General features: G+C 41.0%; 2 protein-coding genes, 1 non-coding gene and 3 pseudogenes across 17 annotated transcripts; 3 read left to right on the forward strand and 3 right to left on the reverse strand.

The window, feature by feature from the left end:
* Window positions 1-8,216: 8,216 nt before the first annotated feature.
* Window positions 8,217-9,452, reverse strand: LOC101432188 (sprouty-related, EVH1 domain-containing protein 2 pseudogene; annotated as a pseudogene).
* A 12,662-nt stretch (window positions 9,453-22,114) lies between these two features.
* On the forward strand, window positions 22,115-412,902 carry AKAP13 (A-kinase anchoring protein 13). Of its 13 annotated transcripts, XM_058294653.1 has the most exons (40): window positions 22,133-22,353; window positions 46,931-46,970; window positions 115,302-115,345; window positions 164,278-164,425; window positions 175,310-175,606; window positions 191,305-191,488; window positions 230,973-231,171; window positions 233,693-236,822; window positions 240,461-240,591; window positions 282,399-282,474; window positions 290,528-290,664; window positions 306,435-306,805; window positions 308,944-308,997; window positions 314,091-314,156; window positions 316,065-316,257; window positions 323,227-323,335; window positions 329,656-329,784; window positions 333,841-333,880; window positions 335,582-335,714; window positions 343,214-343,388; window positions 377,945-378,012; window positions 380,272-380,338; window positions 384,806-384,941; window positions 386,599-386,711; window positions 387,052-387,198; window positions 387,852-388,102; window positions 390,512-390,637; window positions 390,754-390,871; window positions 391,489-391,737; window positions 394,844-394,920; window positions 395,507-395,688; window positions 395,811-395,893; window positions 397,858-398,052; window positions 400,753-400,914; window positions 401,329-401,399; window positions 401,764-401,808; window positions 404,724-404,774; window positions 405,334-405,783; window positions 407,130-407,463; window positions 408,284-412,902. In XM_058294653.1, exons 3-40 carry the CDS (start codon window positions 115,313-115,315, stop codon window positions 408,331-408,333), a joined length of 8,580 nt encoding a protein of 2,859 aa, XP_058150636.1. In that variant the 5' UTR covers window positions 22,133-22,353; window positions 46,931-46,970; window positions 115,302-115,312; the 3' UTR covers window positions 408,334-412,902. The 13 variants fall into 13 exon arrangements, with proteins under 13 accessions (XP_071070451.1, XP_071070450.1, XP_058150636.1 ...); XM_071214345.1 differs by lacking the exon at window positions 46,931-46,970; XM_071214348.1 differs by lacking the exons at window positions 46,931-46,970; window positions 329,656-329,784.
* Window positions 68,606-69,445, forward strand: LOC101431752 (DNA-directed RNA polymerase II subunit RPB3 pseudogene; annotated as a pseudogene).
* On the forward strand, window positions 205,309-205,496 carry LOC111766466 (U2 spliceosomal RNA). The gene has a single exon (XR_002798510.1). It is a non-coding gene; the product is annotated as a U2 spliceosomal RNA (small nuclear RNA).
* A 44,211-nt stretch (window positions 412,903-457,113) lies between the features above and the next one.
* Window positions 457,114-458,840, reverse strand: LOC101430443 (zinc finger protein 277 pseudogene; annotated as a pseudogene).
* A 40,135-nt stretch (window positions 458,841-498,975) lies between these two features.
* KLHL25 (kelch like family member 25) lies at window positions 498,976-540,225 on the reverse strand. Of its 3 annotated transcripts, none has more exons than XM_004468085.3 (3): window positions 540,087-540,225; window positions 507,577-509,380; window positions 498,976-501,498 (listed from the first exon to the last, which is right to left on the reverse strand). In XM_004468085.3, the coding sequence occupies exon 2, from the start codon at window positions 509,367-509,369 to the stop codon at window positions 507,600-507,602; it is 1,770 nt and encodes a 589-aa protein (XP_004468142.1). In that variant the 5' UTR covers window positions 509,370-509,380; window positions 540,087-540,225; the 3' UTR covers window positions 498,976-501,498; window positions 507,577-507,599. The 3 variants fall into 3 exon arrangements, with proteins under 3 accessions (XP_004468142.1, XP_058150639.1, XP_004468141.1); XM_058294656.1 differs by having other exon boundaries at window positions 498,976-504,900; window positions 540,087-540,192; XM_004468084.3 differs by lacking the exon at window positions 540,087-540,225 and adding an exon at window positions 510,931-511,045.
* Between the last annotated feature and the right edge of the window lie 36,491 nt (window positions 540,226-576,716).

Genomic DNA, 576,716 nt, shown 5'->3' on the forward strand with positions numbered 1-576,716 from the left:
TGGGGCAGAGCAGAAGGAGGTGTTAGAGGTGACTTGAAGGTTGTCAGCCCAAAAGTGGTGACCTTTACTGAAGGAAATAACAAAAGAAAAGGAATGAACTGGGAAGGAAGGTGATTGAGATGAACATCTGTTGGTTTTGTCTGCTCAGCATCCACTCCACCTGCTTCTGATCTTAGTGCTCCAGGTTTCTTAAAGCACACAACTCTTCCACATTCTCAATTCTTGTGGTTCGGATGTGGTTGACATAGTCTTTAGCTCAATGGTGGACACAAGATCTAGGTCTGACCAATCAGAACATTTCATCTCCCAGACCATCTAAATGACTATAATTTTTACAAAGAATTGTTTATGAATGTTAATATAATGGTAGGAGTGGAGAACTATAAGCTGTGTTTGCACAGAAATTTATGTAAGAATAAGGAAGCATCAATGGTTCCCCATTAAAGAATGGGGAACTGATAAAAACTATGGCGAGCTAAGCCTTCTTCAATGGCCTCACCCCAAAGCCATGGTGTCACCACTTTTGTTTCAGGAATGGCGTTGAGATAAAAACTGGAACAATGAAAGGCAATCTTGAGACTTTTGGCAAAATTAGTGGGAGAAAGAAAATCTCATTTCATTGGGGGTGCAAGAACTGATGGAATCAGGGCCTGGAGTTTCTGGCGATCATCTTCTGGACTTCTTTAGAGCCCTGGATTTTCTTTTTTCTTTCTTTCTTGAGCTGGTGACTAAAAGAGTCTTAATGAATTCAAAGATGCTATTTTTGGACATATATATTTAAGTTACTGGGACTCATGCAGGCAGTTGGCAAAGTAGAACTAGTGCTCGGGAGATAAAGACTTGATAGTCATTCACATGTTTAAAACAATAGTAAGAGTCAACATATATGAAATTTTCACTTGGTGCCAAGTATTGTTCTAAGGGGATATTGCTATAGCCTTAAATATATTCTCTCATTTTACCTTACAGCAACTATGTGAATTAAATACTACGATTATTTGTATTTTACAGGTGAAGTAACTGATTCATACACAGGACAGGTTAAGTAGCTTGCTGTGGTAGCCACACTCTAAGATGGCCCCAATAATCCCTGTCTCCTGGATTCATGCCCTTATTTCATCTCCTCCCCTTGAATGCGGGCTGTAATTCATGACTTGCTTTTGTGTGTGTATGAGTGAAGTACCGGTTCTGGGGATTGAACCCTGAATCTTGTATGTGGGAAGCCAGCACTCAACACTGAGCCACATCAGCTCCCCTGAGTTGATTATTTCATTGTTTACTTCTTGTTTTTCTGTTTTTGTTTTTGTTTTTTAGGAGGTAACGAGAACCAAACCCAGGATCTTCCCGTGTGGGAAGCAGGCACTCAACTGCTTGAGCCACATCCACTCCCTGTGACTTGATTATAACGAACAGAATAAGGCAGGGTCACTTGGAATCTAGATCATAATAAATGCATTGTTGCTCCCACCCTCATTCTTTCTCTCTGTCTCTCTGTCTCTCTCTCTATCTCTTTCTCTAGGAAGCCAAGTTGTAAACACTCCTATGGCGCATCTCATAAATTTAGAAACTGACTAGTCAACAGCAGTATGAGTGAGCGTGGACATGGGTCCCTTGCCTTAGTCAAGTCTTTGGAGACTACAGCGCCAGCTGCTAGCTTGACTGCAACCTCATGAGAGACCCTGAGCCAGACTCCCCCTGCTAAGTCTCTCCCAGTTCCTGGCCTTTAGAAACTGTGTGAGATTAATAAATGCCTGTTGTTTTAAGCTGCTGAGTTTGAGGGTTACTTGTTTTACTGCAATAGGGTAACTAATACAGATTTTGGCACCGAGAACAGGGTACTAATGTAACAAAAATGTTGGAATTGCTTTGGAACCAGGAAATGAGCAGAAGCTGGAAAAGCTGTAAGGACTTTGACCAGAGTGTTAATGAAAGTTTAAAGTGTCTTGAACACACTCTTTGTAGAATTCTGGATTTTGAGAATGCTGCCAGTGAGGACTTAAAGCAGGTGTTCTTAACCTTTTTTGTTCCACGGACCCCTTTGCCAACCAGGTGAAAGCCACTGGACCCTTAAAAAGCCCACACTATACTATGCATCGTTTAATAAATATATCACACCCACACCAATACATCCCATAAGAATAATGTTTTTTTTTTAATTTCAGTGAAAGCTAATGGACTCCTTATTAAGGAAAGTGAGGGAAATCTTATTGGAAAGGGGATCCCTGTCTTGCAGGAGCAAAAGTTTAGTAATAGTATTGACTGCAGTAATGTGGAATACTAAAAAACGGAGTGATCAGATGAAGACTTCCAGGCTGAATGTGAGGACAATGCTTAGTTTCTTCTTGCTGTTTATAGTAAAATGCAAGAAAAGAAAGATAAAAATAAGGGAAGGACAGTTAAACAAAAAGGACCCAAGTTTGAAGATTACCAGCCTCTCTCGATGGCAAGTGATGTTAAAAATAAAAAATGAATTTCAGGAAGGTGGATTTGGCCCAACAGATAGGGCATCCGCCTACCACATGGGAGGTCCAAGGTTCAAACCCAGGGCCTCCTTGACCCGTTTGATGAGCTGGTCCACACGCAGTGCTGATGTGCGCAAGGAGTGCTGTGCCATGCAGGGGTGTCCCCCGCGTAGGGGAGCCCCACGCACAAGGAATGCACCCCATAAGGAGAGCCGCCCAGCATGAAAAAAGTGCAGCCTTCCCAGGAATGGTGCCGCACACATGGAGAGCTGATGCAGTAAGATGAGGCAACCAAGAGAGACACAGATTCCTAGTGCTGCTAACAGGAATACAAGAGGACACAGAAGAACACACAGCGAATGGATTCAGAGAGCAGACAACTGGTGGGGTTGGGGAAGGGAAGAGAAATAAATTTAAATAATAATAATAATTTCAAAAAATGATTTTCAAGTGAAGATCAAATCAAGGGTACTACTAGGAAAATGTCTGAAGATGAAGCTAAGGGTGTGTCTGTGCTATCAGAAAGCTCAAAGGTAGTGCGTCAGGGTACCTGTCAGTCAAATAAAGAGCCCTCGAAGGATTTTTTTTTTACTATTTTCTTATTCCCCCCCGCCCTGTGGCTTTTTTTTCCTTGCTGTCTACTCTCTGTGTCCATTAGCTGTGCGTGCTTCTGTGTCTGCATTTTATTTATTTATATTTATTCCCGCCCCCCCCCCTTGTGACTTGCTTGTTGTCTGCTCTCTGTGTCCACTCGCTGAGTGCTCTTCTGTGTTTTTCGCTTGTCTCCCTTTTTATTGTGTCACCTTGCTGAGTCAGCTCTCTGCAGGGCTTGCAGGCCAGCGGTGCCTGGGCCAGTGGCTCTCCACAGTGTGTGGGCAAGCCGGCCTTCACAAGCAGGCCCTGGGACATGAACCCAGGGCCTCCCATATGGTAGATGAGAGCCCAACTGATTGAGCCACAGCCCCTTCCCAAAAGCCCTCTAAAAATTTTAAGAGTGTGACTAACAGATCCTCTCAATAAACAATAAGTCTTCTAGGAAGCTTAACCATATTGGCTCTCAGCAGAAGTCCAAAGTAGAGAAGGGCTTATATCGAAGAGACTTGGGATGGTAAAAATTATACAATATTGTCAGTGTAATTAATGTCAAAAAATTGCCCAATTAAAATGATTACAATAATTTTTGTGTCAGGTGTATTTTATAATTAAAAATAAATAAATAAACATTTTTTAAAAAGATTTGTGAGTATAACTTTAGTCTCAAGGAGTGGACCCTAAAAAGATTCACAGTAGATCCAACATATGTTTAAAATAACTATCGGGGAAGCAGATGTGGCTCAACTGATAGAGCATCCATCTACCACATGGAGGGTCCAGGGTTCAATCCCCAGGGCCTCCTGACACATGTGGTGAGCTGGCCCATGCACAGTGCTGCCGTGCAAGGAGTTCTGTGCCACACAGGGGCGCCCTTGCATAGGGGTGCGCAACGCACAAGGCCTGCGCCCTGTAAGGAGAGCCGCCCCACGTGAAAAAAGCGCAGCCTGCCCAGGAGTGGCGCTGCGCACACGGAGAGCTGATGCGGCAAGATGACTCAACAAAAAAGAGACGCAGATTCCCAGTGCCACTGGATAATGCAAGCGGACACAGAAGAACACAGTGAACAGACATAGAGAGCAGACAATGGGGAGGAAGGGGAGAGAAATAAATAAGTCTTTATAAAAAACATAAAATAAAAACTATCAGTAGAACCACCAGCAGCTTGGACTGAATGGGACAGAGACAGTATAAAATGAAGAGAGGCCTTTAGACTCCCAAAATTCTACAGGAAAAAAGCAAGCTAAGAAAACAACTCAGCTACAAACACATGCAGCCCTTCATGACAAAGGAAAGGTAACTCAGAGAGTGAAATCAAAAGCCATCGAGTCCCTTCTGGGCAGAAATAGGACTGAGTCCTAATCAAGGAACCCACAGTATTTTCTAGGATGGATCTCAGAATTTTTATGGATCAGAGATGCCTTTGTAATCCCCATTTCCCCTCTTGTTGAGCAGGAATATCCATAGAGGTTATCCTAAACTTGTTCCACCATTGTATGCTGGAGGAAGGGGAGCAGATTACTTGCCTATTTCGTTTCACAGCTCTAAAAATTGAAAACTATACTTGAGGAACTTTATGTAAGGAGCTACATTAAAGGAGACTCATTCAAACCTGTACCTCATGTATACAATGCAGTTCTGGGCTTTGAACTGTTATAATAAGAACCTGAGGTCTTAGGAGGTAGCAAACGGATTTTGCACGTGGAAGGAACATGAATCAATGAGGGGATGGGGCAGAGGGCAGACTATGCTAGCTAGCCTCCAAGATGTCCTTCAAAGTCCCCACTTCCTAGAATTCAGTCCTTTGTGTAATCTGCTCCCTTTAAGTGTGGACTGGACTTAGTGACTTGCTTCTAATATATAGAATGAGGCAGAAGTGCTGGCACATGACTTGGGAACTAGGCCATAAAAGGTAGTATGGCTTTTACTCTCTCCTGACTCTGGGAGAAGCCACATTGTGAGCAGTCCTTTGGCGAGGGCCAAGCAGCAAGGAACTGAAGCCTCTTGACCACAATCAGGTGAGTCAGCTTAGAAGAGGATCACCCTACCCCAGTTCAGAGACTGCGGTCCCCAGGTGACAGCTTAATAGCAATCTCATGAGGGACCTGAGCCAGAACCACCCATCGAATCCACTTACACATCTCCAACTCTCAGAAACTTTGTAACTTAAATAATGTTTGCTGTTTAAAAGGGCCAAGTTGGTGGGGTAATTGTTACACAGCAATAACTGACTAATAGAGTTGCCAAAGTTATGTACCCTATAATTCCATTTATATGAAGCCTAAGGAAGACAAATCTTATCTATCATTGCAGAAAGCAAAGCAGTGGCTGCTTGGGTTCCTTAATAGGGGTAGGAATTGACTGGGCAGGGGTCCACAAGAACCTTTGGTATCATGGCCATATTCTATTTTTTCTAACTTTTTATGAAACCCACATTCTTTTTTTCTAGTTAGGCCAGTAAAAAGAATTTAATTGGGAAATGGGGGGAAAGAACAGAATTTGCTGAAAAATGGAAAAGAAAGATGGAAATACACACTGAGATTTGATGTAGGCTCCACTAGGCACAGAGAACCTTGAAATACTTTCAAATTTAAAGGAAAATTACAAAAATAATACAAACCCAATACAGGGATCTCTAACATACCCATACCCCCTTCCCAATACTCAGATCTACCAATTTTAACATTCTGCCACATTTGCCATATCAGTCTACCTATCGGCTGTCTAAATACTTGAGTATAAGTTGTGTACATTATGCTTCTTGAATACTAGATAGTGCCTTGTACTTTTCATAAGAACAAGAAAATTCACTACTTGTAACTACTTTAAGTGCAGTTATCAAGTTCAATAAATTTAATATTGATATAAAACTTATCTCTATTCCAATGTTTTAGTAGCATTCCTTTGAACCTTTTCTCCTCCCTTGCTAGATCCCATTCAGAATCATGTATTGCATTTAATTTTCATTTTCTCTTTAGCTGTTCTTTCTTCTTTTTTTAAATTGTGGGACTATGAATACAGCATAAACTTTCCCATCTCAACTGCTCCCATGTCTACCATTCGATGGGATTAATCACATTCACTATACTGTGGTATACTCTCACTACCTTCCATTACTATAACTTTCCCATCTCCCCAAACAGAAACCCTACACCCATTAAGCATTAATTCCTCTTTTCTCTTGTCCCTCGTTACTGGCAACCTTACTCTAATTTCTATCTCTATGAGCTTGCATATTCTCCAATATTTTCTTTGTAATTACCATGGGGATTAAATTTAACATCCTCAATCTATAACCATTTCATTTACTTTGATATCAACTTAACTCCCGTAGTATATACAAACTATGTTCCTACACCCTTCTGTCCCCCAACTTCATGTAGTTCTTGTCACAAAATACACGTTTAAACATAAAGTCCAACACATCGATTTATCATTGCATTTTATTCATCTGTCTTTTAATCCTGTAGGAAGAGAAAAGTGCAGTTACAAACCAAAAATACATGGCATTTATATATACCCACATCACTGGAGATCTTTATTTCTTCATGTGGCTTCAAGCTATGGTCTATTGTCCTTTCCTTTCAACCTGAAGAACTCTAGTAGGACTGGCCTAGTGGTGAAAAGCTCCCTCAATTTTTATCTATCTGGGAATGTCTTTTTTTTTTTTTTTTCACTTCATTCATGTTTTAATCTAACATCACAAAAATTTTTGAAATAGTGGCAAACAATTTCAAAGTTCTATTTAGGAGTGATTGGGAGATGCATAGAAACTTTAAATTATCTTTCTGTCCGTGGTCCAAGAGGCTATAATGCAGTTTAAGAACACTCCTGATTCTCACAAGTTAATCTGAAGTTAAGGCTCAATCCTCAGTCATTTTACAGGTAAATGTTTTGCATCACTGAATAATTCTGACAGAATTTTGGGGGGCAGAAAATAATAATGGACTGAAGACAAAAACTGCAGCTTACATGGAAAGTTTGGCTTTAGAAAAAAAGCAATATAGTTTTGTGGCATGATTTTGTTAACTAGCTCACCTCCTGTAGCAGTTTGATATTATTGATGAATTCCAAAAAGCAATATTGGATTATGTTTGTAAATGGGTCTTTTCCTCTGGGCGTATGAGATTATATTGTGCCAGTAGGACATTGTTTTTTTGGTTTTTTTTGAGAGCAAACTTTTTTATTTGTTCATTTCTTGCATTTGAAATATTCTTCGATGACATCCTTGGCCTGAGATTCTTTGCCATAGTCCTTAACAACAACACAACTGCAGCCAGCTACTTTACAGGGTTTGCCCTGCGTTGAGGGTTTTTGATGTTGGAGTTTGATGCTGGAGGCTTAAGCTTGTGTTCCAGGAAGAGAGGAACCTTGAACCCAGAGAGAAGCAAGACCCTGGAAGGGAGGAACCCAGGAAGCCTGAATTCTCACAGCCGACGGCAGCCATCTTGCTCCAACACTTGAAAATAGACCTTGGTGAGGGAAGTAACTTATGCTTTATAGCCTGGTATCTGTAAGCTCCTACCCCAAATAATTACCCTTTATAAAAACCAACCAATTTCTGTATTTTGCATCAGCACCCCTTTGGCTGACTAAATACGCCTCCTATACATAATAACTGACTGCAGGCTAAAATACTTCTGGTAGGGTTTCATCATTCTGACACCACAGTTCTGCAGGAACTGATGCATGCTAGGAACAGAAAACTGAACCAAGAGAAAGAGTCTTGTGAATCCTCTTTGAAGAAACAGTTACAAAACCACACCAAAACCCTTCTAACTACAGACTCCTTTGAACTGGAAGAGGTGGAGAAGAAAGACAGGAAATAAACACATGTATAAAACACTTAGTTTGATTACAGATTGTTATTAATACACAAGAGTCTAGGCGGAAGGTTCCTTCCCATAGCACACTGTGTATGTGTGTGTGAGTGTGTGTGTGCACGTGGCTGATGCATGTGGAGGATGGGGTGGAGGGGAAAGTCCACCAGCAGGTTGCTCAGGCTGGAGTGGTGCCTCAAAGTGCCAGGGAGCTGGAAGGCCTCTTGCTCTCCTTGCTCCTTTGAGTGGAAGGGAGCAGGGGGGCAGGGAGAGGGAGCAGTGAGAATGTAGGAGACAACTTCCCTTGTGGTTATGGATAGAGGAGGAAAGAAGGGAAATTGAGTCACACGGCCGCTTTGTGCTTCCCACCACAGCACTTGCATATCACTCCAAAGTGGTAGCAGGTCCGACGAGGCAGGTAACAGCACTTACAAGGGGCCCAGAAAGACAAGGCAATAAGAGCCATCCCGCGGAGGCAAAACTTCTTGTCACTAGTATCGCACAAGCAAGGGTCTGTATAGTCTCCCTCGGGGTCCGACATACAGTGATACAGTATGCTGTCAGCACACTGCATGCAGCTCACCCAGCAAATAAAAGTTCTCACGGAGTCGGGAGCGGCCTCTCGGGTTCTCCTTGTGGTTGAACATGTCCCTGCAATAGACGCACTGGGAGCACTCTCCATCCTCCTTCCAGGGCTGGGACTTGCCCCAGGAGGGCTGTGTCTTGATCGCACTGTCCCCACAGCCTTTGGGATCCTTGTCGAGGCCAAAGACTGAGGAGTCCAAGTAGGAGTAGTTGTAGTTGTGCTTGGGGGCCTCGCCCTTGGTGAAGCACACATAGGAGTCCATGTACTATGAGGGATCAGGGCACTTGTGCCACACCGGGGTTTGCCTATAGTCCTTGTAACCCATCATCCAGCCCTTCTCCTGGGTGTTGGTGTGCACCATCTCCTCATCGCGGGCTGGGAAGCTCACCTGGCAGTAGGGCATTGGCTGTTGGAGGTGATAGTGGTCTGTGAGGTACAGGTTGTAGAGATGGCCCAGCATGTAAATCCTCCGGTCTCTCAGGATGTGGGAGAGGAGATTGTCTTAGTAGGTTGTTCTTTCTTCTGAGAGGAATTAGAAGAGCTGTCTGTAGCTGTTGTAAAAAACATCACCATTACCAAGCTCAGCTTCATCATGGATGGTGGAAGATGACGTTGTTGAGCCTTCTGTAAGGTCTTCGATTGCTTTCCTCTTTCCCCTGTCAAAGCCTCAAGTACCAGCAGGGCTTTGGGAAGTAAGTCCAACCTTCCTATTTTCAACCTTCCGAGGATGAAACATTGGATTGGCTTTGATAAAGACCAAGTCCTTTTTTACACAGCATTCCAAAACCACTAGTTTGTCTTTCTGTTGTTCACCAGGATGAGAAATTTCCTTTGTCCATTGCCTTCAGGATGCATGACCTTAAAAATCCTGATGTGACTAATCCCACCTCCTTCCTGTGGGAACCGTCCCCCACTGGAGTCATCTCTGGTCATAACCACAGCCTTGACACGCATAATATAGCTGCCATTGTCCGGGTGTGTTTCTTTGGTCATTTTCTTGTTCACCTAGGTGCCTGACCTGCAGTGGGCAGCTTTGCTCCCTTCATCTTCCTCTCTGTTCACCTCCTTCTTCACATCTCTGGAGAGCACCTGAGGGAGGGTGGGGGCAGCTGGAGATGAAGGGTGCATCACAGGCAGACAGAAAGAAGCGTGATGGGAGCACGAGGTAGATGTTTGAGGTAGCAGTGCAAACTGAGAGAGGAGTGAGTGCTGCAGTGAGGAGGGGTGCTGCAGAGAGGTGAAGCAGGAGTAAATTCTGGGAGGCTCAAGCATGGGCAGGCAGGGGATGGCAGTGGACCAGAGGAGGTGAAAACAATCATGCTTCAGAATGGCGAGGAATGCTGAGAGGAGGAGGAAAAGGGCTGGCCATGGTGGAGGCTTGGTCCTGGGTTGCCCTTGTGGTGCCAGGCCAGTCACAGTTTCAGGGAGCAGTCAGTGGCAGAGGGGTGTGCTTGAGGGGTGGGGAGGGTGCCCAGTCCAAGCTCCATCTCTTGACTCTGCCTATTTACTCCATCTATCTGGGAATGTCTTCATCTCACTCTTATTTTTGAAAGACAGTTTTGCTGGATATAGAAATTTTAGTTGGGATTTTTTTGCTTTCAGCACTTTTAATATATCATCCCACTACCTTCTTGTCTCCACGGTTTCTGATGAGAAATTAGCACTCTATCTTATTGTCCCTTGTACATGACATGTTGCTGCTCTTTTGTGGCTTTCAGAATTCTCTCTTTGGGCATAGGTCTATCGGAGTTTGTTGAGCATCTTGGATATGTATATTCATGTTTCTGTTAATTTGGGGAAGTTTTCAGCCATTATTTCTTTGAATATTCTCTCTACACCTTTCTAGCTTTTCCTTTTAGGATTGCCACAAGTGTAAGGAGAGCCACCCAGCGTGAAAGAAAGTGCAGCCTGCCCAAGAATGGTGCCTCACACACGGAGAGCTGACACAAGATGATGCAACAAAAGAAGCACAGACTCCTGGTGCCACTGATGAGGATGGAAGTGGTCACAGAAGAACACACAGCGAATGGACACAGAGAGCAGACAACTGGGGGGGAGGGGGAGAAATAAATAAAAAATAAATCTTTAGAAAAAAAAAGTTTAAAAAAATCACAATGAGAGGGAACTTGATATGCTACACCTCTATTTGCAGATGCCAGGCTAATTGGAAATAAACACACACCTCACTACTGCCCTCCCCACAAACACATATGTATAGCTTATATAAGACAAGCATGAGTTCACACACATGTGTACATACACATGCTGCCCTAAAAACATATGACATGGTTTTCCTGCATTTTACTCAGCTCAAAGAAATCTTTGATCTAAAACTATTTCATGCATACCATTCTACATAGGAAATATCACAAAGATTAAATTTTTCCTGGGAGCTATTAATTGAAAATATAAAATGTGTTTTATACATATACACAGAAGTTGTTATATGGCACTTACCATTTAATAGTAACATTTTTCCCAAAAGCTTTATACAGCACTGTTCACATTATGAGAAAGTAATACTTACACATGGGAGCTCTAGAGTACAAGATCTGTAGACCTTTAGCTCTTTGTCCCTGTTTTCCTTTAGTTCTGTGAGCATATTTAGGAATTTTTTTTTTAAAGATTTATTTGTATTTATTTATTCCACCCCGCCCCCATTGTTTTGCATTCGCTATCTGCTCTCTGTGTCTATTCACTGTGTGCTCTCTGTGTCTGCTCATCTTTTCTTTAGGAGGCACTGGGAACTGAACCCGGGACCTCCCATGTGAGAGAGAGGTACTCAATCACTTGAGCCACCTCAGCTCCCTGCTTTGTTGTGTCTTTCATTTTCTTTCCTCTTTATGTCTCCTTGTTACATCAGATTGCTGCACCTGCCTGTCATGCTAGCTTGCTGTCTTTCTCATCTTTCTCATCTTCTCTAGCAGGCACCAGGAACCAAACCCAGGACCTCCCATGTGATAGGCGGGATTTCCCTAGGACAATTTTTAAAAAGTCTTTGTGTGGCATGTTCCAGATCTGGGCCTCCTTATTGATAGTTTCTAATGCCTTAATCTTCTCCTTTTCCTAGGCCGTCACTTCCTGTTTCTTTGTATGTTTTGTAGCCTTTTGGTGAAACTTGGACATTTTGATATGTTAATGTGTTATTGCAGGAATTCAGACTATGAAGCATCTGTTCCTTAGGCTTATATCAAGCTAGTGTTATGACAAGACTTTCTTTGAATGCCAGGAAGAAGATAAAAAGGAAGAAGATGAAGACAAGACAAGACAAAGAAGAAAAAGAAGAGGAGGAGGAGGAGAAAAAACTACTCCCAGCATTCCAGGTTGACCTGTAGAGTGCCCTCCTTCAGGGCTTATCCTACAATGAGTTCAGAGAATAGGTCCAGCTCAAAGGGTAGGGGCTACCCTGATCCCTGATCCTCTCTGCCCAAGTGTCTTATCTTGGGCAAGCATTTTGGCCCTAGGAGTTGCCCTGTTTACATCGTTCCAAACATCCCCCTCTTCCTTACAAAACGGTTTCCTCACATTCTTGGGCACTGAGGAAACAGTTTCCTTTCTATTACAGGCACTGCACTTTATGTCCTATAGCCAGCAATCTTGCCCCAGGGAAGCACGACCTGTTGGTTCTCCACATCCTTCTGCAGGAGAGCTTGGTGAGCCACCTTTTACATACAGTACAGAGTCTGGAACGGCAAGTCCCTCAGGCCATCACTAGACAAGTTGGGCCAGATATATATGTTCCCAATATGTGTGTTAGGGTTACTCTTCTCCCTCTGGAATCTGTAGGCTCTGTGGAACCCGTGAGGGACAGGGGTGGGGCTAGTCAGGATCTATTGCTTCTAAGTAGCCTTTTCCTTGATTTGTCCATTGCCTTGTTACTAGAGTCCTTTAACTGTTTTCTGGAGCTTTGAGGAAGGTGTTTCCACCAGTTCTGGCTGGTGTTCGAAGTTCTGTGGAAGAATAGAACCCTAAAGTGTCATCACCATCGACATCAGGGTGGTTCAACATGCTTATTTTTTTATTGTGGAGGTGGTTATGCATTTGCACAAACTCACTGAATTCTATACTTAAAATGGGCTTATTTATTGAATGTATAATTTACATCAATTAAGTTGATTTTAAGAGAGGATGGGGGAGCTTGGCCCAATGGATGGGGCGTCCACCTGCCACATGGGTGGTATGTGGTTCAGACCCCAGGCCTCCTTGACCCATGTGGAGCCGGCCCGTGTGTGGTGCTGATGCACGTGGGGAGTGCTATGCCACGCAGGGTGTTCCCCTGCGTAGGAGAGCCCCACGAGCATGGAATGCACCCCGTAGGGAGAGCCGCCCAGTGCGAGTGGGGGTGCAGCCTGCCCAGGGATGGCGCTGCATGCGTGGGGAGCTGACACAAGATGATGCAACAAAAAGAAACACAGATTCCCGATGCCGCTGATGGAGATGGAGGTGGTCGCAGAAGAACGCACAGAGAGTGGACACAGAGAGCAGACGGCTGGGGGTGGGGGGGAAGGGGAGAGAAGAAAATAAAAAATAAATCTTAAAAAAAAAAGAGAGAAGATGGAAGGTGATGAGAAAGTGGGATCAGTAACTGTAGGTAAAAAGTGTAATGGTGAAGGATAGAAGAGAGATGGGACAAGGTTTTAAGAGTGTATCCAGGACTGGGATTTAAAAAAAAATTTTTTTGTGATAGGAGAGAGTTGAATAAATTTGAAGGCAGAGGATAAGGACTAATGACATACATGAGAGAAGTTAAACTGAAAAGTGAAATACTGGAGGAGACCAAAACAAGTAAGAGGTGGGTTACATAGTGAAATACTTCCTGGAGAAGATGGGTAAAGAGAGTCTATAGGTACTCAGAAAGTTCCAGTGTTCTCAGTAAAGTAGAAAGTCTGTCTACTCAAAGAAAGAGTCTCTGAACTGGAATTTGGGTTTAGGTAGAAAAGTTTATTGTAGTTTTTGGGTAGACTGATAATAAAAGTCATTTATTTTGGATTCTCGGTTAACATGTTTGGTATTATCCTATAAGCAGCAGGAAGTCACTGAGGTCTTTTTTTTTTTTTTACATTTTTTTAAAGATAAATAGATCACACAAAATGTTACATTAAAAAACATACGGGAAGCGGCTGTGGCTCAATCAGTTGGGCTCCTGTCTACCATATGGGAGGCCCTGGGTTTGCGTCCCAGGGCCTCCTTGTAAAGGCAGGCTCACATGCATGCTGCAGAGAGCCGCTGGCCTGCAAGTGCCGCATACAGCCAACTTAGCAAGGTGACGCAACAAAAAAAGGGAGACAGGCAAAAAAAAAAATGTAGAAGAACGCACAGTGAATGGACACAGAGAGCAGACAGCAAGCAAGCTGCGGTGGAGGGGGTGGATTAAAAAAATACAGACACAGAAGAATGTGCAGCGAATGGACACAGAAAGCAGACAGCAAGCAAAAAGCCACAAGGTGGTGGGCAGGGGGGCGGTTAATAAAAAACAAACAAACACAAAAAACATAAGAGGGAAGCAGATTTGGCTCAACTGATAGAGCATCTGCCTACAATATACGAGGTCCAGAGTTCAAACCCAGGGCCTCCTGGCCTGTGTGGTGAGCTAGCCCATGCGCAGTGCTGCCACACACAAGTTTCAGCCCAACACTGCCATGCGGGAGTGTCCCCCATGTAGGGGAGCCATGTGCAAGGAGTGCACCCAGCATGGAGAGCTGCCCTGTGCGAAAGAAGTGTAGCCTGCCCAGGAATGGCGCCGCACCCACGGAGAGCTGATGCAGCAAGATGACGCAATAAAAAGAGGCACAGATGCCTGGTGCTGCTGACAAGAATGCAAGCGGACACAACAAATGGACACAGAGAGTAGACAATGGGGGGGGGGGGGGAGAGAAATAAATAAAAAATCTTAAAAAAAATAAAAAACATAAGAGGTTCCCATATACCCCACTCCCCACCCACCCCGACTGAGGTCTTTTTAAAAGGGAATTGAGAAGCTAGGGTTGTGCATTAGGAAAATCATTCTTTAGCAGAAAGAAATACGGACTAGTTGTGAGATATTGGAGGAAAGGAACAATTTCAATTGTTCAGTCAAAATGTTGGTAAATGAACCTAGGAGAAATGGAAAGGGAAAACTGAGCCTTGACTTGTACAAGAGGTTGTGGTGGAATAAAATGGAAGAAAGTAAGAAGTGACTGGATGGAATTGGGAAAGAAGGAAAGCAGGAAATGGGGTAGGTGAAGGAGGAAAGGTGAGCTCACTTTTAGTATTGAGTTTGTGGTTCAGTGGACTATGCAAGTGAAGACATGCTTGCGATAGGTGGGATGTAGGTCGAAATTCCAAAGGAGTGATCAGGCTGGAGATGAGCTTTAGGAAACATCTACTTTCCTTTCTTGCATAAGGAATCAAGGCCCTTCAAAGTGGAAGATAGTGTGGGTAACTGGTAAATGATGCTTCAGGATCAAGACGCTCTACCGTGTTTTCTGGAAAATGAGTTGAATGGCTTCAGGCAGTGTTTCCCAAAATGTCCTTAGTGCAATCTAAGATATTAATGAGTTTTCCAAGAGAAATTGATTTCGTTCTCAAATAAGTTTGGAGAATATAGAATGAAAGTCAGTTTTCTTTATTGCAGAACTTCTCAGAGCCTTAATGTGTAATGCTGCTATGCACAGTGAATCCTCAAGAGAAGAGGAATATAGTGTATAAAAGCATTTCTTGTTTCTTGTATTCATTTATGGAGACCGTGTTTTTCTAAGGAATAGCCCTAGGGACTAATGTTCCAAGCAAAACTCTTTAAGAAAAATTGGTTTAAGTTGGGCTGAAACTGCAGTTATTGATAACAGTTGTATGCAAATAAAGACTTCTCCACTTGTGCAAATTCCTTAGAGTTTTGCTAAAAACAATATATGAAAGATGAAAAATATTTCATGAAATCTGCCCTAGAAAATCTGAGTGTAGGCCTCCCATGAGTTGTTTGAGTCCATTACTATTAAATAGTGTTTAGGACTCAAAAAACATGGTGTTTCTCTAACTCCAGCTTCAGAAACCTATCATTATAAATAATTGGGCATAATTATGAGAGCAGCTGAATAAACGGGAAAAGGCTGGGCATAAAAAGAACAGCAATAGGATAAAATATGCAGTACTCAAGCCAGCCCATAAATCTCTCTGGAATCAGAATAACAGTCCCCATCTCCTCCCAACTGGAATCTGTTTATAGGGAAAATGGAGGGAAAATGAAGTTGCCTCCAAAACGTGATTCTGCTTTTCTTTTCCAGTTATTGGGGGTGGGGAATCTCTGGACCCTTTTAGTTCCCTAAAATTAAACTCCCTTTCACTTCAGACTGAGAAATAGGGCAATAACTTCATTTGAGGCCAGGGTAGTCCCTTAATCCTGAGGCTTTCGTGATTCCTTCTCTTCCATCAATCCAGACACCCCTTCCACTTCAACTACTGGAAATATAATGACTTTAGAAGCTTAACTTGGTCCCATGAGCAGCCTTCAAGCAAACCTATTGCTGGAAAGGTCATTATAGAGAAAAGCAAGGGTTTCAGAAATTAAATAAATTGTTCTATCACTAAGCGGTACATCTGGTATATATTAATTAAAGGCTGGGGAGCCCTGGGGGCAGGAGACTAAGTGGCTGCCACATTTATTGGTGAGGTCAGTACACGATATTATCTACTTTCTTTTGGAAATTCTCCGTTACGATTGTGACAGGCTGTATGTTTCTCTGTATTTCTCTAATGTTACTTTTTTGCATAATCAGATCCATCCTTAGACTGTAAATGGGGAAGTGAGAGGGAGTTAAAGTGTACAAAGCACTTTCACTGTGTTAGTCAATGTTCTAAAGGTTATGCATATGTTGCTTTACATATTTGTCATAGCATCACCATTGGGTGGGAGTATTCCCTTTACAGATAAAGAAGTTGAGTATCCAGGTTCCAAAACCAGCCCTGGCTGCTTCCTTGTATTGTTGAATACAAGAACTTAAATCAGAGATGTTAGGCACTCGGATGTTATACCCTGACAGCGGGGATATAAACCAGTACAATTGTTCTGGAGGACTATTTTCAATGAGTGTGTATCTAGGTCCCTAAAAATGTTAATACCATCTTCCCTGGTAATAATCATAATGATAAATGTCATTTGCTGTGCATTTAACTGCAATTCAGCATATAACTCTAATCCATTTCTCTGACATTGTTTAGTCTGTGCCTGAAGAATTTCTGAAATGCATTATAGGAATCTATTCTGAACAAGGGATTGGTTGCTTAAACAGCTCTCTACTAAGCACTTAATCTGTGGATGGGCTGAGCACTCAATGTTCTAAATGGAGAAGGGCAGGGGAAGAGGTAAGAGAGCCCAAGTGAGGCAGGACCTAGTCAGCTTGTGCTTCTAAATTGGATTTGAAATTGACTTTCCCCTAGATTTCAGTTGCTGGGAGACAAGCTGTGCCAAGGAGTAGCTGTGCAACTTGGAAAAGGTAGTCTCTGCAAGCCTGTGTTACTTGGGAAAGGGTGAGAAAAGTGTCAGTCTAGGGTTGTTGTGAAGGATAAATGAGATAATGCAAGTGACAGAGGTACAGTGCAGGAATTATGGTCTTGGGTGCATGTTGAAGTTTGGAACAAACCCTTAGATAGAGGTTTGATTCTGGATCATAATCAAGCAAATAGACCTGAGTTGTGTAATACAGTAGTCAAAAGCAATGCGTGGCTTTTGAGCTCATGAAATACGGCTAGTTGAAGATGACATATATTCTAAGAGTAAAGTATACTCTGGATTATTTCAAAGGCTTAGTATGATACAAAAAAAGATGTAAAATACATCATTAATACATTTTTGTATTGATTACATGTTGAAATGATAATATCTGAGATATTTTGGGTTAAATAAAATATTAATTTCATTTGCTTCTTTTTACCTTTTAAATGTGGCTACTAGAACATTTTAAATTGCATATGTGGCTCACATTATATTTCTATTAGACAGTGGTTGGACTTCACATTGGGGAAAGAAATTTCCTTCTGCTACCCAAGAAGTAAAAACTTAGCTCTGGATGGCAAAATCTCCTACCCAAAGCCATGTTTTTCTTAGAGATTCGCCTGCCTCCCACTCCTAACCGCACTTAAATCCAGCCTAAGTATATGGTACTAGGGTGATCTTTCTAGGATGAAAGTCTGTTCTTCACCATTGTTCCATTGCTTAAAACCTTCTGAGAGTTCCTCTCGGCCTCTTAGAATAAAGGCCATATCTGTAGCATGGCAGTGTACCGCCGCCGGCCACTCTCTCCCAGCTTCACTTCCTACCCCCTCTCCTCTCTGATCTCTTATGTGTGTTGTATTTCTGATACTTCCATGTCTTTGAATTTGCTCTTCTCTTTTCTGGGAATATCCTTTAGACCAGCGCACACACACCTAACCCCCTACTCTACTCTACTCTACTCTTCTTTACCTGGCTCACTGTGATTACCTTCCAGGACTAGATCACCTGCTGCACCCTTCAGGATGCTTTCCCCGACCTTTTGTCTGCTACCTGAGAAAAGTGTTCCTCCTCTGGACCCCCTAATGCCCTGTATTTGCCTCTATAAGGGCACTTATACATTCAACTTCTTGCTGACTTCCTCGTCTATTTACCTCACTTGACTGTGAGTTCCTTGAGGGGCAGGTAGCTTGTTCTTCAACTGAAACCCCAGGAACAAGCCTGGTCACTGGCACACAGTAAACGCTCAGTAGCTATTTGCTGAGAGAATTGAGAAGCAGGTAACAGAATCGACCAGGGATTATCAGCTCATGGATGATGCATCAATTAGGATCTTGTGGATGCAAGAGACAGAAACCTCCATTCCGAGTGTATTGACTCATATGATTGAAAGTCAACACATTGTTCTAGCTTCAGGTATGGCTGGATTCAGCAGTTCAACTAATGTCACCAAGATGTTGTTTTTCTTCATCTCTCTCACCTTTCCATTGTGCTGGCTCCATTCCTTCAGAGAGGGTCTTTCCTCATGGTGCCAAGATAGCTGACAAACATCCTTCCAGGTTCCTGTCAAGAAGAACTAAATCTGCCACCCTGATTGTTCAAACAGAGGGTAGATTAATTAATTTATTCCCAGTGCCACCTGATTGTCATGTTTGAGGCCATGTGCCCAATCCTGAACTAATTACTGTTGCTTGTGGATAGAATGCATTGATTGGTTCAGGTCTGGGTTGCATGCTGAGGCCTTGGAATTGGGGTTGTGGTGGAGCTGGCTTCACACTAAGCAAGGCACTGGAGGTGAAAGTTTCCTTAGACCAACATCGGGGTGTTACTTTTACCACAAAAGCAATTAAGTATCCACGGCTGTGAAAGGAGAGGCACTGGGACCTTTTAAGAACCATGGATCTCAAGAGAAATGCATTATATTAGTTTGCCAAAGGGCTGCTGATGCAAAGTACCAGAAATCTGTTGGCTTTTATAAACGGTATTTATAACCGTACAATCCCAAGGCGGTGGAAAGTCCGGCCCAGGTCACCATAAGAGGTGCTTTCTCACCAAAGTCAGCTGCCTCGTGTCGAAGCAGGATGGTGGGCGATCTCTGCCTGGTCTCTCCTTCCCCTGCGGGATTTCTCATCCTCTTGAGCTCCATGGGCCCAGCCTCTTGAGGCTTGGTGCTTAAGTGATCCTGAAGTCCTCTCTCCTGGCACAGGGCTTGTTTCTTTCTGGGCCTTCTATATCAGTCTTCGCTGTTCTGCATTCTTTCCGATTTTAGCTGCAAGATATCAGGCAAAATTGCTCATCTGCCCCTAGGGCCTCAGCTGTTTGAGCCATCTCCTTTCTGTCACATGGCAGGATCAAACATGACAGCGCTTTCTTCCTGTGTACGTGTGAGTCCATTTATATCAGATCTAGCAAGGGGGCGGGAACTCAAACTGAGTCATGCCTTATTGAGGTAGTCGAAGCAAAGCCCTAAATTGATCTTACCAAGAAATCTAATCAAAGGCCCCTCAGCTGAATTTAATGCAATCGGCGGATATCACAGAGGAATAGATTAGTTTAAAAACACAATCTTTCTCTTTTTGAGATTCATAAAATAATCTCAAACTGCGACATGCATGAAAAAGTGTATTAATTTTGCTTTTTGTTTGCCTGCACATTGCCAGGGATTGTCTGTAAAATGTGGTTTTAGCGTTGCTACATTTTAATCATTGTTAGAGTTTACATGATCCATGTAAATCAATTGGAGAGGTGTAAGTCAATTAGATAGTTCAGAAAAACAAAGTCCTACCACTGCTTGATAAAGTCCTGGCATCTTTGCTGGCTTATAAGCTTACTCAGGGAAAGTGAGAAAATTGGTCACACTGAAATCTCTTTCCGGTGAATTGAGGTGCATTTTATTGAGACCTTAGCTGTATTTCAACAGAACAAATGTTTAGAATTAGGGACACTCATTTTGAGGGCATGTCAATAACTCCCTCTGTTCATTTATGCAAAGCTTTTACGGAGATCCTACCAGGCACCAGGATAGGTGCGGGCTTTAGGGAGGGTACATTATGGTGGGGGAGACAGGCAATAAGCACAGACAAAATAAATAACATACTTTCAGTTTGGGATAAAAGCTATGAAAAAAATGGAATAATATGAAAGAGGGACGAGGCCTGGGTGGCCAAAGAAGGTTTCTTTGAAGAGGGACATTTGGTTTGAGCCTGAGTAATGAGAAGTCACCAGCTATGCAGATAACTGGTTAGGACTTCCAAAAGAACATGGAGTACTCCGTGGTTTGGAGGAATTTAGAGATCTTGGCTCCTCAAAGTGTGGTCCCAGACCAGCAGTATCAGAATCACCTGAGAGCCTATTAGAACTATAGAATTCCCAGATCCCACCTCAGACCTACTGAGTCAAATCCACATTCAAACAAGATCTCCCAGGTGATTTGTAGGCACGGTAAACTTTGAAAAGTGCTGGACTTTCTGCAGCCCACTGGGAAGGAGTAAGTCCTGCTGAGATGGGGGAGGGGAACAGGGAAAGGTGTTGTCAATAGTCACTAGAAGGATGCCATGGTCACATTGGCTGCTGCCTCTGTAACACATCAGCCAGGCTCCAAGAGGTGGCCATGGGATTATAAGACGTCAGGGTCCAAGTGATTTTCTTAGCCCCCTGGCTTTACAGGAGACTGAGGTTCTGGAAGGAGGAGTGACTGCTCATGCCAGGTCCTTTGTGGCAGAGGCAGGACTAGGATCCAGGGGTATCCTCCCCTGTACCACCTTGTAAAGACTGAGCGTGGGGGAGACTGAGCTGCACACTGAGGTGGTCCAGAAACAATTCCACATGACAAATGGATAAAGGGAACTGGGGATGTTTGGCCTTGGTTTTTATCACTTTGTGAGGATGAACTAAGAATATATGGGTGAGAACGTCCACGTACAGGTCCACGTACAGGTAAGCAGGTTACCACTCAACCTTAGGGTATGTCTAATTTGGAGCTATCCAACAACGAAAGCATCCGACACAAACATAAGGATGTCGTCCCAATACCTTTTCTCAGGTATTCTCTCTCTGCTAGTGAAGTTGCCTGGATCGAGGTTTCCCAAAATGCAGTCACATATTTTTTTTGTTGTTGTCATATCCTGTAGCAGTATATTTTTAAAACTGTGGAATAAAATACATGTGCAAGGTTTGTTCTCTTAAGTGTACAGCTTTTTGGATATGTATATACCTGTGTTATCATCACCCAGATCAAGATATAGGACATTTCCCACACCCCAGAGTGTTCCCTCCTGCTCCTTCTCAGCCACTAGAGTCCCCTTTTCCCTAGGTAACCACTCTTCTGGCGTCAACCACTATCAGTTTCACCCCTTCTGGAACTCCATATAAAGTACCTCCATCTTTTGCATACTTTTCTCTATTTATTTTCCTTTTTTACAGTTTTCTCACTCGATCTAATGGTTTGGCTCCTAGGCATACCTTTCTTAGAATACTTTAAATAAGCCCACTATCGAAATACAGAAGTTTCTTTATGTACCAACAAATATTACCTCCTGGGCCACCACTGGTACACGGACCACATTTTGTTTCTCAGAAGCACTAGAGAATTCTGAGGTCCTTTCCAACTTAAAGACTGTATGATTTTGTGGTGATCGAGTTGCCAAAGGTTCATGGAATGCACTGTTTCAATCCTAATCTCACCATAGCGCCATCCCTCCCTCCTTCCCCCCATTCAACTAACACTTGCCGCATACCTAGCAATGACTCTCCTAAACTGGTGACACATAAAAGACTAAACTCTAGTTCCTGATTTCAAGTGGGGATCGGGGGCAATGGAAGAGTAAATCATTTCAGTGTGTGTGGTAACTACAACTCAGGAAAGCACCGGCACACAGAAGAGCGGTTTTTGGAGATAGGGTGGAAAGGATTTACAGGGACAGGGTGGGTGGGCATTTCCCAGAGCAGCCGCTGCCAACCGCTCCGCTTTGATCACTTTGCCGCGGCGCAGCAGCGGCGGTCAACCTCAGTCTCCCTTAGCAACCCAAGCGCACCGCCCAGTCGCTTTCCTATTGGTTTGGGATCTTGATGGGCAGCTCTGCCGTGCAATCCTAGCTCCGAGCCCTTGGCTTGGCGCTTAGTCACGGGAGGGCTGGGAGGCGATATCGCCCTCCCCGGGTACACCGCCCTCCCCCGGGTACACCTCCCTCCCCCCGGGTGGCTCGGGGCGCATGCGCAGCGGGGCTGGGGCTGTGTGCAGGGCCATCGCAGAACCAGAGCCGCCGCGGCGAAGTCGCTGGTCCCCGCCGAGACCTCCGTACCCGCTCCTCGCCTCGGCCGCCGCCGCCTCAGCTGTCGCCGTCGGGGGAGCGGCCGCCGGTTGTCTTTCTCCGCGGCGAAGGTGCAGAGCTGCTCCGGCTCGGCCCGCGGGAAAGCCCCGGGCGCCGAACGGTGAGAGCGTAACTTAGTTGGCGGAGTTGGGGAAGTTGTGGGACTCGAGTGAGGAGTGGTCGGGGGCGCGGAGCGAGGGCCCCTCCCCCTGCAGCCGCCGGTCGGGGCGGGGGCCGGGCCGGGGGCCGGGGCCCGGGGCCCGGGGGGAGGGGCGAGGGCCGGGGGCCGTGGGGGCGGAGGAGGGGGGCGCGGCGGCGGGCGCGATGAATGGGCGGCGCGGGCAGCCCCGCCGCCCGCGGTACCCCCTCTCTTCCCGCATTGTCTGCTCCCGGGCCGAGGAGCGCCTTCCCTCGGTTGCAGCCCGACTCGGCGGCCGCAGCCGCTCGCGCGTAGAGGGGCGCGCGCTGTCGCCAGTGCCGGCTCTGCAGCCCCGGGCCCCGCGAGGCCTGGACCCCGCCCCCGCCGCGGGCTGCCTCGGGCTCCCCCTCCTCTGGGGGCGTGGAGCCGCGGGAGGCCTCCCGGGGCGCGCCCGTCGCGCGGGGTGCGAGCCAGCTCGGGATTCCTCCCTCCGACAAGTGCTCCGGGCTCGAGGGCAGCGGCTCCCCGGGGCCGCCGTGGAGGGTAAACACGTCGGTGCGCTGGCGCCCCGCGCGCCGCGGGCTGCTCCGCGCCTTCTCCCGGGAGCGCGGTCCGGACCGCGCAGCCCAGAGCACGCCTGTGGGCGACGCTCAGCCTGGGAACCGAGCGACCGGCCCAACTTTCTGCCGAGTTCAAGTGCAGCCATATTTTGAGACCATACAAAACATATTTTTTGTAAATATGACTCACGCTTTTTTGCAAAGCCGACCAATCTGTGATAAAGAAAAAACATATATATATGGGGAAAATCCCCAAACAACTTTTTTCGTCAGAAGAAAGGATAGGTTTTTATTTTTATTTTGGAAGTAGTTCTCACAGCAGTGATTCCATCACATGTAAGTTTCAGGGATTCACAATGAAAGTTGGATTGAACCATATTTTGGTGTTCATTCTTAGCGTTTACACTTCTTGGTGAAGTTATTTTTGAGAGTTTATTGCCTCGGGTCTGAGAACTAAAGTAAAAAGGAGTATGCCTTTTCTCCTTAACCACCTCCTCCCTGCTGCCTTTTTATTTTCAGAAGGAGCAGCTTATTCATTGTTTCTAAACCATTGGCTTACCCAGACCAGGATAAATGCTGCAATTCTTGAAAGGTCATTTTTTTGCAGGTGTGTATGAGTTGGGATCAGTTGAGATAAGTCAATGCTACAGTTCTTTAGCGCCTTCATGGTCTCTTGGGGATTTAAGCCTTGTCAAATTTTGAGTGCACTTATTCCCCTGAATTCATTTCAGTTGGCTTATATGAGAATAATTTTGTTTAAATTCCCCAGATGGAGCTAGTTTAAATATCGGTCAGATTCGTAGTGGAACAAAATAACCAGAGTGTGTTAACTTCAGTTTGTTATATCTTTTTGCCATCTGCTAAATTAATTTTCAGAAATAATCAGTTTGCTTTGGTTGATTAATTTTCTCAAATTAGAGAAGTGTTCCTGGGTTTTTCTGGTTTAATTGACTTCATTTTGCTTTGAAAAACCAACTTAATTCTCCTGATGAAGCTGAAGCAAACTTTCCTATGGCATTAGCATCCTACTTAAAAAATTATTTTGGTAATATATGCAACATAACATTTCCCACTTTAAAGTATGCAGTTTTGTGTTATTACATTCACAGTAATGGTCACACAGCATTTACTTTTAAACTACAAGATCACTTCTAGGAGTCACATCTTGCTTTTAAGGCTTGCTTTCTGTTGTGTGTATGTAGAGTGTAGCAGGGAGGATTCTGGGGAGGGAGATTGAGGTAGGAAGAGAGATGTCAGGGAGGGACAGTCTACCTTGTGAAATGGGGGAGGTAGCACTCTTTAGAAGAAAGTGCACCCCTTGGAATGAGGGAGCTGTGATTTCTGATGTCCACACTTATATTTGACTGGTTTTATAGCCTTGAGCACATCACTTAATCCCTCAGAACCTCAGTTTCCTACCCTGTAAGGGGAAGTAACACACTTCACAAGATTCTTAGGGATAAATGGACCGATATGAAGTATTTAGCATTTAGTAGGTGCCTATTACCTGGTAGCTGTGATAATTTTGATATATTATTACCGGATTTTATAATGCTTTTTAAATATGGTGGTTTAGCTATTTCTTTTATAAGGCAAGAATCTTCATGAGAAATGAGATTCTTAATCCATTTGTCTTTTTTTTTTTTTTAAAGATACCCATTGAATTGAAAGTTAGTAGAAACAATAGCAGTTTTATTTTCTCACCCACCTGTCAGTCTTTGAGTCGATTTGCAAGTGCCTTGGTATAGGAGAGCTCTGGGTTTGTAGTGTTTGGAAAGTGGTGAGAGGTGGATTGTTTTCAATTCTTGTAATAGATTATCTGAGTTAAGTGACAGCTTTCTTTATATTGCCTTAGTTTTGAAAAATAAGTATGGATTATGACTCTCTTTCTGAGACTTCAGATAAAACTGAACTAGGTGTCAAAGCAGTGTTAGTACAATTCAGAAACCTGAACAAATCACTCACTTCCTCTTCAAGATAACGGTTTTGATGGTGCCACCATCTACACAAGGAAGCAGTGATATAAATCAGTTATACCAGCTCAGTTTAGAATACTTACAAAATTACCTAGTGGAATAGATGCATTCTTAATTGTTTACCTGAAAAGGATATTTCTGTACGTTGAATCCCATTAATTTTCTTACAAAATCAGGATAAAAAAATAGCAGTGAAGGATTATAGTAAATTTCCAACAATTATGTTTTTTTTACCAAACTCCTAGATTGAGGGTAAAAACATCCCTGACAAAGCTGGATATGCAGACTTGGACTTTTGATACCTCTGTCCTTTAAAGTTTACATTTAAGTGCACTTGAATAGACTTGGTTGGCTCTTGGGTCAGGCATCCAGTTGGAAGCGGTGCTCCCCCCTCAGGCTGTCTTACAGCTGTCAGTGGGGAGAGAAAAGGAAGCTGTTAACGGAAGGAAGGTTGTTTCATTCATATGTCCTCAAATTTATAGCACTCTAGTCCACCTATACGTTGATTGGGACATAAGTAGAAGATGGAGAGATAACCCATAGTAAGTTGAAGATGAATAGATAGCCCATTGCGAGGAGGATGGACCAGCAGACCTTGTGCTGTGGGGGCAGTAGTGTGCTTTACATTTTTACATTTTAGAGCTGTGTTCTGAGCCTGGGGAAGGCTCAGAACATACCATTGTGTGTTTGTGTGTTTGGGGTGGGGAAAAAGGAAAAGGTGTGAGTGATTTACCATTTGTGTCCATCCTATGGGCTCTTTTTGTTGGCTATCGACTTGTTTGAATTTTCACTTGGGATTATATCATAAGCCTTTACTTGGCTATAGAAATACCCAAAATGGCCAGTTATTCCTGAATGGTTAGTAAGTATGTCACACTGTAATTAGTCTTTTTTAAAAAAATTGTTTTATTTCTTTAAATTTTTACCAATAATGTTAAGTTGGAAAAATCTCTGAGGAATTAGGGTTTTCAGACTCCAGGATGATTCTCTGATGGTGATCTATACTAAAAGAAAGTGATATGGAGCCACAAGATTTGATTTCATGTCCAGATTTTGCCATTTACTGTGTGACCTTGGGCAGTCTAACTCATCTGACTTCGTATTCTTACAAAATAACAAATTTAATATTAATCTACTACTGTTGTGAGAAAGACATGAGATAAAACACTACAAATGCTGTGTAGTGTGGTTTAATTACTTTTATTTAGTTGGTCAGTGATTGGAAAAAATTCAAGTCTTAGTCTAAAAGGGGAATACATCCAGCTAACTTTATTGGTTTTTCTTTATAAAAAATAATTAAAATAGTATATTCTTTCTATTGCCATTCTCCTTAGTTGAGAAAATTAACATTTTTCTTTTTACTCTTATCTCTTCTATTTTCTTTTACAGTATATTTGTCATGGAATAGTTTTCTAAATCAAATAGATTTCAGTTTACAGTGCTTGCTATTAGACCATGTTACTGTGGAATCATAGGAACTGATACTGGATGCAAAATAGGTGAAACCACAATAGACAGTGGGCAAAAATGTCACAATATTTCAAGGGTACAAAGGAAGCTAATTTAGTTGCCTAATTTTTCCTATCATTTTCTTAAAATTTTTTTTTGTTTACTCAAATCAGTGTGCCAGATGTTGTACTATGTGCCTTACTTGCATTTCTTTTTTTTTTTTAAGATTTATTTATTTCCCCTCCCCCACCCAATTGTTTGCTCTTTTGTGTCCATTTGCTGTGTGTTCTTCTGTGTCTGCTTCTATTCTTGTCAGTGGCACGGAAATCTGTGTCTCTTTTTGTTGTGTCATCTTGGTGCATCAGCTGTCCGTGTGTGTGGCGCCATTCCTGGGTAGGTTGCACTTTTTTCACGCTGGATGACTCTCCTTATAGGGCACACTCCTTGCACGTGGGCTCTGCTACGCGGGGGACACCCCTGTGGGGCAGGGCACTCCTTGTGCGCATCAGCACTGTGCATGGGCCAGCTCCACACGGCTGAAGGACGTCCTGGGTTTAAACCACGGACCTCCATGTGGTTAGGCGGATGCTCTGTCCATTGAGCCAAGTCCAATTCCCTGACTTGCATTTCTTATTTAATTCTTTAAATAAAACCAGGAGGCAGAAAATTACTACTGTATTTTAGGATGAGGAAACTGAGCCCCCAAAATGATTTGCTGTGGAGCTGAAATTTGAAATCAGATTATTCTGGATCCAAAGGCCATGCTTTCCACATTATTAATGCCATCATCTGGAAAGAGAATATTTTAAAAAACAAACCAAGTTTACTGAGGTATTATTTATATATGGAAAATATACCCATTTTCAGTATACAGTTTGATGAGTTTTGACAAATATATCCATGCATGTAAACTAATAGCACAATCAAGATCCATACTATTTCCATCATTCCAAAAAGTTCCCCTGTGCTTCTTTCTAGGCAATCCCCTCTCTTTGTTACTTTACTAACCTTAGGCAATCACTGTTTGCTTTCTGTCACTCCAGTTTAATTTTGTCTTGTCTGCATTAGGGGTTGTCAAATTATGACGCATGGGCCAAATCTGTCCTATATTTGAAAATAAAATTTTATTGGAACACAGCCATGCTCATTTCTTTACATGTTGTCTGTGGCTGATTTGGTGCTAGTTAACAACAGAGACATTGATCCACAAAGTGTAAAATATTTACTAAAATGTAGCCTCTGACAGAAGTTTGCTGATCCTTCTTGTATATAACCAAATACTATGCAAATACTATGATCACATTTAAGAAAATGAGCAATGGTTATAACATTATCCATAGCATATTCAGTGTTCGCTGTTCCCCAAATATCTTTCATAGTTTTTTTTTTTTTTTTTTTTTTGAGGTACCAGAGTTGGGATTGAACCCAGACCTTGAATGCTGGAAGCTGGTACTCAGCCACTGAACCTCATCAGTCTCCCTGAGTTTTTTTTTTTTTTTTTTTTTCTGTTTGCTCATTGTTTTGTTTTTAGGAGGTACTGTGGATGGAATCTGGTGCCCAACTGCTTGAACCACATCTGCTCCCCCATAGTTTATTGTAAAGATTTTGAACCAGGGTAAAATCAAGGTTCAGTCAGTACATTGTTAGGTATCTTTTGTTTCTAGTTTCTGATTCTTTATTTTTTAAAAAATAAATTAATGTATAATTTTCACTTAATAAAATTCACCCATGTTAGTCTAACATTCTTTGAGTTTTTAACAAATGTATATATACAATTATGTAATCACAACATCACACAAGATATGGAACAGTTCTTTCATCATCCAAATTCTGTGACCTTTCATAGTCAACCTATTCTCAAGCTCAAAGGTTTTTCTTTAATCTGTTGAGATGGTGACTTATGTTGATTGAGTTTTGAATGTCAAATTAGCCTTGCATTCTTGTGATAATCCTTAATTGGTCATGATAATTCCTTTTTATATATCATTGGATTCAATTTGCTACTGAGTCTTTTTAATTTTTAAAATTTCTCTCTACATGTTCATTTAAAAATCCTGATCATATTTATAGTATTCCTAATAGTAAAGTCCTTGTCTGTTAATTCCATTATCTCTTTCATTTCTGAGGCTGTTTTTAATTTTTTTTTTTAATCATTGGTCACATTTTCTTGGCAAGTCTAGTAAATTCTTACTGGAGAGTATTGAACTTTGTATTGGTAGACTGGTACATTACTGACTTGATCCTTCTCAGGGTTATGTTTAAATACTTTTAGTGTTGATCGAAAGTAACTTTTACTCTGGGGTTTGTTTCATCCCATTACTAAGGCATGAAGCCTTTGTAGTTTCCATTGAACATCCAAGTGAGGACTCTCAGCTCTGACTGGTTAGAACAAGAATGTCTTCCAGGCTTGTAGTGAGCTCTGGAGATCACTTAGTTATAGTACCTGGTCATTCCTTGCATGACCAGTATGTATTCATGACTTTACTATTCAACAATAATAAATTATTCATAATACCCAAGGGACCTCTGTGCTGATTTTTGGAACTCCTTCTTCGTGAATCTCCATCCTTTTTTTACTTCTCCGCCTTCCCAAACTCTGGTCAACGTGACAAAAGAGCCATACTTTGCTTGGGATTCCCCTTATTGCTCCATGGCCCAAATGTGCCAGCACACAGAAAGCTGGTGCGATTGTAGGACTCATCTCACTTGTTTCCCTTCTCTTAAGAATTGCATGCCTGTTGTCCAGTGTCTAAAAGATGTTGCCTTTTATGTTTTTTCTTTTTCTTTTTTTTAAAGATTTATTTTATTTCTCTCCCCTCCCCCCATTGTCTGCTTTATGTCCATTAGCTGTGTGTTCTTCTGCATCTGCTTGCATTATCAGGCAGAACTGGGAAACTGCATCTCTTTTTTGTTGCGTCATCCTGCTGTGTCACCTCTCTGGTGTGCGACGCCACTCCTGGGTGGGCTGTGGTTTTTTCACACATGGTGGCTCTCCTTGAGGGGCACTCTCCTTGTGTGTGGGGCACCCCTACGCGGGGGCACCCCTGCGTGACACAGCATTCCTTGCGGTGGCAGCACTGCACGTGGGCAGCTCACCACATGGGTCAGGAGGCCCTGGGTATCGAACCCCAGACCCTCCATATGGTAGGCGGATGTTCTATCAGTTGAGCCAAGTCCACTTCCCAATATATTTTGTTTTCATATATTTTCATATTTTTGTCCAGTTGTTGTGGTGGGGTGGCAGGATAATCCTGGTTCCAGTTCCTCCATCATGGTTGGAACCTGAAGTCCCTGGAAAGAGTAAACTTTATTGGTGGTGCTAAAAGTCTTGTTAGAAGGTTTTCCAATTCTTTGGCGTTTCAGATATTAAAGAAGCATTTATTAAATGTCTGCTGAGTGTAGCTCAGCTCTTATGCTGTGGGGAATACAAAAAACAGTAGTTATCCTCCAGTTGAAAAACCATGGTATATATATAATTTAAGAAGTGAAATGCTGTGATGAGGAATATTAAGAGAAAGACACTGTGTTCTGATATTTTCACATAGAAATATGTTCTTTTCCATGTTGTTTCCTGTCATGTTTGTGCAATTCAGTTTTGTGGCACAAGACTGAATTGAGTCAGTGGGTAGAATACAGATTCTTATGCACTTGGCTACTAATTTGCTGTGTGTGGTTTAGGTAAGTTATATATCTCTGAAATTCAGTTTTCTGTAAAATGGGCATATGATGTACCTTATAGGGTTGTTTTTTCATTTATTCAACAAGTATTTGAGCATCTTCACAGAAGGTGCTCTTCTAGGTGATGGGGATTCAGTGACAAATAAAATACAGCTCCTGCCATTAAACTCATGTTCTAGTGGGGGAAGCAGAAAATGAACACATAAACAGCATTTTATGGGAGACTGGTGGTGATCTGTGAAGTTGAGGAAAGACGTTAGAGTATTAGCAGAATATTTGATTTTTAGAACTGAGGAGGTTAGGCAAGGCTTTTATGAGGAGGAGAGATCTGTGCAAGAGATCTGAGGGATGTGCAAGGGGCAAACCGCGTGAAGACGTGGGACGTTATGTTCCAAGTAGGAGGAACATCAGGTGCAGAGGGCCTGTGGTGGGAGTATGGACAGGGAACTGCTGCATCTGAAATGAGGTGAGCTAGGAAATTATAGGCGATAAGGTGTCTGTTGAGACTGAGACCAGCTCAGATAGGTTTTTAAGTATGATGGGGAAGTAATTGGAGTGTTTGAATAAGACATGGCAATAGCTAATTTAGGTTTCAGAAATTCCACTCTGATTACAGGGAGCAGGAATTGAACAGAGTGTAATTAAGAGATTTGTAGTAGTCCAGGCTAGAGAAGATGGTAGCAGTGAAAGCTGTTGGAAGTGGCTGCAATCAATATATATTCTGAAGATAGAACTGATAGGATTACTTATTGGGTTGGATTCTGAAGGAAAGAGGAATCAGTTCCTACACGGTTTTACTTGGATAACTGGATGATGGTGGCATGGTTTCTTGAATGGGGAAGATGTGGGAGAGGGAGGAAATTGTGATTTTTCTTTTGGACGGTGGAGTTTGAGATCTGTGAGGCTTTTTCATGAAGGTATCTGTAAGCAAATACAAATCTGGAGTTTAGGAATGAAGCCTGGGCTGGCTGTATGAATTACAGAATTGTAGATAGAGAAGAGTGGGGCTTTATAAAGCTCCGGGCATGTACTAAGTGCTCATAATAGGTAATAATAAAAAAGCAGCTAGGGATAAACTAAAGGAGGGCTAGATACGAAGGAAGGAAGGAAGATGGTAGTGATCTAAACCATACCTTGTGTATTAGAGTAGGACTCCTGGGATGATGAAAACTTTTCTATTGTGAACAATATAAAAATATTATTAGTGAACTCCATTGTACATTTCCAGTCTCTTAAGGATAACTGTGGTAGTCAAGAGATGATGACATTTTTATGTGATGAAAGGGTGTCATTTGTGTGTACTTCACAAACACATACACATGAGATGGTCTGGATGAAGGCTACTGCAAAGGGCTTACTTTAGTTCCTTTTGATTGGTGGGTTGATAGGCGGGGTATTTTTTTTCTTAATCTAATTTTCTGCAATGTAGATAATTTTTTAAAAAGATGTATTTATTTCTCCCCACCTACTTCTTGTTTGCACTTGCTGTGTCTATCTTCCTTGTTTCCATAGGAGGAACTGGGAACTGAACCTAGGATCTTTGATATGGGAGGGAGGTGCTTAATCGCTTGAACCACCTCTTCTCCCTGCTATGTTATGTCTCTCACTAAGTTTTCCTTTTATCTCTTGTTGTGTTATCTTGTTGCATTAGCTCACCATGCCTGCCTGTCGTGCCAGCTAGTCTTCTTTAGGAGGCACTGGCAATTGATCAGGGATCTCCCATGTGGTAGGCAGGAGGCCAATTGCTTGAGCTACATCCGCTTCCCTAGATACTTTATTTTAACCAGTTGATAAAGGAAGTTGGTATTTTTGGTGAGTTTCTGGGGTCATGGATTTAATTTGTGTTTAACATCACTTGTTCCCATAGCTGGGTCTTTCACACTATGGTTTGTTGTTTTGAAAATTTGAACCCTTGGTCACAGAGTGGAGTCAGGTAAGAGAATATGGGTGGTTGTGATATATATACAGAACGGCTCCTGGGAAAATTGTTAGCACATGTTCTCTCTACCAGGCTATATGTGGCACCATTTTGTTCAAAGGGAGCAGTATGTGGCTTTGTAATGGGCAGATCACTTTAGATAAATTGAACTGAGCATGAAGAATTAAAAAAATCCAAATTGTACCATCAGCATCAGCTTAGATTTTTAGAATTATTCCTTTTACCAGGTGATAACTGGTAAAAAGGTGGTGGATATGACAAGGCCATTTTGCAAATTTGACATTTTCTCTGATTCTTGAATCAGTTCTCAAAACAGTAAATGTGAATGGTATCTGTGAAATAATTCACCTACCTGGTCTTGCCAGCTGAATCTGCCCTGTCTAAAGTGCGTGTGTTCCTGGAGAGGGAGGGGGAGGTCTGTCATGGCATTGCAGGGGAAATTATTTCCATTACCTTGAATAAGCTGAAAGGAAATGGTCTTCTGACTCTTGGATACATAATTCACAGAGCAGCTGTGCTCAGAATACAAAAAAACTGTGGATGCGATCTTTGTAGCTTGGAGTAATTTAGGAAGAAATACGGCAGCAAGAGTGGAGAAGTAGAGTTCAAAGTGTTCATTTGGTGGAAGTGGATTTGGCCAACGAATAGGGCTTCCGCCTACCACATGGGAGGTCCATGGTTCAAACCCAGGGCCTTCTGGCCCATGTGCAGCACTGATGCATGCAAGGATTGCCATGCCATGCAGGGGTGTCCCCTGCGTAGGGGAGTCCCACGCGCAAGGAGTGCGCCCCGTAAGGAGAGACACCCATCACGACAGAAGTGCAGTCTGCCCAGGAATGGCGCCGCACACACAGAGAGCTGACGCAGCAAGGTGACGCAACAAAAAGAAACACAGATTCCAGGTGCCACGGACACCGAAAAACACACAGCGGATGGACACAGAGAACAAATAGCTGGTGGTGGGGGCAGGGAAGGGGTGAGAAATATATAAAAAATAAATCTTTAGGAAAAAAAACAACAAAACCAAAGTGTTCATTTGGTGGTGCGTAGCTTTGGTACCTGGCTGAGGTGCTGTCTCTGAGGCTTTGAGACATATATGGATCAGTGGGCAGGAATATCCAAAGCTTTTGCCTGGGCCCTCCTACCGGAATGGTGCTGTAGGTATGCTTAGAGCTAATAATGGTGTGTATTTAAAAGGACTTTCCAGTGCAAGGAGTTTTTTTGAGGCTATTTCCTAAAAAGTGAAGTCACTAAAAGGAGGAAGAAACTTAGCATTCACGGATGGCCCTTCTGCCTGTTATCCCCTGTTCATTTACATTCTCATAGTTCCTTATGATAACCCTCTACGGTAGGTACAGGCATACCTCCTTTTATTGTGCTTTTTATAAATTGATGGTGTGGCAACCCTGTGTCAAGCAAGTCTATTGGCACCATTTTTCCAACAGCGTGTGCTCACTTCATGTCTCTGTCACATTTTATTTAAGGTGTGTACTTTTTGAAAAATGATACAATGCTATTGCATGCTTATTAGACAACAGAATAGGGTAAACATCACTTTTATATACATTGGGAAACCAGAAAGTTTGTGTGACTCACTTTATTGTGATAATCGCTTTATGGTGATGGTCCGAAACAGAATATGCAATATTTTTGATGTATGCCTCTATTACCCTTTTTTGATGAAAATTTGAGGTTCAGAGATTTTAGTTTGCTTGTCTCAGATCTTGGAACTACAGTTTTCATCTAGGACTTTGTGATTATAAACATACTCCAGTTTTATTATGTGCCATAAGTCACATATTTTCACTCTGACATAATTATATCCAAAGTAGCCAGTTTAAAATTCCAACTTGTTCTCCTTGTAAGTAGAAAATCATTGTGGTCTGCTTTTAAAGTTTACCTAGAATTCTTTAAAAAATTTGCTGGGCTTCCAGGTTTGTGTAGAAACTTGCCAGTAAAATTGTATTTTCCTTTAGATGCAGGTGTTTTTGTGGATCGGCATTAATAATTAACATTCACACACTCTTTCACATCTTCAAAGTGTTTTACATTTAATTAGTTCATGTTTGGAAGTTGAAAAACCAGTTTTTTAGGTTTATTTTCACAGTACTGAAGTGTTGAGGGGCGGACTACACCTTTAGTGAGAATACAGGTATGTACCATGCAGTGTGAAACATCTTTTCTCAACCCCTTAGTTTTCTGCTGAGTTTTGCTCATATTAGGCATATTTTCTGGATGTACATCTGCTGCTTTAATGGTGAGGGAGTGTAGTTTACAGACTGTAAATAAGATACAGGGAAAGACCTGGTTGGTTCGGTGAACTGTAATATAACTTTCTTTTCTGCTGATCTGATACATGAATTGTCATTAATTCATTCCTGTGAGGCTTTTGAGGAGCTGATTTCTGGGAATGTTTTTTTTTTTTTCTTTTTCTCTCCTGGTTTAGGAGATGGTAAGTCTGTAACTTGGCATTTTGCTACTTTCCTTACCACCACTTGTCACGTGATTCCATCTCCTTTTTTTCCCTGGCCCTCCTTAAAAAATGGCTTTTACTTGGCAAGCTTATGTAGTTGGAAAAACAGTTTGGAAGAAGATACTAGTCCCAGTTCAGCTGTGTTTCTGTCACTAAGTGACCTTGAACATGTGACTGACCTTCTCCTGCTCTTGAGTTCTTTTGTTCTGTGAAGTAATATTTGTTAATGACTCACCTTACTTTGTGTCCTAAAGGGGTGACTGGATATAAAACTTAGGCTCTTGGACATTAAATGGGACCAGATATTTTTACTTCAGTGAGGTTTGTTCAAAGTTGCGGTCACTTCTTCCTTCCCACCTTGGTTGGAATAATTCTTTTTTTTTACTGTTGTTGCCAACTACATCCTTAGACTTTAAACTTCTTTCTTTTTCTAATACAGAGCAGTAAATAGAACCATTTAATAAATATTGTGTCTGGGTGATTTCCTAAGACTACATGTAAGTTCCTTTGTATTGTTTAGGAATTTTTGTATAGATTATCTTGCTGTGTAATGGCAGAAAGGAGAAGTCTGGCATGTCTATTTAATTAAATTATTGTCATGAATAGGACTCAATAAGGATGGCCCTGAACTTTCCTTTGTCAAATAGTGCTGTTTGTCTTTTTTTCTCTTTCTCTTTCCTTCTCTTCTTGAAATCTGAAAACATAAAAGTGAGATTAGTTGGCTGCTCAATCTTTTTGTAACAATGCTCAATACACCCAGATTTAAGCTTTTCATTCTTTCTGTTGTTCTACCAAGATTTATGGTAACTTGAAAGGAATGTTGTACAGCTGGACTTTGAATAATATCTATAATATGAGCTATAAATAATTGGGATTGACTTAGTTAAATGTTTAAAGCCACCCTTTTTTTATTTTAAAGGATATCTGGAGGTAACATTTATTTACTTTATCATAAAATGAAACATTTTTGCCAGGATAAACTGTTTCTTTTGGAAATACCTAGTTGATAATAGCAGTATCATAAGTTATAGAAATAAACATGCACATGGCATTGTGCATGGTGCATGGTACCTGGGAGCTCAGAAACTGTATATAGAAAGATGGAGGGATGGATGAATTTGTGACAAAACTATTTATGAGAAATTATTGAACTATTAATAAACGTATCCTGTTTGAATAAATAAGCAGATTTTAATTTTTCTCTTCTAGCGTCAGTTTTAGTTTGCTTTTGGTGAGTTTGTCACCCCTTTCTGGGGAAGGGATGCACCACCTGAAATGGGAGTGGCCAATGTCGGTTTAATCCGGTGATATAATTTGGACAACTCTTGGTTTTTGTGCACAGGCTGTGGCTTTAACTTGACATTTTACCCTGTTCATTATAGGCATGCAGGTGGTTGACTGGAGAATGTAAGTGTACCTGCCTGCCTAATTATTTTTTTTTTTTAGTATTTTATAATAACTTTTAAACATTCAGAACAGAAAAAACAGTAGAGTTGACCCCTTTATACCCAGTCCCTAGTCTAGGGAATCAGCAGAATTTTGTCATTCTCTGACTACATCATTTTTTAAAATAACTGCGTTATTGAGATATAAATCGCATATTGTTAAATTTACCTCAACTTTTTACCTCTGCTTCATTTTAATATGTTCATATTGGTTGTTTTGAAAGCCTATACCAAACTAAAGTATTATTTTCTTAGAGATTTTTAAATGGTGTATTTATCCCAATGTAGAATACTGTAAACCATGAAGTGTCCCTATAAAACATGGCATGATGTTTCCAGGGTACAAAACATGCAACTTTAACTCAAAGCAACTTTGTGCTGAGTAGCCCTTTTTCCTTTTAACAGTCATTACAAATAGGCCTGTAAACCTTGTATTAAGCACTTTTGTATGAAATCTGAGGTTTCTGTCAAATTAGACATGGAAAATTAAACAAAGCTGCACAAATTACTGATGTGTGCAGTTTTTGAGGTCTTTGGTAGGCAGTTTTTTCTTTTCTTTTACTTTTTAAAAAAAGATCACCATTTCTCTTAAATACAAGCATGAGAATGTTTTGATTTATACAAAATAATTTTTGGTTTGATGGCAGTATTTTCTTCCCATAGAATCTAGTGATTTCTTTTTTCCTTCAGGATATATTTTTCTTCTTACAGTGCATTCCCATTTATTTTAATTTTTGTGAAGAAAACACTTTTTTAGGTAATTGGATACCTTCATAAAATTTGTACTTCCTTAGTAGTTTACTTGGAAATGTATATATAGTGTTGATTTTTCTCATGCTTCCTAATTCAGGTCATCATCTGATACACTTTAATTTGCAGCCCCAAGAACAATTGATACACTGTTTTGTATGTACTGTGTGCTAAGTTCATGGATTTTCTGAAATACCATGCTCCTTCTCACCCTCTCTGTGGTAAAGTACTATTTTGGCTGCTTTGCCACAAGTGCTTGTGGTAGTCTAAAGATTACCACTTTAATAGTTAGCTTTCTAGGATGTGTGCCCGTAAATGGAAATTTTTCTTTTCTGAATCCAGATAGAAATGATGGTTCATCTGTGAGATACCTCAGGTCCCAAATACTGTTTCAAAGGAAAAACTGTATCTTTCCTCTACCTTTAGCCTTCATGCCTATGAAAACCTGTGAGCACAAGTTCACTAATAGCTGTCATTTATTGGAACCTCTACTGATCTTGGTGTCTTTTGTTATCCCTTCTCACAGTAACATTGAAAAGTAGGTAGATTTATGATTTTACCAGAAAAAGAAATTGAGGTGGAGGGCATACTTCATTCAGGCTTGTCCTACGTCAGGCACACTGGTGCCGGGGATCCAGGGCTGAACAAAATATTTATACGTGGTCCCTGCCTCTGAGGCTTTCGTGATCTTGTTTCTTGATTAATATGTGACAACGACAACATAGTAGTTGTAATTGCTGTCATTTTTTTCTGCTTTCCATGTGCCAGGAATAGTACTAAATGCCCTATAATCCCATTTTAATCCTCACAGCTCTTAAAATGTGGGGTCTGTTCTTACTGTTATTTTATGGATGAGGAGGCTGAGGCTCTGGGAGGCTAGATAACCTGGGACCGAACAGTTAGTATGAGGCATATTTGGGACTTGGACATGGGTCTCTCACCCAGGCTGTGCTCTGCATGCCCCAAGAACATTTCCAACAAGAGTTGAAATACGTAATTCTGTGAAAGGGACGTCTGTGATGAGCTGTAATTTTGGCAGAACGTTACATAACTTTGACTTTGCCAGGAGATAGATTTATTATTTATTTTCTAATACACTTAAATTGTGGTAGAATACACATAACATAAAATTCACTATTTTAAGCCAGTAGATTTATTTTTATGGTTAACTTTCTATTATATAATCTCTTATTCTAAGAGTTCTCAGATAGTTTTCATTATTCATGAGACATTTTTGAAAGGTCTTATTTTTATTACAACAATCATGTACAATCCCTCTAGAAATATAGGAATTACACATATGCAAAAAGAGTGTAAACATTAGAATAAATGACAATGTCTGAAAGGAAGTTTTTGTTATATTTGGTGTATTTCTTTCCAAACTTGAAAATCTGTAGAGGCTCTGTGTGTGTGTGTGTGTATAGCATACAAACATAAATAAATCATCATATTCTATATTCTTTGGAGTAATAAAACCACAGCATTTCACAAATATATCTTTACATGTTATCAAGTAACTTATGTAATTATTTTAATGACTATATAGTATTTTATGGGCTTAGATTTATCTGCAGTTCACCAATAACCCTATTGTTGGAATATTTAGAGTGCACTTCCTTTCCCTTTCCCTTCTACCTCTTCCCCTTTCCTGTCTTTGCCCTCTCCTCTCCTACCCCATTATAAACTTTGCTGTGATGGACAACCTTGTACATCCAGTTTTGTATTCTTGTTTACCTCTTTCCCCTAGAAATGGATTTGCTAGGGCAAAGGGTGTACATTTCAAAAGCTATTGATAGATACCATCAGGTTGTTTACAGAAAATTTCTATCATTTACACTCCCATTGGCAGAGTACAAGAGTGCTTACTTACCATTGCTCTTAACCTTTAGGAATCAAATTTTAAACAATCCAACATTTTAAAAAGAATCCTTAAATATCATAGAATTACTAGCAGAATTACTGGCACATGACTATAAAGAACTCTTTTTAAAAGAGTACAAATAAACTCATGAAACATCATTACTATTCTCTTTCTGAACTCAAGCACTGAAAATTAATTGAAAATCAGTTCTTACTAAAAGGCACATGGAGAAAACTGTCAAATATAGAAAGTCACTAATATCACATTCTTTTGGCAGCTTCCTGATTTTCAGTCCAAATTAACTGCAACACTGAGACAGGGAAGTGTTTGAGATAAGATTTATAGAGATAAATGGAATGAGGTTGCTTACCTCACAAAGGAGCTCTATCAGAGGTGATCTTGGCTATTCTCTTCTACATCCAAATACATATTAGAAGCCTTTAAAGTTAATGTTATACCTAATTTAGTTCTTAAAACATGAAAATGCATAATTCACATATGTACTCAAATTACTTCATATAAGTTGACAGTATGGTTTAAATAACCAAGAAAATAAAACATTGAAACTGTGCTCTTGACTTTAATCTAGCTAAACATTTTTCTGAGACAAGATGAGTTAATTGGTCTCAGCTGTGATAGTAATGATTTTTCCATAACAAAATATTTGTCAAGATTTTTGGATTTGTGGATTGTATTGTGAGCTTCAGTCAAGTAGGTGCTTCAGCTGGTCTCCTGGGCACTCTTGGTACTCCAAGGCACCCCTGGTTCTACTGGGCATTCTTTTTTTTTTTTTTTCTCCCCCCCCCCCCCTGTTGTCTGCTCTCTGTGTCCATTTGCTGCGTGTTCTTTTTTGTCCGCTTCTGTTGTTGTCAGCGGCACGGGAATCTGAGTTTCTTTTTGTTGCATCATTTTGTGTGTCAGCCCTCCGTGTGTGTGGCACCATTCCTGGGCAGGCTGCACTTTCTTTGGCTCTGGGTGGCTCTCCTTACAGGAGGCACTCCTTGTGCGTGGGGCTCCCCAGCGTGGGGACACCCCTGCGTGGCAGGGCACTCCTTGCACATGTCAGCACTGCATGTGGGCCAGCTCCACACGGGTCAGGGAGGCCTGGGGTTTGAACCGCAGACCTCCCATGTGGTAGATGGACTCCCTAACTGGGCCAAGTCCGCTTCCCCTACTGGGCATTCTTGGGAGTACATCTGGCTGATCTTAACCTGATTCCTTGTTACTGAGAAAGAGCTGGTTATCTGTAAATTTTGTAGGTAAATCATATCACTAGAAGTAGAAGAACTAACTTTTGATGGCTCATTAATAATATTGTCCTGGAACATATAGATATTCAGTCATGGGAGGACTTCTGTGGTCCTTTTGGAACTGTCCAGTTTTTTGTGTAGCAAAGGTTCTTAATCTATTCATGTTCCATTCAGTTATCTCTGGGTGTTATTTTGGTTTGGTAGGAAATCTCTTTATGTGGAGTTTTGAGGACATGTGTCCCTCCCTGCAAACCTGAATTGATCAGAATTTTTAGACTCATCCCAAAGGGCCTCCTGTTTTGTAAATCTTTTGGAGTCAGACCAGCTGTGATTTTTTTTTTTCCTGTTCCGACTGCATTATTTTGGCTTAAATCTCAGAAATGTGCCACTCTTCTTTTTTACTATTTCCTCCCCCTAGTAACTTGAGCTATAATCTGTTTACCAAAAAAGCTAATCCTTTCTATTCCAACATTCTCTTTGATGAACTACCCTTTTAGAGATGAAGTAAAGGGAATAAAAACATTTAGCAGGTCAGGCAAGGAATTGGATCTTAGCATCTACCATTTCAGAGGATTCTCTTTTTGAGTCTCATTACTTCGCCTTTCTTGTTTTGTGGGTCTAGATGTAAACATAATAGGCTTGGTAAATCAGTGCTAGGAGTTCAGTGTTTCACTAGAGTTGTTTTGGGACACTTGACCAGATTAATAGAGAACAAAGGAAGAGAGTGAGTAATATGAGAGTACTAGAGTAATATGAGAGTAATATGAGAGTATTAGGAAAGTAAGGAAGGCAGATTAAAAATCGGTGGGTTGAAATTTGCTGCCTATGATAGAGACGCTCAGAGTAAATTCTCATGCAAAGCATTCCGCAGCAGAAGTGGATAGAGCATTGGATTAGGAATCAGTCGATTTGGGTTCTAGAATAAATTTGTTGCTGGCAACCTTGGGCAAGGTTATCCCCCATTTGGTTACCTGCACTTATCCCCCCCACCCACTTCAATTTCTGCCATTAAAAATGATAAAGGTGGGAAGCGGATGTGGCTCTGTGATTGGGCTCCTGTCTACCATATGGGAGATCCTGGGTTTGGTTCCCGGGGCTTCCCGGTGAAGGCAAGCTGGCCCATGTGGCGAACAGATGCAGCAAGATGACGCATCAAATGAGACACAGGAAAGACAGTGAGAGACAACAAACCAGGGAGTTGAGGTGGCTCGAGTGATTGAGTACCTCTCTTCCACGTTAGAAGGTACCAGGAATGGTTCCTGGTGCCTCCTAAAGAGAAGGCGAGAAGAGAAGACAAGCAGATACAGAAGAACACGCAGTGGATGGAGACAGCAGACCATGAGCGCAAGTGGCAAGGGTTGGGTGGAATAAATAAAATAAATCTTAAAAAAAAAAAGGTTAGACTGTATTCATTTTGGGTTTTTGTTTTTCAAAAAGAGTTCACTGTGGCCCTGGAGCTCCTAGGAATTCATCAGGGTGCCAAATGGGGTTGGGAAGGGCATTGAGGAAGAGACCAAGTGGCCCCACACAGAGCAACTCTGCTCTTTTCTGTTTTACTTCATGGGTTTTTTGAAATATTTCTTTTGAAGGAGGTTCTGTTACCAGAAATCAGGTTGGAAACATCTGAACAAGGTAACCTTGAAAATCTCTTCTGGGAAGCAGACTTGGCCCAGTGGTTAGGGCATCCGTCTACCACGTGGGAGGTTCGTGGTTCAAACCCAGGGCCTCCTTGACTTGATCCATGTGGAGCTGGCCCACACGCAGTGCTGATGTGTGGAAGGAGTGCTGTGCCATGCAGGGGTGTCCCTTGCGTAGGGAATCCCCACGCAAGGAATACATCCAGTAAGGAGAGCTGCCCAGTGCAAAAGAGCAGCCTGCGCAGGAGTGGCACCACACACATGGAGAGCTGACGCAGCAAGATGACGCAACAACAACAACAAAAGAAACACAGAATCCCGTGCCGCTAATAACAGAAGCAGACATAAAGAAGAACACGCAGCAAATGGACACAGAGGAGAGACAACTGGGGTGGGGGAGAAAAGAAAGGGAGAGAAAGAAATAAAATAAATCTTTTAAAAAAGTCTCTTCTGATGCTAAGCTTCCGTGTCTATGAATATTATCTATCATGAATGTCTTTGTTCTTGGTCTAATTCTCTCAGGGTTAGGAAAATATCGGCTCAATTGGAAGTAACTGCAATTCAAGGAAAAATTGTGGCATTTGATTACTTGACTGTCGGCATCCTGATGTCACTTGCACATGAGATCTTTCTCATTGAGACAATTAGAAATGGAAGCAGATTTCACCTCTCTCCTAACTTGGATAATCATAATTAAAAACTGACGAGGGAGCTGGTGTAGCTAAGTGGTTGACTGCCAGCTTCCCACATAGGAGGTCCTATGTTCAATCTGCAGTCTCGGTACCTCCAAAAAAAAAAAAGGAGCTAAAGGAAAGTATATTTCTTGCTTATAAAAACATTTTATACTAGATTCAACCTTGGTATGGTTCTATAAAGTAACTGGAAATTAACTCTGCTGTAGATTTTATAGTCGGACTAAGCTTCCACTGCTAGTAAATAGAGTTGGAGTTTGAAACTAGGTTTGTGCTTCTAAAATGTTTGCACTTTTTCTTATGTTTGCTTGCCTCCTAAATTTGGAATTGTTTTGTAGCTGGAAGTTACTAAGCATTCCACTGCTACTCATGTTTCTCATTAATGAAATCTGATGATATAAGTAATTAGCAGCTTTCATTGTTCTTAACTGCTGGGATCATGCTACGGACTCTTAATAGGGCAGAAATGATGTGATCAGACTATAGCTATTATTCCTTATCTGTTATGCTTTTATAAATAAGGGAAAAAATGAGAAATTCATCATGTTATGGTAGGATATAATTTTATGATCTTAAAAAAGAGTAAAAAAGATACTAAAACTTTTAAAAAGGTCTAAAATAGAAGATGCTGAATTCTTTACTGTAAGTGAACATATATAGAATAGATTGTTTCATAATCAGGAAAAGAATTATATTTAAAAGGTGACATAGGACATTTTTTGTGTGGTACCTTTGCCTCAAGAGCAAATTTGCTTTGGTGGCACCTCATTGCAAAGAAACTGCACCTTTTTACCCCCTTCAGAACATCAGTTTGTTACTGGCATTGTAACAACGTCTAATTGTGATAGGCACTAGTGCTATCCACCAAGATTTCTAGTTCTCCTTTCCTTTGCATTTGGAGGGTTACACTTTCCAGCCTCATTCAAGTCGGAGAGCTGACACAACATGATGCAACAAAAAGAAACACAGATTCCCAGTGCTGCTTATAAGGATAGAAGTGGTCACAGAAGAACACACAGCGAATGGACACAGAGAGCAGACAAGTTTGGCGGGGGAAGGGGAGAGAAAAAAAAAAAAACTTAAAAAAAAATGAACAAAGTGAGACTGTTCTTTTTAAAGGAAGAAGGTAACAGTATTTGTTGTCAGTTTAAGCTTTCAGGTGAAAATTAGAATTTTATAAAACCTTATATTCACCACTGTGAACCGACAGCTTCCCAATATTTAAACACTTTTTTATGAATTTGATAATGGGATTAACTGACAAAGGTGACCTTTTTTGGTATTGTATAATGAAATGTGTCAGTATTTGGAGAACTTGCATAACTCAAAGAAGTAGTATCTTCCAAATGACCAGTGTATGATGTTACAAATCAAACATGGGTAAAAGATTCATTCATTCAAAGTGAAAGACCAGGAAAGTGGATGTGGCTCAAGCACTTGGGCTCTGGTCTACCATATAGGAGGTCCAGACCAGGGTCTCCTGGTGAAGGCAAGCTGGCCTGTGGGGAGTGCTGCCCCGTACAGGAATGCCAGCCATCACGGAGAGCTGGTTCAGCAAGGTGGTGCAACAAAAAGAGACAAAGGGGAGAGACAGGAAGAGACTTAGCAGACCAGGGTGCTGCGGTGGCACAGGAGAATGATCGCCTCTCCCCCACTCCGGAAGGTTCCAGGATTAGTTTCTCAGAGCCACCTAATGAGAATACAGGCAGACACAGAGGAACACACAATGAATGGACACAGAGAGCAGACAATGGAGGGAGGGGGGAGAAATAAATAAAGAAATTTTTTAAAAAAGTGAAAGACCAATGACTTCTAATTGGAACAAAGTATGAAAAAGTCATATAATATGGTTTCAGATTCTACATTGCAGCTAATCTTTAAGAAAACTTCCAATTCCTCGTTTTAGTGTAATACCAAAGAAGAATATTTTCAGTTATCAGAAAGAGTATTAAAATATTTTTCCATTTTCTAATTACTTATATGTGAGTCTGAATTTTTCATTTTCTGTATACTTCAACCAAAGCAAATTTCAGATCAGAAGCAGATATGAGAATACAGCTGTCTTTTATTAAGTCAGACTTTAAAGCAGGGGTTCTTAATAAGTGGTCTGTGAGCTTGATTTGAAATTCAAAAAAACATTCTTGTTGGGGATGTGTTGGTGCAGGTGTGATATATTTATTAAGTAATGCACAGTATAGTGTGGACTTTGTAAGAGGTCTGTGGTTTTCAGCTGACTGGCAAAAGTTAAGAACCCTTGCATTAAAGAGATTTATAAAAATGTAAAACAGTATCTCTTTCTAATTAAATTTCTTTTTGTTTTGGAAAGTATAGTTTTTCTTAAATATTTTATTTATTTCAGTGTGTAATGAGTTTATTATAGTTTAAATGAATCAGTAAATATTGTATAAATTTTTCACTTTCAATTTCTAATACAGTAAGTATCAGTAAGTACAGTCCACATAAACAAAAACTCTTCAGGATCCTCAATTTCTTTTCAAACTTTTTATTTGAAATACTTTCATGTTTAACAGGACAGTTACAAAAATAACACAGTCCATACAGAAAACTCTAGCATACCTCTATCCCCCCAAATACCCAGATCTATCAGTTTTAACATTTTCTACATTTGCTATATCTCTCTATCCTTCGTCTATCAATCTGTCTACCCTCTACCTATCAACCCATTTTCTGACCACTGGAGTGTAGGTTGTATATGTCATGATCCTTGAACACTTAATATTGCCATGTACATTTTCTAAGAACAAGGACATTTACTTATTTCATGACCTTAAGTGCATTTTTCAACTTCTTCATTGTCATTAAATTCTCCTTGTATTCTCTAACTTTTTTAACCACCTTAATTGAAATGGCAATAAGGATATGAAACATTGTAACTATCTTAGCCTGAAAAGCAGGGGAAAATGGTGTGAATCTTTTTTTTTTTTTCATTTTGGTCTTGATGAACTCTAGCTTTATTACCAGATTTTCCTATGACATCCACACTGTGTCCTTAAACAAGTCTTCCCTTTCACTCAACTCTACTGTGGTTGGTTTATAATCAGAAATTCAAACTGTTGTAAAGATTGACTGTTCATTTCTAAAACCGTATTTTATGGCAAAATTGAATGGCTAATTGTGTGAAGCAGTTTTTAAAATGTGAGGAAAATAACATGAGAACTTATTAATAGTTGCTCAGTTAAAAAAGAAAAAAAGAAATATGATCATTGTGCCTTTTCCCCCCTGAAATAGTCAATCGCTTTTTATTCCAATGGTAATTAACATATATTCCCATACTTAAATAAAAATGAGTTGTAGTGAAATGTAGATGATGATATATAAAATGGAGATTGGAAATATACTGGTAATACAAATGATAGGGGTATGGGGTTTTCTTGTATTTAGATTATTTGGAAGGAGTTGGGGAGCTCTAATATTGGATCAGCAAGTAAGCAGACTATGTGTTTTGTTAATTCTTATGTCAAAAATGCCGCCTCTTGGTGTGGATGCATTTCTAAGGTCAATGGTTAATTTGTTCTTGTTTCTTTTTTGGTGTCTGACTTGGAGCACAAACTGAGAGTTCACTGTATTGCCTGTTTGTGCAACTGGGCACTTAGGAATTAGTCTAAACAAATGTTTATGTTTACCACTTGGAAGAATTACAAAAGAAATATAAGATGCGGTCCTTCTTTTTTGGGTGTGTGTGTGTGTGTGCTGGGGGTACTGTGGTACTTTCTGAGCAGCCTGAATTATCTTTGGTCAAGACTCAGGTGTGGGTAGCTAGTTACTTTAGCAGTTGGGAGCCTTTTTATTCATTCTGTTCCTTTTTTCTCTCTCACTTCTGGTAAGCTATGTTGGAAATCTATCCATCTCTTTAAAGTCACACCTTATACCTCTTGGTAGTACTCATGGGCATGACTTATAGCCATAGTAATTTTGGGGACTTCAGTGATCGATAAGTGTTTCTAAAGTGCTTCATTTTTCCATGTCTAGCTAGTTTTTAGTGGAGAAAAGAAAATTTGAGGGAAGTTGGGTAGTTTGCTTTAACTTGTGTCGTAGGCAAAATACCGAATCACATCTGATTAAGGGAATTTTGGTGTATGTTTGAGTTGTTAAAGGTAGTGTAAAGGTCAGTATGCTGAAAATTGATACATTTGAAAACCAGTCTTTTCACTCCATTCCATCCCTCTCCAACAAGACCATAATTTCTCTATCATCATGGCTTATTCCACCTCTCTTCTCTCCATTAAAAGATGGTAAATTTGGGGAGTTTCCTACATGCTTGTATATGTACTTAAAAGTATATTGTAATAGGTAACACCAGCTGTCCACAAAAGATTACTTACTTATAAAATTGATATTTGTTACCTGTAGTGGAATTTGATATGTTAGAAAAATGGAAATGTGCTGTGTCAGAATAAAAAAATGAAATTTTAGTCATCATTCAGTTTAACTCTTCTTCCTTTTTTCCTTCTTAGAAGAACATTTTATGTAATAAATGCTAACTTATTTGCTAACTTAAGAGCAGAAGGTAATTTTGTTTTATATTTTATTTTTTGCTAATTGTTTGATTTTAAGTTATTGATATTGGACATATTAATATGTTCATCTTACTCCAGTCCAAGCTTTTTTTTCTCCCTAATTTAAGGTACCTTAAGAGGTGCTTTCTTTTTCTCCCCCTTCCCCCCCATATGCACTCTGTGCCCATTTGCTGTGTGTTCTTCTGCGTCCGTTTGCATTATCCAGCAGTACTGGGAAACTGCGTCTTTTTTTTTTTTTTTTTTTAGGTCATGATTATATTGCAGCTGCTTTAATATATTCACAAGATTAATTCATGGTCTTCCTTCCAAAGGTGGTGTTCTCTGGGCCTTCCTCATTTTTCACAGCTAAACGTAAGTTATTCTGAGGTGATGGACTCTTCTTCTTTCATGTCCAGACCTCAACACCACTACCCCTCTATGCAAATCTCTACTTAGAAGCATTTTCCATATGAGCAAAGAGTGTCCCAGTTGGAAGGATGATTACAGATAATGTGTGCCAGTCCCTTCATTTTGTATAATTCTGAGGCTGTGAAATGTCCAAATCAGTGCTTCAGCAGGCGATATTTTTCCCCTGAAGACTGGCACATGGTGGCATCTGTTGGTCTTTCCCTTCTCGTCGGGGTTTTTTTGCCTCAGGCTCTGGCTTCCTCTTTCCTGGATTCCATTGATTCCAGCTCCTTGGTCTTGTGGCTTTCTTTCTCTGTCTCTGTAGCCTGTGTCTCTTTTTGTTGCATCATCTTGCTGCGTCAGCTGTCCATGTGTGCTGCCCCACTCCTGGGCAGGCTACGCTTTTTTCACACAGGGCGGCTCTCCTCGTGGGGCGCACTCCTTGTGTGTAGGGCACCCCTACACAGGGACACCTGTGCGTGGCACAGCACTCCTTGTGCGCGGCAGCACTGCACGTGGGCCAGCTCATCACACGCACGGGTCAGAAGGCCGTGGGGCTTGAACCCTGGACCCTCCATATGGTAGATGGATGCTCTATCAGTTGAGCCATGTCCGCTTCCCCCAAGCTTCTTTTAATGTGTGCTAGGCCTACTTCCAGTAGTCTTTAGACTTGAAATTTTAGGAACCTCATTTTTTTGGGGGATATTTTGGCTTTGCAGCTTTGTCCTTGATTTAAAATTGCTGTATATGACCAAAAGAGTCCCTCTTATATTCTGTGGTTCTTTTTGGTTGAAGTGAAACAGTGTGCTATCAATTGACCATTAAATTACAGGCTACTAGTTGATGTAAAAATAAACCAAAAATTACTGGAATGCAGAATTGGAGCATTGGTCACAGTTTTTAGATTCAAGTTAATTAGTGGATGTTTCTCAGGAATAGAATTGTTGCAGTATCGAGCAGTGTTCCTTGTCAAAAGAACAATGTAGCCCATTGGCAAACATTTAAGGTTATTTAATGTAATACTTGCTTAAAAGCCAGTAGTATCATTGGCAGAGTAGTATCATTGGCAGATTCTTTTTTTTTGCTGATTAAAAAAAATGACTGCCGTTTACTGAGTTTCTGCAGTGGTCCAGCCATTATGTTCTAAGTGCTCATTTATCCTCACCAAGACCTGTGTGAAGGTGACATTATTGCAGTTTTACAGGTAGGGAAATTGAAGGTCCAGTTTTAAGCAGCTTTCACATGGCACAAAACCAAGTAAGTTGTTGATACTGGTAATTGAACCTAGTGCCAGCATTGTCTAATAGAAATATAATGGGAGCCACAAGTGCAACTTTAACTTTCCTGGTAGCCACATTAAAAAGGTAAAAAGAAACAGGTGAAATTAATCTTAATAATATTACATATAAACCATGGTTAATGGTATCCTAAAGTACCATTTCAATGTGCAGTTAGTTTTAAAAACTGAGATATTTTGCTTTTTCATACTAAATCTTCAAAATCAGTGTGTATTTTACATTTATAGCACATTTCACTTTAGACTAGCCACATTTCAAGAGATCAGTAACCTTCTGTAGCTAGCGGCTACCATATTGGATAGCAGAGCCTTAATACCAGTTCTGTTGCCATCACTCCATTCTATTTCTCTTAAGTTTTATAAGTATTAAACATTTATTTAAAGTTTATGGATATTATAAGACCTCAACATCAACCTAAATTTTTCATGTTTTAACTGATTTTAGTTTGTAGCTTGGTGGTAATACCGATAATCCCATATTTAGAAATTCAGCTTCTCTGAACAGGAGGGTGTAAGTACAATAAAATATTCAAGCAATATTTAAAAAGTAAGCAATTGCATTTAGTCTGGAGATTATAATGAACACAATGACATAAAATTATCCCCAATAATAAAGACCACAAGTGGCTAAGACCACTTTTAACCACAAGAAGGAAATAGTTGAAATTTTATACTTGGGTTTAAGGTAGATAACTCAAGACATTGAGTACCCACTATGTGCTTAGATCTACTGCTTAGGTGTTTAGGCATTAAACTAAGAAATGGACCCTCTGATCACGGTCTTAATTAGAACAATCGTTTCCAGAATGGTATTTTTTTCTATTTAGTTGGGGTTGAGAAGAAAAATTTGGGGTGATGGGAAGAGTAAAATTACATATATATTTTTTGTCATTTCATAGTGAAAACTGTGTTGGCTTTAGATATAACTTTGTCCCAAAGCATCATAGGACTTCAAGGTGTTTTTATGTGCATTTTTTTTTATAAGTATTATATAGTATGAGAGAGTTGAATCGAGACAGCCTCAGAGACAGTTTATAAAATGTTCTCTGGACAATCCATGACTTGCTGTTATGTTGCGACATTTCTATTCTTGGTAAAGGCCCGTTGATCATGCTGGTGAATTAATTTTGACAAAGCTTTTCACACAGTTACTATCACTCCAGTATAACAGTTTATCTGTCTAAAATATGATTGTATGTCAGTATTGAAGTATATGTTTTTATTTTTTTTTTTAAGATTTATTTATTTCTCTCCCCTTCTCCCCCCGTGGGGCTCCCCTACGCGGGGGACACCCCTGCATGGCATGGCCTCCTTGTGCACAGCACCACTGCGCGTAGGCCAGCTCACCACATGGGCTGGGAGCCCTGGATATAGAACCCTGGACCCTCCATGTGGTAGGTGGACACTCTTATCAGTTGAGCCACGTCTGCTTCCCTTGAGGTGTATGTTAAATATAGAATTGCTTGGATGCCTGGTAGGTGGAAATATAGTTGTCATTTAAGATTAAAACTTTGTTGGCATTCTAACTTTTTTTTGAGGTGTGGAAGAGAGTAAAAAGTTTTCAAGTTTAGTGTTTTTTTTTTTCTTGGCATGGAGGAAAGGAGAAAGTAGTTAATTAGCATTTGTTCTTTAAAAAAATTGAAAGCTCTTGAAGATAGTATATGCTTTCAGTTAGTAGTAATAAACATGTGTATGTTATATTTTCTTTTGATACGTGTCACTATCCAAGGGTAAGTAGGGCAATGAGAAGGGAAATTGTGTGCCTCATTTTCTCTGTGGGGTTGGAAAAATGAGGGTAGAAGGAAGAAGACATACCTTTAATATTACGCCATTTCTACGTGACTTAAAGGTTTCTGGTCCTTGAAGCAGTGTTCTAAGAGAGCAGTGGTAGCTTCAAGACACAGATGGCTGTTACTTCACTTTTATGATGATCTGTAGAACAGGTCTTTGGACAGTCTGACCATGACTTTGGCTACAATTGGCCCCTGTAGCCTAGCCAAGTCTGTCCATTCATCTTTGGAATTGGTCACTTATACTTTCTGCTTTTAATAATGGATGCAGGGCATGGCATTGTCATCTGATCATCTTTAAATTCAATATGAAGACCATTGCATAACTGAGATACTTGTAAAGCAGTCGGCTGACTATGTCCTGAGATAGAAAAGACAAATGCAAGTTGAAAGTTGATATTTAAAACTCTTAATCAGCCCAGGATGGGGAGGAGGAGTACTTTATTTCACCAGAAAGTAATGCCAGAAAAATTTGCTGAGGGTAAAAATGTAGGGACCAAAGAGACATTTTGAAGTTAGTCAAGAGCTAGTTATTTTAGGAGAGGGCAATTTTCTGAAAGGAAGGGAAGCTGAAATATATATTTACCACTATTTTCTTCAATATGGTACTTTACTTTTTCATTGGAAAAATTTGAAGAGATTAAGCATAAAAACTCAGCATACTGGATTTAAAGTTGTGGCCCCTGCTCAGTTTTATAGATTAGGAAACTTCAATTATGTGTAACTCTGAGTAACATTTCTAAAACAGGTAGAAACCCATTAAACAAAGGCGCAGATGAATGATAACTCAGAAATTTGAGCAAAATGGATTTGATTACATTTATGTGGCTCCCCAAGTTTTAAAGAATGAAGATAGTATTGGAGAAAATAAAAACGTAATTTTGTGAAATACCTAGTGTCAGAACTGTCCATGGCACATAGTATTGGGAAAAATTAAGGGGACATGTTGCTTTAGATTGCATCTGAGCTCTTGTAGTGTACTCATAACTCTTCGGGTGGGCAAAGCTGAACCTAAAAATAAATGGGGGCTTATCTGCACATTTGAACTTGTGGAGCAGCTGGAATGAGTCTCTTAAATCCCTTACCCCTCCCAGCTGAATTATTCTTCCTCTCTGTTATCTACTTTATTGAGAAAGATATAAAAAGGGGCCTTAACTAGGGCACAGGAAGTGGGATGAATGGCAGGGAACATTTGATAATTTCTGGCGTGGTCAAAATAAAAGCAGGATTTTGTTGGAGAGGTTACAAGAGCTGTTTTAACAGAAATAATGTTTATGTGTGTGCCGTCCTAATTCTTCTTTTCATTGCCTTTCTCCCTTCCAATCTGTTGTTCATGCTCACCTAGATTTTGACAGTATAATTGGTGGAGGCTAAAGCCCTTCCTCCTTTGTTGATGAGTTGCAATCTTTTACACGTCCAAGCAGGGTGACAGGAATGACTGCCTTCCTTCCCTGACCCCTTGCCAATCTTTGTTGGACCAACTAAGCTATGAGAACTTTCTCTCTTTACCTCTGTTCCGTTGTGTCCTTCTGTGCTGATTTTCTCAAATGTGCCACTTAAACCCCTGGAATGTATTTTCTGTTTGATGTTTGGAATCTAGGAAAATGTGATTGTATAAACCAGCATTTTATCTTTTCTTCTCATCTAGACTGTTTATGAAATTTTTATTTTTCACTCCCTTAAGGTTTTTTTTTTTTTCCCTCTTCCTACTCCCAAGTCTACCCTAATGCTTAAATTTAAGTATGAGTGCAGCTCCTGGAATTCTGTAGTTTCCAGTGTACCATTTCTTTTCTTAAAAACATTTTTGAGTTTACTTAATAAAATTCCTCTTAACTTTTGTACAATTCCCTCTTCCCCAATAATTTAGTACCTATAATTTCTCTAGAAAAAACATTAAGAATCTGAAGATAAATAGTTTACTCTCAGGCTTTTCTCTCTTAAAGTCTTGGTCTGGTAAGGCATTGCGGCTGTAATTTTCTTTTTAAAAAAAATTTTTTTTTAAGATTTATTCCCCGCCCCCCCCTGTTGTCCGCTCTCTGTGTCCATTCACTGTTTGTTCTTCTGTGTCTGCTTGCATTCTTGTCATGCGGCACTGGGAAACTGTTGTTTTTTTTTGTTGTTGTTGTGTCATCTTGCCGCGTCAGATCTCTGTGTGTGTAACACCACTCCTGGGCAGGCTGTGCTTTTTTCACGCAGGGCAGCTCTCCTTGTGGGGCGCACTCCTTGCACATGGGGTACTCCTACGCGGGGGCACCTCTGCGTGGCATGGCACTCCTTGTGCGTGGCAACACTGCAGGTGGGTTAGCTTACCACACGGTTCAGGAGGCCCTGGGTACCGAATCCTGGACCTCCAATATGGTAGATGGACACTATCAGTTGATCCACAACTGCTTCCCTGTAATTTTTTTCTCAGGTACCTTTCTTTGGTGAGCGTGGCTAGAATTGTAAATTTAGAATTATTTACCTGCTCTAGTCTTCTGAAGTTAATCCGGGCCTATGGTACTAGTCAGTCCAGTGATTACTTATCTTGTGCTGCTTTCATAGGAAACAACTTGGATTTTGGCCCCCATGTGCTTTTTAATATGGTAATAAGCTCTATGTTCAAACCATGTCCAGTGACCTTTTATATCCTGTGATGTTTGAGTTAAAGCTTTTTAATTGTGGGTTCAAGTGCCATTTGCTCCATTTAGAGTTAATTTTTGTGTATTGAATGAGGTAGGGGTCCAGTGTCATTCTTTTGCATGTAGATATCTAGCTATCCCAGCTCCATTTGTTGAAAAGGTGGTTCTTTTCCCTTGACTGGTCTGGTTCCCTTGTCAGGAGTCTGTTAAGGGAGAGCGTGTGGCTCCAGCAGTTGAATACCTCCTTCCCACGTGGGAGGTCCTGGGTTTAATCCCTGGCCCTGGCACCTCAAAAAAAAAAAAAAAAGTCTGTTGATTAAAAATGTGAGGGTTTATTTCTGGAATCTGTTCTGTCCCATTAATCTGTATTTGTATCCTTATGTCAGTACCATACAGTCTTGATTGCTGTAGCTCTGTAGGAAGTTTTGAAATCAGGAAGTATAAATCCTCCAACTTTGCTCTTTTATGAAGATTGTTTTGGCTGTTCTGGGTCCCTTGCATTTCCATATGAATTTTAGGATCAGCTTATCAATTTCTGCAAAGAAGCCATCTGGTATTTTAATAGGGATTGCATTGATTCTCTGTATCAGTTTGGGTAATATTGCTGTTTTAACAGTAAAGAGTCCTTTGATCCATGAACATAACTTCTGCCTTTTGACACTATAGCACTGGGATTTTGCTAATTCTACCATGGGAATACTAGTGCCTCTACAACCGTGTTTGTTAGCTGCTATAGCTGAAGCAGGGCCTCCGCCTCATTATGCCTTCAAATCTTACATGCATCTGTTTAGAGGAACCTAAGTCACATCTGAAAGCCTAACTGCAAGAACTTAAGAAATCTAGTTTTTATCCTTCCAGCCCCTGATGTCCTAGAAAGAGGATAAAGGAGATTTGTTGAGCACAAATCTATTATTTCATCCTATACAGATAAAGATTGATATCCAGAATTATGAATATTAAGACATCCTTCAACAGTGAGATTGGAGAGACTTTATTTTATAAGTTTATTATTATTTTGAAATTTCTCAGTAAAAGTTTGTTTTTTAAGTAGCTATTTTTCAGTTTGCATGCATTGTTAAACAACTGCATTTTTCCATGTTGCGTAAGAAACACTTGATGTGGTAATAGTGCTGTTCCTGTTCCATGAAGGAGGTCCCTTCCCCTCACCTTTGCCACCCTGTCTTCAGTATGTGGAGCTCACTGCCTGGCACTAAATTTGATGCTCTGATATACTTCAACATTCCAAAGGCCTTTGTTTGAATTATAACTAGAGGACTGATAGGAGTAAAACAGGTGATGGTAGACTATCACTGTCTCTTCTCTGCTAGTGATTTGTCCACAGTCATTTGAATGATTACTGTGTGCCAACTAGTAATCTTGCCTTCAGGGAGCTTGTAGTTTAGCGTGTGTGTATGTGTATATGTGAGGGGAGATACATGAGGCAACTATTAATAGTAATAACTAACAATTAACAGTATGTAAGTGCTCTAACTGTGCTATGGAACACATGCAGAAAGGCCACTTGACTCAGTTTAGCATGAATTGGGAGGATTAGGGGATTATTTCTTGGAAGAGGTGATGGATACATTGCCAAGTTCTGAAGGATGGGGAAGAGTTAATGGATGAGGAGTTGGGATTAGTGTAAGAAAGGCTTGTAGACCTGAGAGAACTTTGTTTCTTGTGATGGGGAAACACTGTATTCAGTTTTGAGTTTATGCACTTATTTGACTCCTCTATAAGGAAATGTAATTGGCTTTCTTTGGACGTAAACGCCTCATAATTTGAATAAAATTCTTTTCTCATGGGCCAGTTAACTAAAAAGCTTACCTTTGTCAACCCTAAGCAAACCAAATGTTGCCTCCTCCCCTGTACATTCTTGCACATGATTCTAAATTAGGAAAATGAAATAACCAATTTTTGAAGTTGGTGTTAATGTAGTGTTATCAGAAACTTTAAAAAGTCCTGTGTAGATTTTGTCACTGATGTTAATGAACCTTCCCATTAACTAGTCTCAATGTAGGTTTCATTGTACCATAAACCCTTGATAATTATTAAGCAAGTGCTAACCAGGGCAGTTGGCAAAAGAAGCAGTGTTCAGGTAGTGAAATAAGACCTTAGTCATGTCCTTAGTGTATGACGTCTTACTGTTTTGGGGGCTATGAGATTACTGTCAGCCATGATCTAAGATGAAAATAGGTAAACATGTAGGAGAATAAGTTGTGTATATGTAGTTTTACTTTGTATGTTGAGGTGACCCTAAGCATTGTCTGGAATAAATCTTTGCTGTTAGGTGTAACTGATATAACTGCACATATTTAAAGTGTATTTTCACATTTAGTCTTTTTTTATTTTTTATCTATTTCTTTCCCTGTGGCGATAACTATATAACCTTCCTAAACCATACTGCTGTCATTAAAGGTTGATTTAGAGTTTTTTCTTTTTCTTTTTCTTTTCATAAAAACAAACACATCAAAACACATCATCATGAAAGTAGAAAGATAATCTACAGAATGGGGGAAATATCTGGAAATCTCATATCTGGTAAAGGTTTAATATCCAGCATATATAAAGAAATCCTACAACACAGCAACAAAAAGACAACTCAGTTAAAGAATGGGCAAAAGATTGACTAGACATTTCTCCGAAGAAGATACAGAAAAGGCAAAAAGTACGTGAAAAGATGTTCAACATCACTGGCCATCAGGGAAGTGCAAATCAAAACTACTGTGAGATTCCATTTCACACTCAACAGAATGACTACTTTTAAAATGGAAAATAACGTGTTGGAGAGGATGTGGAGAAATAGGAACGAACACTTGTACATTGTTGGTGGAAAGGTAAATGTAGTTGGGAAAGTAAGATGGTGTGGAAGATAGTGTGGTGGTTCCTCAGTACATTAAGTATAAAATTACAGTATGACCCTGCTTCTAAGTATATACCCAAAATACCTCAAGTAGGTATTTGCACACCAGTGTACATACAGGCATTATTAACAACTGCCAAAAGATGGCACAAAAGGACAAATACTGTATAATCTCAGAAGAGGCAAATTCGTAGAGTCAGAAACTAGAATACAAATTACCAGGGGCAGTGATGAGGGTAGGGAAGGGGGAGTTAATGCTTAATTGATAGAGTTTCTGTTTGGGGTGATGGAAAAGTGTTGGTTTTGGGTGGTGGTGATGGTAGCACAACACTGTGAATGTAATTTACACCCTGAATTTGTATTTGTGGTTAAAATGTGAAATTTTAGGCTGTATGCATATTACTAGAATAAAAATTAATAAACAAACATAGGACTTATACAATGCAAAGAGTGAACTCTAATGTAAACTATAGACTATTAACAATAGTCTATAGTTGATTCATCAGTTTTAACAAAGGTGCCTCACTAATGCAAAGGGTTAATCATAGGGAGAACTCTGTATGTGAGTGGAGGGTGTATGGGAATTCTGATATTTTCTGAATATTTTTTTCTATAAGCCTACAACTTCCCTAATAAAGAAAAAAATATTCTAAGGAGAGAGAGATTTTATCCACTACTCTCTCTCCACCCCTGAATGTTACAATCTTTGAGAAATTTACTTCTGAGTAATTCTTATGGCTATCATTTGTATATAGTTGTTGATTAGAGATCTAGTTTGTCTATATTTGAAATCTTGTTTCAGCATGATCTCCTTAGTATCATTTTGTGATTTAATAGGAATTAAAACCTTGTTCTTAATTGTTTTATTCCTTATTTCTATATTTTGCTTTCCTAGGAATCAAAAACACTGGTTATTAGAAATTTGGAGGTTTGTGATTCTTTTGTCTCCTACCTGTGAAATTTGAGAAACTTATGTTACCCAAAGTTAAAAGCCTGATAGGGCAGTTTTATGGCAAGAGGATGAGTGGCATGCAAGCATATTGACTCCCTTAGGCAAAAGTCTGTGGCCAGTTGTGTGTGTGTGTGTGTGTTTGAAGTCCTTTTAAAGTCCTTTGGAAATAAAGTTGTTTTAAAATGGAAAAACCATGTATGTTTGGTAGCTACAAGAATATAATTTTACAACTGGAAGGGAGATCATCTTGTCAAGTTTGTTGATTTTTATTGATGAGGAACCTGAGTGCCAAAGAGGCAGAGAGAGATTGAAATATCATACTAAATCTGGTAAGACTTAATTTTGGTAGAATTGTAAAGATCAGCGTTTAGATCCAGAAAACCAGTTATGCAAGTACAGATGAAGGAAATCTTGGTTTAATTGGAGCTTTAGTTGACCATAATAAGCTTATTTGAAGTTACGAGTAACACAACTGTCACTCAGTGGAGAGTTAAGTATTCTGTATATAGCTTGTTATGTATTCGTTGATTCAGTAGTTTCTATCAGTGGGAAGACAGAATTATTCTGCAGAGTAGTGTGGTAAAGTAGAAAGGTAAGGCTTAACATCTTTATCTTTGCTGTTCCTTCTCCCCGTGATGTTTCTTAACTTTTCTGAGCCTAAGTATATCCTACTTTACAGGATTATTATCAGGAAAATTTTGTTTTGGTTAGGTATACACAGGATTTACAGATAATTATGAGCTGAACTTTTTCAAGAAATTTGTGTATTTTGATTTGTGAGAAGTTTGTGCAAACTTTTACAATTCTTTGGATGAATGCAGTTCATAACTGAAGTGAAATGTTGAATATTTTTGGATTGGTTTTGTAGATTTTAGTTATTTAGAGTTTATAATAGTCAAAATAGGCCATATGGGGGGGGGAAGCCATATGGCAGTATGTCAGGTGGTTTAATTTGGTGACACGCTCTTTTGAAGGGTTCATACTTGTCTTTTTTTAAGGAGTGGTGGAGCGTGATACCCATAAATGTGTCTTTGAATATCAGTTTATTTTCTAAATTGTTGGGTATGGGCAGCAGGATATCATAGGAAAAATAGAAGTGTTGTAACCAGACAGGTGTGGGTTCCAGTCCCAGTTCTTTCACATTTATAGCTGTATGAACTTGGGCCATGTTCTGAACCTCTCTGTGTTGACTTTGTCAAAGTGAGAATAATTCCTTACAGGTGTGTAATTAGGGCTAAAAGAAATAATGCATATAAAGCTGACTGGACCAGTGGTATGTTTAGTTCCCTTCAAACTTGTTTCATTAAATCTCCCTGTTCTTGTGATGGGTAATGTTTCTGAAATATTACTTGAGTGAGAGTGATAACAGCAAGAAAATGCCTGGAATCATTTGCTGCATAGTTAGGCATAGAATGAACCAGAAGCCCCAGCCAGGTTCTCCAGGTACTTGTGAATTGTTAGCGTACCGAACTGGCTCGAGCCTGGCTCCTGGCCTCGTAAACAGGTCTGCTTTTTTGTCTGTTTTCATTAATATGGTTTTCTTGCCTTCCCTTCTGCATATGCATCACGGAAGCAGCTCTTAATTTCCTAGTGGCCTGTGTATTCGTGATTTTCTCCTGACTTCTTTTAGCATCTCAGATTCTTTTGTGTTGCATTTTTACAGCCACAGCAGCAGTAGCATTCTTCTTTGGATCAACTGATGAAGTGGAGCAGATGAGTTCTAAAATTTTTAAAAATCTAGGTCTAAGATTTTATGATTCTTTGTCCTCTGGGAGAAATTGTCTGAAAATAATAGCTGCGCACTAGGAAAAAAGTTCAAAAGTTCTTCAGCTGATAACACTACTTCTTTTTTCACTAATAACTTTTAAATTTCATTAAGAGGCAGTTTGGATGAGAAGCTTTTTCAATTTTATTTCTGGGGTTCTATGTTTTGTATGTTACATGCCAGATTAGTTATCCTTTCTTCCTTTTTGGTAGAATGTGTATTTTAGCCCAAGAACAATAGATAACAGCTTTCTCTTTTAGCTGTCTCAACTCACTCTAACCCCATTCCTGATTTAGCCTAACATTATAGTTTATTTTGGCTACAAAAGCCTGCCCATATTTTATCTTCTATAAAAATGTATTTTATGCATGCTAATGCATATTTATTTTGGATTATCTTCCCCTGGCCCCCATTGTTTTCCTAACCCCCTGAGCTCTGTCCATGCCTCTGTCAATCTTTTAAAAAAAAAAAAGTTGATTGAATTTGAGGGTAGCTTAAACAATTTTTATGCAGGCATTGTTTGTAGAATACGGGAGAATTCTGCTGAGTTCTCTATCAGAGTATCATTCAGGGGCAGTTTACTGGTGATACAGAGATTACTTGTTGATACCTTTTCTGTCCCAGGGAGGGTCAAGGTTAAGGATGAGACTGTTAGAATTTACTTCAGTATGGAAGCCAGGAGAAACTGTACTTTGTTATCTGAAAAAGACCTAGGTGGATGTAAGCCTCATTATACCACTAGATTTTCATTGGCTTTGTAAAATTGGGCCTTATCAAGCTAATTTGGGGTGAGAGAAATGATCCATGATTCTGGCAGTTGCTATGGACTGCTCTCCATCATTTAAATTCATATTATAAAAGAGCAGAAGGGGAACAGATGTGGTTCTAGCAGTTGAGTGCCCACCTTCCACATTGGAGGTCCCAGGTTTGGTTCCCGGTGCCTCCTAAAGAAAAACAAAACCAACAGTGAGCAAAAACGATGAACAGATAAGACGAGGGAGCCAACTCAGGGGGGCTGATGTGGCTCAGTGGTTGGGCTCTGGCCTCCCTCATACAAGGTCCTGGATTCAGTCCCTGCTCCTGGTACCTCAAAAAAACAAAACAAAACAGAAGACCATTGAGGGAGGCTCTGAGCAGATATTTCTAACAACTTTGCTTATTATGACTGACAACTCTTGCTGTTATATTTTTTTTAAAGGTGTGTATGGGGGGTTGTCTGCTACCTCCAACCCTTCCCCGCCCAGCTGTATAGGTGATAAATAAAATTTGGAAAATACTTAAGGTAGAAAAAATTACTCAATCCTGTTACTTAGAGGTGGTTAACATTTTACAAATTTCTAGCATTTAGAAGATCAGATTGTATATACAATTTTCTGTGCTTTTTTCTATTTACTACTGTGACCTCATGTTATACAGGTTTTTTATTATATATATATTTTAAAGGATGGCATAATTTTATTATTTGGAACTATCAAAATTTATTTAGGCGGCGGACTTGGCCCAGTGGTTAGGGCGTCCATCTACCACATGGGAGGTCCGCGGTTCAAACCCTGGGCCTCTTTGACCTGTGTGGAGCTGGCCCATGTGCAGTGCTGATGCGTGCAAGGAGTGCCGTGCCACGCAGGGGTGTCCCCCGCATAGGGGAGCCCCACACGCAAGGAGTGCGCCCCGAAAGGAGAGCCGCCCAGCACGAAGAAAGTGCAGCCTGCCCAGGAATGGCGCCACCCACACGGAGAGCTGACACAACAAGATGACGCAACAAAAAGAGACACAGATTCCCGTGCTGCTTACAACAGAAGCGGACAAAGAAGATGCAGACACACAGAACAGACAACCGGGGTGGGGGCGGAAGGGGAGAGAAATAAATAAATAAAATTTATTTAACCAATTCTCTATTAGACATTTAGGGTTTCCTCCCCATTCCAATATTACTTCCCAATGATAAAGTAAAATTACTGGATTAAAATTTGAACGTTTTTGACTTCATGCATCTTATTAAATTTTATCCAAAATGCTTATGGTCATTTTATATTTCAAGTCCATCACCTGATCGTGGGAGTACTTGTTTTGCCACATCTTTTTTTTTTTTTAAGCAAATCACTTTTATTGATACATATTAATAAAGCATACAATTCATCCAAAGTGTACAATCAGTGGTATTTGGTGTAATCACATAATTGTTTATCATGTTAATCATTCTTAGAGCATTTTCGTTATTTCAATAATGATAATAAAAGTAAACAAAATTCACCTCTCAGTCTGTTTTCTCTGTTCTCCATAGCTGTTATTTCTGACTATTCTTGAACAATTATTTATTAAGCAGTTTTATTGAGATATATTCACATATTACATGCTCTATCCAAAGTGTACAGCCATTGCCACATCCTTGATAGCAGTTGGGCATTTTAATTTTAACCTTTTTCTGATTTATAGGTGGAAAATGAAAGCATCTCAAAAAAAGATGGTAAACATGAGATTATACTCTTCTTAGAACTGCTGTGAATACCTCATCAGTCCTTAAGCTCCTTGGCCTTTTTTTTCCGAAGTCTGAATCAAGTTCTGTACATTTCCTGATCATCCCTTCATATTGTTAACTAAGCTTCTTCGACGTTTGGATGTTTGTCTTAGAAGGATCTGGTGTGGCTTCATTAAAGCCGGGTTGTCATAGAAAAGTTAGGCAACAGAAATTCCCTGTGAAGGAAAAGGAACAGCCCAACAAAGCTATCCATCTCTACAGTGTTGTGTGCCCATCCTTTATATACTTAGCAATTACTTTGGCTGAATTAGTTTGTACATCTAGAAGAACCAGTCTTGAATGTCTTTGCTATTCTCTTTCATCAAAGCTAAAACACCTTGGTGATCTCCTCCCTTTTGATGGACTATGACTAGCAGGTTCTCAGCTAGCTAGACTTGTCTTTACACCCTTGGCTCCATGTTTTACTGGGAGTGTTTCAGTTTCTTAAATGTAAACTCTTTCTTAATTGATTCATATTTTCTAAAATGCTGCTGTAATTGTAAATGATTTACCCAGGAGGGACTTGTCTTTGATACTGAGTATTTGATGCAATGTCTTAAAACAGGTAATGGGTTATATTTCTTATTTCTGTATATTCTTGGATAGGAATTGTTCTTTCTGGTATTCATAGGATGGTCTTTAACCAGTTTTCATTTACTTTGAGGTCAGTCTTAAGAGTGGAATTGCTGGGTTAAACTGTTTTCCAAAGTTTCATATTCCCACCATCAACATATGGAAGATTCCAGTTTTTCACGTATTTGCAACACTTGGTATTATTAGTCTTTTTTCATTGTGGCTCTTCTGGTAGATGTATATTGGTATCTCATTGTGGTTTTAATTTGCATTTCCCTGAGACTAATGATGCAGAGCACCTTTTTCTGTACTTATAAGTCTCTTTTTTTTTTGAGATTTATTTTTTGTTTATTTCTCTCCCCTTCCCTGCCCCCTGCAGACAACTGCTCTGTGTCCATTTGCCTTGTGTTCTTCTGTGTCCGCTTGTATTCTTGTTAGTGGCACCCGGAATCTGTGTCTCGTTTTGTTGCATCATCTTGTTGCATCGTCTTACTGCGTCAGCTCTCCGTGTGTGGCGCCTTCCTGGGCAGGCTGCACTTCTTTCGCGTTGGGTGGCTCTCCTTATGAGGTGCACTCCTTGCACGTGGGGTTACCGTACACGGGGGCCACCCTTGCATGGCACGGCACTCCTTGGCGCATCAGCACAGCACTTGGGCCAGCTCATCACATGGGTCAGGAGGCCCTGGGTTTGAACCTTGGACCTCTGGTAGGTGGTAGGTGGACGCCCTATCCGTTGGGCCAGATTTGCTTCCCTGTAAGTCTCTTAAAGGTTCTTTTCACTTTAAGCCATTTCACTGCCTTGTATTAAGAATATGTAAAGGATTCTTACAAGTCTTTTATCAGATACAAGATTTACAGATCTTTTCTTCCAGACTGTAGAAGAAATGAAAATGTCTTTTCACTCTCTTAATGTTGTCTCCTGAAGAGCAGAAGTTTCTCATTTTGATGAAGTCCAGGTTATCATTTTTTCTTTTGTAGATCATAGTTTTGGTGTCATATCTAAGAAATCTTTGCCTTCTCCAAGATCACAAGATTTTCTCTGATAATTTCTTCTAAAAGTTTCATTGTTTCTGCTCTTAGATTTATGTCTCTGGTTCAGTTTTTAGTTCATTTTTGTGTATGGTGTGTGCCAAGGGTCCACATTTGTTTTTGTGCACATGGTTATCCACTGTTCTAGTGCCGTTTACCTAGAAGTTTCTTAAAGGTTCTTTTCCCTTTAAGCAATTTCATTGCCTTTCAGTCTTGGGTAAGCGAATGAGCAGTCTTCATTTTCTGAGTGAGTGGGAGAAGGGGTAAGAAGGGGTTTGTCTTGGGTCTTGGCCTTACTATAGAGAGCCCTTGAACCATACTTTGCTTTTCTTGATTCTGCCTGCTAAAAAGACATCTACAGACTCTCTGTTAACAATGAAGAAAATTTTGGCCAGCTTTACTTTAGTTAAGAAGATGCTATCTTATCTGTCCTCTCCCTTTGAGGGTGGTTGTGAAATCTTATTTTAACATACCATGGTAGAATAAGCCTAGGATTAGATTAGCCAGCCTGCACATTTGTTAAAAATAGTCCTAGCATGAGAATGGCAAAACCTTTCTTAAAACATTTTTTCTTTTTCTAAACACTTCTGGTTATAAAAGTAAAACGTGTTTATTGCAGAAACTTTGGAAATTACTGGAAAGTATAGGGGTAAACATCTTTCTCCCTTCATCACCGCCATCCAGATTTTAGCTAAACAACACTTTTAATTTTGTGTGAATGATATATGGATTCTGGACAACGTATTGTTCTCTGGAACAATTTTTGGATTTGCTGCTGGATTCAGGCCTAATCTAATATTTGATGCATAGCTATTGTGAACCAGGACTTGTACCTCATAAAGTTTTATAAAGTATTAAGATTTAGTATTAAAATCTGTTTCCTCTTTCCTTCTGTCTGTCTCTCCTTCTCTTTTTCTGGCTTGGGTTAAATAATTTGCCCAGTGTCATTCAGCTAGTATGTGCTCTGAAAATCAAAGGGAAACATTTGTATCTTTCAATTAAGATCTTTAGACTGTGCTTTCTTTTATGACTAGAGAGGCTTTTCTTATATTTTTGGATCATGTCCTTTCCCTTTATTCTCTATCAGAATTAGAAGTCTCAGGGTCCCCTGAAGTCCTGCTCCTATTAAAGACCTATTTCTCTTCTTTCTGTAGTGTGCTTTTAAACCTCTGTGAGCCTTACTTTTAACTTTGGTATTTGTTAACTGACGAGAAGGATAAAGAGGAGAGCTGGGATTTCTAATAAGGACAATTTCTTGAATTAGATTGATTTCATCAACAGTTTCATTAAGCATTAGCTGATGACTGGCTGCAGATTCCTAGGGAAGCCACTCAGTTCTTTCATCTGTAAATGGACTAGCTACTCAACAAGGACCCTTCTATGGTATATATCAGCATTCCTTGTTTTTGGTCTTAGTTCAACCATGAAATAAGTTTCTGGTGATGTGGTCAGTATCTGCCATAGGAACCAGTATTTTTTAAAAAATTGTCTTCTCCTAGTATCCTTGAATCTCATATCCTGGAACATATGAGTTTTAGTTTTGGTGTGCATTCTTTTCATTCTTGCTGTTTTTGTTTGTTTTTTAAATGGGTAAAAATCATCAATTATAGTGTTCTCTTATTTTTATGTAAATGCTTTGTGTGTGGAGGTGGATATTTGTGATCCTGGAGCCTCATTTTCCTCCTCCTTTATTAAGGTGATGTTTTTGACTGTCAAGACCTTTTTGACAGCCAGACTTTCCATTGAGGCCCTTCCTTTACCAAATAGCATGGCTGATTCTAATCTGTTGCTTGTGTTGTTGCTATAGTATCCTTTCTGGAAACAAAAAGCCATTTGATAATGTTTATACAGGAATCCAGCTATTTTTTTTTTCCCCTCCCTGATTGACATTTGCCTGCAGAAAAATTTTTTCTTAATAATTCAGGCTAAGGCTTGGGGTATATATAATAAGTACCAAGAGAGGTGGGATGTGTAGACTTTGGACATTTATAAAGCAGAGTTCTTTATATTAACCCATTCTGTTAATTGCTAAACTATTTTGTTTAGTGGCTTAGGGCTTTCCACTTGAACCAACTACTTGTTATATGAATTGCATTTACTCTTGACTGTATGTTATTGTTCAGGGTGCATATTAGAACTCAGGCTAGAGTGGACCAGGATGAAGAGTGATAAAAGCTGGTTAGGAAGTATGAAAAATTCCTTGTGATCTATTAATTTTAAAAAAGTGTGAGAAAGGAATTCTAAAGGAAATAAAAAAGAATTATGTACTTCTCTTTTATTCTTGTGCCAGTGAACTTTTGACCTGGTTGCAGAACAATTACATATGGGAGTAAACATAATAAGTGGTTTAGAGAGAAATTTTTATTCTTCATTGACTGTGATTTTTGCTTTTCTTATGTTTGGAAAAATTGAGAAGGAAAACTCTGTTAACATAATAAACATCTTTTTAGGATGTTTAGGAGGGCATTCAGAATCAATTTTAATTCTTTTCAGAAGACATGGCCACAGAAACTTCATGGGAAAGGGATTATAACTAAAAATTAAAGAGGCTAACTAGAACTCTTGCACAACTTCCTTGTGAATGAATCTTGTTCTCTGTGCTTGCTGCTTAACCTTTTTGAGCCCATCATCTCCTGAAGGCACTCTCCCCCAGCCCCTTTGCTCTTGGGCATTCTCTTCCTGCCGAAGAAGTTAACTCTTCATGTGGTATAATAATCATAGTTGTTCTGAAAACTGTTTTACATTTGAGATGATTAAGGTAGAGATGTTACACAGGGTCACACATATTGCTTTTCCATTTAAAGTCTTGTCTTCTATGAAAGCATGTAAAACCTTAACTATTCTCTTATTTTCCCTCTCGCTTCATGCACTTCATCAGTCAAAAAGCTCTTGTTCTCTGATCTGTAAGTGATGGGAAATCATCTAATCAGAACAATTTTTTGGAATGAAACCTTCCTGGACACTAGATTTTTAAAAAGGCACTAGATAACTCTAATGAATATCAGTTAACACAGTGTGTGGGCATTTTTTTTTTGAGGCCCTCCCAATACCAAAGAAAATGGTGAACAACTTGGCACCTGAGTTTCCTCTCTAAACTGACATTTCTAGAGCTTCTAGTGAGAGTTAAAGGCTATGATGATGCCATCTCTGAGTGTTAGCACAGAGAAGACTGATTCATGTGTTTTAATCTTGGAGATAGGTGAACTCCTATATTTTAGGATTTTTAATAATAATGGATGCAGAAATAATTTAACCAGAAAAGTTAGTTGTTTAGAATATTCTACTTTTTGAAGTTTGTTTTCTTAATTGTATTTTTCTGCCTGTCATATTCTGGAAGTCATTTGTTAATATATAGCAGTGAAGCTGATGAACAGTCACTTAGTAACATTTTACTTTGGGCTTCCATGGCACTAGGATCTACCTTTATTGTAATACTTACTTCTAGACCAACCTGGAGAGGAAGAGTCAACTAACTGTAAAATAAATCAGTCTATAATTAAGTTAAATGAATTAATATAGCAGGGATGGGGATAACCAAAAAATATTTATAGTTTTCTCATTTTCTTGCTGAATGCCATTGAACCTGATGTTTCTATCTATTTATTTTGACTTAATTTTAGAAGTCCCATGGTTGGAGAACAGCCTGGCATTGCTAGAGTTGTGGCGGCAACAGAAAATAAAGATAGAAATATTAATTTTGGGCTAGTGAGTGTGGCCTTATTGTGGGGAAAAAAACAAGGAGTTCTTGGGAAGATTTGATCAGAGAATTGACACATGAATCATATCCACCTTGTGGGGAATTGAACCTTGGGATAATGAGGAGGAGAGATTATACTTGGAGGAAGGGAGGACTATTTTAGGCTTTGAGAATCATAGGTTCTCTGTTGCTACTTACCTCTGCAGTTGTAGCTTGAAAGCAGCTGTGGACATTACAGGTGGGCATGACTGTGTTCCAAGAAAGCTTTAATTACAAAAACAGGTGACCATAAGTATTTGCCACTGTGGGCTCCAGAACAACATATCATTTTTAATAGCTAGACGTAAGTGTTTATAATACCTGTTGTAATAATTATTTTTTCTCAAACTAGTTGAAATAAAGAGGTAACCTGAACCACCCCAAAAACAATACATTTGGAGATGAGCTTTTTGTGTATTATTTTCATTTTTGAACTTTTTTTTTCTTGTATATTTTACTACTATAATTGGTATTTATTTATAAGGTGTGTTAAGCTATGGTCCAAAGGAGTGTATAAGAAGAGCGAGGATGGGTAAGGAGATACTGTTGAGGCAAAGGAACTAGGATTTGTTGACATATACAACATAGGGGATTGCATTAGTCAGGTTCTCTAGGGAAACAGAAGAGCCAGGAGATATCTGTAAATAGTATGAGATTTTATAAAATTGTCTTATATGACCTTGGGGATGCAGGAGTCTAAATTCTGTAGGGCAGGCTCCCAGCCAGGGGTTCCAGTGAAGGTTCTTGATGAGTTCCCTGGGAGATGCTACCTGTCTGAAGTAGATAGAAATTCTCTCTCTGATTGCTGAAATTACTTCCCTTTTTAAGGCCTTCAACTGATTGGATAAAATATCATTCATTGCTCTTGGCAGCCTCCTTGGTTCATTGTACATGTAACCAGACATCTATGCAATCAACTCACTGATGATTAAAGTCCAATAAATCCCCTTGTATTAAGGTTAGCCCAGCGCTTGCTTGACCAAACATCTGGGTACCATTACAACACGTTAGCCTAACCATCACAGGGATGAAGGAGAGGGAACCAGTACCTGGGAGCTTGAGGTTAGACCAGTATTGGGAATAAAGGACAGGGAATGAGGGGCTGGATTTGGATATAGATAATGAGCCTGGTGAAGAATGTCCATGGGGAGGTGTATAGTAGGTATTTGGCAATGAGAGTGTGGAGTGTAGGAGAGTAGTTAGGGCTAGAGAGTCAGTGTAGAGAACGATCTGCATATCAATGATAATTGAAACTGAGGGATCAGAGTGGGAAGACAGTTGTTGAATGTTGGGACAATCTGGAGTGAAGTTGACTAGGTTGTCTGGCCAGGCATACATCCTTTTTCTTCTTCCCTACTTTGTTCTGCTCCACCCAGAACACTGAGTTTGGATGAAGAGGATTTATTTTATGATCTACTGAATCATATATAAATGGTGTCCTATTAAAGACAGTATAAATATCCAAGTTTCACCTTATGTGTTGTGAGTGGCAGTGCAGCATGGTGATTAAGAGCCTAGATTCTAGAGCCTTACTCATTACAGTGACCTTGGATGATGTCTTCAGACACTCTGTTGCTCCATTTCTTCTGTAAAATGGAGATAACCTCTACATTTATTGTGAGGATTAAATAATTTAAGTATAAAACCCTTATAATAGAACCTTGTATAGTAAGCTCTAACTATAGTTATTAGCTATTATTATGGTAGATTCTGTTACCCAATCTAAATGGGTCCAGACAGTAATTTTGTATGTTCAGAGCCTGATAACTCAGAGATAAAACTTACTCTCCGTACTTTCCCTTTGCTCTGCCAATAGCTTTAAAACCCAACGAGCAAAAATTGGTTTGCACTTCTCTTCCTTTTCCTCTCTTAGGGGAAACTGGGACAATTTGGTGTATCTTTGGTTTGTGAATGAGGTAGGAAGTGGAGTCATAGCAGTAGATTTTATGCCTTTTGCTCTCTCCTCTTCCTTTCATGTTCTACTCATCTGTGTGGATGTTGCTATCAATGCCCTACCTGGACTATCCTGGGACTTGAAGATGAGCTGTAACTCATTGAACTATTTCTTTCCAATCCTTCAACCAGTTGCTGTAATCACTGCTAAGACACTTTCAGGAGATGCCAGATAAATAAAAATGATTTTGGAAAACCTGCCTTGGCCTACCCCAGGCTGTGTGTGCTTATGGATCTCTGTCTCTCTCATGTACATGTGTATGTAGGTGTAGTGGTAGTGGATTTGAATCCTATTCAATTCTGCCATTAAACAAGTTGCTTCTTAGGGCTTAGGGCCTTTTCCGCCCCTTTTCTGTAAGTGGAGACCAGGCCTACATTATCAGCATTTCCTTTCAGCTCCAGCACTGTCATTCCTTGAAACAGATCTCACAAAGTAAGTGTTTCCTAGCAGTAAGTATAGAAAACAAAGACAGACATTTAAACATTAAAGTAATGTAATTTGCTGATGGTGGAGGCTGGTCCTGTTGTGATACTGTATGCCAACCAGCTGACGGTGGGACTCACTGAGCTCACGGATGAGAATGTCTAAGTTCATCATCAAGAATATGGACCTGGTGGTGGCCAGTCCTGTTTGGGTGGGGGAGGGGTGTGTCTTTATCACTGAGGTGCCTATAATAGCCATTGACTGGGTGCAAATTGATGCCAGTTCTCATGACGAGTTTATTGCTCTAGACTTGGATTGATTCCCCTCACCAGTGACATTGTGGAAAAGCAACAGTATTCCCAGGACTGCACGAGTGAAGAGTTCTGCCCCTAGTGCTCAGTGGAGTTTACACTTGATGTAAGGTGCAACGAACACCAGACTTGCCATGTCGCATCTCAAGACCTCATCTCCAACAGATCCTGGGGTATTCTGGTGATGTGGAACCAAAATAATGACCCCAGTGACTACGTGGAGCAGGATGACATCTTCATTGCAAGCTCAGAAATGTGCAGGAGCTGAGACTTTGAGCCTATGCCATAAAGGACTTTGGCAAGGAACACACTGATTGGAACCCTACGGCAGGGGTGGCTTTTGAATGTGATCCAGACAGTGTCTTGAGGCACACAGTGTACCCCAAGCCAGAGGAATGGCCAAAGAGTGAGTACTCAGAGCTGGATGGAAGTAGGTCACAGGTTCCCTGTGACCCCAGTGGCAAGCTAGAGAGGTTTTACTATAATGTGGAGTCCTGTGGCTCACTGCACCCTGAAACCGTTGTCCTCAGCCTTGTTCAGATTGAAGAAGCAGCTGAGTGATTTACAGACTCAGTTAAGCCATGAGATCCAGAGTGATGTCCTAACCTAACCATAAACCACTGCAGCTCGCCTTGTTCAACAGAAAGAGGGATCCAAGTCAGCAACTGGATTTCAGGTCTGCTGAGACTCTTCTGGCTTCTGGGGTCAGGCTGCCACCCTATTTCATTTCTCTTTAACAGGATATCTGGCCCTGACCCCTTAGCGCTGCCTCCGAGTAGGAACCTACTTCCCAAAGCAGTTAAGTAGCTGCCTGGCAAAGGAATCTTGCAGAAAACCAGAGATTCAGTACAGAAAAGAAGGGGTATTTATTAATAGTAGTTGTCTTTTTGAAAGTTTTTATTAGAACTGAAAGTTTTGCTTAGGAAAAAGGCACAGATGAATTCATGATCCTCTTCTTTCTGTTCTTAATAAATGACGCCTCTATCAGTCTTGTCATGCAAGGGAAAAATCTAGAAATCATCCTTGACACTTCTTTTTTAGACTATACATACTACATTTATCTACCAATTTGTTTATTTTTAATATCCTAGGTATTTATTGTCTACCCCTTTCTTTCTACCTTTATCACTGTCACCCTAGCCTCTAGCTGTTCCCTCCTGCATGAATTCCTGCCACAGCCTCCTACCTGGAATCTCCATACCCATTTCCTGGCTTCTTTCATTCTGTTGTCCATGCTGTAACCAAGTGATCCTTTTAAAATAGAGATTTGGTGATGACCCTTGCCCGTAAAATAAAGATTAAAATACTTGATGGGGCCTAGTAGGATTAAATCTGCCCCCACACTTTTCTCCAGCCCTACTTCATACAACTGTTCTGTCTTGTTTTCTTTCTTTTAGCCATATTTGTTGTCTTTTAACCCTTAACATTCATCTGCTCTCTTCTGCTATAGGATGTATGTACCATGAGGATTCTTTCTTATTCTCTTTGCCTTTTATTTTTTCTCAGCTCTCAACCGAAACATTCATTTCCTTAGGGGAGCTTTTCCTTGACTTCCCTAACCAGATACAATCTCCCTGTTGTTTTCTTAATACAGTATACTGTGCCTTTGTAATATTTATCCTAGTTATGTTTTCTCTTATTTGTGTGGTTATCAGTTTTGTTACTCACTAAAGTTTAGGGCTTCTGAGGACTCATTGTATCCGCATCACCTGGTATGTAGTACAGCTGGGTAATTATTAGTTGAATGGATATGTGAACTTTGTGTAATTAGAAGTCACAATAATAGCAAAATACGAATTTGTGTGGCCTGGGTAGAAATAACCATATTTTTGTAATGATGACAGAAATGTAGTTGGAAAATAGAGTAGGCGGATGATGTTGGGGAAGTGGACCTTAAATTGAGTCTTGAAGGTGGCTTTAGATAATACTATTCTAGATTGTGGAGTGTTAGTCATATGCTTGGAAATGCAGGCCAGGTAAAGGAGGTTCTCTTTTTGTTTTGGAGCAAAGTAAATGCCAAATCAAGGTGTGGTAAGACTTAAGCTGTAGTTTCCATGACTTCATTGGGTTTTGGTGAGCTACTTCACAGGTCTTAATGTTCTTCATCCTGCTTTCAGAACATTATTTAAGGAAGGACTAGGTGGGAAGCAGATGTGGCTCAACTGATAGAGCGTCCATCTACCATATGGAGGGTCCAGGGTTTGATACCCAGGGCCTCCTGGCCTGTGTGTTGAGCTGGCCCACGCCCAGTGCTGCTGCACGCAAGGAGTGCTGTGCCATGCGGGGTGTCCCCCGCGTAGGGGTGCCCCATGTGCAAGGAGTGTGCCCTGCAAGGAGAACTGCCCCGTGAGAAAAAAGTACAGCCTGCCCAGGAGTGTGTCACACACACACAGAGTTGATGCAGCAAGATGATGCAACAAAAAAGAGACACAGTTTCCCGGTGCTGCTGACAAGGATGCAAGCGGACGCAGAAGAACACACAATGAATGGACAGAGAGAGCAGACAACTTGGGGGAAGGGGAGAGAAATAAATAAAACCTTTTTTTTTTTTTTTTAAAGGAAGGACTAGGGAATGGGTTAAACCAAGAAAAATGGATGCGTAGTCAGAAAGTGACAGAACTTCTGATTTCCTTTAAAAAACAATAGTTCTTTTTTTTTTAAAGTTCTTAAAAGGATATGGACCTGGGTTTGGTTTTTAACTCTTATTTTTAACAACTTTATTGAGATATAATTCATATACAGTCCACCTATTTAAAGTATATAATTCAATGGCTTTTAGTATATTCACAGAATAAGTATATCTATCACCACAATTTTAGAATACTTTCATTATCTCTTTGCTGGCATCTTTACTTATCTTTTAATATCTAGTTTATCTTAAGTAACTCACTTAAGGTTTCTGAAATTCAGTTTACTCTTGTTTGGTCTCTAAACAGCCAGCAAGAAATTGAGCCAGATTCTCTCTTTTCTTGACCTGAGAACCCTAATTTATATTATTGACAGAGGAGAGATCATTTGCCACCCAAAATCATGAGTCTCTTTCTATTTATGCTACCTTTAAGATAGGTTTCTTCTGTCTTCTAGCTGTTCATTTGGGTGTTTTAACAGAGGTCTGAAGTACAGTGTCCACTGGTAGGCATATTAAATTTCATCTTGGTGTGCTTGGCCGCTTGCATACATCCTTGGTATGTACACCTCTTTAGTCTTTCAGGGATTATTGGTCTTTAGTTTTCCTTCTAATATGTTAGTATTCTTAATGAACCGTATAGAGTCTGCATATTTGGTCGTTTTCAAGTCCTGGGTAAAAGTGTTCATCAGAATTGAACCAGGGTGTGGTGAGGAAGAGTTGCAGTTGCCTGTGACACTAGAACCCTGTTCCTTGGAGATATTTATCAGTTATTCGTTTTTGTAACGCCATTACAGGGCTGAGGATTGCATGAGTGGGATGCTGAGCAAATTTACCCCTTCCCACAATTCCCAGAAATTGCAGGAAAAACAATTTCCTCAAATTCCTAGAAAAACAGCATGTGCTAGCCTAGAAGTATACTGGAACCTGGAAGTACAGACAGAATAAGCTACTGGGGAAGCAGGAATTTTAGTCACACTGCTTACTCCTGAAACCCCGTATCATCTAAACCCAGATTGCTTCAGTTTGTGCACTGTATCACGGGAGATTTTTGCAGGTGTTTTGCTGAAATCCAGACACAAAGTTTTTGGTTTTCCTTAATCTCTGCTACTAATCTCTATGATAAAAAGTTACTTTAAAACTGACCTCAGTTGTCATGTTGTATTTGTGGACATATGTGGGCTTTTAGATGATTGCTTCCTGTTCTGAGGTCCACATACCATCCCTTTAATAATTTGTACCTGATATTGGGATAAAACTCAGTAGCTTATAGAATAGGGAGTCTACTTTCTTATTGTCAACTATTTTTTGTCTCTTTCTAATCTTCCCTCTCTTTTATTATTAATTTTTTTTTCAGGACTCAGAAAATATCTTTTCCTGACCTGAGACAACTTCTCTTAAGTCAGACACTGATGTCTTTGTCTTTTAATCCTTTCTTTTTCTATTTATTCTATATTATCTAGTCTTGATTTCATTCTCATTGGTAGAAAAGGAGGAAATAAAATAGAAGAGGAACTCTTTTATGAACTTCCTTTTGTACACCCCTACCCTGAGCTGTAGGTCTTAGAATCTTCCTTATTTGTTTTGCTTCAGCCATACTTAAAAAAACATGAAAAGCCCTTTTTGTCCATGGCACCTTTCCAAACTTCAGGTCATTTTTGGAGTAAAGAATCATATCCTTTTTGCCTTTTCACTCTAAACTTTTATAAATTTATCCCTTTTGTTGTAAGCAAAAGTGAGAGGTTTTTAATTGTTTAGTCACTCATATATACACTGAACGTTTCAATTAAACAGGCCTTTTTGCTTTGGATTGGGGATGACTATTAATAAAGTGATAGAGATGAAAGCCAATCCTTACTCCTGTTTCTTAATTAGAATCCAAATAATAAGGACTGCACAGCTTCAGAGTCCATAGAAGGCTCTGGGCCTTCACTTTGTATTTCCTTATAATTCATCTTGGCATGGTTTTTCCCCACAGTTGATGTAAAAGCATGTGCTATGTGCACCTGTTGTTAAGCCTTCCCTACAAGTTCCATGAGGTTGTGGATCTGAGGAGGTATTGCTCAGTCTGTTCAATACTATAATAATCATAACTGTAATTTATCTTTCTCTGTGCCATAATCTCCTCTGCCATGCGCTGACTGTAGCTAGACAGGTCTCCTTACATTGTCTCATTTAATCATCCTAACAGTGGACACATTTAAAAGAGGTTAGGGAAGTGAACTTGGTTCAATGGATAGAGCGTCCGCCTACCATATGGGAGGTAGTTCAAACCCAGGGCCTGCTGGTCCATGTGGTGAGCTGGCCCATGCACAGCGCTGCTGCACACGAGTGCTGTGCTATGCAGGGGTGTCCCCTGCATAGGGGAGCCCCACGCGCAAGGAGTGCGCCCTGTACAGAGAGCCACCCAGCGAGAAAAAAGTGCAGTCTGCCCAGGAGTGGCACTGCACTCAGGGGGAGCTGACACTGCAAGATAACTCAACAAAAAGAGACACAGATTCCCGGTGCTGCTGACGAGAATGCAGGTGGACACAGAAGAACAGGCAGCAAATGAATGCAGAGAACAGAAAACGGCGGGGGCGGGGGGGGAGGGGATGAATAAATAAATCTTTAAAAAAAATAAAAGAAAAGAAGTTTAATGAATTGCCCCAGGCCTCATAAAAATATTCTGTACCTGCATCGGTCTTTTGACCCCCTTCTGTCAATCTTTAAAGTAATTTATACAAAATAGTTGGGATATGCCTAAATTCTAATCTAGATCTGTCTGACTACAAAGTCACTGATTTTGAGGACCTCCTGTGTCAAGTGCTTTGGGGATATGAAGTTGAAGAAGATACATTCCTGGCTTTTAAAGACTTTTTTTTATAAGGGGGTGGGTATTGAGTTTGTTTTTTTAATGGAGAGAGTTGTTCCTACTTTTCTTTTGGAAAGGAGTAGACAGATTGTATCCACCTATGTATAGTGATGGAGTGGAGTAGGAGTAGATGGAGATCCTCTGTCTTGGTACCATAATATCTGGTTGTAGCTCTTGCTTGTTTCCTTGGAGTGATCTGTATGCCACTCTAATTGGACACAGTTGCTTCTTCAGGCCGTGCCTATTGCAGACATCTGTTGCATGGTAACAGACACAATGATTTGCCTTTATTTTAGGGGTATAGCTCTTCCATTTACCGTATCTGTCTTCACTTAACAGAACTCCAGCCCGTGGTGGAGGATGTTTTTCATTTGTGGCTACATTGCTTAATTGTAAATGACTTTTCTAAGCCTAAGCTCCAAAAAAAGAGATTTGAATATCTAACACATAGACATAAGTCTCTTCAAGGCATCTGTCTTGAGCAGTTTTGAAGAAAATAATAAGTGCTTTGAATTAGTGGGGCAGTTGCACACACACTGAGTTGCCTGAATCCTGGAACTGGGTTGCAGTTTGGTAAATAATGGTTTGGTGAGTAGAGTGAATGTTCCACAAGGGCAGGTAATTGCATTATGCTGGTGCTCGAAGTCCAATTTTTTTTTTTTAAACATTATAACATCATTATTTCCATTTTCCTAAAAATAATTGTGGTAGATTTTTAATTAGAGTTAAATTAATATGGATTTTTCTTTTAAGTATCCCTTAAAAATAATTTCCTTTTCCTGATTTTTATTAATATATGCTCATTATGAAAATTTTAGAATATGTAGAACTTAACTCTTCATAATTAGAATATGAAGAAGAAAAATAAAAATATCCCATAATTGTATCTTCCAGAAATAATCATCACTGTTAACATTTGACATTAATCCCTTTTTTAAAAATTTATTTATTTTTCTATGTATGCATGGAGGGCTGCTTTCATGCCTGTATTCTGATTCTTACGACTTTACACTGTGAGCATTCTTACCGCTTTACATTATGAGCATTTGCACATGCTAAGTTTCTCATATTCATAGTTTAATTTATATATCAAAATAACCTTAATCTCTCCCCTTATGTTACCTAATTAGATTATTTCCAGATTTTTTTTATGTCATAAATAAAACCTTTTTGGGTACAATTGTTTCAAAATAGTTTGCCTTTTAAGTACCTAATATGTATTAATCAGATTTCTTCTCTCTTGATGCTTAGGAAAATCCTTTTGAATAGTTTCCCCCCCCAGAATAATTTTATTTTAAGCATTTTCGACAAATTTTTCTTAAGCATTACATACTTTTATACTTATAGTTTACTTAGCTGTTTAAATGTTCCTTGGTGATTCAGGGCCATCATTTATTTATAAAGACCAGTCTTGCATGATGCTAGGGTAGTCTCTTGTTTGGCTTCTATCATATTGACTTCCCTTGTTTCTCAGATCTCTCTGGCTTCTTTCTAAATACATTGCTTTGGGGCCCTACTTTTCTCCATATATTCATGTAGGTGATCTTCTCCACTTCTGTGGCATAGACTATCATCTCTACGCTAATGGTCCTCCAATCTGTAGTTCTAAGTCTTTCTCGTGAACTTTAGACCTATATATCCATCAGTCTTTCACATTGTCAAGAGCTATTACTGTTGCACTTATAGTTTTTCTAAATAGTACTGTCATCTGCCTAGTCAGCCAGTCGTTCTACCTCCTACTTAGTCTTCATGTTTACTATCAGATCATTAATTTCTAGCTTGCTGCCTTTCAAATATTTCTCAAATATGTTTTCTCTTTTCCATTCCTGTTACCATTGTCCTTACTGAGGCTCTTAGTATCTTTTGCCTGGACTATTGCAGTAGCCTCCCAACTTTCTACTCACAGACAAATCATCTTCCAGTTGTTTTCACATCACAGCCAGAAATAGCTGTGGCATATTTCTGGGCATATTTCTTGGGCCTACGTGTCATGCTCTTGTAAAACTTAGCCTTTAAATGGTATCCCATTGCCTCTAGAGTAATGTTTAAATTCCTTAACACAAACTATAATTGTTTCTTCATACGTTCTAGTCTTATCACCTGCTACTGTCACATACCCACCAAACTTTTGCCACCAGATTTCTGAAAGTTTTCTGACTATTCTATGAAATTCTATGTGCATATGCATTGTATACATAATGTTTTTTCTGTCTGGAAAATACACAGTCCTCCATTGTTCCCCCCTGAGTTTATCCATTGTTGTGATGAATTCTTTCAAAATACAGCTGAAGTTGTCTCGTGTGACACTGCTAATGAACCCTGTGGGCCCCTTCCCTGCGGGCCAGAAGTTAACTCACTTGCTTCGTGTTTGCTGACCTTTTATAGTTCCTCCTATGGTAGACAGAATAATCCCCCACCCACGCACTCTCCCATCCGTCCCAAGATAACCACATCTCATCCCTGGAACCTATGAATATTTTATTTTACCCTTTATGGCAAAGGGGATGTTGCAGCTGTGATTCAGGTTAAGGACTGTGAGAAGGAAAGATTATCCTGGATTTTCCAAGTGGCCAATCTAATTGGACAAGTCCTGAAAAGTAGAGACCCTTTCCTGGTCAGAGAGAAGAGTGACGATGACTGAAGATGAGCTGGAGAGAGTAGACGTTGCTAGCTTTGAAGACAGAGGAAGGAGCCACCAGCCAGGGAGTGTGAGCAGGGGCAAAAAAAAAAAAGGAAAAGCAGGGAATCAGATTCCCCCTAGAGCCTCCACAAAGGAATACAACCCTTTCAAGATCTTGATTTTAGCTCAGTGAGATCTGTTGGATTCTTATGTACAGAACTATAAAATAAAAGTTTATGTTGTTTCAAGCCACTAAATTTGTGGTATTTTGTTACAGTAGCTATAGAAAACTAATAAACCTACATTGTATCTTATTTGTTTTATTATATTATATATCTGTTCTGTCTGCCTTCCCCCCACTAGATTTTAAGCTCTTTGAGAACAGAGATAATTTGTTGTCTGCATCCTCAGACCTAGCACAGTGCTTGCACAATATTGACACTCAAGTTTGAGTATATGAATTAACTAATACAGTGATGTATGTATTCATATAAATGTCTTGGAGTATCTTTGCCATGTACTAAAATCCCCAAACTGCTTTTTGAGTTTACTGTTTCTACTTTTTAAATAGTTTTTCTGTCTCCTTCATTTCTGTTAACTTCCTTTTTTATTTTTCCCATTTTATTTAACCATGGTGGTTCTTTTCCTGTTGATGGTTTGTTGCTTCAAATATGGTGTGACTTACTTTGTACTCTGTTGTTAAGGTATAGAATCTTTAAAGTTGCACTACAACTTTAAAGTAGGGAGGCACTGTATCTGAGTCTCTTTGTAGAGAAGTTTGTGTAATAAATCTAGGATGTTGGGATCTTTTATTTACTCAGTGCTTCTTTAAATGTATGTACTTTCCCTTTCTCAGAAGAAATCTAAAACGTTTTACAAAATTCAATAAAGGAAATAAAATTAATTTTCCTCCCTCTTTTTGTTAAATTGCATTCCAGTGTAAATCTGGCATAAATATAAGGAACCAGTTAACTCTTATGATTTACCAACTGTAAATTCTGGATAAAATACAAAGAAATTATGTGAAGACAATAGCGGATTCTGGGGATGTAGGAGTGGGGTGGGGTAGTTGATATGGGGGAAAAGGGAACAGACAGGCACTGTTTAAAGGTTCCTGTTTTTCATGGCTTTTAGTCTGCAGACCCTCTCTGCATCATGTGAGTCAGGCAAAACTCTGTAGGAAACCTACTGTGTTTATAGCCTCTGTCACCAGGAGGCAGAGTTCAGGGTAATCATCTCAGCCACTGGAAAGGAGATAGCCCAGATAGGGGGTGCCCCGAATTATGTGTACATAATCATACGTGAGTGGGAGCAGCCAAGGTAAGGATTAAACTGAATTTAGATTGAAGCTGCCATCCAGGAGACAGAGTTTGCTGTATGAGTTCATTAAGTTAATTGCCTGCTAAAACAAAAACTCAAGATTCCCTGGAGGAATAGAACAATCTACAGTCACTACAATGTTCAGAACACAATCCAGAATTACTCAAAATATGAAGAAACAGGAAAATGTGATCCATTCTCTTGAGAGGAGATTGATCCTAAAATAGCCCAAACTTTAGCAAATAAGGATTTTAAAGCAGCTAGTATTAGTGTACTCAATTTATATACAGGAAAACATACTTGTAATGAATGAAAGAATATGAATTCTAAGCAGAGAGAAACTATAAAGAGAAACACTATTTGAAATAAAAATTTTACAGGATAAGCTTAACAGCAGCACAGAAATGACAGAAAAGAATCACTGAATTTGAAGGTAGGTCAGAAAGAAAGATCTAATCTGAAGAGCAGAAAGGAGAGAGATTAAAACAAACATGAACAGAACTTCAGGGACCTGTAGGGACAATTTAAAAAGGCCTATAAAATACATGTAATTGGATTTCCAGAAAAAAAATGGGGCATAAAAAAATTTGAAAAAATAAGGGCTAAACATTTCCTTAATTTAATGACATATAAGTAGAAATCATTACAGTTAGACATTGTTGATAATAATTAAAGAATGATAAGCATTGGGCGTAGGAAGAATTGAGATTTGACTGTCTACTTTTCCTCAATGTCTGGTCTTAACAAGCCTGATTGATTTCAATTCCTAAAGTGTTTGTTTCTGGGTCTTACAGATTTACAGTTATGAGATTCAGTAGATGAAGTTGCATTGGAGACCAAAGTGCACAGAATGGTAGAATATGGTCATTTTTCAAAATGTGCCAGTGCTGATTCTTTTGGAGGTCTGTTGCAGACATTAGATCTTTTTTTGTGTGCTGCTTTCCTTCCTGCCCCTTTTTTTTTTCTTTTCCTTTCCTGCTCCTCTCGTGTCTGAGAAAGGGCAGAAAGAAGACTGGTCCATTTGAGCTAGACTGGCTACTTCAAAGGCAGTGAGACCTATTGAGTTAGCTTTGGCAGAGAGCATCCTCTGGGGTGGCTTTTGTTGGGTCTTTGATTTTCTCTCCTAGGTGACATTGCTGGTTGCAGTGCTGGGAGTCACTTGGTAATGAGTCTTCTTTAATGTGCCTTGGTTAAAATGGGGGTGGGTGAGGAGTAGATTCCTGTGATTTTGATCTTAACCTTGTAAGAAATCATGCTTGTATGCTCACACTCAGGCTGACATTCAGCTAGTACACACTTGTGAGGTTTAATAATTGTTAAAATTTTGACATACTACCCCATGTCCCTGTGTCCCACTCCTCCATGCCCTGATTGCCCTTGGATATCCCCCAAGATTACCTTCCTCTTCCCAGACAGTGTCCTTGATGACCTAGTGCTATGACTAGCATGAGGGTCTCCAGTCTCTTGCCCCAGCGCTAAGACCTCTGTCCATTCTGCTTTATCAATCTGTTAGTTTTTCTGTTCAGAAGTATTTCAGACATCACCCTAGCCTGCCCCTCTATTGTCTGTGCCCATCCATATATATGCACCTGTCTGCATTGTATATAGATGAAAGAAATAGTTAAAGATTTTGGGAGAGAGTATAGTCTAATATTTTAAAAACCCAACAAAACTGAACAATAAAAAAGATTTTGGAGTCATATTGACTCCAGAGACTACTACTTTTGAGTAGGGTGTCCTTAGATAAATTCTTTACGCCCTGATGTCCGTTTTCTTGAAAAACAGGGAGAAGTCCTACTTCTCAGGAGTGTTTGAAGCTTAAAAGAATCTGTGTGTAACAGCCTTCCATACAGATGTTTTTCCTTGATTTCCTTTTGGCTTCATCATAGCCAGTTATTCTAGCTCTTTTCTAATTTTATGCATTTTTGTGTTATTATGTTAAATGAATTACTTTTAAAGACTGAGTTAAAACTCATAGATCATTATTCATCTCTTTTTACAGGAGAGAAGGCAAGTTCAGATGTGTAGGTGGGTTACCCTAAGATTGTATATCTAGAAAGTGCTGTAACTAGAAATTTAATAACTTCAAGAGATCTGATGCCAAGCCAGAGCTCTTCAGTAAATCTTATGCCAAGATCTTCCTAATGATAAAGTTATGCAGACTCAGATTTTTCAGCTTTTTATCCAATCCCTAAGTGACTATAGTTTTCTTTTCCTAAATCTGCTTGAATTATCTTTCTTGATCTTTAGGCATTTATTATTTTTTAACTTTGATACATGTCTATTTATGAATCTGTCATCTTGTATTCTTAGTAGGTTGACCAGAGACCTTTGAAAGAAAGCAGATAATCAGAGTTTAGTCCTTTTGAATTGAATAAAACGTCTGAAACACCAGAAATAAGCTTTTTAAAATTTATACTCTGTTGTTAAGCTATAAAATCTTGGAGTTAGAGGAACTTAACGGGAAGCGGACTTGGCCCAATGGATGGGGCATCCCCCTGCCACATGGGAGGTCCGCGGTTCAAACCCTGGGCCTCCTTGACCCATGTGGGGCTGGCCCATGCATGGTGCTGATGCGCACAGGGGGTGCCCTGCCACGCGCGGGGAGTGCAGCCTGTGAGGAGAGCTGCCCAGCGCAAGGGAAGGTGCAGCCTGCCCAGGAGTGGCGCTGCACGCACGGGGAGCTGACGCAGCAAGATGACGCAACAGAGGGAAACACAGATTCCCGGTGCTTCTGGTGGGGATGGAAGCAGTCACAGGGGGGCACGCAGCGGGTGGACAGAGAGACCACACAACTGGGGGGGGGGCTTAATAAATTAATAAATAGGTCTTAAAAAAAAAAGGAGGAACTTAAAAGTCCTTGGATCTTCTTTTCCGTACGTTAAACTTCTCTAGCTTCATCTGTTGTTCATTTGGAAATACAGTTTTCAGTTCTCTTACCAGCCTTTTTCATTTTCTTACCAACCTATCTTGGTGTGGGCTTCCCAGGATGGACCATTATATTCTCGTTCAATTGAATAAATAGTGGTTTGGATCACTTGTCACTTTTTCTGAACGCTGCACATTGGTTAATGTATACTGGTTATTCAGTAGCCATTTCATGTTTTGCCTACCTATGCATTTGAGTTTAGTATCAACCAAATCTCAAGTGTATTTTATAAGTGCTCTGCCATACTTCATCTTTCCTACCTTTAGCTGACATAGTTGATTCTAAATATATACTTTGTATGTATCCAGTGATTGACACATACTAGATACTTAATACATGTTTGAATGATTGTGACTTTTGTCTTGCCTTTTTTTCTTTTAAGAACAGCATCTCCATGGCATCCTGTGTTCTGGGCCTACTGAATAACACTAATTGCCTAAACAGCCATAAGTTATATATTACTCCATAGGAATATTCACATAGTTTTCTCTGAATGATAACCCTGATTTGTTGTCAGGCAGAAACTTCTGAGCTTCATTTCAAGTAGTGCCTTCTCTGTGAAGCCTTTCTTGACCACACTTTCTTCCCCAAGTAGAATTGACTCTTCCCTTTTGTCTTCCTGTATACTCCACCAGGTTCACTAAAATACATAATCCCATTTACTTGGGGATTTAAAAAAATATGTTTCCTCTGGAATGTATATACTTTGAGGGCAAGTTCTGTATTTTCATTATTCTTTTCTGTCTGTAGCACCTAATGCAGTATGCCTAGTGATAGCTGCTTATTAAACTGGGCAAAGAATAAATGAAGAAATGTATGAGTGAACAGTTTCAGGTCCTGATTTCATTTTATAATCCAGGGGTTCTTAACCAGGGGTCCATGGGTAGTTTTCAGGGGAGTCTATGAGCTTGAACTGAAAATTCATAAAAACATTATTCTTGTGGGGACATGTTGGTGCAGTGTGATATATTTGTTAAATAATACACAGTATAGTGTGGATGTAGTAAGGGGCCTGTGGATTTCACCTGATTGGCAAAGGGTCCATGGAACAAAAAAGTTTAAGAACCCCTGTTGTAATCTTTTTGGATATGGGTTCTGTTATCTGACCTATTACTCATTAGATCCAGCAAGTTTGGTCAGTGTACCTTTTCTGTGTTCATCCAAGTTATTGACTGAAGTTTTGACTAAGGCAGAGTTGAGGAGGATATTTTTGATCCCTTATTTTTAATATCTTAAGGACTCAAATTTACATATTTTTTTTCTTTTTCTGTATTTTCTTTTTCTGTCTGCTCATCTTCTTTTGGAGGCATCAGGAACTGAACGCAGGACCTCCCATGTGAGATGCGAGTACCCAACTGCTTGAGCCACTTCTGTTCACTGCTGGTTTTGGCGTCTGCTGATTGTGGTGTTTCCTCATTGTGGTGGTTGTGGTGTCAGCTGCTGTTGTGGCATTTGCTGGTTGCAGTGGTTGTGGTGGTTTCAGAGCCTGCTAGTTGTAGCAGTTGCAGTGTCTGCTGGTGTTTGCTTGTCTTTAGGAGGCACCGGGAACTGAACCAAGACCTCCCATGTGGGAGGTAGCTGTTCAGTTGCTTGAGCCACATCTGCTCCCTAGTGACCTATACCCAGTTTTATGCCCTTTCCATGCTCCTTGCAACTTCTTTCTGGTCTCTTGTTACCAGCCTGTTCCTGCCCTTGTTGTGGAGGAAGCTGTGATAGTGTTGTCATAGTGTTCAACACAATGGTGTGAAACATTATGGCATTATAGAGGACTATCTGGATTATTTGAAGATGTAAAAATCAGCATTATTAGCTTATAGTTTACATATAATACAATTTATCCATTTTAAATGTACAGTTCAATTAGTTCTAACAAGTGCATACCATAGTATCACACCACAATGAAGGTATAGAGCATTTCTGTCACTCCAGAAAGTTTCTTCCTGCCCTTCTGCGTTTAACCCTCTACCCCCACTCCTGGGCCCAGACAAGCACTGATCTATTTTCTGTCACTAGAGTTTATCTTTTCTAGAATTCTTATAAATGGGATCATATAGTATGTAAGCCTTTATCTTTGCATCAACATTTGGAATGTTTCCAGCTTTTAGGTATTATGCATAAATCTAGGAATGTTTGCATACAAGTTTTTGCATAGCTGTGTTTTCATTTCTCTTGAGTAAATACCTAAGAGTGAGACTGTTGGGTCATATAGTTAATACATCTTTAACTTTACAAAGAAACTGCCAGACTATTTTCAAAAGTGGCTGTACCATTTTGCATTCCTACTGGCAATGCATGATGGTTTAAGTTGCTCCATTTAATTGCCATCACCTAGTATTTTCACACTTTTATTAGGTTGGTGCTATAGGCATTGCAGTTTTGGACTGTGAATTTTATTTTATTTATTTATTTCCCCCCTTCTCCTTCCCCCTGCCCTGCTGTTTTTGCTGTGTGTGTCCATTTGCTGTGTGATCTTCTGTATCTGTTTCTCTTTTTGTCTTCCCATCTTTCTCCTCTAGGATTCACCGGCATTCGATCCTGTGGCTCTGATGTAGAGAGAGGTTGCCTATCAATTGTGCCACTTCTATCCCTGGTCTCTGCTGTGCGTCACCTTGACTCTGCCCTTTGTTTCTCTTTTGTTGCATCATCATCTTTCTCCATGATTCACTTGCGCAGGCACTGGCTCACCGCTTGGTTACTTGGTGTGCTGTGCAGGTGCTCACGCAGGCACTCAGCTCGCCATGTGGGCACCTGGCTTGCTGCACAGGCACCCACATGGCGCACTTGGCTCGCCACATGGGCACTCAGCTCACCACGCAGGTACTTGGCTCACTGCACAGGCACGCTTTCTCTTCTTTTTCACCAGGAGGCCCCAGGGATTAAACCAGGGTCCTCCCATATCACTTGACCCACATCTACTTCCTGGACTGTGAATTTTAAATTATTGTAACTAGACTCAAACACATCTTTATTAATCAAAATAGGAACCATTACAATCAACACATTTTTGCCAACAAGAAATAAGTTTGTTTATTGCTGTAGCATCACTTCGGGATTCAGTGAACTCTGGGAAAGCATTTTCTTCATCCTGTCTGCAAAAAGTTGTTGAGATCCTTGAAGTGATAGTCATTTGGTGAGAGGTCAGGTGAATATGGTGGATGAGGCAAAAGCCCAATTTAGGGAAGTGGATTTGGCTCAGCGGATAGAGCATTACCACATGGGAGGTCCAGGGTTCAAACCCAGGGCTTCCTGATCTGTGTGGTGAGCTGGCCCACATGCAGTGCTGATGCACGCAAGGAGTGCCATGCCATGCAGGGGTGTCCCATGCACAAGGAGTACACCCCATAAGGAGAGCCGCCCTGCGCAAAAATTGTGCAGCCTTCTCAGGAGTGGCACCGCACATACGGAGAACTGGCGCAGCAAGATGACGCAACAAAAAAGAGACACAGATTCCCGGTGCCACTGATAAGAATAAAAGCAAACACAGAAGAACACACGGTGAATGGACACAGAGAGCAGACAACTGGGGGGCGGGGAGGGAGGAAGGGAGAGAAATAAAAAAAGAAATTAAAAAAGCCTAATTTATTCAACTTTTCAGGTGTTGGTTGTACGACATGCACTTGGGCGTGGTTGTGGACAAGAATTGGGCCCTTTCTCTTTTCGTTGCATCTCATTGATTTGCTGAGCATACTTCTCCCATGTAATGCTGGGATTCAGAAAGCTGTAGTGGGGAAGCGGGTTTGGCTCACCTGATAAAGAGTGTCTGCCTGCCACATGGGAGGCCCAGGGTTCAAACCCAGGGCCTCCTGACCCATGTGGTGAGCTGGCCCATGTGTAGTGCTGAGGCACGCAAGGAGTGCTGTGCCACGCAGGGGTGTCCCCCGCGTAGGAGAGCCCCCCTGCAAGGAGAGCCGCACGCAAGGAGTGCTGTGCCACGCAGGGGTGTCCCCCGCGTAGGAGAGCGCCCCTGCAAGGAGAGCCGCCCTGTGCTCAAAAAGCGCAGTCTGCCCAGGAGTGGCATCGCACACACGGAGGAGCTGATGCAGCAAGTGACATGACAAAAGCAGACACAGATTCCTGGTGCCGCTGACAAGAATACAAGCAGACACAGAAGAACACAGCAAATGGACACAAAGAGCAGACAACGGGGGTGGGGTGGGGGGTGGGAGGGATGGAGAAAGGGGAGAGAAAGAAGTAAAATCTTAAAAAAAAAAAAAAGCAAGCTGTAGTGGATCAGACCAGTAGCAGACCACCAAACAGTGACCATGACCTTTTTTGGTACAAGTTTGGCTTTGGGAAATGCTTTGGAGATTCTTCTCAGTCCAGCCACTGAGTTGGTTAACACTAGTTGTTTAAAATTCACTTTTCATTACACGTCACAATCTGATCGAGGAATAGTTTGTTGTTGCGTAGAATAAGAGAAGATGACACTTGAAAATAATGATTTTTTTTGATTTTCAGGCAGCTGCACCCACTTATTGAGCTTTTCCACTTCTCCAGTTTGCTTCAAATGCCGAATGACCATATAGTGGCTGACGTTGGGTTCTTCAGCAACTTCTTGTGTAGATTAAGAGGATCAGCTTCAATGATTGCTCTCAATTGGTCGTTGAGACCAATGGCTGTCCACTATGCTCCTCATCTTCAAGGCTTTCATCTCCTTTGCAACACTTTTATAAGAATATCTTTTTTTTTAAAACATGCTAAGAGTTGTGCTTTCCTTTTCCCCCCCTCCCCCTCCCACTTTCTCTCCTTCTCCCCCTGCCTCCTGTTTTTGCTGTCTGTGTCCATTTCTGTATGATCTTCTGTATCTGTTCCTTTTTTTGTCTTCTCGTCTTTCTCCTCTAGGATTCATTGGGATTTGATCCTGGGGACTTTGATGTGGAGAGAGGTTCCCTGTCAATTGTGCCACCTCAGTCCCTGGTCTCTGCTGTGCTTCACCTTGACTCTCCCCTTTGTCTCTCTTTTGTTGTGTCATCATCTTGCTGTGTGACTCACTTGAGTGGGCACTGGCTCACCATGTGGGCACTCACATGGTACTCAACTCACTGTGCAGGCACCCATGTTGGCACTTGGCTCTCTGTGGGCACTGGTTTGCTATGCAGACATGCTTTCTCTTCTTCTTTTTCACCAGGAGGCTCCAGGGATCAAACCCAGATCCTCCCATATGGTAGGCAGAGGCCTTATCACTTGAGCCACCTCTGCTTCCCTGCAAAAACTCGAACCACCACTGCACTGTACATTCGTTAGCAGTTTTGGGCCATATGCATTGTTGATGTTGCAGGTTGTCTCTGCTGCTTTACAACTCGTTTAACTCAAATAAGAAAATTGTCCAAATTTGCTTTTTGTCTAACATCATTTCCATAGTCTAAACGAAATATAAAATAGCAAATAATAAGTCATTAGCCCCCCCCAAAAAAAACCCATAAAGTGAGAAATGCACATTAAAATGATGTATAACATAACTACATTTATTTAAGAATGTATTCTGGACTGGAGAAGAATGTACAATGTAAGCTATGGTCCATGCGGTGTGGCAGGGCTCCAAAGTGTATTCACCAAATGCAGTGAATGTGCCTTACTGATGAAAGGGGATGTTGATCTGGGAGGAGCAGGGAGGGTCTGGAGTGGGGTATATGGAAGCCTCTTAAGTTTTTTAATGTAATGTTTTGTGTGATCTGTTTACCTTTTTTAAAAAAAGACAACAAAAAAGAATATATGCTAATATCAAATGGCAGATTTCAACAAGCAGTTACTTTTGCACCAGCCAATTAAATTTAAGCCATGCTAGTAGGTGTGTAGTGGTATCTCATAGTAGCTTTAATTTGCATTTTCCTGATGACTAATAATGTGTATCTTATGTTTATTTCACACCATCCATATATCTTCTTTGGTGAAGGATCTATTTGTTTCCCCATTGTTAAAAAAGTTGTCTCATTGAGTTATAAGATTTCTTTATATATTCCAGGTAAACATCCTTTATCAAATATGCATTGTGATTTTTTTCTCCCTAATTTCTCCATTCCTTTTTTTTTATTAGCACATCTGTAGGCTTACAGAAAATCCTGCAGTAAATAGAGTTCCCATGTATTTCCCCCCCTCTCCAGTTTTCCCTATTATTAACATTTTGCATTAGTGTGATACTTACATTGAAATTGATAAAACAATATTATAATATGCTGTTGATTTTAGTCCACTGTTTACGTTAGGGTTCACTCAGTGTTGTATGGTTCTGTAAGTCTGTGCGTGTGTGGTAACTTGGAAACAATTTAAAATTTTCTTTTTCCCCATTTCATATATACAGCTCACTCATCCATTGCCAAAACTTTTCCATCACTCCACACAGAAACTCTGTCTCCTTTTCATGTTAATGGTGTCTTTCAAAGAGCGGAAGTTCCTAATTTTGTTAAAGTCTAATTTATCCATTGTTTTTCTAATTTGTACTTTTTGTGTCCTGTAAAAAAAATATTAAACCCAAGGTAAAAAATTTGTTCTAAGTCTTGAGATCAGGTTGTACAAGCCCACCAGTTTTGTTCTTTTTCAGAATTGATACGGATATTGTGATGGTTAATTTCATGTCAGTTTGGTTGTAGTGTCCAGTTGTTTGGTCAAGCAAGCACTGGCCTGCTTGTTACTCTGAGGGTATCATTGGTCAGTTGACTGCATCTGTGGCTGACTCCATCTATAATCAAGAGAGATTTCCCTCAGCAATGAGGGGAATCTCCTCATTCAATCAGTTGGAGGTATTAGAGCAAGACTTGAGGAAGTCAAAAGTCAAAAGAATTTCTTCCTTTTTTTTTTTTTCTTTAGCCAGCCAGCTTCTCCTGGGGAATACACATTCTTCAAAGTTTCCAGCTTGTGGCCCGTCCAACATGATCTCCATGATTGTGTGAGCCAATCCCTATAATAAATCTGTGGTTCTGTTTCTCTGGAGAACCCTGACTAATACAGATTTTGGTATTAGAAAGTGGGATGCTGCTATTATGAATATCTAAAAATATGGTTCTGGCTTTGGAGTTGGGTAATGGGTAAAGGTTTGAAGATATGAGGTGCTTGATAGAAAAGCCCAAGTTTCTTTCTTTGAAGAGGCAGTTGGTAGAGTTAAGGATATTGTAAGAAAGAAGTCTCCTTCTGGAAGAAAATAAGGCTCACCTGATTGTGGAGAAGTAAAGAATTTATTTTTAGGCTTGCAAGAAGGGGTGCACAACCAGAAAACATGGCTAGCGCCCTGAACAAAGGAAAATGACACAATTTATATCCCTAAGCCTAACACGCAAGCCCTTTCTCTATTTCTGCGTAGATTGGTACTTCAGAGGTTACAGCCTATCCATGAATTCTAACTTTCCTAGTTTTTAAAAAAAAAAGATTTATTTTTTTATTCCTTCCCTGCCCCCACCGCCCAGTTGTCTGCTCTCTGTGTCCATTTGCTATGTGTTCTTCTGTGTCCCCTTGTAACCCCAGTTTTTAATTATTAGCTGCTTCCCTCACATTCCAACCATTTTGGCTTTTACCTGCTCCTTTTGCCAAATAAGGTATGGAATTTAGTGCTGAATTGGTATTGACTTAGCTCTTTCATATGCATCTTTTTTTACCAGCTATACAACTGGCTTGAGCTGGTTTCTTTTGTTTCTGCTTAATCCAGGAGTGGGAGACTGAGGCAATAAGCTGCCAAGTTACATTAATCAGTATTTTCTTTCACATTTACGTGACAACTAAACTGATCCCTGTCTCTTACAATATTGGAGGTACTTCCAGAAAGGGTTTAGAAGGAAATGATAATTGTATTTTGGAAACTGGAAGAGAGGTTATCTTTGTTATAATGAAGAGACACAGAAGTTAGCAAAACTGTGTTCTTTTGCTATATAGAAGACAAAACTTGTAAGGAATGGGATGAATTTGGGTATTGTGCTGAGATTTCCAAAATAAGCATGGAAGGTGTGGCCTGCTTTCTCCTTGCTGCTTATAGTAAAATGAGAGAGGAAAAAGGTAAATTAGAGATTAAACTGTTGAGCACAAAGAAACAAGCAGTTGGTGATTTGGAAAATTCTCAACCATTCCAGATACTCAAAGCCAGAAGCAGCTCTCTGGAGGCCCTCCCTAAGCTCCTGGGAAGAGAATTCCTTGTGAGGGTGTGGCCAAACAACAGTTTGCTGAAGAAGTAGTATCTTGAACACTGATCTAGTCGGTTATATCAAAGGAAGTCAGGAGTGGAAATGAAGTTTGTCTGGGAAGGATTTGTGGAAAATCTTTTTCTGATGGTTTGTACACCCTTGAATTAATTCTGTATGAACAGAAGCTGCCAGCCTGCACTGCAAGAGCCTGAGAAGGGATGAATTGAAGGAAGAGTGACTCCAAAGGCAGAATCACGGACCCAGAATAGGTTATTTTTACTTAAGGTGTGGCCCAGCTGAATGAGGGTAGGTTTTAAACCAGATTACTGGAGACTTTGTAAATCCAGGATCAGAGAAGGTCACAGGAAGAAGCCAGAAGTCAGCAGGAGTCTGGAAAAGGAGACAACCTGGTCTTGTGATACAAGAGTGAAGGAACCCCAAGGACTCCTGGCAAGCCAGCACCAGAATGCTACTAACCCAGGAGGAAGCAAGCCATGAGACAGTTGTTCTCTTGTTTAAGCTGGACCATTGTTTGGTATTTAGCATAGTATTCTGGCAAATTAACTGGTCATTTGCATTTCTGTATGTGTTTTTATAATCAGCTTGTCCATTTCTATAAGAAAACCTGCTGGAATTTTGGTTGGAAATGCATTATATCTGTAGTTCAATTTGGGGAGAGCTGACATGTAACAAACAATATTAAATGTTCTCATCCATCAATGTGGTATATCTTTCCATTTTTAAAAGATTGTTTTTAATTTGTTTCAAATTTTCTAGTTTTCAATATATAGACCTTGCACATATTGTTAAGCTTATCCTTAAATATTTCATGTTTTTGATCCTATTGTAAATGTTATTTTTGAAATTTCAACGCCCAGTTGTCTTTTGTGACATGGAAATCCAGTAGATTCTTGTATTAATATGTTGGTGCAAAATTCAGGAAATCTTAAGGTCACCCTCACTTCTGGATACTAGTTGCAAGTTTGGAGGTCCCAAAGACTACCCTTAAGTTTAGTAATTTGCTAGATGGCCTCATTACTCATCGAAAACTGTTATATTCAGTTTATTTTGGTGAAAGGATGCATAATAACATCAGCCAAGTGAAGAGGCGCTTGGATGTCCAGGAGAGTTCCACACATAAGCTTCCATGTATCCTCTTCCAGTGGAGTTGTGGACAGTGCTAATTCTCTCAGTAATGATGTAAGATAATAAACAGGGAGTATTGCTAGCCAAACTCACTCAAGCTTTGGTGTCTAGAAGTTTTTTGGGTTCGTTTATGTAGACATAGTTGATCACCTATGTGGCTGAGCTTTAGTCTCCAGCTACGCTGTATAAATCACATTGTTAGGCTGTCGTATGGCCCAAAGACCCAGGTAAATGCTTACCACGGAGCACATTCCCAGGGATTAGAGCTCCTCCCAGGAGCTAAGGACAGAGGCTACACCTGTCTTTGGGTAAAGTTAATTCTTTACTACACAGTTGGCCTTGTAACTTGTCACTTTGCTAAAATCATTATTATTTTTAGTAGCTTTTTTGTAGATTCCTTAGGATATTAAACTTAAATAATTATGCTGTTTACAAATAAAGACAGTGTTACTTCTTTTTTTCTCCCTTTCCCATTTGTATATCTTTTATTTATTTTTCTTTATTTACTGCTTGGGGATCACCAGTGCAGTGTTGAATAGGACTGACTGATGATCAGTTATGTCTTTGCCTTATTGCCTGTTTCAGGGCTAAAGCATTCAAGTTTTTCACCCTTCTGTATGTTGGTGGTAACATGCAGGTTAGTGTTTTTTTGGTGGTTTTTTTTTTTTTTCAGGTTCTGGAGATTTCCTTTCTATTCCTATTTTGCTGATAGTTTCCTCATGGACGGGTGTTGGGTTTTTGCCAAATGCTTTTTCTGCATCTAACAAGATAGTTGTGTAGTTTTAAAAACTTTACTTTTTTGATATATCAAAATCTATTGACCCCTCCCCCCCCCCCGGTCCCCCCATATTAACTCAACCTTGCATTCCTGGGAAAAACTGAATTTGGTAATGATGTATTTATCTTTTTTACATTTCTGGATTTGACCTGGTAACATTTTGTTCATAAGGGGTTTGGTTTATGTGTTTCTGGCAATATCTTTGTCTAGTTTTAATATCAGGATAATGCTGGTTTCATAAAATAAGTTAGAAAATGCCATGCCCTGTCCCTCCTCTCCTTTTCTGAAAGATTTTGGTGTAGAATTGATATCATTCCTTCCTTAAATGCTTAAATGTTTGGAACAAGTCACCTTAATGCTTTCTGGGCCTGACATTTTTTTTTGTGAGAAAACAAAAGAATTTAGTTTCTTTAATAGATAGCAATTCTTATGGATGTGTATTGGCATCTTACTATAGTTTTAATTTGCATGTCCCCTAACAGATATGCTGTTTAGCATCTTTTCTTGTGCCTGTTGCTAATTCAGTGTTCTTTACTGAAATATCTATTCAGATATTTTGCCCATTTTTAAATTGAGCTATCTTCTTATTGATTTGGAAGAATTCTTCATAAATCTTGGATACAAGTTCTTTTAGATATATGATTTGTAAGTATTTTCTTGTAGTCTGTGGTATGCCAAAGAGTAAAATTATGACTTTCATGCAAATATAAAATCAATATGTCAGATTTTAAAATTTATAATGAAACTATTTTCACTGTTCTTTCATTTAACATAATTTCAAATTAGGTGTTTGGTCTAAGATGAACTAAACAGATAATCTTAAATCTCCTAAGAGATTGTTTTTCACACTGTTAACCTGAGTAGGGAATGGGGTTTCAGGACCCCAGCTCTGACACCTAATATTTTACCCCTTGACGTTTTACCTATAGATACAGAAAGATACATAAGAATCAAGTTGTGTGCAGGAATAATAATAATCTCTTGTGTTATATACTTGCCACCTCTATAGGTCTGTGATCATGACAACTGATTTTTTTCCCCTAACAAAGTTCAGTATGAATTTTGTTTTTGCTTTTAGTAAAATGTCAGAATATGCAAAAAGGCTGCACTTCTCCAAATAAATTAAAAATAGTATTTGGGGATTTTTAATTCTTCAGTGAGTCCAAGCTGAGCCATGAGTATGATTGATGGGTTCTATTGATCCTTCTAATTCCTAGTTTGGTGACCATCAACAAATTGGCACCCACAGTTAAGCTGGCAAGCATAAATTTTCGAGAGTGGTAGAATCTCATTCCCATAATGCCAGCCAGAGTTACAGATGTAGCTAGGAAAACCCAAATGTTCCCTGGATCCTGAGAGCTGATAAGCACCCAGGCCTTCTAAACCCTTTTTTCTAAATAAGAGCCCAACTGTCAGGGATAGGGCTCTGCCTGTTTTTGCATAACCAGTGATCCCACCAGAAACAACCAATGCTGCATAGCTAAAGTGAAACCAATGAAAAGGTAGTAAAGAGCTGGACTCGTACATTGTTTTCTCTCCCCTCTGTCTAGTCAGGAAGCCTCCAGCTGAATCAGGGGACAAAAGCCAGTATCCCCAGCTACCTGAACTGCTCTCCTGAGGGTTAGCTTCGGTTTGCAAGGGAGTGGATATCTCTCAGCCTCCGTTTAAGATTTTATTTAATTCAGTTATTAATGAGGAATCCAGTGAGATGTTAAAACTGATTGCACCTATCTAGGTTTTTTTTTTTTTTTTTTAAATATATGCTGTTCATTGTGGATGATATGTTTTAGAGACTGTGTGTGTGTGTGTGTTTAAATCTTCTCAAGCGTGTTAGCTTTTGTTCTAGCAGGCCGCTATTTTTGGGTAGGCTTTAAATGCCTGCTTTAGTGAGTAGGAGCTGAAATCTCTTCTCAGTTCTTTTATCCTTCCACACTTTGCCTTTTGCTGGGAACTTTGATCTGTCTCCAGTGCATGTGCAGTTAGGAATCTGACAAAGATGGGTAGAGTTTATATGCAGATTTTAAGACTGTAGCTTTGAGTTCTAGCTACTGCATCCTGTACTGCAGCGTACTATTAGTTGAAAAGCACTATAATAATTTATATTACTTGGCACATTTCTCTCCTTCCATGGGTTGATTCTCTTGGTTCTTGCCTACTTTCATATGCCTTCAAATGATGGCTTTTAATATTTTGCCTAGAGTTTACAGTCATCTGTAGGACCAATAGTCTTAATATTGCCTTGTCTGCCTTTTCCTTTGATTTTGTAAATAGTGGAGCTCTTTTTTCGTCTCAAAATCAGTAGTTAGACCATTCTACTGGATTTGATATCTGTATTTTCCTTCTTTTTGCCGTAGTGTTTTTGGATCTATTCAGCTATCCCTCACTTTTTTTTTCTTTCAGAGAAAGCACTGTGTAGGACTTAGAGTATATATTAAATATTCTCCAAACCTTTAAAGTTATCCATTGTCAACTCCAGTTACCTTTCCATAGTGCATTTCTTTGAATGAGGTGTTAGAAACTTAACTCAAGATTTCAAATTTTTGGAAGTGAAAGGAATAGGTTAATTTTACTTGCAAGATTTAAAACATGTTTTCCTTGCTTCTAGTTCTGTTTAGCCTAGAGTCCTTGAAAGGCAGAGCTCACCTTGGGATGGTAGGTGCAACTAATGTTAAACTGGAGTAGGGTTTCTGGTTCTGCTTGTTAAAACTGGAGGCCTGAGGCTGTTAGCCCTTGTCTGAATTTCACCTAAGAAGGGAGTGTCTCCTTAGAGATTCCATAACTGAGTTTTCTAGATTTCCCGACTCTGTGGTACTTCTTTTTCTCTTGGACTAGGTGGGGAGGCATTCTGTGGGTGGCTGCATTCTTTGTTTGCTCCTTGGCACTGACCTGGGATAGAAATCAGGGTGTGTTGTGGAAGGTGGTGATATAATTTTTTTTTTTTTCCATCCATCACACTTTGTTCTGTTTTTAAATTTTATGTTCAGCCTAAAACCCAATTTCAAGGCTGATAATTCCTCTCTGAAAAGCCAGTGTACTTTTCACTGTGTGTCATGAAGTGATACGATGGTATACTCCTTAATTAGGACTTACAGTTTGTGAGATTTAATACTGTACTGGCAGAAACATTATCGTTCACTTTCACTGTGATTTTGTATGTGAAAGACTGTTCACGCGTTTGGATATTGCGCTGAAGTTTGACTTTCTTCATCATATTTTTTAGAACTTAGGGGGAAAACATCTCAGGAGTTTCTGTTGCTTATGTAACAGCAACTAAAGTTTTTGGGCAGCAGATTTCAGTTGGCAGATATTAGCTTGTGTTTGTGTGGAAGGGAGTCCATTCCCAGCTGGTTCTCAAGCTTGTAAACATTTCCATTTGGATGTGGGTAGGACATGTTGGCCTGTTGAGTTGCTTTACTTGTTGGGTAATCATGTAGCTGACCTTTTCTGTAGTCCATGCTCTCCTACTTTAGAAAAACAGAATATGGTTCATCTCTGAATTAGTCTATGATCATAAGTTTTTGGGAGCTAAAGCAGATGAGTTAGAGGAGCTTTAAACACACATCTGCCTCTCTCCACTCCCTTCAATCCTTTTTTAATGTAATATTTTTTCATTAACAAGTTTATTGAAATATATCATTCATGCATGAGCATACACAGACAGTATTATATAGTAAGTGTTATGAACTTACAAAGCAAATATTCAGTATCATGCCAGGCTCCTGTACATCACCCTACCACCAAGGTCTTGGGCTGTGAAACATTTGTAACAAATTATGAAAGAGCATCTTCAAACTATTACTACTTCAGTTTTTAAACTAGTGAAATGCTACTTCCTCTGCCAAGCATGTCCTCCCTCATTTGTTTTTGTATTTAAGGTACGCATCATTTCTGTATGTGGAATTATGGTGTGTTAGAGATGAGAGGAACTTTCACCAGCACCTAATCCAAACCCTTCCTTTCACAGAATAAGAAATGAGGTCCTAAAGGTCCTAAAGGATTAGGAGAAGCAGCAGTGTAGCCATGTGAAGTTAAGAAAAGGGATTTTGGAGTCAGATCTGGGTTCAAATTCCAGCTACTATTTACTAGCTGTTTGGCCTTATACAGGTTACATAATTTTAACCCTGAATCTCATCATTTGTAAAATGCATTAATGCGAGGAAATGTATCAGTGCCAGCAAAGATGATGGCTGCACTTATGTCTTCATAATTGGCGACCCATAAGTGGTCAGGAATATAGAATTAAGGTGCTTATTTTTTGGGTGAGCAAATGAAACACCTATTGAGTGAAGCAGGAATCTATGAACACCTGTCAGGTGTATGTAAGTAGTGTGATTTTTGAGGAATATGGATTCTGAAAGCCAGTTGAGTGCATTTGCTCACCAGTGGGTGTATTACAGTATATGCTTGAAAGAGGAAGAGGGTGGGAAGAGAAGTAAAGAGGGAGGGGTGTTTAAAAAAAAAACAAACCCTCTGCTGAGTTTCAGAAATAGATTTCAGAGGCCCAGAAGATGCTTGTTACAAGAGGATGAGATCAGTTGGTATAATTGGAACTAGTTGATAATCCTTTTATTCTGTTCTCTGAACATTTACAGTGCTCCTATTTCCATACAAACATGTGAGCTAGAAAATGTCCCTTCATGGAAATTTTATGTGTCAAGTAGGGGAGGGAGGAGAATGTAGGGTGGAGCCAGCTGTTTTCAGCCTTGATCTTCTGTTAACTTCTTCCTGTGGTAGGTATGGGACAGTTTTATTCTATTTTTATACTTCTGGAGATTATTTTAGAATATGATTTGTGGTGTGGTAGCACCAGCATTTGGGGCTAGGGGCAGAGGGGAAAAAGGGAGTCAGGAATATATGTTGAAACTCTGAACAATAATTGACTTCTTAGCTTCTACCTCATAGATAGTTGAGACTCTGTCATTTTGTGGTTTTTACCATGCTACTTCCTGCCGATGGAGAGCCAGCTGCAAAGATACTGCTCCCACATTTGGTAGTTGAAAACACCTTTCTTTATTTTATTTAAGTCCCCTAAAGATTGAATTGGTGTCTCTGGGATTTTACCTTTAAATTCTCCAACTAGTGGTTATTTGAGTGGGCTCTTTCTCTTCTGTTCTCACTGCAGGCAAGGAGTGAGGATTTTATTTTCCAGTTTCCTGTCTCGCATTACCATTTTCTTCCTGGTTGTCCCAGGGCAGGTATGCCTGTTTGATGGGTTGGTGTCCCTGAAAGACAAAAATTTACAGAACAGCCACTCTGGGTCACTGCTTTACTGAGTGCTACATAAGTGGCATTTCATTTGACCTGTAACAACTCTCTGAGGCAAGTGATCGTTAACTCCCATTTTTTACAGAGGAAGAAGGCACTCTAGCTAGCAAGGGATTGGACTTCAGCTCCCTAGTCCCCCAAGACCCTCTTGCTGTGGTCAGAGAGGTTCATCCACTCCTCATTTGGAATGGGATAGTTAACTGTGTTGATTTTGTGCTTTGGCTATCTCTGGGTTTTTTTGAGCAACCTTAGTTCAGAATTCAGATCAGTCTGAATTGTCGCCTTCTTAACCATGACTAGTCCAGCGCTGAACCAACTGTTTGCTGCAGTCGGGGCTTGCTGAGGGGGTGTTTTAGTTTATGTAGAGAACCAGAAGGCCAAGGACTTAGGCTTTCTGGAGAGTTTATTCAGAGTATTAATAATTTGTTCTATCTCCATTGTCTGTCTAGAGTAGCCACTCAAATATTTGTTGAGTTGAATTATTTCCCTTTGTTGCCTTTCACATACCTTTTCTTTGTGTGTTGTACATCTTCTATGCCTCACCCCCATCCAAATTGCTTTCTTAATGGCCTGGGCTCTTTGAACACAAAACTGCAGACACCTGTTCCCCACCTCCACCCCAGTTAACGGAAAGTTCAAAGCAGCAGTTTTACTTTTAGAACAATATGCCCGGAAGTCTTTAGTCTTTTATTCCCCCTCCCGCCCCCCAAATTAATTCACTTTTTGATTTTAAAGGTTTTCAGAAAAAGTAGTCAGTTGAAGTGTTCATTATGACGAAATTATTACTTGGGTCATTCTATTATATTGCTTTTTTGAAATATCTATTGTGTATTTCACATTTTAACTGTTTATTTATTTTTAATTTCTTAGGAGGTTAAAATACGTACGGGACCTCGTACGTAAAGTGCAACCTATTATGTAAAGGACAACCACTGAGTTACACCTGCTTCTGTATTTCACATTTTGAAGTGTAATTCTTAAAAGAAGGAGAGAGGAGTCACACAGGGAGAACACTGTGTCACAACTGAGGGAGAGGTTGCTGCCAAAGCACCAGAAGCTAGGAAGAGGAAAGGATGGATGGGATGCTCTCCTGTGGATTTCAGACTTCTGGCCTCCAGAACTGGAGACAAGACATGTCTATTGTTTTAAGCCGCCCAGTTGGTAGTACTTTGTTACGGCAGCCCTAGGAAACTAAGGCTTAACTATCCAAGCAAAATTAGCCATAACTCTTAGAAATTGGCATTTCAAAAATTAAGTACTTCTCCTCCCTTGCCTACGTTGTGCACTCCTAGGAACACAGATTCACAGCCCTACATATTCCTTGGGCAGGGTTACTGAGGAATCCCTTTCCCATATAGTAAGAGATGGAGAAATAGGTCCATTATTTTAGAGGACTGAGAAGTTTTTGTCTTAAATTAGCTAAATATTCTGCTAAAAAAAAAACCCTCCCAAAACCCACTTAATCATGTCATCACAGATTCTATAGCTATATGTCACCTAGGTTGTTGGAATTGTGGATGGTGATATTCATGTGCTTTAGCATTCTGACTTTAGTTTGTTTCCACCTAAAATAAATTTTTCCAGGAATTTTTCTTTGTACTCTTTGCTCAGTGTATGCTATAAAGAACAGGAATTACTCTTCAAGGAATAAGGCAGGTCAGGAATATGTTAGGAATACAAATTCCTCATTAAAAATAAAATTTCTCATGTAAAAAGTTAATAAACTGGTATTTTAAAAAATCTTAATATGGGGCTGCTGAAAAAGAATGGAGTTTTTTTTTCTCTGTAGAATTCCATTTAATTCTGAAGTATATAAATTTATTTTCTTCGAAGTCTTTACTGACAGAACTATCCCCTGATTTTGAGATGATTAAAAAAAACCTACCTGTTTTCCAGTATCATTGTTATCAAGGTGCTAATTTAAAGACTTAAACTAGGGAATCATATTCTTGAAGGCAATATTCATCCTTGGGACAGGTGAACCATTTAATAACTAAAAGCTTAACATTGACATTTCTAACATCTGTTTCTGAACCCTCATCTGCCTGCCACTCATGGTAATAACCTGATAGTTCCTTTGTCGCATAGTGTGTCCAAGAAGGCTAGTCTCAGTCTCACTGTGAAATAACTCCTAACAGAGCAGCCGCTACAAGCTCTGGACTATGTCTAGGTAAGGTCATCCGATTCAGTGTTATCTGCATTTGTGTGTGAACCCACTTGCCTACATTTAGCCTTTCCAAGTGGTTTATAATTGGTTTAGCCACAAGTGGGCTGCTTGGTTTTTGGATGATAGAGGCTGGGGAGGATGAAGGAAGTATAAAGACCTGAATTTGGCAGTCTTGTTACCGGATATCTATTTTAACCACTATTGAAGTTAATTTACATAAAGCCCAGCTGTGTATGAATTTTTCTAAATTTAAAGTTGATTTTTATTACCTTAGGGATAAAAGTGTCAGCACTATTGAATTTATGGTTTTGCTCTCCTGTGTCTGGACCTCCTGGCAGTTACAGTTCCGTTTTCCTTTGGATAACAGGATACAGCTGGTGGCTGAATTCTCACCTGTGGAATGGTCATTCTGAGTTTTTTTCTCTGAGCAGCTCTTTACATAGCAGCAGAAACCATTTTAGCAGGAAACCACAAGCCTGGGTTAATCACCAAAAGAGAATTGAAATACTATGTGCATGTGTTCCTCTTCTTAGAGATACCAACCATCATATGAAAGCCCAAGCATAGTGTTAGGCAGCTTTTTGCCCTCCTCTCTCTGTGAGGTTGAATTCCCTGACTCTGGTTTCTGTTGCCTCTCTGGCAGATTAAACAAACTGCTTCAGGCTGAATTCCTTAAAGACATAACTGTTTTTAATGAGCTACTAAATTAACCATATGGGTGTAGATTGACTTTAGATATTTTGATTCTAATAGATTTTTGCCCTCATAGCTATAGCTATCAGGACCCCTTGCCATTGAACTATGGTACAGAAAAGCTGCTGATTAAAATTTCCATGTTTCTGATGTTCATATCAAATATTTAGTACTTAACTGGGTACTTGGCACTGTGTCCAGTACTGTGACATGAGTTGTAATACCTTGAAGGAGTACTACAGGTAACATCTAAACTGATGGTCTAGAGCAAACAAATTGGGAAGAGAAGGAAAGCACAGAAATAAAACCCACAAAAGATATGACGGTATGTGATTTATTACTGATGGTGTATTATAGATTATCAGCAATAAACCTATTAAAAATTACTGTGGGTGAATTGCATTAGCAGGAGCTAAGGCATGAGGACTGGACTGAGCATGGGTATGCAGAAACTGGATGGATGGTGTAGGTTGGGTAGAAAGCAGTGCAAGGCTGCCCAAGATAATGAGGAATCTTGAATACTGTTTGGAGGCACCAGAGGGGTGGGGACAGTGGGGAGTCCGGATGGCTTCTGAGAGTTCACCAGAGATAAATGGCATGATTAATAGAGCACTATATCTGTTTGGGTCTACATTTCTAACTGTGCCCTTTATGTAGTTAGGGATCAGCATAGTTGATTGGAATGGCTCAGGAAATGTGGGAGTTGAATGAAATGTGAGGTTAGTGCTAAAATGCCTAATCATGTAATTCATAACAGGCAATAAGACTAGAAAATTTATTGTACATTTTCTTATTACCCACCACTGTGTTAAACATTTTACACACATTTAAAAATTCTTATTTATCTCCATTTTACAGATGAGGAAAGTAAAGCTTGACAATTACTTAACTTATTTAAGATAATACAGCTAGTTAAGTGCTGAAGTGATATCTCAAGTGCATATCTTTCTGTTTCCAATTCTGAGTATATTGCCACTCTAACTTTTCCTCTTACAGCCTGTACCTAGGGGTAAAGAATGCTTTAAATGCTAGAGGGTCTCTCATAGAGATTAGGACTCTGCAGTCATCTCTTACGGTAATATCTGTTGTTCATCAGAGTGGCTCGTAAAAATGTCATAATAAATATGACATTTACTTTTTTACAGAGGAAGTGTAGTGAACTTATTAGCCCACCTGGCAACCACCAGTCACGAACAGTCCTCATGTGTCTGTGAAGGCAGCTTTTAGACTTCTAGACTGGGGCCCAGGGTGAAGAGCCACTTTAACAAAAGCACCTTGAAGTAGACTCTTAGAGGTTGGAAGTGCTAAAAAAGCTAAGTTGGATTTAGTGTGTCCCCAAAACTATGATCCCATTTTATTTTTAAGCTTCTCTTTACTTTTCTTGAGGTATGGCAGGTTATTGCCTTAGAGTCATCACCTAGGACACCCTAAAAAAAAAAGGGTTGGTATTCAGAAAGAATCCTAAAAGAGTGCGTACTACTGTGTAGGCAGAGAGGGAACTACATAATGAAAGTAGTGTTAGGAAGTTGAGTAAGAGGTGCAGATGGAGCATGGAGAAAGTTTCTCAGGGTGGTAAGGCTCTGGCACTAGATGTATACAAGTAGAGGCAGGCAGGCTGGCAGTGATTTCCCACTTGGGGAAGAAGTATGAGTTGAGCTGCTTCAGAGACCCTGTCTAATTATAAGGCCCTGTGATGATGGTATTTGATTAGAGATGGGAATGAGGGCTCCAGGGCCTGTGCAAATAGATTTGGAACCAACCTTTGCCCGCTGCACATCAGGGAAGCCAAGAGGAGAGCTGGCGTGGTCTTACTGGTTATGAGCCACAACAGGCACTTGTCTGGGTTTGAGATCAGGCTGCAAGATTACAGACTTCTTCCTGTGGTACTTTTGGTGAATTGTTGAACCTGCACCTGTGAATGAACAGAAATTGCAGGTCTATACTTTCAGCTGAAACAAACAAAAAAAGGGCAGGGTATTTGTTGATGGCATTGTGTGGCTGTAATTCTTTTAGTGTAGACCTGTGTCACAGTGGCTTGTATATTTTCCTCTACTCCCCTTTGTCTCTAAAGCCAGGCAGCTTTGAGGATTTCATTCACCTATTTAACTCTCAGCATCTCGCTTTGCTCTGTCATGGCTTTTCCACAGGTCTTTCCTTCTGCTCTACTTCTCCTTCCTCCTATATCCCTGGTGAAACTGACCTCAAATGGTTGCCTCTTCCAGTAACCTGCCTGGGCCCTCCCTTCTGGGGGAGTTTATTGCTCCTTCCTAATCCTTGTGATCTTGTTTTTATTGCCCTTACCATACTGTGTTAAAATCGTCTGTTTACATGTAAATTGGTAGGGGCCCATGTATTACTTATCTCTAAAGCTCCCCAACTAGCTTAATAAATGAGATTATCTAATTTTATTGATAGTTTATGTGCCAGGCATTTGTTGTAAACACATGTAAAGAAAAGAAGGGCCCTAAGCATTGAAAAGATTTCGGTATACTCTCTCATATGTGTTTCAGAGTAAACTGGTAAAATGTGTGTAAGAAAGTAAGAGTTCTGATATTTTTGTTATAGTTGTTACATAATAACAATTTGGATTTTCTCTTCTTTTTTTTTTTCTTCCTATGTGTACATGTGCCCTAAACGCAGGCTCATTGTGCCAGTTGGATAATCCAAAACTGATAAAAAGAATAAAGTAAATGAGTGAATGTGGGTATTAGTGTTTTTGGTTGTTCTTGTTCTTTGCGTTATTTTGCTTTGTACTTTTATATTACTGTTGATATTGCCCAGTGTTGGATTCTTCATTCCCTTTATGTTTCAGTACTGTTTTTTCCCAAATGTGGGCCATGACTTCAGAGCAACAGAATCTCCAGGCCTGGTCTCTTGATTCAGGATTGGTGGTGGTGGTGGTGAATTTAAGAATCTGTATAATATTTAACAGCTGATGCTTAAGCACACTAAATTTTGAGAAACACTGCTTGACACTAACTGCTCAATTATTAATCATTGCAGACTTCTGTAAACAGAAGTCAGGCATTTGTAAGCTACCTATAAAGATTTTTTAATCCCTAGGAAATATATTTGGTATGTGTGTTTTTTTTTCCTCTTCAATTTTTATTTTGAAATAACTCCAGATTTGTAGGATAGTTGCAGAAATAATACCAAACCCATACAGCAAACTCAAGCATCTGGGTATCCCCCAGATACCTAATTTACCAATTTTAACATTGTCGTATTTGCTGTCTTACTCTTCCCATCCTCTCAATTTTCTAAACATTTGAGAATAGCCTTTGTATGTCCTGCTCACTGAACACATAATATTTCCATGCATGTTTCCTAGGAACAAGGATATTTATTTATGTAGCCAGCTTAAGTATTGTTTTCAAGTTCAAGAAATTTAACACTGATATAAAGCTTACAGTCTATATTCCAATTTCTTTCTGTCTCAGTAACGTCCTTTTGAATCTTTTCCCCTTCATTATTAGATCCTATCCAGGATCATTCATTGCAGTTACTTGTCATTGTCTCTGTAGTTGCACACTCACTCTTTTTACTCTCTGTGATTATGGAAATATATATATGAGTAATGTAAACTTTCCCATTTAAATAGCTCCCAAGCACACTATTTAGTGGACTTAGTGACATGGACAATATTGTGATACCGTCACCACCATCCATTACCAGAAATTTCCCATCACCCCAAACAGAAATCCTGTACCTATTATTGACAGTTACGTTTTGATAATATCTGAGGAGATAAGAAAAGGTTTATGTGATTCCTTAATGGGAACAATATTTGTTGATTAAGACTCTTTTATTTCTCTCCTTTCTCAGTTGAAACATTCAGCTTCTGAAAAGATTGATAGAGATTATTGATGCTCCATCTTACCCCTGTCCCCTCAAGTAGATTCTTCCCCTCAATCTGTCCCTTTTATTCAGGCCTCATACACAGCCCTGTTACAGTATTATTACCAAGAAATTTAACATTAGGTATAAAGCTTATAGTCTGTATTCCAGGTGTTTAATAAAATGTCCCCAAAATGTCCTTTTGGGCTTTTTCTCCTCTATGATTCAGTCCTGTCCAGAATCATGTATTGCTTTTGATTGTTGTCTCTGTAGTTGCTCATTCTTTTTTTTTTTTTTTTTTTTTTTTGTAATTAAGGGAACATACATACAACATAAATTTTTGCATCTCAACCACTTGAATCATACCATTCACTGGGATTATTCACATTTACACAGTTTGAGGTACCCTTGCCACCTTCCATTACCAAACCTTTTCCTTTACTCCAAACTATCCCCATATTGCATTAACATCCCATTTTCTCTTGTTCCCCACCCCTACTCATGGCAACCTGTAAGTTCTGTCTCTATATCTTGCATATTCTTTTTCTTCTTTGTAGTTATCATAGGGCTTAAATTTAACATCTTAACTCTTTAACATTCCTGTTTGCTTAAATACCAACTTTATTTCAATGGTATAAACAGTATTCCTTTTTTTTTTTTTAAAGATTTATTTTTATTTCTCTCCCCTTCCCCCCTGCCCCAGTTGTCTGCTCTCTGTGTCCATTTGCTGTGTGTTCTTCTGTGACTGCTTCTATCCTTATCAGCAGCACCGGGAATCTGTATTTCTTTTTGTTGCGTTATCTTGTTGTGTCAGCTCTCCATGTGTGCAGCGCCATTCTTGCATAGGCTGCACTTTCTTTCGCTCTCCTTATGGGGTGTACTCCTTGTGTATGGGGCTCCTCTATGTGGGGGACACCTCTGCGTGGCACGGCACTCCTTGCGTGCATCAGCACTGCGCATGAGCCAGATCCACACAGGTCAAGGAGGCCTGGGGTTTGAACCGTGGACCTCCCATGTGGTAGGCGGATGCCCTATCCATTGGGCCAAGTCTGCTTCCCATAAACAATATTCTTATTTCCATCTGTCCCCCGGCCTATTGTAGTTCTTGTCAGAGATTGCATGTTTATACATTGAGTCCACAACCACTGACTTATCGTTACATATTATGCATTTGCCTTTTAAATCCTGTAGGAAATAAAAAGTGGAGTACTGGCATATATATTTATACATATGGTTACCCTTATCAGAGATCCTTACCTCTTCATGTGGCTTTGATCTATTATTATTTCTTGTCCTTTCCTTTCAATCTGCAGCACTTTCTTTAGCATCTTTTGTAGGGTTGGTCTTGATGGTGATGAACTCCCTCAGCTTTTGTTTATTTGGAAATGTTTTAATCTCTTCCCTCACTTGAAAAACAGTTTTGCTGGATTCAGAATGCTTGGTTGGCAATTTTCTGCTTTCAGCACTTTAAATATATCATCCCTTTTTTTCTTTTTGCCTCCGTAATTTCAGTGAGGCTCCGTTGTACATGACATGTTGCTTCTCTCTTGCAGCTTTCAGAATTTTCTCTTTATCTTCGGCATTTGATCTTTTGATTATGATGTGTTACAGTATCGGTCTGTTTGGGTTTATCCTTTCTTGAGTTCTTTGAGCATCTTGTGTATATTCATGTCTTCTGTTAAATTTTTGGAAGTTTTCGGCCACTCTTTCTTTGAATATTCTGCTACTCCTTTCTTTCTTCCCCTTCTGGGATTCCCACAGTGTGAATATTGATATGCTTGATTGATGATGTCCTGTGGGTTCCTCAAGCTCTGTTAACATCATTCATTCTTCTCTCTGGTCCTTAGCCTGGATGATTTCATTTGTTTTACCTTCAGTTCACTGACTCTTTTCCTACCTCGAATCTGCTATTGAACAGAATTTTAAATTTCTATTACTATGGTCTTTCAACTCTATCTGGTTCTTTTTTTTAACCATAATATTTAAAAAAAAGAGATCTATCCATCCATCCATCCCTCCCTCCCTCCCTCCCTCCCTCCCTCCCTCCCTCCCTCCCTCCCAGTTGTCTGCCCTCTGTGTCCATTCCCTGTGTGCTCTTCCATGTCTGCTTCCATTCTTGTCAGCGGCCTAGGAATCTGTGTCTCTTTATTGTGCCATCTTGCTGCATCAGCCCTCCATGTGTGTGGCGCCACTCCTGGGCAGGCTGAACTTTCTTTTGCACTGGGCGGCTCTCCTTATGGGGTGCACTCCTTTCACATGGGCCCCCCTACGTGGGGACTCCCCTGCGTGGCATGGCACTCCTTGTGCGCATCAGCACTGTGCATGGGCCAGCTCTACATGAGTCAAGGAGGTCCTAGGTTTTATTTTATTATTTTTTTAAAGATTTATTTTTACTTATTTCTCTCCCCTTCTCCCCAGCCCCCCCCACTTGTCTGTACTCTGTGTCCATTTGCTGTGTGTTCTTTGTCCGCTTTTGTTAACAGCGGCACGGGAACCTGTGTTTCTCTTTTTTTTGTTTGTTTGTTTTTTTGTTTTTTTTTTTAAAGTTTAAGTTTTTTTTTTTTTAAAGATGTATTTATTTATTTAATTCCCCCCCCTCCCCTGGTTGTCTGTTCTTGGTGTCTATTTGCTGTGTCTTGTTTCTGTCTTGTTTCTTTGTCCACTTCTGTTGTCGTCAGCGGCACGGGAAGTGTGGGCGGCGCCATTCCTGGGCAGGCTGCTCTTTCTTTTCACACTGGGTGGCTTTCCTCACGGGCGCACTCCTTGCGCGTGGGGCTCCCCCACGCGGGGGACACCCTTGCGGGGCACGGCACTCCTTGCGCGCATCAGCACTGCGCATGGCCAGCTCCACACGGGTCAAGGAGGCCCGGGGTTTGAACTGCGGACCTCCCATATGGTAGACGGATGCCCTAACCACTGGGCCAAAGTCCGTTTCCCTGTGTTTCTCTTTGTTGCATCATCTTGTTGTGTCAGCTCTCCGTGTGTGTGGCACCATTCTTGGGCAGGCTGAACTTTCTTTTGCATTGGGCGGCTTGCTTTACGGGGCGCACTACTTGGCGCATGGGGTCCCCTACGTGGGGGCACCTCTCTGTAGCACGGCACTCCTTGCATGCATCAGCACTGCACATGTGCCAGCTCCACATGGGTCAAGGAGGCCTGGGGTTTGAACCGTGGACCTCCCATGTGGTAGGCGGACGCCCTATCCATTGGGCCAAGTCCGCGTCCCTGAGGTCCTGGGTTTTAACTGCGGACCCATGTGGTTGGCGGATGCTTTATCTGTTGAGCCAAGCCCGCTTCCCTCTATCTGGTTCTTTTTCATAATTTTCACCTCGGTGTTGATCTTCTCTTTGTGTTCATCTGTCATTTTCCTGATTTCCTGTAGTTCTTTGTCCTTGTTTTCATTTAGTTCTTCGAGCATATTTTGGGCCCTTTTTAAAAAAAATTCTTTGTCTGGAATGTCCTGGGTCTAATTATTGTCATTGATGGTTTCTAATGCTTTAATCTTCTCCTTTAGCTGGGCCATCCTGTTTCTTTGTGTGCTTTGTAGCCTTTTGTTGAAACCTGGACCTTTTGCTATTTTAATGTGTTATCCCTTGCATTCATCTGAGGCATCTGTACCTTAAACTTGTATCCAGCTAGTTATGACAGAGCTTTTCTTGAATGCCAGGAGTGAACCAAAACAAAGACAAAAAAGGGGAAACAACTCCCACTTTACCCATTCTTTGCAAATTAACCTGTGGGAGTGTTCCCCTTCAGAGCTTATCCATACAATGAGTTTAGAGAATAGCTCCAGACCAAAGCAGAAGGGACTTCCTTTATACATGCATGGGTCTTTTCTTGGGCATACCTGTGTGGCCCTGGAATTTCCTTCTATAAATGTCCTTGCTTTCCTACAAAACAGTTTCTTCATGGTTCCTGGCAGTGCAATCTATATCCTACAGTTAGCAATCTCTTGCCCCAGCCAGCCACTTAACTTCTCTCCGACAGCAGTCTGCAAGGTTCTGTGAGTTGCTTTCTACCAACGTGCAAGTTCTGGAACTTCAAGTTCCTCAGGCGTGCAAGTTCTGGAACTTCAAGTTCCTCAGGGCACCACCAGGCAGAATGGGCCAGGCATTTGTGTTCACAGTACGTACAGACGGGTTATTATGCTCCCACTGAACAGGGATCAGGGCTCCTCACCGGTTGTATGGGACTGACTCTGCATGGGGCCAGCTCTACATCCAGCCAGTGAAGGGTGAGGGAGGGGCAGCCAGGTTACCAAGAGATCCTACTGCTTCTCAGTAGCCTTTTTCTTTATTCAGCACTCACCTTGTTATTGCAGTCCTTTAACTGTTTTCTGGAGCTTTGAGAAAGCTGTTTCTGTCAGTTCTTGCTGACTGTTCAAACCTTCTGTAGAAGTCAGCCTTGAAGCATCTCACTTTGCCATCATGATTGGAGCATGGCTGTTACATGTATCATTTTACTTTTTTGTAGAACTTGGCATCCTTAACAGGAAAAGCTTATTCATTCTTAGCACTTGGCTTCTTTTCTATTGTTCATATTTCCCTACTCTGACCCCAACCTCCCCAAAAAGTTTATAGCTATCAACCCAGGGTCCTTAAGAGTGAAAGAAAGAATCTTTGGGTTATTTTCCTTGAGGAAGAGCTGAATATTCACTATTTTACAAGAGTTCAGCAATGTATTGTCATTGCCGTGTTAACTCTCAGCCCAAAATTGTATATTTTCAAGGATTGTTTTATTAGCCCAGACCTAGCAGGGTCTTTGGCCATGGAAATTCATTGAAGTACCTTTGTATGGAAGTACTCTGCAGGTAAAAATCCTCAGTTTACCCTTGGCTAAGGCCCACGGGGCAGGTGTGAGGGCTGGTTTGCACATCTTTTTGGTTTATTTGGAAGCCTTACTATGTGAATGAGCAAAAACCACATCATTTGAAGTGATGGATTTGTCAGACCTGAACAGCTGGTTCTCAGGAAATGGGCTGAAATCACCAGCTAACAGGTTCAAGAGAGTTTGCTCTACCTGATATACTATTTGCCATGTGTATATGTGTATGTATGTATTTAATTTATTTAATTTATTATTGTCCAGGGACACTTCATTAACACTTGAGCACCTGTTACAGGCTTTCCTGGCATAATATATGGGTGTGGCTAAAGAATTGTGTTTGATTTATGTTTACATACATATGTTTACAGCCATTTTCAGTTTAATTGCCCTCCTTTTATTAGGTCCAGGGACCTAGGCAAAGATTATAGATTGCTTCAGTTTTGTACATTCAGGAAAAATATGTTTTTATTCATTTCCAATTCAGTTGTGATACTTTGAATGGCAGGGGAACTTAAATGAGCTGTGTATACAAGTTTAATGCTTTCTTTCTGACTACAAAAGTAAGTCTCTTCATTACTTAGTTATGATTAAGAAATAGATAAGGAAGTAAAAGTTCCCTGTAATCTCTAGAGATAAATAGTAGTTTGGTATTTGTGCCTCCATATTCTTATCTTTGGTTGTTGTGTTTTATTTTATAATTATAATTTACCTACCAAGTTGTGATCCTGTCCCCTCCTTGGTTAATCCAGTGTGCAAGCTGTGAGGACCAGCGGTCTCCCTGGGAGGTGTTGTGTCACAGGTTCCTGGAGCCTTTCCTTTGCTTGAATCACTGCTCATTACAAATGAGCAATGTCCTCATTTGATGTTTGTTCTAAAAGTAGCTCAACTACTTCTCTTCTTACTTAAAAAAAAAAAAAAAGTTATTGCATTTTGGAAAACAGTGCCCATCAAAAACAGCTTTAAAGATGTATTTTATTACTTTAGTCATCATTTCCAGTGTGCTTTAAGAAGTAGTCAGAAAGGCATCTCTGGGTTCCTGAAACTTTTCCTTCATCCATTTATGGTTTTTAAGTATTTTTGCGTGGTAGTCCCCTGTAGCAGTTTGATATGGCTATGAATTCCAATCTGGTGTGTACCTGGGCATGATTGAGTTATGATTAGGGCTTTGATTGGGCTATGTCATTGGGGTGTTCAGTCCCTGCTCTTTGGTGGGTGGGGACTCACAGATAAAAGGCATGGCAAAGGACAGAGTTGAGGGTTTTTGATTTTGGAGTTTTGATGTTGGAGTTTGATGCTGAAGCCTTAAGCTGGAGCCCAGGAAGTAAGCTCACAGAGGAAACAGAAGCAAGCCCCAGGAAGAGAAGAACCCTGAGCCCAGGAAGAATCAAGACCTGGGAAGAGAGGAGAATCCTGAACCCAGAGAGAAGCAAAACCCTGGAAGAGAAGAAGACAGGAAGCCTGAACCCTCGCAGCCGTCGGCATCTATCTTGCTCCAACATGTGAAAATAGACTTTGGTGAGGGAAGTAACTTATGCTTATGGCCTGGTGTCTGTAAGCTCCTATCCCAAATAAATACGCTTTATAAAAACCAACCAATTTCTGGTATTTTGCATCAGAAACCCTTTGGTTGACTAATACGTCCCCATTGAGCTCAGAAACTCTGTGAGGGGAAAGAAGCAGTGGCTGTACCTGCCATGGTGCTAAAGTGCTTGTAGTGGCTTGTAGTTAGGTACCCCAGAAAAATACGTTCTTCATCTTAATCCATTCCTATGGGGTGAACCCACACAATAGAACCTTTTGATGAGGTTACTTCAATTAAGGGGTGGCCCTACTGTGTCAGGATGTGTCTTAATCCTTCTACTGGAGGCCTCATGGAGAAGGCCACAGAAAGAGAAGCCATGGGGAGCAGCCAGAAGCTGAAAGGCAAGGGAACTTGAAAGAGAAAGGAGACTACACCTCCATTTGCATTGTCATGTGACAGAAAAGCCAAGGGACCCCAAAGGCTGCCAGTTAGCCAGAAGATGCGGATCCCGGGAAGAAGCAAATCTTCTAGCCTCTGAAACCATGAGCCAATAAATTCCTGTTGTTAAGCCACCCTATTGTATGATATCCGTTTTAGCATCCAGGAAACTAATACAGGTGTTCTCTTTTAATACCTCCATCAACCCCATTGTATAGGCAGGGGGAGACTGAGATTCAGCTAAGTTAGGTGACTTGCTCATGGTAAGCAGTAGAGGTCTTGGGATGCCCACCTATTTAATATGTTTTCTTGTCTAGAGACAAGATTTTTTCCTCCCCCCAGCTAAAAATAACCTTTATTTTTCATAATTCTTTATTTATTAAGCAGTTTTAGTGAGATATATTTGCATACCATGTGATCTATCCAAATAAAAATATCTTTGAGACATAAAGCTGTGGAATGGGGACTCATTGCTTCTTTGGCTTATTACCAGGTATTTTGTTGGTGTTTGATGCCCTGGCCAAGAGCAGGTATTGGCCACTGTGGCCCACTGCCTCTTTTTTAAAGTAAAGTTTTATTGGAACACAACCTTGCCTGTTACTTTATGTATTTCAACAGAGACCATCTGGCCTGCAAAGACGATAATAGCTTTTCACAGAAAAAGTTCGTTAACTCCTGCTGTAGGCACCAATTTTTATTTAGATGTATAACTTTTTTGTAGCTGCTGAGGTTTCATTGGTGGAGGTGCTTTCAGCCCATTCTTTCCTTCAGACCAATAACAGCCACAGTTTTCTGTGGTCCTAGTTGTAGTGGAGAAATTCGGATAGGCGCGGTTTCGAAGGCCAGGACACGAGAGAATACTGAGAAGGAAGTTGGTTTATTTCGAACGGCCGGGCTCGGCGGACTCTTGTCCTAATAAAAACCGAGCCCCGAACAGCCTTTTCTAGACCCTTTTATACAGAGGATATAGGATTAGGAAGACTAACAGTGATGGTAAACAGACCTTTGGTTAGGTTTTTCAGATCTTAGTATCAGATAGGTTATTTCCTCCAGGTGAGTTACATATTCTCCACATCCAAGCCAGTTTGGATTAGCATAGCTCCACATAGTCTGGAGGCAGCCCTGAATACACACTCAGTCTCACATCCCTTCTGAACATTCAGAGACTATAGGGCCTATATTACTTATCTGGCCATCTTGGAGACTAGGTACTCTTGGAAATAATTTTGTTTTTAATGCACAGGCTATATCATAGTGACTTGGGTTTCTGAAGTTCTTGCAAGTGGTATGCATTTCGCTAATCCCAAAACTTTTCCTACTGTTAACTTTTTGTAAGCACTACACAACCAATGTTGCATTCTGGTGATAGTGTTCATATTGCACCCTATGATAAAAAGCTGATGATTGTTTTTAAGGTGCAGGAAGAAATTGTTGCTAGAGTGTTTTCTTTTCTAACATCTTAAGAGACTTCTTCCATGTGGGAGTAGGGAGAGACCAGGGATTTATAGAATTGAGATAGTTCTATTAAAATGGTGGATCTTGTTTTGACATAAAGTGCATGTGTCACCTTTATTTAATAGTGAGCTATTACATTTGTGTCCTTTTAACATTTTAAAACAAACTAAATGGAAAATATGGGAAGAGTATTTAGTGTGCTTATTATTTCACAACCCTTAAATTTATGACTCCTCAGAACCATGACAGATTTGGTGAATATGCTTATGCACATAGTGCAGTTTTTGGTTTTCCTTTGGGAAGACTTTATCAAAAATCTATTGATAAAGCAAAAACTTGGAAATTGATTTTGGAGTGTAGGTAGTTTTTACATGCCTTTTTTTCTGACCAAAAGCCTGCCTTTCTGTAGTATGTTCTTTTCCTTTAGAACACAGTTCTTAACTAAAGCAAGTTGATTAAGTAAAATATGTTAATGCATTATATGTAGCAAGTTTCTGGTGGTTTACCATCAGAACTCTCTCTTTTTTTTTTTAAGATTTATTTATTTCAACCCCCCCGCCCAGTTGTCTGTTCTCTGTGTCTATTTGCTGCATGTTCTTCTTTTTCCACTTCTGTTGTTGTCAGCAGCACAGGAATCTGTGTTTCTTTTGTTGCATCATCTTGTTGTGTCAGCTCTACGTGTGTGCGGTGCCATTCCTGGGCAGGCTGCACTTTCTTTCGTGCTGTGCGGCTCTCCTTACGGGGTGCACTCCTTGCGTGTTACGGGGTGCACTCCTTGCGTGTGGGGCTCCCCTCTGCGGGGGACACCCCTGCGTGGCATGGCACTCCTTGTGTGCATCAGCACTGTGCATGGGCCAGCTCCACACAGGTTAAGGAGGCCCGGGGTTTGAACTGCGGACCTCCCATGTGGTAGACAGATGCCCTAACCAACTGGGCCAAGTCCGCTTCCAACCATCAGAACTCTTGAGTTCTCAGTTTTAGGCCTAGTTTGATGATTAAATATCTGGAACACTTTTCCCTGATTATATGTATATCTCTTAACATTTTATGTAAATGTCGTCTTTTCAGAGAGTTCTTCTTTCAATACTCTATTTAAAGTGGTACCCCTGTCATTTTCCATTCCCCTTCCCTGTTTTATTTTTCTCCAATAGTGCTCACTGATCACTGTCTGAAAACCATTTATTTTAATGTTTTATTTATCTGCCTTACCCTAGAATAGGTGCCCTGAAGGCAGAGATTTGCATTTAGTTTTATTCCCTCTGTACCCTAAGTGCCTTAAGGAGTAGAATAGCTGGCACATTGTAGGTACACAGTGATAGTTGAATTAGCAGAGTGAGGGAGAATCTGTTATTTGTAGGATGAGCGCTAGAGATGGGGCAAGTCAGTTGGATTTTGAGGGTCATTCATTAGTTGGAGATCCTCTTTTAATGGGTTAGAAAATGCACATGTTTTTAGAGTCAGACTGGATTTGAATTTGGGCTCTCCCACTTTTTAACCTTGGTGTTAAATAGTTTAATCTTTAAAAGACTTATTTTTCCCTTCATTAGTGAAATGGGGAAAATAGTACCTTTATTATGGTGATTAAAGAAGTTGTCAAATACAGAGTTCTATATATGTTAGTTCCCTTTTTTCTCTGTATGTATCAGCATTGAAGAAGCCTACAAGCAATCCACATTTCCAGTGCATCTCTGGAGTCATAACTTTGATTACTTTTGACATTTATTCTTTCAACAGCCTGTATTGCTAGGGTAACAATGTTATGCCCCTTTGACCAGTGTGGGAGGACAGAAACGTTGTCCTCCTTTTTAAATCCTCATATCAGAATAACTTGTAAGGGTTCTGGCTTTGAAATGTGTTTAGATGAGTTCATAACTCCAAACAATTCAGATGGCATCAGCCCTTCCTTAGAGTCCTCTGAGTTTCACCAGCGCTCTCACCCGAATGCAGTATGAGCTACTCAGATAAGATGTTTGTTTTTGTTACTCACAGTCATTGCAAGTTTCTTGGCATATCATGAAGCTTTGGAGGGCTGATTATATCATATTAAGTCACTAGTTTGTCTCTATAGACTTCTCCAACCATTAAGGATTACCAAGGTATTAATTCCTTTATCGGTTTCCACCAATATTTTGTCTGCTTGTGATGAGAGGAACACTTCAAAAGTTAGTTATGTGATCAGATTGGTTCATACATTTTAGGTTCTTTCAAACTTGTTTCCCAGGCAAATCTGTCCGGGACCTGGAAAGCTCACTAAAAGGCCAGTTGGGGCACAGTGAGTCTAATTTTAAATGGCTATTTAATGCAGTTAACAAGTACTCAGATCCTTCATTCCTTCTTTTTCATCCATGCTTGCTATTTGAATCTAATGGGCTTAAAATCTGCTTTGCTTTTCTAGTAAGAGAGTTGCTAACTTCTTGAGTAGTTTTTATTATAGATTTCTGCAGGTGATTTTAGCACCTATGGGTATAAAATCATTAAATGAAGAAAGAAATACCATGTGCCAAGAGGTCTTTTAGACTGCAGAAGGTGGACCAGAGACTGAATGGGGTTGGGGACATGGAATTTCCTTCAAAGTGGAGGAGCCACCTGGCTGTTCACCTGCCTTTGTCCAGCAGAACACAGTGATGCCTATGGCCTGCAACCTGTGAGGTGATTGTGTTAAGAATTTGACTGTAGGTATTTTTCCCTAAGCATGTGCTGATTGCTTTTTATAGGTGAGCCTTGATCTCAAACATACACAGCCTGCTAGCCAAACTAGCAGATCTGTGAGGATTTTAATGGTGAGGGAATTCTGTTATTGAAGTTATGCATGCTCACTGAGACCTTGCTCTTGTCATCAATAACCTTGGATTTATGTTGTTGAGATTTCAATTTATTGTTAGTGAGGTTTTTGTGATCTAGTGGAACACACACTATGGGATTTTTATCTGTTTCTTGAATGTGTGAATGGCATTTCTATCTTGTAGATTATACTGTTGGTTAGTATGTGCTTTAATTAAATCCAGTTACCTATTATGAGTAAGAAACTTCCTTGGATCAATATATAATGATGTCATTTGGGTCTTCTTCTCTGACTCTTACAAAAATGAGATCAGCTTATAGTCACATTCAGGGTGTGTGACGAAGAACCTGCCATTCAGGATGGAAAGTCTTTGATTCTGGACCATGACATTTTTAGCCTAGGTTAAGACCTGGTTGGATCACCAAGTTAAACTGCTAAGAATAAGCCTATGTTTTTTTAATGTGTGCATGTTCACTACTTTATATATTCCAGAGGAGTGTTCTGGGTAAAAGGTTAACTATGGGGACAAATGGTAAATTGAATCCACATTTTTTGGAAGCTGAGACCTAGCTTAATATTTTTCATTCATTGCATTCACTGGCTATTTGAGGACTTAATGTGACAGAATCTGTTACATATTGAGAAAATGATAGTGAACCAGACAAATGAAATTCCTGCTCTCACTTGGTGTAGATCAGGGACCAACTTAAATAATTGTTTAATTTCAGTTCCTTGTGGTACGGGTAAGGCCAAGAACAGTGTGCTTGGAATGTTACTATATAATCCTGAAAGTCTCCTCTAAGATTCTTTATATGATTTTTGTGGGAACTCATTTAGTGAATGCAACCAGTAAGGGAAATCAGCTATTAGTTTTGGGGATGGTGACAACTCCTCTTGTGGGAGGTGAGTTGAAAACTTCCTTTTCTAAAAGAAGAGCAGAGAGGAAGGGAGCTCTAATGGCAGTCTGCCACCCCCTTCCCCTAAATTCCCTAGTGAGACTGGGGGAGGGGGCCATCTTTAACATCCAGGACTTCATGGTTTTTATATTTTTGGTGACAACTTTTAATTTTTTTCTCATGTACTTTCCTCCTTTCTGTTTCAGAGTCCTGGGTCATGAAACTTAATCCACAACAAGCTCCATTATATGTGAGTAAATCATGATATTTCTTTTGGTTTTGTTATCTGTGCTGTTTACCTGCTGTAATTAACTCACAAACACTCTAAAGTGATAGAGATTATCACAGGAGTTTTCAGCCATTTACACATGAAATTTTTGGAATAGTACATTTCAGACATTTGATTCAGTGAATACTGTACTATATGACTAATATATGCATGGAACTGAGCTGAACCCAAATAAACCTGTAAGGTTTGGAAAGCAATCTAGATGGGGAGATAAGATGCATATATGAAACAATTAAATTGCCCTCCAGAATAGGCCTGTGGCTTCTTACATTTTACCTGCAGTATATGTTTGTGAAAAGAGTATGGGGATTTCCCCACTGCCATTGTGAGTTACCCTGTGTTGCTGCTAGGTGGCACTCTGTCATTGGCAACCTGCAGTATATACTTTAGGACTGGGTGAAAGCTGATATATCTGGTCCATAAAGTGTGGGAATTATAAGATGAAGTGGATAAATGCTGCTGTGAACATTCATGTACAAGTTTTTGTGTGCACACAGGAATTGCTGGGTCAAACTGTAACCCTAACATTTTAAGGGGCTGCCACACTGTTTTCCAAAGTGACAACACTATTTTACATTTTTACCAACAGTGCACAAGGTTTTAAGTTTCTCTACACCCTCTCCAACACTTACTATTTGACTTTTTATTGCCGTTCTAGTGAGTTTGAAGTGATACCTAATTGTGGTTTGGATTTGAATTTCCTAATATCTAGTGATGAATTTTTGGCCATTTATATATCTTAAGAGAAATGTCTGTTGAGATTCTTGGCTTATTTTTAAAATCGGGTTCCTTGTTTTATTATTGTACCTTCAGTACAGTGTTGAATAGAGTGATAAAAGTGGGTTGTCTTGCTCTTGATCTTAAAGGGAAAGCATTCAGTCTTTCACCATTTAATATATCACTGTTAGCTGTGGGTTTTTTGTAGATGCCCTTGATCAGATTTAGGAGTTACTCCTCTATTCCTGGTTTGTTGAGCATTTTTATTGTGAAGGAGTATGGAATTTTGTCAAATGCTTTTCCTGCCCCTATTGAGATGGTCATATGGGTTTTGTTCTTTATTCTTTCAGTATTTTATATTACATTAATTGATTTTCAGTTGTTAAACCCCTTTGGATTCCTGTGATAAATCCTACTTGGTCATGATGCATAATTCTTTTTTTTCTTTCCTCCCCTCCCCCTCCCCCTCCCCCTCCCCCTCCCCCTTCCCCCTCCCCCCTTTCCCTTCCCTGGGGCTAGGGATTGAACCCTGGACCCCCCTTGTGGGAAGCAGACACTCAACTGCTTGAGCCACACCTGCTCCCTGTGTAATTCTTTTTACATGATGCTAGATTAGTTTTGGTAGTATTTTGTTAAGGATTTTGGATGAATGTTTGTAAGAGGTTTTTTCTTGTGTCCTTGTCTGCTGATAAAACTAACTTGTTATGGTAGTTTTAGGCTGATAAAACTAAGTTGTTATGGTAGTCAGAATGATTACCTCACCCCGTCCCTACCCCCACCCCCTGCCAATATGATGCCGTCCTAATCCCCCCAAACCTGTGACTATGTGCCTTACATGGCTAACGGAACTTTGCAGATATGACTAAGTCAAGGATCTTGAGATAGGGAGATTATCCTGAATTATCTGGCTGGGGCCAATGTAATCACTAGGGTGTACTTAGAAATGAGCAGAGGAGGCAGGAGAGCCGCGATCAGAGTCAGGAAGAGAATTTACGATGCTTCATTGCTGGCATTGAAGATGAAAAAGGGTGCCAGGAGGCAAGCATTGCAGCCTCTAGAACAGGAGTTCTTAACAAGGGGTCTGTGAGCTTGAATTGAAATTCAAAAAACATTCTTGTGGGGATGTGTTGGTGTGGGTGTGATATATTTATTAAATAATATACAGTATATTGTGGGCATCATTAGGGGTCTGCGGTTTTCACCTGACTGGCAAAGGGGTCCATGGAACCAAAAGGTTAAGAACCCCTGCTCTAGAAGGTGGAAGAGGCAAGGGAACAGATTCCTGCCTAGAGCCTCCCGAAGGCCCTGCCTGTGCTTTTTATTTTAGCCCAGCGAAGCCCAGTTTGAACTTGAGCCTTTAGAATTGTAAGATAATACATTCCTGCTATTTTCAGCCACCAAGTTTGTGGTAATTTGTTACAGCAGCAATAGGAAACTTATGCAGTAGCTATATGGAAAAATTAATTGGTGGTAGTATGACTAGTTCGGAAGGAGAGGCAGAGAGGTCAGTTAGAGCTTTCTGATCCTTCCCTGAATCTGAGAACTTTAGAGCTAATAAAGACCTTAGATATTATCTGCTTCAGCATCCACTTTAGAGAGAAGGAAATGAGGTCTGAAGATTTTGTGATAAAAGCTCGTAGCTAATCTCTGGTAAAATTATGACTTGAACCTTTTGTTTTTTGGGCTTAGTCTCAAAAATCACAGTAAACCTTAAAAAAGCTTTATTCTATTAGGGAAGCAAGGCTCTTCAGAAATCAGTTCTGAGGAATATTCTTAATAAAGTAAGTGCTTTGTATTTGATTATGTGTTTAACCTGATAGGTTGAGCTGAAGAATAAACTTCAGCTATCAGGTTAAGCCCATTAGCAGTAATTCTTAATGTGGCAATTGCATTATCCCTTTTTTTAAAAAGGAGAGTGACTGACCATGTTATACTCCACTCTCTATGAACTTGCCTTAGCAAGTCACCGAGATTTATACTGTTTTGATGTAGAGAAGTATATGACAGTTGATTGGAGAGGGGCTCAGTTTTCTGCATCTAGAGAACAAAGTAATAAGCAAAAGAATAGAAAGAGTGTGTTGAAGTTTTTCTTTTAGTTCATATTGGGAATCCACTAGGGGCGCTTATCAGCAGACTAGGCAAACTACTAGTAAATCAGAAAAGATCTGGATCCCAGGAAGAGCCTTTATCTGTAAGTTAAAAAAAATTGCTAGATTCCAAATAGATATATTATTCAGTCTTTGAATTAAGATAAGTGTTCAGAATAAGTTGTAACAGTTAAGAGTGTAAGAAAGGTACCAAATTATACCACTGGCAATATTACTGAATGCTTAAATGAAGCTGTTCTAATGAATTATTTTTGGTGACATGTTCACAGTGGATTGTGCAGGTCCCTGGCCTGGAACTTTGGAGATAATAATTTAACATATCTATGCTTTGTTTTCCTTTTCTGTCAGCTCTTTCATTCCTAGAGTACAGCCTTTGTCTTAGGCAAGTTAGTTACATCACTAGGTCAGGTATTTCTCCACAAAGGTTTTGATTATTGCCAGATGGATTTATAAAGAATTGCAATTTTGGTCCTGTTGGGTAGTGGTGATAAAATTTGGCAAGTTAAGTAACATATCTCAAGCTGATGAGGGCCTAGATAGTTTAGTAGCAGTAAAAATGGAGAGGCAGTAGCAAATGAGAGAAATATTTTAAAAGAATCAACAAGAGGAACTGCTTTATTAGATATGGGAAGTGAAAGAATCTGAAAGACGATTTTGAATTTGAGCATCATTGGCAGCTGATGCCATTGTCTGTTAAAGGGAAGAGGGAGGTAATAAGCTTGTTCTTTATTTTTTTATTTTTTTAAAAGATTTATTTTTTATTTTTCTCCCCTTCCCCGCCTCCCCTGCAGTTGTCTGCTCTCTCTGTCCATTTGCTGTGTATTCTTCTGTGTCCGCCTGTATTGTCAGTGGCACCCGAAATCCCTGTCTCTCTTTGTTGCATCATCTTGCTGCGTCAGCTCTCCGTGTGGGCGGCGCCATTCCTGGGCAGGCTGCACTTTCTTTTGCGCTGGGCGACTCTCCTTACGGGGTGCACTCCTTGCGCATGGGGCTCCCCTACGCGGGGGACACCCCTGCAGGGCACAGCACTCCTTGCGCACATCAGCACTCCGCGTGGGCCAGCTCATCACATGGGTCAGGAGGCCCTGGGTTTTAACCTTGGATCTCCCATATTGGTAGGCCTATGCCCTATCCATTGGGCCAAATCTGCTTCCCAAGCTTGTTCTTTAGTTAATTTTTTTTTTTTTTTTTAAAGGTACTGGAGCTGGGGATTAAACCTGGGGACCTCATGTGGGAAGCCAGTGCTCAACCAGTGAGCCATATTGGTTCCCGAGTTGGTTTTTTCCTTTGTTTGCTTGTTTTTCTCTTTTTTAGGAGGCACTGGGAACCAAACCTAGGATCTCTCAGGGGAAGCAGGCGCTCAACCACTTCTTACGTCTGTTCCCCTGAGCTTCTTTTTTAAACACCGAAAAACATGTGGTTGTCCTATTGACAGTTGGAGATGTGCGCTTAGATGTAAAAAGCAAGAAAGTTGATCCTGAAGTACAAATAGTTTGAGTCATCTATAAGAAATAGATAATTTTGACTGTGAGAATAGATGAGCTCTTTGAGATGATAACAGAATGGATGGACTTAAAATAATGGACTGTGGCAGACAAGGCAAAGTTGAGTAAAGATAGGAGTTCCAGAAAGTTGGGTTGTACTTGTGCCTATATCATTTAATTCCTGGAGTCCTGTAATTTCAGTCACATGTCAGGATTGGATATAACTTTTGGGCTGGAGCTGCAGCTGGAGCTTTCATCCCTTCATTCAGGTGCCTGGACAGGTCCTGTCCTGGTTTAGGAAATTTTTTTTTTTTAAGATTTATTTATTTATTTATTTCTCTCCCCTTCCCTCCACTCCGGTTGTCTGTTCTCTGTCTATTTGCTGCGTCTTCTTTGTCCGCTTCTGTTGTCAGCGGCACGGGAATCTGTGTTTCTTTTTGTTGTGTCATCTTGTTGTGTCAACTCTCCATGTGGGCGGCGCCATTCTTGGGCAGGTTGCACTTTCTTTCGCTCTGGGCAGCTCTCCTTACGGGTGCACTCCTTGCGCATGGGGCTCCCCTACGCGGGGACACCCCTGCGTGGTACGGCACTCCTTGTGCGCCTCAGCACTGCACGTGGCCCAGCTCCACACGGGTCAAGGAGGCCCGGGGTTTGAACCGCGGACCTCCCATGTGGTAGATGGACGCCCTAACTACTGGGCCAAGTCCACTTCCCTGGTTTAGGAAATTTATTGCCTTCATGGTGCTTGTATTATAATGAGGGCAAGGCAGACAACTTAAAAACAAGAAAACACATCAGGAAGAAAAGCTTTGTGGAAATGAATGAAGACTCTACAGCTTCACTTCTCTTCATCAGTTAGCATTTAGTTACATTTGCTCGATCATTCTCTGTATAACTTTTTTTTCCTTGAATCATTTGCAAGTAAGTTGTAGGCATCATACTCTTTCCCCACTACATATTTCAGTATATATTTCCTAAGAACTAGGACATTCTCTTTCATAATCACAGTGCAATTAGCAAAACTAGGAATTGCAACATTCCTGTAATGCTCTGATGTAATATATATCCCATATCCACGTTTCTCCAGTTACACTTATAATGTCCTTTATAGCATCCTCCCTTCTTTCCATTCAGGATTTAATTCAGGATTGCACAAAATATTTGTTTATGTCTCATTTTTTCTCAGCCAGTAACAGTTTTTCCACTTTTGTCTTTTGTGATACTCACATTTTTAAGAGTACAGACCAGTTATTTGCAGCGATTTGAGTTTGTATGATGTTTTTTCTTGATTTTGGTAGGAATATTACATAGATGATGTCCTTCTTGTTGTATCACATTAGGAAACACATTTTCTTGTCCTATTATAGAGATGTTAACTCTGATCCCTTAGTTAAGGGGGTGTTGAATCTGCATACTTCACCTGTTCCCCAGAAATTTGTCAGTTAAAGAAAGTGTTGTGAGTAATTCTTATTTTCCTCATTTAATGGTTTGGAAGAGATTTTTTTTGTATATTGGATTTTCTTAAAGTAGGTGCCCAGTTCTGCAAGGTGTGTCCTTGAACTGAGGTGAAAGGACTAACATCAGTGGCATGGCATGCTTATTGTGAGTAGTAACTTGCCTCAGATTTGAAAAGAACTTTCCCTCTCCCTTTTACAGATATACATTTGGTTTTTTAAAAAAAACACATGTAATTCTTACCTGAGCTGTAACAACCACATTTAAAATGGAACATTGTAGGCACTCAGGAAACATTTGTTGAGTAAGTGAATGAAATACAATTTAGATAAGAGACAACTAAAATTTTTGTGAAATTCAGTTCTTTTTTTATAACATTTATTACTTTTTTTTTTTTAAAGATTTATTATTTATTTATTTCCCCTCTTCTCCCCTGGTTGTCTGTTTTCTGTGTCTTTTTGCTGCGTCTTGTTTCTTTGTCTGCTTCTGTTGTTGTCAGCGGCATGGGAAGCGTGGGCGGCGCCATTCCTTGGCAGGCTGCACTTTCTTTCGCGCTGGGCGGCTCTCCTTACGGGTGCACTCCTTGCGAGTGGGGCTTCCCTACATAGGGGACACCCCTGCCATGGCGCGGCACTCCTTGCGCGCATCAGCACTGCGCATGGGCCAGCTCCACACGGGTCAAGGAGGCCCGGGGTTTGAACGGCGGACCTCCCATGTGGTAGACGGACGCCCTAACCACTGGGCCAAAGTCCGTTTCCCTATTACTTTCTTAAAGATTCTCATTTTCATTTACCAAGTTTATTCTTTTTTTTTTTTTTTTTAAAGATTTATTTTTATTTATTTAATTCCCCTCCCCTCGTTGTCTGTTTTTCTATGTCTTTTTGCTGCGTCTTGTTTCTTTGTCCGCTTCTGTTGTCGTCAGCGGCACAGGAAGTGTGGGTGGCGCCATTCCTTGGCAGGCTGCTCCCTCCTTCGTGCTGGGCGGCTCTCCTTATGGGTGCACTCCTTGCGCGTGGGGCTCCCCTACGCGGGGGACACCCCTGTGTGGCACGGCACTCCTTTCGCGCATCAGCACTGCGCATGGGCCAGCTCCACACGGGTCAAGGAGGCCCGGGGCTTGAACCGCGGACCTCCCATGTGGTAGACGGATGCCCTAACCACTGGGCCAAAGTCCGTTTCCCAAGTTTATTCTTAATTGACGGTATGTGGGCCCTGGGTAGTGATTGCACCTTTGTGAATGAAGGTATTGCTAACAAGAAAATGAATGTGATAATGATGTCTTTTTTTTAAGGTTTTCTTTTTTTTAAAGATTTTATTTTATTTATTTCTCTCCTCTTTCCCCTCCTGTCTGCTGTGTCAATTCGCTGTGTGTTCTTCTGTGTCCGCTTGCATTTTTTGTCAGGTGGCTCCGGGAGGCTGTCTCTTTTTGTTGTGTCATCTTGCTGCGTTTGCTTTCTGTGTTTGCGGCGCCACTCCTAGGTGGGCCACGCTTTTCACGTGAGGTGGCTCTCCTTGTGCGTGGGATACCCCTATGGGAGGATCCCCTTTGTGGCATGGCACTCCTTGTGCGTATCAGCACTGTGCATGGGCCAGCTCACCACATGGGCCAGGAGGCCCTGGTATCACACCCTGGACTTCCTATTAGGTAGGCGGGCGCTCTTATCAGTTGAGCCATATCCACTTCCCTGATAATGATGTCTTTATCATGGATTTATAACTTTCTTTACGGTTATAGGGAAATTCTCATAGCATCTTTGTGAAGTACAGCTGAGGATACATGATAGTTTTATTCTAGAGGTGCATTCTATGAGATAAATTTACCTGGTCATTTATTGAATTGGAAAGACCTGCTAGATATATAGTGTTTATGTCTCTTGATTACTGAATTATTACCAGGTGTGCCAGTGGAACTTATGGTCTGAGCCACTTGTTTGCAGCAAACCATAGGTGGCAAAACTACTACTTTTTATGAAGACATTATGTGTATGTTTTGGTCCTAGAACTCATATCATTGTTAGATAATAGCATAGACTTTTCCCAGAATGGGTAAGGGATGAGGATGCTGTTAGTAAAAGTAAGGCACATGAAGCAAAGGCTGGTATTTATAAAACAGACACAGTGGACCCTGTCACCACCACCACACACTAAACACTAACAGACCTAGCAACCTAGCAACAGGACACTAGCAACAATAAATAAATCCTCCCCAGACAAACAGCTGAAAAGGAAGCGAGATTTTTAGATTCTGAAGCGGGAGGAGGACAAAGGTTCTTTGGATGTGTCTTATCTCAGGCCCCAGGCTTTTCCTAGAAGAGATTTGGCCAACCCACTTCTCAGGCTCTGGAAGGTATGAGATGATATAGGTCTCAAGGGTCAAGAATTAGGAGAACCGGATCAATTCCATGCTTTAGAGGCCAGGGGCAGTCACCTCCTCTGTTCACTCGTCACTTTACTTTTCTGGAAAAAAGTTGGGTTGATGTACTCAGATGAATGTTCCACAGTTAGCTATAATGTGGGGTAGGCCTTGTGGGAGAGGTCAGGACTGGAGAAATATTTACAAATCCTATGGAATAATCTTATTTTAGGGGTGGCTGAATCTGGTCTTTGGACTTTATGAGTGAGAAAACTGAGCTGTGGAGAGCTTAAGGGATTTGCCTATAGTTTCACAAAGGATTGTGGTAAATCTCATCAGGTAGCACAATTTGCAAATAATTAGCCCCATATAAGTGTAAGAGGCAGGGTGTTAGTTGCTTTGAATTTAAGACTCAAAATGCATGCACAGAGCAGTTATATTACAAGTCTGGGAATAAATGAGTTAAGTAGGAGAAAAACTAGCAATTTGAGGACGTGAAGAAGAGAGAGGAGTATTTGAAAAGGTAGCACAGTGCTTTTCTAGGTAGAGTGAACAGATAAAGGTTAGAATTGCTTTATGAGCTATAGACACATTTATGAGCTATAGACACAGTGGAGAATAGTTTAGTTATTGCTTGAAATCCCTTCTAAGTGGAAGAAGGAGTTAGAAATACAATACAAAATTATATTGTAATTTTTGAAGTAGGCAGTCAGTAGTAGCCACCCCAGTAAATCAATTGGTAGGGTTCTTCACCTTTATACCTAGAGCTTCCTCAACAGAGTGCGTGACTTAATAGCCCTGCACTGATGAGAATCCCTTGTATGGCAGTTCTCCTGCACAGTGCAGATCCTGCAGCTCTTTGTTGTTCTAGATAAGAGAAATGAATACTCTTCATTACTGATTTTCAGAGTGCTCTAGAAGGCATTTGGCACTTCATGGTTAGGGATACGTACGCCTGTAGCTCCAGAGAGGATCCAGACTATGGCTAACACTAGCCAAGATGGTTTCTATTGGAGGCTCATGGTTCTCTACTAACATAAGGACACATTTAAGGTGAGAGAACTTGGGGTGCATTCCTCAGGTTCTTCAATGGGAAACTTGCTTTTTTGTATCTCTAAGATTTGTGGTCTGTGGAACACATCTTTAGGTCTTCCTCAGGAAAACCAGAAGTCATTTTTGCCCTATAGGTAAATACTTTTTAAAGATAGAGAGGCTACTCAGATGTGAGATGTAAATTCCACTCCAGGGCATGCATAGTCCAAGGTAATAGGTGGGATGATAATCATTACCTGCCATATGTTTGGGCTAAAGCCCACATTTATTAGATTTTCAAGGGGAAGAGCCGTTCCAATGAAAAAACAGATTTCCAGAAGCTGAACAGATCTGTTTTATTAAATCCTTCTTCCTTTCTTCATTTTCCTTAGCATTGTATGTTGTTGCCTGTAACTGCTTCTGCTAGGAGGCAAAAACACTCTAAGAAAATATCTTTGGCACTGGATGCCTTTCTTTACTTACTATCAAAAGAAGTTTTATTCCTCTATTTTCCCAAAGAGAAGGGGAAGAAAGTAAGTAAAGGTACTTACTAATTTTGGTAAAGTACTGTGGTCAGCACTTAAGATACATTTTCTGATTTGATTTTTCACAACACACACACATAGGTTTGACTGTTACCTCCAGTTTACAGCCAAGAAAGTGAAGGTTCAGAGGAATAACTGTACTTGTCTAAGGTCACACAGTTATGGTGGAGCTAGGGTTCAAATCCTGTGAATGACTTTGAAGCCCACTTAAATAAGGGAAATCAGAAGAGCATATCCATTTGACTTGCATTTAGATCTTGAGAAAAACTTAGAGTGATATCCTGCCTCCACATTGAATTCTTGCAGCCTCAGCGAAGCCTCAGACTTTGTACAGTGGGGGACTTGGTGCAGTGGGTTAATATGTTGTCTATGGATGTTATAACCAGGGGAGATCTCAGAGCCCAAACAATATCAGAACAGTGCAAGTGGAGATTACTGTGTTCAGAGGGAGGTATTATGATTGGAGTTTTCAAATTTTTATTTAAAAAATTATTCTGTTCCTGAATAAACATAGTTTGCATATTCTCAGATATTTGAAGGGCCTTGAAGCTTAGGTTACCCCTGTTTAATATTCTCAATTGCCTCATAGTAGGGAAGGGCACCTTTTTGATAATGGTATGATTTTTTCTTTCTTTCTGGGAGATTTATCTCCATAGCAGGAGTAGAAATAATTTGGCTATGCTTCTCACTTGGCTGTTAGGTTACATTTTGCTCCTACAAAAAGAGCCTTATCAGTCTTCTGATCTCTTAAATGAATTACCTGTTTTAGCCTTAACAATACTTGTCTGATGGGTCTGCTCCAAAATTTTGTGTATTGGTGGTAGCCCTTTCTAGCCAGATGTTTAAATGGCTTTTGATGGTTTTACAGAGTAAGAGCTTTACTCTCCTTCTTTTTGATATTTTTATCAGTCCCCAGAAACTTGCTTTGAAATTCATGGGTTTTTCATTTGAAAATATAATTTTCAGAGCAGACTGGGTACATAGGACAAAGCTTTTTCAGGGCCTGCCTACAGGATGCTTTTACAATAACTTGGTGTTTCCCAAGCATCTGAGTAACAGTGAGGGTGTAAAATTTCCTTTTGGTACCAGAAATAAGAAGTCTTGCTATCCACAGAAGACTGAAATGTAATGTTCGTGCCTTTAATTCATTTAAAAGGTGTTTTTTGAAATACCTGTTCTGTGCTTAGCACTGCCTAGGCATTATGGGGGATCTGGTCTTGGAGGAATAGGCTTTTAATTGGAGAGGCAAGGGAACAGATGCATGAATAGTTAAAAGGACAGTGCAAACAATATCTGTTGAAGTACTAGATGCAGCGATGGTTCAGAATAGAGACAGAAATGAAATATTGGCATAAATGATTGGGAAAGTTTCATAAAAAATGAGGGCTTTACCAGCCTTCATAAGAAATGAGGGTAGATAAGATACGGACAGGTCAAAGAGTAGTGTGAGAGGCAGAAATGCAGTCTTCGTAGTGAAGCAGGCTGGTGAGTTAGGGAATCAATAGACGGATCTGGATCCTGGCCGAAAGTCCACACGGACACCAGTAACCCCCAAGATAGCTGCTGGAAGACCCCCTACTCCCAAGATTCTACCATTCAGAACAAAGACTTCTTCTGGAAGCCAGGTGAAGCCCCGGATATTCCCCCAAGGACTATATCATCAGACCCTGGTGGGAATTGATGGGTGGGTAATCAGTCAAAATAGCAAACAGCTGGAACTCCTCCCCATTAGTAAAGGGATGGGCTAATTAACAGTTCAAAAAGCCAAGCATGAGGCCTGAACTAGCCGGCTCTTGTTCTCTTGACTTTGGACATGTCCCTGCCCTCTGTGCAGGCTCTAGCGCTCTAGCGTTTTTCCTCTGCCCAGTGGCCATGCAAATAAAATTTGGGCATTTATAGCCTATAATTGGGAATTATAGTCTGTAATTCAGCCTGCTTTATCACTTTTCCCCCCTCCCACTCTACCTGGGACCCCTGCTCTGTTATTTTCTCCCATTCCTCGTCCCTCCCTACCTGAATAAATTACTGGCCTAACTCACCTGCTGTGCTCTTGAAATTCATTTCTGCAGCATAGTCAAGAACCTGGTAAAAATCCGGTAACAGTAGTAAGGCATGAACATGGTTTCATTCAGGGTGGTGAAGGATCTGACTTGGATGGGATGCACAGTTCACATTAGAGGATTCCTGGAAATGAGATTATATAGAGCTGCCTTGTGCAATATGGTAGCCACTAGCTACATGTGGCTATTTAATTTAATGAAAATGAAGTAAAATTAAAGTCACTTCCTCAGTCACATTAGCAGTGGTTCAAGTGCTCAGTAGCCACACGTGGCTAGTGGCTACCATGTTGAACAGTACAGATACAGAATCTATCCATTGTAGTAAATTCTGCTTGCCAGTGCTGATATAAGATATATGGCCTTTTACTTAACAGGCAAATAGTAGCGCAATGAAGGTGCTTTGTGGAGATCATTGGCTAGGATTTGTACAGAATAAAGATAGAGTAGTGAGGAACTATTAGGTGAATAGGACTATTGCTTTACAGTTACAGCAAACTAATGATATCTAGAAGTGATTAAGCTGTTTTGAAGAACATACGGATCTTGACTGATTATAATGACCCAGAGCATCACAGAGCCTCGGAGATGACTATCGAGGGTTCTAATATGAGAAGCTGGAAGAATGGTGATAGTACCAATGAAGGAAGAGAATTTAGGAGGAAGAGGCGCTACCTTGGAAGCATGAGGGAGAACAATTAGATCTTTACAACAACTTTAGAGGATGGTGGTAAGGATTAAATGAGGCTTTATGTAATTATGCACTGTATTTACCCATCATAGTACAGATGATGGATAAAAAATAAAATATAGGTAATTTTCAAAAAGACCCATCTCCTTTATTTTCACACAAAGTGTAAACACAACACATAATGTATAAAAATTATACGTTGCATCTTCTGCGTATATATATATGCTTGTGTTGAAACCTCTTTCCTCTGGTTAGAAAAGGGAGGAGAACTATCATTTATTGAACAACCTTCTACGTAAGGTGACCTTACATATTGTCATCATCTTAGGACACCTACATTCTGGATGAAGAAACACAGCTAAGAAGTGAAGCAGGCATTTGAATTCAGAACTCCTTTTTCTTTCTAATTGTTAAAGTGAGGATAGTTTCACTATCATTTCCTTAAATTGATACCATCCTTCCTTGAGCTGGTAATTTGAAGCCTGATGCTTCTATCATATCTAGATTTAAATTGTTTATTCACAGAAGTAATCTGTGTGTATGTGGAGGAACTGGAAAAACTGCCAACTGGATTGCTCTAGAGCAGTGGTTCTCAAGGTGTCTACCAGCAGCATGAACTTGGTAGGAATGCAGATTCTTAGGCACCACCCAGGACTTACTGAATCAGAAAGGCTGGGGGTAGGACCCAGCAAGCCATTTTTTAAACAAGCCCTTCAGGTGATTTTGATGTACACTGAAGTTTAAATGAAAATGAGCAAAAAGAATAGTTTCAGAGGCTTCTCTTTTATAGATTAAATTGGAGCAGTTTTGGTAGATTTAGGTTTTCCAGCAGGGCTGATTGTATATAACCCATCAGCAGTGCTTGCCTGTGAAGATATGTGGAATGATACATGCATTAGGTAGTGTTATTTCCAAAGGACAGATCTGTGGCTTCTCTTTAAGGCTAGGTTCCTGAGTAAATTGTAACTAGATTTTTGACTCAAAGCAATGTCATTGTGTATACTATAGAACCCAGTGCTGGTTAGCTGTTAGCCAGGAGGTAATTGTGATTTTCAGAGGACAGTTAAAGGAGTTAATGCTTTACTTTATTTTTCACCAACACTTTTGTGTCATTTAGGATTTCTCATGAGTTCTTCCTTGCGTGGTTGTGAGTAATTAAAACCAGATCTGCTTTATAGTTAGTGGCAGAGCAGGTCATAATATAAATGTAACTGATAAGAAAACAGGGTTTTGGAATAAGATTGTAGATAGACTGTTGAAATTGATTTTTGGACACCTGCTTTTAAAAGTCAGCATTTAGGAGTTTAAAAATCCCTAGCTTTGGACTTCATGCTGGCTTAGTAATACTTGAAGTAAGCCAGTTCTAATTCTGTCTGTGCTAGCCTTCAGACATGTAAAACTCTTGATGCATCTCTTCCTCTGTGTGAAATAGTCTTACTTCTTCTAAAACAAGAAGAGAAACAGAGAAAATCTCTCGTCTGTCAGGATTCATTTCTTGTCATTTGTCTCTGTGAACCATTTCTGAACCTTCAGCCTTCTGTGGAATCTATCACTTCTTCCTCCATGCTTCAACTACTGTGTACAGACTTTAGACTTTCTTATAACCCCTCAAACAAGTTAGTGCACTCTGGTTTACATGCCTCTTTTTATTTGCTCTATTGTGTGCTTCTTGAGGTCAGGGACTTTATATTTATATTGCTGTGTTTAATTCCAGCTTCTAGTGCACTGTCTTGCACATAGTGCTTCCCCAGTTGCTTTTTAAGGAGGTAGTAGGAATTGAACTTGGGACCTCATACTTGTAAAGCAGGTGTTCAGCCACTGAGCTACACCACTCTGCCTTCTATGATTTTTATTGTTTCAAATAGAATTAACAATTGTTTGGGAAGGAACTTTGCCCCATGTGTGGATGGTTCTCTGGGAAGAACTTTGCCCCATGCATGGATGGTTATAAATATCTGACTGGCCAAAGATGAGGTCTTTTTTTGGTCAAGACTTACACTCCAAAAGGGAAAGCCACTGTAGTTCCATCAGTCAAGAGATGAAACTACAAAGATGGACTGGATCACAAGGAACTGTTGACAGAAGTGCCACTTTGCTTTGACACTTGGGTTGGATCTCTAGGAGGCTCTTTCCTTGAAAGTGAAAACTTGGGACTGACACTGGGTGAACAATTGAATTTTGTCCAAAATAGTCGGACACTTCTGTGTTGTGTATGGGTGCTGCCGTAGTGATCTGGCATAACAAATACAACAGTCTACTGGGCTTAAACAATAGGAATTTATTTTCTCACATTTTGGAAGCTAGAAATCCAAAATCATGGTGTTGGCAGCATTCTAGGGATGGCTTACTGGTATAACTCAGTCTTTTTTTAAAGATTTTTAAAATTTATTTATTTCTCTCCCCTTACCCCACCCCCGTTGTCTGCTCTCTCTGTCCATTCGCTGTGTGTTCTTCTGTGTCTGCTTGTATTCTTGTCAGCGGCCCCGGGAATCTGTGTCTCTTTTTGTTGTGTCATCTTGGTGCATCAGTTCTCCATGTGTGCGGCACCACTCCTGGGCAGGCTGCACTTTTTTCGCATGGGGCAGCTCTCCTTCTGGGGCGCACTCCTTGCATGTGGGGCTCCAGTACGCGGGGGACACCCTTGCATGGCATGGCACTCCTAGCGCACATTAGCACTGTGTGTGCGCTATCTCACCGCACAGGTTAGGAGGCCCTGGGTTTGAACCCCGGACCTCCCATGTGGTAGGCAGATGCTCTATCAGTTGAGCCAAATCCACTTCCCCATAACCCAGTCTTTACCTCCATCACATGGCCTTCTGCCTCCCTCTTCTATTATGTCCAAATGTCCCCTCACAGATAAATATTCCCTGCTTATAAGGGCTCCAGTCATATTGGTTAAGGCCCACCCTCACTTTGTCTGGCTTCATCTTAATATGGGACCTTCAGAGATCCTATTCACAAATGAGTACACATCCACAGGACTAGGGATTTGGACTTGAATGTGTTTTTCCATGGGGTAAGATTCATTTCATGACAGTCTACCCTCTGAGCTCCCAAAAGACATCTTCCAAAATGCTAATACATTTCCCCATTCCAACATCTTAAAAGCCTTTAGCTATTTCAGTAACAACTCTTAGGTCCAGAATCTCATCTAAATCAGCCTTGGGGGTAGGGGTGGGGAGGTCCATCCTGGGGCAAAATTCCTTTTTGCCTGTGGATATATAAAATCTATAGAACAAATTATCTACTTCTAACATACATTGGTGGGATAGGCATAGGATAGATATTTCCATTCTAGGAGGGAGAAATTGAAGGAAAACAGAGGCCACACAGCCTAAGCAAATCTGGAACCTTAGCAGTGCAAAATCCAGTAGATTTCAAGGTCTGAGAATAATCTGTGGCTGTGGGAGCATCAGAGTGGTAGTCATGCTTTACTAAAGGCAGGAGCAGGAGCCCTACCCTCACCAAACACTGAGGTGGCAGTCCCACTCTTCTGGCCTGAGATTTCTTTGAGCTAGATGGCTGCTTTAATGGTTTTGCCTGTGACATCATTGTTCCTTCATTTGTTCTCATTTTTGTCTCTTTGAGATCAGGTTGGTAGTGTTTCTGCTTAAACAGAATTCTTTGTTGGTCTGTTTTGTCAAGACATAAGACAAAAGGATTTTCCAAAGATTCATCCTTGAAAATTGCCTCTCTTCCTGGCTTACTCTGAGATGACTGATTGGATATGAGTCATATTATATGACTCATCTCCTTAGAGATGGTTGTCCAGCCACACCCTTGTGAGGTGAGGCCTGCTCTCTGGAAACTCACCTTCCCAAAACTTGGGGAGAGTCCTTTTATAGCCGCTTCTGACCCTAGTCTCAGAGTGTGCTATTTGGATAGGCTTAGAATTTTCCAAATTACCAAATACTAGTTCCTTTTTGCTTAGCTGTTCCGTCTTTGAAATATCTCTTTCCTCTTGCATTTTAATATAGGCAGCAAGAAGAAACCATGCTGCACCTTCCCCACTTTGCTTGGAAATCTCCTCAGCTAAGTATCAAAATTCATCATTTATAAGTTCTGCCTGCCATTCAATATCAGAACACATTTCTGCCAGGTTCTCTGCCACTTTGTAACAAGGGTTACCTTTCCTCCAGTTTCCAGTAACACATTTATCATTTCCTTCTAAGGCCTCACTGGAAGCATTTTTAACATCCATATTTTTACCAACATTTTGTTCATAATGGTATTTATATTCTCTAAGATGATAGAAACTCTCTTCAGATCTCCTCACTTCTTAGCCTTTTAATGTCCGTATTTCTAGCAACAACTTCTTTAGCAAAACATTGACTTTTACTATCAACAGCTCAGAATTCTTCCAGCCTCTACCCATCATCCACTTCCAAAGCCACTTCCACATTTTTAACTCTTTTTTTAACAGCAGGATCCCACTTCTGGTACCAAAAGCTGCTTTAGTTTGCCAGGGCTACTGTAACAAATATCATAGACTGGATGGCATAAACAGCAGGAATTTATTTTCTCATGGTTTTGGGGGCTAGGAGTCCAAAATCAAGGTATTGGCGGGGCATTCTCTGAAGTCTAGCCTTCTGGTAATGACTTATTGGCAGTCCATCTGTCTCCTCTTGTTGGTGTATAGAAATTGCCTCTGCTTACAGTCATGTAAGCATGTCATGTTGAATCAAGTCCTACCCAGATTTAATTTGGCCTCATCTTAATAAGGTCTTTAAAAATCTTACTTTTGGTTCACATCCACAGGATTGGGGTTAGAACTTCAGTACTTTGTGTCTTTGTGGGGTACACAGTTCAAGCCACAACAGGCTCTTTACTTGAACTGTGTTTGCATGGTTTTCTTATTTTACAGGTGGAAAAACTAGGAGATTTAAATTTGAAAATTGTATGTTTATTATAAGACTAAAGATTTCCATTTCCCTATTTGCCATTTGTTATGCTGCCTAAGGTGATACCATTAGTTAGGTTCATGAAGTCAACTGAATTACAGAATTCAGAAATCCATAAATACCTCCATCCATTAGAAATATGTTAATATCAATAGGGACATAGACATTAAAGTAAAAAAATCACATTTCTCTGAAAGGTACATTGATTTATTTATTGATTAATGCCTTCATGATAAACATCTTCAGTACTTTTCCTCACTCCTACCCTTTTTTCCATCATAAATTTTTTTTTTTTTTTTTTGCCATTATTCTTTTTTTGTCTCCCCAGGAGCAACTGGAAATTGAACATGTGAAGCAGGCACTCAGCCACTGAGCTACACCTGCTCTCCCTACCATAGATTATAGTTTCCTTTTTAAAAATCTGTTTATGTGAAGGGGATGACATAGGGTCCTTATCCTTAATTAGAGAGATCCTCACCTATACTGTTTGTTTAAAAAAAAAATTTTTTTTTTTTTAAATCAAGGAAAAGATGTTGGCCCTTATGCATCCTTCACACAGTTCTTTGTTTGGATTAACTTCTGACCGGATATGATATACAGAGCATCTGGCAGCTAGGATGGAATTCTCAGCTGTCTTTTTTTTGTTATGTCCACAGAAGGAAATGTGAGTTTTATCTTACTGCTTGGATAATGGTACATTCCTTTTTTGGTTCATGAGACCAAAAAAGTTCATTTTGAATAAAGTTTATTAGGTATAACTGACATTGCCTAGTTCATCCTAGTCCAGGCTAGGGCAGCATACTATTAAGTTTCTTTCTTATAGCCACTAATCTTTCTTTCACAATATCCCAATTTCCAGATCCCCATGCAGTTTGTCATTTTTTTCCTTGCCACATCTATGGTTGTGATTTTATGTTGTCCATCCATTACTGAGTCTCAGAATTAAGTGATTCTTCTTGACTTGCAGACAGAGGTGGATGTTTTAAGAAATGGTGTGCTAAAATTCCAGGCCTAATTTTTCTGACGAGTATAGAGTTGTGGTGCTGAGCCTTTATTTGCCATAATGTATGAGTGTGCATGTGATGTAGTACTGGGTGGCAGAAATATATATTGTATTAAAATGGTAAGTATTAGAGCCTCCTTTTATTGTATGCCTGTTAGAATGTATCCATTATGCTGTGTGTTCCACCTTTATTTTCTCATTTAATCAGTCTAACAACCTCATGAGATAAACCATTTTGTATATTTTAAAGAGAGGAAACAGGGTCAGAGAGCTTGCTGAGGTCATGAAGCTAGTAAGGTAGTGTTAGGATGCAAACCAGGCCTTTCTGGCTGTTGCCAGCCTCCTGATTATGTCACTGTATTGCTACTGTGTGTCTGATCTTACTCAGCCTGGTGGGGAGAAGGGAGTGGGCTGTTGGTGTGTAAAATTGGGGTATTGATGGCATTACTAAAGCAGAATGAAACAATAAAAAGTGGAATTATTTGGGTTGGGAAGAAGAACCATTTATGGACAGAGCTAGGCCTTCTGTGATAACTGCTACAGTGCAATGGGGCCACTGTTTTTCAAACTTTAGTATACATTGGAATCATCTGGAAGGCTTATTAAAATACAGGTTTTTGGGCTCCACCTGCACAGTTTCTGATATACTAGGTTTGGAGCTGCGCTGAGAAAGTGCATTTCTGGTAAGTTCCCAGGTGATTCTGCCGGGCCTGGACTACACTCCAGATCCACTCATGTAGAGTGCTTTAGAAAAAAATAAGGGTTTAAATTCCTGCTGTCTGACTTGTTAGCGGTGTGAGCCTTAGATTCTCCATCTGTAAAAGCCAGCTAGGTAATTTCTAAATCATAGGGTTGTAGTGAGGATTAAATATGATTTTAAAAAATGACAATACCTAGCATTTGTTGAATACTTAACTAATTACCAGGCACTTTGAGAAGTACTTTAAATCTATCATTTCATTTTCAGCAGTTAAATATTTTTGTCCTTATATAAAGATCATGGCACATAGTAGGTGCTAAGTCTGTATTCTTGCCCTTCCCCTTCAGTATTTAAGAAGGCAGGTAAATGTGTAATGCACCTTAAACAGTTTCATAAAGCTAATGCATTATTTTAATGGACACTTTAAAAGGAAAACTTAAAAAAACTGGATTATTTACTTTTATGAAGTTGTTTTACCAGTAATTGCTGGATAAGAAAAATGTTACTATTAAGTGTAATAATAGGATGATCCTCTATATGGCCTTTGTAGGTGTTTCAATGCCTGTATGGTTACTTGTTTTCAGTTAGAAACCTTAACCAGCTTTCAAAAACCTAATCTGATCACCTTTTAAATTCTGTCTATATACTCCCTTATGACTAGTTTTCAGAGCATTTTATAAAGCCTTAGCCAGTTTTTGCCAAGTACTTAAACTCTTCATCCATATAATGAAATAAAAAAGGTAATATTTATTACCACACTTTATTTTGCTTCATTTAGTTTGAGAAAGGTTTTGTTTTAAGGAGAAATATATTTAACTGAAGAGATTGAAAAGGGAGGTAGAGATATGGGGATTCTGAAATGAGGAATATTTTGAGTTACTCAGGATTTTATATTTGCCATTTTCTTTCTCAATCTTAATGTAGTTCCCAGTATTTCACTTGCCGTTTGGATCTGTTTTTTGTGGACCCATGGTTGGTTGTATCCTGGGTTAGGAACGCTGTTTCACCAGGCGTGGTTCAACCTGACATGCTGGGTTCTCCTCTTCAGGCACTGCCCATGCACATGGTCATGCCCAAGCCTGACACCCTTGATCTGCACTCATTGGGGAGGTAAAGTATGTATGAGATCAAGAAAAGGGGGCTTTCATCTGAGGAAGGGGCCCAGGTCTCTATAGGAAAGAGGCACTGCATTGCCTTACCTTACACTTTACTCTTGCTCTAATTCGTCAGTCACGTGAGAGGAGGGTATGAGTTGCACAGGGAGCAATGTGGACCAGTGTGTACGGGAGGCTTAAACGTTTTGTCCTGAGCAAGAAACTGCTAGAAATTTGTTGTGATTGTAGCCTTTGAGGAAAGGCTCTGAGAGAGACATAAGGCTGGGGAAGTCAGCAAGGACTAGGATGGGGAGGGACTTGTTTGTCACAAATTGAAGGGACATGCTCAGGAGTTGGGATTTTATCTTGTTTACTCTCCAAGTGTTTCAGGGGAGTACCTTGATTGGATTGTAGTTTGGAGACCCTTTCATGCTTCCTGGCATGTATGTGTATGGCTAGCCTTGGAAGCCGTTTTCGTTGATGGCTTTGATAAATAGCCGAGGAAGCTACGTGAATAACTAACTCTGTGAGATGGGTGAGAACAGAAAGCAAGCTGATAAACTTTAATTATAAAATGTCACCTTTCCAGTCAGCAACACAGAATAGCAGAATATAAACTTCAGTCTTCTGCTCTCTTGGAAGAAGGGAGAAATAGGGTACCACAGAGATTGCCTTTTCTAATCACCTTCAACCCTTTTATTAAATTTCTACCAAGAAATTCTTGTTTTCTGTATTTCAGTCAAATAATCTCTGCATTTCAACCAAATATCTGGAGCTGTTAGCAAAGGGGAGACTGTCTCTTTAAGTGTTGATCTAATAATTTTAGCAGTTCCAGCAGTTCCAGAAAATTGTGAAACATTTGTCAGAGGCTTTTTTTTTTTTTTGTAGCCACCAGGAAAGCCAACACCCTTAGACCAGTTTAGCCCTGCTTGAACAAGAATAGAATGAGGCAGTGTTTCTATATTGAAGCAAAAAGAGCTTTTATTCATAGAATTAAAAAAAACACTTTATTACAAGGAAGACTTCCTGTTATGGGGACCATACATTATATGATTTCCAACTGTTTTTTTTGTGATTTAATTCCTTTTCCAGAGGAAGTCTTCCGTGAGGGAAAACACTCTCCAAAACCTTGCCACAGACAGGGATTCAACAGCTTGAGCGCCACCTGCTGGTTTTGTTTTAATGGATTAAAAATTTGCATTTCTCTTAGTTTTGCAAAATTATGAAGCTTGAAGGCAGTATACATTAGGATTATAAATAAGAGTGGTATCTAAAGCAGGGTTTCTTAACAAGGGTCCATGAGCTTGAATTGAAATTCAAAAAAGCTTCATTCTTGTGGGGGTGTATTGGTGCAGTTATGATATATTTATTAAATACTATACAATATAGTGTAGACTTAATAAGGGGTCTGTGATTTTCACCTGATTGGCAGAGGGACCCATGGAACAAAAAAAGTTAAAAACCCCCGATCTAAAGTAATAGTTTTGTGCTAGCACTGGGAAGGGGCAGGTGATAGGGATTTCATTGACTAATATCTTTCTATGACAGTATTAGCCTAGTTGAAATTAAAAGTAATTTTAAATGTTAAGTAAAATTGCTTAATATTTTCTAACACTGAAATCTAAAACTGAAATCAACCAGTGTCTGTCTGTGGATTGAATTTAGTTTGTATTTTAAAAAATCAGTATGTTTCTCTGTAGATTTCTGTTCATGGTACCTGAGGTACTTTGAGGCATCTTTTAATAATGATCATTAATGTTATTTAAAACTGTTGTTCATGATTATTTTATTTGATCTTCACCAGCCATGTGCAGAAAGTTCATGGGGCAGATGATGATAATTCTTGCATAACCCTTGGACCTGGAATATAAAGGACAAAAAACTTAGCATTTTTTGTGTCTTTTGTCTCCTGCTTGTTCTGTATGCTTAGGCCATGCCGTGTTACTCTTTGGACGTGCTTGTTCACTTCTGTGCCTTTGCATATCTTTTTTCTCCCTCTTGGAGTAGCTTTACCCCTTTTCTGCCTGGTCAATTTCTGCATGTCCTTTGAGATTCATTTTTTTAAATAAGTTTCACCTCCTCCGGTAGCCTTTCTAGTTCCCCTTTTTATCCTTCCTTTTCTTTTCTGCTTTGTCATAGTGCTTTCTCCGTGCCTCTCTTTAAAGAAAAAGATTTATTTTTTTATTTCTCTCCCCTTCCCCCCCCCCCCCCCTGCAGTTGTCTCCTCTCTGTGTCCATTCGCTGTGTGTTCTTCTGTGACTGCTTCTATCCTTATTAGTGGCACTGGGAATCTGTGTTTCTTTTTGTTGCATCATCTTTGTGTATCAGCTCTCCGTGTGTGTGGTGCCATTCTTGGGCAGGCGGCACTCCTTGTGTGTGGGGCTCCCCTATGGTGCAGGGCACTCCTTGCGCGCATCAGCACTGCACATGGGCCAGCTCCACACAGGTCAAGGAGGCCCGGGGTTTGAACCGGGGACCTCCCATGTGGTAGGCGGGCATTAGTTTCTCCTCCCACGCCTGTGGTTCTTAATCTTTATTCTGTTCCTTGTCTTGCAGGAGGAGGACTGTGGTAGGAACCTCTGGAAAATTGTTCAAACTATTGTGCATATATATTTGTTTCTGGAAAGTGGAACCATAGTTTTCATCAGGTTACCAAAGTAATATATATACGCACACACACACACACATATATGTATATATGTGTATATATATGTATATATGTATATATATATTCAAATTTTTTATTTATTTCTCTCCCCACCCCCACTGTCTGCTCTGTGTTCCATTTGCTGTGTGTTCGTCTGTGTTCGCTTTCATTCTTAGTGGCACCAGAAATCTGTGTCTCTTTTTGTTGCGTCATCCTGCTGCATCAGCTCTCCGTGTTTGCAGCGCTGCTCCTGGGCAGGCTGTGGTTTTTTTGCACGGCGGTAGCCCTCCTTGCAGGGCACTCTCCTTGCGCGTGGGGCTCCCCTACACGGGGGACACCCCTGTGTGGCATGGCATTCCTTGTGCGCGGCAGCACTGCACGTGGGCCAGCTCATCACATGGGTCAGGAGGCCCTGGGTTTGAATCCTGGACATCCTATGTTGTTGGCGGATGCTCTTATCAGTTGAGGCATGTCCGCTTTCCCATAATATAATATTTTAAAAGGATAGTGTTAGATCAGGGGTTGTTAAACCATGGCCCAGCAGCTATATCTGGCCCACTGCCCATTTTTATAAATAAAGTTTTATTTGGAGCACAGCCATGGCTATTTCTTTATGAATTGTCTAAGGTTGCTTCCGTACCACAACAGAATTGAGCAGTTGCAACAGAGACTATATGGCCTACAAAGCTTAAAATATTTACCAACTGTATCTTACCAGAAAAGGTTCACCAATCCCTGTATTAGACTGAGAATGACCCCTCCATGATCATCGTTTTTTGCAGCTTGTCACCTTGCTGTCACCTTTTTTGCAGCTTGGGTGTATAAAGAACAAGGCTGTACTTCTGAACATTGCTGTGTCCTGAGGATTTAAAAAAAAAAAAAAAGGAGCTATATGACACAAAGCTCCTCCCCCCCTTTTTTAAGAAGATTTTTTTACCATCCCTTTTTTAAAAAGATTTATTTATTTATTTCTCTCCCCTTCCTCCGCCCCCCACCCCGGTTGTCTGTTCTCTGTGTCTGTTTGCTGCGTCTTCTTTGTCCGCTTCTGTTGTTGTCAGCGGCACGGGAATCTGTGTTTCTTTTTGTTGCGTCATCTTGTTGTGTCAACTCTCTCTGTGTGCAGCGCCACTCCTGGGCAGGCTGTGCTTTTTTTGCGCAGAGGTAGCTCTCCTGGCAGGGCACATTCCTTGTGCTTGGGGCTCCCCTACACGGGGGACACCCCTGCGTGGCACAGCACTCCTTGCGCGCATCAGCACTGCGCGTGGGCCAGCTCCACACGGGTCAAGGAGGCCCGGGGTTTGAACCGCGGACCTCTCATGTGGTAGACGGACGCCCTAACCCCTGGTCCAAGTCCGCCGCCCCCACCCCTTCTTTAGGTCAAACCACAGTGAAGGCAGAACAAATCACCTAACTTCTATAACTTCTATCCTCTGCCCCAGAGTAGGAGACTTGACATCCTTCTGGTGAACCAGTTTGGATTTCAGCAAAACCCAATGATAGGTGGTCGTGTGGTCAAGAGCCTTTTCAGTGCTGGCATAACCAGCCTGATTCCAGTAGAACTGACATCCCTGAAGCAGCAGCAAATGGGAATAGAGTTGTGGCAGCACCTGGTCATATCACACCTGTGCCAGAGTTCTAGTGGTATGGGTATAGGTGAGTATCTGCTGCTATAGGAGAAGCCTTCGGTGTGCTCCTGCCTCAGGAGTGGGGACCATTGACCCTGGGAGAAGAGATTCCCTGCTGGCCCTGGAGGGTGGAGGCCCTTCCTCCATCTGTCTGTGATAATTTGCTTTTCAGTATCTTCTGTCTTTACAGAGAGGTCTTGGCAGATTATACCCAAATCACTCAAGCATGAACCTGGGGAGGAGTACTGATTGAGTTTCTCTTTTGTCAGACACTTAGTAGATTTTTAAGGTAAGGGTTGGATGGGATTGTTAACAGCCCTTTGAGGGACGTGATGGTACTGTTGGCTCTAGTTCAAGCTACTGTCATGTCACATCTAGACCAGTCTTGATGGCCTTCCTAAGTGGTCAGCTTGCTTTTGTTGTTTCTTTGATATGGTCTGTTCCCCACAGAGGACCTATAGGATTCTTTCAAAATGCGAATCTGATTACATCACGCTTCTTTTCAAAACACTCCAATGGCTTTCTGCCACATTCAAAAAAAAAAAATGCAAATGCCAACATCTTTCCAATCCAGTGTTTATTTGCTTGCTTCTCCACACTGACCTTTTTTGTTGTTCCTTGAACATGCTGAGTTTGTACTTGACTTGCCTCATCTTCCCTTAACTTGTTTTTTTTTTCCCAGTCAGGTTTCAGCTCAAATGTCACTTCCTCAGAGTAGCCTTTCTAGACCACCCTGTCTGAAACAGCCCATCACTTCCACTTCAGACACTCTTTAATCCCTTACCCTGTCTTACTTTTTCTAATAGCGCTTTCCTCCTGATGTAACCTTCCTGAAATAAGCACCAGGAGGCCAGAAGCCTTGTCTTTTTCATGTTCATACCCTGGTTCCTAACAGTGCCCCACACTTGTTTGGTGATCAGTTAATATTGTTAAGAATAGATACATTGTACTGACAAAGAAAATGCACTTGAAGAGGTTATTTGCCCAAATCTCTATCCTAATCATCATCTTCCTGAGCCTGCGTTTATTCTGCCTCATTACCCTGTGCCCTGGCAAATACTCTGTTATGGAGTAACATGTTCCAATTAAAGTTGGAACACAGGTACCATGTTTTTTTTTTTTTTTTTTAAAGATTTATTTATTTATTTAATTTCCCCCCCTCCCCTGGTTGTCTGTTCTTGGTGTCTATTTGCTGCGTCTTGTTTCTTTGTCCGCTTCTGTTGTCGTCAGCGGCACGGGAAGTGTGGGTGGCGCCATTCCTGGGCAGGCTGCTCTTTCTTTTCACGCTGGGCGGCTTTCCTCACGGGCGCACTCCTTGCGCGTGGGGCTCCCCCACGCGGGGGACACCCTTGCGTGGCACGGCACTCCTTGCGCGCATCAGCACTGCACATGGGCCAGCTCCACACGGGTCAAGGAGGCCCGGGGTTTGAACCGCGGACCTCCCATGTGGTAGACGGACGCCCTAACCACTGGGCCAAAGTCCGTTTTCCGTTACCATGTTTTTATATTCCAAACCACACAGGCTTTGTAGTCAAAAAGAACCTTATATTTGCATTTTTGCTTTTCCTTTTACTGTCAGTGTGACTTTGAACCAGCCTTAGTTTCTTCATCTTTTAAATGGACCTAATAATGGCCCATTATTGCTAACACATTGTATGAGCTAAAAATGTTAGGTTTTGTCTTTCCTCTTAGGCAAGTACCAGATATAATTGTATGCCCTTAATAAATGTTTGTGAGTTAATGAGTTAATTAATAAATAAATGAAGCATAAAAAAAGAAACAGTGGATACTAAATTATATAAAAAAGTCGTATGTATGTATGTTTTGTTAAGTGTGTTAATTGCCCAGAAAAATCAAGCTACTCTGAGAACCATGTAACCTTCCTTACTAGGGGTTTTGGATTTTTCCTTCTAGTAGACCTGTTTTTGGCCTGATGACAATATCATCATACATTTATGATACATTCATCTTAAAGAGGCTACTTTGTCTTGACTGTGCCTTATTAGTTTGTCTTTCATTTTCCTAGACCATGCACAATAAATTAGGTAGCACAAGTGTAATTCATGTGTTCTCCTATAATTAAAATTTGTGGTGTTCCCCTTTTGAGTGAGTTCCAGTTTTAAAGAATGCCAGGTACTAGCATTTTCAGGTGCTCGCAAAGTTAGAAATAGGAGTTAATATTTCTTGGGAATTTGCCAGTGTTATATGGCATCATACCCAGTGTGTTTATAAGCTGTGACAGCTGTTTCCTGATTGACTTTGGTTTCAGTTTGTAGTCCCTCTCATCTACTATGTGTCACTCATACCCCCTTTCCATTCATTGCATTTGTCACCTCTTTCAAACAGAATGTGAAATCAGGCAAGAGAGAATTCTTGTTGCTCTTGCCCCTTCCAGTGACCTCTGTCAGAAGACTCCCTCCTCTTTTGTTTGCTCAGGGAAGCATCGGTTACTTCTTCTAATTCTTAGAGTACCTGATCCTTGCTTTTCCTTAATATACTTTTTATAAAGAATCAGTTATTACTTTCTTTTGTCTTTCTTCCTTAAGAGACTGTGAGCCCCCAGGGCAAGAACTTGTCTTTATATTCTTCTTGTTTAGGTAGTACTAACCCGAATGTCTTAAAACTTACTTAAGTAAAGCAAGTAGCAGGGAAGGACAAACTTGATATTTTCTTTATCTTTCTCTATAGCATTCCAATTTTGTTTTAAAAAAAATAACTGAAATGTTTTTGGTTTAGCCCAATAAACATTAATTATCTCAGGTCCTTTGAGGAGGTGCTGAGTGTACAAAGATGAATCAGATACAGTCTCTTCTCTGGCTTCACTCTAAGTGGCATAAGCTCTCAGAGAGGGTGTGCCGACCTAATGAGATCTGCCTTGAGCTGCACTGGGCATAGTCGTTTCTCCACAGATGCATTCTTAGTCATAGCCTTCAAGGCAGAGTTTGGGTGCCCATCTCCTTTCCGCCTAGAGAAGCCAATGTGTGTTTTCCTCTAGGGCAGGGACTAGGATAGTATTTATCCTTATAATTCCAGTATGGTAGATAGCAGAGACACAATGCATTAAACCCAAGGTGCACTATAGGATTATGGTAGTAGGAACAGAACAGGGAGGAAGGTAAAGAACACATTAAAGATATTTCTACTAATTATCTATTGAACAGACTGGAATAAAACTTATGCAGCAAGAAAAATAGTTGAAATAATAAAGATATTAAAAATAGTTTCAGACATTTTAAGACTCATTTGCATATCAACATTGATGTATTATATAATCATATTTTAAAAGTGGCCCCAATACTAATGGAATAGCAGCCCTGTATCCATTTGATTGCAAGAAGTCATTTAAAAGTGCTTTAATTTTCTGTAATTCAAACTAGCTTTCCATTTAATTATTACAAATTAATAATTATATCCTCCTTAGATTCTGCTATCCCCAGAGGCTATTGTAGTTACGAAGGATGTTAACAAGCTTGTTAAAAATAAAAGTTTAAAACTCTTTTAAGTGGGGCAGGGGTGATTAACTATATTGTGAATCTGGGAAGTGATATTTATTTTACTTAGCAGCCAAGCCTTCTGGAAGACTCAAAATGGGAAATAAGTACTTTAAGTTTTGGACTGTAGAGAAGCCATTTGTAGTAGCCATTAACAGAGAGAAATATGGTATAAGTCTCACATTCTTTTTTGGTGGTACTTGAGTTTGGATTCCTCTTGGGTCCAAAGGATCATATTTCTGGGATTGGGGCAGTGGAATAGATAGATGAATGGTGCTGTGAAAAGACCCATTTAAGACTGGAGAAAAATAAGATGATTCCTGAGTTTGCTGCTTTTCTGTCTGTTAAGTATCTTATCTGTACCTCTTCTGAGGATTGTTTAAAAATCATTCCTTTTAATGCCACAAGTCTTTTTCATTCTTGTTTCCTTTGGCTTTTCTCGGATTTCTCCCTTTCACCTACTGGCCTTTTCTTGTTTGGTCAGTTTCTCCAGGTCAATTTCTTCTCCCTGCCCTCCCATGCATGAATACCAGGACCAGCCCTTTGCGCTCTCTGACTGCAGAGAACTCACCTAGCCTAGGGGTTTGGGCTTGCTAAATGTTAGAGCAAACAGGTTGACTCTGGGTCTGCCTCACCAACAGGCTGCCCTGCAAACTGCCTATTGGACATATATCTACATTTACCCATCCTGCTGGCATATGAAACTTAATATTTAAAGCTTATAATCATCATCTTTCTCACAAATCATTCCCTGTCCCCAGCTCCCTAGTTTTCCTTAATGAAGATGACCTCCTTTTCTGTTAACGTTGTTTCTTGTTTTACTGTCTTGCCATCTTCCATCCAGATATTGCATTCTTCACCTTATTTTTTAATAGAATGTCTTTCTTACATTTATTTTTTAGATTGTCTTGCTGCAGTAGCAGTTCAAGCTCTTTCAGCTTCTGCACAAATTTTTTAAAGAGATATATTTATTTATTTATTCACCCCCCCACCTCCCCTTATTTTTTGCACTGTCTGCTTTCGTTGTCCATTTGCTGCGTGTTCCTCTGTGTCTGCTTTCCTTCTCTTTAGGCAGCACCTGGGACTGATCCTGGGACCTTCCAGAGTAGGAGACAGTTGCTCAATCTCTTGCGCCACCTCAACTCCTTGGTCTGCTGTGTCTCTTATTGTCTCTCTTCTGTGTCCCTTTTTGTGGTGTCATCTTGCTGCTCCAGCACTCCTGTGTGGGTCACCTTGCCTTTATCAGGAAGCCCTGGAAATTGAACCCTGGACCTCCTATATGGTAAATGGGAGCCCAATCTCTTGAGCTGCATCGACTTCCAAAACACTTGTATTTTGATAATGTTTTTACCGGTTGGTTTCCTTGCCTCTACTCTTTTTCTCCTTAGGATATTGCTGTGAGATAAATCTTTCTAGAATATTGACTACCTTTAACATGTCAACTTCACCTCCCACCCTCATTTTCCAGTACATACTACACAAGGCTATATATATTTTTCTCTCCTATACAGGTTCAAGTACAAATTGATGGGGTTGCTATTGCATTTCAACATAATCTGGCCTCTACAGCCTTATTTATTCAAATAGTTATTGAACAACTTCTGTTGCTAGATAGACATGTGTAAAGTCCCCAGAAAGATAGTTATTGCTTTCTACAGGGTGCAGATGGTGATAACATGTTGTCCAAACAATTACAGTATAGTGGGATAAGTGTACACATAAACATACTTCTGGCATCCTCATACATCTTCAGGTCTAAGCAACTATGGTGCCTGGGTTTGTATTTACCCTAATTGGAAGCTTCCTTCTGCCTGATCGCCCCTTCACCACCTCCTTTTTTCTTCCTTGCTCTTAGCATCCTCTTCCTCTTCAGTTCCTATAGCCCTTTTGGTGTCTACTACTTGCTTGACATTTAACATGTTTTTCTTCTATTAATAATTACCTCTTTACACATATCTTTTTCTTCCATTAAACTCTGTCTCCTGCTCTTAACCTCAGGTCCAGAATAGTGGAAAGAATATAGACTTTGGAATCTTACTTGAATGTAATTAACACCTTTAGCCCTTTGTTCTTAGTTAGATATTCAGATTTTCTAGGCTACACTTTCCTCATTTCTGAAATGGGATTTAGATACTTGCCTTAGAGTATTTGTACAGCCCTTAGTTCAACCTTTGATCTGAAGTAGGCACTCAGAAAATGATAGTAGTTAAGTCAGTGTTGACTTGTCTTTCTCCTTTGACCAAACTCCTATAGTATTTATGTTTGTGTAATACTGGTTTAGTGATATAAATGTCTACTATGTTGTATTTATTTTTCCCTATATATGTCCCTATATAAGAGACAAATTATGCTAGAGTGAGGACAGGCTTCTGCGTTCCCAGTTTGAGGTTGAGCAAAAGGAGAACTTCATAAAGTTTGCCGTTGAAGACAGAGCATTGTCCACATCTATACTGAAGACTTCCCATATCCCTAGTTCTTAATTCCTTTGAAGCCTTTTGAATTTTTAAATTTATTTTTAGTATTTTAAAAACTTATTTCTAAATAGTTACAAATTTATATAAAGTTGCAAAAATATAAAAGGATACATATATATCCTTTATTTGGGACAGCAGTTTTTAACAGCTCACCTACTGTTGACACTTCAGCCTATTTGCTTTATTATTTACACTCATATCTGGCTATCAACCTATATATAAATAATTTCTCCCCAAATTATCTGTTTTTAAGTTATGTACATCCTGGGCCCTTACTGCTAAATACTTGAGTATGAATTTATGATAAAGAGGAATATTTCCTTGTGTAATCACAATACATTTGGATTTGCTTGGAATTTGCTTGGAAGTACATTAGTACTTTAATCTGTTCATTTTCATTTTTGTTAGTTGACCTAATAATACCGTTTTTAGTAGTGTTTTCCCCTCCAGTGTAGGATCCAGTCTGTGGCTAGGTATCACATTTAGACATCCTCTCTCAGACTTGTTTAAATGGAACATGTCCACAACCTTTCTTTGTCTTTAATGGCATTGGTAGTTTTGAAGAATACACAGAACCCCCTCCCACCTCTCCCCTTTAGCAAAATCCCTCATTTTTTGTTTGATGTTTCCTTGTGATGAGTTTTGCAGTCTTGGTCAGAGTACTATGTAAGTAATGTTATGTCCTTCTCAGGGTATTCCATCTGGCGATACACAGTATCTGTCTGTCTTCATTGGGGATGTTTGTCTTGATTACTTGGTCAAGGTATTGGCAGATTTCTCCCATCCGCCCTTGCAACTGATAAGCAATCTGTGGAGGAAATACTTTAAGACAAAGTAAATATTCTGTTCCTCATCAGAATTTCCCCTATATCATATATTATTGAGCATTCATTGATAATTCTTGTTTGATTCAATCTTTACCGTGTTTGTGAAATGATATGTATCTAACACTCTGTACTTCTGACAGCTGATACTCAATGTTCTAAGCAAGAGCCCTCCCCTTCTTATTTAATTAGTCTATTTATTATCAGTTTGGATTCATGAATTCCTGTTTTTAAATGGTTTATAATCACTACTCTTCTTAATTGTTTTGGTCTTCAAATTGTCCCAGATTTGGCCAGAGAAAGCCCCTTCAGTCTGTCTCTTGTGTCCTTGAAACTGATGCCCAATCATCATTTTGAGCACTTCCTTATTTTCTGCCAAAGCCAAAGATGTTCCAGGTTTACTTTGTTCCTCCTCTGCCCCAGGCTTGGAATTGGCCTTTTGTCTGAGGAGCCCTGGGTCCTTCCAGTGGAGAATGATATCAGTGATCAAGAACTCAGGGCTACGTACTCCTGGCCTTGGTGGGTGGGGACTCAAAGATGAAAGGCATGGCAAAGGACAGAGTTGAGGGATTTTGATATTGGCGTTTGATGCTGAAGCCTTAATCTGTAGCCCTGGAAAGTAAGCTCACAGAGGAAACAGAAGCAAGCCCCAGAAGAGAGAAATCCTGAACCCAGTAAAAAGAAGCCTGAGGAAGGGAGGAACCCAGGAAACCTGAATCCTCGCAAACGTCGGCAGCCATTTTGCCCCAACACGTAAAAACAGACTTTGGTGGGAAACGGACTTTGGCCCAGTGGTTAGGGCGTCCGTCTACCACATGGAAGGTGCGCGGTTCAAGCCCCGGGCCTCCTTGACCCGTGTGGAGCTGGCCCGTGCGCAGTGCTGATGCGCGCAAGGAGTGCCCTGCTACACAGGGGTGTCCCCCGCGTAGGGGAGCCCCATGCGCAAGGAGTGCACCCATAAGGGAGCAAATGGCGCCGCCCACACTTCCCGTGCCGCTGACGACAACAGAAGCGGACAAAGAAACAAGACGCAGCAAAAAGACACAGAAAACAGACAACCGGGGGAGGGCAGGGGAATTAAATAAATAAATATAAATCTTTAAAAAAAAAAAGAAAAAAAAATAGACTTTGGTGAGGGAAGTAACTTAGGCTTTATGGCCTGGTATCTGTAAGCTCCTACCCCAAATAAATGTCCTTTGAAAAAGGCAACCCATTTCTGGTATTTTGCATCACCACCCCTTTGGCTGACTAATACAGAATTTGGTACTGAGGAATGGGGAAGTGCTTTTGCAATTATCAGAATGCTGGAACAATTTTACAAATGGGTAAGGGGTATTTTTGGAGGAATTGTGAGATGCTTGATGGAAAAGGCCTAGATTGCTTTGAAGAGACTATTGATAGCAATATGGATGCTAACGAGACTTTTAAATGATGCCTTAGAAGTAAATGATGAAACCATTATTGGAAATTGGAGGAGAGGCGATCCATGTTTTAAAATTGCAGAGAATTTAGCAAGATTAACTCCTGGTGTTTATGGAAGGCAGAGTTTGAAAATGGCAAGCCTGGACATTTATCTTAAGAAATTTCCAAAGTAAACCCAGAGAATGCAACTTGGCTTCTCCTTGCAGCTTATAGCAAAATCCTAGATGAGAGAGATATGCTGAGGACTGAACTGTTGGGTTCAAAGAAAACAGAAGCTAATTCTGCAAATTCCAAGCCTGTGGAAATCAAGCTCTCAGATGGAAGTGCCCCATTGGAACACTTAACTAAACTTGGAACTTGTAAATCAGGATTGAAGATATGCAGTTATCTAGGAAAGACTTGTGGAAAGTCTTGCTGTCTGACGGCTTGGACCCCTGCTTCCTGCATGCTAAACCAATGAGGTTTTTGAAAGAGCTGTGTGAACAAAACCACTGTCAGCATGAACTAAAAAGGACATGGAAAGGAGAGATTGAAGGAGAAACAGCTTTAAGAGGAAAACCATAGAAGCTGAGATCTGGATATAGGACATCTACTTTGGGACAAGAGAGGAACCCCACCCATGTGTACAGAGAGGGTGAGTTTGTACCAGCAGTTGAAGAGGGTGGATGTTCCTGCCCAGTGTTCTGGGGATGTTTTGCCAAACCAGGGTACAGAGGGGTGCAGCACATTCCCCAAGGATTAGGATGATTAAGGTCAGCACCCCACAGGTCTGAGAGGGGTGGACCTGTCTCACAAAGGTTTGAGAAGGCCGGGTGGTCAACTTGTTGCTCTGACAAGGTTGAGCCTGTATGCCAAAGGTTAGGGGGAATGTTGTCTTCATGTCACTGTACTAGGAGGGTTAATACTCTAACCCAAAGATTGGGTAAGGTGTGGCAATAACCCCAACATTCTTGGAGAGAGAGAGAGGTCTGGAGCTTGGTAAACACCCACCCAGATGCTTGATGAGGATGGAACCAAGAAAATGGCCATTGGGTAAGCTTGTAGAAAGGGTGCGTTATCATATGGCATCAAGGAGAAGAAATCTTCACCTTAAGAATGACTCTCAGACTGAAATTGAATGGAGGATGCCCTACAGATTTATTGAACCATACAGGACCCATGACTCATGATTCCCTCCCAATTTCTCCTTATTGTAATGGAAGTGTTTTTCCTTTGTCCATTTATGTATTGGAAACAGATAAATTGTTTTGTAAGTTTCAGAGGTCTATCACAGACAGGACTTTGCCCCAAGACAACTATTTTTTTAAATTGATGGTGATATGATTTAGTACTTGCATTGTTATTGATTTAAGTTTTTTTTGAATATTGTAATGTCTTTTTGGAATTCAGAGGGTGGAGTGTAGCAGTTTGTTATGGTTATGAATTCCAAAAATAGATATTGGATTATGTGTGCAATCTGGTGTGTACCTGGGCATGATTAAGTTATGGTTAGGGCTTTGATTGCTGCATCGTCTTCTTTGTCCGCTTCTGTTGTTGTCAGCGGCATGGGAATCTGTGTTTCTTTTTGTTGCGTCATCTTGTTGTGTCAGCTCTCCGTGTGGGCAGCGCCATTCTTAGGCAGGCTGCACATTCTTTCGCGCTGGGCGACTCTCCTTACGGGGCACACTCCTTGCGCGTGGACTCCCCTACGCGGGGGACACCCATGTGTGGCACGGCACTCCTTGCGCGTATCAGCACTTTGTGTGGGCCAGCTGCACATGGGTCAAGGAGGTCTGGGGTTTGAACCACGGAACTCCCATGTGGTAGACGGACGCCCTAACCACTGGGCTAAGTCCACTTCCTCATTCCCTTAATCTTATCATCCCCGTTCCCATGGCCCTATCCCTTCCATTCAACTCTACACTGGTAATCCATTTTTGCCCATCCCTCAGGTACCTCTCCCTTCCCCATTCCATTTCCCTCTTACTCAAGCTACTGTCCCCAGGTAAAGGAAGTTCTTAATTGTCACTAGTATTTTAGGGCCACTGAGAGCCTTCCAGCAGAAGTTGGGTCTTCAGTGGAAAGGAAATCCTTGGTGTAGAAAAGGAAGAGATATTTTTAGAATTCCATGTTAGAAATGGAAGCAAAAAAAATTTAGTAAGTGTATAAAGGTGATTAAAGCACATTAATATGGTATTTTATGATAAACGAGTTGGAGATGGGAGAACTGAGACCATAGTAACCATTTAAAACCCTGTTTTTATTGGCAAATAAATGGTTGATTAGTGGCAATTTGGACCACAGTCTATCTGTTAATATAATTTGGGTATCTCCTTGTCCTACAAAATAGAGACTAGTATGTATGGTCTTTTTCATCAATTCTTGTGCCACCTGTCAGCAAAAACTAGTCATTGGATGGATTGTATGGTATGGGAATGTATCTCAATAAAACTGCTTTTATTAAAAAACAAAACCAATAGGACCCTTAAAAAGTGTAAAGTTCAAGGCTTTATTTCTCATCAGTGAAGAAACATGGAAAATATCTTTGTAAGGATAGCACTGTGTGTTTCTTGAATTCAGATTGTTGGAACACTGGAGATGTAGACACATTTTCTTCCTAGGGTTAGGTCAAATTAAAATTATAATAACATCCTGAGACTTACCCTTGTTGATCAATTTCTCTGTTGTAGTTCAAAAAATGACAGACTTCTTAATTAGGCAGCCAGACTGTCTTATCCATTTATTGTATGTCCTTCTCTGTTGAATAGCAAAATGATTTCTTGACTTCTTTCAAGAGGAGGGTATGATTAAAGCAGCAACCTACAACAAAAATTCTTATTTAGATACATGTTTCAATTTTATTTTTCCATCACTGCTCCAACTTGCTTAATCTTTCAAGGCCATCTCAAGTAGTACTTGGTACCTGGTATTACTGCAGTAGAATAGGAGTCATGTGTCTGAAATGCAGACTAAGAGTGTTTGTTGTTTGCTGTCAGTGACTTACAGAGAATATTCCTTCGGGAACAATGTCCTTTAATTTCGTGTGCCTTTGGAGCCTGAATTTCAAGTGGCTTTGAAGTGAACGAGGCGTCTTTGTTTTCTTCTGTTTAATATTTTGGGTATAAAGTGATGTGACTTAGGTTTAATAAAACTAAGGTATGAAAACTATTTGAAACTTAAATTTTTGTCCTGGGAATTAAAAAAACAAAAAGAAATTGATACTGAAAGCTTTAAAAGGATTCTCTCCTGTCATTGGCCATCTCCTCCTACATGTTTTTGGCACCTCAAGCTCCAGAATATCCCAACTGAACTTTTCTCACCCATCACTCAAAAACAATAGCTGCCCATTTTTTCAGCTCCTGCTCTGTTGGCAGATACCACCATCCACTCAGTTGCCTAACCAGATTAATTTTTTTTTTTACCTAATGCCTTTCTAAAAGAAATTTATTGAAGTATATCAGTCATACCTAAATAATAACTGATTAATGATAGTTACGAACTTACAAAACATACAGGACTCTCATAACTCACCCTACCACCAATACCTTGAATTGTTGTTAAACATTTTTAACTAATGATTAAAGAGCATTGTCAAAATATTACTACTAACCAAAGTATTTCCACTCCAACCCGCCGTATTATTATTATTATATTTATATCTTTTATATATGAACATACATAAACAATAAGTGTATAGTAAAAGTTGTGAACTTACAAAGCACACATGCACAACATCATAGAAGGGTCACATAGATCAACTCTCCACCAACACCTTGCATTGCTGTGAGACATTTGTTATAAATTATGGAAGAATATTGTTAAAATCTTACTACCAATTATAGTCCTTATCTTACATTTGGTGTATTTTCCCCCAACCCACCCTATTATTATTTTTAAAATATTTTTTGTGACAGAAGTTGTAAACTTATAAAACAATCATGCACATGTGCAGAATTCCCAAACAACACCCCTCTATCAACACACCACACTATGGGGGAACATTTGTTACAGGTGAAATAATATCATCTGATTGTTACCACGTCCATAGTGTACATTTGGCACACATTTTACATACTGCCCCATTATCAACACAGTACATCTTTCTCATAGATGCAAGAATGTTATATTACTACTGCTAACCACAGTCCATAGGTCACTCCAGTTGTATTTTTCCCATGCTTCTCCACATTCCTAACACCCTGCAGTAGTGATGTACATTTCCTCTAGCTCACAAAGGACACTCTTGCATCTGTACCATCAACCACAATTCTCATCCATCTCTTGGTTTACTGTGCTATCCAGTTCCTAGATTATTCTCTAGCATTCTGTCAATTGGCATTTACATACCTAGACTATCATTTTCAGCCACATCCCCATTATAAACTAGCTATTGTTCACTATTTGTTACCATCTACTCTACATTTCCAACTTTTACAGTACAGCTAATTAAAGCTTTTGCATATATTAAATATCCGTAGTCCATCTCAGTCCTCCTCTTATCTCCTTTAAGAATTCACCACCTACCACCAGGACTTGAAGATAGTTTTCTGCAATTTCTTCCAGAAGCTTTATGGTTCTTTTATATTTTTTTCATCCATTTTGAGTTAATTTTTGGATAAGGTGAGAGATAGGGGTCCTCTTTCCTTTTTTTGCCTATGGATGTCCAGTTCTTTCAGCACCATTTGTTGAATGGGCTCTTCTGCCCAAGCTGTGTGGGTTTGACAGGCTAGTCAAAAATTACTTGACCGTACATGTGAGGATTTGTTTTTGAACCATCAGTTTGGTTCCATTGGTCTATGTGCCTGTCTTTATGCCAGTACCATTGCTGTTTTTACCACTGTAGCTAGATAGTATGATTTAAAATCTGGAGAAGAGGGTTTGCTTTTCATTTTTAAGATGTTCCTGGCTATTCAGGACCCCTTACCCATCCAAATGAATTTGATAATCGTGTTTTCAATTAAAAATAAATGCTGGTAGAATTTTTATCAGGATTGCATTGAATTTGTATGTCAGTTTGAGCAGAATTGACATCTTAATGATATTTAGCCCTCCAGTCCGTGAGCATGGAATGTTCTTCCAATTATTTAGGACTTTTTCGATTTCTTTTAACATTGAATTGCAGTTTTCTGAAAACAAGTGCTTTACATCGTTAAGTTTATTCCTGACTACTTCAGTTTTATCTGTCATACTTTATTTTCACCACTCTTTTAGTTACTTTTATTGATATAATCTTTTCTAGACTCTCTTCCAGGCCTCTCTCGCCTGCCTTTTCTTTTCAGGCTCTGGCACACCTTTTAGAATTTCCTGAAAATCTGGTCTCTTGGTTAGAAATTCTCTCAGTTTCTGCTTATCTGTGAATATTCTAAGCTTACCTTCATTTTTGAAAGACAGTCTTGCCTGATATAAGATTCTTGGGTGGAAGTTTCTCTCTCATAGTATCTAAAATATATCATACCACTATTTTCTTGCCTCCATAATTTCTGGTGAGAAATTAGCAGTTAATCTTATTGGGTGTCCCTTGTATGTTATACATTGCTTTTCTCTTGCTGCGCTCACAATTCTCTCTTTGTCTTTGGTATTTGACATTCTGATGAGTATGTGTCTTGGAGTTAGTCTATTTGGATTTTTTCTGATGGGAGTACATTGTGCTTCTTGGACATGGATATCTATGTCCTTCGATAAGGTTGTGAAATTTTCTACCACTATTTCTTCAGATATTCCTTCTGCCCCTTTCCCTTCTCTTCTCCTTCTGGGACACCCATGGCATGTATGTTTGCATGTCTTTTGCTGTCATTTAGTTCCCTGAGATCTTTCCATTCTTTTCTTCATCTGTTCTTTTGTATGTTCACTTTCCTTGGCCAGTTCTTCAAACTCATGAATCCTTTCTTTTGCCTTCTCAAGTCTGCTATTATATGATTCCAATGTTTTTAAATTTTCATTTGTTGGGTCTTCCATTCCCATAAGGGCTGCTATTTTTTTCTGTATGCTTTCAAATTCTTCTTTGTGCTCATCCAATGTCATCTTAATATCTTTAATCTCTTTAGCCATCTCATTGAATTTATTAAGATTTGTTTGAACATCTATGATTAGTTGTCTCAATTTTTTTATGTCATCTAGAGCCTTGTTCCTTTTCCTGGGCCATATCTTCCTGTTTCTTGGTTTCTTGGCATCTGGCTAACTAGAGTATTTATTCTGGGTACAATCTTTTCTCTTTATTTTAGGGCTTCCTGTCCTTTCTCCCTTCCTAGTTGTGCAGTAGGAGGCAAGGATGTAGTGGGAGTTAGAAGAACTGGCGGCTTAAGCTGCCCTCATTGCTCCAGGGACTGATGAATCTTCTCCCAACTTTCTTCTTTGCCCTGGGTAGGGACAGAGTCACAGCTGTATGGAATAATCCAAGTCATGCAATTCTAGATTGTAGTTGTCCAGAGAGACTGATGATGCTTTGCACCCCTTTCTCCCCTGCCTGGGGTGGGGATGGAGATGCAGGTGTGGGCTGTAGTCTATGCAATGTGTGTCCAAGATGACCACATTTGCCCTGGTAGATTTCAGATTATTTAGTCTGTGCCAGCCAAAGAGGTACCTGCAGTTACCTGAATAGGCTGGTGCAGGGCCTTCCAGCCTCCTTCCTGCCAAAAGTGGGACTGAAGCCTAGGCTAGGGCTGCAGCCCGATTTGGGTAAAAGAAACTGTTTCCTACCATCACTGTGATTTTCAGTCAGCCTGGCTTCCCTTCATGCTGTGGGTAAAGTCAAAATGGTGGCCACCAGCCTCTTTTCAACTTGGACAGATTCACACCCTAGCTGTTCCTAGGGTTGTACCTTAGCTAGCCGAGTCTACTAATCAGTAGCCGAAATCCGTGGCCCCCTGTCTTCTCCCCTGTTTTTGGGAAATGGAGCTTCCAATTCTAGCCACAGAATAGCTTCTGGGGCAGCTTGCACTGCTAAAGTAGGATAATCACTGGCTTCCGCAGCTTGGCCGGTAGTTTCCCGGAGAAGCTGGCACAGGTCCCCCCAGCTTCCTCCCTGCCGGAAGTGGGGTTGGGGCCTAGGCTAGAGCTGCAGTCTGATCTGGATGGAAAGAAGCCGGTCCCTACCATCACTGTGATTTTCAGTCTGTCCCACTTCCCCTTGTGCCAGGTATGGAGTGAGGATGGTGGCTACTGGCCTCTTTCTAACTTGGACAAGTTCAAAGTTTAGCTGTTCTTAGGATTATGCTTTAGCCCCCCAAATTTACTCATCAGTACCTGAAATTAGTGCCCAAGTAGCTGTTCCTTCCCTGTTTTTGGGAAGTGGAGCTTTCAATTCCAGCTGTAGAACAGCTCTTGAGGTGGCTTGTGCATCTAGTGGAGGATGGGCATGGGCCTCCAGGGCGTGGAGCTACTTAAGAATCTTCTCTGCAGATGGGCAGCCTCTTCCTTCCATTCCTTCAAGGATGTGGCAGGATGCTTTTCTGGTCTTCTGGAGCCCCTAAACAGGTGCTTCAGGTAGCTCCAGAGAGCTCTGGGTGTTTACTAACTTCCTTGTAGCAGGAGCTGACTCTAGGGACTACTTACTCTGCCACCATCTTGCTGGTTGTCCCTAATACCTTTTTTTTTTTTTTTAATTAGAGAAGGTGTAAGCTTATAGACAGTCATGCACAATGTGCATAATTCCCATGCACCACTCCTTCAGCAACACCTTACATTGTTGTGGAGCATTTGTTACAGATTATGAAAGAACACGGTCAGACTATTACCACTGACTATGGGCCATAGGGCATATTTGTTATATTTTTTCTGTATACCCCCTATTATTAACAGTATGTATTAATATTGTACATTTGTTGTAGTTCATGAGGAAAGAGTCTCATATTTGTACTGTGAACCAGAGTCCATCATTCACCACATGGTTCACTGTGTTATACAGTCCCATGCCTTGTATAGTCCCTCCAAAGTGTACTCTGATTGGCTTTCACTTTCATCACAGAGTTGTGTTGTCATCACCTTAATTTTTTATTGTTTTCCTTAGTCCAAAAGAAAAAAAAATCCCATGTCCCCTCTTATTGACTCTTAGCATTGATATAGTATCTTCTTTGACATTAATGCAAGAATATTACAATATTGCTGTTAATTATAGTGTAAATTACATTAATTGTATTTTTCCCATGCATCACTATATATATATATATATATTTTTTTTTTTTTTCTTTCTCTCCCCTTCCTCCCCCCAGTTGTCTGTTCTCTGTGTCCATTCGCTGTGTGTTCTTCTGTGATCCCTTCCATCCTTATCAGCGGCACCGGAAATCTGTGTTTCTTTTTGTTGCTTCATCTTGTTGTGTCAGCTCTCCGTGTGTGCGGCGCCATTCTTGGGTAGGCTGCACTTTTCTTTCATGCTGGGCGGCTTTCCTTACAGGGTGCACTCCTTGCGCCTGGAGCTCCCCTATGCAGGGGACACCCCTGTGTGGCACAGCACTCCTTGCGCGCATCAGCACTGCGCATGGGCCAGCTCCACATGGGTCAAGGAGGCCAGGGGTTTGAACTGTGGACCTCCCATGTGGTAGACGGATGCCCTAACCACTGGGCCAAGTCCACTTCCCACTATATTTTTTAGTGCATAGTGCTAATAGTGACATACATTCGTTCTAGTTTATAGAACAACATTCTTGTATTTGTACTATTAACCACAATCCTCATCTGTCTCCCGGTTCACTATGTTATTCAGTCCTTAGATCATTCTCTAGCTTTCTTTCATTTGGCATTTACATCCCTAGACTATCCCTTTCAACCACAGTCCCATTTATAAACCAGTCTTGTTAGTTATACTCACTAAAATGTGTTATCATCAACTCTGTCCATTTCCACACTTTTGCAGTCAAGCTTATTGAAAATTCTACATGTATAAAGCATCAGTACCCCTTCTCAGTCCTCATCCTATCTCCTGGTATCCTATACTCTAGATTTTAATAATTCTATGTGTTTATTCTTCATATTTAGTTTATATTAGTGAGGCCATACAGTATTTGTCCTTAAAACCAGATTCATTTTTGCCTCACTCTTGAATATCCAAGCTGTCCTTTCTACTTCAGAAGTAGGTGTTTATCTGGGAACTTTCCCTTTATTCTGCAGATTAGGCTTGTTTCCTAGATTTTCATACTGGCCTTTTATCTTTTTACCCTATCTTCTATCCCTCTGTCCCACTCTCCTCATCCATTCACCAATACTCCAAGTTACCTCTCATTGTTTCATTGAACAAACATTTGAATGCCTACTATTTGTCAAGCACTGTGCTGAACTCCTGGCATGCGTTGCTGTATGAGTGCTCTAAAAAGGAGATAGATCATGTCACTACCTTAAACATATTCAGTAGCTTTCTTTTGTCAGCCTGGTAAAATTCAGACTCTTACAGTGTGCCCATGAAAGAGGCCTTTGTAGCCTGGCTTGTGTTTCTAGCTGTGCCCCCATACTCTAGCAGCCATTCCTATGAGCTTGCAGTGCTCTGACTGTACCATATGTACCATACCTTTTCCCAGTTATGAGTCTTTGCTCATGCTGTCTTTTCTGTTTAGAACACAATTTCTTCTTATTTGCCTCGCTTATTCTTGCTTTTACTTCTGTTCTCCTCTTAGCGCGGCTGCCTGTCCTCTGTCTTGGCTTAGATGCCTTTCCTTGGTGCTCCTACAGCACTGTGGGCTTATCTCTAACAGCAGTAGTCAATCTGTTTGTCCATCCATACTAGACCTGGCCATTCCATGAAGACAAGGTGTATATCTCTTCTGGGTAGCCCAGTGTCTTCCTACATAGGATGCCCTTCATGATGTCTTAATGAATGGTTAATATGAGAGAAGGGCTGGAGGTGAGCTTCCTCAATGCTAATTCCTTAATTGTCTCATCACCTGATACTTACTGAACTTGTTGAAAGACTGCTTTGTGTTCAATTTTGCCTGAATTCAGAAGAAAAATAATGCATGGTCTGTGCTCTCTCACTATTGGTGCTGTGAATTCTCAAATATTCTGAATCTCTAGAATTGATTAGTTCACTTCAATTCTGGGAATAGTATTGATACGTCTTTCCATCTTTCTTTTTCTCTTAACCAAATGGGTTTTGGTCCTTATCCAATTTCAGGTGAAAGAAGTGATGATTATGGCCAATTTTTATGGACTGTCTTGCAGATACATGATATAAATTAGAGACCTTTAATTCTATGTGCAAAAACAGTTCAGTTAGTTTGAAATATTTTCTCAAAGTTTTACTTTGACCACAAGAATTTAAATCACTGGGAGTTTATTTTTCAAAGTCCCCCTGGGAGCTAGTCCTGATTATTTTTATATATTAGTATGGATACTGGTGATTTTGAATTGGCATGACTGCCAGTTGAGAGGGTTGTGCATGTGTGTGGGGTTGTGTGGGTATGTCTAAGGTGGGAGGAAAAGAGAAGAGAATGTGGAAATGAGTAAAATAATTTGTGTTTACTTAATACTGAGTTTGAGGAAACATTTCTTTTGCTATATTACACTGCAGAAATGTGCCCTACTTTATTGACATCAGGTAAAGAAAACAGTGGAGCTTTGCTATGCATTCAGTTAACAGTTTATTTTTTTGGATATGTTTAATTGTAATTTACTCTTGTTTTTAAAGCAAACTAGGATAGTTTTTTTTGTAAGTTACTTTGCTTCTTAATGATAATAGCATTAGGGATAAATGACACATGGATATAGTACTGTTGATTTTTATTTTTTTATCATACACAGATATCTATGAAGGTCCTATTCTAAGAATTTCAGATACATTTATAGATTTTAGGGAAAAGGAAACAAGCGATTTTCTCACTAAAATTCACTTCTTAAAGAGTGAAAAATTACAGAAAAGAGGGAGAAATTAGGAAGAAAAATGACTGCTTAAATCTACATTATTAATAATTGAATAGACTTGGTTTTAATGTAGGAAATCATGTTTTTATCCCTGTAATGTCACTTTTTTTATCATGTCCCATATTTAATTTAGTTTTTGTTTTTTAATGGAAAAGGTGATATAACAAAACTATTAGAATTCTCTTTGGGGGTGAGCTCTATAATTGTAGTGATTTCTAGTTTTGCATTTACTATTTTCTTTTTGGCATTTTTAAAACATTTTGTTGTAAACAGATTATTATGCTTTTAGAAGGTTTTCATACTTATTTATACTGCTTGTACAATATTTTTGTATCATGACAAATGGAATCATTTCTCTGCTTAAAAGATGAGGAAAGTTTTTTTTGAGTGGTAGAGATGTTTCGGAACTGGCCAGTGCTGGGTTCAAATCTCAGCCTTGTCAATTTACAATCTTTTATGATCTTGGTCATGTTATATAGACTCTATCTCCATTTCTTCTTACGTAAAATGGTTCTACTGGATCCACTTAGAGGGTTATTGTGAGGAATAAATGACGTAACTTAGGTAAAGAGTTTATCACTAGGACAGGCATTAAAAAATGTTAGTCTTTCCCCTCCACACCTCCTTGAATATTTGAAAAGGAAAATAACTGATAAGAAAAACCGCAAAGTATAGGTGTAAGCAGTTTACAGAAGAAGAAATAAAAATGGCTAACATTTCTCTCACTAATAACTGGTGAAATGCAAATCAAAAGAATAATATACCATTTTCACATAATAACTATGAAAAATTAAAAAATAATATTCAGAGATGGGTAAAATGTGTGGAGAAAAGAGCACTTGTATACATTGTGTTGGGTAGGTAAATACCCTAACCTTTTTAGAGAGCAGTTTATAAGTACTGTCAAATGAAAAATTAGTTTGCTCTTTAACTCAGCAATTTTATTTAAAGGTGTCTGTGTTGTAGAAATACCACACATAGGCCCAAAGATGCATGTTCAGTGTGGTTCCTTACAACTTTGTTTTGAATTAGTGAAAAAATTGCAAACCACAGGAAAGTCCTACCAGTAATGGAATGGTTAAATAAATTGTATATGTTTGTTAAGTAGAACAGTGAAAGGCACCCAAAAAAGAATGAGGAAGATCTATATATACAATAATAAAAAGATCATGAAGATTATGTTGTATTTGTTTGTATGCAGGCCATTTGGATAGAAGGTTAAGTGCTGTTTCTTATACTTCAGTAAATACAACACCCTCTTAAGAGGACTTTCATGACTTCAGTCTCCCACTCTCCCAGTTCCTTGGTACCTATTGCTATTCATTTAATCAATGTGTATTTATTGAGCCCCTTCTTGGCATCTAACACTGATTACTGGGCTGACATCATTGAATAAAAAAGACACAGCTCCAGTCCTTGGGGAGCCCATGGTTTAAAAGGGAGGCAGACAATTGAATGGGGCGCTGTACTGCAGTGGGATGAGTGCTCTGAAAGGGGAAACAGAGGACATGGAGGAGGCGGCTTATCCTGAAAGGCAGAGAGGAGGAGTGGGGAAGGTTTCTTGGAAGAAGTGTGGGGTATGAGCTCAGATCTGGGTTGATCTTTGAGTTTTAATGGGGCAGGTAAAGAAGAGTGAAGAGTGTTTCAGACAGCAGGAAAGTAGCTGGGCCAAGATGTAGAGATCTAACAACCCCTAGTGGGGGGAGGGAAAGGGCAAGATTATGTTATAAATCTCAGGTTCAATACCTGATACCTCCTTAAAAAGAAATAAATGGAAGATTTTATTTTTAAAAATTATGTTATAAATTGAGGGTAGCAAAGCACAAAATCAGTATAGTATGTGTATATATGTGTGTAAATTCATAGAAAAATGACTGGCACAGTGTATACCAAATATAAATGTGAATGATTATCTTTGGGGAAAACAATAAGATTGAGGCATGGAATGAGACTTTGGATATTTACTCTGTTACACGTATTACTCCTTTTGAAAGAACAATACCTCTATGATACTGGGTGTCATTTTCAGTGTATACTTTTGCAGGCATTTAATATTACTAAAAACTTTTTAGGAGTTCTGAAACTGTGTCTTAAGAGTACTACATGTCACTTATCATTCTGCCAGTTGTAAAACAATGGCTATTGCCTATAAACTGTATAACTATTAAGGTTTATGGTTTAAAATCTTTGTATAATCTGGAATACTCCTTCAGTCTGTCTATCTGAAACTAGCCAAACACTGGAAAGAATTCTAAGGCACTTATCTATTTCACCAATTTTACCTCAGCTAATGTTTTATTTTGTATTGCATAATCTTGTGAAACAGAGATTCATGTGTAAATCCTAAGAACTGGCCCGAAGTCATAACACAAGCAGTACTATTGAAATGGCCAAAATACACTCATATCTGTTTTCTTTTGACCCTTCCTTTGTGGTTTCTTGGTTTTAAAGCAGGAGACCACAAAGTAAAGGTCTGAAGGCCTGCCACTTGATTTTGTAAATACAGTTTTTTTATTTTTTATTTTGCTTCCCTTCCCTGGCCCCCCTCCCCCAGTTGTCTGCTCTCTGTGTCCATTCGCTGTGTGTTGTTCTGTGTCCGCTTGTATTCTTATCAGCGGCACCGGGGATCTGTGTCTCTTTTTGTTGAATTATCTTGCTGTGTCAGCTCTCCATGTGTGCGGCGCCCCTCCTGGGCAGACTGCACTTTTGTCATGCTGGGCGGCTCTCCTTATGGGGCGCACTCCTTGCACGTGGGGCTCCCTTATGTAGGGACACCCCTGCGTGGCATGGCACTCCTTGTGGGCATTAGCACTGTGCGTGGACCACCTCATCACATGGGTCAAGAGGCCCTGAGTTTGAACCTTGAACCTCCCATGTGGTGGGTGGATGCTCTATCCATTGAGCCAAATCCGCTTCCCAATACAGTTTATTGAAACACAGCCACACCATTTTTTTTTTAACCTGTTTCTTTTGGCTGCTTTTGCTCTACAGGGGCAAAGCTGAGGAGTTGCAACATAGACTGCTAAAACAAAAGGGATTGGCAAACTTTTTCTAAATGTCCAGATGGTAAATATTTTAGGTTTGTGGACTCTATGGTTTCTGTTGGAACCACTCGTTTCTGTTTTGACCCTTTGTATTGTGAAAGCAGCCATGGATAATGCACAAACAAATAGGCACTGCTGTGTTCTAATAAAACTTTTATTTATGGATGCTGAGATTTGAATTTCATTTAATAGTCACATATTATGAAATATCCTTTTGATTTTTCAACTTCTTTAAAAAAGGTAATTTTAAAAATGTAAAAACCTTTAACTCGCCAGCTCTAGAAAAACAGAATGTGATTTGGCCCATGGGTCATAATTTGCTAACCCATGTTCAAAAAGAATGAACTTTTGAATTTGTATTTGCATCTTTCTTTAGGTTGTAGTGATTTTCAGCATCTTGAGAAATTGACTCTTCTCATTTGTGTGCAGATGTTTTAACTGGCTGTGGTTTATCATGCAGAAAGAGACTATACGTTTTATCAGCCTAATCTTTTCAAAAATATTTCTTAGAGAACAGTATACAAGCATAAGTCTAAATAGTCACTGAAGTCAATGATAATTCCTTTTTACTGACCATGAAATTCTTTGTATATTTATGATATTCTCCAGGTCAGTATTCATATTAATAACTATTCAACAAAGTAAGTTACAGCTTATTTAGCATGGTAGCTCATTCTGAATTGTTCTACACTGCATATTCATCAGATTTGAGCCTCTGCCTTTTACTGGGTACTGTTCAAGACACTGGGAATAAAACGTGAGAGAGACATTCATTTGGTAAATATTTTGAACTCTGTTTCCCAAATTGACCTGTGGGGGCATTCCTGCTAATATACTTTACCCTATGTTTGACTTTATAATTTTTTTTTCTTGTGTACAACTACCATTCAGCTGCAGAGCTTAATAAGTGTGGCCACAGGGTGGCATGGTTTTCTTGTGGGCTTTACTGTTTCTAAAATGGAAAGGAAGAGAATGCTGTAAGTTATGACAAAGGACCTGGCTTTCTCTCAGTTGATTTTTCCATAGTATATTATTAAGATTTACGTAAGGGAAGCAGATTTGGCCCAATGGATAGGGCGTCTGCCTACCACATGGAAGGTCCAAGGTTCAAATCCCGGGCCTCCTGATGAGCTGGCCCACACATAGTGCTGATGCGCACAAGGAGTGCCGTGCCACAAAGGGGTGTCTCCTGCGTAGGGGAGCCCTACGCGCAAGGAGTGCGCCCCTTAATGAGAGCCGCCCAGCGCGACAAAAGTGCACTCAGCCCAGGAGTGGCGCCTTACACACGGAGAGCTGACGTAGCAAGCTGATGCAACAAAACGAAACACAGATTCCAGGTGCTGCTGACAGAAGTGGACACAGAGCAACACACAGGGAATGGACACAGAGAGCAGACAATTGGGGGGGGAGAGGAAGGGGAGAGAAATAAATTGAAAAAAAAAAAATCTAAAAAAAAAAAAGATTTACATAGTACTACAGAATGCTTTAAAATCTTTTGTTAGTTCATAGTTACAACTCGAATTATATGGTGTTTTTGATTGGGAGAAGGGTAATTAGGGACAGAGATGTCCTCTAAATTTTAGGGTCATGGGTAAAGTTATTGGCACAGGATTTTTGTCTGATTTCAAGAGTTTAATGGGGTTGGTTATTAAAAGCAGGGATGCCAGATGATCAGGAAACACAAATTGTTAGACAAACGGCCTCCTGTCTAATAAAGAACATTACCATAGACTGATAGCTGAATATGTGCCAATACTTCATATTAGCTGTTAAACGGAGGAAAGGTAGTTTCTCCAGTTATATAGTCAAGGAAACTGAAGATTAGAGGATTTAAGGAAAGTCTTTATATGAGATTTAAACCCAGATTTGCCTGGAGCCAAAGCTCATGCTGTTTCCATTATAACATTTCCAGGCAGGTCTGTGAGGGGCTGTATACATTTGCTGGAGAATGGGTGAAATTGGTGGTACCTTGAGGGATGTAGGAATTAGAGAATTATTGCTAAAGCTGGAACACAGGATCGAGGGACATTTTGTGTAGGAGAATATAACTATTTAATGTATGCTCTTCATCCTATGCCATATTTTTGGATTTTCCTGGGTTTCTGCCTTTTTTTACCCATTCATCATGCAAACCGTTAACGTTTTTTGTCTAATCACCTCTACTAAATGTAAGCTTAAAAAGGACAGAGAACTTATTTTCAGTTTCATTCTCCATGCCTAGAATATTGCCTGGCATGTAATAAGCTCTCAATAAGTCTTTGTATTTGTGTAAATGTACTAGAATCAGGGCACAGTGTAGATGATGTATTTGATTTTTCCCTAAATTTGATGTTTTATGAAGATAGATTCCCTAAAGGAACCTTTCTAATGCAAACTTGCTGTAACTCCTTTTTCTTTCCTAGGGTGATTGTGTTGTTACAGTATTGCTTACTGAAGAGGACAAAGTTGAAGATGATGTAGTTTTTTACTTGATATTTTCGGGTTCTACCCTCCATCACTGTACAAGCACTCGGAAGGTTAGTTCTGATACCTTGGAGACCATTGCTCCTGGTAAGTATTTCAGTGGAATCTTTACTTGTCTTATTAAAAACAAACATTATATTATGTTGGAAAATTGTATATAGTTCTTGAACACTTTTGATAATATGTTCATTAGTATAGAATGGTAAGAAGAGTGAATCAGGGTGCTGTAACTGTTGTCAGATCTTTGTTTTAAATATGTAGGTATTGGATTTTCTTTATACTTTGGATGTTCCACAAAAATCTGAGCCTAACTAGAAATAAATGAGATAAAGTGATGTTATAAATTGAAAGATAAAAATCAAGATCAGCAAAAGTACTAGTTTATTGGAATGTCGAGATTTTGGAAAACTAAAATATATGGAAGATGTGAGTTCTAACGTAACTACAGTGGTGTGACTGAAAATTTTATTCCGAGTTTCTTGGTGGCAAAAGCAAAAGATAAATGATTAGTAACAGATTTCTTAATATCTGTGAGGAAAAGACTTAACAAAATTTTCTATACAAACCAAACTTTTCCTATCTTATAGTTCATGGTGAAATGAATATTTAATCACTATTGCCCTAATAAGTTTAACATAATAAGAGGGAAAGTGTTTACTTACTAAAAATTCCTTTCAAAGTCATCAAGTCATTACTACTTCCATGAGAAACTTCTGATAAAGTATGGCTCTCTCTAGTCCTGCCCCAACATCTGAATGTATTGATTTGGGTTCGGGGATGAGTGGTTTTGTTTGTTTGTTTTTAATTGATTGTTTCAAAGTTAAGTTTACCTATTTTCATCAGAATGCAAAAGAATGCACATTTGGGGGAGAGTCCCTAAAAAAGATGTCAGTCTCTTTTCTTTTAGAAAGTAAAATGGATTTAATTCTTACAGAACATTTTTCTTACCAGTATTTTTACTTAACATTGATTCTGCTTTTTAGGTATAGATGATATAAAAAATTATTAGCTTATGAAGGATTTATAATATGGGGTCTTGCTGGTATTGGACCAGATTGCCAGTTTTCTGCTGCTGTGTCGTTTTATATAAATTAATGTAATATCTGATACCTACCAATTCCTAAAAATCATATCACAATCAAGAATTGGATTATGGGGAATGGATCTAGCTCAGTGACTGAGCACCTGCTTTCCGTGTATGAGGTCCTGGGTTCAATCCCTGGTACCTCCTTAAAAAAAAGAAAAGAAAAGAAAAAAAAAAAGAATTGGGATTATGGCAGATAAAAGCTCTGTTTTATCTTCCTACTTGGCAGGAATGATTTTGTAAAATATAGGACTTAAAGATTCCCCACAGTTCCTAGGAAGACCCTTTCCTATCCCCCAATTTTTAGGGATAAAAAAAATAAAACAGGGAGTTCAGGGTACTGATTACTTTTCTAAAGAGTATTAGGTACCTTTCTTTGTAACTTAAAGCTTAGTGAGCTTTTTTGTGATGTGTATCATGTCAGAAAGATTGACCTGGAACTTGAGGTATGTTCTCTAGCAGGTGCCATCCAGTGTCACCATAGCTAAACATTTATTACAATGGTATAAAGTAGCTCCTTAAAGAAATAGAATCAGACATTCCCTGACTTTTTTTAAAATAAAATTTTATTGAAGCTTATCATATATTTATGCACATATATAAACACTGTATCATGAAAGTGGTGAATTTACAAAACAAACATGCATATCATCATGTTGGGCTCCCATATATCACCCCACCACAAACACCTTGAATTTGTTCACCTTGAAACATTTGTTACAAACTTTGAGCTAACTATAGTCCATATCTTTTTTCCCCCCCAGTGTACCCAATTATTAACATCCTAATTAATATATATTTGTTATAGTTCATAAGAGAACATTCTCATATTCTGTTAACCACACCCTTTCTTCCATCACTGGATTCCCTGTGTTATTAAGTCCCATGCATTGTACAATCCATTCAAAGTGTACACTCAGTGGCTCTCATTTTCATCTTAGAGTTATGCTGTCATCACCTTAGTCAATTTTAGAATGTTTTCATTACTCCAAAAGTAAAAATCCCATATCCTCTTATACTCCCCATTCTTGTCATTTAGAATTGATATAATATCTTCTTTGCCATTGCTGCAAAATTTTTACAACATTACTGTTAACTATCATTGTAAGTTACATTAGTTGTAACTAATGACTGACTCTTAATAGAAAAGGATTGCAAGTAATGTTTGTAAACTTATTCCTTCTTGAATTTAGAAGTACTTTGAAAGTTAAAGTGTGTGAGCACACACACACACACACAACATTTAAATAGATAAAAGGAGGAAGGACGAATACTGTTAGGATGTAGCCCTGCGTCCTAGCTGTGATCCTCAGTCAAAAACCCGAGCAGAGTCCAGGCACTTGGTGGAGAGGGTAGTGCTAGACACTCTTGCACTCTCACTGACTGGATACTTGAATTAGGACAGGCGGGCAGACCCAATTCTCCTCGATTTACAAATCCACTGTGCTTGTATGACAGCCTAGAACTCTTAAGTCTATACCAGATCCTTGTACGTTGTCCGCAGCCTGCTTTTCTGAACTCTAGTTCCCATTATTTCCTTTGCCTTTGGTTCTAAAAGCTCCCTTATTTCTCAGTTTCCCCCCTTTTCCAGCTGCACCCATCTCTGCATGTCCATTTGGATTTGTAGACTCCAAACACACTTGCTCCGCTGACTCCATTGAACCAGAATGGATGTCTGTCTTCTGCTGCTCTTCTCTCTAATTTGGTTGGAATCCTCAAAAACCTTCCCTGACCCATTTGCTTGTATACTTTCTCCTTCATTTTTTGCTCATCAGCTCTCCTCAAAGAATGATCTTGCCCATGTCCCATATTCTCTGTCATGCTTTTGGGGTCCAGCACCATACTTGGCCTGAACATTCTTCTGCTGCCCACCTGAATTCAGTTCAGGCTGGTAAGGTGCCTAATCACTATAGAGGTGACAAAGAATTAGAGTCTTTGAACAGTGCTCTTGTCCAGCAGGCCAAATAAAGAGTAAGGCAGCACTTTAACATGTGAGCCTATGATATATATGCATGCAGGGGTCCCATTGAGGTTCCTGGTGGTGAATTTGAAGCTCTCTTAACTCTTTTTGCAGAGGGGATCCCTGAGTGGACTCCATTGTTCTAGTTAACATTTGTGAGATTTCTTTCACTTTACCTGTCTTTTCTAGCACCTGACATCTGGATTAGTTCCAGATGTCATTTGTTGTGGAGTAGTAAAGGTAGGGACATTTTGGAGTTTAAGTTGATTCTGAATATTTGTTTATATCATGAAGTCAATTTTTTTAAAACCTACAATTAAATTGCCTTACGTATGTTTTTGTGAACTTCTTAGATTTGTTCCTTACTTTTCTTTAGGTCTTTACTCAGATGCCACCTTCTCATGGAGGTGCTTCCTGTCTACCTTGCAGATATGCAAGTGCCTCTTCTAAGTACTCCCTGTCCTCTTTCCTGTTTCAGTTTTCTTCCATTGGACTTATCACCACCCAACATACTATGTATCTTATTTATCTTATATGTTTTCTCTCTGCCCTTACTAAAGGATTTTGTCTGCTTTGTTCAGTTCTGAACTGGATGCCTAGTTCTAAGAGTGCCCACCACCTTCCAATTGATGGGAAATGTTTCCATGGTGTTGAAATCCATACTATCCTCAGAAGCCTCCTATTTTATTTTGTTTAAAGCTGCCGAAAGCAATATACCAGAAATGGGTTGGCTTTTACAATGGGAGTTTATTAGGTTGTAAGCTTACAGTTCTAAGACCGAGAAAAGTGTCCAGATCAAGGCATCAGGTGACACTCTCAACACAGAGATCAGCTGCCAGTGATCTTGGATTCCTCTGTTACATGGAAAGACACATGGTGGTGGTAACTGGTTTCTGCCTTCCTCTCTGGGCTCCTTTTCCTCTGGGCTCCATTGTTTTCAGCATCTGACTGCTCCATCTGTGGCTTTCTTTCTGTGTGCCTGTAGTTCTTCTCTGAGCTCTTGTGTTTTTCTCCCTATTCACCCCATTTATGAAGGACTCCAGCAAGAGGATTAAGACCCACCTGGGGTCATGCCCTACTGAAGTAATCTGATCAAAAAGTCCTGCTTACATTATGTTCATACCACAGGAATCGATTAGTTCTAAGGACATGATTTTTTTTTTCTGGGATCCACAAAAGCCTCAAACTACCATACTACCTTCTTTTTTTTTTTTAAGACTTATTTTATTCCCCCCTCCCCTTGTTGTTTGTGCTTGCTGTCTACTCTCTGTGTCCATTCATTGTGCACACACTGTATCTGTTTTCTCTTTATGAGGCACCAGGAACCGAACCTGGGACCTCCCATGTGGGAGGGAGGTGCTCAGTCACTCGAGCCACCTCAGCTCCCTGCTTTGTTGTATCTCTCATTGTCTTTTCTCTGTGTCACCTTGTTGTATCAGCTCGCTGCGCCTACCTGTTGCACCAGGTCACTGTCTTGCTGGTCTTTTCCAGGAGGCACTGGCAACCAAACTAGTACCTTCCATGTGGTAGGCGGGAGCTCAGTTGCTTGAGCCACATCTGTTTCCCTTTACTGCCTTCTAGACAGATTGCATCTATTGTTTTATTTATTTATTTATTTATTTTTATTTTTACTTTTTAAGAAATGCAATAGAAGTCTCTGGCTTCTTGAATTACATTTTTTTTTGGTCTGGAGCATGAGTCTGTGTTTTCTGTCCAGAGCTACATTTGATAATTTGTCTGTGTCAGTCAGCTATATTCAGCCTCAGATTTCCTGTCTGCAAACTGAGGGCAGTGTCAGATTAGCCAAGATTTTTTAGGAAAGTCTGTGCAGTTTGTGCACCCCAGTTACTGGATAAATGTGCAAGCTCTTTTTGCTGCAGCAGCCCCCTATAAGGATGTCTCTGTACCCTTTCTGCTCACTTGTGAAACTGGCTCTGCAATTCCTAGTCATTTTGGCTGACTAGGGAAAGAAAAAGAGCTTTGTGTCTTGTTCTTTCTTTTAATGTCACGTTCTGTCCAGATTGCTGGCTCTGATTTTTCTTTGAGTTTGCTCTGTGTTTCACTGTCCATGTTTTTTAGTTTTACTAAACTCAGATGATTGATTGACCTTCAAAAGGCAGCTATTCCTTGATGTTATTCTGTAATGTTTTATGATTTGGAAATGGAAAATGAGACATTTCTAAATAGTCTCTTTCAAAAAACCTTTGACCTCAGATACTGAGATTACCGTCCCAGTTCTTCCTGTTTTTATATTTTCCTGCATTTTTCCTTCTTTTCTAATAAGAAGGTGTCAATGAATTGTTTCTTTTTAAAAAAATTATGCTATACAACATAGCCTAAGATGGAAATAAACCTTTAATAACAAAAGTTGTTTCCTTTATTATAAATGAAAATAAAAGATCCCCATTTTTTTCTTTTAATATAAAACAAATCTAACCCAGAGCCTGCCATTTTAACTAACCAGTGATTTCCTATTATGGATAAAGTTGAAATTTTTTTTTTTTATTTTTAAAAAGACATACAGGACTGGCAGAATAATGCAAAGAAATCTGAGTATCCTTGAAAGATAATGATATGAAGTACTATTTCATTACATCTTTTACTAATTAAAATGTGAATCTAGATTAAGCAGACAATTTCAGAAAGAAAAATGGAGCTGGTTGTTTCGTGGAAGCTGCATTCTGTTTTTGTGAAAGGCTTTGATGCAGAATTTCTCATAAAATGCAGTTTTTTCCCAGCATGTCAATTACTTTTAAGTACACGCAGGGATTCTTGTTTAACAGGAAAACTGAACATTCATTGATCCAAAATTGGACTCAACTTTTTTTTTCCTTTTTTACTCAGCAACAGGAATATATTCAATAAAGTGGATCTGTCATTTTTTAAAAAAATGAAAAGAAATACATTTTACCATTTAGCTAAAAATCAGTACTTGCAGCCTGGGTCTCAATAAGTGATCCTTCAATTGCGACTCATTGTGTCTCTTGATGCTTGTGAACCAAGACTGTTTCTGGCAGCAGATGTCCAAAGATTGCCAAACTCAATAGCATATTTAAAAAAGAGCTGGTAGGCTTTTGACTGAACTAATCAGGGAAGACAGTCTCCCACCCCCAAGTAGTCAGTTCTTTTTTTTTTTTTTTTTTTTTGGAGTCTCTGTATCCTGAAGTATTTCTATAATAAGGCTTTCTCTATACAGATGTGATTTTTAATCTTAAACAAGCTGTTACTCTTCTAATTCTAGTCAGTATATATAGTAGTTATACTGGGAAAGCAAAGAAATAGTTGAAGGGGAATAAAAAGACATTATCTGCTGCCCCAGTTGTAATGTTTATGTGAAAATTGTATGTTTTATCAGCTTGTGGAAATAGGTACATAGTACCAGAATCTTTAGTATACGCATTCTCAGTGGGGGCAATATTGTGCCCAAGGCGGTGAAAATGGGCTCAGGGAGAGGGTGATAAAAATCTTTCTTTTTATGCATTAAACATGGATATATATACAGTACATAAACAAACATAGTATGTCTGTGATGTTAAAATTTCGTGGGGAGAAATACGCTGGAATATAGTAGATCCAATATATAGCATTGATTAGCCTCTTCTCCAGAAGTGTACATGATGAAATTCCTGTGCTTCTTGTTTACCCACTCTGTTTAAATACTCCTGTCCATCTAGAGGAGCTTTTACATGTACCACATTTGCCCATTTACCATGAGACTACCAAAAATTAGCAGTAGATGCATCCTTCAGTACGTAATCCTTTCTTCTATTAGAGTGTGGGTCTGAAGACTGAAAACCGCCTTTTAACCTCATTATAGCCACTTCCAAGGGAAGAAAAGGACACCAAATTCTCAAGTGTGTTGATGCCATACTGAGGTAGTAAAAGATACTATTTTATATTAAACGTTAAATTTATAAAATTTTGTTTTACATTTTCCACTGACTGCTCAACAAGCTTTTTCTTAAAATTGACATCTGTGTGGAACTCAGCTTGGCTGGCCCAGCAAGCACTTTTAGGGTTCATTTTTGAATAGCTGCTGCTGAAACAAAGTCCCAGTTGTTTCATCAGCAGAAGAGAAGGCCTGGGTGGGATGTGTTCCACTTTTAGCTTTGTAGGAAATGAAGTAATCCTATGATCATGCTTCAGCACTTTTGTTTATCTGTAGCAATGTTTCGTTTCCATGGGTGCGGTGCTCTATATAGTGATAAGGAACCTGCAGGAAAGCTCTCCCAGTCTCATGAATACACACTTCCTGACATGGGAGCTTTACAATGGTGGTGTGTATTAGGTGCTCTAAGAGGACCATCACCAGTTACATATTTGTTTCTGGCCTAGGTGTTCCTGTGTTTTTGTTTATTCTTTAGTCTTTCCAGCCTCCCTTTCTTTTTTTCAGTTCTGTAGAGCCAAAGGCAACATTTAACCCAGAAGCCAGTTGAGCCATGCTGCTGAAATTTGGTAGAGTATTAGGAATCTGTTTTTCTCGAGTTATCTGAAGAGGAGCCTTTAATAGCTAATAATAACAAATACTCATTTCAGATGCCTGTTTCATGCCAGGTCCTTTGTTATTGGCTCTCTTCACTGTTTTTAACAACTTATAAGGTAGGCAGTGTTTCGATTTATTGTGTGAGGAGATAGGCTTTCTCAAAGTAACCAAAAACTTGTTGGCAAAGGAGATTTAAACCTAAGATTTTCTAACTCAACAGCTAATTGCCATCATACTTCAGGATTTTTTGTAATTCACTTAACTGGGAAGATAACTTACATTTTTGTTGTAAATGAACTGGATTTGATAATGGGATAAACTCAGAAGACGATTTAAATAATTAAAATCATAATCCTTGCTTCTTCAACAAGTTCTTATTCCCCTCTCTAAGTCCTTTAGGGACTTCCTTCTGAAGAAGCCCAATAAAATTTTCAGAACTTCCCTTTTATGAAAGACTTGTGATTTTTATTTTCCTTTGTTACCAGGACAGTAAGTAGAAGAGAAACACCGTGGAACCAGCTCAGAACCTTGTGGCTTCTGTTTTCTGTCCATTGTGCTTATTGATTGAGTTGGATTTTTTTTAAAGATTTATTTTATTCCCGCCCCCCGCTCCCCCCCCCCCCCCCCGCCCTTGTCTGTTTGCTGTGTGTTCTTCTGTATCTGCTTGCATTATCCTGCAGTGCTGGGAAACTGTTTCTTTTTTGTTGCATCATCTTGCTACTTCAGTTCTCTGTGTGTGCAACATCACTCCTGGGCAGGCTGCGCTTTTTCACATGGGGCAGCTCTCCTTGAGGGGCACACTCCTTGTGCGTGGGGGATCCCTACGTCGGGATGCCTCCACCTGGCACAGCATTCCTTGAGTGCGGCAGCAGCACTGTGCATGGGCCAGCTCACCACACGGGTCAGAGGCCCTGGGATCGAACCCTGGACCCTCCATATGGCAGATGGACGCTCTTATCAGTTGAGTCACGTCTGCTTTCCCAAGTTGGATTTGATATCCTATCCTCATGTCTTTGCAGTGGAGTTGCAGACATTGTTAATATCTTACATTCTTTACAGTCATAAGATTCTGTGCCCCTTGCAGATAGTCATGTCTCTAAGGCTAGTTTATAGTAAGAGGTTTTATGTGATGGTTTCTGTGGAGATTTTAGTTTTATTACTGGGTCCATATTATATATATATTAATATTATATATTAAATAGTGGGTGTTCATCTGTTGGCTGTTAAACTGATCTAAGTCAGGTGTTACAACAGGATTTAAAAAAAACACTTTTACTTCCCACCAGACAAATATCCAAACCCACTATCTGAATCAGATGACTTGTTTTTGCTGATACCGTGGTGTTATGTAATTAGACTGGCTGCCCTTCAAAGAATACTGTGTTTTCCTTAATTCAGTGTATGTACTGGGGGGAAGGGGAGGGATGAAGAGAGGCGAATTGAAATTTGCCCCTCCCCCCAATATATGTACCAGGCAATGATTGCTTCAGCTTCCTACAACCTTCATAGAATTGAATTTGGAAGGTAGTGTGGGAAATACCTAGTGGAGTTTTGTGTTTGTATGAAGACTGATGCTGATGGTTCATGAACCTGTTCATCTTGCTAATTGCTCATGCTGGTTTGTCATTCCAGGTGTTATTAGACTTCTTCAGGCAGGGACTTGGCTGTTTCCCTTTCACTGTTTGTGGTACAAAATCCTTGCCATGCCATGATATAATAGGCCAGGTGCTTTGGTTCCAGACTTTAATTTGAATGTGTTCTATTTCTTAGTGTGTGTGTAACCTTGGACAGATTGTTTCTTGAAGTCTTTTTTCTCATCTGTATGAAGTGAGGTCAGTATGTACCTCATAAATTTTTGTGTGGAGAAAATGACATGTCACTTGCCTGGTTTCAGTAGGTACTGGATAAGTAAATACTTATTCTTACTTTGTAATTATATGGCATGAGGGCTTTGTAATGTCACAAGGATGAAGGCCATAAAGAGGCCCCTGGGGAAAAAAATTAGGTAGAAAATCAGCTTATTCTGATTGAAAAATTTGAAAAATATGAAAAAAATTTTTTCTCTTTCAAAGACACAGAAAGCTTAGTTTGTGGTGCCACAGTCTAAAACCTGTTGGTCTGTGCCCATGGTTAGGAAAGTCAGACTCGTGGACCACATACAGGGTCCCCCCTCACAAAGGCTGAACAACGGAATCATGGAAGCATTAGTGGAATTCCTTTTTCCTTATTCTCATTAGAAAGCTATTTTGTGAAAGAATGATGATAGCAGGGCTGTAGTTCTGGCAAATTGAGATCAGTTTTGAAAATGGAGGAAAAACAATGTATGTTTTGAGGACTACATTCCACATATTGGGTATATTTAATTCTTTGAATGTACAAATCCAGAAAGAAGTCTGATTGTCCAAGAAGACCTTACCTACAGAATAACGTGATTGTTAATCTTATTTGGCTCAAGCTAAACTCTTCGGGTTGGCTTAGGTTATTCCCTAAGGTCGCAGCTCTTAACACTTTGCAGCCCACGTATAGGGGATACCAGAGATGATTGGGATAGAATTCATATTTGTGAACAAATAATTTTTGGATATGAGACATACCTTGGATTTCTAATAATAGTAAAATTCATGTATATGACTTTGTGCTTTTCAGAGTACTTCATCACATTCTTATTTTATGTATTCTATTATGGTGATAATAATAGAGTCTTCGGGCGCTCATTCTTTACTTTGTTAAAGTTCAACAACAGTAGGTGATGTTCGGAGACTCTTGAGTGCCAAGCACCATGTTAGGCATGGTGACAGGTGATGTATTAGTTCCTAGGGCTGCCGAAATAAAATACTGCAAACCAGGTAGTTTAAAACAACAGAAATTTGTTCTCTTGAGGTTCTCGAGGCTTGAAGTTTGAAACCAAGGTGTCTTCTAAAGGCTCTAAGGAGAATCCTTTGTTGCTTTCCTATCTTCTGTTGGGCCAGCAACCCGTGGCCTTCCATGGCTGGTAGCCGCATTCCTGCAGCTGTTTATCCCCTGTGTGTCTCTTCTATTATTCTAAGAACAGTGATCATAAAGAATTAAGGGACCAGTCTACTCCAGGATGCTCTCATCTTAACTACATCTGCAAAGGCTCTGTGTCCAAATAGGGTCATATTCTGAGGTTCTGGGTGGACATGAATTGTGTGGGTGTGTAGCACTATTCAACCCATTACAGGTGGGATACAGAGTTATTTGCTGTTTGGTAAGAGAAACGATTCATTTGTAAATAATATAAAAGCAGAAAATGGGGTTTAAAAAGTTAGAAAAAAAAATGTGAGAAATTCAGGGAAAAGGAGGATGGGTTTCTTTTAGAAGGAGGAGCTTGTATATCAAGGATCAGGAGCTAAGAGGACTCTTCTGTGTCCTTTCTTAGCAGGAGACTCTAATGACATTTTCTTTGCTACATGTTTTCTTTAGGTCATGACTGCTGTGAGACAGTGAAGGTGCTGCTTTGTGCCTCCAGAAAGGGGCTCCCTGTGTTTGTGGTGGCTGAAGAAGACTTCCAGTTCATCCAGGACGAGGCATATGATGCAGCCCAATTCCTGGCATCCAGTGCTGGGAATCAGCAGGCTCTCAACTTTACCCGTTTTCTTGACCGGTCAGGACCCCCATCTGGGGATGTGAATTCCCTTGATAAGAAGGTAGCCCTGGCATTCCGACACCTGAAGCTGCCAGCAGAGTGGAACGTGTTGGGGACAGAGCAGACTTTGCATGGTAAGAACTTATATGACCCACCAACAAACTGAGTTTGTAATATTTCTGATTTTTGTTTTTTTGTTGTTGTTGTTTTTTAATGGGACTACTTTTATGTGAATGAGAGTATGCTCATTGTCTTCAAGTCTTCCATAGAAGCGTGAATAAATCTTGCAATTATGTGGCAAAGTGACATGTCTTGAGTTCTTTGACTGAACTGTTAACCTGTTCTTGCATGGAAAGGACCCAGTGGAGAGCTTTCTGAAGTTGTTTTCAGTGTTTCATTTAAAGTAGAGAATGACTCAGCACCCTCTTTGGGTCTGGATTTCAGACCTCATCTCTCAAGGCAGAAAAAGACCCATCCTTTGTGAGGAGAGTGGCCAGAGAACCGATTTTGTTACTTTATGATGTTGGATTATCATAAACAGGTTTTGTTACTGTATTTTAAAGTTCTTTAGAGATTGTACAGAGTAGGGGGAAAGGAAAGATTGAGGGGTGGGGGTGTGAGTGTGAGAAACCCCATACCACTTTAACCAGAGTAGTTTCACTCTTACCTATTGGCCTTTGATGTTAGATTTCATCTTAAGAAAGGGTTCCTTTTTTTTGTTTAGTTAAAAAATACATTGACGTCGATTTTGCATAACATAAAATGACCTATTTTAAAATGTACAATTCATTGGCATTTAATACATTCACAGTGTTGTGCATCCACCATCTCTATCTAGTTTTAAAATATTTGTCACTCCAAAGTGTAAAACACCTTATCCATGAACTGTTTTCCCCCTCTTCCTCCTTCTCCTCAACCCCCAGCAACCACCACTGAGCATTCCATTTCTATGGCTTTATATATTCTCAATATGTCATATAAATGGAATCATACAGTATGTGACCTTTTGTGCCTGGCTTCTTTCACTTAGTATAAATGTTTTCGGAGGTTAATCTATGTTGTAGCATGTATCTGAGCTCCATTCCTTTTTATGGCTGTATAATATTCCATTGCATATATATAGCACAAATTATTTACCCATTCATTAATTAATGGGTACTGGGATTGTTCACATTCACTATTGACAGTAGTGCTGAAAACACTGATGTAATAAATATCTATGTGTTTTCCTCTTAATCCAGACAGAGATTTTCCCGCAGTTATTTCTGTAGTAGATTACATCAACCAGGTGTCATGATTTTATATATATATTTAAAATGAAACAGTATATACCTGGGGTCATACAAACAATATCTTCTTTTCTTTTTTTTTTTTTTTTTTTTAAGATTTATTTCTCTCCCCCCCCCCGCATCCGCCCCCAGTTATCTGCTCTCTGTTCCATTCGCTGTGTGTTCTTCTGTGACCGCTTCTATCCTTATCAGCAGCACTGGGAATCTGTGTTTCTTTCTGTTGCGTCATCTTGTTGTGTCAGCTCTCCATGTGTGCAGCGCCATTCTTGGGCAGGCTGCACTTTCTTTTGCGCTGGGTGGCTCTCCTTACAGGGCACACGCCTTGCTTGTGGGCTCCCCTATGCGGGGGACACTCCTGCGTGGCATGGCACTCCTGGTGTGCATCAGCACTGCACAGGGGCCAAGGAGGCCCGGGGTTTGAACAGCGGACCTCCCATGTGGTAGGCCGACGCCCTAACCACTGGGCCAAGTCCGCTTCCCCAAACAATATCTTTTTTCCTTCCTGAGTTCAAATCTAATTAAAAGACTTTGGCAATCCATAGATAGAGATCAAAATGTTTGCTTTGTTATTGTCAAAAACTGGATCGGAGGTCTGACATTAGATCTCTACCAAAAGAGTTGGCTTACGCTTTATATACTTTTATCTCTGAAAGAGCTGAGTCATCACAGGCCAGCATGCACATGGCTGAGTCCACTCAGCTTTGATTATTGTGTTATGTAGGGAGAGCAGAACAGACTTACCCTCTCCAAGCAGATCCTGGAGAAGCCCAGAGGAGGCTGGGCCAGGTTCGTACTCAGTTCCTATTCTCAAAAGCCCACCCTGTAAGTTTATTCTTCCTTCCATGGAAGAATAATAAAGGGGTATTTTCAGGCTTTGGTTCTCTTTCACAGTAAGTTTAAGAGTTAAATGTGAGATTCACCACAGGAGCAGTGTTATAATGGCGGCAATCAGCATACTGTCAGGTCAGTCCTGACCAGATAGAATACAGAAGAAAGTGTGGACTTCCAGTCAAGTGGGAGTGGCTGTGGCTCAGGCAGTTTGAGCACCTGCTTCCATGTGGAAGGTCCCAGGTTTGGTTCCCAGTTCCTCCAAAAAGCAAACACAAAAAAACCAACTCGGGGGAGCTGATGTACCTCAGTGGTTGAGTACTGGCTTCAATCCCCAGGCCTGGTACCTCGAAAAAAATCACAAAAAACAAAATTAGTCCTTTTCTTTTTAATTTTTTTTATTAATAAAGTGTCTAAGAAATCTTACATTAAAAAATATAAGGATCCCATATATCCCCACTCCTCCCCCCACCCCCCATCACCAAATTCTTTCATCAGTGTGGCACATTCACTGCATTTGATGAATACATTTTGGAGCACTGCTACACAGCATGGATTATAATTTACATTATAGTTTACACTCCCAGTCCATTCATTGGTTATGATAGGATATATGATATCCTGCATCTGTTTCTGCAGTATCATTCAGGACAACTCCAAGTCCTGAAAATGCCCCCGTATCACACCTCTTCTTCCCTCTCCCTGCCCTCACCAACTCCCATGGCCACTCTCTCCACATCAGTGATATAATTTCTTCCATTGCTAGAATCAGAATAATTCTATAGTAGAATGCCAGTAAATCAATTAAGATTTGTCATTATATGTGACTCGAGTACCTTTTCAAATACATAATGTTAGGTCTTAAGACTGAGCTCCTGCTGTACTCTATTGGATGTGAAAATGGTTATTCTGATGGTCTTTTTAAAATCAGTATCACAATGGCACTTTATTATTTGTGGGGATTATGGTATTTATTTGGCTTTTGTTTGTTTAAAGAAAGAACAGGAGTTAGGATAGTTTATACATGTTACCGTAATTTAAAAGAAAAAACAAAAAATAAAAATAAAAATAAATTTAAAAATAAAAGTAAAAGCACTATTACAAAAAGCACAGGTCTGGAACTTTGGGCAAATTAATTCCACTCTATGGGCCTTAGCCTCTTTGTCTGTAATAGGAGGAAACTAAACCAGTTTTAATATTTTTGCATATTTTGCATGTACTTGTGATGTTTCTGTTATACAAAATTGCTGGCAAAGTCTAAATCAAATTTGAACACTTAGGGAAATGCAAAGTAAAACTGAGTTACAATTAGGCACCTATTAAAATGGCTGAAATTAAAAATACTAACAGCTTCAAGTGCTGACAGACATGCCAAGCAACTGAATCTCTCATACATACCGGTGGGAATGCCAAATAGTATAGCCCCTCTTGGAAAATGCTTTGGCAATTTCTTATAAAATTAAATATACATTTATTATATGACCCAGTGGTCCCACTTAGGGGTATTTATCCTAGAGAAATGAAAACTTACATTCACACAAAAACCTGTACATGAGTGTACTTGTAGCAGCATAATCACCCCAAATTAGAAACAATTCAGGGTTCCCTCATTGAGTGAATGGATAAATTACTGATACATCCATGCAATGTATCCATAGGAAGGAACTACCAATAATTGCAGCAACTTGGGTAAATTTGAAATGCATCAGGCTAAGTGAAAGAAGTCAGTTTCAAAAGGTTGCATACTATATGATTCCATTTATATAACATTCTAGAAAGGCAAAACTGTAGGAACAGAACTGATCAGTAGTTGCCGGGGGACTTAGGAGTAGGGAAAGGACTGACTGCAAAGGGGTGTCATGGGGAATCCTTTGGGAGTGTTGGTGTTGTTCCGTATCCTGTTATATGTGTGTTAAAATCCATAGGACTATGCATCTTGAGAGTGAATTTTATTGTACATAAATTTTTAAAGTTTTTTCTTAATTTATTGAAGTATATCACTCATACATAAACATACATAAACAATAAGTATATAGTAATAGTTGTGAACTTACAAAACAAATGTATATAACATCATATAGGACTCTTGTACTTCACCGTACCACCAATACCTTGCATTGTTGTTAAATCTTTTTAACTAATGATTAAAGAGCATTGTCAAAATACTACTACTAAGCAAAGTATTTCCCCCCAACTCATCCTATTATTATCTTTTTAGCTATCATTTATATATGAACATACATAAACAAGTGTATAGTAAAAGTTGTGAACTGACAGAGCAAACATGCATAACATCATACAGGGGTCGCATCCATCAACCCTTCACCAATACCTTGCCTTGTCGTGAGACATTTGTTACAAATTATGAAAGAATATTGTCAAAATCTTACTACTAATTATAGTCCTTCCTTCGTTGGGTCTATTTGGAGTCAAAATGGCGGCCACCAATCTCTCTCTGACTTGGACAGATTCATACCCTAGCTGTTCCTAGGGTTATACCTTAGCCAGCCGAATCTGCTGATCAATAGCCGAAATTGGTGGCACACTGTCTCCTCCTCCCGTTTTTGGGAAATAGAGCTTCTAATTCCAGCCACAAAACAGCTTGGGTGGCTTGTGCCACCAGTATAGGATAGTCACTGGCTTCCGTGGCTTGGCCAGTAATTTCCCGGAAAGGCTGGCGCAGCTCCCCTCAGTTTCCTTGCCAGAGGTGGCGCTGGGGCTTAGGTTGGAGCTGCAATCTGATCTGGATGGAAAGAAGCCAGTCCCCACCAGCACTGGGATTCTCAGTTCCCTTCGCTTCCCCTCGCGCCAGGCCCGCAGTTAAGATGGCGGCTCCTGGCCTCTTTCTGACTTGGACAGGCTCAAACTTTAGCTGTTTTTAGGATTACACTTTAGCCCACTGAATTTACTAATCAGTAGCTGAAGTTGGTGTCCAACCGTCTCCTCCTCCCCTGTTTTTGGGAAGTGGAGCTTTCACTTCCAGCTGCGGAACAGCCCCTGAGGCAGCTTGCCCCTCCAGGGGAGGATGGATACCAGCCTCTGGGGCATGGAGCACTCTACTTATACTTAGGAGTCTTCTCTGCAGGTGGACAGCCTCCTCCTCCCATTCCTTCAAGGATGTGGCAGGATGCTCTTTTGGTCTCCTGGAGCCCCCAAACAGGTGCTTCAGCTAGCTCCAGAGAGCTCTGGTGCTCGCTAACTGCTCTGTAGCAGGAGCTGACTCTAGGAGCTCCTTACCCTATCACTATCTTGCTGGTTCATCGTACATAAATTTTAACACTTAAAAGACAAAACATTGAACAAATTGGGTGTGTGCTTTGTGAGGTGAAATGTGCACAAAAGACAGAACTGCCTTTAAAGTCAACAGCAGGGGTCAGGGATCTGGTTTCAAATCCTAGTTTCACATTCTGCAGTTAAAATTGCTCATTTAAGTGTGATTTGAAATCTGTGAGCACTGGGCATGATAAAGGCAGAGCAGCTTCAGTTAAGAGTTTGTATGTTCTATGTTGAGGGCCTCATGGAATAGTCTGTTCACATCAGTGAGCTACACATGAAATAATTTTGGTGAGCTCTATTTAGAGGAAGTCAAAGTAGGCCTTTTGCCTGGGATGATAATATGATTAGATCAGCTTTTTATATAACTGGTGTACTTACTGTTGAAAGCTAGTGATGGTTACAGGTGTTCCAGCCTTGTACTTTAACAAAGGAGTTGTATAAGATTTATGGTTAATCTTCCTACTCTAAATTGTTCAGATGCTTTTAAATTTTTTTTTTAAGGTCAGTTACCTTTTGAAAATTTACATTTCTCCTTAGAGAATACCTACAAGCATTTTGCCTGTAAAATTTACATAGGATTTCAGGAGTTCATAATCTCTTCAAACCCCATTACATGAACATGAAGTTAAGAACACTTGATTAGATTTAGATTTGGTATTGGATAATGGATAAGTGTAGGGGCATTGGATTCTGAGAGTTTACATCCCAGCTTCATCCAAGAGTTTGTGAAAGATACATGATTTCTATATTTCTCAGTCTTCCCCTATATAAAAGTGGAGTTGGATCAAATGTGAAAAAATACATGTAAGTCATCTAACATGTATTAAGTGACCCAAATATGAATTATTATGATCTCTTATTAATAATAAATGTGAAATACATATTATACAATGATATATACCATAATATATAATAATAAAGATATTTTTCGAATTTGTCATCTCATGTTGTCAATTAAAATTCTATACAAATGCAGAGATTTGGCACAGATACAAATTGACTTGTATATGCATATTTATCTTGCATCTGTGATTGTGTGGGAGTAGATAAGAGGACTGTAGAAAGAGCCATAGTAAAGAAAGCCCCAGTTGATGTAAGAAGTTTTTCCACACACCCTCCTCATTATACACTCTGTTACCCACTATCACTCAGGGAATAGAGTATTTTTGAAGAAAGACTTTGTAGGGGGACCTTACAGTACCTTAGTTATATTTCAGAATTGCAAAATATAAAATTGAAGACCATGAGAACAGCAGTAAGGAACAAAAACTATTACCTCTTATGCCCCAGTATCAGTAGCAGCTTCTTGAGAATATTATTTCCTGCCAGTCATGGTAAAGGTATTAGAAGCATTTTCAGGGATATCAGTTTTATTATTCAAATTTTAGAGGATATGCAGAAGAATTCTGTGGAGTGCACCTATGAGTAGAGCAACTCAGTTTGTCATTCCAGCTAATAGATAACTATATTAGGCCTGACTCAGGCGAAAGTGATAACAGCCCCTCTTAGTTAAGCACAGGCTATTTATTGGAAGGATAATATTATCTGTCAACTTGAAAGAAATTGTTACATGAATCTGGGCATCTCTGGGGTTCTTAGGGACAAAATCTGGTGTTTTCATTGCTTCTCTTTCTATGTTCATATTTTTTGTCTCTCTCTCTCTCTTGTCCCCTGTCCCTGTTTTTAGCATCTTGGCCTCGTTTTCTCAGGCTGTTAATGTGGCAGAGACTGTGGCAAATCATGTTTTATAACAAGGAGAGTATACTCCCATTCATTTCCATTTCATAAAATCCCTGAGAAGGTCTCTGGTCCAGTTTGGTCCGATGCCAGTCTTGGGCCAGTATCTTGTCTTGTACCTGCTCAGTGGTGATGGGAAAAGATATTCTGATATCCTCCATCAGAACCATATAATTTGCATTTAGAAGGAGCATTTCTCCGAAAGGAGAAATTGTTGTAACCAGAAGCAGGGAAAATGGTGTGGAGCAGGAAAAAAAAAAACAGAAAAAAATCACATGAATATATCCCCTATAGACACTCATTGATATTATAATTGTTCTCACAAGCATCATAGTAATTCTCTTCTTTAAGAAAACCACATATCTGCAGGTGAGGAGGTGTACTAGGAATAGGCTCACACATGATGCCTTCCTTATCCTCTCTGCCATGGTTTTCTTACCTCAACAATTAGTGACCCACTGAGAGGTTTGGTTACTCCAGGGAAAGAATATCACTATTAGGTTTTTTCTTTAGTTCTTTTATTCAATCCAACTGAGAGTTTTTGGTAGATTTCCTGGCTTCCTTATTCTCTGCATAGCGTGTGAAATTTAAGTCATTCTAGGTTATTTCATCCCATGTTCTGAAAAGAAGCTACAGCCTTAGTCTGGTGTTTGCTTGCACTCACGAATTCCTATGTTCTCACTTCCTAGACAACTCAGAAAATGCAGCCTTAAATTCATGGCCAGAAAGTAAAATGAATTTCACAGTTTTCTCCTTAAGGGAATTATAGTATTTTTTTCTGTTGTCAAAAAGACCCCAAATCCTGGACTGAAATCCAGACTGAAAAATACACGGAATCCTTATCTCCTGCTTCATTTCTCTTGACTTTTCTTGCAGCCCCTAAGCCCCAATTCCCAATCCCCAACCACACCATATAAAAGGGAAAGAAAGAGAGAAAGACAATTGAGTCAGCCATTTTGGATTATTTATTATTCTTCATTCTCATTATGCTTTTTTTTTTTAGATTTATTTTATTTACGCCCCCCCCCCACTCTGTTCCTCCCCATTGTCTGCTCTCTCTGTCCATTTGCTGTGTGTTCTTATGTGTCTGCTTGTATTCTCTTTAGGGGGCTCTGGGAACCAATCCTGGGACCTTCTATAGGGGAGAGAGGTGATTACTTTCTTGCTCCACCTCAACTCCCTGTTCTGCTACGTCTTCTTATTTTCTCTCCTCTGTGTCTCTTGTTGCATCATCTTGCTGCGCCAGCTGGCACTCCTGCATGGGACGGCTTTCCTGGGTGGGGTGGCGTTCCCATGCAGGGTGGCACTCCCGCCTGGGGTGGCATTCCTGCATGGCCAGCACTCCGTGCAGGCTGGCTCACCACGTGGGCCAGCTTGCCCTCTCCAGGAGGCCCTGGGCATTGAACCCTAGCTCTCCTATATGGTAGATGGGATACCAGTTGGTTGAGCCACATCCGTTTCCCATCATATGCCCTTTGTAGTCATTCTTATCTTTCAAATTACAATTCCAGTGTCGCCTCCTCCAAAAAGCTCCTACTGACCATTAAGTTACATTTACATCCCTTTCAACTCAATTGTCAAATATTTTCATGGGAACACTGTCAAAGCATGTAATCCGTGAGAATAAGAGTTGTCTGTAGTTCCATCTTCTTCTTTGTTTTGGATACAGATTCTGTTTCATTCAGATGTATGTCCCCCATAGCACCTAACACCTAGTGCTGTAAATGTTATGGGCTCTTTGGGGGAAGGGATAGAGCAGAGGCTTTGGAGTCAGAGTACTGGTTTAGAATCCTTGTCCTGCCACTTACTGTCACCTGACTTGAAGGAAGTTTCTAACTTTCCTAAACTCCAGTCTCCTCTGTAAAATAGGATTTGTAATACCAATCTTGCAAAGTTATAACAATTGAGTAAATTAATCCATGGAAAGCATTTTGTTCACAGTGTTTGGCACTTCCCATGAAATATAACAATTGGTAGTAGTATAAATATTAACTATGACTGTGTGCTATTTGGCTCCAGGGGTATGGCTAAAAGGGAAAATATATAGGATGGCTGAATTCTGAGATCTCTGTAGTGACATTTCAGAACTGGAGCATAACATTTTCAAGTTATCAAGTATCCTTAAATGAATGAACCAGTTTTTTTTTCTCTGAGAAATGCAAATGTATTTATTTGTAATCTGTGTGTGATAAGGTTAGAGTGCATGTGCTCTTCTGAACTTGATTATTTCACTCAACAATACTGACCTCAAACCTAACATGGCCCAGAAACACACCTCCATTGATGTGGTGGTTTTTTTTGAAGTGTATCATTCATACATGAACCACACATAAACAATAAGTGTATAGTAAAGATTGTGAATTTACAAAATAAACATACATAACATCACACAGGGGCCTCATACATCACCCCTCCACCAACTCTGCATTGGTGTGAAACATTTGTTACAAACTACATGTACCAGTTTTTTTCATTTGTAGAGAAATTTTAGATCAGGGTAGGCAATGAAACTGAAGTGAATCCACCAAAAATTTATTGTAGAGGCTCATTCAGCCACATGCACAAGAATCTTAATTCTTCCATTTTTTTCATTTTCCAATTTGATATGTGCAGTACAGTAATATTCTCCCTGAGCTCTTGTAGGGTACATGGAAATCGCTGAGGGACACAGGGACCTTTGTTTTAATTTATATGAAATTATTTGTATGGAATTAATAATGACCTGACCTTGGCATCAGGAAAAATTTCCTTCTTTTGGAAAACATAGAGATGTACTAAGTGAGTGAGATTTTAGTCATCTCAAATAGCATTACTACTTCTTTCTGAAGTCATCTTCCTATTGGCTGTCTTACACGGAGGTCACACCTTTGATTGTCCAGAGAAGCACTGTGTGGCATAGGAAACGGCAAGGGATTTGACATTCTCCTTTAACCCCCTCCCACTAACAGAGTATAAAGTGAAAATGTGCAGAATTCAGAATCAGACTAGACGTTATGTCCTGAGTTTGAATCCCAGTTTTTGTCTCTGACTAGCATAGTACTTAATTTCCCTGAAATTCAGGTTTCTCATTGTTACAAAGAGTGAGAGTAATACCTTTATGGTTATCTTTTTTTTGGCTGAAGATCAGGGAAACTCTATGCGTTTTCCTAACACAGTGCCTGGCACTTAGTAGACTCTAAACAAGTGGTAGAAGCTGTTGCCATTTTCTAATGTCATCTTTCTTTCTATAATGGTTGTGCAAATCAGAGTATGCAATATGTGTGAAGATCTTTTGTAAACTAAGGCACAGAGTAGACTTGTGATTATTGCCAAGACGGAATATCTGTTTTTGCTTTATGTGATGGTTTCATCCCAAGACAGCTCAGGAAAATACATTCTGATAGTGTGTGCCAGTTTGCAAGATATTCATTTTAAATACACCATGATCAACATCCAGTAACCTTTTATTTAGAGGCATAAAATTTTGTTGAGCTATGATGTGGGAATGCAGAATGTCTTATAGAAGGATAAAATAGGGCAGCACTAAAAAACAAGGCTCTTCAAAGCAGAATGAGACTATTTTCTTTTGCTTTTAAGTGTTTCTAAAGTTAATCCTCCTTTTAAACATGAGCAAGAGGGAATTTGTCCATTTTAGTTCTTCTAAGTATTCTTTAATCCCTCCTTACATAAAGAGCCTGCTACACTGTAGTTTTTGCCATAGTTCTGCTTTCATTGTAAGTGATAAGGATTCATTTGGTGGAGAGGACAGGTTAGTCCAGTAGTCTCTCTTTGGTGCTTATTCCAGATCCTCATTCCTCTGTGGTTAGTGAAAATGGTGAATTAGGACAGTTTTCCACAGTAGCAGTCAGCATGAGGTAACACAGAAAGTGGGTCCATTGAAAGGTTTGCTCCAGAGAAAGCAAGGAGGAGAAACATCCTGGGAGAAATATTCATTTGTATTTGGCCATAGTATTGTATAACTATGGAAATCCTGTCCACAGAGAAACCTGGGTGGAAACGAGGACCGAAGAGGTTTAAGGAAGACTGTGCTAATGACAGTCTATGTATCTAGTGTTGGCTACTAGATCTTCAACTGTAATCATTTGGCATTTTAGTTCCCCTACCCCTTCCAGGATGTTTGATAGCTTTCCAAGGAAATTTTCCTTGGTTACAGTAGTTGAGTATTTCAACTATTATTGCTGCTATAAAAGAAAATAAAAAAGATTGCTAATGGATTTTCCCCCCTTGGTGCAGAGAATTACTATATATTGACTCTAAAGTAAGTCGTGCATAGTAATGGCAGGGCTTTAGTTCCAGGAGATTTTGTTGCCTCTCAAACCATGGTTCTGTTGTGAGATACCAGTCTCATTTTTACAAAAGCTTTTTTTTTTCTCACATTCTCCCACTGTGATATGAGAATTCCTGTATCATTTAAGAGACAGTAAAGGACAGTAGAAAGAGTGGGGAGAATAAAGACCCATAGATACAGTTTCACAGAGTACAGTGAACAGTAAAAGTTGAGTGGATTGATGAAGTAGGAAAAGTACGTATAGTTTTTGTGCTGTACTGTTCACAGGACTTAGAAAGGTGCTTAGAGCATCAAACAGTTTGAGGAAGATGCAGCCCTGTTGCAGACTCATCATGGTTGAATGACTAGTGAGCATATCTGAGGGATTGTGTTGGGGAGGTGCTTCAGTATATAAGTGGATGGCAAGGGCACTTAAGACATTTTGTACCCACTTTCTCCAGGCGTGGAAGCTGTGCCTACAAAGAGATCTTTCCAGTAGAGTGTGGTTAAATAGGAAAATCAACCAACTAACCAACATGGGCCTATGGTCTATGGAATAACATTACAGCATAAAGGAAAGAGAGGAGTATAATGAGTATTCAGATGGAAGACTCTGATTATGATTCTCTTTAAGAAACCAAAGAAAATTTTAGAAGATATTTTCGGTTTGCCATTTAAAAGATCCCAGAAGTCAAACTATTATGAAATTAGAAAAAGAAGCAACAAGAGGAGAGTAGGTTTAATGAGTGTATCGGTCAGGGTTCGACCAGAGGAACAGAAGCAGTAGAAATGCATATTAAGATTTATTACAAGGAGTAGCTTAAAGATGGTTGGGGCTTGGCTAAGCAAGTCTGAAATTCATAGAATGGGAAGGGAAGGGAAGATTGTGGGCCAGCTCGAACCCACACACTTGGGTCCAAGCTGTCCTCTGCAGGTAGAATGTCTTCTCTCTCAGAAGGTACTTCAGCCCTGCTTTTAAAGCCTTCCAACTGATTCAGTCATCCTCATCCAGATTATCCAGGTAATTTCTCTTGTGAAGTGAGTTGATTAGGGGCTTTAATTATATATGCAAAAAAAAACATCATGGACAAAGGTGGAAAGGAGGTTGACTGAAATGATTCAAGGGAGAGAATCATACCATAGCCTAATTAAATTCAACCCGGGACAAAGGGCCCAGCCAACATTGTAGGAAATGCAGTTAGTAATATGGAAAATTAACTCTCAAGCTACAGAGGAAAAGACAATCATGAGAAAAAAAAATACAGATATAGAGAACAAAGATCAGTCCTTTGCATCTTGGCCTCCTCTACGAAACCTAATTCACATGGCCATTGTGAAGATCAAATTAAAATGTGTGAAAAATGAACCGGATAAGATTTAAACAAACTGGTGTAAATTTATATTAACAATAAAAGTGAATTGCTCATAGACACGACAATATGGATGAATTTGAGTGAAAGAAGTCTTTGTATTATTCCATTTATATGAATTTCTAGAACATGCAAAACTAATCAATGGTGAAAAAATTCAGAACAGTAGTTGCCCCTAAGGAGGGGAAAAGGGAATTAACAGGGAAGGGGCACAAATGAACTTCCTTGGATATTGGTAAAGTTCTGTATTTTAATAGAAGTAGGGTTACACAGGTATATACATTTATCAAAATTTATCAAATAGTACACTCCACTGTATTATTTTGCTATATGTAAATTATCTAAAATAGTCACCATGTATTGAACTCTAGCTAATGATATGCATGTGAAGTGATTTTTAAAATATATATATATATATATATTTTAAAAGATATTAAATTACACAAAATGTTACGCAAATATAAGGGATTCCTACATGCCCCACTCCCCACACCTCCCACTCTTCTCCACATTAACAACCTCTTTCATTAGTGTGGTAACATTCATTGCAATTGCTGAACACATTTGGAACATTGCCACCAGGCATGGACATGAAGTGTTTAGGAATGAAATACTAATGTCTTTGGCTTATTTTGAAATGCATGTAAGTAAGATGGATTAATGGAATTAATTCTTGTGTATATTTGAAAGTGTTAATAAAATTTGGGGAGACGGTGCATGAAACGGTACTTTTTTAAACCACAACATTAGCTTGCTTGATTTTTACAAAAAGAGACAGGATGGAGTAATGGAAAGTGTATGGATTTTAAATTGAAGATAGAACTACCTTTTTTAAAAAAAGATACCGGGGCTGGAGATAGAATCTGGGACCTCGTATGTGGGAAGCCAGTGCTCAACCATTGAGCTACACGGGCTTCCAGAACTACTTTTCAGTCTTGATTCTTGCTGTGGGCAAGTTATTAACTTTACAAATCTCTCCTCCTGTGGCTGCAGATTGAGGATTACAAGACTTCACATGGTTATTGTGAGGATAGAATTTTAAAAGTTTATATAAATGAGCTAGCCAAATACATAGCACATAGCCGGTGCTCACTGCCTATTACTTTTCTTTAAATCTGTTGTTTGCAGAATGGGACTACCAAAAAGCAGGTGTAGTGCCTGCTGTTAAAGATCTTGGTGTGAGATTGGGGAAGAATATGAGTGCAGGAAGCAGGGCATCCACTTTTGAGTAGGTGCATGGTATGGTTTAGGAATTCTCATAAGGGATGAGATGGTGTGGAAAGGAAAGTGTAGGGCACTTTAAGGTGTTGCTTAGTAAGGCGTAAATTAACCATTGTCTAAAAAAACACTTCCTAGTCAGTGGCTTTTTAGTTTTTTTTTCCTTCTTCTTTCTTTTTTGCTTAGAATGTCAGAATGCTTGTGAACAGGTATAAGGTACCAAGTCAGCTGGTAATATCTGATCTTTTGCGAAGGTTCTTTCTGTCCTTTTGTCTGGCCTTGCCACCTGCTCTGAGGTGTTATTAAAATTTACCCTGCACATGTTTTGAGGCTTTGATTTCCTTCTATGCTTATACCTCTGATGAACTCCTGTGAATCCCAAATGGTCAGTGTGCCTAGTCCTGTAGGGAAAACGGAAAATATGAAATATAGTTTTTGCTTTCAAGGAAATTATCTTGGCAGTAAGGACTAATACACATGTGACAATAGAAAGCATCACAGTTTAGTGTAAAATTACTGTGTTCATTCCTGTTATGATATTCATAAACACAAGTGTGTGAGAACTTCAGAGTAAGAAGACATGGGTCCAGGATGCTCAGTGAAGAAGGTGAAAGCTGTTAGGCTGAGAGGAAGAAGGCAGACACAACTCCTGGGGGGGGGGGGGGCGGGCATAATTCACATTGCAGGGAGCCTAAAAACAGTAACCCTGCGGTCGCAACTTATGTCATCATTGTACCCTCTGTCAGCTGCTTAATTATGGTAGCTCCCACCATCACAGGTTGAGAGGATGGCTGAGAAAGCGTGAGAGTGTTGCTGTTGAACCCAGACTGTAATGAAGTGTAAGATGACAGGGAAGGGAGTTGGCATTTAGTGAATACTGACTACATGCCAGTCATTGTATTGGCATTTCACTTACTATCTCTCATCTGTTTCAACAACTCTGGGAGCTAGATGATGGTATCTTACTCTGGAAATAAAGAAAGTGAAGCTCAGAGAGGATAAATAAATCATCCCTGGTCGCACCGATGGCAACTGCCAGTTTTGAACCCAGATTTTTCTAACTCCAAAGCCTTTCCTCCTTCCAACACTTCACAGTAACTCACTACTAAGAAGGAGCCTGTAAAGTGGAATTACTGGTATAGCAAGTGAAGAAAGTCCCAGCACATGTTTTTCTTTCTGAAATTATTACTGTGTTATGCCTCAGAGTTAGTCTTTCTTAATATGCCTGGAGGTGCATTTCTTTCCCTCATTAAAGAAACAAACAGAAAAGCTGACAATGCCAGCAGTTTGATTTGCCCCTTATTGTGGGGATGGGATGGAATGAGGGGGCCTGGTAGGAGGTAGGGAGAAAAAACCAGTGTGTACTTAATAAGAAGAACCTGTTTTTATTCTTTAACTTACCAACTCCTGTCTTAAAAAGTAATTATGTCTTTTATTATACATCCATCTATGTGCCAACAACTGTTCTGTCTTGAATCCCCAGGTTATCAAGCTGCATTCACTCCTCTCTCTCTCTCTTTTTTTTTTTTAAGGAAGAAAATAGATGTATGGTGGTCACCCTTGTAAACCTGCTCATGTAAATTGGTTGAACAAATGTGTTAAAACATAAATGGCTTGATTCTCTTTTGTGGGACTCTTTCCTATTGGAGTTTTTGCTTCCCATACTTTTTTGTAGTTTTGTTTTGTCTTTACTTGAGAACTGATTCTACCAACCACAGTCAAGGTGTTCACATGGTATGTTGTTTAAATTCAGGATCTTAGGTAAATGTGTTTGGAGGCATTGGTGTTTGTCTAACTTGTCCTTTTGTCTGTTTGCTTTTACATTTTCATTTCTTCCCCATCTACAGATGGTGGCCCACGGGAGACATTGATGCATTTTGCAGCGCGGCTGGGATTGCTGAGGTTGACATGGTTCCTGTTGCAGAAGCCAGGTGGCCGCGGAGCGCTCAGTATTCACAATGAGGAAGGGGCCACGCCTGTGAGTTTGGCCTTGGAGCGAGGCTATCACACGCTGTACCAGCTTCTAACCCAGTGAGTGCTCATTCTCTGTTTCCCTCTTCTCACCACCAGCCCCACCCCCTGATTCATATTAGTACCACCCACTTGGCAGCTCAGTGTGGGTTTGGCAGGAATTAAAACCTCAACCCTGTGCCTTGACTTTTGCTGAAGGTTTTAAGCTTGATCCTGCTAACCACTTCTTTGCCTGAGAGAGACAAACGTAAGTCATGTTACCATTTTCTCTCTCCTCTGACACCCTGCAGGCACTGCTTCTTGCTCTTACCTTTTACTGAAAACTCACTGAATAAGCCTTTTCTGTGGGGCTGGCCTAACATTATGAACATATCTTGTGTATCCCTGTTAACTACAGAGGAAGTAATTTTTCTATGCCATACTTTTTTTTCTCTCAGCTATCTTTAAGAGTTGAAAGAATTACTTAGAAACCAGTACTTTAATACAGTAATTGTAAATGGAAAATATGCTGGACCCTTGAGTTTTGGTTTGACTGTAACTTCCATGAATAAAATCAAGAGCAGTGGTCTCTTATGTGAATAGCAGTAAAAAGCAACCTGATTGTCCTGGAAACATGCAGTAGGAAATCCTGACTGTGTCTTCAGGTTCAGTTATTTTTTGGTGGTTTTTTTTTTTAAAGTCCTTTGGGGAACCAAGATTGTTAAAACATTTGGGGAGTTTCTTTTTTCTTTTTTTCTTGTATAAATAGAGAAATAAATGGATTACAGCAGGTAACATTTTTCATTAGAATATTTATAAAAAGCATAAGTTTTAAATATAATTTCTCTTGTTTAATATATTTATTAGTTTTATGAGTCTTTATCATTTTTTTCACCCTTACTTCAAACAAATATAAATGACGTTTGATCTTTGTTCTTTAGCATTTGAGGAACCCTTGTAAATTGTATCAGTATTGACAGATTCTCAGGTATTTTGTCCAAGCTAGGCTTAATTTAGTTGTTTTTTTTTTTTTTTATACCTGTTATTTTGGGGGGGTGTGGGTTGTAGAGGTTGGAGGGAGTGGGCAGGGAGTATCAAAGGCCAAGAAGAGTTCTTAGAATGTAATGTTACTTGTAGTTATGTAAACAGTTTTTTTCTTGCATTACTTGCCAAGCTTATTACTTTCTCAGTCAAGCTGGGCAGGAGGTTCTTTTTGATGGGTGCTACAGATACAGTGGTGGTAGGAGGGGCACTCATCTTAAATGAGCTTTGGATACCCGAGCCTCTCCTATGATAGTATTCCAGAGAATGATATGTTCCACTCCTTTCTGCTTCCCATCTGGTCAGTGATTGGATTCATTCTGTTGCCTGCCTCATGGCCTCAGCAGGAGAGGCCTTGTTCCAGAAATTTTGAAGAATTAACTTAGTATAACTGTTGTGAAGTTCAAATGCAGTTCCTCTAATTTTGACCATATAGCTCAGACATTTTGCTAGGAAGCAGAGTTGGTTAAGGATTGCCATCCAAATGGGGAAATAAAGTGATTACAACAGCTTCATTATATACTTGGAGGGCATGTCACAAGACTGTTATTGCAACATAACTTTAAGGAAACTAGAGTGTGTTCTTGGAGATTTTCTCTTTTGGCTTGTTTTAAAATATTACCTCAATTACATGTGGGTAAACCACATATCTTCTTTTGAAGGGAGATAGATAAGGAAAAGCCAATGTGAGAAATATCCAAATAGAGAATTCCCAATAGGAGTGTATGAGTACCTTTCTGCAGATCTAGCCCTTAACGTGGATTCTTCTGGGCTGGTTATTGTTCTGAAGCCTAAAAAAGTGCTTCAAGTCATAATTAGCAATTTAAAAAATGGTGAGGTGATTTTTAAACCCACTGGTCTTACTGTGATAGTAGTAGACTTTGCTAGAATTATACCTGTAAAGATTCTTTAAAGATTATCCTGACCAGGTAAGTAAACTTGAGATCTAGGGAAAAGTGACTGGATTAGGGCAACAAGATGGCAGGGCTAGAAATAGAAGCTAGATCTCCCAAGGTGCTGTCCAGAGCGCCTGCTGTTCCTGTGATTCTTAACAAGAGGCCCAACAATGGACTTTTTGGGGTATGAATCCCTTGAAATGAGAGGCAGAAGTTTATGCTCATGTTTTTCAGGGTAAAGAATTATTTTTGTGAGATTCTGAAAGTGGATTGTAGAAAGTTAAGATTACCACTTGGTGTCTTTCTAACAGCTTATTAATCTTCAGACTCTTCATATTGTACTACTCTACCCCTTTTTATTAAATTATTCTTATATTGGCTTATGTTTTTCAGGTCTTTTAAATTTATATGGAATTTAAGTATTGTTTATACACATTTTACATTAAATAACTATTTACAATCTAGTGTCAAATGAAAATTTAAGTTTGTTTAACCCTTCTGTACCCCTCCGAACTAAATTTGTTGTTCTAATTCCTTACTGCTTTGGCCTGAGATTTTGTTGTATTTCTTTGCTTACTTTGGGTTTTTCTTTTTTTAAAGATTTATTTATTTGTCTCCCCTTCCCCCCGTTGTCCGTCCTCTGTGTCCATTTGCTATGTGTTCTTCTGTGTCTGCTTGCATTATCACGTGGCACCGGGAAACTGCGTCTTTTTTTTATTGCTTCATCTTACTGTGTCAGCTCTCTGTGTGCAGCGCCACTCCTGGGCAGGCTGCGCTTTTTTTCACGTGGGCCAGCTCACCATACGGGTCAGAGGCCCTGGGTATTGAATCCTGGACCATTCATATGGTAGGCGGATACTCTGTCAGTTGAGCCACATTCGCTTCCCTTTGTTACTGTTTTTTAATTTAGTTGCTCTGTTTAGAGGCCCAAGTTCTTTTTCTCTTTGTGTATTGAAGAATTATGTTGACAGTTCCTTGTGATAAACTGAGTTCCACTTCTGAAAGTTTCATCTACTGTGCTTGGAGGTAGAAGGATTCTTTACCTACAGGCCATTATGTGTATTGTCAAAACCTGTAAAATTGTATGGTACAAAATAAACTATAATGTAAACTATAGACAATGGATAGTAGCAATGTTTCAATATTTCTTCGTCAATTTTAACAAATATACCACACTAATGAAAGATGTTATTGATGGGACAATATAATATAAATATAAAATATTTGTATTTAGTTCATATTAATGAGACCATGCAATATTTGTCCTTTTGTGTCTGGCTTACTCCACTTAGTATAATGTCTTCAAGACTCATCCATGTTATCACATATGTCCCAATTTCCTTTCTTCTTATTGCAGCATAGTATTTCATCATATGTATATACCATATTTAGTTTATCCATTCGTTGTTGGATGGATACTTAGGTTGTTTCCATCTTTTGGCAATTGTGAACAATGCCACTGTGAACATTGGTGTGCAGATGTCTGTTCGTGTCATAGTTTTTCGTTCTTCTGGATATATTTGTAGTAGAAAAATTGCTGGATCATATGACAGTTCTTTCTATATTTAGCTTCCTGAGCAACCGTCAAACTGTCTTCCACAGAGGCTGCACCATTTTATACTCCCACCAACAGTGAAGATGTTTTCGTATTTCTCCACATCCTCTCCAGCACTTATTGTTGTCTGTTTTTTTAATAATGGACATTCTGTGTGGTGTTAGATGATATCTCATTGTTGTTTTAATTTGCATTTCCCTAATAGCTAGTGATATGGAACATTTTTTTCATGTGCTTTTTGGCCATTTGTATTTTCTCTTTGGAGAAATAAATGTCTGTTTAAATCTGTTGCCCATATTTAAATTGGATTGCTTGCTCTTTTATTGTTGAGTTGTATGATCTCTTTATATAGAATGCAAATCAAATCCTTATTGGATAAGTGGTTTCCAAATATTTTCTCACATCAACTGGGCTGCCTTTTCACCTTGACAAAATCCTTTGAATCACAGACATGTTTAAGTTTGAGGAGGTCCCATTTATCCATGTTTTCTTTCGTTGCTCGTTTTTTTGGTGTAAGGTTTAAGAATCCACCACTTACCACCAGGTCTTGAAGATGTTTCCCTACATTTTCTTCTAGGAGCTTTATTGTACTTCCTTTTATATTTACGTCTTTGATCCATTTTCAGTTAATTTTTGTATAAGGTGTGAGATAAGGGTCTTCTTTCTTTCTTTTGGCTATGGATATCCACTCTCCCAACACCATTTGTTGAATAAACTGTTCTGCCCTAACTGGGAGGGCTTGACAGGCTTGTCAAAAATCACTTGGCCATAGATGTGAGCCTCTGTTTCTGAACCATCGGTTTGGTTCCATTGGTCTATATGTCTATCTTTATGCCAATACCATGCTCTTTTTACCACTGTAATGATTTAAAGTCTGGAAGTGAGAGTCCTCCAACTTTACTTTTCCGTTTTAAGATGTTTCTGGCTATTCGGAGCCTCTTACCCTTCCAGATAAATTTGATAATTGTGTTTTCCATTTGCTTCAAAAATTGCTAGTGGAATTTTTATTGGGATTACATTGACTCTATATATCAATTTGGGCAGAATTGACATCTTAATGATATTTAGAGTTCCAATCCATGAGCATGGAATGCTTTTCCAATTATTTAGGTCTTTTCAAATTTCTTTTAGCATTGCATTATAGTTTCCTGAATACAAGTGCTTTGCATCCTTGGTTAAGTTTATTCCTAAAATTTGATTTATTTAGTTGCTATTGTAAATGGAACTTTTTTCATGACTTCCTCCTCAGATTGTGCATTATTAGTGTATAGAAACATGACTGATTGTTGCATATTGATCTTGTATCCTGATACTCTGCTGAAATCATTTATTAGCTCTAGCAGCTTTGTTGTAGATTTTTCAGGACTTTCTAGATATACAATCATATCATCTGTGAATAGTGAATGTTTTAATTCTTCCTTTCCAATTTGGATGGCTTTTATTTCTTTTTCTCTCCTGATTGCTCTAGGTAGAACCTCTAGCACTATGTTGAACAAGAGTGGTGACAGTGGGCATCCTTGTCTTGTCCTCGATCTCAATGGGAAAGCTTTTAGTCTTTCACCATTGGGTATAATGTTAGCTGTGAGTTTTTCGTATATGACCTTTATCATGTTGAGAAAGTTTCCTTCAATTTCTACTTTTTGTAGTATTTTTATCAAGAAATGATGCTGTATTTTGTCAAATCTCTTTTCTGCATCAACTGATAAGATCCTGTGATTTTTCTTCTTTGATTTATTAGTGAAGTGTATTATTATGCTGATTGATTTTCTTGTTTTGAACCAGCCTTGCATGCCTGGTGTAAAACCCCACTTGATCATGATGGATAATTCTTTTAATGTGATGTTGGATTTGATTAGCAAGTATTTTATTGAGGATTTTTGCATCTGTATTCATTAGAGTAATGGGTCTGTAATTTTCTTTTTTTGTAATATTGTTATCTGGCTTTGGTGTTAGGGTGATATTGGCTTCATGGAATGAGTTTGGTAGCATTCCTTCTTGTTGAATTTTTTTGAAGAGCTTGAGTAAGATTGGTATTAAATCTTCTTTGAATGCTTGCTAGAACTCACCTGTGAAACTGTCTGGTCCTGGGCTTTTCATTTCAGGGAGCTGTTTGGTGACTCTTTCAATCTCTTGTGATTAGTTCGTTGAGGTCTTTTGTTTCTTTTAGCATCAGTGTAGGTTGTTTGTACATTCCTAGGAGTTTTTTCATTTTATCTCCGTTGTCTAGTTTTTTAGCATAAAGTTGTTCATAGTATCCTCTTATGAACTCTCTCATTTCTATGGGGTCAGCAGTAAGGTTTCCCTTTTCATTTTTTATTTCATTTATTTGCATCTTCGCTCTTTTTTTCTTGGTATAGCTAAGGGTTGGTTGATTTTTTTTTTTTTTTGGTTGATTTTGTTAACCTTCTCTAACAACCAACTTTTGGTTTTGTTAATTTTCTCTCTTTTTTTTTTTTGTTCTCAATTTCATTTATTTCTGCTCTGATCTCTGTTATTTCATTCCTTCTACTTGCTTTGGGATTAGCTTGCTGTTCTTTTTCTAGTTCCTCCAGCTGTGTAGTTAGGTCTTTAATTTTAGCTCTTCTTTTTTAATGTGAGCATTGAGGGCTATAAATTTTCCTCTCAACAGTGCCTTCGCAGCATCCCATAGGTTCTGAGATGTTGTATTCTCATTGTCATTCATCTCGAGATATTTATTGATTTCTCTTGAAATTTCTTCTTTGACCCACTGATTAAAGAGTGTTGTTTAATCTCCATATATATGTGAATTTTCTGTTTATTTGCCACTTACTAATTTCCAACTTTATTCCATTATGATCAGAGAAAGTGCTTTGTATAACTTTGATTTTGTTGAATTTATTGAGATCTGCTTTGTGACCCAACATATGGTCTCTCCTGAAGAAAGATCCATGAACACTTGAAAAGAATGTATATCCTGCTGTTTTGGGGTGCAGTGTTCTGTATATGTTTATTAGGTTTAGTCCATTTATCATATTATCCAAGCTCTCTGTTTCTTTATTGATATTCTGCTCAGATGTTCTATCCAGTGCTGAGAGTGGTGTATTGAAGTCTCCAACTATTATTATAGAGATGTCTATTTCTCCCTTCAGTTTTGCCAGTGTTTGCCTCATGGATCTTGAGGCATCCTGGTTAGGTGCATATATATTTATGATTGTTATTTCTTCCTGGTGAATCATCCCTTTTATTAATATGTAATGTCCTTCCTTGTCTGTAATAACAGTTTTGCTTTTAAAGTCTATATCATCTGATATAAGTATAGCTACCCCTGCTCTTTTTTGGTTACTGCATGTGTAGAATATCTTTTTCCAACCTTTCACTTTTAATTTATTGGTATCCTTGGGTCTAAGGTGAGTCTCTTGCAGACAACATATAGATGGCTTATACTTTCTTATCTATTCTGCCAGTCTGTGTCTTTTGATTGGGGCATTTAATCCATTAACTAATACTCAATGTTATTCCTGTAAAGATAGTTCTTATTTCATCTGTTTGATCTTTGTGTTTTATCTGTCATTTTATATTTGACACTTGTAATTACTGTTAATGATAAAGTTGTCATTTCTAAACTCTCTTCCAGGCTTCCTCTGCCTTTTCTTTTCAGGCTGTAGCACTCCCTTTAGTATTTCCTGCAAAGTTGGTCTTTTTGTTAGAAACTCTGTTTTGGTTTATCTGTGAGTATTCTAATCTCACCCTCATTTTTAAAAGATAATCTTGCTGGGTATAAAACTCTTCGCTGGCAGTTTTCCTCCTGCAGTATCTTAAATATACCATACCACTGCCTTCTTGCCTCCATAGTTTCTGATGAGAAATCAGTATTTAATCTTATTGGATATCCCTTATATATTATGCATTGCTTTTCTCTTGCTGCTCTCAGAATTCTTTGTCTTTGGCATTTGACATTCTGATTAGTACGTATCTTGGAGTTGGTCTGTTTGGATTTATTTGGGTGGGAGTACACTGTGCTTCTTGGATATCTATGTCCTTCAATATGGTTGGGAAATTTTCTTCCATTATATCTTCAGATATTCTTTCTGCCCCTTTTCCCTTCTCTTCTCCTTCTGGGACACCCATGACACTTATGTTCACACATCTCTTGCTATCATTTAGTTCCCTGAGAGCCTGTTCAATTTTTTCCATTCTTCATCTGTTCTTTTGTTTGTTTGCTTTTGGAGGCCATGTGTTTGAGCTTGCTGATCCTTTCTTCTGCTTCCTCAAATCTGCTGTTATATGCCTCCAGTGTATTTTTAATTTCATTTATTGTATCTTTGATTCCCATAAGGTCTGCTATTTTTCTATGTATGCTTTCAAATTCTTCTTTATGTTCATCCAATGTCTTATTAATATCTTTAATCTCTTTAGCCATCACATTGAATTTATTAAGGAAATTTGTTTGAACATCTAAGATTAGATGTCTCAACTCCTTTATGTCATCTGCAGGCTTATCTTATTCCTTTAATTGGGCCATCTCTTCCTGTTTCTTGGTATTGGTTGCTTTTTTTGTTGGTGTTTCCACATCTGATTTGCTAGTTGTATTTATTCTAGGTGCATTTTTCTCCCTTTAGTTTAGGTATTTCTTATCTTTTCTCCCTTGCTGGTTGTATAGTAGGAGCCAAGAATGTAGTTGCTGCTGTAAGATATGGAGGCTGAAGCTGCCCACGTTGCCCCAGGAAGTGATGAAGCTTCTCTCACCTTTCTCCTCTGTCAGGTGTAGGGACAGAGCTGCAGCCGTGTATAATAATCCAAGTTGGGCACAACAAGAATGTCTGTAGTCACCCGGAGACACTGAAGCAGCTTTACACCCCTTCCTCCCCTACCTTAGGCAGGGATGGAGCTATAGTTTTGGTCAGCAATCCTTGCTTTGTGGGTCCAAAATGACCACATTTGCTCAGGTAAACTGATGTAGTACCATACCCTCTCCCTGCCAGGGGTGGGAATGGACCCTCTGGAGTGCCCAGCAATCTAATCTCTGTGGACCAAATACGCCTGCAGTTGCCCTGAGAGGCTGAGGGAATCCTGTCCTTTCTGCCCTTTAGGGGGTGAGAACAGAACCACAAATACTCAACAGATCAGTCCTGTAGACTGGAAGTACCCACCATTGCCCGGAGAGGCTGAGGAAGCACCAGCTCCCTCTTATCCTATTGAGTGGTGGGGGGTGGTTCTATGGGCACTCAAGAGTTTGGTCCCTTTAGGCCGAGAATACCTGCTGTTGCCTGGAGAGGCTGAGGAAACACCAGCCCCCTTCTTTCCTCTTAAGGCATGGGGTTGGATCCACAGGCACCCAACAGTTCAGTTCCTGTTGGCTGAAAGTACCCACCATTGTCCTGAGGGCTGTGAAGACACCAGACTCCTCCTATCCTATTGGGGGTGGGGGTGGATTCATAGGCATCCAGTAGTCCAGTCCATGCAGGCTGAATGTCTGCCATTTCCCAAAAAGGCTGTGGAAAGACCAGCCCCGCTTCTTTCCTATTGGGGGGTGAGGGTGGGTCCATAAGTACCCACCAGCCTAGGCTATGTGGGCCCAAAGCACCTGCAGTTACCTAGAGAGGCTAGGCAAACACAGTCCTTCTCTTGTCCTATTGGGGTTGGAGGTAGAGCCACAGGTGCCCAACAGTCAGACCTATGCAGCCCGAAACTGTCTGAACTTGCCCTAAGAGGTTGAGGCAACACCTGCCCCCTCCTATCCTGTGGGGGCCAGAGGTGGAGAAGGGCTCAGAGACACTCAAAAACCAGTTTTGTGGGCTGAAAACTCCTGCCATTGCCTGGAGAGGCCGAGGATACCCAGCTCCTCTCCTATTCTCTCGGGGTGCAGGGATGCAGCCTCAGATGTCTGACTGTTCAGCGTGTGCCAGCGGAGAGCACTTGCAGTTGCCTGGAGAGCCTGGTGCAGGTCCCGCCAGCTACCTCTCTGCTGGAGGTGGAGCTGGAGCCTAGGCTAGGGCTGCAGTCTGATCTTTGTGGAAAGAAGCCCATCCTTAACTTCACTGGATTTCAGTAAGCCAGACTTCCACTCATGCCGGGGGGTAGAGTCAAAATGGCGCTTATTGAACTCTTTCCTGTTTGGACAGGCTCAGACCCTAGCTGTCTCTAAGATTATACTTTTGCCAGCTATGTTCACTAATTAGTAGCTGAGGTCAGTGAACATCTCTCTCTTCCTCCACCGTTTATGGAAAATGGAGCTTCCAACTCCAGCCATGGAATAACTTCTGAAGTGGCTTATGCCCTTCAAGTAGGATGGGCACCAGCCTCTGCCGCGTGGCTTGCAGCTTCCCAGAGAGGTGGTGCAGGTCTCCCCAGCTTCTTCCCTGCCAGAGGTGGGCTGGGGTTTAGACTAGACCTGCAGTTCAACCTGTGCTTCATACAAAGCTGCTATTCTGTTTCCTTCTCTCTAGTATATATTTTGTAAAACAGTCTTATATATGCAATATCACCCATATTCATATTTTACATGAGATTTCATTATGTTATACAGTCCCATGTTACATTTATTTAGCTTTCCTTCTAGTAATGTACATGCATATAGACTTTCCCTTTCGACCACTGCCATACCCATATAATAGCTCTGCTAGTCACAATTATGGGCTTTCATCATTTCATTTCAAAGATATGCAGACAACTTTTTAGCCAATTCCACACAGATTAACCCTCAGCTTTACATTCTCTACCCTCAATCTTTTTTCTCTTGACCTATATTCTAATTATTAATATCATGAATTTACACAATATATTTAGTTCATATTATTGCATTTGTAACATATTTGTCCCTTTGTCCTTTTGTGTCTGGCTTGCTTCACTCAACATAATGTCCTCCAGGTTCATCCATATTGTCATATACTTCACGACTTCATTTCTTCTTACTGTTGCATAATAATCCATCCTGTGTATACACCACAATTTGTTTATCCATTTATCAGTTGATGGACATCTGGGTTTATTCCAACTTTTTGCAGTTGTGATAATGCTGCTGTGAACATCAGTGTGCAAATATCTGTTCATGTTACTGTTCTCATTTCTTCTCAGTATATACCTAATAATGATGTTGCTGGGTCACATGTTAAGTCTGTATTCAACTTCCTTAGGACTGCCAAACGGTCTTCCACAGTGGCTGTACCATTCGACATTCCCACCAACAGTTAATAAGCATTCCTATTTCTCTACATCTTTTCCAACATTTACAGTTCTCTGAATTTTTAATAATAGATGTGAAATGATATCTCATTGTAGTTTTGATTTGCATTTCCCTGTTAGTGATGTTGGACGTTTTTTCATGTGTTTCTTCACCATTTTATTTCTTCTTTGGACAATTATCTTTTCAAGTCTTTTGACCATTTTTTAATCAGGTAGTTTGTCTTTTTATTGTTGTTGTATGATCTCTTTATATATTAAAGATATTATACCCTTATTGGATAGGTGATTTCCAAATATTTTCTTCCACTGAATTGATTGCCTTTTCACCCTTTTGAAAAAGTCCTTTCAGGTGCAAAGTGTTTTAGTTTTTGGGAGTCCCATTTATCTATCTTTTCTTTGGTTGCTCGTGCTTTAGGTGTAAGGTTTAAGAAACTACTGCCTACCACAAGATCTTGAAGATGTTTTCCTATATTTTCTTCCAGGAGTTTTATGGTTGTTGCTTTTATATTGAGGTCCTTGATCCATTTTGAGTTAATATTTGTAAAAGGTGTGAGATAAGAGTCCTTTTTCTTTCTTTTGTCTATGGATATCCAGTTCTCCCAAGCACCATTTGTTGAAGAGACTGTTCTGGCTCATCAGGGAGGGCTTGACTCCATTGTCAAAAGTCACTTGACTGTAAACGTGAAGATCTATTCCTGAGTTCTTGATTTGGTTCCATTGGTCAATTTCTCTGTCCTTATGCCAGTACCAAGCTGTTTTTCCTATTGTAAGTGAGTATTATGCTTTAAAGTCAGAAAGTGAGAGTCCTCCAAGTCTGTGTCTTAGAGAAGGATCTATGAGGGCTTGGTCTATCTTGGAGAAGGATCCATGAACTCTTGAAAAGAATGTCTATCCTGCTGTTATGGGGTACAGTGCTCTATAGATGCTCGTTAGGTCTAGTTCATTTATTATATTATTCAAGCACTCTGTTTCTTTATTCCTTGTCCAGCAGTTCTGTCTAATACTGAGAGTGGTGTATTTAAATCTCCAACTGGTATTGTAGAGACATTTCTTTCTTCAGTTTTGCCAGTGTGTGTCTCCTATATCTTGGGGCACTCAGGTTAGGTGCATAAATATTTAGTATAGTTATTTCTTCTTGGTGAATTGCCCCTTTTATTAATATATAAAATCCATCTTCATCCCTTGTAACAGTTTTGCTTTTAAAATTTTTTAAAAAATCTACTGCTACTCCAGCTCTTTTTCTGGTTATTGTTTGCATGGAATATCTTTTCCAACCTTTCACTTTTAACTTTGTAGCGTTCTTATATCTGAGGTGAGTCTTATGTATACATCATATAGATGGCTCATGGGGTTTTTGCTGTTTTTTTTTCCATTCTGTCTATATCTTTTGATTGGGGAGTTCAAGCCATTAACATTCAATGCTATTACTATTAAGGCATTATTTACTTCATCCATTTTGTCCTGTGGCTTTCTGTTGTCATATCATACTATTGTCTGTCTATTCACCTTTTAGTTTACTCTTTCTAATAATCTTCATTTCTACTCTTTTCTCTAAGTCTCTTGCCTTTGTTTTCTTTCCTTTCAGGCTGCAGCACTCCCTTTAGTATCTCTTGTATTCTGGTCATTTGGTAATATATTCTGTCAGGTTTTGTTTGTCTGTTAAGACTTTGAACTTGCCCTCATTTCTGAAGGACAGTTTTGCTGGATACAGAATTCTTGGCTGGTAGTTACTCTCTTTCAGTACCTTAAATACAACATAGCACTTTATTCTCATCTCACTGGTTTCTGATAAGTGGTCTGCATTATATCTTAATGTGTTTCCCTTGTACGTGATGCTTTGCTTTTCTCTTGCTGCTTTCAAAATCCTTTCTATGTTTCTGATATTTATCATTCTGAATAGTAAGTGTCTCAGGGTAGCTCTGTTTGGATTTAATTCTGTTTGGGATGCGTTACCCTTGGATATTGACGTTTATGTCCTTCATAAAGGTTGGGAAGTTTTTGGCCATTATTTCCTCACATATTCTTTCTGCCCCTTTTCCATTCTCTTCTCCCTCTGGGATACCAGTAATGCTAATGTTTGCATATTTCACATTGTCATTCAATTCCCTGAGACCCTGTTCCATTTTTCCCCCATTTTCTTCTCTTTCTTTTCTCCTGTCTTTTCCATTTGAAATGTTCTATCTTTGAAATCACTAATTCTGTCTTCAAGCAATTTTAAATCTGCTCTTATGTGCCTCTAGTGTATTTTTTTAAGCAAACCAATTTTATTAATACATATTAAGAAAACATATAATTCATATAAAGTGTATAGTCAGTGGTATTTGGTATAATCACATAATTGTGCATTCATCACTTTAATCATTATTAGAGCATTTTCATTATTTCAGTGATAATAATAATAAAAAACAAAGACTTAAACAAGAAAATTCTTCACCTCTTAGTTTTACTGTGCTTCCCTTGCTGTAAATAGCTGCTATTTCTGGTTTTCTTGCACACTTATTTATTTATTAAGCAATTTTATTGAGATATAGCCACATACCATATGATCTATCCAAAGTGTATAATGAATGGCTTTTAGTATAGTTACAGTGTTAGGCATTAATCACCACAAAAAATTTTAGAACAATTTCATTACTCCAAAAAGAAAAACTTTACACCCCTTAGCATTCCTTCCCCAGCCCTACATAACCACTAATCTAATTTCATTTTTATAAATTTATTTATATTTTTGTTTTATGTAAATGGAATCATAAGAGTATGTAGTACTTTGTGTCTGGTTTTTTTCATGTAGCATAATTTTTTTGGTTTGATATTAACATTTTGTAGTATTAACGTATTCAGCTTCAAAGAGAAACGGTTTTATATATGCAATTTTACGCATATTTGTATTTCACATGAGGTTTTACTATGCTGTACAGTTCCATGTTATGTTTTTTTAGCTTTCCTTTTAGTAGTATACCTGAGTATAGACTTTCCATTTGATCCCCTTTCATGTCCAGATAATAGTACTGCTAGTTACAATCATTATGTTGGGCTTTCACCTTTTCTGTTCACTTCCAAAGATTAACACACATACTTTTTACCAATTCTGCACAAGTTAACCTTCAGGTTTCCATTCTCTAACCTCATTCTATTTTCTGGTGACCCGTATTCAAGTTATTAAGATTAGAGAAGAAAGAAAACAGAAGAGTAAAAATATAGATGAAGATAAGGTATGACATATGAAACCCAAAGAATAAAATGGTGGAGGTAAGTAATGCATTTATATTGCTTCTTGACCTTTGGCTAAGATCAGGTATAGTATTGGTTGTGATCAGTTTAATATCTGATATGCCCATTTCTGAGGACAGCATATTAAATTGACTTTTGGGACAGCGAGGTAGAAAAGAGATTTGCTCTTTTTACTCATGCATCAGCCTGGTATTGCAGTACTTCCAGGAATGATACACTGCTCTCCCAGGGATTAAAAAAGAAAAAAAAAATGCATCTATTGTAATATCATTGAATGTGAATGGATTAAACTCTAATGTGTTTTTAATCTCATCCATCCTGTCTTTCATTCCTATGAGGTTTGTTACTTTTCTTAGCAGGCTTTCAAATTGTTCTTTATGCCCAGTATCATCTTAAAATCCTTTATCTCTGTAGTTAACATTTTCTTTCAGTTCTTTGAATTGATGTAAGAGAGTTGTGTGGTCATCATTGATTGTCTTAAATTCTGTTATCTCTTCAGGATATTTGATTAGTTGCTTTGGCAGGGTCATCTCTTGTTTCCTGGTATTGCTTGTAAGTTTTTGCTGATGTCTAGGCATCTGAATATGTTGAATTTACTCTGATGGCCAATTTGTCACTTATTGATTTTTATTTTTTTCACAGCTCTTCCTTGATATTTGGTTCCACTTATTCTGATTATTTAAAATTGCCCAGCTTAAGTTATTAAAATTGGGCCAGGGACTCACTAATGGGGCTGAGATTTTCTTCCAGGAATTAGGGTACAGAGAGATCCAAAAGTAATTTCTGTCCCTGTAATTTCCAGACCAGCCAGCACATGGTACTAGTTGGCGCACCTTTCCTTGGAGATGTTTCAGTCTCCACTTTCCTGTATGTTGGTCTGGCCAGAGTCAGGATTCCAAGTGAGCTTTGCTGGCCCAATTCACTGAAGAGAATCCCCCTGACTTCCTTCTCCCTTTTCACTTGTAACAGCTGATAGGGAGGAAGATGTCTGTTCCCCTCTTAGTTGGCAGTGATGGTGAGCCTGGGGTTTTACCATGCTTAATACCTTGGGGATAGGGGAGGGGAGCCCTCCCCGGCCACTGCAGGGGTTTCGTAACTCAGGTTTGTTGTTTTGGGTTCTTTTCTCTGCCCGTCAACCTCCTGGTAATTTTGTAGCACTGTCCTGGTCTCCTGACCCCCAAAGCTGGTCCCTCAGACAAATTTTGGCTCTTTCTCCCTTGTTTTTGTGTGATAGTTGAGTCTTGGCTGCCTACTTCGATGCTGTCCTCCTGGAACTCCTCTAAATCTCCCTCCATGGTTTTTTTGATGGGAAATTGCTTGTTAATCTCATTGAGTATTCCTTATATGTAATGAGTTGCTGCTTTCAAGATTCTTTCTTTGTCTTTTGACAATTTAACCAAAATGTTTCTTAGTGTAAACCTCTCTTAGTTTGGAGTTTGTTGAGCATCTTAATGTATAGATTCATTTCTTTGTTAAATATGGGAAGATTTTGGCCATCATTTCTTCAGATATTCTTTTTTGCTCCTTTCTTACTCTCTCTTCTCCTTCTAGGATTCCCATTGGTCTACTTGAGTCATAGGTTCTTTACGTTCCATTCACTTGCTTTCATTCATTTTTTCTTTTTGCTCCTCAGACTGGATAATTTCATTCTATCTTTAAATTTGCTAATTATTTCTTCTGCCTGATTAGGTGTCCTGTTTAAATCCCTCGAGGGAATTTTTTAGTTATTGTACTTTTCAGCTCCAGAATTTCTGTCTGGTTCCTTATAATTCCTTTATCTTTATCAAAATTCTCATTTCATATATTGCATTCATGGTTTCCTTTAGCCCTTTGCGCATATTATGACAGTTGATTTAAACTCTTAGTCTAGGTTTCCTTAGGAACTCTGTCAATTAATTTTTTCCTTTGAATTGGCTATATTTCCTGAAAACAAGTTAGGGAAGCATTACTTCTAAAAATTCTGTCTAGGCACTTTCATCTCATCTGTAACAGTTTGATATAGTTAGGAATTCCAGAAATATTGTATTATGTTTGTGAACTGGTCTGTACCTGGGCATGATTAAATTATGATTAGGGCTTTGATTGGGCCATGTCAGTAGGGTATTGAGTTCCTGCCCCTTGGTGGGTGGGAACTCACAGATAAAAGGAATGGCAAAGGACAGCAAGGGAGTTTTTTTTTAAAGATTTTTATTTTTTACTTCTCTTCTCTCCCCCACCACCTCCCCGTTGTCTGATCTCTTTGTCCATTTGCTGTGTGTTCTTCTGTGTCCGCTTGCATTCTTGTCAGTTGCACCAGGGATCTGTATCTCTTTGTTGCATCATCTTGCTCCATCAGCCCTCCGTGTGTGCGGCACCACTTATAGGCAGGCTGTGCTTTTTCGCTCAGGGCAGCTCTCCTTGTGGGGGCGCATTCCTTGTTTGTGGGGCTCCCTTACATGGGAAACACCCCTGCTTGGCATAGCACTCCTTGTCCACATCAGCATTGCACGTGGGCCAGCTCACCACACGGGTCAGGAGGCCCTGGGTTTGAACGCTGGACCTCCCATATGGTAGGAAGATGCTCTTTATCAGTCGAGCCAAATCTGCTTCCCAAGGGAGGGTTTTTGATGTTGGAGTTTGATGCTGAAGCCTTAAGCTGGAACCCTGGGAAGTAAGCTCACAGAGGAAACAGAAGCAAGCCCTAGGATGTGAGGAACCCTGAGCCCAGGAAGAAGCAAGTCCTGGGAAGAGAGGAAGCCTGAACCCAGAGAAAAGCCTGAACCTTCGCAGATGTTGGCAGCCATCTTCCTCCAACACGTTAAAATAGACTTTGGTTAGGGAAATAAGTTATGCTTATGGCCTGGTATCTGTAAGCTCCTACCCCAAATAGCCTTTATAAAAACCAGCCAGTTTCTGGTATTTTGCATTAACATCCCTTTGACTGACTAAATAAATCATCTAATTCCAACTGCTAACTCAATTGTTCCTTTAGTATTCAGAAAGATACATAGATGAAGACAGATTAGTTAAATGATATAGCCAAGATCTCCTTATTTATGAAAAAAATGAAGAGAAAAAAAAAGCTTAACCATAATCATATCTTATAAAACCACATCCCATATTCTTTTTCTTTTTTAATACCTTTAAAGATGAGTGATTTTGTTTGCCCTAGTTTCCCCAAAACCTCCCTCCCATCTCTCCCAGCTTCTCTTCCCAGGCCTTAGGCAGTCTGTTATATGTTCAAGTGGTGGAGTTTCTCATTCTTCTGACAATGTTTTTGAGCGGTGGTTGCTGGTTTTCTACCTTTAGTGGCTTCAGGATTGGGCAAAACAAATATGAGTGCCTTGCATTAGGTGGCCCTCATACAGGTTCTTCAGGTTGTCCCCAGACAGGTTGCAATAGACAAAATAATTTGAATAATAGGTCTGCTCTGTTCCCTCTGTTACCAGGAACGAAAGTCACAGACTGGAAACGTGTTTGCCATCGCCACTGAGTTAGAGAGCGGGTTGGGCATGGGCAATGTAAAAATGCCACAGAGATTACCTATCAATTTTAAGTTGCATTTTTCTTAGTTCAGCATTTTTTTGTATAAACTGTTTTTCCAGAGTTCTGGCAAAATTGGTTCTGACAGTTTCTGCTGGTCTTTCGATGTTTCTTTTGAGGGCCAGGGGATTGGAGCAGCTTAGTATGCCTTTTTGCTGATGTCACTGTCATAGACTATATCCATCATGTAGTTTTTAATGAACGATTGATTATACTCAAGCTGTCCTTTTGCATTTATGTATACACAATAGGCTAATGAGTGGGAAGGATGGTGATATTATCCTTAATTTATAATTAAAGAAACTGAGTCCACAAAGGTGAATTGACTTGCCCAAGGTCACAAGGTTGTAAAATAACAGAACCAGAACCAGGCCCAAAGTCAAGTCATCTGTCCCAGTTGAAGTAATACATGCATGATGCAGAGCAGATAAAGCCTGGCATGCTCTGTTATAGTTTATTGTTGTAGTAGGCCATATTGCCCCCTCTCAGTGGGTTTGTGCCTATTAATTATCAAGCCCTTCTTTTGAGCCACTTGCTCTTGAAACTTGAGATCAGGGTCAGGTGGAAGAGTAACTGCCTAAATGTACGTATTTACCAGTGAAACCGAGTGTTATTGAGCAAGATCTGTCAACATAGTGACTGTCTTGTTTAGGATCTTCTTCAGTTCCTTGACAAGTGGGCCCTTAATCTCCCATGTGGTACACAACAAGTTTGAAATCTTCACTTACGCTTAGGGAGGAAAAGGGTGAAACAAGGACACAAAATAATAGCAGCATTTGAGATCGCTTTACAAATTTTTCTTCCCTAAGATCCGTTCATCTTCTATCTGTCCATCCCTCCATCTACCCTCCCATCCAACTGACCTCTCTTCTTTCTGTGTGATCCAGTTCTTTGTGTTGCAGTAAAGATGAGGATGTAGAACTGAGTGGAAACTGGGGCGGGGACACAAGGGGGTTGGTTAACATTTACTAAATATTGAATACCTGCTTTGTTTTGCATACTGTGCTACATTGGTGTTTTTCATGTGCTTTCATTTAAATCCTCCCTTCAGACCACTAAGATGATGGTAGCACAGTCAGTATTCTTCCACAGATGACAAAATATACCCAAAGAGGCTAAAGCAAACCATGTAGTAAATAAGTTGTCAGTACTCAAAAGACTGTTTTTCGGTTGTTCTAAAACTGTATTGATAGAGTTTTGTCAGGAGGCATGTTTGGTAATATTGCCAGGCTTTTCACTCAACTAAATTGATTACGGTGATTCATACATTGGATTTTCGGTCATCTTTTTTTGTTGTTTTTTCATTTTTTGAAAAATTTCAAGTGTAAAACCTAAGAATTTTGACATCTCATAATTTCAAAGCCGTTCAACAGTAATCTCAAGATCGCCCTTTCTATAACAGTGACACGAGTTACCGTTTATTGTAAATATTTGTGCCAGGTATTTTGCATAAATTTCCATATATTTCAACTACTCCCCAAAGTTTTGAGGGTGGCTATAGTATCCCTATTTCACAATGAGATAGCTGCAAGTAATAAACAATAATTTGAACCAGGTCTTAATTCCAAAGCTCATGAACTTTTACACTGCCCTGGGTAAAGAATGAATACTGGAAGTTGATTGGGATAACAAAGCCATTCCATATTCTTGTATGTGTTTCCCTCTGTACATGTCTTTCTTTTTTCTCAGCTGTATGTGTACGAGTGGCCCAACCTATCTTGGTTTTGGTTGCCAGGTAACATTTAGGCCTAAGAGTTTTTCTTCAAAGAGCTGTTGCAGAGCTATATCTGTGGTAACAGATTCTCTATGGCAACGACATGTTTTTTTTTGAAAACACTTTCTTCATTTTAGGCCTAGCTGGAAGAAATAGAACTTAAGAGTTTAGGACTTGATTGGTGGATGTGGAAAAAATGAAGGACCAGTTAACAGCTTCCATCCTCTAAAAAAACAACAAATATTTAGTAATTATTACATAGTTTTTATTGGCTCAGTTTTGAAGTTTTCTTAAAGGCATACCAAAAGAAATAATGGCTTAAAAATTACACCTACATCTGGTTTATTGGACTTACCCCACTCAGCTAACATGGAGTTGAAGAAGGTCAACCACCACACCAGGGAGCCAAGAGTGCCTACAACTGAAAGCAGGAGGATTGCATCCAGCATCCATGTGAAATCTAAGCCCCCTCTTGATATAGATGTGGAGTGGACACAACCATTCCAAAGTCCACAGGATGGAGGAATAGAGTATGGATTAGAGTGGATTTACTGATACTCTATTCCTGAACTGTTGTGATTAGTAATCGAAGAAAATATGGCATTGGTGTGGAGAAAGTGGCCATGGTGGCTGCTGGGGGTGGGGAGTGGGAGGAAGAGATGAGATGTGGGGGCGTTTGGGGGACTTGGAGTTGTCCTGGGTGGTGCTGCAGGGACAGCTATTGGACATTGTTTGTCCTCCCATGAGCCACTGGGTGGAATGTGGGAGAGCTATGGAAATATGCTAAACACTGAACTTCATATGAATATGACATCTCTTTCTGCCACCATCCAGCCTTTGACCTAGTGTCTCCTGGTCAGCCTCACCCCACAGCTCTAACACTGATTGCTTAAAGAAGCAGGAAGTTGAGCCCAGGACTGAACCAGATTTTCACCTTGGAAATTTTTTGAGGAATAGTGGTAGGCACTTTGGGGGGTAGGTGCCTCACAATTACCTCACAAACAAGGTCTCTCATACTTTTTTTTTTAACCTCTAACACTCAGAAACTGCCTTCTATTTTGTTGTTTAGAATTATACCAGTCCTATTGTCATGATTTATTGAGCATTTTGGGGGTTCAAACATTATGCCGACATTTTATATACATGCACATTTGATCCTGACAACAAACCTAGTATTTCCATTTTACAGATGAGGAAATGGAGGTACAAAGAGAGCCAAATAACGGGCCCAAGACCACACAGGCAGTAATGGCAGTGGAAGGGATCAAACCAAGTCCGTCTGACTTTCCAATTTGTATTATAACCATTATCTTATCAACTTATCTGTTTTTAATATTGAAAAGTACAGATTTTAGGACAAACAAAATGGTAACATAGTAATTACTCAAGTTATTTGCTTTCTTCCCTCCCCTCCCCCCATGCTGGTTGTGAAAGACATAGTGGTAGTGCTATATCCCTCCCCCATCTCCCCCCCCCCCAAAAAAAAGAAAGAGAAAAGCTAAAAACATAGGTGCTAAAATTTCTAGTGAATCTGCGTGTGCATATATGCTTATCTGACCATAGCTTGCCTCGCAGTGAGTTCCCTGCAAATGCCAGAGATGGTAGCTCTTTAATTATTTGAGGTGGATCAGCTATACCCTCCTCACCTCTGCTCCGTAACTTGCTTCCCCACCTCCCCACCCCCACCCTGACATTTAGCTTCTTCTACTCCATTTCAGTGGAGAGTGGTTGATTTTGTAGAACTCACCAACTTTTAATGCTGTTGTGCTAATGTGGTTTCACAGAAGATACTGCAACAGCCCGCAAATAAGGAACTTAGATGCCTCAGTTCCTTGTCTGGAGTAGAGAGGCACAGCAAAACACGCCTATTGGGAGGGTTGAGCTGGCTGCTTCTCTCTACTCTTAAAGCTATATTATGAAGCCAAGCCTGAAATAAGATGGGCTTGGGATATTCATGGTGCTTGGGCAGTCATATGTGAGTATCACCTTCCACATTCATCCATTGTTAATCTTCATTGTTTATTCTCTGACATTTTCTCTGGCTTTTTGCTTTATCTGAATGAGAAGCATCTTTGAACTTCCCCCAAAGGACTTTTGCTATTACTAAGGGAGAAGTGTTTTTCTCAGCAGTTGTAATTTGACAGTGTTTCATATGTTTGTTAGCATCAAACCCAAACTTTTTTTTGAGTTGAAACATGCTAAGAAAGGTGAAAAAGCAGAGGATGGGTGATTGGTTATTGGGTAAAGCTGGAATCCTAGGAAATTAGCTGGAATTCACCCTGGCCTTACTGAATCTCACATGCATAAATCTTGCATTTTGGGGCCAGTCATGTATTTTCAGTTTGGATTGTGTGGCCTTAAGTTTGAGAAGTGGCCTCTAATTTGCATTTTTCCACAGTTGAAAATCATGCTATGAGTCTTAAAAAAAACCTGTGATAACAGAAAACCTAATACATCTGATTAACTTCTGATAAATATTATGTCAGACTTAGTTTTTATAAATTGAGTGTTGCTCAGTGTGAAACTCTGATACAGGTGTGGTTATTACTGTGGTTATGGAAAGAGTACAGAAGTTTTAGAGTTAGGTCTGGATACAAATTCTGGCCTTTTCATGTTGTGCAAATTATCCCTTGAGCCTCATTTTCTTCACATGTGAAATGGAAATTCACTGATACCTGCCTCCAAGTTGTGAGGATTAAAAGTAAGTAAAATTTGTCTGGCACCATATGAGATAGTTAATATTCTTAGGTTCCTTCTTTAATTTTTCTTCTTTACTGTACTCTCTTTAATGTTTTCTCATCACCCTAAAACTAATCCATAAAACTCTGTGAAAACCTATACAACTCTCAGTCCTCATTTCATAAGATCTTCATTTCCATTGCTCTCTATGCACAGCTGCACTGACCATAGCCACACTGGCCCAGCTCATTGCCCACCTCTGGGTCTTTGCTGGATATTTTCTGTCCCAGTAACTCCACATGCTGGCTCTTTATAATTCAGATCAGTTGTCATGTCATCTCCCCAGAGAGCTTTTCCTGATTTCTGTCTCTACCTTTACAATATTTTCTACCATAAGACCCTGTTCTATATTCTTTATTTTAAAAAATTTTCTTTTTCTTTTTAAAGAAGGTTCAGATTCCATAAATGTTCCATAAAAGATATAGGGGTTCCCATATGTCCCACCCCTCTCCCCCTCCCACACTTTGCCATTAACAACATCTTTCCTTAGTTTGGTACATTTGTTACAATTGATGAACACATATTGAAGCATTGCTACCAACCATGGACTATAGTTTACATTATAGTTTATACTCTATCCTGCACCATTTTGTAAGTTATGACAAAATATACAGTGGCCTGTATCTGTCATTGCAGTGTCATGCAGGACAATTCCACTGTTCTGAAAATGCCCATATTACGCCTTTCCCTCCCCTCAGAACCTCCGGTGATCACTACCTTTGTATCAGTGATAAAAGTTCGTCCATTGTTAGCATGATAATAAGTCCCTAATAGAATAATAATAAGTCTACTTTAGTTCATTGTTTATTCCCTAATCTTGAGAATTTTGGAATGGTGATGTCCACTGTGTTTCTAATTGAGAGGGGCCTCAGATCCCATGGGGCAGATGGATGGAACTATCTTGCTTGCCGTTGCAGATACTCTCTGTTCCTTGGAATGGGCGTTGTCCATCACCTCTCCTTGTTAGTTGTCCTGGGTGAGTCCATTGAACTGGAGAGAAAGTGTTGCAGTCTTCTTCTATATTCTTTAAAATGCTTATCTCTATCTGTAATTTTACCCTTGTAGAATATATGCAGTACAGTAAGAACTTTGTTGTCATTCATCATTGCTTTTCCAGCATCTTGGAACACTATCTGGTGCATAGTAGATACTGCATGAATATTTGTTGAAATGTTTGAATGGATAAATGTTTAACTTAGATCCTCCATTTTCTAGAAATGTGGTATTTTGAGTTATTTTGTGAGATGAACTTAACAGTATAGAATAGTTGGAGGTAGGATACATTTTTTTCTTAAGCCCTCCCCCACTTTGGAATAATAAAACTACTTTTAGAGAAGTTTTAGGTTACAGAAAAGTTACATGAAAAGGAATCCTATATAACCTCCCTCCCCATAGAATATGTTTTTTTAAAAAATATTTTTTTTAAAACCCCTCTTAGATTGCTTCCCTTGTCTGTTTGCTCATTGTTTCGCTTATTGTTTTTTGGTTATTTATTTCATTTATTTTTGTGTGTGCCTCCTCCCCCAAGATGGCTGCTCTCCTCCTTTCTGAGGCACCAGAAACTGAACCCGAGACCTCCCACATTGGAGGTGGGCACTCGACATTTTTAATACAATAGAATGTCATCTGCGATACTATCTTTTTGACAGGGTTTTGGAGATACTTTATCAGTAGTAGAAAAATATCTGTATGAACATTTGAAAACAAGTATTCATATAGATCCTAATATATTTCATATACTGAGAAATGGTGTATTCGTAATTACCTAATGTATAATCCAATCTCTTATTTCATAGCATTTGTATTTGTATTTTGAACTTCATACAGAGCAAGTTAAAATTCCCTACATACTTAAGCTATAAACATCTGGGATCTTTGTATATGCATGCCCATTTAGAGGATATATGCTAGTTTGAAAGTGGTTTTGTTTAAGATATGAGTGTTCAGAGGAAGCTTTATTATTAAAAAATAATCAGTTGGGACTAAACTTTTAAATAATTCTTGAATATTATTCAGTTATTTCTAGCTTTGCCCCAGGTCTCTGTGAAGGATACCTTTGCAAGAATATGAAACCTTATTCAGTGATCTAATGATACCACATACCTAAATACCATGTTCCCATCTGTGCCATACTTTCCTTCTCTCCTGGCAGCCACGTGTATTCCCAGATCTGGAGTTATTAAGAGTGTAAAATACAACTCCTGGAAATCTGGAATGGTCTCTGTTTTAACCCACTGCTGTACAAAGTGAAGGCTGTTGATCAGAGCTGATCTGTCAACTCTTCATCAATGGTTCATGATGAGATAGGTATAGAAATTGAGAGTAAGTGTTTAAAGGACAACAAAACGGGTCCTTCATAAATAGAGATGTTCTTACCCACTTGATCTACTTATTGTGCAGTGCTCTAAATCAGGGAGAATAGATGAATGTTGTGTGTTTCTGCAGAAGTAGCAAACTGTAGGAAAGAAGCATGAGAAAAGATCACTCTATTTTGTGAAAGATACACACCGTTCTAGTTTGCTAAAGTGTTGCTGATGCAGAGTACCAGCAATGGGTTATCTTTAATAAAGGGAAATTTATTAGGGCAAAAACTTCCAGTTCCTAGGCCCTGAAATGTCCAGATTGAGGCACCATCAGAGGTACTTTCTCACCAAAGTCAGCTGCCACTTTGGTGAAGCAAGGTGACCACTCATCTCTGCCTTCCTCTCCAAAATCTACCATTTGTTTCTCTGATCTCAGCTATGGGCATCTGGGCATAGGACTTGTCTCTCCACAAGCTCAGCTGTGAGTGAAACTGGAGTCCTTTCTTTCACATGGCAGGATCAAATATGGGGGCTCCCTTTTCCTGCAGGATTGTGGAGACTCAACCTGAGTTATGCCTCACTGATGTAGTCCAGTCGAAAGGGTCCACACCCACCAGAATGGATTAGTTCACAATCTTTTTCTTTTTGGGATTCATAAAATAACTTCAAACTGCCATGCTATCTTTATTATGACCTATTTTATTTATCTAAACATTTTAAAAATAAGGTTAATCATCTCAACAATTGAATTGTGTAAAGTGCTGATTTAGGGCAATGAGCTATAAAAATGCACCAGGCCAGGAGAAAGCTCATTGGACTAAGTATGTGTTTTTTCTTGAGGTACTGGGTCTGGGAATTGAACCCAGGACCTTGTATATGGGAAGCCGGTGCTCAACCACTGACCTACACCAGCTTCTCAAAGGTGTTTTTTTGGTCTGCTTGTTTCTTTTGTTTTTAGGATGTACTGGGCATTGAACCCAGGACCTCATACATGGGAAGCAGGCACCCAACCACTTGAGCTACATCTGCTCTCCTCTTGAGTTTTAATGTCAGTAATTTCATATAGAATCATTTAACTTTATGCCTGAAGATAGGGGTCCTGCCCAGACTAATGGACAAAATTTTTTTTCTTTTTCCTCATCTAAAAAAGCTAGTTCATTGAGTCTGTTTCAGAAATGGGAACAATGGCTTTTATCCGAAGAATCATAGAATCTTTACAATTTGAAGGTTGTCGATCAACTAATAGTAAGGCTTGTTATCCCCCTGGAGTTATGAATTCATATTTAGCTCTTTTTTTTTTTTTTAAGATTTATTTCTCTCCCCTCCCCGCCCCCCCCCCCCAATTGTCTGCTGTCTTGTGTCCATTCATTGTGTGTTCTTCTGTGTCTGCTTACATTCTCATCAGGTGGCATGGAAATCTCTGTCTCTTTTGTTGCATCATCTTGCTGCATCAGCTGTCCGTGTGTGCAGTGCCACTCCTGGGCAGGCTGCGCTTTTCGCACAGGGCACCCTACCAGGGGACACCCCTGCATAGCATGGCTCTCTTTGCACGCGGCAGCACTGTGCATGGCCCAGCTCACCACACAGGCCAGGAGGCCCTGGGTTCAAACCCTGGACCTCCTATATGGTAGGGGGACGCTCTGTCAGTTGAGCCACATCTGCTTCCCCATATTTAGCTCTTAATCTTTCTATCATACTAAGTTTCAAATTGTTTTCTTTAATAATGAATATGTATTCCTTTCTCTCAAATTTGATTGGGTTATCTAAAAAAATTTTTGGTAGACATATAGGATTGCTATTTGTAATTTTTTGTATATTGTATTTTTGCTCCATGGAAAGCTAAAGAAACTCCCAGAGATTTGTTATATCCCTCCCAGTGGTTCGATATTGGACTTTTCTTCCTGATCTGTTTTCTGTCATCAGTTTGAAATTACTTTATCCAGTAAATTACCCAGCCCAATTTTCAGTTTTATATGGAAACATTTCTGTCTCTCTCCCCAACCAGAATTTAATTTTAGGTAACAGCGGTCATGTTCTCCCTTTCAAAATAATTTTCACATTCCTGTGCTTCTCCCCCTCACTCTCATTAAGTAACATCAAGTACTAGGTATGCGAAGGTCAATACATAGTTTTTAAGCCAATAACAATTATGAGATATGCAAAGAAACATAAGTTCTGAGAGAGATCAACTTAGCTTGTATATAAATATAAACCTAAGTAGCAGTTAACAGAGAAAACTAACTCATCACTCATACCTAAGTCTACTGGGGAGCGATAGGGTTGAAAAAGAGAAGGTGCTTTACTCAGCAAGTAAAGATTGGTTAATCTGGTATTATTTCTTAGGTGAGGCTCTGTTTGGAGCGCCTGGTATTGGCCAGAGGAGACAGATGGCCAGGGGAGATGAACTAAATATAAGTGTGCTGTAGGGTAGACTTGTCATGGTTTATTCCTCCTAGGTGCATTTTTTTTGCTCCCAACAAATCAGTTGTATTGATACATATTAAATACAGCATAAATCCATCCAAAGTGTACATTTTCTGGTATTTGATATAATTGCATAGTTGTACATTCATCCCTTCAGTCATTATTAGAGCATTTTCATTATTCCAATAATAATTAAAAAACAGAAAAATTCATCACCCACCCCCCCCTCTCAAAAGAGAAAAATGGCAATGGAAACTATGAACCACAAATTATAGCCTGTATCCGTAATCCACAGCGATCTACAACTTGTACACTAACCTCCCAAAGTGTTTAAGTATTTTGTTTCATTGATCTGCATTCTCTGGTACAATATAGGTAGCAGAGCTAATTTTGTGTGCTGGTTTAGGATATTGGCCCAATGCTGGCTCCGTTACTTATACTAGCTGTTGTGCAAGTTACTTACAACTTCAGTTGCCTCCTCTGCAAACTGGGGTAGTAACATCCTCCTTCCCAGGATAGTTAAGTGAATAAATAAGATGTCCTTGGAAACTGCATAGCTCAGTATCTGGCACATTGTTTGAAAATAAATAAATATTAACAGTAAGAGGATGTGCGATTGTGGGATGTATCCCTTTGCTTGTGGAAAAAAAATGGAAACTAATAGTTAATGAATGCCTTCTAGTAGTATATATACACACACACACTCACTCATGTATGTATCTTTAATCCTTAAAACAACTCTAAAGAAGCCAATATTACCCCCCCCTTTTTTCTAACAGATGCAAAAGCTATGGGTCATAGAAGTTAAATAAATATCTTAGACTCGTGTATATGGGATTCTGTCTAGTCAGACCTCAAAGCCCATGCTTTTTCCATTATACCACCCCACATATTAGCCTCTAGGGAAATCTCAGATTCAGTATAATTTCATAAATTGATATGGCGGGCGAGTTAAGTATTTCTTTATCTGGGAGAATAATTAGGAGCTGGTTGGTGTGGATTTAATGAAAAAATTAATGAATAATTTGGCCATATCGTATTTGTAAAATATTGAAAGAATTAATGTCAAAGTTGCTGCTGTTCTTCATGTGAGTAGAATGTGTTCATTCTGAAAGTAGCTAGCTAGCAGTGAGAATGTGGGGCAGGCACTGTGTCCTGCGTTCTGTCAGAGCCCAGCCAGATGCCTGGGAACAGCTGTTTTTGATATGCTCATCATTCTGTTGAGTAATTCAGCAGATGGTGGACTTTAGAACTTTTTATCAGAGAATGTTTGTGTTGAGAAACGTTCTACCTGTAGGGGACATTCTTTTGATTTGTAAAGGAACTTTTCCTCCTAAAGGTCCTTTTGCTCAGTGCTCCCCTCAAATGACTCCAGATACTAACAATTTTTGCTCTGGGTACCTCATGAGGTAAATATAGGTCTATAAAGATCAGCTCTTCCTACCTAAGCAGTGCCGTGTTACATAGTAGGGAGAACACAGGCTTTTGAGCCATTCCAACCTGGATTTAAAGCCATTCCTCTATTACTTACTAGCTATGCTCCAAGTAAGGAGGGCAGGCCTTGTAAGATAGTTTGTTTACTCTTCTCTTTAATTTCCACAGTAATTTCGTAAAGGGGCAATTATTGTTTGTTTTTTACAGATCAAGATATATGATCAGAAAGGTTAATTATTGTCTTAGTTTCCAGGCTACTGCGACAAACACCACACAGTGGGTTGGCTTAAACAAGGGGAATTTATTGTGTACTGGTTTCACAGCTGGAAAGCTTTGCTGCCTGCTGGGCCCAGCAACCTTCTGGTGGGCCAGCGAGCCTTGTTCCTTGCCTTTACTGTTACTTGGCTGTGTCGTCTTCTTTCTCTTCCAGTTAAAGAACTGGGTTTCTTTGACTACTTCTCTTTTGTGTGGCTTTCTCTTTAAATAGTCTCTAGTAGTAAAAGGATTAAGACCCAACCTCATTCAGTTATTAAATGTTACTAAAAATAATTTCTTTAAAAGGTCCTGTACAAGTGGACTCACATTCACAGGAATGGATTAGGAACATATTTTTCTGGAGCATGTAATTCAGTTTACCACTAGTATCTTGCCCAAGTTCTCCCTTTTTCTATGGGATAAAGTCTAAGTTTGAACTGTTAATGTCGGTGATATACATTGGACAAATGAGTTAATATTTTTGAGTCAATAAATTCCTCATCTCTGAAGCAGGAATACCACTACTTTGAAGAGATGATATGAAGAATAAATAAAATAGTGTATCTGAAAGCATTTATCAGTGCCTAGTAGAAACTTAAATTATATTAGTTTTTGCCCTACTTTAAGTAGACAGTAATCAGAGAAATGTGATAAAATTGCCACATCCAGCCTTTTTTCAAATTAGTTTTATATTCAGTTTTTTAATTTGAAAAAGTTTAAGCGTATAAAAAAGATAGTGGACATCACCATTCTAGGATCCACAGGATGGAGGAATAAAATGTGGATTAGAGTGGGCTTACTTTTATTCTACTATAGAACTGTTGTGACTTGTAATGGAAGAAACTGTAGCTTTGATCTGGAGGAAGTGGCCACAGTAGTTGCTGAGGCCAGAGAAGAAGAGATGTGATGTGGGGGGATTTTCGGGACTTGGAGTTGTCCTAAATGATATTGCAGAGACAGATGCTGGACATTATACATCCTTCCATAACCCACTGAATGGGGGAGAATGGACTGGGGGAGAGTGTAAACTACAATGTAAACTATAATCCGTGCAGTGCAGCAGTGCTCCAAAATGTATTCACCAAATGCAATGAATGTGCCACAGTGATGAAAGAGAGTTTGTTGATGTGGGAGGAGTGGAGGTAGGTGGGGTGTGTGTGTGTGTGAGATATATAGGAACCTTTTATGTATGTGTATATATATATGTGTGTGTGTGTGTGTGTGTGTGTGTGTGTATATAAAGATTTATTTATTTATCCCCGCCCCCCAGTTGTCTGCTCTCTGTGTCCATTCGCTGTGTTCTTCTGTGACCACTTCTATCCTTATCAGCAGCACCAGGAATCTGTGTTTCTTTTTGTTGCGTCATCTTGTTGTGTCAGCTCTCCGTGTGTGTGGTACCATTCTTGGGCAGGCTGCACTTTCTTTCGTGCTGGGCGGCTCTCCTTACAGGGCGCACTCCTTGCGCGTGGGGCTCCCTTACATGGGGGACACCCCTGCGTGGCACGGCACTCCTTGAGCGCATCAGTGCTGCTCATGGGCCAGCTCCACACGGATCAAGGAGGCCCGGGGTTTGAACCGCAGACCTCCCATGTGGTAGGTAGACACCCTATCCATTGGGCCAAATCTACTTCCCTGTATATTTTTTAATGTAACATTTTTTGTGATCTATGTATCTTAAAAAAATACCAAAAAAAAAGGGTAAAAAAAAAAGAGATAAAAGAAGAGTGCAATGAACTCCTGTATGTTCTTTATTGAAGTTTATCAATTAATAGTTGTCACATTTGCTTTATCTGTCCATGTATACATAAATAAACGATTTTTGCTCAACTATTTGAGATTAAGCTGCAGATATCATTATCCTGTACTCCTAAATATTTAAGCATATAACTTGCAAGAACCAAGGACATTCTTTTATTTAATAGAGCAATTACCAAAGTCAATAATTTAACATTATTATAAGATGATTGTGCAGTAAGTAGTTTAGATTCACTTTTCATCAGTTGCCCCAATAATACCCTTTTAAGCAATTGTTTTTCTTCCCGATCTTGATCATACAGTGGATTTAGTTGTAGTGGCTTTTTAGGCGCCTTTATCACCTTTGCCTTTTAAACCATTTTTCTCCACAACATTGGGTTGTGTTTGAATTACATCTTCATGTTATCTGTCCTTTCACAGAGAATGATTTCTTAGTAATCTCAAACCATTTGCAAATATCTTCAAGTTAACAGAATAATAATACTTACTCTGATATTCTTACTCTTCTACCCTCGAGTGAAATCTGAACAAATAATTTGAGTACCTACAGTGTGCCTGGAGACTGTGTAAGGCAGAGGCAGCTAAGAAGACATATAGGGTCCTTGTCTGTAAAGGGGGTTACAGATGAGTGAAGAGATGATTACAGTGCACTGCAACAGTTCTTTGGGAGCACGGAAGAGAGAGACTACTCATGGAGTTGTGCTGAAAACTAAATCAGGGCTTCCAAGGATGCTTGGAATATAAATTGCCTTATGATAGGAAGACTGAAGGTTTCAAGATTATTGAAACCTTAAAGTCTGTTCTGGGATATGGTTGAGTATGACAGCTTAAACTCCAGGAGACCTCAGGACTGCCTGAAGTGCAGTAGTAATGAGATAGGGCCTGCACGGCACAACTGCCGCAACTAGGAAATACCTTTTCCTTTCCTCAGTCTCCTCATTGGGAGGAAAAACAAAGGTGATAGAGATCAACATAGACCTTCCTACAGCTTTTATGTGCCTTCATCCACAAATCTCATTTCACTCTAACTTTTCCAAAAGACTCAATTGATGCCAGAGTGCCTCTTAATCCACCAACTGAAACATCCATAATTTTGTGTTATATTTGTGAGTGTGCTTTTCTCTTTTGCCAGACTTGATTTGGTTACAGTAAATCTTTGTGTACTTTATACAAGGTAAATTTTAGCTATCTAGGCATATTCCTCTCTGTGGCTACAAGTACAAGTCTGAACGATGTCTTAATTACCAGTGGAAGATGTAGGAAGTGCTTCTAGTCAAGAGAAAGCTGAGGAGTTCTGCAAGTCCAAAGGACAGTAAACAAGGAAAATGACTTTAAAGTTGGAAAGTGATAGTCGTACATGAAGAAATTATATATTTTTGGAATTAGAGAATATTGAGATACTTGTGATTCTAAGGGAAATACTAGATTCTCCACCCTGGAGAGCCTCAGAAAAAGAATATGTTTCATTTCCTAAGCCTAGGGTTGTAGGTATGACCTTCGCAGCGTACCCATCCAAAGGCTGATGGAGAAAGGGTAGGGATTTGCTTTCTCCACTGCCAGAACAGCTCTGTTTCCCTATGATTTTATTGGAAATTGTTCAGCTACTTAACAGTTTGAAAACTAATGTCTTAGGTATTTTGGTAAAGTATGCTAAGCCAGCGTCTCCTGAGGGTGCTTACAGCTCAGTCCAAAGTCTCTGAGCTTTTTTTCTTTTGTTGCATGCTTTGGGAGCACAGGTGAGAATGTGGAAGTCATTCTATGAAAGCTGATGTTGTTGGAACTATTTGTTAATTTGTACTATTTGTACTGCTAGTGCTGCTGCTATTTCAAATAATGGAGGGTTGACTCTGTTTATACTCTTATTTTTTCTCTTCTAAGACTTATGTTTTTCCAAATGTGAAATTGAATACATTTTGATGAAGGTGTCATAGCATTGTATCATAATTTGCAAGTTTTTCCTTCTTAGTGGTACATAAAATGATGGTACTATTACACTTAATAACATCTTAATTTTGATGAAATATGATATATTTAGTGCATGAAATGCCACCCTTATAAGGGTAAAATTCCTAATAGATTTTTTCCTGCTTTTTGCTTCTATGGAAGTGGCAGTAACACCAGTAAGCTAAACTGTGGCTACTTAGCAGTAATTCATGTTTGATAAACACTGTGTTTAGATAATACTTGAGAAAGGGATTGCATTTATCCTTGTAGTAATGGCATCTAGCACAGAGCCTCCCTTTTAACAGGTGCATGATAAATGTTTGGTTGAATGATCTTTGAATATTTAAGCCAGACCATGAAAACAAGATTTAGTACTAATTAGAAAAATAAAATGTAACTTGCTTAATTCTAGAGAAAATAATTACATTTTTTAAGGAAGGCCAAGTAACCATATTGTTTTGCTTGGAGAAACTGTGAACAGAATTTCAAGATGCATTTCTGAACATCGATCCCATCAAAATTACTCTTACGTAAGGAGAAAAGCACAGGCTATGTGTCTTTGTTTTGGAAAAGCGAAGTAGGTACTTAGCTTCATTTTTTGTGTTGGGATGTCAATTTGTAAAGCTTAAAATTGAAAAAATAAAATAATAACTCTGTAAATATCTAATGTGGATAAGAGGGCAAATACCCAAACAATTAAAAATGTTGAGAATGGTTGCGGTGAGTCAGATGGGGAGGGAGTTGGAACACTGCAGTTTTATTTTTATTATTATTATTTTTTAAAGATTTATTTATTTATCCCCCCGCCCCCTGTGTCTATTTGCTGCGTCTTCTTTCTTTGTCCGCTTCTCTTGTCAGCGGCACGGGAATCTGTGTTTCTTTCGGTTGCTTCACCTTGCTGTGTCAGCTCTTGTGTGTGTGGCACCATTCTTGGACAGGCTGCAGTTTCTTTCGCGCTGGGCGGCTCTCCTTACGGGGCGCACTCCTTGCGCTTGAGGCTCCCCTACGCGGGGGGACACCCCTGTGTGTTAGGGCACTCCTTGTGCGCATCAGCGCTGCACATGGGCCAGCTCCACAGGGGTCAGGGAGGCCCTGGAGTTTGAACCGCGGACCTCCCATGTGGTAGACGGATGCCCTAACCTGGGCCAAGTCTGCCGCCCAGTTTATTTTTATAAACCTTAAAGAACTATTTGTTTCTAAGCTCATGTGCCTGTATAGCTTTCAACCCCCCAAATTATTTCCGTCCACCTTTCTTACCCCTCTCTCTCCCTCATTGATCTCATTTAGCAAAATTAATTTGATATAGATTGACTCATAGGTATCTCTTACTTAAGGAATTCAACCTAGGAGAAAAACAAAACGGCGGAGAATTAATTTGAAACAGTGCAGGTGCCTTCTACTCCATGGACTGGGCATAGGCTCAAGAGTGAGTGCGATAAGAATTTAAATCGACTTTCCCCTTAGATGATCTAAATTTTTACAGTCTTCTTCTGTGTGAATATCTTTCTGTGCTTTGTGATTCTATTGTTTATAGATGTGCAGTTTTATACAACATGGCCCCAAAATGTTAGACCATGTTTCATTTTCATTTGTATTCAGCTAAAGAAATCATGATCAAGGGAAATTCTTCGTACACTCTATACCGTATTATGTCCTAACTTTACATGTTAAGCCTTTGGTAAATTGCAATTCCAGTAGAGACAAATGAGACCCCTTCCTGCAGTCAGGGAGCTTGTATTCTAGTGAGAGGGATAAGACAAGTACATAAATAACTATTAAATATCCCAAAGAGGGTTTTTAAAAAAAAAAAAAAAACAAATCAGTTAATACATATTAATAAAGTATACAATTCATCCAAAGTATACAATCGGTGGTATTTGGTATAATCACATAGTTGTGCATTCATCACTTCAGTCATTATTGCCACAAGAGAGTAATGTAATGAGGACTAAATGTGTTTAGAGTGGAGAAAAGGTCTGTAGAGAGAAGAGTGGAAAAAGATCAAAGAACCAGACTGTGAAATATAGGTGGTCCAGGGATAGGTTGGCATCCCTGCGTGTGCCTGGGGAATAAATATTTCCAATTTGGCTGAAAAATAGGGTAGAGGAAGATTGTTTTTATTGGTAGAGAATGTTAGTACCGTAATCTGGAGAACTGTGCGGGCCAGGTAGAAGAGAAGAGTTGTTGGTGTAGTATGGTGTGTGAAGACACACACAGTTGTATAGTGGAAAGAGGGCCATTTAGGGCTGGCTCTGCTTATTAGTTGAATGGCCTTGGTCATGAAGCTCTGTCACTTTCTGCTTTTCTGCTTTATAGGTTCATATATATCAGATGCTCCATGGAGTGCTTAAGATTAAAAGAGATTGCCTAGGTGACACGTTCAGTGCATGGAACACATGGAAAAAGTCCAAAAAAGAAAAATGGTTTTGTTTTTCAGAGCAAAACTTTTAAGCAAGGAAATGAAATTCCTCTTGCTTTAAAACAATTGTTTTGGGTGGGTTTAGAGTTTTGTGGAGGCTGTCCTGTAACATGAACTGCAAGAGTCCAGGTAATATAATGAAGGTCTGAACTAGAGAAATGCCTGTGGAAATTGAAATAAGGGACTGAATGTGAGAAGCAGTACAAATGTAAAATCAGCAGTGTGTTCTGAATAAGGGAGATGATGTTCATAGCAATGATGTCACTGGTGGAAGTAGCTGCTGCTTTAGGGAATAGGGGGTCATTAAATTGAGTTTTGAAATTCGAGCATGCTCATGGGACATCCTTATAGAGAGATTCATCAAAATAGTGGTGTGGAGGCAGGATCTCAGAATTTGAGGCTAGAGAGAGATTTGGGAGATCTACTGGGAACTTGGGTATGAATGTAAGAAAACTGAATTCAGGAAGTTGACCTATGTTCACATCTAAGATATAAGATGATGAAGAAGAGGAAGAAGCAGCAGCAGCAGGAAGAGAAAATAGTGTGAATAGGATGGTTCTTTATGGATAAATGAGAATAAACTTCAAAAGAAGGATCAGGTTAACATTTTTAATCCTGCAAAACTCAAAGATCCTGGGGGAAATGAAAGGCCATTGGATTTTTGGATTCATAGTCACTGGTAGCCTGAGAGAAAGAAGTTTTAGTAGCATTGGGTCTGAGTAGAAACCAAATTGTTGCTTAAAGCATTTAAATGGGTGGTAAGGAGGTAGAAGTGGTGAGTGACTCCTTCAAGGGAAGGGGAGGAGGAAGACAAAGTAGTTCAGTGGGTTGACAACAGCGTTTCTCATCCCATGCACTGTGGGATATTGAGGAGCCCACCTCTTCCATTAGATCCCCAGTAGCACCTAGCCCCCCCCCCCCCCCCCACACCATTTCCAGTTGTAACAACCAGAAATGTCTGTAGACATTGTCAGATCCTTGGGGCAAAATTCCTCCCATTGAGAGCCACTGGATTTACAGGGTCAGAGGATTGTGACCATTGCTACCACCCCCTGCCAGTATTCTCTTTTACTGCCACTGCTGATCTGTCAACTCCTTCTATTTTCAGTGTAGTTGTAGGTGAGTAGGAAAGGAGATGGTCCCGAAGCTAGTTGAAAAACTGCATATAACCAGGGTATGATTACTGAAGCAGATACCTGAGGAGGACAGGAGGAAACAAGAATAAACTACCAGTAGAAGAGTAGCGGATGTAGCTCAGTGGTTGTACTCCTGCTTCCCATTTATGTAGTCCTGGGTTCAATCCCTGGTACTGCCTTGAAAAAAAATAACCACCACCAAATCACTAGTAGAAGAGTTGATGAAGATAGTTTTGACTTCCTCCAGATGACCTTGAGCTTTTCACTAAGAAGGGGAAAAAAGATCATCTGAGATGGAAGTAGGGAAGATTACTGGTGGGGTTTTGAGGAAATTATAGAAAGTGTAAATAACACTGTGGGGTGGATTTGCCTTACTGAGCAGCAGTGAGGCTTGGCTGAAAAAGGTTTTTGGTTTTTTTAAAAAATGGGTGCATGGTAATTAGGCCTATCTATTTCAGTTTATTTCATTAATATAAAATTTATAGACATATGAATACATTTTCAAGTTGAAAGTAGAGAAAAAGTAAAGAATTTGAAAAAGGTTCATCACCATTTAAAATATTATTATAGAATATAGTCATATACAAAATGATGAGATTGGAGACATACTGATTTCACCTTTCCATGGAAATATACAAAATTAACCCATCAGATTTTGAATTTTCCATAGGAGAAATTTACTTTCAATGAATATTAATGATTTACAAAAAACAGCCTTTCACACAGCTCTTAAATAAACTGATAAGTTTAAGTCCTGGACAAATTTCAACTTAAGTACTTTCCAGCAATATGCAATAGTATGTATTGAAAATGACATTTGTGTTTTGAATTTCAAAAACTGTTGATGCATAAATTTTGCTTAGTGCAAATTTATCCTACCTTGAAGGTGACATGTTTTAAAATTTTCACATAACAACTAACCAATTTAAAGTGACAATTCAGGGGCATTTAGTAGTACATTCTTATGTTGTGTGAATGTTACCTCTATCTATTTATTTTACAGATCAATTTTATTGATAGGTAATAATAAGGCATACCATTCATCCAAAGTATACAGTCAGTGGTATTTAGTGTATTCAACACCTCAGTCATCATTTAAACATTTTCATTAAGAAATAGGGATTTTTAAAAAAATTGTTAAAAACATTAATTGAAATATTGGGTAAAAAAAAAAACCGACCACCCGGCTACTTTTTTTTTTGTGCAGTTAATTGTCCAGACCTATCTACATTTTACCCTTTTTAATTTTGCTTGTTTCATTTGGCATTGTGGAATTCAAAGGTTTTTTTTTTTTTAATGCTACATATTAATAATATTCTATAGATTGTTCTTTAATTTATAGTCTTCTAGTTACTGGTTAGGTTGGCTTCGGTTTTTAATACTATTTTAAGCAAAGTCACAGCAAAAATTCTTAAATAGTTTTCCTAAATATTTTCAGTGAACCTAAAGCAGGAAGCACATTTGTGTGAATGTCACCTTCTCAGTGAGACTTTCCCTAACCCAGCACATTTTAGATTGCGTTCCCTATTCCTGCTTTACTTTTCTCCCTAGCCCTTGCTGTCTCCCCAAATAACTAGGTGTTTTATTTTTTTACTTAGATTTCTGTTGTCCCTGCTACTAACTCGATCAACTCCACCAGGTCAGGGATTTTGGTTGGTATCACCAGCACCTTGGAATAGTTCCCAGCACGTAAATACTTGTTGAATGAATGAGTAGCAGGAGAGTGTCAGTGCTAACAGGTACTCATGGAAGCCAGTGGGAGAATAATTTCATTAACTGGTCTTTGAGATCCAGAGAGGCTAGGAAGGAAAAAAAAAAAGCCAAAGGGACAATGAATTGGGGAGATTGAAGTTTTAACTTCTACAGGTAATTGTGTGACAAGAGAAGCACATTCCTCAAGGTTGGTAGTGTACCCCATTTTGCTTGGAATGGACCAAATCACTTTTTAATCTAATATAGAAGTCCTACCTTGACAAACAGTTCCCTCCAAGTTTGTTATATCTCATTCACACTAAATGGTGGTTTTGTTTTCAAAAGTTTTTTTGTTATTAGTTGTTGGAAAATGGCTTTATGTGGCAATCTGAGTAAGCAGAAATGCCATTAGTGTCTGTCAGACAACTAATTAAGCCCACCCAAGCTTGCAAGTTGAACTTAAAGTTCCCTTTCCCTAATTTGTTGTAGCTGATTGAGTTATTAAGTGAGTATTCAGTTGAGCTTTTAAGTGACTATCTTGCAGATAACGTTTCTATTTGAGGTCACTTTTCTCAAAGTAAAGCAGCTTGATAAGTTCATAAAACATTTGGCATAGCACATGCTAAGCTTATTTTATTTAGAGCAACTGTAGGGGAGCCACTCTTGAGTATAGAAATTAGCAATAGTTTTCTTTTGGGGCAGCCTTAATAATTACCCTGAGCCCTGTGCATGATTCTCCAGTTTGTTATAAGTTTTCCACTATAGCATATTTTATCTTGGAAGTTTCAGTTATCCTTAGGTGAACTGTAAATGACAGACAAATATGCTTTCATTCACAGACTCTGGAGAGAGTTGAAGGGATCTTTATCTCTCTTATTGCTCAGTGGATGATATGTCTATTATTACTTGATTCTTCAGTTTCAATTTCAAGTCATGATAATGCTGTGAAACATAGTCTTCCTCCCAGAATGTCCAGGAACCAATCTACAGGTTGTTTAGGTGTGGAATATAATAAATTAGCATATGGGGGATTTTGTGGATGTTAATGTAAATAAAAGGACAATAAGGGGACATTCCAGATAAGGAGGAAAGAGTTGATAGTATAATCTATGATGGTTCTACCAGGTTTGGTTCTTCATATGCCTTTTCTCTAATTCTCAAAATAATGAATGGATTATAATATTCATATTTGTTGATTATATGACTTAGAGAAGCTAAATTTTCCTATCAAACAACTAGCAAAGAAAGTGATAGGATTTGAACACAGAGCACTCCAACTCTATGCATTCTATTTTACTAGATATCAAACTCACAAGTTAGGACAGTGATGATGAGTATATTGAGACTTGAGAAGTATACCAAAATGTGGTGAATCCTGAAGAGGCGAACATTTGAAATTGGTGCCAGAGTGTGGTAACTGAGTAACATGAAATTGTGCCGTTTATCATTGTACCTCACCCCCATTTATCTTATACACCAAAGTTTCCTCATCTGGTATGGAAAAGATACAAGTATCAGTTGTGTGTTGTGTTCAGCAGGCATTATTGGCATAGGTTTGTCTTCTGGGAATAAGGGTAGAGTTGGCGATGATGTGGTATTTAGAGAGGAAATGGTTTGAAATAGTGGAAAGTTCATTAGAGAGGGGACCATATAAAGGTCCTATCCCAGAAATGTCTTGTTATGTACCAGTAACCTAGTCAGCTTTTATATGCACATAACTGATAAGAGCTGAGCAAAGGTATTTGTTTTTTTAATTAAAATTTTTTAACTTAACATTCTTAGAACCAAGTGCTTTATTCAAATTAAATTTGATAATTATACTGACAAGTATGGAATAATCTGGCAATTCTAGTTGTTTTTTCTAAGTAGTTGGAGATTTTGAGGATGCTTCCTCTACCTGAAAGTTGGAGGATTGCTTGTATGGGTTAGAGTGACCGATTCTTCTCTTCCCAGTATAATTTACTGCAATTAGCATATGAGAGAACCCATTTTTAAGAGAAACTCTTAATTAGCCTTGATTCTGTTGAAAACCATGCTAAAACCATCCTGTTTACACTTCTTCATTGTTTGGTTGTTAGCATAGTATGACTGTTTTAAGATAGCAGAATTCTCTTTATCTTCCTCAACAGAATCTCTGTTAGGGAGGAACCCTGCAGTTCTCCTTTAACCCTTTTATGACTTCTTATGAGGAGGATGGAGCATTCAATATGCCTGAGTAAATGGGGAGCTGTACAGATCAAATTTTTGCCCAGAGCCTCCCTTTCAAAAGCAATGAGTTAGAAATTTTACATAAGACTTTGAGGCCTAAGCCTATACCTGAGAAGCAGAATATATGTATTAACCAGAAATTGCTGCCTTTCAGGGAAGATGCTGGAGAAACAGATTCCTGGAGCAATTTGTCCTATGAAATACCCTATGGGGACTGTTCTGTGAAGCATCATCGAGAGTTGGACATCTATATGTTAACCTCTGAGTCCAGATCACATCATGAACCCCCATCTCCTGGAGACAGTTGCACTGGACATATTTTTAAACTTATGAACATCCAACAGCAGCTAATGGTAAGGAAGAATGTTTCAATTTTCAGACTCTTATGCTGTTCTCCTCTCTCCCTCCCTCTCTCCCTCTGCTCCTGGTAGGTAGACTTTGCTATCATTTGAACATAAAAATGCTTTACCCCAAAGAGTGTGAAACTTGTAAATCAGTATTAGTAATATTAGATAAAACCATTTACAGACATAGGTTTTGCAGTAGGGAGACGAGAGGTTTTCTTTCTTTTTTTTTTTTGCCAGACTTTTGAAATAATGAAAGTTACACATACCTTATAGATACAGATAAATGGAACAACTCAAACTAAATTTTCCTGGCATAAAAGAAAATTTGTCTGTGTTTGTTTTAACTTTATAAGACTAAAAAAGCAAAAACAGTTTCTAGGATTGTTGCTGAACAACAAGAATCAAATTTAGTCAGAAATAAAGCCTTTTTACAACTATATCAGTGAGTGATGATAGTGTTACTATATTTAAATTGATGAGTATATGGTAAAGAGTTCACTAAAAAAATAAAGATTGTATAATTCACTTACGCCTTTAAGATAAAGTTGTTGCCAGACATAAAAACATTATAGACTCCCGGGTATCATTTATTATGGATCATATAAACGTCATTTGAGTTCATCTCTCTTGGCCATAACATCTGAAAGGCTAAGTTTAGATAATTTTTCCACCCATTTTACTGCAGAGCTGATTTGATTTGTAAACAGCTTGGCAATAATTTCATTTAAGGTCTTCTAGGGTTAGCTCTGTGCCAGAGGCTTCTTTGGGAGCAGGCATTATTTTTGAGACCAGCAGGCCAGGCATCTTCATATCAGGATTATATGGTATGCCTGCCTCAGCCTTTCAGGATTGTGTTTGTTTCAGAAGAGTCGTCATTTTATTTTCCTCTGAATGGCCTGCCAGGAAATCAGATTTCCCTTCAGAGCTTTTCTTGCTAGGCGGATGGTAGTCCAGTTGGAAATAAGCAGTTTCTAAGTGCAGGGTATGGAGATCATTGATGGGAAGGCAGGAGAATTAAAAATATTGGAGGACACATGTGTTTATGAGCTTCTGAAATTCTTCAAGCAACACCACTTTTTTTTCCAGATCCTTATTTTGTAATGTTCACTCTTCATTAAATTTAATGACCTGCTTTCAGAACTTTTAGGAAACTGTCACACAAAGCAGGAACAGAAGCAAACTACTTTTGAATCCTCTAAGCCAGATAGAGTATTTCACAGAAGCTTTTAGTGAAAACACATTTTTCTTGTACTCTCTTATAAAAAGTGTGAAACATTTTACAGTTTTATATGTAAACTTTTGCAGTAGACCCAGTAAGTGCACATAAAGAGTCTGCTGATGGAATAAATGCTCAATTTATTTATTGAATGAGTAAGTGAATGAGATGACAGAGGCAAGAAGATGTGCATGAGATTATTGCAGTAGATCAACATTGAGTGAGAGCAGACCACAGGTTTTAAGAATAGTTTTTGATAGAATTCCTAAAATGTGATATAAAGGCAAGACTCACTTTAATAAGCCAGCTATATTTGTTTTTCCCCATTTTTCCCTGGGCCTTAACTACATGCACATGTGGTTTTTGCATAATTATAATCTTGATTTAACTGTAGGTTTTATTTTTTCCATCATTTTATCATGAATATTTTTTCTGATTTCACTCTGGTCTTCATAATTAACATTTATATATAACGTAGTATTCCTTATATCAGGTTGATGAACTCTGATTATCTTAAACATTCTGATGCTGCTGGTTATGTCTGTTTGTTTTAAAAATTATTTTGAAATTGCAAAAACTATTTATGAGATGACCTAAAATGTCCTCAAGTCACAGTACCCTCTGAAAATAGTCAAGATTTAGGTATTATTAGTGTCATATATTATCATTTATTTAATATTCAGTATTGGACAACTGAGAAACTTTTAATAATAGTGAAAGGTAATCTACCGTGCCATTGTTGTTTGAAATTATGAACTGATAACTAAAATCAAGCTAGTTTGGGTAGAGCATATATATTAAAGGCCAATGTATAAACTCCTCAGTAAATATTTAGAGCAATGGAACATTTGGATGCATCTGAAACTGATAGGGGTTACAAAACTGGTTAGATTTGCTTTGTATATATGCTTTGTATATATGAAGCCAGATGGAAGCAGGCTTTGTCCTCTAAAACTCTGAAGTATCTGTCCTCAGCTGCTCATTTGAAGATACCCTGTGCTTTTTAAAAATAAGGCTTTAGAGGCTCAATTTTTACCTACTCTCTGAAATAAGTCCATAATGTAGGAAATAGTCGTCTTGTATATTCTTGGTCATTTTTAACATCCCAGTGGATGTACAGGTATAGGGGAGGAAGTGATATTAGGAGCAAGGAAAAAATGTATTTATGTTTGTTTAGATGAGCTTATTATGTGACCTTAAGGACTGAAATGGTAGTGGATTCTGTCCAATAGGATATTTGCTTATAGGTGTTAGTGATATCTGTTCCCTTGAAAAGTTTTTTGTTTTAAAAATATTTTTATTTCTTCCTAGAAAACAAACCTTAAGCCGATGGACAATCTTACACCCTTAATGGTTACAGCACAGGATCCTTCAGGTCTTCCCTGTACACGAGAGCAACTGATGGACAGCCACCAACGTTCTTCTCCTCAAGATACAGATTGCACTGCATGCTTTCAAGGGAGCCCTGCTGGCCAGCTCAGTTCCTATGATTTGTTGAGCATTGTCAAGGAAGAGAATACAGACTGTTCCTGTAGGGAGAAAAGTAAAGGTGTGGAGAGAAAAGAGGAAGAGGTGGAGCCAGCACCTATTGTGGCCTCTGGAACTGTGTCAGATCAAGATAGCTGCCTTCAGAGCATGCCTGCCTGTGGAGGAGAGGGCGTAGAGGGTCTTCCATCCTGTGGAAACAGAAATGAAGAAACTGCAACAAAATCCTGTGAAATGGCCACATACCAGGACTCTCTGAGCAGTGGAGACAGTATCCCGCCAGAGGACATGGGCATGGAGCCAGGTGGAGCCCAGCATTTCTCTGAAGGTAAACTGGCAGGCAGTTCAACAGATGCCAGTATCCCAGATACTGCAGGGGAGGTGGAACATGGTCCCATGAACCCAGATGCCACCATCCAGAAGAATGTGCTTCAAGTAGGGGAAAGTACAAAGGAAAGATTTGAGAACTCTAATAACAGCCCAGCTGGAGCCTCTGACATAAAAGTCACAAGTAAGCCTGTGGATGAAGCCAGTGTTCCAAACTGTGTTTCTGCCACCAGTTCTCAGGATGGTAATAAACTTGTTGAGACTTTACTTGTACTTAGTAATGGAGAAACCTCCACTGAAAACATTGCAGAAATGGAAACTTCAAGAAGTTGTGAAGAGAATGCTGGTGCTCCAGAGGGTCAGAACCCTTTGGTAGTTCCAGCTGCTGCAAACGACAAGGTGACAAATGAATCAGAACCTGGCACCCCCTCGGCAAGCATATGTGAAACAAAGTCACCCTCTGATTTAACCCTTCCTGAGCCAGAAAAAGATTTAATACCAAACCAGAAATCAGAAACAAATTCATCTCATGTCAAAGGTCAGAGTAGCAAGTTGCCCATCTATTCTACAACTGGAGATAAATTTTGTGTTGACTCTGCATGTCAGCAGAACACAGTGACTTCTCATGGTGAGTTGATTGCAAAATACTGTGATGACATAGTTACTCTGCCTGAAAGCACCAGGACAGGACCACCCAACACACAAGATCTGCCCACTACTGTCCACTGTGAAGACCCACAGGCTAACAGAATCATTTCTGACTCTGTAAGAGATACCCAGGAGCATGCAGATTTTTGTCCTCTCACAGTTTCAGATAAAGAGAGCCAAGGAAAAGATTTGAACCTAGATACACCATTAACAAATATGCTTGAGGTGGTTTCTCATCAACATCCAATTGCCCCCAAAGCTGAGAAAAATCTAGTGCCAGATAAAGTAGTGGCACCAGGCGGCACTTTCTCTCTGGCAAGCAGACCAGGCAGTGAATCAGTAACCAAAGATGACGCACTTTCTCTTGAACCCTCCCAGAAAGAAAAGGGAACAGCAACCCCTGAACTACAGAAAGCTACAGATGGTCAAGACAACGCACATCGAGATTGGAGTGATCCTAATAAGCAGACTGTAGAAGACAGTGCAGCAGGCCCATCCACCTCCTTTTCTGCTACAGAGCTTCAGCCCAGCATGGGGAATACCAGCCCCACAGGACTCGGTGGGGAGCATGAGGGTTCCTGCCCCTCAGCCGTGCCAGAAGTTCTGAATATCGAGGGATTGGGCACTGACACTTCCCTACTAAGTGTGGAGAAGACCAATTTAGACACTGGTTTAGTTTTAACTGGAGAAGAAAAAAATATGGTGCTTCTAGAAAGCTCTGGAGCTCAGGGACAAGATGTCCAGGATAAAGCATTGACTTGTTCCTCCATCAAGGAAGACACTCTTTCTTCAGGAACATTGAAGGAAGAGCAGAGAACACCACCCCCTAGAAAGGAGGTACCAGAATTCCACGAAGAGCCTGGTTCGGCTGCCTGTGCTCAGTGCAACACACTTCCACACAATAATTTACTGGGCACACCCTCTGCAGAAAATAAACATAAAAAGGAAGTGGCCCTGCAAGTCTCACTGCTGGCTGAAGGTGGGGCTGCACAGAGCCTGGTGCCACCAGGAACAAGTTTGGCTGCAGACTCATGCAAGGACGCCTTGGGCCCCGAACAGAGCAACCTGCCTCTGTTGCCAAGTTTGGTGCCAGATGGGTCTGAGGCTGTTGATTGCAATCAATCTTTTGCTCTGAATTCTGGAGTGGAGAGCATTCAATCCCAGGGGGAACCTGCTGCTTGTGAGGAAAGTGGAAAAGTGACTTTGGATGTTGCTGTGGTTAATGCTCTGCATGGTACTGATGGAGCCAAAAGAAAGGATATATCCCACAATACTCAAGACACCCTGAATCCAAAAGTTTTGTTGAGCCAGGAGAAGAATATGATACTTGGTTTGCCAGGAGCTTTACAAGACAAAGGTGTGAGTCACCTACAGGGAACTACAATCCCAGAGATGCTACCTCTGGATTGGGAGGCAAGGAAGCCAAAGGGAACAGACCACAGCCATGCTGTGGGTGACTCCATGGAGGCACAAATGGGTGACGAGGCACACCATGTCCTACTGCAGCCTATTGCCAAGGAGCTCCCCACAGAGCCGGGACTCCCTACCCATGATGACGAAGCCCGGTCTGACATGAGGGACGTTGGACAAGATTCAGCCCCAAGTAGAGAAAGGAGCATTTCCTCTTTGCCTTGCACTATGTCTGCCAAAGCTGTGGGTCTGCCCAAGAGAGCAGACTTGATAGAGGAGACCGCAAGTCGCATAGTGGGTGCTGTCATAGAACACGTCAAAGCCTCAGGAGCCCTGATTACCAAGGGGGAAGGCAGTCACATCCCACTGTCCGCTCCTTATGAGTCAGGCCCTCTGGCTGAACAGGTAGAGCATGTTTCTCCAGAGAAAGTGAAAGCTCTCCTGCCTGAAGAGACCTCACTAATGGACATTGTTCATGGAGGAGCCACCGGAAGCTTTCCAGGATGTTTTGTTGGAAGGGATGAGCCAGAGAAAATCATTCTGCCTGACCAAGGAGCTGAGCTTGCAACAGGTAAGCAAAGCAGATTAGGAAATTAACAATCTGGGAAGTAGATTCCTTAAAAGTCTCTGATGTGCTGGTAAAATAAGGCATCTTTGCTGTTTAGAGGTATTGGGCTCATTTGGTAGGTTGCCAAGCTGATAGTCCCCAGTATCACAGGAGGCACGTCATCTCTGGGGGCTGGACAGATTTTACTTCCTGTGTTGTGGACTCCTGACTTGATTGCTTAAGCCCATAAAACCTCTTGTCTGTCATGCTGGAGCGGTTACAACTTTCTAAACCTAGAAAACAGTGTCTAGATCACAGACACTAAAAGATAAAGGAACTGAGCACATGCCTTTATTCACATAACTTGGTTTTTTTTCCTAGGACTCTAGGAAACAGTGCTGAAAAAGTGTAGTTGGGAGTTTTCTGCAAGGTTTCTATTTTATTTGCAATGCTAAAACTCCCTTCTGTCCCTATCATCTTACTCCATATTCTGAGCAAATGTAGAGTCAGAGTGGTTTCATAAGTATTAGTCTAAGGCAGCACCCTCATATCCAAAATGGAGGGAGACATTAGGTCATAGATGGGGACCAGGGAGAAGGAGAGGGAGCTCCCTCCTCTTCCTGCCCAAGGGGGAGACCTGCTGCTCTTGTACTGCCTGTTGCTTTTGGGCAGCAGTCTGGGAATTCAGGACCCTGCGCAGCGCAGAGGGTAGGATGCAGGATTTCCGCCCAAGCCCAGTCTGCTGAGCCGCTGTCACAGGGCAGACCTTGTGTCTGCTTATCTTGGTGAAGCAGCTGCACGGAGCAGATTGCTCACACAGCAGCCTGCTCCATCGATGGGTAACCATGGCCTGGGAGAGCAAAGAGAAACCACTATTGCTTGGTGGAAATAAATTATCTGTATAAAACTTCTTATTGGGGGTTGAGGCTGAAGCTGAAACCGGAGTTGGACTCAAGACTCCTGAAGACTTAAAAGGTCAGTTTGATTCAGACATTTTTATACTACCACCTGTTAGCACGTATAGATAGAAGGTCTGTCTCCATGCCTACCCTTGGGTTTTTGTGCTTAAGAAGTGGCTTGCTTTGTTTTTATTGTTTGATTGTTTTTGCTCTTCTCTTTAATTTTTGAAAATCCCTCTTAAGTATAGTACTTAAGAGTATGGGGGTAGGGTGTGGAGAGAAATGAACAACTAGAACAAGAAAAGAAGTCATGTGATTATTATTCAAAGTCTCCTAGGAAGCAGAGTAATTTAAATTCAATGGTCATTTTCCCCAATAAAGTGTTTATTTATATTCTTTTTTCCAACTGACAGATTTAAGAACTTGAGGTTTTTGATGACTTCAAAGGGTTTTTGGTTTTAAGGAATGTTTTAGATTGTCAGTGATGGAAATTCGTGGGTTACTATCTCAGAACTTAAATGAGAAGGTGTCTAATTTTTAAAAATAAGGCTCAACAACAAGTCTATTTTGGGGACCCTGGCAGGTTAACATTTCAGAAGAATGGGAGTGGCTGTAAGCTGATGCCTGGTTATGATCTTTTCATTTGGGTAATGTCTTTGGCCACAAGGCCTGGAATTATTTCCCTTTCTGGCTCTGGTCAGAATTGAACTTAAACAAGTGTGAACTGTATAGAGTTTGTGCCCATGATACTCTACAATACAAGGTTTGTTTTTTTAAAAACAAAAAATGGAGAATTTAAGACCTTGATTTTTAATGGTTCATAAATATGCTAAGATATCAAGAGAGGATTTTTAAGATTTTAAGGTTTTAGGAAGGAAAACAAAGATGTGTGAAGTTTCAGCAGTATCTCTGGGTTTTGGGTAGGTACATACGTGTGCATGAGTTATTTACTCTGTGACCAAAAGAAGATATGTATGCTTTTTGTGCTAATAGTCTCAGACTACAGACGGAAGTAGTCAGCGATGAAGAAATCGGTGCTATCTTCAGAAAATAGCCAGGGTTGGGAAAAGTCCAGAGTCACGCTATTGTGAAGAAAAAACACCTGAGAGTGAATTGAGAGCCAAAGGTGTTTTCTAGGAAGTTTGCAGTCCATTCATGGATTTAGCCACACTGTGTTATGAGTGAAGAGACATAGATTTAATTGACATTGACTTCTGTTTTTATATGCTGCTCTAGATAAAGCCAAATTGAAATTGAAATGGGGAAGTTAGACAGATGGGGTTGTAGTGCCTTCTCCCGTCAGAAGCATTGCTCATGGTACTTTGGGCAGTTGGTGGTGCACGACTAGGCCGGACTAGTCCTGCAGAGGCTGCCCACACCCTTCAAGCCTCAGTAATCACTGCTGTGACTGCTTGCTTCTTGCCAAGATATGTCTTTTCAACTGATGCGTATAGGAAAGCAAGTTGTGCCAAAAATCATACCCCCGATTAAAATAAAAATCACCCCCCCCATTATACCAATTTAGAAATGTTTTGATCGAGGAATAATTCTGATTGCTCAGTCAGATATTTTAAAAAAATTATTCACATTTTATAGAATGTAAGACAAAATTGGTTCTCCAGGCAAGGAAGTATGTTTACCCATTTTTAAATTGCTAGTAAGATCATATAATAGTATTGTAAGGGGAAGGAAGGACTTAGAAATATTTATTTATAGGAATACAACTTTTCTAAATTTAAAGTAGACCTTTATATAAATGCCAGTAGTGTGCCACTGGAATAAAACCTTAATAAAATTTCTTCTTTGATGAAAGAAACCTCTCTCTTTTGTATGGGGATCATTTTTCACTGGCAGAATAGTGGCACCACTAGATTAACAATGACCACAGAAAAGTTTCCATATGAAATTGAGATGGCATTTCCATCTGTATTTGGATTATCAAGGTGAATTGACTGTTAAATTATCATTCCCCTTTCAGGAAGTGCCAGAACCTAAATTTGCCTCAGGCATGATTTTATCACTTCCTTCCTGTATTTGCCTGACCATATGGAGATAAATAGTAACAAAAACCAAAACCACTCATGTTTGGTCTGTCTGTCATTGGCCAGAAAGAAGACAACTGCATAATTATAGATAAAGCTTATTTAAAGACATTTTCTTAAGATATTGCTGTTTGGGATTATGTTTTGATTTGGGAAGAAATAAGACTGAAAACAAAAAATAACTTACCAGGATAGTTCACTTAGCCTTGTTAGTTGTAGTAATGGAGAGATCAGGGTATGTACTTGGTTTTAAAAGAAAATCTTGTCCCGAAAGCTTTGTCCCATTCTCAGTGCCTTTTCCCTTTTTGTCCTATACAAATATCTCTTGCCATTTTTGATGATGGCCAAGACAGACCACCTTTCTTTAGCTGTCAGTCTTTTCCCTTAAAGCGTATAAATTTACTTTTCCTTGTGTAGGTCAGCACCACTTAGAGAACACGGAAGGTGAGCAGACATCAAATTGGATCTTGCCTTACCTCCAAACTCATACGAAGGCTGAACTGTGAATCCTTGGTTATACTTTTAGGGGAAAACCATAAAAACCACGTGGTAAAGGAATAACCCAATACAGGGTCAGAAATGACACCAGAAAAGAATACTTTTCCATTTAAAACAAAAGCAAAAACAAACAAGGCACAAGAAACCTGGAGCCTGTTGCGTAAACAGTAAGGCACTTGAATCAGTTTTTCAGTATACTCTGTGACCCCCTTGTTCTCTTCAGAAATGCCAGACACAAAAGCTGAAGATGAAGTGGACTTTGTGAGTAATTGCAGAGAGAGTCCAGTTTCTGAAGAGGTGGCCACAGGGCCCACAGCTGTGCCTGAACTGGGACAAGGCCTGAAGAGCCAGGTGGTAAGTAGCCTTAACAAGTCTGCAGGAGCACAAAATGTGTTGTCCCTGGTTTGCTTCCTGTTATTTACTGCCTTGATTTTGTTTGTTTGTTTGTTTGTTTGTTTTCACAATAACATTTTCCCACTTCTATTATTTCCATTATATAAATATACCACACAGCGAAGTTTTATATTGGGCCCATTTACATGAATCCCTTAGAGAATGTTTAAATTAAAAAAAAAAAAAATTCCTCGTGAGCCAAAGACTTAAATTTGTTATCAATCTTAAGGCTACACAAGATGAGAATCATTTTGGTAAGGAATCTAGTAACCTTTACTGATTCTTCAAAGCGTTCTTTATATTGAAACTGATAGCAGCAAAAACATGATTAACCCCCCCCAATTGTTTGCGCTCTTGTGTTCATTCACTCCATGTTCTTCTGTGTCAGCTTGCAGTTCTCATCAGGTGGCACAGGAATCCGTGTCTCTTTTTTTGTTGTTGTTGCATCATCTTGCTGTATCAGCTCTCCATGTGTGTGGCGCCACTCCTGGGCAGGCTGCACTTTTTATGTGGGGCGGCTGTCCTTGTGGGGCACATTCCTTGCATGTGGGGTTCCCCTACGTGGGGAACACCCCTGTGTGGCATGGCACCCTTTGTGTATGGCAGCACTGCGCATGGGCCAGCTCAACAGACAGGCCAGGAGGCCCTGAGTTTGAACCATGGACCTCCTATATGGTAGGTGGATGCTCTATCAATTGAGCCACATTCACTTCTTGAGATTTTAATTTATAGCTCAACACTACAGTCTAAAATGAAGTATGTTGTTTTTAGTGATGGAAAATGAAAAGATAGGTTTAAAAAAAAAATAACATCTTTATTAAGATATAACTCACATACCATAAAACCCACCATTTAAAGTGTACAATTCATTGGCTTGTAATATATTTACAGGGTTGTGCAACCATCACCACAGTCTGATTTTGGAACATTTGCATGAAGTCCTAAGAGAAACCCCCTACCCACTAACAATCCCTCCTCATTCCCCTGCTTTCTTCCCAGCTCCTTGCAGTCACTAATCTACTTTTTGTCTATGGGTTTGCCTAGTCTGGGCATTTCATATAAATGGAATCTTACAGTTTGTGGTCCTTTGTGACTGGCTTCTTTCACTTAGCATGTTTTCCAGGTTCATCTGTGTTGTAGCATTTATCAGTATTTCATTTCTTTTAATTGCCAAATAATATTCTATGTATGGATAATACCACACTTTATTAGACATTTGGATTGTTTTCTACTTTTTGACTGTTGTGAAAAACACTCCTGTGAATATTTGTGTACAAGTTTTGTGTGGACCAATGTTTTCATATACCTAAGGGTGGAATTTTTGGGTCATAAGGTAATTGTATGTTTGATATTGCAGTAGGTTTTTGTTTTGTTTTTTTGCAGTAGATTTTTTTAATGTTTTTTACCTCAGGGTCCTGAGGTTATTTTTCCCTTGTTTAAAGAAAGCTATTAACTTTTGAAAGAAAGGAATGTAGACTTGTTGAGAGAAACAGTGCTCTATGCTTTAGATTCCCTGGTAGCCAAAGGAAAACCTGTAGTAAGCTTAAAATCAGGTTACTGGGCTAAATACTACATCATTCTTCCTTGGCTAGTGGAAAACTAAGTGTACTGTTTTTGCTTTTCAGAGGACTAAATGGTGTTTTCTTTCCCTTCAAGATATTCCAGTAGGTACAGTTCGAGTGTATGAACTATGATAAATAAGCTTCTTGTATTGGAGTACTGTGGTGGGAAGGTGTTGACTGTTCTGACCCGCCCCTTAGATAATATTCATGACTAATGCCTGGGTGGCTACTTGCGTAGCAGGCATTTTTCAGACTAATGTTTCTTTTGCCCCTGGGGGAGAAAAAGAACACACCCTGCATGGGTGCTTGTGCCTTTGTTTCCAGAAATCCCTAAAAAGGGAAGGAAAAAACTCACATCCTTGAATTCAAATGCCTCTGTTTTTCAGTCCAGCGTGTTTGAATCTAGCCTGGTCCTTTAGCTGTAGACCCTTTGGTTTCTGATGAAATTCCTAAATGTATCTTGTCTACCATAAAGAAGAAAGTATGGACAACTTTTTTAAAAAGTCCCTCCTCTTCCAGTCTCTTTTCTCTTTTACTCATGTGTACATTCTCTCTTTAGCTTTTGGAGTTGAGAGAGATAATATTCCTCTGTTTGTTCAAGATGTCTCTTTTTAGAGATAGAAAACTCTGGAGAGTCACAAGACTAACTCAGAGTCAGACCCAGCTGGAGAGGAGAGCTTGGAGTTGGCACGTTCCTCTGACTCACCCTAATCTCTGTGACTGCTGGACTTGCTTTAAAACAACTATATAGTTTCTCTGGTATTGGGTGGATCTCTGTGCCTTACACTTTGTGTCTGCCCCCACTTTCTATATTCTATAGCTGGAGACAGCATATGTCAGAGATTTTCTAATTTAAATAGTGGTGGTTTTTATGTTCGTGTTATAATGAAGTGAAATGTAACCAGTTACCTTTTCTCCCTGTTGTTTTGCTAAACTTACCCTATTTGCTATGAATGGAAAGAATAAAGTATAGGTACACAATTTTAATTTTTCCCATTTTCTCTTGTTTCCTAGTCATATACTTGATCATATGGAAAGGATCTACATATTCTGTATTCATTGTGTAGATTTTCACTGGGGCAGAGGAGAGCAGGGATTGGAAGGTTTTTTTAATAATGGGCAGATAGTAAATCTTTTAAGCTTTGCAGGTAATACAGTCTCTATTACAAGTAGTCAGCTTTGCTGTTGTAGTTTAAAAGCAGTGAAGACAGTATGTAAATGAATGAGTGTGGCTGTGTTCCAGTAAAATGATATTTATGGATACTGATACTTGAATTTCATATAATGTTCACATCTTGTGAAAAATATGCTTCTTTTGATTTTTGTTTTGTGGTGAAATCTCTAGTTATTAAACTGGAATGTAGAAGGCAGGGAGTTCTGGTTCTGTGACTTCCCTGAACTAGCTGGTTTTTTTAAAAGAAGACTTAGTCTCTTAGGAGCACAACTTCCTTCTCTCTACTCATCTTTTAGCCCTTACCATCTGGATTTTGTGTTTGTAGTCTAAAAAGGGTTAAAAGCTTGTAATTGTAGTTGAGGGTGGAGTGGCATTTGTTTAATATTATTTAATCCCATCTTTCTGCTACATGCCCAGTCTGTGTTGGCCTTGGGAATAGGCCAGTCATTGCTTCCTGGAATCATCCACTTCCAATTGGCAAGACGTGAAGAATCTATATTTCTTATGCTTTGCTATTGACTGGAAAACCTAGAAGTTTGGTGAATTTGGAGCAGTTATCTAGTAAATATACAAAATCCACTTTAAGTTCTTATGGGGGGGTTGGGGGGTATCTTCTGTTTCCTAAGTTTCTTATGAACATATATAGCTCTCAGAGGATGGGGATCTCTGTTGAGAGTGGCACTGCCAAGGATTTAAAGAAAAAAGGTTCCTGTTTTCTTTATTCTGGGGTTTGGTATTTACCGGGCACACTGAAGAATAATTTTTCAGCCCTTGATCTACTTGACACATTGTACTATAAATATACTGTTTATAGTCACAAATGTTTAAAATCATGGTTCATAAAGGAATTAGACAATATCAAGGTTAATGTTTGTATAAAATTATTAGCCATGTGGAACAGTTAATTCAGCAAGTGGCATATCTTGTCAGGGTGCTCATTGTCTAGCAGCCAAACACTAAAAACAAATAAATGTAAAACACAATTATAAAATCCCAGATATTGACTCTTAGGTTCCTGGAAAAGTCTGTTCTTCATTTAACATCCTCTCCTCCATTGGAAAAGCATTTTAAATCAGAGCCTTGCCCCGCCTTTTATAACAAACAGCCAAACATCAAATTAATGTTTCCATTATTTAATTATTAATATAATTAATAAAAATTTCCATTTTTAATTATTTTTACAGCAATATTAATATGTTTCTTTAGGGTTGTGAAAGGGGCAGCATTAATCTCAGATTGCTTCCTATTAAAATCTCTTTTATTATTATGTTTTAATGGGACACTATGTTTTCTTTCTCTTATCTTAGGGGTAAGCTTGCAATTCCATCCTTAGTCCTATTGTCTGGTTAAAAGCTTTTACATTTTGTGAGCCTGTTCAAAGCATGGCAGTTCTTAGGGCTTTTTGTTTTTTAAAGATTTATTTTTTATTTATTTCTCTCCCCTTCCCCGCCCCCTCCCCTACCCACCCCCAGTTGTCTGCTCTCTGTGTCCTTTCACTGCATGTTCTTCTGTGTCCACCCGTATTCTTGCCAGCAGCCCCTGGAATCCGTGTCTCTTTTTTGTTGCGTCATCTTGCTGCTTCAGCTCTCCATGTGTGCGGCGCCATTCCTGGGCAGGCTGCACTTTTTTCGTGCTAGGTGGCTCTTCTTACAGGGTGCATTCCTTGCACACATCAGCACTGCGCGTGAGCGAGCTCATCACACGGTCAGGTCTTGGGTTTGAACCCTGAACCTCCCATATGGTAGGCGGACACCCTATCTGTTGGGCCAAATCTGCTTCCCTCTTAGGGTTTTTGACAACGAATTTAGCAAGCCAGAACAGTGGCATTCAAAATGGCTTACACATCCCACCTGTCCATCATTAGGAACTTTTAAAAAACATTTTCTTTAAATTTTTTATTTTGAAAAAGGTCTTTATAAAAAATGTATGTGCTGTCATATTTACATACATAGTTTCGTGGTATATGCATCATCTAGATAAAGGCAGATTGGCTTCTTTCTGACCTGTCAGTAAGTCTTCTCTGCATACATTTGGCATTTAAGGAAATCAGTCTCCTCCCCCTCCACCCCAATTGTACTTTCAGGTCCAAAGCTAGAGCTAGTAACAACCACAGGGAAACTGAATCCTCAGCTTTTTCACATAAATTTTTTGAAAACTCTTTCTACTGTCCTCTGAGAGTTTCCATGAAATTCTGCAATGGAATTATTTTTTTAACCCCCCCTTCCCCCTTATGGCTTTTTGCATGCTGTCTGCTTTCTGTGTCCATTCCCTGTGTGTTCTTCTGTGTCTGTATTTATTTTATTTCCCCTCCCCCCTTGTAGCTTGCTTGCTCTCTGCTCTCTGTGTCCATTTGCTGCATGCTCTTCTGTGTTTTTGCTTGTCTCCTTTTTTTGTTGCGTCACCTGGCTGAGTTGGCTCTCCATGGTGCTTGCGGGCTGGATGCACTCCACAGTGCTTGCGGGCTGGGCAGCGCTCCACAGTGCAGGTGGCATATTGTGGCGCTTGGCGGGCGAGCCTGCCTTCACAGGAAGGCCTCAGGGCGCAAACCCAGGGCCTCCCGTGTGGTAGGCAGGAGCCCAACTGATTGAGGCACAGCCACTTCCCTGCAATGGTCACTTTTGCAAATAATCTAGAGTAGGTAGTTGCAGGAAAGAAATGTCTTAAAGAACCCCAGCTTATAAAACCACAGTGGCAGAATAACCAAAAATAATATAAAGGGTGTAATTTAATGATACGGCTGTGCAAATTTTAAACAACCTTCAGTAAGTTAATTCATTCCTCTAGTCTCTATTTTCTCCTCTATGTAATGGTGAAATAATCTTTAAAGTTTTTTCCCCAGCCCTTAATTTAAAAAAAGAAAAGATTTATTTATTTATCCCCCTCGCCCCTTGTGGTTTGCTTGCTGTCTGCTCTCTGTGTCCAGCTCCATGTTCTTCTGTGTCTGCTTAGCTCCCTTTGTTATGTCATCTTGCTGCATCAGCTGTCCGTGGGCATGGGCCAGCTTGCCTTCACAGGGAGGCCCTGGGTTCGCTTCCCAGGGCCTCCCATATCATAGATGGGAGCGTGATTGATTGAGCCACATCCGCTTCTCCAGCACTTAATTTTTGAGCAGTCTGTGATTCTAAAATGACTGGTTTTAATTCATAAATTTTGGAGTGTATCTTAAGTTTGGACCGAAAGATCAATCATTTAGGTACTTTTAAAAATCATTTGCTTTAACCGCTACATTTTTAAGTGATCACCTTTTTCTTGAACATTTTCCAAGGTGTTTTGCTCTGGGGAAGAAGTTTCTTATATTAAAATCTTTTTTTGCTCATAGAACTGAATTGCTGGCTATGTGTACATTGGTGGGGCGGCGGAGGGGTGGAGTGCACTCTTCTTTTCCTTCTTGGGACCAAAGAACTGAATTTGATTATTATCCTTTCTTCTGTTTCTTACCACACTTCATTTCCTTATCTTTTGTTCTTCTATATCTCATTATATTAAGATCCAAGGATAGTAGCCAAGCATAATGGAAAGATGGAGCTCAGTAAACCAATGTTTTAATCCCAGTTCTACCACTTGCTGAGTAACCTTGATTCATTTACTTAACCTCTTTGAGGTGCAGTTTCGTCATCTGTAAATTTGGTGTAATGACATCTACTTAAAGAGGTATTTGTACCAACTAGAGTGTGTGTCAGCATAGTGCCTAGCATATAGTAGGTATTTTATAAGTGGTAGGTATAAATTTAATCTTATTTTATACTATAGCTCGGGAATTTAGACCCACTCTTAAGACTTTATAGGTAAATGATTTTAAATGGGTGATGGCTGAGATGGTCTTGGGAAAAATTACCAATTATTATATCAGACAGTGGTAGTTCTCATGTTACTTTATGTGAGAATATACCAATACTTGATGCAACAAAGACTCCTTGGTCACTTGGCAATGCACAGGGCCTTTCCCTTCTCTTCCACGTTCCACTAATATTCAACCTCTTGCTGTTCCCTCTGTGACTTTCTCTCTATGTTTTTAAATTTCATTCTGCTTATAAAGGAATAGGATTAAAAACCATCATGACTGAGTTGGGCCATATGTTAACCGAAGTAAGTTCCTACTTAAAATGGGCTCATACCCACAGGAATGGATTAAGTTTAAGAATATATTTTTCTGGGATACCTAGCTCTCCACGGCAGATGCCCTCTCCAGTAATCTTCATCTTTAACTATGGAAATAATAGCATACAGAAAAGGTGCTTATACTCAGTTTTATTTCTGAAATCGTTTATTTCTTTGCTGTTTTTTTCTGTCTTTTTTGCTTATTTGGTACAAAAAAATTCTCTTGTATTCATTTACCCCACTGAATCATCTATAAGCAAAATTCTTTTTAGACAGAAGCAGCCTGGGGAAAAATGGGTTGGGATCAGGCCTCTCCTTAACAGGCTGCACTACTGGCAGAGATAACTGAAGAAAATCCAGAGGCACCATGTCAACCTCTTGTGATTGGACCAGCATCTGGATCAGTCTGGAGAAGGATATGTGACAAGAAGCACTATAGCCTGTGCAGTGTGTAATCTTCATTTTGTGGGCAATGGGATATTCATTCTAAGAGGCTCAGGAGGTTTTCCAACTGACTTGTTAGTAGGGGAAGCATGGAGAGAGCCCATCTATATGTATGCCTGAGTCCCCTATCTTAATTACTTTTAACAAAGAATCCAACAGTAAATTATGCTGTTGGAATGTATTCCCTTCCTCAAGAAGGTGTCACTGTTGTGCATTTCTTATCTTAAAAGAAACCATTAATCTGCAGACACCCATTGTTTTGTATACTGATCCTTGTAATAGAAGCTGGGGATGCCATGATGGGTAAAATAGTAAGTTATTTTCCATCCCTTCAGGAAGCTGTATTGGGAGAGCTAAAGACATGAATCAGTAGTTTACATCTGGCTCATACGAGCTGCTTGCACCACTGTCCCTTCCACTGGTAGTGGCATTATACCATCAGGCGTTATGTGGGACTCTGCTGAAATGTTTCACTCAAGGGATTTTCCCCTTTTCCCTGCCTTAATAAAATAGGGGGTTGGTTTTTTCATTCCAGTTCCAGAAAGTGATGTATGCGTCATAGTTGTTTTGCTGTGGAACAGTTCCTGTCGCTGTGGCATCGTACACAACACAATAGGCTGTGCTCCTTCCTAGGAGCCATTTGGTTTTCCTAATGGGGTGATCTAAGGGAGGAAAATAGAGTCCTGGCCCTTCCTCATTAGCGTTGAAAGTTGGTACAGTGTCTGCTTCACGTCATGCTCCGGTAGATTGATTTTCTTTTTATCTGAGGCTCTTCTTTCTTCTTGAGTCAGGGAAAGAATTTAATTCCTGGCTTTCTTGATATTGTATTTTAATGCAATTGCTATTACAGTTGAACCCAGTAAAAGGAATACCTGAAAGCTGTGGCAAGAAATAACTGTTTTAAAACTGGTATATATTACATGGACAGAACTCATAGGTTTGCTTTTTGAGACTTTGAGAAAGAGTTTGTCATTTGTGCCCACCCCAACCCTCCAAGCTTCTATGAAGCCACTGGAGGATCTTAAAGAGATGCTGGTTTTGAATAAATATAACTGATTGACCTCTGCTGCTTAGTGTCATTGTTAAAATGTGTCTCTTCTTATACACTTTTTTTGTTTTTGTTTTTGTTCCTACCTACTTTGACTCATACTGAGACACCGATTGTGCTTTTAGTTGTTCCTGGAGGTGGGGAACAAGCTCATCAGTGCCTATAAATGCCCAATTTTCTTATCTTTGATTCCTGATGGGGATCGGTACTGCCATGTCTGTTTCTTGGCTTGGCTCTTGGGAGGAATGGGGGTTAAATAAAAATAAAATAATTCTTTCCCTTTTAGGAGCATCGCCTCTGAATCAGTCTTGCTGTTTTTTAAACTTGGACTCACCCTATGAGCAATCTAATACCTGCCATCTATTAGGAGACAAATATGAAGGTGCCCTAAAATACGGTGGATGTGAAAAGTTGCCTTGATCCTTCCTCTTTTAAGGCTAGTTAGTGGTAGTGTGCAGCAAGAGAGGGAATTAGCAAAAAGGAAAAGGAAAGAAGGAAAGGAAGGAGAGTTGAATATGAGAGCCAAAGAATAACTAAACATGAGTTTCTGCATTTTACCAAGCTCTAAAGCAGGGTTTCTTATCGAAGGGTCCATGGAATGGTTTCAGGGGGTCCGTGAGCTTGATTTGAAAAAATTTGACTTACTATCTTTATTTCTTACTGAAATCTAGCATTTCCTTTACTTATGAATATATGCAGTAAATTAAAGTAGTATTCCGTGACTTTCCCCAACAGGCAAAGGGGTCCATGGAACCAAAATGTTAAGAACCCCTCCTCTTAAAGGCATGATATTGGCAACAGGTATGAAAAGACCCAAGTTGTCTAATTCTTCTAGCAGTTGTTGTAAGTTCTTGTAGTTTATTGCCCCAGCATAAAGTGGGGAAGATGAGAATAGGGAGAGAAGAAAAAGCTAGCTGACTCTTCTTCTCTGAAAAGCATTTTCTAATATGGCAAACTTCTCTAGTGGGGGGAGATAATTATACAAATCTAAAGTGAAAAATAGGAATTGTGAAATATTTTAAAAACAGCCAATGTGGCTCAAGCAGTTGAGCGCCTGCTTCCCACACTGGAGGTCCCAGGTTCTGTTCTAGGTGCCTCCTAAAACAAACAACAAGCAAAACATGAAAAAACCAACTCAGGGTTGCCAGTATGGCTCAGTGGTTTGAGTGCCACCTTCCCACATAGGAGGTCTGGTTCAATCCCTGGCCCCTGGTACCACACATGAAAAAGCGGGGTTCTTAGATAATAGACAGTTACGCCAAGGAAAGTTGACAGCTGTCGCTCACTGGAGCCAGTGCTGGACCATCTTTAATATCATAGACAGGACTTAATAAATGTTGGCATCCATTTTCACAAAAGAAATGTTCTTTTAGGAAGTTCTTTCCTCGTCGGTAAAATAGACTCTAAAGTGAATTGCCACCAGTTTTGATTTGGTAGCACCTAGGTTGAAGTTCTTTTAATATATAGAATGGTGTATGTGCATATGTATATATATGAATACACTGTGATTTCCCATTATTTGGGTAAAAGAAAATAAAATTTTTCAAGACCTCTTGTAAAATTTCTTTTTTAAAAGATGTCTAAATAAAGGGAAGTACAAGAAGTATGCAATAAAGGCAAATACGCAGTTGTCTCTTTTTTATGTAATCTGAATTTTTTATAAATAGTAATTAAAACAAATTCATGTCACTGATTTTAAATTTAAACAAGACAGAATTTTAAAGGGAAAATAACCCCTCTACTCCCCCAACCCCCAAATAGAAAGCACATGTATTCTGATGACCACAAGCAGTAGCTGAGTAGCTGAGCTGAGAGATTGCTCGCCTTTGTCAGGAAGACCATGCTTTTAACCTTCCATTTCTTAGTGGTGGTTCCTCATAATGTGCCCCCCCCCAATGTAAAAACTCTTTTCCAAGACAAACAAAATTAAAAGAATGGCCTTGTTTTACTTTTATTTCTGGCTTAATAGAAGACACTTGGAGTCTCATATTGCTTCTGCATTCAGCTGTTGCTTTGGTTGGAGTAGCTGAAGAAAATCTAGCCTCACACTAGATATATGCTTAGAAAAGAGAGGAATATTTTAGTAGTCATTCCAGGTAATTATGATACTCATCTTTTACAGTAGATCAAAATTGACAAGTGGTAGTTTCTTATAAGTTATTTGCAATGTGGAATCTGAAATATCAGTTAACTTTTTCTGCTCTGTCACATTAAAATCCATTGGTCAGTCTATCTTGCACTTTGAATGGATGATTTTGTAACATCATAACACTGCTTATTTGAAACATTGGTTCATTGAGTAACAAAAACCTCTTCTAAATGTTAAACCATTTCATTCTACAATATCAAAATGCCACATTTGTTATCCTCACCACCAGTCTCATCAGAAATGTAAATCTTCAAGTATTGGGAAACTAGCAAGCTCACAGTGGTAGAAACAAGTTTTCCAAAAGTCTCATTTATACTTGAAAGTCTGACTTTTATCTTTAGCAGTAAATAGTTGTTTCCCTTGAAGTGACAGACTTACTATATTCTTTTTCAGGAAAGTTTCCAAGTTCTAAATAACCATTGTCAGTACCCCTCTGTTTGAGAACATATCGGGCCTCTCCTGGATGGGAGTCCACCTCCTTCTCACTCATTATGTATGTCTCCACCTACTGATACAACACATTATGACAAAATGATAACTCACACATTCTCTAGAAGACTGCCCCAGGTATGCCCTGACCTGAATGCCCCCCCATCCAGTACCCTAAACCAGTAATGTAAACCATTTGCCATGATTAGTGGGCATGTTTTCAATATTCTTATTAATACATCAGTTGTAACAATGTACCATCCTCATATAAAAAGGTTATTGATACGAGAAGGGGGAGGATACTGGATATATGGGAGTCCCCTGTGTTCTGTATGTGACTTTACTGTAGCTTAAAATTTCTTTGAAGACAAAATGTAAAAAAGTAATATGCTGGGGAAGAAATGGAAGGACAACAGAGATATTTCAGTGATAAAAGGGAAAACATCAAAAAACTAAAAATATATATTTTCCATTATTTTTTAATATCCCAATTAAAAATTTTATTTTTTCTAAATTATGTATTTTATTTCTTATGTTTAAAGCTATCATTATTATTTCATTTTCCTTTAATTGTATTTGGCGATATTCTTGGCTTCATTTTTGAAGAAGTTTTGGATCACAGAAGGGTTAAAACTGTGTCAGGGGAGGATCTTCGGTGTGAGATGTCAGTGATGGGGAATACATGGGAGGAAGTTCACCTGGATGTACATATATGGTATATAAATGTGTTCAGATGTTAATGGGGCATTGTCACAGTGGTTGGAGAGTCACATAATAACTGAAAGAATATTGAATTCCCATTCTGGGGAGCTCTGCCACGTTCTCGAATGGAACAGCAACAATCTCCCAAGTGTAGGAGCAACAACTAGTGAAGAAGGATGGTGCATTGGTGGGCCCTCGATATTGATGACTATGCTTTTGAGCCTTTGCTCTTGAAGTTGTAACTTAACTTACTGCTGTAGGATGCCTCAGATTTACCTTCCGAGAGCCTCCGTGTTGCTCAAATGTGGCTTCTCTCTCAGACAAATGCAGCATATAAATGCATTACATTCCCTGGGATGTGGAACATGACTCCTGGGGATGAGCCTCCCTGGCACTGAGGAATTACTACCAAGTATCAGCTAGCAATGCAACTGGAAAAAGACCTCAAATAAAAGGAGGAAAAGGTAAAAGACAAATGAGTTTATATGGCTAAGAGACTTCAAAGTGAAGTCTCTCCCTTCTATTTGAACCTATAGTTGGTGCTGGAGTTGGTAGGTGTATGTCCAAGAGACTTGAATCTTTGGGTTGTCTATGTGCCAGCTGGGCCCTGAGCTTCAGTGGAGTTGTAACACCTACTCTCCAGTTCATTGGACTCATCTAGGACAACTAACAAGAGGAGGTAAAAATGGACAACCACCATACCAAGGAACCAAGAGAGTCTACAACTGCAAGCAAGAGAATCCCACCATCAGCTGTATGGGATCAAGGCCCCCCTCTCAATGGTGAGCATCACCATCCCACAGTCCTCAGGATTGGGGAATAAAATGTTGGCTAGAGTGGACTTACTGGTATTCTACTATAGACTTATTGTGATTCTAGCAATGGAAGAAATTCTATCATTGATGTGGAGACAGTGGCCACTGGAGGTGCTAAAGGCAGGGAGAGAGAAAAAAAGGTGTAATATGAGGGCATTTTCGAGACTTGGAATTGTCCGGAATGACAGTGCAACGACAGTTACAAGCCATTATATATCCTGCCATAACCTAGAGAATTGAGTGGGAGAGAGTGTCAACTACAGTGTAAACTATAATCCATGCTTAGTGGCAGTGATCCAAATGCATTCATCAGTTGCAATGAATGTACCACAATACTGGAAGAAGTTGTTAATGCTGGGAAAGGTGGGAGGTGTGAGGAGTGGGGCATATGGGAATCCCTTATATTTTTGTGTGTAACATTTTGTGTAATCTAAGTATCTTTTTAAAAAATAAATTTACCATGCAAAAAGTAGCTAGTTTAATTCACAGCTTAAACAAAAGCACATATTATTTTTCTCAAGACAATGATATACCTCCATGTGCAGCAGAAGTAGTTTGTGTACTTTCTGTTTCATCAGCGTAGATGATTAGCTTGACATGTATTCAAAGGTTGAAATAATTTTTAGAGTTTCATCAAGGGCATTCTTATGTGGAAATGGCTTTTAAAGTAAAAGTGAAGAATGTAATGATGACTGGTTCAGTTTTGTACTACTGCCTTATTTGTGCTCAGACACTGCCCCTCAGAGTAAATGTCAACACAGTATAAAGGGCAAACAACATCTTAGTATTACCATGAAAATAGTTTTGGCCCCACAGATAACCTGAAAAGGTGTCTGGGACCCTCAGGGTTTTGTGGATGCAGGTTGAAAAGTAATATTCAATTTTTCTGACACTTATTAAAAGTAAATCAAATGACTTCCTAGTTTTCAAACTCTGTGGTGTGGCATACCCAGATTTGACAGTCTGGCTCTTGAGGTTTTGTGCGCAGTCCCGTCAGTTATACTGTTCCATCCTACAGTCCACCTGCCAGTCACACCAGAGTTCCTTTTATCTGTTAAAACCCCTCACTGTACACACTACATGCTCATTGGTATTCTCTGCCCAAAGTGCATCCTGACATCTGCCTGGGAACTCTTTGATTCCTTAAGACTCAACTCAGATATCATCAGTCTTGTGCTGCCTTCTTCACTCTTTCAGGCAGAGCTGCTCCTATTGTGTTATCTTCCTCCTTCCTCCACCACCTCCCCAAAGATCTATTGGAATGGTCATGTGTTTCCTGTGTCCTGTTCTGTGTTGCACTGGGATCCCTGCTACCTCCCGATAACAACCCTGCTTTTACCATGCTTTTATGCACAATAACCTGTCACATTGCCACACACAGAGGAGGCATTTCTAATGGTTAATGTATGCTGAGCAACTTGAAATGATGCAGAACTTCTGCAAGACTGAGCTGTAGCCAGTTGCCATTTTCTTCTGAATGCCATATGAAAGTATATTTATGCATTTATTGATACCTGTACTTCAGGGCACTGATAACCTTAAGTAGTTTCCTTTCAAAATCCTTTTTCCTTCGCAATTATGTTTGAAGCTTTGTTAGTTGAGAGGAAAAATCTGGTTTAATCAGTATGGCAGGAGTGGTACTTAAAAATCAGGTGGAAAAGATGATATGATGCTGTACAGAGAACCCATTGATATGAGTACTTAGGACTGAGTCAAGAAATGTAAGTAGTTCATCTTTCTGTCTATGTAGAATTTGGATGATTGCCGTTGTAGTGAAATTGAACAGGTCTAAAGCCCTGGTTTATCAGCATGGGAGTTGGAGGCCTAGAAAAACTCTGCTTGTATGAAAGAAAGATAATAACAATAAGCCATGTTAAATAATGCTGCGCTCTTTTAAAGACCACTAATGCTTATTATTAACATCTCCATGGATGAGGCAGGAAAGAGATAGTAATAATGGTCTTACAGGTGACAAGTTGGAGGGACAGAGCAGAGGCCTTAGGTGTTCTGCTCAGTCTACACTAGGAGTTTAGGGGTGGGGGTGTGTGGTTCCCTGATAATACTTTATTCTCTTGTGTTACTTACCCTATTCCCATGGACTACCTGATTTGCTAGCTGTGCTGTCCTTGACATAGCAAACAGCCGGTCAGTACTGTGCAATCTTCTGAGTCATTACATGCAAATATCTTTGGAGAAATTGTCAGAAGGCTTCCATGAAACTTGGTCTCGAATAATTAGCCATTTTGTGTGGCATTTATTTCAAAGTTTCACTGGGACCAATGGATTTCTTTTTTCAAGGTTGGTATTACAGACATATATTCATTCCAGAAAGACATCTGCATTGAGAAAAGAAAGAGAGCGAAAGGCATTAACATATCAGTTTGTTAATTATGAACAAATAAAATAGTAATCTGGAAATCAGTAAGTATTTGGTCAGACAGATCTCCAGAATAAAAGATCCTGCAGAACCCACTGAAACTGCAATTTATATTTTAAAAAAGCATTCAATGTAGATATACAGGTTCTTCCATTTACTGGCTAATCTTTTATGAGTTCTACTTATTGATTAAGTTCAGCTATTAATGTAATTTGTTTGTAGCAGGCAGAATAGATGTTCTTTTTCTCCAGTGCTTATCTCTCTAAGAAAAGTCTATGGGTTAAATAAATTTATAAATATAGAAGATTCTAAAACTATATTGCTTGCTCCAGTTTGATCTACTTCTTGAGGATGAGTTGTCTGAGAGATCCTCCTCAGACAGAGAACTAGGTATTTATACATTCACGCAGGCATTATTGTTAAATGCTAAGGCCAAAACCTATAAGAAATCCAAAGAAATAGGAAATGTCTTGCTCCAGGAGACTTGTTAAACAGGCACCCAGATAGTTAGGCTAATCAATGGGTCCTTTCAGTGTAGTAGGAGTTTTAACACAGTCCTAATAGAGTCAGAGGAAGTATAGGCCAGTTTTTTAAACTGAGGTATTAGGGGAGCTTTAAGGTTTATCTGGTTTTGCATAGATGGGGAAGAATAGGAGGGCAGGATCAAGATCATGGACACAGCCAGATGTGAGATCTGCAGGAGCCCAATTAAGTTGAGTGGTGTGAATGCAGTAGGAGAGTCTTGCAAGCAGAGGTAATAAAAGTGGTGCCATGCTTTTCTACTGGAGTCTCCTCTTAGAGCCAAGTCCTCTTTGTCCCAATGGTGCTGGTATTTCAGCATGCCTTCTGGGTGGGGATTGTTTAGGGACACTTTAAGTTCAGTCCAAATTAGGCTCTTGGGGATTGGCCAGGAAAAATCTATAAATATCTGTCTTTTCTTACTTCTTTCCCTTGTGCCTCATTGAAGAGGCTTTTTTCTTTCTTTCTAAGTCAGACGACTCTGTCTGTGTTTCCAGATCTATGTTGGTCTTTTTAAAGAAGTATTTCTCTGTGAAGCAGCTTGGCATTCAGATGCTCAACAGCTTCTTTAGTCTTAATTTCTGCGGTAGTTACCTACCTTTTGCAATTGTTAGAGAACACCAGAAAACTTAACTTTCCCTCTCTCTGCTTTCTTGTTCCACGATATAAAATATTTCCAGCAGAAAACATGGTGGCCTGACTCAAAGCAAAGGCATTTATTTATTTATTTTTCAAATCTGACTTGGGTCAGAGTTCACCATAGTTAGTGGGTTTATTTTATATACAACCTTGTAGGCTGAATACTGCTTTAAAAAATTATAAACAGATGAATTTTACTGGTACATATTAAATAAAACAGTTCATCCAAAGTATATAATCAGTAGTTTTTGGTATAATAATATAGTTGTGCATTCATCACTTCAATCATTATTAGACCATTTTCATTATTTCAATAATAGTAAAAAAAACAAGTAAACAAAGTTTTGTCTTTTAACTTATTTTTTAATGAGGCAAAAAATACAAGATAAAAATAATAGCACTCTACTTATATAGTACTTATGCCAAAGGCACTCTACAAAATGCTTTGCATACACTTTCCCCTCAAATATATTTTTATGATAACATCCTTATGAAACAAATTCTCATACTTTAATCTGGAATAAACAGAGTTAGGTTGTACTTCCTTGAACTTTCTCAGAACATTAAAATATCTGGTCTAGTTGAATACAGTTATCAGAATACAGTGCTCCAAATGGTAGTCTCTGAATGAACAGAACCAGGTTTCCTTTGAGGATGACCGACTGCCCAAATTGACCTGGCAGTAGTGTTGAAAGGTAGGTTTTTTTAATGAAGAGTTTTTCCCTTTTCACTTTGCTTTGTCTTTTGGACAGTTGATGAAAAGAGCAAGTTATAGTTGTATATTTTCTGGAAGGCATGACTGTACAGTGGTGTATGTTTGCTTGGAGGGATGAGGGAAGTCTTCCATGGGAAGCTGACTCATTTTTTTGGCTTGTCTGACAGAGTGACTATACTAGAGCTGTTCTTTCTGCCATGAAGTAAAAAATAATAAGTCGAGCAGTTTCCTAAAATAATACATTTTCTTTTTATATGGGCTTCAAAAATGTCCTAAGGTTACAGTTATTTCGAACGGCATATTCATGTCTGGCCAGGACTTTTATCCTTTTAATTCAGAAACTCTTTTAGATCATTCAACTTTTGTATATATAACACTGGCAAAACAATTTTTTTAATCTCTTTTAATACCTAAATTTTGTCAGTCATTGATGGAAACATTTTAGAATTACAGTTGAGGTAGTGAGCTAAGACATAATTAGTTATCTAGACTTTGTATGTCTAGTACAGTGTTTGGCACTCTAGGAGAGAAATTAAAGAAATGAAGATTGGTTGCCTTTTTAAGGAGCTTATTGTAGCAGTGAGCAATACAGGGCACCGTCAGGGGAGTGCATCCTAATTGTGGAATTGTGGGCCACCAATTTTATTCTTACCTTGAAGAATAGTAGTAGAAAATGGGATTGGATAAGGATTTTGGAGCAGTATGAAATCCAGACAAGGGGGGATGATATGAAGACTTGGTTTTAAAGTAAACTTTATTATTTCAACTTCAAAAATAAAATAACAGATAAAAGGCAGCTTAACAAATTATGGAAGCATTACTTTTAAAATGTCTGTACAGGCAGATTTAGCTCATTTAATCCTAAAAACAAACTCATTTATTTCACCAGTGTTCAGAAAAATACATAAATTGAGCACAGATTTGTTAAATGATGTGATCTGAGGGAGACTGAAGACTTTCGTATAGACTCCCTGAACTATAGCTTATATCATCACTTTTTACTCAAAAGTCTTCACTGCCCCTCATTTACCACTGAATAGAGTCTAAACTTTTTAGTGTAATATTGTATGCTTTCATAATCTAGGCTGTTAGTGCCTTTGCTGCCTAAAGTTATAACACTCTCTTCCATAAATTTCATGCACATAACTGACAGCTTGCTATTGTCTGTCATACTGGGCACTCGTCAACATCTATGCCCACCTTCACACTGTGCTTTTCATACATAATGCCTGCCTCCCCACTCTCATTTTTTCTTTCTGTCTTTTGTGTTAAACCACTACCTTTATGAAGCATATCTTTCCTCATCACCTGTGTTAGGCTGCTGAAAGCAGATACCAAGAAATGGGTTGGCTTAACAACTTCCGCTTGCTCTTGCTCTCGCTCGCTCTCGCTGGCTCTCTCGCTTGCTCTCCAGTTTGTAAAGGACTCCAGGAAGAGGATGAAGATCCATTCTGATTATAGGGTATGTATAGCTTCAAACACCATGTCACCTAAGCCCCGGAGATGTGTATCCCTTTTGCTGAGATTCTGCATTCCATCTGTATTATCCCTGCTGTTTCGTATTTGTCTTTCATGCCATTTCCCCATCTGTGTTTCCTTGTTTATGCATATTTAAGTCTCTTATAACACTTTGCAGAGAAGCTTACCCATAGCAGATACTTAAATATTTGTTGAATGGATAAATAAATTTTGCTATTATTTATCAGTTTGCTATTAATTGACCATGACATGCTAGTGATGACAAAATCCCATTAGGAAATTCTGGTCAGTAAATGTTGTTTCCTTTGACCTCATTGCCTTTGTTTTCTAGAATGAGTTTTGTTTCCATAGGTGATCATATGGAAAGGGAGTTTCTTACTTGTTGGCTCTTCCTTTCTTTTTCCATTTCCTTGCCAAAGGACTCTTTGTCCACCCTGCTTCCCTCCTCCAGCTATTATGAAACCTTTCTCCGTATTCCCAACCAAGATAGCAGTGTGTGTGTGCTTTTGGTCTCTATGGCAGGAGCTCTTTGAAAGAACTGAAAGTATACAAAGGACAGGAATACATGTTTCATAGAGCTCACTTTATTAGTCATCATTTTTCTGTTAATGCTTTATTCGTTTCTCAGAAAAATTTTACAATCTTAAGTATTGATTGTCAGGTTAGCAGTCATAGCAGTCATTTCTCAAGGACTGACTGAGGTATTTCACTTAAGACACCAGAACTGCCCTCACCAAGGTCCATTAAGGCATTCACATAGCATAATCCAGATCTTCTTTGCTTGACCTTTTCACACCATTTGTCACTGTTGACCTTTCTCTCTTTTGATTTCATTCTTTTAGTTTATTTGATGCCATCCATATATGTGCTGATTTTGAAATGTTTGTCCATTTCCAGCCACTCTCCCTGGGTCCAGACACGTGTCCACCTGCTCACTACAGCTCCACTTGGATCTCTCTGAGAAGCCTCAGATTTTCTGTGTCTAAAACTAAACTCGTCATCTGTTCTCTCCGCTGGCTCCCCCCCCACTCTATTGCATTCCATCGTTTATCTAGTTGCCCAGGGCAGAAACCCAAGAATCAAATATGACGCTTCTTTTTCCTCACCCCTAACCCCCAACACCCAATATCCTGTTAATATTAAGTATCTTTGGACTGTTTCTTTTCTCCATCTTCACTTGGATCACCTGAATTCAAGCTGTCATCTTTATTCAACTTCCATAACAACTTTTAAAACTAATATCTCTGTCTAGTCTCATTCTCTCCTTTCTATTTTTTATACTCTAGAAAAAAGTGATACTTTTGAAATGCAGAACTGATTATGCCTTTGTCAACAGGTTGAAAAGAACTGCGTAGATCTAGTATGTATTAATTTCAGCAAGACATTTTACAGATTGTTTCATGTTATATAGAAGATGTAGAAATGTGATTCATAGGATTCCGATGGCTTTCTACCTGATGAAACAGCACTTTATCAGTGGTGCTCGCTGATGATTTGACATCCTTCCAGGACATGTTTATAGTGGTATACCTGTGGGTTTCACCATCAATGTTGCTCTTCAGGTTTATAGATGACACAAAATTTGGAGGAATGGCTGTTATTTTAATGATAAAACCTAGATTCAGGGCGCTATTTTTAAGCCAAAATGATAACTTAAAACAAATGACAGAATCTGCAGGGAAAGATGTAAAGTAGGTTTAAAAACAAAATCTCAAGATTGTAATGTGGGCGAAGGTGTGTTTCGATGTAAGTTAAACTGGAAAAAAAGATACTGCAAGTCAGCCTAGTTCACCGTAAACTTTATATCCCCGTGGTGTGGAATGTGTACGTTAAGAAAACCGGTTTGACCTTAATCATCCAGGTAAACACCATGTCAGAGGATTTTGTTTTCGGCATTCACATCAGGAATGACACTGAAGGGCATTCTGACAATTGGGTAACATGTTACATGAGGAGGAGTTGTGGGAATCACAAGCCAATAGAGAAGCCTTGAGGAGGGTGGTGAGCCATGAGAGGTATCTTCAAATATCTGAAATGCCGCCCATAAGAAATGACTAGAAAGAGAAGAGAAGACAAAAAAGAGAAATAGGTACAGAAGATCACACAGTGAATGGACACAGACAGCAAAAACAGCAGGACGGGAGAAGGGGAAGGGGGAAAAATAAATAAATCTTTAAAAAGAAAAGAAAAAAATGACTAGATTTCTTAACATTTGTTCCAAAGAGCAAAACTAGGAGCAGCATACTTATGCATTCTGTAGAAGATCTGAGTAACAGTTGTCAGCATCCAGTGATCTTTTAGGCTGGTGCATTCATTCTGATTTTTATAAAATATTGCTATAGTGAGAAAATGTTAAAAGCTGAAATGTCAAGTGTTAAAATGTTGTCAGAGAAGTTTAATGATGTACTTTCTACCTGTACTTTCTAAAATTAGAAAACATTTGTCTTTTTTTTTTTTTAATTAAAAAAACATTTCTATCCTTTGGTGTTTGTGTGAAATCAAATGTGAGAATATTGATGCTGAGTAATGAGTTCTAAGATTTTTTCCCCCTCAAATTTTAACTTAAGTTTTTTATGACAGTTTTTATGACAGTTTCATTTCCTTTAATTTGGGAGATGCATAAGTGGCAAAATAGGATGTATAGTGAAAAGAAAGACTTAGATCTGAGTTCAAGCTAAACTTTTTAATTAACCATGTGGCCTTCTACAACTGATGTAAACTCTCCTACTTTTCCTTATCTCTAAAGCAGACTGTAATTTTTTATAAGGAATAAATGAAATTGTACATGTGGAAGCACGTGGCCAACAATAGGTACTTAGTAGTTGTTGTTATTAAGTATTCTATACTACTTTTTCAGCTGAAATCAAGATATCGGCTGTTTCCCTTTATTCCCTCTTCCCCCCTTTTATTTCACAAAGCTGTTGAAAGTTTTAGTAAAATTTAACATTTGTATATTTGTTCCATGTGATTTCCTGTAAGGAGCACAAATTTGTGAAGAGACAGTTTGAAAGCATTCTTTTTTCTCTTATATTCTTCCACCTTAGGTTATTTTTGTTATTGTTGTCAAACAATTTGCAGCTGTCAGCTAAATTATCTTTAAGAAGGTTTCTTCTTGCATAGGCAATAAAAGGTTTAAGTAAAGGTGCTGTTTGCTGCTGCTTGTCACTGATTTAGGAAAGAAGTCCTGGTTTTTGTCCTTCCCTTTTACCTTCTTACCCTTTTACTTTTATGGAGCATCTAAATCTGTTGAGTTAATGAAACCAATGCAAGGAGAGAACACTACTCGTCCCCCACCTCTCCTGGACTAGAGGTGCTTGAACACCTAAATTGAAATTCGAAAGGAAATCCTAAATGGAAACATGGCCTTTGCAACCTTTTGAATAATTTCTTTCTCCTCTAAAATACTCGTGCATCTTATTTGAAGCAGTTCTCTTACTCTAAAATAGGAGTTGTTCAATTGGAGGCTAAATGTTTTGTACTTTAGTACATTTGCCTCCAATTTAGGATGAATCACTTTTTTTTAAGTTAATGAATTACAGATTAGTGAAAATCCCTGACTGGTAGACCTTTCCTTCCTTCCCGTTTTATGTGAAAATGGAGGTAGAAATAGAATCAGGCAAGAATATACTAGGTGTTCTCTACATAGAGTTTTGAGAAAATGTCTCAATACCTTTTTCTTTCTCCTCTGAATCTACCCCACATCCTTTGAGCTGTACGGTGGGTGATGAAGATTTCTTAAGCTGAGACTGATATAATATTAGAACAAGAAGGAACCTCAGGTATGATTGTCCAACCCCCTCATTTTAAAATTCTGGAATCCTAAGTCCAGAGAGTCAAACTAAATTATCCCATGTTGCTCAGTGAAGATAGTGGCAAACCCAGGAATCGAAAGAACCTTTGATTTTTAACTTATATTCCCTGTAGAGATCAAATTGATCATTTGATGATTATTAAACCAGTACCCAGTCATATGCTATGTTTATGGGCTTGTAGAAAAATATTTACTGGTAGTTTGTCCCGTGGCACCGCCGCCCCCCCCCCCCCCACCAACTAGTCCACCTAGTCTTTAGAATTCTGGTTGTCTCTTCAGCGTAGCCACTAGGTGGTGCTCTAATTCAGAAACTTGGCTGTGGGTCTTAAGACAGGGTCTGTCCTGTCTGGATATAAAGGAGTGAAGAAGTAGAGTTGACCCATAAAAATGCTTAAACAGTTGGCTGTGGTGTTAGCTCTTTAATTAAATAAAACAAGAGAAAATTTAATTCATGAAAAGAAATGCCATGGTTAAAATGCATAAAATATTTTTATACTTCATTTTCTGGACTCTTTAAGGATATTGCCATCGAAGAGACAAAAAGCACTGTTTGCTTTTTTTTAAGAACTTTGGGACCCCTTGTAGTGATAGAGGGTGGGGAGGAGGACTCAGAGAAGGGAGATGTCATTAATGTTGTAAATAACTCCTGTTGTAAATGGTTGTAAATAATAAGCCTATTTTACTAAAAAATTCCAGTTAAGGAAAGGAATTGTGTACTCAGTCTCCTTTAAATTTGCAGCTCTTAGCTCTGGTTTAGGTTGCTATGTTTCAAAATCCTAACAGAATAGCTCTTCATTGGTTCCAGATGTTTTTGATAAAAACCTGGGGTTGTCATTTAAGCTGCAAAAGCACATTACTACAAATTGTGTCTTCTCTTGGGGAGTGCTGAATAGATCCAGAGGGGAAAGCAAAACAGACTCTTCCCCTGCTGATCCCCCCCCCGCCCAGAGTGTGTTTTCCCCACCCAGAGCATTTGTTCTCCAAGAAAGAACAGAATACATCTGGACAATTTCACATCCTTCATTTTATGTTTTTGTGTGTAGAAAGAGAAGGAAATGTACACTTCCAACCTGTTGCACAAAACCAGCAGATAGAAATAAAAAAAGTTAATCTCTATGTCTCAAACAGTCATCTAGGCTATTTCAGAAAATTATTTCGAAACAGGTTTCTCTCTAATTTTATAAATTTGAGACAGAGCCCTTGTTATTTATTTTGTCTCGCTGCAGATCACGTAATATTTGTTAAATTGATATAGGTTATCAACATTTAAATCAGTAGGTAGACAGGATTGGGAATAGAAAGACTCTTTGGTGATTAAAGCATCTCTGATCCCTAGAGAGATGCCTGGGAACCTAGCAAGCAGGAAACATTTGATTCTAATTAAAACAGAAGGGAGCGGCAGTGAGGAATAAACCATATTGAGAACAGAGGGGAGGCAGCTTTGTGTTTGTATGGAGAGAAGGGAGTTCTAAATTATAGCTTTGTGAAACTTGTTACAGAAAATATAATAAACTATCAATTCTTCTATATACAAAAGCCTAAAGTGTCTTTCTATCTGTGCCCTGAACCACATACTTTAAAAATATTTGTAAATCCCTGGCCAGAGTCCCACACTTTTGGTAAGCCTGAGCATGACTTTTATTTACAACTTTTTAATCTCTCTTGAATCATCTTGTTTCTACTGTTTTCTTTCGTCATCTCTCATAAAATGCAACATCTGTTTAACTGTCCATGTTGAAAACATGCCAGAGCCAAGGTTCTCTGTGAAGCCAGTAGGGAAGGGGAATTGGTGTCTACCTTCATGCCTGGGAGAAGACAGTGAGGGATGGGGGAGACAAAGACTTTGAACTGGACAGAACTGCACTGTGGTGTATTAATAGGTAGATAGAAAATGTTTGCAATCTTAGCAGGGTTTGCCGTATTCCTCTCTAAGCTGGTTAACAACTTGAGTGCCTGGCTAAGGAAATGGTGATTCATCAGAACTCCTCTTCTCTACTTACAGCTCCTGAAAAATCTTTCACCAACTTTGTATGAAATTTAGGTATTAGATTCCCTTTTCTTATTTTATGTTGTGGTACTCGAAACCCCCTCATTTATACTCTCCAGGTGTAGTTAAGGACTTCGATGGCCAATTTAGGAAAATGTCAGCAGCCTAATACTTCTGGAAGGAAAAAATTCCCTTCCATCCCACTCTTTTCCCTTATTTGCTTCCCTCGGTTCTTTTTTCTCCCTCTCAAATCATTTATGATCCAAATTAGAGAATGTCCGAAGTAAGAGAATTAATTCTGGAATCAGTCTGCCCCTGAGGATGTTGGATGAGGGCTTGAGGGGTCTGGAATAGTAAGGAAACAGGCAAATGAATTAGTAGAGCCCTGTGCAAGGCTTAGTTAATAGAAATAAAGGCATTGAAGGGGAAAGATGTACTAAGTATCCAGTGAAAGTACTAAGGTGCACATACACATTCATTCCATTCCTTTTTGATTTAATTTTCTTTAAAGCCCCTATATTTCCCTCCCTACCCCCCTTCAATATATAATACGGGTGCTCTCCCTAGAAAGCTTAATTAACTCTTGATGATTTTAAACTTTTCAGGTACTCTTGTAGCCACTTCTGAGTCCTAGAGAAATAGCCCCAAAATGCTTGGCTAACATTTTTCTCATATTAAATCATTGGTTTGCATTTGGCAGGAGATGCTGTGTATGCCTTGGGTAGTTTCAATTTTCTGTACTTTATGAAACAGATATGTTCTGTTGTTCTTGTTTGTGGTGTTTAGGATAACATCCCCATTGCTTTACTACCCTGACATCAAAGCCATCGAGTTGTGTCTTGCAATGCCTAGACAGAGCCCTTTTCATAAGGGACTGTGTGAGGGAGAGGAGGAGGAGGAGGAAGCGGGCTGGAAAAGGAAGCCTTGTTTTTCTCCTCTTCATCTGTGGATGAATCATGTTCCCACCACTGCAATTAGGTTTTCAAACCTCCAAGGCTGCTGGTGCAAAGCTGAAAGGGCAAGTAGTGACGTTCTTGAGAGAGGGGAAAAAAAAAAAAAAAAAGCGGGAGGGACTCGGGGTGGGGAAGGGCCAGGAGGCAGGAAGAGAGAAGGGAGGGAGCAGTGCAGGAGGAGTGGTCTCCCCCCCTTCCCTCTGCTGTCATTAGCTGTTTTCAACTTAAATCAGAACCAAATCCTACTGCCTGGTGAGCAAGAGACAGTCTAAAGATTCTTTACTTTGAAAAGAATCTCCAGTTTCTACTCTTTTCTTTTTTCCCCTTTAAAGGTTTTCTGTATCTTTGCCTTTTTTTTTAAAGCAAGACCAGAATTTAATGAGAGAATTATTTCATGTCATCCCCCTGATGTAGAATTGTCTTCCCTGTTTTCTTTCTCTCTTTTTGTCTTCCTGGCAAAGTACATACTGGATTTTTATTGCCTGCTTTTGGTTTTCTTCTCCACGTGTGTCGGCCATTATGCTTGGTCAGTTCTTATTTTTTCTATTGGAATTATCGCCAGTGATGGAAATGGTGTGTGCTTCTCTTTCAGTCAAGATCTACCTAAAATACTGCCTCAGGAGGAATTTACAATTTATATTATGAGTTAAAATTTATCATCCCAGTGTTCCGAAGTTGTCAGAAAGTTCTCAGTCAGTTCAAGAAATTGGATTCTGCTTGCTTTCTTTTTAATTCATTTTTTCATCCTTTGAGGATTCTATATAAGAGGAGTCTGGAAGGCAGAGATTTCCTCCAGCTCATCGTGAGAGATTTGGAACTCTGGACTTTGTGGACCGCACCGATCCCCAGGTTAACAGGGGGGATACCTCTTGAATTTGGACAAAATGTATGAACGGCACAAGAGGCGCTACAGCCTGTGTGACATATCCAAAGTGGACAGGACTGTGGACGTAGTATTGCTGAAGGTAAGGGGGCTGCACCTTGTACATTCTCAAGCTTTGCAGACTTTTTTATCCTTTTGAATCCAGTGTCTGCATGCTTGGCCACCCCATTTTAGGGGAAAGCCTGAGAATTAGAAGTATGCATAGAGAGAGAGAGTGGTGATTTTAAGGTTCTTTAAGGGAGAGGCATCTGAACGAAGCAGCTGGTGTTTGAGAGACAGCATTGAACCATTTATTGTTTAAATGTGATTTTACTTGCTTTAAAATAGATTCTTTTGTGTAGGAGACCCTAATGCTTTTGAAATCACAGAGGGAGAAATTCACCTTGGAAGTTTCTCTTTCCTGGTATCTCTCACTTAGTTGTCCCTCTGTCTCTGTCACCCCTATTCCATCTATCTCGGTCTCTCTTTCTTCCTGCCTCTCTCTGTCTCTCAATTTCTCTGTCTTTTTTCTGAGTCTTTTCTGTCTTTCTGCTGCTCTCTCTTACTCTGAATTTTTTAGGGGGAAAGATGGACAACGTTTATTTCTTTGGCAAGAGTTTCCAGTCAACCTATTAAAGTGCCAGAGCTGCCCTTTTGGCATGATTTTGACTGCTTTTCAGGTCTAGCTTCTGACTGTTGATGGCTGTATTTGTTTTTAGTGTTTGTGATATTTGGTGTCTAAGCAGGATGGGGGTGGGAATTCTGGATAACTAATTGCTCATAGAAGGCATCCTTGAATCTAAAATTAGTAAGGACTTCTTCACCTAGTAAAATGGAAGTCTGGGAATGTTGGACACCTCAGGGAGCACTTTTTGGAAGAAATTTGGAAGCCAACCAAGTGCTTCCCAGATGCCAAAAGAATCTAAATAAATACCTTAACATGTGAGGGAATGGGGGGTGGGGCAGTAAGGGCAAAGTAGTATTGTATTGTGCTGGTCAAGGAAATGGTGAAGCTATTTTATAGCTGTGTCAGTTAAGTTTATTACTTGAGACTCCCTAATTTTTTTTCATCGGTGGATTGGGGTTGAGGAATGGACTTAGAAGGTTTAGTACAGAAGCCAGTGAAATACCACATTGGGTGAGGGCTAGATAGAGACATTGTGATGTGGGAGGGAATAGGGTCATTTTCCCTCCATATTCTTTTTCAGGTGGTTGTTTGACTTACTGGACCGTGGGCCTAGAGCAGTTGGTAATTTGGCATTTTGAGCTTGTTACAAGATATTATTCATTGGAATTTTTCTTTAATGTGATTTTCTCTATGAAATCACAGTGATATTTTAAAACTTTTTCCTCATATAACATATTTAGGAGATTATACGCTGTAGGGTTTTTATTTGCTTGATTTCCTGTGGTTTTACCTGTTTGAAAAAAGAAAATAGGAAAAAAAACCTCACTTTGGGGTTCACAAGGATTATTATACATTAAAAATAATGCTAAAATGTATTGTACTCTATATTCTAGCTGGATATGATAGCCTTTAAGATGGCACTAATATCAGTCAGGTTTATTGGCCTTATAGATGCTCTTTTACAGTTTTAACATTATTTCATTTGAAAATTACCTTGTCTCAGGCAGCAGGTCTTTGCCTCATTTTCATATGAAAAACTTAAAGGTTCTCTTGAGTCATGGTGAGGAATATGAGGAACTTGGGAAAAGGATGTGATTTTTCATATAATTAGTCATTATTAAAAAGGCAGTTTTTTAGATGATCTTGTGTGTGTGTTGTTTTATTTGTACCATATTGTCCACTATATAAAAGATTTTCAGTAAAGAAAACCTCACTTGTAGAAAATAGTCTTTTATTATAAGTAAATGAACACTATCAGTCCTGAAAATATTCTTTATAGTTTGAAATGAGATGGAGAGGTTTGTCATTAATTTATTTGATTTGGACATAGAGTGGAAGACAGCATCATTGAGTTATACATTTTTAAAAAACATTACCTGCATGATGCCAGATATGTACTAAGTCCAGGAGTTACAATCTCTATCCTCATGTGCTTATAGACAGACAATAAATGGAGAAACAAATAAGTACAAGTTATTCTAAGTGGTTTGACAAAAATAAGCTGGACCCTGTTTAGGGAATCATTGGAGGCCCTATTTAGCTAGAATGGTTAGGGAAGGTCTTTCTGAAGTACTGACGTTTAAAAAGCTCATCTCCAAAGGATGAAAAAGTGCCAGCTGTACCAAGGGAAGATGTTCTAGAAAGAATGAACAGCAAATAGAGTTCGTGGGGTAGAAAAAAACTGATTGGCCTATAGTGGCAGGATAGCAAATACGTAGGGGACTGTGCGGAGTTGGAAGAAAAGAAGGTTGGAGACCTAGGTGGGAGAGCAGGGCCTTGGCAGTTATGGTGAGGAGTTTGATGTTTGCATAGTTATTTCTCAATTTTTTAAAAAAAAAGGTAATTCTAGCAGTGAGAAAATCAGTTCAGCTGCCATTATGGTAGTCCAGGCATTGGTAACATGCTTTTGTGATCTGATGGTAAAGAAGTAGATGGATATGAAATACAGGAATTTAATTTTTACATTTCTTATATTTGCCTCATTTCACACATGGCCTGTTTTTTCAGCAGTTTTCCTAAGGCCTCACAGCACATCGATAATAGGATGGAACTGCCAGTCTGTTTTCAAAGTCGGTGTTTTTTTTTTCTTTCCCATCCTCCTCTGTGAGCTAACCAATTCCTTTCACTACATGAATGTGTATAACAGCAGATATGCTTTTATTAGGAAAGATCTATTTTATTTATTTCTCCTCCTCCTTCATTGTTTGCCCTTGCTGTCTGCTTCTTGTGTGCTCTCTGTGTCTGCTTGTTGTTGTCTTTTTTTTTTTTTTAGGAGGCACTGGGAACCAAATCAGGACCTCCCATGGGGGAGAGAGGGGCACAACTGCTTGAGCCACCTCTTCTGCCTGCTTGTTGTGTGGCTTTCATTGTATTTCCTTGTTGTGTCTCCTTGTTTTGTCAGCTTACCATACCAGCCCATCACATCAGCTCTCTGACTTGCTCATTTTCTTTAGGTGGCACTGGGAACCAAACCTGGGGCCTCCCCTGTGGTAGACGGGTACCCAACTGCCTGACCCACATCTGCTTCCCCATAACAGATATACCTTTTCTCTTCATATTGGAAGAAGTGGTAGATATTATCTTGATGACTTCTTTCCCAGTGCTGGAATTCCTTCTGTAACACTTGGAATAGGTACATGATTTCACATAAATTCATTTTGCCACACATGTTTTTTAGCAGATTTTCTCACAATATATTTGGTTCTTTTTTTTTTAAATAATTCAGCAGTGTTCTCCAATTATTTCCACAAAATCTTCTTCCATTTTGAATTTCATTATCTTTTATCAGTGTTTTTTTTTAAGTTATTTTGGATATATGTGCCACCTAAATTCTCAAGTGATTATATAAATGTTCTCACTCCACTTTTCATCTGTTCATCTGTGCACGTTTATTTTTTACTACTAAGGAGTTTGTGATTTTTTGTTTGTACATTAATGAATTTAACCATTCAGAACAGTGTAATTCATATTAATTGCTCAGTATTTTTGTTGCTTGAATGAATGTTTTAAGATTTGTAAGTACAAATTCATAAGCATAGCGTTCTGTAAATTGCATTTAGTGTACTGATAAGCTTGATTTAAGAACCCAGGAATGAATTATGGCAGCAGTCATACAACTGAGATTGTGAGCCTGTCATTTTAGTATCCCATACTTACAACATCAGCACCTTCCATTGGCCTCCAAATAATTCCCTAGGACTAGCTTCAGAATTTTCTTTCTGTGTTTTGGACCCACACTTCCTTTGGCTTATTCTGCATTCTCATCTGCTCCCTTGGTCATGGTTCTCTTCGCCATCAAGACCTTCTGTTAAGATTCACAAGGCTAGAAACACTGGTCTTCATCCTCATATCAGCTCTTTGCTTCCCATCAACTTCCAATGCTCCAGAAATCTCATCCCCTTTCTAAAACTTTTTCTAATATGACATAAGTTGATAGTATTCCTTGGTCACGCACACCTCCATCCCCCAGCCCAACACACACACATATGCGTCCCTCTTTCCATATAGCATTCCCTCAGTTACCTCCTCTCGATATATTCATGACTTCTGGCTCTTATGATAGGTGGTTGGTAGCTATGAAATGAAAGCGGAAGATTTTTAGTTGTTGCCAGAGGCCTTTGGTACCAACATGCCCTTTTTATTCTTGGCACCCTTGAGAAAGCTAGTGTTGGCCTCACAAGTTGGTGATCTGAGCTGTCACCTAACTTGGTTCAGTAGCTGAACTTTCGTTCAAGATGAGCATTTTGGCACCACACAGAGGAGGACAAGTATCGGAAACTTAACTGTGAAACTAGCATACTAAACAAAAGGGACTCAGAATCTGGGATTGACTGCTGATTTAAATTTATTTTAGCCAGGGGGCTATTTATGTTTTACTAATTTTGTAGCCTTTGATACTTAGGAAAATACTGTCTACTTAGAGGAATGTGGTGATTTATCAAGCGCATATTTTCTAACTAGTAATTCAGAGTATTAGCTGAATGGTTTAAAAGGTTTTGAAACAGTGCCTTGTGTACCTTGAATGAAAAATTGACAAAGGAGGTCTCTCTGTCCCTCTCTCTGCCTCCCTAGTCCCCTAATCAATGATGTTTGGACAGGCCACATTGCCTTATTTCCTCATTAGCTAAAGCTCAGAAAACGTAGAGTAGTTTGTCTCTGACACTAGTGTCCTTTTCCAGAGAAATGCATGTCTTTTAAAGGTTTGCTTGCTGTAAGAAACGTCCACATTGTGGCAAAAGGAAAGTCATAAGGGGGCTAAGAACAACCATGTATCTCGGCTCAGTTACAACCTGATTCCCTGAAAAGACTTTGTTTTGACTCAAGTGTTGGCTTCCTTGTCCGGATGGTGGGTTTTTGCTTCCCTTTATTCAGCCTTGTAGTTCTGGCTGCATCTCCTGAGACAGTTGAAGAGGAAGTAAATAGGGGCAGTGGCTGGGAAGTGTGGGTGTAACCATGAGCTATCTTGTTAGGCTGTACAGATATAAACAGTAGCAGAAACATTGCCAGAAACAAAAGGCAGTTCCCTCTCACTGAAAATATGTACAGCTCTATTTTCAGAATGATGGGAACACGTGGGTGAGGTTTTGATAATCACAAGGGATCCTTAGGCTTCCTGGTAGGAATGAACAGTTAGCAGGGTGTGGCATTTCTTCTGCGCTAACTGCCATCATCCCATGCTCCTATATGCACAGTAACTCACTAGTACTTTGGATGTTGAATACCTGTGGTGTCCATAACATGGTTGTTGTGGATATGATTTAAACGAAGGAAAACCAGTGACTAAGTGCATTTTTTAGGTAAAGGACCAGAGACGTGATCACAGCGAGAAGTGTGTTTTGGTAACTTATCCCTTCAAAAGCTGTAGCTATTTAATGGCAAAATCTCTGTTTTCATCATTTCTAGCTATTTGCTGAACATAATTTCCGATGCATCTTAAACTATTCCCTCTCCTACCCATTCAGTCACAATCCTGTTATTTTTTTAATAGCTAAAGATTGCATCAGGGCAAAATCTAGGTAGAGGGCCTCTCATAACCATCACTTTCATTTTTCTCTTAAAACTCAAATTATTAGCAGCGTCAGCACTGGTCTCTTCCTATTCCATCTTCTAATTCTGCAGGGAGTTAGACTCTTTCACCTCAGAACTGACTAAAAAGAGTGGTGATACAAGTAGCCAGCTTATACATTAGCCTAAAAGGCTTGGTCTGAGAGATCACATTTTGGGAAGAAGACTAATAAGAGAACAGCATTCCTCAGAAATATCTGGTTGCTTCTGATTTCCTACGGTATAAATCTCAATTGTGTTTCTGTCTGTGTGCTTGGGCCTATAGGAAGCACCCTGAAAAGGTTTCAAATAGAGTCATATAGTGTGCCCTTTAAGTTGCCTTGGTTGTGGGAGAAGGACACAGTAGGACTGCTGATGAACAAGTTTATCTACCTCATCAGTGATTTTGAAATAGGATAGAAGGAGGAGGAGGTGTTTTGTAATCTAACGTATATCTCTTATGCTGCTTGAGCACAGTATTCTTCACATATGAATATGATATGCTTGGTAGTACTGTCACTGTATTCAGGAAGTGGTTGGAAATGCTGATGCATGCTTTGACATTCTTTCCGTGCTCAGTGCATATGGAGTTTGTCTTCTGGTTAATGGCATTGACCATGATTGGTACCGTCTGGCCCAGATTACCAGCTCTGCCTCTGGCTGTGTTGGTTTCCTGACTACTATTCTCTCTTTAACTGCTGCTGCACTCTTCATTTTTGTGCCATTTGTCTTTATAAGAAGCCGACAAGTATGGGCTTTTCAAGCTACTTCATCTGCCAGTGTGTATTACCTAGCTTCGGTGCTGCCTTCACTGTGGACTCTGCTTTGGCTCCCTTGCACATTTTTCATACCTTACTTTAAAAACAAATGGAGCTAATCCCATCCTTTCTCTCAAGCTCCAGAACTTTGGCTAATGATCTGTAAGAAATGGTGACCACCATAGAAAAATAGAATGCATCTTCTTCTCCTCCTCTGGATTTCCATTACCTGTTAAAAACTGTGTTCACCTTTGACTCCTCCCTTCTCTCTTATTTCTGTGAATTCTGCTTTGTACAACAAGTTCTCTGATCCATTCCATTCTGTTCCATTCCAAGTGCTCACTACCTCAAGATGTACCAGTTTAGGTCCATCCCACCTAATCCTCATGTCCCAGATGTCCCATGCTTCGTCCCCACTATCCCGTTTTATCTGCTTACTACTTCTAGAGTTATTTTTCTAGTATAACACTGATCTTTTTACTCCCTTGATTATGTGACTAAGGGGTATACCCTTTCTAAAGCCTAAAGCACAGATTCATTGTTGCCATGTCTCCCATTCTTCTTCTTTCTCCAGTTTATGCTTTTGTTCATCATTGGAATAAATTTTCGTGTTCCTGGAAACCCTCTAAGGCAGAGATCTTTGATCTGAGTGACAAGATTATGCTCCAGAGCCATCGACTGTGACACATATGCATGTTTCAGAGTAGGGGTCCGTGTTGTCCTTCAGAGTTGTCCTGAAATCAGTAACACAAAAGCCTGTGAACTCCAGCATTGGAGTGTTCTAACTTCCTTGCTCATACTTTTTTTCATGTGGCTGGAATTCCCTGCCTACCATCACTCTAGAGCATATTGCCCTTTTAAAGACCTACCTCATATACCACCATCTCTATTAAACTTTTCCCTAATCCCTTAACCCAAAATTCTTTTTTTATATTAGGGACTTCGTTACCTCTGTTGTGAGTTTCCATTATTTTTATGTGTGTTTTATTTCCCAACCTACAGGCCACTGTTTGTGGAGTTATTTTAATGCATCTGGTAATCCATAGACCCATATGGTTATATATAGTCAGTTCTCCTCATTCTCTATAGTTTTGTTCTATAAAGTTGCTACAGACACAGATTAGTGAATAATGAACCACTGCTTCTAGGAGAAATAAAGGGTTAGGTTTTTGGGAGCTCCTGGTCACAATATTTTTGTCAGCTGAACAATACATAACCTTGTTTTATGTTTGTTTCTATTTAAAGACACCTTATATAATATTTATTGTTGATTCTTTGACATTGGGCTCATGGTCCACAGCATTCTAACTCATGCCTGTATACATGTTTTCTCTGTAAGGCACTTCATAGCCTTCTTGCACTTAAGACCTTGAAACAGCACTTCAGCACTATATTTGGGGACATTTTAGACAGTGAAACCACCAACGAAAAAAACAGAAATATGAGAAAAATATGGCACTCAATATACCACCCAAAGGACACTTATTTACAGTGTGAGAGCTGAAACAAGAAGTCAGAGTGTCACCTTGTTTTACTTCAACTGGGAATATGCTTGTCAGGTGACTCAAAAGTTTTGCTGCTCTGTGCACGTCTGTGAATGACTGCAGAAGTGCTGTGAGTGTTGATTTGGGGGTTACACATAAGTTTTAGCAGGTAGCAAATCCACACATCTGAAATCTGTGAATAATGAGGATCTTATCATCCTGGAATGTGGAGGCAGACGTAATCCGTGACATATTATTTACATTAAAAGGTGTTCCTCATATTTTAAAACTGTGGAAACTTTTGTGCAAATTTTAATCAGTCATGTCTTATTTGTCTATCTATAGCTTTTCTTTAACACTGTTTCTTGCCTAAAGTGGGTACCCCATAAATGTTGATTGGCTTGGCTAGAAGATTGGACCAACGTGTAACTAACAAGACAGCTTTAGGAAACCTTCTAATGTTAGGTCTCCCAGTGCTTTCTCCTGCTAAGGAGTTGATTTGCCTGAAATCTTAACTATTTTCCAATACAGGTTTTACTTTTAAGTGTTGTAAATGAAGCCTAATTCAGAAGAGAGAACTGACTGAAACAGCATCATCTCCTAGTTTGCTAAAGTTTAATTAAATAAAAACCTTCCTTCAAGCAAAATAGAGGCATTTTGATTTTTAAAAAATTGGCACTTAGAGTTCCATATTTTAGTTAAGCTTATTTTTGATAATACTAAATATTTTCTAAATATTTTCATCTAAAACAGTTTTCCAACACATCTTCCCCAGGGATATTAAGTGCATTTTGCAAGACTTGTTCAATTTAATATTGTATTAAAATTAAAAAGAGTTTAAATTGGCCAAATAAATTAACCATTGTAAATGTTTTTATAAACAGTGTAAATAAACATTTTATATGTCTATAAAATTTATTTAAACAATTGTCGAATTCTAAAAGAAGACTAGAACAAAGAGAAGCATTGATGGGTGTGGGGAAAGAGCACTGGCCTGGAAGGGAGGAGACCTAGGTCCTCACTGAGCTACTAACAGTTACGGCAACAAGTAACTTCACTTCCTTTGGCCTCCGTTTATTATGTGTCTGGTAAAGGGAGGCAGAGTGATGATCCTAAAGGCTCTTCCAACTCTTACTGGTATTCTGTAAAATCACTGAAGATAATACACTCAGAGACTATTAATTAAGAATCTACTATGAACCAGGCGTTTACTACTCATCAAGGAGACCCATGGAATAAAAAATAGGAATCTGTTTTCAAGAAGCTTGCAGTCTTTTGAGGAGATGAAACTATCAGTGCAACCTAGTTCACACAGAAAGATATTTTCTTCAAATCTCTAAACCTCAGAGTCTCTTTCTTCATCTCTAAAATGGGAATATGCTTCCTCACAGGGCTGTAAAGAGGTCAAATCTGTACTTTATAAAGTGTCATAAATCTAGAAAAATAATGAAATGTTTTGCATTCTGCTCTCATCTGGCTTATTGAAGCTGCTCTTTCCAAAGTTTCCAGAAACTTCACTATTGCCAAATCGAATAATTTCCTTTTATTCTTTATCTATTTTGACCTCTCTCCAACTTTGGCACTGTGGACCTACCTTCCCTTTTCAGGCCTCTGCTTCCTTAGCTTCTGTGAAATTGAATCTCCCGGAAGTTCTCTTCCCTTTCTGTTTCTGTGAAGTGGAAGTGTAGTTGTTATTCTGACCTACTGTCTCCTTATGTAGTATTTGCAAACTGACCAGAATGCATGTAGCACTTTAAAGATAGCATGTCATTGTGCTGTCCGAGGGTCTCCACTCTTACTCCAATCTCTTATATCCCATTGCACGCGTGGTCCAAGTCAGCACACATTTCAGAGCCTACTGTGCAAGGTGCTCTGGAAGACCTAGTTACTGCTATATTTTGACATCTCAGTCATACTAAACTATGAGTTCTTTGAGCACAAGCATCTTGTCTTTTACCATCTCTGCTTTTAAGGCTTGAAGATAATAGTTGGCACATAGAAGGTATTTAATACCTTTTTTTAAAATTTAATAAAATAAATCTGAGAATGATGAGTATCTTATCTCCACAATATATTTCTTTCCTAGAAAGTAACCAATAGATTAAAAAATATATATTTTCCCATTTAAAAAGAAATACAGTGAGATACCATGTCAAATCCACTAGGATGGCTGAAATCAAGATGACAATTAGCAAATGTAGGAGAGGAAGAGGAGAAATTAGAACATTCATACTTTGCTGGCAGGGAATGTAAATTGGTACAACTGCTTTGGAAAACAGTTTGGCAGGTCCTCAAAATATTATATGACTCAGCAGTTCTTCACATAGGTATATACACAAGAAAAATGAAGATATATGTCCACACGTACATGAATGTTCAACATAGGAGCATTATTCATAACAGCCAAAAATGAAAACAGCCAAAATACCCATCAGCTGATGAATGGATAAATAAAATGTGGTATATTCATTTAGTGAATTATTATTTGGCTATAAAAGGAATGGAAGAGAGCAGATATGACCCAAGCAGTTGGGCACCCACCGCTCACATGGGAGGTCCTGGGTTTGGTTCCTGGTGCCTCCTAAAGATGACTAGCGGACACAGTGAGCAGACAGACGAGGGAGCCATGGGGTGGTCGGTCACGGGGAGGGGTGAGGGGGGGAAGATGTGTTCTCAAACAATAAGGGACGATACCGTCGATATAAAGCATAGATTACTGATAAGATACAGAATGTTTGCCTTCTAATCAAGTTACTCAATTGAGAAAAAACCTTTAAAAAAAACAACAACAAGGAATGGCATACTGATATATGCTGTAACATAGTTAAACCTTCAAAACATTGTGCTAAGCGATAGAAGCCAGCCACAAAAGACCTTATAATGTGTGATTCTGTTTATATGAAATGTCCAGAATAGACAAATCTGTAGAGACAGAAAATATATTAGTGGTTGACAGGGACTGGGGCCGAGAATCAGGGATAGGGAGGGATCACTAATGGTTATAGGGTTTCTTTCTGGTGTGATGAAAATGTTCCGAAATTATATCTCAACAAAGATGTTAAAATGCATATATTAGTAATGTGTACATACATGTTAAATGTAATGTGGTATCCTGAATTGGATCCTGGTACATAAAAAGAACATTAGGTGGAAAAACTAGTGAAATCCCCAGAAAGTCTGGAGTTTAGTTAATAGTAGTGTGCCAGTGCTGGTTTCTTGGTTTTGACAAACAGACCATGGTTATATAAGATGGTGAACATTAAGGGAAACTGGTGAGGAACATATGGGAACTCTCTGTACTCTCTTTGGAACTTTTCTGTCAATCTGGAGTTATTCCAAAATAGGAAACTTACCAAAATAAAATTTTAAAGTAATCTATAACCATTTAAGAAAATTTGGAAAACTCCAGAAAAGTTAAAATGAATATAAATATCTTTTTACGATCATTGAAGCGTAACTACGCAATTAAAATTAGAATCTGATTAGTGTTTTTCATCACATAGTTGTAATCCCAGCAATAGATTTTTGGCTGCCACTATTTCAAAAATTTTAATACTATATAATATCTACTAATTTTAAAGAATTGTGACATGTATAAGGTTTTGCCCTACTTAAAAGGTAACTGGTTAGCCTGACAGTTTTCCTGAATGCTGGCAGAAGTCACAGTACTCCCGGATCAGAGACAAATGATCTTACTACTCATCACAAACAGCCAGTGGCATGTGTAGGAACTTCCTTATGGTTCCTCTTGCTCTCCAGGTCCCACAGGGGCAGCATGAAGGGGCCCAGGCGGATGCTGCATCATGGCTGAAAAAAACCTCAAGCTTAAAAACTCGAATTTTTATAGTGGGGAGTAAGGCTTGCCTACCTTTTCCCCTGACTGAGATATTATCTTTATTCTGCTGGACAGTAAACAAACTTTGTCCTTTGCTTTGGAGGGAAAGGATCTCTCTTTCTTCAGGGCTCTTTGATGAACAGACATTCTCGGAAAAATAGTCTAAAACAAAAGGGCTGTTCTTGTCTTTGCTCACATGACATGCACACATGCAAGAGACCCATGAGGCTCATCTCTCAACACTGACATGTTTTCATCACTCTTACTCAGAAATGGACATACTCATTTAAAGAGGTTTAATTTTAATTTTATTCTTTCAGTAATATGAAAAAATAATACATATATGCACAAGACACACCCTCTTTACTTTCCATGTAATTTTGGGCAGTTGAGTATTAAAGTAAGTTATACGTTTTGTTTAATTTAGATGGAAATTGTGGCCAAGAATGTTTGGTTTCCTAATTGGCAATGCAATAACATGAGTGGTTTTGAAAAGACAGTGAAAAACATTCCAAGATAAAGAATTTTAGCAAATTTCTTGAAATGTTGGCTGAAAAACTTATTCAAGGTCATGGAAGGAGAGAGCAATGCCATTGTAGTTCAGAGCATTTCATGTTCAGATTCTTCAATTTGTTATTAAAATATCTTCTGAGATTTAAAAATTTCTGTTAACTAAGTACATCTCTGTATTCATACGGCCTGTTCCTATTATAAGAATAAGAGGAAGAAAAGCAAGTTTTTCTCTTCCAGCTTCAGAACATAGTTGAAGTATGGTGGTTTTGGTCTCAATTTTGCTTTTACTGTTAGCAGAGAAACTTACTTCACAGTAAGTGAAAGTTGGCACCTTTCAAATACACTGCAGTTTTAAATGTATAGAATATCCTTCTTTGCATGATGATTTTTTAAAAAAGAAAATTTGCTGTTTCAGTTCTTTGGAAGATGTGGGCAGGGTTTGGAAAAGTTGATATTTGTGTGATTACTATTGTGCACACTCAAGTTACATTTTGGAAGGGATGTTTTGTACAATTTCAGGGAACCTGCTGAAGATTCTTTTCCATTCAGAATCACTTTCAGATTTGAGGCATTTATATTTGCAGCATACCAGGATCTGAAACACTGATGGTCCTTGGCCCTGCTCTCTATACTGATGAAGTCGCTGAAATGAGCAAATCACTTGGTGTTTTGTTTCATATGGTTCTATGTTTGCAGTTATTTGCAAGCAGTTTAACTCCTGCATTTCTTCATTGATAAAATTATAATGTCACAAAACATACCCTAACTTTTTGCCTTATCTCACCCAGTATATTCAACAGTTGATCTGTATCTGCAAAATGGTTGAAGTATTTTCTTACCAACATTGTAACCCTTTACTTTCATTCTGTTTGAAATATTGTCATTTTTAAAATTGCCATTGGCGTTTTCAACACTGTCCTCTTGGTAATAGAACAAGTAGGCATAAAATCAGAAAGGATTATAAAAACTTGAAAACCATTATCAACCAGTTTGACCTAACTGACACTAGAATACTACACCAACAATAGCAGAATGCACATTCTTTTCAGGTGCACATGAAATGTTCACAAAGATAGACCAATTCTTTTCCTTGGTATAAAAACGGTCTCAAATTTAAAAGAATTAAAATCAATGAAAGAATCTTTTCTGATGACAACAGCAAAATAATGTTTTGAAAATGCCTAAGTATTTAAGAATTTATAAAAAAACAAACTTCTGAACCCACACATCAAAGAATTCTTGAGGAAAATACGAAAACATGTTGAACTGATTAAAAACACCATATATAAAAATTTGTGGGATATGGCCAAAGCTGTTTATAGGGCACAATTTATAGCATTAAAATGCCTGTGTTAGAGGGGAGCAGATGTAGCTCAGGTGCTTGAGCACCTGCTCACCATGTATGAGGTCCTGGGTTCAATCCCTGGTGCCGCCTTGAAAAAAAAAAAGGCTGTATTAGAAAATAGGGAATGGCTCAAAATCAGTGCTCTAAGCTTCCATCTTAAACTAGAAAAAGAAGGCATTAAATCAAAGAAAGCAGAATAAAGGGGAAAAAAGCAGAAATCAATGAAATAGAAAACAGAAAAGAAGGTCAGTGAAATCTGTGCTTGAAAAAGATCATGTTGTTAAACTTCTAGCTAGACTAATCAAGAACAAAAGAAAAGTTATAAATTACCAGTATCAGAATTAAAGAGGGATATCTTGCAGATTCTACAGATATTGATAGGCTAGTAAAGGAATATTATGTTATGGTGATCAATTCAACAATATAAATAAAATGGAACCATTCCATGAAAGACAACTACCAAAACTTACTGAAGAACAAATAGATAACCTAAATAGCCTTATTTTATTAAAAACATTGAATTCATATAGTTTAAAATTTTCCTGCAAGAGAAGTCCAGGCCCAGATGACTTCAGTGGTGAACTCTACCAAACATTTAAGGAAGAAATTATAACAATTCTGTAGAGCTCTTAGTAAAGGCAGGAGGAGTGAATAGCATACAGTTTATTTTAGGACCCAGGCATTCACCCTGATACCAAACCAGACAAAGACCTTACAGGAAATCTGTAGACCAATACTCCTCATAAACAAAGATGCACAATTTTAGGAAATTGTGTGTGTGGTGTATAATATATAAACGTATAAAAAAGATAAACAGGGAAACGGACTTTGGCCCAGTGGTTAGGGCGTCCGTCTACCACATGGGAGGCCCGCGGTTCAAGCCCCGGGCCTCCTTGACCCGCGTGGAGCTGGCCCATGCGCAGTGCTGATGCGCGCAAGGAGTGCCGTGCCACACAGGGGTGTCCCCTGCGTAGGGGAGCCCCACGCGCAAGGAGTGCACCCATAAGGAGAGCCGCCCAGCGCAAAGGAGGGAGCAGCCTGCCGAGGAATGGCGCCGCCCACACTTCCCGTGCCGCTGACGACAACAGAAGCGGACAAAGAAACAAGACACAGCAAAAAGACACAGAAAACAGACAACCGGGGGAGGGGAGGGGAATTAAAATAAATAAAAATAAATCTTTAAAAAAAAAAAAAAGACTTAACAATTGATTATAAAAAAAAAAAGATAAACACATGATGACCAAGTGGGATTCATCCCAGGAATGCAGTTTAGAATTCACAAAATCAGAGTATTAACAGACCAAAATCCCTACAATCACCAGATGATTATTAGTAGATGCAGACAAACATGCCAAAATTCAATATCCATTCATGATGAAAGAATTGATAAAGGGTTTATGTGTGAAAAACCTATACTAACATCATACTTAACTGGTGTAAGACTAAATGCTTTCACTCTGAGATCAGGAAGAAGGCACAAATTAGGTCCACTTTGATCCAACATTATGCTGGAGATGTTAGCCAGTGCGATAAAGCAGAAAAGGAAACAGTGTATACAGATTGGAAAGCAAAAAGTAAAGCTTTATTTACAGATGGCATGATCGTCTGTATAGAAAACCCTGAGCAATCTACAAAAATACTACTAGAACTGCTAGGTGAATTTAGCAAGGATGCAGAACACAAACTCAATATACAAAAATCAATGCTATTTCTTTATACCAGCATGCCTAATTAGAAATTAAAAGCAAAAGCAGTACCATTTATTATAGCACCAAAAAATATAAAATAACTAGGGATAAATTTAAGAAAATATAGGTAAGGCCTACCCTGTACTCTGGGGTACTTGGGAGTTGAAAAGGCTCATTTTTTATTTATTTTTATTTTGGGGGGCGTACTTTGAAATCATACCAACATGGTTAGTGCCAGTCCTGTCAGGTATCACCTCTGCAACCTTTCTGAGCCTATTTCTTCCTGTGATAGAACACAAACTTAATGTAGCTAGTATGGGGATTAAATGAGATAATATGTTTCAAATTTTTAACATGATAACCTGAAGTATAGTAGTTTCTGAATAAATGGAATTATTTTTGTATTACTGTTGTTTGTTTTTTTTTTAAAGCAACTTGACTGCCATGATACCACATACATATTTTAATATTTGGTCAGTTAAATTTGCTAACTTCTTTTTTATTCTGCCCTTGGCCTTAACTGAAAACAGGTTGCCTATATTGTATTGTGAAAAGTTTTTTTTTCCTTTACACAATTTTCTTTACCTTGCAATAAAATATTAAAGAAATAAAACAGTATTTGTGTGTTAGATATAATTGCAGCATCTATAAAATTGTCCCACATTGTGTCATTGTCTGAAACTTAATAGGTTTTTTTTTTCCCCTCTTCAGATAAACCAAGAAAACTGGTGTACAATAGAGCCATGCCCTGATGCTGCATCTCTTTTGGCCCCCAAGAAGAGCCCAGGTAAGCAGAAATGTTCTAACTTAAATTACCTTGAAAAACTAAATCTAAAATGTCCTTTTCCTGGAGCCATAATTCTATAATTCTAGATCATTTTGATGGGGGGCACTTGTAATTTGGGTTTGTAGATGTTTTGTCTCAGAATTAAAGATGGGCATGTGGAATTACTTAAATTCGATTTTAATAATAACAGACTTCTACATGGGGGTTTATGATTTATTGATTCGTCTGTGAATGTATCTGGGCTATGTATATGACATTGGTTTTTTAATCTGGTAAAGCTATGAATCTATATTACTAAGGACTAAAACTGTCATTCTCAGTCTTGGCTACATATTGGACCTATCTGGGGACCTTTAAAAATATACAGATGCCTCAGTCCTACTCTGGAGATTCTCATTTAACTGGGCTGAGATTTGGCCTGAGCATTCGAATCTTTTAAAGGTCCTTTGGTTATTCTACTGCATAGCCAAAGTTGGGAACCATTACACTATGGGGAAGTATTGTCAGAAATCGAGTCAATCCTTAAACACCCACGAGGTATTAGTAACAAAAGTTGTTCTTAAGACTTGCATGTTAATGACACAACACATGATTTGTGGTTAGTTAGGATTCCCGACTTTTAACCCAGGTTCAGCCATTATTAGCTTACTGTGACATCAGTTATGCTCCCTAATGTCTGTGCACTCTCATCTCCCATCTGGAATGTGTTACTAGCTTGCCTCATTTTGGGGTCTTGTAAGGATGAAATGGTGAGTAATTGTGAGTCCCTGTGCCTATAACTACAGCTGTGAAGTGAACACTGATAACTTGCATCCTGGGCTTTTGAGTCTTACTTAACCCAACACAACCACTCTTTACCTTCCCAGCTTTTATAAACAAACTGTTCAAATCCTCTATCTCCAGAGAGATTTCCTACTGATTTTCAACTCTGACTTTACTACCAAAACTGTATTGGAGACAAATAAAAAAGTGTTTTTCTCTATTTTTGCCTCACATGAAGAAACTGTAAAAAGATGTTATTCTGCTATAGTTGTGTATGGGTCCCCATATTTCATAAAATTGATTCTGTTTACAGATTTAGTTGACACTTCCCCCATTTAGCCCCCTGAAAACTTCTACTTAAAAATATACTACTTTAACAGTATTTTGGTTCTTGAAACAGGTTTTTTCTAAAAATGTAATTACAACCACTCAAGCAGTAAAACTTTTTGCCCCATAAAGGCTAAATGAGGTTATCTCACAATTTGAATATTCATAGGAAGTATCTTTACACATTGTAGTTTTTAAAATTCACTTATTTAAAGAGATGAATTTTGAGCCCTTCAGCATTTTTCCCAGGGCATAATGTTGGATTTTGAAAGCCCCATCCGTACTCTAACCCAAAGCGCTAACAATTTGATCTTTGTTTTTAAAGTACAGTTTAACAAAATTTAAGATCTGAATTGTGTTTCTCAACTTTAGACCTAGAGAATTTGATTTTAGGCATGGATGATTATGAATCCTAGGACCTTTCAGTCTTGTAACTTGCTTCCTTTTACTTCACATACACATGCTCCAGAGAGTAATAGCATTAGACCAAGTAAGTTGGTATCTTTTAAAATCTCTTGGTATACTCTGCAGTACTGAATAATTACAAGGTTTGAGGATTAGGATGAACAAAGCCCAGTGGGTACTGCCGCATATGTTTTCCTACTCTTCTCCAACTATATAATATGTGTACATAAACAGTATGTCATTTTAAACCCATGTACCCAAATAACATCTTAAAAAGTACACATTCTGCTAGCTTTTTTTTTTTAAGAATTTAATTCTATAGGTTTTATTTATTTTTCTTTTTAAAGATTTATATTTATTCATTTTTCTCCTCGTTCCCCTCCTCCTGCCCCAGTTGTCTGTTTTCTGTGTCCATTTGCTGTTTGTTCTTCTGTGTCCATTTCTATTCTTGTCAGCGGCACTGGGAATCTGTGTCTCTTTGTTGCATCTTGCTGTGTCAGCTCTCCGTGTGTGCGGCCACCACTCCTGGGCAGGCTGAACTTTCTTTCGTGTTGCGTGGCTCTCTTTTATGGGGGCGCACTCCTTGCATGTGGGGCTCCCCTACACGGGGAACACCCCTGCATTGCAGGGCACTCCTTGTGCACGTCAGCACTGCACGTGGGCCAGCTCCACATGGGTCAAGGAGGCCCGGGGTTTGAACCGTGGACCTCCCATGTGGTAGACAGACGCCCTAACCACTGGGCCAAGTCTGCTTCCTGCCATTACCTTTTAAAAAGCTAGCAGAGGGAAGTGGACTTGGCTCAATGGATAGAGCATCCGCCTACCACATGGGAGGTCCATGGTTCAAACCCCGGGCCTCCTTGACCTGTGTGGAGCTGGCCCATGCGCAGTGCTGATGCCTGCAAGGAGTGCTGTGCCACGCAGGGGTGTCCCCACATAAGGGAGCCCCATGCGCAAGGAGTGCACCCTGTAAGGAGAGCTGCCCAGCGCAAAAGAAAATTCAGGCTGTCCAGGAATGGCGCCGCACACATGGAGAGCTGACACAAGATGACACAACAAAAAGAAACACAGATTCCCGTGCCACTGACAACAACAGAAGCAGACAAAGAAGAACACGCAGCAAATAGACACAGAGAACAGACAACTGGGGTAGGGGGGAATGGGGAGAGAAATAAATAAAATAAATAAATCTTAAAAAAAAAAAAAGGTAATGGCTCAGTACACAAAAGATACAGATAGATTTGTAAATGGGTCATAAAATAGGATCAGCTCCTGCTTTGCCCACCTTCAGCGTCCTGTTATCATAGGATACTTCTTGAATAACACATTATGGGATAATGAAGCCTTAACTTCATTAAGTACATTTATCACATGCCTACTGTATGCTAAGGGACAGAATTCTGTTTACATTATGTATTTATTATTTCTAACTGTAACTACAAACTCTTATTGGAAGGTGTAAAATTATCTACTTTCACTGGAATGGTGGTATGAAACTGAGGCTTAGAGGGGATCCCTGCAATTATTCAGACCTAGATTTAAGCCAGATGAGTCTAACTCTAAAACCAATGCTTTTTGCTCTTGTTCACACCTTGCTATGCTGCTCCCCTCATTGGGAAGGGGTCATGCAGGAAGAAGGGAAAGATTTCTTAACAGTGCATGTCACATGGGATGTATAGATTAGCTTTGCCTTTAGTGCTGCCCACCCCCACCTCCCTCCAATGGCTTAAGGTCCTTCTCTCTCCTTGATCCCTTTTTTCATACTCCTCCCTGCTTCCCGTCACAACAGTCAACATTACTGCACACAGCAAACTATTCCTATTCTGAACTTGATTTGTGGCTGCTTGTAGTGCTAACTTGGATTTGTTTTCTGGGTGAGTATTCCTACCAAATCTGATCTTCTCCGTGAGTTTTCCATTAGAATATTTCTGAGCTGGTTTGTTTTCCAGTCTGGAATTTGGATGTGGCCAGCAGCTCAGTGTGGTGGCTGTGACAGCCCTTCCTTTTCTTGGCCAGCCCCTCTTTTTTCCCCTCAACCATGCAATAGTTTTTCCAAGTGAAGAAAGGAGGGAATAGAAAGATCACACCCGCCAGCTGCACCTAAGTAGTACATATGCTGTGAAATTTAAAAAAAAAAAAAAATCTCTGAAATACCCATGATTTCCAGTCTTGTAAAGGCAGATCTGTTCCCATTGAAAAATAACACACTTAAAGTGGTTTGGACCAAGACTAAAAGGGACTGGAATAATTTTTTTAACTTAAGTTTTTACTTAAATTTCCTGTTTCAGATTAATTCACTTCCTATGGCATCCTTTGTGTACTTCTTTATTGAAATTTTCCCTCAGCATGTCCATTTCTCCCTCAAGAATGTAAACCCTGTCCCCAAACACAAAGAAACACTAAATGTCTTTTTTTCATTTGGATAGTTCTAGTACCTAGCCTAACCAAGTGCCTAACAAATAGAAAAGTTTATTTTTATTAACAGTTGATTCATGACCTATACTGATACAATGCCTCCTTGACTCCTTTGTCTAGGCTACCCAGCTGATCCAGGGTGGATAACTTAAAAGTATCATTTGTTAATTTTTAGTAATTTAGATTAGAAAACTTCTTCCGTTGTCTCTCACACACACAGCATACATGTGTATATATGACATTGATGTCCAAGTATAAAATCTGAGAATGAAAAGAATCCCTGGAGGTTATCTAGTCCAATCTAACACATATTCTTCCTCTGTATAGAAAACTTTTCTGAAACACAGTCATTCAACCTCTGCTCTAACCCTTCTGGTGAAGTGAAGTGACAGTCATCATGCTGTGAAACTGCCTATCCCATTGCCCAGAAGCCCTGTTAAGTGAAGCTCTGCAGCTTCCCCTCCCTGGATTTGTTCTGCCTTCTGGAACAGCCAGAGCTATCCCCCTCACTGTTCCTCATTTGACTACAGTTTATAAGCAAAATTTTTTCCAGCTCCTCTGCAAGATAAATATATCTCAAGTGGGTGTCATGAATGCATTTCTGCTTATCAGTGCTCTCATTTAAATGTTACCTAGGAATAAACACATTCCTTCCAATTAATAGTTTTTTTGGTTATTTGACTTTTTAAAATTTTGTTTGTGTATGTGTATATTATTTGTTGTTCTGCTTTGTTTTTACAATCATCTTGCTTTGACAGCTCCTTTTAAATTTTCTTTTATCCAAAATCGCCAGGAGCTCTCATCAGCTGCTAGGGAGCCAGGTTATCTGTTCTGCCCCTCATCACTGTGTGTCACCTGCAGATTTGATGAGCATGCATATATGTCTGTTCATATCACACATTTTTTTTTAAGATTTATATTTTATTTCTTTCTTTCCCCTACCCCCCCCCCCAGTTGTCTGCTCTCTGTGTCCATTCACTGGGTGTTCTTCTTTGTCCGCTTCTATTCTTATCAGCGTCACCGGGAATCTGTGTTTCTTTTTGTTGCATCATCTTGCTGTGTCAGCTCTCCATGTGTGCAGTGCCATTCTTGGGCAGGGTCCACTTTCTTTTGCGCTGGGCAGCTCTCCTTACGGGGCGCAGTCCTTGCTCATGGGGCTCCGCTATGCAGGGGACACCCCCTGCGTGGCCCGGCACTCCTTGCGTGCATCAGCACTGCGCATGGGCCAGCTCCACACGGGTCAAGGCATGTGGTAGGCAGACACCCTATCCATTGGGCCAAGTTTGCTTCCCCACATCACACTTCAAAGTGCTTACTAGAATGGAGGATCATCACTCTTCAAAACGTTTTTCTTTTTTTTTTCTTTTTTTTTTTAAATTTCTCTCCCTTCCCCACCCTCCCCACCCCAGTTGTCTGCTCTCTGTGTCCATTCTCTGTGTGTTCTTCTGTGTTCACTTGTATTCTTGTCAACAGCACCTGGAATCTGTGTTGCGTTTTGTTGAGTCATCTGGCTGCATCAGCTATCCATGTGTGTGACGCCATTCCTGGGCAGGCTGCACTCTTTTCGTGCTGGGCGGCTCTCCTTCCGGGGTACACTCCTTTCGCAAGGAGTTCCCCTACACGGGGGATACCCTTGCGTGGCACAGCACTCCTCGCGTGCATGAGCACTGCGCATGGGCCAGCTCATTACACAGGTCAAGAGGCCCTGGGTTTGGACCTTGGACCTCCCATGTGGTAGAAGGATGCCCCATCCATTGGGGCCAAATCTGTTACCCTTCAAAACTTCTTGAAGGAGAGCTACATATACCTTTTACTTGACTTTTTTTAGGTTCTTGGTTTCACTATCTATACCTCTCTTTAACCTTTTTGCTTCCTGGTTACATGCCCCTTTTGTCCACAAAATTAATTGGAGAGAATGGGTTAAATACCTTGTTAATTTAAGATAGTATGTTTTAGGATTCCGTGATGTACTGATGTCATATTTCCATCAAGACCTGCTTGCTCCCCCTGGTTCACCAGGGTCACTGCTAACAGATCCTAGATGATGAATTTTTCTTTTTCAGTCATTGTTCCAGTAGGAGGTCTATTTTAAAACTTAATTATATTTTTTTACTCCTCAATAGAGCAGTAAGCACTTATGTTTAATACATTGATTATTTTTTAGATATGCCCCCTTTGCCCTTTTGTTTTTTCCTTTTTCCTTTTCTTGAGGTACCCGGGGCTGGGAATTGAACCCAGGTCCTTGTATGTGGGAAGCTGACACTCAACCACTGAGCACCATTGGCTTCCCTGAGTTGGTTTGTTGTTCGGTTTTTGTTTTTTGGGGTTTTTTTTCCATTTTTTTTTTGTTCATTCATTTGTTTTTAAAGATACTTAGATTACATAAATGTTACAGAGAATATATAGAGGATTCCCATATACCCTGCTCCCCACACCTCCCACATTTTCCCACATTAGCAACATCTTTCCTTAGTGTGGTACATTCATCACAATTGGTAAACATATTTTGGAGCATTGCCACTAAGCATGGTTTATAATTTACATTGTAGTTTACACTCTCTCCCACTCATTTCTGTAGGCTATGGCAAGATATGGCAAGATATGTCATTGTGATGCCATTCAGGATGATTCTCAAATCCCAAAATGCCCCCATATTGCAACTATTTTTCCCTCTCCCTACCCTCAGAACCTCCAGTGGCCACTGCCTCCACATCAGTGATATTTCTTCCATTGCTGGAATCACTATAAGTCTATAGTAGTATACCACTAAGTCTACTTTAGTCCATAGTTCATTACCCAATCCTGAGACTCCTGGGATGGTGATGCCCACGCCATCTTTAATTGAGGGGGGCCTTTGATCCCATATGGCCGATGGATGGGACTCTCTTGCTTGCAGTTATAGGCACTCTTAGTTCTTGGTTATCCATTATCCTCCTTGTTTGTTGTCCTGGGTGAGTCCAGTGAACTGGAGAGTAGGTGTTGCATCCTCCTTGTTTGTTGTCTTGCATGAGTCCAATGAACTGGAGAGTAGGTGTTGCAACAGCATTGAGATTCAAGGCCCAGCTGGCACATGGACAACCCAAAGGTTTAAGTATCTTGGATGTATACCGACCAACTCTAGTACTATAATAATTAGAGGTTCAAATAGAAGGACAGAAGAGTCATGTGTAGGGAAACCACAACTTGAGTTCCACTCTGTTGCACTGGGGAGCATAAATTCCAAAGGAGGGCCCACTGGCAAGGGACCAAACTCCTGAGCTATCTGCACTGACTATAGTATCTGGAAGTTGCCAGAGCCCTCAGGAGTCCTGCTATTTAGGGATAGTATCTGCTTTGGCTGTCAATGAGATCCTGGTGAGATGTGTATAAGCGTTACCTCTGGAGCGACTTCCTGACTCACTTTAAAGTCTCCTAGCCATGTAAACTCATTTGTCTTTACCTCTCCCCCTTTCGGTCAAGGTCTTTTTTTTGCCCCCCTCAGTTGCATTGCTTGTGGGTACTTGGTAGCAATCCCTCAGTGCCAGGGAGGCTTATCCCCAGGAGTCATGTCCCACACTGGGGGAACCTGAGTTGGTTTTTTCATTTGCTCTGCTTTCTTTTGTTTGTTTGTTTTTTGTTTTCCCCAGGAAGCACCAGGAACCAAACCCATGACCTCCCATGTGGGAGGCAAGCACTCATTCCTCCCCCACCTTGCCTTTTATTGCAGTATTTTCATAAAGTAACAAGTGGCAAGAAAGAAGTAATCTCACAAAACAGATTAGCCAGAAATCCTATCATATAGCTTCCTAATAATGGATTTTATGGTGGGAAAAGTAAAAAAAGAAAACAGGGGAAAAAAAGGAAAATACCAGTAAGAAAGCATCAGCATTTAGATACCTAAACACAGGTATAATTACGATTCTAAGCCAACATTTTATCTTTTTATATCCATGGTGTGCATGGCAAACTTCAAGATATATGGTAACTATCAATTTAGAATACCGGTATCAGAGCTGAAAGCTACTAATTTGACAATGTGTTCATAAAATCTTAATATTTTTAAAAAGTAGCAAAATTTGAAAGGCGAGTTGCTGAGGTGAAAAGAAACTGAATTTTTTAATTTTTAGTATTTTGAAGTATTGGTCACATAAATTTTCTTTTTCAGAATGTGAGAACTTCCTAGATGTTGGACTGGGCAGAGAATGTGCCTCATCACAAGGTGCACTTAAAAGAGTTTCTGGGAGTGAGTCTGACCTCTTTCATTCACCCACTGATGAAATGGACAGCATAATCTTCTCAAAGGTATTACCTCTATGTGTGACTCTTGCTAGTAAAGTGTGATCCACCTACCCTGCAGATCCCCAGTCAGGCTCTTAACATGATCTTCTGGGAGTGTAAAATGTTCCCTTTTAGAAAAAGAAACATCAGATTGTCAGGGGCTTTATAAAGGGGTGAGGGGAGTCATGGACTGCTTTAATTTCTGCAAAGCCAAGGCTGGTTAACAGATTTTGAAGCCAAAAGAAATGGAAATTCCTGTAGTCAGATGACAGTGAACACTTTTCAGTGGGCAGGAAGGGACCACAGCTCAGACTATATGATGTCATGTGTATAAACTAATCATACAGTCATTTCTGATTAATGTGTTTAGGCCTTAAGTTTGCTGCTGAGCTTGGTGATATCACCACCCTCTCATCTAGCCTGCCTAATTGAAACTTTGTAGATTTCTCCTAGGGCACTCAAACTCTCACCCTAGTGAATAGCCCATCCACATGAATCACCTCCTGTTTGCATATAATTTAAGACTTTCTTATAAGGAGTTGGGGGCATGGGGCGGTTTGCTTTCTTTTGTTTGTGTTTGTATTTAGTTGCAGTGAGTACTGTTTTGTCTCCTAAGAAGAATAGAGGGTTTTCCCACAGCAGAGACAACAAGTAGTACTCAATTATATGCCACAAATGGTTTTCTTAATAGTAAAGCACAGAAACACTGTGGCAACTATGAAGAAGACTGTTCCTTCTCATTTTATGATGACTTTGGAGAAAGGGGTCAGAGCAGTAGTGTTGGTAGGGATTAAGCTATCCTAGATAGTGTGATGTTGCTGTGTTTAAAAGTTATGATGTAAGAATGGAGGCTTAATGTTCTAGAATTCTGGTCTTAAACGTATTTAAGCCTCTGTGATTGTACCCTCACTACCTTCCTTTCATTTTTGTCTAGTGGCTCTCATGTTCCCATTTGGCCTTCCCTAACCTTTTCCACCCTGTTGCTTTTTCTTGTGCTCCTTTTCCAGGAATCCTTGATTTATGGTAAAAACTTAAGGATTTCTATCATTGCTTACAATGAATTGACTGGGTGATTCTGTAAAGTAAAAAATCCACACAATGGCAAGTTGTTCTCTGAAGTTGTTTAGGAAAAGGGAATGCAATGTGCTTTTTTTCGTTGTTGTTAATATCAGAATTTGGATAGTTTCCACTGTGACTTTGAGGTTCTCAGTCTAAGGACTTCTCAAGGTCTCCTGTAATAACCCCAGAGGCATACCATTTTCAAAGTATATACTTTGAAACACATTTCTTATGACTGACATAAATAGATTAAATGCTATCTCTAAGTTCCAGCTTTAAAATGAGACCTTGATAATCACTAAAACTGGGTCCTGGATACATGGGAATGAATGTATTTTGAATTTTTTCATAGTAGTTTTTTAAAAAAATTTGGAGAGTCTTCTATTATAAATGCTCACTTCATCTGAGGTATGTGACACCTTGTCCCTGTATGTTACCCATCTCTGCAAAATGATATTAATTTGGTCACTGAATTGAATGGTGTCTTTATTTGTCACAGGGCTGCCAATGCAAAGTACCAGAAATGGATTGATACTTAAAATGGGAAATTTATTAGGGTAAAATTTTACAGTTCTGAGGCCATGAAATGTCCAAACCAAGGCACCATCAGAGATGCTTTCTCACCAAAGTCAGCTACTGTTGACACTAACATCCTGCTGTGTGCCCACCTGGCAAGATCGAGAGTCTGCAGGCCTCTCTCTACTTTCTCCTTGAACTTGCCTGTGGCTGATCAATCATCTTTCCCTGGGTCTTGGCAGCTTGGGCCTCTCAAGCTTCTGTCGTTGAGCTCAGCTGTGGACAGACCTGGAGTCCTTTCTCTCACATGGCCAGTTCAAATACAGCAACTCCTTTCTCTCTGTTTCTATCAGACCCAGCAAGAGGGCGGAGTCTCAGCCTGAGTCACTCCTCACTGACAGTCCAGTCAAATGGTTTTGCACCCACCAAGAATGGTTTAGTTCCAAAAAACTTTCTCTTTTTGGGATTCATAAAAGAATTTCAAACTGTCAAAATGGTTTTCCTGGCTAAAGAGAATTAGAAGTTCCTATATTTTACCTTGTTATTCAGTCCGTCAGAAAACTCTGGCCTATGCTAGATTTGACTGTTCCTTCAGGATAACTAGAAAGAGACCATTTAAGGAAATCAGAAATGATGGATGCCCTTTCACCTTTCATGTGTGCCTGAGAATGTCTAAATGGCCTGGGATGAGACCAGGAGGGTTTTATCCTCAGCATTTCCATTCTCCCAATGTTGTTTTGGACCAGGAGAGGCTTTGCAATAAATCTAGTATTAATAAAACCTAAGGGCTTCTAAAGAAAGGAAAAGGAGAGAGCCAGACTAATATTTACAGGGTACTTGCTTTATACTAGGCACCGATCTGAAGTTTTTACCCCTTTGATCTCATTTCATATTCCCAGTACCCTTGCAAGATGGGTGATTTTATTCTCATTATACCCCTGAGTTAAATGGAGATCCTGACTGGAAAGTAGTTTACCCAGAATTCCTCACCTGGTACCTAGGATTTGTACCTAAGTTAGCCTGACTTTAAAATCTATTCATTTTCTGTTGTTTTACTCTAATTCACCAAATACCTTTTATAGCCGGTGACTTACAGAGAAGCACGGCAGTGACAGGCAGATCACTGGCTCCTTCCTCAAAAGTCTTCCTTAGTAGTCACCCACAAATGTGTGCTGCAAAATATCAGAACGTCTTAAGAGTTTCTTTCTAGGGTCTAAGTCTTCTCTCCACCCTTCTCGAAAAAATAGTCTATAGGCAAAGCATTGCAACATCCTTTTGTGTGACCCATGAGTGGTACATTAGGTCACTTCCTGCAGCCATTCATGTGACTCTGGTCTCACAGAGCACTATTTAACAGCCTGCACTGCTTGGTATGGACTTTTCCATGTTAACTTTCTGTTGCCATTCAGTATGCTTCCTGGTCAATATGATTCCTTTTGATTTTGAGGCTTTTGAGTGTTATAAGCTTCATGTTTATTCATATGAATATTTGCTAGTTCTTAAAGTCTTTTTCTTCCTTAGATCAACAGTGTAAAATTCAGATTTTATTTTTAGAGTGAGAAGAAATATTGGGATATGTTTTGACACTAATGAAACAAGAAAGTGTGACTATAAAAAGCATATGAGAGGTATGATATTATTATCCAAAAGGATAATTGGAGTCCACAGAAAATATTAATAGTTAAAAACTCCTTTCCCAAAGAGATGTAAATCAAACCCATACACTTGCTTTTGCTCTAAGTGTCCAAGATTGACTAAAAAACCAAAGTAACTCCCCTAAGATTCTAAACCCTACTTGAATGTCCTTTCTTTCGTATGCTGTAATTTATTTCCAAGTACTTGATCTCCAAGGCAAAAAATTGTCTTTTCTTTTCTAACCTTCTAGGAATAAAAATAAGTGTTTACAGAATCTAAATTAGAGAAATTATACTTATTTGCATAACTACTGAAATTATTAGAATTTCAGAACTGTGAAATATACTATCAGATAATACTCGATTCTTAAATAATAAAGTATTACACATAAATAGACTAAGTGATTAGCATTTAGTAGGTGCTTAAGATGTGAGCTGCTATTTTCCAAGGCACGTAGCAGTGTGCATTGCATATAGCATAATTAATAATAAATACATGTTTGGCAAATAAATGAATATGACAGAGCTATTGTTTTGGAAAAATTAAGCGTTATTCCTTCAGCTGTGGTGATAAGAAACCATAAAGTGTGCAGCAGTTTTTATATTTCTACATATAGTTGTATTAGTCAGCCAAAGGGGTGCTGATACAAAATACCAGAAATCTGTTGACTTTTATAAAGGGTATTTATTTGGGATAAAAGCTTATAGTTACCAGGCCATAAAGCGTAAGTTACTTCCCTCACCAAAGTCTGTTGTCACGTGTTAGAGCGAGATGGCTGCCAGTGTATACAAGGGTTCAGCCTTCCTCTTCCTCTTAAGGCTCTGTGGTCCCAGCTTCTTCCAATATCAGCTCTAGGCTGGGGTACGTTTTGTCTCTCTCCCGGGGCTTGCCTCTCTCTGGCTCAGCTGCTCTCCTCTCTCCACAAGGCCGGCTATAAACTATCAGGTGGATGGCTCTCTCTTCCTGGGTCCTCTGCCGTGTCTAATGGAACCTTTTCTCTTTCCTCTGCTTCTCTGTGTATTTTCTTCCCACGGCTTCAGGATTAAAATTCCAAATAATTCCTCTGTCTTCCTGCTTTCTCGGTGATTCCCCACCCCCGTCCCCTATCCACTGCCATGGCCCAGTCAAAGGCCTAATCACAACTGAATCCAATAAAAGTGAAACCTGAATCCAATACAATCTAATATGCCCAAAGGAACAGACCAGTTCACAAATACAATCCAATATTTGTTTTGGAATTCATAAAAAATATCAAACTCTGCTACACTCCACCGTCTGAATTTCAGAAAGACTTTACAGTATTCAAAGAACCTTAAATCAGTAGCAGTACTAAGTACAAAATCATATTGCAATCAGTTAATAGAAATACAGTTGGTCTTGGGGCAAAGTCCAGTCTGACTGGATAACTCTGAAACTTACACAGCCATTTTATCAGCTTCCACTACACAAATAGACAGACAAAGGATAAACCTTTCCATTACCATAAGGAGAAATTGGGAAGGAAACATGAGTCATGGGGTCCTCTACAGTTCAGTAAATCTGCAGGGCATACCTCATTAGATTTCAAAGTCTGAGAGTTGTTCTTAAGATGACGATTTCTTCTTCCTGGGGCCTCTTGGGGACCCACTCTTTCCACAGGCTTGCCTAACGACCATTTTCTTAGTCCCACCCTCATCAAGCGTCTGGGTGGCAACCAATCTCCAGACCTCACCGTCCAAGAGTGTTGGGGCAATTGCCACATTTTACCCATTCCTTGTGTTAGAGTCTTAACCTCCTTAGTACAGTGATATGAAGACAACAACCTCCCTACCCTCAGGCATAGAGGCTCAGCCCTCTCAGAGCAACGAGTTGGCAACCTGGCCTTCCCTAATCCTGGGGAACATGCTTCACCCTCTTGTATCCTGTGGCTGCAAAAAATTCTCCCTGAACAGTGGGCAGGAACATTCACCCTCTTCAACGGATGGGGCAAACTCACCTTTTCTGTACACATAGGTGGGGTTCTTCTCTTGGCCCAAGGAGATATCTTAATTCCAGATCTTAATTTCCATGGTTTTCCTCTAAAAACTGTTTCCCCTTCATTCTCTCCCTTCCATGTCCTTTTTATTCTAGGCTGACAGCTCTCAAAAAGTTTGTTGGTTTAGCATGTAGGAAGCAGGGGTCCACATCAGACAGTAAGACTTTCCACAAGTCTTTCCTAGATAACTGCATCTTCAATTCTTATTTACAAGTTCCAAGTTTACTTAAGTCCTCAAATGGGTCACTATCATCTAGGAGCTTGATTTCCTGGGTCTTAGAATTTCTGGAATCATTTTTTTGTTTTCTTTGTGCCCAGCAATTCAGTCCTCAGCTTCTCTCTCTCATCTAGCATTTTGCTGTAAGCTACAAGGAGAAGCCAAGCCACATTCTCCAAGTTAACTTTGGAAAGTTCTTCAGTTAAATGCCCAGGCTCGCTCTTTTCAAATTCTGCCTTCTGTAAAACATCAGGAGTTAATCTTGCTAAGTTCTAACTTTAAAACATGGATTGCCTGTCTTCCAGTTTCCAATAATAGTTTCATTATTTACTTCTAAGACCTCGTAAAAAGTCTCTTTAGAGTCCGTATTACTATCAACAGTAAGGGTAAGGGGGACCTGAATTACTAAAACCTCTTGAAAAAGAAGAATGAAGTTGGAGGACTCACAGTTCTTGATGTTAAAGGTTATTACAGAGCTAGAGTGGTCAAAACAGCATGGTATAAGGATAGACATAGACCATTGGAATCAAATTGAGATTTCGGAAATAGACCCTCACATTTATGGCCAATTAACTTTAATACACACACATATATCATTGTTACAGGTTACTCAGTAAACACAAGGTAATGGCTATAATAATATTAAATCTACTTTGGTCAGTAATTACACTTCTTCCCTCCTTCCCTTTTTTGTTCATTTCTCAATCTTGAGGGGTTTGGCTGAAGTTGAGAATGGATGTAGATATTATGGGGCAGAGTATTGTAATTGTTTTGCTTGTAGTCAAAGAAACTCCTTGTTTTCATGATGGAGCTGGGCCCCTCATCGTTTTGTCAGTTGTCCAGGGTAAGCTCAAAAAACAGGATAGTAGGGGGGGAGGGGAGAGAAATAAATCTTAAAAACAAAAACAAAAACAGAAATTTTAAAAAAAACAGGAGAGTAGGAGTTGACTGCTTATCTGCTGGGTTTTAGGACTTAACTGGCAAATGAAAATTCGAAGACTTTTAAGTCTGAAAAATACACTTAACAGGTAAATTGACAATTTCAGGTTCAGATAAAAGGAATAGAAAAATCATGATTAGGGGATTTTTACCTAGATATAACTATGTTATATTAGGGAAATAGATTTACATATATTCCCAGTTTGGGCCCACTGAGGAGGCTGTGTGGTTTGCCTATGGGGTCCAGATGTCCCCAAGGCATTATTCACAATTGCTGGGAAGTACTTTTGTTTGAGGGTTTATTTACGTGGCAGTTTGTGGAGTTCGGCTGAGACTGCATTAAGCATAACCTCCAGAATGACCTCCCAACTCACTTTGATCTCTTAGCCTTAAAAACTCTATTTAATAATCCCCCCTTTTGGTCAAGGTCTTTCCCCAGATGCATCACTGATTAACACATGGTAATAATCCCTCATTGCCAGTGTAGCAGTTTGATATGGTTATGAATTCCAAAAAGAGATACTGGATTATGTTTGTAATCTGGTCTGTACCTGGGTGTGATTAAGTTGTGATGAGGGCTTTGATGATAAAAAGTATGGCAAAGGACAGACAGAGTTGGAGGGTTTTTGATGCTGGAGTTTGATGCTGAAACCTTAAGCTGGAATCCCAGGAAGTAAGCTCACAGATGAAACAGAAGCAAGCCCCAGGAAGAGAGAAACCCTGAGCCCAGGAAGAAACAAGCCCTGGAAAGAGAGGAACCCTGAACACAAAGAGAAGCAAGACCCTGGAAGGGAGGGACCCAGGAAGCCTGAACCCTCGCAGCCATTGGCAGCCATCTTGCTCCAACACGTAAAAATAGACTTTGGTGAGGGAAGTAACTTATGCTTTATGGCCTAGTATGTGTAAACTCCTACCCCAAATAAATACCCTTTATAAAAAACTAACCTATTTGTGGTATTTTGCATCAGCACCCCTTTGGCTGACTAAAAAAGCCAGGGAGTCTCAGTCCTTGGAGTCACATCCCACATGGGGTGAGGTGGGGAAGCTGATAGTGAACTTTTTTGCATAGTTTGGTTTAGAAGCCAGTAACAAAGGAGGTTTTCAGAAGGCAGCTGTTAGGCATTAATTAAATTTAGGCTTAATTTCTTTACACGAATAAGGCTCATAAATACAGACCTTAAAATTGAGGGCTTGGCTTATTGGCCTGTATTCGTTTATTAGGAAAGATTTATATAATCCAGAGTTTTTGCCATCTTATTTGAGAAAGTAGAAGGACTTCTCCAGGAGGAAAGTTTAATATTAATGTTTTGTTAACTAATCTGTGGACTGGCCAGTTGATCTTTGACAAGGCTGCAAAGGCCACTCAAATGGGAAAGAATAATCTCTTCAACAAGAGACGGTGGGAAATATAAAATGGTGCAGCCACTGTGGAACACAGTTTGGCAGTTCCTCAGAAAGCGAAGTACAGAATTACCATATGACCTGGCAATCCCTCTACTAGGTATATATACCCAAATTGAAACCAGGGATGGAACAGATATTTGCACACCGATATTCATTGTGACATTATTCACAGTTGCCAAAGGGTGGAAACAAGCCAAGTGTCCATTAACTGATGAATGGATAAACAATATGGTACATACATACAATGGAGTATTATTCAGCCAAAAAAAGTAATTGAAGTTCTGTTTCATGTGACTATGTGGATGAACCTTGTAAACATTATGTTGAGTGAAATATAAATATTCTATGATCTCACTGATATGAAATAATTAGAATAAGCAACACATAGAGTTAGAATAGTGATCACCAGGGCTGGGTTGGGCCTTGGTAATGTGGAGTTTATTTCCATTTAGGTTGATTGTAAAATTTTGGAAATGAATGACGGTAATGGTAGCACAACATTGTGAGGATAATTGACAATATGGAATTATATATGTGAATGTGGATAAAGAGGAAATTTTAGGTCATATATGTGTTACTAGAATAAACAATTGAAAGATAAAATATAGGACCGTATAACACAATGAGCCCGATTGTAAATGATGGACTGTAGTTAATAGTACAATTATAAAAATGTTCTTTCATAAATTATAATGTACCATATTAGTGAAAAGTGTTAATAATAGGGTTGTATATTGGGGATAAAAATACATCCTAATGTTAACTATGGACTATAGTTAATACTATAATTACAATATTTTTTCATCAGTTATAACAAAGGCAGCACACTAATAACAATGTGTTATTAATAATAGGGGCGTTATATGGGTACGGTGTATTTTTTTCATGATATTTCTATAAACCTACAGCTTAATTAAAAATTTCTTTTAAAAAACAAGTTATACAGGTATCAGTACACTTCACCCTAAACACTTAAAATTTACTTTTTGTTTATAGTTTGGTGCTTCTCTTCTTTATTTTATTTTTGGCAAAATTTACATACGATGAAATGCACATTCTCAAAGGTACCATTCAGTGGCTTTTTTTTTTTTTTTAAAGGAGGTACAAGTGATTGAACCCAGGACCTCATACATGGGAAGCAGCCACTCAACCCCTGAGCTACTTTCACTCCTGTGGCTTGTGATAGATGCATTTATTCAGCTTTGTAGCCTAAATCTTTATTGTATATAGACTACTGTATTCTCACTTTTTATTTCATATTTTATTATTTTACTTAGGTTTGAAACATTTGACTACCACCATCCAAAGGATTTTAAAGATTGATTGTATTTTAAGTTTTTTAGAGCAGTTGTAATTTTACATATAAATCATGCAGTAAGTACAGATTCCTATATATCCCTCTGATTAGTCAGCCAAAGGGGTGCTGATGCAAAATATTATACATCTATTAGCTTTCATTTTTTTTAGATTTTTTTTTCTCTCCTCTTCCCCCCTCATCCCCCCCAGTTGTCTGCTTTCTGTGTCCATCTGCTGTGTGTTCCTCTGTGACCGCTTCTATCCTTATCAGTGGCACTGGGAATCTGTGTTTCTTTTTGTTGCGTCATCTTGCTGTGTCAGGTCTCCGTGTGTGTGGCGCCATTCTTGGGCAGGCTGCTCTTTCTTTCACTCTGGGTGGCTCTCCTTACGGGACACACTCCTTGCACGTGGGGCTCCCCTACGTGGGGACACCCCTGTGTGGCAGGGCAGTCCTTACATGCATCAGCACTGTGCATGGGCCAGCTCCACACAGGTCAAGGAGGCCCGGAGTTTGAACTGGGGACCTCCCAGGTGGTAGGCAGATGCCCTATCCATTGGGCCAAGTCCGCTTCTTCTATTAGCTTTTATAAAGGGTATTTGTTTAAGGTAGAAGCTTACAGTTACCAGGCCATAAAGCATTAAGATACTTCCCTTTACCGAAGTCTTTTGCCATGTCTGCGACATCTGTAAGGATTCAGACTTCCTCTTCCTATTGAGGCTCCATGGTCCCAGCTTTTTCCAGTGTCAGCTATAGGCTAGAATGAGTCTATTCTCTTTCCCAGGGGCTTGTTTCTCTCTGAGCTCAGCTGCTCTGCTCTCTCCACAAGGCCAGCTGTAAACTATCAGGTGAATGGCTTGTCTCTCTTCCCAGAGCCTCTGGTGTGTCTTAGGGAGCCTTTTTCCTCACATATCTGCTTCTCTGTGTTCATCTCCTGTGTGTTTACTTCCAGGAGCTCCAGCTCAAAACTTTAACTTTCTCTTTTGCCATGTCTTTTTCTCAGTGAATCCCCATCTCTTTGGTGGCCGGGGACTCAACATCCTACTCATATGGCCCAATCAAAGCCTTAATCATTATTTAATCAAGTAAAAATAGAACCTCTGAATCCAGTATGCCCAGAGGAACAGACCAGTTCACAAACATACTCCAGTATCTATTTTTGGAATTAATAAATACCAAACTGCTACACCCTCTCTCACAGGCAGTTTTCTCTATTAACATTTTGCATTAGTGTGTGATACCTTTGATACAATTGATGAAACAGTGTTATTATTATCATGGAATTAACTGTAGCCCATAGCTTACATTAGGTTTCTCTCTCTGTGTTGTAGTTCTGTTCATGTTTTTTTCATGTTGTAGTTCTCTTCATGTTTTTGTCCCCCTAGTAACTCACATGCAACCTGAAATTTCCCATTTTATCCACTCTCAAATATACAATTCAGTGATATTAATTCCATCGACAAGGTTGTGCTTCCATCACCATCATCCATTTCCAACACTTTTCCATTACCTCAAACAGAAACTCCCTACCAATTAAACATTAACTCCTTGTTCCCCACCCCTACCCTACCCTTGGTAACCCATATTCTATTTTCTGACTTTATGAATCTTCATGTTCTGTTTATATAAGTGAGATCATATATTTGCCCCTTTGTGTCTCACTTACTTCACTCAACATGTTGCCTTCAGGGTTCATTGGTGTTGTAAAATGCATTAGAACTTCCTTTTCGCAACTAAATAATATTCTTTTATTAATGTATGTAGTACATTTGGCTTATCAACTCAAAATATGTTTTGAGTCCCCTGTTTTCAGTTTTTTGGAGTATATATCTAGAAATGGGGTTGCCAGGTCATATGGTAATTCTATACTTAAATTTCAGAGGAATTGTCAAACTGTTTTTGACAGTGGCTGCCCTATTTTACATTTCCACCAACAATGTTTAAGGGTTACAGTTTCTCTACATGTTCTCCAACACTGGTTATTTTCCAGTTTTTAAATAGTAGCCATTCTAGTGGGTGTGAAATGTAGTTCATTTTGGTTTTGGTTTGTGTTTTCCTAATGCCTAATGTTATTGAGCATTTTTTCACGTGTTCATTGGCTATTTGTATAGCTTCTTTGGAGAAATGTCTGTTTTGTGTCTTTTACCCCTTTTTGAATTGGGTTGTTTGACCTCTTGTTTATTTTAGGAGTTCTTTCTGTAGTCTTGAAATTAAACCTGTATCAGATATCTCGTTTCCAACTATTTTCTACCATTGAGTATCTTGTCTTTGTATATGGGAGGGACCTCTGTATTTTCTCCATTATTTTTCTTTAAACCTGCAACTTCTCTAAATGAAAAATAAAAGTAAAAAGGGTACTTTTGGAGCCAATGTGTCTCAGGGGTTAAGTGCCGGCTTCCCACATAACAAGGTCCCAGGTTCAATCCCTGGCCCCAGTATCCCCCCACCCCCCAACAGAAAGATACTTTTGGTGAGTCCTTAGGAGGAAATGACGAATGTGTTTTTGGAAATTAGAAGAAACACTGTCCTTATTACAAATTGGCAGAGAACTTGGCAAAACTGTGTTCTGATCTTGAATGGAAGGCAGAACTTGAAAGCAGTGATCTTGGGTATTTAGTTCAGGAGATTTCCATGCTAAGCATGGAAGAGGCAGCCTGGTTTCTCCTTGCAGCTTATAGTAAAATGTGAGAGGAAAGAGATCAGCTGAGCTCTAAACTCTTAAGCATAAAGAAACCAGAAATTGGTGCTTTGGAAAATTATGAGCCTATCCAAGTAGTGTGCTCCAAGCCTAGCCCCAGAGCAACTCTATCAGGAATCTCCTTAAATATTGAGAAAGCATGTCACTGGAGAGTAGGGCTCTGTGTGTGGGTTGAAGTGAACAACCCTTTACTTAAGATGGTGTGGCTGACCATGGACCCAGTCAGCATATCAGTGGAAGTCAAGATCGAAAAAGCAGTTATCCAGGAAGGATCTGTAGAAGGGTCTCTTTTCTAAAGGTTTGAAGTTGCTTGAAATACATGCAAAACCAACAAGATTTTTCCAAATTTGTCTGAGCAGAATCACTGCCAGCCTGGATTGAAAGGGACAGAGAAGGAACAAATTGAAGAAAGGGTGTCTTCAAGAGGAGAATAATGGAAGCAACATTCTGGACCAAAAAGATCTGGAGCCAAGAGAGTGGGCCCATCTGTGTGTGGGGAAAGGGCAGGTCCACCCCTTGGATGGCAGTGGGCAGACTATCTTCCCTGGCACTTTGAGAGGATGTGCCTTGTGCCCTGTTCAATAAAATTTCCCCACCTCAGTGCTCAGAGATGATGGGACCTGTGCCCCAACATTTGTGGAGAGCCTAGCTGTCGTTCTGATGCTTGCTTGGAGAGGATGCTCGAAGGGGGTGGGCCTGCATCCCAGGGTTTGGGTAGAGCACAGCAGCTGCTGCCTAAGGGCTTGGAAGGGGTGGGGCTGCCACTCCATCAGGCTCAGAAGACAAAGAGTCAAGCCACAGATGGTTCTCAGGCCTTGACATCTAATGGATTTTGATCTGCTGGATTTTGGGATTGTTTGAGAACTGTGACCCATTTTCCTTCCAATTTCTCCTTTTTGAAATAGGAATGTTTATCCTGTGTCTGTCCTACAATGTGTTGGAAACAGATAAGATGTTTGCTAGGTTTCACAGGTCCAAAAGACAAACAAGCTTACCTCTTTCGACCTAAAGATCCTTTAAGTCCTCATCTTAGATAAGAATGTGAAATGGGAAAAGTGGCTTCTTTTTTTAAAATTTTATTTATTTCTCTCCCCACCCTTCCCCCCCCCCCAGTTGTCTGTTCTCTCTGTCCATTTGCTCCGTGTTCTTCTGTGCCCACCTGTATTCTTGTCAGTGGCACCCGGAATGCGTGTCTTTTTTTGTTGCTTCATCTTGCTGCATCAGCTCTCTGTTTGTGTGGCAGGCTGCACTTTTTTCGTGGTGGGCGGCTTTCCTTACAGGGCGCACTCCTTGGACGGTGCACATGTGGCTCACCTATGCGGGACCCCTGTGTGGCACGGTGCTCCTTGCACGCATCACTACTGTGCATGGGCCAGCTCATCACATGGGTCAGGAGGTCCTGGGTTTGAACCCTGGACATCCCATGTGGTAGATGGATACCCTATCCATTGGGCCAAATTCACTTCCTGGAAAGTGGCTTCTCTACAGTCACAGCCCTAACTGTAGACAGGTCATGACTGTATCCCAGATCTCTTGGTTTACATTAGGCCATTGACTACTTTTTATTCTGTGGGGATATTGTAAAGGTATGATAAAGCTGGTAAACTCTTTTGAGATCACTTAGAGCTTAGATGCAATCCAGGATTTAAGAAAGCCATTTGCTGTTTCCACTTAACAGTTGAACTCAGTCTTAATTTCTGGGTTCTGTCCCATTTTCCTTTGAGAAGCAATCCCCAGCTGGTAATAAGAGTTGAAAGTAACAAAAATACTTGGCATAAGAATAGTACCAAGAATACAAATAAGACTGAAGAAACCATGCAGTTGGGGTGAACAGACTCCCCAGTCATTGAGAGTTCCACTGAGGTCGGAGTTAAAAGCATACCCGGGAATTGTCATGGCATGCTCCAGGAGAAAGGCTGTGTTCAGGAATATTCTGAACAAATTTCTCCTTTTTAAAAATGTATTTAAACAAGCCACCAAAGACTTTGTTTCCATTTTCTTTTAATGTCTTGATGAAAGCCTCGATATTTGCTTTATAATTTCATATTGCTTTCCAGACAGATAGCAGCTACTGTGTTTCAGGTGATGTCTTTCCAAGACCATGTGCCAGAATGAAGAAGTGCCTAGCCTCCTTTCAGGGAGCCATTTCTAAACTGGGAAGAACTGACTTTTAAATGGAAACTTAAACTCAAGAGCTTTTGTTTTCTTTCAGCCTTTCTTGTGTGCTTTAGAACCAGTTTGTGGCACATTTTGTTTTATTGATGTCCATTCTTTGTGTCTCTGGGTATTGTTAAGAATTTGAAATTTAGGAAGCCTAGGGGTGAGAAAGCGAAGCCATCCTGGAAATGTCCCCTAAAGTTGGTATTCATGACCATTTACATTTTCCCTCCATGTGGAGAGCAGTCCCATGAGTAGGAACACTTTAGGATACCCAGGTCAATCCCTCAACTTCTATTTTAAAATAATAGCTAACTATCCCCTCTGCCCTGAAATAAATGAAAATAAAATTATAACAATAGCTACCCTCCTTTACAGTTTACTTGGTAAGACAGTTTGATTTTACATTGTGACCCAGTGAAGGAAACACTGAGGATTTTTCTGATTACTTCGAAATTTTGTCCTTAGAGGGTTTTGTAGAGATGATTGAGATAACTGAATAGGGCAAATTGAGTTGAAATCAACCTGGGTTCATATCTTGATTCTGTTGCTCACGCCTATGTACTGAGGAGAGTCCTTTAGACAGTCTGTGCCTCAGCTTCCTGATCTGTCCAGTGATCATTTGTATCTTCTCTTTCAGTCTCAACCCTCACACGTCATTTAAAGAACAATTCATCTAAGAAACTGGATCCTACAGAGTGGAAAACAAACAAGCATTGTATTAGCTGTTGAGATCTAATGCAGAAGTATAAAGAATGCTCTTGAAAGATAGTGTGCTTTTGAAGTTTTATATTCAACCTTTAAAGAGATGCTCCATTTTATATAGGGTTTGTTCTGTATTCCAAAGCTGAAAGAGCTCATTAGTTCTCATAAATTTTTTTTCCCAAAGGACTGTAAGTTTCTTCACTCTTAATCAAAACATTGAGTAGACTAATTAGGAAAATACTATGAAGAAAAAACACACAAAATGCCCTTCCCATTCCCTGCTCCCGATCCAGTAATTGTACAAAATGAGGATGCTAAGGCAGCACCCACATCTGTAACTGAGAATGTGATCTTGTTTTTAGTTACCTTTGCCTCTCTTTAACTCTTATTTATCTTTGAGTCTATTGGACACCAGGAAGCCCATCTTTCTCTCACATATCAAAGTATGTGTTCCAGTGTCCTTCAGCTACTAGGGAATGTTAGGCTGCTGGTACCAAAATTGCACAATAACTGGTACTAAAGATTGGCCAGGGAAAAAACATCATCACATTATTGCCAGGACTGATCTGTTGAGGTCTGATAATACTTAGCCAGTCCTTAATGAAAATGAGAAACAGGAACAGGTTTCTTCCATTTAGGTATTTGTGACAAGCTTTAGGTGGAGTCATAAACTATCTGCATTTTTCAAAAGGCTACTAAAAAGAATCATAGGCTTGCTTTTAGAGTATGAACATGGGCGCATTATTATTGTAGCCAAGCAGATTATCTTGTTTGAGGCTTGTGAAAAAACTTAGACCTAATATGATAAGAATTTAGAGTTTCTGTGCAGCAGAAACACGAGACAGGTGGGTTCTTTTCAGTTGATAGCATTAGATTTTTTTTTCTCTGCTGGAAAGAAGAAAAAGATGCACTCCTTTCTAGCTCAACTAATTAATGTAAAAGGGTAGAAAGAGGCTACGCCATTCTTTAACTGGTAACTAAGGGGATTTGAATCTGAATTCTGGTCATGCTTTTTTAAAAAAATCAATGTTTGGATACCAAATTGTGATCTTACCCATCTCGGACCCATTACAAAGCCATTGGCTTGATCTGGAGTAACTGCGGCAGTGTGCTTTCGTGCTGCCATTTTCAACCCTCTGTGCTTTTTCTGTTACAGCCCGAGGAGGAGCAGTTGGTCTGTGATATCACTGGATCCAGTTCTTCCACTGATGACACAGCTTCCCTGGGTCGACATTCTTCTCATGGTAGTGATGTGTCCCTTCCCCAGACTTCAAATTTGAACAGGGGCAAAGATCAACAAACCCTTGATAGCTTCTACAGCCATGGGATGGGAGCTGAAGGTCGAGAGAGTGAGAGTGAGCCTGCTGGCTCAGGTGAAATGGAAGAGGAGGAGATGGACAGCATCACTGAAGTACCTGCACCCTGCTCTGTCCTGAGGAGCTCCATGCGCTCACTGTCCCCTTTCCGGAGGCACAGCTGGGGACCAGGGAAGAACGCAGCCAGTGATGCAGAAATGAACCACCGGAGGTGAGATGGATGGCTTTTTGTTCAGTCTCTTAGTGTCTGTTTGTTTTTTAGAAGTTTCTAATTTGGTATTACAGTTGGTAAAAGATTTTAGGAGACACCATGGTTTAGAAGAAAGAATATGGGCTTTGGAATCAGGAAAACTATGTTCAAACTCCAACTCTATAACTTACCACATAGATGACCTTGGGCAAGTTACTTGACCCCTCTGAGCTTTAATTTTTGCATTTGTAAAATTCTTGCCTTTCAGAATATTTGCAGTAATAACGTGAAATATTCTGTCTGTCACATAGTAGGTACTTAATGAATGGTAACATTTATTCTTACCAGAGAAAAATTTTTATTTAAGAAATAAACTTGAAACGTTATTGTCTCAGCACATCTCAGTTTTTTCAGAATGCGTCACAGGAATTAAAGCCATCGGTTTCTAATGCAAAAAGTTTTGATAAAGCCTAAATTATCAGAATTTTAATCCTCAAGAGAGCCTAAAAGTCATTGAATATCATTACATAGTTCCTATTTTCCCATGAATCCTGTTATCTTGGGGAACTTTAATCAGTGTGACCATTTAGTTTGGAGCAGACTGTGAGAAGATAAGTTGGACCTGACTTCACTATTGGCCATTGCCTACCTGAATGAATTTAAGTAGGTGGTTTTAGCCCTAAAGAGCAGAGGACCATGATATCTACTGTACTTATAAGGGTGTGCTTACTTCAAAGCAACTCTCTTAATGAGGCAGAGCAGCTAAGTAGGGAGCCAACAGTTGATATCCTCTGCCCTCCTTTTAAAACAATTGATTTAAACCATTCAGCTGGAGCAATTTGTCTATTTGTTTTAATTCCAGGTCTTATTAAAGCTCAAAATTTATGTAATGTAATCTAATTACTTGTATTCATGTATTTTTGAAATAAACATTGAGAACCCACTATATGCTATGCACTGTTCTTGGTTCTGAACTTGCTAAAGTCCCGTCTTCATGGAGTTCACAGTCATACCATATACTTTCCTAATTGACCAGTCTTTTCAGACTCCTTTAATAATACATTATCTTGTATAATTTTTCAGTCCTCCCTATGAGTCAAATTAATTCTCCTCCTTTTTACAGAATAGGAGATTGGTACAGGCAGGTTAAATCACTTACCCTAGGTAACTAGAAGCCAGATATCTGGCCTCTTAATCATGGAATTCTGTGATTCCATACTATTTATAGTGGTATTAAGGGTACTAACCTTAAAAATAAGCAGTGTGCTTTATTAGTTGTTAAAAGCCATTCCTAAAAGCTGTCCTTCCCTACTTGATTCATGTTGTACATTTTATTTTCAGCATTCATACCAGTGAGCACAATAAAATCATGGGAAATGATCCCAACAGCCAGAATTCTCTTCCTGAAGCAAGGGTTGCTTCTTGAGAAGAAAGGCATGTCCTCGATGTTAACAGCATCAAGGAAGCAGGGTTTATTTTATGCATAATCCATTTTTCTTTATAACTCACCACTAGTCCCTCTGCCCTGACTTTGATCTCAGAGCTACCTGTGACTTTATGGATCATGTAACTCAGTTAAGGAAATTGCAGCTCAGATTAAATGATTTACCCCAGAATACATGGTGATCTGAAGATTGACCTGAGACCAGACCCTATCATCTAAGTTATTTGTATTTTCAACTTCTATAATACCATAGAGTCTCATATTTGGACTTAGTATATTAGGGATACCTAGGACCACTATCTTAACAGTACTGGAGAAAATAGAATGAGAGTCAGGTTTAAATTATCATTTTAGTTAGTTTGACTGATTCTTAGAGTGTTATCTGAATATAGTGAATCCTGAATTTTAAAGTGTTAAAATTATTTTAAAATTCTGAGTGGCAGTTTTTTTCCTGATCATTTACACCATTTAATAAACCTCGTTCATTATTACCTGATTGACTCCTTGGAGCAAAGAGGAAGCAAAGCAATGCTCCACTGAAATTGTCAGGCCATTTTGGTTCTGCTATTTTTCTCATTCCACATTCTTTCATTCTTTTATTTCCTGTGCTGTTTCTCTTTGGGGATTGTCTCTTCCCATTGTGGCATCTGTAAGTTTCATATCGTATCATTTTGTTTCACCTGCAACATTGACCTCTTCCACCATTCATTTTCAGTTCAATGCGAGTTCTTGGGGATGTTGTCAGGAGACCTCCCATTCATAGGAGAAGGTACAGAGCTCACTAACTTGACTAACCATGTTGCCTCTGAGCATATACTAACAAGCATCTCGTTCTGCTTAATCCACAATTAGATACTCTATTTTAAAATAATGTCATGTTTATTTGAGGCAAATAAAATAGTTATTATTAATTGCTGATGTCCATCCCATATGAAATGGTTTGTTAAATCTGAAGGTTTTTTCCTGGTTTGTTTGTTTTTTTTCAAAACAGGAAATATTTTTTCCATCCTGTGCTTATTGGTATTAGATGACTTTGATAATAGGATCTCACCCAACTCTCTCTAGGAGAATTCAAAGAATTATCTATGTTAGGAAGTACTTTTTTTTTTCTCGTCAGAAAAAAAATGAAAAAATATTTGGGCATGTATGTATGCAGGCCCTAAAAAGTTTCCAACACATTCTTTAATAATATGGTGAAAGAATTTATTCCTAGGCTACCTGGCAGTTTCAATTCCATTGTTGATATATTCATTCCTTAGAGCAAGTAAGGGGTATAAAATGGTCTTCCAGGGGCCCTCTCAGTCTTTGAGTTCCTTAATTACTTTTTTGCAAGGTGAAATTTTGGAGTAAAAAATAGTGATTTATAAGCTAAGAAGTAATTTCAAAAAATTACCAGTTTGCTTTAAAATTTCCGAACATCGAGTTAGTTTTATTTTTATAGATGAGAAGTCTTTGGTGACCTTTTCTTTCTTGGTTGAAAAAATATTAAGAAATCCAAAAATGATGGTTGTTTTATTGTTAGCCTCTCATAGTAGGAGGAGGTATTTGTAAAGAGGTATTTTTAACTGCTAGCTAAAGTTGTTTGTTGAGAAGGGGCAAGCAGTAATCTTTCGCACTTTTTCTTTCTCATGTGCATGCTTCCTATAATTCCGGATTTTAGGCACAAAATGGAGCTCAAATTTAAATATTCCCATGAATCTCAGATAATCATAACTTCGGTGGAATAAGTTGGTAAATGCCAGTTTTTATAGGCTTTTTTTGGTTGTTGTTAGAAGGTATCTAGTAAATAACCAGCAAGTATTAAAAGGGTTATTTGCTTAAAAATATATATATATCTAGAGTTTCCTAAATCTCAAAGCCAAAGAATCATTAAATATTACCACCAGTGATTGAGAAAATTAGGCCATTATCAAAAGTTCTTTTGATTGTGAAAAAGAAATTAAAAGAGGACTTTCAGAGAAGCTTTTAGTAAACTGGATACTGTTACTCTCAGGGAATACTACAGGTTACTCTAGGGAGATCAAGAAAGAGAATTGACTCATTCTGTTTTCAGTTGTGAAAACTGTGATGAGCAACCTGAAGATACTTGCTATTTTTTTTAAAAAGCATCTGTTAATTGTGAAAGGAGTTTTCTGCTACAAGTAAGGGCAGAGACTGTATGAACCATCTGTATATTCCTTCCTGGATCCTTAGAGAAGTTATTATGTCTCTTTCTGTCTCCCTATTGCTCTTTATTCCCTTACCTTACGTTTCATCCTATTCTTCCACATCACTTTCATATTCTGACAGTAAAAGTTGTGTTTAAATTGGTAGATTTTATAAATGATGGTTTGGCGATGTATAAACAGTTAATTTGATTTGCCACATTTTGTTTTTAATAAGAAATTGAATATTTAGGTATAATATGCCTATTTTTTTAACTGTGGATATATAAAAACTAGTTTTGGAGAATGAAATTCTGAATCTCATGTGTTTGTAAAATATGTGGAGACTTGCATCTACTCACATAAGTAAATTCTTTAAAAAATTTTTTTTTTAATTTTTAAAGCAGCTTTAGATTATATAAATGTTACATAAAAAATATAGGGAATTCCCATATACCCCACTCCCTCCCCCTCCCACACTTTCCCACACTAACAACATCTTTCATTAGTGTGGGTTCATTTATTACAATTTATGAACACATATTGTCTACTTACTGTGAACTGTAGTTTACATTTTAAGTTTACACTGTGTCCCACACAATTTTGTAGGTTATGACAAAATATATAATGGCCTCTATCCATCACTGCAGTGTCATGCAGGACAATTCCACTGTCCCGAAAATGTCTCCATATTATACCTATTCTTCCCTTTCCCTCCCCTCAGAACCTCTGATGGCCACTGCCTTTATATCAGTGATAGAAGTTCTTCTTTTGCTAGAATAATAATAAGTGTATAGAATAATAATGTCAACTTTAGTCTATTGTTCATTCTCCAATCTTAAGCATTTTGGGAAGATGATGCCCACTCTGTTCTAGGTGAGAGGGGGCTTAGATCCCATGGGGCAGATGGATGAAACTATCTTGATTAGAGTTGCAGACACCCTCTTTTCCTTGAAATGAGCATTGTCCATCATCATCTTGTTTGTTGTCCTGGGTGAGTCCAGTGAGCTGGAGAGTAGGTGTTGAAATTCAGCTGAGATTCAGGGCTTAACTGGCACATGGACAGACCTAAGTTTTAAGTCTCTGGGGCATATATTTATCAAGTATAGTACTAATTATATGTTCAAATAAAAGGGGCAGAAAAGCTGTGTGTAGGGAAACTATAAATGAGTCTAACTCTGTTACACTGGCAAGCATAAATTCCAAAATAAGTCCCACTGACAGAGTACTGAATTCCTGTGCTGTCTACCCTGCTTAGAGTGTCTGGAGGCCAACATCATCTTGATAGTAAAGCCACATAAAGATGCCACAAGAAAGGAAAACTATAGACCAATCTCTCTAATATGAAATACTCAACAAAATACTTATTAATCATATTCAGCAACGCATCAAATGAATTGAACATCATGATCAAGTGGATTTCATCCCTGGTATGCAAGGATGGTTCAATTTAAGAAAATCAGTCATTGTATGTAATACACCACATTAACAAATCAAAAGAAAAAATCACATGATCATCTCTATTGATGCAGAAAAAGCGTTCAACAAAATACAGCACCCTTTTATGATAAAACACTTCAAAAGATAGGAATAGAAGAAAATAGAAACTTCCTCAACATGATAAGGGTATATATGAAAAATCCACAGCTAATATCATATTTAGTGGTGAAATGCGAAAAGCTTTCCCTCTAAGATCTGGAAGAAGACAAGGATGCCACTGTCACCGCTCTTACTTTACATTGTGTTAGAAGTACTTGCTTGAACACTTAGGCAAGAAAAAGATATTAACGACATCCAAATTGGAAAGGAAGAAGTAAAAATTTCACTCTTTGCAGATGACATGATCCTATACATAGAAAGCCCTGGGAAATCTACAACAAAATTTCTACAGCTGATAAAATGAGTTCAGTAAAGTGACAGGATATAAGATCAACACGCAAAAATCAGTTGCATTTCTGTACACCAGTAATGAGCAATCTGAGGAAATCAAGGAAAAAATTCCATTCACAAGTGACTAAAAGACTCAGATACCTAGGATAAACTTTAAAAATGTAAAGGACTTGTATATAGAAAACTACAAAACATTGTTAAAAGAAATCAAAGAAGACCTAAATAAATGGAAGAATATTCCCTGTTCATGGATAAGAGAACTAAACATAATTAAGATGTCTGTCCTACCCAGACCAATTTACAGATTTAATGGAATCCCAATAAAATTACAACAGCATTTTTAGCTGAATTGGAAAAGTAAATTCTTAAATCAGTCTGATTCTGCTTACCAGACTAGGGATGTACCTAGTCAGGTGTGTATTTCTTTTTTTTAAACAAGAAACAAACAAGAAAATTCTTCACCTTTCAATCTGTCTGTATTTCCCCTGCTGTACATATCAGCTGTTTAGTTCTACTTTCTGCTTTTTGCACTTGTGAGCTTTATGTTAATTTAATCCGATTTAAAATATTTTGTCCTACTTAAATTATTTTTTATATGATATTAATTTAAAGATTTGCTTTTAGAAGAGCCACGGGATAGCTCTTATATTCTCCCACCATCTCCCTTGTTTCTTTTCCTCTGCCTAAACCCTCACATGTCAACAAAACAAAGGTATTAGGTATATTCAGGATAGATGTTTTTGGTATGTGTTGGCCTTCACACCTGCAAGATTCAGGAATGAGCCGAGTGGTTTTACTATAGTCCAGGATTTCTATTTTTTATCCCCCTTCTGAAAACAAAGGCATATTGCTTAGAACTTTAAGGCCCAACAGTAGCAGTGTAAATATTAGTGGCAGCTTTTACTAATTTGAAATTCTGACCTTTGCATGCACTTCCCTTCACCGAGTACCTGCTATTTCAAATTGGTTATTTCTTGAATTCGTTGTTTCTAGTTAGCATTTCCAATCCCAGATTATCCCTCCCTGCTGCTTGAGAGGGTATGTATCAATGCTGAGATAGTCAAGGAAGTAGATGATTAAATGGCATTTTCTTTCTTGAAGGACAGTGAATAGATATGAACCTGAAATTTAAAAGATGCATCAAATTCCTTTTTTTTTAAAGAAAAAAAAAAGTCCCTTCATTATGATTAAAATACAAGGAAATGTAACCATTGTTATATGCTTTATCTTTAGCGTAAGAGCTTAGTGAGTAGGGTTTAAAATGAGTGAGAGTGTTAATTGGGTATCATTATCATAAAGGATTTATGAAATATCTGGTTTAGATGGATCCTTAATTGAAACCTAAGAAAAAAACTGATGACTCAGTGAGCCCTCCCCATGCAATTTGTCATTGTAACTTTTAGGGGAAGGGATTAGAGATACTGTGGTAAGGATGGTATGGGGTGGTAGGATGAATGAAAGAACTCCTCTTTGAGAATGCTTCAAAAGAAAGACAAGGGGTAGGCTCTTTGCCAGGGATTCCCTAGAAGAAATTCTTAGGTTTCAGGTTAGACTGCTTATCCTGTAAAGGGCTCACATAGTCTTTTCCAGCACATTATCTATATAGACATCTCTAGAACAATTCTAAGCCTCCCTGGTTCTTGCTGTAGCCTTGTTCTAAACTAAATTAATGTTATATTCCCAAGTTTTGTTTTGTTTTGTTTTTTTGTCTAAATGATTAAATAAACCCATCTGTCTCAACTATGCCCTTTCTTTTAAAACTCAATAACCCCATCCCTGTTTCCTCTTTTCTCCCTCATTTCTATTTCTGCCTTTGATGTCATCCCAGTATGAGCTGGTGTCCCTCTGGTGTGCAATACTCTGCTGCCCTGAGTGCTGACTTTAATTGCAGAAGGTATGGTATTGTTAATGTCTAGCCACCAAAGGGGGAGCCATAAAATATGGCATCTGGGCTTTTGGCTTGGAGCTGGCTTCTTTGTAGCTGGAATGCACATTGGCAACCTGCTTTGTCTGTGAGCACCGTGTTCAGTTGCCTTTGCTATGGGAGAACATTAGCCCAGCTGAAGGAGTGTCGCCTCGGTCAGATCGTGTACCCTTGCATCCTGTTTGTCTCAAGTGGCTATATAGGCTTGGTGTTTTCTGCACAGAATTGTCTCCGTGGCATGGTAGACCACTTCCTTCTCTGTTTTGGTCTGTCCTAATTCCCAGATTCAGGAATTTGGAGGAAAATAATGAGGAAAGCAAGGAAGCAAATCAGATGGATTTATTTCTGTTATGCTTCCAAATCCATCAATCTGTTTACATTCCAGTTTCACAGAGATTCCTCATCGTTTCATATTCTTCTCTTAACTGAGCAGATTTAATTGCTAAAACATTTTCAGAATTAAATTTTGTGATAAGACTAAATACAGTTTCCTCAGGCTTTTCAAATAATTTACAATTTTTTAAAAAACTAGGTTTCTTCTTCACCTAGCCCTTCATCTTACCCCTGGTATTGAAAATGAGTTTTATAGAGACATTTACTCATAGTCATGATTTCTGTTATCATAGCGAAACAGGAAAAATAAAATCCATTGTTTAATTTGCCAGTTAGAACAAATAGAAGCTTATGTCCTCAGTTCATAATAAGTAATTTACCAAAAACACAAAAAACAAAACCAAACAAAAAACACAAATACAGACCCTTCTGGACTGGCATACATGAACTTATTTGTAGCAATTAACTTTATAGTTTTCCCCGAGCTGAGGTAATTAAATAGCTTGTAGACCTTCAAATCCAGTTTCAGCTGGTTGTAACTGAGGAAGTGGTCAGCTACAACTCTGTTTTGACATCTGGCTTATTTTAAAGAAGTTTCCACTTCAGTTGTAACAGATGTAAATTATTCTAGTTAGCAACCCCAAAGAAAACATTAGCTCCCTAAACTCCCTCTCTTGAAGGTTAGAACAAGCTTATGGGGTTGTAACCTCCTGGTTATAGAAAATGCTTTTGACTCGGCAAACCACAAAATTTTTTATCCCAGGGACCCCATTTAAAAGACCAAACCCTAAATTTGCTCTTTTTTTTCCTTTGCCAATATAAAAACAAAAAAATTTAAAACTCTTATTAGACTTAGAAAATCTTTAGCTTTTGTTCTTTCAAGGTGTTACATGTGCCTGTCTGCAACTAACTAGTCTCAGAAAATCTGTGGAACAGTTGTTCAGTCAGGTGTGCACAGATGATAAAGGTCAAGAGTAACATTTGGGTTTTCTGGGTTGGAAACATACTTTAAAAGTTATAAAGATCAACCAAAGTGTAGTTGAATGTAAGTTATAAAGGTCAATTTAACAGATACAAGGGCAGGTCTCCCTGTTTACCTTTCCATAGTTTACTTAATGCTAATATTTCCTTTGCGCCATTTAGTTCGTGGGCATAGCAGAGAGAGATTTCTGGCAAAGATTGGTAACATCAAATCAAGAAAAACCACATATATAAATATACTGTATGAAAGGACAAGTAAGATAAATGTGGCTTGTCCATAATGGGTATCTTTAAAATAAATCTGAGAAAATAATTTTAGTTGCCTCAACATTTGAATAAGGTGAATGAAATAAGAAAATCTAAGTACAGTTCTTTCTCGCCATACCAAGAAATGTGAAGGGAAGCGCAGGTTGTATTCATTTGTGCGGTCCCCTTGTAAATAGCTTCACTGAATGACAAAGAAATAATATATAAGCAACAGAGGTACAGCTAGAGGGATTTGTGTCCTCATTCCTTTCTAAGACTCAGAAATACAGCAAATTCACTTTTGTGCCTTGTGTTCAGTTTTAGTCTAGAAGGCTTGACAGGAGGAACTGGTGTTGGAAGCAAGCCATCCTCATCTCTAGACGCAAACTCTGTAAACACCAAAGAGCTCAGATGTGCCTTTGGTGGTGAAGAACGGGGCGACTCTTTGGTGTCACTTTCAGAAGAGGATCTGGAGTCAGGTCAAAGAGCACATAGGATGTTTGACCAGCAGGTAAGGCTGAAATTAGGAATGTGCTGCTAATTTGGTTAAGTGTTTAATTCCCTAAACATGATGTTAAGAACATGGAAGGCAAGAATTCTATTAATATAAGGTGAATAGCTATGATAACTTATTCATTATATGATAGACCCAAGCCTAGCACTAAAGCAAGATTTTAGCCCATTGTGCTAATCGTTAAATCTGCATAGATTTGAAATTCTATCAAGGCAGTTTTTTTTAAATTTGGGAAGTATCCAGGATATTAGATTAACGTTTTCCTTATCAAAGGACTTCTTTTAACCACCTCAATGGTAAAATGAATCTTGAATTGTGTTACATATATGATCATTAAATTTCCCTACTCTCAAAAACATATTCCAAGTTTTTCCTTCTTAAAAAAAAAAAAGGAAAAAAAACTTACATCACATTGTCCAGAAAACTATTTATTCCCTTTGCTTCCCATCACTGCCAAAATTCTTGAGAGTGTCCTATACTTCCTGCCTTTTCTTTCTTAATTTCCATCACTACCAGTATCTTGAAACTCTTGCTTAAAGGTCGTGAATGACATCCCTGTCAACCAAATCAAGTGATTTTTTTCTTAATTCTCATTTCCTCAAGCTCCTCATAATAGCATTGTCCTTTGGGGAGTTTTTGAATTGAGAATTTGAATTATATTCTTTTCTAGCATCCTACCCAATCCCTAGTCCTTTCCCCTCTTTTCTGCCAAAGAAACTTTGGATTAATTTCTGAGGAGATTTTGGGATACACCTTGATTCCTCCAAATGAAACATTTTTTTTTTTTTTTTAGCATGTCTCAGCACTTTATTTCTGTTTTAAGCTGAATAATACTCCATTGTATGGTTATACCACATTTTGTTTAACCTTTTACCAGTTGATGGACATTTGGGCTGTTTCCACTTGGGGCTATTGTGAATAATACTGCTATGAACATTTGTGTGCAAGTTTTTGAGTAGACCTATGTTTCATTTCTCATGAGTATATACTTAGCAGTGGAATTTCTAGGTCAACATTTTCTATGGGAACTCTATGCTTAACTTTTTGAGGAACTTCTAACCATTTTCCAAAGAAGTTTACCATTTTATGTTTCCACCAGTAATGTATGAAAGTTCCAATTGCTCCACATCCTCACCAACACTTGTTATTCATCTTCCCTAATGGCTAGTAACATTTAATATCTATTCATGTATTTATTGGCCATTTACATAATGTCTTTGGAGAAAGATCTATTCAAATCTTTTGCCCATTTTCAATTGGGTTATGTGCCCTTTTTTTTTTTTTTTTTTAATTGACTTTGTAATAATATTACATTAAAAATATATATATATGTGAGGTCCCATTCAACCCCACCCCCCCCCACCCCCCCTCTCCCCCCCCCCCAACAACACTCGTTCCCATCATCATGACACATCCATTGGATTTGGTAAGTACATCTTTGGGCACCTCTGCACCTCATAGACAATGGTCTACATCATGGTCCATACTCTCCTCCATTCCATCCAGTGGGCCCTGTGAGGATTTACAATGTCCGGTGATTACCTCTGAGGCACCATCCAGGGCAGCTCCATGTCCCAAAGACGCCTCCACCTCTCATCTCTTCCTGCCTTTCCCCATACCCATCGTCCACCATGTCCACTTTTCCCAATCCAATGCCACCTCTTCTATGTGGACATTGGATTGGTTGTGTCCATTGCACCTCTATGTCAAGAGGAGGCTCAGATTCCACATGGATGCTGGATGCAATCCTCCCATTTTCAGTTGTAATCACTCTAGGCTCCATGGTGTGGTGATTGTCCTTCTTCAACTCCATCTTAGCTGAGTGTGGTAAGTGCAATAAATCAGATTGTAGGTGCTGGAGTCTGTTGAGGCTCAGGACCTGGCTATCACATTGTCAGTCCAGAGATTCAAATCCCCTAAATATATCTTAAACCCCAACATTAACTGCACCTCCAGCACATTAGCATGAAAGTCTTATGAAGGGAGATCCCATCTGAGTCCAGATTCATCACACATAAACACCATTTCCAAAGAGGGGCCATCTGCCCTGGTAGTTAACCCCATCGGCCATGACCATAACTCTCATGGGTCTCTTTAGCCTTCAAAGGAACCAATATCTGGGGGTTGTATCTGCTTTATCTGTCTCTCTGACTCTGCTCAGTTGTGCATGAGGGCAATCCTTCTGCCAGCCTCCAGACTCTTTTTTAGAAACTCGTAGCCATATAAACTCATTTCTCCTTTCCATTTCCCCCTTACTTTAGGTCAAACAGCATTTTAAAGTCATGTTATTTTATGTAGACATGGATATTCTGCTGATCCGCATTGAACCTTCCGTATAAGGTCCTTTTCCAGTTGCATCATCAGTTGGTAGTTGATAGTGGTCCCTCGTTGCCAGGGAGGCTCATCCCCGGGTGTCATGGCCCATGCTGGAGGGAAGGCATTGCATTTACATGCTGAGTTTGGCTTCGAGACTGGCCACATTTGAGTAACATGAAGGCTGACAGAAGGAAATTCCCAGGCACAATGTTGCTCTAGGCCTTGTTCTTATTTTAGGTTTATCAGCTCACAAGCATAGTCATTAGCATCAGGGGCTCACTGTTGAACCCTCACTCCCTCCCGGTCCCCGCCGCTGTACCTGGGAGACTGTCGCTGCTCCCCTAGGGACCACGACAGAGCACCACTGGCCAGGAACCCAGTACCCCCCCTGCTGTGGTTTTTAATTGTTGCCACTATGAGTATATCCAATCATTACCATGCACCCTGGACATATGTTCTGTACAGCTCCCTGTCAGCCATATATCACCTGTCATTGGTATCCCATACCAGTATCCCTCCATTGCCATTGTTGAAACACTCTGTGATCCAGAACTCCCCGAAATTTGAAGCCCAATATAATGTCATGGTCCCTTACTAGGGAATGGCATATAGCGATGGGTTTAAAGGATAGATAAAGAACTTGGATAAAGTTAGATAAAGAACTTAGATAAAGAATGTTGATTTGAAAAAATTCCACATCCTATCCTTTTTTTTTTTCCCCCCCCCCCCTAATTATTCAGCATTTCTTCACAGGAGTCCTAGACCACAGCAATGCATTTATATAATATACAGCACTCCCACACATCCACCAGAAAACCTTTTCCCTTCCACAGTGATACTCTTACGCCCTATTCATATCATATTTACTTAAAGTGATGTACAGAGTCTGAGACATTAGCTTTCTAACAAGGTGACATCTGTGCTTACATTATGGTGCATACTTTAGGATACACAGTTCTTTACATTTTTAGTTATCCTATGTTTTACATTATGGTTTACATTATCAGTCTGTCATCTCCTTTATGTTATGGTGTAATATTACATGTTTTATATCCATCCTTGTGTACTCTCAAGAAACTCCTCTCTTGCCCCCCATTTACTTTGGTTCCACACATTTAACGTCCATTTTCCCTTCCACCTTGGTGCCCACAGTGACAGCCAACCTCGGTTTCCTGAGGAGCCACTTCCAGAGATAGATGGAATAGTGTTCAGGGCCTAACTTGCTCATCTGCCCCAATGCCCTGGGAGCCACCCTTTCTCTCGAGGGATACAGTTCCCTCTATTTGATGGTATTAGTCCTCCCCAGGATGTGGGTCCACCCCCACTCTCACTACTTGGGATTCCACCCCATGGTGTCACCCACTCTGGCAGAATGAGCATTTAGACATTCCCCAGGAGCCCGTCCTGCATCAGACCCTCCCCTCCGAGCATTCTAAACAGGTAACCCTCTTTATTATATTTTGATATGATTTTCTCGGCATTTTACTCTCCACCACCTCCTGACCCTCTCCTGTGTTCGTATGCTACCCCTCCCTCCCCCCACTTTTGGGCAACGTTACCCATCTGTCCCTCCCCAGCCACCCTCAAACCCGTAAAGCCCCAACCAAAGGCAACCCCTTGCCCCCCTTTTATCTCTTCTTTGTGTTCATACTTACCACCATCTCGTCTTAAATTCCACCCCTGCAGACATCGGCTCATATCCTTCCTCCACCCTCCGATTTCCTGTAAGCCTATCATTCAGTCTCTTGCTATCTAGGGCAGCTTGTTTATTTCATATCATTGAGGTCATGTAGTATTTGTCCTTCAATGTCTGGGTTGCTTCACTCAACATAAGGTTCTCAAGATTCATCCATGTTATCACATGTGTTTGTAGTGTGTTTGTTCTTACAGCCGAGTAGTATTCCATTGTGTGTATATACCACATTTTATTGATCCACTCATCTGTTGATGGGCATTTGGGTTGATTCCAACTTTTGGCAATAGTGAACAATGCTGCTATGAACATTGGTGTACATATATTAGTTTGTGTCCTTGTTTTCAGTTCTGCTGGGTATATACCCAGCAGTGGTCAAATGAAACATTTTTAATTAAACAAATATTCTTTGTTCTTCTTTGAATAGCTAACAAGGGTTTAGCATAGAAATGTAATGAAACATTTCTAATTTAACATACAAAACTCCTAAACAACATGTTCTTTGAATAGGTTATTGAGTTTTGTGTAGAAATTTAATTTTGTATTATATCCTACTGCATATCAATATCATTCCCCAATATAAATTTGGCACTGGAGGATTACTTTAGTAATGAATGTGTCACAGTTGCTTATGTGAGTGGAGAATGTAAACCTAATGAAATGAAACTGAAGGCCTAAAAGAATTTTTTTAAATAAAAGTTTTTGAAATGTATCATTCATACATGGGCATACATAAACAATAAATGTGTAATAAAATTTGTGAATTTACAAAATAAACATGCCTATCATCATACAAGGCTCCTCCATACATCTCCCTACCACCAACACCTTGCATTGTTCTGAAACATTACAAAGTATGAAAGAGCATTGTCAAAATATTACTAACTCTAGCCCATGTCTTATATTTGGTGTATTTTCCCCCGAACCCACCCAGTCATTAACACTGTGTGTTAGTATTATATATTTGTATTGTTCAGGAGAAAACATTCTCATTTTTATCCTGTAACCATAGTCCCATCATCCACCACTGGATTCCCTGTGTTATACAGTCCCATGCTTTGTACAATCCATTCAAAATGTGCACTCAGTGGCTCTCATTTTCATCACAGTCATCTGTACTCATCTATAGACATAAAAGAATTTTGCCCCTTTCCCTCCAGTTTCTTCTTGGTCTGAAACTTTTGGAGAAAATGATGAGAATATGGAGAATATGCTTATTGAAGCAAGTGATTTCAGTGTTTTAACCTAATGGTTACAGAAAAAGGGAAGAAAAAAATAGGAACAATTCTTTGGTTACTATTGATGATAGCAGCTTTGATAAGGGTTAATACACCAGAGGATAGTCTAAAAAATGAATTGCATTTTGGTATATAGAATCCTTGGAAATCATTTACAAGACCAGGTAAAATACCAAAACTGTGGGTTTGTGAACAGAATCTTAGCCTTAAAGCCAAAATTTCCCTTCAGATTCAATTTTAAGCCCTTATATTTGAGGCTTGTCTAAGCCCACTTAACTAGCTATTAGCTGAACAATAATAAACTCAGAATTACTGACGATTATTCTCACTACTTCTCTTCATCTCTGTGAAGCAGAAAGTTTTAATAAAGAAATGAGAGAATTTTAAGTTTCTTAATATTGTTTGTGATACCTTTTTTTGAGATTTTTGACAGATAACCCTGTCTTTTAGTAAATTGTTAATTGCCACAAATGTCCTTCTCAAATGGCCTTTCTGATTTAGTCACTCTACATAAAGGTGACAACATTTTCATGCCTTAGTAGGCTTAGCCTTCCTGGAAATCTGCTCACCCATAGTTTTTCATTCTTTGTGCAACCTCAGAATGGGTATCTGAACTGCTTGCTTTTCTCTGATATGGAAAAATTGCCTACAACCAACATCCTGTTGTAGATCTCTCTGCCTTTCGGTGAGGTGATTTTTCAGACCTCACAGTTGTATTTGAAGCATAGCAACAGTTTGCCTCAGATTCCATAGTTACATGTGGAGCAAGCTGTAAGTGATCAGAAGTTTTTAGTGTAATAGAGCCAAACTCATACTAATAACAGGTTTTCATTATTTCCCTTTCAGCATGTGAGCAGCATAAAGAAGCAGGTTTCAACCTGCTATGTGAAGGGAAGGGGATTATGGCAGTTAAACTTATTTGCTATTCGTACAAGTGCTTTCAGAATAAAAGAGAAGGAAGCTCCTCCTCACCAGAAGTGTGCTGGCAAGGACTGATTGACTGCCGTTCAGAAGTATTGTAGCCGGAAATTCTGCAATTGATTGGATTTCCCGGGCCTTGCAACAGCTGTGAATTTACTGAGAGGAGTTAAATTATCAGTCGTATTTTAGTCATCCTTATTATGTTCATGTAGAAGCAATCTAATCTTAGAAGAAGAAATGAAAATGAAAGATTTAGGCTTCTTTCCAGATACACTGTTTCTTTGCTCTTGATCTTGTAATACTTTTTACTTGCACCTCAGTTTCTGCCTCTTTAAAATTGGAATATTACTTGTATCCAGCTATATCTATAGAAGGGATATTTAAATGGTCATGAACAAGTACTATGTGCAGTTTGATATTTCTATTAAAATTTTTATGTGATTACAAAACTAGTAGGTATTTATTAAGCACTTACTGGTTCTGAAACATTGTTAGATATATTGAGGGATACAAATATTTAAAACCACTTGAAAGGATAGGTACCCTAATTATCCCCATTTTACAGGTGAGCAAACTAAGGCTGAGAGAGGCCGGATGTCTTTCAAGTTGAGCACCTGTTAAATGGCAGGGGCAGAAACTTGAATCCATCTGAATCTGTGTGACTACAAAGCCTGTGATAGTAACCCCCCTTCTATACTGCTTTATTTCACTATTTTGTATCTGAATTTAAAATTTTATGGTTATCTAGGAATAGGAAAGCACATGTACTCAGAACCTGTTCTTCAATTTTTATTTCAGACATGTCACAGGTCTAAGCAACAGGGATTTAATTATTATACATCATCAGTTTCTTCTCCATTGACAAAATCCATCTCACTAATGACAATCAGCCATCCTGCTTTGGACAGTGAGTATACTATTTTTAAAAAATTAAGTATATTAAGTATATTGCTTTTAACAATTTTTTCTTTTTCTTTTTTCTCTTTTTATCACTTTAAGGCCCTATTAACATTCCCATTCCTTCCAAAATCTGCCAACTTCTTCCTCTGAATGAATAAATGGCTCAGCATTTAAACAGAAGGTGACTTAGATTTCAGCTTGGGGGCCCTCTTCATTTTACTGCTTAAAAATCTCTGTAGTTCATTAAATTTGTTAAATTTTTGTACTTAAACCTAATGCACATTTTTTTAAAAATGTATTTTGAAATCATGTTAAACTATTTAAAAAGTTACAAAAATAGCACAAAGAATTGTTTGCCTAGAGTCCCCAGTTCTTAACATAATACTTTTTCTAATCACTACCTCACTCTCTCTATCACTGCCTTACATTTTTTCCTGAAACACTTGTAGAAATGATACTCCCACACCTGGAAATACTTTAGTGTGTATTTCCTTAAAACAAAGACACTCTCTTTTATTACCACAGTACAATGACCAAAATCAGGAAATTAACATTGATACAATTCTGTTATCTAATGTACAGGCCTTATTCAGATTTCTCCAGTTGTCTCACCTTTTTCTGGGCCCAAAATCCAATCCAGGAACAACATACGTGGCATTTAGTTGTCTTGTCTCTGTACCTTCCCTAATCTGGAAGAGTTCCTCAGTTGGTCTTTTTCTTTATGAGCTCTTGGCTATGGAGAAACCTGGTAGACGCCATTCTAAGCAAGGCATCACCATTAGCACTATCAAGTAATGGGACAAAGCAGTATCGTGTGCCCTGTTGAGGAGGACATAATGTTTTTGGGACATTGCTGCCAAAAATGCATAATCTGGATCTAATCTCGAAGAAACATCAGACAGACCCAAACTGAGGGACATTTCTGCAAAATAATTGGCCTGAGTGCTTGAAAAATACACGGGTAATGAAGGACAAAGAAAGACTGAGATATATTTTCATTAAGTTAAGCAAGTGTGAGAGAATTACATCTATAAGTGACTATTAGGACTGTATGCAGATTCAAGGTCCAATTGTCTGAAAGTTGTGAAAAAATGTCCTGGCATCCATAAGCACAGAGCATTTGCAAATAAAAGATGCTCGCAAAAATTTAAGTTGAATCCTACTATGGTTTTCCCTAGAAGGGCAACCTGTTCTTTGAGAAACCCTACTTTTTTATTTTATTTTTAAAATATTATGTTTTCATTAGTAGTTGGAGAATGAGATATTGATAAAAAGTTTTAACATTCTCAAAGAGGGAGTGATACATTATTTGATGAAAGACCATGTATTGGGGAGGCTGAAGCAAAGACAATAAATTAACGTTCCTGATGTTTCTGGCGTTTCTTCAGTCCCCTGATGTAACTGAATTCTAAAGAGTTGGAGACAGATGTAGTTGCCCTGAATTAATGGGATGGTCTGTCTCAATTCATGACTTATTTGAGGCCTAATTTTTTCATTTCCACTGTGAAGTTAGGACATAATGGATGATTTTGTTAACTTTGTCCTCATTTTTATAATGATAACAGTTTACATATAAATCTGGCCTGTTGGGGCGGCGGACTTGGCCCAGTGGTTAGGGCGTCCGCCTACCACATAGGAGGTCCGTGGTTCAAACCCCGGGCCTCCTTGACCCGTGTGGAGATGGCCCACGCGCAGTGCTGATGCGCGCAAGGCTTGCCCTGCCATGCAGGGGTGTCCCCCGCGTAGGGGAGCCCTATGCGCAAGGAATGCGCCCCGTAAGGAGAGCCGCCCAGCGCGAAAGAAAGTGCAGCCTGCCCAGGAATGGTGCCGCACACACGGAGAGCTGACACAACGAGATGATGTAACGAAAAGAAACACAGATTCCCATGCTGCTGACGACAACAGAAGCAGACAAAGAAGACGCAGCAAATAGACACAGAGAACAGACAACCGGGGTTGGGGGGGGAAGGGGAGAGAAATTTTTTAAAAATCTGGCCTGTTTGTCTAAATGTGCTTAATGATGACATATTTTCAAAGGCACGTATATACCTCACAGAACTATAACAGAGCTTTTCCTGATTTTGTTTGTTTTGGTTTTGTTTTGATTTGGCTTTGGATTAGCGGTTTTGCCAATATAGAATGAAAATTACAACTAAAAAGATTGTAGTGATTTTGATGAGCCTTGAGTGATAGAGCTCAAAAGCCAAAAATAAAATATAAAAAAAGTCCAGAAAACCTTCTGAGGTATTTCTCCTCCTTCCATGTATCCTCCTTCCATGAGTAGCAAGAGTTGTGGCAGAAAGGATATTATTCTATAGCAGCAGACATCTAATACCAAGAGAATGTGTCCCACAGAGATCTTTTTCCTATATTACATGACATATTCTCTTTCCTCATTGATGAAATGCTTTATTTTTTTTCCTCCAAAAAGTAAGGTAGTTTTTAAAAAACTTTTCAGTTGCTATCCAGATCTGTAAATAATGTGGCTAACTCTCAGAAAACACTGTCTCTGGCAAATACAACGTTTCTTGTCCCTGAGAAATTTTCTGCTTAGCTCACTGAGGGGAGCTGAAATCAATAGCAGACTGCTGTCAAGCAGGAGTTTAATCCTTTCTTCAAAATGTGACACCCTCATTCTGATTTGTAGGGTGATCAGGTTATAAATTAGTTAACTAGCCCTACATATCTCTCTAAGGTAGCCCATGGTATAATTGGAAAATTGATCAATTCCAGTTACACTATTTTTTCCTAGCCTCTCCCCATATGCAGTTAAATTGACTTCCCCAGCTTATTTTTCATTCTCCTCCAGAAACAAGTTCAATCTCTGTGGAAATGTTAAAATTCTGACTTGACTGTTGAACAGAAGAACAAAACTGATATAAATATAAAAGGTTTTGAGGTGTGCCTTAAGCAGTTGGATAACTGGATATTTCTTAATTTGCCATAGACTTAAATCTCCTATTCCAATACTCTGCATAATTTGTCTTTGGTCATTCTCCTATCTAGAGATGTCATAAATAAAATCCATGAAGTGATTTTAAAACCTCAAGTGTTTGGCATGCTTAAAATATTTTAACTCGTGTTTTATTGTAATCATACTTAGTGGCTGGGTGACTGGGCTGCTTGCTAAACTCTGTCTCAATTACTTTGGCTCTTCAGATAGGGATGATAATGTGATAAGGCTTAAATGTGAACTTATTTCCTGGTTTATCTTAAGCATTACCAGTTTTCAGGCGCTTCAGTTCAGTGCCTAGCACAGTGCTAGAGTGGTCTGTTTTTCTCTCAACAGTTTTTAAAACAATGTTAAACTTAGAACATTGTCCCTTATCTTTCAAGTGGCTTTATCTTATGAGCACTCTTGTTTAAGAACAAAATTCTTTCTAAAATCATCCTTTTATCATTACTTTCCAGTTTGCTTCTTTACTTCTAAAGAATTAGCTACTTTGACCCCTGTCCTTTACAGCTGTCATCAACCTTTAGCATTCTGAAAATGTGTCATCTGGAATGCCTTATTGGAGCATTTGCTGGATTAGAAAAACAGATAAAGTATTATTTCTAAGCTAAGAAATGTTTCAAAAATCTATTGATGTAGAGGAAAATACTGGGTAATGGGAATAACTAAAATATTTCTGTATAATTATCTGGGGTAGAAGGTAGGCAAGTAGCAGCTTATTTAGGAATTTAGGAGCCACAAAGGACAGAAAACTGTCATAACTCATGTCTTCAATTTGCTGTCTTGATGGGAAAACATAAGTGCATCTTGCGTGCTTGTTTCTTATGGAATTAGAATAGCAGTGGCACTACCTGTATCATGGGATAACTGGGAGGACTGCCCTCAGAAACCTCTCAAGGAAATGTGTTTGTAGCATTTCTCATTGCATCAGAGAGGAGTAAGTGGTGCCTTTGTCTCCCAGTTTGCCAGGAAACTTAGATGGTTTTTGGATAGAACTTGGGAATCATCTTTATTTTTGCATATGCAGAGTAATTCTGTTAACACAGATGATACCTTTCCAAGATTGTGTCTTAAAACCTTCCCTTGATGGGAAACGAATTTGGCTCAACTGACAGAGCATCCGCCTACCACCTGGGAGGTACAAGGTTCACACCCAGGGCCTTCTGACCTGTGTCGTGAGCTGGCCCGTGCGCAGTGCTGATGCTCGCAAGGAGTGCTGTGCCACATAAGGGTGTGCCCCCACATAGAGGAACCCCACGTGCAAGGAGTGCACCCCATGAGGAAAGCCGCCCAGCATGAAAAAAGTGCAGCCAGCCCAGGAGTGGTGCCACAGAGAGAGAGAGAGCTGATGCAGCAAGATGACACAACAAAAGGAGACAGATTCCCAGTTCTGCTGACAAGAATACAAGCGGACACAGAAGAACACACAGCAAATGGACAGAGAGAGCAGACAGCTGATGGAGAAGGGGGAGAGAAATTAAAAAAAAAAAAAAAAAACTTGAATAAGGAAAAAAAACCCTTCCCTTGCTTCCACCCAGAGGACGCTTACAAACAGTAAAGAAACTGCTCAGTTGTTTGTATCCCTGGAAGAACTACATTATCAGTGGCAATAATGATAAAATTGTACCTCTTTTAAAGCTTCTCATTTTAGCTTCACATACTTCCTAATGAAATTCACTTCCCTTTTATTTTACATGGTTTGTTATCACAAGGAAGGGTGTTCAAAGTGGCACTTGCCATTTAGTCGGGCAAATAGGTTTAAAATTTTGCAAGGCTGTATTATATGCATATTTACTTTGTGTGTGTGTATGTGTAAATTTGAGTAAATTATAACATGAGTCCATATCCTAACAGAGCATCTTGTTTTCTACAAACAGGTTTTACTTCATGATCCAGAAAGTTAATTCACATTTGGAAATAATTTAGAACACACATTAAAATGTTATCTTATTAGCATAAGACTGTCACTACCTGAAAAACCAATGTACATGTGTTTGTGTCAACATTTTATATTTGATCTGTTGCCTACAGTAGCTGCAGACAGCAAACATTTTGATGCCACTTGGCATTTATCTGAGAATGGAGTGGGTTTCATATTGATAGGTACAGGGCTTTTTCTCTCATTACATTTAGGGCATAGAATTTTCATAAAGCCTGAAAAAGGGAAATTAATTATTTGTTTATTCAGTAAAAATTGAGTATCTAATTTTTGGTAAGCACCAGGATGAATAGTGGTGGGAGAGAAATGAAATTAAGAGATTGGGTTTCTTACCTCACCAACCTTAAAACTTAGTGAGAGATACAGACAAGAGAACAGATGACTATTAATTGAAAATGTTATGTGCAGCAACTGAAAGAAATATTTCATGTTATGAGATCATCATATTTAATGGGTCAGAGAATGCTTACTGGGAAGAAGTTATTGAAAGAATAGAAGGCAAACAAGGAATTAGCTGAGTGAATTAGTGTGTAGAAAGCAAGACTGAGGAATTCAGGTTTCATGCTGATGGCACAAGAGGGCCATTCAGTGATTTACGTTAGTGGTCTCACCTCTGATCGACCACACTGTGAAGAATGTGTTCAGAACCAGAGGCTGGTAGATCAATTCAAGGCTATAGCAGCAATTCAGAAGGGAGGAGATGGTGACCTGACCCAGCATAGAGCAGTTCAAGGTGGGGAGCAGTTGAGGTTTGGAGAGATGCAGAAGGCAAATTCAAGAGGATTGAGTGATATACACTGTAAGGATTGAAGGATGGTTCCCAGATTTCTGTTGTGAATCGTTTGTAAAATGTTAGGTACCACTAACATCTTAAAACTAAGGAATACGAGAGACAAACAGATTTGGGGGAAAGATAAGTTCACTTATGAACTTGGTGAGTTTGAGTTGCCTGTGGAATATCCACCCACAGGTGAGTAGTGAGATGAATGAGTCTTGACCTCAAAAGAGAAGTCTGAGGATAGATGTAAACTGCCAGCATATCTATATACAGATAATACTTTAAGAGGTGGAAGTGAGGGAGGAGATTTTGAGTGCAGAAGAAGACAGAATCCTGAGTAACACCTCTACTCAAGATGTTTTCAGTCTGCTTTTAAGGAAGAAAATTCCCAGCTATGAATTATGACCTTTAAAAATAATTTAGTTCTTATTTTTGTAATCTAACAAGTACATATTTGTTAGATGAATTTTTTTAAACTACTGGAATTCTACATAATCTAAGATGACAAGGGAATAAATTACATTGTTTGTCTAGAAAGCCTTGCCTGGAACCAGACAGGCAGTAACATATTGTACTTCAACCTGGGTTTGAGATGACTTTTGCTTTGTCCTGGCATAATCTGTGCGCTAATAAACCTTCTGTTAACCCACTTCTCAGTTCAGCAGCAGATGGAGCCAGCAAGGTGGATCTCCTTCTCCATCAGCATCTCTCCGCTCCTCCTTAAGTCTAAAACTCTCTTTTCTCTTGGCTCTTCTTATTCCAGTGATAAGGAGGAGGAGTTGCATAGTAAGTAAGCAGCTTTGGTGTCCCATGGCTGTTCTCTAGAGCAGACCAGTTCTGACGATGCTGTAGGCTTGGTACTAAGAAAATGTTTGGGGACTTTTCTCCCCTTGCATGCCATCTTTTCTAAATCACTTGTCTTTGTGCTTTGCTTGGAAAATTAATTGGATAAAAATCTTTATCTTCTGTATACCATCTACACTGATTGATCCAATGGCTAGATTACCACAGCACAAGATAGCTTCCCAGGACACATGCATTCCCACCTTATACCCTATGTAATGCTAAGTACTAATTTCACAAAACTCTACATGGACGATGTAAATTTCATTTTTCCTTCTCTCTCTCTCTCTCTCTCTCTCTTTTTTTTTTTTTTGTTTGAGGTACAAGACCAGGGATTGAACCCAGACCTCATGGGAAGCCAGCACTCAACCATGAGCCTCATTAGCTTCCCTGAGATGGTTTTTTCGTTTGTTTGCTTGTTGTTTGTTTTTGTTTTTAGGAGGCACCGGGAATTGAACCCGGAACCTCCCATGTGGGGAGCAGGCACTCAACCACCTGAGCCACATTTGCTCCCTTTCCTGTTCTTCTGTCTTGGGACAGATATCTATATGTCCATCTGAGGTATTTAAAAACTAAGTTAGGGAACGGGGCATATGGGAATCCCCTATGTTTTTTACATGACATTTGTGTAATCAGAGTATCATTTAAGAATATAAATATGTACTTTAAAAAAAGACCATAAGATGCAGACAGATCTCAACATTCAATTTTTATAAGCATTAAGTAAAAGAGAGAAATCAGTTGAACGCATGCTTTCATATTTCCGTTTTATTCCAGTTTTCTTCCTGATATCTTTGTTCACCACTATAGCCCTTTTCTAGAATCTCAAGTCACATTCTGTGTAACTCGTTGAATTTTGGTGCACTTAACTCTATTTTTATTTTCTAAGAGAAAATGCTCTACTTTGACTCACCATTGCATTTATTCTGTATTGTTTGTAAAATGCCACCTTCTAAAACTTGATATAAATCCTGTATTAAAAGTGCACATTCAAAACCAAAAAAAACCCCCAAAAACTTAAGTTAGCTTTTTTCCCTTCTCACCCATTGAGATCATTTCTCGAAAACTAACTTTCTTAGGCCATATGTACTTCCCCCTTATATTCTTTTCCTTTGAAAAAATTTTTTATAGGTTTCAGGTGAATACATCTTAATAATACTTGTTTGAAAAATTGACAGTTTTTGTGAACTTAGAAAAAAGAATCCTTCATGAAAATCACTGCATTCAGTTGTGAAAGATTTCTAGAAAATAATTTCTAACCTAAGTTTCACATTTTCTATAACTAATAAATTACAATATCAGTATTGTTTTATGATATTCATATAATTGGACACCTTAATTCCTGCTCTTGCAGATCCTAAGTTTCAGCAATATTTAAGTATTTCTCAGGTTGGTAATTTTGCTTCATCCTTAAAAGTGCTTTATGCACAGTAACACAAAGTTAATTTGCTTTTAAATGGAGATCTGATAGGTGTTCAGTACTTTGTGCACTATTAAAAGATGTTTGGCAAATAGGCACAAGTTCTTTCACTTTATAGTGAAATAATAGGAGGGAAGTTGTAAAAAACCGCTTAACAACTTTGAGCATTCAGAAATTCTCAAATTCCCGTAATTTGACCTGGGAACTAGCCAGGTAAGTCTGGCAAATAAACCAAGGTCCCACTAGGATTTCTTAACTATGATATAAAATTATAGCCCCAAAGCAGCACTGTTCACTCAGTTAATTCAGCTTAATGGAATCATCAAAGTATAGATACTTGAATAAGCCTTTTGAGTCATGATTCCAGCATTTCCCAAAATGCATTCCTTATTCTCAAAGACACTGTTAGGATTATGTGAGTAATATAAAGAGAGTAGGAACAATGACAGTGATTTATGGCCAAATACATTCAGGAAACTCTGGGTTAAGCAGGTTTAAAATCCCAGCATGTACATTGTGGTTTGCAAAGCAGTGTTCTATGTACCATGTTTCCTGAACTTATTAACTAAGAAACTACAATACATGTATAACTGTACACAACATTTCATGAGGTTCCTGTTGTACAGAACGTACTTTGAAAAACCTGACCATGTCTATCCAGTGGTTCCAACCTGAAATCCCTGGCTATAGCGTAATAGGTCTGTAAGTTATTTTATGCCTTTTAAAAAGCCTGGTTGAAATATTCTACTTACCTGCAATAATACTTCATAAGCTAACTTCAATGACAAGTTTCTTTGCTTTTGTCTATATTTATATCATGAACGTTAACATTGGTTGGTTCATGCTCTTGGATATTCTGAAAACTTGATGACACTTGAAGAATTTCAGAGGCATTGAGGGATTACTGTTTTCAGAACCATGTCTAAAGGGGACATAACTGAATTAACATTTATCAGCAGTAAAAATGTTAGAAATCCTAAGTCATAGATTTTCCCAGTACCCTAGCCACATATTTGTTCAATTTTAAATTTACCCAACAGTAATTACCTGGGAACTTATTCCTGACCAGGCTCTGTGCTGGTTGGTATTTATCTACATTACCAGACTCTGTGCTGGTTGATATTTATCTATATTACCAAATTTATTTTTGTTCAGGTTACTTAGAAATTTATAAGGAAACTACTTAAATGTACAGTAGTATCCTGATGACCTAAAAATTTTAATACTGCTTTTATCATTAAAATAATTTGTTTTAATATGAGTAGAAAATGTTTTAAAGCCACAGATCTAAATCATCATCTTGGGTATCTCACCCTGTTACTGCCACACATTAAAAGTGAAATAGAAGAACCCAAATAGGGAAAAGGAGAAAGTACAAGGCAATCTTTTGAAGACTTAAGATTCTTTTTTGTGTTTTTTAAGTTTCTGAATACATTATTCCCACCCATTTGTTTTTTGCTTTTTAAATTGCTTAGTAATAACTATAATTTTTGCAATTCTCTTCAGAATCTAGAACAGTTTGGGAGTTTAGAATTTCAGATGCTGGTAATCTTAAAATCCCTATAAAGTTAGTTTTACTGATAGTAATCTCAGAGATCATTGACGCCAACTTCAAGGAAGAAGGGTTTATTTTGTATAGCTGTTAGGTATGTGAGCAGCATTTATCTACTTGAAATCATACATGGAAAATATTCCTATACCTAATCTCCTTAAAATTGAAAATCATTTATTTTTGTTTGATTGACATCTTATTATCTTCTAAGTCCTAAAGTAGCTTGACCTTTATTAACATGTGGTAGGTCCAAGTAATGTTAGTGTTCCTTCTATTTGTTCTGCTTTTTGCCCCACTATCTGACTTAGCATTTTAATGATGTGCTTCTGTTTATGATCTCATCGTCATGAGAGGAGGAAGAATGTATCTGTCTTACTCATTTTATCAGTACCAATCTGGAAAGGACCTTAGTGAGCATCTGTTTTAACTCCCTCATTTCACAGAGGAGGAAATGAAATCCAGAGATCTCACCCCAAATTAATGACAGGGCCAAGACCATAAGCCAGGTCTGTTGCTCTTTCCTATTCACTAATCTGTTTTCAGAAATTCTCAGAAAAAAATCAGAGACATATTAGTTAGATTTCTAGTATAGAAATATATGAAAGGAAAACATATAGAATATAACATTTGATTTCCTATTTTATGTTCTTCCTGTAAGGTGATTTCAGAAAGATGGCTTATAGAAAGCCAAATATGGAAAAGAACAGGAATAAAACATCTTTCATGTATGTTTAAGCATTAGGAAAAAATGGTGACTTTGGATTTTTCAGTTATTTGAATCTCAAAGTAAACTTTTTTTTTTTTTTATAATTTTCATGAGAATTTCATTCCCTTTGGCTGTCTGTTTCCATTTCTAACTTGAGGGGTTCTAGTTTAATTTCTCCTTCTGCTTAGGAGAAGCAACAATCACTGACTTTCACACACTATTTCTGCTTTAGCTCTGTCATCACAACATTTTAAACATTTGATCTGTCATCAGGGTAAAATACTTTTGTTTTAACTTTTTCTTTGCTTTTTATGTTTTTAGATACACGGCCCTTCCACACCAGTGCTAATCTGACGGAGAGGTACTATGCATTTATTTTGTTATGCCTATTTCCAAAATGAAATGAAGGAAATACAAAATATCTTGTGGCATTTAATTTAAGTAACTAGGTTAATTTGAGTATAAAATTTTGAACAGTGGTTAGAAATGGTTTTGTAACAAATGCCATATTTTAAAAAATAAATGTCTTTAATAGTTTTCAACTTTGATTCTTTGTACTATCCTAATGGTAAAGATTATTGTTGGCATTTACAGTTGACTATGAATTTATGAGGGTACATTTACAATTTGACTATGAATTTACACACTCTTTGCTTATGGAGGTTTTTAATTCTTAAGTCTAACAGCATTTTGTTTCTTATTGGTATTCATAAGTTCATGTATCAGAGCTACCTTCTTAGCCATTTTAAGCTTAAAAGCTGTTCTTTTCTGTATACAATACAGACAGTACATAACTGCCTAAGTAAATGAGTTTGTCTCTTACTTGATGGCAGGCAAGAAATTTCTTTTCTGATTTGTTTGCTGTTTCTCTTTTCATGCTTATGAGATTAAATATTCTAACAACAGCATTAATTGGGATTCCAGTTATTACCCTGCATTTTTTTAAGTTGCCCTCTTTTTCACAAAGGCATCAGTTGTGGCTTAGTGATCCAGACCTCTCTCTATGAGTGCTCTCTTTGCACTTTTTCATGTATTATTTATTTTTTCTGCTTTCTAGAGGAGTGGTTTTCACACCATCTTCTCTTTTCTTAGTAACAGATTCGTTTGTTTTAAAAATGACATTTTTATTGCACCAAAACATCTATAAAATAGATGTTAATTGTTGAAAATGACCCTTCTTACACAGGCCTTTGAGATGAACACTACTCTTCACTGGAATAAATTGCTTCCTTTTCTATATAATGGATTGCTTATTCAGGTGTCTTTGCAGTCTTCCAGGAAATCACCCATTGTGAATTTCCTAAAGTCAAAACATGTCCATCTTGGCTGGACTTAGATTTTATGTACTCTTTTCCAAACAGACAGATCAGTAAGTCTAGATCTGTGTAAAACTCATAAAATGTATCTTTCTATACTCTTCCTTAATTCCACCTGCCATTCAGTATATTATCTCCTAAATTTGTGCGTACCTATATTGAGCAATCTACATCTTTATTGTCTAGTATGCCAAAAGGCTAAAGAAAATGTGTGCTCTCTACTATTAAGGAGCTTGGTGAATAGTCAGTCATATAAATTCCTTGTTCTGCAGCCTTTACTAACGAGGCCACTGTCATTCCATCACATATGGCTCTCCTTTCTCCTTCGATTCCATTTGAATCAAAGAAATTTGTAAATTGAGTGTTATTTTAGATTAAGAAATTTCAGATGAAAAGAAGTATCAGTTTACATGCTGTTTAACATCACATCATTAAAAATCCACAACTAAAACATTATTAATAACTAATGTAAGAAAATGTAGTAATTTTTTGACAGGAGAGGGCACTGTGGTATGCTCTTATCTTGGGTATTATAGTATAAAACCATCCTGCAGCCTCCATCTGCCCTCCTAGTCTTGGTTCCACTGTTCATCTGAGTGTGTAAGTTGGCTGTAACCGGTCAATAAAATGATACATTTTATTTTAAAATGATAGTTATTTTTAAAATTACATTTAAAGTGTTTTAATTCTTGAAAAAATTGACTTCTCTAGTCCATTAAAAAAAATTCAATCTTGTTTTTATTTAGTATAACAGAAGAGAGCTATAGTTACCTGCCACAAAGCCCCTCCAAGAAAGATTTTGAAGGGAAGAGTGGAACAAAAGTCAGTCGTACCTTCAGCTACATCAGGAATAAAATGTCCAGCGGCAAGAAGAGCAAAGTAAGTATCTCATGGGCATTCCTTGCTTGACCACCTCAGTCAGCATCAGGAGGCTCCCGTCACAGCCTGCATACAACACTAAAACTAGTTGCAGGGACACAGACGGAAATAAACTCAGGGGTACTTGCTAAACTAGCCTAATACATGAAGAACAGGAAGAAAAATAAAATGAGGTACTACCACTTAATGAGATTTTAGTATGGGCCAAGAGCTTTCCATGTATTATCTTACGTAATCCTTTTAACAAACTCAGGAGGTATAGATATTAATATTATCTCTTTTTTCATAGGGTGAGGCATGTTATCTGAGTGTATGCCCTTTCATTTGAAACAGATGTTCAAACCTCTGTACAACTTCAGATCCTTCACGCTCAACCATGATGCTTAAAATCAGTAAATCAGATTTAGAATGCTCAACTGAAAGATTTTTATGCCAAGATCAAAGGATTAAAAATATTTAAAATTGCAAGAACTTTTGAGACTAATTTAATATGGACTTACTAAATATATTCTTAACTAAGAACCTGTTAGAAAATACCCTCTTAAGTGCTCAAGTGATTAAGTTAAAATATTTAAGCCATCATTTTTGTCTAGTTATTCATTATATGCTTGTTACAGGAATTTTCAAAATATAAAAATTAAAGTCACCTGTAATAACCCCATATGGTGATAACTGCTCTTAACATTTTGGTTTACATATATGTAATCTTTTTCTTTCCTCAGTGGTGTTTTGTTTTGTTTTGTTTTTTGAGGTACCAGGGGCCAGGGATTAAACCCAGGACCTCATAGGTGGGAAGCTGGCACTCAACCATTGAGTGTCATCGGCTCCCCTGCATTGGGTTTTTCATTTGTTTTTGTTTTTTCTAGGAGGCACCTGGAATCAAAGCCCATGTGGGAAGCCGGTGCCAACTGCTTGAGCCACATCCAATCCCTTTCCCTAATGTATTTTATTTTTATTTTTGTCTATATTTTCTTCCCAATTAATTTCAAAAAGAAAGAAAGAAAAGGAGTTAATTTTCTTATACTGGCTCCTAGCACTGAACTAAAACTGACTGAATTTCAAGTCAGTGGGAGTAAACTTTTTGCCTTCCACTTCATTCATGTATGCCAACTCCCTTACCCCCAACAAAATACATAAGTACATACGAATTGGAAATCACTTAAGGAACTTTTGTAAGAAATCACTATATATATGTATGTATGTGCATATATATATATGTGTGTGTGTATATATATATATATGTCGTATACAGACACATGCACACCATACAGACATACATACCTAGGAGTAAGGGACTAAACAAACACTAATCTCAAGAATATTGATATAAAAATGCACACATACATGTGTACTCTCAAATAAAGGCCACCAAAACCTCTCAGGCCCTGTGAAATAGGCTGGTGGAAATAGAACCACTGTATTTTACTAAGTTTTATTAATAAAAATTTCTTTCTTTTAGCAAATACTAGCTTTAGTCATCACTCAAAGGAACTTTTTTCCACAAACCTGCCACCACAATTGTATTTCTCTCCATTTTTCCTGCCCATTATTTGCCTGTAAAATGCATAATGGAGAGAAAGTGGGTAATCAGTAAAATAAAGGAAAAGATGCACGGAGTCTAGCAAATTGGTTCTAGAGTAACCACTTATTTAAGTATTAACTTTTACTTAGCTTTGTTTTATAGTTGAAAAAACTGAGGTCAAAGAGGGTAAAATGGTTACCAGTATTGTACTTATTGGCAGCAAGACTTTAAATAGGACCTTACCTATTTGACGTATCACTGATGTTTTAGACACTGGTTTGCATCAACAAAAGAAAATCCTCCTGGAGAGATTATTGTAAGGTAGACAAGTATTGTTGAGTGACTTCCATAATCCTGGCACTCAGCTAGAAGTAGGAAACACCTATAACAACTAAAGCTCATGGTCTTCACCTTTAAAAAATGGTATAATCTAGTTTGGATGATTTTGATTCTTTTTGTTGTTATTTTTTGTTTTGTTTTTAAACTACAAACTTGTCATCGGAAAAGCAGTAAGTAAGTGGAGATTCCCTTTTCCATCCTGTGTCCCCGATGACATTGACTTTTAGGTCAGAGCAGTGAATATGTCACTGATCTCGTTAAAGAAGTAAGACAAACTTACATGGAAAAACAATGTAAGGCTAAATTTAGAAACTGAAAGCTGACCTTAAAGAAAAGGTCTCATTCAGCTTCTGTATTTTACAGACTGAAGCGCAGAGAGTTATGCTTCAGGTCGCAAAACTAGTAGTGTTAAGGCAGAACCTCTGTGGTCTGACTTCCAGTAAGTAGTGCTCTTCATTTCTTATATACTCTTAACCAATGTCAAACTGTTGATAAATCAAGTATCATTTTATTTTCCCCTTCTTTCTTTTTTTTTTTCAAATTTGACTTTGATAATGGTCTCAAATGACTGGAGTTTGCTGGTGGGGGGGAGAGGAGAAAGCAGGCGAGAAGATGCTTTGTGTGAGATAAAACCTGTCATCACTGGCAGAAACGGGTGAAGTATCAGTTGACCTCTTCTGATGATCTCCTTTTTCAAAATGACAGCACTGTTTTGCAATTGAAACTGGTTCCTCTTTCAGATTTGGCTTCAAGATTTCATCCTTGGGGGCTGTGCTGCCTCTAGCAATGGAAAGTCTCAAAAAATTACAAATCACAAATGATAACCCTGGATTACAGTGCATTTTCAGGTGTCTAGATTGCCCTAGTGTCCTTGTATATAGAAAAGGATGAGTTACCTCTCAGCGACAGTTGTTAGCTAACTTTTAAGTGCAACTATTTTAGAACGCCAGGATAGCTTGCTTTTGTCAATGAGGCAAAAAGATAGAAGGAGACAGGGTAAATAGTAAAGTAATACATTTTGTGTTAAGTTACCTTAAAGACTTTATCTATGTGCCATGTAACCATATTAGGGCTTTCCCATACAGAGGTGTTTTGTTTTCTAAATGAGGACACAAAAATAAGTGAATGTTAATTTTTTCAGATCTGTGAAGATACACTACTTTATTTCTTAACTATTGAATAATGTTATCTCTCTGTAATGTTAAAAACTTGAAAGTCTTGCAGTAGATGACAATACTGCTTTTCAATGAAAATTATAAATTTTCACTTCTTTTAAATTATTTCTAAAGTAGATGCTACGTAACACCATCTCATTCTACATGTCTTATTTATTGTACAATTTAGCTCCTTCTTTTAGAGGAAAATTTTAAGCATTTACTGAACATTATGTTAAAATTCTACCTGTCATTCCTTGTAAAGCCTACAGTGATGGTTTGGAAATTTCTGCTTTCTTTATAATGAAATGTGATATCTGGATTTATATAAAAATAGATAATGATTATTAAACTAGGTATAGCACGGTCAATATATTCAGTTGTGATTATAGGCAGTTCTTAAATATTGTTCATAGGAGCCAAAATTGGACATGAGGCTGCACAATATTCACACTCATGGGTAATATATTTTGTCTGGGCACTGGGGTGTGTGTTTGTGTCTGTGTGTAAGAGAAAGATTTGGGAAATTGCCACAGTCTCTTTCACATGTCCTTTTGAAAATGATCAATAATTGGCATATAAGTTATTAGATAAGTATAGCAAATGTTTTTTTTTTTCCCCGAGAGGGGTAGAATGTCTAAACAGGAAGTATAACAGGAAGATGGGTAGTTTCTGCTTTTGTCTCTTAGTATCTTTGAGAGATAACACTGTTTCCTGCTAAGTAATTTTGTTACAGAGTAATTAAGTACAACTAGACATAATATTTGGGTTTGTAAAGGGAGTAGGGCAATCTTCTATAAACCATACTGGTTTTCTTTTTTTCACTAGCTTTCCTTTTTGCAGACAGCTAAGAGATGGTTGTAAATGTTTAGGAAAATTTCTATTCTGACTTGAAGTTGTTAGTTTGGATGCAAAAGTTGGATTCTTTCACAGCTGGTTAATATACCACATGACTTTTTAACAAGTCTTCCAGCTCCAACCTCTGGTTGGTCTGTGTAAGGAAAAAAGTATACTCATCAGCCTTTCAAAAATGCCTGCTAGAGTAAAGCAGCATTTATAGACTTAAACCAATGGTACTGGTAATTATCTCTCATTGCTTTAGATCTCCAACATAACAGTTACTTAATTACATATTTTCACATTTGGAGAATATTCCCCGATTTTAAAAAATTGCCTATTTACTTGTCTAATGGTATAGGTTTAGAAAAGTGGAAAATCATTTTCTCCATTGTATCCTGGCGTATGTGTTACTTGCATGTTTTCCTTTAAATGCTGTTAGCTTCTCTTTCCCCAGTACATAGCTAAAGTATTTTGGCAGTTGATAAACATGGAAAAGTCAGGGGTGAAAAGAGCCAACCACCACTTTACCACGAGCAAGCTCACTGAAAAGTTTTCTTAGGAAACATACTATTTTTCATAAAATGAAGAGTCTGCTTTTAAATAGATGTATTCCTTAATTTCTGGTGTTATAAATTGGCCTTAATCCTTGCCTGAGTTCCCTTTTTGCAGTTTAAGCACTATTCACACACACTGTATTTTGGAGAATTAGTATTGTTTCATTTCTTGTGTTCTTTGTAACTAGGGTAGTTAGCTTTACCAGCAGCATTCAAATAGTTAAGATTGTCTTAAGGAAACAAGCAGCCTCAGCCCTCCCTCCTTCCCTTTCTCAACCAGTCTCTGGCTTCCTCTTACGGTTTCTCTAATGGTAGCTCGAAGCTGCTGGGCTCTGCCCTGCCGCCATGATCTCCTCCTTCTGTGAGAGCACATTTCCTGGCATGGGGGTCGAATCATGTCGGTAAAATGGGGTCGACTTCATGAAGTACCCCTCATAACAGTGAAATTCATAGGACCAAAACATGGGGAGGTAAGAGCCTAACTTCTTTAAAGCACTAAATTCTAATAAACACAGAGAGACAGTGGGTTTATTGTTTTTTGTTTTGATCTTTGGAAGAACTACTTGGGATTGTTGCAAAGGATGAGGAAGTTATTTTTTTCATATTTGAGCAGCAGTTCAAAGCTTGAGAGAGTAAGAATTTTGTCATAGCGGATTTTCTTTAAGTATTGGAGAATGCTTTAGCTTTCTTGAGGGGAGACAAAAAATGCTGCTCACTTTAACATTTCATGCATGGAGAAATCTTCAACAAAATTTAGTTAAAAGAAATTATTAGAAGAAACTCAGATTTTTGATTACTGATTTTTATTAGAGATTTACTTATTTTAGAGATTACTAGTTTTTTACTCAGAATGATTTCCTGTTTAGTGAAGTAGTTTTTCTCCCTTCCTTGTTTATTATTTCTTACATTCCGAAGTATATCAGTTTGGCCCTGATATTTTCATTATATATATTTTATTAACAAAGGGCTTCACATAAATCATACACTTGGCAAATATTTACCATTTTGGTATAGTGGAACAGGTTCTGAACCAGGGGGTCAGAAGAGACCTGGGTTCTAACTCTGTGCTTGACCATTTGCTCTGTGACCTTTTACAAGTCAGTGGACCTCTGTAGCCCTTGGCACAGTGTAGATAGTGAGTAAGAGCTATAGGCCAGAGCTGGGTCTTTATCCCAGGTTGGCCAGTTATTGGTGTAAGGCTTCAGATACATTATTTAACATCTCTTATCCTCAGTTCCTCAGATATAAAAGTGGAGATGAAAACTAGTTCTTTATAGGATTGTCATGAGAAAATATGTGTAAATTGCCTTCCACAGTGCTTATTAGCATATAGTAAATGTTAAAAACAGTAGCTGTTATTTATTGTTTATCCTCTCAGTTGTAAAATGGAATGCAAAATGTGCATCCTGTTAACTTCCGAGTTATTCAATCCAATGAAATAAATTGTTGTAAAAGGCGTTGATTCAAAATGCAAGATTTAGTAGTTGTGATGATTATTAACTTTGGGCTTCCCGTTTTTCAGGAATTGTCTTACCTTACAGTACAGTAATACATATAGCAGTAGGTGAAAGTCTTAAGTCTCTGAATTATAGTTCCTCAAAGCCTATCCAGTCAGTTTAAAAAAAAAAAAAAAGATTCAGTTGATATTGATGAACCCTCCAAATGCTCTGCCTAACTGTTCCCATAGGCTGTTTTTTTAGTGAGCACGGTCATACCTCACAGACTTGGCCTCCCAGGAGGAGGATGCCCCGAAAGGTCTCTGAATACTTCAGGTATTTTACTGAGGATCTAGCAGTCATCAGTATTTTGTCAATTTTTAAAGCTAAAAAATACTCCTTTCCATTTCTCTTAAAGATTTGTATAAGTTTTGATAACAGCAACTTTTAGATTGGGGCTTTTGCCTGCCTCTAAAGCTTTTATAACCTTCCTGTATTGTTCTTGAGGTTATACTTAAGATGTCCAATACTCAGAACTTGTGCCTCCCCCCCAGTGTCTCCCCACACCCTGTGTCGTCTGCTCTTGCCTCTGCCATTGTCCCCTGAGCTCTCTACCTGGTCCGCTTCTATCTGCTCAGTCAGTAGTAGGCACCTCACACAGTGGACACACAGCAGCCCTAGGTGAATGTCAGCTCCGTCCTCCCTCTCTAACAGGTGAGGGAGCACCACAGGAATTGAAGGGAGCCTCTCAAGGGAAAGCAGAAAACACCCACTTCCCACTCCTGTCCTGCTGTGCCCAGAGGTTCTCAGGGCAAGAGAACAAGCAGATAGGTCTTGGGCCTTGCCTTTCTCTGGGACCCCCTTTTCCTAAAGGAAGTGAGCCCTCTGGTAACTATAACTAGCTTAAAGGGACAAAGAAAGTGGTGAGAAAACATACTGGCAAGATTTCTGCCTCCAGTCCCTTTCATTGTCCATATTCTTTTTTGTTTGTTTGTTTTCTTTTTTCCATATTCTGAGTCACTGCAATTTTTTCAGCCTCTTCCACTCATCTACCTCCTCCTCATAATTTGAAAATTGAGCCAAAGTTAATACCCATAAGCCTTGAAATTCTAATTAGTAAAAATTGAAAATGTATGGGTGGGGATATAGTTAATATTTAACCAAAGTAAAGACAGAAATATCATAGCTGTGCCCTCCCCTGGGGATATGTGATGGTGTGAAAAAGTCAGAGGAACCGCAGAGCAATGGTTCCTGCTGCCCAGTCATCTTTTCTTTCCCTCAGGCTGATCCCAGAATTGCTCCCGTTCTCCATTCTGCTGCTTGCTTAGGGCTGGTCCTAAACCCATTGCTTTCTTCCTTTGTGGGCTCTGCTGTGGCACACTGAGGACGAGCCACTAGGACAATCCATTGGAGACGATTCATGGCCACCCCAGACTCCTCCTTCCACAGCACCAGAAGTTGGTGATGGCCCTAGGCATTATGTCTGTTAGTACAAATAAACACTTGCAAATGCCAGTGGCACAACTCTCTTCCTACCCTGTCTTTGTGTGGTTTTTCTAATATAGCTTTTGCCCAAGCATCATGTCATCTAGAGGCCCAGGTGAGAGAAAGGCATGCTAGTGCTGAATTAACTATTGGTTCTTTTCTTTGGCAGGAAAAGGAAAAGGAGAAAGACAAAATTAAGGAGAAGGAGAAAGATTCTAAAGAAAAGGAGAAAGACAAGAAGACTCTTAACGGGCATTCTTTCGGTTCCATTCCTGTGGTGGGTCCAATCAGCTGTAGCCAGTGCATGAAGCCCTTCACCAACAAAGATGCCTACACTTGTGCAAGTAAGAGACATGCTTCTTCCTCTTATAGGATGATGATCTCTTGGCTAAGGAAAGTGTATTTCTGGTTTCCTGTCTATGCCAACTCTTATCTCTTCCTCATTTGTATGAAGTAGCCTTTCTCATCTTTTTCTTTAAACAGCATCAAAAAAATTCTAGGTATAGAACATACAGTCTCTATTTTTTCAGACAACAATTATTGAGATATTCTATTCTGGTGTCCCTAAACCACTGCTTATTCCAGAAGTCTGTGTCAACATCAAAACTATCTTATAAGGGGCAGGTGTGGCTCAGTCGTTGAGTACCTGCTTCCCATGTACAAAGTCCAGAGTTCAATCCTTGGTACCTCCTTTAAACAAACAAACAAAATACCAATTATCTCATAGACTCAAGCTCTAAAGCTACTCAGAAAGTTGTTAGATCATCTATGCTCACTTTTTATTCTGGTACTTTAGTATATGCTTTGACTATTTACCACCACTAGCTCATGGTGACTGCAGAGAAGCTCCACATGGCCCTAAAGCTGGCCTGCTTAAAACCACGTTAAAGCCACGTCTGTTAACTGAATATGATTCCTGGTTTGTTTTTTAAGATTTATATTTATTTATTTCTCTCCCCTTCCCCTCCCCCCCCCCCCCCCACTGTCTGCTCTCTGTGTCCCTTTGTTGTATGTTCTTCTGTGTCCACTTACGTTCTTGTCAGTTGGCACCAGGAATCTGCATCATCTCTTTTTCTTCTCTTTTTCTTGCATCATCTTGCTGCATCAGCTCTCTGTGTGTATGGTGCCACTCCTGGGCAGGCTGCACTTTTTTCACACAGGGTGGCTTTCCTTGCAGGGTACACTCCTTGCGCATGGGGCTCCCCTATGCAGGGGACACCCCTGTGTGGCACAGCACTCCTAGCGTACTTCAGCACTGCATGTGGGCCAGCTCACCACACAGGTCAGGAGGCCCTGGGTACCGAACCCTAGACCTCCTTTATGGTAGGCCGATGCTCTGTCAGTTGAGCCACATCCGCTTCCCTCCTGGTTTTGATAAGATGTTCTAAGGCAGGAGTTGGCTAACTTAGTCTGCAAGATAGCAAAAATTTGGGCTTGTATTGGCCAGACAGTCTCTTTTCACAGCTACCAAACTCTCTTGTCATAGTGCAAAAGCAGCCATACATAATACATAAATGAATGAGCATGATTTGTTCCAATAAAACTTTACCACCACTGAAAGTTGAATGTTGCATAGTTTTCACACCTCACAAAGTAATCTTCTCTCACTTATTCCAACCATTTAAAAATGTAAAAACCATTCTTAGCTCACAGGCATACAAAAATAGGCTGCAAGCTAGATATCCCAACCGCTGCTTTAAGGCAGTATGTGTTTTAAACTTTCATCATTGTGCACATTGAAAGTGATAATTTTGTACAGTACACCAAGGTAAGTTGAGGAGGCTGCTGTGGTCAAAGTGACCACTCTGGAGATGCAGCCACCCCAGGCCCAGCCCAGTCACCTAGAATGCAGAAGTAATTATCATTGTTATACCTGTAACCAGTTCAGACAAATAAGTGACTAATTCAGACTCCAAGAAACACTTCTCAGACCTGATGCCATGGCCTTATCTTATTTTCAGTCATTTGTGTTGAGTATCCCAAGTGATTTGTTACTAGAAATACTTAACATACTGAAATCTTTTTTTTTAAAAGGGAGGTTCAAAGTTATATTTCTGTAATAATTTTCACTGACTTGTTTCTTGAGCAGAAGAGAGGAGTAGAGTTAGAGCTAGCACATAACCCGCAACCTAGCTTATCTTTGCCATAGATGTGACTTTTTTTAAAAATTCCCCCCACCCTTGTGGCTTTTTGCATGCTGTCTGCCCTCTGTGTCCATTCACTGTGCTTTCTTCTGTGTCTGTATTTTATTATTTTTATTTCCCCTCCCTCCTTGTGGCTTGCTTACTGTCTGCTCTGTGTCTATTTGCTGCATGCTCTACTGTGTTTTTGCTTGTCTCCCTTTTTTTTTTTTTCCTTTTTGTTGCGGCTCCTTGCTGAGTCAACTCTCCACGGCGCTTGCAGCCTGGACGGTGCTCTGCTGTGTTTGCGGACTGGGCAGTACACCACAGTGTGCGGGCGAGCCTGCCTTCACAAGGAGGCCCCAGGATGCAAACCCAGGGCCTCCCATATGGTAGATGGGAGCCCAGCTGATTGAGCCACAGCCTCTTCCCCATAGATGTGACTTTTTAAATGCCTGGTCTTATCATTTGCATTCTTGTAAAATGATTATATTAGACACTCGCTGCCCCAAATAGTTTGCAGCACTGTTTGTTTTACTGTCTTTAAAAAAAAAAAAGCCCTCCAGGTAGCTCTCATCCAAATTTGTATGCATCCCTGTGGTCAGATTTCTAGGACCTCTAGGATATAAGACTTCTGGGAAAGAAGAAACTTATCACTGTCTGGGATGCCATCAGTGTTCTTATTTTGGAGCTCAGATTCTAATAGGACTCATTCCTAGGATACTAGTTGCATATCTATGGTTTAGCTTTTCAGCCACTTGCATGTGGTCAGTTTCTCAGTGCTGGATTTTCACGATAACTTGGTTACCTAAAGGCAGTGATTCCCAAGGACTTTTTAGAATGTTCATCCATTTTTAAAGCATTTCTCACTGTGTGTGTGTGTGTGTGTTTGTGTGTATTCAAAGTAAAATTTTCATATGTGTCTTATACTTACAAAGAGCTCAGCTTATTAAGAAAATTGTCAGATTGGTCATATTCTTGTTTGCTGGTTAGTTATTAGTATTACTGGTGTTCTCTTTTATCCATGGTTTCTTAACAGGAATTTGTGTAATTCTCTTTACCATTTTATTTTAGGTGAAATGAGATAATATAATCTGTAAGCTTGTTTAATTCAGCACCTTCGGATTTCCGTTCATCATAATTCTTTTAAGTTAAAAAGTCAGTATAAACAGAAGCTGTAAAGTTTTTGTCCTGTGTTTCAAGGGTTCATTTTGTACAGTCACCCCTCTAAAATGCCTGTACTCCATGTGAGGGGCATTGGTCTTAGGATAATATAGGGACTTAGGACAATATAGGGAAAGGCAGTTTTTTGGTTTTTTTTTTTAGGTACCGGGGCTGGGGATTCAACCCAGAATCTTGTATGTGGGAAGCTGGCACTCAATCACTGAGCCACATCGGCTCCCTCTTCATAATTATTTTATTTATTTATTTTTAAAGATTTCTTTTCTTTTTTTTCTTTTTTTTTTTTTTAACTTATCTCCTCTTCCCCCATGTGGTTCTCTCATCTGTCAGCTCATTGTTTGCTCACCTTCTCCAGGAGGCACCAGGAACTGAACCCAGGACCTCCCACATGGAAGGGTAGTACCCAACAGCCTGAGCCACATCCACTTCCTGTGGGCTGTCACCTCCGCTTGCTTGTGGCATCTGCTTGTTACGGAGGGGTCTGCGTCTAGCTCGTTGCAGCAGGGGCAGCATCTGCTTATCTTCTTGTAGGAGGCATGGGGACCCGAACCTAGGACCTCCCATGTTGGTAGATGGGCACCCAAGTGTTTGAGCCACAACCGCTTCTCATGGTATTTCTTGACTGGCAGCATGAAATTGATATTCAAGGAATTGTTTTGGTAAAACAGGCTGGATGTTACCTTTCTTCTGTAAAACATAAAAATGCTAAATAAAATATATTTCTGGAAATATGAATACATAGTTGAGCCTAAACAAAGGAAAGTCCCCTAAGGAACTCAAGCAACAGTGAAAGGCATCCCCTCAGTTGGGGACACGGTTTGTGGCCTCAGCCCATAAGGAAGCAGAACTGAGGCCCCTGGGTAAAACCAGGAGTGTGTTGTTTTTTAAAAGACTATGATTTCCATGGTAAGGGACCTAGAAAAATCGGTTCACTGGCTTTGAAAAGCATTGAGGAAACCTATCTCAGCAGAGTCCTGAGAGACAATATACAGCATATGTGAATACAGGGTTCTAATCAACATCGTCCACATATGCTGGAACCACAAGTTAAGAAAGTTGTAGTAAAGGTTTAGTGAATTTCCAGTCTAGGAGGGATGAAATCCTGAGGAACCCCATTGGAAGGAAAAGCAGAAATGCTCCGTAGGATCATCCTGAAAAACAGGATATCCATAGGCTTTCGGGGGGGGGGGGGGGGGGGAGAATCCAGTAAAGCTAACTGAGTTCATAATAAAAATTGTTTAAAAAATCATATCAGGAGAAGTGGATGTGGCTCAAGCTGTTGAGTGCCTGCCTCCCACCTGGGATGTCCCAGGTTCAGTTCCCAGTGCTTCCTGAAAAAAAAATTAAAAAACAACAAGCAAAACAAAAGGAAAAAAATCAACTCAGGGAAGCCGATGTGACTCAGTGGTTAAGCACCAGCTTCCCAGATTCAATTGCTAGCCCCTATTACCTCAAAAAAAAAAAAAAAAAAAAATACCACTTGCTTGGAACTCTGGAGAATGATAAGAGACCAGAGGAAGACTCCACAAACACTGAATTGAAGAAAGAAAGGGAAAAAAATATACCAAAAAAGAAGGTAGGAGAGCTGCAACTCAGACCTGCCAGTCTGGACTGCTCCCCCTCACTGAGTCCTACATGATTTAAGTGTCACACAACAGCAGCACTCGAGCCCAGGCAAGCCCATGCAGCCCCGGCCCTTGTCACAGGCCACAGAGCCACTCAGAGCAGTGAGTTAGAACCCCAGGCACATCCAGGTGTGAGGACCTTAGGCTACATAGATGCAAGGTGGAGCTCAAGCAGTGGGAGAGCCAATGCATACAAAAGGAGCCCCAGGAAATTAAGATACCTGCTGTAGAACTGTTGTCAGTGGTACACACAAGGGAGTCATTTCTGATTGTTGGAATACCTAGAGGGAAAAAACTCCTTGTGACTCCCTGGGGCAAGATGACCTAATGTGGGTATTACCAAAGGCAGAAAATCATCATGGAAAAAAAGGAAAGCTGAACTATTGTATAGCAGGGCAGGCCCTGTCACTGAAAATTAAAATGAAAGGGGGCACTGAGCATGGGAAAACAGTTGGGCAGTCATAGCCACGGGGAAGAAAATTTGCGAAAAACAAACAGAACAGCCCAGGACTCACAGAAAAGGAACAGAGGAAAGGAAATCATCCTCTGGAGGTGAAACAATTGTGCATAACCTGCAAAAATCTGAATAAGCACAGTCTACTCTAAAGCTGCCTTAAAAGCTGGACCAAGCATTGAAGAGCTTTAACACATAGCTCGTCTGTGCCCCTTAGGCAAGAGGGGAACTGCCTTTCAGAGTTAACAAATCTAAATAATCAGATACACGTACATCACACAAAAAAATGACAAGTCATACTAAGAAACAGGCAGATATATGGCTCATTCAAGGAAACAAAACTGCAGAGGAAACACAGACTTTGGAACAACTAAGCAAAGAAGTTCAAATCTAGTAAACCAAAGAGTTAAAGGAAAATAAAGAAATGAACTAAATATGGATACGGAGCTAAAGGATATTAAGACAATATGTTAACAAGAAGAAGAATTAAACTTTATAAAGAAACATAACTTATGGGGATAAACAATTCAATAATGGAAATTAAATGCACAAAAGGCATGCAATAGCAGATTTGAACAGGCAGATGGGGGGACTCAGCAAACTAGAAGACAGAACAATCTGAGTCATACAGTCAGAAGAACAGATAGAGAAAAGAATAGAAAAAACTAATTAGAGTTTAAGGGACTTATGTGACAGCATGAAGCATAGCAACATATGCATCATGGCAACCTGAGAAGGAGAAGGGAAAGGGAGCACAAAGAATATTTGGAAAAATACTGGCCAAAAATAACCCAGCTCTTACTAAAGACATAAATATACACGTTCAAAAAGAACTCTGTACTCCAAACAGGATAAACCCTCATAGACCTATTCGGAGACACATACTAATCAGAATGTCAAATGCCAAAGATAAAGAGTTCTGAAAATAGCAAGAAAAAAGCAAATGATCACATGCTAGGGATCCTCAGTAAGACAAAGTGCCCATCTCTCGTGAGAAACTATGGAGGTGAGAAGACAGTTTTATGATATATTTAAGGTACTAAAAGAGAAAAACTGCAAGCCAAAAAGTCTTCAGCAAAACTCCCCCTTGAAAAATGAGGAAGAATTTAAAGACATTCAGAGATAAACAAAAAGAGAGTTCATCACCCAAAGGCCTGCTCTGCAAGAATGACTAAAATGAGTTCTCTAGGTTGAAAGGGAAAGGCAAGAGATGGTGGCTTGGGACACTATGAAACAATGAAGATCTTTGGGAAAGGTAACTAAATGGGTAAATGCAAAACCCAGTAGTACTGTATCCTCAGTATATAACTCTATCTTTATTTCTTATAAGAGTTAGAATAAGAAATAACATTATTTCCTTAGACACACAAAATACAAAGAGGTAATATGTAACAAAAGAGACACAAATATAAAGACATAATGTGTGACAAAAACAACATAAAAAGATGTAAAATAGGAATGAGGGAGCAGGGAATGTATGCTATTGAAGTTAAGTTGGTACATTTTCAAACTAGCAAGTTACAGGTTTAGATTGTTTAATACAAACCCAGTGTAACCACAAAGAAAGTATTTTTAAAATATATTGAAATGGAAATAAGAAAGGAATCACTATTACATCATAAAAAATCAACTGTACACAAAAGGAAGCTGCAATAAAGTATAAGACAAAAAAGATATGGCATATAAAAACCAAAGAACAAAATGGCTGAAGGAAGCCTTGCCTTATTATTAATAGCACTGAATATTCATGGATTAAATTCCCCAATCAAAAGACACAGGTTGGCAGAATGGGTGAAAAAAAAAACACAAAAAGCCACACAATCCAGCTACATACTCTTTACAAGAGACGTGCCTTAGACCCAAAGACACAAATAGGTTGAAAATGAGAAGTGAAAGGATGGGAAAAGATATTCCATGTAAATAGTAACCAATAAGAGAGCTGGGGTAGCTATACTAATGTCAGACAAAATAGACTTTAAGTCAAAATCTGTTAGTAAGAGACAAAGGAGAACACTATACATTAACAAAAGCATCAATCAGTCCAAAAGAAATAACAGTCGTAAACATTTATGTACCTAACCACAGTGTCCCAAAATACATGGGGCAAACACTGGCAAAACTGAAGGGAGAGGAGAGTGGATGTAGCTCAAGCAGCTGACTGCCTGCCTCCCACATGGGAGGTCCCAGGTTTGGGTTCCGGTGCCTCCTAAATGGAAAAACAAAACAAAACAAGGAGACAGTGTAAACAGTGAGCAAACAGGGAGCCATGGTATGGGGAGTGGAGGAGGGGAAATGAAGAGAGAAATAGACATCTTTATAATAACAGACTTAAATACACTGCACTTTTGTCAATGGATAGAAGATGTAGACAGAAGATCAGTAAGGAAATAGAGAACTTGAACAGTATGTTATTAAATGAACTAGACTGAAAAGCCGTATATAGAACACTATACCCCCAAACAGCAGGAATCACATTCTTCTCAAGGACACATGGCTTATTCCCCAGAATAGACCATATGTTAGGTCAGAAAAAAGTTTTCAATAAGTTTGAAATTATACAATAGAACCTTCTCTGACCACAATGAAATGAGGCTAGAATAATAAAGAACTAGAAAATTCACAAATATATGGAAGTTAAACAACACACTCTTAATGAGTCAAAGAAGAAATCACAGGGGAATCAGGAAGTAGCTTGAGACAAATAAAAATGAGAACACAACATATTAAAACTCATAGAGCAAAGGTAGTACTCAGGGGGAAATTTATATTTAAATTAAAAAAGAAAGCTCAAACCAGAGACCTAACTGCACAGCTGGAGGAACTAGAAAAGAATGGCAAACTAAACCAAAAGCAAGTAAATGAAAGGAAGTAACAGAATAAAGCAGAGATTAATGAAAAAAACAATAGAATTAACAAAACCAAAAGTGGCTTTTTAGAAAGATCAATAAAATCAACAAACCTTTTAGCTAAACTGACAAAAGAATAAGATGCAAATAATTAAAATCAGAAATAAAAGGATATTGCTGTTGACCCCACAGAAATAAAAGGATCATCTAGGAGGCTATGAACAACCATATGCCAAGAAAGTAGAAACCTAAATGAAATGAAGAAGTTCATAGAAACACACAAGTAGCCTATGCTATCTCTAGAAGAAATAGAAGATCTCAGTAGACTGATTATAAGTGCATAGGTTAAATCAGTCATCAGAAACCTCCCAACAAAGAAAAAGCCCTATACCACAAAGCTTCACAGGTAAATTCTACCAAACACTCCAAAAATTAACACCAGTCTTCTCAAACTCTTCCAAAAACTTCAAGAAGAGGGAATACTACATAAGTCATTCTTTGAGGCAAAATTGCCATAATACCAAAGTCAGGTAAAGATCCACAAGAAAAAAAAATTACCAATATCCTTTATGAATATTAAATGCAAAAACCCTCAAAAAAATACTAGTAAACCTAGTCCAGTTGTGCTTTCAAAGAATTATACACAATGATGAAGTGGGCTTTATCCCAGGTATTCAAAGGTGGTTCAAGATAAGAAAACCAATTAATGTAATACACCACATTAATAGAACTAAAGGATAAAACACGTGATCATCTCAGTTGATGCCTAAAAAGCATTTCACAAAATCCATCACTACTTCTTGATAAAAAACTGAAAAAAAAAAACAGTAGAAGAATGCTTCCTTAACCTGATAAAGGCTATATATGAAAACCCCACCCCTGCATTATACTCAATAGTGAAAGACTGATAACTTGCCCTGTAACATCTGGAACAAAACAAGGATGCCCAGTGTCAGTACTTATTCAGCATTGTACTACAAGTTCTAGCCAAAGCAGGGAAGAGATAAAAATAAAAGACATCCAAATGGGAAAGGAAGAAGTAAAATTATCATTATTTGTAGTTGAAATGATCCTATATATAAAAAGTTCTGAAAAATTTATAGTCAAACTACTAGAGCTAGTAAACAAATTCAGCAAAGTGACAGTACAAGATCAACATGGAAACAGTAATAGTGTTTCTGTATACTGATGATGAAAACTCTGAAGAGGAAGTTAAAAACGTTGCATTTACATTAGCAAGTAAAACAAATATCTAGGATTAAATTTAGCGAAGTATGTAACGGACTTATATACAGAAAATCACAACTTTGCTAAAAGAGGTCAAAACAGACCTAAATAAATAGGGTATTCCATGCTAATGGATTGGAAGGCTAAATATTGTTAAGATATCGATTTTACCCAAAGCAATTTACAAATTGAGTGTAATCCTGATAAAAATTCCAATAACCTTCTTTGCAGAAATGGAAAAGACAATCGTCAAATTCATTCAAAAGGTTTAGGGATCACAAATAACAACACCTTAATCAAGAAGAGCAAAATTGGAGGACCCACACATCCCAATTTTAAAACTTATTTCAGAGCTACATTGGTCAAAACAGCATGATATTGGCACAAGAACAGATACATAGATGAGTGGAATTGAATAGAGTTTAGAAATTGATCTCTACATCTATGGCCGTTTGATTTTTGTCAAGAGTTCCAGGTCTAATCAATTGCAAAAGAATAGACCCTTTGAGAAATGGTGCAAAAGAATGAAAAGGAACTCCCTACCTCACACCATATACAAAACTGAAAGTGGGTCAAAGGCCTAAATAAAAGAACCAAGACTATAAAACTCCTAGAAGAAAATGTAGGGAAGGAGCTTTAGAATCTTGCGTTAGAAAATGGTTTCTTAGACCTTATACCCAAAGCATGAACAACAAAAGAAAAAATAAATGGGACCTCATCAAAATTAAAATTTATCACATCAAAGGATTTACCATGAAAATAAAAAGACAACCTAAACAATGGGAGAAAATATTTGGAGACCACATATCCAATATGGGCTTGTTATCCAGAACATATAAAGAAATAACAAAAAGACAATCCAGTGAAAAATGGGGCAAAAACTTGAGTAGACATTTTTCCAGTGAAGACATACATATGGGCAAAAAGCATATGAAAATATGCTAAGCATCATTAGCCATCAGGGAAACGCAAATTAAACCCCCACTTCTCACCCGCTTGGCTACTATTTTTTTAAAAAACACAAGTGTTGGAGAGGTTATGGAGAAATATAGGAGCCCGTGTGCATCATTGGTAAGAATGTAAAATGGTGCAGCCACTGTGGAAAGCAGTTTGGCAGTTCCTCAGAAAATTAGGTATAGAATTACCATATGATCCAGTAATACCACTTCTTGGTATATGTCAAAAAGCATTGAAACCAGAACTCGACAAGACATTTAGAACCTCATGTTCATAGCAGCCATATTTATAATTGCTGAAGGAGCAACACAAGTGTCCATCAGCATACGAATGGGTAAACAAAATGTGGTACATACATACCACGGAATCTTAGGCAGCTATGAAGAGGAATGAAGCTCTCCTACATGCGATAACATAGATGAACCTTGAAGGCAGGCACCATGTTCAGTGAAATAAGCCAGACACAAAGAACAAATTCTGCAGGCTCTCACTGAAAGGAAATAATTAGGGTATGTATTAGTCAGCCAAAAGTGTGCTTATGCAAAATAATGGAAATCTGTTGGCTTTTATAAAGGGTATTTATTTGGGGTAGGAGCTTACAGAGAACAGGCCATAAAGCATAAGTTACTTCCCTTAACAAAGTCAATTTCCACATGATGGAGCAAGATGGCTGCTGACATCTGCCAGGGTTCAGGCATCCTGGGTTCCTCTCTTCCCAAATCTCTCTCTCCACAAGGTCAGCTGTAGACTATCAGGCAAACAGGTCTGTCTCTCTCCCTGGGGTTTTTGTCGTGTCTAAGGAGCCATCTCTGTTCCTCTGTGTGACTCAGGTCCTCTCTTTCTAGGGCTTGCTTCTCTTTCCTCTGTGTGCTTACTTCCCAGGGTTCCAGCTCAAGACTCCAGAATCCAGCTCCAAATCAAAGCTCCAACATCAAAATCTTGAACGCTTTTCTTTTGCCATGTCTTTTAACTGTGAGTTCCTACCCACCAAGGGGTGAGGACTCAACACCCTACTGACGTTTCCCAATGAAAGCCCTAATCATAATTTAATCATGGCCAGGCACAGAGCAGTTTATAAACATAATCCAGTATCTATTTTTGGAATTCATAACTATATCAAACTGCTATAGGTAAACAAATTAATAGAGTCAGAAATCAGAATATATGTTAGCAGAGGCTGGGTTGAGAGTAGGAAATGGGGAGTTAATGCATATTGGTACAAAGTTCCTTTTGGGGGTGGTAGAAAAGCTTTGATTATGGGTCATGATGATGGTAGCACAACATCGTGATTGTAATTAACACTACTGAATTACAGATTTGAATGTGGTTAAAGGGGGGACTTTTAGGTTGTAAATATCCAATATTTTGTGCCCCTAGTATGTGCCAGACACCTTTTTTAAGCTGTTTACACCAATGTATAAAACGAATTCTCAAAGTATAATTCTTAGTACATGCTTATTCCAGCATTATTTTTAATATGAGAAAAATTGAAAGCAACCTAAACATCAATAAAATGACACATTCATTAGAAAGAATATAGGGCAGAAAATAAAAAGAATAGAATAGATCAGGAATCGGCAGACTTTCTGTAAAGGGGCTGGTAGTCAATATGTTAGTCTTTGCTGGCCAAACAGTCTCTGTAATGGCTACCAAATACTCTGCCCCTTGTAGCACAAAAGTAGCCATCGACATTACAGAAGAATGGAGTGACTGTGTTCCAAATAAAGCTTTATTTACAAAAACAGGCTGTGGGCCTAATATGGCCAATAGACCAAAGTTTGCCAACAAGCAGGATAGATCTACAGGTACAGAATGAGATCTCTAAGACATTTTGTTAAGTGGAAAATGAAGTTAATTAAACTGTTTGCATGGCATAATCCTAAGTTATGGAAAACAAATAAACAGACAGCATTTACTTGTAGAAATGTGCAAAAATATGCAAAAAGATGTACACCAAACTGATACCAATTTAGAGAAAAGGATTAGAAGAGGAGAGATTGCAGGGGATTAACTTTTTACTCCATACTTTTATGTCATTCAACTTTTTAAAGAATGTATTTATATATTATCGTGAGAGTAAAAACTAAATGTAAATCCTGGTTCACTGATAGTTTTTAAGGGTTTTTTGTTGTTGTTGCTTGTCACCTTGTACCTGATGAAAGAGCAAAATATGTTGGTATTTAATTCAAGAACTTAATGGACAAAGAGCAAAATTATTCCTGAAAAATAATCAGCCTGAGAAAGGGGTTCAGGAGAGTTTCCTTCTCAGTGACTGCTGCTAATAGCACCATCTTGATTAATAATCAGTATAGGTGATTATACCAACACTTAAGTTCTAAATTGTGATATCATTTATTAGCAGGAGGTATTGGAATGAAAGATTCTTTGTGCTATAAAGATTGATTGGTTAAGAGCCATTGGCTTGGGAAGCCGATATGACTCAACAGATAGAGCTTCTGCCTACCATGTAGGAAGCCCATGGTTTGATACCCAGGGCCTCCTGGCCCATGAGGCAAGCTGGCCCACGTGAAGTGCTGCCGCGTGCAAGGAGTATTGCCCCGCAAAGGGGTGCCCCCTGTGCAAGGAGTGCAGCCCCCACGCAGGAGAGCAGACTGCCCAGGAGTGGTGCTGCCCACACGGAGAGCTGACACAGCAAGATGACACAACAACAAAAAGACAGAGAAGAGACAATATGAGATGCAGTGAACCAGGGAGCTGAGGTCACCCAAGAGAAAGATCGCCTCTCTCCCACTCTGGAAGGTCCCAGGATGGGTTCCCGGAGCCGCCTAATGAGAGTATAAGAGATACAGAAGAACACATGGCAAATGGACACAGAGAGCAGACAATGGGGGTGGGGGATAGAAATAAGAAAAAATTAAAAATAATAATAGAGCCATTGGCGTATGGTCATTGTGAATGATTGTGTCTTTCTATAACTAAGTGCAGGTCACTTTTCTATTTTAAGTTAAGGTTAGAAGAACTAAGGGTGTCAGTGTCTAGTTGTATACTGCCATTGATTTTGTAGGTTCAGTATTTCTAGATAAGAATACTTGAATTACAATTTCTTAATTTGAAGAACACCGAAAAGGAACAGTTTGTTGGGGTCTTATTGTGACCCTGGTATACACCTAAGATTAAAAAATACAGTTTTAATTGCGATACCACCACACATCAGGAACTTGTGAGCTCGGTAATGAAAGTACATCTTTGTACCCAGCTCTAGAGGGAGTAGGGAAATAGGCTCCACATTTAGTGAGGCATTAAGGTTTATGTATGACAGTGTACAGCCTGCCTCATATAAAAAGAAGGGGGGAAAAAAGCCTTGAAGGCAGAGGAGCAGTGTGTAGTCATTTTCCCAAAAGAACAAAAGTAATTGGCCAATTGTCTCCAGCTTCCTAAAGCACAGAGCCTGCAGTGAATGTTGTGTGTATGAAGCACCATCTGTTATCTTGGCAGGAAGTAGAAACTATGAATATTTTGAAGACTCAGAATTCTATTTTTCCCCTTCTCTGCATCCCCTCACATGTTCAGGATCTTTCCATGAGTCTCAGGAAATACAGTGTCTCTTCAATTAGTCATTTCTCTCCTAAGACACATGGTGCTCTCAAAAGAAGCTTTCCATTTGGGTTACCAATAACCCTATTTTGCTGACCCCTGAAACTTCATTCCACAAACAGCTGCTCAGTCAAGTTTTTTATTTTTTTATTTTTTATTAGAGCAGTTGTCTACATAAAAACCATGTTGAAAGTACAGAGTCCCATATATACCCCCCCACACACACAATTTCCCATTACTAACACTTGGTATTAGTGTCATACCTTTGTTAAAATTGTTGAACTAATATTACTATAATTATTAACTATAGTCCATAGTTTATATTAGGGTTTATTCTTTGTGTTGTATAGTTCTAAAAATCTAGTAATGCATATATATGTATATATACATACACACATCATAAAACTTCCCATTTAACCATTGTCAAATATATAAATCATTGTCAAATAAATAGTTAATTGTTTTTTTTTAGTGAAAAAATTTTTTGTCTTTCTTTTTTTAATACTACATTCAGAAAATATGAGGTCCCCATATACCTCCCACTCCCCTCACCCCTCTCCTCCCCCCATACCAACAATCTCCTCCAGCATCATGAGACATTCATTGCATTTGGTGAATACAACTCTGAGTACCACTGCACCTCATGGTCAGTGGTCCACATCATAGCCCACACTCTCCCACGTTCCATCCAGTGGGCCATGGGTGGGCAAACAATGTCCAGTAACTGTCCCTGCAGCATCACCCAGGACAATTCCAAGTCCCAAAAAGGCTTCCACATCTCATGTGATGTTAATTTTATCCACAATGTCGTGCTACCATCAACATTTTCTGTTATCAAAACTTTTTCATCATTCTCAACAGAAACTCTGTACTAATTAAGCATTCCCACTCCCACCACTGCCCCTGGTAATTTGTATTCTAATTTCTGACTATGAATTTAGATATTCTAATTATTTCATATAAGTGAGATCATGCAATATTTATCCTTCTGTGTCTGACTTACTTCGCTCAATATGATGTCTTTGAGGTTCATCCATATTTTGGCATGTATCAAAACTTCACTTTTACAGCTAAATAATTCTCCATTGTACAGATATACCCTGTTTAGTTTATCCATTCATCTGTTGATGGACACTTGGGTTGCTTCCCCCTCTTGACAGTTGTGAATATGCTGCTCTGAACATCAATACGCACATATCTGTTCCAAGTCCCTGCTTTCACTTCTTTTAGGTATATACCTAGAATTGGGATTGTGGGGTCACGACCAAAGTGCTTTCTGCGGTGACTGCACCATTTTGCATTCCCATCAAGAATGCACAAGTGTTCCTGTTTTGCCACATCCTCGCCATCATCAGTGTGTTTAATAGCCATTCTAGTGGGTGAGAAGTGGTATCTCATTGTGGTTTTGATTTGCATTTCCCTAATGGTTAATGACTAGAGCATTTTCTTAATGTTTTTTTAGGAGGTACTGGGGATTGAACCCAGGGTCTGGTACATGGGAAGTAGGCACCTAACCACTGAGCGACATCTGCTCCCCTGCCCACTTTTTTAATTGAGTTGTTGATCTTTTTGTTGTTGCATTGTAGGACTCAGTCAGGTTTTGACTTATGGTTTAAAAAGATCAGCCTGTAATCTGTGATGATCATTTATTGTGTTGGTTTATATTTCCTTCTGTTTTCCAAAAGTCTTTAGTGTGCAAAGTCCTTTTGCATGCAAGTACTAAGAGAATCAACAGGATAAAATGTTTTGAAACAAAACATGTCTTGACTCCACTGAATACACCAGGATTGCAACCTCAAGTCATAATCTTGGTTGAAAGTTGAGACCTGGTGTGGATTTATGTAGAAATGGTCATAGTCAGAAGCCCTAGAAACATTCAGGGAGCAATGCATCTATATTAGTTCCCTTGCAGTCTCCTCCCGGAGAAAAGAATAACAGAAGCAAAGCCTGAGCACCTTGTTAGGACCACTTCACAAAAATTTAAGATAGGAGAAAATCTGGAAGGTTTTGTCTCAGTCAAAACTCCCTTCTTGGTTTAAGATTAGGTGACTCTAATAATGAGAGGGTGTAGCAGTATGATATGGTTATGAATTCCAAAAATAGATATTGGATTATGTTTGTAATCTGGTCTGTCCCCAGTGTGATTAAGTTATGATTAGGGCTTGGATTGGGTCATGTCATTAGGGCATTGAGTCCCCACCCCATGGCAAAGGACAGAGTTGAGGGTTTTGGATGTTGGAGTTTGATGCTGAAGCCTTAAGCTGGAGCCCCAGGAAGTAAGCACACAGAGGAAAGAGAAGCAAGCCCCAGGAAGAGAGGCACCCTGAGCCCAGGAAGAAGCAAGCCCTGAGAAGAGAGGAACCCTGAACCCAAAGAGAAGCAAGACTCTGGAAGGGAGGAACCCAGGAAGCCCAAACCCTCGTAGCCATCGGCAGCCATCTTGCTCCAACACATGAAAATAGACTTTGGTGAGGGAAGTAACTTATGCTTTATGGCCTGGTACCTGTAAGCTCCTACCCCAAATAAATGCCCTTTATAAAAACCAACCAATTCCAGTATTTTGCATCAGTACCGTTTTGGCTGACTAATACAAAATTTGGTACCGAGGAGAGGAGAAGTGCTGTTGCAATGACTGAAATGTTGGAATGGTTTTATAAATGGGTAAGGGGTATTTTTTGGAGGAATTGTGAGATGCTTAGAAAAGACCTACAGTGCTTTGAAGAGACTGTTGACAGCAATATGGATGCTAAAGAGACTTTTTATGATGTGTTAGAAGTAGATGATGAAACTTTTATTGAAAACTGGAGGAAAGGTGATCCATGTTTTGAAGTTGTAGTGAACCTAGCAAGATTAACTTCTGGTGTTTTTTATGGAAGGCAGAATTTGAAAATGGTGAACCTAGGCATTTAGCTTAAGAAGTTTCCAAAGTAAACCCGGAGAATGTGGCTTGGCTTCTCCTTGCAGCTTATGGCAAAATAAGCAAAATATGGGTAGATGAGAGAGAGAGGCTGAGGACTGAACTGTCAGGCACAGAAAAAACAAAGTAATTCTGAAAATTCCAAGCCTCTGGAAATCAAGCTCCCAGAAGAAAGTACCCCATTGGAGAACTTAACTAAACTTGGAACTTAAAGATCAGGATTGAAGATGCAGTTATCTTGGGAAGACTTGCGGAAAGTCTTACTGTCTGGTGGCTTGGATCCCTGCTTCTTGCATGCTAAACCAACAAGGTTTTTGAGAGAACTGTATGAACAAAATCAGTATCAGCTTGGACTAAAAGGGACATGAAAAGGAGAGATTGAGGGAGAAATAGCTTTAAGAGGAAAACCATGGAAGCTGAGATCTGGAATTAAGACATCACGTTGGACCAAGAGAAGAACTCCACACTCCACCCATGTGTACAGAGACGGTGAGTTTACACCAGCATTTGAAGAGGGTGGATTTTCCCACCTGATGTTCTGGGAGAATTTTGCCATCCCAGGGTACAGAGAGGATGGAGAACATTCCTCAAAGATTATGACAGTTAAGGTCACCACTCCACAGATCTGAGAGAGGTAAACCTGTCCCCTGTGGATTAGGGAAGGCCAGGTGGTCAACTTGTTGCTCTGAGATGGTTGAGCATGCATGCCAAAGATTAGGGAAGGCCAGGTAGTCAACTTGTTGATCTGAGTGGGTTAAGCCTGTTTGCCAAAGGTTAGGGGAATGTTGTCTTCGTGTCACTGTACTAGGGGGATTAAGACTCTAACCCAAAGATTGGATAAGGTGTGGCAACCACCCTAACACTCTTGGAGGGTGAGGTCTGGAGCTTGGTTGATACCCAGATGCTTGATGAGGATGGAACCAAAAAATGGCCATTGGGTAAGCATGTGGAAAGGGTGGGTTCCCATAAGGCACCAAGGAGAGGAAACCACCTTAAGAATGACCTTCACACTGAAATCTAACAGAGGATGTCCTGCCGGTTTACTGAATTGTAGAGGACGCATGACTCATGTTTCCCTTCCAATTTTTCCTATTGTAATGAAAATGTTTATCCTTTGTCCATTTGTGTACTGGAAGCAGATGAATTGTTTTGTAAAAATTTCAGAGGTCTGCAGCAGACAGGATTTTGCCCCAAGACAAACTGTATTTCTTTAAATTGTGATATGATTTAGTACTTGCATTGTTACTGATATAAGGTTTTTTCAAATATTGTAATGTCTTTTTGGAATTCAGAGGGTGGAATGTAGCAGTTTCATGTGATTATGAATTCTTAAAATAGATATTGGATTATGTTTGTAATCTGTTCTGTACCTGGACCTGATTAAGCTATGATTAGGGCTTTGATTGGGCCACATCATTAGGGCATTGAGTCCCCACCCTTTGGTGAGTGGGGACTCACAGATAAAAGGCATGGCAAAGGACAGAGTTGAGGGTTTTTGATGTTGGAATTTGATGCTGAAGCCTTAAGCTGGAGCCCCAGGAAGTAAGCACACAGAAGAAATAGAAGCAAGCCCCAGGAAGGGAGGAACCCAGGAAGCCTGAACCCTCGTAGCCGTCGGCAGCCATCTTGCCCCAACATGTGAAAATAGACTTTGGTGAGGGAAGTAACTTATACTTTATGGCCTGGTATCTGTAAGCTCTCTGTAAGCTCCTACCCCAAATAAATAACCCTTTATAAAAACCAACCAATTTCTGGTATTTTGCATCAGCAACCCTTTGGCTGACCAATACAGACGTGTATGATAGTTTGGATTTTGCTTTGAATTTCATCAGGAAAAGCAGTCCTCTAGATTCTGGATAATCAGTTTTCTGGCACTTAGATTTCATTGCTTAAGTGAGATAGTAAAGTATTATAATTGATTAAATAAGGAAAGTTTGTTATTTAGAGAAAAGGCAGGTAAAAAGAAGAGCCTAAGCAATGAAGTCAATTTTTATTCAGACAGTACCGTTGCATTTTGTTTCATTCTTGTTTACCGATGCTCTAATGAAAACTGCTGCTCTGAGCACTTCAGCTGAGATATTTGGTGCTTTTGTGTGTGTGTGTGTGGCTTTCCTCCTGTTCTGTACGTCTGCACTGTGGTTATTACACCAGTTGCCAAGAAATTCTCACATACTTGCCTTTTGTATCTGAGCCTTGCCAGTCTAGACCATTGCTCACATTCCCTAAAGATTTTAAGTAACAGGTTACAGAATGAATTCTGGAGCTTAAGTTTCTGAATTGTTCATATTTGAATGTTTTTGTTGTTTTTGTTTTTTGTTGTTTTTGTTTTTTTACAGTTAAAGTGTGGGAGAAAACTGCACATTTCTCTACTTAAAGGTAGCTGCATTCTTAAGAAATTCAGAGAATTTCCTCCAGACAGGTTTTGCTGCTGAGGTCTGTCTCATGTGAGCAGAATAGTCAGAACTTTTCAGCATATTCCCAAATGATGATCAGTAACTGAAGTACTGGAAGACCAGTTACTTCAGAGCTCTGACTACACAGCATGCAGCTGTGTAGGGGATCCTTTCCTCTTGTAGGCAGTCCTTTAATAATCTTGCCATTTTGTAATTTGATTTCAATTGGCATGACCACCACTCCTCTTATCCTTCCTCTGAAAGCTAATTTTCTTAGGGTAGTCTCTCCAATGATTTGCTTTATTTTTCTCCTGAACGAGAAAGAATGCCCAGTTTATAATTGTTCACCAAAGATCTGTGATGGTTGGTAGCAGGAAAAAATGCAGCGCCTGATAGATGATAGCATCTAAACATGTGGGTTTTGCAGTCTTTTCTCTGCTGCCTCTTTGTAGAGAAAAAAGTTGAGGTCTGATCTGTTTGCTTTTTACGTTTCAGTGGAACCTTATTAGAAGTCATCATTGTTCCCGTAAACCACTGTGCTGAGACTTTTTGAAGAACTTTGAAAAATGAAAGCATATTGCTTACTGCTATTAGGAAATATTTAAATAAAAGGGGGGAGCAGATAATTCTTTTTTGTGTGTGTCTTTATTTTTTTAATGTTACATTCAAAACTATGAGGTTCCCCGTATACCCCCCACCCCCCTCACTCCACTCCTCCCCCCATAACAACAACCTCCTCCATCATCATGAGACATTCATTGCATTTGGTGAATACATTTCTGAGAACCACTGCATCTCATGGTCAATGGTCCACATCATAGCCCACACTCTCCCACAGTCCACCCAGTGGGCCATGGAAGGACATACAGTGTCCGATAACTGTCCCTGCAGCACCACCCAGCACAACTCCAAGTCCTGAAAACGCCCCCACATAACATCTCTTCCTCCCACTCCCTACCCCCAGCAGCCACCATGGCCACTTTCTCCAATGCCACATTTTCTTCGATTACTAATCACAGTAGTCTATGAATAGAATATCAGTAAGTCCACTCTAATCCATACTCTATTCCTCCAATACTGTGGACCTTAGAATGGTTGTGTCCACTCCACATCTATATCAAGAGGGAGCTTAGATTCCACATGGATGCTGGATGCAATCCTCCTGCTTTCAGTTGTAGGCACTCTTGGCTCCCTGGTGTGGTGGTTGACCTTCTTCACCCCCATGTTAGCTGAGTGGGGTAAGTCCAATAAACAAGAATGTAGGAGTTGCAAGTCTGTTGAGGCTCAGGGCCTGGCTATCACATGGTCAGTCCAGAGATTCAGGTCCCCTGGGTATACATTAAACCCCAGCACCAACTACAGTTCCGGTAAAAGTAACAGGAGAGGCTAGTGGACAAAGATCACATCTGAGTCCAGCTCCATCACACAGAAACACAAACTCCAAAGTAGGGCCAACTGACATGGCACTGAACTCCATCCGCCATGACCATAGAACCTGTGGGTCTCTGTAGCCCTCAGAAGAACCAATACCTGGGGTTGTATCTACGTTATCTGTCTCTGGGACTCTGCTGACGTGTGCGTAAGGGCAACCCCTCTGATAACCTCTCAGCTCTTTTTGGAGACTCATAGCCATATAAACTCATTTGTCCTTTACATTTCCCCCTTTTATTAAGGTCAAAAACCATTTTTAACTCCTGGTATTATATGTAGACTGAAATATTCTGCTGGTCCAAGTTGACCCTTTTGTTCAAGGTCATTTTCTAGTTACATCATCAGCTGGTACTTGGTAATAATCCCTCGGTGCCAGAGAGGCTCATCCCCGGGAGTCATGTCCCACACAGGAGGGAAGGCAACACATTTACATGCTGAGTTTGGCTTCGAGACTGGCCACATTTGAGCAACACGGAGGCTCTCAGGAGGTAACTCTTAGGCATCCTACAGCTCTAGGCCTTGTTTTATTTCAGGTGCACAGGCTCACAAGCATAGTCATTAGTATCAAGGGCTCATTGCTGGACCTTCCTTCTTTTTGGTCTTTGCCGTTGCACTTGGGAGACTGTTGCTGTTCCTTTAGGGATGGTGAAAGAACTCCACCAGCTAGGAACTCAGCACTCCGTCAGTTGTTGTTTTTAATTGTAACCACTATGAAAATATCCAAACATTTTTATGTACCCTGGATATATGCCCTGGAGAACTCCCTGCCAACCATGTGTCCCCTGTCAATAACATCCCACACCAGTATTCCTCCCCTGTCGTTGTTGAACCTCTCTGTGATCCAAAACTTCTTCAGAAGCGAAGCCTAATATATTGCCAGGTTCCATTAATAGTAAAATGGAATATAGTGATGAGTTCAAAGGTTAGATATAGAATACATATTAATTTAGAAAAATTAAGGTAAAAATAAATTAGGGTATTAAAAAATGCATAAACCTTGTTTTTGATGTTTTGCCTTCCATCACTGCAATAAGTGTTACCCTGTATGCAAATTGGCAAGGCAACTACTTCCGTCTTTTCCTCAGTGTCTACGTCCTATCTTTTCCTTCTTTTTTTCCTAATTATTAAGCTTATCTTCACAAAAGTTTTAGATCACAGTAATTCATATATACAATATACAGTACTCCACATATCCAACAGCAATAATCTTTTTATATATTCATACCATATTTACTGAAACTGATGTACAGATATTGAGACAATAGCTTTCAAACAAGGTAGCATTTGGGTTTACATTGTGGTTTATATTTTAGACTATACAATTTTCTAAATTTTTAGTTACCTTACGTTTTACATTATGATTTACATTTTAGCCTATCAGCCCCTATATATTTTTGGTATAATTTAACGTGTCTTATATCCATCCTTGCATAATCTTGTGGAGCACTTCTATTGCCCACACAGTTACATTGGTTCCATCTGTTCAATACCTCTTTCCCCCTCCCTTTAGGGCCCACAGTGACAGTCAATCTTCATTGCTTGAAGGGCCATGTTCAGAGATACTTGCAACAGTGTTGAGGGCTTGACATGCTCAACTGCCCTAATGCACTGGGAACCACCATTTCTCTCGAGAGATACAATTCCCTCTATTTGAGAACATCAGTTCTCCCGAGGATGTGGGTATATCTTCACTCTCATTATATGGGTCTCTATCTAATGATATAACCCACTCTGGTAAAATGAACACTCACATACTCCCTAGGAGCCTGTCCTGCGTCGGATTATCCCCTTTAAGCATCTTAAACAGGTAACCTTCCTTGTTATATTTTCGAAAAAGTTTTTTCAGCATTATACTCTCATTATACCCTGACAATCTCCTATGTTTGTATGTTGCCCCACCCTCCCCCCAATTTCTTGGGCAATATTACCCATCCTCCCATCCCTAGCCCCCCTCAAGCCCGCAAAGCCCCACCCAAAGGTAACCCTATTCCCCCATTTTATCCCTTCCTTATACACATACTTACCTCCAGCTTATCATAGATTTCACCCATGTAGGTGTCAGCTTACATCCTTCCCCTACTCCCCAATTTCCTGTAAGCCTATCATTCAGTCTCTAGCTCTCTGAGGCAGCTTGGTTTACTTATTTCGTATCATTGAGGTCATGTAGTATTTGTCCTTCAGTGCCTGGGTTGCTTCACTCAACATAAGGTTCTCAAGATTCATCCATGTTATAACGTGTGTTTGTAGTATATTCGTTCTCAAAGCTGAGTAGTATTCCATTGTATGTACATACCACATTTTTTTTAATCCATCCATCTGTTGATGGGCATTTGGGTTGATTCCAACTTTTGGCAATAGTGAGCAATGCTGCTATGAACATTGGTATGCGTATATTGGTTTGTGTCCTTGTTTTCAATTCTATTGGGTATATATCCGGCAGTGGAATTGCTGGGTCATAAGGCAAATCTATAGCTAGTTTTTTGAGAAACCACCAAACTGTCCTCCAGAATGGCTGGAGCCTTCTGCATTCCCACCAACAGTGGGTGAATGTTCCCATTCCTCCACATTCTCTCCAGCATTTGTAGTCTTCTGTTTTTTTCATAGCTGCCAATCTTATGGGAGTAAGATGGTATCTCATTGTAGTTTAGATTTGCATTTCCCTGATAGCTAGATATTTGGAGCATTTTTTCATGTGCTTTTTAGCCATTTGCATTTCTTCTTTGGAGAAGTGTTTGTTTAAATCTTTTTCCCATTTTTTAAATGGGTTGTTTGTCTTTTTATTTTCAAGATATAGGAGTTCTTTATATATGCAGGTTATAAGTCTCCTGTCACATATATGGTTACCAAATATTTTCTCCCATTGTGTAGACTCTCTCTTCACTTTCTTGACAAACTCCTTTGAGGTGCAGAAGGCTTTAATTTTGAGAAAGTCCCATTTATCTGTTTGCACTTTTGCTGCTCGTGCTTTTGGTGTGAAGCCATTTCCTATTACATGGTCTTATAGATGCTTCCCTACACTGCTTTCCAAAGTCTTTATGTCTTGGCTCTTATATTTAGGTCTTTGACCCATCTTGAGTTGATTTTTGTATAAGGTGTGAGTTGTTAATCCTCTTTCATTCTTTTACATATGGATATCCAGTTCTCCAGGCACCATTTGTTGAAGAGACCATTCTCTCCCAGTTGAGAGGGTTTGATGGCTTTATCGAATATTATATGACTGTATATATGAGGATCTACATCAGAACTCTCAGTTCAGTTCCATTGGTCGGCGTGTCTCTCCTTATGCCAATACTGTTTTCACTACTGTAGCTTTGTAGTAGGTTTTGAAGTCAGGTAGTGTGATTCCTCCAAGTTTGTTTTTTTTTTTCAATATGTCTTCGGCTATTCCGGGCCTCTTTCCTTTCCAAATACATTTCATAGCTAGGTTTTCTAGTTTCTTAAAGAATGCTGTGTTGGTTTTTATTGGGATTGCATTGAATGTGTAGATCAGTTTTGGTAGGATAGACATCTTAATAATCTTTAGTCTTCCTATCCATGAATAGGGAATATTCTGCCATTTTTTAGGTCTTCTTTGATTTCCTTGAACTGTGTTGTGTAGTTCTCTGTGTATAAGTTTTTTACATCTTTAGTTAAATTTATTCCTAGGTATTTGATTTTTTTAAATTTACTATTGTAAATGGTATTTGTTTCTTGATTTCCTCCTGAGCTTGCTCATTATTGGTGTACAGAAGTGCTACTGATTTTTGTGCATTGATCTTCTAACTTGCGACTTTACTAAACTCATTTATGAGCTCTAGAAACTTTGTTGTAGACCTCTCAGGGTTTTCTATGTATAGGATCGTGTCATCTGCAAATAATGAAATTTTGACCTCTTCCTTTCCAATCTGAATGCCTTTTATATCTGGTTCTTGCTTCAGTGCTCGAGCAAGTACTTCTAAGACAATGTTAAATAGAAGAGGTGATAGTGGGCATCCTTGTCTTGTTCCTCATCTTAGAGGGAAAGATTTTAGGATTTCACCATTGTAAACGATGTTGGCTGTGGGTTTTTTCATATATACTCTTTATCATGTTCAGAATATTTCCTTGTATTCCAATCTTTTGCAGTGTTTTTATCAATAAAGGGTGCTGTATTTTGTCAAGTGCCTTTTCTACATCTATAGATATAATTATATGGTTTTTTTCCTTCAGTCTGTTTATATGGTATATTACATTGATTGATTTTCTTTTGTTGAATCATCCTTGCATAACCGGAATGAATCCCACTTGGTCATGGTGTATAATTCGTTTAATGTGTTGTTAAATATGGTTAGTAAGTATTTTGTTGAGGATTTTTGTATCTAGGTTCATTAGAGAGATTGGTCTGTAATTTTTCTTTCTTGTGGTGTCTTTGTTTGGCTTTGGTACTAGGGTAATGTTGGCCTCATAGAATGAGTTAAGTAATGTTCCTTTCGATTTTTTGGAAGAGTTTCAGCAAGATTGACATTAGTTCTTTCCAGAATGTTTTGTAGAATTCACCTGTGAAGCCATCTGGCCCTGGGCTCTTCTTAGTTGGGAGGTTTTTAATGACTGATTCTCTTTACTTGTGATTGGTTTGTTGAGATCATCAGTTTCTTCTTTCGTCAATATAGGCTGCTTATGTGTTTCTAGGAATTTGTCCATTTCCTCAGAATTGTCATTTTTGTTGGAATATAGTTTTTCAAAGTATCCTCTTATGATAGTCTTTATTTCTGTGGGGTCAGTGGTGATATCTCCTTTCTCATTACTTATTTTGTGTATTTGCATCTTCTCTCTTTTTTTCTTTGTTAGTCTAGCTAAGGTTTTGTCAATTTTATTGATCTTCTCAAAGAATCAGCTCTTGGTTTTGTTTATCTTCTCAAGTGCTTTCTTATTTTCTATCTCATTTAGTTCTGCTCTTATCTTTGTTATTTCTTTCTTCTTCCTGTGGGATTACTTTGTTGTTTTTTTTACTAATTCCTCCAAATATGCAGTCAGTTCTTCTATTTTTGCTCTTCTTTTTTGATGTATGAATTTATGGCTATAAATTTCCCTCTCAGTACTGTTTTTGCTGCGTCCCATAAGTTTTGGTATGTTGTGTTATCATTTTCATTAGTTTCAAGGTAGTTATTAATTTCTTTTGAGATTTCCTCTTTGACCCACTGTTTTCCTAAGAGTGTGTTTAATTTCCATATCTTGGTGTGAAGTCTGGGCCTCTAGCCCTTGCAGATTTCCAGCTTCACTGCACTGTGTTCAGTGATATTATTTTATATGATTTCAATCTCTCTGAATTCATTGAGTCTTTCTTTGTGACCTAGCATATGGTCTATCTTGGAGAATGATCCATGTGAACTTGAGAAAAATGTATGTCCTGCTCTATTTGGGTATAATGGTCTGTATATGTGTATTAGTTCCAGCTCCTCTAATATACTGTTCAAAGTTTTTGTTTCTTTATTGATTCTCTTTTGAGATGTTCTGTCCAAAGTTGATAGTGGTGTATTAAAGTCTTCCATTATAATTGTAAAGGCATCTGTTCTTTCACTTAGTTTTTCCAGTGTTTGCCTCACGTATTTGGAGGCGCCCTTGTTAGGAGCATAAATATTTGTGATTGTTCGTTCTTCTTGAAAGATTATCCCTTTCACTAATACGTAGTATCCTTCTTTGTCTCTCAGAATTGTTTCACATTTAAAGTCTATTTTGTCTGATATTAATATAGCTACTCCTGCCTTTTTTGAGTTATTGTTTGCTTTTAAGATTGTTTTCCAGCCTTTCACTTTCAACCCCCTTGAATCCCTGGGTCTAAGATGTGTTTCTTGCAGACAGCATATAGATGGGTCATATTTCCTTATCTAATCTTCCAGTCTGAGGATCTTTTGACAGGTGAGTTTAATCCACTGAAATTCAATGTTATTACTTTCAAGGAATTACATATGTTAGCCATATTTTGTTTGGACTTGTGTTTGTCATATTTTGTTTGTTTTTTTCCTTCTCTTTTTGTCTTTTTTGTCGCTCTTACACTCTCCTCCATCTCTGCCTCTCCTGTTTTTTTCTTTCTTCCTGCAGAGCTCCCTTTAGTATTTCTTGAAGGTCAGGGTTCTTGTTGACATACTCTTTTAATTTCTGTTTATCTGAATATTTTGAACTCTCCATGAATTTTGAATGCTGGTTTAGCTGGGTAGTGTATTCTTGGTTGGAAATTTTTTTCTTTTAAGTACCTTGACTATATCATAACCACTGCCTTCTTACCTCCATGGTTTCAGATGAGAAATCAGCACTTAAATCTTTTGAAGCCTCCCTTGTATGTCTCTTTTCTCTTGCTGCTTTTAGAATTTTCTCTTGAGCATTGTATAATTTGACAAATATATGACTTGGGGTGAGCCTGTTGGGATTTATGGTGTTTGGGGTGTGTTGTGCTTCCTGGACATGTACATCCATCTCTCTCAGTACATTTGGGAAGTTTTCAGCCATTATTTTCTCCAACTCCCCATCTGCCCCCTTTCCCTTCTCTTCTCCTCCTGGGATGCCTATAATACGTATGTTTGTGCGTTTTGCATTGTCATTCAGGTCCCTAAGTCCCAGCTGGATTTTTTCTATCTTTTTCTCCATCAGTTCTGCTATCTGTTTGATTTCAGATGTACTGTCTTCCACGTCACTAGTTCTCTCCTCTGCCTCTTCTAATCTGCTGCTATTTGCTGAGAGTGTATTTTTGATTTCTTGAACTGTGGTGTTCATCACCATCATATCTGTTATATTTTTGCGTACTTCTGCAATTTCCTCTCCAAGTGTTTTCTTCGTATTTTTAATCTCTTCCTTTATTTCATTAAGTTGGTCTCTAATATATGTTTTGAGATCTTTAATTACTTGTCTGATATTCTGCTCCCCTTCCTGGTTTTTAGTTTGTTCATTGGATTTGGTCATGTTTTCCTGATTACTGGTTTGTAGTTTTTTGTTGCTGTCTGGTCTTCATTTTATCTTGATGGGTATAATCAGTTCCTTAGCTTCTTTGTCTAGCCTTGGGGATTAATTAGTTGTTGTTCTTGCATAAGTGTTATGTCTTCCCTTTGTCACGTTGTTCTTCTTACTCTCTTTTCTTGTTGCTGGCTAAATTCACTTTGAAGGAAAATATTAGGATCAGGGAAAGCAAAATGAGTAATAAAAGAAAATGTATAAAATAGTATTGGCAATAAATGTTAACAGAGCAACAATGCGAGATCTAGGAGAATGGATATTAGACTCATGTAAGTTGTGTAGAGTTATAGCAGTAAGTAGAGTACCTATAGTGAGACAGTCAACTGAATATTGGGAGGAATATAGTATGAATTAAAAGGCCAGTGTTTCCATGAGAGAGGGAAAGAGAAAAGAAAGACAATAATATCAAGAGTGGATAAAAGAAAACAGAACAATGGTATTAGAAATAAAAAGTCAGACAATTTGGGGGCCAAAGAAAGGGTGGTGGAATGTAAGAGAAACAGTAGATGATGGAGGATAGAAAGATGTGGGGGAAAGAGGATAGTTTAAGTGTCCAAAATCAATACACACAGAAGAGGAAATGGAGGGTGAGGAAACACAACAAGTGTGAAGTGTTCCCTGCAGCACCTAGTATATCAAGAAAATACAATGAAAAAAGAAAAACAGAGAAAAGAAAAAAAGGGAAAATGGAGATGCAAAGAAAAGGGGGGAAACAAGCAAAAGCAAAAGAAAAAAAAAACCAAATAAATGAAAAAGAACCTTGGTGGATAAAATGGGAGAGAAGTCCAGGAGACAATGCAATATTAGCAACCATGACAAAAAAAAGAACCAATGTTTCAAGCTAGGAATCCTCTTAGCAGTTAAATAATATGCTTAGGGATCTGACCTTCCCCCTTTCTCCCTTCCTCACTTCTCTCTCTCCCAGGGCAGCAGGAAAGCTTCCTGAGAGGTCCAGTAGGAGATTGAAGTAGGTCCTTATTGAACCAACTCAACACAGAAGACTATGACTCTTTATTTCCAGCATGAGAGCACCTACACCTCACCAGAAACCCCAAATATGCTATTGGAAGCTTGGATAGCACTTCCTACAGTCCCTCCCCCTTAGGTGTGCTAGGGGAGGTCTAATTGATTTTCTGACTCCACCTTCTCCCAGACCAAGTTTCCTATCCCAGGACATTTAGGTAAATTGGGCTTTCTCAGAAGATTCGCCTCTCCTTTCTTCCCAGACTCTCCCCAAGTCAGCTGGTACACTCCTCCAAATTCAAGGAGAGAGAGAGAAAAAAACCACAACGCAAAACACTGAGGGCTAGGGTAATCAAGAACCTCAGAAGGACCTCGGCGGGATGGATTTGGGGATGGGAAGTCCGTGATATTGCATACTCAAGGTGTGTGAGTCTCTGGAGCGTGGGCCGCCAGGGTTTATGGGACACAGACCTGGGAACCACGCATCCGTTTAACACAGGGCCTAGGAACACTGCAGCACAACAAAGCCTTCAGGGATCGCAGCGGCCAGGCTGCCAGCCCTAGGGGGAGGGGTCCCGCCCACAACTTCTGACCTCCATGTCAGAAACCCAAAATTCCACCTCTTGCAAGAATCTCTTCTGTCACTGTCTCACCAAATCGACATCCAGTCACTTCCTGCCCTGCAAGCCCCCGAAACAGCCCACTCAGGGTTTGGGAACACCGCAGCACAGCAGAGATCCCAGGGATCGCTGCAGGCGGGCCGCCAGCCTAGGGGGAGGGGTTCCGCCTATAACTTCTGACGTCTGTATCAGAAACCCAAAATTCCACCTCTTGCAAGAATCTCCTCCGTCACTACCTCACCAAATTGACATCCAGACACCTCCCGCCCTGCAAACCCCTGAAACAACCTGCTTAGGGTTTGGGAACACCCCAGCACAACAAAGCCTTCAGTAATCGCTGCAGCTGGGCCACCAGCTCCTGGATGAAGGGTCCCGCCCATAACCTCTGACCTCTGTGCAAGAGACCCAAAATTCTACCTCTTCTAAGAATCTCCTCTGTCACCGTCCCACCAAATCAACGTCCAGACACCTCCTGCCCTGCAAACACCCAAAACAGCCCCATCCAGCAGGACTCTGACCCTACTCAGCCACTTTTTTGCAGGAGAGATTATGAGGTGCACTCACTCAGACGCCATTTTGCCCCACCTCCAGATAATTCTTCTTTGATCTCCCTGGAAAATTGGTATGGTTGTGGCAGAGAGCTTGAAAATGTATTAAATTTTTCTTTAATTCCTGTGTTCTTGGTAATTTTTCTATTTTTCATAACAAAGAGTAAGATTTTTACCTCATGGCTTTGGTTGATATCAGTGGGGCTGAAGTTTCTAAATCATCCACACACAGCCTAAAACTATCACTGTGAACTAAATCCAGGACTTGTTAACAAGTGGAGTGTTTTTCAAGGAGGCATTTGAATATGTTGAGCAGACATCCAAGCAAACTTTTTATCACCAAGACTTGAGACCATAATAGAGAGCATATTAAAATTTAAACTGGGTTCTGGGTTTGGGGCATGTTTCCGTTAGCTGAAAAAGTGAATTTATGTGAAAAGTTCTTTACTAGAAGCACATTTTCAATGTTATTCTACTACTATGATTCATCAGTTGGAGTTGTCTTTTAAATCTCTCACACCGGTCTGAGTACTTGGATATTGATGGCTTAAGTCTTTCTAAAAGTAAAGACACTGGAAACAGTTTGGTAGGTAGTTCCTTAGAAAGTTAAACATAGAATTACCCTATGACCCAGGAATTCTGCTTCTACATATATATATATATATATATACCCTAAATATTAAGAACAGGGACCCAAACAGATATTTACACACCAATGTTCATAGCAGCATTATTCACAATAGCCAAAAGTTGGAAACAACCCAAGGGTCCATCAGCAGATGAATGGAGAAACAAAATGTGGTATATACATACAGTGGAATATTTCACTGTAGAAAGGAATGAAGTTCTGATACATGCCTTGTGAATGAACTTTGAAGGCATGTTTAATGATGTAAGCCAGACACAAAAGGACAGATATTGTATGATTCCCTTTTGTATGATACAGTTGAAGAAGCAGATTTATAGAGATAGTAGACTGGAGGGTCACCAGGGGATGGAGGTCAGGGGAATGGGTAGGTATTGATAAATGAATACAGAATTACTGTTTGGCGTAAAGAAAAAGTTTTGGAAATGGATGGTGGTGATGGTTAGTTACATCATAACCTAGTTAATGCCCCTGGACTATACATTCAAAAATGGTTAAAACAGCAAATTTTATGTTATATATGTGTGTGTGTGTGTGTGTGTATGTATGTATGTATGTTACCACAATAATTTTTTTAAAAAATAGTGATAGCACTACTCTCTTAAAAATTGCCATTGCTTAGTTCTCTGTAAGGTGTTGGAAATGGCTTTTGGAAGAAAGGGACAGGAAGAATACAGCTTGGAAACAAGTTCTGTTCCTAGTATACTAGTTGATCGCTTTGTAAATCAGAATTAGAGGCCGGCTCTCAAACTATCCCACCACTCCCTGTGTTAATCTGCAGGTGCCTAACATTTATTACACTTTCAGTAAACCAAAGGAGCGAAGGTGCTTTCATAATTGTGGAAAATAAAAAATCTAATTGAAAATTGTTGTTAATTCATCACAAATGTGACTTTCAAAAAGGATAAGAAAATGATTATAAGAAATTCAAGGAACTTTGAAGGCTATTAGTTGGGTATATTCTTTTTTTCCTTAATTTTGAAATACACAAATTCAAAACAGTTCATGAATAATAAAACAAACACCTTATGTGCCTACCACTCAAAATGCAGTCTTGGTAACATTTTGCCATATTGCTTCAGATATTATTAGTTTTTAAATAAGTCATTCCAATTAAAGCTGAATTTCCCTATGTATTAACTGTTTCCTCATATAAGGGCAAACACTATCACAAATTCAGTTTATATGTAGTCTTTGTTTTATAATTTTATTTGACACAAACAATATTTACTCTTTTGTTTTTAGTTTACATAAATGGTACGATATAGTACATCTCATTCTGTAATTTGCTTTATTCCCTCAACATTATAATTTGGAGATCCAGCATATTGAAACATGTAGGTCTAGAGCTCTGACTTTTAACTCTTGTATAGGATTCCATTATATGAACATATGAGATCTATTTTGCAAAGACATTTGTGTTGTTTCTAATTAGTGCTACAACAAACAGTGTTCTGCGCATGTGTGAGTATGTCACTGGATACATACAAAGAAGGGAATTGCTAATTCATAAAATGGGTACATTTTCACTTTTACTAGATATTGCCAAATTACTCTTCAAAGTGGATATACCAATTTCCAGACCCATCAGCAGATGACAGTTCCTTCAGCACCATATTCTCACCACAAGTTAGAACTAGCAGGGTTACTTTGGCCTGTCTGGTTAGATAGGAAATGGTATTTCTCTGTTGTTTTAGTTTGCATTTCACTGATTTCTAGGATGCCAATCACCTTTTTGTGCTTTTCATGAACTGTCTGTCCATAGTCTTTGTACACTTTTCTTTTGGGTTGTTCATCTTTTTCTCATTGTTTTCTGAAGCTTTCTTAATATTTTCAAGGTACTCTTACTGTCTGATAAGAAGTATGAGCTTTATCCTTAAAGATGATGGAGAGCCATTGAAGGATTTGGGGGAAGTGCAGTACAAAGTGTCTTGAATATAAATCAAGAAAGACAAATACCCTATCCCACCTCTAGCCTCTTTAACTTTTCTGGAGGACCTAAGCTAGAGGAGCTTAAGGTCTTCTGAGATTCATTAGAGACTAGATACTGGAATACAAATTCCATCTCATGATATGTGTGAAAGGGCATAACATCATTGGCATCTCGAGAGTAATATGGATTTGTTTGTGGTTCTTCTTTCTCCGAGTAGTAAAACAATTATTTCTTTATCCAGATTTCTTCTTATTTTCAAGAGCAGAGAGCTAGACAATTAATGAAAACCAATGGTTTTCATTTCTTAAGAAAAATAGCCTCAGAAGGTTGCCTTTGCTGATTAAAAGGAGTCACTCTCCAGTGATGTATTTCTGCATATCCCTCCTTTGCCCACAAGGGGACTTTGCTGAAGAATCCTAGCATTAATATTCAAGGAGGCTTAATTACTTTCCAATTGCTGACTTCCAGAAAAGCTTCATGTCTTACATGAAAACCGTCAAGATCACAGATACTGGAAATAACGAGCAAAGCATTCATACAGTTCCCTTTCAGTCTCCTTCTGAAGAAGACATTGGAAGCAAGAGTAGAGTTTTGATTGAAACAAAAGCTTCCAGGTTTTCTCTCTTGTTGATTTCCTAAATGAGCCTTCTCCAGAGAGTCTCTCCTCATGCTGCTTTTAGCAGTTAAATTTGGATGCCTCCTTTGGTTTATTAACAGCATCTGGACAGTGAATTTCACATGGGGTCAAGTTGAAAGAGGTTAGGATAGGGGGGTAGGGGGATTGATGTGTCTCAGAGTAAAAGACCCAGAATAAAACTTCACCCTACTTCCAGGAATTCGAGACCATTCCAGCTCTGGGACATCATGTTGAAAAGAAATAGACTGACTTCTGATAGCCTTTTTTATGGTGGTAGCTTCAGCCAGACTATGCCACTTGGATCTACTGATTACTCAGTCCTTCCCTTTGCCTGTCCTAGAGTATGGGTCTATCTAGATACTTAAGTTGACTTAGAAATTGATTCTGCAGCATGAACTTTATGGTCCATGCTGGGACTTATAAATCCAGTATGATTTATTTCCAAAAATCTCTACTTACTTCAAGATATCTAGGCAGAAGAATCACAGGCAGAAGGAACTTGGGGGAGGAAAAAAAAAAACATGGTCCCTACCTTCTTATTATAGGTGAAGTAGTTGGGGCCTAGAGAGAAGGGACTTTGGCCAGATTCACCTAACTAGCAGTGCCAGGACTGAAATAAAAATAAATGGAGATAAGTTCTTCACAAACTGTTTTCAAAGTTGTGTCAGGACACTTAGCTTTTGGATAAAATAGAGTCTGCAGATAGACATTTGTGTAGGTGCCATGAGCCAGGACCTTTGCTAGAGCTTAATTGAAGATTCAGCAATGGATAACACATGGCCCCAGCCCTAGAGGATGGGTGGAATTATGGAAGAACCCTGTGAACCGTGTGTGCTTTGGATGAGCCACTGGGGAGGGAGAAATGGAAAAAACCTTTGGGATCTGGGATACTGGCAGCCCTCTCTCTAGTATCCTCCCCTTCCCATCACCACTTCACTGCCCCCAGATCCGTATATGTGAGCTAAAAGAACATCTAGGGTCATGATTAGTGAGTTAACATAAACAGGACCTATGATGCTTCCTGAATCAGTATGTGAAGTATTGCTTAATGAATATCTGTTGTTGATATCCTGAATGAGCTTTTCCCAGCAGGGTCTCTCTTTATCAAGTGTCCCCACAGACAAATCTTTGATTTGTTTCTACTTTGCCTCTGGTCTCCTGACAGAGTTCTGTTTTATGACTTCATAGCAGCAGTAGTAGCTGCTGATGACACTTTTGAGGCTCGGAGGGCTGAGTTTTTATATCAGTGGACCTTGTAGGCCAAAGGAGTGAGAAATGAGTTCAGATAAAATTATGTCCTTGGCAAATTGTGTTCTCTGCTTTATCTTTCAGGAAATCTCACACCTCCTCTTGAGTCAAGGTGCTTTGTGGGTATTTCTAATAGCCTTTATTCTGTGGTTCTTGAGTCAGATGGTGGGTTTCAAAAAACTCAGGGTAGTTAATGATCTGAGGTAGAAAGGCATCTACAGTTAGCTTTTCAGATTGATCCTCTACCAGTGGCACCAGCATGCAAATTTCACAATCCCTGTTAGGGGCTTTATGTGCTTATTTGTTGGTGACTTAGACAAATATTGATGGCAGATACTTTTACTTTTGGTTTTGCATAGCCTCTCAGTTTTCTCAGCTTCCTGCCTATAAAGTTCCAGATGTTTGGTTTTTGTTAATCAGAAATCGCATCTGCTCTTATTTCTCCTCCTCCAAATGACATCACAGGCCTTCTTCCCAGAAGAGGACTACAATCTGTTGTTTCAGTTAGAATCACATTCTTACATGTGAGTGACTTCACTTAGAAATCCATATGTTGCTTGTAACAGATGTGGAAAGTCAGAATCTAGGATCTGTTTGCTTAGTTGATATGACCTTGGGTTTTGTTTTCTTTTCAGATTGCGGTTCTTTTGTCCACAAAGGCTGTAGAGAAAGTCTGGCTGCCTGTGCAAAGGTCAAAATGAAGGTAAGGCACTTCTGGTTAAAAGAAGGCTTAAACGAAAAGGAATTCATACCAGTAAAACCAGTTGACGTTTGTGGTAGTCTTTATTTAATTATTTGACACCAGCTTTGAAACCAACTAAAAAATCATTTTTCTCAAAAGTAAGAGATTCTCTTCTTAAATAACACACTCAAGAATTTGCGACTTATGGAAAATAAAATGCTTTCAGAACTTCTGTATGTTAAATATAGACTTCTCTGTGATTTTAATATTTCTGCATCACTAAGAAACTTTTCTTCTTAACCATGCCTGCATCCATACTCTGCTCTGTACACACCTGGTTTCCTCATTCAGGACCATGAGGGCAGCAGGTGAAAATCAGAGGCTTTGCTCTTTCTGGTGAGCTGGGGTATGTTATGGTTAGACTGAGCCTAGCTAGTAGCAGTTTTCTCCACAGGGTTCACATACACAGCCCTGGTCATAGAATACAAGAAAAGAAGTTGTGCCAGTTGTATGGCAGTACCTGATCTGAGCACCCATGCTATGTAATAATGCACAGTGCTGGTTATCAAATGGCCCTTTTAAAAAAGAATATGGATTGGGCAATCCTTTCAGGTAGCTAGTGTGGTTTTCAGTGTTCCCATCACACTTCCATATCTTTTTGTTCCTTGTCAAAAAAGTCCTCTCCAGCTACATCTGTACAGGTGCCCAGTACTTTATGGGCTTCTCTGTTGATAACCACACACCTTTATCCAGTGCAATAGCCTCTTACTTCAGCACGCATCAGAATCTCCTGGAGGATATATGAAAGGATAACCTGCTGGGCCCCACTCCCAGAGTTTCAGAATCTGTAGGTCTCGGGTGGGGCCCAGTGAAGTGCATTTCTAACAAGTTCCCAGATGATGTTGATGGTGCTGGCCCAAGGACCACACTTTGGAAGACATTGATCTAATATAAATACAGCAAACTAGTGCACCCCAGGTCTGATTCCGCTTGTGAGCGTATATTTTGTTTAGCTTATGCAGTGTTGAGTTGTTTTTTGTTTTTTGTTTTTGAGTTAGTGCAACCATTTAAAAATCATATTTCATATTGATTTGAATTTCTAATTTCTCCTGAAAAAGTGGAAGATCTTACAACACTAGACCCACTGATATTTCCCTTACCCTGCTTTTTTTACTTTTCCCATAGTACTTATCACCTTCTAAGAGTATATACTTAACATGTATATATATTTATTAGGTTTATTATTTATGGTCTGTATCTTAACTCCACCAGAATGTAAGTTCCACACTTGCCAAACACTCTGAACACAGGAAACTCTGATCCATTCATGTGTCTTACGTACTTAGAATGGTGCCTGGCTTAGACGTCCTTAAATGTTGGAGGGATAGATGGCAAGCAGTAATCACTTGGAGCTGGGCAGCTGCTGCCTCCTTTAGACAGGATGTACATGTTCTGTGTTGCCACTTTCCCTACCCAGTGTGCTTCTTCATTTCTCTTACTTGCCTGATCTCATAGGCATTTGAGTTTGGGCTATCTAATGTGATAACTTATTGCTATTGTGAATGTATTAGGTTCTGAAGAATGATAATTATAGATATGGTTCCTCCCATATGAGAGTGTAGCGCCTCACAAGGGAAATTCCATTTTAGATTAGCAGTAATTTTAGATCATTTCACTAGTGATATATCTCAGGTTAACTGCTTCAACATGCGATTTCTTTTTTTTTTTTTTCTTTTTTCTTCTTCTTAAAGTATATTTGTTACATGCCCCAGCAAAGGAATCTTAACTAGAATTAGCATTTAAGTAAGGATTTAGCACCTTATAAATGCAAGTCCCTAGAGAACTAGAAATGAAAAAGATGTAGATGCTGCTTTTAAGGAACCAGCAGTCTTGTGAGGAAGATAGACAAGCATAGGATCACCATAAATGAGATAAAAGCTTTGTGGTGGTATACACAAGATTCTGGTGGGGTCACAGTCACTGCTTTGGGCAAGAGGAGAGGAGCTAATAGATGACTTCATCAAAGAGATACTTAAATAGTCTTAAAATAGAATATCATGCTAGTGAAGGTGAGAGAATTATTCCTGGCAGAAGAAACAATATCTACAGAATCAGAGTGTTTGTCTACTTCAGAGGATAACCAAGTGGCTGGGAAGCAAATGTTGGGACCCTGTAGCAAGGAACGGAGCAGGAAAGTAGGCTGAACTGCTAGAATAAATGCTTCCTGACAAGATAAATTGTAACTGCAGTCTTTGCATATTGTTTTTCTTTTTCTTGCAGCAGCCCAAAGGGAACCTTCAGGCACATGACACATCATCACTACCCACAGTCATTATGAGAAATAAGTGTAAGTAGCTCATCCTACCTCTCCTAATTCCCTTTTTGACTTTATGGTTCTGGACTTTAAGAATACTTATGTGACATTGATTTGCTTTTCTTAACCATGATTTAATTACCTACTTTTGGTAAGATAGAGAGTCCTGCAGATTCATTGACCAATAGCTACCATCAAACCTTCTTTGAAGGTTTCTTGAATGGTGTGTAATACCCCAAAAGTCAGCAGCACCCTTACCCCTCTGTATTTAAGCAAGCGTTCAACCCTTGTCCACCTCAGTTTCCTCTTTGGTAAATTGAAAAGTATCGTATCTCCTTTTGGTGCCTCACCATTGTGTGATCAAATGAGATCTTGCTTGTAAACTTCTTTATAAATTATGAAGTTATGTTATAGTTCACTTATTTCCATGGACCTCAAGTGACACACAGAATTGTAAATTGCACTCCTCTATTCACATCAAACTCTTTATCAGAAACCTGTACAAGGTGCCTCTTTGATTTCATTTTGCTTAATATTTTCCCTTTTCACTCTCCAATACCTATCTCATTCCTTTCCTCTTTTTAGCACCTACTATATTATATTTAATCTGTGTCCTTCTAATCTGCCATGTCTGTAGACATATGTTTATCTCTGAAAGACATCTATGATTGTTTTGTGGGGGGGTTAAATTGGGTAATGACATGACTCATGCTTATATATTCTGTTTTGGTTTTTTTCCTGCTTGTTTTTTTCAGATCTATGCTTTCTATATATAAGCCATTGTTTTAGATTTCTGAATGGTATTCCTTCATATACATATACTATCTTTTTTTTTTCCCAGGAAACACCGGGAACTGAACCCGGGACCTCCCATGTGGGAAGCAAGCGCTAAACTGCTTCAGCCACATCCATTCCCTCTAATGTGTTTTTTTGTTGTTGTTTTTCTATTTGGTTGTGTCACCGTCTTTTTGGTATGTTACTTTGCCGTGGGGGGTCCTGCGCCTCTCTGCTCTGCGCAAGTCTGGGATGCCTTTTTTCTTTTTTCTTTTTTTCACCAGGAGGTCCTGGAGATTGAACCTGGGTCCTCCATATGGTAAATGGGAGTTCAATTGCTTGAGCCACAGCCACTTCCCCCTCTGATGTGTTCTTGATCTCATCTATCATGTCTGTCTTTCCTGTGAGCTCAGTTACTTTTCTATTCTGGTTTTTAAATTCTTCTTTGTGCTCACTCATTGTCTTCTTATGTCCTTTATCTCTTTATCCATATTGTCTTTCAACTCATTAATTTGATTTTGGAAATTTATGTGAATCTCAGTTGTCTCAAATACTGTGTCTCATCTAGGTCTTTGATATATTCCTTTGCTTGGGCATGTACTATATTTTAATTATCATTTCCCACAAAGGCAGGTAATCTAAGTTGCTTCCAGCTATTACCATAAATAATGCAGTAGTGAATATCATCATAGTTGGCTCCATGGGAACCTATGTGAGAATTTCCCTAAGTCAATGAATTTCAAAATGTGGTTCCAGGACCAATTAGAAATGCAAATTCTTGGGCCCTTCTCAAACCTTCTGAACCAGAAACTCCAATACCAGGGTCTAGCACCCTATCTGTTTGAATAGAGTCTCCAGGTGATTCTTTGTTTTTTTTTCTTTAAGATTTATTTTTTATTTCTCTCCCCTTCCCCGCCCTTCCCCCCATCTGCTCTCTGTGTCCATTCGTGGTGTGTTCTTCTGTGTATGCTTATATTCTTGTCAGCAGCACCTGGAATCTGTGTCTCTTGTTGCATCATCTTCCTGCGTCAGCTCTCCATGTGTGTGGCACCATTCCTGGGCAGGCTGCACTTTTTTCGTGCTGGGCGGCTCTCCTTGCAGGGTGTACTCCTTGCACATGGGCTCCCCTGCTAGGGGACACCCCTGCATGGCAGGGCACTCCTGCGCATAGGCCAGCTCATCACATGGGTCCGGAGGCCCTGGGTTTGAACCTTGGACTTCCCATGTGGTAGGCAGACGCTCTATCTGTTGGGCCAAATCTACTTCTGTACACACTCAAATTGGAGTCCCAGTGGTCATGGGTATATTACATACTTTGTGTAAGTGCTTCCCCATAGTGCTCCAGAATGACTCTTCTGGTCTGTGCTCCCGCAGAAAGGTATGAATTCCTTTAAACATATTAAATCCTGTTGTCAAACTTTACATGAGGGGATTAGAAGATAATGTTTGCCAGACTGACACCCACTTTAATTGGTGATCCTCCAACCCATAACATCACTTTTTAAATACTTGTTATGTGCCACGTGTTTTATTTGTATTATCTCTGGCCTCTACACGTGTTGTTATTCCCATTTTAACCCACAGATACCAGATTGCAAATTGTAGATTCAAATTGTATGAGTTTGAGTCTCAGTACCACCACAACACTATGGCCTTGGCCATTTACTAACCCTCCCTGGGCCTCATTTTCTTCCTTACTAAAAAGAGGGCAGTACCAAGGCATAAATGAAACCATACCTATAAAGTACTTAGTAGTAGGCACTCCTGAAGACAAGTGTTAGCATTTGCTGCTATCATCATCATCACAAATAAGAAAAATGAAGTTCAGTGATATTAAGTAATTTGCTCCAGTGGAATACGGATTGGTTTGGCAGATACCAGTTGTCCTTTGTAACTTTTAGGACTCTACATAACATGACTTCATTCCATTTTTCCTACCCTTTCACTGATTTCTTATCTATACCCTTTTCATAATTCTTCCTCTGCTTGTTGTCTTCTTTTTACATGAATACTCCATGCTTATTTCTGCCTTCCCTCATACAGTTCTGCTCATCAGAAGGACTTCTTTCTGATCTATCCGAATCGTTAGCATTCTTCAAGAATTAGTGTTTTTTCTCAGATCTTATCTGCCCACTGACTTGCTCCAGACTCCTTTTTTGTTTTAAAGATTTATTTATTTTATTTATTTCTCTCCCCTTCCCGCCCCCTGCCACCGGCCCCCATTTGTCTACTCTCTGTGTCCATTCACTGTTTTCTTCTGTGACAGCTTCTATCCTTATAGCGGCACCGGGAATCTGTGTTTATTTTTGTTGTGTCATCTTCTGTCAGCTCTCCGTGCGTGTGGCGCCATTCTTGGGCAGGCTGCACTTTTCTTTCGCACTGGGCGGCTCTCCTCACAGGGCGCACTCCTTGCGCGTGGGGCTCCCCTACGCGGGGGACATCCCTGCAGGGCGCAGCACTCCTTCCGCGCATCAGCACTGCGCATGGGCCAGCTCCACACGGGTCATGGAGGCCCAGGGTTTGAACCATGGACCTCCCATGTGGTAGGCGGACACCCTAACCATTGGGCCAAGTCCACTTCCCGCTCCAGGCTCTTTAACACTTAGGCCTGTCTCTTTCTTCTACCAGGCACTGTTCTTTGCTAGAGCAGGGACTGCATCTCATACCCCTTGTGTGCTTCCTATAGCAAGGGACGGTATGGTTGGGTTGTTTCTGGATTTTTATTTTGTCACTTTCTTCTAAATAGGATTTAATTGGAAATTAATGATTGAAAATTAATTTTTGCTAAGTAAAAATCATCCTGACATATTGTGAACTTTAACAGCCACCCCAGTCTTATTTCCTTCAGACATTTAACTAGTTATGTGACATTAAACTAGTGTTATCTTTTCCTCATCTGTAAATTAAAGAGATTGGTCAAAATCTGTGTTCTTCCCAGTAGTGTGCAAAAGAGTCACTTGTAAAAGGTCTCACTCCCAAAGGACTGGGAGAGTAGGGAATCTACAGATCAGACAGGCGCCTTTTCTATTGGAGGGGCTCCCAGAGAACACTGGCCTCACAGATCCCTAAGGTTCCCTTTGCCCTTAAAATGCTTTGAAAATTATTTTATTTTTATTTTCAATTGTATAATACTTTCACATGATTCTTTGTCCCCGTTGCCTAGTTTCCATCTCACAGATAACCTCTTTTGTTTATGCCTCTTCCCAGACCAATTTGGATTACTAATTTTTTTTTTTTAACCAAGAGGGATCCCCAGTTATGTAGTTTCTTCTGCACCTTGATTTTTTTCCCCCTGAATATATTTGGGAGATAATTCTCTGTCAGTAAGGAGAGCATCCTTTTTAAAAAAACAGTTACATTGCATTCCGTTGTATGATGCACTGTACGTTATTAACCTGTCCCCTTTTTATATGCTTCTCTTTTCCAATATTTTGCTTTTACTGACAAAGTTGCATTGTATAACTTGACATACATCATTTTGCACATATACAAAGATATCTTATAGAATATTCATATCTTTAAAGTGGAATTGCTGAATCAGAAGGTATATATATGCATTTACACGTTAAATAGTTATTGTCAAGTTGTCGTCTATAGAGTTTTTGTGCCAATTTACCTTATAGGACAAGTCTTTTTTAAAGCATTTCCTGCATTTTGGCAGATGAGTCAGTAGTAGGTGGACATGGAGAGTTGATGCTTCAGTTAATGTCCTCTCTTCCTTTCCAGCCTCACAGCCCAAGGAGCGCCCTCGATCAGCAGTTCTCCTGGCTGATGAAACCTCTGCCGCCCCAATGTTTGCTAATAGACGGTCCCAGCACAGTGTCTCACTTTCCAAAAGTGTCTCCATACAGAACATTGCTGGGTAAGTGAGCACTTAAAGATAGCACAGTTGACAGTTAATGAGTTCATGATTGTATCATTTGACAAAAAGATGCTTCTTTTAGAAATGTGTAAAATAATGGATTGGTGCATAAGTTGTATAGTATAGATGAGAAGTATGGGGATTGCATTTTTTGATGCATTGCCATGCTGCCATTTTGCTGATGGAACTCTCCCAAACATTGTTGGGCCAAGTTGCACTAGGCTTTTACCATGTTCAGCCTCACTTTTTTAAGGTACCAGGGACTAGGGATTAAACCTAGGACCATGTGGAAGCTGGTGTTCAGCCACATCAGATTCTCTGAGTTGGTTTTAGTATTTGTTTTGCTCATTATTTTGTTCAGGCAGGAGGCACAGGGAATGGAATCTAGGACCTCCCGTGTGGGAGGCAGGTTCTCAACTGCTCAAGCCACCTCCGCTCCCAGCCCCACTTTTGAAGAACAAGAGCTCTAAAATGATTTTTTTAGATCCAAGTAAGAAAAATGATTTAATTTTGAACTTTTGGTTGCAATCACTTAAGTTTTCACATGTCACACTTTTTTTCTTTATTGTTCAGAAGACCCTGTTGTAAGTCTGTCATGGGAGAGGAGAGTGAGCCTTTACTGTTAGGTTTCCATTCATTCATTTGCCTCTGAATACCTACTGTGATCTCCTATAAAACTTGCTGTGGTGTCTACTGACTGTTCAGGCCTTGGCTGTCAGTTGGTTAGCACAGGACTGATTATGATGTTGCTAGTAACTGCTTTGGGTAAGATGCCTGACTCCCCATCAAGTAAATAAGTCATCTCAAATGCAGGCCTCAGAACATCTCTTACATCTCTCTTCACCTAGGTTGGAGGAAAATTCTTAAGGATGCAAAATCTCCTTTAGAATCTATTTTCTAAGCCCTGTGCTGGCACTAATGTTTTCTCCTTCTTAAAAAAAAAAAAAGTCAGGTATTTTTCTCTTCTTTTGTCTGTCTTTGTATTTTCATGATCTCCAAAGGCCTTCTTTTCAAAGTTATTATGTTATCAAAGGTTTTTTTTTGCGTTGTGACTTTTAAAAGTTAGTCTTTAAATAAGGCATAAAGTTTTCAATGACTTTTGCTTGCTTGCTTTGTGTTTCATACAGCAAACATTTATTTGGTGCCTGCTGTGCTAGCTGCTGAGTTGGGATTGAAAAGATCCAAAGGGTACAATTAATTATAAGTGCTTGGTCTATGGTTCTTTAAGGTATAACAAAAAAGTAGTAGTAAGGCAGTGAGTTTCAAAGATTTCTTTTGTAATATGTACATGGTGTGAAGGAAGGGAGTTCTCCTTGCTACCTACCATAAAAAAGATTGCTGAGGCTCAGAAAGTTCAAAGAGTTCAAGATTGCAATGACAGAAATGTGTCCTGTCCTTTTGCATATTGCCATGTACCTGACACAAGCAATTTTGTCTTAAGTCATGGTGTTTAGAGCCAGCTGTCATTTTAGAGTTTACTTTTCAAATACACGTTTAAGAAAGGGGGCGGTGGGGTTGAATGGGACCTCATATTTTTTGAATGTAATATATATATTTTTTTAATGAATTAAAAAAAATTAAAAAAAGAAAAGAAAAGAAAGCAAGCCATAGCTCACCAGAATGTATTTGACAGCCATGCTTCTTTTTTTGTCCCCAGGGTTGGCAATGATGAGCACATGTCAAACACCTGGAAATTCCTATCTCATTCAACAGATTCGCTGAATAAAATCAGCAAGGTCAATGAGTCAACAGAATCACTTACTGATGAGGGTAAGAGGAGATTCTGGCCTCTATTTTGTGCATCTATAGGATTATGGTGTGCCATTACCTAGAATAAAAAGGCTTGTGGAATAACTCTTCCTTACTTCTAATTCCAGAGTATCTCTAAATTGTAAAGCATCAAATGGTTTATAGTGAACTGCTAATCAGACTTATTCATTTGTTAGGTAGCAGTCCCTTTAAGAATGTCATTGATTTTAATGTGGACATACTCTTTGTACAAATGTTTTCCCTAGAAAGCATTCTTCCCCTAGATTTCTGTACACATTCAGATCTAGCTCTGGAGGCACAATGATAAGATTCTGATACTGATTTCTGATATTTTGAGTAGGTACAGACATGAATGAAGGACAACTAATGGGAGACTTTGAGATTGATTCCAAACAGCTAGAAGCAGAGTCCTGGAGCCGGATAGTAGATAGCAAGTTTCTGAAACAGCAAAAAAAAGATGCGGTCAAACGGCAAGAAGTGATTTATGGTGAGGGTATTCATTTTACTTTGCTAATTATTTTGATTTCCATTGTCCGTTTTTTATCTGGTTATTTATTAGGCTGTGAAGATTCCATTTTTTAATATACAGCATCTTAAAAGTTTTCTTTAAAAATTTTGAAATACAGAGACATGGTCTTTCCTGTATCCTTTTTATCCCATGCTCTTTCCTTTAATTTTATTTATATCTAAGTGCTTATTTATGCAACAGTCCTAGAAAGAGATCTCTTATGAAAATACCATTTAGTTCCTCAGCTGTACTAGCAACTAGACTAAACACAAGTCATTTCTAGGAATACAGTAAAATATGAGAGGTGCTAAATCCAGTGAAAGCTTTTTTGGAAACCCCTACTTAAGGCTAGTGAAATCCAACCCACCTATCATCAGAAAATAGTGTTAGGTCAAGTGAAAACTGAGGAATAAGATAAGAACACTTTTAGATAAAAGGCAGCTATTAACCCAGTTTTAAAGTTGAAATTGGGCTTTAAATAGTCATAAGCCTACAACTTTAAAATTGGGTCAGTAGCTGTCTTTTATCTAAAAGTGTTCTCATCTTATTCCACTAGTCTTAAAAGATGATCCTTTGAAAGAGAATCCTTTGAAAAGAGTACTGCTGACCCTTGAGCCTTGCCCCCCATCTAGAGTTGATGCAGACAGAGTTCCATCACATCCGCACGCTCAAGATCATGAGTGACGTATACAGCCGGGGCATGATGACAGACCTGCTCTTTGAGCAGCAGATGGTGGAAAAGCTGTTCCCCTGTTTGGATGAGCTCATCAGCATCCATAGCCAGTTCTTTCAGAAGATCCTGGAAAGGAAGAAAGAGTCTCTGGTGGACAAAAGCGAAAAGAACTTTCTGATCAAGAGGATGGGGGACGTGCTTTTGAGTCAGGTGAGCAGCAGAAAGTCTCAGGTTCTTCTCAGTGGGCAAAAGAGTGAAGCTTTGGGGTTCTGTAGCCACACATTCACATCTTGTCTCTACCATTTATTATCTCTGTAAGCTTGGGTAAGTTATTTATTTAATCTCCCCAAGCCTTGATTTCCTTTTCTGTAAAGTGGGGGCAGTAGGTTTTCTCTCCTATGTTATGTTAGGAAGTTAAAGGCAGTGTATACATAAAGTACCTAGACTAAATGGATTCAGTAAAAATTTTATTTCCTCAGAGTGTACACCATCATTAGAAGCCATATAGTCTAATAAATGAGAATGTGAGAAATCAGAAAATATTTGTCAGAAGTCACAACTTCTCCCTCTTCCTTAGTCAAAAGTATCTCATCTAAAAACTACCTGGAATGCAGAAAGATGAATAAGGGAATATCTGTAAAAACTTTTGTAAAATATGTATTGTTGCTGATAGTTTCATCAAGACATAGTACGGTTCCAGTCCTACCCAAAAATTTTTGTTCTACTAAAAAATATTTTTGATGATGTCTGCTATGTTCTCATAGACACTTTGTAGCATTTCTTTTCAAAACCTTGGAAAAAACCTTTGCTAGTGTAGATTCTTAATGGGCAAAGCATAATATACACATCTGATAAGAGCTTTTCCCCAGCAAAAGCTCTGTGTAGAAGCAGAGGCTTTTAATTACTGGAATATCTGTCTGAGAATTAGAAATTTTGTCCCTGTACTCTTGAGCCCATATTCCTCATGTTTCTTTCTTCAAGTATTCACTGAGCACCTGTTCAGTGCCAAGTGGAGCTACAGAGATGAATAAGGCCTCATGGAGCTCGGCTTCTAGAATTAAAAATGTAGTAAGTATGATAAAGGCTTTAACTCCAGTATCTGCCACAGATGGTCATGGCCCAAGAGTGGCCAGCTCTGTGAACAGGAACCTTTTCTTCCCAAATATCCCTTCTCCCAAACATTTTCCAGAGAGCTCTTTTCCTCTCCTCTTTGCCTTCAGATATGCCAAGGTACCTCATCTAAGCCCAACTTCTATTATCCTTGGTAGCATCTTGTATTTGTCACATCTTCTTGTAAGATCTTTAATGACAAGGTTCAGATCTTAGCCCCATGGTATCCATTTGTTGTTTTCTGTATGCCTTTAGGGTACTTGCTTTATGGTGTGAACAGATATTACTTAAAATCTCTCTAACTCAGCTTCTTCATTGGTAAATGGGGGCAAATACTTTGAACCTTTCTTGAGAATTTCTTTGGTAAGGATCAATTTGAGTTACCTCTAGAGATTTTTAGTTTAGTGGAAATCATCATCATTGATTTACTCCAACATATGAACCATTGACATTGCACATGTTTTGGAATGATTGAAAGACTGTGCAGAATTATTAAAACTGCTGGCCTGAGATAAGTAGTAGGAACAGATCCTTAGATATTGAGGGCTATTTCTGATGTCATTCCATTTTATCAAGGTCAAATTTTTTAAGACTGAAGGTCTTATGGAAAACTTGTAGTGAATCTCCTTGTTTTATTACCACAAATGAAAGTTAGAATACACTTTGTGTTTTTTATGTGCACGGTATGTAGATATTTCTATAAGGTTTTACTAGTTTCTACTGCTTTATTGAAATGTAATTCAAGTCACATAATTTACCCATTTAATGGGTACAATTCAGTGGGTTTTTAGTATGTTCAGAGTAGTGCAACCATCACCACAGTCAATTTCAGAGTATTCTCATCACCCCAGAAAGAAACCCCTTTCCCATTAGCAGACACTCCCAATCTCCCCACCCCCAGCCATAGACAACTACTAATCTACTTTCTGTCTATCTAGAGTTCCCTTTTGTACACATTTCATATAAACAGAATCATATAATATGTGGTCTTCTGTGACCAGCTTCTTTCATGTACCATAACATCTTCAGGGTTCATCCATGTTGTAGCATGTATCAGAACTTCACTTTTTTATAGCTGAATAATAACCCTTTATATGGATGTGTACCATGTTTCATTTATTCATTCATCAGGTGATGGATATTTGGGTTGTTTCCACCTTTTGGCTATTATGAATAATGCTGCTATAAGCACGGTTGTACAGGTTTTTGTGTGGACATATGTTTCCATTTTCCTTAGTTCGATACGGAGGAGTGGAATTGATGGGTCATATGCTAATTCTATGTCTAACCTTTTGTGGAACTGCCAGACTGTTTTCCGAAGTGGCTTCATCATTTTACATTCGCACCCACAGTGTAGGAATGTAAAATGTAACTTTGTACTCTTTTGGAGGGATCTATGATGAAGCACTCTTGGCTTTTAAAAATAGACTGAAAACTTTTTACAAAATGGTAATAAGACACTATAACACCCTGACTTTTGGCTTGAGTTCTCTTCTCTTTCCTCTGCAGTTTTCTGGTGAGAATGCAGAACGCTTGAAGAAGACATATGGCAAATTTTGTGGGCAGCACAACCAGTCTGTAAACTACTTCAAAGATCTTTATACCAAGGATAAGCGTTTTCAGGCCTTTGTAAAGGTATTAATGTGAAAAATAAACATCCCCATAAGGTGTAAAGGGGAATATGTCACTTTTGATTTTTGCTCAAACTTTCTTCCTCACTTAGTCCCTATTATTTTTTTTGCTTCTTGCAGAAGAAGATGAGCAGTTCAGTCGTAAGGCGTCTTGGGATCCCAGAGTGCATACTGCTTGTAACCCAGCGAATCACCAAGTATCCAGTTTTATTCCAAAGAATATTGCAATGTACCAAAGGTGAATTTCCTTTTTTATAGCCTTATGTGCCATTGACTGTGTTTCCTGTATGTCTGATAGCACTAAAGACCTCTAAAAGGACAGTTTCAAGCTCTAGTATTAAAATCAGCTTTCTTAAGTGAAAACTTGGTTTGTTATGTCACAAGAAGGAAAGGGACCACTTGTTGATTCCATCCAGAATTCAGTGACCTGAACAACTTATTTCTCTCTTATCTACTTAACTGGCAGATAATTCCCACCAATTCTACCAGTAAGCATTAGACTTATCTGGTTTCTCTCTCTTGGCCAATCTGCTTCTGGCATCAAGGTATTTGCATTAAAGATTAGGTTAAGAAAAGCGTAAGTTAAAATACTTACTGCTTCTCTCTCTACTACCCTCCTTCCCTAAAGATGTTGGACTTGTTCTATACTAGAACAAGGCATTTAATTGCATATTATCTATATCAGTGAAAACTTCTTTCTTTAGAATTAAACTTATGACAAAGAGATACACATGACTTTGGTGGGTTGGCTTCACTGTGGTAGCATAACCACAAAGGGAAAATAATCCAGGTGTGGCACCTCCTACCCTTATCTGAAAGAAGCCATTCAAAACAGAATTCTTCTTTCTTTCTAAGACAATGAAATGGAACAGAAAGATCTGTCTCAGTGCTTGAGCCTGGTGAAGGATGTGATTGGAGCTGTAGACAGCCAAGTGGCAAGTTATGAAAAGAAAGTGCGTCTCAATGAGATATATACAAAGACAGATAGCAAGTCGATCATGAGGATGAAGAGTGGTCAGATGTTTGCCAAGGAGGACTTGAAACGAAAGAAGCTTGTACGGGATGGGAGTGTATTTCTGAAGACTGCAGCAGGACGATTGAAGGGTAAGGCTCTGAGTGTGTCCCTGAGGAGAGCAGGCAGAACCCACATGTTTTGGTTAGAAATTCACCACCACATTTTTTTCTAGAGAGTCCATATCCAGAAATGACAAAAGATCCACAATCAATCAATCTTATATCAAAAAAGGATTGGTTTAAGATAGCTTACAAAATCATATAGGATAATCAGAAAAAGAGGGGGAATAAGAATTTTTTAAAAGAGGAAAAGAAATACAAAATGCAAACTGTTAAGGGCCTTTTTGAGATTGGGGTATCTGGCAAAACAACTACTTAGAGGATGATACAATCACTTACATAATTTACAGAGTCTGTGAGGTTAAAAATAAATCATCAGAAGAGACCTTAGGGGAATTTGTAGCCCCTTAGACCTTAGAGAAATGTCTCCCCTAGGTCCTCATGAAAACGACACTGTGCAATGTAACGAGCTGCATCCTCAGCCATGTTCCAACAGTGTTAGACATGAGAGCTCAGTTCACATTGTTTAGATTTATTATTAAAATTTATGGTATTAATATTTTTTATCTTTCTCTAAAGCCAAATTGATGCAGAAGACATTGATTTTCCATTTGGTTTTAATTTTTACTTTTCAAATGGTCAGCTATGTCAAGGAACCTCTGAGGTTTGTTTTTTAATTCATCTGGATATTTTTTCAGAAGTAATTATTTTCATGAAGCCTGTACTTGTGAGCCTGTGGCGAGGCTTTAACTTTGCAGGGAGCCTTCTTGGCTTCAGTGGGTAAACACATTTAGCATTCTAGGCCAGTGCTGTCAGCTCCATAGATGTAAAACTAAGTTGGATGAAATTTGTTCTTCTCTCATCTCTGAGGCGGTATAAGTAATGCTGTAGGTAACAGCTACTGGGGAGTCTCATTGTGCTTAAGTCAAATAGTAGAGAGGTCCCAGGCAAGCAATCCCTGGGCTCTTCCAAAGTTGAATGAAGCTGGACACTCTGCTTAGAAGAAGTTGGCATCAGAATAGAGAGACAAGTAAAGTATGATGAGTGCTAGAATAGGGGCGTGACGTCAGTATCTGGAGATGGGGTTGGGAGAACTGCCTGGGATTTTTCTGAAGACTAAAACGTGGTGGCATGAGAGTTAAGTCTTAGAGTCTGAAGAGGAGAGTGCCAAGCAGAAAAGTAGGGAGGTAGGGAATAGCAAGTTTGGACGCACCAAGGTGAAGGGGTCTGGCACCTGCAGAGAACGGTAGACAGTAGAGCTCAGACAGCATTGTGAGGATAGATGGGCACAATGGGAAATACACCTGAAGAAATGGGGGTGGGCGACATTATAATGGTTTGCCGATTTCAGACTAAGAGGTGTATTAACTAATAATGTTGATAGAGGTGGGGAAGAAATGGTTTCAAGTGGAGGCTTTTATGCAGGAAAGAGATCAATTAAATTGATTTTTTAGTGCAATGAGTGGGGGCAGTTTAGAATGCAGAGAGGAGTGAGGAAATAACTGATGACAGAGAAGCAAGAATGTTGTAATGATTCAGGAAGAATTGATCTGAGCATGGAAAGAAACATTTAATTTGAGAGAAAAATCCTTTCCCACCACCAACTGTGGTGTGCCTTACTGCCCATGACAAACCTGGACTCATTGATACCTGAAGCTACTTCCTCCCAGCCCTAATATTCTCTGATGTTCTGAGAACCTTAGCTCAGGACTCATTCCGTGTTGCCACTTGGAGTCTGAAGTACCTACCTTCTCTTGTAAGGACCTCAATTTCCTAGAGCTGCTACTGCCTGGAGCCAGCACTTTAGCAGTTTATTTATTCAATTCCCAAAATAAAAACTAATAGATTCCAGCTGTTGGAATAAAGTTGTGGTCAGGCCAATGGCAGAACGATAGATTTTCTGGCTTGAAATGCCTCCAGTAGAGACATGAGTTGGTGCTTAGTCATTTTCACCCTTAAGTGAACTCAGGCCAAGAACAGCCAGTACTGGGTTGGGCACCCTTTGAAAGGGGTGGGATTGTTTTTGTCTGATCCACTGACAGTGATCATATAAATTTCAGGATCCAATTGAGTTGAAACTTGAGTCGTAGAACTTTTTTTTTGGAATGGGGGGCAGGCACCCGAATTATTTAAAAGTAAATGTTTGAAAAAACAATAATTTGTCAGAACCAATGGTTGTGCATGGAAAATTACTGTGGTGTAGGCTGAAAACTTAGACCTCCCCAGGGATCAGCCATCCTTCTGTTTTCTTCACAGAAAGTGGACTCCAGTTATGGCAGAGGTTGTTAAAAGAGGGATGATGGGAAGGTACAGAAGAGTCCACCTCAAGGGGCTATAAAAGTCATTTGCACTCTTGCTCTACCTTGCTTGCTGATGATGACCCAAAGGCACTAGCCTATTAGATCTCAGTAGATGGCTGCACTTCAGAGATGTCAAACTGTGTCCTTAAGGGGATAATGGGACATGTCATTTCATACTCCTAGAGAATTAGAGAATGAGTCTGTGGGATTCTTTTAGTTCCTGGATCCACTGAAGGTATTAGTTTGGTTTGATTTGGTTTTAAGAAAAAGGGAAGACTGTTTTCCTGCCACAGGGGGGTTGTGGTTGGGGTTGATTATTGTGTGTTGGAGCTGGGGGAGGAGCTATTTATTCACGTGGACCTGTGAAGTCAGAGCCATTTTTCTTATTAGACTTAGATATTTTTATACATTACCTTTTGGCAGTTTTCCTTTCTGCTGTTCTATGCCGTTCCCATTTCTCTGGTCAGGAGTGAGAACTATTATGACCTGAGTGTTTTGTGAAGTAAATTGCTATTTAACATCTGTTGAAGTCCAGCTTTCAAACTTTATTCTTAAAGTATTGCCTCATATGGGTTATATCTTTCCAGACATGAGTACTTAAACTTTTCCCAGATAAGGCATTAGGCATAAATCCCACTTAAAATGCCTCTAAAAACCTAGTGACCAAGTTTGGATCCTGCAGAACTTTTAAACAGTTGCCTTGGCAAAATGTGATCTCAGGTCATGGTTTGCCTGATGGGGTATTTTGCTGAATAATCCTTTAATACACACCCTTCTGACTATGGGTAATATTAAAGTAATTATTCTCTCCTCCTTCCCTCATTTCCACTTTCCAGAGGTTCAAGCAGTTCTGCTCACTGATATTTTAGTTTTTCTTCAAGAAAAAGACCAGAAATACATCTTTGCCTCATTGGTAAGTTGAATTATTCCCTTTATGTGTAATTAACCTTATTTAAAACAGGTATTGAGTGTAAACACTCTATTACCTTTCTCCCATTCTCTCAAAATTAATTGGCTCAGGAGAAACTCCTCTGAGTAGTTTCTTATACAACCTCAATGTTTCCTGCCCATCACCTTCCCCCAAACCCCCAGAATTATTTTTCTGTTCCTTCAGAATCCTTTGAGTACCTGGGACATTTGACAATTTGATCTAAAAGTCATCTGTCACTGGAGTGTCTCTCATACATATAAGGCCCCATATACCTGCTCATTTCCGATATTGCTGAGAGGATTCTCTGGGAATCTTGGAAGGATTCTGCATATAGAAAACCTGACTAAATTTTTATAGCCATAAATTACCATTTTCCTTCTGAAGATCTTTTTCTGTTTGATAAAATTTGAATTACATACTGAGCTATTTCTCTTTATCCTAAAGCTTGTTGCTGTTTGTTAAATCAGATGTTTTTACAACAGCATATGGTCTCACCTTAGGTTGCACTTGTTCCTAAGAGTTAAATTACAATAGACATGTCTTAAATCTGCCTTCCCCCATTTTCCAGGACCAAAAGTCAACAGTGATCTCTTTAAAGAAGCTGATTGTAAGAGAAGTGGCACATGAGGAGAAAGGTTTATTCCTGATCAGCATGGGGGTGAAAGATCCAGAGATGGTGGAAGTCCATGCCAGCTCCAAGGAGGAACGAAACAGCTGGATCCAGATCATCCAGGATACAATAAACAGCCTGTAAGTGAAACACCAGCACCCCCTTTCTAGCCCTCAGGATGCCTCTGTAGGAGTCATCACTGACTAGGCGTTGACCAGAGCAGATCACAGCCTATGAGTTGTTTGGTTTGGGTTTTTTTTAGGAACAGAGATGAGGATGAAGGAATTCCTAGTGAGAATGAGGAAGAAAAGAAAATGTTGGACACCAAAGCCCGGGAATTAAAAGGTAAAGCTGTTGGGAAAGGCCTGAGACCCTTGTCAGTGGAATGTCTGCGGTGCACAGGCTGCTAGCGGCTTCCAGAGTTCCTTGCTGCTCCACAGTCCCTAAGCTACCCCAGCAGGCACTTGAAAACAGGGAGATAAATAGCTCTTAACCAAAAGGAAGCCAAGTCTGAGCTGCCACGTATCCTGGTAAAGAAGGGCTAAAAGAATGTGGCTCTTACTAAATAGAGGGGGTACTGATTTCTCTTATCCCAGCATCAGTGTTCTTAGCCTTGGTGACATTCTTTGTACTTTGTCACAGAATAATTTGCCAAGATTCATGGTCATAGTTAAAGTATTTAAGGAAAAGAATTCTCTAATGAATCTCTTTTAAACCTCCTGCCAGTTCTTGGCTTTATCCGTTAGCTCCTGCCACTGCTCTGTACATTCACAAATGAGTCGTGAGGTGTTTGGGGGAGAAGTGTACTTATTATTAATGTATTTGAGCACCTGCTGTTTCCTGTAGTCTTGTCAACATCCCTGCAGGACAAGTGTTCTTAATCCCCATTGTGCAGTCTTGAAAACGCCATCCAGCCCAGAGCCACGTACGTAACTGGTGACTGAGCCCGGTGCTCTTCCCTCGTGCATAGCTGGTTATTGAATGTTCAGCAGTAAGTTCAGACTGTTTTGGGTAGGAGTAAGCACCCAAGGAGTTTAATTAGTACTTCGACCTGTATAAAGTGATAGCATTCTGTGTCTGTCAGTGGGGGAAAAAAAGATTGAGACTGAAGCAAGAGTTATGTCAGATTTATTGGCTCATATTTGAATGATAGATAAAAACGTCCTTCTTTTAACATTTAAAGCACCCGGTCAGACATACTGCTAGGTCTTAGGGATGCAAAGATTCCTGAAATGGAGTTCCTGCCCTTGGGAAGCTCTCTCTAGCAGGGGGGACATACATAGATGACAGTCTACAAAGTGGTTTTTTAGACCATAGGCACATAAAAAGTGCGTGGGACTTCACTGATTCTGCCTGTGGTAAGTCTGACAGAGATGCTGACATGAGATACATCTGGGGAAAATTTAATTTATCTCATCAGGCAGGTGGACAGAGGATGGGTGTAAGTGAGAAATATGGTCCTCAAAACACCTGATAAGCTGGATGTGTGTGGTGAAACAGACTGAGGAGATGGATTGAGGCTCCGGTAACCTGGAGGATAAAGATGCTACTGTGTGAGGAAGAGATCACAGGCTAAAGGAAGGGGGTGAGATGACAAGGATGAAGAAAAGATTGGGTTCTGTGTTGCTGAGAATGAGGCGTCCACATAGAGCTGACAGTTAAACCCAGTGGTCTAGTACTCAAGAGAGAGAATGATTTGGAGTGCTGTTTTGTTAGCTTTCAGCATCTAAGAAGTAATTGAAACCATGGAGTGGATGAGATTCCCAAGAAGAAAGCATGTGAAGGTAGTCTAAGTGAAACTGAGGGAGCTCAGATACTCCATTTAAGATGATGGATCTATAAAATGCCTTGAAAAGGAATGACAGGAAGAGAACCAATGTGAAGGGGGGAAACGGTTTCAAAAGGAGAAAGGAACCAGTGCTGGGAAGATCAAATGAAAGACCTCATTGGATTTGTTATTAAGGAGTTGCCTTGGAAAGAGCAGTTGCCAAGAAGAGGTAGGGCAAAAGCCAGAGAGAAGTTGAGAAATAGGAGGTAAGGGAGTGGACATAAAGTGAAGATTTGTCAGAAGACTTATAATTATGTCACAAATTCAGGTATTGGCCTAGAAAGACCTAGTATCGTTTTCCAAGTAGAAATTACAGAACAGAAACTTGAAGTACTGCCATGATGATGATAAAGCAAAAGGGGAAAAAGGTCTTTCCTATCCCTTTCCATAAATAGCCACAAGGTGGCACTTGTGTCTTAGTCATGTAGTAATACCACACACCAGTCAAATCACGCGGTCTTTTTCTTCATCCAACCTGCAGAACAACTTCATCAAAAGGACCAACAGATCCTACTGTTACTGGAAGAGAAGGAGATGATTTTCCGGGACATGACAGAGTGCAGCACTCCCTTGCCAGAGGATTGCTCCCCAACTCACAGCACTAGAATCCTCTTCCGATCCAACACAGAAGAGGCTCTCAGAGGAGGACCTTTAATGAAGAGTGCAATAAATGAGGGTAATTTATATTCAGCACTGCCCCTCCTCTTCTTCTTCCAAGTGGTTTATGCACTAATATCCATTGTTTGTTTGTTTGTTTTCCATTTTCCTTTTTTATTATAAAACACAAATACAGAAAACTATACAGAACAAATGTATCACATAATAAATGATCAGGTAATCATTCTTATAAACCACTACCCAAGCCAAATTAAATTTAGCCAGCCACTCAAAGGCCTTCCACTTGCCCTGTGCCATCATAGCTCCTTCCCTCCCTCCAAAAGGAACAGGTATCCTGACTTTTATAGTAATCACTACTTTCTTACATTTCTTTATGGTTTATCAAGTGTCTGTCCTTAGACATGGTAGTTTAGTCTTGCTCCTGTTTTTGATAACCCTTTTAGGATTCTTAATTTACAATCCCCTCACCATTCCTTTCTTTTCCAAATCATTTGTCTTTGAAGAATCTGAGCTTTTTATTCAATAGTTTCCCACTGTTTGGGTTCATGAGAGTAAATTTTTATTACTTTTTAAAAAAAATATTCTGAACTCATGAATTTGAGTTTCAAGCCATTGCAATCTTAGCCTTATTAAAAGATCAACATGTCGCATATCTGCTACTAGAATCCTCTTCAGTTTGGTACCTGAGTCCTTTCGACAGGACCCTAGTAATCTTTGAGAGTCTTTGCTATCTTGTTATGTTCACATGTTCCAGGCTCATTTTGGTCAGATCTGGAGTTTGCTATTTCTTCAAGAAACTCTGGAAATGGTATTTCAAGACCACAATCTGGGCTTTTAGGATGGTCATTGCTACTAGGTTCTCCATTGTTACTGGATTTGGCCTTTTCAGTGGACAGAGCTTGGGGAATATATATATAATTTTTTTAAAATTGTATGATTCCATTTTTTTAATGAACATTTATTTTTTATTGCATGTTTTTGAAGGTACATAGATAACCAAAAATGTTACATTAAGAAATAAGGTTCCCACATACTCTAACCACCCCGCCCCACTCCTCCCACATCAACAATCTCTTTCATCATTGTGGCACATTCATTGCATTTGGTGAATACATTTTTGGAGCACTGCTGCACCACTTGGATTATAGTTTACATTGTAGTTTACATTCTCACCCAGTCCATTCAGTGGGTTATGGCAGTATATATAATGTCCTACATATGTCCCTGCAATATCATTGTGGACAACTCCAAGTTTCGAAAATGCCCTAATATCACACCTCTTCTTCCCTCTCCCTGCCTTCAGCAACTCCTGTGGCCACTGTCTCCACAGTGATATAATTTCTTCCATTGCTAGAGTCACAATAATTCTATAGTAGAGTATCAGTAAGTCCACTCTAATCCATAATTTATTCCCCCATCCTGAGGACCCTGGAGTGGCGATGTCCACTCCACCTCTAAATGGTTGATGGATGGGATTCTCCTCTAGGTGTAGACTCTCTTGGTTCCTTGGTGTGGTGGTTGACCATTCTCATCTCCTTGTCGGCTTACCTAGGTAATTCCAACGAACTGGAGAGTAGGTGTTGCAACTCTACTGAGGCTCAGGGCCCATCTGACACATGGACTGACCAGAGATTCAAGTCTCCTGAGCATACACCAACCCCAATGCTAACCACAGGTTCAGTGAAAGTGACAGAAGAGACGTGTAGAGAGGTCACTTCTGAATCCCCGACTTCTTATGAGTCTGTTCTGCTGGATATAAAATCCTTGGCTCACATTTTCTTCCCTTGAATATCTTAAATATTCTTAAAAATGTTATTTCTTTTTTTTTCTGGCATAAAATGTCACTGTGAGAATCTGGTAATAATCTAATTTTCCTCCTATAAGTCACATATTCATTCTCCTTTCTAGTGGTCCCTGCCCTAGAAAAGAACCCTGGATGGACAGATTAACATCTGACTCTTTTTGCCCTTGAACTCACTCACTATTGGAGTGGTCAGAAACCATGCCAGTTTTAGTTGCTCTTCTCCGATAGGCCCACCTTCAGGGAATACCTGTTGGCTATTTTGGGGTTCATTCTTCAGTCTGCCTTATTGCTTCCTTCTGCTTTGTCCTACATAGAAGATGATTGCAGGTCTGTGGCTGTTGGTGGCTTGTCCCTGCCTTTGGAGGGCACACTTTGGTTTTACTGCACATTATTTCCTTGGGCTTTTGGTTATCTTGTTACTCCAGGGTTTTAGAACGTGGAGGTATGGGAAGATCCAAAAACTGTGGTTCTGCCATCTTTCCAGAATTCCTTAGCTACCATTTTTAAAATCATTTTCTTCTAAACACTGTGCTAGGCTCTTAACCTATTATATTTCTCATCCTTACAACAGCCTTGTAAAAGATGAATCATTGTTTTCATTTTGAAAACAGGATAAGTTAGCTTGTCAAATCTCTCAGAGTAGGAGTTAAAATATGACCACTGGTCTGACTTGAGGTGCCATGGTCCTCTGAATAATACGCTGCCTTCCATGAATCCTTCTAGATTTCCTCCGCCATGTAAATAAGGCTTATGGTCTACTCTCTGTTTTCTGCAAAATCCAACTAAAACACATACCCTGAGCTGAGACCCTTTTCCAAGCAACAAAAACCACCAAGTCACTCTTTGGGAACTTTTTGATCAAGCTTCCTGTACATAATCATGTTTTAGCACAAGATTTTTTGTTTTCTTTGTTGAAAGATGAGATGTCAGTTTGCCATGTTTCCTTCTTTGCAGTCGAGATCCTTCAGGGTTTGGTGAGTGGAAGCCTGGGAGGCACACTTGGGCAGGCCATCAGCAGCCCTGTTGAGCAAGAGGGCATAGTTGGCCCTGTTTCCTTGCCCCGGAGAGCAGAGACCTTTGGAGGCTTTGACAGCCATCAGATGAACGCTTCAAAAGGTAACTGAGTTTAAATTCGTGTGCTTTTACCAGCAATCCTTGACTATCACACATAACTCTAAGGACCTATATTCCAGAGGTCCCACCTTCTCTGTCCCACTCAATCTTTTAATGAACTCTTAGTATGTACCTAACTGCTAAATGCTCAAGAACCTCTATGAATTACTTTCATTTTGAGTAATAAGAATTTCCCTGGGATCTTAGCTAAGCCATCGCCATAGGAGTAATAATACCTTTTTTTCTGTACCTTCTGTATCAGTGAAATTATTAATAATCACTTACTACCAGATGGCTTCCATTTTTGGCATTAGTAGGATTCAGAAATATATTCCTAACCTGTATACATTGTACACTATTTTGACCATTCTGTTTCACACCTTTAACTAAGAACACCCACTTGGTTTCTTTGTTTAGGAGGTGAGAAGGAAGAGGGAGAGGATAGCCAAGATCTTAGGAGAACAGAATCGGATAGTGGTTTGAAAAAGGTAATTCTTTCTAAAATACACTTGTCTCTGACCTTGGCACTTCCTTCTGAATTTATAATCTTTGAAATTATTCTACTTCAATCTTGTTTTTGGATGCCTGGCTTGCTGTTTTTAATTCCTATTTTATTTTCAGAGGAAACCACATTTTTAAAAACAGTAGAAGTGTCCCCTCCCCCCAGAGCCCATTTGACATTTCTGGTTTACATTTTACATAACCCTGGCAGGACCCAAATTTCATTAAGTGTTTACCTTATAGTGAGAAGCTATGGTAGAAGAAAATGCAGAGTTATGTCATAGCTTGGAAACATGTTTAATTTTTACATCAGGATCTTCATTTTTTTAATGCATGTTTTTTGTTTTGTAGGGTGGAAATGCTAACATGGTATTTATGCTTAAAAGAAACAGTGAGGTAAGGATATGTTTTTCATATATTTGTTAGGTTAGGAATGCTCACTTTTGTCTTGCCGTTGTAACCTAGTTGTAACCTGTATATATTACAGTAGCACTGTTAGTTTCCTTTGTCTTTCCTTGTCCCAGGGCATTATCTTAGAATTTTGCCTGGCAAGGTATTACCTACTAAAATGGGACCTGATTTTCTGACTTTGAGAAGCATCTTGCTTTTAGTCAGGTCTTTCAATAAGGCATGTGGAGCTTCTCTGGTGATTTCTTTTACCTACTCACGCACATTGCGTAAAATTTGTCACAACCCTTCCTGTAACACACACCCAGAGCTACAACACAGGGAGTTTAACTTGTGGGTAATTCTACATAGTAATTTTTTATCCTGCAAGGTCTCAAGTTGAGTTTTCTTCTTTGAGTACTGCTTTTCACTAAATACTTCAGCTATAAAAGTCATCTTGGTATCCTCCTAGTTAGAAAATCAGATTCGAAGGCTACTCATTTTCACCTTCCTTGAACTGTGTCTCACTGATCCTCCAGGAGAAGTGGGCGTGTCCCACTTGTCTCCCCACTTTCCTTGATTCCTTCTCCTCAAGTCATTGCTGGCCTCAGCATGTCACTTTATCTAGAAGCAGACTAGAATTTAGATGTATGGTATTTGCTTTTTAGGATATAGTGGGGGAATATCAAGGGTATGAGTTTCTTCTAGCTTTTAACATATCTTTAATCCCGGAGGAGTTTTGTTTTGAAATTTTAAGGTTATCTTTTCCCCTAAAATAGAGGATACTGTTTTGTATTTGTTGACTGAAGAGAAGCCCCTTTGGTGTTTTTGTCCTTAAATGAAATAAACCTCCTTTCACACAGAGTGCTTTCTCTCCATATCTGCTGCTTAAAAATTAGCTGTGTTTTTTTTTTCCATTTTGCAACTTTTCCCCCCATTCCTAGTGAGGAGAGTCAGGTTAAGAAATAGCACAAGCCCCATTTGTTATTTCGGGCATTCCAGGATGGATTACACACTGTAGATGGTCAGCCAGTCTTCTGGGATTTTTCTAAGAAGAAACTTAAAGGAGAGATCAAAGTATCCTCTGAAGAGTTAAGCCTGGTCGAGTTTGTGTGTTTTTTTTTTTAAGTATGGTTTTAAAAAAACACTATTGTTAAGTATTTTATTTGGTGTTTACATTTCCAGCTTTTTTCCTACATACCATATATATTTGTGTTTGTGTATGTGAATAGTATATCGTTTTACACAATTTGCATCAGTACTGCCTAGAGTTTTATATCCTGTTTTTTTCTCTTAACTTATATAAGCATTTTTCCAGGGCATGTATGTCCAAAACATGCTGATTTAATGGCTGTATATTATTCTGTTATATACCATAATTTCATTTTTCTGATCACTTTTTCTTTTTGCTTTTGAATAATGCAGCTGAGAACATCCTTATATACTTTTTGGGGTTTTTCTTTGCAGGGTTATTTCCTCAACAGGCCAAATTACTCTCTAGAAAAGGTTATATAATGTTTATCCCTACCAGTTAGATAATAAGCATATCCATTTTCATCTTACTTTCACCAACATTGAATATTTTTTTGCAGCTTTGTTGGTTTGATAAGTTCACGTGGTTTATTTTGCATTTAATTGATTTCAGATAAGGCTGAATCACTTGTTTTGTTACATAATTGGTCATTTGTATTTCTTTTATAAATTGCTAATTTGTATTCCTTGCCCATTTATCTACTGGGTTCTTTTTTTTTTCTTATTGATCTATGAGAGTTTTTGTAATGAAATGTATTTTTCATTTGACTTTCTGTTTGAGTTTATCCTTTGCCTTTTAATTTTACATTTTTACATAGAAAATTTGAAAACCTTTTTCTATGTAGTTTCCTTCCTTTATTGTTTGTATTCATTACATTTCTTCCATTATCCATATTTGAAGAGCCTTTCCCATTTCAAGATCAGAAAACATTCTTACAATCTACCTCTTATGGTTTGTTTTTTACACTTAACATTTTAATCCATTTGAATGGTTTTTGGTTTTTGTTTATTTTATTTATTTATTTATTTATTTATTTATTTATTTATTTATAATTTCTTTCCCTTTCCGCCTCCCAACCCATTGTCTGCTCTCTGTGTCCATTTGCTGTGTGTTCTGTGTCCTCTTGCATTCTTGTCAGCGGCACCAGGAATTTGTGTCTCTTTTTGGTGTGTCATCTTGCTGAGTCAGCTCTCCTTGTATACAGCACCACTCCTGGACAGGCTGCACTCTTTTTCGCATGGGGCGCTCTCCTTATGGGGTGCACTCCTTTCACGTGGGGCTTCCCTATGCGGGGGACACCCCTGCGTGGCAGGGCACTTCTTGAGCGCATTAGCACTGCACATGGGCCAGCTCATCACATGGGTCAGGAGGCCCTGGGTTTGAACCCTGGACCTTCTGTGTGGTAGGCGGACACTCTATCAGTTGAGCCAAATCTGCTTCCTGAATGGTTTTTTGTTTTCTTTTTGAGCTAGGCCTTCTGACTTATTTTTTTCCAGAGTTAGCCAATTTTCCTAGAATAATTTATTGACTATTCTTTACTTTTCCACTGGTTACAAATGCTACTTATCTCATGTACTAAATTCTTGTGGCTTTTTTTTTGGATTTTGTTCTGTAACATGGATATGTCTACTCTTTTGTGCCAATGGTTCATTTTTAAATAATTGAATTTTTACATTTTAATGTATACTGATTCCCTCCCACACATGTAATTTGCTTCATTTGGCCTTGTTTTATTTTTCTTGGCTACCTGCACATGCTTATTCTCTTTAGTGCTTTCAATTTGAAAATTTCCTTGTATTTTGATGGAATATATTACCTTGTCAAACAATGGATTGCTGGATTCTGAAATTCATAGTCCCTGAAATGCCTTTCCATTTTGTTTCTTTTGCAGCAAGTTATCCAGAGCATTGTTCATCTCCACGAACTTCTTAGCACTTTGAAGGTAGATGGCTTTGTCTTTTATCCTTTGACTTAATCTGTTTAGAGAAAAAACATAAAGGGAATACTGTTGGCCCAGCTCTTTGAGGTTTGTAAGTTGCTTATGGGTAAATGGGGCTCTCCATCCTTGAGAAGGCTGCTGTCATGGTGAGAAAAGTTGCAAAACTCAGTGGTAATACCCTCTACTTTATAAAAGCAGAATTGGTGGGAAAATGTAGGCTACTGATACTTTTTGATACCCACAAAGAACATAGGCTACTGACTTGCATTTAGGAGATCATCGCCATCTAGAAAGCCTTTCTTTCTTGAAAATGTAACCTGTCCCTTTCCTACCTCCCTACCCCCTCCCATTTCCAGAATACACCCCCCCCCCCACCTCAGGCAGTGTCAGTGACCTAAAACAGCATGTGACCAAGTTTGGCAAAAACAGTTTCTGCTCTTTTGGCATTCCTACCAGACTAGCTTTAAAAGATGGAGGGGAAGGGGGAAAGGTTTGTGCCTCCAGGTATAGGGTCAGGAAGTATACCAGAAGCAAGCTCTCCTCTTCTGTGTCTCTCTCTCAGGGTGTGGTATTACAGCAAGACAGCTATATCGAGGACCAGAAGCTGCTGCTGAACGAGCGGGCGCTCACACGCAGCTCATCCCGCCCCAGCTCTCTCATCGAGCAAGAGAAGCAGCGCAGCTTGGAGAAGCAGCGGCAGGATCTGGCCAACCTGCAGAAGCAGCAGGCACAGCACCTGGAGGAGAAGCGCAAGCGGGAGCGAGAGTGGGAGGTCCGCGAGAAGGAGCTGCAAGAGCGCGAGGCCCGGCTGGCCCAGTGGGAGGAGAAGGTGCAGCGTGGGCAGCAGGACCTAGAAAAAGACCGCGAGGACCTCCAGCAGAAGAAGGGAGCCTACCAGTCCGACCTGGAGAGGCTGCGCACTGCCCAGAAACAGCTCGAGAGGGAGCAGGAGCAACTGAGGCGAGACACGGAGCGGCTCAGCCAGAGGCAGCTGGAACGGGACGTCTGTCAGGTACTGGAGCCCTCCTCAGTGTCCCCTTCTGAGCCAGGGCCTAGGAGAGGGCATTGCTTTACCTGTGACTGTGATGGCTCCTTAATGACTGGCCCTAGTTCTACGCTCCCAAGAGCACACTGTTCTTACAGAATGTTTGCTTTATGCTGGGCAAGGGAGAAGGGAATCTTTCCATTTTGCACCTCTCAAGCAGCTGATGGGGGGAATGGAAATGGCTGGGGTTTGTGGCCTCGGTTCATCTGAAAGGATGGCAGTCAGCATCTGTGACCCGGCCTCACCAGACGGCAGCCAGGGCCCTGCCTTCAAGGAACTGGTGTGCTGACAGGGCAAAGGCATGCAGTGCCCGTGATCGCTAGACAGTAGTAAATGGCTCTGATGCAAGAGGTACTGATAGAGCCCTCTCTGTAGGATCAGTTATAGGGAATAGCCCATCCCAGCAAAGGAGTGGAAGGATGGCATTTTTGCTTGGGGTGTTCAATAGCTGGCTCCTTTGCTAAATTCCTGATACTAAAACCTTTAAAACCTTTTTTTAGAGCTGCTACATATATGGGAAGGCTTGCAGTTAATTATTTAGCACAGACTGCTGAGTTTATTTTGGTGATAGTCTGTGCTCTGGACCATGGACAACTTGGGGCAGGCAGAGCTGGGTTTACACAGCTCTGCCTGTCATGTTACCGTTTGTTTAATTAACCCCGGGCCATGAAAGAAAATTAAACTGACATCTTCCAGAGGGGCAATTGTAGTAGCTTCCTGCAGAGATTTTCAAAAATATGGTGGGGAGCAGCCAAGTTCTTTCTATGCCACCGTGATTAATTTTACCCCATCCCAACAAAATCAACTAAGCTGTGACCAAGACTGCCTCCAAGGCAACTGTGAGCCCACATGAGATTGATTCTCTTTGTCTTTGGTTGAACCTTTGCTTCGGATTGTGGTATCCACTCCTGCAGTCTTCCTTCCACCCTCTGACCTGAACATGCTTCTACAGTCTCTTTGCCCTGAAAGAATTATCTACCTCTCAGTCTTAAGATAAGAGGCTTGCCTTCTTTCTTCAAGGAATGGGTGTTCTTTTCTAAACTGCCTCATTAGAGATACTAGTCATTCTTTGATACTTGCATTACATACATGTTGTAAAAAAATAGTAATGATATTGAAGGTGGTATTTTTAACACTCCCATAGATCTGCTTGAAGGAGGGCAGTAAATGAAATTGCAAAGTTCTGAGCCTTTTCACAGTGAGTTCTAGAGAGCCCAGGGAAATGAACAAGACACCCACCTGACATCATTAAGCTGAGCCAACATTTGAGTGTGTGCTGGGGTTACTGATGACCTTCTCTTGAACATGTACAGGTTTCATATCAACATACCAAACTGATGAAGATCCCATCCTTCTTTCCCAATCCTGAGGAATCCCCTTTACCATCTGCACCTTCGATACCCAAATCAGAGCCACTGGACTCAGAACTTCCATTTTCCCCAAAAAGGAACAGCATCTCTCGGACACACAAAGATAAGGGACCTTTTCACATACTGAGTTCAACCTACCAGCCAAACAAAGTACCGGAGGGACAAAGCCAGCCCCCAGTGCCGGCCTCCACCTCCACCCGTCTGTTTGGATTAGCAAAGCCAAAGGAAAAGAAGGAAAAAAAAAAGAAGAGCAAAGGAAGCCGCACTCAGCCCGGGGGTGAGTTAAACACATACCAGCTCTCCCTGTGTCCATTTATCTGGGGTTCTCAATGGTGGGTAGATTTTAGGGGGCTCCTGGGATGAAAACAGTATAGTTCAGGAACGTAATGCCCTGTGATACTCATCACAGACCTACTTGCTCTGCCCCCAAAGGACTATTGGAATTTACATTAAGGACTCCAACTCAGCAAGCATTTAAGAACCTACTCTGTGTACAAGGCAGGGCAGAAATTGCATTTTTGAAGCATTTATTATCCAGTTGAGAAACAAATTCAGTTAAATGAAACAATCGAAGTCCTCCCTTTTTAGGCCGATTACACTAATTGGTAGTGGCTAGCATTTGGTGAGCATTTTCCAAGATATGATTTAATATTCAATATGTCCAAATGTGGTAGGAGTTCCAACCCCAAAAGGAATGAGGAAATGAAGCTCAGGGAGATTAAATAATGTGCCAGGAGTCACAGAGCCCACAATTAAATAGCACTAATCAGTGCCTCCCAGTTTATGTGCCACTTTTTCTCTTGCTACTTTTTTGTTCCTTTTGATTGGGATTGCTATCTCCTATCTACGTGGGGATTGAAGTTTTCCAAATGTATATTAAAGGGAGCATCAGGTAGTGAAGGGTCTCTCACCAAGGACACCATTTACTAAAGTAGTTAGGAACTGCAGTATGTGCTCTCAGAGGGTTGATTGCCCGTAAGCCTGAGTTTTCTATTTGCATCACAAGATTCTTGATTGGGGGCCAGGAAACTAAATTGAAAAAGCAATTTTTCAGTGTCTTTTTTTGAACTTTTTCATGCTGGTTTCTGCTTTTCCAGATGGCCCTGCATCTGAAGTGCCTGCAGAGGGTGAAGAGATATTCTGCTGACTTGTGTCTTGTCTGCTGTGGCTCCCAGCGCCACCTCCTCTGTTCCTGTGTGTGCGTGGCCCTTCCATTTTCCATCCCACTGCCCTCAGCGTCAGATCCTCCTGTGCTGCCCCAGGTCCTGAGTAAGGAAGAAAACATTGTCTTAAATAGTCAGGGAAGGGGGCCCAGACACTGCGCTGGCTGTGATGTGTGACCGCCTCGGACTCAAGGGTTGGGGCTGGCCCTGGTCAGGATGTTACACTGAAAGTAGTGGCCCCTAGAAGTGAAGATCTTAGATGGGTTGGGAATTCCTAAAGGCTCAAAGAATGTTTCCAAGTGAGGTCCTCTAGCTTTTGTTTTGAGGGAGTGCAACTAAAGTCAAACAGCAGATTGTTTGGATACCTGAGTCCACATATGGAGTCCCATCTGCTCCATCCAGCCTGGAACTCTGGCAGCATGTGGATATTAAATATTGCACCCGGTGTTCTCAAGAGTTCGGTTTTCCTCAAAGCCTACCCTACAGTCACTTTACCCCTTCTTCCGCATGTATTTCTCATTTCATTTTAGAAAGATGACCAATATTTATGAAAACTAGTAAGAAAAGGGTTGATGTATGTAAAAAGCATTATGATCTGCACACCATGATTTTGGTGTTGGGCACTTAAAAAGTCTAATTTTATCGTTAAATCCAGAAGAAATCATATTGGCTTTCTAAGATGTGTGCTGTAGATTCTGGGCACAGATGAAGTGGAGAGGCCTCCTCTCTCTTTCCCTGCATTGTGGCACTTTGCGGTTGTCACTGACCCTTCAGGCCTCTCAGTAGTGTCCCTGAGGACCCAGCCCAGCTGTTCTGCTGGGCCCCCCTGGCACAGCTGCTGGGGGGCACCTGCTTCCCACCCAGACCCGGCTATGCTCTGAATCCTCTCCAGGCGCCCCCCACCCTTATCTGTACTGGGACAGCCAGCTGAGAAGTAGGTTCAGGTAAAGCGCAAAGCCCACGGGTAGAGAGTCCCACCAGTTACAAGCCGAGAGAGGAGTGGAGCAGAGGGCATGGCCAGGGAAATCGCATTCTATGTCAGGAGGCCTCTGCACAATTGTGTGTTTTGTTTAATTGTCAAGATCTTTTGATTCTTAGTGGTACCATACCCCCTTGCAGATGTCACAGATCAGTTTTTCCTTTTCTTCTCTTGTGGCTCTTCTTCGCTAGCTGGCCCCTGCAGGACAGTTCATTGGTAGCGTTTCCCTTGTCACCGTGGCCTCCAGGGCCCCACATACTTGCCGCATACTCAGTACTCCCAGTTAGGGAAGACTCTGGAAAATTCTTTGATACAAATGTGGCCTTTGATTCCTGCTTTTTGCCCCTCAGGAGCATGGGGCTTTGAACATACTTTTTAAAAAAACAAAAAAAAAGTTACTTGGTGCTTATTGATGAATTGCAAGCTGGCCTTGCAGATGGAGGTATTTATCTTTCAGTTGATTTGAAAGCGGTCTGGTTTAAATTTTTTAGCTTATAGATTTGTGTTATTTATTGGTGGTTTTTTTTGTTTTGTTTTTTGTTTTGTTTTGGTTTTTTGGTTTATTTTGTTAAGGATGAACATACTAGCCCAACGGTTTAGACTCTCTGATCAATGCAGAATGAGCAAAGCAACGATGCTTACTCATCATCATCATCTTTCAAAGTGCCTTGAAGGCCCAGAGGAAAATTATGGATTGAGGAAGGAGTTCATTTCCTTCCTTCTCCCACCTCTTTCTTTTATCAAGGGATGACTTCTTCCTTGTTAGAGAATTCAAGAAATTTGCTACCTATAAGCTACCTTTGCCCTTTTTTGTCATGGAGGTTTCTTACCTTTCAGAAATAGCAAAACCAGCAAGAAGATTTTCTGTTGTAACCCCTTTGTTCCCCAGAGACCCTAATGGCAGAACGTTAAGTTACTTCCTTCACCCACCCCTCACCTTCAGGTTATAGCTGGCGTTCCTCAGCAGTGCCCAGAGCGCTTCTGTCACTGGTTCCGCGTCCCCCTGGCGGCACCTCCACAGGGCAGCACCGCCCAAGGATGGGACTCCCGCTGGTGATCACAGCTGCAGAAAGGGTGGCAGTGAGTTCAGGCTGGTGTTCCATTTCTTCTTCCATTCTTGAGGCGTGGACTAGATGACCCTGTTGCTGGGTTTAAAACATATAGGGGTTCCACTGATCGCATGTGCTCATCACAGAAGCACTGAGGGTACTGCAAGTTACTGTACATTGCTGCACAGCTCGGTTTCAATTAAGTGCCTCACTCCCAACTAGCTGTAACGTTTAATTTGTTCTGGTCATTTTCTTGGTGGTTTTTAAAAGATGTCACACCCCACTAATGTCAAGCCACTTGGTCCGGTTCTGGTTGGACAAGTGGAGGGCTGCTCCTGCCTTGGCCAAAGCCACCCATTCGGCAGGAGTGGAGTGTGCAGTGCAAAAGAGCAGCAGTTACCACATCTCTGCTCTTCCAGGCCTTTGCCATCTCCCTCTCCTTTGACACTGAGGTCAAGGGGGTTGTATCTGTTGTGCTTGGGGAATTACCTGGAGTTATTGCTGCTCGTGACCTTGAGAGCTGTTCTGGTTACTGAGTCTGAAGGCCTAGCTGGGCACCTGTCCTGTGAGAAGGGGTTTTTTCCTAGGATGACACATGGGTTCATCCCTGTTGTCTTCCCCGTGCAAGGAAGCGGTGTTCTCCATCCAGCTAAAGAAATAAGATGTCTGAGTTGTGCTTAGGTTTGGGATAGATGGAGACACTGTTCATAGCGTCCCAAGCCTAGTGAATCTCATGGAAGGGAGGCTGCATCTTCTCTCAAAAGTTAAATCATCTCAGTTGTTTTCATCCCAGTTGGGTGACGTGCACTTTAATTGTTCTCATCAGTTGGCTCCACTTTCAAAATAAATATATTAACTTCTTTCTTCTTTGAAAGCGGAGAGGGTTAAAAACATGTGAGATAATTCAGCCTTTGCCAACATTCCATCCTCTGCCCCATGAGAGTTGTCTTTGGGGAAGAAATCCTTATCCAGATTATTTTTTTAAAGGTACGAAATCAAACCTTTTTCCTGTTATGTCTCAGGGTAATACCACTAAAAGTTGACCCTTTGCCAGTTTTCTCCCTTCTTTGTTATTTCCAAGGCTTTGGTGTTAGTAATAGGCACAGATTTGAGATGTTGCGGTTTTATTTGTACCTTTTTTTTGGGGGGGGGAGGGTATCAGGGTGTAGAGGCTTCATAAAGAGCCCTCTTGAAAGAAACAGCGGAATCATAACCTTACAGGCCAGAACCTAATCCACAAATTGCTCTCCATAGAAGTGTTTATATTTCATTCTTCTGTCTCCAAGGTTCTTTTCCCTAGTTCTTCTTTCCCAAGGCTTTTGGTATTTGCACTGGAGCTGAAGTTTCCTGACAGTGGTGGTTTGGGCACTTGTGTCCAGAGGCACCCGAGCCCAGCTCCCTGGCCAAGCCCCTGCAGGCCCAGAGCTGCCTCCACCCAGCAGAGGAGGGACCAGGGTGGAGGGGGAGTCCCGGGAGGCTGCCCTTTGGTGGCATTAAGAGGGGGGCTCCCAGATGACCCAGAGAGTGCCCAAAGATACACTGGACAGCCTCTGACTCTGGGAGCCTGGAAACGACAGCCGTTGAAGAGATGTGTGCCTTGCGCCCTCCAGCAGGGCCACTTTGACACCATCTGCCTAAGGTCTGGGGATCAGTCCAAGCCTAGCACTGTTCCTCTAATTTATCCTCAGAGAACAAGAAGAGGGCAAAGAGTTTGTTTTGGTTCGGTTCTTAGTAGTTTTTTCTTTCACTGTGGCTTAACATTCCTAATTAACCAGAGCTTTGGTTGCTGCCTGCTGGCCAGGTTTATAAAATTAAAAAGTATTTTAAAGTTGCCATAAAAGAAAAACATAGGGAGAACAAAGGCATTCATCTAATTTAATTTGTCAGAAGATTGACAGGACTTAAATTATTTCATGCTAAGGTCTAAACATGGGCAAACCCTACTGGCTAAGCTCTCCTGCAGCAGCTGCGTCGTAACGTGTGCCAGAGCGCCGAGCCTGGGCTCCTCTCGGCCCTGGCTTGTGTGGAAGGCACAGCAGTCCTGCTCACTGCAGGGTCCTCACCCAGCTTCCACTTTCCTCTGCCTTTAAAACCATCGGAAGGGATGGATGATACAGCGGCACCGACAAGGGGCACGTGCGTTTGGCTTGCCTGCGGTTCAAGTTAGTCTGTGGTTTCCTGACCCCACACTCCGTCAGCCGCCCGGACATGCAGGAGGGGAAACGTAGTACACTCCATACCTCTGCTCTCTTTTGTTTTCAAATGCTATATGAACATTTCCGTGCTAAAGTCTATTACGTAAAAAAGATGGGTTAAGACCCAAATGCTGTATATTAATTTGTAATTATGTATAAAGTGAAACAGTTTTAAACTGTAAAGATTTTTTTTCAGTGTGTTTTCTGGAATTTTGCCACAACATACTGGCTTTGTATTTTATTTATCGTCCTTTCTAGTTATTGGCTTCAAACTCTTGTAAAGTCCCCATCAATCCTTTAAAAAAAAATAAATGTCCCTTTCAGTCGTCATTGTTGCTGTGATTTATTTCTTTTTTTTTTTTTTTTTTTAAGATTTATTTATTTTTATTTATTTAATTCCCCTCCCCTCCCCCGGTTGTCTGTTTTCTGTGTCTTTTTGCTGCGTCTTGTTTCTTGTTTCTTGTTTCTTTGTCCGCTTCTGTTGTCGTCAGCGGCACTGGAAGTGTGGGCGGCACCATTCCTCGGCAGGCTGCTCCCTCCTTCGCGCTGGGCGGCTCTCCTTATGGGTGCACTCCTTGCGCGTGGGGCTCCCCTACGCGGGGGACACCCTGCGTGGTGCGGCACTCCTTGCGCGCATCAGCACTGCGCATGGGCCAGCTCCACACGGGTCAAGGAGGCCCGGGGCTTGAACCGAGGGCCTCCCATGTGGTAGACGGACGCCCTAACCACTGGGCCAAAGTCCGTTTCCTGCTGTGATTTATTTCTATCCCCGTGGGCTTCCTGGAGAGATTCCCAGAAAATTCTGGGCTCCTAGAAAAGGTTATACCCCTCCCCCATCACTCCAATTCTAAAGAGGCTTTTCTCCAATGTTGCCTCTATTAAGAAAATGTTAATTTCTGTGCCTGTGTGAACAGAAACACCCCCCAGGACTCCTAAGGCTATTCTTAGTCTATCCTGGAGCCTGTACCCAAACACCTGAGAGTGACTACCATCCCTGGAAGTCACAAGATTTGTGCCAAGGATTTCTTTCTAGATAAATAAGTGCAGCCAAATTGTAATATCCTGTGGATTCTACATAAAAGAGATTAATGTTAATTTGTCTCTCCTATCCAACTTTTTGCCACCCCACCCCCAAACAACAGCAACTGCCAAAAACCAATACAGAAAGAAGAGTCCTGTTTGCCTGTAGCTCCATGAGGCTTTTCTGAGCTTGATCTCAGAATCCGGGGGGGGGGGGGGGCCTCTAAAAATGGCTGAAATACACAATGCAGGTGGTTACTGACCCTACCTGCAGGAACCTGTGGCTTTCCTAAATTGCTGGCTTCCTGCGTCTCCAAGCTCACGGTACCTATAAAGAGACCCTTAAATGCAGCTGGACGTTGGAGGATTGAGCAGCCTGGTGGGAGGCAAAGACACATGACAAAGCAGTGATTGAACCCTGGCTTGGCCACCTACAAAGTCCCTGCCTGAGAACCAAAAAAAGAACATCCTGCCAGGATGCTGTGAAAGGAACTCTAAATTGACCTTCAGGCCCTGGGTTATAATGGCTGCCCGCAAAGGCACACAAGGTGGACACCCTGTGCTGACAAGTAATCCCACGTACTAGCCCCTGTAACACTCCCATCCTCCCTGTAAGAAAACCTGATGGGAAAGGATGGGGATTTGTCCAAAATGTAAGAACAATAAAACTCATTCGTGTCACCATAGTCCCAACTCCTCATCTACTGCTCTCTCTCAGATTCCCCCTGGGACTACCCGTTTCACACTAGTTGGCCTCTGCGGTGCATTCTTTAGCATAGTAGTCCACTCAGCCAGTACCTGTTCACGGTCACGTGGAGTGAGTTATGAATTACAGTATACTAGACTTACACCTCAGGGGTTCACACAGAAACCTTCCCCCCTCCCCCCAGTTACTTTTCTCAAACCCTTAAAAATGACCAGCCAGTCTTCCTCTCAGGCTCTGCTCAATATATTGATGATCATGTATCTTTCCCTAATGAACAAACATGTCAGTTTGACTCCCAACATTTTACTACAACAGCTAGGGCTTAAAGGGTCACAAAGCCTCTTGGGATAAATTCCAGTTCGTCCAGCAGGAAGTGAGATATCTGGGGCACATCCTTTCCAAACGGGATTCTTAGAGGCCTTTGTGGGCATTGTCAGAACTATATACCAAACCTCCCTTCTAGCTCATCCTCTCTGTGAACTCAGGGCACATCGTACCTGAGCCTTTGGGCCGGAATCAAAACCACATTGGTGCCTGTCGTAATCTGAAGGAAGCCCTGCAAGACATCCTGCCCTGGTCTCCGTGATCTCTCCTTTCACCTGCCTGTCCGTGAGAGAAGGGGAAATGCCTTAGGAGTAGTAACCCAAGAGCCTGGAGGAACCCAGGGGCCCGCTGTATAGTCCAGAAGGCAGGTAGGACACGCAGGCCTGCCTTGTCTCCGGCCAGTGGCTGCAACAACCAAACTAGCTGAAGTCACTGCAGTTATAGTTGTGCAGAACCAGCTTGATTGTTTTGTCCCTCATGCTGGGGAATCCTTGCTTAATTCTGCTTAACTTGACATCTCTGCTGCAGGACTTTTGAACTTAGGTACCTCTTGTGCTCTCGTATGTATATTTGTAAGTGCCCCCCATCACCACCACCACCATACCCCACCACCTGGCTCCTGCTTCCTGATGAAGGAGCACCTCATCATGACTGCATAATATTCACTGGAACCCTGATTTCCCCTAAGCCTGAACCCAAGGAAACTCTTAACAGACAACCCAAATCTAATCCTCTTTATTAAGTGATCATATTTTAAAAACTGAAGCCCTAGATGGTAGGTGCTAAGCTGGATATGCAGTAATTACCTAAACAGAGGTGGTTGATTTTTTAAGATTTTATTTCTCCCCACCCCTTTGTTGTTTGCACTTGCTGTCTGTCTTCCTTTTAGGAGGCACCAGGAACTGAACCCGGGACCTCCCATGTGGGAGGGAAGCACTTAATCACTTGAGCCACCTTCGCCCCTTGCTTTTATGTCTCATTATGTTTTCCTCCTTGTGTCCCTTGTTGCATCATCCTGTTGAGTCAGCTCACTGCAGCAGCCTATTGCATCAGCTCAGTGTCTTGCTAGTCTTCTATAGGAGGCACTGAGAACCGAACAAAGACCTCCCATGTGGTAGGCAGGACCTCAAACACTTGAGCCACATCCACTTTCCTCAACGGAGGTTCTTGAGCTACCGAGCTACCCCCTTCCTAAACAAACTTCCACCCAAAAGGCAGAATTAATAGCCCTTACCTGAGCTTGCCCAGCATCTAAAGGGTTAAGAGCAAACATTGACACTGATAGATAACAGTGTGGTACTTGGTTTTGTTGTGCTCTGTAGAGCTCAAGAGAGTTCCTTACCTCCTCTGGAACTGCCATTAGGAATAGAAAGCATGTGGCTAATCTATTTGGAGGCTATTTTGCTCCCCAAGGCTATTGCAGTTATCAAAGTCAAAGCCTACATCCCTGAAACTCCTAATTCAAATCAAATCAAGGGGAAAAAAGACTTGGCTGATTGGCCACTGAGCAACCTAAACTCTCACAAGAAGCAATTGAGCTTTGGATGTTGGAGCAAGCCCTGCCTTGCAAACCCAATGACTTATTTAAATATCAAAAATTGGCAACTCGCAAAGAGAAAAACCTACGGAAGAAATTAGGCCTTAACGAAAACACCTGATACAGCCTAAGAGTTGCCCAGTATTACCAGATGCCCTAAAATTATCAATGTTCCAAATACTTCATTTACTCACCCGCCTCATAACAACCAAAATGATAGAAATAACGGGAAAATTCTGGTTGGGAAGCTTTTATAACATTGTGCACAGGTCTATATTTCTTTTCAAACCCATCAGCAGTACTTCCCAGGGAAGCCATTAAAATTTTTCATGGGCCATCTTTCTTTACCTTCTAGGCCAACACTAATCTGGCAAATGAGCTTTCTCCAGCTTCCCCCTTCTCATGGATATAAATACGTGCAGTAATGATCTGTATTTTCTCTCACTCGTTAGAGGCCTTTCCTTGTAGACAAGGTACTACCTCTTTTGTAGCCAAGAAACTGCTTGAAAACATTATTCCAACTTGAGGTGCCCCCACCAAGGCACCCCAATTGAGGCTTTCATTTTACAGAACAAAAGGAAATATGCAGAATCTTCCCTGTATATCAAAGGCTGCATTGCCCATACCATCCCCAATCTTCCAGCCTGGTGGGAAGGACCATCAGGATAATCAAATGACAACCAGTCAAGATTAGTGCCTCTCAAGAATTACCCTGGCCTAAATAGAATACTCCCACTAGTCCTGCTCAACCTTTTCTCAACCCCCTTCAGAAAACATAACTCACACCCCATGAAATTGTTACTGGAAGACAAAGGTCTTGTCATATGCTGTTACCCTAGTATTGCCCTAAGGTATTGTCCAGCAAGACCTACTTAAATTTTGTGGGACACTAATGAACTACTCTAGAGCTTTTGTTTCAAAAGTTGAAGAAGCTCTTTTGGAGGAGAACATTACCTGACTCCAACTGTCCCCAAAAATCTGCAGCCTGGAGAATTTGAGTACTGGAAAAGATAAAGTCTTTAGAACCTTGATGGAAAAGACCTTATCAGGTCCTCCTTACCAATCAACATGCTGCTAAACTTGATTGTGTAGGCCCTTGGATACTACTATCTCAATTTAATTGAGCACCACCCAACCATTGGAAAAGTGCAGCCACCAATGACCTCAAACACCCTAAAAAGTTTCAAGTCACCCTGTAGTAAACATTTCAAACAATGTGGGCAGCTTTTCCCAAGAGCTACACATCTTTCCTTTTCTTTCCTGTTTTTCATCCTTTCTTTTCCTTCCTTGTCCCTTGCCATTTGACATCCTTTTTCCCCAACCATGTAAAGGGCTGCCAAACTAGGCAACCTCAAATTGCTGTGTCTGCTCTAATTTAGACTCCACTGAAGGGCCCCAGTTTTTGGCCATAATCATAGATATTCAGACCTGGGTAGATATAAAAGGCATATTTTGCCTAGACCAAGTATGGGACAGAATGGATGGATACTCAATAAGTATCAAAAATGGTCACCCCATTGAATTTATCTTACTCTTGAAGAAAAGGGGGCTCCCATAGCACAAATTACCAGACTGTAATGAATTTCTCTCTGCATAAACCACTGGTCCTTATCTAGGTATGATTTCAGCCAGCCTCTGCAATCAGACCCTTTGGTATGACCAAGAAGAAGAAAAATATCCTCTCTACAATTGTTACCGAATTTCATTTAGGTTTTTTGACTATGCTGGAGAAATGAATTTCAAGAGCACGTTGAGTGAGTTAAGCCAGTAATTTATTTAGATAGGGAGGGAAGAGAAATGGGTCCCAGGTAGAAAGGAAGGGGCTGAAAAGTGATAAAAAGGGCTGATTTACAGGCTACAATTTCCCATTATAGGTTATAAATGCCCAGGTTTTACTTGCGTGGTGATCCAAGCCAGGAAGAGGCAGCTGGAGCCCAGGACCAGAGGCAAGAGAGCACAAGAAAGAGAGAACTCAGACCCAGCGCTGCTTTTTAAACTGCAAATTATCCCACCCCTTTGCTAATGGCAGGGGAGGAGTTTCAGCTGTTCACCACTTTGATTGCTTATTTCCCCCATCAATCTCCCAGGAGGGCCCAATGATAAAGTCCTTAGGGAATATCCGGGCTTCTCCTGGCTTCTGGAGGAAGTCTTCTTCTGAATGGCAGAATCTTGGGGGAGGGTCTTCCAGCAGACGTCTTGGGGTTATTGATGTTCACGTGGACTTCTTGCCAGGTTCCAGATCCATCTTTTGATTCTCTATCTTACTAGCCAGCTTCATTATGACCTGATAATCAAACTGGACTGATGATTACTTGACATGACTAAGCTAGATGACACACTCCTTTCTATCACTGGAAAATTTTCAAGGGATTGAAATGCCAGTATCTTCCTTGTCTATAGCTCTGACGATCATACTATCTATCTTCTCGGACCTTGCTTGGACACAAGTTCCTAACTGTACTTTGCTCATTTATAACCATCTCCACAGCCTGTTACATCAACTCTAGTGCAACTCTAGTTACATCAACTTTACTCCACTAGACCCCATAATTTTAGACTTTGCCTATGAACATGCCTGTATCTGGAGGTCAAGAGAAGCACAAACAAAACCGCTTATTATAGGAAGTACTTGAACTCACAGTCTAGCCAGCACAGACTGTTTCTTCCTACATGGAAAAAACATCTATATAGTCTTACCACCAGGCAGGGGTGGGACTTGCACCCAGGACCCATTAGAAATAAAAATCATGTAGCCAACCTGGGATTTTTCATTTATCAATTCAAAAACCATGTTTGACCTAAGCAGGACACAAAAGAATACAACCCATCAATTGACAGGCCTGGTATAGGCTAGAAATTTCTGAGAGTAATTTTGGTTTCATGAAACTCTTCAACTTGAAAAGGCCATCCAAAAATGTCAAGAACTACTGAAGAGAGAAGGGACTGTAGGAGCTGGTGGAGTAGGGATCCAGGAATCAATCCCTCCAACAAAACAGCTACTCAGCTGGTGGCAACTGTCTGAAACTTAGGAACTCCAGACTCTAGGAGTATGCTGTGCAGCATTCAGGGAAGAGCAGGAGGAAGAGGCTGGTAAATTGCCATAAACAATGACAAGTTTCATTCTCCCTGCAGTGGCTACTCTCCCCGTTCTCTCTTTCCCCAACCTCATGGCCAGCAGCAGAGGGGACTGGAGCTCTGGTTACTGGTCCAGGATGGAACATAAAGAACTGGTCTTCCAAACTCAGGGGATGTGTGGTCTGCTCCCAGATCTCTAACTTGGATCAGCTACTTCAGATGGCTCTGAGGGCACCCATTGTTCCAATTCCCCTGGAGCAAAAGTGGCAAAGGAATCTTAAAGACAGTAACATTCCTCAAAACTAGGAAAACAGTGAAAGAGGCTCATTAACTAGGCAAGCGCTGAATTATTAACTGGGCAAGTGCTGACTTATTTTGGCAGCTTCAAAAAGCCAAAGAAGTTCCTGGAGCCCTTGCTGGCCCCCGTGCCACCCCTTCCACAACACAGGTTGCAACCAGCTTGCACTCCCATTGTGGGTCCCTGGCCTTGTTCCAGAGGGAGGGGAGTGACCCCAGTGTGCATACTGGGGTGCATGGATATCAGTGTCAGCCTATCGGGTGGATGTCAGAGAGACTGGAGGGTGGGGGAGGACATGTCTTAGGCTTACCCTCCCAGAGTTTGTCCTTGGGCAGAGAAGCCCCTTGCAGACCCTTGGGAAAATGTAAAAATACAAGTTGAAAGGACTACCTGCTTTAAGTTACTGAACAGTCCACCCAGAGGGGGAGGAAACCTGTTCCAAAGAGAAGAGAGGAGGTGTTTACTCAAATCCCTGGGGACTGAACAGAATTCTGGGGGCCTCTAGGATGGGCCCAGTAGGGAAAAACAGCTCCAGGGCTCCAGCTCCAGGCTCAGATAAGACACAGAGGACCCTGCATTTCCCATTTGCCTCAGGCTGACATGCTGCTAAGACATCTAAACTCTGAAGGGAACCACCAGCCAAAGAAAGCCAGTTTGCAAAGGGAATGAAAGGTGCTTTTTGCCCTGGTTTATTTGGGATTCAAGAAAACACCTGTTATATCACTAGCTGGATACAAACTTAAGAGAGAGCCTAGGGACTAGATCCAACAGTTAACACTTTAAAATATTAAAATGTACAACGAAAGATTACATGACAAAGAAATAGGAAATGATGGCCAATCCAAAAGGACAAGACAAGAAGCCAGAGACTATCAATAAAGAGGACCAGACTTTGAACTTAGCAGACAGATCCTTTAAAATAATGATCCTCAGTATCCTGAAGGAAATAGGGAAAACACAGAGAAAGAACTAAAGGGCATGAGGAAAACAAGGAATGAACAAGATGGGAGCCTTTCCAGAGAAATATTAGAATTGAAGAACACAATAACTTAAATGAAAAATTCCGGAGATGGTTGCAAAAGCAGACTGGAGGTAACAAAAGAAAGAATCAATGGACTTGAAGACAAGACAACTGATTTGATTCAGGTTCAGAAACAGAAAGATAACACAATAATAATACCAATAAAAAGAACAACCAGAGCCTGAGAGACCTGTGGGATATCACCAAACATAAAAATATTACACATTATAGGAATCCCAGGAAAAGAGAGAAAGGAGCCAAAGGAAAATTCAGAGAAATAATGTCAGAAAACTTCCCCAGTTTAACAAAAGACATGGATATGAACATTCAAGAACCCCACTGAACCCCAAACAAGATAAATTCAAGGAGAACCATGCCCACACACATATTAATGAAGTTGTCCAATGCTAAGGACAAGGGGAGAGTTCTGACAGCTACAAGAGAAAAGCAACAAGGTATGTAGTAGGAAATCCCGATAGACTTAATGTTTCAATTTCTCATCAGAAACCACAGAGGCAAGAAGGCACTGGTGGGAAAAAAAAAAAAATTAAAAGGCTGAAAGAAAACAATTATCAATCAAGAATGTTATATCCTGCATGTCTTTCTTTCAAAAAATAAGGGAAAGATAAAGACCTTCCCAGATAAACAAAAGCTGAGGGAGTTTGTCACCTCTAGACCTGCCCTACGAGCAGTGCTAAAGGAAGTTCTTCAGACTGAAATGAAAGGACACTAGACAGTGGATCAAAGCAGCATAAGGAAACAAAGGCCTCCAGTAAAGTTAAAGGTAATTATAAATGCTAGTACTATTGCATCATATTGTTGTTGTTGTTTATGTAACTGTACTTCTTGCTCATGTAGGAACTAAAATGCAAATGCACAAAATTGTAGTATATTGATGGTTTGGGACATACAATGTATAAAAAGATATAACTTGTAACAAATTCAAAAAATGGTTGAGGGATGGTGGGATATGGGTATGTTATTGAAGATAAGTTGGTATAAAATAAAAATATGATTGTTGTAGATTTTGGATGTTAAATTTTAATCCCATGGTAACCAGAAAGAAAATTCATGAAAGATGTATTCAGAATTAGAAAGATTGCAAAATCATACAATACAAAAAGCCAAATAAATATGGAACAGGAGGGCATTAACAGAAGAACCAAGGATCAAAAAAAATATGAAACTTATGAACACAAAATAGCAAAATGGCAGAAGAAAGTCCTGCATTATCCTTATTATTATATTGCAAATAGTAACCAAAACACAGCTGGTTCAGCTCTAATAACATCATATAAAATTACACTAAGTCAAAAAATGTTACAAGAATCAAAGAGGGTCGCTACCCACTGGTAAAGGGGTCAATTCAACAAGAAGACATACTGTTATAAATATATGTACACCTTTAGCAGTAGAACCCCAAAATACATGAAGCAAATATTTACAGATTTCAAGGGAGAAATAGTTCAATATTTTTTTTTTTAAAGATTTATTTATTTAATTTTCTTCCCTCCCCCGGTGGTCTGTTCTCTGTGTCTATTTGCTGTGTCTTGTTTCTTTTGTCTGCTTCTGCTGTCGTCAGCGGCACGGGAAGTGTGGGCAGCGCCATTCCTGGGCAGGCTGCACTTGCTTGCTTGCACATGGGGCTCCCCTATGCGGGGGACACTCCTGCATGGCACAGCACTCCTAGCGCGCATCAGCACTGCGCATGGGCCAGCTCCACACGGGTCAAGGAGGCCCGGGGTTTGAACCGCGGACCTCCCATGTGGTAGATGGACGCCCTAACCACTGGGCCAAGTCCATTTCCCCTAGTTCAATATGAATGTTAGATTAATACACTATTTTCAATAATGGATAGAACATCTAGAGAGAAGATGAATAAGGAAATAAAAAACTAAACCAGCTAGACCTGACAGACAAATATAGAATACTTTACCCAACAACAGAATACACATTCTTCTCTAGCGCAAATATATTATTCTTCAGGATAGACCACATGTTAGATCATGAAACTTCAAATTCAAAAATATTGGGATCAAACAATGTATCTTCTCCAACTGCAATGGAATGAAGCAAGAAATCAATAACAGAGGGAGAAATGGAAGAATCACAAACATGTGAAAATTAATGTCTTCTTAGACCATCTATGGGTCAAAGAAAGTTAGGAAATATTTTGAAGTCAATGAAACTGAATATGCAACATGCCAAAACTTATGGGATGCAGCAAAGGCAGTGCTGAGAGGGAAATTTATAACTCTAAATGACTACACTGAAAAAGAAGAAAGACCTCAAATCAGAGGCCTTACCTCAAGACTGGAGGATCTAGAAAAAGATCACGCTAAACACAAAGTGAGCAGAAAGAAGAAAATAAAAATTAAAGCAGAGATAAATGAGATAAAGGAGAAAAAAATAGAACCAAGAAAACGACTGTTGGTCTTTGAGAAGATCAGGAAAACTCAACAGTCACTTCTGGATGATGATGGTGGCCTAAAGGACTGGCAGCACTCACCTTTCTTCCAAAAACAGCAAAAGGAAAGGCAGAAACTGTCGGAAACGGTGGTTTTGCGGAGGGCTATGCATCATCCAGGAGGGAGTAGAACAGGGAGACAAAGAAGCTGAAGCAAAAACTGTGAGTGAATGGCCCCCACAACGGGGAATGGCACCCGTCCCCCACCCTGGAGGCGAGCAGTTTCAGTACAGGTCAGGACAGGCTGGCCCCGGTGGTGAAGGGAGCTGAGGTATTCCTCCCTGGGAAAAGACACGGCTGAGGGCTGAGCGTGGCTTCCATTAGGTGAATTTGGATTGCTGGACCTGGCTCTGAATCACGGCTCTAGCCAGCCGGAGCGGGGCTTCCCGCAAACATTGTTTCACCACCACCTGGTGGATGCTAGAAGAAACGCACTCCCTCCTAGGACTGCATCGAAAGGTTTTTCCAAAGAGCGCCACCTGCTAGGTAGGTCGGGAAAGTGCACCCCTGGGAAAGCAAAGCGGGGGAGCAGAGGATTTTAGTGTCGTTTCTGTCCGTCTCCCTCGGTCCGTGGGAACTGGCCTGCACCACATTAGTGGGTCCCTTGTCTTGTTTTGATCAATTAGACACAGGCAGTTTTAAAGATCTAAAATAAGTTGAGCCAAGAATCAAAGAAAGCCAAAGGATAAAATGATTGAATTACTGCTTTTACAATAATAATATTGAATGTTAATGGATTTAAACTCCCAAAATGAAAGACACTGACTGGCGGAATGGAGGAAAAAACATGAGCCATCTATATGCTGTCTACAGTAAACTCACCTTAGACCCAAGGATACAAATAGGATGAAAGTGAAAGGTTGGAAAAAGATATTCCGCTCAAACAATAAACAAAGAAGAGCTGCAGTGGCTATGCTAATATTTGACAAAATATTAAGGGCAAACTGTTATAAGAGACAAAGGGCAATCCACCAAGAAATAACACTCATAAATATTTATGCACCTAACCAGGGTACCCCAAAATACATGAGGCAAACAGTGGCAAAACTGAAGGGAGAAATAGATGTATCTACAATAATAGATAATAATAATAAAATACACCAGTCATCAATAGATAGAACATCTAGACAGTGGATTGATAAGGAAATAAAACTTGAACAATATGATATATGAGCTAGGCTTAAGAGACATATACAGAATGTTGCACCCAAACTCAGCAGGTTATACATTTCCTCAAGTGTTCATGGATCTTTCTCCAAGATAGACAACATGTTAGATCACAATGCAGGTCTCAATAAATATAAAAAGATTGATATTATACAAAGCATTTTCTCTGATTGTAATGGAATGAAGCTGAAAATCAGTAATAGGTGAAGAATGGGAAAATTCACAAAAACATGGAGGTAAAAACACACTCTTCTATAATCAGTGGGTCAAAGAAGAAATTGCAAGAGAAATCAGTAAATACCTTGAGACAATGAAAATGAGAATACAACATTGCAAAACTTATGGAATGCAGGGAAGGCAGTGCTGATGGAAATTCATAGCCTTAAACACCTGTATTAAAAAGGAAGAAAGAGACAAAGTTCTGGGAAGGTGACATCAGAGTAGGCAGGCAGGGATCAACTCTCTCACAAAAAACAATGCAGAAAGGGCCAAAACTTTGGCGGTCAAGCAGGTCAGGATAGTGCTGCACAGCTCCCAAGAGGGTGAGGGTCAGAGAGACAAAGAACCTAAAACAACAAACATGAGTAACCAGTCCCCCACGATGTCTGGGGAAGGGCTCCCATCCCCCCACTCTCAAGACTGGATAAGGCCCTGGGCTCACTGCAGCCAACTGAAAGGAGGAACAGACATCTTCCTCCCTGTCAGCTGTTAAAAGGGAAGAGGGAGGGTGAGTCAGAGGGCTTCTCTTCAGTGAATTCACCCAGCAGCACCTGCTGTGAATCTATTTTGGCCAGACCAGAAACCCTGGAAAAAGGAGGTTGAAGGAAACATCTCCATGGAAAGGTTTGCTGATGAGCACCACCTTCTGACCAGCCAGGAAACTGCATGGAGAAAAACTGCTTTTAGGTCTCTCTTAAGCCTCCTGGGAGAAAATCTGCACCCCATTAGTGATTCCCTGGCCTGATTTTGATAACATAAGCTGGGCAATTTTAAAGACTTAGAAAATTTGAAGCAAAAAAATTAAAAAGACCTGTAAAAATAAAAAAATAGAAAATAGGCAAGGGAGAGAAATGACCAGAGTAAATTCACCAACATATTCAGAAACCTAGACATCAGCTAAAAATTATGAGCCATACTAGGAAACAGAAAGAGATGGCCCAGCCAAAGGAGCAAATGAAATCTCCTGAAGAGATACAGGATTTAAGACAACCGATAAACAATAATGACACAAATGTCCTAAATCAATTCAAAGAAGTGAATGGAGATATACTAAAGAGATCAAGGTATTAAGACAACACTGGGTGAGCATAAAGAACAATTTGAAAGCATGCAAAGAAAAGTAACAGAGCTTATGGGAATGAAAGACACAATGGATGAGATTAAAAATATACTAGAGGCACATAAGAGCAGATTTGAATTGCCTGAAGACAATTAGTGACTTCAAGGACAGAACATCCAAACTGGAAAAGATAGGAGAAAAGAATGGGAAAAAATGGAACAGATTCTCAGGGAATTGAATGACAACGTGAAATGCACATATGCATTATCAGTGTCCCAGAAGGAGAAGAAAATGGAAAAGGGGCAGAAAGAACATTTGAGGAAATAGTGACTGAAAACTTCCCAACCCTTATGAAAGTCATAAATATCAGTATCCAAGAAGATCAATGAACCCCAAACAGAATAAATCCAAATATACCTACTGAGTCACCTATTCTTCAAAATGTCAAATGCAAAACATCAAGAGAGGATTCTGAAAGCAGCAAGAGAAAAGCAAAGCATCACATACAAGGGAACCTCAATAAGATTAAGTGCTGACCTCTCACCAGAAATCATGGAGGCAAGAAGAAAGTGATATGATGTTTTTAAGATACTGAAAGAGAAAAACTGCCAGCCAAGAATTCTGTGTCCAGCAAAACTGTCCTTCAAAATGAGCATGAGGAGAGCAGATGTGGCTCAACCTATTGGGTTCCCACTACCACATAAGAGGTCCCGGGTTTAGGTCCTGGTGCCTCCTAAAGAAGATGAGCAGATGCCCGCACCCACTGCAACAAGCTAGAAGGCCTGCACCCCAGTGCAAAGAGACGATGCCTAAATGAGCAGATGCCACAAGCCAGCAGATGCTGCAGGCCGTGGGAAGTGGGTGTGGCTCAGGCCATTGGGCATTCTTTCAGTTCGCATTGCCTCCTGGAGAAGGTGAGCAAACAATGAGCAGACAGATGAGAGAACCATATGGGAAAGGGGAGGATATTTAATAAATAAAGTAAATAAAGAAATCTTTAAAAAAATAAAATGAGCATGATTTTAAAGTCTTCACAGATAAACAAAAGCAGAGAGTATGTGTGGCAGTTTGGGATTATTTATGAATCCCAAAAAAAGAGAAAGATTATGCTTGTAAACTAATATATTCCTCTGGGTATGATACATTTTGATTGCATTAAATTCAGCTGAGATGTCTTTGATTAATTACTTGTTAAGATTAGGCTTTTTTATTTGACTACATCAGAGGAAAAGACTTGAGTTGAATCCCTGCCCCCTTGCTAGGCCTAATATAAAAAGACACTCACTCAAGAAGACACATAGAGGAGAGAACTTGGTCATGTTTGATCCTGCCATGACAAAAAGAAGTCTCAAACAGTTAAAGCACTGGGGAGAGTTGGACCATTTGCCTGGTAGCTTAGAGCTGACCGTGGGAAGAGAGCTGAGACTGATATGGAAAGCCCTGAGAGGGAAGCAATGTGGCTCAAGTGATAGAGTTTCCGCCTACTATATGGGAGGACCTGGGTTCAATCCCTGGGGCCTCCTGGTGAAAAAGAAGAGAAAGCATGCCCACGTGGTGAGCCAGTGCCCACACAAGTGAGTCATGCAGCAAGATGATGACACATCAAAAGAGAGATGAAGGGGAGAGTCAAGGTGAAATGCAGCAGAGACCAGGAACTGAGGTGGCATGATTGACAGGGAACCTCTCTCCACATCAGGGGTCTCCAGGATCGAATCCTGGTGAATCCTAGAGGAGAAAAAATAGGAGGAGAAGACAAAAAGAGAAATAGATACAGAAGATCACACAGCAAATGGACACAGATGGCAAAATCAGCAGGGAGGAGGGAGAGGGAGAAGAGGAAAAGAAATAAATCTTAAAAAAGAAAGAAAGCCCTGAGAGACAAGCCCTATGCCAGCCTGCAGCTCATATTGGGAAGGAGCTGGGCCCATGGAACCTCAAATGGAATAGGAAGCCCAGAGGGGAAGCCTGAAACCTGGCAGAGATCACCCATCATCCTGCTTCAACACAAGGCAGCTGACTTTGGCGAGAAAGTACCTCTTCTGGTACTTTAAGTTGGACTTTCCATAGCCTTGGGACTGTAAACTTTAACCTCAAGTAAATACCTTTATAACAGTCAACAGGTTTCTGGTACTTTGCATGGGCAGCCCTTTGGCAGACAAATATAGTATGTTAGAGAAGTGGATGTGGCTCAACACATAGAGCACTGGCCTACCATATGGAGGGTCCAGGGTTTGATACCCACAGCCTCCTGGGTTGTGTGGTGAGCTAGCCCATGCACACAGGTGCTATGCGCAAAGAGTGCCCTGCCATGCAGGGACGCCCCCCACGTAGGGGAGCCCACGCACAAGGAGTGCACCCTGTAAGGAGAGCCGCCCAGTGTGAAAGAAAGTGCAGCCTGCCCAGGAATGGCACCACACACACACAGAGATGACACAGCAAGATGGCGCAACAAAAAGAAATACAGATTCCCAGTGCTGCTGATAAAGATAGAAGCGGTCACAGAAGAACACACAGTGAATGGACACAAGAGAGCAGACAATGGGGGGTGGGGGGGAAGGGGTGAGAAATAAATTTTAAAAATAAATCTTAAAAAAAAGAGGATACTATGAACAAATGTATGCCAAAAACTAGGCAATTTATACAAGATGGACAAATTCCTGGAAAAATATGAACAACCTACACTGACCCTAGAAGAAATAAACCTCAAAAACCAGTCACAGTATTGAAAAATTCCAGGAAGATGGTGGACTAGAAAGACAGGGGCCTCTTTTCTCTCCCAGAAAAATAGCTAGGGAAGAGACAGAAGTGGCCTAGAAAAAAAATCTTCTGGGGTTTAGGACACCAGGGGAAGGCTGGACACTGCCCAGAAGAGAGAGGAGCAAAGGAAAAGAATTGTGATGGCAAAACCGTGAGTTAAAAACCACAGCTGCAACTGCTGGCATCCTCTCCCACCCTAGAGACACTTTTGAATTCTCAGGCTTTGGGGTGAGTGGCTGCAAAGGCATTCCCAGGGATCCACTTCCCCAAGAAAGGGGAAAGAGAGGGACACAGCCTACGACTGACTCAGCTTTTGATCCATAAATTTGGTCTGCTTTGTCCCATGAACCTTGCAGAGTGGGGGGTGGGGAGGGGCCAGTGCCATTGTTTGCCTTGGGAGCCAGCAAGGGACTAGGGAGATCTGACCCTCTCAATCTCCCTCTCTATTGATTGGCACTGGTTGTTGAGGACGCCAAGGAGAGTGGAATTATTTCCTATGCAGGAAAAGGGAAGGGGCTGCCAGCAAAGGTTGGAGAACAGCCTCTGAGAAAGTTTGAATTATGAGGCTCTTAGCCTCCAGGCAGGATCCTCTGTCACATTGGTCTGGTCTGTGTTGCTGCAAACACATTCCAACCAGGCATTGGACTGAGAGGGCTACCAAGAAGCACCATCTGCTGGCAGACCAAGGAAGTGGACATGAGGAAATTAAAAGTAAATAAGTGGATGGGAAGTGGCTGTGGCTCAATAAATTGGGCTCCTGTCTACCATATGAGAGGCCCTGGATTCGCTTCCCAGGGCCTCTTTGTGAAGGCAAGCTGGCCCACGCCTGCAGAGTGCTGGTGCAGCAAAATGATGCAACAAAAGGGAGACAAGCAGACACAGAAGAACATGCAGCGAATGGACACAGAGAGCAGACAGTAAGCAAATGGCAAGGTGGAGGGGGATAAATAAATAAAATAAATATTGGGGGGGAAAAAAGCAAATAAGTGGAGCAGATGTGGCCAAGCAATTGGGCTCCTGCCTCCCACATGGGAGGTCCTGGGTTCAGTTCCTGGTGCCTACTAAAGAAAATGAGTAGACACCTCAACCAGCAAGATGCTGCAACCAGCAGATGCTGCAACCAGGAGGAAGTAGAAGTGACTCAAGTGGTTGAGCACTTGCTTCCCACCTGGGAGATCCCAGGGTCCATTCCCAGTGCCTCTTAAAGAAGATGAGCAGACAATGAGCAAACAGATGGGGGTGGTGGTGGTAAAAATAATAAAAAATAAACAAATAAACTTTTAAAAAAGTAAGTAAGAGAGGGTTTTTCTGGCCCTTACAGCCTCCCTCCCCAAGGCCCTAGAAAGCAGGTCTGTAACCCATTAATGGGTCCAGGGTCAGATTTGAGCAACTAACAGGGACAATCCTAAAGACCCAGAACAGGTTGAACCAAGAATCAGAGAACAGCACTAAAGCACAACCTCCTACCACTAAATCCCTATATAAGAGAGAGAAATTGAGCATCTAAATAATCCCACCACCCTAATCAGATGCCAAGACATTACCAAAAAAATTACAAGCCATACTAAGAAAATAGAAGAAATAGTCAAAGAAAAGGAAAATATCAAAGCCTCAAAAGAAACACAGGATTTGAGAGAACTAATCAATGAGACGCACACAAATTTCCAAATTAATGAGTTGAAAGACAATAAGGTTAAAGAGATAAAGGACATCAAGAAGATACCGAGTGAGCACAAAGAAGAATTTGAAAAAAACCTAAATAGAAAAGTAACAGAGCTCATGGGAATAAAAGACAATAGGTGAGATAAAAAACACATTAGAGGCACACAACAGCAGAGTCAAAATGATAGAAGAAAGAATAAGTGATAGAGACAGAACAGCTGAAATAGAAGAGAGAAAAGCATGGGAAAAAATGAACAGGGGCTCAGGAATTTGAATAACACAAACTGCAACAACGTATGTGTCATGGGAGTTCCAGAAGGAGCACAGAAGAGAAAAGAGGCAGAAAGAATATTTGAGGAAATAACTGAAAATGTCCCAACTCTCATGAAAGAATTGAACCTACTTGTACAAGAAGCACAGTGTACCCCCAATCAGAATAAATGTGAATAGACATACTCCAAGACACATACTACTCACGATGTCAAATGGCAATGATAAAGAGAAAATTCTGAGAGCTGGAAGGGAGAAACAAACCATTACATACATGGGATGCCCAGTAAGACTTCATGTGGCTTTCTCATCAGAAACAATGGAGGCGAGAAGACAATGATATGATACAATTAGGATACTGAAAGAGAAAAACTGCTAGCTGAAAAAAAAATTTTTTTTTTAGGTACCAGGGCCAGGGATTGAACCTGGGACTTTATATGTGGGAAACTGGTGCTCAACCACTGGCCACATCAGCTCCCCTGAGTTATATTTTTATTTTGTTTGCTCGTTGTTTTCTTGTTTGCTTGTTTTTAGGAGGCATGAGGGAACCAGGCACTCAACTGCTTGAGACACATCTGTTCCCCAGCTGAGAATTCTTTATCCAACAAATTTGCCCTTCAGATATGAAGGTGACTTTAAAATATTCACAAACAAATAGAAACTAAGAGTTCATAAAAAAGGAATCCACCTTCGCAGGAAATATTAAAGGAAGACTTATAACCTAAAAGAAAAAAGACAGGAGACAGAGGCTTGGAGGGGAGTGTAGAAGAAAGAATAGCTGAAAGGATAACCGAAAGAGTAAAGAGACAAAAATAAGATATGACTTATGAAAACCAAAGAATAAAATGGTGGAAGTAAAAAATGCATTTACAGTAATATCATTGAATGTGAATGGATTAAACTCCCCAATCAAAAGATACAGGCTTTCAGAATAGATTAAAATAAAGAAACAAGTAAAAACAGCAAGAGGAAAAATGAGCCATCCATATGCTGCCTACAAGACACTCACCTGAGACCCAGGGATACAAACTGATTGAAAGTGAAAGACGGGAAAAAGATACTCCATGCAAATAGTAACCAAAAAAGAGCAGGGGTAGCTATACTAATATTAGATAAAACAGATGTTAAAAGCAAAAAGTTATAAGAGGTATAGAAGACCATTACATATTAATAAAAGGGACAATCCACTAGGAAGAAGTAACAGTCAAATATCTATATCCCTAACCAGGGTGCCCCAAAATACATGAGAAAAACTATGGCAAAACTGAAAGGAGAAATAGACATCTCTACATTAACAGTTGGAGACTTCAACACACCACTCACATCATTAGATAGAACAACTACACAGAAGATCCACAAGGAAACAGAGAACTTGAACAATATGATAAACGAGTTAGACTTAAGAGACATATAGAGAATGCTGCACCCAAACTCAGAGGGTTATGCAGTCTTCTCAAGTGCTCATGGATCTTTCTCCAGGAAAGACCACATGTTAGGTCACAATGCAGGTCTCAATAAATATTAAAAAATTGAAATTATAAAAAGAAGCATCTCAGATCAAAATGGAATGAAACTGGAAATCAATAATAGAGAAGAAATAGGTAAATTCACAAATATGTGGAGGTGAAACACACTCCTGAATATTCACTGGGTCAAAGAAGAAATTGTAAGGGAAACTAGTAAATATATTGAGACAAATGAAAATGAAAACACAACTTATCAAAACTTACAGGATACAGCGAAGGCAGTCCTGAGCAGGAAATTTATAGCCCTAAATGCCTATATTTTTAAAAAAAAGAAAAAAGAAGAGCTAAATCAAAGATCTAAATGGACAACTAGAGAAACTAGAAAAAGAACAGCAAACCATACCCAAAGGAAGCAGAAGGAAAGAAATAATAAAGATCAGAGCAGAAATAAATGAAATTGATAACAAAAAACAATACAGAAAATTAAAAAAACAAAAGCTGGTTCTTTGAGAAGATCAATAAATTGACAGGGAAGTAGATATGGCTCAGTGGTTGAGCACCTGCTTCCCATGTACAAAGTCCCGGGTTCAGTACCCAGTACCTCCTTAAAAAAACCTGACAAACCCCTAGCTAGACTAACAAAGAAAAATAAGAGAGAAGACACAAATAAAATCAGAAATGAAAGGGGTAAAGTTACAATTGACCCCACAGAAATAAAAAGGATCATAGGAGGATATTAGGAGAAACTGTATGCCAACAAATTAGACAATGAGATGAAATGGACAAATTTCTAGCAATGCACAACCTACAGTGATGCTACAGGAAATACAAGAACTTAACAAACCAATCACATTTAGAGAGATTGACTCGATCATCAAAAATCTACCAATGAAGAAAAGTCCAGGACCAGATGGCTTCACAGGTGAATTCTACCAAACATTTTGAGAAGATTTAACACAAATCCTATTCAAATTCTTCCAAAACATTGAAGAGGAGGGAAATTAACCAATATTTTATGAAGCCAATATCACCCTAATACAGAGGCTCTTAACCTTTTTGCCAGTCAGGTGAAAACCAAAGACCCCTCACTAAGTCTACACTGTACTGTGTATGATTTAATAAATATATCATGCCTGCACCAACATGTCCCCACAAGAATAATATTTTTTTGAATTTGCAATTCCGTGGACCCCTTGGTGGGTCCATGAACCCCTGGTTAAGAACCCCTGCCCTAATACCAAAGCCAGATAAAGATACCACAAGAAAAGAAAATTTTAGACCAATCTCTCCAATGAACATAGCTGTAAAAATTCTAAACAAAATACTTGCAAATAGAATCCAACAGGATATCAAAAGACTTATATCTGGGAAGTGGCTTTGGCTCAACTCATAGAGCATCTGCCTACCACATGGGAAGTCCAGGGTTCGATCCCCAGGGCCTCCTGACCCATGTTGTGAGCTGGCCCATGTGCAGTGCTGATGTGCACATTGAGTGCCATGCCACACAGGGGTGTCCCCCGCATAGGGGAGCCCCATGTGCAAGGAGTGCACCCCATAAGGAGAGCCACCCTGCATGAAAAAAGGGCAGCCTGCCCAGGAGTGGCGCTGCACACACAGAGAGCTGTTGCAGCAAAATGACACAACAAAGAGACACAGATTCCCAGTGCCACTGACAAGAATACAAGCAGATACAGAAGAACACACAGTGAATGGACACAGAGAGCAGACAACTAGGGGAGGGAAAAGGGAAGAGAAATAAATAAAAAATAAGTCTATTTAAAAAAAAAGACTTATACACCATGACCAAGTAGGATTTATTCCTGGTATGCAATGGTGGGTCAACACAAGACAATCAATTAACATAATACACATTAACAAACTGAAGTGAAAAAAACATATGATTATCTTGATCAATGCAGAAAAGGCATTTGACAAAATTCAGCATTCTTTCTTGATTAAAAAAAGCACTTCAAAAGATAGGAATAGAGGGGAAATTCCTCTATGATAAAAGCCATATATGAAAAACCACAGCCAACATCATACTCACTGGGGAAAGGTTGAAAGCTTTCCCTCTAAGATCAGGAACAAGATAAGGATGCCTACTGTCACCATTGTTATTCAACATTGTGCTAGCAATTAGAAAAAATAAAAGTCATCCAAATAGGAAAAGAGGAAGTAAAACTCTGTTTGCAGATGACAGGATCCTATATTTAGAAAATTCTGAAATGTCTATGACAAAGCTACTTGAGCTAATAAATGAGTTCAGCAAAGTGGCAGGAAACAAGATCAACAGACAAAAATCAGTAATGTTTCTGGACAGTAGTATTGAACAATCTGAGGAGGAAATCAGGGGGAAAATTCTATTTGCAATTGCAACAAAAAGACTCAGATACCTAGGAATCAATTTAATCAAAGTAGTATGGGACCTATGTGCAGAAAATTACAAAACAATACTAAAAGAAATTTTAGAAGACCTAAACAAATAGAAAGACATTCTATGCTTTCTAAATTTCATGAAGATGTTAATCCTACCCAAACTGATTTATAGATTCAATGCAATACCATCAAAACATCAAAATTCCAACAGCCTACTTTACAGAAATAGAAAAGGCAATTACCAAATTCATTTGGAAGGGAAAGTGCACACGGATAGCCAAAAGTACTCCAAAAAAAGAAGAGCAACATTGGAGGAATTTCACTGCCTGAACTTGAAACATATTACAAAGCTACAGTGGTCAAAACAGCAAGGTACTGACATAAAGACAGACACATCGATCAGTGGAGTAGAATTGGGAGTCCAGAAATAAACTCTCACCTCTACTGCCAACTTGTTTTTGACAAACCTACCAAAGTCATGTTAATAGGACAAAACAGTCTCTTTAACAAATGATGCTGGGAGAACAGGATATCATAAATGAAAGAAAGAGGGTCCCTATCTCATTCCCTATACAAGAATCAACTCAGAATAGATCAAGACCTAAATATAAAAGCCAGGACTGTATCTAGAAGAAAATGTAGGGAAACATCTTCAAGATGTTGTGATAGGTGGTGATTTCTTGGACCTTACACCCAAAGCAAGTGCAGCAAAAGAAAAAATAAGTAAATTGGACCTCCTGAAAATTAAACACTTTTGCATCTTAAAGGACTTTGTTGAAAGGGTGAAGAGGCAGCCAATTCAATAGGAGAAAATGTTTGGAAATTATATATCCAATAAGCGTTTAATATCCATGATACATAGAGATGCCACAACTCAATAATAAAAAGAGAAATGATCTGATTTTAAAATGGGCAAAAGATTTGAATAGAAATTTGTCCAAAGAAGAAATATAAATAGCAAGAAAACACATGAAAAAATGTTCAGCATCACCAGTGATTAGGGAAATACAAATTAAAGCTACAATAATCAAAAATACACTTTCAGCAAATAACAGCAGATTTGAGGAGGGAGAGGAAAGAATTCGTGATTTGGAAGACAGGACATCTGAAATCAAACAGATAGTAGAATTGCTTGATAAAAAGATAGAAAAAAACAGCAGAGACTTAGGGACTTGAATGACAATGTAAAACACGCAAACATACACATTATAGACATCCCAGAAGGAGAAGAGAAGGGAAAGGGGACAGAAGGGATGTTGGAGGAAATAATGGCTGAAAACTTCCTAAACCTATTGAGGGTGTCCAGGAAGCACAGCACACCCCAAATAGCATAATCCCAACAGGTCCACCCCAAGACATATACTTGTCAAATTATCTAATGCACAAGACAAAGAGAAAATACTAAAGGCAACAAGAGAAAAGAGAACCATCACTTACAAAGGAGGCTCCATAAGATTAAGTGCTGATTTCTCATCTGAAACCATGGAGTCAAGAAGGCAGTACTATGATATAGTCAAGGTACTAAAAGAAAAGAATTTCCAACCAAGAATACTCTATCCAGAAAAGCTAGCATTCAAAAGTGATGGAGAGTTCAAAATATTCACAGACAAACAGAAACTGAGAGAGTATGCCAACAAGAAACCTGTCCTTCAAGAAATACGAAAGGGAGTTCTGCAGGAGGAAAGAAACAAACAGGAGAGACAGTGTTAGAGGAGAGTGTAAGAACAACTAAAACAACCAAAAGAGATTTAAAAAATCAAACAACATATGACAAACACAAATCCAAAGAAAATATGGCTGATATAAGTAATTCCTTGAAAGTAATACACTGAATGTCAATGGATTAAACTCACCTATTAAGAGACACAGATTGGAAGATTGGATAAGGAAATATGACCCAACTGTATGCTGTCTACAAGAAACACATCTTAGACCCAGGGATTCAAGGAGATTGAAAGTGACTGGCTGGAAAACAATCTTATAGGCAAACAATAACCAAAAAAGGGCAGGAGTAGCTATATTAATATCAGATAAAATAGGCTTTAAATGCAAAACTATTGTGAGAGACAAAGATGGACACTACATATTAGTGAAAGGGATAATCTTTCAAGAAGAAAGAACAATCATAAACATTTATGTCCCTAACAAGGGTGCCTCCACATATGTGAGGCCAATGCTGCAAAAACTAAGGGAAGGAATAGATGCCTCAACAATTATAGTGGGGGACTTTAACACACCACTCTCACCATTGGACAGAACATCTCAAAAGAGAATCAATAAAGAAACAAAGACTTTGAACAATATGTTAGAGGATCTGGACATCATAGACACATACAAAACATTACACCCAAATACAGCAGGACATATATTCTTCTCAAGTGCACATGGATCATTCTCTAAGATAAACTATACACTAGGCCACAGAGAAAGACTCAGTGAATTCAGAAGGATTGAAATTATACAAAACAATTTCTCTGACCACAGTGGAATGAAGCTGGAAATTTGCAAGGGCCAGAGAACTAGATTTGGCACCAAGATATGGAAGTTAAACAACACACTCTTAGAACAACAGTGAGTCAAGGAAGAAATTTCAACAGAAATCAATAACTACCTTGAAACTAATGAAAATGATAACACATCAAAACTTATGGGATGCAGCAAAAGCTGTACCGAGAGGGAAATTCATAGTCATAGATTCATACCTCAAAAAAGAAGAAAGAGGTAAAATTGAAGAACTATCTGCATAATTGGAGGAATTAGTAAAAAAAACAACAAACTAACCCCAAGAAAGAAGAAAGAAAGAAGTAACAAAGATCAGAGCAGAACTAAATGAAATAGAAAACAAGAAAGCACTTGAAAAAATAAACAAAACCAAGAGCTGGTTCTTTGAGAAGATCAATAAAATTGACGAACCCTTACCTGGACTAACAAAGAAAAAAAGAGAGAATATGAAAATACACAAAATAAGAACTGAGAAAGGGAATATCACCACTCACCCCACTGAAATAGACTATCATAAGAGGATACTTTGAAAACCTGTATTCCAACAAGAAAGACAATTTAGAGGAAATGGACAAATTCCTAGAAACACATAAGCAGCCTACATTGATGAAAGAAGAAATCAATGATGTCAACAAAAGCATCACAAGTAAAGAGATAGAATCGGTCATTAAAAACTTCCCAATTAAGAAGAGCCCTGGGCCAGATGGTTTCACAGGTGAATTCTACTAAACATTCTGCAAAGAACTAACATCAATCTTATTTAAACTTTTCCAAAAAATCAAAATAGAAGGAACATTGCCTAACTCATTTTATGATGCCAACATTACCCTAATACCAAAGCCCAACAAAGACTCCACAAGAAAGGAAAATTACAGACCAATCTCTCTAATGAACCTAGATGTGAAAATCCTCAACAAGATACTTGCTAATCGCATTCAACAATACATTAAATGAATTACACACCATGACTAAGTGGGTTTCATTCCTGGTATGCAAGGATGGTTCAACATAAGAAAATCAATTAATACAATACACCACATAAACAGATTGAAGGGAAAAAAAACACATGATCATATCAATAGATGCAGAAAAAACATTTGATAAAATACAGCACCCTTTCTTGATAAAAACACTGTAAAAGACAGGAATAGAAGGAAACTTTCTGAACATGATAAAGGGTATATATGAAAAACCCACAGCTAATATCATTTACAATGGTGAAATCCTAAAATCTTTCCCTCTAAGATCAGGAACAGGACAAGGATGCCCACTACCATCTCTTCTATTTAACATTGTGTTAGAAGTACTTGCTCCAAATAGGAAAGGAAGAAGTCAAAATTTCACTATTTGCAGATGACATGATGCTATACATAGAAAGCCCGGAGAAATCTACAACAAAGCTTCTAGAACTTATAAATGAGTTGAATAAAGTCACAGGTTATAAGATCAATCCACAAAAAACAGTAGCATTTCTGTACACTGATGATAAGCAATCTGAGGAGGAAATTGAGATTCAAATACCATTTACAATAGTAAATAAAAAAATCAAATACCTAGGGATAAATTTAACTAAAGATGTAAAAGATGGGCAGTGGACTTGGCCCAGTGGTTAGGGCATCCGTCTACCACATAGGAGGTTTGCAGTTCAAACCCTGGGCCTCCTTGACCCATGTGGAGCTGGCCCATGAGCAGTGCTCATGAGCGCAAGGAGTGCCCTGCCACGCAGGGGTGTCCCCCACGTAGGGGAGCCCCATGTGTAAGGAGTGCGCCCCATAAGGAGAGCCGTTCAGCGTGAAAGAAAATGCAGCCTGCCCAGGAATTGCACCGCACACACACAGAGCTGACACAACAAGATGACGCAACAAAAAGAAACACAGATTCCTGTGCCGCTAACAACAACAGAAGCGGACAAAGAAGAACACACAGCAAATAGACACAGAGAACAGACAACCAGGATGGGGGTGGGGAAGGAGAAAGAAATAAATAAAAATAAATAAATCTTAAAAAAAAAAGATGTAAAAGACTTATACACAGAAAACTACACAACACTGTTCAAGGAAATCAAAGAAGACCTAAATTTTGGAAGAATATTCCCTGTTCAAGGATAGGAAGATTAAACATTGTTAAGATGTTTATCCTACCAAAACTGATCTACAAATTCAATGCAATTCCAATAAAAATCAACACAACTAGAAAAACTACTGTGAAATTTATTTGGAAAGGAAAGATGACCTGAGTAGCCAAAGACATATTGAAAAAGAAAAATGAAATCAGAGGACTCACACTACCTGACTTCAAAACATATTACAAAGTTACAGTAGTGAAAATGGTATGGTATTGGCACAAGGATAGACACACTGACCAGTGGAACTGAATTGAAAGTTCTGATATAGATCCTCATATATACAGTAATCTGATATTTGACAAGGCCATCAAACCCACTCAACTGGGAGAGAATGGCCTCTTCAACAAATGGTGTCTAGAAAATTGGATATCCATATGCAAAAGAAGGAAAGAGGATTACCATCTCACACTGTATACAAAAATCAACTCAAGATGGCTCAAAGGCCTAAATATAAGGGCCAAGACCATAAAGACCATGGAAGATAATATAGGGAAACATCTACAGGACCTTGTAATAAGAAATGGCTTCATGAACTTCACACCCAAAGCATGAGCAACAAAAGAACAAATAGATAAATGGGGCCTCCTCAAAATTAAAGCCTTTTGCACCTCAAAGGAATTTGTCAAGAAAGTGAAAAGAGAGCCTACCCAATGGGAAAAAATAATTGGTAACCATATATCTGATAGGAGACTAATATCCTGCATATATAAAGAACTACTGTATTTCAAAAATAAAAAGACAAACAACCCATTTGAAAAATGGGCAAAAGGCCTGAACAGACATTTCTCCAAAGAAGAAATACAAATTACTAAAAAATGCTCAAAATCACTAGCTATTAGGGAAATGCAAATCAAAACTACAATGAGATACCGTCTTACTCCCATAAGAGAGGCAGCTATCAAAAAAACAGAAGACTACAAGTGCTGGAGAAAATGTGGAGGAATGGGAACACTCATCCACTGCTGGTGGGAATGCAGAAGGATCCAGCCATTCTGCAGGACAGTTTAGTGGTTTCTCAAAAAGGTAGCTAGAGATTTGCCATATGACCCAGCAATTCCACTGCTGGTTATATACCCAGAGGAACTGAAAATAAGGACACAAACCGAAAAATGCATACCACTGTTCATAGCAGCATTATTCACTATTGCCAAAAGTTGAAATCAACCCAAATGCCCATTAACAGATGAATGGATAAATAAAATGTAGTATATACATACAATGGAATACTACTCAGCTATAAGAAGGAATACAGTACAAACACACGTGATAACATGGATGAATCTTGAAGACCTTTTTTTGAGTGAAGCAAGCCAGGCATTGAAGGACAAATACTACATGACCTCTCTGATATGAAACAAGCAAATCAAGCTGTCTCAGAGAACTAGAGACTGGAAGATAGGCTTAAAGGAACTTTGGGAGGGGAGAGGAAGGTTGCGAGTGATGCCTACATGGGTGAAGTCTTTGATAAACTGGAGGTTAAGTATTTGTACAGGGGAGAGGTAAGATGGGGGCATAGGGATACCATTGGGTGGAGATTTGTGGGCTTGAGGGGGAACTAGGGTTGGGAGGATGTGTCAGATGACCCAAGGAATGGGGGGGAAGGCCAGGGAAACAGTTGAATATGGGAGAATCTCAGGTATATGGTTGAAACTATAAGATTGAGAAAACTCTTCAGAAAACATAATACAGAAGGATTACATGTTTAAGGTGCTTAAGGGGGCATCTGGCACAGGGGCAGGCTGCTAGGGAGTGTGTGAGTGCTCAGTTTGTCATAGTGTGTTAAATCATTGGGTAGAGACCATACAATGAGTGTGAAGGTGTACCCACATCCTGGGGAGACCTGATGTTCTCAAATGGAGAGAATTCTGTCCCTCAAGAGAATCGGTGGCTCCCAATGGGTTAGGGCAGTCTAGTGTGTCAAACTGTCAACATTGTTGCAAGTATCTGTAAATCTGGTCCCTCAAGCAGTGAAGATTGATTGTCACTGTGGGCCCCGAGTGGAGGGGGAGAGAGGTAAAGAATAGATGGAAGCAGGGCAACTGGGGGGCAATGGAAGTGCTCCACAAGATCATATAACAATGGATATAGTACATGTTAACATACACCAAAAATGTATACAAATCTATAAGCTAAAATGTAAACCATAATGTAAAACATAAGGCAACTAAAAATTTAGAAAATCGTATAGTCTAAAATATAAACCATAATGTAAATCAAAATGGAACCATGTTTGAAAGCTATGTTTCAAAATCTGTACATCAGCTGCAGCAAATGTAACATCGACATGTAAAAAGATCATTGGTGGGGAAGGGGGAAAGGGTTTGATATTGGATATATGGGAGTCTCCTATACTGTGTATTTAAATTACTATGATCTGAAACTTTTTTGAAGACAAAATTAAAAATTAGAAAAAAAAATTTTTTAAAGGAATGGATGTAGACACTGAGGATGAAATGAAAAAAAGTGCCTTGACACTGTACATACAGGGCAACACCTATTACAGTGATGAAAGACAAAACATTAAAAACAAATCTTTATAATATTGTTCATTTTTATTAATACACCAATTTATTTTTATTTTATTTTAATATTTCTATATTAATATGTACTTCTAATCTTTAAACCCATCACTATATTTCATTTTCCTATTAACTGAATTTGGCAATATATTAGGCTTCATTGCTGAAGAAGTTTTGGACCACAGAGAGGTTCAACTATAGCAGGGGAGGAACACTGGTATAGGATGTTATTGATGGGGGGCATATGGTTGGGAGGGAGTTCTCCAGGGCATGTATATAGAGGACATAAAAATGTTTGGATAACAGTTACAAATGACAACTGAGGATGTGCTGAGTTCCTAGCCAGGGGAGCTCTATCACATTCCCCAATGGAACAGCAAAAATCCCCCAAGTGCAATGGCAAAGACCAACAAAGAAGGATTTTCCAACAATGAGCCCTTTATACTGATTGCCATGCTTATGAGTCTGTCTGCCTGAAATATGAAATAGGCCTAGAGCTGCAGGGTGCCTAAGAGTTACCTCCTGAGAGCCTCCATATTGCTCAAATGTGGCCACTCTCTAAGTCAAACTCAGGATGTAAATGCATTACAAATTCCCCAGCATGGGGCATGACTCCCAGGGATGAGCCTCCCTGGTGCCAAGGGATTATTACCAAGCACCAGCTGGTGATGTAAATAGAAAAAGTCCTTGAATAAAAGGGTCAACTCAGACCAGCAGAATATCTCAGCCCACATGTAGGATCATATGTTAAAAACTGCTTTTTGACCTTGAATAAAAGGGGGAAATGGCAAAGACAAATGTGTTTATATGTCTAAGAGTCTTCAAAAAAGAGTCAGGAGGTCATCAGAGGGGTTATGCTTATGCACCCCTCAAGGGGACCCCAGAAACAGCCAAAGTGGATACAACCCCAGGTACTGGTTCTCCTGAGGGCTATGGAGGCCCACAGGGCTATGGTCATGGCAGATCACTCTGGAGCTCAGTACCGTGTCAGTGCACCTTATTTTGGAATTTGTGTCCCTGAGTGTGATAGAGTTGGACTCAGATGTGACCTTTCTGCATATGCCTCTTTTCTCACTTTTACTGAACCTTTGGTTGGTGCTAGCATTCTTGTGTATTCAGGAGACTTGAATCTCTGGACTGTCCATGTGCCAGCTAGGTCCTGAGTCTTAGCAGAGTTGCAGCTCCTACTCCCTGGTTCGTTGGACTTACACAGGTCAACTAACAGGGAGGTGAAGATTGTCAAGCCCCACACCAGGGAATTGAGAGTACCTAAAACTGCAAGCAGGAGAATTGCATCCATCATCCACATGGAATTTAAGTCCCCTCTCAATATAGAGGTGGAGTGGACATCACCATCCCAGGGCCCACAGATTGGAGGAATAAAATATGAATTAGAGTGGACTTACTGATATTCTACTATAAACCTTTTGTGACAACTAACAGAAGAAATTGTATCATTGACAGGGACAAAGTGACCACAGTAGCTGCTGAGGGCAGGGAGAGGGAAGAAGAGATTTGATGAGGGGGCATTTTTGGGACTTTGGAGTTGTCCTAAATGACATTGCAGGGTCAGATGCTGGACATTATATATCCTGCCATAACCCAATGAATGTACCAGGGGAGAGTGTAAACTATAGAGTAAACTATTATCCATGTGGTGCCGCTGTGCTCCAAAATGTGTTCGCCAAGTGCGATGAGTGTGTCACAATGATGGGGTAAGTTGTTACTGTGGGAGGAGTGGGGTGGGGGTATGGGGGGTATACGGGAACCTCTTATGTTTTTTATAATGTAACCTTTTTTTGTGATGACTCTTCAAAAAAATACAATTTACAAAAATGATGGGGGTGGGGGGTGGAGGGTGCTTTATATGGGAAACTTATGTTTTTTTAAATGTAACATTCTATGTGATCTATTAACTTTAATAAAAAATTTAAAAAAATAAAGGGATACTTGGAAAAATTAGAATTTAGACTGTAAGCTTTATATCAATGTTAAATTTTTTTAACTTGATAACTGCACCTAAGGTGGTTATGTAAATGAATAGCCTTGATCTTAGCAAATCTACATGTCAGTACATTAAGTGATCAAGGAGCATGATTTATACAACTTACACTCAAGTGTTCAGCAAATGGGCTGATAAATAGACAAAGAGATGGATAGACAGATAGGTGGAATGACATGGCAATGTGGTAAAATGTTAACATTGGTGGATCTGTGTTATCTGGGAGGGAGAGAGGTATGTTAGAGTTCTCTTTATGGGGTTCGTGTTATTTTTGTAATTCTATGAGTTTAAAAGTATTTCAAAATAAAAAGTTTTAATAGAAAAACTTAAAAAAATAAAATAAAAAAATTTTTGGTGATAAATGCACAACATTGAGATTATACTAATAGTCATTGATTATCTACTTTGAATAGATCATGTGGTATGTGAATATATCTCAAAACTACTTAATAAATAAATAAATATGAAAGCATAGCCAGAAATAGCAGCTATATATAGCAGGGGAAACACAGAGGGATTGAGAGGTGAAGAATTTTGTTTTTTCATTTGTCTGTGTTTTATTATTTTATTGTTTTATTTGTTTTCATTTGTCTGTGTTTTATTATTTATTGAAGTGATGAATGCACAACTATGTGATTATATCAAATACTAGTGATTGTATACTTTGGATGACATGTATGATTTAATAATATGTATCAATAAAAACTTTTTTTAAAGAAACAATCACAGGTGAAGAGATTGAAACAATCATCCAAAACCTCCCAAAGATGAAAAGCCCAGGACCAGATGGCATCACAGGTGAATTCTACCAATCATTCAAAGACAATCTGTTATCAATCTTGCTCAAGCTCTTCCAAACATTTGAACGGGAAAGAATGCTACAAAATTCATTCTATGAAGCCAACAGCAACCTAATACCCAAACCAGATAAAGATAGTACGAAAAGCAGAAAATTACAGACCAATATCTCCAATGAATATAAAAGTAAAAATCATCAACAGAATATTTTCCAACCAAATCCAAAAGTACATTAAAAGAATTCTACGTCACAATCAAGTGGGCTTTATTCCAGGTATGCAAGTGGTTCAATACAAGAAAATCAATTAGTATAATAAAACACATTAATAAATTGAGAAAAGTTACATGATCTTCCTTGATTGCTGCAAAAGGCGTTTGACAAAATACTGCATCCTTTTCTTGGATAAAAACCCTCCAGAGCATAGGAACAGAAGGAAGAGTCCTGAATATGGTAAAGTACATATACGAAAAACCTACAAGTTAGTATTTTACTCAACCGTGAAAGACTGAAAGCTTACCCGCTAAGATCAGGAACAAGACAAGACTACCCACTGTAACTACTGTTACTCAATATTGTGCTTGAGGTTCTAGATAGAGCAGTTAGGCTAGATGAAGAAATAAAAGGCACCCAAATAGGAAAAGAAGAAGTAAAAAACTTTCACTATTTGCTGATGATATGATCCTATACTTAGAAAATCCTGAAAAATTCAAATCAAAGCTACTAGAATAAACAAGTTCAGCAATGTGGCAGGACACAAAATTGAGATGCAAAAATCAATAGTGTTTCTATACAGTGCTGATGAGCAATCTGAGGAGGAAATCAGAAAAAATTCCATTTATAGTAGTGACTAAAAGAATCAAATATATAGGAATAAACTTAACAAAGGACATAAAGGAACTGGGTATTTTGAAAACTGTAAGACAGTGCTAAAAAAAGCTGAAGAAGACTTAAATAAATGGAAGGATATTCCATATTCATGGACTGCAAGACTAAATATAGTTAAGATATCAATTCTTCCAAAACTAATTTACAAATTCAAGGCAATTGCAATAAAAATCTCAACAGCTTTTTTTGCAGAAATGGAAAAGCCAATTATAAATTTATTTGGAAGGATAAGGGGCCCCAAATAACAAAAAATGTCTTAGAGAAGAAGTTGTAAGCCTCTCGCTTCTGACTTTAAAGCATATTACTTAGCTACAGTGGTTAAAAAACAAAACAAAACAGCAGCATAGTACTGGCATAAAGGCAGATCAGTTGACCAAAGGAACCAAATCGAGAACTTGGAAATAGACCCTCATATACAGTCAAGTGATTTTGACAAGGCTGCCAAGTCCTCACAGTGGGCCAGGGCAATCTATTCAACAAATCATGCTGGGAGGAATGGATATCCATATCCAAAAGAAAAAAAGAAGATCCCTTATCTCATACCTTATTTAAAAATTAACTCAAAAGGATCAAGGAACTAAATATAAGAGTGACAAACATAAAACTCCTAGAAGAAAATGTAAGAAAACATCTTCAAGATCTTGTAATGGGAAATGGTTGTGGCTCAACTGATAGAGCGTCCACCTATCATATGAAGGGTCCAGGGTTTGATACCCAGGGCCTCCTGACCCGTATGGTTAGCTGGCCCATGCGCAATGCTGCCCCGCTCAAGGAGTGCCATGCCACGCAGGGGTGTCCCCTGCATAGGGGTGCCCCACGTGCAAGGAGTGTGCCCTGCAAGTAGAGCTGCCCCAAGTGAAGAAAGCGCAGCTGCCCAGGAGTGGCACCACACACGCGGAGAGCTGACGCAGCAAGATGACACAGCAAAAAAAGCAACAGTTTCCAGGTGCCACCTGACAAGAATGCAAGTGGACAGTTTGCATTATGGGGTAATTTAAATAATTATTTCATTTTTGAAGACCTGACACTAAAATAAAAAAACATATTAAGTCATTATTCTCTAATTGTTCTATTTTGCTCTTTCATCCCAAGAATTTCTTCTTTTTTAGAGATGTACAGAAAGCTGGTCATGTCAAGTACATGCTTAAGACATTTACCTATACTTGACCAGAAGTCTTAAACTTGAGGCTACTATACCAGTTGGTTTGTCTAATGCTCATGTTAAGTATGAACATCTTCCCAATAATACTCTTAAGTCATATCTTATTTCTCTCTCTCAAGAGCTGCATGGGCTTATTTTAAATATTTTTTAAAATCTATAATAAACTACAGAGTTTACTAAGAGTAGAGGTACTCTGGATAATGTTCAAAAGGGTGTGACCAGAGAAAAAATAAGCATTATTAAATAGGAATGCACTCCTTATCAACACAAATTGAATCTCTTTTCCCCCATTAAAAAAGCTAGTTCAAAAAAGGTCTCATTCTATAAAGATTTATAATTTTTAAATCAGAGTGAAAGGAATTTGAGTATTTTACCAACTGTTTTCTACTATGTGCCCTACAAATACTTCACGAAACATTGGTATCTGACACAACAGAAAACATTTGTAGGATGTAATATTGTAGTGACAGTACTGAGCTTGAGTGTTACACACATATTAAACTCTTTGAATTTGGTTACATCTTATTTATATAGAATATTTGTTCAATAACATAAAAATAGAGAACAGCTGGAAATTTAGCCCAATGTTCAGAGATAAGAATTAAACACTCCATTGTTTTCTGTATGTAACTCCTTTTTCATTCTGAAATCTGATGGCAATTCACTTCAGGCATTGTTCCAAGCTACTGAACAAACAGGAAACTGAAGGCCATCACTACAGTATAGGGCAACATAAGTATTCTTTCGTTCACCTATTCTGGCACACCACCAAAACATACCCAACTGTCGTAGTTGGGCTGGTGAAGCCCCAGCTGAATCACCCATTCAGGCCCAGGGCTGAAAAGGCATTCACACCCTTCCTGCCCTTCTCACAGTCTCCAGCCATCTCTGATAAGGGTGTAATATATGTGATATATAAAGAGATACAACTTAACAATAAAGACAAATGACCCAATTTAAAAATGGGCAGAAGACTTAAAGACAAATGTCCAAAGAAAAAATACAAATGGCAAAAAAATACATGAAAAAATGTTCAACATCACCAATGATTAGGGAAATGCAAATCAAAACTACAAAGACATCATTTCACACCTCTCAGAATGGCCACTATTAAAAACTTTTAAAATGATAAGCATTGGAGAGGATGTGGAGAGATACTAACCCTTATTCACTGTTGGTGGGAATGTAGAATGATACAGTCATGTGGAGGACTGTTTGGCAATTCTAAAGAAGTTGAATATAGACTTGTCATGGGATCTGGCAGTACCATTGCTAGGGATATACCCAGAAGAATTGTAATCAGTGACATGAATGGACAACTGCATACTTATATTCATAGTGGCATTATTCACAGTTGCCAAAAGATTGAAATAACCTGGGTGTCCATCAGCCGCTGAATAGTTAAACATATTGTGGTGTATACACAATGTAATATTATGCACCTGTAAGAAGAAATGGAATTGTGAAGCATGTGACAACATGGATGAACCTGGAGGACATTATGTTGAGTGAAGCAAGCCAGACACAAAAGGACAGATACTGCATGATTGCACTACTATGAACTAAATATATTGTATAATCTCATGGAGTTAATAACTTGACTGTAGGTCACCAGAAAATAGAATGAGGTTAGAGAATGGAAAGCTGAGGGTTAATCTGTGCAGAAGTGGTAAAAAGGTTGTTTGTAAATATTTGAAAATGAATAGAAATGGTGAAAGCACATCATTGTGTTTGTAACTAGCAGTGGTATTAAATAGGTATGATGGGTTGAAAGAGAAAGTCTAAGGACATCTATATTACTAAAAGGAAAGCTAAAAAAGGTAACATAGGACTGTATAACAGTAAAACGTCATGTGAAACATGAATATGGGTAACGTTTCATATGTAAAACTTTTTTTAGAAAATATAAATACAAATAAACTAGAGAGATGGAAACAGAATAGCAACTATGTACAGCAGGGGAAGAATAGAGATTGAGAGGTGATGAGGGTTTTATCATTACTATTATTGGAATAATGAAAATGCTCTAATAATGATTGAACTGATGAATGCACAACTATGTGATTATACCAAATACCACTGATCATACACTTTGCATGGATTTATGCTTTATTAATATGTATCAATAAAATTAATAAAGTAAAAAAAAGAAGAGCTAAAATCAAAGACCTACCTGAACACCTGGAAGAAATAGAAAAAGAATAACAAACTAATCCCAAAGCAAGCAGAAGGAAAGAAATTAAGATTAGAGTAGAAGTAAATTAAATTGAGAATTAAAAAAAGAACCAACAAAACAAAAATTTGGTTCTTTGAGAAGATCAATAAAATTGACAAACCTTCAGCTAATCTAACAAATAAAAAGAGAAGATTCAAATAAATAATATCAGAAATGAGAGGTGAGACATTACTACTTACCCCACAGAAATAAAAAGGATCATAAGAGGATATTATGAAAAATTGTATGCCAACAAATTTGACAACCTAGGTGAAATGGACAAATTCTTAGAAACGTGAAAAATCTATACTGACTCTAGAAGAAATAGAAGACCACAATGAACCAATCATGAGAGACTGAATTAGTCAACAAAATCCTCCCAATGAAGAAAAGCTCAGGACCAGATGGCTTGACAGGTGAATTCTACCAATCATTTCAAGAAGAATTAAGACCAATCCTGCTCAAACTCTTTCAAAAATTGAAGAGGAGGGAATATTACCTGTGGTAGTTTGAAGCTTTTAAGAACCCCAGAAAAGATCATGTTGGAAAGGCTATTCCATTCCTGTAGGTGTAAACCTACTGTAGGTGGGACCTTGTTTTGATTAGATTACTTCAGTAGGGCATTACCCAGGGTTTTAATCTTCTTACTGGAGTCCTTTATAAATGGGACAAGTATATGATACAGTGAAAACCACAGAAAGTTGAAGCAAAGAACTGAAATAAATGAAACCTTGGAGAGAGGAAGCCAAAAACTGATGCAACGAAACCCCAGAAGAAAAGGGAGAGAGCAGTAGATGCCTCCATGTGGGGAGAAAGCACCACCTGAGGATGCCTTGATTTGGACACTGTAGCAGTTTGATATGGTTATGAGTTCCAACAATAGATATTGGGTTATGTTTGTAATCTGGTCTATACCTGGGCATGATTGAGTTATGATTAGGATTTTGATTGCGCCATGTCATTAGGACATTGAGTTCCCACCCCTTGGTGGGTGGGGACTTACAGATAAGAGGCATGGCAAAGGACAGAGTATGAGGGTTCTTAATATTGGAGTTTTGATGTTGGGGTTTGATGCTGAAGTCTTAAGCTGGAGCCCAAGGAAAGAGACAGAGCCATTCACCTGATAGTCTACAGCTGACTTTGTGGAGAGAGGCAAAGTCTAGAAAGCCTCACAGTCTGATCTTGTGGAGAAAACAGAAGCTGAGACCAGAGGAAGCCTGAACCCTCTCAGATGTTGGCAGCCATCTTGTTCCAACATGTGAAAACAGACTTTGGTGAGGGAAGTAACTTATGCTTTATGGCCTGGTATCTATAAGCTCCTACCCCAAATAAACACCCTTTATAAAACCCAACCAATTTCTGGTATTTTGCATCAGCACCCCTTTAGCTGACTAACACAGAACTTGTTACCGAGGAGTGGGGAAGTGCTTTTGCAGTTACCAGAATGCTGGGATGGTTTTATAAATGGTTAAGGAGTATTTTTTGGAGGAATTGTGAAATGCTTTATGGAAAAAGCCTAGATCACTTTGAAGAGACTGTTGATAGCAATATGGAAGCTAAAGAAACTTTTTTGATGCCTTAGAAGTAAATGATAAAACTATTATTGGAAACTGGAGGAAAAGTGATCCATGTTTTGAAGTTGCAGAAAACTTCCAAGATTAACTCCTGGTGTGATATGGAAGGCAGAATTTGAAAATGGCAAGCCTGGGCATTTAGCTGAAGAACTTTCCAAAATAAACTTGGAGAATGTAGTTTGGCTTCTGTTTGCAGTTTATAGCAAAATGCTAGACGAAAGAGATATGCTGAGGACTGAACTGTTGGGCACAAAGAAAACAGAAACTGATTCTGGAAATTCCAAGCCTCTGGAAATCAAGCTCCCAGAAGAAAGTGCCCCATTTGGGGACTTAACTAAACTTGGAACTTGTAAATCAGGATTGAAGATGCAGTTATCTCAGAAAGACTTGTGGAAAGTCTTATTGTCTGATGGCTTGAAACCCTGCTTCCTGCATGCTAAACCAATGAGTTTTTTGAGAGAACTGTATGAACAAAACTACTGTCAGCCTGGAGTAAAAAAGACATGGAAAGGAGAGATTGAAGGAGAAACAGCTTTAAGAGGAAAATGATGGAAGCTGAGATCTGGAATTAGGACATCACCTTGGGCCAAGAGAGGAAACCCACCCATGTGTACAGAGAGGGTGAGTTTGCCCCAGCAGTTGAAGAGGGTGGATGCTCCTGTCTGATATTCTGGGAGAGTTTTGCTGCCCCAGGGTACAGAGAGGATTGACCACATTCCCCAAGGATTAGGTTGGTTAGGGTTAGCACCCCACATGTCTGAGAGGGGTGGTCCTGTCCCCCAAAGGTTAGAAAAGGTCAGGTGGTCTACTCATTGCTCTGAGTGAGTTGAGCCTGTATGCTAAAGTTAGGGAAGGCCAGGTGGTCAACTCATTCCTCTGAGAGGGTTGAGCCTGTATGCCAAAGTTTAGGGGGAATGTTGTCTTCACATCACTGTGAAGGAGGGTTAAGGCTCTAACCCAAAGTTTGGGTGAGGTGTGGCAATCACCCCAACACTCCTGGAGGGAGAGATGTGGAGTTTGGTCAACAGATGCTTGATGAGGGTGAAACTAAGAAAATGGCCATTGGGCAAGCATGTGGACAGGGTGGGTTCCCATAAGGCACCAAGGAGAAGAAACTACCATCTTAAGAATGACTCTTAGACTAAACTCAAATGGAGGATGCTCTGCAGGTTAAGTGAACTGTAGAGGACCCGTGACTCATGTTTCCCTTTCAATTTCTCCTTATTGTAATGAAAATGTTTATCCTTTGTCCATTTGTGTATCGGAAACAGATAAATTGTTTTGTAAGTTTCAGAGGTTTATAGCAGACAGGGCTTTGCCCCAAGACAAACTATTTCTTTAAATTGATTGTGATATGATTTAATACTTGCATTGTTACTGATTTAAGGTTTTTAGAATATTGTAATGTCTTTTTGGAATTCAGAGGGTGCAGTGTAGCAGTTTGATATGGTTATGAATTCCAAAAATAGATATTGGGTTATGTTTGTAATTTGATCTATACCTGGGCATGATTGAGTTATGATTAGGGCTTTGACTGGGCCACGTCATTAGGGCACTGAGTCCCCAACCCTTTGGTGGGTGGAAACTTACAGATAAAAGTCATGGCAAAGGACAGAGTATGAGGGTTCTTAATGTTGGAGTTTTGATGTTGGAGTTTGATGCTGAAGTCTTACGCTGGAGCCCTGGGAAAGAGACAGAGTCATTCACCTGATAGTCTACAGCTGACTTTGTGGAGAGAGGCAAAGCCCATAGTCTACCATTGACCTTGTAGAGAAAACAGGAGCTGAGACCAGAGGGATCCAAGAAGTCTGAACCCTCTCAGACATTGGCAGTCATCTTGCTCAAATATGTGAAAACAGACTTTGGTGAGGGAAGTAACTTATGCTTTATGGCCTGGTATCTGTAAACTCTTACCCCAAATAAATACCTTTTATAAAACCCAACCAATTTCTGTTATTTTGCATCAGCACCCTTTTGACTGGCTAATACAGACACTTTCAAGGTCTCAGAATTGTAGGCTTGCAAGCACATAAACCCCCATTGTAAAAGCCAATCCATTTCTAATATTCTGAATGTAGGGAGCCTGGATATTGCATTTTGGCAGCCTAGCAACTAAAACACTACCTAACTCATTTTATGAAGCCAACATTACCCAAATACCAAAGCCACATAAAGATACTATGAGAAAAGGAAATTACAGACCAATCTCTAATGAATATAGATGCAAGAATCCTTATCAAAATACTTGCAAATTGAATCCCAAAGAACTATACATCATAATCAAGTGGGTTTTAAAAAAAATCCCAGTATGCAAGAATGATTCAACACAAGTAAATCAATTAATGTAATATACCACATTGACAAATCGAAAGGGAAAAGCCATGTGATCATCTCTATAGACTCAAGAAAGGCATTTGGCAAAACCCATCATCCTTTCTTGATAAAAACACTTCAAAAGATATGAATAGAAGAAAACTTCCTCCACATGATACAGGACATATATGAAAAACCCACAACCATCATCACACTCAATGGGGAAAAGCTGAAATCTTTTCCTCTAAGTTCAGAAACAAGACAAGGATGCCCACTGACACACTATTAAATACTGTACTAGAAATTCTAGCTAGAGAGATTGGGCAATGAAGTAAAAGACATCCACATCGGAAAGGAAGAAGTAAAACTCACTATTCACAGATGACATGATCTTAGGTTTAGAAAATCCTGCAATATCTACCACAAAGCTACTAGAGCTAATAAACAAGTTAAGCAAAGTGACAGGATTCAAGTTCAACATGCAAAAAATTAGTAATGTTTCTATACACTACTAATGAACAATCTGAGAAGCAAATCAAGAAAAAATTTCCACTTAGAATAGCAACAAGATAATAAAATATTTAGGAATTAATTTAACTAAGGATATAAAGGACCTGTACTCAGAAAATACAGAACATTGCTAAAAGAAATTTTAAAAAGACCTAAGCAATTGGAAGAACATTCCATGTCCATGGACTGGAAGACTAAGAATCATTAAGATATCAATTCTATCCAAATTGATTCACAGATTTAAAGCGATCCCAATAAAAAATTCCAATGGGAAAGTCAGTTATCGAATTTATTTGGAAGAGAAAGGGGCCCGAAATAGCAAAAGAAAAAAAAATAGCTGAAAAAAAGAAGTACAAAGTTGGAGGATTCACACTTCCTGATTTTAAATGCTATTACAAAGCTACAGTGATCAAAACAGCATGGTATTGGCATAAAGATAGACATATTGATCAATGGAATTGAATTGAGTTGAGAAGTAGACCCTCATAGCTATGGTCAACTGACATTTCACAAGGCTACCAAGTCTGCTCAGCTGGAACTGAACAGTCTATTCAACAAATGGTACAGGGAAAACTGGATATCTGTATTTAAAATACTGAAAGAGGGCTCCTATCTCACTCTCTATACAAAAATTAACTCAAAATGGTTAAAGATTTTAATTATAAAAGCCAGGAACACAAAACCCTAGAATAAAGTGCAAGAAAGCATCTTCAAGAACTTGTGGTAGGAGATAATTTCTTAGACCTTTCACGCAAAGCATAAGAAATGAAAAAAATTAGATAAATGGGACCTCCTCAAAATGGAATACTTTTTCACTTCAAAGGACTTTGGCAATAAGATGAAAATGTATCCCACTTAATGGGAAAAAATATTTGGAAACTACATATCCAATAAGGTTAAATATCCATTGACATAGAGAGACCCTACAATGGAACAATAAAAAAAAAATGACCCAATTAAATAATGGGAAAAAGGAGGCTTCCAAAAAGATGGCACTGGAGTAGGTAGGCAGGGATCACCTCATCTCTCTTACAGAAACAATGGAAGAAGGGCAAAAAGTTTTCTGAGGGAGGTGGTTTGGGAGTCTGCAGACCAGGAGAGTGTTGCACAGAAAGAGTGTTGTCCAGAAAGAAGAAGGACAGAGAGACAAAGAGGCGGAAGTGAAAACTGTGAGTTGCTCCCCCCTGCACTTGGGAACAGCATCCAGCCCCCACCCTCAAGGCAAAAAGCCTGGGTAAAACTCATGTCTCGCTGGGGCCAACGGAGAGGGAAACCGATGTCTTCTTCACTGGAGGAGGGAGGGTGTGGTGGAAGGTGGAGAATGGTTTCTCTTCAGTGAGTTTGGCCAGCAAAGCCAGTTTTGAATCTCAACTCTGGCTGGACAAAAATCACCAGTGAGTGGAGGTTGAAAAAATTCAGCAAACTATGGAAAGGTTCACTGAAGAGAAGCATGTGCTGGCAGGCCTGGAAACTGCAAGAAGTAAAAATGCTTTTTGGAGTGGCTCATGTCCAGACACTATTGGATCTGTCAGCACCCCATTAGTGGATTACTGCCCCTGTTTTGATGAACTTTAAGATTGTCCAGCATAAATTTATAATAAGCTGAACCAAAAATTAAGGAAGAGCCATGAAACAAAGCCACTATGCAAGAGCTACAATGACCATTGAAGTAAATTCACCAACATGTTCAGATGCCTAGATATCAGCAAAAACTTACAAGCCACTACTAAGAAACAGGAAGCTATAGCGCAGCCAAAGGATCAAATAAAAAATCCTGATGAGACAGGATTTAAGACAATTATTCAATGATAACCACACAGATATCCTAAAAGAGATAAAAGATGTTAAAAAGAAACTGAGTGAGTGTAAAGAACAATTTGAAAGCCTGCAATGAAAGCAGAAGTTATGGGACTAAAAGACACAATGGGTAAGATTAAAAATATATTAGAAGGGGAAGCGGCTGTGGCTCAATCAGTTGGGCTCCCATCTACCATATGGGAGACCCTGGGTTCGTGTCCTGGAGCCTTCTTGTGAAGGCAGGCTCTCCCACATGCTACAGAGTGCCACCTGGCCTGCAGATGCCATGGAGCACTGCCTGGCCTGCAGATGCCTCGGAGCACTGCCTGGCCCGCAAGCGCTGCGGAGAGCTGACTCAGCAAGGTGACCCAACAAAAAAGGGAGACAAGCGAAAACACAGAAGAGTGCACAGTGAATGGACACAAAGAGCAGACAGAAAGCAAGCCACAAGTCGGGAGGAGAAATAAAATAAACACAGACACAGAAGAACTCACAGCGAATGGACACAGAGAGCAGACAGCATGCAAAAGACATCATGAAACATATAAACATATGCATTATAGGTTTGCCAGAAGAGGAAGAAAACAGAAAAGGGACAGAAATAATATTTGAGGATTATTGAGGAAATAATGACCAAAAACTGTACAACCCTTATGAAAGATAAAAATATCAATATCCAAGAACGGCAAAGCATCCCAAACAGAATGAAACTGAACAGAACTACTTTGAGACACTTGCTATTGAGAATGTCAGATCAAGGGCATAAAGGGGGAAATGGATTTGGCCCAATGGATAGGGTTTTCACCTACCACATGGGAGGTCCAGGGTTCAAACCCAGGGCCTCCTGACCTGTGCGATGAGCTGGCCCACAAGCAGTGCTGATGTGCACAAGGAGTGACTGGACTCCCATCTACCATATGGGAGGCCACGGGTTTGATGCCCAGGGCCTCCTGGTGAAGGCAAGCTGACCTGCACAGTTGGAGAGCTGATAGCCTGTACTGTGGCGAGCTGGCACAGCAAGAAGACACAACAAAGGGAGTTGCAGAGGAGAAACAGTGAGAGATTCAGCAGACCAGGGAGCTGAGGTGGCTCAAGCAATTGAGTACCTCTCTCCTACCCTGGAAGGTCCTGGGATCAGTTCCCAGTCCCTTCTAAAGAGAAAGTCAAGAAGAAAAGACCAGCAGGCATGGAAAGAACACACAGCAAATGGATACAAAGAACAGACAGCGAGCATAAAATAAAAAGGGGTGGGGGAAATGCATTTTTTAAAAAGCATGATATATATTCTTCTCACGTGCTCAAGGACTCTTCTCCAGGATAGACCATATGTTGGGTCACAAGACAGGTCTAAATAAATTTTAAAAGATTGAACTCATACAAAGCACATTCTCTGATCATAATGGAATGAAGCTATAAATGAATAATAGGCAAAAAATGGAAAATTCATAATTATATGGCAATTAAACGACACATTCTTAAGTAATCAAAGAAGAAATTGCAATAGAAATCAGTAAATAACTCAAGACAAATATAAACGACACTACAACATATCAAAATTTATGGGATTCAGCAAAGGCAGCGCTGAAAGGGAAATTTATAGCTCTCAATATCTATATTAAAAAAGAAGAGGGAAACGGACTTTGGCCCAGTGGTTAGGGCGTCCGTCCACCACATGGGAGGTCCTCGGTTCAAGCCCCAGGCCTCCTTGACCCGTGTGGAGCTGGCCCATGAGCAATGCTGATGTGCGCAAGGAGTGCCGTGCTACACAGGGGTGTCCCCCGCGTAGGGGAGCCCCATGCGCAAGGAGTGCGCCCCATAAGGAGAGCCGCCCAGCGCGAAGGAGGGAGCAGCCTGCCGAGGAATGGCGCCGCCCACACTTCCCGTGCCGCTGACGACAACAGAAGCGGACAAAGAAACAAGACGCAGCAAAAAGACACAGAAAACACACAACCGGGGGAGGGAAGGGGAATTAAATAAATAAATAATAAATCTTTTAAAAAAAAAAAAAAGAAAGAGCTAAAAAAGACCTAATTGCATTGCTGGAGGAACTAGAAAAAGAACAGCAAACCAAACCCAAAGCAAACATAAGGAAAGAAATAATAAATGAAATGGAGAATTAAAAAACAGAGTCAACAAATCTAAAAGTTGGTTCTTCGAGGTGCTCGATGAAATTGACAAACCCTTAGGTAGATTAACAAAGGAAAAAAAAGATGCAAATAAATAAAATCAGAAATGAGAAAGGAGACATTACCATCGACCCATTAGAAATAAAAGATCATAAGAGGATATTATGAACAAGTGTATGCCAACAAACTAGACAATAATAATGAAATGGTCAAATTCCTAGAAACACACGAACAACCCACCCTGACCTTAGAAGAAATAGAAGATCTAAACAAACCATTCACAAGTGAAGAGATTGAAATAGTCATCAAAAACCTCCCCAAAATGAAAAGTCCAGGACCAGATGGCTCCACAGGTGAGTTCTACCAAACGTTTAAAGAAGTTCTAATACCAATTTTGCTCAAACTCTTCAAAAAAAAAAAAAAAAAAATTGAATAAGAACAAACACACATACACACAAAAAGAAGGAACACTACCAAACTCTTTCTATGAGGCCATCACCCTAATACCAAAGCTAAATAAAGATATTATGAAGAAAAAAATTAAAGACCAATTTCTCTAATGAATATATATATATATATATTTTTTTTTTCTGAGTCAGACAGAATTTATTTTATCTGATAGTAACAAAACCCAGACCAGTCAGATGTCCTTTACCTACAGTCAAAGAAGGGGAAGTTAATTGGCTTGATGCCCATTTCTAGTGAGTTTGGCAACTCTAGGAACAAATCAGTAATGATGATACAGCTATCTTCTGATTACTCTGAAATAGTAATTTCAATTTTTGCATTATCCAGGTCTTTGACCATTTTACCTTTCTTCTATGCCTCTTTTGGTCACTTCATTTACAGCATAGCAAATATAGTACAGAAAGAACAAATTTGTCAAATTCTGTGACTTGGAAAAAGAAGGCCTGGAGGAGCTGTGAAACTACTGGTTAAAGTATGTTTATGAATAATTTGAACATTTCATTTATTTGTGATTTCCCTATCCTCCTTATTATAGATAATAAGTTTAATGAAACAAGTTCATTTAAAATAATTATCCATTAGAACTTTACAGCCAAGATACAGGTCCTCCTTTTATTTTTCTACTTTATTTTTGGAAAAGAATATTTTTTTTCTTAAGTTTATTGTGTCAAGGACTTTGTTCTTTGTTGATGTTCTATTTCAACTATTCTTTTGTGTTTGTCTCATAGGAGAAAACATGCAAAAATTCTTACTGTAGCAGTTTCTTCTAGTTTTTCAAGCATTCTTGCAGGAGCAACTGATTCAAAATACTGCTTTGTTTCAAAGCATGCAGATTAGATGTGTCTTCACTGATGATGGGAGTATTTCCATTTTGTTCCCGAGCTGTCAGGTCACTTTCATTGTCAGGCAATGTACACAGCAGAGTGTCATTTTCATAGGTTGGAAAATAATACTGCAGTTGATCCCATGTCTTTCTTTCAGGAAGCAGTGATGTATGTTTAGCTTTTTCCATGTGAGTCCTTAAATCTGCTTTGGATCTAAACTTCATACGGCAGCTATAACATCTACATTGGTGAACTTCCCTCCGAATGAAGTTGACCCGTTTCACTTGCTGACAGAAATTTAATCCAAGTCCTGACTTTATTTTGAGGAGATCAAATTCATGTGCACCCTCCATGTGGACATATAATTTCTCGATTGTTTCTGCTTGCTTTTCACAAAATAGGCAGACAGCAGAGACAGGGTGTTCTTCCCAGTCAGACCAGTCATCTTCCTGTTGGTCTAACAACTCCCCATCATCTTCCAATTGAACTTCTTCCCAAGATTTTCCAAGTTCCAAATAATTGATGACATAAAATCGGTCCTATTCCCTGTTCTTAGGGTTGATCTTACGATACTGTTTTTTTCTCATATGATCTTTAAGTGTGTTTTTGTCCCTGAAGGTCTTCTCACAGTACAAGCACTGCAAGTTGTCAAGCTTTTCCTGTAATGTTCATAGAAATTCACTGCAGTTTACCATGTTGTCTGGCAATCCAATGTTGAAAGCATGTTCTCTGGCCATGTGGTTCAAAAGAACAGATCAGTTTCCAAGGAATTCTGTATTACAAAACTTGCAAATGCCATGAAAACTAGTATCATTTCTTTCTTGCTGCTGCGGTTCAAGAATTTCTTTCAGCTTCTGTTTCTGAAGTTCTTCTCTAAGTACTCTATCTTCTGGCAAAACATCACATAACAAAAAATAATTGTCTTGTTCTTCAAATGGAGCTGTGGAATTGATCCTTATCACACTACAAAAATCTGTGATGGGCTGTTCAGTGAACCTTTTCCTCCAATAGAAAATGTACCGTCATCACGGACACTCCCAGCTCCACCACGGCTGCCACTCCAGTCCACCTCCCCTCCCACAGCAGCCCCCTGGGTGTTACCGGCAGCCATTACGCAGCTGAAGAGCTTAATGAATATATATATGCAAACATCCTCAGCAAAATACTTACTGAATCCAAACGCACATTAAAAAATTATATATCTAGATCAAGTGGGTTTTATACTGTGTATGCAAGAGTGGTTCAACATAAGAAATTCAGTCAGTGTAATACACCATGTTAATAAATTCAAGAAAAATCACAATTATCTCAGTAGATGCAGAAAAGGTATTTGTTAACTACAACATCCGTTCTTGATAAAAATATTTTGAAAGCTAGGAATAGAAGGAAGCTTTCTCAATATGACAAAAACCATATATGAAAAACCCATAGCCGGCATTATACTCAACTGTGAAAGAACGAAAGCTTTCCTGCTGAGATTGGGAACAAGACAAGGATGCTCACTATCTACACTGTTATGCAATATTTGCTAGAAGTTTGAGCTAGAGTAACTGGCAAGAAAAAGAAATAAAAGTCACCCAAATACCTTAGTCAAAAAGTTGTCTCTTAATCTTTGGAAATTAATGGAAAAGTTGAGAGAACATCCTGGTGCTTGCGACTAGCAGAGCTATTACATGGGTATGGCAGTGGTTGAAAGGGAAAGTCTAAGGACATTTATGTTACCAGAAGGAAAGCTAAAAATGTAACATGGTATTCTTTTTTTGGAATTTAAAAATATCAAACTGCTACACTCCACCATCTGAATTCCAAAAAGACATTATAATATTCAAAATAACCTTAAATCAGTAACAATGCTAAGTGCACAATCACAATGACTCAATTATAGAAAAAGTTTGTCTTGGGGGCAAAGTCCCTTCTGACTGTAGAGCTGCAAAACTTATAAAACAATTTATCTGCTTCTACTGTACAAAGAAACAGACGTAGGATAAACATTTGCAATACCACAAGGAGAATTTGAGAGGGAAACATGCCTCACTGGTCTCCAACAATTCTATAAACTGGCAGGGTATACACCACTAGATTTCAAAGAGTCATTCTTAAGAGGATGTTTTCTTTTACGTGGGGCCTCATGGGGGTGCACTCTTTCCTCAGACTTGCCCAATGACCATTTTCTTGGTTCCCTCCTCATCAAGAATCTGCATAGAAACTGAGCTCCAGATCTCACTTTCCAAGAACACTGGGGTGATGGACACTCTTCCCAATCTCTGGGGTAGAGTCTCAACCCCCTTAGTATAGTGAGGTGGTGGCAACATTCTCCCTCATCTCTGGCTTATAGGCCCAACCTTTTCAGAACAGTGAGGTGTCGACCTCACTATCCCCCCCTTGGGGAATGTGCTCCACCCTTTCGGTAGCCCGGGGCAGCAAAACTCTCCCTGAACAGCAGGCTGGAACACCCACCCTCTTCAAATGCTGGGGCACTCACCCTCTGCACACACATGGGTGGGGTTCCGCTCTTGGCTCAAGGAGATATCTTAACTCTGGATCTCAACTTCCATGATTTTTCTCTTAAAGTCATTTTCCCTTTCATCTCTCTCCTCCATGTGTCTTCTACTCTAGGCTGACAGGGTGCTGTTCATACAACTATTGCAAAAAGCTTTTTGGTTTAGCATGCAGAAAAAAGGGGTACAAACCATCAGACAATAAGACTTTCCACAAGTCTTTCCTGGATAATTGCATTTTCAGTCCTGGCTTACAAGTTTAGTTAATTCCTCCAATGGGGCACTATTGTCTGGGAGCTTGATTTCCAGAGGACTGGAATTTCTGGAACCAGTTTCTGGGTTCCTTGTGCCCAACAATTCAGTTCTCAGCTTATCTTTTTCATCTAGCATTTCGTTATAAGCTGCAAGGAGAAGCCAAGCTTCATTCTCCGAGTTTACTTTGGAAAGCTCTTCAGCTAAAAGTCCAGGCTCATCATTTTCAAATTCTGCCTTCCATATAACATCAGGAGTCAAGTGTGTTAAGTTCTCTGCAACTTTAAAACATGGAGTGCCTTTCCTCCAGTTTCCAATAATAGTTTCATCATTTCTTTTAAGCCCTCATCAAAAGTCTCTTTAGCATCCATATTACTACCAACAGTCTCTTCAAAACAATCTAGGCCTTTTCTATCAAGCATCTCACAATCCTTCCAAAAAATCCCCTTGCCCATTTACAAAACCATTCTAGCATTTTTGGTAATTAGTCTGCCAAAAGGGTGCTGATGCAAAGTGCCAGAAATCTGTTAGGTTTTATAAAGGATATTTATTTGGCATAAAAACTTATAGTTATAAAGCCCTAAAGAGTCCAACTCAAGGTTGCTTTCTCACCAAAGTCAGTTGCTACATATTGAAGCAAGATAGTTGCTGATCTCTGTGAGACTTCAGTCTTCCTTTTTCTCAACTACAGGCTGGCATAGGGCTTGTTTCTTTCCATGCCTTCTCAGCTGCTCTAGTCTCTTCACAAGTTTAGCTGTAAACTGTCAGGTGAATGGCTCACCTCTCTTTCTGGGGCTGCAATATCAAAGCTGACTAAGTTCTCTCTTCTAGTATCTATGGAGCTCTCTCCCTTCCCATGTGTCTTCCTCAGTGAGTATCCATTTATATCAGCCCACTTAGGGGGTGCAGACTCAACCCTGTGTCACGCCCTACTGATGTGGTAGAATCAAAACCCTGATCTTAACAGGTAATCCAATCAAAGTCATCTCAGGTTAACCTAATAAAATCAAAGAGGATCATATCCAGAGGAACAGACCAGTTTATAAACATAATCCTTTTTTGGAATTCATAAATAATATCAAACTGGAATACATAGGACTGTATAACATATTGAAACCTCATGTGAAGTACAAATATGGATAATATGGCATATATGGGTAATATTGCATATATAAGATAGTTTTTAGAAAATATAAATACAAACAAACTAGAGAGACAGAAACAGAAGAGCTGCTATGTATGGCACGAGAAGCATGGAGAGATGGAGAGGTGATGAACTTTGTCTTTTTTTTTTAATTACTAAAAGTCACTCAAATAGGAAAGGCAGAAATAAAACTGTTACTATTTGTTGATGATATGATCCTATACTTAGAAAATCCTGAAAAATCCACAATAAAACTAGAACTAGTAGAAGATTTCAGCAAAGTGGTAGAATACAAGATTAATTCACAAAATTCAATAGCATTTTTATATACTACTGATGAACAATCTCAGGAGGAAGTCATAAAGAATATTTCATTTATAATGGTGACTAAAAGACTCAAATATCAGGAATAAACTTAAAGGATAATAAAGGACCTGAATTCAGAACACTATAAAACACTGCTAAAAGAAACCAAATATGACCTAAGTAAATGGAAGGACATTCCATTTTCATGGACTACAAGATGAAATATAGTTAAAATGTCAATTCTACCCAAGCTCATCTACAGATTTAACACAATCCCAATAAAACTTCCAATAGCCTTCTTTGTAGAATTAGATAAGCCAATTATCAAATTTATCTGAAAGGGTAAGGCCCCCCAAATAGCAAAAAAACAAACAAACAAAAAAAAAAACTTTAAAAAGAAGTACAAAGTTGGAAGACTCTCACTTCCTTACTTTAAAGCATGTTATTTAACTACAGTGGTAAAAGCAACATGGTACTGGCATAAAGATGGACAGATTGACCAAATGGAATTGAATTGAGAGTTTGGAAATAGGTATCTATGATCAAATGATTTTTGACCTTTCAAGCACAGTCACACTCATATAATAGCTCTGCTAGTCACAAACACCAATGATTTTGATAAGGCTTTTAAACTGACTCAGCAGGGTTGGAACAATCTATTCAACAAATGGTGCCATGAAAACTGGATATCCATAGCTAAAAGAAACAAAGAGGACCCCTACCTTGCACCTTATACAAAAGTTAACTCAAAATGGATCAAGGACCTAAATATAAAAACAACAACCACAAAACTCCAAGAAGAAAATGTAGGGAAAACATCTTCAAGATCTTGTGGTAGGTGGTGTTTCCTATAACCTTACACCTAAACCATGAGCAATGAAAGAAAAGAGATAAATGGGATGTGATGGTTAGGCTAATGTGGCAACTCATCCAAGTAATGTTGCTCAGTTGTTTGGTCAAGCAAGCACTGGGCTAACGGTAATAAAAGGCCATTTCATGGAATAAATTGCAGAGATGGCTGGTTTCATCTATAATACAATCAAATGAAGAGATTGCTATCAGCAATGAGTGTTGTCTCATCCAATCAGTTGAAGGCCTTAAAAGGAGAAGTGATTTTATTATTCAGAGAGAATCCCCATCTCTACTTCAGAGCAAGTGTCTCCTGGAGAACTCAAGGACCTTCATTGGAGTCCCTGGTTTGCAGCCTGCCCTGCAGAATTTGGACTTGTGTATCCACCCCCGGTCATGTGAGACAATTTTACAAAATCTCATACTATATACAGATATCTCCTATTGGTTGTTTCCCTAGAAAACCCTGACTAATACAGCATGGTACCAGGAGTGGTTCTTGAGAAACAGAATCTTAAAAATGGGATTTCTGAATTGATCCTGTAATTTTTTTAATTGGCTCTCTACTTTGATTAGATTCTAGGCAGTAATGACTGTTTCCAATAATTAAGAGGCCACTGACAGTCCATGGCATGAGCTGGCAATAGAGACATGCAAAATATCACCACTGGCCCTATTTTGGAATTTGTGCTCCCTAGTGTGACACAGTTGAACTCAGATATAACTTCTCTACACATGCCTCATCTGTCCCTTTTATTTGAACTTATAGTTGGTGCTGGAGTTGGTAAGTGTATGTCCAAGGAACTCAAATCTCTGGGCTGTCCATATGCCAGCTGGGCCCTCAGCCTCAGCAGAGTTGCAACACCTACTCTCCAGTTCATCGAACTCACCCAGGACAACTAACAAGGAGGAAAGGATGGACAACCACCACACCAAGGAACCAAGAGAATCTACAACTTCGAGCAAGAGACTCTCATCCATCAGTCATATGGAACTGAATGCCCCTCTCAATTAGAGGTGGAGTGTGCATCACCATCCCAGAATCCTCAGGATTGGGGAATAAATATGGACTACAGTGGATTTACTGGTATTCTACTATAGACTCATTGTGATTCTAGCAATGGAAGAAATTATACCATTGTTGTGGAGACAGTGGCCACTGGAGGTGCTAAAGTCAGGGAGAGAGAAAAAGAGGTGTAACATGGGAGCAATTTCAGGACTTGGAATTGTCCTGAGTGATATTTCAATGATAGATATGGGTCATTATACATATAGCCATAACCTACAGAATTGAGTGGGAGAGAGTGTAAACTACAATGTAAACTATAATCCATGATTAGTGGCAATGTTCCAAAATGTGTTCATCAGTTGCAATGAATGTAATGAAAGAAGTTGTTAATGTGGGGAAAAGTGTGAGGTGTGGGGAGTGGGGCACATGGGAATCCCTTATTTTTTTTATGTAACATTTTATGTCATCTAAGTATCTTTTTTTAAAAAAGAATATCACCACTGGATACAACTATTCCCATGCTGATAAGAGGAAAGGATCTGGGTGAGATTATTTTTTAACACCTTAACAGTTTTATGGAGTTAAAAGATATAACGATGTTGGCTGGCTGTTCCTAAATATGCTGGATAGAGTTACAAAAGAAAGGGATGAGCTGAAGTCTTCAAACTTGGAACTTAAGCATGGCATGAATGATGTGAGCCCTTCTATGTGTGCACTGAAAGAAAATCTTGCTTCATGCAGCTGCAGACTTGAATTCTCTGAAAACCAGACTCAGTCTCATTGTATGAGTAGCAGAGTTACAACAGAAACTAAAATCTCAACCTCACTTCCATAGTGCGGGCATTGATTTGAAAGGAGTGGAATCCAGAGGATTGGGATGGAAACAAGAGTTGATGATCATGGCAGCGTGGACACTGAAGCCCAAAATTCTGCTGATACTTTGCCAGATAAACCTGTAAAGCCCCGAGGAGACCAAGCTTACATCACCCAACCTTCAGCCTGTCTCAAGGAGTCCTGACCATCTCTCCTCCCTAAGGAGTGTACCACTCAACCTCAATCCTGCACTACCCAATCTCCAGCCTGCACCAAGGAGTTTTGACCTCCTTCCTGCTCCCAAAGAAGCTGTCACCCAACCTCCCCCCTGCCCTGAGGAGTCTGTTATCCAACTGCCACCTGAAGAGATTAATCCTGCCTCACCAGATGAAACTGCAAGCCAATCCCCTAAGGTAACTGGCTTACAAGACACTTCTAATTCTTCTTACTCACAGCCAGAGTCTCTTTCAGACCAAAAACTAGATTAAAGTCTCAACAAGTCCCCAATGGTGAAATACAAAGTGTGGCCCATGAGGAAGTATGCTAAACTTTAAAACAGGGATTCTTAAATTTTTTGTTCTATAGACCCCTTCACCAGTCAGGTGAAAACCGTGGACCCCATACTAAGTCCACACTATACTGTGTATTATTTAATAACTATTTTGCACCCATAATCCCCACAAGAAATTTTGGAATTTCAACTTAAGCTCACTGACCCCTTATTAAGACCCCTGCTCTAAAAGAACTGTGTGAGTTTTCCAAAGTATATAGACAGAAATCAGGGGAATATGTGTGGGAATGGATATTAATGGTATGGGATAATGGTGGAAGGAATATAAAGTTGGATTAGGCTGAATTTATTGATATGGGTCTTTTAAGCAGAGATTCTGAATTCAGTGTTGTAGCTCAAGGGCTTAGGAAGGCTCCAACAGTTTATTCAGGTGGCTGATTGAAACACGGACTAAAAGATGACTTACAATGCCTGAGGTTGAGATGCCCCATTTACCCTGGTATACTGTGGATGAGGGGATCCAAAGGTTTAGAATGGATTCACTATTTAGGAGCTGCCCACCCACACTCAGGAATGTCTAGAGAACACATCTTTCTCTAGGACTGTGAGGAATAAATTTGTGAGACTAGCTCCATCTTCCCTGAAAAACTCTGTGGTTATTCTTCTCTGTAGGTCAGATATTACTGTGGGAACTGATGTTATGCAACTAGGATCTTTAAACACAATGGGGATGATTGGATCCTGGCACTTAATCACCAAAAGCAAGGCGTGTGTGGCTACCACAATGAACAAAGCAGCAATCAAAAGAGTCTGAGTACAAACAGGAAGATGGCAGCAGAGTAAGGAGCTCTTAGAGTCAGTTCCTACTACAGGGCAGTTAGTAATCACTCAGAGCTATGGTTGGGGGCCCTACAAGACCAGAAGAGTATCCTGAAAGAATGGAAGAAGGAGACTGCCCATCTGCAGAGAAGATTTGTTAGTAGAGTGCACCACAATGAGGAAGCCAGTGCCCATCCTCCACTGAAGGCACAAGCCACCTTAGGAGCTGTTCCATGGCTGGAACTGGAAGCTCCACTTCCCAAAATCAGGGAAGGAAGAGACGGCTGGGCACCAACTTCAGCTACTGATTATATTTTAGCCTGCTGAATTTACTTATCCTAAGAACAGCTAATGTTTGAATCTAAGTCAGAAAGAGGCTGGTAGCCACCATCTTAGCTTTGCTCCTGGCACAAGGGGAAGTGGGGCAGACTGAAAATCACAGTGCTGGTAGGGAGAGGCTTCTTTCCATCTAGATCAGATTGCAGCTCTAGTAGCAGGGTGGAAGCTGGGGATACCTGGGCCAGCCTCTCCAGGAAAATACAGACCACACCACAGAGGCTGGTGATAAACCTACTTTGGCAGTGCAAGCCACCCCAGGAGCTATTCCATGGCTGGAATTGCAAGCTCCATTTCCCAAAAACAGGGAAAGAAGAGACAGTTAGCCACCAATATCAGCTATTGATTACTAAATTTGGCTGGCTAAAGTATAACCCTTAGAACACTAAAGTTTGAAACTGTCCAGCTCAGAAAGAGGCCAGTAGCTGCCACTTTGTCTCTGCCCCTAGCATGAAGGGAAGCTGGGCTGGTTGAAAATCAGTGACAGTAGAGACAGGTTTCTTTCACCCAGATTGGCCTGTAGCCCTAGCCTAGGCTTCAGCCCCACCTCTAGCAGAGAGGAAGCTGGTGGGCCCTGCACCAGCCTATCCAGGCAACTGCAGGTACATTTGCTGGCACAGACTGAATAACCAGAAGTCTACCAGGGCAATCTTCGACCCACCTGCATCTCCATCCTTGATCCAGCAGAGGAGAAAGGGGCATGAAGCTTCATCAGTCTCTATGGGTAACTACAGTCTCGGCCTGCATGACTTGGATTATTCCACACAGCTGTGGCTCTGTCCTGACCCCTGGCAAAGGAGAAAGTTGAGAGAGGCTTCATCGATTCCTGGGGAAATGAGGGCAGCTTGAGCCTCCACAGCTTATAGCACCAACTACATCCTTGGATCCTACTGTACAACCAGCAAGGGAGAAAGGGCAGGAAGTCCTAAACTAAAGAAAAACTGCACCCAGAATAAATACTCTAGTAAGCCAGATGCCAAGGCACCAACAAAAAACTACAATCCACACCAAGAAACAGGAAAATATAGCCCAGTTAAAAGAACAAGATAAGCTTCCACATGACATAAAGAAGTTGAGACAATTAATCATAGAGGTTCAAACAAACCTTAATAAACTCAATGAGATGGATAAAGAGGTTAAGGATATTAAGAAGACATTAGATGAGCACAAAGAAGAATTTGAAAGCATACAGGAAAAAAATAGCAGATCTTAAGGGAATGAAAGGTGCAATAAAGTAAATTAAAAATACACTGGAATCATAACAGATTTGAGAAGGCAGAAGAAAGGATTGCTGAGCTTGAAGAAATGGTCTCTGCAAGTGAACATACAAAAGAACAGATGAAGAAAAGAATGGAAAAAATTGAACAAGGTCTCAGGGAACTAAATGACAACAAGAGACATGCAAACATATGTGTAATGGGTATTCCAGAAGGAGAAGAGAAGGGAAAAGGGAAAGAAGGAATATTTGAAGAAATAATGGTAGAAAATTTTGCAACCCTATCAAAGGACATAGATATCCATGTCTAAGAAGCACAACATACTCCCATCTGAAAAAAAACTGAATAGACCAACTCTCCAAGACACATACTAATCAGAATGTCAAATGCCAAAGAAAGAATTCTGAGAATAGCAAGAGAAAAGCAATGCATAACATATAAGGGATTGCCAATAAGATTAAGTGCTGATTTCTCACCAGAAACCATGGAGACATGAAGAAGGTGGTATGAAATATTTAAGATACTGCAAGAAAAAAACTTCAGCCAAGAATCTTATATCTGGCAAGACTGTCTTTCAAAAATGAGGGTGAGTTTAGAATATTCACAAACATACAAAAACTGAGAGTTTGTAATCAAGAGTCCAGCTTTGCAGGAAATACTAAAGGGTGTGCTACAGCCTGACAAGAAAAGACAGGAAAGAGATGCCATGGGAGAGAGTCTAGAAATGAAGATTATATTAATAAAAGTGTCAAAAGAGTGGTGAAAATGAAATATGACAGATAAAACCCAAATATTCAGGAATAAACTTAACCAATTATGTAAAACACTTGCATTCAGAAAACTACAACTCATTGTTAAAAGAAATTTTGAAAGTCCTAAATAATCAGAAGAACAGTCCATGATCACAGACTGGAAGACAAAATATCATTAAGATGTCAATTCTACTCAAATTGATATACAGATTCAATGCAATCCTGATAAAAATTTCACCAGCATTTTAAAAAATAAATGGAAACATCATTATCAAATTTATTTGGAAGGGTAAGGGATCCTAAATAGCCAGAAACATCTTAAAATTGAAAAGCTGGAGGACTCTCATTTCCAGATTTGAAATCATATTACCTAGCTACAGTGTTTTTACCTAGCATGTAAAAACAGCATGGCACTGTCATAAAGACAGACATACAGACAAATGAAACTGAACTGATCTTTCAGAAACAGACCCTCACATGAATGGTGAAGTAATTTTTTACTAGCCTGTCAAACCCATTCAGCTCTGGCAGAACAATCCATTCAACAAATTGTGCTGAGAGAGCTGGATATCCATAGCCAAAAGAAGGAAAGAGGACTCCTATCTCACACCTTATACAAAAATGAATGAATCAAAATGAATAAAAAACCTAAACATAAAAGCAAGAACCATAAAGCTTCTATAAGAAAATGTAGGAAAATATCTTCAAACCCTGGTGGTGGGTGGTGGATTCTTAAAAGAGGTAAGGGGAGGACTGAGATGGACTACTGATGTTTAATGTATGTAGAAGTTTTAATTAGCTTTACTGTAAAACAGTGGAAATGTACAGAGGTGATGGTAACACATTACGGTGAATAACAGCAGGTTTATAAATGGGGATGTGGCTGAAAATGGTACTCTAGGGATACAAGTGCCAATTGGCAGAATGCTAGAGAATAATCTAGGGACTGAATAGCACAGTAAACCCAAAGATGGATGAGAATTGTGATTGATGGTACAGATGCAAGAGTGTCTTTTGTGAGCTAGAGCAAATGTACATCACTATTGCAGGGTGGTGGGAATGTGGAGAAGCATGAAAAAATACAACTGATGTGACCTCTGGACTGTGGTTAACAGAAGTAATGTAATATTCTTGCATCTATGCCCAAGATGCACTGTGTTGATAATGGGGGAGTATGGCAAATGTAAGCCAAATGTACTCTATGGACCTGGTAATAATCAGATGATATTATCTCATAATGTTCCACCACGATGTTGTGTGTTGATAGAGGAGTGTTGTTTGGGAATTCTGCACATGTGCATGATTGTTTTGTAAGTTTACAGTTTCTGTCATAAAAGTATATTAAAAAATAATAATAGGGTAGTTTGGGGAAAATACACCAAACGTAAGATAAGGACTACAATTAGCAGTAAGATTTTGACAATATTCTTTCATAATTTATAACAAATGTCTCACCACAATGTAAAGTGTTGGTGGAGGGTTGGTGTGTGGGACCCCTGTATGATGTTTTGCATGTTTGCTTTGTAAGTTCACAACTATTACTATATACTTACTGGTTAATATGTTCATGTATGAGTGACAGACTTCAATAAATTTTTTTTTTAAAGTAAAAAACAGTGTTGCATAAACCTTTGATCATGGGGTACCTAGAAGTACTAATAGTCTAAAGGACTTGCACATTTTTCTGAAGAGGAAATACCAATGACCAAAAAGCACAGGAAAAGATGTTCAACATTACTACCTATTAGGGAAATGCAAATCAAACTACAGTAAGATATCATTTCACACCTACTAGAATGGCCACTATTGGAAAAAAAACAAACAAAAAACTGGAAGTGTTGGAGAGGATGTGGAAAAATAGGAATGTAACTCACCGTTGGTGGGAATGTAGAATGTGTAGTTGTTATGGAAGACTGGTGGTTCCTCAGGAAGCTAAAGAGATCTGCCATATGATCCAGCAATCTCACTGCTAGGTATACATTCAGAAGAACTGAAAGCAAGGAGGCAAACAGACATTTGCACATTGATGTTCATAGTGGAATTATTTACAATTGTCAATAAATGGAATCAACCCAGTTGTCTACCAATCAAAGAATGGATAAACAAATTGTGGAATATTATTCAGCTGTAAGGAGAAATGAAGTCATGATGCATATAACAAGATAGATCAACCCCGAGTCATCATGCTGAATGAAGCAAGCCAGACACAAAGAGAGAAATATTGTATGATCTCACTAATACGAACTAAATGAACAAACACATGCAGTTAATAGCTAGAATATATGTCACCAGAAGATAGAATGAAGGTAGAGATGGGGGAGTGGATGCTTAATTTGTACAGTATTTGTAATAAGGTTGATTTTAAATGCTTGGAAATGGATAGAGGTGATGATAGCATGTTATAGTGAGTGTAAATGACTGTGCTGATATGTGAGTGTGATTGTGGTTGAAGGGAAAGTTTATGGTTATGAATATCCCTAGAAGGAAAGCTAGAGGATGAAGCATGGGACTGTATAGTATCATGAATTCTGTAGTAGATGATGAGTATGGTCAGTAGTATAATTATAAGAATGTTCTTCCATGAATTAAAACAAATGTATGTTAATATTACAAGTTGATAGGGTGGTATATGGGCAAAAATACACCTAAAGCAATAGGCTGTAGAGAAAAGTAATTAATATTTTTTCAATTAAAAAATTATGCTAAATGAAAGAAACAAGACACAAAGAATTGTGTATTGTTTGATTCCATCTGTACAAAATGTATATATAAATAAATTTACAGAGACAGAATTAAATTAATGGTTATGTACAACAGGGGAAGGATAGAGGATTGAGTGGTGACAGGGGTAGTGGGTTTTTCTTTTTGAAGTAATGAAAATGATCTAAAATTGATTGCCATGATGAATGCACAACTGTGATTATATCAAAAGTCATTGAATATATTCTTTAGGTGGATTGGATGGTATGTGAATATATCTCAATAAAATTGCTCTTAAATAAAAGGTAGATTTTCCTCACCCCTCCCATCCTCACATCTCAGGCCCACTGAATCAAAATCAGCATTTTGACAATATCTACAGGTGATTAGCATAAATATTAAAGTTTGGAAACAAATGCCTCAGATAAGTGGCTCTCAGTCTTTTGCTTGTCTCATAATCACCTGAGGGATTATTAAAAGTGCTGAATGGAACCCAGGGCCTGTTGTATATTGAAATACTAATGTACAGAATCCCAAAAATATTGTAAGCATGTTGACCATAAATAGAATGCAAACACATTGAGAAAAAACATGTTTTGGTAACAAGTGATAATCAGATATTCATGTGAGGATATGATATAAGACCAGCCTAATGTCTGCCAGAGGGTCACTCCCTTGATATGGCATTGGCCACCAGACTCTGAGGCATAAAAACCTAGTTTTTTGTTCATTGCAGTGAGTATCAGGTAGAGGCAGGTTGACACCCAGTTACCTTGATTTCCATCTCCAATGCTGTGCTATAAGCCTTGCTGCCATCTTCACCACATGGAGACTGAGACTTTTTGCTGATGGCTTTGGATCCTTCACTGATGCTCCATTGGACTGGCTTCTGAGACCTCTCATTAGAGGTACCTGCCTGCCTTATGTTGGCCCTTGGGCTGATGAGACTCTGGTATCCTTCCCCTTTAAATATATAGTGTGCCCTTGACATGATTATTGCATAGTGGTTGTGTTGGCAGCTAACAATTAAGCAAGCAAATAAATTGCATTGAACATCCCCCCAAATTAACAAAACTTGAGCTAGATTAACAAAGAAAAAAAAGAGAGAGAACACAACTAAAATCAGAAATGAAAAGGGGGATATTAATACCGACCCCACAGAAATAAAAAGGTCTGTAAGAGGATACTCTGAAAAACTATATGAACTATATTGGATAACCTAGCTGGAAAATTTTCTAGAAACACAGAAACTACCTACACTGACTCAAGAAGATAGAGAAGTTCTCAAAAGACCAATTACAAGTAAAGAGATTGAATAAGTAATCAAAACCTCCCAAGAAAGAAATGCCCAGAACCAGATGGCTTCATAGGTGAATTTTACCAAACAGTCAAAGAAGAATTAAGACCTATCCTACTCAAAGTCCTTAAAAAATTGACAGGGAGGGAACACTCCCTAACTCATTCTATGAGATCAACATCATACTCATCAAAAGCCAGATAAAGATACTGCAAGAAGAGAAAGCTACAGATCAGTATCCCTTATGAACAGAGATGCAAAAATTCTCAACAAAATACTAGCAAACCAAATCCAATAACACATCAAAAGAGTTATATGTCATGATCAAGTGGGATTCATCCTAGGTATGCAAGGGTGGTTCAACATAAGAAAATTAATAAATGTAATATATCACATTAACAGAACAAAGGGAAGAAAAAAAATCACCATCTCAATTGATGCAGAAAAGGCAATTGACAAAATCCAGCACCCCTTTTAGAAAGCTAGGAATAGAAGGAAACTTCCTCAACATGAAAACGGAATCTATGAAAAACCCACAGCTAACATGGTACTCAATGGTGAAAGACTGAAAGTTTTCCCACTAAGACAAGGATGCCCACTGTCAGCACTGTTATTCAACATTGTGCTGGAAGTTCTAGCCAGAGCAGTCAGGCAAGAAAAAGAAATTAAATGCATATGACAGTTATTTATCCAAATTCATAAGGACAGCACTATTATCACTTCTGGCAAAATTCCCTAATTATCTAATATCCAGTATATAAGAATATTTGCCCAAATGTTCCCCAAAATATCTTTTATAGCTGTTCTTTTGTTTTTTTATTTTTTAAAGATTTATTTAATTCCCCCCCCCCCCCCCGGTTGTCTGTTCTCTGTGTCCATTTGCTGCGTCTTGTTTCTTTGTCCGCCTCCGTTGCTGTCAGTGGCAGGGGAAGTGTGGGCGGCACCATTCCTGGGCAGGCTGCACCCTCCCTCACGCTGTGCGGCTCTCCCTGCGGGGCGCACTCCCTGCGTGTGGGGCTCCCCCATGCGGGGGACACCCCTGCGTGGCACGGCACTCCCTGCGTGCATCAGCACTGCACATGGGCCTATAGCTGTTCTTTTAAACCAAGATAGAATAAAAAAATCATGTATTGATTTTTAAAAGGCATCTAAATCAGAAATGAAGATGTGAAACTTTTAACTATTTCCAGATGACATGATCCTGTAGCCAGAAACAAAACTACTAGAGCTCATAAATGACTTCAGCAAAGTGACAGGATATAAGATCAACATGCAAAAATCAGTAGTGTCTCTAAACATAAGGAATGAGCAATCTGAGGAGGAAGTAAAGAAAAAAATCCATTTACAGTTGCAACCAAATAAACAAACTACCTAGGAATAAATTTAACCAAAGATATAAAGGATGTGTGTTCATAAAATTATAAAATATAGTTAAAAGAAATTAGGGGAAAGCAGATTTGGCTCAACTGATAGAGCATCCGCCTACCACATGGGAGGTCCAGGGTTCAAACCCAGGGCCTCCTGACCGATGTGGTGAGCTGACCTGATGCACGCAAGGAGTGCCCTGCCATGCAGGGGTGTCCCCTGCGCAGGGGATCCCTATGTGCAAGGAGTGCACCCCATAAGGAGAGCCACCCCATGCCAAAAAGCACAGCCTGCCCAGAAGTGGCACTGCATACACGGAGAGCTGAAGCAGCAAGATGATGCAACAAAAAGAGACACAGATTCCCGGTGCTGCTGACAAGAATGCAAGTGGACACAGAAGAACACACACAGCAAACGGACACAGAGAGCAGACAATGGGGAGTGGGGAAAGGGGAGAGGAATAAATAAAAAATCACTCTTTAAAAAATAAATAAATAAAAGTAAAAGAAATTAGGGAAGACCTAAATAAATGGAAGGACATTCTGTGTTCATGGATAGGAAAAAAGAAGAAATACAAATGGCTAAAATACACATGAAAAGATGCTCAACATCACTAGCTATTTGGGAAATGCAAATCAAAACTACAATGAGATATCATTTCACACCTACCAAAATGGCCACTGTTAATAAAACAGAAAAATATTAGTATTAGGGAGGATGTTGAGAAATAGGAATACATATTCACTATTGGTGGGAATGTAAAATGGATTAGCCACTGTGGAAGACAGTTCGGCAGGTCCTCATGAAGCTAAATATAGACCTGCCATATGATCCAGCAATCCCGCTATTTAGGTCTATACACACAAGAACTGAAAGCAGGGTCATGAACAGACATTTGCACACTGATGTTCATAGCAGCATTATTCACAAATGCTAAAATATGGAACCAATCTAAGTGTCCATCAATTGAATGGATAAACAACATGTGGTATAAACATATGATGGAATATTATTCAGCTGTAAGAAGAAATGAAATCTCGATGCAAGTGAAAACATGGATGAAACTTGAGGACATTATGATGAGTGAAATACGTCAGAAACAAAAGGACAAACATTGTATGGTCTCACTCATATGAGCTAAATTAATGACCAAACACATGGACTTAATATCTAGAATATTAACTCATTCTATAAGGTCAATATCACATTCATACAAAAGCCAGATAAAGATACTGCAAGAAGAGAAAGCTGCAGACCAGTGTCCCTTATGAATAGAGATGCAAAAATCCTCAACAAAATACTAGCAAACCAAATCCAGCAACACATCAAAAGAGTTATATGTCATGATCAAGTGGGATTCATCCTAGGTATGCAAGGGTGGTTCAACATAAGAAAATTAATAAATGTAATATACCACATTAACAGAACAAAGGGAAGAAAAAATTACCATCTCAATTGATGCAGAAAAGGCATTTGACGAAATCCAGCACGCTTCTAAAAAAACACTTAGAAAGCTAGGAATAGAAGGACACCTCCTCAACATGAAAAAGGCATCTATGAAAAACCTACAGCTAACATGGTACTCAATGGTGAAAGACTGGAATTTACCCACTAAGATCAGTAAAAAGACAAGGTTGGCTACTGTTAGCACTGTTATTCAACATTGTACTGATAGTTCTTGCTAAAGCAATTAGGCAGGAGAAAGTGTTAAAAGGCATCCAACTTTGAAAGGAAGAAGTAAAACTTTCCCTATTTCCAGATGATATGATCCCATATATAGAAAATCCTTAAAACGAACAAAGCTATTGGAAGTAATAAACGAATTCAGCACTGTGGTGAATACAAGATCAACATGTAAAAGACAGTAGCATTTCTATATACTGGTAATGAGTAATCTGAAGAAGACATTTTTAAAATTCCATTTATAATAGCAACTAAAAGGATGAAATATCTAGGAATAAATATAACCAAGAATGAAAGGACGTATACACAGAAAGCTACAAGGCATTGTTAAAAGAAATCAAAGACAGCCTAAATAAATGGAAAGACACTCCATGTTCATGGATTAGAAGACTAAATATTATTAAGATGTCAATTTACATAATCATATTTCCAATAGACTTCTTTGCAGAAATGAAAAAGCCAATCAAATTTACATGGAAGGGTAAGGGATCCCAAATAGTTATATCCACTTTGAAAAAGAAGAATAAAGTTGAAAGACTCACACATCCCAAACTTAAAACATATCACAAAGTCACACCAATCAAAACAGCATGATACTGGAACAAGGACAGAGATATATAGATTATAGAATCAAATTGGGGGTTCAGAAATCAACCCTCATATTTACAGCCAAGTGATTTATGACAAGGGTTCTAAGTCCACTCTATGGGGAAAGACTAGTACCTTCAACAAATTGTGCTGAGAAAACTAGATCTCCATGCACAAAAGAATAAAGGTGGACTCCTATCTCACACCATACACAAAAATCAACAGAAAATGAACCATAGACCTAAATATAAGAATCAAAACTATAAAACTCCTAGATGAAAACATAGGAAGCATCTTCAGGACCCTGGTAGCCAGTGGTTTCTTAGATTGTACACCTAAAGCAAAAGTAACAAAAGAAAAAAAATAGACAAATGGGACTTCATTGGAATTAAAACTTGTGCAAAGGACTTTGTCATGAAAGCAAAAAGACAATCTACTCAATGGGAGAAAATATCTGGAAACCACATATCCAATAAGGGTTTAATATCCAGAATATATAAGGGAAAGCCTACAACTCAACAAGAAAAATACAAGCCACCAATTTTAAAAAAAGACAAAATACTTGAATAGACATTTCTCCAAAGAAGACATACCAATAGCCAAAAAGCATATGAAGAGATGCTCAGCATCACTAGATATTAGGGAAATGTAATTCAAAATCAGAATGAGGTACCATTTCATATCCACTAGACTGCCTACTATTAAAACAAAACAAAACAAAAAACCTGAAAATTACAAGTGTGGCAAAGGAAGGGGAGAAATAGGAACACTCATTCATTACTGGTGGGAATGTAAAATGGTACAGCTGCTGTGGAAGAGAGCAGTTCCTCAGAAAGTTAAGTACAGAATTGCCATATTCCCCGACAATCCCACTTCTAGGTATATACCTAAACAATTTGAAAGCAGGGATTCAAGCAGATATTTGCATACCGATGTTCATATGGGGCATTATTCACAGTAACCAAGAGATGGAAGCAACTTAAGTGTCCAACCAATGAATGGATAAATAAGATGCATGTATACACATAATGGAATATTATTCAGCCCTAAAAAGGAACAAAGTTCTGATACATGCGACAACATGGATGAACCTTGAAGCTGTCATATTGAGTGAAATAAACCACACAAAATGACATATTTTATGACATCACTGATTTGAAGTAATTAGAATAAGCAAAGTCAGGGTTAGAATTTAGTATTTATTTTTATCTTTTTTTTTTTTAAAGATTTATTTATTTATTTATTTATATCTCTCCCCACCCCCACCCTCACCCCCCCAGTTGTCTGCTCTCTGTGTCCATTAGCTGTGTGCTCTTCTATGGTCGCTTCTATCCTTATCAGTGGCACGGGAATCTGTGTCTCTTTTTGTTGTGTCATCTTGTTGTGTCAGCTCTCCGTGTGTGCGGCACCATTCCTGGGCAGGCTGCACTTTCTTTCGCGCTGGGCAGCTCTCCTTACAGGGCGCACTCCTTGCGCGTGGGTCTCCCCTACGCAGGGGACACCCCTGCATCACAGGGCACTCCTTGCGCACATCAGCACTGCGCATGGGCCAACTCCACACAGGTCAAGGAGGCCCGGGGTTTGAACCGTGGACCTCCCATGTGGTAGACGGACGCCCTAACCACTGGGCCAAGTCTGCTGCCGAGAGTTTAGTATTTAGATTACCAGGGGGCAGAGTGGAAGTTGAAAAGTTAAGGCCTAAATTATACAAAGTGTCTATTTGGGTTGACTGTAAAGTTTTGGTAAGGGATGGTGGTGATGGTAGCAGGTTTTAAGTGTAACCAACAACATTGAATTATGTATTTGAATGTGACTTAAAGGAGAAATTTTATGTTGTATATATATTACCAGAATAAAAATGAAGAACCCTGTTGTAAATGACAGACAAAATGGTACCATATAATGGTACAATTATAAAGTGTTCTTTCGTGAATTGTAACAAATGCACTGCACTAATGCAAAGGATTAAGAGGGTGGCCTATGGGAACTCTGTATGATTTTTTTGTGTATGATTTTTCTATAATCCAACAACTTTTGTAATTAAAAAAATAAGCCAAAACTATTGAGGGCACCTTTACTAATAACCGTCGAGGCATTAGAGAACTTTCAACTCAAGGGAGATAGCCTAGTGAAGGTTGCCCCACAAAACCGTAGGGTACTTCATATCCTCTCCGTTCAGCGAGGCAGGACAGGTGCACTCTCAGGGGAACAATGCCGCTTTTATGCTAGTCAATCTGGCAAACTGAACAAAACATTAAAGACATCACAGAAGAGATTCAGATACTGCAAGAATGAGGGACTCCCAGGGTTTGGGATTTAATTAGCTGGTTGAATCTTGGGGAAACTGTACTAGGAGCATATTTCAAACACTGTCAATGTTTTCTTCCTTATCTTTACCATAGTATCTTTTTTTTTTTAAGATTTATTTTTTTATTTATTTCTCTCCCCTTCCCACCCCCTACCCGCCCCCCCCCCCCAGTTGTCTGCTCTCTGTGTCCATTTGCTGTATGTTCTTCCGTGACCGCGTCTATCCTTATCAGCAGCACCGGAAATCTGTGTGTGTTTTTTGTTGTGTCATCTTGTTGTGTCAGCTCTCCCTGTGTGCAGGGCCATTCTTGGGCAGGCTGCACTTTCTTTCGCGCTGGGTGGCTCTCCTTACAGGGCACACTCCTTGCACGTGGGGTTCCCCTACGTGGGGGGGGGGACGACACCCCCACGTGGCATGGCACTCCTTGCGCGCATCAGCACTCTGCATGGGTCAGCTCATCGCAGGTCAGGGAGGCCCAGGGTTTGAACCACAGACCTCCCATGAGGTAGGCGGTCGCCCTATACACTGGGCCAAGTCTGCTTCCCTTTACCATAGTAACTTAAATTCAATGTTTTATTTCTAGAATGTCAGCATGCTGGTAAGCCAGGCTTTTGATCTTGAGGTCTGCCCTTATGACGCCTTATGTGACAAAACCTCTGGTAACTATTACACCTTGGCTTACCTCAAAATGTTTTTGCCTTGCCCCAGAATAATATTACTCTTGTGTCTTTCAGAAATCTTGTCGCTGACCTCTGATGGAATCCATTTTCCCAGGGTTGCCTCAATTGGCCGTAGTGCCGTAACATATTCCTTCCTCCGTGGGACCGGACACTGCACTTTTCCAGCTGTGTGGACACCTAGGACATCCCCCTAGCACCGTGGGACAGCACTAAGTCAGCCCTCAGCAAGGCTTTCTGCCAAGGATCTTGATAAAAAGGGGAAAACAAGAAAGGAAGCCTAAGTTGACGTTCAGGCCCTGGGAGGAAGCACACAAGGGGGACACCCCATGCCGACACAGTCAGACTTCAGGGGCGCACAGCGCGGAGAACGAGACAGAAACAAGGCAAGCGAACGATGCCTAAGCTCTAAGCAATCAGTGTCGGACGAGTTTCCTTCTGCCTCAATGTTCCAATAAACCGCCACTTCCCTCTTGTACAGACTATAAATTCCTAGTGCTCCCCTGAACTCTTTGGAACACCTGCTTTTGCTTAGCGTTGCCCAGTTTGTTGCGTGTTATACCGTCAAGCTCTCTTCTGTTTGCAGTCGCTGTTCTTTTGACAACACGAAGCATCTCCCTTTTCAGGGAACTTGGAAGTGCGGATTTCTCAAGAGAGCCTTGTGTAGCCCTGGCAAGAGCTGCCTCCCCAGAAGCCAGAGGAACACTGAGCTCTTTTCTCCCTTACGGCCCTTGGCGGCCGCTGCAGCGTCAGCGCTCCCCACGCCGCACCGAATAGCCCGCGCTGGCCGGGGCCCAGGCGGCACTCAGCCCACCCAGATGCCCTCCGCAAAGGCGCAGGGGAAGTTCCCACAGCCTCGCTCCAGACCCTGCCCTGCAACTGGCCCTGAGCCAGGCGGCTGCTGTCCTCCGGCTGAACCGAGCGCCGAGGGCTCCAGGAATACTAGATGGCCCTTCCGGGGGGGGGGGGGGGGGTGTCACTCTCTGAGCCGGCTCCGGAGGGACCCTGCTGTGCCCAGCGCCTCTGCGCTGCGCGCAAGCCTGGAGGAGTGGTTCATGGAAAAGGGGCCACCTTCTCTTTGACGATCGCCACCCCTCCCCGCGAGGGAAAGCCGAGCAGGGCGGTCCCCGGGGCCTGAGTGAAGCGGCGAGTGAGAAAGCGGTGTGCCCCCGGCTTTGGGGAACGTGCGTCGCCGCGCGCCACCACCTTCTCCACCTCAGGCTGGGGCCCTCGCCCTGGAACTACCCACGGCGAGCTCCCGCGTCCCTTCCCGCGGCTTCCAGGAGACAGCTTTGAGGTTCTCCTGCCCCGGTGGTTTAGGCGGGCGGGGCCCTAGAAAGGGGGTGGTGCTGGAAGCTCCGGTGCAGGGCGCGAAAGGCAGACCCCCGCCTCCGCTGCCTCCCGCGGCGTTTCGTCTGCGAGTTACATTCTCTCTTTCGTATGATAATTTCTTGCTCCCCTGCAGCCCTCAAATGGGTCTGATAAAGTTTGGGCTACCCCTCCCGCCAGGCGCCTTTGTGTCGCTCTCCTTCCTCCTGGGAAACTGTCTGGACTGGCCGCGTCGAGAGACCGGGAAAGCCTGGCGGAGAAGTGACGGGGTCCGCGGAGGAGCTCCTCGAACGGCCCCTGGGAACCGGCCGCCGAGGGCCCGGCCTGCTGCTCGCTCCCTCCCTCCCGCGCTGCCCCCCAGCCCCCCACCCCGGCCCCCGGCCCCCGGCCCCCCGCGTCGGCGCTGAAGCTGGGCAGTTGCCTGGGCAACCTTGATCTTCGCAGGCCTCGCCGCGGTCTCGGTTCTCCTGGGCTGCAGGGGAAAGGAGAGGGGCGCCGGCCTTCGGAAACGATGCCTCCTGCACCGCCGAGGGGGCCAAGCCGGGGTCGCGTTCTGTCTGCAAGCGCTGGGGACAGCGGCTAGGAAGCACCCGGGTGGGAGCAGATGAGCCCGCTGTCTGGGCTCACTCCGGCCCTGCCACCTGAGCTCAGTGACCTTGGGCAAGTGAACTCCTGTGCGTCCACTTGTTTCTTTCAAAAGGGCGAATATGGGGGGGAGGGCTACTGGTGCAGGGTGTTGGAGGAGGGTGTGTGGGACAGGGCACACCTGGGGCAGGCTTCTGTGGAACATGTATGTGCCCTTCTTGTCATAGAGTGTTCTCGCAGTGGATGGAGACCCACACAATGAAGAAAATACCAGACTCTCGATAGAGGGACAAGAGTCCCTGGAGAACATAGGCAGTGCCAGATAAAAAGAAAGCAGACCAATATGTCAAACCCTCAATATAACTGCAAGTAACTATGAATCTTATTCTTCAAAAATGGAAACTTAGTGGTTACTGTAGGTTCCAAGGGGAGGGAAGAATAGACGGAACGTAGGGCATTTTTAGGGCATTAGAATTGTTTAGCATGACCTTGCAATAATGGATACAGGCAACTTCAAGTTTTGTCAAAACCTATGCAAGTGTACTATCCAAAACGTAAACCATCGACCATGGTTAGTAGCAGTGCTTCAATATTTGTACATCAACTGTGACAAATGTACCATCCACGTGTAAAATATTAATAAGGGAAAGGGGGAGGGCATTGGCTATATGTAAATCCTCTATATTCTCTATGTGACTCTTCTGTAGCCTAAAGCTTCTTTGAAGATAAAATGAAAAAAAAAGACTAGGGGAATATATGGAAGAAAACGCCACTGTACATACAGGACAACAGATCTTACAGTAATGAAAAACACAATGTCTAAAAAAATCAATTTTATTTCAAATTTAAAATTTTTTTGTGTTTTATTGGTTATTTTTAAATTCTCATTTTCTTATTAATTTTATTTGGTTATTTTGTTGCCTTCATTTTTAAAGAGGTTTTGGATCACAGAAGGGTCACAACAGTGCCAGGAGAAGATCACTGGTGCAGGGTGTCAGTGATGGGGGATGCATGGAAAGGGGTTCACCTGGGGCAGGCCTCTAAGGCATAGAATATGTTCAGGTGTTCATGGGGGCAGTCTTGGTGGGTGGAGAGCCACACAATAACTGAAAGAATATTGAATTCCCATCCTGGGGAGTTCTGCTACATTCTCTAATAGGACAGCAAGAACCCGGAGTGCAAGGACAGTGCCTAGTGAAGGAAGACAGACCATTGCAATGGGCCCTTGATATTGATGATTGTACTTAGGAACATTTTCTTGTGAAATTGAAACTTAGCCTAGTATTATATACTGCATAAGAGTTACCTCCTGAAAGCCTTCTTGTTGCTGCTCAAATGTGGCCTCTAAGCCAAAGTCAGCATATAAAACTTACTACCTTCTACCACCCCCCACCCCTGGGCATGGGACAGGACTCCTGGGGATGACCCTCCCTGTCACCAAGGAATTATTATCAAGCACCAACTAGTAATGCATCTGCAAACAGACCTTGACCAAAAGGGGGGAAATGGTAAATACAAATGAGTTTTTATGGCTAAGAGACTTCAAAGTGAGTTAGGAGGTCATTGCAGAGGTTATGCTTATGCAAGTCTCAGCAGGATCCCATTGACTAAGTAAACAATGCCTCAAACAGAGGGGCTCCCGAGGGCTCTAGAGACATTCAGAAACTATACGCAGAGCAGACAGCTCAGGAAGCTGGCATCTGACAGTGGACCTTACTTTGGTCCACTGTAACAGACCAGTGTAACAGAGTTAGACTCATTTATAGATTCTCTACATCTCGCTCTTCTGCCCCTTTTACTTGAACCTATAATTAGCACTATTCGAGATAAATATATGTCCCAGAGACTTAAACTTTTGATCTGTTCATGTGCCAGTTGAGCCCTGAATTACAGCAGAATTACAACACCTACTCTCCAGTTCATTGGACTCACCCAGGATAACTAACAAGGAGATGATGGATAATGACCATCCCAAGGAACAGAGAAAGCCTACAACTGCAAGCAAGATAGTTCCATCCATCTGCCACCATAGGATCTAAGCCCCCTCTCAATTAGCAGCAGAGTGGGCATTATCATCCCCAAAAATCCTCAAGATTGGAGAATGAACAATGGACTAAAGTAGACTTATTCTACTATACTTGTTATTCCAGCAATGGGAGAACTTTTTTTTTTTTAAGATTTTTAATTTCTCTTCCCTTCTCCCCCTCCCCCCAGTTGTCTGCTCTCTGTGTCCATTTGCTGCGTGTTCTTTTGTGACCGCTTCTAACCTTATCAGTGGCACGGGAATCTGTGTTTCTTTTTGTTGCATCATCTTGTTGGATCAGCTTTCCATATGTGCAGCGCCATTCTTGTGCAGGCTGCACTTTCTTTCGCGCTGGGCGGCTTTCCTTACAGGGCGCACTCCTTGTGCATGGGGCTCCCCTACGCGGGGGACACCCCTGAGTGGCAGGGCACTCCTTGTGCACGTCAGCTTGCACATGGGCCAGCAATGGAAGAACTCTTATTGATATAAAGGCAGTGGCCACCAGAAGTTCTGAGGGATCGGAAAGGGAATAGGTATAAAATGGGGACATTTTCAGGAAATTGGAATTGTCCTGCATGACATTACAGTGATGGATACAGGGCATTGTATATTTTGTCATAACCTACAAAATTGTGCAGGACAGAGCATAAACTATAATCCAGTTAGTAGCAATGTTTCAATATGTGTTCATCAATTGTACAAATGTAGCATACTAATGAGGGATGTCCTTGATGTGGGAAAGTGTGGGAGGGGGAGTGACTGGGGCACATGGGGATCCCTTATTTTTTATGTAACATTTATGTAATCTAATTTATGTAATTTATGTAATCTAAAGCTTCTTTTAAGTATATATATATATATATTTTAAAAGGGAATGATCGGCCTTGTGGATTTGTGCTGTTTAGATGAGGTGAAAGACATTGAATTCTTGGCATGGCCCAGCACATATTTCTTAAAGCATGTTTGTTGCTGCAGGAGGTACACCTTGTCATGGCAGCAGCCTCTGGATTTGTGTTCTTAACCTCTATCTCCTACACTAGGAGCTCCTAGAGGGCAGAAAAGGTCTCCATCACCTGTCAGCAGCCCCCAGCACAGGGCCTGGCTCAGAGCTTAGTGTGAATGAGGAAGGGGTGGGTAGGTGGGAGAATGGATGGATATGCCCTCCTCAATCCAAGTGACCAGAGCACACAACACCCAGGCTCTCCAGGACTGGCCTTCTCCAGCTGCTGCCACCCTCAGTTTAGGGCCCATCACCATTCCTTCCCTCTCTTGTCTCATTCTTTCACTTCCTGCATCAGAACTCCACCACCTTTCTCTCTTCCCTGAACCACTAGGGCAGAAGAACTTAAACGCTTTGTCCTGGAAGCCACAGGAAGATTACGACAGATAATTTGGTGTCTTTATGGCGCTCCTCCTTTATACTCCTGCCTGCTCTTCAAGCCTTTCAACATGTTAAAATAGGAAACCAAGGACCTTAGACTCCAGGGCAGTGACTGGAAACATGAAGTGAGGCTTTGGTATTGCCCCCAAGGGTGGGAGCTGCGGCTTCAGCTGCATCTGCCCGGTGCCTGACCCCAGGCTTGGCTCACAAGTCGGTGAGTGAATAACTGCAGGACAGGCTTTAGTAGAGTTTAGAGAAGCTTGTATTGCAGCTTCCCCAACACACCCCAAGAACAGGCCATGGAGAGTAAGCCAGGCCTGTTGATGCCACCTTCAGGGGACCCACCGGGCCAGGGAGCCAGGCTGTGGCTTGCACCTCCTATTGCTCCAGGCACAGGGGCACAGCTGTGCCCTTTCCCTAGAGGACGATGCTCAGACCTTGGCTCTGAAGTCAGTCATGGGCTCATGTCCCCCCTCACTGGACTGAGTGAACTTGGACTAGTACCTAACATCCGTAAGCCTCACTTTCCTACAACAGTGTGCAACGTCTGCTACGTGGAACTGTTAGCAAGAATTAAGTGAGACAATTACCAAATGTTGGGTACCCCGAAATTGCTGAACAGCCAAAGTTCCTTGACTTTGTCAGCCTGGGCCTGTCAGTAGTTGACTTCCTAAAACCCCATGAAATCGCGGATTGTTTTTCTGCCCATCAAAGCTCCCTCCTTTGGCACACCTTTGGAAGGGTCTACAAGGCTCTTTTCCAGGAGGCACATCCCATGACTTTTCAGCCGACCATCCTAGTGCTTGCAGGCCACCTGCAATCTGCACAGAGCTAATGCCGACGGTTGCTCTGGGGTCCTCTGGGTCACCGGCGGCCACAGAAGGAACACCCAAAGATTTGATTCCCAGCTGGCTGGGATGCAGGATAAGCTCCTTGGCCCAAGTCCCTTCTTCCATAAAGTGGGATGGCAAGGACCAGACTCGAAAGCTTATGTGAAGTGCCCAGCACACAGCATACACCCAACCAAGGCTCCTTCCCGATCCCCTCAGGGATTTGAGGAACCTGCAGCCAGCAGCGTTCTGGAGTCGACCTGCACCAGCTTCTGAGATTATTTTCAGGGATTGTGCAAGCTGGTTGTTAAACACAACTGTTCTCAAAAGTTAAAATGATGCAAATATATTAGAGAGAAAGGTACTAAATACTCAAGAGTTGACACTTGTTGTTATCTTACCCCTCTTCACTATGACCTGTGCCTGGGCTGGAGGTGCTAGACAATGGGGTGCTCCAGGGCTCCTCTGCCAACTCTGCTTTCTGTGACTTCATGTCGGAAGCTTGAAAATCAGTCGTGACGGGAGTACGGACACCACAGAGATGGGGAAATGCTACAAAGCAGGGCTCTCTCCTCCTAGAGCCCTGGTTGATAGACATTTACCAGCACCCCGCTGTGTGCAATCCCGCTCCAAGATTAAAGGGAGCCCCTGCTCTCTCACCACGGAGGGTGGCCGAGGGGCTGAGGGCACATGCCCCCCAGGCCTTGAATGCCACGGCCCATCTGACTTCATCGCCACCTCCTGCCTGCAACTGAAGTCAGCTTGTGCAGAGCAAGGTAGTTCTCCACTCCTGCCACAGCTCCCTTCCTGCCCCTCTTCAGTCCCCTGTCCCCAGAACTGCAGGTGCCAGTGGACCCAGGGGCAGAAGCTCAAAGTCAAGGCTCTCATTTCCCACTCCCCCTGCCCACCCCCCTTGGTTACATGTCCAGTACAATGTGGCCAAGTCTCACGCCTCTTTCCATGCCTCCAGCCCCACAGCCCAACTCGTTCCATCCTTGGCCATTGCCCACCTGACTTTCCTAACAGCCTGTGAACTGGAATTGGTGCATCTCCTAATAGAAATCCTTGGACTACCGCCAGCTGGCTACAGGAGAAAGCCCAGGAAATTTACCATGGCATTCAATGCAATTCCAAGTCCACTCATCCTTCCAGCTTCCTGTCCTGCCCCTCCCAGACACATCCCAGCTCCAGCACTGCTCATTCATGGAACATGCCTTCTGATCTGTGGTTCACAACACCTGTTCCCTACCCCCCTCACATGGTTTGGCTTAATTGTCACTTCCTCCAGGAAGCCTACCCTGAATGCCAAGGCAAACCTCCTTCCTGCCAGCCCTTCAGCACCTCAAACACACTGGTCCTGTTGGCACTACTGTTACCTTGTAGTGATGGCCCCTCTCCCCAACTAGCCTGGGGAAAAAGGTTCTGGAGCCACATTGCCCCGTTTGAACCCCTGCTTTGCAAACCACTTCAAAACTGTTACTCTTGGGGAAATGACTTGCCTCTCTGTGCCTCTGTTTCTTCGTCTGTAAAATGGGGATGAAGGCAGTTCCTGCCTCCCTGGGTTGTGAAGACATGAGAGCTTCACACAGTTTCTAGAACAGCACACACCCTCCACCCATGGCCCCTGGTAAACGGCCATGGAATAGATAACTGGCTGACAGCTCTGCACCCCGACTGGATGCCAGCCCTGTGTCCTCAACCACTCATATGGGTTAGGAAGTGGCACTCAAAGGTTTGAGCACTCAGCCAGCCAGGTCTCAAGCCCAGACCTGCCAGTACCTCTTACCCCAGTGTGGAACCAGTGGACCTCAGGGTGGCCCAGGCAGGGAGGTCTTGGGTGTACCGGCTCCCACCGAACCAAAGGACCACTAAACCAACCCCAGCTCTGCTGCTGGCTTAGCCTCCCCCCACGGTCAGCCCCGCCCTGGAAAGGCACTCAAGACCCCCTCCCCCAGCTTCACTCCTCCCCATCCACTTGCCACAGGGACCATAAGGGGCAGGAGGACTTGTCCCAGGGGCCTGGAAGAGGCAGAGGGCTCTGCCAGCAGGGTGGAGTCTGGAGAACGGACCTGGGCTAGTTGTCACAGGGAAGGCTCTCCCCGCAAGACCCGCAGCAGGGGTTGGGAGGGCAGCTCCGCCCTCTCCCCAACAAAGCAGCAGACCTCCAACTTCCACTAGATCTTACAGCCAAAAGGGGACCAGGTGACTCTGCCCTCACCTCAAACCAGTGTGTGGGGTGTCTCACCCATCCTCGCTGGTGATGAGAGCAGCCCCCAGAAAGGCAGGCTGGGAGACTCAAAGCCACTGAGCTGGGAAGCAGAGAGACTCAGGTTCTCACCTGGTTCCCTGCTCCTGTGTGAGCTACAACTTCCTCATCTGTAAAGTGGAGAGGACATCACCTACTCCATACAGTCGTAAGATAAACCATTGTCTGCTCCGCAGGAAATGACTGAAAGATGAAGACCTGGATCCTCAAGAAAGGTGCCCCATGTTTCCTTTAATGATGGGCCTGCCGGGTGTGAGCATTCGCTGTGACCTGGGGAATCTACTCGGTTTCAGATTTATCTGGGTCAGCCCATTTGTCAGTGTTTTGTCTTCTTTGGAATGAGCTCCCCATGGAGGGCCCAAGAGCAAGAAGGGTAAGCCCGACTGCCTGGAGGCCACAGGAACCTCACAGCTAAGATCAAATTGAACCTAATATCCTGGGGGTGAGGGGGAATGGTGCGGGGTTACTAGTGCCCCATTCAGAGAACAGCACTAACGTTCAAAGAACTAAGTGAAAAAAGAATCAAAAAACAAGGAGTTAAGTAACTGACCCAGCTGGAATCAGCATCAAACTCAAGCCTTTTTGGCTTGGAGACCCATGATTTTACCCTTAGACCAGTATTTTCCAGAGTGCGGTCTTTGGATCTCCTGCATTAGAATTATTTGGGTTGCTTGTTAAAAATGCATATTCGCGGGCCCAACGCCAGGTTTGACAAGTCAGAAACTCAAGATTTGAATCCAGAGAATTTGCCTTCTTGAACTCCTTGGGGATTTTATGCTTCCTAAAGTTTGAGCCTCTGGGTGTGTCCTAATGTACCCACAAAGGAGGGGGGCAGGGAGGAAGAGGAAAGAATGAAGGTAGGAAGCAGCTCTGGGTATTCCACCTCCTTGGTGCAGTGGGGTTCTTTCTACTCTGCAAAAAGGCTCTCTTAGTGGAATCCTGCTCTTGTTCTGTAAGTTATTCTCCAGGAACCTTGGCCTCTTTACAACCAGGGCTCAGCAGCTCCAAGAACGAGGGCAAGTCACTGAGCTCTAGTTTCAGAGCACAGAGTAAATGCCGCATAGGTATTTGTTACCATTGTCGTGTGCTCCAACTTGTCCCCGAAGGGCTGCACGGCCTTGAACAAAGTGGGGTGGTTGGACTAGAGCAGTGGTTCTCAGGCTTGGCTGTGCATTAGAGTCGCCTGGGGAGCTTTAAGCACCCCCCAGGCCCAGGCCACACCTGATTGCATCAGAATCTTTAGGCTGGGGCCCCAGCATCGGGATTTAATGCTCCCCAGGTGATTCCAGCACGCAGTTGAAATTGAAAACTACTAAGCTGGATGATCCCAGAAATCAACTTCTTTTCTGAAGTTCAGGCACCCTCCCTCTGTCTCCAACCAACCAACGTGCTCCTCTTCTCTGATCTTCTGTCCCAGACCCTGATGGAGAGCTTCCCTTTAAGGGGAGCCAGCGCTGCGTCTGATGAACGCCTGAGCTTTGCATGCCCAGGGCTCCAGGGCTGAAGGCTGACATCTCTCCTTGGGGCCTTGAGTCCCATGGGAGGCTGCCAGGCAGCAGGGTAAACATGAGGGAGAGTGAGACAGGGCAAGGGAGGAGCCAGCCCAAGAAGGACTGTGCCCGACCTTAAGGAAACAATGCGGGGGCCTCCAAAAGCAATGAAGAGTGGTGGGGTGAGAAGACGGGACCCCAACTCACTCCAGTTGGGCCAACCTCGGATGACATGAGCCCTGCCTGCAAGTCCCAGGTTCTAGTGCCAACTTCCAGCTGACTTCCCCCCCACCAAGGATTCCAGGCGTCTTCCTTGCCCCAGCCCACCTGCTCTTTCATGCCCGCATCCTCTCCCATCCACCTTTCTCCTGGCCTCGTGTTAACCATTGCTCTGCAAGGGTATTGGCTTAACATTTGGGATGTGCTTGTTATTTAATATGCTAATTTATGTTCCCTGAGAACAAGTGCAGAATTTTTAAAAAACCTGCCATTCCACCACCAAGAGTAAATTACCTATTAATTCATTAACATCCAATGTCTTCTGTGCACACACTTTTTTTTTTCCAAAGTGAAAGTTATGGTTTAAGCAGAGACTTATAGACTATTTCACATTTTTGCACATTGGGTGCTTAATATTCCACATTAGGGCTATCCCATTGTTGGGAAGTTAGGCATTTCTAAATTTTCACTCTTAAGAACAGAGGGCCATTTTTAACATTTGTTTTTCCTGGTTAAAAGGATTATGTTTATTAGAGAAAATGTAGGAAGTATAGATAGAATAAGTCAAAGTCAACTGTAGCAGGAACTTCGGCTTCCAGCCAAGATGGAGTAATAGGGACAATTTACCATCTCACTTGAAGTAACCAAAAAAAAAAACAAACAAAACGTGAAATAACAGTTTAAGATATTGGACATCAGACAAAGCAGAATGATCTGAGAAGTCAAGGGGAACCTTAAAATTGTCACAGGGCTTGATAGTCAAGGAGGAAAACTCAGAATGAGCAAGGATAACTAACTGTGTTAAAGAATTAGCACCGAAAGGGGAGACCAAGGGAGCTAGAACTGGCAGGACAAGCAGGTGATCAGGCCAGTCTGGGGTAATGATTGCAGCCAACCCCCTGACCCCCTGCAGTCCACTAAAGAGGTCCCACATAGCATCTGTGTATACACGGTGCAACCAATGGGCTTGCTTCAAGGGCATGGTCAGAAATCTGAGCATGCATGATCAATGCAGGGAGTAGCCAAGCTGTGGGGGTTTTGTTTCCTCCACAAAGGAAGATAAACTCTGGAGGGCTGCAGCCCACTCCTGTAGAGCCACTCGTCATCTCAGGGATGCTAGCAGAAAGATGCCTGAGTCACTTGCCAGTTTCATTATATCAGAAGTCATTGTATCCCTACAGGTTGTCCAGGGATGTGGGGAAGACGGGTGCACAGCCAACAGCTGTGCCGTTCCTTTATTTTATTATTTAATTTTTTAAAAATATTTTTTAATTACAGAAGTTGTGCACATGTGTAGAATTCCCATACAACAACCCTTCACCAACACAACACACTGTTGTGGACTATTTGTTACAGATTATGAGATAACATCATCAGATTATAATCACTATGGCCCATTTGGCATATTTATTTTATTTTATTTTTCCGTTACCTTTATCACAAGGTGTAAGTGAAGGACTTCCTGGTGTTAGCACAAACACGAGGCAGGGGAAGTCAGCTCCCTGCATGGCATCCCAGACTCGGCAAAGAAGGGCGAGGGAGTGAGGGGTCAGAGGGCAGATCCAGCAATGGGCATTCCTGAGAGAGCTGACCAGTGCGTGCATATGAGGAAGTCCTCGAGTCCAGAGAAAGACCCGCACTGAAGGATGAAAGGTACCAAGGGCTGGTGCTCGCACAGGACCTGGAACCGAGCCTGTCCCCACCCTCCAGACTGCCTAGCTCGTCACTCCCAGGACCTGGCAGAGGACATGATAGGAGCAAAATGTACACCCTGAAAATGTTCAGAGAAATTAAGGAAGACCAAAATAAATGGAGAGACATCACAAGCTCATGGGTCAGAAAACTTAAAACTATTAAGATGACAATATTCTCCCAATTGGTCCACAGATTCAATGAAATCCTTATCAAAATCCCTGCTGGCTTTTTTTTTCTTTGGAAATTGGCAAGATGATCCTAAATTTAATATGGAAATGCAAAGAACCCAGAATAGCCAAAACAGTGACAAAAAGAAGAACAAAGTTGGAGGATCCAAACTTCCTGATTTCAAAACTTACTACAAAGCTATTGTAATCAAGACATTGTGGGGAAGCGGCTGTGACTCAATCAATTGGGCTCCTGTCTACCATATGGGAGGCCCTGGGTTCATGTCCCGGGGCCTCCTTGTGAAGGCAAGATGGCCCGTGCCCGGGGAGAGCTAAGGGCCCACGCCCATGAAGAGCTGGTATAGCAAGATGACACAGCAAAGGGAGACAAGCAGACACAGAATGCACAGCAAATGGACACAGAGAGCAGACAGCAAGGAAGTGGCAAGTGTGGGGATAAATAATGTTTAAAAAAAAAGACACTGCGGTTGGTACTGGCATAAGGTTTAACATATAAATCTATGGAACAGAAGTGAAAGTATAAAAATAAACCCCCATATTTGTATCTAATTGATTCTGACAAGCATGCTAAGACAAATCAGTGGGGTAAGAATGTTTCCTTCAACAAATGGTTCTGAAACAACTGACTTTTCACATGCAAAGGAATGAAATGAACCCCTTCCTTACACCATTCACAAAAATTAACTCAAAATGGATCAAAGACCTAAATATACAAACAAAAGCCAGAAAATTCGTAAAAGAAAATATAAGGGTAAATTTTTTTTACCTTGGATTTGGCAATGGTTTTTAAGGTATGATACCAAAAGCACAAGTAACGAAAGAAAAATAAATAAATTGGACTGCATGAAAATATTAAAACTTTTGTGCTGCAAAGAATACCATCAAGAAAGTGAAAAGACGACTCAGAGAATGGAAGAAAATATTTGCAAATCATGTATTGTATAAGTGAGTTGTGTATAGAATATATAAAGAACTCTCACAACTCAATAATAAAAAGATAACCCAATTGAAAAATGGGCCAAGGATCTGAACAGACAATTCTCCAAAGAAGATATACAAATGGCCAATAAGTAAATAAAGAGACATTCAATATCATTAGCCATTTGGAATGCAAACCAAAGCCACCACTCCATACACACTACGATGGCTATGATCCAAAAGAGACAACAAGTGTTGGTGAGGATGGGGAGAAACGGGAACCTGCATACACTGCTGGCAAGGGTGTAAAATGGTGCAACCACTTGAGAAAACAGTCCGGCAATTCCTCAAAAGGTTAAACATAGAGGTACCATATGATCCAGCAATTCCACACTGAAGAGAAATGAAGAGTACAGTCCAGCGGCATTAATTACTTTTACAATGGTGCTAGCATCATCACCATCCATTACTAAACTCTTCTCATCACCCCAAACAGAAACTCTGCACCCACTAAACATTAACTCCTCCTCCCACCCCACACCTAGTACCCTGTAACCGCCTGTCTCTATGAATTTGCTTATTCTAGCTATTTCATTTAAGTAGAATCCTACAATCTTTGTCCTTTAGTGTCTTGGCTTATTACAACAAGGTTCATTCACATATATCAGAACTTCATTCCTTTTAAGCCAAATAATATTCCCTTGTGTGTACATACCACATTGTGCTTTTCCATTTATCTGCTGATGGCCACTTGGGTTGCTTCCCATGTTTTGGCTATTGTGAATAATGCTGCTGTGAACATCGGTGTGCAAATACCTGGTCGAGTTCCCTGCTTTCAATTCTTTTGTTATTTATATCTAGAAGGAGGATTGCTGGGTCATATGGTAATTCTGTGCTTCACTTTCTGAGGAAAAGCGAAACTCTTTTCTGAAGCAGCTATACTCACATAGCATTTTAGTGCTATGTGGGTATTATTTAGCTAATTTATCCCACACAGGGGTATTTTGGATGCGACATCTGAGCTGCAGGGACTCTTCGGCACCAGCCCCAATACAGGGGAACAGATGTAGCTAAAGTGGTTGAGCGCCTGCTTCCCATGTACGAGGTCCCGGGATCAATCTCTGGTATCTCCTAAAAAGAAAGAAAGAAACAAACAAAAACAAAACCCAACTCTTATTATTGGGGAGTGGATGTAGCTCAGAGGTTGAGTGCCTGTTTCCCATGTACGAGGTCCTGGGTCCTAGTACCTCCTAAAAAAAAAAAAATTAAAGAGGTTTCTCTACATCCCAGTGACAACATCTCATTTCAGAGTCATGATTCAGGCTAAGAGGGGAATAAAGAGGCAAGGTAGGGAGAGGAGGAGGGTGGATGGACAGACAGACACAGAGACACAGACCCTGGCCGTGTGTTTGCAATTGAATTCTAAGAGGCGCTGCTCCCTCTTTGTGCTCAGCCTGCTCCTTGGGCACTGCCCATTCTTCAGTTGTCCCAGGAAGTCTTACTCTCTGGGCCGTGCCCCACCAGGAGCTTCAGGAGGGGTGAGAGGGCCATCCTCTGGGAAATGAAAGGACGAGAGTGGAGGGCAGGTGGGGAAGGCAGCGGCCAGGGCAGCACCACGGCTGGGAACCTGCGGAGGCTGAGGCAGAGGAGAGATTTCCCACAACCCCAGCCTGCGGTGCCTGGCTTTAGAAACGGGGGCCCCGAGCCACTTCCTCCTGCAGGAGCAAGGGCGGAGTGGGGGCACAGGTAGGGCAGAGGGGTCTCGAGCCGTGTTTTAGCCCCGAGTTGCCCTGTTCCTCCAGCACCACAGGGTTGGAAGCCCTGGCTTTGGCTTCCACCCGGGGAAGAGGCAGATGCCCCAACTCTTGTTCAGACAAGCTTGGGCAAACCCAGCTCACACCCCGTGAGCTGGACAAGGTCTCCTGGAGAAGGACTTCTGAGGGACGACCTGGCCCCTCTGTGCTCAGCAGGAGCCGTGCGAAGCAGTGGATCAGGACGCTCTTCCTTCAGGCACCAGACCAGGCCCGGACCCGGTGGAGACCATCCTCACCAGTGACAGAGTCTCTAGCAGAAAAGCAAGCTGCCTAAGACCGCTCACGTTCCAAGCAGGATTTGAGGGCCTTTGGTTGCAGAAACCAGTTCCACAGAGTGGTCCATACGATACAAAATCCAGGCCCTGGAAGCAGGAGGAAACACACGTGCCAACAGGAGGGTGGAGACTTGGTCTGGCCTGGACCTCACAGGTGGCTCTGGACTTCCTGGCCGCCAAGGCTAAAAGGGAAACACGTTCAGAAGGAGAGCTGGCATCTGAACCCGGGCTGGCCTGACTCCAGTGTGTGCCCTTCACACTGCCTTGTGGGGCCTCCAGGCAGCACCCTGATGCTCAGCTGCTGGGGCCAAGGCACGTTCCCTGCCGAGGCCTGACCCTGACCCCAGAATGGAGCTCAGGCTCATCGCAGGAGGGGGTGGGCTTGGCGGGGACCCTGCTTGCCTAGAGGCGGCATCCCCGCGAGTTAGAAAAGGCGGCCTGACCCTGCGGCAACTGCTGGGTGAGGAGAGTTGGGGGCTGGAACCCTGGGCTGGCCACCTCCGTCCAGGCCACAGCTGCCTCGGTGCACTTCGGCAACGTTTCAATTTTTGTCAACCCCATTTCTCTCCGTGAGACGTGGGGCGCTGGGCAGTGGAAGAGACGGGCTCTGGTGCCCCTCGTTAGGAGTGGGGCTGTGTGAGCCCAGGGCCCCACCAGCTGCTGTGGCCGTGCTTCTCTGGACGGCCCGGTGCCCTTTGCCCTCTGACCCTGGGGTGCAGGGAGCTGAGGAGGATGGCTCCCCTCCTCGGCCCTTCCATGGCTGCTCCGCACAGGTGCGGGCAGCAGGGTGCTGCTGGCTTTCTCCAACAGGTCCTTGCAAGGCGGGGCGGTGGCCCTGGGTGGGGGCTGGGCGCAGGGGCCGACGCTGTGGTCTGCAGTTGCATGGAAAGTGGCTGAGCCTCTCCGGCCGGTTTCCTCGTCTGTGTATATACCGAGCCCTCACAGGCCTGTGGGAGGTGTAACTGAGTAAGGGTGACTCCATCAGCATGAACACTGACCTTTTTAAGGGGCCAGGGTTTGGACACACTTGCTCCAGGCCCAGCAGACTGGGAGGGAAGTGCCTCCTCTGAGCGCCACCGAGGCCCAGGGCTGGGGGTCTTCTCCTGTGACTCCGCAGGGAGCGTGTGCGGTCAATGCTACTGACCTACGAGGTGAGTATCATTTCCCCTCCTCTGCAAAGGGGAGCGAGGGGGCTCAAGGAGGGGACACAACATTCAACGATGGAGCCAGTGTGTAAGCCCCTGAGCTTTAAAAAAATTTTTTATTATCTTTTTCTAAAAAGATACATGAATCACACAAAAATTACATTAAAAATTATAAGAAAGCAGTTGTGGTTCAACTGATAGAGCGTCCATCTACCATATACAGGGTCCAGGGTTCAAACCCAGGGCCTCCTGACCCGTGTGGTGAGCTGGCCCATGCGCAGTGCTGCCGCACGCAAGGAGTGCCCTGCCATGCAGGGGTGTCCTCCGTGTAGGGGAGCCCCACGTACAAGGTGTGCGCCCTGCAAGGAGAGCAACCCCACATGAAAAAAGTGCAGCCCGCCCAGGAGTGGCACCACACACACAGAGAGCTGACACAGCAAGATGATGCTACAAAAAAGAGGCGCAGTTTCCCAGTGCTGCTGGATAATGCAAATAGATGCAGAAAAACACACAGTGAATGGACACAGAGAGCAAACAATGGGGGGGAAGGGTAGAGAAATAAATAAAATAAATCTTTAAAAAAATAATAAAATAAAATAAGAGGTTCTCTTGTACCCCACTGCCCACCCCACCACACCTCCCACATCAGCAACCTCTTTCATTAGTGTGCTACATTCATTGCATCTGCTGGACACATTCTGGAGCACTGCTACACTGCATGGATTATAGTTTACAGTGTAGTTTACACTCCCAGTCCATCCAGTGGTTATGGCAGGATATATGATGTCCTGCATCTGTCCCTGCAGTATCATTCAGGACAACTTCAAGTCCCAAAAATGCCCCACATCACACCTCTTCTTCCCTCTCCCTGCCTTCAGCAACTCCCGTGGCCACTGTCTCCACATCAGTGATATAATTTCTTCCATTGCTAAAGTGATAGTATTTCTATGGTAGAATATCAGTAAGCTGGGAAGTTTCTTGAGAGCTAGTTTTGGGAAACCTTTCAGGCACATGGCAGGGGCAGGGGGTCAGGCCAGGACAGCCACTCCCAGCCCCGGGAACTGGGCCCCTCCCTGCCCTCTGCAGCCTGCACCTGTGGGGTGGGTGAAGGGTACCTTCCCTTATCTAATCTCCTTAGAGACCTGCGAGGAATTTACCAGAGGAACCAGCCAGAGGTTGGTAAGGAAGGAAAAGAAATCCAGAGAACCAGGCGCCTATCAGGGCAGGAGGCGCTGCTGGTGAACAGGAGGGCCCCAGATCTGGGCTTCGAAGCTTTGGGTAAACCTTGTAGACTCCGGAGAATGACTTTAAATGCCTACAGTCTCACACACGGACTTGCAAAGGACTCTATCAAATATTAAGATACTGTCAAAATGTTAAAAAAAAACAAAACACTCTGATATGAATGGTAGTGCTTCCTTATTAACATATTAAGTAACATGGTATAGTGGCTGCTCTAATAATTAGTGTAATTTGGAGAATAATTAACATAAATACTATTTTAAGAGATCTACAGTGACTGTACTGTCAGAGGAAATTATCTGTATAATGTTTTATCAGAATATCCACAAAACTATAGGTGCTGCTGCTACCAATAGATGCGTGCCTCCATTCTGACCAGTTAGTGGTTAACGAAAGTAAAGGTTTTCTGCCATCCAAGGGCAGAGACCCCTGGGGTTTGATCCTTGACCTCAAGCTAAGAATCCCGTGGCCTCTCCAGACCATTTCTTGACTATTGATGAGGCAGAGCCACATCCCAAAGTTGGAGAAGCTGGGGCAAGAGAGACTTGAGGAGGAGGGCGGCAGCTGGGATTGGGACATGATAGCGTTTGGAAGCTTCTTTTTTAAAGAAGTACGGGGGCTTGAACCCAGGACCTCATGCATGGGAAGCAGGCACTCAGCCACTGAGCTACAGCCGCTCCCCTGGAAGCATCTAACTGTGCAAAACCCACTGAATGACCCAGAAGAACCCGCAGGGGCCCTTTCCAAGCCACACTCATTAAAGACAATTGCTTCTTCAAAGAGCCCTTCTTTTTCTATTGGATGACTTGCAGCTTTGGGTGCTGAGCGAGGGACGGTTGCCACGAGCCGTTGGGGCTGATGGGCCTGGGCTTGCGGTCTCACCAGCTCCTGGCTGGGGAAGGGCCCTGTGAATGCCGGGAGCCTCGCTGAGGAGCCAGCCCTCCTTGCCCAGCCCTGGAACCATGGCATGCCCGGGCAGGGCCCCCCAGATGCTGAAGCCTGAGGGACCTGCCCTCTCCCTGAACCAGGCCCCGGACCCACGAGGCCACTCTTGGTCATCGTGGGACTGAGGTTCCCAGGGACTCCTTGCCCCCATCACTGGTGGGTGGGCTCCTTCTCTCTTCCGGAGTACAGCCCTTAGGTGGCCAAATACCTTGGAACTATCTCTGCTGATCCTGCAGTAAACAGGCTGCTTCAAACTCTGGTTCCACCCCTGCAGGAATGGTGGCCATTCTTGCCAACATCCAGGGTCGCCTCGGGGTCAGGTATGGTTTCTGGTGCCTTGTGAAATACATTAATCTCAGTTCCTTGTTAGACCTGCCATTGTAAAGCCCACATTAGAGATGGGGAAACGGAGGTGCAAAGAAAAATGATTTATTCAAGCTCACACGTTTGAGAGTGCATCCACCCATGTGGCCTGGCTCCAGATGCCACGATGTCTCGTCCTGCTGCAAGTGTGAGACGCTGGGCAGTCCTTGGACCTCCCCAGGCCTGCTCCTACCTCCTTAGTAGGAAGGGGACAAGAACGCCTCCCTCATGGGGTTAAGAGGACTAAGTGAGGCAATTTTGCAAAGCGCCGGGTGAGCGGGCAGCAGCCCACAGGAGCTATGCTAGCGCACACGGCACACTCGACCGGCTCTGGAAGGGACGCAGGTCTGTGGATGACTCCCAAAGGGAAAGGCAGGGGGTCATCAGTCAGTGTAAGCAAGCTGTCCCCAGACCAAGTGGGCAGGTGGGCAGAGGCTGTCACTAGGCCCTCAGCACCCATCTCTCCTTCACTATTTCTTGCCACACCTGAGTTTAGCTGGGCCCTTCCCAGCCTCCCTTGTAGCTGCTATGGATGTGGCCAAATTCTAGCCCCGGGAGGTGTGCAGAAGTCATGCTTGCAACTTCTGGATCATGCCCTTAAAAGGGCTTGTCCATCCCTTCTGCTCCTCCCCTTCCTCATCCGGAATGTAGATGAGATGGCAGGAGCTGGGGTGGACACGTGAGACAGAGAGATAAAGAATGGAAGCCTTGCAATGAATATATCAGAGCAACAAGACAGAAGGAGCCTGGGCCAACCTGGGCGCCTTCATTGGCCTTGATTGCGCGAACGCAGATTGTTGCTGTACAAATGCAACACGTCTACCTTACCGTTTTGGCAGTTTTTACAGCTGATGGGAGTCCAACCCCTGGCTTCTAACAGTGTCCAGCACCAGGACCTGCGCAGAGAGGAGGTCCGCACTGGGGCAGAACTGGCCTGTCCCTCCCAGCCCCTACCTCCTGCAGGGTCATAATGGGAGGTGAGAGGGCACCTTGGCTCTGGGAGGTTTTACACACACACTTTGAAGATCCACCATTCCTTTTGGTGATGAGAATTCAACCCCTATCTCAGCACTTGAGGCAGCTCTTCACACTTCTAAAGCCCAATGTGGATCTTGGTGACCGGCCGCACCAAGAACAGACCCCTGGGCAGTGGCTGAGGTCAGAACAGGACGTGCCTCCCAGGCTGGCCGGCTTTTATGCTCTCCTGTAGCTCTCCCACGTCGCTGGGGGGGGGTGGCGGGGGGGGGGGTGCCTTAAAGCTGGGATTCTTAACCTTATTTTGTTCCACAGACCCCTTTGCCAGTCAGGTGAAAAACCACAGACCCCTGAAAGTCCAAACTACCCTGTTTATTTAATGAACATATCACATCCACACGAAAACGGTCCCACGAGAATGACTTTTATTTTTTATTTTCAATTCAAGCTCACGGACCCCTTGTTAAGAACCCCTGCCTTAAAAGCAAGATGTGAGCCTGTTTTTCCTGTAGGCAGTTTTAGTTCCTAGTAGCTACAAAAAAGCTTAACAAGGGCAGGCAAACACAGCATTATGTTTAATTAATAAAGGGGAAACTGTTTTGTCAGGTTGTAGTAGGACAGCAAATGTCAACTACTTAAGAAGTTAGGCCCACCTTAAATGATGTATTGGTTATTTTTGCACAAATGAGTGTCAACCAGGGGCTCATGGTGAATAAATGTCTCGCCTATTGAAATGAATGGAATTATTTTCCATTTAGAACTTGGTGCTCAGGGTCTCCAGAGGATTACTCTCATGCAAATCAATGGAAAGGCTTCTGCAGCTGAAATCATTTGAGGAAAGAGAAGTTCGGTCTCCACCTAGTGGCCGGGGGTCTCTGGGGAGGGCTGGCTGCCGGCCCCCACCGCCACCTCCCTGGACACTCTGCTAGGATGGATTTTGAGCTCTGGCTGCTGGAGGGGCAGAAATCGGAGCCTGCTCACGCCTTCCTCCCTCAAGACTGGTACCAGCGCCCAAAGGAGGCAAAGAACTTTCACAACTTTTATTAAGTTAAAAACTGATGAAAGCAATACATCTTTCAGGAGAGCACCACCGCGAGGTCCTTTGTGCTGTGTGCAGACGTGTGCTTCTCTCCACTGGGCTATTCGAACAGGCCACGGGCAGGTCAGCTTCCCACGCAGCTTCCCCCACCGCGTATGCCTTGGGCCTCCTGGAGTTCTCTGCAGCGCAGCCCTGGGGCCAGAGCCGAGGGGCTTTGGGCGGCTGAGAGGAAGCACTGGCGGCAGAGAGTGGCTGGGCCGGGGCATGGGGTCTGCGGAGCCCGGAGATCAGCCTTCTATTTTCCGTTCCTTCCCAAGTGGCCACGGGCAGCCTGGAGGAAGCCAACAAGGCTGGCGCAGAGGTGCGGGGCCCCAGGAAGGGGCAGGCTGGAACTGGAACAGCACTGGTTTGTCACGCGGCTCCCTGGGAGGCGATGCTCCTTACCCAGGCAAGCAGCGTTACACAAAAGGTGGCCGCTTGGGATGCACAGGTGGAGAACATATAGTACCTCCTTGCTCCCCGCAAATGGGGCACTGGGGCGAGTTGGGTATGAGCCCCGGAACTCTAACACTAGGTGTCAGGGTGGCCACTGCAGGAGCCTTGGGTGCTGGTTACACACCGAGGGACCCCCAAGAACCCAGGAGGTGAAAAAATGAACTAGTGTCTGGTGGTTTCCTTGGGACCATCTTAGTTCTCTGATCTCAGGGAAGGGAGCAAAGAGGGACCTGACCCAGTCCTGGCAGCTGGAAGACCAAGACACAGGGGAGGACCGCGGGTGGGCCAGGGGGTGGGGACCGGGGCGATGGGTCTGTCACCGGATGCTGAGGCGCATCCAGCCCTGGTGGGATCTGCTGTCCCCGGCCCGTCATCTGCCCTGGGTCTTGCCTGCAGGAGCCCCGGGTGCTGTTGGCAGGGGTTGGCTTGTTGGGTGGTAGGGTTGTGAGGTGCTGAGATTGCCCCAAGGGCAACCCCTGTCCAGCGCCTGGAGACTGTTGATTCCCAGCCACCCCAGGGCCTTAAGGCCTGCCAGCTAATCTCAGCTCCGGTGTGGCTGGGCACCAAGCATCCGTGGCCCATGCCAGGGCGGAAGCCTCTCTGAAGCATGGCCAGGGGGTGCAGCGGCTGAGAGGGCTGTCAGCCACTGGGAATAGGTTGGGACATGGTGGTGTGGGGGATGGGCCCACAAGACCTTCGCGTTGAGCTGGAGGGATCTGGGCACCACTTGAATGCAGCCCTGCACAAGTCACTATCAACCAACAGGGTTTCTGCCCCTTGGAAAATCCTTCGATTTTCCCATCGACAACTTTCTGCTTTCAGTCCCGGTGCACCATTTCCCCCAGGCCCGGGCACTCCTGTGGGGGACAATATAAGCCCTGACAAGGTGGCTGGGCTCAAAGGCTGTGTCTTCAGCACTGTGCAGCCTGGAGCACCCCCAGTGCTGCCCCTCCCCATTCTGAATTGCCTACCCCCCACCCGCCCAGGGCTATTCTCTGCCCCTGGGGGGGGCAGCCCAACACCCTGCTCTCCCTGCTCCAGTCCAGGACTTGCTGAAACAGATGAACTCCTGGCTCTGCGAATGCGTTCTTCTCCCCAAGGGGGTCCAGAGGTCCTCATGCCCCGCAAACCACCGCAAAGCTGAGAAGGCCTTCAGGGGGCACAGGACACTGGGCGCAGCTTCTCTTCTCCTGCCTAAACCTTAGAACAGCCCCCGGAGCTGGTGGAGTCGGCTCTGGCCGCTCGGAGTACGGGCCCGGGGCCAGCCTGACCCTGGCGGCAGGTCAAGGCCACGCTGTGACATGAGGGCGGCCGCGGGGAAGGGAGAAGCACACAGAGCCTGAGGAGGAGAATGAGAGAGCGTCAGTGTCCACACTGTTCCAATCAGGGACAAAACAATAAATTAAGGGGCTGCAGGTCAGGGCCGGAGCTCAGCCTTGACCGGAAGCCTGGGAGAATCTAGCGCTATTGTTCTTTGGCCACACGGCCTGACAGTTCACACCTAAGCTGCGGTGTGAACACAGCTACTGCCCCACGGACTGTCTCCGGGGGGAGAAACTGTGGATTTGTACAAATAAATCTAGACAATACTTAAGCGTTGTAAGAAGTGCTACACATTTAAAAATAAAGGGTTAATGGAGAGATTAGAACCAGGACCTTTGTTTTATTTTGGTGGAAGGTGTAGGAAGGAGGTTTAGGAAAAAAGTTCCCTAAGGAAGTAAACGTTCAGCTAGGAGTTAGCTAGAGACAGGAAGAACAGCAGACCAGGCAGAAGGACTGGCCTGTGCAAAGGCCCTGAGGCGGGAATGTGGCATGTTTGAAAACCTAAATAAAAGCCAGCAAGTCGGTTGAGAGCAGACAGAAATGACCTAGGCTCATGGAGGAAGGCAGAGGTGTGGCCAGACACGACGTCAGAACAGATGAGCCTCCTGTGAACAGCGTCAGGGCTCATGCCGCCCTGGTGGGCTCCCGATGTAGGCGGTGCCCACTCTCTCGGAGTGTCTTCACAGAGAAAGTGCAGATGGGCTCCGGCTCCCAGGTAAGGATGGAATAATCCAATGCCTGAGAAAGGCTTTGTGGCCAGCAACCCCGAAGCAACTGGTGTGATGGTTTCTAAAGCCTAACCCTAACAGCTGGGAGTATCCTACCCCAGCCCGGGTAGGGCTGTGGCTGGAGACGAGTGTGCAGGATGGCTGGCCCTGGCCAGGGTGGCCACTGCTGGGCCTATCAACTGCAGACCAGGTTCACCCAGGAGCAGAAAAAACATGGCAGGTGAAGGAGGGGCAGGGGCTGGGGTGGGGTGGGGTGGGGTGGGGCAGGGCAGCAGTGGAGGCACGTCCCAAAGCCCAGGGGCTGGGGGTGGGGGAACAGGGTTTTCAAAACCCGGCTCTCTGGTTCTCCAAAAGGCTTTGCTGGCGCTCCTGCACGTCCGCTGCAATTTCAGCGCCTGATTCCACATTTGCTGGTGAGCAGAGTGAGGGCTGCAGGCTTAGAGGTGGCCCCAAGCCAAGGAGGTGCATCTGGGTCAAGGGACAAGGGGAGGCCAGATGGTGCCCTGTGCACCAAGCTGCGCAAGGAAGGTCTCGTGGCAGCTCCAGGAGAGAGGAGGGGCGGAGGGAGCCTTGGTGGGCACCGGGAGCCCCAAGCAGGCCGAGTTCTTCAGCAAAGGTGCGTAACCTGCCCGAGAGGCAGAGGCAAGACATCAGTCAGTTCATGGGCGCTCTGGTTACATTTACCTTTTATGTTTGCTTTATCACTGGGTAAGAGCTACAAACATAAGGCACTTACACCTCGTTTTAAGTTTGTACATATGTAAGTAACGTTGAAATAGCAATGATTTAAGCCAGCACTGGGAATCTCTAAATGCGGTTTGTGCTCAGGCTCACTTTCCTCCCTGGGCAGCCAGCCAACTCCCAGGTGCTGGGCTGGGCAGGGCGGTCACTGTTTGCTCAGCTGGGTCCCCAAATTCTGCCAAGCTCCTGACATGCGAGGAACTGGGCCCCAGGTCCCCAAACACCCTGATGCTGTAAACAGGGACCGCTGGGCTTGGGCCACCTGCAAAGCCATCCCCCAAGAGGGGCCGGGCCTGGTCCTGCCCCTGACCCAGCACATCAGACACTGATATCAGGGAGGGCCACACTGCACCCCCAAACTAAGGACAAGAGCCTGATTTATCCGGGGAAAGGGGCTGAGAGGAGTAAGGGCTGCACATCCTGAAGGCAGAGGGAGCTGGGAGCCGGCCCACTGGCCCCTGCCCTTCCCCCCACTGCTGGGCCTCAGTGACATAGTCTGGCCCCCGTTTTTTGGCAGCATGGCTGAGGGCATGACACTTCTCGGAGGACCAACTTCATAGTCTGTGATGCAAAGCTAATCCTCTGCCCTGCAAAAGGGAGTCAGCGGACCCCCTGCTATGGGAGGCCCCCGCCGCTTTTGGGGAACCAGTGTAGGTCTGCCCCACCAACTGCAGTGATCGAGGGTGGGGAAGGCGCCTGGTCCCAGTGTGGGGCTGGGCCACGGCAGAGGTGAGCTGAAGGAACAGCCGCAGGTGGGGACAGACAGACCTGGAGCGTCTGGCCAGGCCTGGACCCCCTGGCCTGGCACCACCCATGGGGTCCAGGGAGGACTCTTTAGCCTGGACTCTGGGTTTCCCTCTGTAGCAATTTCCTTTAAGCAGGGACAAATCATGCCAAATGGTCCCCTCCTGTAGCAGTGCCTGGGCACAGGGCCCCACAGGGACTAATCTGCTCAGCCTTTCCCAGAGCTGGGATTGTAAACCCCCCCTCCCCCAGCACCCAAAGTGGCTGGGCCTCAGCAAGGCGGTGAGGGGAAGACGAGCTCCCAGGAGGCCTGGCTGCCTGCACTGGGCACTGGGAAGCAGGATCAAGCCAGGGGTGCAGGGCTGGGGGAGGGACATGGGGGGCATCTAATCCGGCTTTATGGAAACGGGAAGGAAGGTGGGAGACTCAGTGGGGGAGAAGAGAAAAGGAGAGCTGCTGGTGCTGGATCCACGCTTACTGGGTGACCCAGGCAGGGGCCTCCTGCCACCGCTGGCCATTGTCACCGCAAGTCCCAGATCCCTGACAGGTCACCAGAGCAAGGGGGCTGGCCCTGGAACTTGCCTGAATCGTTTCCAACGTGACCACCACCACCCACTGCCGGGCGGCTGCTCCTTGGGGTCCGAGTTCGACGCCCGGGACCTGGACAATCCGAACGCCAGGGGGTCCGTGGCCCGTCGGGGTCGGCAGCCCCCGCGCCGACCAGCTGTTCACCTGCTGTCAACGACCCAACCTCGCCCAATCTCAGCTGCCACGACTGTGGTAACAGCCCGCACGACAGGCGGTCTCGGGAGGATGCGAGGCGGGACCCACGCTACACACTCGTCACGGAGGCGAGCGCCGGCCGAGCTCAAAATGGCGGCCAGGAAATCAAGCACTGTGGAGACCGGCGGGGGGGCGTCACTTCCGGTGCCCAGGGAAGGCCGCAGAGCGCAGGAGCCTTCCCGCCCCTCTTAGAGCTGCAGCCAAGAGTTCTGAGGGTGGGAAGCCAGACGCGGCGCTGCAGGCAGGAAGTTGTGCTGACGCAAGGTGTGGAGGCAGAGGAGGTTGGGAAAGTGCGTAGGAACCAGGGAGAACAAACGTCTTGGCGGGAGCCTAATCCTGGTCCATTCCTGCCGCCTGGCAGGGTCCGGGCTGGTGATCTTGAGGCGGGGGAACACAGCAGAAACCATTCTCTGGGCAAGGCACTGCTAGATGGAAAATACGTTTCATGGAGCTTGCTGGCGCTGATGCACTGGCCCGGGTTGGGGGGGGGGGGGTCTGGGGCCGCGGCCAGGCTCAGAGGGAGGGTGCGGTGGTTGACTGGTGATGTCTGTTCAGGGTACGCATGGGAGGGGCGGCAGGGCTGCGTCTGTCCTTCCCCTGCCCAGGCTCCTGCCGAACCTGGTTTGGCTCCTCAGCTCAGTCGCTGTGTGAAGCTCCAGCCTTGGCTTGTTGAGTCAGGCAACACCAGCTGCGGACCCAGAGCTACTGCTGCTCTATAGCCCAGGGAGGGCCAGCACCCCTGGGTGTCAGCTTCCGGCTTCCACAGGGTAGCAGTTTAATGTAATTGATGAATTCCAAAATGAAATATTGGATTGTGTTTGTAATCTGATCTGTACCTGGGCATGACTGAGTTATGATTAGGGCATGGAGTCCCCACCCCTTGGTGGGTGGGGACTCACAGATAAAAGGCATGGCAAAGGACAGAGTTGGAGCCTTTGATGCAAGCATTTCTTATGTTTGAGTTTGACTGCTGAAGACTTAAGCTAGAGCCCTGGGAAGTAAGCTCACAGAGGAAAGAGAAGCCAGCCCCAGGAAGGAAGGAACCTTGAACCCAGAGAAAAGCAAGCCCCAGGAACGCAGGAACCCAGGAAGCCTGAACCCTTGCAGACGATGGCAGACATCTTGCTCCAAATAGACTTTGGTGAGGGAAGTAACTTATGCTTCATGTCCTGGTTCTGTAAGGTCCTACTCCAAATAAATCCCTTTATAACGCCCAACAGATTTCTGGTATTTTGCATCAGCACCCCTTTGGTTGACTAATACATCCAGGGAGCACTAGCTTAGGCCCCTGACTTTGAAGAGGGACCAGGGACCTGGACAAAGGAGTGGCTTTGCAGAGTGTGAAACAGGAGGTGGGGGGTCTGGCTGGTTGCCAGGGCCCATGGGAAGGAAAGGCTGAAATGCAGGCAACTGCTAAAGCTTAAAAGAAACTTGTAGCTCTGAGGCAGATGGGATGCTGGTGCAGGAGTTCGGGAAACCTCCAGGCTTGGGGATGCTTAAAAACGCACTGATGCCCTGGCTGGGGGCAGCAAGATCCCAGCACAGCTCTGTGGCGGCAGAAGGCAGGAGCGGCTTTCCAGTCGGATCTAAGACTGGCTTGGTCTAGGGCCATTAGACGGTGCCTGACTGCTCATCCTGAGCTGCGGCTGATGACAGCAGGTGCACTGTGGACCGGAGAGGACGAGGTGAAATGGGGCCTGCGTGGCTCTCCGCCTGGCACGTGGAAGGTGCCTCCTGAATAGTGAGGACTGCGCTGGATCCAACTCTCTAGAGGGAGGGGCTGAACTGGGGGACAGTGAGAGGCCCTTGCAGCCCAAAGCATGCCCAAACCGTTAGCACCACCATCCTCCTCCTTGTGCCTTCTTACGAAAGCCGACTCTGAACCGACACCTCATTTGAACTCTTCTTTCCAGAGCTATGAGTAATATAGCTATTATTCCTGTTTTCCAGATGGGAAAGCTGAGCTTCTGGGGAGTCAGGTAACCTGGCCAGGGTCAAGTAGTCAGAAAGAGTTAGAGCCCAGAGGCAATGCTTGTGTCCCTTCCAGAATCCCTGGCATCGGTGGGAATCCCCAGAAAAGGAAAGGGCTCACCGGGTCCCCGCAGGCAGGGACAGTGGGGAGGGAGCCTCCGACCTGGGGGGCCTGTTCCTGCCCTCCTCTCCTACACTGGTGGAAGAATGATCTGCAGGTTCCCGGGAGGAGCAAACACCAGATCTGGGGGTGGGCAGGTGTGAGAGGCCTGGGAGGGGGGCTGGGGCCGGGATGGGGCATGGGACCAGGGACCCAGCTCCTGGCCTTTCCTAGGGCAAGTGCAGAACACAAACCCTGCTCTAGTGACGACACCCCCCCTGCCCTTCACGCCTTGTGGGCCCCGACCCCTGGAGCTCCTGCAGAGATGGGCTGGGGCCCTGACTCCAGCCTCAGTCTAGGGCAGGAAAAGGCAGCGCCAGGCTGAAGGCACTTCGCTTCCGCCCATGCCACCCCACCCACCCCAGAGCGCCTGGCTGTCCCACCCGCCTGTCCCATCTGCTGCCACCGCCTTTACTTGTCATTGCTGTTTTCCCATGATATGGTGGTGAGGACAGTAAAACAGGGACACGCCCTGCAGCAAGGCCTCTCACAGGCCCCTGCAGGACCCCTCCGCTCCCCTGGGCGCCACACTGCAAGGAGGGAACGCTGCACACTGGTGAGCACATGGTGAGCTCCGAGAGAGGCAGGATTCAAATCCGCCCCCCCCACTTCCACAGTGATTCCCGCCCCCCTTCGGGACCCTGCTCCCCTCGCCTCACTCTGTCTCCTGAGAACCCCACGACATGGCTGCACCAGGGGTCACCGGGGGCTGCCACCCCCTCCTGGGCCCCACTCCTCGACCTTCTGGGCTGCCGAATTTCTCAGCGGTGCCCCGGTGGCAAGCACCTGCAGTGGCGCTGGGGAAGAGGCTAAGGACTTGCTCAACGTCACCTGCGAGACACAGAGCCTGGTTGTGGCCCCAGGGCATGCCGGCCCCCTGCCACCCCACCCAGCCTTCTCTGGAAGAGGCGCCAACCTTCCCCAGGGGACGGGGGACAAAGGGGCCGCGCATTCCCACCGGCCTCACCTGGCCAAGGCCCACGGGGCTCCTCAGGCGGGCAGGTGCTTCCAGGTGCTGACGAAGGCCGTGGGGATGAGCGAGTAGGGCACGGTGGTGACGCAGTTCCACGTGTCCGAGGTGGGGTCGTAGCAGTCCAGCGTCTTGCACCGCTGGGTCCCAAAGTAGCCGCCCACCACGTAGAGCTTGTTGCCCGAGGCCAGGGCATGGCAGGACATGCGCTTGGCGGTCATGTCGCCGATGCGCGTCCACTGGTTGGACTCGCAGTCGAAGCGGTAGGCCGAGGCGGCGGTGAACTCGGTGTCACCGCCCATGATGAAGATCTGGCTGCCCAGCACGGCGGCCGCCGTGTACCGCCACGGCTGGGGGCACTCCGCCTTGATGGTCCAGCGGTTGTCCGCGGGGTCGTAGCACTGGACCTTGGACACCATGTCCCGGTGGATGCTGGTCCCGCCGAAGACGAAGAGCTTCAGCTTGGCACTCACCACCGCTGCATTGCTGACGCCGTCCCGCAGCGGGGCCACCATCATCCACTTGTTGGCCCCGGGGTCGTACTTCTCCACCTGCTTCAAGGACACGGAGGGCGAGGCGGGGAAGACACCGGCCAGGGAGGTGTGGCCGCCGACCACGTAGAGGCAGTTCTCCAGCTCGGCCGAGCCGTGGCCGAAGCGGGCGATCAGCATGGGCGCGGCCTTGGCCCACTCCTCGTGCACCGTGTCGTACACCCAGACGTCTTTGGAGACGCCATTCTCGGAGCCCCGGCCCCCCGTCACGTAGACCTTGCAGCCGATGGCCGAGGCGCTGAACTCCTTCCGGGGGCTGGGCAGGTCCGCCTTGGGGATGATCTCCTTGGCCTGGTGGTCCACCTGGTAGATCTTGTCGCACATGAAGGTCTGGCCGCCTAGGATGAGCAGCGTGTGGCCGGCTTTGCGGGGCCGGGCGCAGGGGCTGGTCACCACCCCATCGTTCTGCAGGATCCTGGCCTTGCAGCGCAGGGCCTCGTCGACGATGAGCTTGGTGTGCTCATCCGCCCCCAGGAGGGCCTGGCTGGCAACGGCCTCCCTCAGGCTGTCAGACGGCAGCAGGGCCAGCCGCACGCTGCGGAGCAGCTCGGGCAGGTGGGCCTGGCGCTGCTCGGGGTCGTGCCTGACCCACTGCAGGACGGCCTCCAGGACCACCCGCTCGTCCTCGGCCTCCAGCTCGTCGCTCGAGATGAGGTCCAGCAGGGTGTCCCTGGACAGGCTGTTGAAGTCCTCGCTCTGCCGCACGGCCTCAAAGTGCACCAGGCACATGCGCCAGGCGAGCTCGTACAGCCGGCGGCACTGGTGGGCGTCCGACAGCAGCATCATGCCCAGGCAGTTGGAGGGGAAGAGGTTCTTCTCCAGGAACTCAGCGGCGGCGTCACGCACGTCGTGGAACTGCAGCATGTCGCCCGCCTCCAGCAGCGACTCGGCGTTCTCCTCGTTGATGACGATGCGCGAGGAGTAGGCGAAGTCCAGCAGCAGCTCCAGCACCTCGGGGTGCAGGTTGTCCTGGAAGTTGACCGTGTCATCCCGGCTCTCCCGTAGCCCGTGGCTGAACATGGCCTCGAAGTAGCGGCTGGAGGCGGCCAGCACGGCGCGGTGGCAGGGGAAGGCGCGGTCGCCGGCCCAGAGCGTGACGTCGGTGAACATGCGGTGCTTGCGCAGCGTGTTGAGGTGGGCCAGCACACAGTCGGGGTGCGAGGCCTTGTGGAAGAGCGTGATGTTCATGGAGCCCGTGCTGCCCCGCGACTTGCGCGTCTCGTGGACGCTGACTGACATGGTGAGCCCACCTGCAGGAGACGGAGGCCGCGGTGAGTGTGCCGCACCCGAGGGGCGGACCGGCCTGTCCTGGCAGCTGCTCCCTCCACCCCTTCCCGGCCGTCCTCTCTGCTCAAGGAGGCCAAGCCCCTCTCGCATTCTGCCCACCACCTATCCATGGAAGCCGGGTTTCACCCCCCTGGTTTGTGCGCGTCGCTTTGGCCCAGCTCTGGAACCAAACATCCTCGGCCTGGGGTGAGCACGAGGGGAGGCCGCCGAGCCCACGGGGGGCCCTTCTGCCCTCAGAGCAGCCCTGGGGGCCTGTTAGCCCACGGGTCACTGCGAAGCCAAGGCTGGGGGGGCAGGAAGCCCCGTCCTGACCCTCTGCCGGCCACGGGGTCTCTGCTCCCTGCAGGGTCCTCTGCGGAGCCCACGAGACAACTGGTGCGCACACCCGCACCGAGCCTTACACATCCCTCTGCTCCCAGCGCTTCTCCCCAGCTGGGTCCCCAGCAGTGCTGGACCCGCTGGCCCTTGGAATGGGCCCAGGAGCCACCGACGTGGCCCAGTGCTCAGTGTAGACAAGTTCTCCACGTCCGGGGGTCTCTGGAGGCCTTTCTGCTTGGCTGGGACAAGCGAGGGCTCGGAGGCTGGGCTGCCTCAGCCCACAGGGTGTCCTGCTAGGTTTCGAGGTCCTGACAGGAAGCCAAGACAAAGGCCTGGGACAGCAGGAAACGCTGACTGCTCAAACAATCCGGCTTGGCCTCAAGCAAAGCAGCTGGGAAACTGAGCTCAGGGACCTCCCGGCACTGCCCTGGGCTGTCCCCCACGTATCCCCTGACCTGGGACTGGGGGGAACCGAAGCACCTGAAGTCCAGCCAAAGGCCTGACGGAAGACCCCACTTCACGGTTGTGGAAACGAGGTTCAGCCAACAGGCAGCCAAAACCACATTCCTGAAGGATAAGTGGCCCAAAGCAAATCACGTTCCAGCTTCCTGCCCCCTAAAAGCCTGTGACATCTTCTTCCGGCTGGGCATGAGGCAAAAAAAAAAAAAGGTAGTCTTTTTCATTTTAAAAAATCTGTAACTCTCCCTACTCCCTGCCTTGAACCAATTTTCTAATTAAGTAAAGGCAGGAAGCAATTTCATGCAATGAAAACTTAAAATGTGTCCAACTGCACTGCTCTCCCTCTCTCCTCCCTTGGTGAGGAAGCAAAGAAGCTGCACACTAGCACGATCATGCTGCTTGGGCCATCCCTGCCCGTCCCTGCCCAAGCCCACGCGTGCTGGCCGGCGGGGTCACACGGCCCGATCTTACCACGCGGGCTCCGAGGCCGGCTCGCCTATGGGGACCGCAGAGCATTGGCCACGGTTCCCACCTTCCCAGCAGGCTCTGCACAAGCGAGGGGCAGGGGCACAGCACGGCCCGGGGGAGACAGCGCTGGCCCCAGGTCCACACCGCACACACCGCTCTCGCTCTGTCTTCCGCCCTGGGCCCCTCTCTCCCTCCTCGGTGCCCCTGTTTTCTCTTCTGTGAAATGAAATCCCTGCCCAGCCCAGGCCTCCCCAATCCAGTCACTCACTGGGAAGTATCTACCAAGTGCCTCCTCAGAACCAGGCCCTGGGACTGGACGTCCGAGTCACAGAGGCAGACCTGGCCACAGAGGCGTTCCTGACCGCTCTGACGGCCGTTATTGCCCAATCTGAATATTGGACCCTGCAACATGTTTCCCCAAATCACCCTGTGATTGCCACTTCCTCATCCAGCTCCTGCTTTCCCCACTGCGATCTCTGCCTGGTGACTCAGTCCCATTCCTTCCCCAATCATGCCCGCTGTGCCAGCCTAGGAGGTACGCCTGGATCTGCACGCCATGCTGGATGACACACGGGGGAACCAGGATTTCAAGTCAGGTCCCTGAGCTCCGAGGCCCGGTCTGGCTCAACTGCCCAGAGGCTGAGGCTGGGACTCCATTCTGGAAGATTGGCTCAGGGGCTGCTGCTGCCTGAACAGGTGGCGGGTGGGGAGGTGCGGAACAGCCAGCAGCGCCCTCTGCTCTAGGCACAGAGGGCCCAGGCCGGCAGCTGTGTGGGGGTGGGCAGGGATACCTGCTGGGGGGTGTTGAGTCTCTGGCTCTCTGGCTATAGGGGGGTGGGAGTTTGCATACAAAGGCAGTATGCTTGGTGCTGATTCTGGCTGGTCACTGGGCCAGCTCTGGGACCCTGGGGGTGCCTACTCAGTGCTGGCCTTGGAGAGGTCACCGCTTCACTCTGTTCTGATGTGAAACTCGGCGGCTCGGAGGATCTACCCTGCTTTTTGCTTTTTGTGCTCTCTTGGTGTTTTAAGTTTCTCAGGTGCTAAAACAAATACACACAATGGGTTGGCCTAAACAACAGGAATTTATTGGCTCACCATTTTGAGGCTATGAGTCCCAAATCAAAGTGAGAGCAGGCGGTGCTTTCTCTTCAAAGACTGTAGAGTACTGGGGCTGGCTGACGATCCTTGGCTGACAATTCTTGGTCAGTGGCTTTTTGGACAAATGGTGATGTACGCGGCAGCGTCTTCTTTCTCTTCTGGGGTTCCGCTGACTCCCAGCTTCTGGCTGCTCCCCGTGGCTTCTCGTTCCATGTCCATTTTCCTGTGCTTCTAAGGGTTGCAGCCATGTTTGCCTAAGGCCCACCCTCATTGAGTTTGGGCACATCTTAACTAATAACATCTTCAAAGTCCTATTTACAAATGGGTTCACATCCACGGGGCCTGGGGTTGGGACCCGAACATGCCTTTTGTGGGGAACAGGATTCAATCGCCGTAGTCTGATTGGACCCCCAGAAGGGCATGTTCTCCTCACACGCAAAACACAATCAATCCAGTTCCACATTCCAAAACCTTAAGCCATTTAAGTAACAATGCTAAATGTGTGCCAAGCCTCATCAAAATCAGTTATGGGGGGAAATCAGTTACGGGTATGGTTTGTCCTGGGGCAAAATTCCTCTCCAATGGACCTGGGAAATCCAGAATACATGTTATCTACTTCCAATATACAATGCAGGGATAGAACAGGATAAACACTCCCATGCCAGGAGGGAGAAATGAGAAGGAAAATGGGTCACAAGTTCCCAAACAATTCTGAAACCCAATAGGGCAAGCTCCATTGGATTTCAAGGTCTGAGAGTCATCTATGGATCACTGTTTTGTCCTGCAGGCCTGACTGAGCCACAGCCCCGCCCCTTCCAAGGGCTTGTGCTGCAGCCACGCCCTCCCCAAAGACTGGGGTGAAGGCTCCACCCTCTCCAAGGGAAAATCGGAAGGGTGTCCAGGCTCTCCGAGAATGCCAGGGCACAAGCCCACCATCTTTGAGCACTGGAGGTGGTGGCACTCTCCCAGAACAATGGGGTGCAAGGCCTGCCCCCCTGAGTGCAGGGCACCCTTTCACCCACATGGGTGGGCCACTCTCTTGGCTTGATGAGATCTTGTCAGTTCAGATCTAGGATTCCAGGGTTCTGCCCTTCAAGTCATCCTTCCTTTGATTTGTTCCCTCTCTGTCCCTCACAGTCCAAGCTGGCAGTGATTCTGTTCACACCAATTCTGCAAAAACGTTGTTGACTTTGCATGCAGTTCAAGCAGGTTCAAACCATCAGATGACAGAACCTTCCACAGTTCCTTTCTGGATAACTGCATTTCCAGTCTTGACAATGGCTACTGCAGTGGCTGGCTGGATCAGCAAAGGGCTGTTCAGTTAAACCCTCACATGGAGCCTGTCCTCTGGAGACTCACTTCCCAAAAGCTCAGGGAGGTCCCTGATGGCTCTGGTGTCAGAGCACTCTACTTGGATAGGCTGAGAATTTTCCAAATTGTTAACTGCTGATTTCCTAGTGTTTTAATGGTCCAGTCCTCAGCTTGTCCCTTTCTTGCATTTTACTATAAGCTGTGAAGAGAAACCATTAAGCTTAGAAATCTCTTCAGCTAAACACCCAAGTTCATTGGTTTCAAGTTTTGCCTTCCATCCAACATCAGAACACAATTTTGCCAAGTTCTCTGCCACATTACAACAAGGATTGCCTTTCCCCTAGTTTCCAACAACACATCCTTCTAAGGCCTCATCGGAGGTACCTTTAACGTGCACATTTCTACCAACAGTTTCTTCAAAAGTGTAGTTTTTTTCTACCGAGCACCTCACACTTTTCTAGACTCTACCCATTATCCAATTACAGTCATTTCCACATTTTTAGGTTGTCATAACAGCACCTCATTTTCCAGTACTAAAAATGGTTGTTGTTTCCCAGCTGCTAAAACTAATACCATACAACGGATTAGCCTAAATAACGGGAATTTATTGGGTCATGGTTTTGAGGCTAGGACTAGTCTGAAACTTAGGCATCAGCAAGGCGATGCTTTCTCCCCAAAGCTGTGGTGTTCTGGGGCTGCTGCCACAGCAGCATCTTCTCTTTTCTTCTCTGAGTTCTGTTGACTTCCAGCTTCTGGCTGCTCCCAGTGGTTTCCTCTTTTTCCACTCTCCTTTGCTTCTAGGACTTCACCCTCACTGAATATGGGTGCACCTTAACTAATAACATCTCCAAGATTCTAGTTAGAAATGGGTTCACACCCACAGGAGCAGGAGTTGGGGGCTGATCATGCCTTCTGTGGGGGCATGGTTCAATCCCCAACACTTGGTCTTTGAGTCTGGGTTGTCCCACCCTCGCTGGGCAGCCCCAATGACAGTGGAAACTGGGGCTCTTGTGGTGCTAATGAAATGATGGACTTGGGTCATTGACCGGGGTGTGGGGGCAGGAGCTGTCCTACCTGAAGGGCACTGCACAAGCCGGAAAACCCACAAGGATATCCACCTGGCAGGTATGGATGCCTGCTCACCTGTGCCTGTGGGGAACAGGGGCGTTCACACCCCAAGTGCCTGGGCTGGGCCCTCTGAGCAGCCCGTGGACCTCGCTCCCCAGGAGCAGGTACTGGCAATGCCCACTACAGGGCTGCAGCTCACAGGTGGAAAGCTGGGATCCTCCCGGGCCTGTCTATAAAGGAATCCAAGAGGAACCTGGCCGGGGACAGGTGGGGCAGGTGCAGCGAGGCGCTTGTCCCGGCCATACCTGACTCTAGGAGGGGGAGTCCCGTCACCCCCCGTTTCCAGGGGGAGATGAGGATGCCAAGGCCCAGGTCCTCAAGCCCCCAGGACCACGCTTCTTTCACTCCCAGGCCCACCCATGCGGGAAGCGCCCATCTGCCAGGGACTATGGTGTGGGGAGGCCTGGGTGCTGCCCTCCCACCCCACAGGGGCTGCAGGTCCAATCCTCACCTCAACCTGAACATGCCCAAAAAGGTGCTCTTGGTGTTTCCCCCAACCTGCTCCCCTCAGACTTGCCCGGCTCGGGAGACAGAACCAACCTTCTCCTGGTTGCTCAGCTCGGATCCCGGGGCTGCCCACCCGCATGGCACCCCCAGCAGGTCCTGTGGGCTCCACCTCCCACGCGGACCCCAGGCCTGGCCCCTCTTGCCACCTCCGCTCTGCCCTCCCCCTCCCCGCCTCCTGCTCTGCTCTTGCCCTCCTGAGGGCTGTTCTTGGCCTGGAGCCCCCGACCATGTCATGCCCCAGCTCAGCACTCTCCAAGGGACACCTGGCACCCCTGGTCAAAGCCCACCACCTCACTGTGGCCTCCAGGTCCCCAGGTGAGCGGAGCCGCCCCACTGGTCCCCTCTGTCCGGTACCCTGCCCCTCCCCTTCCTGCTCGTGCCCCTTGGCTATCCCGAACTGCCCACCCAGCCTCAGCGCTGCACCTGCTGCTCCCCTGCGGCTCACTCATGCGCACCTTCCCCTCCAGGCTCTCCGCACACACCACCCACTCCCTCCTTCCTCCCAGCATCCCCTGTGATGGGATTCGACTTTTAGTGCTTCCTGTCTCCTGACCAGAATGGAGGCCCCACGAAGGCGGGGGTCATGTGAGAGGCTCACCGGCAAGGCCTCAGCCCCGAGTGTGGGACCCAGCACGCAGCAATGCTCGACGTGTCGGTGGAATGGGCCTTTCACCGTGACGGGGCTGTGGAGACCCGGCAAGTGCACAAAGCACATTTCCTCTGACATCTAACCTGACCGCTGACCGGGCCGCTTTCCTGGACCCGAGAAGACAGAGGCTCAGATGGTGGCGTGACGCTGGCCCTCGGCGCCTGGGGTGGACAGCCCTGTTCTGCGCTGGCCAGCACGACGTCCCTCCTTCGGGCCTAACGCCCTGCTTGTTCTCTGGGAACCAGCTCCTCTGGGCTCTGTCCGAGAGGCTGAGGACGCTGAACCCAAGGGCAGGGGTTGAGACCCGGCTGGCCGAGGCCGCCCACCTGTGGGCCACCGGGCCTGGTTCAGGAGCAGCTGCGACCCAGGCCCCGCCCCAGCCGTCGGGATGGGCTGGCCCTGGCTCAGGATGGGCCAGCGAGACACAAATCAAGATGGTCACCGGGACGGCCGGGGACGAAGCTCATTCCTCAGGACGTCAGAGAGGACAGGACGGCGTGGAGCAGGGGTGGACGGCAGCCGGGCTCCACTGTGAGGGCGGGCCTGCCTAAGATGGGAGCCTGCACACAGCAAGGTGCCTGTAGCCTTCACTGGGCCCCTCGTGCCTGCTGGGCCTGAGCCCCATCTGCCCCTAGACTTCCCAGGTTTATGAAACAATAAATCCCCCTTTTTGGCCAGGCCCACATGAGAGGAGTTTCTATCCCTTGCCAAATGAGGCCACCTTAGCAGCGTGAGTCCCTCCACCCTTTCCACCTCCTCTAGGGAGCCCGCCTGGACTCTGAGGAGAACTGGTTTTGCGAGGTGATCTTTTCAAACGCAAGATGTTTGTTTGCCACAGATTGCCTAGCCAGCCCTGCAGCAGGGGACGCCAGGGACAAAAGGGAGACGGAGGTTCCCGGCAGCAGAAGGATGAGCGTTTGAGGGAGTGTGAGCCCCAAATCAGGTCTGCCCAGCCCCTCAGAAGCCTCACGGCCTCCATGGTCCTTGCCTGTGGGGGCTACAGGAGATCAGACGCTTTCACGCTACACGTACCCCACCGCTATTTCGATTACCTAAGCATCGTCCTGGGTTTGATGGATTTAAGGCTCGTCTAGCTGCACGGCAGTGCAATGCCACAGACCAGCAATTTATCACCCTGCTGAGAGGTATCGACCCGCCTCGGACACCCGCTCCACTTGACTCGGGCCCCAGCGACGTCCCAGGCGGGCCTTTCTACATAGGAACGGTCACAGTACACAGTATCATGTGTCCAGCTTGCTTCTCGCATCATCCTTAGAACACAAGGGAGCAAAGCAGCCGAGGCGTAAGCCCTTCCAGACTCAGGAAATACCAATGACGAAAAACTAAAGGTCTCCATTCTCTTAGGAGAAATGAATTGGAGGCAAAGCTGCCCTTTCGGGGCCTTCCCCGGAAGGCCTGGCTCCCTCTGGCTGTAGCACTCATCTTCTCCTTAGTCTACCAGCCTGGCATCAGTGAGCCTCAAAATGAGGGTGCCAACTGTCCCTCTCCTCTAGAGGCAGCTGGCGGGCGAGGCGCGTGCCGGGCTCATCTGTGGGCTCCATCTGCCTCTGCGTGGTTCCCAGGCTGGAGGGGCTCGGCCACATCGGGAGCTCAGGGCCATGCCAGCCCCCAAGGCCCCGCAGTGCAACTAGGTCTCTTGGTTGGCAGGGAGGTGCCTTTGGAAAGTTAGAAAAGCAGACTGGGCACGAGGCTGGGAGGAGAGCGCAGGCTGAATTTATTTCTCACCAGGCTGCTGCTCATGGGCAGTGAACAACTTGCACAGCGGTTCAGGACCGCCCTGCAGGAGCCAGCCCCGCCAGCCAATAAAAACCTCCTTTCCGAGGCCTCAGACTGGGCCCCAACACCTCCTCCTTCCTCAGAGCAAAGCCCTGCCTTTCCTGGGTGAGTTGGAGTGAAGTTTCTGGCAACAATGATTTCAGGGGAACAGAGCTGCAAGGACCTTGGCCCCGGCCCAGTGAGGCTCACACAGAACCTCTGCACCACCGGCTGATTCCGACCACGTCCTTCCAGCACACCAAGGAAAGGGCTGGGACCTCTGCTTGCTCATCACATTTCAAACTCCCACATGCATTACACAGTTTAGGAAACTGAAGCTCAAGGCCACGCTCCTGGAACTCCTGCCTGATTGCAGGCTCGGCTCTGAACGACTCTGGAAAGGAAGGTGGCCAAGGGGTATCTCTGGAGGCAGGGCAGGAAGGGTGACAGAATGATGGATTCCTCCTCTCCACTTTCTCTTTTTTAATTAAAAAAAATTTTTATTTTATTATCTTTTTTTTAAAAAAAGATACATAGACCACACAAAATCCACTTTCTCTTAGGAGCCTCTCCCTACACCATCTCCCGAGGCTCCAGCAAATCTGTGCCAACGTCTGACCACACGCCACGTGGTGCCAGGGCTGAGAGGGGCTCGGCAAACGACGGCGGGTTGTCAGAGGGCCACCCAGGGAAAGGAGTTCCAGGGAGCAGAGATCAGCTCAGGGGTCGGCGTCACCTCTCGGAGCTGCAGGTCTCCCGGGCACCCTCGTGTCCCTCTCCTCCTGTTAGTCTACAGTTTTAATCACATGGAGACAAAACCACGAAGCTGGTAAAGAGGAAGATGGGCTGCTGGGCTCCGATCCATTCATTCACCACGAGTTTCCCCAACAATCCCAGTGAGCACGTGCCAGGCGCGGAGGACGGTGGTGGGAGGAAGAGGTGAAGTCAATCCTGCCCTGGGGCGCTGCAGGGGTGGGGGCGCGGGGGGTGGGTGGACAGACCGTGAGTAAGCAGTTCAAGAACGGGACACTCTCACTTCCCCTTACGTGCTATGAAGAATATAAAAGGGCGATGGGCTACAGCGCACAAGGAGAGGGTGGGCTCATCCAGCCAGCGGGGTCACAGAGACTGCTCAGGAGGAGATGAATGAGATGCAATGACGAGCCGGGGCTCAGATGCGAGGAGTGCTGGAAAGGAAGGTTCCAGGCCGAGGTCGGGCAGAAATGAGGTCGGCTTGGTCAGGGAGAGGAAGGCTGGGGAGGGGTCCCGTAGGGCCGGGGGGAAGCCTAAAGATGGCCATGAATTCTCTGGCGGGTCCCCCATCAGGGGTGGGGTCTGTGTCCCGCCCCCTTGATCCTGAGCAGGTTCTGTGACTTCTCTGGCCAATAGAATAGGATGGTGTGATGCTGTACCTTTTCCTGGGCCTTAAGCAACCGGCAGCTTCCATTTCTGTCTCTTGTAATGCTCGCTCCAGGGAAGCCAGGCGCACAGTAAGAAGCCAGCTCATCCGAGCCCGCCATGCTGTGAGGGAGCCCACGCCTGCCACGAGCAAGGGGAGACCCGGCCACGCCCAGCTGGCCCAGCCGTCTCGGCCCAGGTGCCAGGTGCAGGAGCGAGGAACTCCAGACCCCCCGGACATGAGGCAGAGACACGGGACCCGGCTGCAGCCAGCACTGCGGCCCAGACACAGGACACTGCGACTGCAATGGCCACATGCCACCCACTTAAAAACCCAATTAAGGACCTGCTGGGTACTATGCTGGACTGGGGATATATATATATATATCTCTCAAAGTTGGCATGATCCTCTTCTCCTGGGTTTTATAGCACACAAGCATAAAACGAGAGCTAACCCATGAACAAGATGGGAGAGAGCCAGAAGAGTGACAGAGGCAGTATTCTGGATGTTTCTCTCAGGGTATTCTGAGACAGAACTGTGACAAAGTTCCTCAGTGCCAGTGGGAGGGGGCAGGGCCCGGAAGGCAGCTCAGGCCTTGCGAAAGGTCTAGTTTCCTCACCACAAAGTGATGAAGAAATCGGTACCAACTTTTATGTATTCCAAGGAGCACGGGGTAGACAACCTACTTTCAGATGTTCAGAAAACAGACAGAGAATGCTATAGCAACGTTGGAAAAAGAGTTTAGAGTGTATTTGAACTTTGTATGACCCGTTTCTTATTGTAGATGTTGCAGTTGTTTCCTATTATTGTGTATTATTGTGTCTTTCTCTCTGTCGTTTATTTCATAAAGTTCAGTTTTCCCTTCCCTTTGAAACCTATCGCTGAGCTGATCTCAGCACCTGGCACCTGAACAGAGACCCAAAGGGAAGAAGGATTGCTTCAAGCGAAACTAAAGTTGGTGTAATGGTGCAGAGTCCTGAGTAGTTCGGAAAACCTTCAAAGTCCTCGAGGGTTTGCTTGTGTTTCCCCAGGAGGCAGAGATGTTCTGTGTGGGTCCAGCTCATTGGATCAGTGTGTTGATTGTTCAATAAAGAAAAAAGGAAGGAAAAAAGAAAGAGAAAATGAAGGAAAAAAGAAAAAGAGAAAGAAAAAGGAAGAAAGGAAAAGAGAGAAAAAGGAAGGAAAAAAGAAAAAGAAAAGGGAAGAAAGAGAGAAAAAGAAAGAACCGTCAGTGTATATTTTGATACATCCGGATGGTGATAAAATTTGATAAATAAAACGTTCTGAAAGAGCACTATTCAAATGGCCAAAATATTAAGTGCTTATATTATTACCTAAGTTTAAAATGTTAATGAGATCTCTATAATAATAAAATTTGTAAGTCTTGATAAGTAAGAATTACTATAAGTCTCTTCATAAAAAATAGTCCTTGCTTAAATTGAAATGAATACTTTATTTTTCTTCATAGGATAAAATGAAAGATGAAAAGTTAAGCAAATATTGAAAAAGTTAAAACGTTTGTGGGACTGCTAACTGTAATTTAATAAGGTGTATTTTGCCTTAAATAAAATGGTTAGTATGGAGATATGCAGGACAGAACTAGTATGCATATAGCAAGTTGTAAAAGTATTGTGGTAGCATTCAGTGAGATAATATGTATCGTAAAAGTAAAGCAAGCCTGACTGAATACAAAAAGTGCAAAACCTGTGTGAGAAGGTCAACAATGGACTTTTGCCGTTCTTCAAGGCTTACTGCCCTGGCCTGATGTCAATGAATCTGGCTGCATAGAAGCCTGTGGCAGTGATCCTACTAAGAAACATCAGAGACATGGTATCTTAAGGGCCTGGAATAGGCAAACAATTGGGACAAGCTGTAAGCTCCCTGCTACTCTATCAAATTACTAAATGCTATTTGGTTGGGTAAGACAAAACTATACTCTCTGCTGTAAACTGATAAAGTACAATGTTTTCTCATGTTAACAGAATTTGTAATATTGTTGAAATACTAACACTCTTTCATCCCTCACAGAGATGTGTTAAATAGAAAAGGTCCTTCATGGGAGTAGAAGGACCTCCAGCAGGTTGCTTTAAACAATAAAAAAAGAGGGAAAAGGTGGATAGTGACTTTGCCTGTGAATTGGATGTGGCCCCAGGTCCAGTGAAGATGCTAAAAGCCCTATACAAACTGGGGAACATGAGATCTTTTTTGATCTATATAGCCTTGCTGATTGAGAATATTAAGCCCATGAGAAATCAAAGTCTATTCACAAATGTCTGCTAGTTAGAAGTCTTGTTTGTTGTTGTATAATCTACGGTAAATATGGATTATGTATAAAATGCTTGAATACTAATCAGAACTATTAGGTACTTAAGTGATTTGATGAACTGTAAGTACCTTGTTGAATGTATATGTAAATCTCTTGTTTTAAGTTTGAACAATCCTGGGACTGAATGTATTGAGAAAAAATTTAATGAGTATTGTTCAAACCTAAAAGTGAAAATATCATGCAGGAAGCTTTGTTAATCAGTGAACCAATGCCTTATGGGTGAGCACTTTCAAGATTCTGGTCGGGGAAGCGGATTTGGCTCAATTGATAGAGCATCCGCCTACCACATGGTAAGTCCAAGGTTCAAACCCTGGGCCTCCTGACCCGTGTGGTGAGCTGGCTCACACGCAGTACTGACGCATGCAGAGTGCTGTGTCACGCAGGGGTGTCACCCACCTTGGGGAGGTCCACGCACAAGGAGTGTGACCCATGAGGAGAGCCATCCCGTGCGAAAAAAGCACAGCCTGCCCAGGAGTGGCGCTGCACACATGGAGAGCTGATGCAGCAAGACAACACGACAAAAAGAGACATAGTTTCCCAGTGCTGCTGACAAGAATGCAAGTGGACATAGATGAACACACAGTGAATGGACACAGAGAGCAGACAATGGGGGGGGGGCAGGGGGGAGGGGGAGAGAAATAAATAAAAAATAAATCTTTAAAAAAAAAAAACAAGGTTCTGGTCGGCTTCTGGTTCAGGACTTCCTAGCCATAAGTTAGATGTTGCAAAGCATTGGAAAAGCATTTTATCTAGCAGAACATTTATTGCAATATATCTAGTTTTTGTGTGACCCCCTATGTGCAAAAACAAAAAGGGGGAAATGTGGGAAAAATGAGTTTAGATTGTATTTGAACTTTGTATGACCTGTTCCTTATTATAGATGCTGCAGTTGTTCTCTATTATTGTAGATGATGTTGCAGTTCTGATAGCAAACAGCTACTCAGTAGTTTCCAATAAATACGAGGTGGAATCTAGGGTCCAGGCTCTCAGTTCCAGAAACTGTGAGTCCCCTGGTCCCATCTTTATTTCCTCTCTCGTGTCTCTCTCTGTCCTTTATTTCATAAAGTTCTGTGTTGCCTTCCCTTCGAGCCAACCTATCGCTGAGCTGATCTCAGCATAGCAAAGGTGGTAAAATGTTAAAATTAGTGGGTCTCAGCTTCCGGGTGGTTTACGTTAGAGTTTTCTATATGGATTTTGTGTTATTTTTGCAACTGCCCTGCTAAGTTTGAAAGTATTTCAAAATAAAAAGTTAACAAACAAACACAAATCTACCTACTTTATAGGGTTGCTGTGAGGCATAAACGAGACGATAAATGAAAAGCACTTACGCTGTGCTGGGCAGATCCTGCTGCCCGCTGGCCATGGATATTTCGTCGTCATTGTCACCGGGTAAAGACAGAGCAGATGCTCAGGAGCCTAACTTCCTCCTTCACCTCCACTTTGAGCAGGGGGATTTCCACTGCCTCTTCATTTTAAGTTGTTTGAATTTTTTATGAGTAGGTATTATTTTTATAATTGGGAAAAACACTAAAGGTTTTTAAAAGCATGGTCTGCTGGGCCTGGGGCTCTCTGGAAACTGTAATGACAAAGGACTGACATGCTATTAAACACCACGGGTGTCAAGCACCAAAGTGGAGGGTGGAACTGGGGTTAGTTGCAGGATGAGATGGGGCGTGGGGTGGAAGTTGCTTTTAAGTTTGGGGTTGGGTAACGGATTTGGGCATATGGTTGAGGTTAGTGTGGGATAGTGAGGAATGAATGGGGGTTTGGATGGAGAATCAGTGGGGGAAATTATCGGGGGGGATGGTGGGAAGTGACTGGAATGGGGTGAAAATGGATGAAGTGCTGCCACAACTGCTCCTACCAGGATTTCCCAGGTAAGTGGCTGAACCCAGCACAAGCTAAAACGCTGTACCTGCCCCCCCAGTTTGTGACTGTTAAATGAGGAAACCCACAGGGTGCAGAGATGTCCACCTTCTAGATTTTTCAAATGGAAAACTAAATATCCTTATTAATCAGGCAAACCTAATGGCATACTGAAAGTAAAATTAGCATGACCACCACAGCTGAAATGTGGACCACTCTAGAGACGAGCGCAGATTATCAGACAATGCATGCCTCAGCTGTTTCTGCTTTTATATCTATTTAATAAAATTTATGTCCCTTCCTTTTTTATTTAAAGTGCAATGGGTTGAGAATTGTTTCTACCATTCGCTAGGCATGCATTTAATTTTTGGTTGCTTTTCAGCTTTTTATTGAATCCAAACCTAGAAGCAAGCTTGCAAGGATCGTATAAACACAGGGCTTCTGGGGACAGTACTTAGCCGAGGTGGCCCTGGGGCGAAGCTCGGGGAAGGGGTGAGGATGTCCAGTTCACACATGCTTAGCAATAAAGGGGTCTCCTCTCTAGGTAGTACCGAGTCCCCTACACGAACAGCTCCCGTGAAGGGAGGGGCGGCCCACGCCCGCCCGAGCTCACCCCCCAGCGGTGGCCCCTCAGCCCTCCTCCACACCTGCCAGCGTTCCCCAGGACAACCCGGTCGACGGATGGCCCTCTGGGGTCACCATCAGGAGTGCCACTGCACCCTCTCAAACGTGTCCCCACCCTTGGGCAATGAATGCCCAGCCACGTGGCCCCCTCATCAGTCTGGAAAGGGAAGAGCTTCCAAACGGAGCCAGAGGGGCAGGCAAACGTTTCCGTGCCTTCTCACATGCTCTGGCCTTTTTGCTTGATGCACCAAACTGTCAAGCACACCTGAGGCCAGGGCAGCAACTTTAGCTTCCAGGATTGACAGCCAAGTCCCTGCAGACTGCAGCCTCTCATAGCCTGGGAAGCAGAACTATTACTGCAACCTGTTGGGTGCAATTGCAAAGGATGCTCAGCTCCCCTGATGTGGAACTGCCCACTCCTGAACAAAGGATCTGGGAAAAGCTGCCGTGGGTGTCCCCTCCAGGACAACAGGCTCTTGCCTTCCCAAAGAAGGCAAAGCACAGGAGATAAGGGTTCAGGGAACGTGGAGTCTTATTGAAAGATGAAGCAATACTTGTTGCAAAGAATCAATAGGGAATTCTGGTTGGGAAGGAAGCCAAATGAAGGGAGTGACTGCTTTGAACCTAATACAGGGCTGGGTATTTTACATCTAAGTTTTAATCCTCACAACCAAACTTCACAGGATTATGACTATTTTAATCAGGACAGGCTAGGTTATGGCTGCAGCAACATATAACCTCCAAGAGATTCTTCTTGCACATACGACATGCATAGTGGCTCAGTTGGGGGCACGTGTTATTCTCATCACTGTCACTCCCAGGAACCCGGATGACAGAGCAGCTGTGATAACAACAAAATGTTATGAAATGCTGCAAACAGAATAACCATTTCCACACTGGCTTATTATTTTCAGCTTTTATCCAAAATATACATGTTTACATTGTTGCAATTACAGAATACTCTTACATTGTTTTTGACTTAACTTTTCCCATAGTTTCCATATTCCTATCCTTCAATCGCTGCTGGACCAAGATTAAGTGCAGCATTATGCACTTGTGGGTGCAGACATGAGGGATCTGCAGTGAACAAGAGAGATGCAGTCTTCAGGCTCCCTCGGGAATCTTAGTCTAGTCTCTGTGGTTCTCAATGATAATTCTTATATTGTAACCATTCACCCATAGTTTTTCAAATTTTCTCCAGTGAACAAATAACATCTTGCTTCTGTTGAGTGATTATTTTCTTGACATGAAATCTTTGGAGAATTCTTCATTCACTGGGTGTGCCACCCTCTGAGCCAAGTTTAAACCACACTCAAGAGGCTTTTTTCAGCTCCAGGAGGACTGGGCAGAGCAGGGTCCCAGCTGCAGGGCAGCTCAAGGGGCTGCCTGGACTCTCTCTGGCCTCCAAGGTAGGAGATGTCCATAAGCCCAGCTGTATGTCTAGGGGGAGCAGGGCCAATGAGATGGATACCACTGCCCTAATCACAGAGGGGGCAAAGAACTTAGCCCTTGGGTTCACCCAGCTGATGAAATAATTTGTGCACTTTCACTTATCAAGAATGAGACAAACAGAGGGATGGAGCCAACAGCCCCCTTCCAAGCAAGCACTGCACCATCGTCATGTCCCGTCCCGTTCCCCCCTCCCCCCGCCCGCTTCAGCAGGACTGCCCTGAGCCCTGAGCAATCAGAGGGGTCTGGGGGCATGGAGGGGGGCACCCTCTCCTGTCTGGTCCCCTGAAAGATGAGCCAAGGCCCACAGACGGAGCCCCTCAAAGCACTCTGGCCTAGATATCCCTTTCACTGAGCCACCTGGAGTGAGTCTTGGAGGAAAACTAAGAGGGAGAACAAGAAAAAAGACTAAAGGCAGCAGCTGTTTGCTGGTAGCTGATTTCCTTTTCATTGGGGCTTGGTAGAATTTTCCAGAAACTTTCTTCTTCTCCAGGCTATAAGCAACAGCGCCAGGTCAGAATTAGAATGCTCCTCAAATTCTAAAGCCCAAGGCAGCGCTTTCTCTCCCTACCGAGAGAGAACAGGGAGCCATGGGGAGCAGAACTGGCCCAGGCTCTTGGGAGAACAATTTGGAAATTCTTTCAAAATTACCAAAGCACGTGCCCTTGAGTGCAGCATTTACACTCCTGGGAATTTTATCCAGCAAGGCTGGAAACAATCTCATGAACAGCAGCCCAGGCTAAATAAACATCCAGAGCTGAATACTACACAACTATAGAAAAAATTAAGCAAACTGGGAAGTGGCTGAGGCTCAAGCAATTGAGCTCCCCTTTACCATATGGAAGACCCAGGTTCATTCCCTGGGACCTCCTGATAAAGAAAAAAGAAAAAAGGCATCCCAGACCTATGTAGAGAGGCACAGGCCCCTGTGGGGCATGGAGAGGCGGGCAAGCCCCACATGGCAAAGCGGTGCAACAACAAAAAAAGAGCATGACACAAGCAGATAGGAAAAAAAAATAAGCAAATGGCTTTAGATACTTGGCTTTCTGTGCTAAAATGAGAAGAGCTGTGTACATGTGCTGCCTTTCATATACACTGAAAACCAGACCACCTATGTATACACACATCTGGAAGGCTAACGGCTCCCCTTGGGAAGACACATTTTCACTGTACACCCTCCTGAACCTGCCCAACTGTGCCAGGCCCACGAATACCTTTCTAAAACCTGGCTGTGAGCGAGGCTTCCTGCAAGGGGCGTTCCGTGCCTTCCTTCACTTAATCCTCACAACAGCTCTTCAAGACAATATTGTCCCAAGTGTACAGATGGGCCAACTGAGGCTCGGAGAAGATAAGCCTTTTTTTTTTTTTTCTGAGGTAGTACCGGGGCGGGGGATTGAACCCTGGTCCTCGTATGTGGGGAGCTGGTGTCAACCGCTGAGCCACACCGGCGCGCCCTGCTTCACTCTAAGGTCCCGCTCAAGCGGCAGGTGTGGGCTGTCGGTGAAGATGCAGAGCCTCCCTGGCCAGAGACACTGCCAGGGCCTGGCCAGGAGATGCTATCACACGTGAGGAGCACGCGATGGGCCCTGCGTCCCCTGCCACTCAGCACAACTGTGCCTTCTTTCCTGGGCCTCGGGAAGGAGAGGCGCCTCCCCGCCCGGGTGGTGTCACCGTGGGTGCTCGCTGCGCCCAAGGACAGACGCTGTGAGGACACAGCCCTGCTGAGCGGTTTCTCTCAGGCCCGGCCTCCCCACCCGGGTGGCGACTTCGGCCTGGGACCCCCGCCTTGCGTCACGGCCACCTCAGGGCCGTAAGAACGGGCTTCCATTCTCAGCGCCTCTGCCTCCTCATTGGTAAAGTGGGGGTGAAGGTCATCACACCAGCCTCACAGGACAGCTGTGTGGATGAAACGGGGCGCATGGACAGAGAGGGCTGGCCACAGGGCCCGACACCCAGGTCCTGCTGGTAGCACAGCTGTTCTCAGAGCACTTGGTCTCAAGGTCCTTCTCTAACCTTAAAAATGACCGAGAACCCCAAGGACCTTTAGTGTATGTGGTTCTGCCTGTTGGTATTTACTGTATTTGAAATGAAACCTGAGAAGGAATTAAAACGTATGTGAATTCATTGAAAATGACAATAATACATTCACTACAGGTCAGCATAGTGATTTTCCAAAAACACAAAATCACAGTGATTTTCCAAAAACACAAGAATGTAGTAAGAGAGCAGGACTCTCATATCTGACTCTGTGGTCAGTCTGTTGTGATGTGTCATTCTGATGAAGGAACACGAAGACAATCTAGTCTCACACAGATGTGTAGTTGGCAAAGCGGTAGTTCCTCAAAGCTTAGCTGCTGCGTGGAATCCGAAAGGCTGTCGGCAACCTTGTGGGCTGCCACGTGGCAGGCCCTGTCCGGCCTTGCACACTGAACGCCTGGTTCTGTAACGTCAGGCAGGGGTCATTTGAAAAATACTGGTTCACTGGGTTATGCACTCGGCGGAGAACGAGAGCAAAAAAGGCAAATAACGTCTTGGTATGATCATGGAAATAGTTTTGAACTTGTGAACCCCAAAAGGGTCTCAGGGACCCCCAGACTTTACCTTGGGTGGAACACTGGTTTAGTACAACTTCCTTATTCTCCTCCCCATTAACCACACTTTTTAAGAACTCAAAGAGGAAACCTATGCCGGAAGCGTGGGGCAGTGAGGCCGGGGCAGTGAGGCCGAGGCAGCTCACACACCAGCTGGCGGGTCCCCCACCCCTCTAATACCCTGGCCCCGTCCTGCATCTCTCCTTGTCACTGGAAGCCTCCATGTATCCCCAGGACCACCTCTCTGCCCTCCAAATAACAGCCCTCGTGGTGTGCAGATGGGAGGGCCCCCGACAGCAAAGTACAGGGGCTGTGCATTTGGGCATTGCAGTTGATCATTCTTGGTCTCCTGAAATTATACATGTACATATATTTATAGCCAAATCCATGGGTGCCCATAAATAGCCACTCATTACATGAACGTTTTCAGCATATCGCTCAGCCACTGAGCTCCTCTCACTCTCTCTTCATGGCCCCCTCGCATCCGTGCCTCTTTTTCAGAGGCAGGATGAGGCTCTGGCCCCTGCAGGCTGTGTCACCACCCGGCCCCTGCCTCCAAGCTCTCCATCAGTCGGACGCCAAATGCTTGGCTTTGACCACAGATCTCTCTGGTTTAAAAGCCTTCGATGAGTCTTCGACATCCAAGCCTGGTTCAGTCTGTTCTCCTTTCCAGCTTCTCCATCTGCACAGCCTCTCTTCCTCCCAGTCACTCAGACACCACCGGGATTTCGCGTCCCTCTCCTCCCCATTCTTATCCCTCCAAGGTCCCTCCCGTTTGATAACCACGCCCTCCTCTGGATACCACACTGGTCTGCCACACAGAGGGCCTTGTACATAGAAGACGCTCAAAAATGGATACAGCGGGTAATTTCTACCCTACCATGAGTCGGGTTCTGTGCTATTATTGAACTAGGGATATGGCAGTGAGTATATAAAAATATTTGTCTTAAGAATTGAAAGCAGGGACTCAAACAGATATTTGCACACAGATGTTCATAGTGGCATTATTCACAATTGCCAAAAGACGGAAGCAACCCAAGTATCCATCAAGTGATGAATGCATAAACAAAATGTCCATACAACAGAATATTATTCAGCAGTGTAAAGGAATGAAGTTCTGAAACACGCAACAAATGGATGAACCTTGAAGACATTATGTTGAATGAAATAAGCAACACACAAAGGAAAAATATTGCATGATGCCACTGATATGAAATAATTAGAATAAGCAAATTCACAAGAGTCAGAAACTAGAATTCAGGTTATCTAGGAGCTGGGGTGGGGGTAGGGAAAAAGGGGAGTTAATGCTAAAATGGTGCAGAGTATCTATTTGGGTTGACTATGTTTCAATAGTAGATGGTGGTGATGGCAGCACAGCATTGTGAACATAATTAACAGCAATGAATTAAATACATCGATGTGGTTAGAAGGGGATGCTTTAGGTTGTAGATATGTTACTAGAATAAAAATGTTTTTAAAAAGTTTTAAGGCCATTTTAGTGGTCTATATCTATACGTGTAAGTTACTAGAATAAAAATTTTTTAAAAAACCCACAGGATTGTACAACACCAACAATAAGCCCTAATGTAAACCATCGTCTACAGTTAATGGTACAACTATAATAGCATTCTCTTATCAACTGTTAACAAAGGAACCACACCAATGCAAAATGTTAATAAGAGGAGCAGGTATATGGAAAATAATTTTCTGCATGACTTTTCTGTAAACCTAAAACGTCTCTAATTAAAAAAAGAGAGAAAAAATTTTCTTATCTCCTGGAATTAACTTTCTGATATCCTCTGTTTCTTTGGTGCAGCTTTGTGATCTATTTTGCCTGCTGTCCACATTATTTATTCCTTCAGTTTGTTACTATTGTGTCCTTATCTACATTTTCAACTCCTGGGGGACAGTATTTTGTGTCATCTTTACTGTGTGGAATATATCAGATGCTTGATAAGTATTGCTGAATGGAAAGGGGGATTAACCACAATATCCACTGGGATAAGGATCAAAATGATCCAGAGATCTGTTAAACCTGGATGAGAGGCCCCTGATGCCTGCCATTTACTTAGGATACAATCAACATGCTTCACAGTCAAGCATTTTAAATGCTAGATGGGAAACCTTCATCCCTGCCTGAATGGTGTCCCAAGAAACACAAATCACACTGGAGATGCTGCCTCTTTTGGACTGGATCACATCCTTCCCAAAGACATCTCCGAGTCCTAACCCAGGGTCCTATGGATGCAAATTCACTTTTAAATAGGAGCTTTGAACATCCTGTTAGTTGAGGTCAAACTGGAATAGGGTGGACACTAACCTAATAAGACTGGTTCCTTATATGGAAAGGAAACTTGGACAGACACAGAAAGCTGCTGCAGAAAGAGAAAGAGAAAGAGCGCACAGCAGCCATGAAGCAGGGATGGACTGCCAGCAGGCCACCACCAGAACCCTACAGACTCCAGAGGAAGCTTCCAAAACTATCAGATAATAAGTTCCTGCTGTTTAAACCAGCTAGTTTGCGGTGCTTTGTATACACAGCCCTTGCAAACTAAGACACCAACCTTAAACAGCACCAAAAGGAGGGCAGGCACTGAGCCAGGAGTCCCTGATTTCAAATCCCAGCACCACTGGTTCTACTTGCAAGACTAGCCAAGATACCTAAATTCTGAGTCTCAGTTTCCAAACTGGAAAATGGGGATAAAAGTAACTGTCCCTACCTAAAGTGCTGTCTGGAGACTTAAATGAGAGAACAGAGGCAAAGAGCTTAGCACAAGGGGACATGCAAAACTGATCAATTCATGAGAGCCTGCAAGGAAAAGTAACAGAGTTTATGAGAATGAAAAACACAATGGAAGAGATTAAAAACACATTAGAGGCATATAACAGCAGATCTGAATTGGTGGAGGACAGAATTAGTGAATTAGAGGACCAAGCATCTGAACTTGAAAAGACAGGAAAACAGAAACAGAAAAGAATGGAAAAAATGGAACAGGATCTCAGGGAATTGATAACGCAAAACATACAAGCATATGCGTTATCAGTTTCCCAAAAGGGGAAGAGAACAGAAGGAGGGCAGAAAGAATATTTGAGGAAATAATGACCAAAAACTGTCCAACCCTTATGAAAGACATAAACATCAATATCCAAAAAGGACAACATATGGCAAACAGAATAAATCCAAACAGACCTACTCTGAGACACTTACTATTCAGAATGATAAATACCAGAGATAAAGAGAGGATTCTGAAAGCAGCAAGAGAAAAGGAAAGGATGAAGTAAGTAATGTCTTCACAAGTAAAGAGATTGAAACAGTCATCAAAAACCTCCCAAAACAAAAAAACAAAAAAACCTCCCAAAGATGAAAAGCCCAGGACCAGATGGCTTTACAGGTAAATTCTACCAATCATTCAAAGACGATCTAATACAGATCTTGCTCAAGCTCTTCCAAAAAACTGAACAGTAAGGAATGCAACCAAACTCATTTTATGAAGCCAACATCACCCTAATACCAAAACCAGATAAAGATACTATGAAAAAAGAAAATTACAGACAAAATGTCTCTAATGAATGTAGAAGCAAAAATCCTCAACAAAATATTTGTCAGCCAAATCCAAAAGAACATTAAAAGAATTATAGACCACAATCAAGTGGGTTTTATCCCAGGTATGCCAGGGGGTAGTGCAACACAAGAAAATCAATTAGTGTAATGAAAACAAATTAATAAATTGAGGAAGAATCATATGATCCTCTCAATTGATGCAGAAAAGTCATCTGACAAAATACAGCATCCTCTCTTGATGAGCCACTCAGTTTGTGCAGCAATAGAAAATTATACAAGCCCACTTAGCCTCTATCCATAATGCATATATTTTAGACCATTGAAAAGATACAAAGACAACTTGCACCTTCTGCATTTTTAAATTGCTGGATGTGTGATCCTGGAGAGCAGGGTTTGTCTTATTTATCTCTAACCCTGGCACCTAGCAGAGTAGGTAGCATATAGTAGGTTCTCAATAGCTTCATTTGACAAAACTTACACATCCTGACATGATCAGGCTCCCTGCTCCCTGCTCCAGCCAGTTATGAGGGTTTCAGGAGCAATTATCTGGACAAACTTGGCCGAGGCCTCTTTTGGCCTAGAGAGAAGTTCCAGACACTGGAAGCAATTCAGAGGAAGCTGCCCAATGACAAGGGCAGGTGCATGTCCACGTCCAAATGTGTCTTGCTTTACATATTAGCCGACTAGCCCTGCAGAGCGTCTCCTCACTCAATCTCCCAGGGCTTCACCAACCAGCCAAACCCTGACATTTCGCTTGTAATTGTACCTTCCAGTAAAAAGTCCTGGTTGGGGTGGTAAAAATAGCCACTGCAACCTCCTGCCACACAGATATACCGGTCGATCCCACAGCCTGAAAGGAAATCTGGGGATTCAAAACTTCCCTGTAACTCAGTTAAGACACCATCAAGCTTAGCTCAGGACGCCAGTGTGGCCGGGGCCCAGCCCAGGCAGCCAGCCTCCAGGAGGACCGCTCACCCAGCTCTAGAGCCGGATGCCCTCCTTGCCCCCTTAATTAAAAAACGCAACTCTGATAAATCCCTGCCTTCAGCGGGGATCCCCGCCATCCCCCTCCTGGCTCACTAGCCGCAGAGGCGCAAAAGCAGGAGGCCTCCCTGCCCACGCCCTCTGGGGGTCCCACCGTCCCTGCTTTCACACCCCCACCCACCTTTGCCCGCCCTCCTCTTTGTGTCCCACCAGCCCACCTCTCCCTCAGCGGCTGTCCCAACCTGGCCGGGATCATGAGGAGAGCAGGAGCCTCCCCTGGGGCTTAGGGCTGAGTCACCCCAGGGCAGCAGGGGACTTGCAGCCACACCTCTGGTTCCCAAAGGGTGAGGGCCAAGCTGAGCAGGCAGAGCTCGCAGAGGGGAACACGAGGACGCCTGGCAAAAACATCCCCAAGCAACTGAATGGCAGCAGTAACGGCTCTCTCCAGAGGCCCCAATTACCGGGCCCAGCAGCGCCCTCCTCTCTTATCAGAAGGTCTGATGCTGGCTGGGACCACATAGGCCTGGCTTTCCTCAGCCTGAGATTCCGTCTTACCTTCATCTTTTCTTTTTTTGAGGTACCAGGGCTGGGGATTGAACCCGGGACCTTGTATTTGGGAAGCTGGTGCTCAACCACTGAGCTACTCTGACTCCTCTGAGTTGCTTTTTCCGTTTGTTTTGTTTTTAGGAGGCAAGGGGATCAAACCCAGGACCTCTCACGTGGGAAGCAGACACTCCACCACTTGAGCTACATCCGCTCCCCACCTTCCTCTTTTCTCATGCCCGCTGCCACCCTCGCCCCAGGTGTACTGTCACCTGTGGTCCCGGTAGACCATCAATCTCCACAGTTTTCCCCCACTTCTGTCTCCAGATGAAGTACAAGTGCCCATTTGCTTTTTGTTCTTTTTAGTTTCCTGTTACAGGAAAACAGAGAGGACCCCCAGTCACAAATGTAAAAATTCACGGCGGTCTTGGAGCCCCAGCTTTTGGCCTCTATTAACAGGTAAACATGCCCCAATCTGTGGTGGCCAATGTCACTTTCTAAGCCTTTTTCTGGACTGGCTGGAGAACCTTCCCTGTCCTCCTGTGCTCATTTCTTTATTCCTGCAGATGAGACAGGGACAAGCTCGCCGACTTGGCCAGCCCTGGAGGCGCTCTCGAGTCCACCCAGACTTTTCTTTCAAGTCAGGTCCTTCCCGTGTAAGGCAGACGACGCTCACCCGCAGGCACCTCCGCTTCACACGGGCCAAGCTGCCCCAGCCCCTTCCCTGGACACCCTGGCTGTTTAGAAGAAACACTGGGATCCACTCGGATGTTCTGGGCTTCCTATATTTGGCTTTCGCCTGTAAAAACAAAGCCTCCTGATGTTTGCAGAGCTTTTCATAATAAAGCGAACTTTTGGGGATATTTTCTCATGCACAATGCACAGCAGCCTGGCAGAGGGCAGGGCAAGGGTTAAAGGGCCTCATTTCACAGATGAGCACACAGCTTCTGCGAGCTCCACCTGTCCTCAGCCAGGGTCAGGAGACCAGCCAAAGGCAGACCCAGCGCTCACTAGACCCTGAACTTCTGGGGAAAAAAAGGTGGATTAAAATTCAAAAGAGGAAGCCTGAATAAACTGGATACTTAAAAAAATAAAGAACAGTGCCACCATTTTTCACCCAAAATATTCGCTAAAATTGAAAACGTAGCCCATCTTAAGTGTGGGGAAGGATGTGGGGACATGGGCACTCAGACACCACTAATGGGGAATAAACCCATTAAATCTGCAAAAGGCTTTTGTCCTTAACAATAAGGATTTAAAATAATCACACTTGCACATAAAGATGCACAATCGAGGACACTTAAAAGCTTCACTGATTGTATGGGGGGAAAATAGACACATCCCAAATGTGTCTTGGTAGGGAGACAGTGAAATGAAAGGTGGTGGTTTGGCCCCATTATGGAATACTATGTAGCTGTGAAGAGGAAGAGCTCTCAGGCACCCTCAGCAGAAGCTGTTGTGTATTTTTTTCCCCTTATTTCTCCCCCCCCACCCCGCCCGTTGTCTGCTCTCTATGTCCATTTGCTGTGTGTTCTTCTGTGTCTGTTATACTCTCATCAGGCGGCTCTGGGAACCCATCATGGGAACTTCCAGAATAGGAGAGAAGTGATCATTCTCTTGCTCCACCTCAGCTCTCTAGTTCGCTGCGTCTCGTATTCTCTTCTCTGTATCTTTTTTTTGTTGCGTCATCTTGCTGCGTCAGCTCTCCGTGTGGGCGGTTCCACTCCTGGGCAGTCTGCCCTCCTGCGTGGGGCTGCACTCCTTGAGCGGGGGACACCCCTGTGCGAGGCGACACTCCTTGCGCATGGGAGCACTCCACGTGGGCCAGCTCACCACTTGGGCCAGGAGGTCCTGGGTGTAGAACCCTGGACCTCCTCTATGGTTGGCGGAAGCTCTCTCCATTGAGCCATACCCGCCTCCCAGAAGCTGCACTGTATTGAGTGTTATCCGGATTACATAAAAACAACATTGGTATATAAAAAGGGGATGAGAAAGATACTCAGCAACCAGATATACCAAGGAGTGGGAACTTTCACATAGTGCTCCCTTTTTTCAATAATGCTTGTTGAGATAGTGTTTAAATTAAAAGAGTAACAAAATAACTTAGAAGAACTGGTCTTCTCCTAGTTCCCCTATGGCCCAAAATGGTTGCGGCCTCTCTGTGAGCCTCAGCCCCCACCACACCCCTGCCCAGGTCTAAGGAAAGCCTTTGTACTTGCTGTGCCTTTCCTCAGAACTTCCTATACCTGGCTCTTCTTGCTCCTGCAGATCTCTGCTCAGATATCACCACCCCAGAGGGCCTTCCCTGACCTCCTCGTCAAAGTGGCTCTTGCTCACCTTTCACACCCCTCCCTCCACTACCTCCTCCGCCCTTTTCACTGTGGTATTTACTTGGCCTCCTTGCTGTCTGCTTCCCCAGGACAGCGCGGGCTCCAGAGGGGAGGGGACTTTCCCTTGCTCTTTGCTGCTTCCCAGGGCCTGGCAGAGAGCAGAGGGCGAGAAAATATTCAATAGGCGCATTTGGAATATGAGACTTTAACCCGTCTACCTCCTCACTTCTCCGACGAAGAAACTGAGGCAGGCTCTGTAGCATGCCGCTCAACCAAATGCTGTGCCATAACTACCTGACCACCTGTCTGTCTCCCATGCCAGATGCTGAGCTCCCAAGCAGGGGCCCTCTTCGAATCTGACTTCTCTTTCCCCATTTCCTAGTCCAGAGTGAGCCAAACAGAAGGTGTTAAATAAATGCTTGTTGCATGAATGGAGCTGTACCCCTTTCTCCCTCCAAGGCCACCATCACCAGAGGCTTTGACAGGCTGAGGGGCTGGCTGCCCAAAGACTCACGAGCTGAGCTGGGACGCAGCAGAACTTGAACTCGGCAGGCAATCTGGATGGCTTTCTAGAAAAAAGAGTTCCTCCATCTCTTGGCTGTCTCTCCTCCCCCAGACAGATTGGGCCTGGCTGACTGCAAACCTGGCAGGCAGCATGACTTGGGTCTCAACAAGGGAAGCCACTCTTATCTTAATTAGGAAATTAATTCTGTTCAGCCTTGATTGATCTGTGGTCAGCCGCCCCCGTGGGGGCCCAAAGGGAGCAGGCAGAAAACAAGTGAGACATCCATGCTTCCCTCCCACCCCCACATCCTACTCCTGACAATACAGCTGGCAGTGGAAGGCGTTTGCTGGCAGAGGTCGGTGGGGATGGCACAGTTTTAGTCGCTTGGGCAGGCGCCCGCGGTGGATGTGGCCCCTGCCCCTACCCCTGCCTCCCTTGTGGGAGGAGCCATCCAACTGGTCTTGCAGGGAGCCTCGCCACCTCCTTCCCCAAGGCTCGGGCGCCCTCGCAATCCTGCTTCTCCTCGGAGCCCTTGATCCATCTTGCTTCTAGGAGGTGGCTCTGAGCTCTGTGTGCAAGGGACACCCCACAGGCCGGGTCCCACCCCATCCGCTCCGGGGGATGCCACCCTCCTCGGAGGCCAGGCCTGCTCTGCCCGGGGCCAGCCTGGTTCTTCCCTTACCCTGTCCTCTGGCCTCGCCAGCTCTCACCCATGCGCACACCCGACGCTTGCAGGCCAGAAGGAGCCTGTAAACGTGAGCCCCAAACTCCCAGGCGGTGTGCAGAGGCTGAAGGGAGGAGAGCCCGGTTGCTCTGGAGTTACTGGGGGAGTGACTCAGACTCCACTCACCGAGAAAGGAAAGGCCGCTGCACCCTTGCATTTTCCAGGTGGAAACGAATTTAGAGTCCAGAGAGGGAAAGCGACTGGCTCAAAGTCCCACAGCACATCAGAGGCAGAGCTGGAACTGGAACCCTAGAGGCCTTACTCCTAACTCGGCCTCTCTATAGGGCTGCATCTCAAATGCCCCCTGCCCGTGAGCTTTGCAAAACTGCTTAACATCAGAGCTTGTAAGAACCATTGAGGTGTTACTGTAAAACATTTAATGGAAACATCATACAGAAGAGCAAATTGAAGTCCCTAGGGGTAAGCGGACCTGTAGGAAGTCACACAGCTGGGCTGGGCAGAGTAGGACGGGGATTTCAGGCCCCAGACTCCCACTTAAGTGCTCTCTCTGCCAACGGGTTCCAGGTCTGAGGGTTCCAACTGTGGGATGGTGCAGAGGTAGAGTTGGCGGTGGGGCTGGTCACATTGAAACAAGGGGTGGCCCAGACAGCCTCATAAAGACTTTGTACCAACCTAAGCGGGGCAGAGCCCGGGTGAACGATGTGGGGGAAAAGACTGGCTAGGGAGACTTTCTGTATTTACAAGAAAGAATAGTACAATCTCCCAACCAGTCCAGATTTCTGGGACCACAGAGTAGGGCACTTTTAAGAGCAGGACACTGAGCCCACATTTGCCACCTATCATCATCCAAAAGGGCACCGGGATGGGCAGCCTGGAAGGGAAGCTTCAGCATTAATAAAGACCAAAGGGAGGAAGGGGTTTGGTGGATAAAGGTGACTGGGAGAGGCCAGCAAGTTGGCTGCAGAGCAGTAAACATCTCCAACCTTAATCCCACACCCAGAACACAGGGTGAGAAAGGGGGCTCTGGAACATACTGATGCCTGCTTAGCACCAGACGCCATTCTGGGAGCGTCTAACCGATATCCTGTTTAATCTCTGTAAAAACCCTGAAAAAGGCCAATGAGGTTCAGTGAGGTTAAAGACCTTGACCAGACACACAGTCAGGATTTGAACCCAAGTCTGGCTCCAGAGCCCACACTCTGCCACTGACCTTGTGTTGCAGGACATTATGGGGAGTCCTTCCCACCCCTGAGACTCCTTGTGCCCCCTATCACAACATCCTTGACCTCATTCCTAACAGCCCTCAAGGAACCTTTAGGTGGGCCAGTCTGGCAAGGGGACGGCCTGATGGTGACTAGCCTTAGTACTGGTATTGGGACGGCCCTGCTCAGGGGATGAGGCAGTCCAGGAAAGGGGCTGGGACCCACTGTGGGAATGGGGAGGTGGGGGGGGGGGGGCTGGGCACACAGGTACAGACTGATTAGGGCAAATCCTGCTGGAATGCTGTGCCTAAGGCTGGGGGGAAATACCCACGCCACAATCCCCCACCTCCGCCCAAGGCGGCTTGTCCCAACTAAGTGTTTCCTGGCTGAGAAAAACAAACTGCTTCCACGGCTCAGGCCAGCCGGGGGAATTCAATTTTACGGCAGTTCTCACATTAGATGAAAACCAGCATCTCAATTAGCCAATTCATTTGTGTCTGGCCGCTCTGCCCTCCCATTCAGGCGAGGCCACCCCCACCCCATGAACTGTAACCCAGGCCAGAGAGGCTGCATCCAGAAGCCATCCAGGTGTCTGCGGATGCCCTGGACTGCCCACTCCGCGGTGTGGGCCACCCACTTCTGCGAGCCTGCTTTTACCGGCCTTGGGCCTGCTGCACCTGTCTTGAGGATGGCAATGAATTGGCCTCTGGAGAACTGTGGGTGGATGTGGAAGAAAGGGCAGCTGCCAAAGGCCTGGAATCCCATCTTTCCTTACTGGAGGCATCCTTTCTCCAGAAGTCCACTCCCACACCATGGCCCTCTTCTGTGTCTCCTCGCAATATCACTGGGGCACGCTGTGTCCGCGGCCCAGGCCCGTTTCATCTTGGAGCTCCCTGAAGGCAGAGTGGCCAGTACCCAGCCTAGGGGGCCCAGCACACAGCAGGTGCCCCATCCAGTGTGCTCCAACAATGAATGAATTAATCAACGAATAAATGAATGAATCAAGCTACCCATTAAATACCGCTATCCCTCTCCCTCACTCCCATAGTGATATGTGGGAAGAACCAAGCCTGCTTTCACTGCAGACCGCGCCACCCAGGCCCTGCATTTCTTCTCTTTCCTTCCTGTTCTCCCCTGCCCGCAGGTTTAAGGTGCTATTAAGAGCCATCCGGTTGCAGAAGCTGCCTCCAGTGTGGAGTATGCCCGCGCCCTCAGCTCCTCTCTTTGTACCACAAACATAAATCTGGCTACAGCCCAGACCCTGGACGAAGGTTCCTTCCATTTCTCTCCACCTTTTAATAACCTCCCTGGAGTCACTTCCTGACAAACCGAATGACTCAAGACCAAAATAGCCACTGGGCCTCGGGGAGGCCTCCACAGGCTGGATTCAAAGCCCCAGTCTTAGAAGAATATCGGCCCCCGGGGCGGGTGGAGCTTGTATCCTACTCTTCCCAGGCCCCAGAAGGGAACCTTCACCAACAGCCCAGGGGAATCCTATCTGCAGATCTGGGCCCAGGCGCATCTGGTGGCATCTGGTCCATCTATGAACAGGGATGCCGAGGGCTGGGTCCCAAAGCGCCTGACCCCAAGTCACAGTCATCAGAGTCTAGACCGTTGTAAGAACGTGAGGTTCCCACCTTCACTCCTAGCACCACTGACAACTTTCCTGGCAGGGCCTGTGGCCGCCAGAGTGAAACCAAAAGGCCTAGACACCTGGCGATCTCTGCCCTGACTTGCCAGGGAGGGTAGAGGCCCCAAGAACCTTCCCCACGGTCAAAGCAGGACCCCAAAGCATCCAGATTAAATCTGTAAGAAGTCTGCTACCCCCCTTACCCCCAACCCAATTCCTTTGCCCAGGTCTCAAAATTGAGGTTGTCTTTGTTCAAAGATAGTGGGAATGAATTTGGAGGAGCTCTGAAGCTAGAGCAAAAAACGAGGAGGTGGCCCCGTTGGAGGGAAGGGGAGGGGAACATTAAAATCCCCTAAACCAAAAGCTTCTCAAGTACCTATGAGGTGGAAAGGGGCTGCAGCAGGGATAGTGCCAAGGTGTGGTGGGGTCCTGGGAGCCAGGGCAAGAGTGGGGAAAGGGGAGATGGGCTGGAAGAGGCTTGCTCTGGACCTGCCTGGTGGCTGCCATGCAGGTGGGCAGGTGGCTGTGGCTTCAGGTGTGTGACCGTTTCTCTGCTGCTCATAGCTCTAAACAGACAATTACCCTGTGGGGCGAGAGAAGGAACCTGCCGGAGGCAAAGGGAAGGGGGTCAGTTCGGCTGGACCTCGGGTCACCTCCGCCCTGGTTAAACCCCTCGGTCCCAGTTTTGCACGGGCAGCCACCTGCTCCTTGGCGTCAAGTGCACCGGGGACTTCGCTTTGATCCTCAAAGACAGGCGGCCTCCTCTCTTCAGGATCAATAGTAATTTTGTAAAAAGAGAGCCCGCGGACTCAATGAATCAATCACTCCCAGGGGAAAGAATCGCAGCTCCCACGCGCAACGTCCATTTGCAAAGCAATTCATTCCCTCGCCCAGAGCTCTCAGCAAATCCCCTCACCCGGTCCCCAGACTCGGGCGGGGCGCGAGGAGCCCGCAGGGGGGCGGGGCTGACTACAGTCCCCCATTGTCCCCGACTGCAGGGTCCCCAAGCTCCCCGGGGTCCCGGACCGTGCTGCGAGCCCGAGCTGCTCTGGTCCCCGGACACGCAGCCCCGCGGAGGCTCGCTCTGCCGGGGACCCCCCTCGGCGAGAAGCGCAGGACGCGGCGCTCCCGGGTCCCCCGTCCCGGGGGTTGACAAGTCGCCGGCGCCGGGAGGGGGCTCCAGGCGCCCCCTTCCTGCCGCGGGGCCGGCGCCGGGCGCGCGGGAACCGGACGGCCCCAGCCCCCAGCCTGGAACTCACCGTCCCGGGCGCCGCCGGACGCCGCACTCAGAGGTCCCGCTGCCCGAGGCGCCGCCGCCGCCGCCGCTCCCCTCCCCCGGCTCGCCGCAGCCGCGATCGCGCTCCCGCCGCGGTGCAGCCCCGGCGCCGCCAACAAACTAGTTTCTCCGGCCTTCCCGCCCCGCCTCCCGGGTCGAAGCACGGCAGCCAATCAGAGGCGGAACCTCTGTGACGGATGGGCGACCGAACCCGTAGTTAATCCGGAGGAGGAGAAAGGGGCGGGCCCCAGGCCGCGCCGGTTCCGCGAGGGGGCGAGGCTGGCTCAGGCGGAGGACTTCGTCCCGATTCTTAAAGAGGCAGATGCCTATCCTCCCCCAGGGCCGAAGTTTGGAATAAGGAGCAACGATGGGGATCTAGGACTTTCGGAAGGAGGGGACTTTGTACATTGCATATACCTCTTCTTTCTGTCTCCGGCTCTTTAGGCCTGGTTGCACAGTACAGAGTCGAACTCGTAGTTGCCCGAGTGTTAAGAAACACTTTCTTTTTACTCTGGGTCTGTTTCACTGTTTGTAATTTTTTGCAGCCACCAAACTCCATCTGTGAACGTTTCAGGGTACCTCAGCGCTCCTACTCGGGTCATTTCCCACTGAGCTCCTTTTGTAAGCCAGTCTGCAAATATTCATTCATTCATTCCACAAACTTTTGCTGGACGCCTGCGATGGGGTAATCTCCAGGAGAGTAGAAAGCGCTGTAACTCTTCCTCCCTGCAGTCTGGGTTTGCATCCTAGTCCACCAATAAGCTTGCTGTTATACAGGTTCTTCATCTGTAAAATGGCTGGTAAAAACTCTTCAGAGAATTATTTGGAAGATGAAAAAAGACAAAACTTCTATGACTAAGCACACAGTAAATGCCCTTTCTTCTTTCCACTAACGTAAGATAAGTCAAGTAGGTTACTTAAGGATACAAATAACCCTAGCAAAGTATAGAAAGTGATAAGAGTGAGCTGAGCATGGGGCAGAGGTCACTGATGAGAGGTGCAAGGAAGGTTTGAGGAGGAGGAGGGGAGTGCTCACATGGTTTTGAAGAAGAGTATGATTTTGGCAGGTGGAAATTGGAGCCCCATGGCTGAAAAGCTGCATTGACTGCACAAAAGGGATTTCAAGCTTCAAAGGCTGAGAGATGTCAGGGAAGACACCAGCAGGAAAGGCATTTGAGGGTAAACAGGATGGTGTCGAGGCCAGCGAAGATCTCGGTTTGAATCCCAGCTCCGTCCCTCAAGGGACGAGTGTAGAACTGCTTTTTCCTGGTAAATGGAAACCAATCTTACAAGGCTATTGTCCAGATTTAATAAAATAATACATGTAAAAAACCTGGCACCTAGTAAGTGCTTGATATAGGTCTGTGGCTCTGTTTGGTCTAGATCTGGGGAGCTTTAAAATGCAAAAGTTCTAATATTTAAGAGCAATCTTGGACAGAGGCAAAAAGCTGGCCATATGTGCAGAGGTGCCTTCAAAGGGGAAAGAGGCAGCATCAAAATAATTGCTCCATTAAAGAAATGACATCCATCACACTTGTAGCGTTAACATCTTGCCAATTTCCTATGGCCAGGGTATTTATATAATTGTTGGGTGGATAAACCTCTACATGCAAAATTGATTCTCAGCAAGTTTGTAGCCACTACTTATTATCCCATACAGGTTCTCTGTGAAATTATAAATGTCAACCATCTAAAATCTTATCCACATTATCATTTTCCCTGTCTTCAGTTCCAAGGCTTAAATTAGGTACTGGAATATATAAAAATCAAATATAGGCAATGGAATGAAACCAGAGCAAGTTTGCATGTTGAATTATTGCATTTAGATTGAGTGGAAAGGGAAAAGAGGAGCTGAAGCTTGCTTTGCCATCTGTCTCAGTCCTCACTGCAGACCCTGGAGCATAACCACCACCACAGCCCTTTACCACACATGCTGTAAAGACCTGCTCACCTATTAGTCCACCCCAGTGAGTTCTGGAAGGGCCACGACAGCCATTTCTGAATCCTTGGTGCCTCACACAAGGTGTTTGAACCCACAGTTTTGAAACACAGTTTTGAAACATTATGAATAAATCTCATTTCAGAATTACATGATGGAAAACCCAAAATAACTGTGACTTAAGCATGACAGAAGTTTGCTTCTCACTCATGCAAAAGAAGTCTAAAGTTAATCAAAAGCTGGTTGACAACTCCACTGTTATCAGGAATCTGAGTTTCTGTATTTCCATTCCAGTGTCCTTCGTGCCCCGTTTCCATTTCCAGGGTTGCCTCATGGTCCAAGATGGTTCCTAGAGCTCTAACTATAGCATCCACCTTCCAGGCAGCAGGAAGGAGTAAAGGTGGAAAAGCAAAAGATGTGTGCTTCCAAGCCGCATCAGCTCCAATTAAGCAGCCTTCAGAAATCCCACACAGTGCTTCCATTTACATCTTATTGCAAAGAACTTAAGTCATATGGCCACCCCTAACCACAAGGGCAGCTGGGAGATGTATATTTGACATGAGCGCATTGCCTCCTCAAACAAAATCAGGCTTCTGTTACCAAGGAAAAGGGGAACAACAGGTGTCTGGTGTCAGTCGAACCATCCTTAGATAGATAACACTCCTCCCCTCCCCCTCCATTAACATCTTTCCTATATTCTTGGTGGCCCAGAATCTAAGGGCTTAGAATTCAATACATCTATTTGTTAACAGGTGATTGAACTCTTGGTTCTCCCCCTAATTCTCTGGATGTTCCTTTCAGTTGTCTCTGCTGATTTCTTCTCACTTTCCAGACTTGTGAATCTTGGAGTGCTGTGGAAAGGAATGCAGAGAGATGGGAAGACTGCTTCCCGACCTGTACGCACTCTCCAGGAGACCTCATCTAGGCCCCTGGCCTTCTGTTCCCACAAATACTGGCAACACTCAAATCTGTATTCCCAACCCTGACTCCTCCATGAACCCCAGCTCACAGGTACAGCAGCTTACGCCACGTCTTTGCTTGGTTGTCCAGAGGGCACCTCTTTCTGAACGTGCCCCACCGAGCCCCTAATGTGCTGCCCTGGAGATCTGGCTTCCCCAGCTCAGGAAAAGAGGACACTTTTCCTTTCGCTCCAATAAAAAATCTCGGTGCCATTCTCTTGCGTCCACATCCGGCCATCAGGAAATCCTCACAGAGTCTGAGCACTTCTTACCACTTCCACGGCCACCATCAGGCTGGTCCAAGCCCCATCTTCCCTCGCCTGGGCCATCGCAGCAGCTTCCTGACTCCCAGTCTTGCCTCCCAGTCCCCCTCCCCGCCCCCCTGAGAGTCCATTTTTTATTTATTTATTTATTTTTTAATCTATTCTCAACACGGCAGCCAAAGGAAACTTTTACAGCACAAATCCAATCGTGTCAGTCCTCTGCTCAAAATCGTCCAATATTGCCCGCCTTCACCCGGACTGAGGTCTAAAGTCCTCAGGTTGGACAGCAGTGTTACCAGGTTTCATTTAGGTTTTTTGACTATGCTGGAGAAATGAATTTCAAGAGCACATCGAGTGAGTTAGGACAGTAATTTATTTAAGTAGGGAGGGAAGAGACATGGGAGAAAATAACAGAGCAGGGGTCCCAGGTAGAGAGGAAGCGGCTGAAAAGTGATAAAGAGGGCTGATTTACAGGCTACAATTTCCCATTATAGGTTTTACTTGCGTGGTGACCCAAGGCGGGGAGAAGACAGCTGGAGCCTGGGTCCAGAGGCAAGAGAGCACAAGAGAGCAAGCTCAGGCCCCCGGCCCCTCTTTAAACTGCTAATTATTCCACCCCTTTGCTAATAGCAGGGGAGGAGTTCTAGTTGGTCACCCTTTTGATTACTTATTTCCCCCATCAATCTCCCAGGAGGGCCCAATGATAAAGTCCTTAGGGAATATCCAGGCTTCTCTTGGCTTCTGGAGGAAGTCTTCTGAGTGGCAGAATCTTGGGGAGGGTCTTCCAGCAGCCATCTTGGGGTTACTGATGTCCACGTGGATTCCCTGCCAAGTTCCAGATCCGTCTTTTGATTGATTCCCTATCTTACTAGTCTGCTTCAGCAGGATTGCCTGATCTGGCCTGGGCCACCCCTTGCTCTTCATCTCCCACCTCCCTGCCCTTCTCACTCTGCTCCAGACCCACTGACCTCTTTTCTAGTTCTCAAACCAGCCCACCTGCCTCCCCACCACAGGACCTTTGCTTGACTGATTATTCTACCCAGAACGCTCTTCCCCTAGATGGTCACAGGGCTAAAGTCCCTTGCTCCCTTCAGCTTTCTGCTGCAATTATCACATGGGCTTGCTCTGTCCCCCTTATGATGTAACCACATTCTCCATCCCTGGCAATCCTTACCCCCTCTTTCCATTTTGAAATACCAGACTGAAAGAGAGGAGCAGCCCCTGACATCCTTTGCACTGTCATTGAGCTGTTGGTGTTTCTTAGAGGTAATTTTGATAACCTGTGTTTCCCACAAAATCTTGGCTGCAGTTGAGCTTTTGAGAATATATCATTTTACTGCTGCCTGTTGTGTGTATAAAGGCAGTGTTTTTACAGTTACACAGTATGGCCCTCACAGCTGTTCTCCCATGGAACACAAACTATTTCATGGAACAGCACCTCTGACAAGGCCACTCTGTGCCTGCAACGGACCAAACGAAAAGCAAGACCACGCAGTAATCAGATCTGAACATGAACTTTGCCCAAACCACAAAGTACCAAATACCCCCTCTCCAGGCCAATACGAACGACTGCTGCTCCTTGACTGCCTGAGCCTCACTCTGGTCTGCCCCACTTCCAGGTAAGATTTACCTGGATACCCAGTCATAACTAGCCCTGCTTTCTGACAACACCCAATGCAGAGCGTGCCCCCTTTCCTTGACCCCTCCCCCAAATCACCCATCCAAAGTCCAAACCCTAATAGAGATTCTTCCTAACACCCCTTTACTGAGATGCCCCATAGCCCCGCTGTGTGTGTTCTCTCACTTAGTGCAGCCAGAAATAAACCCAACTTACCCAGCCACAGCCATGCCTGGGGGACTCTCGCCCGGGGCATTGGAAATAAACACACACACACACACATATTATTTGTTTTTGGTTTTAAGTGGCTGTCTTCCCTCCCAGAGTGTAAGTTTGAGGAGAGCAGGGCTTTGTTTTGTTCACTGCCCCATCTCCAGGGGGCTGAGAGCGCCAGCACACAGCAGGCTCTCAAGAAACCTTTCATTCAAAGAATTAATATTGACTTGAAAGACGCCTCTGAGGCCATGTTTGTCACCATTAAACCAGTAGTTTTTGATCTTGGTGTTGGATAAACCCAAGCAGGTGTTCAGTTTCTGGTCAAGTTCCCTCAAGACAGAAGCCCTGGCCAGGTGAGGCTGCCTGACCCAGCAGGAGGCGGCTTCATCAGCTTTGGTTCCCAAGGGAGGGGCCGGGTGCTCCTGGTTACATCCCGCAGAGCAGCTGGGATCAAGGTCGCCGGGTGAGTCAGCACCAGGCTGGCACAACAAGGAGCAGGGCAGGGCAGGAATGTAGGCTGTGGGAGGGTCTGTGCCTGCGCCTGGGGGGAGGGTGGAGGGGACCAGAAGGAGGCCACCAAGCAGGTCCTTCCACCCCGAGAAGCTGCAGCCCCTCAGCCCCCTCCATTCCAACAGGGCGGGAGGCTGAAGGCACCACCACTCCCGACACTCACCCAGACCAGACCCCTAATGGGACACGGTGTTCAGGGGTGGCGGGTGACGGTGCAGGACTCCTGCTCCTCCTGCTGGGGAGTCACCAGAGACCACCTCCTAGTTACAATAATATTAACAAACAGTAATTCCAGTTTATTGTGTCCCCACGAAGCCCCTTCCTCAGATATACTCCCCCGCCACTGGAAACACCACCATTTAGACCTTTATTTAATATTCTATATTATTATATCTACTTGCTATACTCTCCCAATGCTTCTATACCGTACAGTGCATCTGGGGATACAGGAAGGGTGAAATGACTTTTGGATATATGGGACAGGGGGAGTGCAGGTAAAAATATTAGCTGCAATTATGACTGGATAGCTGTAAAGTGCCAAGGAGGGCTCAACAAATTAGTCCTGGACAGTTTTGGGAGAGGTGATGCCAGGTCCTGGTGGACAGGCTCAGGCCTCCTTGCCTCCCCCTTCAGCCTCCCACCCAGCATCCATGAAAGCTGTGGAGTGTAGCCAGAGCAGGGGTGGGAGATTCTGGGGCCTGGCTCCAAAGAGCTTCTCTGGAAGAGACAGTGTACACCTTGGAAGTTTGTTCTGCGCTCAGATGAGCCCCTGTGAGGATGTTATCTAGTTGTTTGAAGCCCACAAGACTTGGTTCATCAATGTGTTGATTTGAGAACGTTTATCCATCACTCAGCATGTTCCAGGCACAATGCCAGAGGGAGGGGCAGATCCAGAGGAAGAAGACACGCAGGGGTGATTAAATCCCAGTCTATAGTCCTTAAAAATAGTGCAAATAATGCACAGTGGTGCAGAAAATATACTGGCTATAATAAAATCAGAGAATGCTATAGAGATTCAAATAAAGTGCTATGTCACAGCCAGGGAAGGAAAGGTGGGATTTAGTGGTAGCATTTGTGCTGGCCTTGCTGGGTGAGTAGAAATTCAGCAGGGGATAGGGAAAACATTGCAAGTTGCAGATACCTGGCATGGAAAACTTGCAGGGACAGATTCAAGAAAAGAAGAGAGCCCCTTGGAGGAGTACGGGACAAGGAGCAGGAAGGTAGATGGTGTGGAGAGAGGTAAAAAAGACTGACATAAAGGAAGAGAGTGTGCATTGGCTGACTCCTGGTTAGCAAGTCTGCTAATTTCCTGCTGAAGTTGTATGAGGGCCAGAAAATGAAGAAAATTCACAACATAAAAAACTGGGCAGGTGAGAGTATAAACTGTTATTGTTTACTCACCCAAAGGATTATTGCAGAACATTTAAAAACCTTGAACTGTTTTTATGTCTCAACATGGATACATCTCAAAAACATGATGTATCCAATTTGCAAAATGATACATAGCATGTGATCATGTTTATGTAAATTGTTAAATAACAGAGCAATGCTACAATGTATATACTGTTTTCAGGCAGTTGCTTATATTGTTTAAGTGTAAAACATTAAGTATGTATACACACATACTCATACACTAGGCAGCAGTATAACAATATATTTTGAGAACCTCAGGGATAGCTGAGACTTTCTGGTTATCAAAATTTCCTCAAAGATATGTAGATCAATAACTCAATAACAATGAAAAGGATTGAAAAAGCTATTGATAATACGAATGGCCAAAAACCCCATGAAAAGATGCTTGACATTATTAGCCACTAGGGAAATGCAAATCAAAACCACAATAAGATACCATTTCACACCTACTGGAACGGCCATTAACAACAACAAAAACAACAACAAAATGACAACTGTTTTGGAGAGGATGTGGAAAAATAGTAACACTCATTCATCTTTGGTGGGAATGTAAAATGGTGCAGCTGCTGTAGGAAAGACTTTGGCAGTTCCTCAGAAAGTTAAATATAGAATTACCATATGGCCCAGCAACCCCACTGAAAGCAGGGATTAGAAAAGCTATTTGTACACTAATGTTCATAGGAGCATTATTCATATCTGCTAGAAGATGGAAGCAAAACAAGTGCCCATCAACAAATGAATGGATAAAAAATACATGGGGGAAGCAGATGTGGCTCAAGTGATAGGGCTTCTGCCTACCATATAGGAGGACCTGGGTTCGATCCCTGGGGCCTCCTGGTGAAAAAGAAGAAGAGAAAGTGTGCTTGTGTGGTGAGCCAGTGCCCGCGTGGTAAGCCAAGTGCCTGTGCGGTGAGCCAAGTGCCCACATGGTGAGCTGAGTGCCCATGCAGTGAGCTGAGTACCTATGTGAGTGCTGGCATGGTAAGCTGAGTGCCCACATGGTGAGCCAAATGCCTGTGCAAGTGCTTGCATGGTGCGCCGAGTGCCTGCATGGTGAGCGGAGTGCCCGTGCAGTGAGCTGAGTGCCATGCGAGTGCTGCATGGCAAGCTGAGTGCCTGCATGGTAAGCCGAGTGCCTGCACGGTGAGGCAAGTGCCTGCATGGCGAGCAGTGCCTATGCAGTGAGTCAGTGCCTGCGCGGCGAGCTGAGTGCCTGCATGGTGAGCTAGTGCCTATGCATGTGAGTCAAGCAGCAAGATGATGACGCAACAAAAGAGAGACAAAGGGAAGAGTCAAGGTGAAGCACAGCAGAAACCGGAAACTGAGGTGGCACAGCTGAACCTCTCTCCACATAAAAGTTCCCAGGACTGAATCCTGGTGAATCCTAGAGGAGAAAAAATGAAGAGAGAAGACAAAAAGAGAAATAGGGAAACGGACTTTGGCCCAGTGGTTAGGGAGTCCATCTACCATATGGGAGGTCCGCGGTTCAAACCCCGGGCCTCCTTGACCGGTGTGGAGCTGGCCATGCGCAGTGCTGATGCGCGCAAGGAGTGCCGTGCCATGCAAGGGTGTCCCCCGCGTGGGTGAGTCCCACGCGCAAGGAGTGCACCCCATAAGGAGAGCCGCCCAGCGTGAAAAGAAAGAGCAGCCTGCCCAGGAATGGCGCCGCCCACACTTCCCATGCCGCTGACGACAACAGAAGCGGACAAAGAAACAAGACGCAGCAAATAGACACCAAGAACAGACAACGGGGGGGGGGGGGGGGGATTAAATAAATAAATAAATCTTAAAAAAAAAAAAGAGAGAAATAAATGCAGAAGATCACACAGTGAATGGACACAGATAGCAAACCCCTCCCCCCAAAACACAGCAGGAAGGGGGTGGGGGAGGGAAAGTGGGGAAAATAAATAAAAATAAATATATCTTAAAAAAAAATTAAAAACCACAATACATGGTATAAACATATTATGGAACATTATTCAACCATGAAAATGAGCAGCACTCTGATACATGCAATAACATGGATGAACTTTGAAGACATCATGATGAGTGAAAGAAGGCAGACACAAAAGGACAAATATTGTATAATTTCACTGATATGAAATAATAGAATAAGCTAAATCGTAGAGTTAGAAACTAGAATACAGGTTACCAAGGGGCTGAGGAGGGGATAATGGTACAGGATTTCTGTTTGGGGTGATGGAAAAGCTTTGGAAATGGATGGTGGTGTTGGTAGCACAACATTGTGAAAGTAATTAGCACCACTGAATTACATATATATGAATTTATGAACATGGCTGAAAGGGTAATTTTAGGTGATAAATATGTTACTGGAATGTCAATTTTAAAAATAACCAAAGAACTGTACAAAATGGTGAATTCTAATGTAAACCATCGACTATTGTTAATAGTACAATTACAATAATATTCTTTCATTAATAGTAACAAAGTTACTACACTAATGCAAAATGTTAATTAAGGGGGTGGGTATATGGGAACCCTGTATTTTCTGCATGAGTTTTTCTGTAAACCTACAACCTCTATTTTTTTTTTTTGAGCCATATTTTTATTAAAGGATGATTTGTTGTTTATCTGAAATTTACATTTAACTGGGTGCCCTGTGTTTTATTTTTTTAATTGACTTTGTAATAATATTACCTTAAAAAAATATATATATGTGAGGTCCCATTCAACCCCACCCCCCCACCCCCCCTCTCCCCCCCCAACGACACTCGTTCCCATCATCATGACACATCCATTGGATTTGGTAAGTACATCTTTGGGCACCTCTGCACCTCATAGTCAATGGTCCACATCATGGCCCATACTCTCCTCCATTCCATCCAGTGGGCCCTGTGAGGATTTACAATGTCCGGTGATTACCTCTGAGGCACCATCCAGGGCAGCTCCATGTCCCAAAGACGCCTCCACCTCTCATCTCTTCCTGCCTTTCCCCATACCCATCGTCCACCATGTCCACTTTTCCCAATCCAATGCCACCTCTTCTATGTGGACATTGGATTGGGTACAACCTCTATTTTTAAAAGTATCAGTCCTCCAAGAAGACATAATGATCCTAAATGTGTATGTACCAAACAATAGAGCTTGAAATGTGTGAAGTAAAAACTGAAAAGAGATGTAGACAAATCAATGATTCTAGCTGGGAATATCAACACTCTCCTCTCAGCAACTGGCAGAACTGCTAGAAAGAAAACCAGCAAGGCTGTAGATGATCTGAACAGCACAATCCACCAATAGAATCCTATTGACATTTATAGAATACTCCACCCAACAATAGCAGAATATATATATATTTTTCAAACACCCATGAAGCATTCATCAAGATAGACCATATCATAGAACAAACTTCATAGAACAAACTATCATAAAACAAACTTCAACAAATTTAAAAGAATTAAAATCATGTAGTATGGGGAGTGGGTGTGCCTTAAGCAGTTGAGCACCCACCTCCCAATTGCGAGGTCCTGGGTTTGGTTCCCAGTGCCTCCTAAAGAAGAGAAACAAACAACAAGTAGACAATAAGAAGACATCGTGCAAAAACAACAAGCAGACAATGAGAAAAGAAATGAGCAGATAGTGAGCAAAAACAACAAGCAAGACAAAGAACAAACAATAAGCAGACACAAACAAAAACAAACAAGCAGGGAGCAGATGTGGCTCAAACAGTTGAGTGCCTGCCTCTCACATGGGAGGTCCTAGATTCAGTTCCCAGTGCCTCCTAAAGAAAAAACAAACAGATAATGAGCAGACAACAAGCAAAAAACAAACAACGAGTAGAGAAGAGCATAACAACAAGGAAAAAAACAAAAAGCAAGCAGACAAGGGAGCCATCTCGGGGGTTGAGGGGTAGCAGAATCATAGTATGTTCTCTGACCATAATGGAATCACACTAGAAATCAATAACAGAAAGTTTTCTCAATATGGTAAAGTGCATGTATGAAAAATCCCCAACTAGTATTGTACTCACAGTGAAGGACTGAAAACTTTCCTGCTGAGATCATGTGCAAGACAGATGCCCACTATCACCACTGTTATTCAATATTGTGATAGAAGTTCTAGCTCGAGCATTTAGGGAAGAGAAAGAAATAATCCAAATAGGAAAGGAAGAAGTAAAACTGTTGATATGATCCAATATCTAGAAAATTAAAAAAAAAAAGCTCTACAATAAAGCTACTAGAACAAATAGATAAATTCAGCAAAATGGCAGGGTATGATATTAATATGCCAAAAGCAGTAGCGTTTCTGTACACTATTGCTAAGTAATCTGAGAAGGAATTCAGAAAAAAAAGTCCACTTATAATAGCAGCTAAAAGAATAAAATATTTAGGAATAAACTTAACCAAATACATAAAGGACCTATATTCAGAAAACTACAAAGCATTGCTAAAAGAAACTGAAGAAGGCTTAAATAAATGGAAAGACATTCCATGTTCACGGATTGGAAGATTGAGTATCGTTAAGATGTCATTTCTACCCAAACTGATTTACAGATTCAATTCAATCCCAATAAAAATCCCAACAGCCTTTTTCGCAGAAATGGCAAAGCCAATTATCAAATTTATTTGGAAGGGTAAGGGGCCCCAAATAGCCAAAAATGTCTTTAAAAAGAAGAACAAAGTTGGAGGACTCTCACTTCCTGGCTTTAAACCCTATTACTTAGCTACAGGGGTAAAAAGAGCACGGTACTGTCATAGTGATAGACATGTAGACTAATGGAACTGAACCGAGAACTCAGAAGTAGACCCTCGTATTGGTCAAGTGATTTTTTTTTCAGAGATGGTCTCTTTGTGAGAGAAGATTTATTATTTCTCTAAATTCAGATGAGTGTGCTAGGCATTCTGACCCAGTAGGGGCAGCATTTCTGAGATTCCTTAGGGGTGTGGATGGGGGCAGGGGCTTAACTGTCCAGGAATTCCAATGTACTTTAGTTTCTATTACTGGTTCTTTTGCTGCAATAAAAAGGAAAAAAGATTGGAATCTCGCCCCCCCCCATGACTTTTTTCTTTATTTTATTTTATTTTGTTTTGTTTTGTTTCCTACTTTTTTCTTTTATTACAAGGTAATACTGATAATCAGAGAGAAGAGGAAGAAAGAGCCCAGGAGAGCCAGATAATATTCCTTCTATATTGCTTTGGTTTCTTGCTATTTTTAAAAAACCATTTGTCCTTTTCAATAGGTGGTATATTCATAGTGTCCAACCATTAAACAATAAAAAATTACAGTAATGAGTGGATGGAGCTCAAGTGGATGAGTGCCTGCTTCCCATGTATGAGGTCCTGAGTTCAATCCCCAAAACCTCCTAAAACAAAACCAGTAAAATGTTTCCCTCTGAACCCTGACTCTTCTGCCCAGTACCCATCCCCTCCAATGGATAATCACTGTTACTAGTATATGTTTCTTTTATCTTTCCAGGGATGAAAAAAAATCATATATACAATTTAATGTACCTTTCCCCCCTCCTTTTTTACATAAATACTGGTATAGTACATAACTTGTTCTGCATTTATTTATTTTTTAATAGCCTTATAGTATTCCATCTTCTGGATGTACCATATTTTAATTAGTTCCCCATTGGTCAACATAATATAACCTTCGGGATATTATCCTTTTGGTTTATTTTAAACATTGCTGTCATGAAGATCTTAGACATATATCATTTTTAAAAAAACAAATCAATTTTATTGATGCATATTAATAAAGCATGCAATCCATCCAAAGTATACAATCAATGGTATTTGGTATAATCAAGCAGTTATATATTAATCATTATTAGAGTATTTTCATTATTCCAATTATAATAATAAACAGAAAACAGACAAACAAAAAAACCTCATCTCCTGTCAATCTCTCTATGCTTCCCCTGCTGTACAAACCTGCTATTCTATTCCTGTCTCTCTAGTTTATTTGTATTTATATTTTCTAAAAACAGTCTTATCTATGCTATATTACCCATATTCATATTTCACATGAGGTTTCACTATGCTATACAGTCCCATGTTACATTTTTTAGCTTTCCTTTTAGTAATATACATGGCCTTAGACTTTTTCAACCTGTCATACCCATATAACAGCACTGCTAGTTACAAACACTGTGATGTGCTTTCATTATTTCTATACATTTCCAAAGATTTACAAACTATTTTTACCAATTCTGCACAGATTAACTCTCAGGTTTCTATTTTCTGGTGTCCCATATTATTTACCCCATGAGTTTACACATGTATTTAGTGCATAATAGTGCAATCATACAGTATTTGTCCTTTTGTATCTGGCTTGCTTCACTCAACATAACATCCTCCAGGTTCATCCATGTTGTCATGTGTTTTATGACTTCATTTCTTTTTACAGCTGCATAATATTTCGTCATGTGCTTACACCATAGTTTATCCTCTTTTGTTGACGGACCCCTGGGTTGTTTCCAACTTTCAGCAATGGTGAATAACACCACTAAGAACATCGGTGTGCAGATGTCTGTTCATGTCACTGCTCTCAGATCTTCTGGGTATATATCTAGTAGTGGTATTGCCAGGTCACATGGCTAGTCTATATTCAACTTCCTTAGATGAACTGCAAAGATCCTCACAGTGGCTGTACCATTCTACATTCCCACAGTGAATAAGCATTCCTATCTCACCACAGCCTCTCCCACACTTGTAGTTTTCTGACTTTTTAATAGTGGCCATTCTCCACTCTCAGGCAGAGAACTCTCCGGAAATTAAAGATTCTGGGGACTGCCCAGACTGTGGGCTGCAGAGTTACTGTTTGCCACCTTATGACATCATAGATGCCATCAACAGTGGTGCAATAGAACACCCAGCTAAGTAAGAGCTACAAAGGAAAATATTTCATAATATATATTTTTAAAGATTATTTTTTATTTATTTCTCTCCCTTTCCCCACCCCAAGTTGTCTACTCTCTGTGTCCACTCACTGTGTGTTCTTCTGTGTCCACTTGCATTCCTGTCAGCAGCACCCGGAATCTGGGTCTTGTTTTGTTGCGTCATCTTGCTGCGTCAGCTCTCTCTGTGTGCAGTGCCATTCCTGGGCAGGCTGTACTTTTTCCCCACTGGGCGGCTCTCCTTATGGCATGCACTCCTTGCATGTGGAGCTCCCCTATGTGGGGGACACCCCTGCATGGCACGGCACTCTTTGCACACATCAGCACTGTGCATTGGCCAGCTCATCACATGGGTCAGGAGGCCCTGGGTTTGAACCTCGGACCTCCCATGTGGTAGGCAGATGCCCTATCTTTTGGGCCAAATGCGCTTCCCAGAAAATATTTCAATAAAGATCATTGGACAACAAACACCTCCCACCCCACCCACCCCACCCAAAACCCAAAAACCACTACTCCAATGGCTGCACAATCAAAAGACTGAAGAAATTAGGGTCAATTGTTATGAGAATCAGTTATCATTATCATCATCTGTTCTTGAATTAATAATTGTTAGAAACTTCTGCTTTTGCTGAAAGACACTTTCTAACTCAAAGTACAGGGAGAAAAGAAGACACATGGAGAACACCGAGAGTTAAATACGCTTAGAACATTTTAAGAGATAGAAGGAAGGCTACAAGCAGGACATAAGACATTAGAGGAATCCCCATTTGTCCCCATATTTTCCCCTGTTAATCCTGGTTCCCAGGTCTTCTTTAATTGATCGTTGATATCTATGGCAAGGGCAGTGTAAAAACATTCAATTTTTTTAAAGCAAAAACCAAGTGTCTATGGATCACAAGAAATGACAAAGAACATTTTCCGTTACTTGAATTTTATCTAGGGTAAGCCCTGGTGGCAAATTTATAGGAGGAGTGGGTTAGCAGAGGAAATGGGATTTGGAGGTAGGAATGGAAGCAGCTCTAGGGAACTCAGGATTCAGTCTCTAATGTTGAAAAAGGAAAGGACAAAAGAATTAGAGGAGAAAAGAGGTCATTGAAGAACCTCAGAAAACTCTGTATGTATTTGTGCAGATATTTCTTGTTCTTTCAAAGTAGTTTACTTTTTATTATCTTAATTCTCACCCTGTGAGGCTCCTAAAAGGTATTCTAACATACAGGACCACCTCGGGAACTCTATATGGCCTCATAAGACTTCAGAAGGCCAAGGACACTCCTAGTCTTGGAGGTTACACCTCCCAACAAAGTACTTAAAATATTCCCGTGTGCCATTCTAAGTGTAATTCATATCCAACCATGTCGGAACTGGGTTGATTTGCAGTTGACTAGCTGCCTAGTGTAACATTTAGTAGACATTTAGATACAATTCCTTTTGATTTTGAAAAACGATTTAGTTTTCAAAAAATACATTTTTATTTGTTTTAAAAGATACATAGATCACACAAAATGTTACATTTAAAAATATAGGAGGTTACCATATGCCCCACTCCCCACACTTTTCCCACATAAACAACTTCTTTCATTAGTGTGGTACATTGATTGCAATTGGTGAATACATTTTGGAGCACTGCTACACAGCATGGATTATAGTTTACATTGTAGTTTACACTCTCTACCAATCCATTCAGTGGGTTATGGCAGGATATATAATGTCCTGCATCTGTTCCTGCAACATCATTCGGGATAACTCCACTCCTGAAATACTTTTTTAAAAAAAATTTACTTCAAAAAAAGTGTGTCTCCCCCCCCTCCCCCAGATGGGTCTCTTGTCTGTCAGCTCCTTGTTTCACTCATCTTTTCCAGGCAGCACCGCAAATCGAGCCTGGGACCTCCTACATGGGAGGCGAGTGCCCAAAGGTATGAGCCTTATCCGCTCCCTGAGGGCTGTGGTGTCTGCTGGCTTGTGGCATCTGCTCAATTAGGTGTCTGTTCATTGTGGCGGGTGTGACATCTAGCTCATTGTGGTGGGTGTGGCATCTGCTCGTCTTCTTTAGAAGGCATCAGGACCTGAACCCAGGACCGTCCATGTGGTAGGTGGGCACCCAACTCTTGAGCCACATCCACTTCTGTTATTTTTGATTTTTGAGTTGCCTTTTTTATATTTTAGAGTCTATACATTTCTGCAAGTTTCTGACATTTCAGTAGGCCCTTTAAATTGCCATCAACCTGAGTAACTGTGACTCAAGTGCCTTGTGGATAAAGTGCCCTGGAGCTTTGACATTCCAAGTCAGATTCTTGAAGTCCAAAGAATTTCCTTGCCAAATGTGACAAAGAACATGGGGCCAAACTTAAAACAAATTAGACAAATATTAGCAAACAAAATGAGTGGAATTGGCAACATGAATGGTAGGTGAGGGGCAAGGTGTAAGGCTGTGTAAGGGATCCTTTGAGTGGGATAGTGGAAGCTCAGATAACTTCCAACTACCCCAGGGGATCTTCTGACACAGTTTCCTTTTTGACTGACTAAGCTGTAGAATAGATTCTATTACAAGCAAGACTAAGTGAAAGAAAAAATGGGCATGCTGAGCATCTCTGGTTCCACTATTGTTTACATTTTTAAAAAAATTATTCTTTCAGATTCTGGTCTCTGTGAAATTCCACTCACGAAACACATTTTGTTTTGCCCTAGTAAGCCTCAACAAAAGTGGCCTGGGGGAAGTGGACTTGGCCCAGTGGTTAGGGCGTCCGTCTACCACATGGGAGGTCCACGGTTCAAACCCCGGGCCTCCTGACCCATGTGGAGCTGGCCCATGTGCAGTGCTGATGTGTGCAAGGAGTGCCCTGCCACGCAGGAGTGCCCCCTGCGTAGGGGAGCCCCACGTACAAGGAGTGTGCCCCATAAGGAGAGCCGCCCGGCGCGAAAGTAAGTGCAGCCTGCCCAGGAATGGCGCTGCACACACGGAGAGCTGACACAAGATGACACAACAAAAAGAAACACAGATTCCTGTGCTGCTGACAACAACAGAAGTGGACAAAAAAACACAAGAACACACAGCAAATGGGCACAGAGAACAGATAATGGGGGGGAGGGGATCTTAAAAAAAAACGTGGCCTGATGGCATTATTTCCTATTTCAATCCACAAAGTGGTCTTCTCACCTTTTCGATCCTACCCCTCAGGTAAGAACACTAGTTTCCATGAGATCTGGACCTGATGGAAGGGAAATTGATAGGAATAGGTTCCAGAGCCCTTGGGCAGGGCTCTCTGCTAAGCAAGGTTTTTTGTTGTAGTTTAGGTTTGGGGTTTTATTTTTGTTTTTGTTTTTAAATAATCTGCTTTGAACTGGTTGTTTTCATGTTTTATTATTATTTTTAATGCTGTTGTAATGACATTTATTTTAAAATTTGATTTTCTTCTGGTTTGTTCCTCCTATATAGAAATACTCTTATTTATTATTAGAGCAGTTTTAGGCAAAAAATCATGGACAAAGTATACTTCCTCCACACACACACATAGTTTATCCTATTATTAACATTTTGCCTTAGTTGGTACATTTGTTAAAACTGATGAAACAGTATTATTATATTTATAGTATTTGCTGTTGTCCATAGTTTATATTAGGGCTCACTCTTTGTGTTGTACAGTTCCATGGTTTTTGAAAAATTTTTATTCTGGTAACTTATATGTGACCTAAAATTTCCCGTTGTAACCCTTTTCAAGTATATAGTTCAGCGTCATTAAATACAGTCACAGTTTTTTGGTACCATCACTACCATCAATTACTAAAACTTTTTTTGTGTGTGTGACATTAAAAAGCAGTGAGTTTTATTTGGTGTTAAGGTCCATAGGAGGTGACCTCTGAATTTTGTGATAATTTACTTACCTAGCGTAAACTTGCCTTTAAGGTATTTAAAGATATTAGATATTTGGTTTGAGTTTTTTCAAAAATTATCATTCATTACATTAAATGTAAGCAAATATCATCCATTCTATAATAATGAACTACTCATTCTTATTGAGTTATTCATGGTTTCTTTGTTCACATTTTAATTTTTTTCTATCAGTTGTCTACCAACTTCAGAAACAATTTCTCATTTAAGTAGGACTATTTTTTTTTTCTTTTTAAAAAACTTTTTAAAATTCATTTTAAAAAATATTGCATTCAAAAAATATGAGGTCCCCATATACCCCCACCCCCCTCACCCCACTACTCCCCCCATAGCAACATTCTCTTCCATCTTCATGACATATTCATTGCATTTGGTGAATACATCTCTTAGCATCTCTGCACCTCATGGTCAATTGTCCACATCATAGCCCACACTCTCCCAAGTTCCATCCAGTGGGCCATGGGAGGACCTACAATGTCCGTTAATTGTCCCTGCAGCACCACCCACGACAACTCCAAGTCCTGAAAACGCCTCCACATCTCATCTCTTCCTCCCATTCCACACACCCAGCAGCCACCATGGCCACTTTCTCCACACCAATGCCACATTTTCTTCAATTACTAATCACAATAGTTCATGAATAGAATATCAGTAAGTCCACTCTAATCCATATTCTATTCCTCCATCCTGTGGACCTTGGACTGGTTGTGTCCACTCCACATCTATGGCAAGAGTGGGCTTAGATTCCACATGCAATCCTCCTGCTTTCAGTTGTAGACACCCTTGGCTCCATGGTGTGGTGGTTGACATTCTTCAACTCCATGTTAGCTGAGTGGGTAAGTCCAATAAACCAAAGTGTAGGAGCTGAAGTCTGTTGAGGCTCAGGGCCTGGCTATCACATGGTTAGTCCAGAAATTCAGATCCCCTGGGTATATCTTAAACCCCAGCACCAACTACAATTCTGATAAAGTAACAGGAAAGGCTTGTGAAAAGAGATCACATCTGAGTCCAGCTCCATCACACAGAAACACCAACTCCAAAGAAGGGCCAACTGACATGGCACTGAACTCCATCTGCCATGACCATAAAACCTGTGGGTCTCTGTAGCCCTCAGAAGAACCAATACCTGGGGTTGTATCTACTTTATCTGTCTCTGGGACTCTGCTCAGGTGTGCATAAAGGCAACCCCTCTGATAAACTCCTGACTCTTTTTTAGAGACTCATAGCCATATAAACTCATTTGTCCTTTCCATTTCCCCCTTGATTTAGGTCAAAAAGCATTTTTAACTCCTGTTATTATATGTAGACAGAGATATTCTGCTGGTCTGAGTTGAACCTTTTATTCAAGGTCATTTTCTAGTTATGTCATCAGCTGGTACTTGGTAGTGATCCCTCCGCACCAGGGAGGCTCATCCCCGGGAGTCATGTCCCATGCTGGGGGGAAGGCAACGAATTTACATGCTGAGTTTGGCTTCGAGACTGGCCACGTTTGAGCCACACAGAGGCTCTCAGGAGGTAACTCTTAGGCACAGTGCTGCTCTAGGCCTTGTTCTTATTTCAGGTGCACAGGCTCACAAGCATAGTCATTAGTATCAGGGGCTCATTGTTGGACCTTCATTTTTTTTGGTCTTTGCCGTTGCAGTTGGGGAATTGTTGCTGTTCCTTTAGGGACTGTGATAGAGCTCCCCTGGCTAAGATCTCAGCACTCCCTCAGTTGTTGTTTTTAATTGTTTCCACTATGAAAATATCCAAACATTTTTATGTACCCTGGATATATGCCCTGTAGAACTCCCTGCCAACCATGTGTCCCCTGTCAATAACATCTCACACTAGTATTCCTCCGCTGCCATTGTTGAACCTCTCTGTGATCCAAAACTTCCTGAAAAGTGAAGCCCAATATATTGCCAGGTTCCCTTAATAGTAAAATGGAATATAATGATGAGCTTAAAGGTTAGATATAGAATACATATTAATTTGGAAAAATTCTACATCCTATCTTTTTCTTTTCTTTTTTCTAATTATTAAGCTTATCTTCACAAGAGTCTTAGATCACAGTAATTCATATATACAATATATATTACTCCCACATATCCAACATAAAACCTTTTCTCTTCCACAGCAATAATCTTTTAACATATTCATACCATATTTACTGAAACTGATGTACAGATATTGAGACAATAGCTTTCAAACAAGGTAACATTTGTGTTTACTTTGTGGTTTGTATTTCATATATATAGCCATATAATATTCGATAAAGCCACCAAACACTCTCAACTGGGAGAGAATGGCCTATTCAACAAATGGTGCGTGGAGAACTGGATATCCATATGTAAAAGAATGAAAGAGGATTGCCACCTCAAACCTTATACAAAAATCAACTCAAGATGGATCAAAGACCTAAATATAAGAGCCAAGACCATAAAGACTTTGGAAAGCAGTGTAGGGAAGCATATACAAGACCTTGTAATAGGAAATGGCTTCATGAACTTCACATCAAAAGCATGAGCAGCAAAAGAACAAATAGATAAATGGGACCTCCTCAAAATTAAAGCCTTCTGCGCCTCAAAGGAGTTTGTCAAGAAAGTGAAAAGGGAGCCTACACAATGGGAGAAAATATTTGGTAACCATATATCGGATAGGAGACTTATAACTTGCATATATAAAGAACTCCTATATCTTGAAAATAAAAAGACAAAGAACCCATTTAAAAAATGGGGAAAAGATTTAAACAGATACTTCTCCAAAGAAGAAATACAAATGGCTAAAAAGCACATGAAAAAATGTTCTAAATCTCTAGCTATCAGGGAAATGCAAATCAAAACTACAATGAGATACCATCTTACTCCCATAATATTGGCAGCTATGAAAAAAACAGAAGAATACAAATGCTGGAAGGGATGTGGAGGAATGGGAACATTCATTCACTGTTGGTGGGAATGCAGAAGGATCCAACCATTCTGGAGGACAGTTTGGCAGTTTCTCAAAAAACTAGCTATAGACTTGCCATATGACCTAGCAATTCCACTGCTGGGTATATGCCCAGCAGAACTGAAAACAAGGACACAAACCGATATATGCACACCAATGTTCATAGCAGCATTGTTCACTATCGCCAACAGTTGGAATCAACCCAAATGCCCATCAACAGATGAATGGATCAATAAAATGTGGTATATAGATACAATGGAATACTACTCAGCTTTAAGAACAAATACTCTACAAACACACGTGATAACATGGATGAATCTTGAGAACCTTATGTTGAGTGAAGCAACCCAGGCATTGAAGGACAAATACTACATGACCTCAATGATATGAAATAAGTAAACCAAGGTGCCTCAGAGAGCTAGAGACTGGATGATAGGCTTACAGGAAATCGGGGGGTAGAAGAAGGACGTAAGCTGACATCTACATGGGTGAAATCTATGATAAACTGGAGGTAAGTATGTGTACATGGAAGGGATAAAATGGGGGCATAGGGTTACCTTTGGGTGGGGCTTTGCAGGCTTGAAGGGGGCTAGGGACGGGAGGATGGGTAATATTGCCCAAGAAATTGGGGGGAAGGTGGGGCAACATACGGACATAGGAGATTGTCAGGTGTTTGTTGAGAGTATAATGCTGAGAAAACCTTTTAAAAAATATAATAAGGAAAGTTACCTGTTTAAGATGCTTAAAGGGGATAATCTGATGCAGTACAGGCTCCTAGGGAATATGTGAATGCTCATTTTGCCATAGTGGTGTATACCATTGGATAGAGACCCATATAATGAGAGTGAAGGTATACCCACATCCTGGGGAGGACTGAGGCCATCAAATAGAGGGAACTGTATCTCTTAAGAGAAATGGTGGCTCCCAGGGCATTAGGGCAGTTGAGCAAGTCAAGCCCTCAACACTGTGGCAAGTATCTCTGAACAAGGCTCTTCAAGAAATGAAGATTGACTGTCACTGTGGGCCCTAAGGGGAGGGGGAAATAGGCATTGAATAGATGGAACCAATGTAACTGTGTGGGCAATAGAAGTGTTTCAAAGAGTGTGCAAGGATGGATATAAGACATGTAAAATCACACCAAAAATATATAGGGGTTGATAGGCTAAAATGTAAATCATAATGTAAAACATAAGATAACTAAAAATTTAGAAAATTATATAGTCTAAAATATAAACCACAATGTAAAAATATAAACTAAAACTTTTCCATCATCCCAAATACAAATGATTTTTAAACTGACCTTTATATTGAAGATCCCTGATAAAATTATTTATTAATTCTAGTAGTTAATCTATAGATTCTTTTGAATATTCTAAGTATTCAGTCACACTTTCTGTGAATAATAACAGCTTTATTTCTTCCTTTTCAATCCAAATTCTTATTTCTTTCTTTTGCCGGTTGCATTGCTTCTGACCTCTGACACATTAGCTAAATATGTGATTCTTCCTTAATACCCAGAGGGCTCTTCTGATTCAGAAGCTGTTTTAGTTTCCTGGGTGACTAAAGCAAATACCATGAAATGGGTCGGGTTAAAAATGGGAATTTATTAGCTCACGGTTTTGAGGCTGGGAAAATGTCCACATCAGGTGTCATCAAGGTGATGCTTTCTTCCCAAAGACTGTGGCATTCTGGAGCTGGCTGCCAACAGTATTTGGTCCTGAGTTTGACATGTATCAAGTTACATAGCAAGGTCTCCTGCTCTCTCTCTTCTCTTTCAGTTTCCATTGAATTTCAATTTCCTGTTTCCTGTAGCTTTTTTCTCTCTCTGTTTGAATTTCATTCCACTTATAAAGGACTCCAGTAATAGGATTACTATCTCATACTGATTGAGGTAGGCCACACCTTAAGTGAAGTAACCTCATCCAAAAGTCCTGCTTACAATGGGTTAACACCCACAGGAGTGGATTAAACTTAAGAATGTGGCTTTCTGCTGTACAGACAGCTTGAAACCACCACAGAGGGCGAGGCATTGCCTGTTCCACTGGGTGTCCCCACAAGTGCAACCCCAGGGAAAACCTTTGACCAGTGGGAAATGGGAGCCTGTTGATAAATTATTTCCCTTGTCTCCCTTCTTAGACTGCTGAGAAGCAGATGAGCCCACATGACTGCACAATGGCCAGCTGACCATTGGCCCTACCTCCTTGCTTATCTTGCTCTCCTTTCCCCTACTTCAGCTCCTTGGGATTGCCTCAAGCTTGACTATCTGGAAGGTTCAGACTAAGATAGTTGATAACTTGTGAGGCCCTAAAAAGCAGATCCTTAGAATAGATTTTGGAGTTGGATTACTCACAGTTTGAAGCACTATTAAGGAATGCATTATTAGCAATTGGGGGATGGTAGTGGAGGAGGTGATGTCTGTTACCTTGGTTAATTTGGATAAAGTGGCAAGTTAGGCATTCCTTTAGGCAGTGGCTGTGGTACTTGAATGCTATGAGGCAATGGTAAGTATAAGGATGTGGAGGATATTGGATATTGTTAAGAGCATTAGAAGCCTCAACTCTCAACTCTAGGCACACTCTGAAAGTCATAAGTGAGCCTTATTTCCTAAAGATGCAGAGAACTGGACTGAAAATCAGTTTTGTCAATTTTTGTTTCATGTATAACCACTGAAAGCTTTGTTATTAGGTACATTTATAGTTAAGATTGTTATATTAGTCAGCCAAAGGGGTGCTGATGCAAAATACCAGAAATCTGTTGGTTTTTATAAAAGGGTATTTATTTCAGGTAGAAGCTTACAGTTACCAGGCCATAAAGCTTAAATTACTTCCCCCATGAAAGTTTATTGTCACATGTTGGAGCAAGATGGCCTCCGACATTCAGCCTTCCTCGTCTTCTTAAGACTCCATGGTCCCAGTTTCTTCCAGTATCATCTGTAGGCTGGGATAAGTCTCATTTCTTTCCTGGGGATTGTTTCTTTCCAGGCTCAGCTGCTATGCTTTCTTCACAAGGCCAGCTGTGAACTGTTAGGCAAATGGTTTGCCTCTCTTCCCAGGACCTTCTCTCTTTCCTCATGACCAAGCTCCTTTATGTGCTTACTTCCCAGGGGCTCCAGAATCAAAACCCTCACTCTCTTCTCTGCTGTGTAGTTTTCTCTCTGAGTCCCCACCAAGGGGGCAGGGACTCAACATCCTACTGACATGGCCTATTCAAAGCCCTAATCATAATTTAATCATGCCCAGAGGAACAGACAAGTTTATAAACATAATCCAATATGTATTTTTGGAATTCATAAACAATGCCAAACTCCTACACTTGTTATGTTTTCTTGATGAATTGACCCTTTTACTGTAATGAAATGTCCATCTTTATCGAAGGCAATACTTTCTCTCTTGAAGTTCACTTTGCCTGATACTATTATAGCTTTCTTATGCATACAGTTTTTGTGGTATATCTTTTTCCATCCTTTTGCTTTCAATTTGTCTTTATCTTTATGGTTAAAATATGTTTCTTACAAAGAACATATAGTTGGGTCTTACTTTTTTATTCAGTCTGCCAATCTCTGCCTTTTAATTTGGATGCTTAGGTAAGCATTTATTTAATTTGTTTTGTTTTATCCATTCATTGTTTACTTTTAAAAAATATAAATAAATGTTTTTATAGTCATAATTTCCCCTTCTTACACAAAGATAATGTACTCTAAACATTGTCTAGTACTTTGCTTTCTTTTACTCTTAACAGTGTATCATGGAGACTAACTCATACAGTATATACACGTCATCCCTTTTTTAAAACCAGATTCCCACACACTACTGCACCACCACCTTGCATAGCTATAGGATATTTGTTACAATTGATGATAGTATGTTTTTTTCATTTTTATTTTGAAAAGTTCTTTACAATATATATTTCATAATAAAAATTTAATTCATCACTCAGTTTTGTTTTTTGTGTTTGGACTAACTACTAAGAGATTGAATCAGTAATCAAAAACCTCCCAATAGAAGTTTCAGGAAGATGACACCAGATTAGGCAGGCAGGGCTAAACTATCTCACAGAAATAATAGAGAAAGGGCCAAAAGTTGTCTGAGGGACCTGCTTTGGGGGTCAGCAGACCAGAGAGTGTTGCACAAATCCCGGAAGGGCAAGAGACAGAGAGACGAAGAGCCCAAAATGATAACCACGAGTTATTAAACCACCATGGTGGCCAGGAAAGTCACCCATTCCCCACCTTTGAGATGTGCAGCCTAGATAAAACCCCGGCCCCACTGCAGGAGACTGAGAGGGGAACAGACAACTTTCTCCCTGTGAAGAAGGAGGGTGTGGCAGAGGATGGAGAATATTTTATCTTTAAGTGAAGTTAGCCAGCAGACCCCACATTGAATCTTGGATCTGGCCAGACCAGAAAGACAGGAAAGTAGAGGTTGAAAGAAGCACTTCTGAGGGAAGGGTCTCAATGAGTACCAACTGCTGGACAGTAGGGAAGCTACAAGGAGAAAAACTCCTTTTAGGTATCCCTTAGCATGAACTCCTAGGAGAAAATCTGTGAGAAATCTGTGAGAAAATAAGTGGGTCCCTGACCCAAGTTTGACAACTAAGCCAGGCAATTTTAAAGACTCAGAATAAGTTGAACCAAAATTCAAAAAAGAACTGTGAAAACAAACAACAACAAAAAAACCAAACACTAGGTGAGAGAGAAATTGACCAGAGTAAACTCACCAACATATTCAGATGCACTGACATTAACAAAAAATTACATGCTATACTAGGAAACAGGTAGAGATGGTCCAGCCAAAGAAACAAACCAAATATCCTTAAACTATAAGGATTTAAGACAACTAATCAATGATAATCACACAAATCCCCTAAATCAATTAAAAGAACTGAAGGAAAATATGACTTAAGAGATAACAGATATTAAGGAGACACTTAATATCTGGGTGAGCAAAAAGAACAATTTGAAAGCATGCAAAGAAAAGTAACAGAGCTTATGGGAGTGAAAGATGCAATGGATCAGATTAAAATTGCATTAGAGGCACTTAACAGAGGATTTGAAATGATCCAAGTCAGAATTAGTGATATAGAGGACAGAACATCTGAACTGGAAAAGACAGGAGAAGAGAAAGAGAAAAGAATGGAAAAAATGCAACAGGACCTCAGGGAATTGAATGACAATGCAAAATGCACAAAAACACCCAATATCAGTGGTTCAGAAGAAGAGAATGGTAAAGGCAGGAAGAATTTTTGAGGAAATAATGAATGAAAACTGCCCAACCCTTATGAAAGATATAAATATCAATATCCAAGAATGACAATTCACTGCAAACAGAATAAATCTGAGTAAACCTAATCCAATTCAGAATGACAAGTATCAGAGATAAAGAGAGGGTACTTTAACCAGCAAGAGAAAAATAATACAACACATACAAGGGAACCTTAATAAGAATGACTGCTGACCTACCATCAGAAACCATGGAGATGAGAAGAAAGTGGTATGATGTATTTAAGGTATTGAAAGAGAAAAACTGCCAGGCAAGAATTCTTTATCTGGCAAAACTGTCCTTCAAAAATGTGGGTGAGTTTAAAGTCTTTACAGATAAACAAAAACTGAGAGAGTATGTCACCAAAAGACCAGAAGTACAAAAGACACTAAAAGGAGTGCTGCAGGCTGAAAGGAAAAACCATGGGTGAGAAACTTGGAGAAGAGTGTACAAATGTAGATTATTAGGAAGGGTTACTTAAAGGGTAAAAAGACAGACAATAGTATGATATTACAATAGGAAACCAAAGGATAAAATGGAGGAAGTAAGTAATGCCTTTGCAGTAGTAACATTAAATGTTAATGGCTTGAACTCCCCAATCAAAAGACAAAGAGTGATCTAATGGATAAAAAAATATGAGCAATCTGTATGCTGTTTACAAGAGACTCACCTCAGGCATAAGGACACAACCAGGTTGAAAGTGAAAGGTTGGAAAAAGATATTCCATGCAAACAGTAACCAAAAAATATCTGGAATAGTGATACTAATTTCATTAAAAAAATATTTTTAATGGAAAACTGTTGTAAGGGGTGAAAAAGTTCATTATATTTTACTAAAAGGGGCAATTCACCAAGAAGAAATAAACATAGTAGATATTTATGCACCTAACCTGGGTCCCCCAAGATACATGAAGTACACACTGGCAAAATTGAAGGGAGAAATAGATGTCACTATAATAATTGATACACATCAATACACCACACTCATCAATAGACAGACCATCTGGACAGAGCATAAATAAAGAAACCAAGAGTTTGAATAATATGATAAATGAACTAGACCTAAAAGACATTTATAGAGCATTTTGGGAAAGTGGACTTGGCCCAATGGATGGGGCGTCCACCTACCACACGGGAGGTCCATGGTTCAAACTTGGGGCCTCCTTGACCTGTGTGGAGCTGGCCCATCCGCAGTGCTATGCACACAAGGAGTGCTGTGCCACGGAGGGGTGTCCCCCGCATAGGGAGCCCCACATGCAGGGAGTCCGCCCCATAAGGAGAGCTACCCAGCATGAAGGAAAGTGCAGCCTGCCCAAGAATGGCACTGCACACACGGAGAGCTGACACAACAAGATGATGCAACAAAAAGAAACACAGATTCCCAGTGCTGCTGATAAAAATATAAGTGGTCACAGAAGAACACACAGCAAATGGACACAGAGAGCAGACAACTGGGGGGGGGGGGGGCGGGGAAGGGGAGAGAAAAAAATATATAGAGCATTATGCTCCAAAACAATAGGATATACATTTTTTCAAGTGTTCATGGATTCTTCTCCAGGGTGGACTATATGTTGGGTCACAGGACAGGTGTCAATAAATTTTAAAAGATTGACCTTACTGCACACCTGAAAGAATTAGAAAAAGAACAGCAAACTAATCCCAAACCAAGCTGAAGGAAAGAAATAATAATGAAGTTAAGAAGAAGAACAACAACAACGAAAGAGAATCAACAAAACCAAAATTGTTTCTTTGAGAAAATCAACAAACCAACAAACCTTAGCTAGACTGCTAAAGAAAAAGAAAAGATGCAAATAAATAACATCAGAAATGAGAGGGGGGACATTACCACTGATTCCACAGAAATAAGAGTGATCATAAGAGGATACCATGAACAACTGTCTGCCGAAATACTAGACAATGTAGACAAGATGGACAAATTCCTAGAAACATGTGAACTACCTACACTGATCCTAGAAGAAATAGAAGACCTCAGCAAACAAATCACAAGATATTGAAAAAGTCATCAAAAATCTCCCAAAGACGAAAAGCCCAGGACCAGATGGTTTCACAGTTGAATTCTATCAATCATTCAGATATGATCTAATACCAATCTTGCTCAAGTTCTTCCAAAAAATTAAACAGGAAGGAATTCTACCAAACTCATTCTAGGAAGTCAACATCACCGTAATACCAAAAACCAGATAAAGAAAAAAGAAAATTACAGGCCAGTATCTCTAAAGAATATAGATGCTAAAATCCTCAACAAATTACTTGCAAACTGGATTCAAAAGCATATGAAAAGTATTACACCCAATGATCAAGTGAGTTTTATCACAGATACACAAGTGTTTTTCAACACAAGAACACCAGTTAGTGCAATAAACCACATTAAATAAATTGAAGGAGAAAAATCACATGATCCCCTTGATTGATGCAACAAAGGCATGTGGCAAAATATAACATTCTGTTTTTTTAAACATTTATTTTATTTATTTATTTCTCCCCACCCCCTTGTTGTTTTTCACTTGCTGTGTCTGTCTTCCTTGTTTCTTTCTTTCTCTTCTTCATTTTCTTTATTTTTATTTATTAATCTTCCCTTTCCCCCTTCCCCCCCATTGTCTGCTCTCTGTGTCCATTTGCTCTGTGCTCTTCTTTGTCCGCTTGCATTCTTGTCAGCGGCACTAGGAATCTGTCTCTTTTCGTTGCATCATTTTGCTGTGTCAGCTCTCCGTGTATGCGGCACCACTCCTGGGCAGGCTGCTCTTTTTTCACATGGGGCAGCTCTCCTTCTGGGGTGCACTCCTTGTGCATGGGGCTCCCCTATGCAGGGGACACCCCTGCATGGCACGGCACTCCTTGTGTATATCAGTACTGTGCGTGGGCCAGCTCATCATATGGGTCAGGGGGCCCTGGGTTTGAACTCTGGACCTCCCATGTGGTAGGCAGATGCTCTATCAGTTGAGCCAAATCTGCTTCCCAACTTCCTTGTTTCTTTAGGAGGCACTGGGAGCCAAACCTGGGACCTTTGATGTGGGAGGGAGGTACCTAATCACTTGAGCCATCTCTACTCCCTGCTTTGTTGTGTCTCTCATTATGTTTTCATTCCCATATCTCTTGTTGCATCATCTTATTGTGTCAGCTCGCTGTCTTCTTTAGCAGGCACCAGAATCCAAACCAGTGATCTCCCATGTCTCCTGAGCCACAGCCACTTCCCAACATTCTTTCTTTATAACAAACACTCCAAAAAAAATAGGAATAGAAAGAAGCTTGTTCAAAGTGCATATATGAAAAACCTACAGCTAACATTGTACTCAATGGTGAAAGACTGAAAGCTTTCCTGCTGAGATCAGGTACAAGACAAGGATGCCCACCATTACCACTGTTATTCAATATTGTGCTAGAAGTTTTAGCTAGTGCAGTTAGGCTAGATAAAGAAATAAAAGGCACTCAAATAGGAAAGGAAGAAGTAAAACCTTTGCTATTCACTGATGATATGACCCTATACCTAGAATATCCCTAAATCCACAACAAAGGTGTTTGAACTAGCAGATGATTTCAGCAAAGTGATGGACTACAAAATTAAAAAATAAAAATCAGTAGTATTTCTGTAACTACTGAGGAGCAATCTGAGGAGGAAATCAGAAAAAATATTCCAATTACAATAGCAACTAAAATAATAAAACATTTAGGAGTAAACTTAAACAAGGATAAAGGAACTACAGAAAATTACAAAACATTGCTAAAAGAAACTTAAGAAGACTTAAATAAATGGAAGAATGTTCTATGTTCATAGACTGGAAGACTGAATATTGTTAAGATGTCAATTCTACCCAAACCAATTTCCAGATTCAATGCAATCCCAATAAAAACCCCAACAGCCTTTTCTTAAAGAAATGGAAAAGCCAGTTATCAGATTTATTCAAAAGGATAAGGACCCCAAAGAGTCAAAAATATCTTTAAAAAAGAAGAACAAAGTTGGAGACACTTAATTCCTGATGTAAAAGCATATTATTTATCTACAGTATAGTAGTAAAAACAGCATGGTACTGACATAAAGATAGAGTGATCAATGGAAATGAAACAAGAACTCAGAAATAGACCCTCACATCTACGGTCAAGTGATTTTTTTTTTTTTTTTGGAGGTACTGGGGATTGAACCCAGGACCTCATACATGGAAAGCAGGCACTCATCCACTTGAGCTACATCCACTCCCCTTCAAATGAATTTTGACAAGACTGTCAAAAGAATCTGATCCAGCTAGGTCAGAGCAATCTATGAAACAAATGGTGCTGGGAGAACTGGATATCCACATCCAAAAGAAAGAAAGAGGACGCCTATCTCACACTTTATACAGAAATTAACTCAAAATGGATCAAGGTCCTGAATATGAAAGTGACAACCACACAACTCTTAGAAGAAAATGTAAGAAAACATCTTCAAGATCTTGTGGTATATGACAGTTTTTTTTTTAAAGATTTATTTTTTAAAATTGTATTTTTCTCCCCTTCCCTTCCCCCCCCAGTTGTCTGCTCTCTATGTCCATTTGCTGTGTGTTCTTCGGTGACTGCTTCTATCCTTATCAGCACACCGGGAATCTGTGTTTCTTTTTGTTGGGTCATCTTGTTATGTCAGCTCTCCGTGTGTGTGGCGCCGTTCCTGGGTTGGCTGCATTTTCTTTTGCGCTGGGTGGCTCTCCTTACGGGGTGCACTCCTTGCGCGTGGGGCTCCCCCTATGCGTGGCAGGGCACTCCTTGCGTACGTCAGCACTGAGCATGGGCCAGCTCCACATGGGTCAAGGAGGCCTGGGGTTTGAACTGCAGACCTCCCATATGGTAGGTGGATGCCCTATCCTTTGGGCCAAGTCCACTTCCCTGTGATAGTTTCTTAACCCTTACATCTAAAGCATGAGTAACAGAAGAAAAAAAACAGATAAATGGGACCTCCTCAAAATTAAACACTTTCATTCTTCAAAAGACTGTAAAAAGGATGAAAAGGCAGCTGACTCAATGGACAAAATATTTGGAAACCACATATCTGATAAGGGTTTGATAACCATGTTATATAAAGAGATCATACAACCTAACGATAAAAAGACAAGCAGCCCAATTTTAAAAATTGAATAGACATTTCTCCAAAGAGGAAATACAAATGGCAAAAAAAAAACCACATGAAAAAGATTTCAAAGTCACTAGCTATTAGGGAAATGGAGATCAAAACTACAATGAGATACCACTTCACACTTTATAGATTGTCTATTATTTAAAACAAACAAACAAACCCAGAAACCTACAAGTGCTGGAGAGAATGTAGAGAAACAGGAACATCCTTTCCCTATTGGTGGAAATGTAGAATTGTGCAGACCCTGTTAGAAGACAGTTTGGCAGTACCTCAAGAAGCTGAATATAGAACTGCCATATGATCAGCAATCCCATTACTAGGAATATATTCAAGAAGCCCTGAAAGCAAGGAGGTAGACAGACATTTGCCCACTGATGTTCATGGTGGCATTCTTCAGAATCGCTAAAATATGGTACCAGCCTAAGTGTCCATCAACTGATGAATGGATAAACAAAATTTGGTATATACACACAATGGAATACTATTCATCTGTAAGAAGAAATGAAATCAGAATGCATGTGACAACATGGATGAACCTAGAGGATCTCACGTTGAGTGAAATAAGCCAGACACAAAAAGACAAATATTTTATGGTTTCCCTAAAATGAACCAGTTATAATGAGTAAACTCACAGAGCTAAACTCTAAAGTATAGGTTACTAGGAAATAGAAGGTGGGTTGAGAATGGGAGATGATGCTTAATGTATGTAGACTTATTAATAAGGTTAATTGTAAAAATGTGGAAATAGAGTTGAGAATAACAGATTACAACTAACACCATTGATTTAGAAATGTGATTATGACTGAAAGGGAAGCCTATGGAAGAAAATGTCAACTGAAAGGAAACTAGAGAATAATCTAGGGCAGGGATTCTTTTTTTGTTCCATGGACCCCTTCTCAGAATGTAGCAGCAGATAGTTTTATGACACTCGACATTGCAATGTCTTTAAATTAAATTTTAGGATTATTCAAAATTATATTTTACAACTTTACCATAATTTCAATAATCTAACACAGGTCAACATCTGTTGAAACAGTCATTTTTGGGAAACATTTAGAAATTTGAGTTTTCCCATGGTGTCATAAAACCATCTCTGCCATCCTTACTAACCTTTTGCAGGCAGTTATCCACTGCACTCAGAACATACTACATCAAAATAAAAATCATGCTAAATTCACACAATACTTATATTTAATAAATATATCATATCTGCACCAACACGCCCCACAGGAATGTTTTTTTTTTTTTTTTAAAGATTTATTTTTATTTATTTAATTCCCCTCTCCTCCCCCGGTTGTCTGTTTTCTGTGTCTTTTTGCTGCGTCTTGTTTCTTTGTCCGCTTCTGTTGTCGTCAGCGGCACGGAAAGTGTGGGCGGCGCCATTCCTGGGCAGGCTGCTCCCTCCTTCGCACTGGGCGGCTCTCCTTATGGGTGCACTCCTTGCGCGTGGGGCTCCCCTACGCGGGGGACACCCCTGTGTAGCAGGGCACTCCTTGCGCACATCAGCACTGCACATGGGCCAGCTCCACGCGGGTCAAGGAGGCCCGGGGCTTGAACCGTGGACCTCCCATGTGGTAGACGGACGCCCTAACCACTGGGCCAAAGTCCGTTTCCCAGGAATGTTTTTAAATGCATAAAATAAAATTACAAAGGATATCAGTTACATATATTGAAATACAGTTACTAAAATAAAAACCATACTATACATATGTGCTTCTTTTTTTTGACTTATTTTATTTATATTTATTTATTTCTCTCCCCGCCCCCCTTCTTGTTTGTGCTCGCTATGTTTATTCATTGTGCGCTTTTTATGTGTCTTATCCTCTTCTGTTTAGGAGGCACTGGAAAGCAAACCCAGGACCTCCCATGTGGGGAAAAAGGTGCTCAATTGCTTGAGCTACCTCTGCTCCTGAGTGCTTCTTTTTTTAACACATTAAATAATAATCCAATACACCAAAAATATGGGAAAGTTAAAGTTAAATTTTATTTTTTAAAGACAAGTCAATGCGCAGACTGTTGTTTATCTCGAATAAGAACATTAAGCTGTAGTGTAGTATTTGACAAGGCAACATGCATATCATGTTGGACATCTAATCGAGTTGATTTTTTTCAATTCAAACTCATAGACCCCCTGAAATCTTTCCACAGACCCCTGGTTAAGAACCCCTGCCCTAGGGGATGTATAACATAGTGATTTCAGTGGTGGGTGAAGATTGTGGTTAACAGTAAAAACATAAGAATGCTCTTTTACAAAGTGCTAAGGATATGGTGATACACAGGAAAATTACAACTAATGCAAATTATGGATGATTATTAACAGTAATATTGTAATAATTTGCAGGAATGGCAAGATTTTTTTTTATACTAAAGAATAACAATAGGGGAATATAAGGGGGTATGGGATTTTTCCTTTTAGAGTAAGAAAACATTCTAAAATTGACTGAGATGATGGCAGCACAATTCTGTGATGGCAATGAGAGCCACTGAGTGTATGCTTTGAATGGATTGTACAAAGTACGGGACTGTATACGCAGTGAATCCAGGGGTGGATGATGGGATGTGGTTAATAGGACAAATATGAGAATGTTTTCTCCTGAATGACAACAAATATACAATACAAATATAGGGTGTTAATAATTGGCTGTGCTGGGGGAAAACACACCAAATATAAGATATGGGCTATAGTTAGTAGTAATATTTTGATGATGATATTTCATAATCTGTAACAAATGTTTTACAACAATGCAAGGTTTTAGTGGTAGAGAGATATATAGGAGCCTTGTAAATTCACAAGTTTTACTATACATTTATTGCTTATGTGTGCTCATGTATTAATGATATGCTTCAATAAAATTTTATTTTAAAAAAATCCTCCCAACAAAAAAAACCCCAATGACCAGATGGCTTCACAGGTAAATTTTATCAAACATTTTAAGAAGAATTAATACCTATCCTGCTCAAAGTCTACCAAAAAATTGAAGAGGAGTGAACACTCCCTAACTCATTGCCTGAGCCCAACATCACCCTCTTAATAAAGCGAAATAAAGACACCACAAGGAAAGAAAACTACAGACCAAAATGCATTAGAAATATAGATGCAAACATCCCCCCAAAATACTAACAAACCTAATATAACAACACATCAGAAAATTGTACATTATAAACAAGTGGACTTCAACCCATTTATGCAAACGTGGTTCAATATAAGAAAACAGAAAAATGTAATACACCAAAGGGGAAAAGCCACATGATCATCTCAATTGATGGAAAAAAGGCATTTGACAAAATTCAGCACCGCTTCTTGATAAAAACACTTAGGAAACTAGGAATAGAAGGAAATGTCCTCAACATGATAAAGAGCATCTATGAAAAACCCACAGCTAACATGGTACTGAATGGTGAAAGACTGAAAGCTTTCCCTCTAAGATTAGTAACAAGACAAGGATGCCCACTATCACCACTTAATCAACATTGTACTAGAAGTTCTAGCTAGAACAATTAGGCAAGAGAAAGAAATAAAAGCCATCCAAACTGGAAAGGAAGAAATAAAACTTCACTATTTTCAGACAACATCATCCTATACTTTCCCTCATACAGAAAACCCTGAATAACCCACAATAACACTACTGGAACTAATAAATAAATTCAGCAAAGTGATGGGATACAAGATCAACATGTAAAAATCAGTAAAGTTTCTATATATTGATAATGAACAATTGGAAGACAAAATCAAGAAAAAAAATTCATTTACAATAGCACCTAAAAGTATCCATCTGTTTTCTGCATGGAAATAGGAGAGTTGAATGGGTATGTGGAAGGAATCACTCCCTTGCATCCTTCAAGGACTTGATGGTGGCACTGATCTCTGCAATTGCTCCAGGAGTCTGGTATTGCTTTTGATTTACTATTTTGCTAGGTAGGGGCAGTTCTAGTGGCTTCCACTTGGCCTTTTCTACCATATTAGCCCTCACTCATAAGCTGGAACCAATATGGGGATTCTGCTCGTTGCTGAGAATGTCCATTTCAATTACACATTGAACTGGGGAAATAATCACAGAATGGATCCAAGACCCACTGGACCCACTGTAAGACAGACTTGAGCTAAAACTCTATCAATTACCTGGCCTCCATGAGCATTTACTCTGACCTGTGGACCACCATGACATTTTGAGTCTCCTAGAATTAATGTCACTTGTGAGCCAGTGAATAATAATCCCCCAAATGTCTGATCATTTCCTTTTCCCCGATGCACAGTTACCCTGGTAAAAAGCCACATGTCTCTTTGGGGAAAGGTGGGAGGAAGATTAACAGTATACATTTTTGGTAGTGTAATGGGTCCTTCCTCAAGGGGTCCTGGCCTTCTGGGTCTGTAAACTGCCTCAAGTCTGAGAATTGATGAAGGGGCTGTGACTCTCTGATTCTGTAATTCATGTCAGGGTTTTGCTCACTCTTCCTAAAATACTTCTACTTATACAGATGAAGTAGGAATTTAGCAGATTGCCCATCTATTTTGCTTCTAGGCATGCCCAGATCTATTAGCCAGCACCATAGGTCTCTGTGACTCAGACTTTTGGATTGCTGCTTTGAGTCTGCCTTTCATTGTAGAAGCCACACCTACCTTCTCTTTTGGAAATTAAGTGCTGCCTCTTGGCCTCTGCCGGCCTGGGATCCAATCAGCCCCACATTATTTAAGGATCCTAGTTCCATGACAGTAGTTCCCATAGTAATATCTGACCTGTAGAGAAGAGCAACCACAGTCCTCTTCAGAGAAGATGGAGCTAGTCTCACAAATTTATTCCTCACAGTCCTGGTGAAAAGCATGTCCTCTGGACATTCCTAGGGTGGGTGGGCATGTCTTAGGTTGTAAATCCATTCTAACATAACAGTCTCTCTAAGCCTTTGGATTTCCTCATCTATAGTATATCAGGGAAATTCTGGCATCTCAATGTCAAGCAATGTTGGCCATATTTAGGTCCGTGTTTCAGCCAGCCACCCGAACAAACTGTTAGAGCCTTTCTAACCCCTTAAGCTATAACACTGAATCCAGAATCTCTGCTTAGTGGGCCCATATCAATAAATCTAGCCTAATCCAACTTTATATTCCTTCCACCATTATCCCACACCTCAATATCCATTCCCACACATTTTTCCCTTCTGTCTACTTGCAAGCAATTACTGCAGGATATTACATTGCAGTTTCATTTGGTGAGACAGTTAATTTCTTCAGGAGTGGATGGCAGACACATTGGGTCAGACAGGAAGACGGATGGCTGACTCCTTGGAGGCAGGCTAGAGGTTGGGTGGTTTTCTCCTCATGGGAGGGAGGAGGTCAAGTGGCTATCTCTTCAGGGCAGACCATTACAGGCTTCTCTGGCAAAGTCTCAGCAGAATTTAGGGTTTCAATGTCTCCACTGCCATCATCATCAACCCTTATGTCTCCATCTCAATCCTCAGGATTCCACTCTTTTTCAGTCAATGCCCTTACTTTAACAGCAGGCACTCTGCAAGGTTGAGATTTTAGTTTCCATTGTAACTCTGCTACTCACACAATGAGACTCTGAGTCTGGTTTTCAGAGTTTTAAGTCAGCAATTGCATGAAACAAGATTTTCTTTCAGGGGCTCGAATAAAAACTTTCATATCAT

This window comes from Dasypus novemcinctus, chromosome 3 (genome assembly GCF_030445035.2).
Source record: "Dasypus novemcinctus isolate mDasNov1 chromosome 3, mDasNov1.1.hap2, whole genome shotgun sequence".
NCBI classification, from domain to species: domain Eukaryota; kingdom Metazoa; phylum Chordata; class Mammalia; order Cingulata; family Dasypodidae; genus Dasypus; species Dasypus novemcinctus.

What these genes read in the sequence shown, in the direction of transcription:
- AKAP13 (XM_071214345.1), top strand. Translation starts at nt 22,134, where the DNA reads ATGCGCAGCGGGGCTGGGGCTGTGTGCAGGGCCATCGCAGAACCAGAG. An exon ending in CTGTACCAGCTTCTAACCCA is followed by an intron (nt 191,489 to 230,972) that starts GTGAGTGCTCAT and finishes GCTGCCTTTCAG; the next exon opens with GGAAGATGCTGGAGAAACAG. An exon ending in GAAGAGTGCAATAAATGAGG is followed by an intron (nt 398,053 to 400,752) that starts GTAATTTATATT and finishes CCTTCTTTGCAG; the next exon opens with TCGAGATCCTTCAGGGTTTG.
- KLHL25 (XM_004468085.3), bottom strand. Translation starts at nt 509,369, where the DNA reads ATGTCAGTCAGCGTCCACGAGACGCGCAAGTCGCGGGGCAGCACGGGC.